Source organism: Pituophis catenifer, unplaced genomic scaffold, assembly GCF_029215685.1.
Source record: "Pituophis catenifer annectens isolate HBS135680 unplaced genomic scaffold, rPitCat1.0.hap2 SCAF_8, whole genome shotgun sequence".
Lineage (NCBI taxonomy): Eukaryota > Metazoa > Chordata > Lepidosauria > Squamata > Colubridae > Pituophis > Pituophis catenifer.
The window spans coordinates 57,393,266-57,969,981 of NW_027256888.1; the positions used below are offsets into that span (position 1 = coordinate 57,393,266).

At 37.1% G+C, this 576,716-nt stretch overlaps 4 protein-coding genes across 9 annotated transcripts in view; 2 read left to right on the forward strand and 2 right to left on the reverse strand.

The window, feature by feature from the left end:
- The first annotated feature begins 35,358 nt into the window (after positions 1–35,358).
- On the forward strand, positions 35,359–67,969 carry ARSJ (arylsulfatase family member J). The gene is made up of 2 exons (XM_070948552.1): positions 35,359–35,702; positions 66,583–67,969. Exons 1-2 carry the CDS (start codon positions 35,368–35,370, stop codon positions 67,967–67,969), a joined length of 1,722 nt encoding a protein of 573 aa, XP_070804653.1. The 5' UTR covers positions 35,359–35,367.
- Positions 67,970–91,929: 23,960 nt separating this feature from the next.
- Positions 91,930–243,491, forward strand: CAMK2D (calcium/calmodulin dependent protein kinase II delta). 4 transcript variants are annotated; one of them, XM_070948852.1, is made up of 20 exons: positions 91,930–92,334; positions 93,855–93,949; positions 163,996–164,055; positions 188,099–188,153; positions 190,756–190,821; positions 193,282–193,354; positions 198,364–198,466; positions 200,066–200,149; positions 202,260–202,354; positions 205,003–205,125; positions 206,426–206,509; positions 207,279–207,321; positions 215,439–215,476; positions 221,670–221,729; positions 223,170–223,211; positions 227,787–227,835; positions 238,940–239,015; positions 240,305–240,399; positions 241,562–241,793; positions 243,034–243,491. In XM_070948852.1, exons 1-20 carry the CDS (start codon positions 92,270–92,272, stop codon positions 243,035–243,037), a joined length of 1,542 nt encoding a protein of 513 aa, XP_070804953.1. In that variant the 5' UTR covers positions 91,930–92,269; the 3' UTR covers positions 243,038–243,491. The 4 variants fall into 4 exon arrangements, with proteins under 4 accessions (XP_070804953.1, XP_070804955.1, XP_070804956.1 ...); XM_070948854.1 differs by lacking the exons at positions 223,170–223,211; positions 243,034–243,491 and having other exon boundaries at positions 241,562–241,797; XM_070948855.1 differs by lacking the exons at positions 221,670–221,729; positions 243,034–243,491 and having other exon boundaries at positions 241,562–241,797.
- Positions 243,492–260,742: 17,251 nt separating this feature from the next.
- On the reverse strand, positions 260,743–442,441 carry ANK2 (ankyrin 2). The gene is made up of 47 exons (XM_070948372.1): positions 442,358–442,441; positions 383,502–383,603; positions 377,692–377,790; positions 376,343–376,441; positions 368,695–368,793; positions 365,774–365,959; positions 363,786–363,884; positions 359,175–359,273; positions 351,368–351,466; positions 350,194–350,391; positions 345,515–345,613; positions 345,238–345,336; positions 344,156–344,254; positions 343,648–343,845; positions 343,340–343,438; positions 341,361–341,459; positions 340,013–340,210; positions 339,108–339,206; positions 338,915–339,013; positions 336,070–336,168; positions 334,604–334,702; positions 333,375–333,447; positions 330,418–330,562; positions 325,200–325,302; positions 324,682–324,785; positions 319,914–319,949; positions 316,139–316,363; positions 312,855–313,009; positions 306,031–306,242; positions 304,421–304,625; positions 302,350–302,446; positions 300,907–301,135; positions 297,356–297,481; positions 294,116–294,238; positions 292,602–292,634; positions 290,959–290,980; positions 281,098–281,172; positions 279,270–279,401; positions 277,492–277,632; positions 274,454–274,733; positions 272,874–273,165; positions 270,589–270,681; positions 270,010–270,093; positions 268,974–269,138; positions 268,409–268,591; positions 266,582–266,673; positions 260,743–263,040 (listed from the first exon to the last, which is right to left on the reverse strand). The coding sequence occupies exons 1-47, from the start codon at positions 442,439–442,441 to the stop codon at positions 262,857–262,859; spliced, it is 6,060 nt and encodes a 2,019-aa protein (XP_070804473.1). The 3' UTR covers positions 260,743–262,856.
- Positions 442,442–557,490: 115,049 nt separating this feature from the next.
- The window catches only part of LARP7 (La ribonucleoprotein 7, transcriptional regulator), a 22,202-nt gene continuing 2,976 nt past the window's right edge, over positions 557,491–576,716 (reverse strand). For all 3 annotated transcript variants that reach the window (XM_070948129.1, XM_070948130.1, XM_070948132.1), the window contains exons 3-13: positions 576,160–576,260; positions 575,996–576,079; positions 573,490–573,654; positions 571,922–572,030; positions 571,079–571,435; positions 570,070–570,208; positions 568,250–568,407; positions 566,637–566,758; positions 561,218–561,377; positions 559,603–559,694; positions 557,491–557,829 (exon numbers count right to left, since the gene is read on the reverse strand). In XM_070948129.1, coding sequence (XP_070804230.1) covers positions 557,749–557,829; positions 559,603–559,694; positions 561,218–561,377; positions 566,637–566,758; positions 568,250–568,407; positions 570,070–570,208; positions 571,079–571,435; positions 571,922–572,030; positions 573,490–573,654; positions 575,996–576,079; positions 576,160–576,260 — 1,568 coding nt within the window. In that variant the 3' untranslated portion in view covers positions 557,491–557,748. The remainder of the gene's footprint in view (positions 557,830–559,602; positions 559,695–561,217; positions 561,378–566,636; positions 566,759–568,249; positions 568,408–570,069; positions 570,209–571,078; positions 571,436–571,921; positions 572,031–573,489; positions 573,655–575,995; positions 576,080–576,159; positions 576,261–576,716) is intronic.

The following is a 576,716-nucleotide window of genomic DNA, read 5'->3' on the forward strand; positions in this document are numbered from 1 at the left end:
AAGGATATTGCAAAATCTCCATTCCCACCCCACTCTGGGGCCAGCCAGAAGTGGTATTTGCCGGTTCTCCAAACTACTCAAAATTTCTGCTACCAGTTCTCTGAACTACTCAAAATTTTCACTACCGGTTCTCCAGAACCTGTCAGAACCTGCTGGATTTCACCCCTGTGTAAACCCCAGGGAATTCCAGCTGGCAGGATCTAGGAGAAGGGCCTTCTCTGTTGTGGCTCCTGCCATTTGGACCATCTTATCCCCTGAGGTGAGACTGGCTGCCAACCACCAACATTCCCTAGGGGCCTGAAGACCTAGCTCTGTCAGTTGGCTTGGAGCCCAATGGGGAAGTATCATGGTGGAAGTGGCTGATATATCAATCGCAGATCCCACCTCTCCACTCATATATTCTACTCCCTTTCTCTTTTAGTCATAATCTGTATTTTTATTCTGATTAGATATATATTTTTATGATTTTATTGCTTTCAGTGTTTCAAATTGCCCAAAGTCACCTCGTGGCAAGATAAGCAGCAAAGAAATTCAATAAATAAGTCAATAAATAAATATAAACAGGCAGAAAATGCCATACTCATTTGCAGTGATGCTGTTATCTAATGAAATGTTTGCAAGCTAACAACCAAGTTCAGAGAATATCAAGAACTCCACATATCAGTTGCGGTTGTATACTGCCCAACTCCTAATAACTCTGGACAGTTTGCAAAGTAAAAAAAAACACTTTTTTTAACATAAAATAAAACAATCCAACATAGAATAAGAATAAAAGATGGCAAGATGGACAAGAGCCAAAAATAACACATACTACCCAAGAAGGACTTCAATTATTCTTGCCAAAGGCCAGAAAATAGACTCGTGTCTTCAAGGTCCATTGAAACACCAGGAGGGTGGAAGTCATGCAGATTTCAGGGAGGACCTCATTTTAGGGTAAAGGTACAGGGACAGGACCAACAATTCTGCAGCCCTCAGAACATTCTGCTGACACAAATTCCAGGCAAAACTCTTATACTCAAACAAGTATTCTTTTAATTGTCATCTGCTTTATTTGTCTTTAAAAGAAATCTATAAACATTTGCCCATATGTGAGCTTAAACTAAGGAATGTGCTTAAATATAACAACTCATATAAAGCATAGAACTTCCTATTCTTCATGCAACAATTAGTTTTCTAAAAACACAAGTTCATGCAGCTTGTATGCATTCCAGGTTAATGAGGCATGGTGATTTGGTATGTGACTTTAGAAAATGGCATAGTTAAAAAGCACACGAACATGGTTGCTGACACCCTGTTACTGTAAGTAAAGCAGCAGCATTTCAAATATATTTTTCTCCCCCATTTCTCCCAATCTTGGCTGCAGTAAGTGGCCTATTAGTTGAGTGGTGATGTCTAATTTAGCATGTCATGAAGAATGTGAAAAGCCAGGCATATTTTGTTGTGGATTGATCCTACATGTTATGCATGTAGAATTTGTTTCACAAAAGTTTTCTCGGCTGAAAAGTTATACAGACTATACCTGTGATGGCGAACCTATGGCATGCGTGCCACAGGTGGCATGTGGAGCCATATCGGTGGGCACACGAACTCAACTGATTTTGGGGCCTTCTGGGCCCACCGGAAGTAGGGAAACAGGCTGTTTCCTGCCTCCAGAGGACCTGGTTGGTGGGGAAGGCCCGTTTTTTGTTCTCCCCAGGCTCCAGAGCCTCGCTAAGAGTCTGGGGAGGGTGAAAACAGCCTTCCCCACCCCCTGGAGGTCCTCTGGAGGTCTAGAGAGGCTCTGGAGCCTGGGGAGAGCAAAAAACAGGCCTACTGGGCCCACCATGCATTTGCATGCCAAAAGTGGGATGAGCATTGGGGGGGGCCACATGCACATGCAAGGGGGCGGGTCACATAGAATAATGGGTGTGGGCACATGCATGTGCGACCACCCCCCGTGCTCCCCCTGCTTTTGGCACGTGAGGGCAAAAAGGTTAGCCATCACTGGATTATACCATTACATATAGCTCTCACTTAATATCTACTTCTTCAGTGACCATTCAAAGTTATGGCAGTGCTGAATGAAAAGACTTGCTATGAGACCATGAGGTTCTGGCTGTTGCAGCTGCCTGTGGTCACATGAACAAAATGCAGGCCCACTCATATGACCATCTTTTAGGTCTCTGTATCCGCCACTGTACCACCTGACACCTCGCCCCCCACCCCACCCCCAGCCTGGCTTGGACCTGCCTGCTGCTGTCACTGCCACGGTACGCAATCCTATTTTATTGGCTTTCATATCACCATCTTTTGCGCCAATTTCTTTCGTGCCTTGCCTAGAGCCTCCATTTGCATCAGTGATGAGATCCTGCTGGTTTATCAATCGGTTCAGTGATCACGCACTTCGCTGCATGCGCGTGCACAGTTTTACAAAAAGTTACCTTCCGTGTTACTGCTAGGGAGTACACAGCTGAGGCGCGGAAATCCGCTTTGCCGCGTGAATCAGCTGAGAAGATATAGGTCAGTAAAGCGCAGGGGAGGGCGGGCCCACCTGATCATCGGAGTAAACTAGTTCGCTCCCAACTGATCATCTGAGCTACCGGTTCACCTGAACCGGTCCGAACCAGTAGAATCCCACCCCTGATTTGCATGCCACACAGGCCTTCATTCATACCCATCAAAATATTTAATTATTTTAAACTGTTCTTAAATTTTGCATGTTCTGTTTTATTTTGGCTGTTCACCGCCCTGAGTCCTGCTGGAGAAGGGCGGTATACAAATTAAAACAAATAAATAAATAAAACAAATAAATACCCTGCCCAGGGCCTTCATTTATGAAAGAAGCCTGGCATGTAAAAGAAGGACATTTCTATAGATAGTTTTCTATTTAGGGAGGCTACAGGTAAGCATGAACACAGGGAGGATGGGAAAAGAAGGTTCTGTGGCTCAGGGGTTTTGGCATGCCATGGTTTTGGGCTACAAGAAGCCCCTGACCCACACACAGCATGAAGTTATGGATTTATATTACCAGCTAAAACTAGAAATAAAACATTCACTCTAAAAAAAATGTTTCTGTCTCACAGGTAAGTTTTCAATTTAAGAATTGTTCTTTCTGATTAAGCCTTTCAGTCTGTTGGTGATATCTCAAAATTAAACCATAAAATTGTATTTTTGATAAAACTGACTATTGCCATGGAAATAAAAATATTCATTGCTTGTCTTCGCTGGGCAATCCAAACAAATCTATATGTTCTGTACAAATATGAATTCATTTAGTCTCACGTCACCCACGAGCACAAGGCTAGGATTTTACAGATGGGAAGTATTAAATACAGAGGAAGTCTGTGGCTGAATGGGGAATAGACTCACAGCGCTTTGCCTCTCTAACCTCTTCTTTAATCACCAAATTGTTGACTTATTACCCTACAAATGTAAAAGTCAAGTTAATGCAGACTGAGCATGAGAGCATGATGCTTGCCATCTCTGGATGGTTAAAAATCAAAGGTGAGATCATTTTTAAAAGATGTGCTTGAATATATTCACACATAATCATCCTCAGAATGCTATTCAGAGAAGAGTTTTGAGTTCAGTGGAATTTACTCCTTGAAAAACAAATAGAAAAAAGAATTACAACCTTTTTAAAAATGAAACAATTTGTACTTTTTTTATATCTGCTTATGGGGTGGAATCTCTAGCTAGGAGAGGGAAGAGGTATGAACAGGGGGCATGAGCTTAGAGTCCTTGCACAATAGAAAGTGGCACAGATTTTATCTCCCCCAGAACCCCTGAAGCTTAACTGACTGTTCCCAAGAGAGGGCTGTCAAACTGATGCGTCATGTGTTGGCCACGCCCACACCAATTTTAGCAAAGGGGGGAAAATCCCGATATGTCACATGACGCAGCCGTGATGACATGAGTTTGACACCTTGGTCTAGTGTGATTCTTGTAAATAGACATGCTGCGATAAAAAAAGTAATTGATCAGAATATCATGTCATTTTGGTTCATTGTGCCTGAGAGTTTACAATTATTCCTATGTTCCTTCTTTTTTTTTCTTTTTAAAAAAGTTGTTATGACATCCTAATTATATTAGATGGGAGACACATATTAAATTTAATATGCATCTATGTAACAATAGATATATTCTGAATGGTGCTCCCTTCCATACCTCTCTATTTAAATAATAGTTGTCTATGCTTGATGTATAACTGTTGTGACTAAAATCAAGTCTATTGTCAGTCTGGACATCTAGTTAAGCATTTATTACATTCTTTGGTTATCATTTGTTTTCCTCCATGTCTTCCTGCACCCTCAAATTAGATAGATGCAGATTTTGAAGTAATATATTTTTGATTATGACATCTTGTTTGTCAATTGCCATTTTTACAAAATATGACTTATGATAGCTGTTATCAATGTGATACTACAATTTATAACTTTATTCCTCATTTAAGCTTCTAAGGTTGGTTATATTTATACTGGATTTATTCATTGTGCTGATCTATAAGAATTTATTTTAGGCTCAATAAGCAGAGAGTGTCCTACCATTTTCATAGTTCCTTTCAGACTTTACAAAATTGATCATTTCTTTTTAGTAAACTTGCAAAGGAAATTAACAATTATCTGCTACAGATAAATTAACAATTATCTGCTATAACGTCCTACCAGTTAATGACTACTTCAGCTTCAACCGCAATAATACACGAGCACACAATAGACACAAACTTAAGGTAAACCACTCCAAACTCGATTGCAGAAAATATGACTTCAGCAAGAGTGGTCAATGCCTGGAATGCACTACCTGACTCTGTGGTTTCATCCCCAAATCCCCATAACTTTAACCTTAGACTGTCTACTGTTGACCTCACCCCATTCCAGTGGTGGGTTCCTCCCAGTTCTGCCGAGCCGGTAGTGATGACGATATAATGACACCGAACCGGGTCTGCCCCCCCACCTCCCCTGCTCCCCCGCGTTATTCTTACCTTTTATTTGGCCCCACCCCCAATCTATTGCTGCCTCCTGAGTCCCAGCTGATTGGCTAGAAGGAAAAAACTTGTTTAAACTCTTGCCGTGGCGCTTCAAAGGGCCGCCCTATAGCTGATCAGTGTTAAAAGGCAGTGTGGTGGTAGACCAGTGCCTCCAAAAACAAATGGGTAGACCGGTACAGCTCTGCAAGCAGTTAAAAGCCTGATAGACCAGTACCTCTGCTAAATCCTAAAGAATTGTCACATGACCATCAAGCCACGCCCACAAAATAAGCCATGCCCACAGAACCAGTAGTAAAAAATTGTAGAACCCACCCCTGCCCCATTCCTAAGAGGTCTGTAAGGGATGTGCATAAGCGCACCTACATGTCTACCGTCCCTGTCCTGATGTCCCTATTGATTTGCACCCATTTCCTGTATTCATAATCATGTTTATACTTATATCTGTTATCTTATACATGTTTGACAAATAAATGAATAAAAATAAATAAATAAAAACAAGAATAATTTTTAGAACTTTCCACTAAAACGTGGCTCTTCCAACCTTTCCAGCTTTGCAGATCTGTGGGGAGGGGGCAGAAGGGAGCACAAGCAGCTCCATTCACACAAGTGGACCTTGGCGCGCAAGTGCCAATTTACACAAATGGAGCTTCCCATGCAAGTGCCCACTGCTCATGCAAATGGAGCTTGCTCAGCTAACAACCGGGGCCAGCAACTGTAGGATTACTGGAAGAAATATTGTTTACTTGTCACAAGTATATGAAGACTGAAAATGATGATCAGCTATTACAAATCCAGTCCAACAAGAAAAGGATGTCTGAAAAGATGCCTACTTCTGGAAAGAAAAATATCCAGAATCAAAAATAATAGAACAGAGCTAGCAGATCAATGTTGATTTATAATATGAAATAAAGTATTCACCAAAGTAGAATTAGAGGAATTACAAAGAACTTTCCAGGGCAAAAAAATCGAAGCCTTGCTAGAAGTAGATCAGACTGTAAAAGCAAACCAGAGAGAGTTGGTAGAAGATGAAGCAGCATAGCCAGTGGTGGGATTCAAATAATTTAACAACCGGTTCTCTGCCCTAATGACCAGCTGGGTAGGCCTGGCTTGGTCATGTGACCATGTGGGCGTGGCCAACTCAATGTCACTCAGGTCAATGGACGCTTCACCTTAGCTGTTAAAATGTAATAAGGGTTAACTAGAGAGGCAGTTTCTGTAAGTGGGGCAATAAAGGTTAGGCTAGAAACAACACCAGAATGTTTCCTTCCTGCCTTCCTTACAGGATTAGCCCTGTAAAGTGGAATAAGATTTCTTATTCCAACAACCGGTTCTCCGAACTGCTTAGAAAGTTAACAACTGGTTCTCCCGAATAGGTGAGAACTGGCTGGATCCCACCACTGAGCATAGCTATTGAATTGTTTTCATTCCCAAACCAGGCATCCTTTCCTCTTCCTTCTCCTCAGAAAGAACAAGCTCTCTAACTAAAAGACAAGAGGAATTACAACATCTGAGCATCTAGAATAGTACAAAGCAATAGAATAAAGTTGCCTGCACTGAAGCTTGTTAACAAAGAAAAAGCTAGCAGAAGCATTTAAAGATCCCAGTACTATTATATCAAATATAAGCATCAGCTCGCGGCAAGAAATAAACCAGCTAATGTGCAGCACAGGTACTGTCATCTATTTCATCTAGCCAGGCTGGCTTGATCCCATCCTTGCGGTTTTAATTTGTAATTGGTTTTAACTGGGTTGCTTTAAATTGATGGCCAAAATTATTTAATGTCTCTTAAACTGTTTTTAAATTTTATATGTTGTGTTTTACCGTGGCTGTTCACTGCCCTGAGTCCTGTTGGAGAAGGGCGGTATACAAATTAAATTAAATAAATAAATAACTGAATGCAAAAACAACAAACAGATAGCCAAAAATCAAACAGTGCATCACCAAAACAGAAGATCAAGATAAAAACAAGATCAGCAAGCTAAGATCAGATGCAAGCAAGCTAGAAGAGATAATAGAAAACAAATGGAAGAACCAAAGAATACCTGATCAAGAATTATCACTTACAAATAACGAAGATAAGGAAGCATTGGAAATAATCAAGTAGCAAATAAAAGCTGTAGCCAAGAAGATCAGCAGATACAAAGTTTGAATTGCACACTATAGGCAGAATCTCCAACTTCAGTTGAAACAGAAATGTTTCCACCAATGGATAGAATGCAATGAACATGCCAACAACTGACAAAGAAGAAACAGTGCAGTTATGGGACATCCCCCCCAAATAGAAGAATGCAGTTTGGGCAAAGTATGTGGAGAAGGAAAAAAGGCTGAAATGAAATAACTTGTAATAACACCAAAAATGGGGGAGAAAAGGGCAAAAAAGATCAAGAATTGGTGAGCACCAGCTGAAGATGAACTGTGTGGTTTTTGGTTGAAACATCTGACTGATGTGGTAGCTAATGCAATCCAATAGCATCTAAAAAAATAAAAAAAAATTCCACCTGAGCAAAATGGAAACTGCCCAAACAACATAAAAACAAAATATCATCTCCTAGTTGAGAAGATGATCTTGGAAAACTGCAAGAGAAAAAAGAACAACTTGAATGTGACATGGATTGATTACAAGAAGGCATTTGACTGCCTGCGACATGATCAGATAATCAAGTGCCTAGAAATAATAGGAATCAGTAGAAACATCAGAAACTTTATGCAAAGGTTGATGGCATATTGGAAGACACAGTTGCTGGCAATGGTGAATGACTGGGAGAGGTTAATATCAAGAGAGAAATCAGCACTACTGATTTCTACTCTACCCCATCTCTACTACCCCATCTCCTTTACAAAGACAATTTGAAGTTATATGGAAAAACATTATCTGAAATAGAATGGTTGCGTCACTGTCTGTATATACAGCCACAATATCACAATATAATTTGAACTGGACAAATGTTCCACCCTGGGCATCAACAGGAGAAAATTGCTGAAGGAATCAAGATGCCCTGTGGAAATAACATCAAGAGTCCATATCAAGATGATTATTACAAATACCTGAAAATTCTTCAAGCTGACAACATCAAATACACTGAAGTTCTTCACTGAAAGGAAGAAAAAGTTTAGAAGTGAACACATCAAGAGAGTGAAGATGATCTTAAAGTCCAAACTCAGTGGAGGAAATATCATCCAGGCAATTAATGAGCACATGGGCAATTCCAGTCATTAGACACACAGCTGGACTCAAGCAGAATTAAAAGCCCTGGATAGAAAGACCAAAAAAATAATAACAATGAATCTTGCCCTTCATCCACACAGTGTTACTGACACTCTACTTACCAAGGAGCATAGATGGCCATGGAATGTTACAGGTGCAACCAAACAGTTGAAGAAAAAAAGGCATTGAAAGAATATCTGAAGGACATCACCTTCAGTTAAATGCAAAGGCAGTTTTACTTGGAACAGCTTACATCCTGTGAGGATACCTTTAACACCATCAAACAACATCTCCTTGTCCTAGGTCTTTGGAAAGGACTTGATAGGTGGATAAAAATGCCAGATCCAATCTAACCATTTGGCTGACTGGAGGAGGAGGAGGAGGAGGAAGAGGAGGAAGTGTTAGTTACAGGAAAGCTGTCTGTGTGAGGCATGAAAAAACTCCAACCTGTGTATAAAAACAATCATAAAAATTGTTGTTGGCTTCAATGCAGGCTACAATTAGTCATTCTGGAAAACTGTGGATATTTTCCTAGAATATAATGGAGAGAATAAGACTGAGACTATCCAAAGAGTTGGAAGTGTAATAATTTCTGTGTATCATGTCTAAAATCTGAGAATGGTGTGTAAATGTCTGTAGAGGAAAAATTCTTCTTGGAGAGATCATAGTTTACAATGACCTCATTTAAGAAAAATCTAAGGGCCATATGTTCTCTTGGCCTGGTTTTTATTTCAGTGAATGCTTTTAGAATGCTAATATCCTTGGAAGAACTGACTCTGAGCATATGATTGCAAGACTCCCTCTTCCTATATCTTATTTTATTTGTGCTAATAGTTATTTATTCACATCAAACAGATGCTGGGAGCCAGATATAATGTCCCTGCAGAGAGAGGGTGCAATTATATAACTTTCTGTTTTTCGAGTTAAAATGGGGGAGAAGGGGGAAACACAATATGGAGGATCCATTTTCACACACACAGACTCACCCAGTCATGCACACTTCAGATCAATCCACACAGTTTGCTACATTTTTTTTTAAAAAAAGCTGATTAAATATTATGTGCTTAAAATCTGAGTCCAGAGAAAAAGAATATAAGATATGAAGCCTGTTTTAAAGTATAATGATAAATAATATACTGTTTTGCACCTTAACACATATCAGGAGATGACTCAAAAATGATTGTTAGTAGGAGGGTCAACAAGGGAAATATATTTTCAAGTAAGTTTCCCCAAATTGGTGTCTGCAAATGCACTGAAATAATAAACCAGTTTGGAAAAAGCTGACCTAAAGTCTACAGAGCAGACATGATTCATCAACCATGTTATCTAATCCTAAAGAAAAACCCTACATGATGCTTGGTTTTTAAATACTTCTTGTAATGGTATGTGAGAATGACCTTGGGAGAAGAGATGCAGCCAAGGGATTGGTCAGATAAAAGGAAGCATAGCCTTCCATAGCAGGAATGTGGATGAGGCAAACAGCTCAGAAGAAATCCTCCCTAGTTTCTTGGGCTGTAAAGGGGACAGGGGGGATTTGCAAGTTTCTGTTAATGTCACCTCACAATTAAGTAGCGTTAGCTCATCTGATTGGGTTTCCTGTCTGGTCTACTTCACAAGACTGACACTTTACATCAATTAATGATTAGCACTACAAAAAAACTGTTTGTAGCAGGATGTTCCTATAACTTCAAAACCTGATTTACTGACTTATCCAGCAGCACAGGAATCTGCCTCATTTGCACAAAAGAATAATTCTGTACAATACCCAGAATAATTCTGTAGAATACCCAGTTGTTCCTAAGCTGTGTCACAACATAAAGAAATATTAAATTTAATAGTTATATTCTTCAGATCAGATGATTTAGCTACTTCATTTAAAAATTCACAAAGATTTACTTTTTAAAATTTCCTGTTCCTCTTTGTTCTACCAACAATATCCTTCTCATTCTGTCTGCCCCACCATTATAATGCATCCTATTTCAAAATGTCCTTGAGGAAGAAATGGTTGACTGTCAATCTTACTGCAATGTGAGCAAAATTTCTGATTACTACTGATTACTGTATTGTTTTGAAACATTTTAGTTATGTTGAATTGTTAGCCATTTAGATAAAAGTGTACAGAAACTGTATTTCTGTTCTGTTTCAGGATTGGCAAGGATTGCTATTTGTTCTGAACTTTTCATTAGCAAAATTTGCCTAGGGCTTTCTGTCTTTGAATTAAAATTACTTCTCTCCTTTTCTAAGTGAGAATAATTCATGAAAGTAGGGTGTGGTACATCATTTCCTGGCTGGCAAAACTGAGAGAGGGTAACTACCTGCCTAGTAGCTGTTGGCTACGGGCCTGATTTTCAAACAATCATAAAGAAAAAATGGCAGGCAGAGATTGCAACTTAGATTACACCTCTCTTTATTTGACCTGCAGCAGTTGAAGGGGATGCGTAATAATTTTTTTCAACCACCCACCCACCCATCCTGCCTGTCTACCTTCCTGCCTGCCACCCTGCCTGCCATAATGGGATGGGCCAAAAGTCCAGCTAGTTTAATATCCTGTTTCTTACAATAGCCAACCAAAGGGAGATTCCACAGTACATCTCAGTACAGTACATTCTTGTACTCAGAATGATGGCAAACAATATTAATATTTTCTAGGAGGAGAAACAGACAGATATGTTAGGAAGTAATGGGCATAATGGGAAAAGCTGTAGCTGCTATATGTTTCTTACTATTCCTAGATAATGTAAGAATTGAGGCTTAGAGTCAATGTTGATGCTGTAGTTTTTAATGTAATTTTTATGTACAGTTTTATTTTCAGGTAGCATGTCATTACAATTTCTGAAGTCAGGCGACAGATAGAGTTAATGGATGGATAAATAAATAATAAGCATAACTGACTCTCAATACAGCACAGGAGGGTGGCCATTATTATTTGGCTTTTTCTCCATCTTTCCACTCAGGCCCCAACAATGACTCAGTCTAAAAAAGGTTCTGCTAAAGTAAATGAGTATGCTCCAAAAAACCTCTTAAGTCAAATTTTTGAAACGCTGCCTAATGAAAGTGTTATTCGGCTTGCAGTTACAACAAATAGTAATTTCTAAAGCTGCCAATTCTAACGGGAGGATTTAAAGGCCCTTTTTGGTCACTTTAAAGGAAAGTTGTAGCCATTGCTTTGTGGGTTTTTTTTAGCAGCCAAATTGTACCAGTATTTACATACACAAGGAATTTCGCCATAAAGCTTTTATTGGTAAATTTGCCATAAAGCATGTATTATAAAGACAATCTCTGAAGAATATTGTTTCATCCTATCCATCATTGAATGATTGAATCCAGCAAGATTTGCTTATGTTCTACCAAATGGTAGAACTGGAAACCTTGTTACATATATATTATAAAACATACATATATCGCTTTGTTCTTTTTCAAACGTATTTTAAGGCATATCATTACTTTAGTAATCCTAGTAGTCTATTTACACAAGGGCTGTGCAATATTTAAGATGGGGAAAGACATTTCTAGAGTCAACATAATATACAAGAAGGCAATATAAGGCAGCAACCGCTTTTATTACTACAGAACATAGCAGCCACAGATGAACCAGTTTTCCTCATAGAAAAGGTTTTCTATGTGTACTGGGCAGTAGACAGACTCATGAAGGGGAATTACAATGGTCCAAGACTGCCCTCACATGAAACAGTTCTACAGTCTTACGACAGTATTATAGATGAGTAGAGTACCTTTTCAAGCAACCCAATTCACTACAGAGACTGCAGAGAACCATGGCTACTGCATAATTTGTCGCAAGAACAGGCAATTTACACAGTTTCATAATCCTTTTGTATTCCTCTGCATATTCTTTCTTCCTTATTCTTGTTCCTTTTTTTGAAATTTCCTAGGAACAGCTACTTTGAGATGACACAATCTCAGCATAAACAAGGATACAAGTAAGCTTTTGATTCACCTTTAAGTTATGATCAGAATCCATATATATAAATCAGTGGTTTTCACTCATGGTTTTCAACTCCCAGAATCTTCGGTTTCTGAAGACATCCTGCTTGGAAGGTGCTATTATAAATTTTAGGTAAAGGAGCAAGAAAAGCAATTAGAGGTCTTTCCTCTAGATTATGAGTCCTAGCAAGCACAAGGAAAATAATTGCCTTATGCAGATATATGCACTTTCTAATAACACAAGCTTTGAAGTTTTGTTTATTTTCATGCTTTGAATACTTTTGTTGATTTAAAGCATCGCTATTCAAAGTGTAAAGAGATTTATCTCTAGTGGACCAAACTTAGTGTTTGCATCAGAAACACAAACTTGGTAGTGAAGTATCTACATAATAATAATTCTAAGGCTGGAAACAAGGCAACATGGAGTTTTCATTTCCATTGTTGTTGTTGTTGTTAGTGTCCAACCCATCGCGACCCCATGGGCAACGTTCCTCCAAGCCTTCCTGTCCTCTACCATCCTCTGGAGTCCATTCAAGCTCACGCCTACTGCTTCAGTGATTCCATCCGGTGACTCTGTTGTCCCCTTCTTCTTTTGCTCTCAATCTTTCCCAGCATTAGGCTCTTCTCCAGTGAGTCCTTCCTTCTCATTAGGTGGCCAAAATATTTGAGTTTCATCTTCAGGATCTGGCCTTCTAAAGAGCAGTCAGGGTTGATATCCTCTAAGACTGACCAGTTTGATCATTTCCATTACTGCCTATCTTTATTTAGGAAATACTATCCCAAAAAAGCTATCCTGTTGTGTAATCAATGTCTATCTAACTTCTTCTATAGCAGTGGTTCTCAACCTTCCTAATGCCGCGACCCTTTAATACAGTTCCTCATGTTGTGGTGACCCCCAACCAGGGGTGGGTTCTAAATTTTTTTTACTACCGGTTCTGTGGGCGTGGCTTATTTTGTGGGTGTGGCTTGGAGGTCATGTGACTGGGTGGGCGTGGCTAGCTGGTCATGTGACCGGGTGGCCATGGCTATATGTATAGGGACTACTCAGAGGGCTGAAAAAAGTCATTTCTGACAGGTCCTCACACTTTTGACTGGTCCTCACACTTATGACCATCCTCACATTTATGCCTGTGCAGCATTCTTAACAACCATGTCACTCATTTCACAACTGCTTCTCTTCAACATGGTATAAGATAGGGCAAAAAACATAAAATGTGAGGACAGTCGTAAATTCGAGGACTGGTCAAAAGTGCGAGGACCAGTCAAAAATAACTTTTTCAGCCCTTTGAGTAGTCCATATGCATAAAAGGATACAGCAATAGAGAGGGATGAAGGAAGGGAAGGGAAATTAGAGTAGGAGTGAGGGTAAGAGAGGGAGGAAGAGAGGAGGAGAAGGAGAAAGGAAGAGGAAGTAGGGAGGAGAAGAAGAAGGGGAGGAAGAGAAAGTAAGAAGAAAAGAAAAGAGAGGTGGTAGGTTTGAGGAGAAAGATTGCTGTACAATAAAAAAGATGAAAGGGAGAGACTTCCGGGTTGGCTCCGCAGCACCATTGACGGTCTTTTTAGACCGCCGCCCCCGTGATTCCGTTGAGCCGTTCTGACAGCGTTAATCAGCTGTCAAACGGCTTGAAAATCTCCCCTTCGGGAAAAGAAGGGGAGGAGAGCAGGTGGGTGAGGGTAGAGCTCCCTGAAAACCCCTGGATTAATTCCAGGGGTTAGGAGGGTGAGAGCTCCCCGTTCAGCCCACTGAAGCTCCGGATCCGGGGGGACTCTGTTTTTTTTTTTTTACAGAGCTAGGTGTTGCGTCCAATTTCTGCTGTCAAACAGAAGATTAAATGATTTCAAAAAAGCAGGCGGAACAGAAGCAGGAGGACAAGCTTTTTGCAAGTATAACACTTAACTCCGGGGATACAATGTTTCTAATTGGATTTTCTGAGCTGGAAGTTAAGATGGCGTTTCTTTGTTGCGATTTTAAAAGGGAAAGTTAGAAAAAGTTTTTGCTAATAGACTCGTGCTCAGAGACTGGCTTTAAGTTGCTGGAATAGATTTTGAAGAGCTGTTTGGGAAAAGATTGTTTATAAAGAAATTGCTGAATGCTGCTCAAAAGGATGGCTCTGACTTTATGATTTTATGGTTGTGGGAAGAAAGAAAATTTCTTTAAAATAAAATGGCTTCTAAGAAAGGAGATCTTGAAAGTGCTGGATGCTATTTGGAGGTGTCAGAAACGAAACAGTTGTCTGATTTACAGAGTTGTAAGGATTTTGATGCAGAACTTACAGAATTTATAAAAGAAGCCATGAATAATCATACTGCAGCTATAAGTAACCAAATAGCAATTCTTAAAGGGATAACAACAGAAATGACTGAGGAAATCAAAACAACTACGGAGCATGATGACAACTCAGGAGATATTGCAGCAGAGAGGGTGGAAGAATTTTCTCAAGAATTTTCGAGCTTACTCTCTGCTCTTTTCGGAAAAATTGATAGAATCCTTCAAAATTATGACTTGGTTTGGAAAAAAGTAGTAAATGACCAGACTTTCGAAGTTTCAGAAGATGAAGGAGACTTGTCAGTGGCATCTATACATTTAATAGAAAAGAAACAATTGAACTTTTCTTCACAAACTCTTGACAAACTTTAGTTTTACAGACGAAGGAATGAACTGATTTATATAAGCATGAAGAGGCGATTTGGGGGCTCTAAATCAGAGGAAACTTTTTTAAAAAGGGGACAATTTTTGCAGTTATATCAACCTCAAATTAAAATGAAAAACCTCCTCAAAATAGAAGTAGGAGGGATGCAGAAAGATTGGAAAAAATATAAAAAGAAAGCAAGAATGGAAGATTAACCTTTTCTTTTGGCTTTGTAGTTGTTCTACTCATGGTTAAAAATGATTATGTTGTAGGTATTATAACTACTGAGGGGGGAAAAGTATAAAGTTAAATATTGATTTTTAAATATGATGTACTAATGGTTGATTAATCCTTTTTGGTGTTTTAGTTTATGTATTAATGGTTAATTATGTTGTTGATTATCTTTTAAATTTTAAAAATTGGAGGGAGGAATAATGAAGGGGGGAAATTTAGAAACTTAAAAAATGTAGAAATTTAATTAGTGAATATCTAAGGTTTATTTTTTGTTATGAGATTTCAAAATAAGAAACCAAGAATGGAAGATTAATTTTTTTTTTTTTTGGCTTTGCAGTTGTTCTATTCATGGTTTAAATTGATTATGTTTTAGGTGTTATAACTACTGAGGGGGAAAAAGTATAAAGTTGAATATTGATTTTCAAATATGATGTATTAATGGTTGATTAATCTTTTTTGGTTTTCTAGTTAATGTACTAATGGTTAATTATAAAAATGTAGAAATTTAATTAGTGAATATCTAAGGTTTATTTTTTGTTATGAGATTTCAAAATATCTGAACTTTGAGAAAAATAGGAGGGGGAAAAATGTTTTTAGGTTTGAATGTTTAAGATTTGTTAATGGTTTTAAAATTCTTAGAGTTATTGGATTACATGTTACTTTGTGTTTATATAAAGGGAGGTTGATGAAATTGTAAAAGGGGAGTTAAGGGGTCTTGGGAGTTATTAAATCTTGCAGTTAGCTAGTTTATTTTAGCGAATGTTTGGTGAAATCTATGCCCTGTTTTTGTTCTGGGAAGTCGGGGGTGGGGGGTGGTAAGGAGGGGTTGAAGATTGAGTTTACCAAATTGATTTTTTTTTCTTTTTTTCTGATGATAGTATGAATGATTGTTTATATTGTATACTTGTTTGATCAGAAAATAAAAACTTTTTTATTAAAAAAAAAAAAAAAGATGAAAGGGAAGAAAGCCAACCCCAAACAAATATTAAGATATTAAGATAAAGAATGAATTGTTAAACTTTAAAGAATAAAAGAGAACAAATAGCAATAAATAGCAATAATTAGAAACACACATACAAACATACAACGTATTTTCTTTGAACAGAGTATTTGGCCGGTTCACAAATTTAAACAGTTGTAGGAGGTTAGCATCCACCCCTTTCCTAGAAGAATGAAATATTTTGGGAAATATTAAAAAGGCAGAATATTATATTTCCCTACCTGGATGAGAAATGGAGAAGCATATTTTACAGACAAAGCAACTCCCACTTTCCTGCCCCCCACCCTTTGTTAATGGGCCAGAGGCAGAAACTCAATCCTTTGTCAAAGGACATTTGCAACACAATAGCAACAGAAACTAACACAAGGGGCCCCATCAAGCCATGTGATCCTGTCCACCATTAAACCATCTTTCCAAGCAGTCTCCATGTTTCCAGTGTCTTTTTCCCCACTTGGAGCAGAACCCAGAAGGATATTTCTTCCAACACAGTATTTAGTCATTTCAATTAAATTTACAATTTTTATATTTCCTTTTTACCATATTTATTCCTCATCTATTTTTTAAAAAACCAATATTACCCTTCATCCTCATCTGTAATCTTAATCAAATTCAATTTTTCCCTTCTATTCTATATTATACCCCTTCCCATTGTCATCTATTTTTATATCCATCCTCACATTGGTTAATTATGTAATACAGTTGTTTAATACAAATTCAACATTTTAATATAAATCAATTAGTTATATAGCTACCTTTTTTGTATATTAATCAATATGAACATGAATATTCCAATTATTTCCATGCAATCCAATTTCTTACAAATCAATTAATTATATTTACCAATAATAATAAACAAAATTATTTCCCCCATATATTCCTCCAAACCACAACTTAACCATTTCTGCTTTCAACACAATATACAATTAATAGTATCTCAATTATTACAATTCCCTAGTTAAATAGAGCTTTTTTTCTTCTGTGTTTTAAAATCTTGAACCTCCTCTTGCCCTAAATTTCCCATTGTTTGCAGTTTGCACCCACCTTTTTTGGTGAGGAAAAAGAAAAAGAAATCTCTCTCTGCCTCATTTTGTCACATTGCAGCCAAGACCCTGCTTACTTTCAATTTCCCTTTCTCAGCATAGCTAGGGGGGAAAAAATCTGCTCCAGGAATTTACCTCTTTGCAGCTAGCTAGCAACAGAGCCCTCCGCAAAACAGTTGAGAGTAGGGCGGCTCTTTGAAGCCCCGCGGCAAGAATTTAAAGTTTTTTTCCCCTCTAGCCATCAGCTGGGACTCCGGAGGCAGCAATAGATTGGGAGTGGGCGGGGTAAACAAACGGCGACCGGGCGATCCGGCAGAGGGTGAGGGTGAGTGAAAGCGTGGGGGGCGGGCGAGAGAGGGCTTTGGCGACCCCTGGGAAATGGCCGTTCGACCCCCAAAGGGGTCGCGACCCCCAGGTTGAGAACCGCTGTTCTATAGGATTCATCTTATCAATTTTTTTACTACAGATTCTGTGGGCATGTCTTGGTGGGTGTGGCATGTCTTGGTGGGTGTGGCTTGGTGGGTGTGGCAGGGGAAGGATACTATAAAATCTCCATTCCTTCCCCACTCCAGGGGAAAGTTACTGCAAAATCCCCATTTCCTCCTGATCAGCTGGGACTCAGGAGGCAGAGAATAGATGGGGGCGGGGCCAGTCAGTATTTACCGGTTCTCCGAACTACTCAAAATTTCCGCTGCCGGTTCTTCAGAACTGGTCAGAACCTGCTGAATACCACCTCTGGTTATCATGCAGAAACACCTTCAACAATAAGCAAGTCTGAATGGATGTACTTCAAATAAAACCTGGGCTAAGTTTTTGGACTGTCAGAAACTTACTAAAATCAATAGTGTAAAAGAACTTTGGATTGTTTGCCAGTTATGTTTTTAAAAAACTATCATTATGTATGATTATTTGGGCATTTAGTAAAAATCATGAAGGGGAACTCAATCTTGGCAGATTTAAGATAGTTGGACTTCAACACCCAGTGAAGCAAGGCTTGCTGTGGGATTCTGGAAGTTGAAGTCCACCCATCTTAAAGCTGCCAAGATTGAGAAATAATAGCCTAGTTATTTTTACAGATGGCAGTGCTGGTTTTAGGCACAAAGCTAAACAAATTACAACTTAGGGCCTCACAAAATTTCAGATTTTGGGGGGAGGAGGTGTAGCTTTTAGAATTTGATGTAGCTATTATGTGTAATGTAGTTTTTAAAATCTTGTGTATCAAATTTTATGTGTAATTTTAAAATGGTTTTATATCTAATTAAAAGGCTCTTTGGCCTGACTATCCGCTTGAAGAAGACTGAAGTACTTTCTCAGCTTTTGCCAAGTACCCAGCCTATAGAACCAAAAATCCCTGGTGAAAATAACCATATGACAGATGTAAACAGTTTCAAACATTTGGGAAGTGTTGTCTCAAGTGCTAGGTCTTTGGACACAGAAATTGACTCCAGGATCAGGTCAGCAGCTGCATACTAGGCAGTTGCATACTAGTGTGCTCAATCAACACAACATCTGTATCTCCACAAAGCTAAAAATTTATAGAGCTGCGGTTACCCCTTCCCTCCTATATGGATTTGAGTCCTGGATTCTGTACCAAAAGTATATCAAAAAATTGGAGAAGTTTCACATGTGCACTCTCCACTCCATCGTTATGGGTGGGACGTGTTATAAGAATGGATGACTGCTATATGCCTTGCCAGTTGCTCTAAAGCAGGGGTGTTAAACTCAAGGCCCGTGAGCCAGATCTGGCCCACGGGGTACTTAGATCTGGCTTGCAGGGCTGGCCTGGAAACAGTGAAGGATCGGCCTGCAGTGCCTCTGCCAGTAAAAAAAAAGGTTCCCAACAGCAGTGAAATCCACTTACTTTTGCTACCGGTTCGGGAACAGGAGTGCACGGGAGTGTGTGTCTCTTTTGAGGATGCACAGAGCCTTGTGTGTCTCTTTTGAGCATGCACAGATGATGTCCCGGCGAGTGGGTGGAGCCTCCCCCTGCCGGCGCTACCGGTTCACGCGAGCTGGATAGATCTGGCCAGATTTTACCGCTGGTTCCCAATCTCCATTTTTGGCTGGGACAGCCTCCTAAAACCTTCTGCCAGTGAAAAGGGAGATCCGGGTTACAAGAGGCCATCCCAGCTGAAAATGGAGATTGGGAGCCTGTTTTCACTGGCAGAGCCCTCAAACCGCCACAGGCACCCCTGACACAAGTGATGTCAAGCTGGCCATGCCCATCCTGGCCACACCCATCCCGGCCCCTCGAGGTCAAACAGAACCCTGATGCTGCTCTCAATGAAATCGAGTTTGACACCCCTGCTCTAAAATGTACAAAATCTGGGAAAAGACACTGAAGTTGATCATGCAAGCACTACAGGTGCTGTGAAAGAAGCCCTTTGCCACTGTGACATCCAGCCAAAGGTACAAGAAATTGCATCTGCTGACAGAACTCACTGGTGACCCCTGTGCTATGGTGCTATGATGCCTCACCAGCTTTGAAGACAAACATTGCCAAAAACTGATAGAAAACCATGAGTGGCATCACAGAATAACACCTACGGTTATTACAGCAATGATTTTCAAGTGACTCCTTTGGGTTAGACTCTGCGCTTCCAGACTGGGACTACAGAAAACAATGTGTTTTCTTTGAACGTGAAGGATATATTTTCAATTTTTTTTTTAGTGTGTACCATTCTGAGATCTTCTGATCTAACTTTTAAATCAAGCTTTATGTAGTTTAGGGCCTTAGCAATCTAAATTCTGCACCTCCCATGAGATCTACAAGGTGTGCCTGCAGAGACCCCTTGCTAAAATCCTCACAACTTGGGAAATACAATAGATTATGCTTAATGAATATCATTTATTATATTCAGGAAGTTATTAAAACTGGCTTTTTCAACATGCATTTGGGGATTTACTAGAGTTCTAGATTTACTAGAATTACCTATGTGATAAATGTCTATCCCTCAATGAGATACCATTTAAAGATTATAATATTGTAATATAATATTGCTTGTATTTCATTGCTCAATATATTGATATTTTTTCATACATTTCTATATTTTACTGCTTGTAAGCCATTTAAATTAAATTATTGAAGCTGTCTAAAAGCACTCATAATGCATAAATAACATAGTCCCAAGATGGAGTTTGTGGACCAAATATGGAGTAATTGCTATTATTAACACTGTCAGAATTTCATTTGTGGGAATTGGTCTCATATCCACTTTTCTCATCTATAAAATGCTCGATCATTGTATCTCCTAAGTGGGCAAACAGAAACTTAGCACTGGATTTGATTTGCTGTTGCTAGATTTAACTATAAATTCTGCATAAACGTGTCTTTAGACTCATGTAGGGACACACATTTTGAAATCAGCAGTTGGCAAGGGTGATTTTGATAGCAGAAGAACCCAATCAAACATTGGTACTAGTCTCTTCCTTAGGACATTCATATTTTGTTGCCACAGTAGTATCCACTGAGGTAGATCAAAAAGTCAACGGTGGTCAAAAAGATCAAAATAAAAATCACTGTACTATAATAACAGACCCACCCCTCTTTATGTAAATGCAGCATTGATGCTGGTGGAGCTTTGAATGTGCTGTCAGAACAGCTATCTTAGCTCCATTCATCTTCACCGCAGATTCTGCTGCAATGCTAATATTTGCCAGAGGAAGTCTTTGCATGCTACTGGGACTCTGCAGCATCAGGATTGTTGTTCACATGGAAACATGCATGTATAAAAGTATTTCTTTAAATAGTAAGGAAGATTGCAGGAACCATTTCTTAAGCAAAATGGGTTGAAATATTTTTTAAAAAAATCTAGAACACTGAGATGATATTTGGAAATTTATCAGGCGAGGCTGATATTTTCATCTGTGGATATCAGGGCTTTAATATCAGGCCTCAAAGACATTTGAGTAAATGTTTCAATGTCAATGGCATAGTGGTTCTACCCATGATCAGTGCATCTTTGCAGAGTTAAGTCTATTTCATTAATCTATTATACACATATTTACTTAATTAATTTACTAATATTTATGTTCCATTTCGCCAGTAGTGAAATTCAATTTTTTTTACTACTGGTTCTGTGGGTGTGGTATGGTGGGCATGGTGTGGCTTGGTGGGTGTGGCTTGGTGGGTGTGGCAGGGGAAGGATACTGCAAAATCTCCATTCCCAGCCCACTCTGGGGCCAGCCAGAGGTGGTATTTGCCAGTTCTCCGAACTACTCAAAATTTCTGCTACCGGTCCTCTGAACTGTTCAAAATTTCCGCTACCGGTTCTCCAGAACCTGTCAGAACCTGCTGGATTTCACCCCTGCACTTCGCCCCAAAAGCTCTGAGTTGCTAATATTAAATAAAGAAATCATAATACTTCCAAGAGTAATAATAATCAAAAAGCATAACAATAATAAAAACAATGATAACACATTTCAAAGGTCATAAGGCAGGGGTGTCAAACTCAAGGCCCGGGGCCCAGATCCAGCTCATAGGGTTCTTAGATCTGACCCGCAGGGCCACCCTGGAAACAGCGAAGGACTGGCCCGCAGTGCCTCTGCCAGCAAAAATGGATCTTGCAAGGGTTTCAGGGTGCCCTCCCAAGCTCTGTTTTCACTGGCAGAGGGTTGCAGGAGGCTGTCACAGGTGAAAATGAAGCTCAGAAGCCCGTTTTCACTGACAGAGCACTCAGCCCTCCACAAGTGCCCCCAACTTGAGTGATGTTAAGCTGGCTATGGCCCCCTGGCCATACCTCCCCCCGGGGTCAAACACAACCTTGTTGCAGCCCTCAATGAAATTGAGTTTGACATCCCTGATATAAGGGCTAAAAACAAATCCAGTGCATCACTTCTAATTTTCACATTTTAAAAAAGTAGGGTTTTAGTTGCTTTGCATTGGGACATTACACATTGCCAGAGGCAGCTTATTCCATAGGGACAGGACACCAGGGGTGGGTTCTAAATTATTTTACTACCGGTTCTGTGGGCGTGGCTTATTTTGTGGGTGTGGTTTGGAGGTCATGTGACTAGGTGGGCGTGGCTAGCTGGTCAGAGTCATTTCTGGAAGGTCCTCACACTTACGACCAGTCCTCGCACTTACGACCCGACTCATTTGTTTGCTTTTTTTTTTTTTTTTTTTATTTGATTTATATGCCGCCCTTCTCCGAAGACTCAGGGCGGCTTACAATGTGCTCAGCTTTTAACACTGATCAGCTGTAGGACGTCCCTTTGAAGCCCCGCGGCAAAAGTTTAAACAGTTTTTTTCCCTCTAGTCATCAGCTGGGACTCAGGAGGCAGCAATAGATTGGGGGTGGGACCAAATAAAAGGTAAGAATAACGTGTAGGGGAGGGGGATCATATCGTCACCGCTACCGGCTCGGCCGAACCGGACCGAACCGGGAGGAACCCACCACTGCAGGACACCTATAGAAAAAAACCTATTTTTATATCCATATTCCCTTTACTTTCCTAGGAAGGAGAACCCAAAATATCTCCTCTTGAGCAGATTGGACATAGAAGACAATTTCTCTTTGGAGCTGGCAGTTTAATTGTGGTTCATAATTTCATGGTTCGCTAACATGTGAATTACATTTGTCCCCTATCAGAAATGTTTCCTCTGTTCAGTATAATAGAGTAAGAATTTAGTTCTAAGGTTTTAATCCTGCAATCCTCTTTATTTAGAAAATAAATTTAAAATAAACAACAGCAGGAAAGAGAAGCAGAAATTGGCAGGTAAATTACTGTACTTTTCGGAGTATAAGACACACTTTTTTCCACCCTAAAAGAGGGTGGAAATGTTGGTGTGTCCTAATACACTGAATATAGACATTTTTGGCGTCCCAAAACCCTGCCCTGCATGTCCCATTTTCACCAAAAACAGGCCCATTTTTCACAAAAACGTAAGCACAGAGGGTTTGGGAGGCCTGCAGAGTGCTCCTGGGGGCTGGGGAGGGCAAAAACACAACAAGTGGTGGATTTGGGAGGCCAAAAATGGGCCCATTTTTGGCCTCCCAAACCAAAATGAGTGCTTCTGGGGGCTAGGGAGGGCAAAAATATGATGCACGGAGGCCAAAAACTATTTTTTTTTCTTGTTTTCCTCTTCAAAATCTTGGTGCATTTTATACTCCGGTGCGTCTTATAGTCCGAAAAATATGGTAACTAGAATCCATAGAATGTGTCATAGTTCCCTCTAGAGAGGAAGGAGGTCCTCTCTCTTTTCTTTCCACCAGCTTCTGAAGACAGTTTCAAAAACAGAAATCTTGAAATCCTGAATATAATAGGCTGAATTGCCCTGCCTCTATTTAGCAATCCTGCTCAAGTTCTAATTGTCTGTGGAATAGGTTTACCTGTGAGGTTGACATAAATTGTTTCATTTTCGTGACTCTCAGCCAGTGGTAGGTTTCAAATTTTTTTACTACCGGTTCTGTGGGTGTGGCTTGGTGGGCGTGGCATGGCTTGGTGGATGTGGCAGGAGAAGGTTACTGTAAAATCCCCATTCCCTTCCCACTCCAGGGGAAGATTACTGCAAAATCCCCATTTCCTCCCGATCAGCTGGGACTCGGGAGGCGGAGAATAGATGGGGTCTGCTGAAACCCACCTCTGCTCTCAGCACAATGAAGAGTAGCCCTGAAATAGGTTTGGTCGCAGTGCCCTGCTGACTAGCTTTACAGCTGCTGCTTAAGAGCAAGGCAAAAGCCTGAGTGGCGCCTGAGTGGCGCAGCAGACTAATGCTACTGTTAAAAGTAGTATTTAGCTTCCAGCTGCCTGCAATTACTGCGAGTTCAATTCTCACCAGGCTCAAGGTTGACTCAGCCTTCCATCCTTTCTAGGGTAGGTAAAATGAGGACCCGGTTGTGGGGGCAATAAGCTGACTTTGTATAAAATATACAAAAGTATGAAGGCTATTGCTTAACGCATTGTAGGCCGCCCTGAGTCTCCGAAGAAGGGCGGCATATAAATCAAAATAAAAAAATAAAAAAGGGGCGAAAAAAGGCACTGTCTCATTATCTATAACAAACCATTTGCTTTTTTTTTTAATGCAGTGGCTCTGATTTGGACTATCTTCCCAAATGTTAAGCCGAAGATTCATAGCTGCCATATTTCATCTCAATAGAGCAGTGAATGGTTACTTCAATAATTGTTACTAGAACACATGGATTACAACAGAGAAGGAAGAGATTAAATGAATTCTCTCTTGGGCTGAGTTTTCTTATGCCTGTCTGCCGTGTTTAAGCAATTTTGTATTCTGGTGGTAGGATTTCAGGATTTCAGCAGTGAAAGTACTAAGACAACTATTTTCCCAAGATTATCATCTGCAAATTGCATTAGTTTCTTTTCTTCTGATCACTACTTCCAGTTAAAGGGAAGTTTAGATTCTCTTAATGAGACAAAATGTGCTACTATAATTAATGTTCTCCTAGCAAACAGAACAACATGTGCATACAGATAAAGCAACCAAGCCTGCTTCTGTATAATTAGTTCTTACAAACCAATAATCAGGAGCTAATTGCTTTTATTTCTGTTCTAACAGTTCACTAAATGCTCTTTCCCTGCCTACTTCCAACCCTCTAATTTATTTTAAAAATGCTTAATTATTTTATCATTTAATAAGTAGGAGATTGAGTAGAGATATATTCATGCTCAGAGTTTAAGATAGCCGAGTTTCTTTATCGTGAAGAACTTTTATTACACTGATTTTTTTTTTACAGCCTCGGTTGCCCTATGCCTTCTATTCATCATAGATTTAGGATTCAAATACATTCTTTAATATTTTTCCCCATTCCTACAGTTGATTCTTATACCTATATTTCCAATTTTTCCTAAAAAGCAAGATATAAGTTGTATACTATAATTATGGTGTAATCAGTAATTACCATGGTTTTAAGATTGGAGGAACAAATGCTAGTATCTCTGTTATGATAACACTATACTAATAGCCAAAAATGCAAAGGATCTGCAAACTCTAGCAATAAAAGTCAAGAAGCAAAGTAAGAAAATAGATTATAATAAATAAAATGAAGATCAAACTAATGGAAACAGGTCAGTGGTGGGTTTCAAATTTTTTTACTACCGGTTCTGTGGGCGTGGCTTGGTGGGCGTCACTTGATGAGTGTGGCAGGGGAAGGATACTGTAAAATCTCCATTCCCACCCCACTCCAGGGGAAGGTTACTGCAAAATCCCCATTTCCTCCCGATCAGCTGGGATTTGGGAGGCAGAGAATAGATGGGGGCAGGACCAGTCCGAATTTTTACTACTGGTTCTCCGAACTACTCAAAATTTCTGCTACCCGTTCTCCAGAACTGGTCAGAACCTGCTGAAACCCACCTCTGAAACAGGTAGAAGAACCAGTCTTAACATTAACAATGACGATATCAAAATTGTGGTACATTCTGTCTTTTATGATAAATCATTGACAGTAAAGCAACAAGTAATCACAAAATACACCTGGACTAGCATTTGGTAGGATTGTGGTATTCCTTGTGATATTCTGTGGAAGAGAAAGTTGGACTCTGAAGAAGAAAATAGGAAGAATGCTACTGCTTTTAACTTTAATGTTGGAAAAAACACCTGAGAACACCATGGACAGACCAGAAAACAAACCAATGGATCATCAAGCAAGTTAACAAAGAGTTTTTAAACAAGCCACAAACAAGACTGAAATTATCCAACTTTGGATACATTATACGAAGATCTTCTTGGAGAAGACTAATGCTGGGATATGTAGAAAGACAGAGAGCATTAGGATGACCAGCAACAAGGTGGATGGATTCAGTTACAATGCTGGTGAACACACTATTTAGTTGACTTGAAGGATAAGGCTAGGGACAAGTTTTCATGAAGAAAATATCTATGTGGTCACTAAGAATGAACAGTAATGGCACATAACCAATCCATCAATCAATAATTAAATTGTTTGTTTATAACTGTCACATGTGAGCTTTTCTACTTTTCAAATTTCAGTTTGCAGAAATTCTGGAAAAATCCCTGAGTGGTAAAGAATTTAAATCAGTTTTTCATTGTTTTTGTGAGTCTAAAACTGTTTAATTATAAGATGAATGCTTGACATGTTCAGCAAATGAGCCCTTTAAATTCACAGTTATAAAGGAAGATGTTAAACAAGATCATATGGTAGAAAAGGCCGCACTAAACAAAACAAAACACTTAAAATAAAACATCTAACATAATGCTTTTTAAAAATCCGCATTAACTTTGACTTTGTCACCCAAATCTCATGTCCTTCAAGGGCCTTCAATGTTTCAGCAGAACCCACTTTTTCATCCAAACCAAACAGCAATGTGAAAAGCCAATTTCAAATCATGTAGACCAAATCTTCCATTTCCTTTTGTAATATCTTATTTATTTATTTATTTATTTATTATATTTCTATACCGCCTTTCTCCCGTAGGACTCAAGGCGGTGTACAGTCAAGAAAAATATAGACACACAAACATCATAAAATTGCTAATTAAAATTATTACTTAGTTTGGTCAATTAAATAAAACCCAGAATTAGATAACATTTAAAAAATCATTCACATGTTCGTATGTTTAGCCCTGCCTGTCGGAACATCAAATATCTTATTTGTTGTGATATTATTATTATGTTTTCTAAATAAAACATAAAAGATGTGGTTTTTTACCTTTTTTTGTGCACAGGGAAACACGCTCTTGATTTAAAGTATATTTAATTAAAAGCCTGCATTTATATTTGACTTCAATATTTATACAAATTATTTGGGAACTTTTTTATTAGAATAAGAATACAAATGAATGAATCAAAATAATTTCCATTTCATTGTGTTTTGCATGTAGGCCAGGCCAAGCCTATATTTTTCATTTACTGTTTCCTGATAAACTGAAATCTGATATTTCATTTATTTAAAGCAGCAGAATTTATCATTTATTGATTGGATTATGCAAATGCAACCTTTTAAAATTTTGTTGCCTTTCTTCAGGCAAAGGGGTAGATGTCATAATTCTTGTTTATTACAAGATAAAACAATTATGTTTCCACCTGTTGAATATACTGGGGTGATGGTGAGGGCAGAATCATGTTGTCAGCCAGTCTTCAGTGATTTGATACCTTTATCTAGCCCCTGTATCCAGAATTCAATCTATAAAGAGCATAAGAGAAAATCCAATCTCTTTATATTCTCAGTTAGCTAATTTAGCTGCCATTTTCAACAGTTGCTCTTATCTTGGAGTAGAGGAGATACTTTTGGAAAGATTGGATATAAAACATAAGTTACATAATTTCAGACTGTAGAGTCTTTCCCTGATAATTTTAAAATATTTTGCACCTCAGTCAGGATAGAGGACTCTGGAACTTGAAGAATGAGATCAATATATTGCATCTTTTTATCATTCCTAATCTTTGGAAGCTGATGCTTCCTTAAAAGCAAAATGTAATAAATAGACTAATACTATAATTCTGGTAGAAATGTATATCAGACTGAAAGCTCGGTATTAAAATAAATATTGTATAATTAAATATAGGGGAAAAAATCTTAATGTTGAGTTCTATTTTTGAGCTATATAGGGAAATCCAGCAGATTTTCATCATATTTGTCCATATTCATGCCTCCTATGAAAACTTGCATCAAAACCTGGCCTATTGACTATATATTTTAATAGGAGTTTTTTTAAAAAAAGTACAGTGTACAGTCAGACTAAAATAATAGGATCCAGTCATTTCAGCAATATCTTTTTATGAATTAATGATCAGTTTTACCAATTACAACACAAGGAGTAAAGTCACTCCCACAAGTGAAAAAATCACCAGTTTTTATTCATATTTTAAATGCATTTGCTTTGCGACAACTTTCTTAGAAACCATAGTATACAGTTGGGAAATACACTTCTTACTAAGGTTCAATTTATATTAACTTTATAAAGCCAAATTAAAATAAAGTAGAGCGTACTGGGGAAAAAAATTAGCAAAAATGGAGCAAGAGAAATCTTCCTAGATCTTTCTATATTTTCAATCTTTCCTAATTCCCTAACGAGAATCACTAAATATTATTGCTGCACAAAACTCATTTCCAAGTCAGAAACTTCAGTAAACTGTGACTGAAATCAAAAAGGAGTAGTTCTCTCTTTTAAGAGAAATCTACCACGGGAGTTCATAATTGTCTTACTAAGCATTTTAATTCAGCCTCTTCCCCCCACACCCCAAATCTGAGTCTTCCAGATCTCTATGCTCCCTGGGAATTTTTGAGCTTCTGATGCCATCTAATTGATTCCATGTTTCTTCCTTTTTAAAAAAATCACCTTTGTACAGCATGTATAGTACATATACATGCTATATGTATGAAGGACTGTCACACAAAAAAAAGCCACAGCATTATTCAGGACATGAAATTATAATCAAATTACAGGAAAGTAAAAGCCACTTGATTTTTTTTATTTTTTTATTTAGCGTATGGCAAATACATGGACTTACAGTAGTTCAAATGTTAATGTCCAGTCCACCCAACCATTTAAGGACAGGGTGGTTTATGTTGAAAAAAATCAGATATTGGGCGGGTGTAAGCTCTTGATGGACATTTGGACACAATGTGGTGGATATTTTGTCAAGGAGCACCACAGTCATACTGAGGGGTAGAGACAAGACCCCACTTAAACAATGAGTCCTGGCAGACACCATGGCGGATCCTGTTCAGAGTTGACCAATGCTGGGGAGGAAGGTCAAAACCTGGCACCGTTTGTTTGGGGTCATCTACATAACTGCCTGTTTCTGGGTGTTCAGCAGCCCATTTGGCTTTCCACTGTGTGTTGACATCAAACTTGTTAGACAGCTGTTGAGCGAGTGTCAGAGAGGGCTTCCTGGATTTAAGCCTGCCAATTGATAGATGAGGAAGATCAGCAAGAAGTGGATTTCTCATAATTTTGTTGTACGCCTTCGTTAAGGCTTCCTGCCTTCGTAGGGTTGGTGGTGCAATGTGGCTCAAGACGGGGAGCCAGCAAGTAGGAGTAGATTTTATGCAACCACTTATAATCCTCATTGGGGTGTGATGCTAGTTCGCCTCCTCGTGGTGCACCCTGGATACCACGGTAGTGTGAACCAAATAACTAGCAACAAGTGGCAGCCAGACAACATTGAAGAATTGGCAGTTAACGACAGTTGGCAGCCAGATTTGTAGAACTCCTGGCTCTCCAAATACATGGCAACGGATAAACAAAATGGGCCTTTTCAGGCCCAAAGGTCAAGACAGATTGGGGACATTGTCAGAATGTGCCAAATTAATGTTGAAGGGCTCAGCAAATCTAAGAGCTAATACATTTCCAAACTTTTATTTGAAAGGAATATAGATATGGCCATCCTTCAAGAAACACATATAGATAATGATCATCAGCAATACAGCCACTTCATAATGGATACATTGGGGAAACAATGAGATGTTGCAGATGTTTTATTGCATATGCTAGTCTGAGAATCTGATATTGATTAGTGATGTGTTAATTTAAATTCCTGCCCCGAACAGACATTTGGACCTTAGGCCCTAATAAGCTTCCTTCAGGTCAGTGAGATGCGCATAGAAATTATTTATTTAATAAACTATTATTTAATATAGCTATGGTTTGTATGTTTTTAATATGATACATTAACTGTGGCATATATCTCTGTCTCTGTCTCTATCTCTATCATCTCTATCTCTATCTCTATCTCTATACCTATCTATCTCTATACCTATTGCTGTATTAGAACGATTGGGCTGTGCAATCACTGAGGCGAAACTCAATAACAGGTAACCTTTTATTAACTCAACAATAATCACCACAATAGAAGCGCCCGCACCAGTTTGACAGCTCCTTTTATATTCGCTGTCTAACAGCTGAGCCAATCAGAATGCTGCTTGACTTTCCATGCTCTCCACTAGGGGAATGGCTCCGGAGAGGACTTAGAACACAACACCTATCTAATCTATTTAATCTATCTATCTATCTATCTATCTATCTATCTATCTATCTATCTATCTATCATCTAGAGATATAAGCAACTAATGGCAGAAGCAGTTAATAGGAGATAGGAAAACCAGGGAAGAAAAAACTCTTGGAACACAAGGAAGCAGATGGCTGATCAAATACGTTGCATTGGGACATCAGGGTTGGTAGCCAGGGATACAGAGGAGAGAACTGGGAAGACGAAGAGAGCTGTGGACATGTCAGTGGAATATGCCATGCTGAGATCTTCTTTGGGGAAGAGGAAGGAAGATACACACTAGTCTTAGCTTAATTGCCCATTCTGTTGTTGCTGTTGGAGTTAAATTAAACCCACAATTTAACAGACCTTCAGCGTTAACAGACTAATCCTTCTGTTAGTCTGTTAAATTTAGGATTTGTGATATAATCAGTGAGGTCATTATCATTATATACTTATCATCATATACTATCATTGTATTACCATATACTTATACACAATAATATCCTCATTATGAGATAATGAGTGACAATGAATCAGTCATGATATTAAATGAATGCATACTTAATTGGCACAGGAGAAAAATCTATTAAAATGACAATGTAATACTAATGTAAAAATACAGGGATACTGAATTATGCTTAATTTTGATCTCATCTTCAAGGTTCCAAAAGCATAATTGTAAATCTGTTGCTGTAATTGTCCTGGGAAAGCTTAAAGCAGCATTATCATCATCTTTGACAGTATTTGCCACAATTAACACATAAGTTAATGTGTTATCAAGTATTGATCACTATAAAAAGTGGTACAGTCCAAATGTTGGCAGGTGCTGGTATTTTTCATTGTCTTATAAAGTCTATTATAAGACAATGAAAAATACCAGCATCTAGCAACATTTTTTAAAAGTAGTGTCTCAGAATGAGTGTCTTGATATAATACTAAAATGTAGGCCAGGAAACCTATAAGAGTGGTGAAAGGTTCAGAACGCAGGATAGACTGTTTCTTGGTAGTTCAAAGAGTGGATCTAAGGGGAAAACCAGACACAGATGAAAAGGAATGAGATAAAAAAAAATTAAAGGCAAAAAAGTTATGGGCATAATGGGAGAAGCTGTAGCTGTAGCATGTTTACTGTTCCTAGTATCAGATACTGGAAGAACTAAAAGTTAGTCAATGATTTATGCTGTAGTTTTTAATACAATTTTTATGCTGTAGGTTTTAATGTATGTAATTTCATCAAAAAAATGGTGAAAATAGAATATGTGTAGGAAGAAAAGGTACATCTGCTCTCTGCTGTGAAAAAGTTATATAAAAGAAGGAATGGATACTGGACATTCAAAAAAATTTTGAAAGCTGCTGAGAAGAGAGTACCAAAGAGAGCCACAGAAGGGTCTTGAATTGTGATAATGGGAAATATACAAAGGGAAGTTGGATGGAATGGTGAACGGATGCGAAAAAATGCATAGGAGAGAATGATTGCTACAAAAATGACAATTAAAAAAGGTTTTGCATAATATGAGTAAAGACAGGTGATTGGAAATAATGTGGTTAAAGAGCTAAGGACTGTTAAAATTAAAAGAGGCAGAATCTCTTTTAGGCAGAGTCATTTTGAAGAAAGTAAACATTTGCTTTGGAAGTGTGCAGATAGAATAGATTTAAACAAGAAAATTTCAACAATGGAGTTCTATTAAATATAGAAATGATGAACTTCTACCGAAGTTGAAATAAAATGAACAAAAAAATGTTGGAAGAATATTGTAAACATTTATACAGGAATATAATGGTATGTGGAGGCATGTAACTTAAATACATTCTGTAAACATTAGTACAAAACATATCGATGAAAAGGACATTTTAAATGTTGGGACTACTTTGAAAATAATAAAGCTATTAGAGGAAAAAATATGGATGTGCGACTCTATTTGACATGTGTGAAGATGGCTTCTGTGCTTGAGGATTGAAAGAATTTTGATATTGTTCCTCTCTAAAAATAGAAAGATAGCGAAAGTAAATGCAAAAATTACATGAGCACTACTATGTTAAGTATACCTGAAAAAGTATTTGGAAGCATTTTGATTGAAAGAGTGTGACAGATCACAATGAGCACAATTTGAGAAACTGAATTGCAGCTTTATGTTTGGCAGGAAATGTTATGTCCTTATAAGGACATCTGCCGGATTGGCTGCCAGCCATCGGGCGGGAAAGTTTGAATCACTGTCAGGGGCGGTGCGACTGCCGGAGCGAATATAAGGAGAGCTCCGGCAGCCCGCAGCCAGTCTTGCTACTGTTTCTAAATAAAGTTATTAATGTAACGAGCTGGTGGTGTCTTCCATTCCTGCACCGATCTAACAGGAAATGTATCCATCACAAAGCAAATATACGAAGAGTGAATGGCTAAATTGTAAGTGATTGTGGTTATATGGAGTGGATAAGATAGACAAAAAGCTTTGTGAATACTTTGTGAATACTCTGTGAATACTTTGTATTCACATTTTCTGTATCTAAAGCATTGAAAACAGTATTTTTGTGGTGAAATAAACTTCTACCAAAGGATGCTGTAAAGACTTTTCAAGACACACAGCACCATTACTAAGTACAAAGTAGATTAAGAAAAACAATCTGACTATGAAAATAAAATAGCCTGAATGTTTAGAAATGGGAAACAGTGATGGGAAAATAGGAATAACGAACATGTCTTTCAAAATTAGAGACATATGTGTAGTACCAGCAATACATACATGTTTAGTTAAAAGCAAATAACATTAGAAAAATTAAAGTAACAAGCGTGAAAAATATTGTAAAACCTCTTGCAAGTCTAGGAAAAGAAGTATTAAAGTACGTTGGTGGTTATCCCAATCAGTTCAAGAGGAAAACTAGTACCGGTAATACCATGCCCAAAATTGTGATTTTTAGTCACTGTTTCAAAAATTTTACACTTCTTTCCTTTCCTTCTTTAACATCCCCTTCTCAATTTTGTTCTCCACCACAATCCTAACTCTCTTTTACACAAATTTGTCTCTCAAGACACTTCTACGTGCAACTGATTTAACTACTGTGTGGTCCAAGAAAGTTTATGGGACAATAAATTTATTATTTTTTTAAGCTGATGCTGTCTTCAATTCCTGAATAAAAGATTCAGTATAAATCTAACAAACAAATGATTAATCGCAATAATTTTTTCAATGCACGTTTGGCTTTCTAACATTCCTACTACAGGAAAGACAGATGCAAAGGGTAGAACTCTTGCACAATTTGCTGCTGAGCCAAAGGAAAAATTGCAACAGATGTAACTATATTCTCACCCCTCAACTATAAATGATACTTGCCAAAAAGCTTCTTCCAAACAGCTTCCTTCAGAGTTGAGAATTACAGATATTGGCTGCATCCACACATCGTTTTAAACTTTTGTTATTTTTAACATTGCTTATCCATCCCCCTGGAGTTCTACAGCAGATTGCACCACAAACTAAACACATTACAGTATCTAAGTTCACACAAGATGCAAAAATACAAATCCTAGCCAAATTAGTTTAGAATGTTGGCCAGACGACAGCTGCACAAATAATTCTGTTTCTATCTAATGGTTGCTTCATTAGGTAGCATTAGAATATTATTTTTCTGGTTTTGGGATTATATTAAGAGGCCACACAGATTTCTAATTTATTTCTTTTGCTTCTAGCTGGCACATTAATAAAGCAATGTTTGCTTTGTGTTTTGCTTTTGACATGTTATATATGAATTCTGACATAGTGTTTAACACCCCTTTGAAACCAGTACAGAAGAACATGACACATATATCCAAAGAACGTCTGACTCTCACACATATCTGACCTCTCTCCTTTTCAGGAAGTACGGATGAGGCAATGGAAGGCTAGACCACAAAAAAGGCAGAGAGAAAGAGTTTTTTGCCTGTGAATTTGTGAAGGAGAAAGTCTTGTCAATTCCTTGGACCATAAAATGAAAATGGGATTCAGGGCTTGATAACATTACACTAGTCTGCTCACTGGCCTGTTAAAGCTTGAATAATCTGATGCATAAATTTGAATAATCTGAATACATAAGGATGCTAGAGAAGATTTTTATGCTTGAAATAAAACCCAGAGCAACAGAAAAATAGGCAACAACAATTCCTTCCTCACCTAGGTATGCAGATAGTCCTTGACTTATGACCGCAATTGAGCCCAAAATTTATGTTGCTAAATGAAACATTTGTTATGTGAGTTTTGCCTCATTTTACAACCTTTCTTGCCATAGTTGTTAAGTTAGTAACACAGTTATTACATGAATCTGGCTTTCCCATCATCGGCTCATCAGAAGATCACATGACCTTGGGACACTGCAACAGTCGTAACTATGAGTTAGTTGTTAAGCATCTGAATTTTGATCAGTGTACCATAGGGATACCGCGACGGTCATAAATATGAAAAAATGTTCACTTTTTTCAATGCCATTGTAACTTTCAATAGTCACTAAATGAACTGTTTGTAAATCGAGGACTACCTGTAATACATTCCTTCAAGAATTCCCCAACCCCTTACAATTTTTGGTTGTAGAAAATGCGAAAACACCACGTTAATTTTTTGATTTGATTCTATTTTTTTTTTACCGTTTGAGCTGCATATCTCGCTCACTCTTTATTTTTATTTTTAAACCAAATAATTATTTTTGGTTAGTCCCGGCGCTGCTAAATTTGCAAAGTTCTCCCACAAGCGTTTGCTACTAAGCCAGCACTTTTCCTCCCGGTCAATTCTAGGCGGCAATGGAAGGCGTGCTCTCTCCTGGACCGAGGCCGGGAGGCGGGCGTTTGGTTGGCCTTTTCTCGCCAAGGGAGGGGTGGGAGCAAGAGAGGCGGGCGGAGAGGGAAAGGAAACGAAGCGGGAGTTATTCGCCGGTGGCGGCAAGAGAAAAGAGCGGAGACCTGGCGGGTTGCGCCTTTCCTCTCCTGAGAGAAAAAGAAACGCCATTGGGGGGGGGGAGGGGGGGGAAAGAGATCCTTCCCTGGAGAAATTCGGGAGATCTACCAAGCGAGCTTAAGCGGGCGCGCGCGGGAGTTTCCCCCGAGTCTGTCCCGCCAGCTGTGGGACGGTGGCATAAGGCGTGCTTCCAGTTTGCCTGCAGCTGGCAGGCGAGAGCTCCGTTGCAGCCTGACTCCTAGGTGGCTGAAGCAGGTTAGGATGAAGCAGGGAGCGGTCAGTATCGGCGGCTGAAAGCAACCGAGCGCGCCGCTGTCGATGGTTTGAGATCGCCGGGACCCTCTCGACTCCTCCTCCTCCTCCGCCGTCCCACCTTGGACCCTCCTGAGTCTTGGCCGGGCGACGTTTGCCATGGGCTCGCCTTCCCTCCAGTACTTGGAGAAGACTTCTTGAGTCCTAAGTTCTCTTTCCACCGCAGGAAAAGGGGACGCGGGAGGGACGCGCAACGCTGAACCCGGCTCTGCCGAGGGAAAATGCGAGCCGGGGGGCTGCTGGCCGGTTTCTCCGTGCTCAGCCTCCTCGCTCAAGGCTACCTAGCTGGGGCGACGACGACGGCGGCGGCAGAAGACCCCGAGGAACCCAACGGGACAGCCAGGTTGGGAGAAGGCTCCGAGACGCCACCTCCCCCTTTCCAGCCGCACCTCATCTTCATTCTGGCGGACGACCAGGGCTTCAGAGACGTTGGTTATCATGGCTCAGAGATCCGGACTCCTACCCTGGATAAACTAGCCGCGGAAGGAGTTAAGCTAGAGAATTACTATGTCCAACCGATGTGCACCCCGTCCAGAAGTCAGTTCATCACTGGGAGGTAGGTGGCATGGCTATGTGTGTGAGAGATCATTAACTTGATCCCGATGACCTTGTCTGGGGGGAAAAAACATGTTTATTTTATTTAATTCATAGATTAGTCTTCTTTTAAAAAAAAAGTTTGATGTGCTTATGGGCTGTTTTATTTCTTGGACACCACACGAATTTGAGGACATCCTAGACATCAGTTTAGCACAATTCCACATATAACTGCTCAGAATTAAGTCTCATTGAATTTAAGTGGGTGGGCTTACTTCCAGATAACTGGGAATCTTACTTTGCTGATGAGAGAATCTTACGAGGTCATTTTCTTTTTAAAGCATTTGTTGGTATTTGTTACAGACTAACATGTCACACCTGGAAGCAGGGATTTTAACCAATAGCTGTACTTTATTAAATCCATTCTTTCTTAGGTAGATGTTGTAACTTAAAATTACTGATTTCATAATATTTCAATAGCATGTAATTTACATAGAAGTACTTCAGTGTTTTTGTCATTCTGTTCATGTCAATAGTATCAGTTAGGTAGCCTTGTTCTTTATTTGTCTTAAATATTATTCTTCATTTTTATAAAATATAAACAATAATATACAACAATAAAAATATACAACAAAAAAAATCAAATTAAACTAAACTAAACTATCCAAATAAGAAATAAAAAGGAGGAAAATAAACAAATCAGGAAAAAAAGCTTCCTTATATATTAAACTACAGTCACTAGGTTACAAAAAACAATGTATAATATGATATTATAATCCAATGGAAAGTATTGTAAAATATCTTAAAATCTATGCCAAGAAGGGCATATTGTTTCTTCTTTTGATTAGCATGAAGTAAATAACACATTTCCAAAGGCAGACTTTACCATCTGGAATAATATCACTTTTCCAATTTCTCAGTAATATCCTTTTAGCCACCACAAAGCCTGGTACAACCATATTATTTCCTCATGGACAGTTATTTTAGAGCTTTGGTATATAATTGATGGTTACACTGATATCTTTAATTTTTAGAAGTTTCCCCATAAAACTAATTACGTATCTTAAAATACAAGTCCGCCTCCCAAAGATTCACAGGATCATATCGTATGAATTAATGAAACCAGAATTTTTAAACATCTTCAAACAAGAAAATCTGATTTTCATCTTTTACAGTACATCCTTTGGGTCTAACACATTCTAAATACATTTCTTATTAATCAGCTTTTTATTAATACCATTTAAACATTTTTAAGAAGATGGGGCTATATTGGAGATTCCAATTCTTTAATCCATGTTTAATATATTCCAGTAATATCTGCTGTAAAAATATTCTTGAACTTTTGATAAATATATATGGTTGGTTTAACTTCTGTTGTGAATTCCATCAAATAGGAACGCATCACAGGTGCCTCTGAAGCAGCCAAAGTTTCTAGCCAGATTGAGTCATTAAATATGCTTAAATTGAAAATACTGCCACTGTTGTGAGCTCAGATGACCCAGTTCTCTTTAAAGTCAGGAAAAATCCTTAAAATAGTCTTGTATAAGAATTTATTAAAGTTGCTATCCTGGCTTCCATACATATTTTCCAATAAAATATTTACCACCTATTTTAAAAGTAGAATTTTTCCAAAGAGTTAAAAGATTCATAATCAGAACCAGGTCTATACCACAATATAGCCCAAAGATTTCTCCCAGCCTGTAGTCCTAGAAATAAGACTCCTTATCTACTAGAAGTTCTAAGAACTTATACCATGACTGTTGAAGGTATAAATAATAATTTTCCAACAAAGACCATAAAGCATCATGGTTCATTACATTTTCACTTACGGGACCACCTTATGGGACCGCCTTCTGCCACCAATTGCCTCCCACCGGCCAGTTCGCTCCCACAGAGAGGGCCTCCTCAGGGTGCCGTCGGCCAGACAATGTCGGCTGGCGACCCCCAGGGGGAGAGCCTTCTCTGTGGTGGCACCCACCCTCTGGAACAATCTACCCCCAGAGATACGAGTGATCCCAGACCTCCAGACTTTTCGTCGGGCCCTTAAAACTTATTTTTTTCAGTTAGCTGGGCTGTCCTGATTTTATGGTTGGTTTTAAAATTGATATTGATTCTAATTGAAATGTTTTAAATTATGGGCCAAATTTTATTTAATTATTTTAAATCTATTTTAACTTTTGTGTATGAATGTTTTATATTTGGCTGTTCACCGCCCTGAGTCCAAAAGGAGAAGGGCGGTATAGAAATCTGAAATAAACATATTTATGACTGTTATAATCTAAGTGCAATGATATTTTTGTAAATCAGATAAATTAAACCCTCTCTGCTCAAACTATAGTTACCTCAGACATATTAAAATGTATTAATAAATAATAAATAATAATAAATGTATTAAAATTGCATTTTAACACATCTATTTACACTTAAAACTTTTTAAACGTTTCAACATATTAATTTCTATCTATTTAAAAATATTTGGGGGGAATATGCAGTCCCAATTAATAAATATAAGCAACGGAAATCACAAAACTCAGATTTTTATACTCTTTACATACTGCCAGGGCTGGATTTTCCTATAGGCTAACTAGGCTTCAGCCTAGGGCCTCAAGATCAAGAGGGGCCTACACAGTGGTGGGATTCTGGGAGTTCTAGGGGGTTCGGCCGAGCCCTTTGTTAAATTGCTGGCTCGCCCGCCCCTCGCCTCCCACCCGCACGGCGCCAGCCTACCGTAGCCAGGGGTGGGCAATTGTGGCTCTTTTACAACCTGTGGCCTTCAACTTCCAGAATTCCTGAGACAGCTTGGCTGTCTCAGGAATTCTGGGAGTTGAAGGCCACAGGTTGTAAAAGAGCCACAATTGCCCACCCCTTCCCTAGCCTGAGTTCCGCTGCCTGGGATCCACGTGGGCTGCCACGTGGTTCCCCACCAGCTTCGGATGGAGAAAGCAGCTTCCATGCCTTCACTCACCCTCACTCTCTGCCGTTCGCTTACCCCGCCCACTCCCCATCTATTGCTGCCTCCGATGGCTAGAGGAAAAAAAACTGCAAATTCTTGCCGTGGGGCTTCAAAGGGCCGCCCTAGAGCCAGTGGTGCAGCCGAACCCTTTGTTAAATTGCTGGCTTGCCCCGCCCCTCCGCACCACTATTTATTGCCAATAAATAGTGGTGGGCGAGGGGCGGGGGAGCCAGCAATTTAACAAAGGGTTCGGTGTTTTTTTTGTAATTTTATTGGCCCCGGGAGCTTCAGCAGAGGCTAATTAGCCCTTGCTTAGATCGGCTCCCGACCCCCAGCTGATTTGCTCTCAGCTGTTTTGCTCAGTGCTCTTTTGCTTGCTTGGAAAGAGTGCAGATTTTTTTCCCCCTAGCTATACTGAAAAACGAAAGAGAAAGTAAAGCAGGCTGTTGGCTTTGCACGTTGGAAAATTAGGCAGGCAGATTTCTTTTCTTTTTCCTCACCAAAAAAGGTAGGTGCAAACAATGGGAAATTTAGGGAAAAAGAGGAGATTTTAAAACACAAAAGAAAAAAAGCTCTATTTAACTAGGGAATTGTAATAATTGAGATACTATTAATTGTATATTTCTGAAAGCAGAAATGGTTAAGTTGTGGTTTGGAGGAATATATGGGGGAAATTATTTGGTTTATTATTATTGATAAATATAATTAATGGATTTGTAAGAAATTGGATTGCATGGAAATAATTGGAATATTCATGTTCATATTGATTAATATACAAAAAAGGTAGTTATATAACTAATTGATTTATATTAAAATGTTGAATTTATATTAAACAACTAATATTACATAATTAACCAATGTGAGGATGGATATAAAAATAGATGACAATGGGAAGGGGTATAATATAGAATAGAAGGGAAAAATTGAATTTGATTAAGATTAGAGATGAGGATGAAGGGTAATATTGGTTTTTTACAAAAATAGATGAGGAATAAATATGGCAAAAAGGAAATATAGAAATTGTAAATTTAATTGAAATGACTAAACACTGTTTAAATTTGTGAACCGGCCAAATACTCTGTTCAAAGAAAATACATTGTATGTTTGTATGTGTGTTTCTTATTATTGTTATTTATTCATATTTGTTCTCTTTTATTTTTTAAAGTTTAACAATTCATTCTTTTATCTTAATATCTTTATATTTGTTTGGGGTTGGCTTTCTTCCCTTTCACCTTTTTTATTGTACAGCAATCTTTCTCCTCAAACCTACCACCTCTCTCTTTTCTTTCCTTCTTACTTTCTCTTCCTCCCCCTCTTCTTCTCCTCCCTACTTCCTCTTCCTTTCTCCTTCTCCTCCTCTCTTCCTCCCTCTCTTACCCTCCCTCCTACTCTAATTTCCCTTCCCTTCCTTCATCCCTCTCTATTGCTGTATCCTTTTATGCATATGGACTACTCAGAGGGCTGAAAAAGTTATTTCTGACTGGTCCTCGCACTTTTGACCAGTCCTCGAACTTACGACTGTCCTCACATTTTACGTTTTTGCCCTATCTTGTCACCATGGTGAAGAGAAGCAGTTGTGAAATGAGTGACATGGTTGTTAAGAAAGCTGCATGGGCATAAATGTGAGGATGGTCATAAGTGTGAGGACCGGTCAAAAGTGCGAGGCCCAGTCAGAAATGACTTTTTTCAGCCCTCTGAAAAAAGTCTATGCACATAGCCACGCCCACCCGGTCACATGAGCTACCCATGCCTACACAGACACGTGACCAGCTAGCCACGCCCACCGTCACATGATTGCCAAGCCACACCCCCAACTAAGCCACGCCCACAGAACCTGTTGTTAAAAAAATTGAATCCCACCACTGGTGAAAGGGCCTCATAAGTGGAATAGCCTAGGACCTCTTTTCATCTAAATCCGGCCCTGCATACGGCAATGATAAACTAGAGCCTAAGGGAGGTAAGCAAGGTTTATCGCAGTTAATTTTATAGCCAGAACATTTTGTAAAACACAGTACTACCTATATGAATTATATTGCAATGTATTTATTGCAAAATATCATATAAAAATAATATCCCACCAAAGCAATATCCACATTGTTCAAAGATTGCCACACAATTCTAGCTAAAGGATTAAGGATCAAATAAAAAGCAAGGATGAAGTGGCAGCCCTGCCAAGTATCACATTGTTGCTCAAAGGAGATTGAAATTATGGTTTCTGATGACTAATATACCATGGCTAATAATACATCTTTTTTTTTTTAATTGCAAAAGTTTTACAATTACATTTTCACCCCTTTTCCCCCCCCCACCACCACCCCCAAACTTCCCACCCTCCCTAACCCTCCCTAACCCTCCCGTCCCCCCAGACTTCCCTATAATATACTCATAACTGGTAAAGAAAGATAAAAAAAACACACACAAAAAAAACCCTTAATATGACACTTATGTAAAAACTTGAACCCCTCCCTCCCCTATATAGTTTTTCTTTTTACCCTCATTACATTAAAATATTTCTAATACATTATTTTCAAATAAAAGCTATTTGATACTTTCTAGTTTGATATTTGTTCTGAACATATTCTATCCACCTTTTCCATTCCCATTCATAAGTCTCTTGTGAACAATCTTTTAAGTATGCTGAAATCTTCGCCATCTCTGCAAAACTGGCCATCTTCAAAGTCCATTCCTCAATAGTGGGCAAAGCTTCATTTTTCCAATATTTACCTATCAACAATCTTGCTGCTGTTGTCATATACAATATCAATTTTGTTTCACCCGATGTAAAACCCTTAACTATACCCAATAAAAACAATTGTGGAGAGAATTGAATTTTTTTCTTCAAAACATTCTGCATGACCCACCAAATTTTTATCCAAAAAGCCTTAACTTTCCTACAGGTCCACCAAACATGATAATACGTAGCATCCAAACATTCACATCTCCAACATTTTGGCTGAACATTAGGGTACATACATGACAACTTTTTGGGATCTAAATGCCATCTATAAAACATTTTATAGAAATTTTCCCTCAGGTTCTGCGACTGTGTAAATTTAACATTCTGGACCCAAATTTTTTCCCATGTTTCCAACATCACTGGTTCTTCAAAATTTTGTGCCCACTTAATCATACAATCTTTAACTAATTCAGTTTCTGAATCCCTTTCTAGCAAAACATTATAAAGCCTTTTGATATGCATTGGACCTTTCTCTTTTATATGTCTAACCAATTCTTCCTCGTGCAACATAATACCAGTTTTTTGGTCCTCTTTCCATCTCAATTGTAATTGATTATATTGTAACCAAGTTAAATTAATCCCTTCGTCCAACAGTGTCTGCAATGTCTTCAGCTGCCATCTGCCCGCATCTGTAAAAAGAACCTCTTTGTATAAAAACCCCCCGAGTGACATTATATTTGTATTCCACAAGGTATGACCAAGATCCAGCCATAGCGTATTTTATAATCCCATTTGAGTTGGTACTTCTTCCAAACTCTCATCAAAGAGTCTCTAAGTATATGACTTTTAAATACTTTATCAACTTTGTCATCATAAAATAAGTAAGCATGCCATCCAAATTCAAGATCAAAACTTTCTGCATTCAATATTCCAGCCTTTTTACTTCCAAACCAATCACTTGTTAAAGTTAAAGCTGCTGCATCATAATATAACTGTAGGTTTGGAAGTTTAAGACCTCCTCTTTCTGGAACATCTTGCATAATTTTCAATTTCACTCTCGGCTTTTTCTCGTTCCAGACAAACTTATTGAGTCCAGTTTGCCAGACTTTCAATTGTTTATCACTTTTAAGCACCGGAATCATTTGAAACAAAAAAAGAAATCTTGGCAAAATGTTCATCTTAACTGCTGCTATTCTTCCAAGTAGAGACAGCTGCAGTTTTTTCCAAGTCTCCATGTCTTTCTGCACCTCTCGCCACAACACCTCATAGTTATTTTGAAACAATTTCATGTTTGATTCTGCAACCTGAACTCCTAGATATTTTACCTTAGGTACAGTCTCAAAACCTGCCCTCCTTTCAAGCTCATGTTTACGATCTTGTGTCATGTTTTTAGCTATCATTTTAGTCTTTTTTGGATTCAGTCTAAAACCTGAAACTTTACCATAGTCTTGTATAATGTCCTTCATCAGGATTATTGATTCCATTGGTTGTGATAGGGTAACAACCAGATCATCTGCAAATGCCTTTATTCTGTAATCTTCTTGCCTAATCATTATACCTTTCAAGATATTAGAGTCCCGTATTGTATTTAGCAAGACTTCTAGTGTTAGAATAAATAAAAGTGGGGACAACGGACATCCCTGTCTTGTTCCTTTTTCAATTTTAAACTCTAATAATAATACATCTTAATCCAATGAACAAAATCCCTTAGAAAACCAGCAAAGCTAATAACTAGCTTTGAAAATTTAATCTGAACTAAATCAAAGGCCTTTTCTGAAACTATACCGGTAGATATTAGTAAACGGAAGTCCCTTCTGTCTTCAGCTATATCTAATCAATTAATATAAATTGCCTTGGGAGGAAACTTTCAGATGAATGGTATTATGCAGTGGTGGGTTGCCCCCGGTTCAGATCGATTCGCAAGAACCAGTAGTAGAACTGGCAGTAGGGCCCACCCCCCGCCCCAGATGTCGTCATTGGCGATCTGCGCATGCGCGCAATCCCGTTGCGAACCGATAGTAAAGGTAAGTAGAACCCACCCCTGGTACTATGTGGATAGAATAGAAACACAGTAAAAGAATGTGGTCTTGGAGTATCCAAGTCTTATCACAATATGCTTATGGCAACCCATTGACATATTTTTACTAATATATTTTTTTAAAGATGGTAACAGTAGAAGGGAGAGAAACAACTTGACAGTTATTAATTGATATGTATGCTTATATCATCTAATATGTCTGCATATGTATGCCTCTATCATTTCCTTTCCTTTCTAAAATATATAAATATCAGGGCATCAGTTTGTTTGCAGGGATGACTTTCATTATCTTTTGGTAGATCCCCTCCAGTACATACTGTCAAATAAACAATATAATGATCCTTGATTATTTGCCTTGGGCTCTGCATCTAATGCTTGTTGACTTTTTATAAGCCTTGATTGAGAGTGTTGGTTACCTTCTGCAACTACCTACCCAATAAAGTAATTAAAATCATGCTATCCACATAAATTAATGAAGTGGACCTATCATTTGTGTCTAATTTAGAATCTTTATATGGTTTTAAACTCAGCCTTAGATATACCCAATAGAACAATAGCATCATTCTTGACCTGATTTTATTTACCCTGTCTTCCTTGGAAGGAAGGATGAATCAGGGCCTTTGCACCAGGTGGTTTTCATCTGCAAAATTAAATAAAAGTTTCAAGTGGATGAACAAAGCTACGGTTGTTTCGTTTGTTGTCATCTTCAAACGTTAACTCCTTTTTATGGCATGATTTATGAATTACCTATTAAAAAATGTGTCACTTGAAAGCTATTTGATAAGATCTATAATTTTGTGAAATTTTAAAGAAATCCAATAAAACTTCATACAGGGGCAACACCTCAAAATAGAAATTTAAAACACTTGCCATTCTTTACCCCAGGTGAAGTTTTTTTTTTTTGATTTGATTTATATACCGCCCTACTCCTGAAGGACTCAGGGCTGTGAACAGCCAAATGATAAAATACATAAATACAAAATTTAAAAACAGAATAAAACTGAATTAAACAATTTGGCCCAGACAGATTTAAAACACTCCAATCATTTAAAAACAGATTAAAATTCATTCCATAAAGTTCATTCCATAATGCTTCTAATTCTCTACCATTGAGGTTCAGGATTCCAAAGCAATTCCTGATATTCTCCTTGAATTTCTGAAAATGTACCTGTATGCTTATTTCTAAAGTATTTCATTTTAAACCAATTTCAAGGATCATGTTTACTCTTAAAATAATACAGCATTGGAGATGAATTTGTTAACTTTAATCCCTGATGCTATTTTAAATTGTAGATTGTAGAATATCTCCAAAGAGACTTGCTTCAACAACTTCAGAAAAGAAAGTCCATAAGCATCTTCTAAAATTGTTTAAATGTGCTTACTAGCAAAACGTTATCTTCTATATTAACATCTATCTATTTACTTAAATCTATTAAAAGTAGTTCTGATCTCAGTTGTAGAGAAAAATTATCAAGGGTTTGACTACTTTTTTGTGATGTTCTCAGATCTTTGAAGAATGCTAGAGGGCATGCTTAAATATTCTCTTCATGTAATTAATATTATTTCCTATCTTACACATAAATCTGTTGGAGTTTCTAATGCTTTCAATATTGCAATTTCAAATGCTTATTAGAATTGTTACTAAGAAATGTATTCCCATATAATTGTTAAAATTATAGCTGTAGATGCCCTCAACTGTTTCAAGGAGCTGCCTATTGATATGTATGCATGTGTATATGCATGTATATATGTATATATTTAGAAAGGTGGTTTCCTTTATTAATTCATTTAAATGAACTTCTAATTCCTTGCCTACATTTCTCCACCATACTCTTATCTGTCTGAATTAATGCCATTTCAATGAGTTCTCTTTAAAGCATTGTGTTCAAGTTCATCTTATCTGACCTCTCTTCATTTATTGTAATAAAGATAAATTTAATAAATATTAAATCTATATCATTTATATATTTGTTCCAATAGCAGAGATATATTTAGATGTATAATAATTTTTGAGAAAGCCACTTGATGCAAAAAAGATTAAAGAATAATTATTTAATAGGATAAAAGCTATTATAGTAATTGGATAACAAAGTAAAAAAGGGGGGGAATTGATGTTTCTTATAAGGGAGCTCTATATCACATTTATACAATTTAGTGGTTCATGAGTGAGCAAAATGTAAATGGTTCTTGAAATGTCAGCAAATATTTATAACTCTAGTATTTAAAGCAAATGGAAAATCCAGAATTTTAGTCAAAAGAAGTTAATGGAAATAAAATGATAGATGTACTCAAACATAAATCAATACAAATTAAGAAATGATGGGACAAAAGCAATAAACACTTCTGATTTTAGCCATAAACAATGTTAAATTATTGGTAAATTATTGGAGGCAGTTTTAAATGGTGGGTCAATTTTTTGGTTGGTTGTGATTGATTATACTCCATCAAGGCAGTATCAATTTTTAGTGATCAAAAAGGTAAATTTTATCCAGGAGGATAAATAGTGCACCAGTCATTGCTATAATGGAGGACATCCATCTTGCTGCTGCTTGTCCTCCCTATTTTTCTTCCTTTTTCCAAGGATTATAGACTTCTCTAAGTCTTGAATGTTGAGTGTTGAATGTTGCACAGACCTGGTATAAAGTATTTTCTTCTCACATTTCTTCTCATAATATATCCAAAACAGAATTTTCAGACTGGCTACTTGTGCCTGAAGTGAGAACGCTGGGTTGAATTGTTTCAGGATTTTTTTTTCTTTAATTGTCCATGATATTCTCAGGAGTCTTCTCCAACACCAAATTTCAAAAGTGTCAATGCTCTTTTTATTCTGCTTCTTCAAACTTCAACTCCAGCACAGACCATTGCCTAACCTGACTCTATTATTTGTAGATATAGACCAGGGGTGTCAAACGTAAGGCCTGGAGGCTGGATCCAGCCCATGGGGTTGTCCTGGAAACAGTGAAGGACCGGCCTGTGGTGCCTCTGCCAGTGAAAATGAAGCTCAGGAGGGAGGCCCTTCCGAGCTATGTTTTCACTGGCAGAGGGTTGCAGGAGACCATCACAGCCAAAAATGGAGCTTGGGAGCCTGTTTTTGCTGGCAGAGTGCTTTGGCCACCACAGGTGCCTGACATGAGTGACGTCGAGCTGGCCATGCCCACCATGGCCATGCCCTCCTCTGCACCCTCTGAGGTCAAACACAACCCTGATGTGGCCCTCAATGAAATCGAGTTTGACATCCCTGGTCACACATCTCAGCATCTCAGTATCATTTCCAAGGTCTTCAGGTCCAAATAGTAGTTTGTGGTGTATTTTTCATTGCTGGTTCCTTTACTCTTGATAATTGATCCTAAAATGATGTAAATACCCTCCCACACCACACTTATAATGCCTCCATTGTTGCTGTACCTGTTGTAATTAGTTTGATCTTTATATTTAATCTTATTCCCATTTGTTCAATGTACTCCAAGACTTCTATTACATTTATTATTGCATTTCTTAAGAATGTTCATTTTATAGCACTTGGCAGAACACATTTTTTTCTCCTGGAACTAAATAAATTATGTCAAATGACAATTGTGTAGTGCAAATATGTGTTCACTTTCACATTATGTTCTAAAATAGCTACAATGTCATACCTTTTTTCTCATAGCAAGAATATTTCATCACTATATTTTTTGGTCAGATGAAAACTTTAGCTTGTACATTTATCTTATTATAAATAATGGACATTGGGTTTTTTTAAGATGCTGACAACAACATGCAATATACTGTAGTAGAACCTCCACCTATTCTTCAGTTCCTAAGAAGTGTCAATCAATGGATCCTTCCCGTTCCACCCATTTCTTTGTAGATGGGTGTCTTCTAATATAACCATCAATGGAATACTTGACACAGTTCATTAGTTCTTCGCAGTTGAACATAAGGAGGACTAATCTATTTCATATCAAAATGCCCTTTCATGATATATTTTCCTCTTCAATTTAGAAGTCTTCTGTCCTCTAGAATTTCATCATTTTGTTTTCAGTTGCATTCCTGACCACTGAATAACTCAAAATAGCTTTAGTATCTTAGCAATATTCTTTTTTCCTGAAAGTTTTCTTTGATTTGACCTCAGAATATTGACTAGACCAGTTTTGTGATCTTATCTTGACAATCTGTTTAATTGACTGACAATTTGACATTTCAAAGGTCTTCATAAAACATACGTTTGAGTCATAGGTAGTGTATCTTATATTCAGATCTGTTTATATAATAAGTAGTTTTTCTGGACTTGAACAATGTTCCATTAAACAGGGTGGAACATGTCCATTTTATAGCACCAGAGCCATTTATAACATACCATTGAACTCTTTTCTTCCTATACTTGTGAACTTTCCATTATATGAAGCAAATTGTATTGTATAGAAGAGAACCAGATGTGTGTTGGGATTATGAGCCAAAGATAGTGTGCTTTTAGGATACAGCATATTTAAAATATAATGTTTTATTTCAGTAGATTTTTACTTTAAATGGCTAGAAGATGTGTTAAATACAATTTCAGTATTGCACTCCATTAAAAAAAATCCATGAATCCAAAATAAAACAAAATGGTAATATGTCAAAAAAAACCCAGGAAGATTAAAGAAATACAAAATACATTTGAGATAATAAGCTCTGTTTTACAACTTAGGTACAAAATGGTAAACTTTCAACATACAGTATCTGTTATTATGTGCAGCTTTCAATAAAATGGGAGAATAATTGGGAAGCATCTGTTTTCCATTTTTCCTCTGTCTACGGTATAAATAAAGCCATATTTTGGGGAAGAAAATGGCAACTGCCGCACAACACACATATAGGCTCATTCCATCACTCTCAGGTAACACTCTTATAATTTCCAACAGAGTCTTAGGGCTCCCAGCAACCCTAGAAAAGCTGGGTTGATTAGCTCTGCATATTTATAAGCCAGCTATTTCTCCAGAGGAAATATTACATAATAGTTTTGGAACATTGCTTTGGGAGATGCGGGGTAATGTAGCTTCCCATTGATGGGGAAGCTTGTCTTGCCTTTTGCCTGTAGGATTTCCTACCGATCCACTCCAAGAGCCATGACATTATTTCTCCTACCTCTCAACCATCTCAACTGAACAAGGACATCTTTGCTACATCCACAATAAGAGCCAATATGGTAGCTAATTTTATTTTGTATCCTGCAAAAGACTAATGGGAACAGGTAAAGAGTAGAAATGGGATGCTGTCTGTCTCTTATTTTTCTTTTGGAAAACAGCAATTGTTGCACTTTTTTGTATCACCCTTAAGAAATTACTATCAACAAGTTCCAGATGACTGCAGGAAGACATGAGTTGTTTCCATCTTTTAAAAAGAAGTTCTCATAAAATCAGTCTGACATCATTGCATGAAAAGATTTTAGAGCAGATCATAAAGGGAGTTATTTGTAAACACATTGAAAAAATGTAATTACCAGAAGTCAATCAGCATAGATTTGACAAGGAGAAATCTTGCCTAAACTTGGTGAATTTGTTACATAATAACTGTGTAGGAATGCTGTAGACATAATATAGCTTGACATTTACAAAATATTTCACAAAGTACCCCACAACTTGTTGATAAGAAAGCTTTGATTTGCAGATAACATAACACTGGATTGGATAGCTAATAGCCTAAAGATGGAAAAAATATTCAAAATAACCTTAATAGGTTAGAGAAGTGGGCTAAAAGTAACTAAGTGAAATTTAATAAAGACAAGTGAAAAGCTCATTAGGAAACAAAACTCAAACACAGAGATATAGGATAGATGATACTCAGCTTGGTAATGATAATTGTGAAGATGTAGAAATTGTATTTGATTGGAAACCAAACTTGAACTAACAATGTTGTGCAGTTATTTAAAAAAAAGGCAAAAAGAAGTTGAGCCTGTATTAATGGAAATATACTTTCCAAATTGCAGGAAATAATTATTCCACTTCATCCTGTTTTGGTTAGACCTTATCTTGTGTATTGTGTATTATCTTGTGTATTGCGTTTATTTCCAATTTTCAGAGTAGCTGGAAGAAGTTCAGAAAAGGACAATGTAAATAATTAGGTACCTGGAAACCAAACCTCATGGAGAGAAGGTTGAAGGAACTGTTATGCTTGGCCTTAAGTTACTGAAGGGGGCATTATGATAGCACTCTTTAAATGCGTGGAAGGATATCACATGGAAAGTCAAGGTCTGGTCTGTCTCATTTCAAAACACAGGGCATGAAATAAAGGATTTAAGTTACAATAAGGCAGATTCTGATTTAGTGATAGGTGGAAAAACCCTTCCTAGTAGTGAATCAGTTACCCAGTGGAGTGAATCAAGGAAGGTATGGAAGTTGGAGAGAAGCTGGAATCTTTGCATCTGCTTTTACTGCAGAAGATATAAGGTAGATGCCCCTATTGACTTTCTCAAGGGGTGCACTGTAACAGTTAAAACAAATTGAGGTAACTGGAGAAGCTACTCCAGCAACTCATAGGATACTATGAGAGATTTCACAGTAACAAATCACTGGGTCATGCTGGTATCCACCTGACTTAACTGCAAATGTAAAATTGCTGATTATGTTGCAAAATTATGTAACTTGTCCCACAAGTGAGCCTCAGGTTCAAAGAACCAGCTAATATGACATCATTTTTTTAAAAAAAGGAGCCAGGGAGTTCCAAGAATTTATGGCCAGTCAGCTCAATGTCTTTTCTGTACAATTGATAGAAAAGGTAATCAAAGTGAAACAGCTAAAACATCAGGAAAAATAATTGTGCTGAAGGAAAATCGGGGTTCTTTAAAGTTTCTGGAAAAATAGATCTCATCTTACAGAATTTCTGGAGGTGTTTTTCACAATGTTTTTTTTTTCCAGTGCCAGCAGCATGTGAATAGATATGTCAACATTATTTATTTCTACTTTCAAAAAGCCTCTGACAAATTTAGTCAACAAAAACTCTTGAGAAAACTTAAAGGTCAGGGAATACAAATACCTGCCCTTTTTAGCCTGAACTCCTTGCTGTTGAATTTTGTTCCTCCTATAGTTGGACAATGGTTTGTAGAGCTGTTCACGCAATGTATCAGCTGAGCCTTTGTACGACCATTGAGATGCATTAATTTAGGATTAATGATAAGATTCTTATCTTATCCTTCTATCCCAACCCAGTGCCAAGCTCAGCCTGAAATCTGTCTGAAAAGTAGCTATTAGGACAGGGACTAATTGACAAAATTGGAGCAGGAAACTCTTAATTTTGAAGGCAGTAAAGGAGGGAAATGTGCTACAAAAAGTCAGTATTTTTTTTCCTGCAAATTTTAGTAGCACATTCTTAGGGTGTTGGGGACAGGGCAAATACTGCAGATTAGTGCTAAACTGCAACAATTTTCTTACCAAGCAAGACCATTATAATCTTGTCCAGTGGTGAAATCTAATTTTTTTTTACTACCGGTTCTGTGGACGTGACTTGGTGGGCATGGTGTGGCTTGGTAGGTGTGGCTTGGTGGGCGTGGCAGGGGAAGGATACTGCAAAATCTTCATTCCCTCTCCACTCCTGGGGGAAGGATATTGCAAAATCTCCATTCCCACCCCACTCTGGGGGCAGCCAGAGATGGTATTTGCCGGTTCTCTGAACTGCTCAAAATTTCCGCTACCAGTTCTCCAGAACCTGTCAGAACCTGCTGGATTTCACCCCTGGTCTAGTCCCATGATCTGTCAAATAATTTTTGCATCTTTTTTTGAATTACTGATACTGTATGGTTGCTTTAACTTATCCTCCTTGAGTTTGGTGTGGTGGTAGAATAGTCTTTACTATTCAACAAATAGTGATTTTTATATATTTCTTTCAGATGATTTATTGTATTGTTTTGGGAACCAGAGAGTTAGATATCTATATCTATATCATGGATCCACCTACATAAATTCCTCCTTTTGAATGAATGATGCTGTAGGCTTCATATATTCTGCTTATTTTTCAACCATGGTGCTGAATAGCTGCATGCATTGAGAAAGTCATAAAATGATAGCTCAAGAGTACCATTTTGATATCAGGAAAAACATAAATTTAGTAACCTCATAGTAAGAATTTTGGTAATTCAAAAGTCCTGGAAAGGAATATGTAAAAATATTCAAGGAATTGTGAAAATAAAATTTTAAGTATCACAATTTATTGAAATAAATGCTGATGGCAGAAAGAAATTGGCACAATATTAGAAAAACAAGAAGCTTGCCAATCATGATACTGAGGCAAAATTGGAGAATATGAGGCAATGGTGAAACTGACAGTATATATTTAAAACAGAGGTCTAACCAAATTCAAGCAGGAATGGCTCTCTTACAGGCAACCTATTATAGAGCAAGGCAAGCTAAGACATATAAACATGACTTTGAAGGTAAGAAAGCAAGAAAGAAATTAACAAACAGCTAAAAGACTTAAATAGATATAAACACCATCTGTAAAAGTTTAAAGAAAGTATGAATATCTAAGCAACAATTAGTGGTTGTGGAAAATAAGGAAGACGGTGAAAACATTATTTAATTTACATAAGTGCTCATCTCAACAATTGACTGGGTGGTATACATCATAAAACATTAAAACAATTAAAACAAGTCAGTATAATATAAATGACACCAAGTAAAACTGTTACTATCGATGATAATACAGCCATGAAAGAACACATTCATGTTGTATATTTATTTTTTTACAATATTACACTGTTTCTTCTTCAATCTCTGTTTTTTATTTCCCATGTCACTACAATATTTAAACAATAATAGCACTAACAAAAGGTTTTTTATTTATGTATTTTTAAAGAAAAATTGTGGAGTCCTTCGTGCTCTCGGAGTTTTGTTATTTGCTTGTAGACATTTCATTACCTGGCTAAGTAATGTCATCAGTGCAACACTGATGAAGTTAGTTAGTTCAGCCCTGATATATATATCAGGGTTGCTGCATTCTGCTCCCTTTCGCCTTTCAGCTCCAATCCAGGACCCCTCAAACAGTCTCATTCACAACAAACCATTTTATACCAAATTTTATATTTCGCTGATAAAAAATAAAGGGAGACTAGTGTAGATCTATTTCAAGCTATTTAGCTCTCATCAGCTAGCCATACCCTTACTCAGATTCGAACTTGGGCTTCCTGCATGTTAGTCAATTGAATTAACCTCTGAGCCACAAGTTCTCCTCCCTTCATCAACCTGAGCCAGGGGAAAGATTAAGTGTTTTTCTCTCGAGACACCTGGTCTACCCCAACATGTGGGAGGGGGCATTCTGCTCCCTTTCACCTTTCAGCTCCAATCCAATCCTATTGAAAAAAAGAGAGCAGAACTCTATGTACAAAGAGCTCGGAGGTGCAAAGGTGATTCTTTTCCTATCTGTGTCTCCTTCCCTCCGTCTCTATTCCTGAAATATTCTATTTTATTCTCCATTCGCAATTGAATAGTTCTGTGCAAATGCTGCTCTTTCTTAGCAAATATTATATGTGTGTGTGTTTGAGAGTGTTTTATCTTGGAAAATTCTCCCACTTTGCTATGGCAAGAAAGCTTAAAAAAAAGAAGAAGAAGAAATCTTGGCTTCTTTTCTTTCTTTATCCTCTTCCTACAACTGAACATTACATAAAAGGAATCACTTTTAAGATGCTGTCCTCAGCCTTTCTCCTGCCAATCTCTCTGAAGTACTGCTTTGTTGATTCTGTCACTCCGACTCTCTGAACTCCTTCATCTGACACTGAAATGAATGTGCTAAAATCATCATAGATTGTCTGCTTATCATCTGATTGCCCAGAATACCACTATTTCAAATACCCTGTTTCCCCCAAAATAAGACATCCCCTGATAATAAGCCCAATTGGGCTTTTGAGCTCATTGCAATAAGGCCAGGCGCTTATTTTAGGGTTCAAAAAAATATAAGACAGGGTCTTATTTTCAGGGAAACACGGTATTATTTCAAATATTGCATTGGTTGCCAACTTTAATTTTATTTTCGACTACTAAAATATATCATCCAGTTTAATAATCTAAAAAGTTCAAAGTCCCAAAAGAATCGGCGCTACAAAAGGCTCTAGTTCAGTGACAGCAAACCTTTTGGGCTCAGCATGTCAAAAATTCAGGAAATGCCTAACTTGACTCTGCAGGTATGTCAACCCCCACTGAACAAAAGGGAAGATTTAGGCTTAGAATAACTTTATTGTCATTTTGAATGTATACTAATTGGCCATTAGTATACATTAAAATGAAAATCCATTGCATACAGCTCTCAAAGGGTCTCCATCTCAATTGTCTATCTCTTGTACAACTTCCAAAGGGATTGAAGGCCATGTGAGAGAACATCTGATCCTCACATGGCCTCCACAGCCTGCAAACATCACATGAAACAGGGCATGTTTTTGAGAATAGTTGTTATCAGGTCTTACTGTACGTTAAAGTTTAATGGCCTCCTTTAACATGTGTGTCATAAGTTCACCATCACTGTTCTAGACTATAATATCCTAGATCAGAGGTGTCAAACTCGATTTCATTGAGGGTCACATCGGGGTTGTGTTTGACCTCGGGGAGGGGGCAGAGGGCGCATGGCCAGGGTGGGCATGGCCAGCTCGACATCACTCATGTCGGGGCGCTGTGGTGTCCTGAGCGCTTTGCCAGAGAAAATGGCCTCCCAAATTCTGTTTTTGCTGCAGAGGAACCACGGGCCAGTTCTTCGCTGTTTCCAGTGTGGCCCCATGGGCCAGATAAAAGGATCCGGTTCCTGGGCCTTGAGTTTGACATCCCTGTCCTAGATAGTATAGCTCCTGGCATTTTATATTAATTCCTGCTTGCTAGTTCCATTTTTGTCAGGCGTCTGGAAACCTTATTTATCAGATGTTCTTTCTTATCTTTCTCTCTGCCTTGGTTGTGTAGAACTATGTGGAACAAAGTGCTTAGAACTCCAATTTCTCCTTGCTTGATTCAATATCCAAGAATCATTCTTGTTGGATCATTCTTGTTGGATGAGCTTAAGAGCTCATTTATTTTGCTTTGGCAACTGGCTCTGGAACTGTTCTGTTAGCATCATACTGAATATTCTATAATGGTATCTGAATTGGCTTCTCTCAACCATCAATCTCGGTTAACAGAGCAAAACTGTTTTATGTAGCTTTTTTATTTTTTATTTTTTACTAATGCTAAATGTGGAGTTTGCAGTTCTGCAGCTTGAGCTTTATTTTTTGGACTCTTCCTTTTTTATGGGATTGGTGTTTGATGACTGTAGAGAATATAATGAGTCTAACATAGATGACACAGCCCAGGAAGTAGGAAGCCTTGACTCATTCTAGATATCAAAAAATGCAATTCACAGAATATTTATGCACTGCTCAAAATGGGGACAAAGAAAACTTACATGATTTATCAGAAAGCTGCCAGGTCTACATAAAATACAAATTTTGATTTCATGTCAGCTATGCAGTGACCTCTGCTGTGTTTGCATCACAATTTATGAATTTATTTTATGAGAATTTCCATTTTATCCTACATAAAGTTATAGAATTATATAGACAGCTGGACAGAGCGTAAGTATAATATATTCTGCCTGGAAAAAATATATATAACAGAAAGGTAAATTTTGTTTAATGATATCTGGGGAAAATAAGTAGGGGAATAAGTTTAATTGAAGGCCAACTATGATGTTAGGTGAGTGTCTAATAGCAATATTTTGGTGCTATTATGAATTTAATTGGTTGTTTTATTGGTTTAAAAAAGAAAGACAATGTATTTTTATAACATGTAGACAACTGCCAGACATAGATCAGGATCTAGGAAGTTAGAACCGCTGCAACAATTTAAAATGCACAATGATCTGGAACGAATTAGGAAACAGGAGATAAGAAACACCCCTGAACAATATCATGTTGCACAGGTAGGTTTTAGACAGAACAAGGAAGCTTTCAATATCTGTTCAGGAAGTGGTAATTCACTGCAAGGAAAACGTTCCAACTTAATGTTACATTTGATAGGACTATAAAGGATCAAAGTTTTTCCATCTAGCCTGAACAGTTTCTAATAAACACATATTGCAAATATTTCTAATAGTATTAATGGTTCTATAATAGAATACAGAGCTAATATAGAATTAGCTGAATGATAGCTAATTAATAACCAATAGGAAAACTTGTTCATGCTAAATCACATAACTGATTTAGCCCAGGTTCAGCTGTCTTTTGACAGTGGCTTTCCAAAATTCTGCTACATTATATAAAATTTAATTAGCATTTGCTAAGGCAACTTTCCCCAGTCTGTTTACTGGTCAGATGCATTGCCTATAGTTCCCATAACTGAAATTTAGCTTAGCCATTTGCTGGTGGGCATAATGTTGTGGAATTTTATGTGCAATGGATAGACTTTTAAACAGATTTTTAATCAATTTGTAGAATAAAGTCTTCCAGCTTTTAAAATTTTAATCTTGATAATATGCTGTTTTTCCTGGAGGAGCGCTGAGCAGTTTAAACATTTTAATTAAGCTACCCAAGGGCGATTTCAACAGAACATTCATATGTGCGTATGATAATTACTTTTATTCTATCCATGTTATGAAATTGTCACGAATAGCACTTTTTCATCTGGAATATCTTGAGAAACAGTTATTTTAAATGTCTAAACGATTTTTAAAAAATACTCTGCTATCAGCTATATAATATGCTTTAAAATAAAGATTAAAAATATGCAAAGTAAAGTAGTTCCATGCTGTAATTCATTTTACATGCTGTAATTCATTAAATATTAAAATAGCTGGTAGAATAGTCCTTGCAAGTTAGAGTAAATTCCCAAATTAGACACTATCTCTGAAGAGTATTCCCGTCTCATTTGTGCCTAGCAAATACAGAACAGGAAAGGAAAACAGCGGATAGAATGATTAGGGTATTAGATTAGAACAGATCCCTTGAAAAAAAGCTACAGTATTTGGGGTGGTTTTTAGTTAAAGGTGACACAGTAAAAGTATACAGGCACAGGTGGTCCTTGACTTACGACTAGTTGCTTAGCTATTGTTTGAACAACCTACTTGAAAAAGGGCACTTACAACCCAGATCCAAAGTTCCCCATAGCCATGTGACTGCACTTTGGACACTCAGTGGCACAGGTGCATTTATGACCATTTGCAGGGTCCGATGGTTATGTGACTGTGTTTTCCAACAGTTTTGCTGAAAATTGACATTTCCACTTTTGGGCAAAACTGAACCCATAGCAAACAATGGGTTCACAACCACAGCATTGACATTTACAACCCCTTGTAAAGACCACTACAAAAAAATTGTAAGAATTATTTTACATCATGACATGTGTCCCTAATGGGCCTTGTAGGTCCATTATAGTTGCATGTTGAGAACTATCTGTAGTTCTCCCTTAATGATCATTCACTTAACAACCATTTGAAGTTGCAACAACCTTGGGAAGAGTGCTTTACAGCCTGTAAAGGCCCTTCCAACCATCATAAAAGGCCATAATCCCCACTTTGGGCCCTTAGCAACCATCTTACATTTAGAAGTGGTTGCAGCAGCTGATACTCACATAATTAAGGTTCACAGTGGGTTTTTTTTGCCGTTTTCCGAAAGAAATCGGCAAAAACCTGTTCATTGAATATGCTGGATTTGGTTGCAAAATTGAGTCAGGACTGCTTAATGACCACCCCAACTTACAACCTAAATTCCTGACCCAATTGTGTTTATAAACTGAGGACTACCTGTATGCAGGTAATCTTTTATAATGTTAGAATAGAGAGTCGATCATTGAAAATAAGTGCGGGGAAAGTTGGGGGCATAGTTAAACTTCGGGATTTGCTGCAATCAGACTTGATGGCTACAATTTAAGCTAGTCAAATCCATGGAAGGTATAATTATATAATTATTTTTAAGTATGAAGGTTCTTTTTTTGCTTCCTGAGTCTCAGGCAGCATATACGTTTACTGTCAGCTGAGGGAAATCATCAATGGAAGAGTGCTATCCAGCGCAGCCCATATTTGTGGAGTTCCTGAATGCATCTAATTCTTCTATTCGATAGTAATAATAAACCCAAATTCTACAGATCCTGTAAAGTTTTGTTTATGTCTGGAAAATGAAATCAGTACAGTCCTTAATTTACTGTTGCTTCCATTAGCTCATTGTATCACATGAAGCATTACTCTTTAAAATATTTGTATGCTTCTAGAACTCAAGCCATTGTGTATGAACTCATCAGAATAGACTCTAGCTAGATTTATAAAAGGATGGGGTTTATAGGCAGGGACACTGATTATTTTTTTTCATACAGAGATTCAATAAAATTCAGCTCTGAAATTCCAGGAAGGGTCAAGAATATATTACAACAGTCCTCTTAAGATTGTTACTAGAATTCCTTTAACCTTTTCAAACATTTATTTTTGACAAATATGTCCTCTTATGTAAATGGTTAAAATCAGTTTTTAAAAAAAACAAGGTTAAATGTATGGGCTGCAGGACAAGAAATAACAACAATATAAATGACTTTTCAAAGCAGGACAGTAGATTTAAATCAGTGCTTCTGTAACTTTTTGAAAATGTGGACTATTAAATACATTCAGAAAATAAGGCACCCTTTTCCTACTCGCCGTTCAGACACTCCTCAGTCTGGGTTATGATCACTCCTATTTGCACAGCTGAGTGTCAATCAAATCCCTCTGGAGCTGCATCCACCTCACTTCCTGCTTCCTCCCCAGACTTTTTCACTCAGCCATTGCAATAGCATCGAGTGTCTGTTCTCTTGATTACATTTCGTTCTTAATTTAGTTTTTACTTTACTGAATTGGCTAAGTATTATTTATTTACTGTTTAAAGGTGCTGCGCTTCGTTTGCCTTCGCTTGGAGAGGTTTTAAGCGCGTAGCGGCGGTTCGGGGCTCCGGCCGCCGCTTGCGGCTTGGCTTGGCTGGCGCTTTAATTCTAACTATTTTTCCCGCCATTTGCGAGGCTCCGGTTTGCCTTAGTGGCCATTTGATCGATCGGCTTGAGTCCCTGCCGGCTGGCATACTCATCAGCTGTCTTTGAAAATTGTGACTGCTCCCTTTGCTGCAGCTTCAGTCCGGCCGCAGGCGCGTTGTTTCGCCTGGCTTAGGACTTCTGGAAATTCGCCTCGCGGGCCGCCATTTTGGGCCCTGATCATCGGCACCGTTTTTGGATCTCCGTGGCCATAGCGACCTGGGCTTTGGTTTCCAGGGTCGCTAGATTGCTGGCAGGTGGGGACGCTGTCCTGCTCGTACCTGCAATTCACAACGGCCTGCAGAGGGGTGCCTGAAAGTTCCAGGGAAGTACATATTGCTTAAATTAATTTGCATTCTTATTTAAAAAAAAAAAAAGAAGAAGAAGAAAAAGGGCCGTTGCCTTGTTATATTGATAGACTGGTTGTGGTTGTAGATACTTCTTGCATTTATTACAATTTAAAAAAAATAAATAAATAAATAAAAAATAATAATAATAACAGAGCATATAGATATATATATTACAATTTATATTACTAATATTCAATCATATATATAGAATTGATAAGTTCTATTTATAATTAATTAATAATTCATTGGGGTGATTGATCATGGATGACAGGGAGGAAGGTGCCCTTTCTTCTGATATGGACAGGAGTCCCTCTCCCTCCCCTGTACCTTCCCCTAAACAGCTCAGGGGGAAGAAATCTAAGGCTTCCAGGCAGGCAAAGTCCTCCAAATCTGCCACAGCAGATAAAGATGCCCAAAGGAGGCATAAAGCATTAGAAAAGCAGTTTGCTAAGGCTAGGCAACGGGCCCAGGACCCTGGTCAAGGACCAATTCCTGAAGGCTTGAGCCATGAGGTGACCTGTGAGCCCTCGGCCTCTCATAATGTAGAATTGTTGGTCAGTGGTCTGAGGGAGGATGGCCCATCAACCTCTCAGGAGGCTCCACTGTCTGCGACTAATCAGTCAAGGGCCAGTGTTAGGTCCCGCTCCTCTAGTTTTGCAAGCCATCTTTCTCAAGCTTCTAGGCCAGGCCCTGAAGCTACCTTTACACCCACTGCAGCCGCCCTCCGCCCTGAAGCGGGCCCAGGGTTCCCTCAGCCTGTGGATTTTCAGTCCTTTTTTACTCAGGCCATGTCCCATATGTATCAAATGGGGTTGCAACAAGCCACTGGTGCCTTCCCTGCTCCTACGTGCCCTACTACTTCTGCCTTTTCCATGCATCCCCCTGGTGCACAACATCAGCAGCAATCTGTTGCCTGTAGCCTTGTGCATGAATCAGCCCGGGAGGACGATTTCCTAGAAGATTTTGAGATGTCAGAGGATGAAGAAGAGATTCAGGACAAGCCGGCATTTCCGGGTCTATTTAAGCCTTCTTTGTTTCGCTCTCTCCTACGCAAGGCAAAAGCTGCCACTAATATGGATTCCACACCTCTTCAGGGCTCCTCTTCTTCTACTCCATCTGGCCCCAACAGTAACTTGTTCAATCTACCTCAACCTGATGAGGACTTTGTTCCCTGTCCAGATCTTTTCTGCCAGGTTGTTCAAAAGCCTTGGGACCGCCCCGCCTCGTTGTCAGGTCCGAATTCATTTGATCGAAAGCTCTATGCCTCGGCCCCTGCGCTGGATGCCCTCCTGCAGTTACCTACAATTGATGATCCGGTGGCGAGTCTTACATCGTCTTCCATCCTGGTAGGTGAGGCTGGGGATGGTCTCAAGTTTGAGGACAAACGAGCCGAAATGGGGTTTCGCAAAACACACCAAGCGGCGGCTTGGGCCATTCGTGCTGCAACCTCCTCATCATTCTTTAATCGGGCATCGCTGGTGTGGTTGCGTCAATTGAAGGACAGGCTTCCCCCGGAGGACGCACGATTACAGCAGGACCTGGCCAAACTGGTCGCAGCTGCTGAATATTCGGCTGATGCGTCTTTGGACGCAGCTAAGTTCGCTTCCAGGGCCTTAGCTTCGACGGTATCGTCAAGACGTCTCTTGTGGCTCCGTAACTGGAGAGCTGATGCCAAGTCTAAGTGGCGCTTGACTGCTGCCCCGTACAAAGGCTCTGCCTTATTTGGCTCATCCCTGGACTCTGTGCTGGTCGAGAATAGGGATAAGAAGAGGGTGTTACCCACGTCTTTCCGACGTCAGGATAGGCGCTATGTACCTTATAATCGACAGCCCTTTCGTCAGGAGCAGGGCGCCGGGGGCGCCTCTTACTACAGATCTTCGCAGTCTCAGTACCAGCCAACTTCGGACAGGGCGCCCTTTCGTGACTGCGGCCGCCGACAATCCAACTTCAGGCGACCTTTCAGACAGTCGGCGGGCCGTTTTTCCAGGCGCGGTAAGTGACTCACCGCCTCTGGTCCCAATCGGGGGCAAGCTCCAAGCATTCTCTCACCTGTGGTCAACTACCACATCGGATGCCTGGATTGTCCAAACTGTAACCGAAGGGTTACGTTTGGAATTCACCACCATGCCACAGGACTTTTATCTTCAATGCCCTTGGCCTCTTCAGCCAGAGAAGCGGTCTCTTCTGCTGCTCGAAATTCACCATCTGTTGCAAATCCAGGCCATAGAACAGGTTCCATTGCATCACCTCAAAACCGGCTTTTATTCAACACTATTCCTGGTACCGAAATCCTCGGGCGATTGGAGAGGCATTTTGAACCTTCGACGTCTCAATCAACACATCTTGTACCGTCGGTTCAAGATGCATTCCCTCAAGTCTCTGCTGGGCTGCATTCATCGGGGAGATCTGATGCAATCTGTAGATCTAAAGGAAGCGTACCTGCACGTCCCCATTCACCAGTCGCACAGGAAGTTCCTCCGGTTTGCGTTTGGAGACCACCATTTTCATGCCATTCGGCCTTTCGTCCGCTCCGAGGACGTTTACAAAGTTGCTAGCGGCAGTAGCGGCGTCGCTCAGAGAGGTTCCTGTTCGTCTGGCATGCTACCTCGACGACATTTTGATCCTGTCGTCTTCTCCCGAACGGGCGACCCAGGACCGGGAGCTAGTACTTCAGTCCCTTCAAGACCACGGGTTCACTTTGAATCTTGCCAAAAGCCATCTGGTTCCCACCTCGAGTATCCTACATCTCGGAGCAATAATAAATTCGACCCTGTGTGTGGTCTCCCTATCTCTCAACAGACAAGCCAGCATTCGGGAACTGACATCTCAAGTCTTACTACGCAGGACTGTGACCTTACTGTCTCTCTCCCAGCTTCTGGGGAAGTTAATATCATGCATAGACATTGTCCCGTGGGCGCGTTTCCATCTTCGTCGCCTCCAATGGTTCCTGCTCCCTTACCAGAGACAAGGTCGAGCAGAGTCTCTTCTCAAGGTAAAGGTTCCAGCTCCCGTCCGCCTTTCCCTGAGGTGGTGGCTATCTCCGGCCCTCAACAAAGGTTCCCCCTTTCTGGAACCAGCTCGGATGGTGTTGACCACGGACGCAAGTCTGCGAGGCTGGGGGGCTCACCTCAACCGTCAGCTAGCCCAAGGTGCCTGGTCGTCGACGGAAAAGCTGCACAATATAAATTGGCTAGAGCTCAGAGCGGTCCGACTCGCCCTGATACACTTCAAATGACTTGTATATCGCCAGGACCTTCTGATTCTAACGGACAATGTGGCCACCAAGGCCCATATCAACAAACAAGGGGGGACCCGCTCCTGGACACTAATGCAGGAGGCGGAGCGTCTTCTGTCATGGGCGGAACTACACCTCTCATCGATAAAAGCCGAACACATTTCGGGGACTCTCAATCGAGAAGCAGATTGGCTCAGCAGAGACCAAATAGATCACGCCGAGTGGAGGTTGGACCCCGGCCTGTTCCAGGACCTATCCAGGAGGTTCGGCCTTCCCCTAGTGGACCTGTTTGCGACGGCTCAGAACACCCAATTGCCGAGATTCTTCTCCCGCTACCCATGTCCAGCAGCGGAGGGGCTGGATGCTCTTCGAAGTCAGTGGCCCCGGGGCCTTCTTTACGCCTTCCCTCCCCTTCCTGTCATTTCCAAGGTCGTGCGGAAGGTCATTCAAGAACGGGCGAACATTCTGCTGGTAGCGCCGTATTGGCCCCGTCGAGAGTGGTTCGCCGACCTCAAGAACTTATCGGTCGAACCACCGTGGAGGATTCCACCCGACAAGATAGTACTAACTCAAGGAGCCATCCGTCATCCGGAACCAGAATGGCTGCGATTAGCCGTGTGGCATTTGAGCGCATAAAGCTCATCAAGGACAATCTGTCTGACGACGTTATCTCCATTATTCAGGCAGCTCGAAGACCATCAACAATTCGTATTTATAATGCCTCATGGGCTGCCTTTACGAGGTGGTGCGGGGATCATCATGTAGATCCCACAACTGCATCTGTTCCGGACATTCTGTGTTTTCTGCATGCGGGTTTCTCCAAGGGCTTGGCTCCCGCGACTTTACGCCGACAGGTGGCAGCTCTGGCCACTGTCCTGTCAGGAGAATCTCGTGTTCCTTTGTCTCAGGACCCCAGGATCCGTTCCTTCCTCCAAGGGGTCTCAAACTTGCGGCCTCCGCCGATTCACCGCTACCCCACTTGGGACCTTACCTTGGTGTTGCAGGCCTTGACGGGTCCACCGTTCGAACCCATCGCTTCGTCCAGTCTACGCTACTTGTCTTTAAAGATGGCCTTTTTGTTAGCAATAACTTCGGCGCGCAGAGTATTCGAAATTGCTGCCTTGTCCATGAGAAGTGATCTCTGCATCTTCTATCCTGACCGGGTTGTTCTACGCCTCGACCCGGCTTTTGTTCCCAAAGTGAATACTCGTTTTCATCGAGCCCAAGAACTCGTCTTGCCTAACTTTTGCCCGAACCCGCGTCATCCTGCTGAGAAGCGGTGGCATACTCTAGATGTGAGACGGGCATTGAGAAGATATCTTAAAAGGACTGCCCCTTTTCGAAAGACTGAGGCTCTGTTGGTGTCCTTCCTTCCTTCTTCCTTGGGTCAGAAGGTTTCTTCAACTACAGTAGGAAGGTGGCTCAAAGCCTGTATATCTAAGGCATATAACTTAAGAGAGGCCCCTGTCCCGGGTGGTATATTGCCCCATTCTACTCGTAGCACCGCAACCTCTGCGGCTTGGGCTACCCAGGCTTTGGTAGATGATATTTGCCGGGCGGCCACATGGTCTTCCCTTTCATCCTTTGTAAGTCACTATAGGCTGGATAAGTTTGCTTCTGCAGATGCTGCCTTTGGCAGAAGGTTATTACAGGCTGTAATCTCTCCACAAGGCCAGTCTACGGCTTAATTCCCTCCCTTTTCTTTTCTAACTTGGGTATGTCCCAGACTGAGGAGTGTCTGAACGGCGAGTAGGAAAATGGTCATTGCTTACCTGAACGACCCTTTTATACTCGACGTTCAGACACTCCGTCCCTCCCTTTTTCTTGGCCGTGCCTGGCTTTGGTGGAGGTCTGTTTTTTCTCCCTCTGTAGCTGTCTGCTTCCTGTGTGTCTACCTGATGGAGTTTCTAATGGTCGATCCTGATGCTATTGAGCCAAGTTGTCTTCGTGAAAAGTCTGAGGAGGAAGCAGGAAGTGAGGTGGATGCAGCTCCAGAGGAATTTGATTGACACTCAGCTGTGCAAATAGGAGTGATCATAACCCAGACTGAGGAGTGTCTGAACGTCGAGTATAAAAGAGTCGTTCAGGTAAGCAACGACCATTCCCCCTGCTTTCATCTTTAAGAGCATGGGCTTCATGTTTTTTCAGTGAATGAGATAATTATGTTTGTGTATTCCTTCCCATTCCTTCCATTTTCAAAATGTTATTCAGTCATTCAGTTGTATCTGTGACTTGATCTACATAATTTCACTTGTTCTTTTAAGTTCGCCCTTCTGTCATCAATAATAGTATCTGGTCACCTTGTCATTTCTTTTTTTGAAAGCCTTTCATTTTTCTATGCGTTCTCCCTTGACTTTTCCCTTTACATTATGCATTCAAAATATTTAACCTATAGCTTCATTATTAATGCTTCCAGCGAGCAGTCTGGTTTTATATCATCTAGTACTGAATAACTTGTCTTTGTAGCAGTCCAAGTTGTTCTCAGACTACTTTCTTCACCATCACAATGAAAAAGCATCGCTTTTACGTTTTGTTTAGCTTGTAACCAAACATGTAATTGCTACGGTGTCATCTGGGTAACATAGCGCCTATTCCTGGCCCAATAAACATGAGGATTCCTTACATATGTTCCATGTATTAGTTGGAATGATAACCAGGCTGTTTTTGATTAAATATATAATGTATATTTATGTATGTGAATAATTAAAAGCTATGGAAGTTTTTTTAAAAATTCTAAACATTCCAGGCTTTTTTTAAATAGGGTTTTTTTGGCGGTGGTATTTGTACAAGTAGCTCATAAGTAAGCATATTCTTTCTCAGATTGCATTTCTGGGGTTAGATGGACAGGAAGATCTGCTTTTATTTAAAGTTCTCATTCTACAGGAAATGAGTCTTAGCATGACAAGTCAGCATCAAATTCCGTCCAGCTTTTTTTTCTAGTGTACATATAGATGCCTGTCTTCTGTAATATAGATTTAAACAGAATTAAGAGAAATTTTATTATGCGATCACTATCCCTTTTCAGCAAGTAAATGAAATGACTAAGATTCAGAGCACTAGAACCTGTTCCACTATATTGCCAATAATATATCTAGCAAGTAACATTTTAAAAAATATATACAAATCCATTGTCTATTTGTTGCCCTGGTGTTACCATTTACACCTTCACAATTATAAGAGAAAAGAAAAGCTGTTATTTAGAGTTTCATGGGACTCTTAGTATATCCACACAACAATTCATCAATGATGGGCTCCATCAATTTCATAAGGGTTAACATAATACCTATTTAATAAATGCTCAATATATTACAAAGCATTGAAGTGAATGCTTTGATCAAAGCTTCAATTTTATCTTTTACAAACGCTCAGTTACTAGAGCGGCTACTTTAATAAGATACTGAAAATTCATGGGTATTATACTACACCACTTGAATGCTTTTTATGCTTGAAAATCTGAAGTTGTTTTAGAAATTGCCAATCGTTGATTTCAAATCATGCATTGTGTGTCATTTTCTGACAGTATCATTCTGATACTGGGGTACAAACAACTCTTTTAGAGTCATATCTGAAAAATATTTAGGATGCACTTAAAACGATTAGCATAAAATAAAAGAGAGGGAGGGAGGGAGGGAGGGAGGAGTCTGTCAGAGGCAATTAGCCCCGTTACCTTCCTGGGGTAATTGCCTGGATCGTGGCATTCTCCTTGTGTATACTTTGAAAAATAAAACCGGAATACATCTTCTAATAAACTCATATTTATTGTAAAGAAAATAAAACATCTAACTATCTAAATATTTAATTTTTACATTTTTGCAAAGTTCCTATCAGCTACTCCTCAGCAGCCGGTACTTCTCTGGCAAGAGAACAAAGAAAAGTGAAAGTGGAAAGAAAGGAATGCGGATATACGTAGTATCAGTCACTGATAAGAAATTTTGGCAAGCTACAGAAAGTCTGACAGTCCAGAAATAATGAGCTCTGCTGGTAAATACAAAAACGCAGTGACAGAGTCCCAGAACCAATTTTTTGTGTATTTGAAGACCAATAATTACTTAGACTAATAAATGAACTTGAGGCTTTTATGGAAGTCACAGGGATTATTTCTTGTAATCCACCCAGTAAACAAAATAGTCTTCATGATTTACTATTATTTAAAGGATTACAAAAAACATAAAAACAGTAATAAATAAATAAATAAAAACAATTAAATGCAAATTATACAATAATGGACAATTTTTAGCATAGGAAACATAATGGCCATTATTCCAGTTAGATCATAAAATCTTAAAATCATATTTATTATAAATCTGTACAAACACCTGAAAGAAGAGAAGTGGCTTTGCCTGATGCCTAAAAGACATTATGTCAAGCATACCATCTTGGAGAAGGCGTTGTATTGGTGAGGTTCCATAACTTGTATCCACCCTCCATAAGTCACTTGGCAAAGAGCCCTGAGAAGACAAGGAAGGAATATCTTTCTTGACTAAAGTGTTTCAGCAAGAATGAATTTTCATACAACGTATCCAAAATCTCAGCTCTGAAACCCAGAATTTAAGCTTGAGAACCAAGAAGAATGTTGTGTGTGGGCTTGCTTCCAGATGACGATGGATAGAGCTCTATTGTGCATTCCATCCTGTTTGTGATAACTGTTTACAGTTTAATTTTATCTCCTTTATCTAAGGTATATTTTCTTTCTTTCAGGTATCAAATCCATACAGGTCTTCAGCATTCTGTCATACGGCCGACCCAGCCAAACTGCCTGCCTCTGGACAATGTGACACTACCTCAGAAACTGAAAGAAGCAGGTTATTCAACCCACATGATTGGCAAATGGCACTTGGGCTTTTATCGCAAAGAATGTATGCCAACTCAACGGGGGTTTGATACCTTTTTTGGCTCTCTTTTGGGTAGTGGTGATTATTACACCCATTACAAATGTGACAGCCCTCGAATGTGTGGCTATGACTTATATGAAAATGACAATGCTGCTTGGGATCATGACAATGGAATGTATTCTACACAGATGTACACTCAAAGAGTGGAACAAATCTTAGCCTCCCATAATCCCAGGGAACCTATATTCTTATACCTTGCATACCAAGCTGTTCACTCACCACTTCAGGCCCCAGGCAAGTATTATGAACGTTATAGATCCATTAATAATATCAATCGGCGCAGATACGCTGCCATGCTGGCATGCTTGGATGAAGCTATCAACAATGTGACCCATGCATTAAAGCGATATGGTTATTATAGCAACAGTGTTATAATTTACTCTTCGGACAATGGAGGCCAGCCAACAGCTGGTGGAAATAACTGGCCACTCAGGGGAAGCAAGGGTACTTACTGGGAAGGAGGGATTCGAGCAGTTGGCTTTGTTCATAGCCCTTTACTTAAAATCAAGGGAAGTATATGCAAGGAGCTTATACATATAACTGACTGGTTTCCAACGCTTATTACCTTAGCGGAAGGACAGATTGATGAAGATATACAACTGGACGGCTATGATGTATGGGAGACTATCAGTGAAGGCAGGCGGTCTCCAAGGATAGATATTTTACACAACATTGATCCCATATACACAAAAGCCAGAAATGGTTCTTGGGCAGCTGGCTTTGGAATATGGAACACTGCCATTCAGTCAGCCATCCGTGTAAACCACTGGAAACTACTGACAGGAAATCCAGGATATGGTGACTGGGTTCCTCCTCAGTCTTTTAGTAATGTTGGCCCCAATCGCTGGCACAATGAACGGGTTTCATGGACAGCTGGAAAAACTGTGTGGTTGTTCAATATCACGGCTGATCCTTATGAACGAGAGGACCTCTCTAGTAAGTATCCAAGTATAGTCAAAGAGCTGCTGCGAAGGCTTTCCCAGTTCAATAAGACAGCCGTGCCGGTTCGCTACCCACCTAAAGACCCCAGGAGCAACCCAAATTTTAACGGAGGAGTGTGGGGCCCATGGTTCAAGGAGGATAAAAACAATAAGATGTTAAATAAAAACAAAGTGGGTAAAAAGCAAAAGAATACCAAGAAGAAATCTAATAGGCAGAAAGGACATTCCTTGAATTGCCTTTTAAATCAATGATTTCAGCTGCAGTTTTATTCTGCGATTCTAATTATACTTTCATTTGTCAAAAGCATTATAGGCTGACCTTCCAGTAAAGGTGTGTAGCCTCTGAATGTCATTGCTGAAGTGAAAGTGAAATGTTCTTCAACATTTGTAATTGAAATATCAACACCAAAATGTCATTTCTGCACTCTTGAGGTTTTTATTTGGGCTTGAATTGGAACAGAAGAATTCATATGTAAGGTGTGGTTAACATCAGTGCCCATGCAGAGAATTATAAAGATAAGTGAGATGTTTTGCACATGATTTAGTCATTAAATCGACCCCAGTTTCTAGGACACTTGACTATATGGTTTTGAATTTGGACCCATCTGCACATTTAATTACACATGTAAAATCCCCACTGGATTAAAGAAAGTAGACCAAAACGAAAAAGACAAAATGTTTAAAGAACTTGGGTTTATCTCCTAATTTTGATTGGATGAAGCAGATTCAGACATTGTTACCAAAGTAACTTAAATAAGTTGCGAAAAGGCTGCTTTAGATTTTGCCTGACTTTAAACTGGAAAGGATTTTTTTTTCCTTTCTAGAATGTGCCAGGCTATAATCCCTTCCAATAAAAATAAAATATAAACAAAAACTCCTTACAAATGGTTATAATTACAAACAGATTAAATTGAAATCCTGGATTAAATGATACGCGCATTAGTACTGAACATGTCATGTTTTTATTGAGATGTATGATTCAAGATTTAAATACAAGATTCTACTTGAACCTATTAGACATTTAATTTAATAACCACATAGGCATCTAGTAGTAAGCACAACATAAAGAACCAAAAAACTTACATTGTGATGTTACAATGTAACTCCAGCCTTTCATGCTTGGTATCCCAACATGTAAGTCATGTGGTTTGCACTGCATCATCACATGTCGTTTATCATTTACCTTCATGCAGATGTGTCTATTGTCATGGAGAAAATAAGTGGTTGCTAAGAGTCAACACTGATTTGATAGACATAGTCCATTAATCCATGTCGTTATTCAGTCATAAACTCTAAGGAGCAAGCATCAAAATGGCAGCATTTTGTTCATCTGAAAAAATCAGATGAAAATCTGTGGATTCAAGGTTTCACCCAAATAAATCCTTGAAATATTTATGTATACCTCTTTAAGTCTAAAAGTAAAATGATAGCACAATACTCTCTCCATTGTCTATCACAGGACATATAGATAATATTTATATATTTATTATTGATTTATTGGTTGATAATTTTTCTTTCTACAGTTGTGAATATTCAAAATAGTTGAACTGTATTTATTTTAGATTTTTTTAAAAAAAATCTTACTTTTATTATTTTTATAAATAACTGAAGGTAGCAAACATAGCTAATAGTCCTTCCTCCTCCTATTTTCCACACAACAACTCTATTGTTGAATTGGGCTGGGAGAAAGTCACCCAACTGGCTTTCATGCCTAAAGCAAAACTACAACTCACACTCTCCTGGTTTTCTAGCATGGTACCTTAATCATTAGATCAAACTGCCCTAGATTTAATAAAAACATAAATATTTGAGGCAACATTGCTAGTCCAACATTGTTTTAAAAAGAAATATATCGTAATTGCATATATAATGCACTACAATGTAACATTTACAATGACATAAAATACTTAGGATATATATGCGTCCTAGAGTTTAAGCAGTGAACTTGGTCATTTTAGACTGAGTTAGGACAAGATGTAGGAAATACAGGCAATAGCAGAAAAGATTTTACGTTGACTTGACTATAAACCAATAAACGCTTTAATCTGAGAGGACAGGAGAAAAAGTAAGAGCATACAAACTGGATACAAAGTTGGATTGGATTATACTACAAAATAGATTTGTCTGATAAATGGTATGAGCTAATAAAAGGAAGATAATGATTGTGAATTTAGGGAAACGTGGAGGAACACAAAGGTCATAGCAAAACAGATAAAAGAGAGGAGTAGAATAAATCTGAGTCTCCCTTTAAACAAACCTTCCTAATGGATTCTATCAGAAAAGGGAAACAGAGAAGGGCAGCAAGGCGATTAAAGTAATTGGCTTGCTACTCATGTCACTATCAGTTCATCACACCATTCAGCTTCTCTTTTCAGCTTTGAAAAACTGCAAGGGTGTTTGAAGATCTTACAAAGCCAAAATTTTCATTAACTCTCCTACACCCTTTAAAATCACTCTTGGCTGATTCGAAGAGACCCAATTCCATTTTTACTTCAATCATTCTGAAGATTTAAACAACGTACTCCATTTAAAGGAATCATCAGATTTCCTAAGTACATTACAAACTCTGTAGCTTTCTACCATTGTCCAAACCCAACATATGGAGCATGGCAGAACCCGACATTCCTAATTTACTGTTTCCCAGCAGTTTCAATAAATCTCGTAGATTCAACATAAGCAAAGGAAGCCTGCAGCTAAGAGAGCTTTATACTAGTTTTATAGTCATCATGTGAATTCATTCGGCAGAATTTAGCCACAAATATATCTTACTAACATATAAGGGAATTGGTTATAATTAAGGGCAATGGCTAAAAGCTACACTCTCGTGAAACAATATGCAATCCAGATGCACCCTTGCTTAGAATAGGTGACATTCCATGAATACAAACTAGTCCTAACTATTTAATGGAGGGGCATTTGTTTTGTAAATTGAAATCTAATTTGGATTTCAGGATTTGATACAGTACTGATTTTGCCTGTGGGGTGTGTGTGCAAACTTTCTTGGTTCTTCTTAATGTCTTACTGGTTTTCAATATCTTGGGCTTGATTTGAAGGGTTGGGAATGAGAGATTATGTTTCAGTGGTTCTCCTTTTCCAGGTTCAATTCTGTTTGGTGCTGGAAAGGACATAGTAAACCTGAAATCTTTGCTTTGTGGAATAGTCACAGTTGCCACTTCCCCCCAGCTCTTTGTTAACATCTACAAATAGCTGCTGTACATGATTGTTGACCGGCATGAGATCAGGTAACAATATACTAGTGAAACAAACCTGTATATGTCTAATTCTACAAATCCTATTCTGGATCCGTGACTGGATGTGGTTGGGGTCTAGAACTGGAGGGGTTGTCTAGATTTAACTCTGACAAAACTAGAGGACTCTGGATTTAGGGATTCTTCATTTTTAAGGTCTATCCAGCTTACTGGTGTGCAATTTTGATGTGCAAGACCAGGGGTGTCAAACTCACATCATCATGTCATCATCACATGATGTATTGGGAATTTTCCTCCCTTCACTAAACCGGGGGTGAGTGTGGTCAGCACGTGACAAATCTGGCCCGCAGGCTGTGAGTTTGACACCCCTGTCCTAGACTCATATTGGAACAAATGGCAGCTGTGGCTGGGAAAACTTTTCCACGGATTTATCTTGTGTACTAATTGCACTCTTTTCCTGTATCAGAAGATCCTATTTCAACACAGTGTACATGAGGCTGCCCTTCCTGGTTCAGGATGCAGCAGCATGAACAGTTATTAGTATATTTCAGTATAACTTTACAGTAAGCCTTGCCATTTAGATTTTCCTTGCCATTCAAAGTGCCGATTGTTATCTATAAAGCCCTTCATGGCTAAGGGGCTGTATATTACAGGATAGCCTTTCTCCAATTGTTTCTACCTGTCCTACAAGAATTGGCAGGGTCAGCATGCTCCAACTCCCATCAAGGCAACATCATCCTAATGAACCTTGGATATGTACCTTCTCTATCATTCTATCCAGTGGTGGGATTCAAGTAATTTAACAACCGGTTCTCTGCCCTAATGATTTCTTCCAACAACCAGTTTGCCAAACTGCTCAGAAACTTAACAACCGGTTCTCCCGAAGTGGTGCGAACTGGCTGAATCCCACCACTGATTCTATCCTTTTCAGCATTATCCCACTGTCCATACAGTCCTGATCCTGTAAGAAAGTTTTTTTAAAATATTGTAACATGTTTTTGATCTTCCGTGCATACTACCTTAAAGTATTTGCAATAATGCAGCCAAACAAACAAAAGAGGGAAAAAATCAACAAGACTCCCAAATATTGAAGGTAGTCTTGATTTTCTAATTGCAGCCATCAGCCTATTGTAGAACCAGAACATCTCTTGAGAGCTAAGCTCTAAAATCCCTATGGAGCTCATTGTCAAGTATTTTCTGATGTGAAAGGAGCCCACCAAGATAAGATGCCTGAATTAAGAGTTGTATACTTTGCAAAAATAAGACAAGGGGGGAGGGGGGGGAGAAGAAGCAGACTGCCTCTTGCAGTACAAGCATAACATAATTAATTGTGTGTCACGAGTCCAAATATTTTGGCTTGTACTTTACGGGTGGTTAGTTTGTCGCTCCATTGCTATTCCTAAGAGATTGCTGCTTCACGTAGCTGTAAATCAGAAAGACCTGTGCAAAAAACTTACTCGGGTGCATCTCTTCTTTATGTGCTCATCTCCCTTGTTCTCAAGGTAATGATTTGACTGTGTAACCAATTACTTTATTTTCTTGGGAAAAGGAAGAAAAAGCTATGTGAATATATTGTATATATCTATTAAAATAGTTTATTTTTATGAAAATTAATACTCTGTTATGTCATTGACTTTCCAAGTTAAACAAAAAAACTTATGTTGAGATGGCTCTATAAAATATAAAAGAACAAGTCCAGAAAAGCAGAAAATCCACATGGCTTCAATCATCTTCTTGTAACTGCTCCAGAACGTGGTCTGGAGAGAGAAGTAAATGCCCTTAGCCACGGGAAAATAGCCTACCCATGACTTAAGTCTTTTGGGAGGAGAAAGGTTAACAACTGTAGGAAATGTGCAGTTACACTGACTGGTGGTAGTAGTACATGTTAGTAGTAACTACTAACTGCCTGGTGTGTATTTTATACATTTTGCACAAAAGTTGCTTGCATTAATTACAGAGGTCCACACATATATCTGTCTGTCTGTCTGTCTGTCTCTCCCTCCCTCCCTCCTCCTCCTCCCTTTCTCCATACACACACACACACGAATGCAAATGAGATCTCTTGAAGAGAAACAACTGGCACAGCCTTCCCTAATTATGGATAGGATTTCTGGACTACATGGTCTCAATATCGTAAGGTTATGAGAGCAGAAAATACCAATCTGTTAGGCCATAAGGAATAGGGTTGAAAATGGGAAAAATCTTATTGTTTTTCTTTCCGATAGTTTACAACAGAGGTCTTCAAACTTGGCAGCTTTAAGACTTGTGGACTTCAACTCCCAGAATTCTCTAGCCAGCTATGCTATTATTGACACTATTATTCATGTTAACACATTAAGGTTAAATTCCTAATGCAGAAAGATGCAATTATGTATGAGCAATGATATGAATAACTGGAAAAATGCTCACAGAAAACACTGAAATTAGCCACGGTCAGACTAGTAGACCTCCAAGATCTCTTCCAACTCAGTTATTCTGTTATTCTAGTCTGTTTTAACAAGAATCAATGCATGGGGAAGAGTCTCCATAATGAAGACTCTTCATTGTTTTTATACTTGAAAGATCCTAAAAAGAATCGGATTATCAATAAATCAGCAGCTATTTGTTGCCTATTATTATTATGTATAATAAATAATGCAGATGGCTATCAAAACTTGTGAAAAGTACAGGTAGTCCTTGACTTGCGACCACAATTGAGACCAAAATTTATGTTGCTGAGACATTTGTTAAGTGAGTTTTGCCCCATTTTATAACCTCTCTTGCCATAATTAAGTGAATCACTGCACTTGTTAAGTTAATAACAGGGTTGTTAAGTGAATTTGTTTTCCCCATTTGACTTTGCTTGTCCGAAAATCGCAAAGTGTGATCACATGACCCCGGGACATCGCAACCATCATAAACATGAGTCAGTTGCCAAGCATTCAAATTTTGATCACGTGACCACGGGGATGCTGCAATGGTTGTGTGAAAAATGGTCAAAAGTTTGTGACTTATGTTTGACCCCCGTTTGTGGGGGCAATAAGCTGACTTTGCATAAATATACAAAAGTATGAAGGCTATTGCTTAATGCATTGTAAGCCGCCCTGAGTCTCTGGAGAAGGGCGGCATATAAATCAATTTTTTTAAAAAAAGTCACTTTTTCAGTGCTGTTGTAACTTTGAATGGTCACTAAACAAACTGTTGTAAATCGAGGTCTACTGTATTGGCCAAAATGTCTTATACACAAAGGCATCAATTTCCCCTAGGCTGAGGCTTCTGTCCCAACTGTACCACATAAAACTTTGATTTACAACCTCTATATATAATGTTGCTAAGAATACATATATAAAAGGTAAAGGTAAAGGTTCCCCTCGCACATATGTGTTAGTCAGTCCCGACTCTAGGGGGCAGTGCTCATCTCCATTTCAAAGCCAAAGAGCCAGAGTTGTCTGATGACAATTCCGTGGTCATGTGGCCGGCATGACTAAACGCCAAAGGCACACCGAACGCTGGTACCTTCCCACCAAGGCGGTCCCTATTTTTCTACTTGCATATTTTACGTGCTTTCAAACTGCTAGGTTGGCAGAAGCTGGGACAAGTAACAGGAGCTCACCTCATTACGTAGCACTAGGGATTCGAACCGCCAAACTGCTGACCTTTCTGATTGACAAGCTCAGCGTCTTAGCCACTGAGCCACACTGAGCCACCACATCCCCTTAAGAATACATATATACGTACACATATATATTTGAACAGACACACACACAGCTACTAAATACTCTCAGCCCCAGCACAACATGAACCTTAACTTTTCAGTTAGTTCCTAAGCTGAGCCTCTGATTTTCTTTCAGTTCTTCATACTAATCATTTCTGAAAGAATTATGCCATATCCCTTTAACTTCTAATTACAATTAAATCTAAAGTATTTAAATTTAAGCAATCAGTGTCATTTTTTTTTCTTTCCCCAATTCCAGCTTTAGACTTTTAAATATTGGGGGTGGGGGCATATTTTTCATATAAACAGCTACATTATGGTTCTGTGTAAAAAATAAAGCAAGCTATGTGTATGAATAATGTCCTTTGAGATCCATGCTTATTTCTAATCACTTATGAAGAACTTTACTCTCTTATAGTTGCCACCATTCCCCTTTCAAAATGCAGATCAGGACATCAGAAACAAGAATAAGATCTCATAACAAAAAATAAAAAGATATATACTTACTGCTTTAGCAATGCACACTTACCTTTGAGATCCATGATAACCTGCTCTAATTTGGGATTAATTTTAATAGACAAATTCAAAAATGATACCATCAAACGTACAGCCCCCCCTGCTGTTTGAGTATAGGAAATTCAGGAGGGAGGTTGCAAATCACACATGATTCTTTGCTCTTTGTTTTTGAGGACAATTCTTCTGAGTCTGTAAATTAGCAATGTCTGGGAGATCACATATCCCCTATTATTTAGAAGAAGGAATTCATACTGCTTCTTCAGTATGGATCCATATATGTTACCAAAAAGAAAAAAAAGAATCTTCTTTTAAACTGCTGTGGGAAAATGTTTTATTTATCTTTTGTGAATGAAATAAACATTTGCATTAGACTGGAAAGTTGAAGAAACATCCTGGAAAAAGGCATTGGCAGAGCACTTCGACAATGCTGCCAAGAAAACTGTGTGCATATAATCATCTGGAATTGAGCTTGACTTAAGGATGTCTTTACTATTCATGCCAAAGAAGCAAAATGGAATTAAATGTTGGACACGGTGGATTTATTATGTTTCATGCTGGACCTACTTCAGCATAAAACTCTTGTTATTTTTTGCTTGGGGGAAAAACTTCCTCAGCATGTAAATTATTAACTAGTGAACATATGGGACTGCACAGGTGTGGCGAACACTTTGGTGGGCTGAAAATCATATTACAGCCTATTAAACTCAAAATATTTTTAAGATTAAGAAGGTGAAGAGCAAAGGTTACAGCTTGATTCTTATCTTAGAGAGAATACAAGTAAATTAGTGGCATAAACAGTTTACTTCTCTGGATTTTTTGTGCAAGGAAGGAATGTAAATCCTTAATCACATGTGATGGCCTAGCAAAAGAGACCAAGATTCTTACAGATTCCCAGCACATAAAGGTAAAGGTTTTTCCTCTTAGGTCATGTCCAACTCTAGGGGGTGCTGCTCATCTCTGTTTTTTAGCTGTTGTCAGAAGACATTTTCTGAGATCATGTGACCAGCATGACTATATGCTCGGGGTTACGGAATGCTATTACCTTCCCACCAAAGCAGTACCTATTTATCTACTCACATTTGCATGCTTTTGAACTGCTAGATCAGGGGTGTCAAACTGGCAGCCCGTGGGCCAAATGCATCACGCACAGGCCATGCCCACCCCAGCTCCGTGATGAGGAAAAACATTGTGATACGCCACATGACAGCAACATGACGCTGCAAGTTTGACGCCAGTGTGCTAGATGGACAGGAACTGGGGCAAGGACGGGAGCTCATCCCATCGAGCAGCACTTAGGTCTTGAGCTGGGGCTCGGTGTCTTTAACCACTGAGTCATTGTGCCCCCTCCCAGCACATCAAATAATATCTCATTCTGTTCCTTATGGATCAAGCATTTGTATGGAGGATTCAGACTGAAAGATTCACCGTGTAATTTGTATTTTACAGTGGGAAAATAATTTAAATTCTTTAAATCTAGAACAACCAATCCTTTTCCCCATCATCCTACTATGATCTCCCCAGGTTCACCTGAAGTTAGTTATTAGGATGCTGCAATTCAGGGATGAAAAAAGTCACCAGGTTTATTGTAAAAAACATGTCAACGTTCCTGGAGGTTAAATTTAGCATTCAGAATTGTTCTGTCTCACCATTTTTAAAAATGGTTTTGTTAAAACATACATAGGATTCAAATTAATTTCTGTAATCATATAATCAGATTTTTAAAATAAATATATGCTACATTCTGGGAAGATAATAATAGAATCTAAGCTTTACTAACAATTAACCTCAGAATTCACTTAATATCTAAGGAGATCAGGGGTGAAATCCAGCAGGTTCTGACAAGTTCTGGAGAACTGGTAGGGGAAATTTTGAGCAGTTCGGAGAACCGGCAAATACCACCTCTGGCTGGCCCCAGAGTGGGGTAGGAATGGAGATTTTGCAATATCCTTCCCCTGCCACGCCCACCAAGCCACACCATGCCCATCAAGCCATGCCCACAGAACTGGTAGTAAAAAAATTTGGATTTCACCACTGATGGAGATTCTCAGTCATCCAGGTCATGGTTGTCCCAAAGGTGCTTTTTCAAAAGGCAATCGGTCTTTCTTTGTTTTTCCTAAAAGATGTTTCACTTCTCATCCAAGAAGCTTCTTTAGTTCAGAACTGAAGAAGCTTCTTGGATGAGAGATAAAGGATCTTCTACAAAAAACAAAGTAAATCTAGTTGCCTTTTGAAAAAGCACCTTTGGAAGAGTTCAATTAATAAGAATCCTTACCTATTAATGTTCCTCAAAGGAATCTTTGTTTCTTTCAGGCTATTTGTTAACAACTAATGACTCAAGGCCGTATCTGTTGATTATTGATTATTTTAATATTATAGGAGTGGGGTATCCTAGTCTTTAAGGCTGCTGCTGAAGGAGTGATCCAGTCCAATTAAAAAAGGAACACAAGAGTTGCTCTTCAAAATGAGAGGGGCACATTATAAATTTAATAAATAAGGCTGGCTACATTCCATTTGACTTTCCGAAGAACTGACCTAGTTACAAGAGCGCCAAACAAAAACAAAACCACAATTTAGTTCCACAGAGCCTTATTCCAAAATGAAAATCCCACTCACCTCCTTATAAATCCATTCCCATATACAGATAGCCTTCAATTTACAGCCTCAATTGAGCCCAAAATTTATGTTGTTAAGCAAGATATTTGTTAAGTCAGTTTTGCCCACTTCATGACCTTTCTTGTCACAATTGTTAAGTGAATCACTGCATTTGTTAAATTAGTAACACAGTTGTTAATCTGGCTCCCCACTGGCTTTGCTTGTCAGAAGATCACAAAAGGTGATCATATGACCCTAGGACAATTGAAAGATTGTATACCTAAGCTTTTATGTACTACTATGTTCTGGGCTCCCCTTACTTGTTCCAGCTTCTGCCAACCTAGCAATTCAAAAGCACGTAAAAAATGCAAGTAGAAAAATAGGGACCACCTTTGGTGGGAAGGTAACAGTATTCCCTGCGCCTTTGGCATTTAGTCATGCCAGCTACATGACCATGGAGACATCTTAGGACAGCGCTGGCTCTAGAGTCAGGAACGACTAGCACATATGTGCAAGGGGAACCTTTACATTTACCTTTATGTTCTGGGTGGTGAAAAGAAGAATCACACCATTTAAATTTCTATCTAGAAAAGAATTCTGATAGACCAACAGGACAGGCTCTTCTGAAGACTCTCATCCTCACTGCCAGCAGCAATGAGTCAAACATTAGCCCCATGCTGGCCACTCATATAATCTCCCCAATTCTCACCACATCTCCCTTGCAATCTCTCATGGATTCTCCCTGACCTGTGCCTCTCATGCGCTCCCTTGCACTCTCCACAATCTGCGCTTCTCACACACCGCTTAACAACTTGTATTGCTTAGCAACAGAAATTCCAGTCCCAATTGCTATTGTAAATTGAGGACTCCATGTAATGACAAGTTTCCAAAATGTTTCCAAACATTTAGAATCTATAAAAAAACCCACTTTCAAAGTCAAGCAACTCTGTAGTACATGTAGAAAATGCAAAATTGATGATGCTGAGATGTACAACATCTATGTTTGTTACATTATTTAAACACCTGTGCTGTTCCCTCAATCACAATTTAATTAAAATAACTTCAAGCAACAGCTGAACAACATAAAAACACAATTCCTATTGCTACTCTTGAATAACGAAGAGAAAAGGATTGGTGGGTTGTCAGTATTGCAGTCTAATAAGAGAAAATGCCACATAATACTATATTTATATAAAATACAATTGCATAATACGAAATTACAATTAGGATAAGTAATAATGAAGGCTTAAAAGAAAATCTTCCGGACTGTATTAAGATAAAGACTCTGATCAAAGCAACCTGTGGATTCTTAGGTTTTGACACATATTCAATGCAAGACACTGCCTCAAGTTTTTTTAATCTTTTTATTAAGAAGCATATTAAAGTGAGAACACAAAGTTTCATTTTTTTAAACCTCACTTGGCAAGCAAACAAACTTCTTCCATCGTCTTAAGCCATAGTTGATAAGCAATTTAATTTGCAATTTGAGAATATTTAGGAGGTTCTATTTAAGACAGCCTAAAGCATAATTCCACAAATGCATATTTGTAGATTATGTTGTAAACTTAACTGTATCCCTATATCATATCCCTACATCATCCTAATTTTAGAGTTAAAAAAGGACTCAGACATTAGATGTAGATTGTTCTCTCATGCTGGCAACTGGCCCTTCTTTCTCTAGTTGGAAAACCCTTGATTTCTTTTTCTTCCAATTCTCTTCAACTTCACCGAGAATCTTCTGCATGGGGTAAAGAAGTCCCTATGGCAGTTCCTCCTCTTCACATCTTCAACATACGAAGATATGAACTTCTCAGGATTTTACGCAGCAAGTCATTTCAGCAAACCTCTCCAGAACTCTCGCCAACCAGCATGCAAACACAGCCCATCCAACTTGAGTTTACCAGCACATTTTGTTCTTTATTAAAGCTACATGGTTTCAAAAGCCAGAGTGGTCAACTCCATTTTTAGTTCTCCATAATAGTTCTCCTCCTTTCTTCTTCCCAAAAAAAGAAGAAGAAAAGAGAGGTGGTCTTTAAAAGAAGATTCTCTATTCTCCTCACAAAGCTTTTTTTGATGTTTGTATTAAATGTAGGCATCAGATAAACTGTCAAAAAGGTCATGGTAATTGTAGGCATATCATAAGGTAAGCTTCCCAATGTTAGAAAATAACAGGTACATTTTTGGAGCTACTAAAGTCGTTGCTGGAAGAAAATCACTCATAAAATACCTTCCAAATAAAGCTCAAATCCCACAGTCATTTGTCATCATGACTACTGATGATGTTGGCTGGAAAACAACTGGGTGAAAATTGCAGCACATTGTAAAGGACAAAGAAGCAGGACAGGCTATTCTAAAGCAAATATTTTTGAATCAGCGGACACAAATGAAAGTCTGTCATGAGTGACCTCACAAATTGGCTGCCCATCATTGGACATGATCAACACCCTACGCCAGCAATTATAAATTGAGGATGTCAGTATTTATGGCAGGTATAAAGTTCCCCGGACCAGTGACAGAATGCAAGAGCATATACGCACAAAATACGCAAGATTATTTCAGAAGCTGAAGTTCCAGGCAGACAAATTGAAGATGCAAGCAATAAAGATCAGCGAGGGAAAAAGAAATGGCACAGGGAATCAGATTCAAGATGAGAAAGATTTGTGCCAACCAAAGTGTGACTCCCAAGCTCTTTTTATATAGTCCTGCCTCAGGCGTGTCTATTTTACTGAATCATCCCCTTTTCTTTTTGAAGAATTTCATTTAATGTCTTTATTCTACTACTTGATTTTTCTGTGGGTGCAAGGGCTAAGATCTTTTCTTCCTCAGTCTCTGAAACTGCCAACTTAGCTTGTTGCTTGGTTTCTACAACAGATAGCTAATTATCTGACTGCGCCAGAACTGCAGGCTCATGTCACACAGATTCCAATCTTTCTAAGCCCCATCTACAGATGACTGACTTCTGAACTGCAAGGTTAGAACCTCTTAAGCTCTGCTTAAGTCACTTCAGTGGGTGACTCATCTGAAAGGCATACAACAGCCAAACAAGCTGCACTGTCTAAACATTCTAATAGTCTCTCTATTGTTATGAATTTTTCTTTTTTTTTTATTGACAAGTGGCACTTTTCCAAACAAAGCACTGGGTTGCAAACGCACATCATTTTGACTATCTAAGAATGATTACTGGCCTATATGATACCTAAAGAATTTTTGCAGATACAAGATCCTGCTAAAATCTAGCACTTTGCATTGCTACAAGTCAACTAACATTTGACTACATTTAAATTTAAATCATCTTTTGTTTAAAAAGAAAATGAAATCATGTGAATGTGGGAACTTGCTGAGGATCAAGGGATCAAGGGATCAGACTGTTGCCAGCCCCTGCTGTAGAATACCCTGAAGTACTTTGCATACTCGTCCAGGGTTTTATAAATCATAGGTAATCCTCCTTCTGTGTACACATAAAGAAGACAATCTTTTAAATGTATGTTTTATTTTATGACGACACTCCCATGATAACTGAAACTAATTACACGGATGAATGTAGCTACTATGTCTGATACACTACATGTGGAACCTAAGCCATTCCAGACCCATAATAATATGCAGACTACATTCCCAAAACTGCATGAGTCAAATACATCAAGTGAACTATCACAACTGAGAGTTGTAATATCCAGTAGGATGCCAGGTACAGGTTTTATCTAAATTAGGCAAGAACAGGTTGTTTCAAAGACAACTTGTAAATGTAGCTTTAGTTTTATAGATACTAGAACTAGTTCAGTTATATCTGGAGTGCACATGTGGAATGTAGGCCTCCAAAATATGTTTGTTAACCTAGGTATGAATTCCATGTATTATAAACAGTTTTAAGATCCAGAAATATTTCTATCAGTTTGGCAGTGCTTATACATCATGTGCCTAGAGGAGGGGAAAGAGTCCTGACCTCCCGTTTTCTAAATTTCCATTACCACCCTGAATGTTTGGCCTCTCTTTTTGTATCACATTTAGCAGGCATCCAGTCCAAGTGCTCTGCAACATTTCCCCCATCAAAAGCACAAATCTGATATGTGACAGCTTACAACATTAAAACTTCTATATATATAAGCCAATACACAAGGCATGTAAGCTAAGTCTAGAGCAACATTGACACTACGAAATTAAAATATACTTCACAATTCTTTCAACTCTATTACATTTGTTCTTATGATGTACCATGGCAAGACAACTGTATTGCCTAAGGAAATAAGGGCAAAGGGAGTCTTATAAACTTTCCAAATGACTGTAAGTCCAAGATCTGAGTATGGTTTTAGTCAGTGGTGGGTTGCTCCCAGTTCACACCAGTTCTATAGAACCAGTAGTAAAACCGGTGGGAGGCTCCGCCCACCAATCCCAACATCATCAAAATGTTTCTGCACATGCGCAGAAGCTTTTGTGCAAGTGAGAAGAGCGCATGCATGGCCCTGTTGCGAACCAGTAGTAAAGGTAAGTAGAACCCACCCCTCATTTTAGTGTAATATTCTTCCTTATCTTTTTCCCAAGATGTGCTTCCCATACATTTTATTGGATTCTTGGCTTGTTTTTCCAACTTGTGGAATATCTTGTCTTCATCATTGTTTTCCTTGTGAGACAGTTAATGGCCTCCCCACTGAACAAAATTCTATCCATTTGGCTGACATCAAGGAGGGTATATATCTAAAGGATAATGCTAAAATGAGTTTCTGAGCCAGGAAAAGGTACAGACTTTTGATGAATCTGTATGCGACACAGATAAAAGCCCTTGATTTTGTTATAAACTTCATCAGAGTGGAATCAATTCAACATAAAATGGCCTTTTACACACCAATCGAATAGCTGGCAGGCAAGTAGGAACATATTGCTAAAATCAATGGTGTCCCTCAAGAAAGAACCAACATAAAAATACTTCATTTCATTCTCCCATTCCTATTCTAACCCCCATAATCCGTAGTCATCAACTATACTGGGCACTGGAGTTCAATTCAGTCAAACAGCATCCAGTTGCAGGAAAATATTTTTAATTATTTAGTGTTATAAAACCCAATTTAAAAACAAAATGGGATATCCTTGGAGAAATGGGATTAAACAGTGTTCAGATATGGTACATAAATATGTCTTCTCCTATGGCTAGCTTTGAAAGAGATTGTTGCTAGGGCAGATTAATGTTAGCATTAGGATTACTAAGGATTTGGAAAATCTTTGCAGGCTTTCCTTAAACTTGGCTAAATGGCACTCAGTGCCAAAGGTAGTGTCACGTCTATATTTCTTTCAGAAATATTGTGCCTGCTGGTAATAGCATCTGATGTATGCCAGGCCTTTAAGAAATTGGAAGAAATATTACATGGAAGCTACAGCATTTCTTATATGGCTACACAACAGAAAATCTACTAACCAGGGGCAATTTATTTAGGGGCAACTTTGTACGTTCAAGCTAATCACAACCATTTTTCATCCTTCCAGTGTAACTTTCATACTTGTTGTCATTAGTTTTCTCTGCAATGGCTTTCTACTTCGAGTCAATTTTAGGCCTCTTGAGATTCTATGTTCTGTATATTGTGCCATTGCTCTGCTTGATTCACATACGTAGGAAAGGATGAATTCTGGGTTGAAGACTTCTTTCATCTATAATCCTTTTATATTTTCTTTCTGCCTACTTCCCTTTTTTTGTTCTGTATTACAGAAAATGTGTTACACAAGGAAGGATGTGGAACAATGGCTTTTAATTGTAGTCGCTAGATAGAAAGGTGGCATACATATTTAATCAATAAGTAAATCACTCCAGTATAATGTACTTGTTAAGATGATGAACAACTGGTGCAATCATTAAGAAACTTGACAATCAAGCTCACTTGGTGACTTTGTGATCATCCCTATTTCTGAGCCCAACTTTCAGCCCTATAACCAGAGGTGGTATTCAGCAGGTTCTGACCAGTTCTGGAGAACCAGTAGTGGAAATTTTGAGTAGTTCGGAGAACCGGTAAATACCACCTCTGACTGGCCCTGCCCCCATTTATTCTCTGTCTCCCGAGTCCTAGCTGATCGGGAGGAAATGGGGATTTTCCAGTAACCTTCCCCTGGAGTGAGGAGGGAATGGAGATTTTACAGTATCCTTTTCCTGTCACGCCCACCAAGCCATGCCCACCAAACCATGCCATGCCATGCTCACCAAGCCCCGCCCACAGAACCGGTAGTGAAAAAATTTGAATCCCACCACTGCACTACAACTGTCAGGAAACAGGCTCAGCAAGTTTGACTGCTACTATATTTTACTGATGTAGGCTATAAAAACAAATCTTGAAAAATCTGAATGTTCTATTACTACTCTCTTATATGGTAGTGAATTAGAGTATGGCTGCTTTGTGTTTGTTTCTCACACTGTTTGCCAGGCTCAAACTGTGCTTGCAAAGTTTCTCCAAGGTCAACTCCATGGCTCTCTATACCAAGCTCTATACTAAGGGTGATTATTTGAATATGAGCCAGCAATGTGCAGCAGCAGTAGCGCCAAAAAAACATAATACAATCCTAGATTGTATAAATAGAGGCATAGAATCAAGATCACGTGAAGTATTAGTGCCGCTTTACAAAACCCTAGTAAGACCACACTTGGAATACTGCAACCAATTTTGGTCATCATACTACAAAAAGATGTTGAGACTTTGGAAAAAGTTCAGAAAAGAGCAACTAAGTTATCAAAGGCCTGGAGACTAAACTATATGAAGAACGGCTGCAGGTTTTGGGTCTGGCTAGTCTAAAGAAAAGAAGAATTAGGGGTGACATGATAGCAATATTCCAGTATTTGAAGGGCTGCCACAAAGAAGAGGGGATCCAATTATTCTCCAAAGCACCAGAGGGCAAGAAATAATGGTTGGAAACGGATCAAAGAGAAGCAACCTGGAATTAAGAGAACCTCCCTACAGAGAGGACAATTAACTAGTGGAACAGATTGCCTCCAGAAATCGTGGGTGCTCTATCACTGGAGGTTTTTAAGAAGAGACTGGACAGTCACTTGTCTGAGATGGTATAAGTTCTCCTGCTTGAGCAGGGGGCTGGACTAGAAGACCTCCAAGGTCCCTTCCAGCTTCTATTCTATTCTATTCTATTCTATTCTATTCTATTCTATTCTATTCTATTCTATTCTATTCTATTCTATTCTATCCTATCCTATCCTATCCTATCCTATCCTATCCTATCCTATCCTATCCATCAGTTCATTGTGGTGAGGCTTACATTAGGAGAGAGTTTCCCATACATTACCTTGAGCAAGACTAATTATTAAACTAAAACCTTAATTTGTAGGGAAATCTGTTCTGTACCCAGTTCAGTATTAAGAGTCATATTTTTCTTCTGTATAAATGTCCTTCTTTCTAAAGACGAGAGTTTGCATTACTTATCTAGGCTAGATAGTCATCCATAAATGCAAAACATTTTCCAAAGGTTGAAAAGACATGATTTTCATCATGCAATACCTTTCCCAATGCAACTCTTAAGATTAGAAGCTGCAAACATTCATTAACCCCTTTATGAAGAACTCCTTATTTCCAGCATCAGGAAGCACAGAAAACCCATAAAGAAAAAGAAACCAGCCATTGTGGAGCTTTAAAAAAAAATTCTAGCTCTTTTGTGAAGAAAGCAGCAAATTTGCTTCTTGTGACAAAGCAAGCAATAAACTCTCTTTTGCTACTAAATCACTGTCATTTTTGGAAAGATAGCCGTACTAGTTGATTGCATCCTCTGGTGTCATGATACATTAATTGCATAGATTTATTATGTATTATCTAATACATAGACAAACAGAAGAGACCTTCCCTGTCAAAGTAAGAAATCATGATCTTTTATGTTTTACCAGTTCATGTGAAGCTGGGTCTCTTAAGCCCATAATAGCATCTCTCAAATTAATGATAGAATTTAGCTCTGTACTTTCCCTCAATCTGCCCTTCTCATCTCATCTTCCCATGACAATAGGCGCACTATAGCAGAGGTTTCTGTCATGCTAAGAGCTTCATGCACAGAGGGAAGTCTGCAGTGTCCTAAGAACTTGAGAATTGCAGGGTTGAGTACATGGAAACGTATCTTCAATATTTTTAGAAGAGACTCTAATATCAAGCAAGAAGTATTGTATATGCAGAAGATAAATGAATTCAGAAATCAGCCAAATGAATATAGGATTTAACAATTGAAATGGAATGTATGTTCGTTTCTTGATTTCACGCCATTATTTTGGAGATCCTATATTAAGTGCTGTTTTATTAATGTATTTAAATTGATATCTTATGTGTCCACACTAGTTGAACATTTACAAATAACTTTCCAGCTATAATTAACATGTTAACTATTACCAAAAAACTAACATTATAATATATACGGCTATGAAACAGAGAATTAATTAAAATTGAAGTCTTAAACTTATCTGCCAAGTATATAGAAAAATAGGGATTTAAAAAAAAATCCTTGTGTCAACAATCTAATTATGCCTAGAATATATCATGACTACTGTAGAAAGAAATACTACAGAAATGTAGCCTTCCTTCCTAAAGCATTAAATCACAAGCATTTTGCTTCTTTCTTGGCGATAGGCATTTTTCATTTTGGAAATTAGAAGGAAATTAGAGGAAAAAAAGCCTAAGCACAATTTTGTGTTATGTTTAAACAGAAAAAGCAAGCAAGTACATATAGATGACGTGGTACTTTTGCTATAAAAAATGCTGTTGGGATTATTTGCAAACATCATGAGTCATACTGATTTAATATTCATAAACTCCATCCAGCTTTATTGTAGCTTGACCACTGCCAAGGGATTTTAATGAACAGGCAGAAGTGCTGCATTGTAATCTTGACCATTTGGACAAACAGCTTGCAACTACCCGCAGCAATTAAATGTAGATGGGCATCTTGAGACTTGGATTATGTCCAGTACTGTATGTCCGATGGCCCACTCTTCAAGAGGTGATAGCTCAGAATGCCCTGCACATCTTTCTGGAGAATCAGTCTCTAGGAGGAATGCTATCCAGATAATCTAGACCAGGGGTGTCAAACTCTATTTCATTGAGGGCCACATCAGGGTTGTGTTTGACCTTGGGGCGTGGCTGTGTTGGCCGTGGTGGGCATGGCCAGCTCGACGTCACTCATGTCGGGGGAACTTATGGTGGCCAAGTACTAAGGCGGGTCTTCCTCAGACCCTCCCTCACTCTCATTATAATCTTCCTTCCTTCCTTCCTTTTCTTTTTCCTTCCCTCATTTCCTTTCTTCTTCCTTCTCCTTTCCTTATTTTTCCTTTCTTGTTCTCTTCCCAACTTTCCTCTTTCCTTTTCTCTTTTCCTGTCCCTTCTTGCATGCTCAAATGCAGAAGGGAAAACATTTCTCTTAGTAAGTTTTACTAGCCCTCTGCCAGCAAAAACAGAGCCCAGGAGGGCCCTCCCAAGCTCTGTTCTTTCTGGCAGAGGCACTATGAGCCAGTCCTGTGCTGTTTCCAGGGTGGCCCCATGGACCAGATCTAAGCACCCCATGGGCTGGATCTGGCCCACTGGCCTTGAGTATGACACCCTGATCTAGACTCATGGCTGCTTTTTCAAGCCTTGATACTATTATGATCAGTGGCAATGTGAACATTGGACTAAGGATATAGATATGATGGAGCACATAGGACCTCTGTTCTGCTGTTCTGGAACAGATATAACATTGGGCTTGTGCATAACTCTCTACAAGCCACAATTATGTTAAAATACTATGTGCATCAGATCATAAATCAGGCCATATTTCTGTATGTTTGATGAAAGCTCATAATTTGCATTGTTTGTGTGATGACATCATCATGTATTATCCACTGCTGACTGACTCTACAGATAACTGTCTATTGCTGGCATTTGTGAGCAAGTCAACTTCTGGCATACCCAATTCCAACATTATGGAAGAGCTGTGGCAGCGCAGTGGTTACAGTGCAGTATTGCAGGCTAATTCTGTCAGTTGCCAGCAGTTCAATTCTCACCGATTCAAGGTTGACTCAGCCTTCCATCCTTCTGAGATTGGGAAAATGAGGACCCAGATTGTTGGGGCAGTCTGTAAACTGACTCTGAAGCTGCTTAGAGGGCTGTAAAGCACTATAAAGCTGTATATAAATCTAAGTGCTATTCCTATTATCTGTTAGATGTTTTCCTCTTCAAGTTCCCTGAATTTGGAGCCCCCTTTAGGGTTTACCTGGATTCCCAATGAAAAGTTATGCATACATGTTAACAAGTGATACTCCAGCGTTTTATTTTAGTTTTATTTTATTTTGAGATTATAAAACCTGGATTAACTTCAGAAAATGAGATTCTTAGCTTTACAGAGAGATGTCAATGGTGATCTAAATGTTGACTAATCCCCAGGATTGTATGTACTAACATAGTAATTGCATCCCTTTTTCCAATATTTTCAACCAGATATGTAGGTTACAATTATGGCATTAGTAGCAAGTGTGAATTAGCCTAAAACTCAACCTACGGCCACAGCCATACAGCACACGCTTATCTGAAATTGATAAAGCCAGAACAATCAAACAAAAATAAAATCTAATGACTTCCAATTTTAAAGGAGATGAATTTGGATTTAAAATTATTTTTTTAATATATAGTTATGATGTTCAACACATTAGGAAAATATTTACGAACACTGCGATATGCTATTTGACATTCCCAATTGTACAAATTTACCCTTGAAAGTGATGATGATGATGAAGATGATGATGATTTAATACAGCCACCCACTTCTTTGACATGTTGATCAATGCCTGAATTTATGACGCTACATAAAGAACAAGAAAAGTCATAAACCTAGTACAGGATAATATTAATAAATCATTTGTAAATATTGCTATAAATATCAAAGTTGTTAATCCCAGCAATAACAAGCAATAGATTAACAAATAATTGTTAATTCCAGAGATAACCAGCAATAAAAGTTAAAGGAATTTTTTTTAACCTATGCCACCAAACTGGTAATTTCTGTAATTTAGTGCCCTTGATTATATTTAGGGCCATACAAACTTAGATTGCAGTTTTATTTGCAGACACAAGTCTTTTTAGTCGAGCTTTATAAAATAAAGCCCAGAGATAAAATTTTGATGCTTACATAAAATACACAAATCTTCACTTTGGAGGGATTCATTCTGGATACATACTTTAAAATTTGATGTTTTACTTACTGTATTCTGAGAACTGAGGTTATTTGAAGCATTGCATTTTAGCAGTCAACACTGAATTATGATTACAATCACATTGCTTCATTTTAGACTACAGTGAGAAGTAAAGATGTGAGGCCACTGAGGAGGCATTTAAAATGCTTCTCACTTACCCAGTGCCTAAGTTTCTTTGAGACATTTCAAAGCATTTCATCTCATTCACATTATATTCTACTACCATCCTCAGATAAGAGAACAAATCTTTTAGCAGAATATATTTCATTCCACAACTATTGCAAGCAACTTAGTTCTCAGGATTTTGGGGACTTTATTGCATTTAAACATTTTATGTATGGTTATTTTTTATAATAGTATTTCTCATTTATATTTTTTCTACAGTTTTTTAATTTTTTGTTTACACTGCACATACCTAATGATCAGTTTATTGAAATTCTCTTAACTCTCTGGAGTTGGCTGGATCCATTTGACAATAAAAACAAGATTAGCAAATGTGTTTTATCAACTTTAATCTGGTAAATGTTGCTAAAAACATTCCTGGCAAAGCTTTCCTTTCTGAACATTTATGGATTGTGTCTTCCCTTTGGTAACCATTTGTACTAATGACTAACAGGAGACAGAACATAAATGCAAAATAAAATTATAATAGGTCTGAACGTTCTTTGCCAATTAACACAAATTATTCAAAAGTCATGGCCATTTGCTTGTACAAATAAGGCAGTAGCTTATGGTTTGCAATATTTTCCTATATTTTAATTATAAGCACGTATAGAATTTAACACAATATTAAACAATGTCTCATACAAGCCCTAAAATTATCATTAAGTTGATGATTAGTCTCATAATTTGATAAATGCGTTCGTTCTGTCATCATTATGTTCTAAAAATAAGTTATGTATAAAATCTACACACTGCTTGAAACAATAAAATTACAGTACACTGCTCTGAAATGGAAGTTTTCTTATAATTTCATATTTATTGGTGTTATTTTTGTCTGTTTCTGTAAATAAAATGTTCCTTCCCTTGATATCTGTAAGCTTGACCTCATTGGCTTTATTTTGAACCCATGTGTAGAATCTAAAGATTTTTTTTTTTAATTTTAAGAAGATCTTGCTTTGTTATCAATTGAAAGGCTCCAGGAAACATGACTTTAGTGCCAGAAGGAAGAGTTGCCATAATTTATGAAAATATACACCCCCCTCAACAGGAATGAAACCTGCAAGCTGCACTGAGATACAAACAGGAGGATTTGGGTTTCTAGTATAATTTTTTTAAAAAAAAAATCATAATTAGCTCCACAGTTAGTCATAATCATTCAAAGGCAATTCCCACAAATTAAGTAAGTCCAGTAGCATATTCCTTATTCAAAAATATTAGCGTCAGTTGGAAAGAGGATGAATGAATTGGGCGAGGCTGAGGAATTTCTGTGGGAATTTCTGAAGTGTGGAATACCTTCGACTGTGGCTCCGGTTCCCTCATCGAAGAGCAGACATTGCAAGATTGAAAAGCATTACAGTATCTTAAATCTGGCTGACCAATGGATAATGGTGTGAGCCCAAATCACATCTACATGCAAACGGAAGGGCTCTGGAATCGCCTATTTTTGTTCCAATCCCGCTTTGTCCTTTGCTTTCATGGACATACACGGCGAGGTGTATCCCCCACAATTTATCTCCACCCTAATCATTTTTGCACGGATTATGCGGAAGGCTTTTACCGTGTCGCGTCTAAAATCATACAGTACCGGGATCATCACAGTTTTCTAATCTGAGCTTTAAGGACGTGACTCGGAATCCTTTCGAGTGGGAGGTTTCCCCGCGTGTAAAAATGTTAGAATGCCGACTATGCGCTTATCCCGACACGCTCTTATCCCTATGAAAGCATAATGCAGAACTTGTTATTTTTTTTTTTTATTAAGACTTCCAATTTAAAAAAAATAAAAAAAATTGCAGCGCCCAGGTAACCAAGATCGCCTCCAGCCGCGCATCCTCCTTCCTCGCCATTCCCAGCTCAAGCCGCCCCCTCCATAAAGATAGGCTGGGCTGTCTCGCGAGAACCGGAGAAGCGGCGCTCTCTTTTCCTCTCCTCCCCTTTTTTTTTTTTTTTTGCTTTCCAAGCCGAGAGTGGCCGGATGGAGCGCACGAGGCTTGGCGTCGATTGTGACGCCGAGGAATGGAACGCGGAGGAGAGGGAAAAGGACGGGGCGGGGACGCTTCCCCTCCTACCGCCTGGGGAGTGGAACCCGCTTGGGATCGGCTGCTTCTAAGAGCTTCTGAAAATTCTCTTCAGCGACTGGGGCTGAAAGTCGTTTCCAAAAGCCGAAGCCCTGCGGCAAAGGCAGCCAATGCAAAAGAGCCTGTAGCCCGGCGTTCTTCCTTAGCCGCCCCGTTATCGCCAAATCTTTTCCTTGGAAAAAAAGCGTTCACACGGTCGCTCATTCACACGCCTTGGAACAAAGAATCGGGGAGGGAGGGAAAGAGGAAGGGGGCGCTCATGGAACTCGCCTATAGGACCTATAGGACACTACATTCCGCAGTCGGTATATAGAGAGACCTAAAGGGAAAGCCGAGAAGATCGGCGGCTGCTTCGCTCTCCTCCAGCCCGGCAAAGGGGCCTCGTCCCACCCGTCGCTAGAGGGAGGTGTGGTATAGAGAGAAAGGAGAGGAAGCGGCCGCCGGACCAGCCAAGGCGACGGCTCGCTTGGAGAGGGCGAGAGAAGGGAGGAAGGAAGGACAAGCTGCCGATCGGGCTTCCCTTGCCTTGAATCGAGCGCGACAGTCCCCGGAGGCGTCGCTGGCGAGGCAGCCCTCGGGAAAAGGGCGCTTCGGGGGACTCCCGGATAGAAAGAGGCGCTCTTGACTGGGGGGCGGCATCGGAGGTTGCCCGAGCCACAGGGGCAAGGCTGTCATCCTCCCCCGCCTCTGCTTCGTCCCGTTCCCTGCTGCTGCTTCCCCCGCGTAAGCGCAAGGCTTTTCTCGGCGGCTCCGGGTTTCCATTTTGGATGGTATAGCTTCTCCATAGCCAGGGAGGGCTCTTCCCGGAGAGACCCCCGAAGCGTGCGCGTCGAGAGAGAGGGGGAAGTTCGCGGAGAAGCCCGCCTCTGCCTCCCCTCCGGCTCACCTCCCAAACAAACAAGCCAGCCGGAAAGTCTCAAGAAGCTGCCAAGAAGGAGCGTGACTGAGAGACTCGCCCCGAGGAAAAGAGGAGGCGGAGGAGGAGAAGAAGAAGAAGCAGCGCCTTTGCCCTCCCATCTTCCGTCCTGACCGCCTCCCCCTTTGCTTTGAATCCACCTTCCCTCCGCCGTCCTCTCTCCTTCCTCGGAAGCGCCCAGGGGCTGCAAGAGCCGGACTGAGAGGATGGCTTCGACCGCAACCTGCACCAGGTTTACCGACGAGTATCAGCTCTTTGAGGAGCTTGGAAAGTAAGTGGCCGAAAGCCCGCCGAGGGGCTCGCCTTGCCAGCGGCGACTGGAGGGGCTTTGGGGCGGGGGGGGAGGCATGTGGAGAAGGAGCTTTGACAGCTGGGAGGGGAATGGCGCGCCAGCCAAGAGCTGCGCTGGGGTCGAGCTCTGTCCCTGGGTCGCCCCCTCGCGAAGGGAGACAACCGCGCGCTCTTCAGCAGCTCCTCCTCGCTCCCTTCGGGGGCCGGCAGCCTGAGCGGCGGGAGGCTGAGCTGGGCTGGTGGCCGGGCGGAGGGAAGGGAACGCGGATGCTCGGCTGCTTTTCGCCCGTTTTGCTCGGCGTCAAGCTACCGACCGGGCAGCTGCCGCGGTTATTGACGCGTAAAGTTCAACCCGGGCGGCAGGGCGTGTTTGTGTGTGTGTGTGTGTGTCTCGTGTGCGATCCGCTCCTGGCAGATCTTCCCGCTCTGTCTCCTCTGCGTTGCTTACGGGGCTGTAAGCCTCTTGCAGCTGCCGGTCTTGTCGGGAGCGTGATTTTTGACGCGGGATTTTTCCACCCTGCCCGCCTCTCTGTAAAGTGGAAGGGACACATGATCCTGAGAGAACCGCCGATGACGAAATCGGCCCTTGGGCAGCGTGGGTGGCTTCCATTCGGACGTCTGTCCGAACGACGGCAGTCGAAAAGCAACGTGGGCGGCAGGAGGCTTGACCCACGTTTAAGTACCAGGAAATGTAACCCAAAGGTGCATTTTCTTCAGGGGAAGAGAAGAGTGCAATTCGGAGTTAAACCATTTGCTTCTTCTCTCGCTGCTGCTTCTATTTTTTATTTATTATTATTATTATTATTATTATTATTATTATTATTATTATTATTATTATTATTATTATTATTATTATTATTATTACTGTATTTTCTTACAAAACAAAACAAAGAATCTGTCAATTCGGTGCTATCTAAAGTCTGTTATATAAACGACTTGAAAATGCTTGACCAATGGCAGGCGGGGGGATTAGCGTTGGGAGCCTGTCATAGAGAGCAGCCTAATTTCCGTGCTTGCTCTGCAAGGGAATTGCACATGAACGCTCGTGCTTAAAACTGCAGGTAGTGAGATTTATGGCATCCAGGCCACTCCGTTGGAGGCTTGAGCTTAAATATATAGAATGGGTGTTATGTCTGTTATATCCGAGAAAAGGAGGAAAATGGATAAAATGTAACATTATACCCTGCAAAAATATATATGCACACGCACCTTTGAATCAAAGCACAGTAAAAACACAGAATGGGTGTGAAAAAATTACACAATTCCGGGGTTAAGACAGCCACTTACAAGAGTATGTGCATGCATTCAATATATTTGAAGAAGATACCTTTTCCTTACGGTTTAAATCCACTGCAACAAACCCAAATTAAAGCAATATCTTTTCTAAAAAAATATTTATTTATTGTCTTGTTTCTTAACGCTGTTCAGATTATTAGATTATGGTTAAGCAGCACATACCCCAAACTGGCATTTATGTTACTCTTGTTTATTGACTTCCAGGGGAGCTTTTTCAGTGGTGAGAAGATGCCTGAAAATCACTACAGGACAAGAATATGCTGCCAAAATTATCAACACTAAAAAGCTGTCAGCAAGGGGTGGGTATCCTTAAGCTGTTGTGAAATATATTTGCAGTAATGCAGCTAGACCTGAATTAACTAGATGGGAATGAAAACAAGGATCTTTGCTTTTTTGTTTTAGAAACCCTTATTTATCCTAATGTATTTTTATGGGAAAATTTAAGTGTGCCTTCAGTGCTAGTTAAATTAACTAGTTAAATCTGTAATTGTGAAATTAGCTCAGCTATTACATTTAGGTTTTCTGCTTCACTTTGCTTCAATTGGAGAAATGGAGGACTAGTATTAATTTACTGACACCCTCTTATCTATGCACCCAAGTCATTCTGTGTGGCATTAACAAACAAAAAAACAGAGAAGTGACATGCTTCTCCTAATAAAACATTCTTGGTTTAAAGTAAAACTGATCTCCATGCTGTAAATTTAATATTTTTAGCTTGGTACAGTCAGATTTCCCCCCTTTATATTTAGATTTGCAATCTCCAATTCATCAGGATTATGCAAGTTCAATTTTAACATGTATAGAGTACTTTACAAAATATTACAAACAACATTTATTTTCTCCAAAATGCTCTGCTAAGTTGTGTGGAAGTTATGTAGAGGAAGCTTTCCTCTGGAGCTTCAGTATTGTTGTGTAGGAAAGGCTTCCAATAGATTACATTCTCTCTGTGTGTATGTGAGATTATGTCCTTAAATTTGTATGCTTGTTCATGGTAAAGCCATATTGATGTACTTCCATGGAATACTGAGATCATGGATTATTTTCTGATAACATATATCAGATTAATTTATAACTTTTTCATGAGTAAGGAAATAAACAGAGCCCTTCCATGTACAGACCCACAATGCATAGCTTAACAATAAAAGCTATGGTGTTGGAACATAACATTTATCATGTATTTATCATTGAAAGTGAAGTGGTTCTATACATTTGTTTTTAACCTATGCATCAAACTATGATATTCAGAAGATTATTAGTGGTAAATTGGCAGGCAATTTTGTCTGAAGGATGTTTGCTTAAAACTGATACAACAGGTTTTAATAGGATATACAGCCTAACCCCTATGTATGTTTATTTTGAAATGTTATAGCCCAGGTCTTCAAACTTGGCAACTTTAAGACTTGTGGACTTAAGGCAATCTTTTCTTTTTTAAAGCAAGATTAAATGGAAATGAATAAATAATTGGTATAACCATATACTAAATAATCTTTCTCGTTGTTTCCTTTAATATTACATCCCTCGCCTTTTGCCATTTGGAGTTCGAAGTGATACACTACAATAGCATTTGTTTGTTTTTCCTATTAACTGCCTATCTCCGCCAGAGCTGCCATTGTAAAATGAAAAAAGATTTAATGCATTTTAACTTTTTGCAGCTCAGAAACATTTCAACCAGATTTTTCATTTCATTATAAATTCAGGAATTAAGTCAGGATTTGATGGATCAAACTTCAATATTGTGCAGTTACTAACTGTAGTGATAATTAATTGCATATTTTTTAAAAAACTGCTCGGTCTTTAGTGTTCTCAATATATAGAGGAAACAAAAAAATAATTTAAATAGACCTTCTGGGAACGGTGGAAATGCCTAAAACAACCAACCATTACACTGGCTGTAGAAAATAAGTAATATAAACTTTTAAATGCTCCATATTTAATATAGATGTGAACGAGGTGAGCTTTAACTATCCACCTTAAGCTATTTCCATTGGTCACTACAAATAGCTTATTCCTATTGTTTTTAGCACAATCTTTGAGAAATTTTTTTCCATTACTTTATAAAAGAAGGGAAGCTTTCTTTAACCAATATTATTCTTTAGCCAAATTCTTAGTGGGTTGGTCTATTGTATGATTTCATCTCATCCATTTTGTGGACATAGATTAAAATCTTTGTAATGAAATAATAATTTTCTCTTCTACTTTATGGATGCCAAACTGCTATGGATGTCAAACTGTATTAAGTCTTGAACATTTTTCCATAATTAAATTGTTTAAAAAGCAATTGGAGAAGAAAATAACCCCATTATGACAGGTGAACTATTTTAGGGTGAGCCTCAAACTAATTGTTTTCCTAAAAGATTTTAACTGTGTGGATTAAAAAATAGTTTTGTTAACAGTAAGGAACTAAAACATTTTTGTTTCACTAAAGAAAAGAAGAGATCAATAGGATGCAGATGACAAGGCAAAAAATGTATTATAATGTGATGCCAAGTCAAAGATAAATTTCTGTTTCTAGTTAGCAGAGTATAACAAACAGTATTTATAATACCATATTGATTTAGCTAAGTTACATTATTGATTAGGGATGCTTAATAATCAGTTGAAGAATTCTTAAATGTATATTAATTTCCACTTCAGACTTTGCAAAACAATGTGCGGAGCAAGTAATAAGCATTAGATGCCATAAATCCATGACCTTATATTTGGCATAGAGAATATTAGCCTACTGTAAATCCATTTCTTAAGAAAAGCCAATGGGGGTTTTATATATCAGTCTGAACTCCTTAAAGAAATGTCAAGGTACAAATGAAACGTGATAAATTATGAATGTGTTGCTCATTTACATTGTTAGAACATGCTTAAGTGTAAAATAGCCATAACAGTACATAAACTTTGTTTGGTTAACCCAAGTGCAATAAATCCCAGATTAATGTAGGAATGGCTGGAATTTTAAAAACATTTTTATCTGAGATACTCTATAGAAGTATTTTTCCCATCTGTGGTTTGAAGGGGCTATCTTATATGTTATTATTATGAAATATGATGAAAGTTCAGGTGTGAACGAGCTTGAGAACATTGTGAATTTTGTCAGTATACAGATTAGTGCCCTTAGGAACATTTACTTTGAAAAGATAGGCTTGTTGTGTATCTAAATATCCTTTGACATCATTTTAAGACTGTTTTATACAACTTTTCACTTTTGAGCATATTTATGTTGCTAACATTTTCTGTGATGCTTTTTGTTATGAAAGAGAATTTTAATGAAGCAAAGGAAATAGAACCTATGATTCTTGTCACCTTGAAGGCATCCATTCTGAAATACTAAGTGTCTAAGAGGCTATTTTAGAAATAAAATGGATAAAGCAGTATTGTGAATCTGTTTACACTTCTGTAGTCTAATTTGTTAACTTCAGATATCATTGAGTGATTTTTATAACTCCTGGACACTTATAATTGGGAGTGATGTTCAGGTGCTTCTGGTTTGTAACCTTGTTGGTTCGGTGCCTTGAGTTTGAAAATCAATCTTTGTTTTTCAATGCTTTACTTTCTTTCAAAATTTTTGTAAAACTGCAGTCAATTTTTGTATCTTTCAATGCCGATACCAGTACTGTTTAATTTGTAATTTGAAAGGGGAAAAAAATAAGAATACATAGGGATGATGTAATACCTTATTATTTATATGGGCTTAATGCATTAAATATGGTTTACAAATCAAATATTGTTGAACAGAAAAGGCAAATTCTATCCATATCATATTCTAAATTATTCTCTCTCTCTCTCTCTCTCTCTTATCTTTTGGACCCACTTCTGCTATTGTTTCAGTATCACCCTCTCCTCATTTCTTCTCATCAAATCAAATCAAATTAAACCTGTATTGTCAATGCACAACATCTGTACAATGAAATTGAATGAGCCTCCCAGGTGCAGCTCCCCCGAAACACAAAATACATCTCAATAACTCAATAAATGAAAGAAATAGAATCCCTAAACCCAAATAAGTAATAACTAACACACTTTCCCATATACCTATATATATGTATATATATATGTGTGTGTGTGTGTGTATGTAACATTATATTATATTACATCAATATCAACATGTTGCTCGTTGCGCTGGCCCTGCAAGTCTATCATATTAAACCTCTTGTCTTGTCTTTGGGAAATGTCTTAATGCTTCTCCAGTAATAATGCAAGAAGGATAGGAAGAATGAAAACAATGTTGCATTTTAGTTTTTTCTAACTAAAACTAAAAAACTAAAAATTTTAGTTTGTGTACAAGAGGTTGTCCCTGTTGTTTCAGAAGCAAAGGCTGTCTATATCAACTCAGTTTTGTCTTCCTGGTATGATTGATGTGGATCATGAGCCATGGTGGCACAGTGGTTAGAATGCAGTATTGCATGCTAATTCTGTCGACTGCCAGCAGTTCGATTCTCACCAGCTCAAAGTTGACTCAGCCTTCCGTCCTTCCAAAGTCAGTAAAATGAGGACCAGAGGTGGGTTTCAACAGGTTATGACTAGTTCTAGAGAACCAATAGTGGAAATTTTGAGTAGTTCGGAGAACCGGTAGTAAAAATTCTGACTGGCCCCACCCCCATCTATTCTCTGCCTCCCAAGTCCCAGCTGATCGGGAGGAAGTGGGAATTTTGCAGTATCCTTCCCCTGCCACGCCCACCAAACCATGCCACGCCCACCAAGCCACACCCACAGAACCGGTAGTAAAAAAATTTGAAACCCACCACTGATGAGGACCCAGATTGTTGGGAACAATATGCTGATTCTGTAAATCGTTTAGAGAGGGCGGCAAAACCCTGTGAAGTGGTATATAAGTCTTAAGTGCTATTGCTACTGCTATAAAAGGAAACCACTACAGGATGTACTTCCTCTAAGAGTAAACTAAACACATGCTTACCTTTGAAGAAGTTTCATTATGCTTGTGTGTATCTATGTGGGTGTGTATACAACAAAGCTGTTCATTGCATTTGTCGACTTTCAGTTTGTTTGGGCTTAAGGTATATAATACAAGAAGCTTCTTAATTTTCTTTGAATGGTTAAGTAAAAGCTAATGCCGGCATTGTGTTCTTTATTTTTTAATTATCACAATGTGATATACAAGACATTGATCACGATAAATGCAAAGTCAGTCTATGATGGTTTGGAGCTTTAACAGATTGAAATAGTCCTTGTTTTCCCTTGTTTATTAGCTCTTATGAAATGTGCTTTTGTTTGACTCAAAACTAGAACCAATGTCTGTGGTCTCATTCCTGTCCCAGTACAGGATGGAAGGAGGGGTTGAAAGGAGCAGGAATTTGCTAAGAAAATTAAAATAAAACAATGGGAAGGAGTTATTTAGTCTAGTGCCTACTCAGTATAAAACTCCAAATTAAAGTATCCAAAGCAAAGATGTGCCAAAGTTATTTCCTTCATAGGATGCTATAATTTCCTTTGGTAATTGATTCTGCTGTTCAGTTGTTCTTATTCATGAATTTTTTTTCCCCATCACTGAACTAAAAACTGCTTTCTTGTCACTTAAAATGATTTAAAAACCACTTTATTGTAACTTAAGGCTTGTTTTCTATGTCTCTACTTGGGGATAATAAAGAGTAAGTTGTGGTTTTCTCTGGTGCTCCTCAAAGGTACTTGAAAAATGCCATCATATTTTCACTTGGTCTTTCCTTCTTAGGGATGAGCATTTCCAGTTTCCTCATTTTGTTTCAATTTTTAGTAGCCTGTTTCCTTTCATTTCCCTCTTCCAATTTGGGAATCCTTTTTAGAGTATGGTGGCCAGAAGTGGACACAGCTCTAGAAGCTGTGTAGAATAGAATAAATAGAATAAAGTTTTTAACTGTTTTTCACACTTACGACCATAGCAGCATCCCTATAGTCACATGATCAAAATTCAGATGTTTGGCAACTGACCCATATTTCTGACCGTTCCAGTGTCCTGGGGTCATGTGATCCCCTTTTGCAACCTTCTGAAGAAGCAATGTCAGTAGAAAAGCCAGATTCATTAAACAACGGTGTTACTAGCTTAACACCTACAGTGATTCACTTGGCAACTGTGGCAGGGAAAGTCGTAAAACAGGGCAAAACTCATTTTACAAATATCTCACTTAGCAACAGAAATTTTGGGCTCAATTGTGGTCGTAAGTGGAGGATTACCTGTATTTTCTATGTCCGTGATGTCATGCATGCCAGAGGTGGCACGCAGAGCCCTCTCCTTGGGCACTCGTGCCGTCACCAGCTGCTCTTCCGGTTCCGTCGCGCGCATGCATGTGCGCGATGGAACCCGGAAGAGCAGCTGGCTGGCACCCACATGTGCACCAGCCAGCTGCTCTCTTCCGGGTCCCAGTGCTCCAGTGCACGTGTGCGCATATACGCTCCAGTTTCGGCACTCGGTGCCGAAAAGGTTAACCATCACTGCTCTATGTATAGCTACACCCTGTTTGGCAGATTATCTCATGTTGTTAACTTCATTCAACCTATGATCATTTAAAATTCTAAGATCTCACATATTCTGTTATCCAATCAAGCATATTGCATTCCTCTTCCTGAAGGCTACCCTGAAATCAGGGGTGAAATGCGGCAGGTTCTGACAGGTTCTGGAGAACCGTAGCAGAAATTTTGAGTAGTTCAGAGAACTGGCAAATACCACCTCTTGCTTCCACTGGAGTGGGGTGGGAATGGAGATTTTGCAGTATCCTTCCCCTGCCACGCCCACCAAGCCACACCAAGCCATGCCCACAGAACTGGTAGTAAAAAAAATTGGGTTTCACCACTGCCTGAAATACGTTTAAACCTCATGTTTTCCTAGTTTGGCCATTGTGATTTGAGTCCTGGAAATGTTCCTCTACTTCCTAAAAGCTCCTATAACAAGGGGCAGGGGGGGGGAAAAAAGAGCCATCTATTCCATCTGTGTAACAGACAGCAATGAACACGGCCCATTTCCTCTTCCAAAGTTCCTACAGTTTAGCTGTCAACAAGAAAAGAAGACATGCAACAACACATGCTGTTGTACACATACACTTAATTATGGAACGTAATTCTTTCTCCAGGCTGGTCTCCAAGGAAAACACAGTTTGTACCTAGCAGAATGTTCTGGAATATAGAATAATATCATGCAGAAAAGGCTATTCTTGACTATCGCTTTTTGTTCTTAAATAAACCAGAGGAGAAAAACACCGCTGTTAAACTTTAATAATAATAAGTTCAGAATAGGAAATCCCAGTTTTTATTACATGAATGAGTTACAAAGCACTCATCTTTCCCTTAAACTGAATGTCAAGGTCATTCATTCAAACCAAGAATATTGCAGCTTGCTGCTCCTTCTGTTTTGGGCTTATGTGCCTTACATTCCTTGAGTGAATGAAGGAAAGGATTTACAAATCAGCTGCTGTTTTTGGCATATATTCATTGATACTGCCTTCAGCTTTTATGTAATTTTAATGAGTATAACAGGATGTCAACATCTGGGTCTCATCTGGGTCAAAAACTAAGCAGGGCTAGGCCAGTTTAATATTTGGATGGGAGACAGAAATAATATCAGCTGGGATATTTGTAATATCCCACTTCAAAGCTGAAAAAGTCCTGGAAGAAGATAATAGCAAAGCATACCACTGCCAAATCTCGACCTCTCGGACATGACTATGAAGTCAGCAAGAGATGAGCTTGACTTAAAGTACTTTTTTGTTTACAGAACCAAAACATAAGAAAAGCAAACTGAAAGCCTTTCTAGTGCGGTGTCTTATTTCTCTACAATGGCCACTACATGCATCCAAAAAGCCAATTAACAACCACAATTAACAATGAAAACTAATAATAAGCTTTGGCATTACAAAGTATGGTTTATGATGTCAACCCTTGAGGTTAACCTAGGCCAGGGGTCACCAACCTTTCAGACCTCAGGAACCACTAAATTCATAATTTTAAATCCCATGGACCACTAATATGAATTTTTTAAAAAGATAAATAGTATTTAGTGCAATATAAAAAATGCAAATAATTTTTCTGCCGACCACCAACATTTTCTCACGGACCACCAGTGGTCCACGGACCACTGACTGGTGATCACTGATCTAGGCCGTGAAGGAGATAGCACAAAGATTCCAGGAATACTATTCGATTGCTGTTGTAGAATATCATAACAGAATGGAGTTTCCCTCCACCTATGTTATACCAAACAATATCAAAGTGGGATTCTTTTGAATTTCTTCTTCTTCTTCTCCTTCTCCTTCTCCTTCTCCTTCTCCTTCTCCTTCTCCTTCTCCTTCTCCTTCTCCTTCTCCTTCTCCTTCTCCTTCTCCTTCTCCTTCTTCTTCTTCTTCTTCTTCTTCAGACTTCTATACCGCTTCATAGTGCTTTACAGCCCTCTCTAAGCGGTTTACAAAGTTTACAAAGTTAGCATATAGCATATTGCATTAGCATTAGCATATTGCCCCCAACAATCTGGGTCCTCATTTTACCCACCTCGGAAGGATGGAAGACCGAGTCAACCTTGAGCCGGTGAGATTTAATCTGCTGACCAGCTGAACTAGCAGTCAGCTGAAGTAGCTGCAGCACTGCACTCTAACCACTGCGCCACCTCGGCTCCTCCTTCCCGAGGACTGAGTTGTCTTTTATTTTCTTTAACTTCTCTTGCATGCCTTCATCAAGATTATATCCATGTTCCTCTATGAATAACCAGCCACTAATGTAGACCACCCTTCTCTTGTATTTGTCATGCACAGTGCAGTCCTGGTGCCTTTTTCCAGACTATACACTCATTTAATCATTTTGTCTCTTTTCCCCCTATTATTGGGAACCTGCTCTGTTCTTAACCTGGATCTGGCTTTCCTTGCAGTCAAATTGGTGGAAAATAGAAGGTCAGAGGGGTCAAAACTTATTGCCCTGTTCTTTGCTTCCCCTTGTGAGGTAAGCAAAAGTTTGCCACTACCGCCAATGGCCCAGCTGCTGTGCATCCTCAGGCATAAGGGTCACATTTAAAGCTGGAACCACAGGGCAGTCTGGGGTCACAGATGATATGGAGAGGATGAAAAAGTGTTTCATGCATTTATATAGCCCTGGGTGCTTTCTCTGCGCTACAGTAACTAAGTGGCAGTGTGAGTGCAATTTGAAAAGAAATCATAGACCTGCAATAATTGCGCACATAATCATTGAGAATTTGAGTGGACAATTTATGTACTTCAAGTGATTCTGTATGTCAGCATTCACTTTACATTCATGTTGAGGAGAGTTTGTTCCTCTTTGTAGCGTACCTCCATCCCCCTTTACTTATTATATGCCTTTATTGTCTAGAACTAGCTATTGGATAGTTTAAGTTTAAATTTAAGTTTATTAAAATTTATATGCCGCCCTTCTCCCGAAGGGCTCGGGGCGGCTCACAGCAATAAAATCACAATAAAAACAACAATAATAAATACGATTAAAATTAACAATTAAAATTCAGTTTAAAACCCACAATTAATTAAAACTCCCAGAACAGACTCAGCCAGTTTGCTTAAAGAGCCATGTCTTCAGGTCCTTGCAGAAGGAACGGAGATCGGGGGCCGTCCGGAGCTCGGTGGGTAACTCGTTCCAGAGGGTCGGTGCAGCCACAGAGAACACCCTCATCCTGGGCGCCGTCAGCCGACATTGTCTGGCCGACGGCACCCGGAAGAGGGCAGCTCTATGTGAGCGCACTAGGCAGTGGGAGGCCGGTAGGAGGTGGTCCTGCAAATATCCCAGGCCCATGTCATGAAGGGCTTTATAGGTCAAAACCAAAACTATAGTGTTAAATGTACTGCTGCAAATGTTAATTAAAATTAGTTATTTCTAATAATTAAATCTGAATGGTGTTCCTGGCAGCTATAGGAAAATTGTAATACTCTAATTTCTGTATTCTACAGTTATCCATTGTAGTGTAATGGTACATTTGTGATATATATAGGATCACCTCTTTAAAGTGTCTCACACGTAATCTTCCCAAAGTGAGTTACCCTATTTTTCTAAAACCAAAGGAGGTTCTTTTTCTAAAATATATCAAAAATATTCTAGTTTCTTTACTTATTTTAAGCAAATCAGCAAATTTTCATTCTTTTGTTAGGTGTTCTTTCTTTTGTTCTTTTGCTTAGGAAGACACATGAAGCAGTCTTAGAAGTAGATTTAATTTTCTTTGCACTCTTAAATGAAATGCAGCTGGGCATATATGAAAAGAAACTCTTCAGTTGTTGATCAAACTGATTTTAAAGACTTGTTCTATATGTGCTTTGCTAATAAAAAATGTTATTAGTAGTTATTCTCTTCTCTAAAATTTAGGAGGTCCAAACAGTGTTTTTAAAATAATCCAGGTCTTTAAACCTAGCATGACATTTTTGTAGGCCAAATGTCCAGGGATTTGAGATTTTATCAGTTTTGATTCATGAAATAGTATCTGTTCGTTGTAAATAGTTCATAGCCATTAATTGAGTTTAACATATGAGTATTAGGAAGAACAATTATTCAGTGGAATAGCTTGGCTCCTGGAGTTGTGAGTGCCCCCATCACTGAAGGTTTTCAAAAATAGACTGGACAACTATTTGACCAAGATGGTATAAGGTCTCTTGGCTTGAGCAGGGGATTGGGATAGAAGACCTCTAATATCCCTTTCAACCCTATGATTCTTTGAGAACAGAGAGGAGCCTTAGTTTTGCTAGATCAAACAATATTTGTGGAAGGGAACATGAGTGTATTTGAAACAAATGCATATACCGTTTGCACAAATTGTATATGGGTTACATACATGTATTCATAAGTATTCATAAGTAATGGATTTAGTTGGTTTGATAGAATGTAAATATTTGAAAAAAGAAAAACTATATACATTCTTCATTATTGAAAATACTGAATGCCAGTAAGGACATGAATAAACTGCCCAGAGAGAAGTATCAAGACTGGATGAGAAAGGGATGTCTAAGTGCAAGATTCGCCTCTTTTGTGTCTGTGAATATCTGTCATCTTGTTAATATTAGCCGTGTTGTTTATTAAATCTACATGGTTATATTCAATAGCACCCTTCTCTAAAATTTAGAAGCCTCAGTCAATACAGTATGATAAAACTTATCCCATATCCTTAAGAGGTGACATCCATCAACTTACTGATTTTGACTTCCCACCAAGACAGTGGTATGACTAGTCTGGGTTAATTAAAAGGCTGTAGTGTTCTGAAATCTATAATCTTAGATTATAATACAGAATATTATAGTATTTAACACCTAACTAGCTTGAAATATTTAAATCTAAATATGAGTTTTTATATTCCGAATCTATAATAAGGCATGGAAGCTTTCTAAGGCCATTTCTCCCTTGTACAAATTTACTGCTTGTTGAGCTTATGAGAAGCTACACACAATACTTGCAGATTTTTCTTATTAATTCATTTCTCATTTGTTGAAAACAGTGGTGTGTGGTTGATGGTTCATGTATTCAGGTCGACATTTTTAGAAGCCATTCGGATATTTAAAAGTACTGTGTTTAAACTGCAGAAGCAGCCACCATAAAAAAAGGTTAAAGTTCTTGCAGAAATAGACTGCAGTAAACCTAATTATGCATTGGAATTAAAGAAAGAACACCACAGCTAACTGACAAAAGGGTAACCAACAGGAAGTTAGAATGCTGTTTATACGGTACTAATTTCAATTACACCCACAGAATACACACACACACATATATTAAAAAAGCAAATAAAATCTTATACAAACTGGTATAAAGTAAAAAAAAAAAATAATAAAAAGCTAAGATTGTTTAACAGCAGTAAAGCTACAACTATAAATTTACTTCTTGCTGTATGGTTGCTGTATAGCATGACTTTCCTCCTTTACAGTCTATCCTGTCTAATCCTCAAAACCATAGATCATAAATTCCTTTTTTTTTCTGTTTTACACAAAAAGTTTCCTGTCAGCCAATCAATTCTGAAGTATACCATGAGCAATAAAAAAAAAAAGAAATGTATGAATTAATTTCTCGTCACAAGGGGAAAAGACAGTAAACAGCATGTTAGAAATTACTTTTCCAGATGTTTTAATTTTTGTTTTATGGATTTATTGTTATTTTAGTATTGTTTCACCAGCTTCCCAGTTCTTTTGTTGTCATTTGTTGAAGACAGCTTCTCAAGAAAATGAAAGCCACAAAGTCTTCCGCTAACTAAGCAGCACCTGCTGTGTTCACAGCCTGGTAAACTAGACAGATGGCAAAAAAAATAATATTTTTTTTTAAAAAAAAACCCCTATCAACGAGTTTTGATATTTGCATATAAAAATATTATGGAAAAAAAATGTATGTCAGTAATTGCCCTATTTCTGGCTATGAACTTGTTCAAGTGCACAACATTTCAAGTCCTTTCCCTGAAATCTAATGGGACTTTGGAAGTGTGCCTTTTCCCTGGCTGTCCCCACCGTATGGAATATTTTCCCTCCCTGGAGATTTGGCAGACTTTTTTAGCCTTTCAGAAGACCATCAAGTCTTCGCATTTTAGCCAGGTGCTGGGATAGAATGATGACATTTCAAGCTGCTTGCAGGCATCTCAAGGAGATGACTAGGGCATGGGATTTTTGAAAAAATATTATTATTATTTTGTAGTTTATGTCAGGGGTGAAATCTACTTACCTTCCCAACCAGTTTGGAAGTGCAAGCGCCGCGTGGGTGTACACACCTTGCGCGTGTCACGTGCATATGCAGACCAGAGGGTAAAAAAAAGGTTGCTTCTTAGTTAAAACCAGGAAGTAATGACTGGGTGGGTGGGCGGAGCCTCGCGCCCCCATTGCTACCGATTCGGCTGAATCGGGAGCATTTCACCCCTGGTTTATGTTTTTATAGTTGTTGGTTTGATTGTTAGTGAACTGCCCAAAATTGTGTTTAAAATTGGTTTATTTAAGTCTTCTAAATAAAAAAATAAACCTTCATACATATACTGTGGGTAACCTTTGTATCAATAATAGAAGGATTTTTTTAAAAGAAATTCTACTGTACTTCATGTTTTTGGATCTAATAATTGCAACATGCAGAATTCAGATACTTTCAGCAAGTAGCAACCTCTAACTATTTTTTTTTTTAAGTTAATAATGTTTGAAGTTGAATTAAACATCTGCTTTGAGTTAGAAGCCCCATCAGTCCAACTGTCAGGTCACATTAGGAAATATAGTGAACACTCAACCACCCTTGTGTTTATATATAGGTATATATTTATAACTTTCTTCCTCTTCATGCCATTGCAGTGTTACTGAAAAAGCTTTTATGTTTTGTTTACATCCTTTGCTACATTGCCCTATCTGTATAATAATTGGGTGTCTGAGTTTTTCTCCATTCTGCTTTTATACTTTTCTTTTTGCTATCCCTCCTCCTCTTTTGTTTGTGCTGCTGCTGCTACTTTTATCACCACTGCACTTTACAAAGAGTTTATGACAATTTGCCACGGCCAACTCGCCATGGCCAATTCGTCACAGCCAACTCGCGGCAGCCAACTCACCACGGCCACCTCACTGCAGGACAACTTGCCACTGGACAAGAGTTACACTAATATTAAAGAAATAGCCCAATAGTATCATTAAGGAAAGGATGCCAAAGGAGGGACGAAATAAAATCTGAATGACAAAAATTAAAAAATATTTTAAAACTATTTTAAGTAATTAAATTGAATTGTTGAATTGTCCCATAACGAGTTGCCCTGTGGTGAGTTGGCCGCAGCTAATTGGCCATAGCGAGTTGACAGTAATGAATTGGCTGTGGTGAGTTGTCCCATTCTGCTTTGCAAATGCTTTACCTAGAAACTATTTGTAACAAGTCTAGAAATAGGTTGAGTTCACAAAGCTGATACGAACTAAAGATTTTAATCTTACAGATAATAATGTCCCTATCAAAATGTAACTAAGTAGTTTAGATCATATTCCCAAATCTTTTTCAGGTCAAAAGCCATACTTCTCCATTGAGTAATATGCTGGAAATGCATTTTAAAAATGGGCACAGTTATGAAAACTAAATGGTGGGGCCAGGACAAAAAGTAAGCTTGATTTAATTTAACATTTAAACATGTAACTCAATATCCATTTGTTCGATTATTTCCCAGGCTTTTAATAGTGTTCTCATCTGTCACATTAAAATATATAATTTGGTGGGAACTTTTTATGAAGCTTGGGAGGAGATAAAGGTTATGTACCTCTTCTCTATACTTAACTGCAACTTTACTCTTTATTCTAATTGCAGATTTATTTATTGAAGAGATTCTAGTGTAGACAAATCAGCCATTTGCTTTTTTTTTTTTTTTATCAGTGGCTTCATAAAATAAAATTTGTTTTTGTTTTTCTCCTATGAGCTTGTATCCAGACCATCAAAGTTGCATGTACAAAGGTTCCTTAGTACAAACATCCTTGCTGAATATACAGACGTATTTGTAGACCACCTGTCATTAGTGAACAGGTTCTTCGGCAGTCACTTGATGAGTTTCTACCTTTATGTCTTTGTTCTTAGTTATGTACAAAATTTACAGGCAGATTTCCACTCTCTAAAGTGACTTTTTGAGATCATTTTCAGAGTAGAGTCTTGAATTGTAGATAAGCACCTATTTGCTATTTGGGTGGTCTATGGAGCATGGCCACTCCAAAAACATCCATTAATCAAACAAACAATCAACAGTCCTAGGATGCTCTCTTCTTAATGGAATTTTTGTGAAAAAGGCATTGCTTTAAATCGATAGGTTGATGGATTAAGATTGATACTGTATGTTACAGCATGCCAACTGACTATTTATTTAAGTAAAAGACTCTTTTAAACAAGAAGATGGGACATGTAGCCTGGTTAGCAACAAGGGTGATGTCTATGAAACTTCTAAGCTTTAAAACCTGTTTTCTGATTGCAGCAGATAAAACCCTGCAAACATGATTTATATTGTATAAAGCCACCACTTTCAAGTAATATTTCATGCTTTTAATGAAATAGATTCTTCCAAATGAGAAATGCTAGCTTGCATAGAATAGTATGATCTGAGAACTCCCTATATATGAAAGAATATATGAATTCTTTCCTTATATATTAGGAAAGAAATTTTGGCCAGAAGCCTAGCATGCTAGTTTATTATGTATAGATTTTTTTAATATGTATAATGTTCATTTTATGGATAAACATTCAGTCATCCCTTATGTGTGGTCAGGAGTGATAGAGAGGGATAATCTGGGATAAAGTATCCATGGTCTATATGAAATCCTGATGCTCCTGTTCTGTACCCATCAGATGTCACCAAATTCAGCAGCAAAATTTTGGTGTCACTCGAGGACAGGAGCAGTTCTTGAATAATGTAAGCAAGTCTATCTTATGTAAAAATAAGTATGGGTACCTGTTTTTGATTGGTCTACTCTTTGAATTGAGACACTCTCACTGTACTTTTCCTTGATGTAACAGCTTACTAGTTCTTGCTATCATTACCTATCCCCTTGTTTGGCATTCTCATTCTTAACCCAGGGGAGTGAAATAGATAGGGGTACTAGATCTTATACATTTTATTGTCAAATAAAAAGGATAAAAAACAAGAATTGATGAAGGTAAATTCAATAGTGTCAATTCCTGACTCCGAACCTTGTGACTAAGGAAATCAGTCCCCTCTCCATAATGAATTAGCTCAATCTCAGTGGCTATAATTACAATCATCCTTTATACATTTAAAAAGGAACAACCAAAGGTAAACATTCCTTTCTAACTTTAAGTTGTCACATGCAAAACAGTGGTGAAGGAGATACGTTTGTTCAGAACATAAATTGCTTTTTTAAAAAAAGAAAGATAAAATTCTGAGCAGATCAGAAGATGACATAGAATTACTTCTCATTTAGAAGAAACCCTGTTCAAAGTGTTGTGCAAAACACACAGGAGTATTGAGTAAGCATAAAGAAAATAAACATCAGGGACAATAACAATAGAGCTTTATCACATCCTCATTGCCTTTTTTTACCACTCCTGGGTTGAGTAATTCTGCTTATGTTATGCTTAGGAAGATCCTACTTGGGACATGATTTTGCTTTGAAGAAGATTGCAATCTGTATAAGAGACAGCTGTCCGAAAGGTGCTTTTTCAAGAGGCAACTGGACTGTATGGTTTTTCTTTGAAGATGTTTCGCTTTCTATCCAAGAAGCTTCTTCAGTTCAGGGGAGTGCTTCTTTGGATAAGAAGCGAAATGTCTTCAAAGAAAAACCAGAAAGTCCAGTTGCCTCTTGAAAAAGCACATTTGGGACAACCATGACCTGAATGACTGAGAATCTCCATAGACCTAAGAGACAGCTGATAGTCTATTCTCTTGTCAAAGATTGTAGACAATAGTCTAAACTGCATGGCCCTGAAAAGAAACCACAATAATAATATGTTTTAATCCCTTTGAAACCAACTTACTGTAAAAAATAGCTTGTGTGATAGATATCTTCACATTTGTATTTGTACAGTGTTGAGATTTACCAATTCATTCTCTAAAATTTAATGCAGTATTAATGCAGTATTAAGTAAACTAGCAACCCAAAATGAATTCTTACTTCTTGAAGTTTTGATTTGATTCCATAGAAGATAATACATTTTATCATTCTTATAAATCAAAATTTGATGCTTGATTGAGAATATTTTTTAGAAAACTTGCATTCCAGAGAAGATTCATATTATTCTAATAGATAAACTTGATTTATCATGCCACAAGAAGTGCCGTTCCATGAACCCTAATTATGATTCAGTCTAGTTTCAGGGACTTAATATTTCTATTTAGCTTGTTAAGGGAGGGTGAAGTTATGGAATCATCTTTAATGAATAGGAACCATGGACGACTATATATTTTCAATAATCATTGCATGTTTTTACTCTATGCCCTCTAATGTTCATGTTACCTACTTGAAAGTAGAATTTTCTTTTAAGTGCAGAGAAACTCAATATAGCAGTAAAATCAATACTATTTGTTTTGGTTTTTCTTATTGCTGGTATATAAGGAATCAAGAAGCACTACATTTACCAGCAGAGTACAAAACAGATTAAATAATAATGATTTAGGCTTAGCAATACAAAGTTTTATTTGATTACATAGGGTGAAGAGTACCTATCAGGAACTTTTAAAGTCCTAAAATGTGATTTAAAACAAATTAAAAGCCACAAAATATAGGCTTTCAAATTCATGTTTGTAAAAAGAAAGAATTGTTATTTGAACATGTTAGGCATCATAGTATTTAAGATCTATTACTTTAGCCTATGGCAGTTTGCTTTGAAACTTGGCTTTGGTTGTAGTTTTAACTTTTAAATACCTTGAAAAAATCTTATAACAATGGAAGTGCATTCTGTGTTTCATTTTACTGTTTGGTTGTGGTCTTGTTGTTTATTGTGGCATTTATTTATTTATTTATTGTGATTATTCATATCCCTTATTTCAGGCTCAAAATTGTTCCTAAACAATTGTAGTAAATAACAAAATAACAGAGTTAGAAGGGACCTTGTAATGTAGGTCATCTAGTCCAACCCCTCGCCCAAGCAGGAGACACTACACCATTTCTGACAGATGACAGTCCAGTCTCTTCTTGAAAGCTTCCAGTGATGAAGTTCCTACAATGTCGGAAGGCAAGCTGTTCCATTCGTTGATTGTTCTCACTGTCAGAAAATTTCTCCTTATTTCTACATTGAATCTCTCCTTGATCAGTTTACATCCATTATTCCTAGTCTGGACTTCAAGTGCTTTGGAAAATAGGTTGATCCACCTTCTCTCTGTGACAGGCCTCAAATATTGGAACACTGCTATCATGTCTCCCCTGGACCTTCTCTTCACTAGACTAGCTGTGTCCTAACCGTTCATCATATGTGTTAGCCTTCAGTCTTGGTTGCTCTTCTCTGCACACTTTTTTAAGAGTCTCAACTTCTTTTTTATAGTGTGGTGACCAAAACTGCTCAATACTGCAAAACCACAGTATTCCAAGTGTGGTACTACTTTATGAGAGGGGTGTTAGTATCTGACATGATCTTGATTGAATAGAAGTGGGACTGTGATTTTTAGAAGAGATTTCTTAATTTAAATAGCAAGGTTATTTAACAAGGATGCAGTTTAAAGTTTGGGGTCTCATGTTTGCAACTTGAAATCTATGAAGGCAGTTGTATGCATGAATGATTTTTGCTTTCCTGGGATAATAGGCTAGCCAAGTGGAACGAACTGTTCTCTTCCTCAGCATCCTTTAAATATTTTAAAGTATGAAGTTGGATCAATTTCATGAATAAACAATTTAATTATAGAAAAAAATAGAGCAATGCAATATTTTGCAATGCTAGTTTTGATGCAGCACCTATAAAATTATTGAAACAGTGTGGACATCCTATGATGGTAGCTGGGGAGTTCATTTTACAGTTCAGAGAGAGGGAATAGATTGGAAACTATTCATTAATGCAGTATGTAAATATTAAGTGGCCAAAAGCACTAGAAATGAGTTATTTTTTTATACAACAATTCTAAGGGAATTGAAGTGGGTGGATTGATGGCTGGATGGCTGGATAAGAAAGACAGAGAGAGAGAGATTACGGTATATGTGATCAAATCAGTGTTGACTCTTAAGAACCACATAGATAGATTTTCTCAAGGATGCTTTGTCACCATCCTGGTCCTTCAGATCTTCCAATTGTGTACTCATTGCTATTATAATTGAATCCATTCACCTTATTTCTGCTTGTCCTCTTCTTCACTTTCTTTCCCAGTGCTGTGGACTTCTCCAGAGAGCAGGGCTTTCACATAATGTGTGTGAACTATGATAATGTAAGCCTGGCCATTTGTGCCTTCAGTGAAATCTTGGAGTGTCCACTCATAGTATTCTCTGAAGTCTTCTCCAGTTCCAAAGTTCAAAAGCATCAATGGGGTTTTCTGTGCTGTGACTTTGAAGTCCAACTTTTGCTTCCATAGAGTGACACAGGAAAACCATTATCTGCTTCTGATCTTTGTAGGTATAGACCAGTGGTTCCCAACCTTTTTTTGGCCATGCCCCACCTAAGCATCTCTAAAATCCTGATGCCACCCCCCCCCCCCCGGGTAACATATAATTCTTACTATTCGAAAAGTGAACTGCTTTTTTTTAAAAAAAAATTATTAAATTTCCAAAGATTAAAATACACAGTACAAAAAGAAACATAATACACAAAAAAAGGCAAGGAAAACAACAACAACAACACACACACACACACACACACACACACACAAATATAAACAACCATGTGGAGGAAGCCTAAAAGGCCATTAACTTGGTTTAAACAAGGTTCCAATTGCCCCATTAAAAATCAAATCGCCCCCCCTGTGAGGTGTGGGAACCACTGGTATAGACATATCCTGGCATCTTAACCTTTCACAAGGCCTTCATGGCTACTCTAGCAAGTGCTAATCTAGCAAGTGCTAATCTGCAGTGTATGAATTGTCTGGTGGTTCCTTTATTGTTTATAATACATTCCAAAAGGCTGTATCTTCGTTATCAATTCTAATGTTGTGGTTATTAATTTGGTTTCTTTTAAATAAACTTAATCCCATTTTCTCATTGTGAGCCTTGACTTTCATTACTAGAGCTTGCAGGTCATTTACATTTTCAGCTATCAAAGTAGCATTGTCAGTAAAGCACAAGTTATTGATGCTTCCTCTGATTTAAAATATGCTCATCTTCCAATCCAGCTTCTCTCCGTATATATTTAGTATACAGGTTGAATAAGTAAAAGGAGGGCATACAGTTTTGAATAAATAAGGAGAGGGTATGCAGCCTTTTGACTGTAGCTTCCTGATTTTGTGAATAGGTTTCATCTGGAATGAAAATATGTTCAGGGATTCTCATTTTTCTAAGTGTATTCCACAGCTTGATGTGTCATATCAATTGAAAGTTTTTCTATAATCAATGGACTACTTTTTGGTATTCTTTGATTTTCTTAATTATCCAGCATGCATCACCCTGCTAAACAAATACTTCCCTCAACACTGTCAAACTATTCAGTAAGTCTGCATTACTATTAATCTTCTCATCGTTCCTATCACCCATCTCCTCCCACTTATGACTGTATGACTGTAACTTTGTTGCTTGTATCTATATGATTTATATTGATTGCTTCCTAGTATGATTTGATTGCTTATTTGTACCCTATGACTATCATTAAGTGTTGTACCTTATGATTCTTGATGAATGTATCTTGTCTTTTTATGTACACTGAGAGCATATGCACCAAAGACAAATTTCTTGTGTGTCTAATCACACTTGGCCAATAAAGAATTCTGTTCTGTTCTGTTCTGTCTCATTTCCTTGGCCACTTCTAACATTAGTTTGAACATTTCTGTTTCCATGGAAGGCTCTGATCTCCAGTGGATGATCCTAAACATTATTTTGCTTGCATGTGAAATTAAGCATATTGTACAATAGTTTGCACTGTTACTTTCTTTATTATTGGTCTGTATATTGACCCCTTTCTAATCTGCTGTGCCATTCTCCAGATTTCCTGCCGTAGCAAATAATGAAACTGGCATTATGGAAAGTAGCTGTTTCTGGCTTCCTATTTTTTTATGAAGCTGTTTCTATGGCCAAGATGGATGCTATAGAATGATGTTAGAAAACTGAAATAGTTCACTGATTGGCAATGTCCTCGGGTTCTGAAGAAAAGAAGCAAAAATGGGAGTAGTAATAATAATAATAGACGATCACTAGGATAACTGGCATCCTTGAAACTGAAAACATGAAGCACTTTGAGGCCAAGAAGATAAAAGGTGAATTCATCTTGAAGATCTTAAAATCCAAACTCAGTGGGGATATACCATCAAGCATTTTACACCTGGGGGATGCAACAGCTGGAATAATGGACTGGACTCCAGCAGAACATAAAGCCCTATATATTAAGACAAGAAAAATATAACAATGTATCATGTCCTTCATTCACGCAACATTATTGGCACTCTTACTTACTGTGGAAAATGGGTAGGTGTGGAATCTTGCAAGTACACTGGACAGTTAAAGGGGAAAAAAAGACATTGGAAGAATATCTGAATGATAGTGAAGAAGATACACTGAGGCTAGTAGATCATGAAGGCTTACTGAATGACCAAAGTGGCCTATAAGAAAAAGACCAAATGAAGAACAAAAAAGAGATATGACAAAACAAAGTAATATATAATCAGTACATAAAAAATGCAGGCAAAGCAGATAACAACAAAAGCTGACAATGTTTAAGAGCAGGAACATTGATGAAAGAGACAGAGGGGCTAATTCTGGCTGCACAAAGCCTTAAGAACAAATGCATGTAAGGCCAGAATTGAGAAGACAACAACAGAAAGCTGAAAAATGGTTGAAGAAACAGTGGACCACTAGTTAGAAGCCACAAGAAGATTGCACAGATTGACTACAAAAATGGCATGACAAAGTAGCAACAATGACAGTGTTGGAATAGCTGCAACAAGTACCTTTTGCCTGCAAGCAAGAACTGGTGAAACCACAAAAGAATCACAGTAATAGAAAATGAAGACGCTAAAGAGCTCTTGAATTCAAACAGAGAAGCATCTGTAACATAACACCCCATACTTAACATCGGCAGTAACAAAGACAAGAAGTCTGGATAGTGAACATGGCAGTAACAGGACACAACAGAATAGAATTGGAGAAAAATCACAGAATACAAAGACCTGCAAATAAAAGCAGAATAATAGTGGCAAGACATCCCAAAGGTGTCTTTTCAAGAAGCTTTTTCAAATCTTCAGAGCTTGAAGAAGCTTTTTGCATGAGAAGTGAAACGTCTTAAAAGAAAAACAAGGAAGTCTAGATGCCTCTTGAAAAAAGCATCTTTGGGACAACCATGACGTGGATGACTGAGAAACTCCATAGAAAACTGTTGAAGAATTAGCAGAGCAACCCTAGAGTAACAAGCATGTGCACATGAAAGCAACTGAGAGCAGTTGCAAATAATCACAGTCAACACACAGATACACTGAGTTGGGTTTACTTTTAGGAAAATAGTAATAAGGCACAGTCCAAGAAACAGTCCAGATTATACACAGATAAAGCAGTAGATAGTAAAACAATAGTCCAGGGATATTCCAATAACAAAGTCTTCTTACCAGTTGTTGTAGTCATACACAATAAACAGTTGCAAACAGTAGCAAACACAGCAAATAACAGTAATGATCAGCACAGAGCAATAGAGAGTAGCAGAGAGTAGCAGAGAGAAATAAACCATGTTCCAAGCTCCCTCTTAAGGACATTGGCTACAGAGCTAACCAATCAGGACACAGTAAGATGCAATACAGCAATATAGTCTTAATGCTATATTGAGGTTTATATATTGCCAACCCAATAAGTTAGTAAATTATCATTTTCTAACAAAAACTGTTGAGAAAACATCTGGAGCACCCCTTGAATACCATCAGCAAACTCACCATCAGTCAATTGGGAAAGACAGCTTTACTTGGAACAGTTTACGTACTGCAAGGATAACTTTTAACACCATCAAATAACATTTGCCTGTCCTAGAACCTTGGGAAGGACTTGATAAGTGAACAAAAATGCCAATTTCAGCTTAAAATCTTACTGACTGCGTGATCAACAATAATAATATGTTATCTAAAACAATCTTGGCTAATCTACTGTCAGATCTCATGCCAGCTGGAAAAAACAACAGCACTGAAAAAAGTGCCTTATGACTGTTTCTCCCATTTATGACCATTGCAGCATCCCCATGGTCACATGATCAAAATTCAGATGCTTGGCAACTGGCATGTACTTACGATGGTTGCAGTGTCTCACAGTGATTCACTTAACAACTGTGGCAAGAAAGGTCATAAAACGGGGCAAAACTCACCAACTAGCTCGCTTAGCAACAGAAATTTTGGGGTCAATTTTGGTTGTCTATCGAAAACTTCCTGAATGAGTAAACAGAAGTATTTTAGGGTTTCAGCCATCAAGTTTTAAAATATCTTCTATCTGTAATACAACGTTTACACTTTTCCTGATGAATCTAACACAGTTGCAATTCAGCAACTATCTACTCCAGAATTCAGATTAACCCCTTTAAAGTTTACTGGCCATTTTAAGCCACAACTGGAAAAGGTGATACAAGCAGCAACCTACGACTTCCTTTAGCCTTTTCCAGGCTGGTGCCCTCCAGATATGCCAAAGAACTTCCTATAATTCCCCAACCAAACTGTTTAGGGATTATTAGAGTTGTCCAGGAGATATGGAGAACATTAAGTTGGCAAAGACCACCTCTGCCAAAGATTTTCGATGATAATCAGTAGCCTGTTTGCATTGAAATTTTATACTCCAAGGTGTTTTGTAGATGCAGCCTATTGTGCCTGAAACCTTGTTTTCTCTTTCTGCAGCATATTATTTCAAACCTGCGTCCAATTACAAATGTTTTCCTACTGTGCCAGTCATGTAACATTGGCAGCAACAGGCCCAGCCACCTGCAGAAATCCGAGATTCTCCTTTTATTTCTCCAGGACCTCTGCAGTATTGTGTAAAACCCTTCAGTGCTGTATTCTCTCTGGGGTCTTAAAATCTGTAGCAGTTGTTTAATAATGTAAATGGAAATAGGGTGGTCCTTGAGGAGAGGGGTGCATTTAAAACGAGAAAGGAAAACATTAGTGCATGCAGTGAACTGAGAAGAAAAGGTATTCTTCAGAGTCGCTGGAGATGAGCAATGGAATCCAGTTATACAGTACAGATAGTCCTCGATTTACAACCACATTTGAGCCTAAAATTTCCTTTGCTAAGCAAAAAAGTTGTTAAGTGAATTTTGCTCCATTTTGTAACGTTTTTTGCCACCAGTTGTTAAATGAATCACTGCAGTTGTTGTAAGTTAGTAGCACAGCTGTTAACTGAATCTGGGTTCCCCTTTGGCCATACTGCAGTTGTCATAAATATACATGCCAGTCAGTGGTGGGTTGCCCCCGGTTTGGACCAATTTGCAAAAACCGGTAGTAAAACCGGTGGGAGGCCCCGCCCACTGCCCCAGATTTATTTCTTTATTTCTTTATAAAATTTGTATAAAATTTATAAGATGTCGTCATTGATGGTCTGCGCATGTGCAGAAGCAAGGCACATGCGCGAGCCCATTGCAAACCGCTAGTAAAGGTAAATAGAACCCACCCCTGATGCCAGTTGCTAAATTTTGATCAGGTGACCATGGGGATGCTGCGATAGTTGTTAAGTGTGAAAAGTCCCTTTTTTCAGTGCCACTGTAACTTTGAATGGTCACTAAACAAGTGGTTGTAAATTGAAGACTACCTGTATACTTCTATTGGCAGAAGTAGTACGGAATGTGAAGGAATGTCTACCTTCTTCCTACAGATTTTCCATTGCTTCAGCACTTATTTGAAAAGCCACTGTGAGGGAACTGTGGGACAGGTGTAAATTCAGCAGGTGAATGTTAAATATTCTAAACTTCCATTATGTAAATATATTATATACAAACTATCTCATTCCTTATGGATTTCATGGTACCATACCATTTCATGGTACCATTTCATGGGTGATTTCTGAAGCTGTCCCTTTCTATGTAGCTTCTGCAAAGTAGTTGAATTAAGCTGTCCTGGTCCAAGCTCTGCAAGTATAGTAATAATAACAGTATTGTCAGATGTAAATGCCTTATTCTCTAATGTGTAAATAATGTATATATGGAACATCAGGGGTTAACTTATTCTTTGGACTTTAATGTATTCATAATTTATCACTCCCATTCTTGGCTCCACCCCTTGTATATATAAGGAGCCATCCTCCCCATTTTCCTTGCTTCTATCTTGAATATTCAGAGAATATAGAATGCCTATTATGATTAAAAAGAGATATATTTAAATCTCTAACTTCTATTATCTTTATTGAGTCTGATCCTGAAAATATTGCAACAAGCTGGTAGCAGAGGATGGTTAATTGACTCAATAAGTAATTAAAAATGTCCAAGAAAGATAGGCCCAACACCAGGGCCTACAGCAAAGAAATAGAAACTGATCAAGAGATGATCAACGAATCCACTAATGCGATTTCGAGAGAATCCGAAGAATACACCACTGAAGAAGAAGAACTGATGAGTGAAAACAACGACCAGGAAGAAATTGAGATAGAAAATAACGAACTCAGGTCAGAGATATTAAAGATACTAAAAAGCCAAAAGAATGATGAAAGCCTCATCGCGGACCTCCAGGAGATGCTGAGGAACAGCGGAGCAGCGAGAGAGAAAAACGTCATTAAAGAAAAACCCAAAGATCAAAAAACTGTGAGTGAAATGACTACTGAGAAAATAGTTGTAAAAAAGAAAAGATGTGACCTCGCGCGAAATTTTGAACGGCAGCCATCTTGGTTTCAACGATCTTCAAAAGAGAGTGAAGCAGAGCCAATCAAAACGCTCAGTTCAAAATTTCTGGCGCGAAAAACGCTATCAGACGAAGAAAGTGAAAAAGAAGTCTCAAACTCTTCAGATGAAACAAAATCAGAAAGTGAAGACGATTTAACAAAGTCTCAAGTAAAGTCAGCAATGAAAACGCTTTTTGCTGCTTTTGGGCCAAGATTGAAAATCTCCAAGACATCAACGAAGAAGCAAGAAATCAAACCGACAACTCAAGACCTGCACGCTCCCATCCTCACTTCAAGAACGACGACACCCGAGCCCAGAGAGCCATGCCGATTCCGTCCTACACCGCAGACAGAATCGAGTGCCAGCGCACACAAGAGAAAGAGAAGAACCGTCGCCATCACCAAAGCCCCAAAAACCGAGCCAGAGACCGACTCATCTGAAGAGGAGCGGATCGAGAGAGCTGAAATGGAGAGAACCTTCCACAATGGCGCCAAAGAAGAAATGAGCAACGCGCATGTGCAAAACTACGTAGACGGCCCCGAAAGACTTGAACTGGCCAGAGAACCGCGCAGACTCGTTACAAGCATCCCAATGCCGTTCTGTAATTTCCTGCACTTGAGAGACCACGGACTGCCTCAGGTTGTAAGTAATGGACAAAATAATGTGGGGAACTTACCCAGTGACTTCCCAAAACTTAGAGTTGATGGCATTAATTTACAAGAGTGGTACCAACAGCTTCAGGTTATTTTCATGAAAGAAAATTTACTATTCTTTATAACTAGTCCTCCAAGAAGACCTTGGACTTTAAAAATAGATTGTTTACATCATAGAGCATTTTTCATAATAATTTCTAGCGTGTCTCCTGCAATGTATCATAGCATCAAACCAAACCTAACTGTATCAGAAATAATCCAATGCATGTTTAATCTATTTCACAGCGATAGCGTAGCCACAACCACAAGAATGTCTAAGGATTTCTTTTCTTCTAGAGTAAAACCAGGGGTTTCTATAAGTGAGCATTTGATAAATCTAAACAAAATAAGAGCTGAGCTGCAATTGAGGGGGGAAGTGATTTCAGATCAAACAATGAAAAGTGTTATTATCAATTCACTTGATCCATCATGGGATAGCTTTATGTCACACTTAGATACCATTAATTTGGGATATTTATCAATAGAAAGTCTATCTAACAAATTGATAGCAGAAGACAATTCAAGAAAAAATCGTTCCAGTAACCAAACAGAACACAAATCTTTTAGGAAAGTAGTCTTTCAAGATAAATATAATGAGGCCTTTAGATGCCACAATTGTGGATCCAGGGAACACAGTAGAAGAGACTGTCCCAAAGTCCCAAGGGAGAGACATAGGCCAGAATATAGGAGCAAATACAATTACAGACAATCTTCCACAGATAGACACAAATATAGAAGTCCACCAAATTACAGAGAAAGTAGAGGGGGTAGAGAAAATTCAAAAGAGAGAAAATCTGGGTCACTAAATGGGCTAAATAAACAAGACAGCACCAGAACACAACAAGATGAGAACAATAATTGGCTTATTGATTCTGGTGCAACAAATCACACCACTAACAACAAAAGTATATTAACTTCATTTACAGAAGATAAGTTTGTGATAAAGGTAGCTAATCAAGAAAAGGTTCAAGTATTAGGCAGAGGAAATATGACCTTGCCTGGTTTAGGGAAAATAGAGGGGGTATTATTAATCCCAGAAATACCTCACAACATACTGAGTGCTATAAAACTAAGCAGAGAATCTGACATCAATATAGTTTTCTCAAAGGGGAAAGCAACTATAGAAAAGAACAAAACAAATGTAGGTACTGTGATGATAAAAGGGGGTCTACCCTATCTGATAACCAAAGAAAGATGGTTACATAACATTGATTCAAATATAGAAGATTGTATTGAAGCAGATGATGAAAATGTCAGTAACAGTGACAATGATGAATGTAAAATAACTCATGATAACAAAAATACACACAATGAGAAGAAACCAAAAATAGGTAAACCAATTCATGATGAGTGTGCTCACATCTTACATAGGAAGTTAGGACATGCAAGCTTTCCCGTAGTACAAAAAATGACTGAACACGCAGAAGGTGTCAAAATAAAAAATTGTGAAAATTATTTGGAATGCTCAGTATGTAAATCCACCAAACTAAAAACCAGTCCCAGACCAAAAAAATCTAACAGATCAACTAACAATATTTTTGATTTGGTACATATGGACTTAGTTGGTCCATTAACTCCATCAATTACCTATAGAAAACGTTACTTCCTAACAATAGTGGATGATTACAGTCGCTATGGTTTTGTTTACACATTAAAGCACAAGGATGAAACCTTTCAGAAATTTAAGGAATTCTACAAACGCATAGAAACACAGCATAATATCAGAATAAAACAAATTATGACAGATAGGGGATGTGAATTCATGTCTAAAGAATTCTCCCAATGGTTAAAGGATAGAGGGATGCTACATTTCACGTCCAATCCATTTTCTGCATTTCAAAATGGGATTGCAGAGAGAAAGAATTCCACACTACAAACCATGATTAGATGCACATTAGAGGATGCTGGTTTAGGCAAACAATTTTGGTCAGAAGCCTTACATTATTCAAATTACACTCAAAATAGAACATGGTCCAGTATTGTGAATAAGACACCATATGAGGTGATGTACAATAGAAAACCCAAATTAGCACACATGCACATATTTGGAGTTACTGCAGACGTACACATACCTAAACAATTGAGAAGAAAGGGAGAAAACGTATCCAGGAGATTAAGATTCATGGGATACGAAACTGGAACCAAAGGGTACAGATTCATTGATAATAATAACAAATTTATAGTATCCAGAACAGCTGTGTTCCATGAGCAGGCCAATTGGTCTAAATTGCACCTTAATGAAATATTTCCTAATAAAAGCAAAGATAATATATCTTGCGAGGAAGGAACAACAGAAAATCAAAATATTAACAAAAGTAAGAACAAAACCAAAACTTGGATAAATAGTCAGCATAAAATAAAGACAGACACATTAACAAAAAAGGAAGCCAGATATTTGCATGACAACCATAGCAAACCTGAAAGAAATATTAGAAACAATAGAAACCAAATACCAAATAAATACAAAGATTACATAATGCATATGAATGGAGAACAAATAACACCTAATACATATGAGGAAGTGTTGAAACTTCCCCGTGAAGAGAAAGAAAAATGGGAACTAGCTATGGAAAAAGAGATGGAAAGTTTACAAGAATTAAATGTATTCACACCTGCGATCGCACCTAAGGATAAAACAATTATAGGTACCAGGTGGATTTATAAAATTAAGAATTTGGAAGGAGGTAATACCTTATACAAGGCCAGACTAGTTGCACAAGGTTATGCACAAAAATATCCAGAAGACTATACTGACACTTATTCACCAACAGTGAGAACAGAGAGTGTCAAAACAGCTCTTGTAGTAGCATCTGCACTCAATCTGGACGTGTTTCAATATGACATACAGACTGCATACTTACACGCAAAATTAGATAAGGAAATATATGTAAGAGCACCACACAGTCAATACACTAATAAGAACGAAATTTGGTTATTAAATAAGAGTCTGTACGGATTGAAGCAATCTGGCAAAAGATGGTACGATTGTTTGGTAAAAGTACTTAAGACCATGGATTTCAACGCCACCACTGCTGATAACTGTTTCTTTGTAAAAAAGAGTAATGATCATATTGAATTTGTATTAATTTATGTGGATGATATTTTATATATTGGAAAGCATAAAGAGAGCAGGGAAATCTTTGTAAATAAGTTAAACGAACATTTCTCATTGAAATCACTAGGTAGGGTGAATAAATACCTTGGTGTACAAATTAACAAAACTAAAAGGGGATTCAAACTTACTCAGAAAGATAAAATTATTGAACTCCTAAACAAATGTAACTTAAATAATGCCAAAACATGTGACACACCTATGCAAACTGATTTTCTTAGAAACACTGATGAATCTTCCCCTGAGTTTAAAGACAACACATTTTACAGATCAGTTATAGGTTCACTCCTTTATATATCTAATTGGACTAGGCCAGATATTGCATTACCTCTCAATTTATTGTCAAGATATGTTAGCAAACCAACCTTGTATCATTGGGAAGCTGTCAAAAGAATTTTAAGATATTTGAAAAGTACATTAGATTTTTGTTTAATATTGGAACCAAATAATGACAAAGAACCAAAAATTACTTGTTATGCTGATGCAGATTGGGCTGGTGATACATCATGCAGAAAGAGTACCTCTGGTTATGTTTTTCTATTGAACGATTGTCCAGTTTACTGGTATACTGGTAAACAAGAACTGGTAGCCACTTCTACCACAGAAGCGGAATATGTTTGCTTGTCTAAAGCTGCAAATAACCTTGTATGGTTCAATGATTTGATCACAGATGTTTGGAAGAAACCTACTTTACCATTTATTATGCATGAAGACAATAAAGCGGCCATTGAAATATCTAGATCCGATGCAATTGGACAAAGGTCCAGGCATATTGATATAAAATTTAAGCACGTGAGACAACTATCTCAAGACGGATTCATCAAAGCAATACATTGTGATACTTCTGAACAATTAGCTGATATATTAACAAAACCCTTACCTTCTAAACAACACAAATATTTAACTTCTAAATTATATGTATTATATTGTCCTGAATCTGAATGTAACTGGTGTTGTATAACGAACCGGCATTTAGAGGGGGATTTGTCAGATGTAAATGCCTTATTCTCTAATGTGTAAATAATGTATATATGGAACATCAGGGGTTAACTTATTCTTTGGACTTTAATGTATTCATAATTTATCACTCCCATTCTTGGCTCCACCCCTTGTATATATAAGGAGCCATCCTCCCCATTTTCCTTGCTTCTATCTTGAATATTCAGAGAATATAGAATGCCTATTATGATTAAAAAGAGATATATTTAAATCTCTAACTTCTATTATCTTTATTGAGTCTGATCCTGAAAATATTGCAACAAGTATTGTTCTCTGCGAAATAAGAGGCAGAAGCCCTATCTATGCTACCTTGAATTGTTCAAACTATGTGTCAAGCGCAGGGGAAATCAAGAAATCCAGGCCGTTCGAATGAATATAAAGGTTTTTTGCAAGTTTAAGCTCTTTACAACTTTTGCGGCTTGGTGGCCCGGCTGGGAGGGGACAAGGGAAACAGGCCACGCAAGTGGCAGGCTGGTATGCATGCACATGCACATGCACATGCACATGCACATGCACATGCACAAACAACTTAGTTGAACTGTGCAGGCATGCACATGCGCACCAGTCTGCCACTCACACAATTTGAGCTGTGCATGGGTGTCCTCATTCGAACCACTCATGTGATTTGAGCTGTGCATGCGCATGCATGCTGGCTCACCGCTCGTGTGGCCTGGTCATGAATAGGCCACGACCTGGTAGTGGGCCACTGCCTGGGGTTTGGGGATCCCTGCTCTACAAGAATCTGGACTATTAAAGGTCAAAATAAATTGGCGGTAGATAAAAGTTAATGGAATTCAAGGTGGGCTGGACTTAGATCTCTTATGGGCATGATGGGACTCGAGACTGATGATGCATTTGACCCCTCCCTTGGATTCAGCCTTGTCATCTCCTACCCTATGGGGGGAAAGGGATGGAGGAGGAGGACAAAGATGAGGATAATTTTACACATACAGTTAATATGATGGTTGCCATTTTATTGATTGTTACCTAATTCAGATGTGCTTTTAATTACAACAGCTTCTATATTGTGTGCTCTGAAAAAGATGTTGTCAAGCTTCAAAAGGCGCTTTTGCTGTTGCAACTATTATCGCTTCTCAGCTTGCCAATGAACAATGGGGGCAGGCAACGGGTAGATACAATGTAGCCTCCAGACATCAAGGTGCCAGCTGTGAGAATCAAGGACACTTCGGCAGGTGTTTACCAGCGCCAAAAGACTTTCTCACAACAATACCAGAAGACTATATTGGACAATGTGACCTGGTTTAATAGGGGGAGGAAAAACCTAAACTTTAACTATGTGGGCTTGCGCAGGAAATGGTTAGATCTGGTTTTGCCCTCATCTGTGCCGAAGTCATGTATTTAATAAAGTTTTGCATTAAGAGGTTGGGTCATCTTTGCCGTGCTTGCTTTGGTTGGGTTCGTCAGACGAAACATTGATAGATGTTATATTTATAGATGGAATGTTCTACTATATAATGCCTGACTATTAGAACGTATTTATATTTACGTATTAGTTAAATATGTAATTAAAAGTTTGGATAGTAGAACTTCATTTTAGACAGTATCAGCTCAAGTAATGTAATGATAGTATAATTATTTTAAAATAATTATTTAAATCATATTTTAAAATATGCTTATTACATTTTTATGCAAAAGTATATTCTTCATTTTTATCTTCTTTGTATTACTGAAAGATACTTGGAAAAAATTAAACATTAAGTTAAATATTAAAATGTTTTACAGCCACAGCACTATCGGTAAAGCCTAGCTTTACATAAAAGATCCAACTATTTAGCAGGCAACTCCTGCTAATAAATTGCATTGTTTGCCAGTTAGTAAAGAGAGGGAGGCATCTGGAGTTATATATAAGAAAGACCAAATATTTCAGGTTTGGTACAGCTAGATAAGCAGCTTTATACCAGCCAAAAAACTGCAAATAAATGATCAAGGAAGTAGATTACAAGAGCCACATATTAATAGATTAGCAAAGGCTATCAGAAGCATGTTAGATTCATCAGAGCAGAATGGGGTTTATTTTCAACCAATTTCCTGATGTTTCATTAACACAATCCATCACAATTTATCTGATAGCCTTTAAAAAGCCAATTAGTCCTACGTGGAGTGGGTTACTGTATATAGGTTTTGTCTTACAAATTTGAGGTACCATTTTCAAAGGTTCTTTTTCTCTTTCTGAGAGATATTACTTAGCAACAAAATACTTATTCTTCACAATTCCAGCAACACATAAAGATACTGCGCTAGGAAGAGCAATTCATATTCTTTCATGCAGCTTCTAAGGAAACTGGCGCGTGCCATGATTTCTTAAGAATGAATCATTCTTGGATCCTTCACCAATTTATCCTGTTTTTCTGTTTTCTAAATGGGAGCACGGAGCTCTGTGTATGTGTTTGTGAAGAGATTTGAATGGCAGAAATGTCAATATTTCTGGCAGTTGTTGATGCTGGAAAATACAGACGTAGATTCTCAGTCTTTTCTGGACTTGACAATTTTAATGTAGTTATATGTTGAATTTACATTGTATTTTCAAGATTCAATTGTTTAGAATTTCTTATATCAATAACAAAATTATTTTATTGATTAGTCATGTATCCACATCAAGAAACTATAAACAGCAGTACGAAAAAGGCAAACCCTCTGTATCAGTGGTGGACTTCAAAATTTTTACTATCGGTTCTGTGGGTGTGGCTTGGTGGGCGTGGCATGGGTTGGTGAGCGTGGCTTGGTGGGAAGGGTACTGTAAAATCTCCATTCCCTCCCCAATCCAGGGGAAGGTTACTGCAAAATCCCCATTTCCCCTTGATCAGCTGGGTCTTGGGAGGCAGAGAATAGATGGGGACGTGGCCAGTCAGAATTTTTACTACCGGTCTCTGAACTACTCAAAATTTCTGCTACCGGTTCTCCAGAACTGGTCAGAACCTGCTGAAACCCACCTCTGCTCTATATTCATATTATATTATCATCCCTTCAGTCATCCTTGATCTGTTCTAAGCAATCCGTCTCACTCCATCCTACACTTTTTCAGCAAAAGAATTCCATGAAACTTATTGTACCTTGCCTTAGAACTGAGTTGCCATTGCCAGAGTAAGATGCTTTGAGATATGTAAATTCTAAATCTTTTTTTTATCTGGAAAACTGATATATATGTTGTGCCTGCCAGAGGTGGAATTCACATACTATAGCAACCGGTTCACCAAGCACCGGAAATGTGAGTGTGCCCCGTCCGCGCATGTGTGCAGGGTCACAAAACATGGCAATTTTCTTGTGTGACGTCCGCACATGCGTGCGAGGTCAAACAACATAGCAATTCGCTCGCATGCACCATCCACACATGCGTGCAGCATCAAAAAAACAGCAATATAGGACGGGATTGCACCCGGGCGGGTGGGCCAGCCCACCCGCAGGTCACCACTACTGGTTTGCCCAAATCGGTCCGAACCGGCTGATTACCACCTCTGGTTCCAGCCATTTCAAGGACTTAGCACATTCAAGAAATGCTAGGCCATTTTGGGCAGTCATATCCAAATTTATTTGAAACCTTGTTTTATTGCCATGTTTGAACTGGGAATGAAACTGGAACCATTGTAAAAAAAAAAAAAAATGGAATTTGAACAGCCAACCTTTTTGAAGGTTTGCTCTTCAAAACATAGCCTTAGTAATATAAACAAGTCAATTGATAGAATCTTCAAGCAATAATTACATTCTTTAATTGCATTAGGGGTATTCCTAAATCTATCCTAAATGCAGAAGCTGAAGTAGATGTATCCAACACATACACACACACACACACACACACACACACAGAGCAATCTGTAATTTTAATGTATTAGTAATGATGGATTTACTTCTTGGACAATTTTACAACTTAAATTTTATTGAAATGTTTGCAGGTCTGCATACAATTTAACTTCAGTGGTGAAAAAGGTTTTGCTAAAAATGTGATTTGGCATTCTGTAAGCCTACATTCTTCTCATTGTTCCTTTGTTATAATGATTGCATTTACATGCATGAGAGACAGTGTATTATATATCATTGATGTATCCAGTTTTCATACATTGTAAGATTTAATGGAATGTCATTCAGGCCATTTGCTTTTCTGTGATGATCAAATATTATTTCAAGGACAATTTACTCTCTGGGTATTAGTTATTGCCCTTTTTAACTACCAGTAGCAGCACAAAAAGTTGGATGTATAATTTAATTAAGCTGCAGTTGATTTTTAAGGACACAGAATGTTAATACTTAAGAAGGAAGTTTTTTTCTAAATTTTCTTCCTTGCAATGTAAGGTTGGAAGTAAATTTATATATAGAGTTAGGCAGCGGTGAAATCCCCCTGGTTCTATCTGGCTCGCCCAACCGGTACTGCTGGCGGCGGGAGGCTCCGCCCACCCGCTGGGACATCATTACGTCCTGTTTTTTAACCATCTGTGCATGTGCAGAAAGTTCTGCACATGAGCAGAAGTGACATGTGTGTAGCGCGTATGTGTTCCTGCGCCGGAGCGCGCCCGAACCGGTGGAGACGGTAAGTGGATTTCACCGCTGGGGTTAGGGATTGTTTATATGTATTGTGAAATATTTTGACTTTTCAAGAATTGATAGTTGTTTTTATTATCTATTGTGCTGATGGTGGTAGAAGCTACATATTATCCTACTTTTCTGTGTTAATAATCAACTGTTACATGATTATGGGTTATAGAAACAGCCTACACCTTATCTATATGAAGAAGATAAGAACAACCAAAGATTGATGTTTTCTGGATTATAAAATTACATTATTTTCAAAATTGTGCATTTTTATCTAAACATTATGTCATTGTGCATTTTTAATCTTTGCTAAAACACATATTCAGAGGTCAGTATTGAAGGTTGCTTGAGATTTATGGTGGACCTCAGTCCATCACAAAATTTGAGAGGTTCTTATGTAAGAAATGACAATAATGGGTTTAAAGATCTATTTCATCCCTTAAGTGCCTCTTTGTGGCTGTGATATACGGATAATTTTTGCCATTGTCAAGGTTTAACATGCTGTAATCTGGTGAAGTGATTCATAGTCCCCTCATTGTGTTACTCAAAGTGATAGCAATGCTTAACTTATAAATAGATACTTCTTGTAAATCATGCAAATACATTTAGAAAAGGAAAACATACTAATGTGTGAATAATTTAGTCTGTTAAATTCATATAATGGCTCTTTAGCATAAATTGTGAATGATACTTAATTTCACTGAAACATTAACACCCATTCCAAATGTTGCATATGAACTGCCCCCCCCCCAAAAAATTTTGGTATTCTGTTTTAAGTTATCAGAACTAAAACTGCTGTACTAGTGTAATATTTTCATTTAATTAAATGCTAACAAAACTGGTAAAGTACCTTGCCTTATAAATATGCATACAAACCAGATGTTTTGTGCAGGATTGTATTAATTTTTCCCTTCATACTGAAAGTGTACCAACTTCTTTCTATTGATTAATTGGTTAGGTGATTAATTTCAATGCTGCTGCAGTTTTAAGATTGCTGGCAGTACGCAATATAATCCGAAATAGTAAGGCAGTCAAGATAATAATTAATAGACATAAAATCAGCATTCATTTTAAAACAACTGAAACACCCGTGAATGTGTGTATGCATGTGGGAAGATTGAGGTATGATGTTTATAGGATGATGTCATTCCTTTAATCTATAAAGAAAGTATAGAAGAGTTCTTAACTGACTTCTAGACCAGCTTTGCTGGCTGGGGAATTCTGGGAGTTGAAGTCCTCCAGGCTTAAAGTTGCCAAGGTTGGAGACCTCTGTTCTAGACAGCATTCAGCACTAGGGAATGTCTAACCTCTAAGGCAGGGGTGTCCAATCTTAGCAACTTTAAAACTTGTGGACTGCAACTCCATCCAGACCATCAGCAGTTTTTTTTCCTCCTAGTTATGCATATAAGACTGTTAATTATGTTTGGATAAGTGTTGTAAGTTAAGACCAGCACTTTAAATTCCATATAAAAATACATTGACAATCCCTTGCAACACCCACTGCCCAAGTGTAATATGTTCCTGGGACCTTATGCCTGGGACCTTATGCCAGTTAATAATCAAGCTGCTTACATGTTATATACCAAGACTGCCGATTTGTCCACCAATTCTGCTCATCCACCAATAACTTGAGAAGAAGCAAGGTCTTACACTAAGCGGACTGTTTACCATCAACAATTTGAAGCCAAGGTCACCAGTGAAACAGTAGGGTCAGGATTGTCAACTGGAAGTAGAGGTTGATTTTCTTCTCTTCAGGCCATTCTCTTTTTTGGCCCAGGGAGGTATATACTGCTTACTGCTGCTGTTCTGGACCTCTCTCTTGACATCTACATGGACAATAGAAAATCCTTGCAGTTCTCCAAAATCATCCAGCCAATAGATGTGCTTATTGATATCTTCAGAGATGATCCACCACTCTTGCTTTATTTGGCTGCTTGTATTCTGGTCCCAGCTTCAACATAAGCAAAATTGATCAGTATCAACAGCAGCTGTCAGGCCACATTCTTTACATCTGATTGACCATATTGACATAAACAATTCACAAGCCTGCCACAAGGCCAACAATTTTGACTTTAAACCCCATTTTAGAACTGTGGCACTTGCTGCCAAGCTTCTACAATAACTAGTGGGCCCAGCAAAACTCAACACTAACTGTGTCCATAAATCTTTCCCTTCTGTCTTCTTTAATCTAACTTATAGCTTTCTACATATATACCAAGGAGGTAAATTCCCATCTCTTTTCTATAACCATCCTAAAAACCATTAAAAAACTACATTTACGAATTACAAATCTATCTTTCTAAAAACAGATGATTCTTCATGGACAGATTTTTAATCCAATAGATATCTACTTTAATTTTTGGTAAGTTTTCCCTTGTTATCTCATGCATTATTGCTAAAGGATATCCAAATTATCTGAAACAGGTTTTATGGGAATATGGAGGATGAAAAGATAAATTAGTTAAAATCATTTTCCCTTTCCCATTTTCTTTGAGAATGTAAATTTTCACTTACATCCAAAGTGGGCACTTCGTAGCTTATTGCATGAGTTTTTCTGGATCTGGTTTTTTTCCTTTGAATATCTTTAGATTAGTGTGCTGGCACAAGAAATCCAGTTCAGTTTGACAATTTATAAAGCTAACTAGATGTAGGAGTTAGATTTGAGTAATCATATTGATTCTGATTTCTCATTAGTTGTTTTTTTTTAACGCAAAAAAGAAACACCCAAATCATTTGAATCAATTCAAAAACATTCAGTTTGGCAATTCAGTTTCAGGTTCTAATTTGATTCAGCAGATTTATTCAACTTGGACATTGGTCAAATCAGTTTCTATCAGAATTGAATATCTGAAATGGGGCCTTAGAAAATACAACCTATTTAATAGTATTTTCAACCTGCCATCAGTGGCAGTCATCTTATTTGATTTAATGATGCTGCTAGCTTTGCTTCAATAACAATTGCCAGATGATGAAGTGACAACTTGGTATTCCTAGGGGTGAAGAAAGGCATTGCTGACCAGGCAGACTTTTGAGATTCCATCTTTTCACTCTTAAATTTTTTTCAAAAATTGTATACTTACAAATATCTTAGTTAAAAATAAGCTAACCACCTTCCTTTCCCCCCTTCTGGCATTTCATAATTCATTACTTTACTAAAAAGATGGAACAACTTGCCTCCAGAGGTTGTAAATGTTCCAACACTGGAAGTTTTTAAGAAGATATTATATAACCATTTGTCAGATCAAACATTATTACATTTTCATTGGACCTTAATCTTCTTTGTGAAGTTTGAATTAAGTGTAATTAGTTGCATGAAAATAGGATTGAATATTTGGGGGTTTGTTGGGATTTTTAAGTACCCTCCTTCAGCTTTTGGTTAAAACAATATGTTAATTACCTGGCCGATTTTTTTAAAAAACGAGCTGTTTAGGGATTTGAAAGTTAAAATAAGTAACTTAAAGTGCTCAAAATTGTGTAGTGTTACAAAGTGTTTACATGATGTGATTATATGCTCCAGTGCCACATAATTTGTTTCCAACATTAGATTTTTCTGAAAGACTTACTGGTTTTTATAGATGCATTTCTCTCAACCCTAATCTTGCCAAGAAAACCACAGGGCTTCAGTCCAGTTAATTGCAACATTGACTTGAAAGCACTATTTAAAAGTAAAATCAAAATAGTGTACTGTAGCTGTTTGATTAGTTCTTTTCCTCCTTAGATCAAGAAGTTTGTCAATGGGAAATTAAAGACTCCTCCTTTTCTAAATTTTCCATCTGCTATTTATCTTAATGAAATGTACTGAGTGATAACAACAATACCTTAGCACAGTTTATCATCCTTGCATGCTATTCTGTGGAAAGAGGAAAAAGATCCAATCTTTGATTACAATTATTGCTTAGAGCTGAATGCTTTTCTTGCATTCTGAATATAAATATGTACTTTTTTCATGGCGTTTAAAAATCGATACAAAGAATATGTGGAACAGGAACAGCACCAAAATTAAAGCCTCAGTAATTTTCTGCTTCTTCTTGGATAAGTTAAGAAGAAGATTTTTGTATAGTTTATTTCTACCTTCTTGGCAAAAATCCCTTTCCCAAGGATAAATATTTATGTGCTACAGTACTGTAAATATTTGGTCACTAATACGCATATTTGTGCAATGAAGAGAGGGCCCTTTTGTACCAGATTGATGTGGATTTCATTTGCATAGTTTATTTGTGAAACTCTGTCTATAGAAACTAGTGTAGAATAGGTAAAGGCTTCTGTAAAAAATTACTTGTTTGAAAATGCTGTCATGGTAATGTGTCCCTGAGCAGACAAATTTAAGATGCCAGAATATAGAATAGAATCGAATAACAGATTTGGAAGGGACCAAATGAATATGTTCTGGGACTCTGTAGTTGATTGCAGGTAGAAGATCACATGTCTAAATGAATTCTCAAAAACACAAAATAGTCTTTCAAATTTCCATATATTATAAATATGTATAATAAACTCTTCTCTCTGGCAGATTTATACAGGTAATCCTCAACTTTTGACCACCATTGAGTCCAAAATTTCTGTTGCTAAGTGAAACAATTATTAAGTTATTTCCCCCCCAATTTTACCACCTTCCTTGCCACAATTGTTAAGTGAATCACTGCAGTTGTTGTTAGTAACATGGTTGTTAAGTGAATCAGGCTTCCATATTGACTTTTGCTAGCCAGAAAGTCGCAAAAGGCAATCAAATGACCTTGGGGTGCTGCAATCGTCATAAATATGAATCAACTGTCAAGTATCTGAATTTTGATCACATGACCATGGGGATGTTGCAATGGTTGTAAGTCTCGAATCATGGGCGTGCAGAGCTGCCAAAATGCAGGAGTGGCTCCTCAGGAGAAGGTCTCCTCGAGAGTAAGGCTTGGGGCTAATTGGCCACTCCCTTAGCCTATTTAAGGAGGAACGCCGACTGAAGCAATTTGCAGGGAACAACTTTGTTCACATACCTTTGTGTCTTGTCTTGCTTTTCTTATCAGCTTCCTGCAAATTGCTTCTAGGCATTCTGCCAACCATAGTAAGTTTTCAGTTATTATTCTTTGAATTCTTGGTGGCTGTTAATGCAATTAATTAACAGCCATTGTTGTAAAAGACTGATTTATTCAGTAAATTAAGGTTTGAACGGACTTTGTGTGTGTTGCGTTCTTTGGGGTCTGTAGCTGGGGCAGAACAGTAAGCGTGAAAAATGGTGATAAGACACTTTTTTAAGGGCCATTGTAGCTTTGAACGGTCACTAATTGAACTGTTGTAAGTCGAAGACTATCTGTATCTGCAAGGGGAGGGCTTCATTTGGGGGAACATTCAACCTCACCTGCTTTCTACACAGTCCAGAAATATTTCTTTTTACTGTTTTGTTTTTACTGCTAATCATACTCAGTTATCCTCACTAGAACTTCTTAGATATTTTTGCCTTTTTTAAAGTAGGTGATTTTTAAATTCAGTGTCTGTTTGAGACAATAATCATCAGAATACATCTTTTGGGGTTACGGTATATTCAAACCATGGCATGTATACACTCTGTGGACTGGCTGCAAAGGAATTTATAGCTTACCTTGGGGGAAGAATGAGTGGCCTGTTAAAAAGGGACTTGATAAAAAGATTACACAGTCCACAGATTGAAGAAAGCATGAGAAAGAAGCTCAAAATAACCCTGTTTTGTTTAGTAGAGGGTAGGAGTCAGAGAACCTTGTACAGGTTTCAAAAATTCTATATTTTAGAGCAGGGCTGTAAAACTCAAGGGCCGGGAGCTGGATCTGGCCCACGGGGTCCTTTTATCTGGCCTGCAAGGCCGCCCTAGAAACAGCGAAGGACTGGCCCATGGTATCTCTGTCAGCCAAAATGGAGCTCTGGAGCCCGTTTTCTCTGGCAAAGCGCTCGGGCCACCACAGCCGCCCCAACATGAGTGATGTCAAGCTGGCCATGCCCACCTTGGCCTGCCTACTCTGGCCCTCCGAGGTCAAACACAACCCTGATGCGGCCTTCAATGAAATTGAATTTGACACCCCTGTTTTAGAGCAATGAATTAGTACTCCTGGAATCCCTGCCTTAATTTTAAAAATTCTAATTTGTCTGCTATAGATCTGTTATCTGTTAATTTTTGTTAGACTTTTAACAACAGGTCTTCAAGTTTACAAGAAACTAGGGAAGTGTACTATAATATGATTGCATATATTCAAATAAAAATAAACACCAGTGTAAACAATAGAATCTTCAAGTAGTTTAATTTAATAAGCAATATTTAGGAATGAATGATTCTTTAGATAACACCTCTAATTCAAACAACCCTAATAAACATGGTCAAAATATATTAGTCCATGCTTAATTTCATCCTCTAGTTTTCTCATAAGTTTCTTCTTCAAGAACTCAGAATATTAAAAATATGAAAGAAACAACATAAAAATATGAGAGACCAATTTGTGCTGGTAAAAACAGACAGCCCAGATTGGAAATGTTTACAAGAACAATCAAAGAGGCATATGTTCCAGGATAAGATCAAGAGCTCAAGAATACCTTTAGCCATCTGAGGCCTAACAAATGCACACTGAACCTATAGATATGGATTACCGGAATGAATTTGTCCACTCCAATAGATTCAGAGGGATGATCAAAGAAATCTTGATCCATAACTTGATTTCTTTGCTTTCTAAAACATAGTTCCATTCCCTTCTGCATCAATTTATTAAGAAAAAGTCACAAGAGATATTATTCTTGAAAGAACTCCCTTACACTTTGCATTCAGTTCCACTGTTTCCAGGTTCCTATAGCAAATTGCCCATGTATCTTAGAGATTGTCTACCTTCTACTTGAGCCCTGCCTGAGATATTGTCCCATTTAGACTTCCTGTAACTGCAGGTAGTCCTCGACTTACGACCACAATTGAGTCCAAAATTTCTGTTGTTAAGTGAGGCATTTTGCCCCATTTAAGTGAATTTTGCTCCATTGTACGACCTTTCTTGCCACAGTTGTTAAGTGAACCACTGCAGTTGATAAGTTAATAACCCGGTTGTTAAATGAATCTGGCTTCCCCATTGACTTTTTCCTTGTCAGAAGGTCGCAGAAGAGGATCACATGACCTTGGGACACACCAATGGCCATAAGGGTGAACCAGTTGCCAAACATCTGAATTTTGATCACATGATCAGGGGGATGCTTCAAAAGTTATATCTGTGAAAAATGGTCATAGGTCACTTTTTTCAGTGCTGTTGTAACTTTGAATGGACACTAAGTGAACTGTTGTAAATCGAGGACTACCTGTCATCATCTTGAGACAGACTGAACAGTAAAAGGAACAATCAGATGTCACTATTACTGTCTTGATATCCAGAAAGCTATTCACCAAAAACACTTGCATGTTTTTGGTGAATGTACCATAGAAAAGTGTTTGTTTCATGCCTGAACCCAGAAATGGACTCCTTATCTAGCAGTGTTTCTGCTCTCCAAATTTGTACAAGAGACCTAATTTTGTCTTAAGCCAGTCACACTTAAACCAGTGTAATTTAAATAGAATTCGTATCCGCTTGGTAGGCAAAGCATTTAAAGAAATTTGTCACAGTGTAAGTCTGCAAAGGAGAGACTGAAATAGTTACATTTTCATTTGGAAATGAAATAACCCAGCATGATGAAAAAGAAACCACAATAGGTTTTCCATTTAGTTGATGAATCAGTGACTTCTTACAGGGATCTAAATTTCTAAATGAAATCCTACAATGAAAAACGTGGCTGTGGTATTGCTACTTTCAATAATAGAGAGGAATTAAGTTTTGCTATCTCTGGCAGGGGTGAAATGCTCCCGGTTTGGACCGGATCGCCCGATCCGGTAGTGATGGAGGCAGATGGTTCGGAGAACTGGTAGCAAAAATCCCTGCCCGCTCCTCCCATGCCCAGTTGAGCCGCACAATCATCAGAAGCTTTTTTTTTTTTTACTTTTAAAAGCATTTTTTCTACAACCTCTTTGGCTGAAAAAATGCTTTTAAAAGTTAAAAAAAATTATCTGATGATCGCACGGCTCAGCTGGGATCATCAAAGGCTTTTAAAAGAAAAAAAACATCTTTTAAATGCCTCTGACGATCAGGCAACTCACCTTGGATCGTCAGAGGCATTTAAAAGAAAAAAACCCCTCTGACGATCCAAGCTGAGTTGCCTGATCGTCAGAGGCATTTAAAAGAAAAAAACCCCTCTGACAATCCAAGCTGAGTTGCCTGATCGTCAGAGGCATTTAAAAGAAAAAAACCCCTCTGACAATCCAAGCTGAGTTGCCTGATCGTTAGAGGCAATGTTGGGATATTGTTGGGATTCAGATCACAGCTCAGAAATGAATATGGATGTTGGTCTTACCTGATACGTCCGTTCTCTATGAGGAAGAAACGGCAGTCAGATATGGGAGATGACTCTTCTGTGCTGCAAATGACCGAGTCTGCCCAAATTTACATATCTCCGCCCTCTGCTGGATAACCCCAGTGTTTCGTCGAGGATGCTGACGCAGACTGGCATGTCTTCCTGGAACAAGAAAAAATTAATACACCAACCCCCCCACCAAGGGGACAGGGCCTCTGAACGGGCGGGGCTGACTGCCGTTTCTTCCTCATAGAGAACGGACGTATCAGGTAAGACCAACGTCCATTCTCCTCATTGGAAGAAACAGCAGTCAGATGTGGGACATACCAAAGCTTCATGTCCGCCGGGAGGGAATAAACGAGGCCCTGAAGCACTCGACAGCCAAATGCCACATCTGCGGAGGCAAAGGCGTCGACTCTGTAGTGCCGGATAAACGGGGAGAGGCTAGTCCAGGTGGCCGCCCGGCAGATTTCTTCCAATGAAGCTTGCCTAGCCCAGGCAGCAGAAGTTGCAGCGCTCCTCGTTGAATGGGCAGTAATGTTCTGCGGCACCGGTAATAATTGGCATTGATACGCAGTAGAAATAGTGGCCCGAATCCAGCGCCCCAGCATAGGGCCTGTAGTCTTGACTCCGATGGATGCCGGCTGGTATGAGACAAACAAGGCCTCTGATTTGCGAAAGGGAGCTGTATGAGCAAGGTAGATCTTAAGCGCCCGTCGTACGTCCAGAGTATGCCAGGCCCATTCGAGACGGTGAGATGGAGAGGGGCAGAAGTCGGGAAGGACCAGCTCCTGCGCACGATGGAAGAGAGAGTTAACCTTCGGGACGAAGGCAGGATCCAAACGAAGCACGACCTTGTCCTTGTGAAAAACGCACAGGTTGTGATGAGTGGATAAGGCAGCGAGCTCCGAAATACGTCGAGCTGACGTATTTTGGAGCTCGACAGCCACCAAAAAGGCTGTTTTGAATGAAAGAAAATGAAGAGAAGCGAGGCGCAGAGGCTCGAATGGGGCAACCGTCAGAGCCGAGAGAACCTTGTTGAGGTCCCACGTGGAATAACAATGTACAGTTGGGGGACGCAAATTGGAAGCGCCCCGTAAAAAATGACGGATGACAGGGTGCCGAGAAAGAGAGGAATTCGACCTGTAGGTCAACACCAAAGAGATGGTGGCGACTTGACGTCGAAGGGTATTGGGAGCCAATCCGGCCTCCAAGCCATCCTGAAGGAAACGTAGTACATCCACAATGGAGGCCAACAGAGGGGAGATGTTCGAGTGACGGCACCAGGCGACAAGTGGATGGATGAGGAGGAAAGCCTCATCCATAAGAGCCCTTGAACGTGTGCCCCCCATCCGATTAACATGGGCCTTAGCTGTCACATTGTCCGTGAGGACTAGGACATCACAATTGACGATTGAGTCCTGAAAACAGAGGAGAGCCAGGCGAATGGCCTGTAATTCAAGGATGTTGATACTGAGGTACTGTTCGGAGAAAGACCACTGACCTTGTGCCAGGTGATGGTCCAGATGGGCCCCTCAGCCCGAAAGACTGGCATTGGTGGTGATAGTTAGTCTCACTGGCTCCTGGAAGTGGCTGGGCCTGACTATCGCTGAGGAGATCCACCACCGGAGGGAGTTGACAAGAGCCGGAGGAAGAGACACCCGGCGAAGGGAGGTACTGGAACAATCCTTTTGATGAGGGAGGAGAAACAATTGCAGCTCCCTGCTGTGGAGGCGAGACCAAGGAACAATGCCGAAGGTTGAAACCATCTTGCTAAGGAGAGAGGAAAGGCGTAGAAGGGAAGAGGCACGATCCGATGCAGCTGTGAGCAAGGGAGCGCAGGCTAGCTTGGCGTTTAGCCGAGAGAGTAACGGTGGAAGCCCTGGTATCAATAACCGCCCCTAAATGTTGTAGTGTGGTGGAAGGAGACAGATGGCTTTTGGGCCAGTTAATGGAAAAGCCATGGCGCTGGAGCAACTGAATGGTAGTGGCCAAATCCTGACAGGCCGCCTGGAGGGAAGCCGACTGTATGAGGATGTCATCTAAATAAAATTGAATACGAACGGGCAAGGCCCGGATATGGGCAACTAGAGCAGCCATAATCTTAGTAAAGACCCAAGGGGCTGAAGAAAGCCCGAAGGGAAGAGCTGTGTATTGGTGGTGGCCCCCGTGGTAGTGAAAACAAAGGTACTGACGGAAAGAGGGATGGATAGGGACATGGAGGTAAGCCTCCGTTAAATCAATCGATGAAAGGTAATCCCCAGGCCTAAGGGTCTCCAGGATAGATTGGAGGGTATGCATCTTGAACTGCTGGTTCAAGGCCTTGAGATCCAAAATAGGCCTCCACCCCCCCCCCCGAGGCTTGGCAGACTAAGAAAAGGCGGGAATAAAACCCTTGGCCCCGCTGTTCCGGGGGGACCCTCTGAACAGCCTTGATGTCAATGAGATGGTTAATAGCCTGAGAAACTAAGGTACGTTTAAGTTTATCCCTGGACGTAGGGCATGAGAGGAAAATCGAAGGTGGGGAAGAACAAAATTCTAAGGAAAGACCATTTGGATAGTTCGGAGGACCCACAAATCCGAAATGGAAGCTCGCCAGTGATCGGAAAAAAGGACAAGACGTCCCCCTATAGAAGCGGAGGACGCCGACTCACTTGGTTCTACGGAAAGACCTACCCCTGCCACCTCGAAAGGAACGTTTCGGGGGAAACCTGTTGCCTTGCCTGACCTGGGTATCCTGCTGCTGGGCCCGGGACTGAAAGGACCGCTGATAGCGCGATGGATAGAAGTTGGCTTCCGAAGAACGAAAGGACTGCGGGCGACTGTAAGGGAAGAAACGAGAATCAGAGCGCCTGGAAGCAGAAGGCAAGATCTTGTGACGATCTCTAGTCTCCACCAACAGAGGTTCCAATGGTGGGCCAAATAAAGAATCAGCAGAATAGGGCGAAGCAGCCAACTGCCATTTGCTCCTGGTATCTGCCTGCCACTGGCAGAGCCAGAGAAGACGTCTGGAAGTGACAGTCGACCCGATAGTCTTGGCCGCAAAACGAGCAGAGTTCAATGTGGCATCCGCCGAATATTCTAAAGAGGCCGCGATTTTATTCAAGTCTTGATGCGTGCGAGAGTCCGACGGGGGCAACCGATCCTGAAGCTGCTTGATCCAGAGAAGAGCCGCTCGGTTGAAGAAGGACGCCGACATGGCCGTGCGAACGGCCCAGGCAGCCGACAGGTGAGCTTTAATCAGAGTTTTTTCAGCTCGCTTGTCCTCTGGTCGGAGGTATTCCTCCAGGGAACCTGTAACACGAGAAGAAGAGGCCAAGGCAGCGATGGGCCCGTCCACAGGGGGAACCTGCAAGATGTTAGAAAGAGAAGGAGCCAACTGGTAAAGGCGCTTGTCTAGTCCATTAGGAGCTGGACCCGCTCCAGGCAGGGCTCATTGCCTCTGCACAATGTCGGTGAAGAGTTTAGGAGCTGGAATCAGGTCTGGTTCCACCGCAGGTTCGATGAACAACAAGGAAGCCGGGTCAGAAGCACCCGATTGTGCGTCACCAGAAGCTGCTGAAGTGCCCAGGCGAGTCACTGCCAGGGCCTTGTGCAGCAAGGAGCGAAACAGCTGAGGACGAAACAGCCCAATAAATGCTGGTTGATCTGGGCTTAAGCCCTCATCATTAGAGAGTGCCAACTCCCTGGACTCCTCCTCTTCCTCCTCAGAGACCGATCCCTGGTCATACTGATCTGGAGCATAGTACTCATCCAACCTGCCCTCTGTAGACTGTAGCTGGGCTGGAGTATATAGTGTTGGGGCTGAAGAAAGCCCTGTTGAAGGCCCTGAGCTAACCCCTTGCTGGATAGCCCTTGCAATGATGGCTTCCAAGGAGGATGAAGGCTGAGGAAGCGGAATTGGCTGAAGACTTGGCTGGGAGGTTTGGGGCCTAGGTTCAGGGCCTTGAGAGTCCACCCAGACGAGTTGGAGTCAATAGTTTCTGGCAGGGTTTGAAACAGAGGTTCAGAACCCGGAGGAGGAGGGGGACCCTGGGGAGAATGAGGATCGGGAGAGAGAACCCTTCCTTGCTGAGGAGCCACCTCCATAGAAAGAGAGGAGGCTGAAGGAGTTGTCAAAATGGCCACTGGACGTTGGGCCTTGAGGACCGCCTTCTCTAGTGCCTTATGCCTCCGAAGTTTCTCCCTGGAGGGCTTGGGAGCAACAGAGGGGGCTTTCTTAGATGGCCATTTAGAAGGTGGTGGCATAGTAGAGGTGCCCTCCCCAGGGTTGCTGGTATGCCTGCGCCTCCCTCCTTTAGCAGTAGGGCCCCCACAGGAATGCCTCATGGCGTCCGCCATCTTGTAATGGCCACCGACAGCGCAGAGAAGTAACACAGTAAAACTGAGGTAACACTTAGCTTAAAGTAGAGTGAAATCCCTCGTCGAAGGCCGAATTTGCTCAGCGCCGCTGGTAGGAGGCAATAGCCGAAGCAACCAGGGGTGGAAACCTCCTTACACGTCACTCCGACGAGCCATTAGCCACAGGCAGTAAAATGCAGCAGAAAAGCGCCAGAATCTTCCCCATTTTCGGCGCGGACAACGCTGCTTGGCAAAAGCCTTTAAATCAAAGTGACAAGCACTCCCGATATCAGGGGAGGCTGAGGGGCCATAGTAGATGTAATAAGCCGCCCCTTTAAGGAAGCTGCCGGCCGGCAGTCCTACGCCACTCCGCAGCCCTCGGTGGGCTCGGGTAAGAACCCTTCATGCCGGAATCCACAAAAAACATCGTCCAAAACAGTCCAGAGATCAATTAAACCAGAAATCAGTCCAGAAAAATTCACCAAAAAAGGTTAAAAAGGCGAAGAAAGGAAGCAGCCTAGGAAGACACGACTGTCGAGCAAAGACCGAGTCGAAACACTGGGGTTTTCCAGCAGAGGGCGGAGATATGTAAATTTGGGCAGACTCGGTCATTTGCAGCACAGAAGAATCATCTCCCATATCTGACTGCCATTTCTTCCAATGAGGAGAATAAAATTATACACATTTTAACTAATAAATATTTAAGTAGCAGAAAAAAGCAACAAAGAATATAGTATTAATTAACTTAATTGTATTAGGAGTAATGTTAATTAATTGGTTTAAAAGGAAAGTGATACTTAAAATGGCACCAATTGGTGATTTAAGATGATTTTTCAGAATACATTCCTTTCGATTACATTATTGTCTGGCTAAAGGTTAACAATAAAAACAGTATATTGAACGATTTTATCTTCTGCCCAAACTGACTGTGCTCACAGAACTAGAGCCTTCTCCATTTTGATATATACTTTTTATTGCTTTAAAATTTTGTTGGGTATAGTTACATAATTGGATAGATTAGGTATACTAGTAGTCCTCAGGTTATAACTGTTCGTTCAATGACTATTCAAAATTACAAAAAGGATGAATTAATGGTACTTAGCTTGCCTTTGTAGCACCCCCTGCTCTGCTTCACCTTGCAATTATGTTACAATAACTTGCAGTCACATGATTGCGATTTCTGACTTTTCCTGGTGGCTTCTTTCAAACAAAGTTACTAGGAAAGCTGATATGAAATCAAAATATCACATTGTGGTCCTTACTTAACAATCTACACAGTTCTCTTATAATGATACTAAATGGAATTGCTGTTGCTAAGTGATGCGGTCACATAATGTCATGCGTTATAACAGCATTGGTTGCCGTTGTAAGTTGAGGACTACCTGTAAGCATTCCTTCTAAGCAGATCAGAAATTGAAGGATGATAGAGAGGATATTAAAAGTTTTTCAGATGCTTGTCACTTAGAATAAACATATTTCCCTCTTCCAGTTTGATCATCATTTCAATATTACTGGCAAGTAAAAGGTATTAGCTGCACTGTCCCTAGAAGACATCAATTTACAGAAGCAATAGCACTTGGCAATAGCACTTAGACTTATATATTTATTATTTATTTATTTATTTAATTTGTATACTGCCCTTCTCCCAGAAGGGACTCAGGGCGGTGAACAGCCAAAATTAAAAAACATACAAATACAAAAGTTAAGATAATTAAAAAGAATTAAATCACTAGCTTCCCAATTTTAAAATATACCACTTCATAGTGCTTTATGGCCCTCTCTAAGCGGTTTACAGAATCAGCAAATTGTCCCCAACAATTCTGGGTCCTCATTTTACCAACCTCGGAAGGATGAAAGGCTGAGTCAATCTTGAGGTGGTCACGATTGAACTCCTGGCAATGGGCAGAATCAGCCTGCATTCTAACCACTGAGCCACCACAGCTCTTTGGTGGGTTAAGAAGGTGGATTAGCTAAAAGATATATATTTTTGCTAACATACTTTTGAAAAAATTGCAAGGAGGCTGCAATTTAGAAGAACTTTATTGGTTTTTTTTTTTTTTTAATTTGATTTATATGCCGCCCTTCTCCGAAGACTCAGGGCGGCTTACAATGTGCTCAGCAATAGCCTTCATCCTTTTGCATATTTATACAAAGTCAGCTTATTGCCCCCACAAACTGGGTCCTCATTTCACCTACCTTAGAAAGGATGGAAGGCTGAGTCAACCTTGAGCCTTGGCGAGATTCGAACCCTGCAGTAATTGCAGGCAGCTGGTCTTAAGCAGCTTAATAACAGGGTGCCTTAAACCCTTGTACTACCAAGGCTCTTTTTATTGTTATTATTTTTATTGTTATTATATTATTATTATTATGAGATCTAGGTTTGAGCTGAATGAAATCACAACTTGATCTTTCTATAATTATAAGCAGAGATTGAGGAAATGGTAGGCTGGACAACCTTAGTCTACCAAATTCATTAGTTTATTTATAATATGCAAGAACAGATATTTCAATCAATTTCTGGTTCTTTTTGCTAATAACCTGGGGGTTTATATCTATATTAGTGCAAGAAATAAGAAATCAATTTCCTTGAAGTGTCAAACTCAGAAGAACAAAAATAAATTGTCTTTAATATATAATACTTTGAAAGTGATGGCTGATCTTTAAACGAGATGGACAAGCAGTAAATGTTTGATTGTACGCTTGGAAATTAAACCGTAATATTGCAAAATACTACCTAGCTAAGCACTTAAAACATTTTACCTCAAGTGGAATCAAGTACACAAACAAGTAAAATCCCTGGTTTTGCTCTACTTATTATGAAAGGGGTAAAGCTTTCAATATTAAATGAGGACACATTTGTAAATATTAATAAAAAGTTGTCACATTATGACAGCCTATTTAACATTGTGTTGACTCTGGGCAGTAGCTAAATGTGATTTTTTGTTTATGTACTATGGCTGAGATCAGAGGTAACAGATAAGCCTCTATGAATGTAGTGTAGAAAGTCCTCTTTTGTATTTTCAGTGTGATATTTTGAATGTATCACTTTGTTTTTCAGATATGTTTACAGATTTCTTCCTTCAAGAGCACCTGGCTTCCTTTGTCCTGTAAAGCATGTTCCTTTTCAAATGTAGAAACGGAGCAGAAATGTGGATAGAATTTTTAATTGAGATTTGTTCCCTTGGAATTACTATATCTGCAGAGCTGTGTCTGTTGATAGTAACATGCAAAGACTTTGTGGAAAGCTTAAAGCTATTTGGGGATCTTACTTTCCACTAAGGTAGGATGGGTAATTTATTAGCTGAAGGAACCTGATAAAGCTCCAGTTGCTTAACAACATAAAAGCAAACAAGATCTGCCATGTGTTTTCTCACTAAGCTCATTTATATCTAACATGGCATAATCCATGTCAACTGGGGAGGACAGATAAATATAATTCAGATAAACTGTAGCGTTAACTAATGTTAGATGGAAATCAGGTATTGTGTATGGTTTATATTTTCCAATTTATGTATTGGAATATGAGTTATGTGTTTGCAAGGTTATCAAGAAGCTTTTATTTACTCAGGGACTATTCTAAAAAGAGTAAAAATGAAAGACAGATTTATTTTGGAAATGCAATGGATAGATACTTTTAAGAGAGTTGTCTCAAGAGGTCTGAGCTCCGGGCCTAATCCAGTAGTAACAACTGGTAATAAGTCAGTTTGGTGTGGTTAAAGCGCCAGGCTAGAAGTGGGGACACCAGGAGTTCTAGTTCTGCCTTAGACTTGAAGCCAACTGGGTGACCTTAGTCTAGTTCTGTGGTGGCATGCGTAGCCATATCAGTGGGCACTCGAGCTCAGCTCTGGTGCGTGCAGCTGATTTTTGTGCCTTCTGGGCCCACCAGAAGTAGGGAAAAAGGCTGTTTCCTGTCTCTGGAGGGCCTGGGGTGGTGGGGAAGGCCCATTTTTCTCTCTCACCTGGCTCCAGAGCCTCTTTATGAATCTGAGGAGAGTGAAAATGGCCTTCCCCCCAAGGCCCTCTGGAGGCCAGAAACAGCCCATTTCCCAACTTCCGATTGGACAGGAAGTGACATTTTTTGCTGTCCCCAGCCTCCAGAGCCTCTCTAGAACTGCCTGGAGACTGGGGACAGCAAAAAAGTCATTTCCTGTCCAACTGGAACTTGAGAAACGGGTCGTTTCTGGCCTCCGGAGGGCCTCTGGGGGTGGGTGGGGAAAGCTGTTTTTGCCCTCTCCAGACTCATAGAGAGGCTCTGGAGCCAGGTGTGTGAGAAAAATGGGCCTACCAGGCCGTCGTAGGCCAGGAGTGGGGGGGGGTCATGGGGGGTCATGCATGGGGCGGGGTGCATAGAATTATGTGTGTGGACATGCATGTGCATTACCCCCCCACCCCCCCTCATGGCACACGATGGCAAAAAAGTTAGCCATCACTGGTCTAGTTGCTCTCTCTCAGCCCTAGAAACAAAGCAATGGAAAACTATTTCTGATATTTTGTCAAGAAAACTGAAGAAAACTTGTCCAGGTGGTCACCAGGAATCAACATTAATTTAAAGGCACACGTCTGGGATTGCCTTTAAGGCTTGATAGAAAGTTATCATTTTTCCTGGAGTCCCAAAAAATCTTTTTGAAAGATATGTCAGTGCATGTTTAGGTATAGACTTAAAGCGCAAAGAGGCACTTGCATACTTTCTTTGTTGCAAAATTGCAAGCTCATTTTATTTAAAACCACTTTTTGTAATGTTTCCCTCATTTATGCACTTTACAAAATGCCTAAAAACAACTTTTTAAAAAAGTGTGCTAGTTTTTTCCAAAACTTACACACCAAAGCATGTAAACATACAAAAATGCAGCAATATGAAGAAACTTGGGCTGATTTATGTTAAATAGTATAGATGATATTAAGGAATAAGGTACACCAGGACTGTCAAACTCACGGGCCATGGGCCAGATGCATCACATGCTGGCCACGCCCACACCCGGTTTAATGAAGGAGAAAAAAGACGTGATACGTCAGGTGATGACACCATGACGTCATAAGTTTGACACCCCTGCAGTACACAGACCATCACTCGTCCTTCCTCCAGCCAATGTAATCCATGAGTATTTCTACAATTTTCACCCATGGCTACAGTGCTTTGTTCCTTCCTTGTATTAATTAGTGACACTCAAGCCATTGTCTATAGATCTTGCGGATATTCTTTAAATTTGTTGTTACACTTTCTTTAAAAAAAAAAGATGGACTAAGAATTTATTAAACAATATATGCCAATGGATAATCACAAAATACAAGTGGGTGAATAATTTTGGGGATTCGTTTTTCTTTGTGCACAAAATATAAACATCTCTGTTGATGTATCTTGTTAAGCTATGTTTTGTAAAGGAGACATTGAGACCAACAGACATCTTTTATTATACTCCCCATGAAGTGCTAATCCTATGCTTACTCTATCCAGGTTTATACGAGCCACGGTGGTGCAGTGATTAGAGTGCAGTACTGCAGGCTACTTCTGCTGACTGCCAGCTGCCTGCAATTTGGTAGTTCAAATCTCACCAGGCTCAAGGTTGACTTAGCCTTCTATCCTTCCGAGATGGGTAAAATGGGGACCCAAATTGTTGGGGGCAATATGCTGGCTCTAAACTGCTTAGAGAGGGCTGTAAAGTACTGTAAAGCAGTATATAAGTCTTAAGTGCTATTGCTATTGCTATTGCTGATATTTAAAACTTTTACTTTCAGATTCAGATGACTCAATTTTCTTAAGTAGGGCCAAATTTTGTCATGTAACATGTAAGATGGCCAGCAGTTTGTCTGATTGAGCTATTTATCTAATTAGTTACTCAGTATCAGTTTTATGTATGTAAGGTGTTTTATGGACACATCATTAACTACAATGTTCTTTTTTTTTTGTAGTATGTAGAAACTTACATAAAATTGGTCTCAAAACTGTTTTTCAGATTCTTTGATTGAGACCTTAATGATTTTTAACCTAGGTACCGTAATTTTCATCACCCATAGTTGTCCGCATCATATTGGTATACAGGTGTTATTTCTATAGGTACAAATATAATTAAAAACTTGCTTCTATTCTAAGAATGCTGAACTTCTGTTGTACATACAAAAATATACCAATAAAGCATCTTACCTTATGTAGAAAGTAATAAATGAAAGAGGATAAAGAAGGAGCAAGATAGAGTGGGCTGGATATCATCTACAGGAAATATTTTCAAATTATGTCCATAGTCTTTGGGAGCAGTGATTAAAAGGTGACATTTCCTGTTTGAAATCCATGAAATTAATAATTTTAATTCATTTCCCTTAATTAGATAATGTTTATCAGAGGCCTTGGTTTTTGCTTGGTTTGAGCTTTCAAAACTAAAATGTTAAGTCAAAGGTTGAATAGTAACATAAACTCTCATGATTCCCTGAAACAAGAGTTCATGTAGTAAAGAATGAGTACCTATAGGACTACAGGTAGTCCTCAACTTTTTTACATTTTTACCATTTTTACCATTTTACCATTTTTTACATTCACGACCCCAGGGTCACTTGATCAAAATCCAGACACTTTTACTTTATTTTACTTTTATTTGATTTATATACCGCCCTACTCCCGAAGGACTCAAGGCGGTGAACAGCCAACAATAAAATACATGCATACAAAATTTAAAAACCAGAGATAAAATCAAATTAAATAGCTTGGCCCAGACAAATTTAAAACCCAATCAATTTAAAACAAATTTAAACTTTGAATATTAAAAATACTAAAAATATTAAAAATATTAAAAATGTTTAAAAAGAGGGAGAAAGTTAGGCCAGGCAACTGACTCATACGGTACTTACGATCGTTGCAGTTAGTGTCTCAGGGTCATGTGATCACCTTTTGAGACCTTCTGACAAGTAAAGTCAATGAGGAAGCCAGATTCATTTAACAACTGTGTCACTAATTTAACAACTGCAGTGATTCACTTAACATCTGTTGAAAAAAGACGCTAAAACTTAACAAATGTTTTTCTTAACAACAGAAATTTTGGGCTCAGCTGTCTTAAGTTGAGGTCTATCTGTATTGATAAATACAATAACAACAATGTAATTTTCTTTTTTAAAATGATACCAGAAAATATTTCAAATACTTAATAATAGCTTTCACATATGCTTCTATTCTTTAGTTTTTGTCTAATGAATCCATATGATGTGTATCTCCTAACTAGTGTTATATGTTAGACATGTAAATGTAGAGTCTATTAAAAATCCCCATTAGTATTGAAATTGGAAGGAAAAAATCATGAAACACACTACTGTATGATAGAAGTTTCATTTTCTATTCATTTTCTATACAATAATTTTTTATTAAATTGCAGATACTTAGAAACAGTACCTTGTAGTGCTGTCTTTAATGTAAAATTAATGCAGCAAAAAGCTTCCCGGTTATTAGAATTGGATGAGGAACATCTACATATAGATGCGGAACAGACATAATTTGAATTCATTTCATAATATCAAATGTTAAAATATAATCTTTAACCAGACATATAAAATGTGTTCAGATGTTGTTTTGGTAATCCATGGAAAAGACTTCATAAAATATATATTCACTTTATTTTAAAATTTTAGAAGCTAAGCTTAAATTTTGCTTGAATCAAGCAACATGATATCTTGAAATTTTCATTTAAAATATAGTTATCTTATCATCCAGTGATTTTATTCTGTGATTTTATCTGTTTGTCTATCTTTCTGTCACCTGCATGCTTGCAAGCAATCAGGGCCTATGACAGGTTACTCACTTTTGCAAAAATGGGTTGTTTACCTAAAGAGAAATTGGTGTTCTTTTCCTTCTTTAAGATATGAACCAGGAATCTTATCTTGAATGGAATTAATTGAAGATTTCATAGATGCAGAATAGCTGAGCAAGCTTCCTCCCTTCCATTGTTTTATACTCTACATTTTCTGGAAAAGGAGTATCAGAGCCGCAATTTTAAATAGGCTGTTATGTTCTATATAGCAGATTATTGGGGAAATGCGTAGTTTACTTTGGAAGAGCAAACTGAAGAAGGTTATTAACTATTTACATATGTCCAGGCCAAAGAAATGAGAAGAGGTATAAAGTTAGATCAGATTATTGCTCATTTATAAAGGCTGACATCAATTTCCAGCAAATTTTTATAGGAAGAGAGATGGAATTTTTTTGGTATTGGATGCTTAGATTGGGCAACAGGAAAGTAATAAACCCCCAATCTCTTGGCCTCCCACAAAGTGTAAGAACTTGGCTCTGCAGCCTTGCATGGGGGGGGGGGGCACAGAGAGCCATGCAACCATAGGGCTGGCTAATCCCTTGAGATCCTCCCCCAACTATAACAGTCTAATGTTAAATGGCCATTTTAGGATTTCCCCCCTTTTGATGTTTAATTATTATTCTATAATTTAAAAAATTTGAACCCTAATTTTAATTGTAATATTTTTCATATCCTGTTTTGTTGATTGGTTATATTACATTGCACACTACCCAGAGCCCCTCTTTGAGAGACGTGCCGTTTAGAAATATGAAAAATAAATAGGCAGCATACACCTTTAATTTGGAAAGATAGCAGGACGATATTCACCATTGTGGACTTTATCCCTTGTTATTCACCTCAGGATACCCAACCCACACCCTTGATTCCTTATCAGGAAAGCGAGAGCAAATAGTAGCATGGCCATTGAAAGATGTAGAAACTGCAGGATGTGTGTTTTTCAGAATATATTTTCTAAAGCTCCTTTCTGATTTTTCATTTGGTCTTCTTCATATTGTAAGAACACCAGCACTTTGATTTGTTTTCTCAATGTTCAGTCACTATAACTCAGGAGTGTCAAACTCGATTTCATTGAGGGCCATATCAGGGTTGTGTTTGACCTCAGGGGCCAGGGTGGGTGTCACCAGCTCAACGTCAGTTGTGTCAAGGTCGCCTGTGGTGGCCCAAACGCTCTGCCAGCGAAAACAGGCTCCCGGGCTGTTTTTGGCTACGATGACCTCCTGCAACCCTCTGCCAGCAAAAATGGAGCTTGGGAGGGCTGCCCAGTTTTTCCTGGCAAAGGCACTAGGTTTCCAGGATGCCTCCTCAGGCCGGATCCAGCCCCCAGGCCTTGAGTTTGAGACCCCTACTCAAACCCTCATTATGATGCTCTGCATTGGTTTCTTACTTTGGTTTAGTTCCATTCAAGTGGAATCTATAACTATTCCAAGCTCCATGATTAAGAACTCCAGCCAACATAAAATAGAGTTTTGCTGTTCTTATGTGGAAATATTTCTTAAGGGAAAAAACGGAAACAAAGACAACAGTTCTGTTTACTGCCTTCTTATAATTTTCCCCTGATAGGCTGAAATGTAATAGGTCCCAAGTCTCCAATAAAGAGTCCATAGATGACACACTGACATCTCCCTTGTTTTTTTCCAAGCTTTGTGCTGCGAGGAAGCCAGGGGGAAGCTGCAAAGAAAACAAATCAGCCTTCAGCATCACTTTTCTTTAGAGATATTTCTGAGCACTACTCAGACCCCTGATGTATACCGGCACCTTTTGGTGCCAGGGACCATACTTAATGTTTCGATTATGCAAAAACAGTACTACATGATGTGCTCCAAGATTTTCTGTACATCTTCTTTTGTTTTAGAGGGAATTTGTGAGTTTTTCCTTTGTTTTTTTTAAATTTTAAAGTTGCATTAGTATTTGTGTGTGTGTGTCTGTGTGTGTGGGTTTCCCGTTTAGAATAATGGGATACCGTGTTGCCAGTTTTTGGCAGTTGCAGACCAAGAAGGCTCTGGAGGCCACATAAATGGGATTTGGAAGCCATGTGTGTATTTGCAAAATGCACATTGTGTATCCTAAGCAATGAAATTTGGCTGAATTCATTAGGGTGATCCATTTCCCTTCCACGTTTTCCTTAATTTTTTTCCCCAGTAGAATTTCTCATCTTATTTTTCATAAGTATGATATATTTGCCCATACAAGTGTTTTCAAGTATGTTTTCTAAGCTAAATTATTTCAAGTATTGTATAATAGCATGGTGTTTTGGAGCATTCGTTTTTATTAACTGGATAACTGACCGCAACATTTTTCTTCCAAAGAATATTTCCCACATATTCAGATAGTAAATTTGTTTCTCTCCCCTCCTTCCTAGGTTGTAAATTTATGGGGAAACATTATAGAAGAGCCGTTACTGGTTTTAATGTAATGACCATTAAAAGAAATCCTATCATTTTTACCATTTTGGTGGATTCAGTTGTTTTCTGTGGTCACTTTATAAATACTGTACTAAATTTCTTTTAAAACTAGCTACAAAATCAGTGCTTAAACTGTGGCACAACTTGTGTAAATGAACACTAGCTAAAAATCTTATGCTATAATCTCTAAATGAAAAACAAGACAAAATCAATATTCAGAGTGAAATCCAAGAGAAATATTTGCACCGCAGAATTATTGTGTCATCCAAACCAGGCATCTTCCTTTACCTCCTGAAAGTGCCTCAACATACTTTGAAAATCTGTCCCGAAGGGCCTCAAATCCTCCAAAGCAGATTTTAAGTATATAGAGGGAGGAAATAGGCAGAAAAGCCAGAGTCATGAAGAGAAGCCTGTTATTGCGACATGAGATTTCATCAGAAGAAAACTACAACACATTATGGCTATATTGTAAGTCGGGGTCTTGAGTTATGTAGAACCTGCCTGCAATTCTTTAAGACCCAATGCATCTTTCCCCAAGATTGTGTTAAATGACACAGTCAAGCAATTCTTGGAAAAAATACAGGGAGTTGGAGACAGATGCTTAAACTGTTTCCACATGTTTAAAATCTGAAACACTGTGCAGCCTTAGTTATTAGTAATGATTATCATTTTTTTCTTTTGGATTTTAGGCTTTTTTCCTTCATCGTGAGTTAGCTAAATAAGAGGATTTTGATTAAGCAGAGAATTTCTTTTAAAAGACTTAGGGACAGCAAGTCAAAATAATTTTTAAAAAGTATGTCTGCAATTTTGTTCTGACCCTGGTAACCTTTAAAAAATCAGTAATAATTAGGAGAAGCTTCAGGCAGGAATTTAGCTCAATTAACTAATGTCCAAGTAGAAGAAAATGAGTCCATTTTTTGTGGGATAAAAGGTTAATCATCTTCAGTTCTTCTGTACTTGGGGCTGTAGGACCTGTCAATGGGTGCTAGCAAGTTTTATGAAAATGAAACTTAATTCTGTTTAGGTTTTCCTCCCAGCTATTTAGAAGTAGAGCGAGGGAAAGTCTGCAGATCCAGTGTAAATCCTATGCAGGAATCTATTCCTTTTATTTTATTTATTACTCGGTAGCTTTGTCTAAACTCAATAAATTTAATAGCTTTAAAATTTAGTTTTAAATAAAGTTTAAAGAAATGATGTGCTTGGCATTTTCCAAAAGAAGATGGAAGATGTAGTTCCAGAGTTACGCATTTGGTGCTCACCAGATGTTTTACAGCTCCCGTAATCTGATCAATAGACCTAATGTCTGGTATTTATGGAAATTATCATTTAAAACATCTGGAGGTGCCAGTTTGTCTCCTACAATGTAATTCCTAAGAAATTTACTAGCATTTTATAGAACCTATTCCTTAGGAAGGGTGCTTAGGCTGAAATTCTGGTAGTTTCAACAGGCATTTATAATAATATAATGGCATTATACTGTATTCATTTATACCTAAATGTAGATTGTTTACTGTACCAAACTCACAAAGAAAAGGGAAATTATTTTTCTTTAGTCATCTCAGTGTCCTTTGTACGCTGTTTTTGGAATCCACTTTGTATTTCTGAGTCATTTCTTGTGTACGAAGCGCCACTGGCCAAAATTTAGAAGGTTGGAATATTTAGGCAACAAAAAATGCAACAGAGCCGAACTTCGAATATGACTCACCATTTATAAGCTATGAACTTTACTTCTCAATGGAACTCTTTGAGGATGAGGTCTGATGTCAAAAAGGAGACATGCCAGAAAGATGATTTAAATAGGTCTTATTTTTATTCTAATACCTGATATGAATGAAAGTTTGTCCACATTGTGTCTGCATTAGTGTTGAAAGAAGTCTGTACCTCTTGAGATATGATTTATTATATGGCAGAAGATGCCTGAATGTTTTGAAACTTTAGCCAGAAGTCTTAATTCTAAAGATTATGTTGCCTCTTATTCACCCAGTCTTTGCTTAGCATTCCTGTTGCATTCTCTGGTTCAAAGAAATCATTGGTATTTTTTGTAACTTAAGACATGAGACAGGAAATGGCCCAATAGTGAAAAATGAAGTTTATTTAGTCAAACTTGGTTGAAGAAAATTTAATCCATTTCCTTATCTGAAAGTTGAAAACAAGCTGTCTTGACCGTTCGCCCCATTTGTAGGTATGAAATGAGTGTCCTGATGCTTTCCTCCCACTTTAACACCTTTTTGGGAGATATTTAAGGTTCTAAATGAGTAGCCATTTAATATATAAAGGATATGTATACATTTCATGCTTTACCTTAAAAATTCTTTTTTTAAAAAAGCCAGAGGACTGAGTAAGGAGTATGTTACTGAACCTTACTTGAGTCTATCCACTGCCATCAAGATAATTTAGGGCAGGGGTCTCCAACCTTGGCAACTTTAAGACTTGTGGACTTCAACTCCCAGAATTCCCAGAACTCTGGGAGTTGAAGTCCACAAGTCTTAAAGTTGCCAAGGTTGGAGACCCCTGGTTTAGGGTAGCATCAGCTTGAGATAGATGCTTTGGCTTCTGTTTGTGGAACGAGCCTTGAGTTAACTGCATTGCCTTCGCATTTCTGAATTGTTCCACTCGAATTGAAGGCATATTTCAGGCTCTTGTAAGTTAAGTGAAACTTAATTTTATTTTGGGAAACATTATCTTTTCCCTCTCATAAAGTAGGATTACAATCTTAATTGTAAAAATTTGGGTGACTGTTAAATGACAAGAAAGAAGGTAGTATGTCTCTCTGCTTCCATCCAGTCATTGTCTGGATTTTTGCAGCCCAGGGCTGAGAATTCTACATCAAATAAACAAAGGGCTAGGGATGCGATATCATTCTTAAACATTTCCATTCTAGTTATAACAATTTTCTTTCCTCAATTATCTGTAATAAAATATTTAAATTTTTTAAAAATCCTTATCCTACTTTGTCTCTTCCATCAACACAGACTCAGAATTTTGTAAACCTGTCTATAATATGTAGAGAGGGGAGAAAAATATATATTCCCATGCTGTTCTCAATAGCCACAACTTCATTGGAAGATACATTTTGTCTGGTGTAATCATGAAAGGTTAAGCTGAAGAGTTGGATCCTTCCTAATGAATGGAGACCATTAGACTAGAGATATAGTCTAATCTAGGAATTTGGGAAGGAGGGGAAGATCACATAAGAAGACAAGGTCAAACTGCTTTTCTACTGCCTTCATGGAAAAAACAATATGAATTTAAAAACACAGTTACTATTAATTGTCACCCAGAGGCAAAGAATACTGTTTTCTGCAGTATTCTGCAGTATTCCAAAGTTAGCTTTGGAAAGATTACTTCATAAAAACCATTGATTGACAAGATTATCAAGATAATATTTTGGGTCACCTAGAGCCAGCCACTTATTCATATCTCAGCTAGTTATTATTAAACCATGGAAAACTTAGCAAGTGAGCCTGCTTGTCTAATTGTACTTTTCCTACCTCATCCCCTTTACTTTCTTGATTGTTTCATTTGCTCTGAAGTATATACAATAAATTTATTATAATGGAAACTTTTAATAAATACTAAGTACATAATGATCACTGTAAGGGATGTGGTGGTTTAGTGGCTAAGATGCTGAACTTGTCGATTGAAAGGTCGGCAGTTCAGCAGTTCGAATCCCTAGTGCCGTATAACGGGGTGAGCTCCCATTACTTGTCCCAGCTTCTGCCAACCTAGCAGTTTGAAAGCACGTAAAAAATGCAAGTAGAAGGTAACAGTGTTCCATGCACCTTTGGCGTTTAGTCATGCCGGCCACATGACTATGGAGACATCTTTGGACAGCGCTGGCTCTTCGGCATTGAAACAGAGATGAGCACTGCCTACTAGAGTCGGGAACGACTAGCACATATGTGCAAGGGGAACCTTTACCTTTACCGTTAATGATTACTAATTTGCATTTCTCCAAAGAAATCTTAGAATGTACTTAGATGTGATTTCCAAAGGTTACTGCCTTCTATGTACCTTTGGCATTCTTACAGAATCAGTCCAAGGATGATGTAAAAAATATGGAAAGCATTTGCTGACCAATAACTACAGCAGGATCATTTTTTTTACTGTATGTCAAGATAAGTACAGGATATTTCAGTAATTTTAACTTAACAAATGCAATGATTCACTTAACAACTGTGGCAAAAAAGTCATAAAATAGGACAAACTCACTTAACTAACATTTCATTTAGCAACAGAAATTTTTGGGCTCAATTGTGGTCATAACTTGAGTATTACCTGTATTTGTTAAGATTGTCACATTCTTGTGAGAAAAATGTGAATAGTAGGATGTTTTCCTTACATAAGTCTTCCTTTCCTCCCATCTTCTTCTTTTTTCCTTTTTTCATTCCTTTATTCCTGATACAGTGTTGTGTATCATATCTCAAGTCATTAATATGTAGGTAAGTTCCAGAATGCTCCTATAGTAACCACACAGCCCCTACATGCACAGCTGAGATACGGATTTTCCCCCCTGTCAAGGCAACTCCAAGCATTCCTCATTTTTCATATTATCTTTTGCTGTGGCCTACAAAAGTTCTCCATTTTTATTTTCCTATTTACCTAAACAAGAAATATTCATATAAGATATTAAAATATATTAAGTGGTAGTTGTAACATCCACAAGTTTATTAAGAATTTCATCTTCTTTTAAAGATTAAATTGAAATGAGCTATAGTTTTAGCAACTAGTAAAGAGTTTAGCAACCAGTCAAGAGTTGACAATTTTTTTTCCAATTATGATACTATATGCCATCGGCAAAACCACAGAATTTGCATGTATGTGTGTCTGTGTGTTTTAATATGCTGAAGGGAGTAATTACAGAGGTTTTCATTTATGCAAGTCTTATTTTTAGAATCACTTTTTGCACAGATATTTCTGGAATTGAAAATTACATTAGTGTTTTTGAATTAGAATCTGAATCTTCCTTTAGAATGGGAATATGAAGATGTTGAATTACAGTTGAAAGCTATAATTAAAGTAGTAATTAAAAAGAAGCCAAAGGATAACTTTGGTAAAAGACTATTATGAACATAAAATAATAAAGATATGAGTGGATACATTGTTAGCTACCCTGTTTCCCTGAAAATAAGACATCCCCTGATAATAAGTCCAATCAGACTTTTGAGCGCATGCGCTAAAATAAGCCCCCGCCCCCGAAAAATAAGCCCACCCCAAAAATATTTAACCGCATGCGCAGCCAGTTCCTGCCATTTCCTCTGGTTAGAGTTAGAGAGACAGAGCTGGAAATCAGGTAAGACGGCAAGAGGAGCCCTGTCTTGCTCTATGCGCCCCAAAATAATAAGACCTCCCCGAAAATAAGGCCAAGTGCTTATTTCAGGGTTCAAAAAAATATAAAACATGGTCTTATTTTCGGGGAAACATGGTAGATATTAATTCATAGGATGACTATTAATTTTGCTTTTAATTTTTTTGCTGTTGAAAAAAATGACTACTGTCCACATTGCCGCCTCTACAATGAGATTAAAAGTGAGTAGCCAAATTTCTTCTGTAATCATTGTAGATCTTCACAGAGATTAGAACTCCAGGAAAACGAGGATTCTAATCATAGAGGGACCTAGCTGTCCTCAATCCATGAAAGAAAGTGAAGAAATGCTGGAATCAGAGTAGGTAGTAGTAAAGCACATTTTATCTTCTCACAGGTTCTTATTTCCCAAACCAGAATACCCTAAGAGTACTCAAACAATGATGTTATCAGTAGCACTTAGGCTACCATGAATAGTAAAAAGGTACAAGTATTTTATGGTACTCTTTTGATTGCCTGAAGTTGGTTGTAAAATGGAAAGCTATATAAATGCTTTAAATAAATAGAAGTGCATTTAAGAGCTTATGACTACAATACCATTTTTCATTCCTGTTTCAAGAGTATATGAATATAAATCAGAATCTTACTTTTTTTTAAAAAAAAATGAAACCTGTAAGGTATGAGCTGAGTAATCTACAGATATTGTTTCCTGATTACCCTATCACTAGGGTTACCAGAGGTCCAACATGAGGCTATGTCGTTTTATCTTGATGAGCTCCATCTGGCAAGCTTGGCTTTAAAGTTAAATGCTATCTGTCTTTTTGGGTATCTCTTCAAGCAGTTTTTCTCCAAGTTGCAGGTCTTCCTTAGTAAGCGTTAACCATATGTGAACAAGCTCAGCTCCATGGCTTCCATTATTTTATTAGTACCCTCCCAAGGGCTTGTGCTGCGGTCTGAAATTGACAAGATCTTAATCAATTATATACATTTGCCTCCTAACCAGTTCTAACACATTCCTTCAACTGAAGAGCCAGTCTTTCTGATAATGGTAATAGTAACATACATGGGGGCCTATGTCCTTTTTTTTTTTCTTTTCACAATTTTTGGAGTTTTTCATTGTAATTTTTGTCATCGATGCCAACAAAGTCCAACAGTCTGTCCTCCTTTACTTCTCATTTGTCCTCCTTTCCAACTGTCCGTGTCCTCTTTTCCCTGTTCAGATACTTGGTCACTTTATCTATCCCCCATTTATATCCAGTCATTACAAAGTGTGTCAGATTAATTGAATGTGTTTTGCCTAATCTTATTCAAAAGACTGGAGGAATGGCAGTGCCCGTGTAAACAAATAACTTCAGGCATACTGTGTGTCCTCGTTTAATTTCCTTTCATCCAACAGGCCTTTAAAAATAATTGGCTCTTTTCGTGGCATTGCCCACAAGAATCCATTATACTTTTGTAATCTCTGTGAGAGAGTTGTCTTAGCAATCATGGCTACCTGACAAGTATGTAAAAATAGGAAATATTAGGAAGACTGGGCTCTGCTGAAGAAGAGAAATACTTTTGCCATTGAAGTCTGTGATATATTAGAACAGGATCTTCTTTTGGGGACACCAGATAGCACTCCAGAGAAAGTCATGAATAAAGGAGATAATTTCAAATGTTACCCTTGGAGAAGATTATGCTTCCTAAAGGATTTGGTTGGGAGAAGTAGGTTACTTGTGAGAAGTCCAGAAACTAGCCCTGGCTTTAGAGAATTTTAGATGGAAAGGGACCAAAGTTTGTGTTCTTTCTCTTCAAACCTATTTGAACAGAACAGCTTCCTGGACAGAAAGCCTTGTACTATGTGACAAGAATAAGCAAACTGTTTTTGAATTGTCTAGGTTTGGAAATGCACGTCTTGTGAAAAATAGCAGTTCTATGAAATGTCCTTGATTCTGAAAGAGAAAAATTAGGGTAGTTTCGGAAATGTTTGCAGTCTGGCTTGTTTTGCTTGGATGTACTATTCAAATAAAAACAATTAGAAAACTTCCTTGAATACATACTAATTCTTAGGCATGTCCAAAATAAACTCTGGATGATAGCCTCAACACTTTAAATAAAAATAGTGGCTTGTGGTATAATCTGTGGCTGTTTGAATGGATTGCGTCATATTATTTTCAATGAAAATGAAAAAGAAAGTTTTATTTTTTTTAAGGAAAAAAAAGGCAATTGCTACATCAGACATTGTCCTAATTCTTTTCACAAAAAATGGGAAGATGTATTTTGTTTTCTATGTACTCCATCTGCTATCCACAAAATTTGGTATCCCCAATCTCCCTCCATATTTAAACAAATATGTAGTTTCTATTTTTTTTCCATTGAAAATATGGGGGTGGTAGAAACATCTATCAACATGCAGAAAAGAAAAGGCTGTTACTTTGAGCTTTTTCTGTCTGTCACCCCACCGTTCTGCTTCCACCACATACAGAGAGGAAAATCTGTTAGAGATTTATATGGTACCTGCTCCCCTTTTAATCAATGAGTATTACGCTCATTTGCAGATACTTGCTTGTATCCTTACGATTTATATTGATATTGTTTCCTGATTGCTTATTTGTACCCTATGACTATCATTAAGTGTTGTACCTTATGATTCTTGATGAACATATCTTTTCTTTTATGTACACTGAGAGCATATGCTCCAAGACAAATTCCTTGTGTGTCCAATCGCACTTGGCCAATAAAAATTCTTCTATACTGTCAATATTTCAACTGTTGTATGAAGAAACCCAAAGAGGAGATCCCTGTCATATAACCTGTCCCAATCTTATGTCTTGGCTAAGGGACTGGCTGCATCATGTTTTAGCCTCAACTCTTAGCCAGCCATTGTCCAGCGTTTGTCATCAGGCCACTTACTGCCTGATTCAAGTGATAGACTGTAGGTTCATAAAATTTCAGCTAAATGTCTATGGAGATTCTTAGTCATCCAGGTCATGAATGTCTCAAAGATGCTTTTTCAAAAAGCAACTGGATTATGGTTTTTATATTACATATTATTTACTTTCTGCTTGATTTCTTACTTAAATATTTTCTTTTTCTTGTTTCCTGTGATGGTGGGCAGTGTAACTTCCCCTAATTCCTTTTAGGTTATATTTCTATTTGTTTAAATTCAGTGTTAACCTAACGAGTTGCACTTTTGCTTAGATTAACTTGAAATTTAAAATTAAGATCAGATGACGCATTGTAACAGTATAAATAGTAGTGTTCTTTGTTTTTTTAATATAAAGATGCCAATTTTAATTGACTGTGTAAAAATAACAAAAAATAAATATACTTCCTAATATACTACTTTTTACTAGCCCATTCCAGATATCATAATCAAATCTTTATCATAGTCAAAGACCAGCAAAATCAGATAATAATTGGAGTGTTTTCTCTGTTGTTATACCTGTTTGGTTTTCTTTTCATTATCAAGGAATATTTTAACAGCTTGGCATTAATGATCGGTAGGTATTGTGTCAAATGAGATAAATTATTAAGTGTGGTGTGAAGTCAATTAGGCTGAGTAAACTTCATTTTAATTTATTTAGGGACTTATTGCTGTAGAGTGTATGGAAGGCACTCTATATAAGAAATTAAAATGTTTCACTAGTCTTTTATATATGTCATTATGCAGATGTTAAAATGTTTTGCTCACCAGGGGTAGCCGGACTAATTGAAAAAACAAGCTAATAGAAAAATAAGTTATTTTATTTTATTTATTCCGTTAAGTGCTCAGCCATGTCAAATTTGTATGGTAATTCTTCTGTTTACTATGAGTAGTGATTCATTATGAGATCAATACATATTCAGTGGTTTTCAGGGCAAAGCTGTTAGCAATTGCAACATAGAGTTGGGTATCTCTTCAGTTTCAAAGGTTGAAATACGTTCTTGGGGTGGACCATGGCCTTTGTATGAGGCAAATGTGTCTTTTCTTGGAATTGTGCAGCAATTGAAGAGGGATCCAGGAGGGAAAAATGGAGCTGCTTTAAGAAGTTGCAGAAGGATGGTATGCTCATATCCTGTATATGCAGAAGCATCTCTTCTCCCTTGAATTCAAATCCTACCCACTTCTATTTATCCCACTTATATAACAATAGATGTCTTAAAACATTCAACTCCAAACCTGGCCACTTTTTAGGAGCATTGCAGGATATTTTGTAGAATCTACAGTATTGTTTTGTTTGCCTCATGTTTGGCAAGTTTCCAAAATATTCTATTATATCAAATATTTATACAGATACAACATCTGACTTGCATACCTGGCTCACCTACCTGTGAGAATTTGGCTTGTAGTCCATCACTATATATTCCACTGCCATCTAAAAACATTCAGAATCTTCACCTTCTACTAAGACTGAATGATTGCTTAGTGGCAGGTTAACTCAGGCAAAATTATGAACGCTTCTCAAAGAAGCAGAAAATTAGGTTAAAGTTCATAAAATAATTGGCTTATAAATTATTTGCTCCATTGCTAGTAATAGCAGGACTCCTTGAGGCCTCCTATAATAAGCCCAGCTTGGTTATGATCCAGACTGGCTCAATTTCAGTTGTTAGCTTGCTGCCAGTGGTGGGTTTCAAATTTTTTTTACTACCGGTTCTGTGGGTGTGGCTTGGTGTGTGTGGCAGGGGAAGGATACTGTAAAATCTCCATTCCCACCCCACTCCAGGGGAAGGTTACTGCAAAATCCCCATTTCCTCCTGATCAGCTGGGACTCGGGAGGCAGAGAATAGATGGGGGCGGGGCCAGTCAGAGGTGGTATTTACCGGTTCTCCAAATTAGTCAAAATTTCTGCTACCAGTTCTGTGGGTGACCAGTTCTCCAGAACTGGTCATAACTTGCTGAAACCCACCTCTGCTTGCTGCATACAAACATTTTAGCTTCAAAAGCTTTACTGTTATTAATTTTAGTTATACTTTGTTAGCAAAAATGATTATCAATATTAAATACTAATTATATTGCTTTTCTTATCTATGCAGTCACAGAGATCCTTAATACATCCTACTGCATGGGGCCTCCAAAACATACTAAGGCAACTGGCTACTGATACAATTCATATTCATCATCATAATATATCACCATGATAGTATTCTGAGGGCCAGCTCAATATGACATTACTGTAACAAGAAAAAGCCTTTAAATATTTGGTATTTGGAGACCCAGAAAAATCTTCCAGACAGTGTTTTAAAGCATTCCTAATACAAAGTGGGCAAGCCTAACATGAATTTGTGTTTTGCTTGTGGGGAGCAATGTGCCAAGGTTGATTTTGAATTAGTAACCATGGGATGCATTGAAGTCAAGCTAGAGGTACAGTATTAATATTTATAATGAGCAGGATGTTGTTGTCTCAGGTTGGATCTAACGTAAATTCACTGTTTAAAGTGGAAAAAACGGTCTTTTTTTCCTTTTTGTTTCTTTTTTGATGGAAGAAACATTGCTGCAAAATAGAAGAAAAAAGAAAAGGTGCTACTTAGTCCATTTCATTACAATGTTTGAAAAGCTATATCTGTGTTTATCTCTACTTGTGCTAAAGTTTTGTGCTAATTCTGACAGCAAAGTAATAATTTTTTGTGAAGGATTAGGAGAGGTAACATAATTAAATCAGGGTTTTGTTATGGACTTGAAATCTTTTTTCCTTAAATATACATAGTCCTTAACTTACAACCATTCTTTTAGGGACTATTTGAACTTTCAACGGCACTGAAAAAAGTGACTTACGGCCGCTTTTCATACTTACAACCATTGTAGCATCCCAGTGGTGACATGATTGAAATCCGGGTGTTTAGCTACTGGCATGTATTTATGACAATTGCAGTGTCCTGGGGTCATGTGATCACCATTTGTAACCTTCTACCATTTGTAACCTTGTAAGCTGGAAGTCAATGAGGGAAGCCGGATTCATTTATTAATTGCATGAGTCACTTAACAACTGCAATGATTAACAACTGTGGCAAAAAAACTCGTAATATGAAGTACAACTCACTTGACAGCTGCCTTGCTTAGCAATAGCAATAGCACTTAGACTTATATCCCGCTTCACAGTGCTTTGCAGCCCTCTCTAAGAGGTTTACAGGGTCAGCATATTTCCCCCAACAATCTGGGTCCTCATTTTACCCACCTCGAAAGGATGGAAGGTTGAGTCAATCTTGAGCCTGGTGAGATTCGATCTGCCAAACTGCTAGCAGCCAGTGATCAGCACAAGTAGCCTGCAGTACTGCATTCTAACCACTGCACAAATTTTGGCTCAATGGAGGTCGTAAGGACTACCTGTAAACTGGGAGATATTTGGTTTAAGGGAGTGCAGATGAAGACGTCAGGCATATCTAGGTGGCAAAAACTGGAGAATCATAAATGGCAACAATTGGAGCGTTGTGTACCTTTATGTACATAAACCAGAGCTTTATGTACATAAAAATACATAAAAATTTTTTATAATTTTTTATTTTTATAATTTTATACAATTTTGTAAAACAATCAGAGCTTGATGTACCTTTATGATTGATTGATTGATTGATTGATTGAACCTCATCTAGTGGGCATCTAGATTTTTGCCACCCAAATATGGTATACCTACCTCTTCCTCTTCCTCTTCCTTCTATGAATTCATTTCTATCCTTTTTCACTCATTGATTATAGCAATAGCACTTAGACTTATATACCGCTTTACTGTGCTTTGCAGCCCTCCCTAAGTCGTGTACAGAGTCAGCATATTGCCCCCAACAATCTGGGTCCTCATTTTACCCACCTCAGAAGGATGGAAGGCTGAGTCAACCTTGAGCCTGGTGAGATTTGAACTGCCAAATTGCAGGCAGCCAGCGGTCAGCAGAAGTAGCTTGCAGTACTGCACTCTAATCACTCTGCCACCATGGCTCATTAGTTATGGTTATCATTCACTGAAATTCCAAAATTGGCAATGATTTTTGTAAAACATAATTTCTGAAAATTATTAATGATACACTGTTAAGCTTTTGTAGAAAAAGAGCAGGCGTATATATCCTCTGCTAGTCCCATGCAAACTAGTGTTTGGAAGCCTCTTCATTAAAGTTGTTCACAGTTACAGTGAAAGCCTATGCACATATCATATAGTTTCTCCTAATGGTAATAATATCTCCCTCAGGAAAGGGAAGAAGAATAAAGAAAAAGGGAAAGAATCAAACTAGGAGGTGGAAGATGGAACTGGAGGACATGGAAACGGTCCTTTATTGTCCATGTCCACAACCTCTGAAAGCCACAGTTTTATAATGAAAACTGAACATGATATGAAAGTGCAATTTTATACTTTCAATTTTTGACTTGAGTAGGTGTGATGATCGTTTCCTGTTTTGTTTCTGTCAGGAAAACGCCTATCTGGAATCCAGAATTATTGCAGTTTAAATTACACAAAGTGCATTATGTATTGTATGCCCAGGTTACAATTTGTTTTGCCTCTGTTAAATCAAGAAAATATTTTTTTTTCTAAAACTGTGTATATTTTCATTTCTTACAGATCACCAGAAATTAGAGAGAGAAGCTAGAATCTGTCGCCTTTTGAAGCACCCTAATATCGGTAAGAAAATAGAAGGATACATCCATTGAGAATCTTAGGACAATTAGCTTGAAGATAGTTCCATAAAAGTAAGAGATAAAAGAGGGGAAGCAATTTTACTCTGGTGTAGTAGTGTTGTCAGACATAAGCTCCTTTCAGATGTGGATATTATAATAAATGATGGTCGATTAACAGGAACAAGCCTAGCATCACAATCTCACAATCTGTTCCTTTTATCCATTTATCCACTGTGTCCAAAATGAGGAACATGAAGAATTGATGGCAATTAGTGTCTTCTTAAAACACTAAACTATGGTGCTTTAGATAACGAAACAAGTTTCATAAACTATTTTTTTGCAGTTGGGTTGTTAAAAAAATCATAGTTATGATAAACAAGATTTTTGGTTCAAGCGGTATTATTTTAAAATAGAGGTGAAAACGTCTAGTCTTTAGGGTTATCCAAGAGGAAGAATGACTTCTTTTTATGACTAGGTTTGGAATCTGGCCTAGGAAAGCATCTGCTTTCTCAGAATGTGCTGTATATATTTGGATATGCAAATATTTCCCACTTTCATAGAGTTTCCTTTTGCCATACAGAGACAATGCTATGTCGCTTTTTATATTTTGAACAAGGGACAATGGGGGAGGTCTTTCTAGATTTGAGCTCATTCTTTGCCGTAGAGTGAAGAAGCAACCATGCCCTTCATGACAAAGTGAAACAGAACATGTGAAACTTGTTGAGGAATTTATAGCCTGTCAGATTCAGTTTTGTACACTGTGCAGGTTGCCCTTGACTTTCAATCACAATTGGGACTAGCATTTCCATTGCCAAGCAATGTGGTCATCCTCATGATGTTGTATGATTGGCATTTCTTACCAATGCAATCTTGACATTCCCTATTGCTGTCGTTAAACAAATTAGGCAAGAACCCACCCCAATGTAAACCATCTCCAAGATTTGGATCTTCCAAAATAAGGAAATGCCTCCCCTTCAATTCCACCCAAGCACCTCTTCATTCCATCTCTTCCCCATCCCGAGGAAACTTCCAACAGCGTGATGCAAAGCCACAGCTTTACAGGAAGTCCCCCAATCCAGTCCCAGCCATAAATGCTCTCACCACTATGTGCTCCGAGGTCCCTGCTGCCCTAGCTAACCTTCACCATCTTCTTGCTCCTGCTGCTGACAAGGTGTTTCAACCCTGCCTCTTCAGGAGGGCCACATGAAGCCATATTCCCCTGGTCCCATGAGAAGACATTGTGCATGATTTTGGGAAGAAAGTCTCATGCCGCCAGCAGTTGCCCCTTGAATGGCAGGCTAGCCACTGTTGAATAACAACAGTGGGAACAAAAGGACAGTGAAGTCAGCTAAAATGGCAGGGACCATGGAGTGCAGGGAGCCAAAAGGGCATATATGGGGAGAGAGGTAAGCAGCTGGGGAGAGTTGAAGTGCCCCTGTAGTCATAAGTGCAGGCAGGCTGCCAAGTACCCACATTTTGATTATGTGAGTATATGGGCATTCATTGGTTTATAACTTCAGGGACCAATTCTGAGTCCCTTTTTTCAGGACCACTGTAACAATCACTAAAGAAATGGCTGTAAATCAAGGACTATCTATATAGCTTGGCCATTCTTACATACCGTTGCAGTACTGCTCTGTTGCCTTATCCTGTCTAAGCTGATGTTTTGGTGGTTCCTGTCAGTTTGAATATATTTATGGACATAGAAAAGCTATTGCTTGATTTTGGGCCTCTGGTGTGGAGTTCAGCAGTTTTTTTTGTATGGTGATGTCCTAAATTCCTTGGTCCTTACTGTGCATCTGTGAAAAACAGAGAATGTTGACGTTATATAAGACTTGGCTATTCGGTTTGAGAAAATGATACCCACCTTTGTAATGGTAAGATTAAAATGGTTTATTTTTCATTCTATATGATAGGAGAGAAAAATATGCTTGCATAAAATAGGCAATTCCAGTGTGGCAGAGTTAGAAAAGACTCGAGGCCAGAAGATTGTATTTTGTTTCTTCCATCAAAATGTTGGGCACATTTGGAGGCAATTTTCTCCTTGAGTTGCTACTCTTTTGGGAGGAAGGAAGTCAAGAGACCAGAGTATTTCAAGGATAAAGGGCTTTCTGCCCATTCCAGAATATATATATCTCAGTATAATTATTCTTGTAGTTTTATCTTGCTTGAAACACTTGGTTTCCTTTTGTAATCACTAAAATTCAGTGTAATGCCTTTAATTATTTAGAAGACATGCATTTTTTTAAAAAAGGTTAAACATATTAATCTTTAAATAGAATAACTGAAAACTGCAATTATATATATTTATATGTATGTATACACACACACACACACACACAAATTCAATCTGTTGGGGGGAGGCAGTGTTTTGCGAAGTGCAGAAAAGGAGTAAGAATTTGTAAGCTAAAGAAATTACACCATGAGATTAAAAAAAAGGATGGAAAAGCTAGCTAAATCTAATTTATGCCAACATTGTTCATTGTATGGTTCTATAACTTTATATTGTTGCAAACCATGCTACTTCTTTATAGCTGTTCCTCGACTTATGATTACATAATTGGGACAAGAATTTCCATTGTTAAGTAGGGTGGTTGTTAAATGAGTGACACCTTATTTTATGACCTTTTTTTGGCCACAGATGTTAAGTGAATCATGAGCTAGTTAAGTGAATCAAGCGGTTGTTAAGCAAATCCGGCTTTGCCCATTGTTTATGCTTCTTGGAAGGCTGCTGGGAAGCTCAAAAATGATGACTACATTATCCCTGGGGACCCTGAAGCTGTCATGTACACAAACCCATGGTCAAGTGCCTGAATGTTGATCAGGGGATGTGATCAACGTGAGGATATTGCAACAATCGTAAGTGCGTGACCAGTTGTAAATCACTTTTTTCAGTGCCATTGTCACTTCGAATGGTTGCGAAACAAAAATGGCTGTAAGTCCAGAATTACCTGCATGTTACAGATTCATTTTGATTTTTGAAGGTTCTTTTTTTTCTTCTCTCATCAACACCATCCAACCATGATTTTCTTACTATCACTGTTCCTCTTGGCCAGGGGTGTCAAACTCAATTTCATTGAGGGCCGCATCAGGGTTATGTTTGACCTCTGGGGGCTGGAGTGGGCATGGCCAGCTCGATATCACTCATGTCGGGAGCACCTGGAGTGGCCTGAGTGCTCTGCCAGTGAAAATGGGTGCCTGAGCTCCGTTTTTTGCTGCGACTGCCTCCTGCAACCCTCTGCCAGCGAAAACGGAACTCAGGAGAGCCGCATGTGGCCCCTCGTGAGCTTTGTTTTCAGCTGCGATGGCCTCCTGCAATCCTCTGACTGTGAAAGCGGATGCGGCCCTCCCAAGCTCCATTTTCGCTGGCAGAGGCACCACAGGCCACTCCTTTACTGTTTCCAGAGTGTCCCCGCGGGCTAGATCTAAGCACTCCGCAGGCCTGATATGGCCTCCGTGCCTTGAGTTTGACACCTCTGGTCTTGGCTAATGATCTCTTCATTTATATATTTGGGATTTATTCGCTCCAACCTACGTTCATGGTCATTCTTATTTCAAACCAGTCACTCTCTTTAAACCTTAATCCTCATTCCTGCAATACTTAACTCAGCCTTCTTGATTCCACCTTGCTCTGGTTTTCCACGTGCATTTTTTAAATATCTCATTCCCACTGCATTCTGCAGTGTTTTTAGGTTTCTCTTAACCACAAAATAGCAGAAGCATGCTGCTAATCACAGTCATTCTGCTTCTTTTGACAGACATCCATTCCTCATGCGAGATCATATGTTACCCGTTACATTGACCAGTATCTGCAGATCTTAAAATTTCTCTGCATAGTATCCCTTCTTCTACCAAGGCACCATACTTATTTAATTTTATTTACACATAAATAAAACTCAGAGACATCTCTTGATCAGAATGGAAATTTATCTGCCTGCTCTGTTCTTCATTTTTTATGTGTAATTTGAAGTTAGATACTCCACACAAAGCATAACTGTCTTTATTTTTAAAAAATATATTCATTTTCAGATGCACCTGCCTTGATTTCTGATACATTCATTTTCAGTTCAAGTTGCATGTTGCATCATGCAATCCATTTAGGAGTTGCTGCAAATAATTTGGTTTTTCAACCAATGAGACATAATCTGCATACAAAAATACACACGTTTAAATTCCAACCAACCAATAAACCTTTGCCATCACCATATATGTTTCTTATTCATTTAACTATAAATACGGCAAACAACCAAGAAGAACTGATGCATTCTAAACCTCTCAGTCTTGAACCATTTGCTAAACATTGCATTTATTCTTCCACATATATGATGTTTAACAGCTATTATTATTATTATCTCATTCAGCAACAATCGAATTTCATCTTGTAGGTTACTGACTTTTTTGCCCAGCTTCTACCTTTTTCTTCATTGCAGACAGTTTTAAGTGTTTTCATTCATTCATGCAATTATCTCTTACATTTCAAGTCACAATCTTCCAAATACCTGAACCTCACATATATTCATTGTAGCCATTCATCATAGCTTTGGTAAATTATTTTCTAATAATACAATTTGGCACGCTGGAGAAGGAAGAGATAGATTACCACCCTTAAATATTTCATAGAAAATTCCCTTTCGGTAATAAGAATTGGACTGTAACACATTTTGACCAGTGTGCTATAAAGAAAATCAAGGTCCAAATTTATTCCAAGCACGAACACAGTGTTTTCTAATCTAGATGCTATTGATTGCATCCTACCAATTTGGATATATTATGCATGGAATGTAGAGGCACATCCGCAGGATACAAAATACTGTACTGTGTAGATAATGATGTTGATCATTCATTTCATTTGAGAAGTGTAAGGCGAAATGCATGTACATGAATAAGTTTTAAAGTTTTTCATAATACTTTTATGTATATATTTGTGTCTGTGTACACAGATGCATAAAGAGAGATAATAGTATAAAATCTGAGTGTCTTTCTGACCATTTTCTATCTGTGTACAATAAATGAATGGAAGCTGGATGATGTTTAAGTATATAGATCGGTTTTAATTTTTCTGTATATAAAATCTGTACAATTAGAGGAGGAGATTCCTGCCACATAAGGCACAAACCCATCTAGGTAACTTTGGGCCAGTCATTATCTCTCAGCCCTGGAAAGGACACAGTTGCAAACCACTTCCATAAAATTTTGCCAATAAAACTATAGGGACTTCTCCAGACTCTCTCCAGGATCAAAAACTGACTCAAGGCACGCACCACAACATATCCTTTGAATGTGTTTCTTAACTTCCAGGAATCTTTGCCCTGTCTATGCTAATGAGGAGCTCTGGAGCCTACTGTATAGGACTAGACAGAGAAAACTTGTCCATTCTATACAATGAGCATAGCATATAGAAACTATAGTGGAGGTGGGCGTATTAAATCAGTGGTGAAATCCTATTTTTTTTTACTACCAGTTCTTTGGGTGTGGCTTGGTGGCCATGGTGTGGCTTGGTGGGTGTGGCAGGAGAAGGATACTGCAAAATCTCCATTCCCACCCCACTCCAGGGGAAGGATACTGCAATATCCCCATTTCCTCCCCACTCCTGGGGAAAGGATATTGCAAAATCTCCATTTCCACTCCACTCTGGGGCCAGCCAGAGGTGGTATTTGCCAATTCTCTGAACTACTCAAAATTTCCGCTACCGGTTCTCCGAACTGTTCAAAATTTCCGCTACTGGTTCTCCAGCACCTGTCAGAACCTGCTGGATTTCATCCCTGTATTAAATACATAGTTGTTGTAGTTCACTTGTTTCTTGCTGTGTGTCTTCCATTTGTGCAGAAACTAATTCATGACACTGTGAAGATTCTCAAATGATAGCTAACAATCTGATTTATTAGGAGAATGGCAACAATTCCAGGTAGGGTTGCCAGGTGTCCACTATTTGAGCAGACAGTCCACTTTTTTCACATTATGTTCACTATTTTTTTTCACAAAATAGTGGACATTTTTTTATTCAAAAGCTTTATGATGAAATGGTACGTAATCTAAAACTGTACAGTCTAAGAGAATAAGGATAGGAGAATCGCGTTTTGTCTTTTTTTTCATAAGTTAGAATGAGACAAAGATTGAATGCTCATTGCAATAATCACATTTTACATAACAGCGCAAAAAATGCATTAAAGCAGTTATCTTTTGATATCAAAAATGTAGCACTGAAGGTTTTTGCCGAATTTTTGAATTCTGCGAAGAAACGAGAAGAGTTGAAATCATTTTTTGAGTTTTGCGAGTCAGAATTCCTTGAAGTTTTGCGCCATGTTCCAACACGGTTAAGTTTGTTTAAAGCGGTTGAAAGACTTCTTTTAAACTGGATACCTCTAAAATTGTATTTTATTTCTCTTGGATCTGATGAGTGCCATTAGGTTATCTGGAACCTTATTTCGGATCAGGAAAATGAACTCGCAAAGGACAATGAACCAACAATTTCAGAATTGTATTTATATTTCATGCACTTCTTCATGTCAATAATGCAAGACACCCTACTGAAGCTGGAAAGCAAGAAAATTCTTGCATGTGATCTTCACATTATCATGTGTAAGCTGCGTGACTCTTTGCAAAAAAAATACGATGACAGTTTTTTGGAATGAAAGTTTTATTTGCCTTACGTAAAAAACATTTGCCTGAGAATGCCGTGCAAAAGTTCAAGAAAGAAGCCATCAACGGGTATCAAAGAGCCATTGCGTACCTAGAAAAGTGGTATAATTTCACCGATTCAGTATATGAGACGCTAAGTTGTTTCAATCTAATTGATCGCAATAATCCTCCAACTTTAGAAGAAATGACGAACATCTGGTTATTATCACCATGGCGAGAAGAACTTCCACCCAACACTCTCTTCGATGAAATTTCTGCCTTAGAAGAAGTTTATGTTCATCTGCAGGGCGATTCATCCCTTGATAAGTGGACGTACTTTTTCAAGAAAGAGCCAGCTCCGAGTTTACTGAAACTGTTCCAGTATTCTGCATCAATTCCAGTATCAAATGCAAACGTTGAACGAATTTTCAGCGTCATGGGAAATTTTTGGACTGACGAACGTAACCGACTGCTTGTACCATCAGTTCGAAGTGAACTTTGTATATTTTTTAATATTTCTCAACGTTGTACTGAAATTAAAGTATTATTCCTTAAACACAAAGAATTGATCAAAGCTGTGCAGTCAAATAAAAAATACACACGACAGCAAAGTAAAATGTAATTTAATATTTTACATATTATTATAATATATTTGATGTTTTGAATTTTAAGTAAAGTTTTGAAGTGATTATTTTAATACGTGTTAAAATGTTTGTAAGAAAACATATAATTTAATTGTAAATTTTTTTTTAATTTTTTTACTACTTAACCCCCCCTCCCCCCCGCTTGTCTGCTATTTTTTGGAAGCAGACCTGGCAACCCTAATTCCAGGCATTATTGTAATAAAACTGTTAAGGTTTTCATTGGTCAAGTAGACATTGTTAGGTCTTGGTATATGTCTGGGAAATTCTTGGCAGTTTAATTACCAGAGGAAGCATGTAAATCTGCAGAAGAACCATATGAAAATGCCAGTAACACACTTATTGGTCCACATGCTTTTGAGCATGTCATTTGATTCCAGAAGAAATTAGAGACAGAGCATTTAAAAATCCAGGAAAAACACAAAAAGCAACCCAGTTTTAGGTCCTCTGAAATGTCTTCCTTGTGTGTAGCTGGATGGCCACATGAAAAGGGCAATTGTGTCTGTGAAAGGAATGGAATTTATGTAAGTAAGAGAGAAAGAGAGTTCTAACTTGGTGAAGGCTTCTTATGTAAGTTCTATTGAATAGTGCCAAATTTCCTTGGAAGTCAAAGGAAACGGTAGCGCGTAAGAAGAATCTGGGTCCTGAGGAAAATAGGGTCTGTCTGTCTTATCTGTCATTGCACACATTTCCTGACAAATCCTTTTTCCTTTGAATCAAGATCAGAGAATCTTCAGAAACTGATTATATGAAGCTTTAGTCCACTGGCATATGTTTTTTTAATGACATTAATTATTTATGTAAAATGTTTTTATCCCACTTTTCTACATCAAAAAGCACTTAAAGCTTCATTTAACATGAGATTAAATATTTTTACTTCAACTTTTCAACTTCTGAACAAGTTAAATAAATATTTCAAATGCCATAGTTGACCAGGAAATATGCTTCCTATTATTAATGAAACCTTTTGTATCCTTGGAGAATTTGGGAGAATTTAAAACTTATTCTTTAAAACACAGTTAAAGTATAATCTTCTGCCATAATTGTCAATAATTGGTACTAGTAAATATGTGCCATTCACCTCAAGATATATCTATAAAATTATTTCATTTGAAGAACATATTATTAAAAAGAAACATTTTAAAAATAACATTTCATGGCAAAAACAAATTATCTGTTTGGATTTTCTTAACTTTTTCATTTTTGTAAAAAGAAAATGTAATTTTAAAAGTCAGTTGGATGTTTACAGAAAAGGAATAGCAAAGCCAGTATTTAATTCTGATCATATTCGATACCATCGACCATGGTATCCTACTGCAGTGACTCGGGAGGTTGGGACTAGGAGGCACTGTTCTGCAGTGGTTCTCCTCCTATCTCTCGGGCCGCTTGCAGTTTGTATCGGCGGGGGGTCAGAGATCCTCCCAGAGGCCCCTCACTTGTGGGGTTCTTCAGGGATCGGTTCTCTCCCCCCTGCTCTTTAATATCTATATGAAGCCGCTGAGTGAGATCATTCATGGTTTTGGGGTGAGGTATCACCAATACGCGGATGATACCCAGCTTTATATCTCCACCCCGGATCACCCTAAGGATGCCCTTTCCATGATGTCCTGTTGCCTGGAGGCGGTGCGAGCTTGGATGGATAGGAAGAGGCTCAAACTCAACCCATCCAAGACTGAGTGGCTGTGGATGCCAGCATCTTGGGATCTAGAGGTACCATCTTTAGTGATAGGAGGGGAGACTCTTACCCCCTCCGCTAGGGTTCGCAATCTGGATGTCCTCCTGGATTCTTGGCTGTCCATGGATGACCATCTGACGGCCGTAACCAGAGGGGCCTTCGCACAAGTATGTCTTGTGCGCCAGTTGCGCCCTTTCCTAGACCGAGATGCCCTCGCCACGGTCACCCACACCCTTGTTACTTCTCGGTTGGATTACTGCAACGCCCTCTACATGGGGCTGCCCTTGGGATGCATCCGGAGGCTCCAGCTGGTCCAGAATGCGGCTGTGTGGGTAGTTACGGGAGTTCCTCGTTACTCCCGTGCAACACCTCTCCTGCGCGAGCTGCACTGGCTGCCGGTTGCTCTCTGGGTCTGTTTCAAGGTGCTGGTGCTTACCTATAAAGCCCTACATGGCTTAGGCCCGGGGTACTTGCAGGACCATCTTCTGCCTTCCTCCCACAGTCCTGTGCGCTCCCACAGAGCAGGCCTCCTCAGGGCGCCGTTGGCCAAACAATGTTGACTGGCGGCCCCCAGGGGGAGAGCATTCTCTGTCGGAGCGCCGACCCTCTGGAATGATTTGCCCACCGAGCTCAGGATAGCCCCAGACCTCCTCTCCTTTCACCACAAACTGAAGACGTGGCTCTTCCGTCAAATAACTTGATCTGCTAGGGGTTGCACAAATGTAATAATTTTAAATATGGTTTTAAGGTTTTTAACCTATTTTGTTATTTTGTTATTTTGTGATTTGTATTATTGATTGTTGTTGTAAGCTGCCCTGAGTCCTTCGGGAGAATGGCGGCATATAAATCGCAAAAATAAATAAATAAATAAATAAATAAATATTATTATGAAATACTATTTAGAAGGAAAATATCATTACAGAATATTGCTGGGCAGGACATGAAATGCACATGAGGTTTTTTAAAATAAATGTGTTTTTGAGGCGAATATGATAATATACCCACCATCTCTTTGTTGGTAGTTGCTTTATATGTGCAATTAACTAATTTTTAACTAATTTCTAATGAGAAATGTCAGTATCACAAAATAATTACAAATATGGCTTTGTAGGTGAATATGGAGACCACATTTAACTTTTTAAATATTTTTAATCATTTAAACCTATACAAATAACAACAAAGATAATACAACAGTAATCAGAATTACTACATTTCATTTTAGGTAAAATATTATGCAACAACTAGAGCCAGTTTGGTGTAGTCATTAAGGCATAAGCTAGAAATCAGGAGACTGAATTTCACATTAGGCACAAAGCCAGCCAGTCACTTTCTCTCAGCCTAGGAAGAAGGCAATGACAAACATTAGAAACTTTGCCAAAAATCTTGTAACGACTTGTTCAAACAGCCATGAGGAGTAAAAATTCACTTGGAGACAGTAAATAAATAATATACAACAACTACATTATACAGTATGATAAAAACAAACTATAGAAGTATAAAAACAAAAAAAAATGTTTCAAAATAATAATAATGAAATATACTATATAGCAATGTCTTTCTTCAGCTAAGCATTATTTGCCTGTTATGCACTCTTCTAATTCTATTAGTGGGGCTGTTTTGCAAAATGTTGACTTGTAATTTTTGCCAATATATGCGTTATTCGTGTTATTATAAGGATAAGATAGTTGAGTAACTGCATCATTCTCCATTGTTGGGTGGAGACAGCAGCCAGCATGGGTAGTACTCGCCCAATCAGCTGAAGGACTGAGTCAGCCAATCGTGTTAAAGTCCGCCCTTGTTGCCGGGCAGATCCAGCTTTTGACTCAGTCCTTTCAGTTGATCGGGCATGTGGGTTATTGGCTCTGTCTCTATTTCTACTTTTTATTGCTATTTCTCCAGATTATTTACTGGTTTGACCTCGGATTGATTACAGTTACTGTTCTGGCTAATTGGATTTGGATTGTTTGTCTGCTTCTTGTCTCATCGTGAATGACCTTTGGACACTGTGAGTTGCCTCTGCCCCTTTTACTGACTTGGTGCCCTTTTGGGACTTTTAGCCCCTTTTGGCTTCCTCCCCTGAGGGGGGGGGTTATTTGCCGTGTTGAGGTGAAGCGACTTGGCTCTGCTCCCCTAATTGCCGTTTTTAGCCGCCCGCTTTTAAAAACGGCAAGAAAATTCCTTTCAGGCACTTGCGGCCGCCATTTTGGATTGTAATTCAAGCCGCTCCTGTTTCTCTGATCGGCTTTGCTGGCAGCTTGCTTTTTCGCTTGTTTTTTGCGTTGCTGGGGCGGCGGATTTCCCCCCCCCCCCATCAGCTGGTGGCTTCTGAGTTCGCTGCTTTTCTGCTGGATGCGAAGAGGAAGCCCTTTTCTTCTAATCGTCCTGTTGCTGACTGCCCTGTTGCCGCTGCCATCCATTGCTCTGAGTTGAAGCCTGACGATTTCCCTCCTGTCAGCTGGTGGCTTCTTCGTGTTCATCGCTGGGGTTTTTCTCCTTCTGCCTTCCTCTCCTGCTCAAGTTCTTCATTGATTCAGATCCACGTGGAAGTTTGTGGCCAAGGAGTGACGAGCCTCCATTTTGTTTCCAGTCTGTAATTGCGGTGGCCATTTTGTGCATCCTAAGGACTTGTCTCTCATTATTGGGGCTTGTGGGGTGCTAGCGCTCCCTTTGGGCTATCAGGGCTGGACTGTGGAATATTACGCCCCTGTTCACATTCTTGATTACTGGCTGCAGTTTGACTATTAGTACGGGCTAGTGGAGCTTTTACGCCCCCTCCGTCTCGCTTAACGTCGCTTTCGGAGAGGATTGCCATTTCCAGTTGCTTGGTTTTTTCTGCATCTTACTCTCTGCCTGGCGGAACCTCATCACACGAATTCTATACATTGCATTGCAGCCATGCCTAAAGCCCTGTCAAAATCGAAACATGGCTATAGGGCCAGTGAAGTTGCCCATGATCAGTCGCATTCCGCCTCTCACGATAGACCCCACGAAGCCACGACTTCTGGAAAGTCTCCGCCTTCGACTGATCCTGCTAGATCCCACCACAAGGGCCACAACCAAGGTGGACCCTCGAGAGCTGAGAGGCGTAGGGACAAAGTTTTGACTAAGCTTTGCGAAAGAGTGACTGCTGATGTTGCTACAAAGGAGGTGGTTCACACTCCTGTGGCTGACAACCCGCCTGAACCGATGGCCAGATCTGATACTCCTGATCAATTGTCCCTGCGTGATTGTCCAGTGACTATCTCCGCTTCGGCTTTGTGGGGTTCTTCAGATCTTCCTCCTCCTGAGGCATCTGCATCGGAGGTCCAGCTTCCGTCCGTCCCTGATCCTGCCACGACATCCTCCACTACGGCTATTCCATGTCAATTACTTCCCGAGCAACTTGAACTCCTTATTGAGAACGCAGTCCAAAGGTCCCTGGCCACACGGGACCGTTCTCGTAGCCGTTCTGCATCTGTACGGTCGGTTTCTTCTGCTTCCCCCGAACGGGGATCTGTAGGAGATCACCAGTCCAGAGCTCCGGATTCTCCTACCTGCTCTCACTCGACTCAACATTCTGTTTTGACGGAGGTGGATTATGATGATTCGGCTTTATCGGACGATGATAACTTGCCCCAGGAGCAACCGGCCTTTACTGGACTTTTTCCACAAGCCTTATTCAAATCTCTCTTGTTTAAGGCGGTTAATACTGCTCGTTTGTCTTCGCCGGCGGCAGACCCAGCCCCTGCTTCCGGGGCTCTGGACCCCATGTTTGCCGAGTCTGCCAGGCCTATCACCTCCATTCCAACTCCTCTTCTATTTGTGGATGTGGTGAAATGGCAGTGGTCTTCACCAGGGACGGCCCCTTCTCCTTCGACGAACGACCGTAAGAATTTCCAGGTCGCAAGCGAACTGGACTCCCTTCTTCAGGTGCCATCGATTGATGCCCCTATTGCTGCTCTGTTACCCAACGCGAACGTCCCAGGGGATCCTGATGAGGGCCTACGCCCGGATGAGCATCGTGCTGATTTAGTTCTCCAGCGGGCACATCAGGGTTCCGCCTGGGCCATCAAAGCTGCGACTACCACCTTGCTTTGGCTTCGCCAACTCCAAGAGAAACTCCCTCCGGAAGACACCCGCGTCCGGCAGGACTTTAACAAAATTGTTGCGGCCTTGCAATTCTCGGCTGACTCCACCTTGAACGCCGCTCGTTTCGCTTCCAAGGCCCTTGCTTCCATGGTCGCCGCCCGTCGTCTAGTCTGGCTCCGCCACTGGCAAGCAGATGCTCGCCATAAGTGGCGCTTGGCCTCAGTCCCCTTTGGTGGATCTCAGCTTTTCGGTTCAGCCCTGGAGCCGTTCCTCACCGAAACCAGGGACAAAAGGAAGATCTTGGCTCCTGTACATCGTAGGGGTGACTCCCGATTTGCCCCTTATTCCCCTCGTCCTCACGTCCGAGGTGCTGATAGCTTTGGTTCGGCTTCTTTCTCTTCCCATAGACCGTACAGTGGGTTTAACAAGCAGCGGGGGTCCCTGGATAGGTCCCAGCATGGCAAACCCTTTGTGTCTAGGCGGCCCTTTCGTGGGGGAGGAGGTCGTTCCTACCGACGCCGTCGCTAGTTGCATCGCTTCTCCTCCCATCTGTGGCAGATTGGCTCTTTTCACTGCTGCTTGGGAGAAGTCACCTTCCGATAAGTGGGTCCTGGCTACCTTAAGATCAGGGTTGGCCATTGAGTTCCTTTCCTCTCCTCCGAACTCCTTTGTTTGCTGTCCGATTTCTCGTAATCCGGAGAAAAGAGCGCACATGGACGCGGCGGTACAGCATCTTCTTTCCATCAGGGCTATCCAACCTGTCCCACCCGAGAAAATCGGGTCGGGCTTCTATTCCCGGGTTTTTCTAGTCCCTAAGACCTCGGGGGGGGGTGGAGACCTATTCTGGACCTAAAACGGCTTAATCGGTATGTTGTATACCGTAAATTTAAGATGCAATTGTTGAAATCCATCCTTGATGGTGTTCGGAGGGGCGATCTCCTGTCTTCTATAGACCTTACTGAAGCCTATTTGCATATCCCTATCCTCCCTTCTCATAGAAGGTATTTACGTTTTTGTTATGGGGGGGTTCATTATCAGTATAGGGCGTTACCATTTGGTCTTTCGTCAGCACCTCGTACTTTTACAAAAGTGTTGGCGGCTTTGGCGGCCTCCCTTCGGGTTCAGTCAGTTAGACTGTTATGTTACTTGGACGACATTTTAGTGTTGTCCTCGTCGGCTTGTCAAGCTGTCCGAGATATTAGGCTCACGTTGGATACGCTAGCCTCCCACGGATTCTCTGTGAACCTGGGAAAGAGTAGTTTGGTTCCCTCCACTTCCTTAGTTCATTTAGGGGCCCTCATTGATTCGGTTCAAGGTAGGGTGTTTCTCTCCCCTGACCGCCAGGCTAGCCTGCGAGACTGAGTGTCTCGGATTGAGAGGAGTCGAGTTTCGTCTCCTTATGTTCTTTCTCAGTTATTGGGGAAGATGATCTCAGCTATAGCCATTGTTCCCTGGGCTCAGCTCCACTCCCGGGAACTTCAATGGTTTCTATTACCTTTACAGAAATCAGGCAGAGGCACGTCTCTCAGGCCGGTTCCTGTCCCGTCCTCGGTCCTCAGATCCCTTCAGTGGTGGCGGTCCCCAGCGTTATCAGCGGGCAGTCTTTTCCTGGAACCTCAAAGGGTAGTGGTGACCTCCGATGCCAGTCTCCAAGGCTGGGGTGCCCATTGCCAAGGCCAACTGGCTCAGGGGACGTGGAGCGCAGCGGACTCCCATCGTCCAATCAATTGGCTGGAGCTACAGGCAGTTTTCCTCACGCTCAAGGCCTTCCGTCATTTCCTCTCCGGTGCTCATGTACTTGTCCTGACAGACAATGTGACCGCCAAGGCACATCTCAACAAGTTAGGAGGCACCAGATCCAAGTCCCTTTTGTCTCTGGCCCTGAAGATCGGTCTTTGGGCGGAACGTCATCTGGGGTCTCTACGGGCGGAGCACATTTCCGGTGTCGCCAACACCCAGGCAGATTGGCTAAGCCGCCAGGAGGTGGACAATGCGGAGTGGCGGCTCCATCCCAGTATATTTCAGTCCCTGACCCTTCGGTTCGGAACACCGGTTGTGGACCTGTTTGCAACTCGTGTCAATGCTCAACTGCCCCGATTCTTTGCCCGGTTTCCGGAGCCTCAGGCAGAGGCCATCGATGCACTTCGGGCTCCATGGCCGGAAGGTCTGTTGTACGCCTTCCCTCCTACCTCCTTACTACCCAGAGTCATCCGCAGGATTCTGGACGAATGGGCGGAGGTAATTCTCTTGGCTCCTCGTTGGCCGCACAGAGCATGGTTTGCGGACTTAGTCTCCCTCTCTGTCGCTCCCTCCTGGCGCATTCCCATCGAGGCGGATGCTCTGACGCAGGGGGCACTGAGCCACCCGGACCTTCCCTGGCTCAGCCTGACCGCCTGGAGATTGAGCGGCTCTCCCTGAGGAGTGCTCTGGCTCCAGAGGACGTTATTCGGACGATCCAGGCGGCAAGACGTTCCTCCACTGACAGAATTTATTCTGCGACTTGGCGGGCCTTCTGCTCTTGGTGTGGCCAAACAGGCGTGGATGTTCTCCAACCCTCGATTATGGACATTCTTGTTTTTCTACAACGGGGTCTCTCCGACGGCCTTGCCCCTAACACATTACGCTGTCAGGTGGCCGCCATTTCTTCTGTACTTACCTGCGGCTCGTTGTCATCTCTGGCCCAACATCCTCTGATTAGACGTTTTCTTCGGGGCGCTACGAACCTGTCTCCTCCGGTCCTGCATCGTTACCCTACCTGGGACCTTCCGTTGGTGCTTGAGTCTCTCATGGGTCCTCCGTATGAACCTCTAAGGATGGCCTCCCTACGACTGCTTTCTTGCAAAGTTGCCTTTTTGGTGGCGGTAACCTCGGCTCGCCGTATCTCGGAGGTGGCGGCTTTGTCCATCCGGGCTGACTTCTGCATTTTTCACACTGACCGTGTTGTCCTCCGATTGGATCCTACTTTCGTGCCGAAGGTTAACTCCATCTTCCATCGGGCACAAGAACTTATTCTGCCAAATTTCTGTCCGCGTCCTTCTCATCCTCGGGAGCGCCTTTGGCACACTCTGGACGTCCGACGGGCTCTGCGAATTTACATCAAGCGGACTGCTGCTATTCGCCGGACGGAAGCGTTATTTGTCTCCTTTCTCCCTGTCTCTTTGGGTCTCAAGGTGTCTTCCTCTACTATAGGCCGCTGGATTCGTCAGACCATCGCTTCAGCGTATGATCTTCGTTCCTTGCCGCGGTCTTCTCGAGTAACGGCACATTCCACCTGTAGCGCGGCTACGTCGGCGGCCTGGGCTACTCAAGCACCTTTGTTGGAGATTTGCCGTGTGGCTACCTGGACCTCGCCCGCACTGTTCATAAGACACTATAAACTGGACAAATTTGCTTCGGCTGAGGCCGCGTTCGGTCGTCAGGTGTTACAACAGGTTGTGGCCGGTGACGTGGTTTCGGACCAGCCTGGCCCTTCCCAGACTTAGGGACAGTGAACTGGGGTATGTCCCATGCTGGCTGCTGTCTCCACCCAACAATGGAGAAGGGGCGTTGGTCCTACCTGACACGCTCCTTCTCGTTGTGTGGAGACAGCAGCCAGACCCTCCCTTTGCCTGTCTGGTCCTCTTGTGTGTTTTTTCTTCTTGGGTCCTTTCCTTTCTGCCTACCCACACGCCGAGTCTGCCATTATAATCCTTCATCAAAAGCTGGATCTGCCCGGCAACAAGGGCGGACTTTAACACGATTGGCTGACTCAGTCCTTCAGCTGATTGGGCGAGTACTACCCATGCTGGCTGCTGTCTCCACACAACGAGAAGGAGCGTGTCAGGTAGGACCAACGCCCCTTTAATTTGGAAAATGCACATTTTTATTACACTTTCATTTGTTTGTAAATTTGGAAATTGTAAAGGATTCAATCCATTTTTGCAAGCGCCTCAAAGAAATGAAAAGTTAATTTGGGGCTTTGATGATTAGAATTATATCAGACTACAAGAGTAAGAGTTTTTACTCCTATCTATACCGAAGTCAGTCTTTTTCTATTTATTCTGTTTCTTTTTTGTACCTTCACTTCTTTTCTTCTCTGACTTTTTACTTTTTCAATTTGTCTTATATTTTAACTTTGTATTTTTAAAAAAATGAATATATAGATATATGTTCCACCCATAGAAATATAACAAATAAATAAATAAATAAATAAATAAATTTAAATAATAGCTTTATTATAAACTCAAAGCTATATACAGTATATGCAAATGATTATAAAATAAAAGATTTCCTATATTAACGTGTGTGTGTGTTTGAGTAAGGGTAAATATGTGTGTGTGTACAGGTAGTCCTTGACTTACAACAGTTCATTTAGTGACCATTTGAAGTTACAACAGCCCTGAAAAAAGTGGTTTATGACCATTTTTCACACTTATGACTGTGACAGCAGCCCCATGGTCACGTGATCAAAAGTCAGATGCTTGGCAACTGTCTCATATTTATGATTGTTGCAGAGGTCATGTGATCACATTTGTGGCAAGCGAAGTCAATGGGGAAGCCAGATTCACTTAACAACCGTGTTACTAACTTAACAACTTCAGTGATTCACTTAACAACTGAGTGATATGAAAGGTCATATAAATGGAGCAAAATTCACTCAACAAATGTTTCATTCAGCAACAGATGTTTTGGGCTCAGTTGTAATCATAAGTTGAGGACTACCTATATACATGTGTGCCAACAGGGGTTTAAATCCTAGACTCTTTCTGGCCCTCTTTTTGCTTAGAATGCGAGAAGGTGACACATCACAGTGTTTTCATAACAGGTTTGTCTGGTCTACAGCTCTTTCCTTCTGGCCTTGCAGGTTTTAGCTATCAGACTTAGCAAAACATGCAAGCTATCATTACTTAACACACCTTGGTTAAATAGGTTATCATTTACAATATGAAGGTTGCATTATACTCAGGATTTTATTCTTTTAGGTAACTATATTAAAATACCATTGCGATACTTCATTTTTCCTAAGTTAAAGGAGTAATGAAATGGTTGAAAGCTATACAATTACTTCTGTGTGCACATAGAATTCAAGGCCCACATATGTCAAGTAAAAGAAGTGTCAGACACAATTCGATATATGTAATTGGAGAATAACGGCTCTCATTTTTCTGGCTACAATAAGATTGCTTTTCTTGGATTCTACCTCCAATGCAAAGCAATTTACATGCCAGTGTAGTTCAGCTAAAAGTGCAGATGACACTGCCAGGAAACTTTCCTTTGCTGATGCTTGAAATTACTCTTTAATTAAGCAGTATTTGAATCAGGATTAGTATCCATCAAATAAAGCTTTTAAGTTCAATGACTCGCAGTCTAATGTAACTGAATGGCTGTCGATATTTGGGCCTTCTAAGTTGACTTTCCAGCTTTAATCTTAGATGGAGTTGAATGAGATTGGTGTCCAATCTGGGGATACTCTTAGACTTGGAACTCCTGCTTGAAGAACATGTGACAGCTATATTGTAAAGCTCTAGTTAATATTCATGTTCTTGGATTGGGAGGCCCTTTAGATAGTAATTTATGATTTCATCACCATATTGATTGGACTATTGCAACTATATGAGTCTACCATGTTTCCCCAAAAATAAGACCTTGTTTTATACTTTTTTGAACCCTGAAATAAGCGCTTGGCTTTATTGCCATGCGCTCAAAAGCCCGATTGGGCTTATTATCAGGGGATGTCTTATTGTGGGGGAAACGGGGTACTCTTGAAGATGACTTGGAAATTACAGCTGGTGCAAAATCCAACAGGACTAGTACTAGTTGCTGGTCCCTTCCAGGTACACACAGTGTCACAGATGAAAATGAGCATCTCACTATGCTTCAGATTCTTTTGTTTAGAAAGGATTAGCCAGCTATAAACTGTTGCCCCAGGGGACGCCTGAATGTGTTAACAGCACACATTCTTTGGGGAGGCCCTATTCATCTACCCGAGACCAGGGGTGAAATGCTCCCAGTTCGGACCGGATCCTGGCGGCGGGTGGTTCGGAGAACCGGTAGCAAAAATCCCTGCCTCCCCCCCCCCACCATGCCCAGCTGAGCCGCACGATCATCAGAGGCTTCTTTTTTTTTTTTTTTTTTTTTTTACTTTTAAAAGCATTTTTTCTACAACCTCATCCGATGAAAAAATGCTTTTAAAAGTAAAAAAAAAAAAAGCCTATGATGATCGCGTGGCTCAGCTGGGATCATTAGAGGCTTTTCAAAGCATTTTTTTCTGCAACCTCTTGGCCGAAGAGGTGGTAAAAAAAATGCTTTGAAAAGTCTCTGATGATCCCAGCTGAGTTCCCTGATTGGCAGAGAGGCATTTTTAAAAGAGCCTCTCTGATGATCCCAGCTGAGTTCCCTGATCGGCAGAGAGGCTTTTCAAAGCATTAGAAAAAATGCTTTGAAATTTTTTTTAAAAAAAAGTTGGTCACGCCCACCCAGTCACATTACCCCACCACCACCAAGCCACGCCCACAGAACCAGTAGTAACAGATTTTACATTTCACCCTTGCCCCAGACCCAGAGACACCCTGAAGAAATGGGGCTATCCAGTGCCTTCTGCCCTTTGCAATTATGGTGACACGCAGACAACAACACATATGTATACTGTATTTTCCGGCGTATAAGACGACTGGGCGTATAAGACGACCCCGACTTTTCCTGTTAAAATATAGGGTTTGGGCTATACTCACCGTATAAGACTACCCCTCTTCCAACGCACGCCAAATAAAAATTAAAAAACATCAACTGGCTCACCCACAATGTAAAAGCAGCTGTGCTAGACCCAAAATGGCCCCTACAACAAGCAGGAACCACACACAGCCACAAAAAGTCCCAAAAAACAACTTTCACACTTTACACACACAAAATTCCACATACAGCTTTGTGAGGTTTTATGTGTTTGTGTAGTTAGAGTGAAACACTACAGAAACACACTAAATCTCAGAAAGCTGCACAAATATTATTTTATTTTTATTTTTATATGAAAACTAAATTTAAAACTTCCTAAACTTTAAATGGCTAGGTCTAAAAAAGAACAACTAAAAAAAAACCCAATTAACTATTTTTTTTAAAGCTCCCAAAGGGGAAAAAAAAGCTTACCCAACAGAACAGGGGTCTCCAACCTTGGCAACTTTAAGACTTGTAGAGTTCAACTCCCAGAATTCTTCAGCCAGCTTTGTTTTGCTGGCTGAGGAATTCTGGGAGTTGAAGTCCACAATTCCTGCCTGCTTGATTGCAGGCAGGGAGTTGCTTGCTGATGGAATCGATTCAGGCAAGCGAAGCAAGGCAGCGAAGCAAGGCAAGCGTTGCGATTAGCAGCTAAGGTAAGCAAGCTGGAGGGGGAAAACTTTTTTCTTTTTACAGGGCTCTGGGCTCTGGCGATCCCAGCTGAGTTGCCTGATTAGCAGGCAACTCAGCTGGGATCATCAGAGCTTGCAGAGCCACGTAAAAGGAAAAAAGTTTTTTCTTTTACATGGCTCTGGCATCCCAGCTGAGTTGCCTGATTAGCAGGCAAAGCTGGGATCGTCAGAGCTTGGATCGCCAGAGCCATTTAAGGCTCATCAGAGTCTTTCGGGCTGGTCTGCCTGGTTACAGGAGAACGACACCCGGCGTATAAGACGATCCCAGCTGATCCCGACTTTTGAGAAGATTTTCATGTGTTAAAAAGTTGTCTTATACGCCGGAAAATACGGTACCTTTGTGTCCTGGTCAGTGTACACTTGAGGCCCTCATGGCAGGATGGCAGAACACAATTAATGTTGCTATTTTCTGAGCAAGATTTGTTTAACTTGTCATGCTTTAATCTTGTATTTTATATTTTCTTTTAATTGTGATGCTTCTGACACAAATAAACAAATGTAATTTCAAACAGAGTATATGTCCTCTGTTTTGAAGGATATCACAGTGATGGCCTCGTGAATTGATCAGTATTGATCAGTGGAAGATGCAGAATTGGAAATGGTTTGAAGGTGCTAACATCAGCTCTGTCTTCTATTAATCAAAATTGAAAATTGCTTCTGCCAGCCATCAGCTTGACTGATTTTAGGAACCCTTACTAGGATAATGAAACATTTCTGTTTCTAACAAAGTTGTGTAGAACTTGACTGCACAGTCTTGACAACTGGAAGCATAGTGCCAAATATAGCAGCAATCATTTCCTTCCTTTTTGTTTCAAATACTGTTTCTTCTGACCTCCTTCCCCTTTTCTTTCTTTCCATTTTCTCTCTGACATCTGAATGTATTCCATATAGTAAAGCAGTTACAGGCAATATGGAATGTGTAGGCAGTAGCATGACTATTTACCAGTTGTCTAACCTGAATTAATGCTTTAAAGGTTCTTTTAATTATAAAAAGCAAATAAAAAGGAAGCAAGCATTCAGCGAGGCAAAAAACTGTAGACTCCATCAATGTTAGAGAAATCTCATTTGTAAACCCACTGCATAACACTTTAGGATAGGAACTGAACTTCGTCACTGCCTGTACATTATCATTTATATCCATGCTTGTTTTTTTTTTAAGGTTTTACTATTATAGTTTCTTTAGTTACACTAATAATATAAATTACGTCATTAGCAACTTAAAATGGAATGCTCGTAGACAATGCCCAAGCTCTTATTTTGGATACATTTATTTTTAAAACATAATGAGCAGAAAAAAGGAAAATAAATTTTAAAGCTTAATGAAATGTAAAACATTAGTTTACACAAGAGTGTTCTTGTTTCAAAAGGCAAGACAAAAAGTGCTAATTGTTTTGTCATTGTTTTAAAATTTTCATAGTCTTTAAGGTTTATTACCACGAAATAAAGCTGTATAGGCTAGTAGAAAAAATATATAGAAAAGTTACCATTAATATTGATGCAGGGGCTAAAGGAACAACTAGCATCGGTTACAGTTAGCATAATGGAGCGGTAATGAATTGTGCAGCACCTTGTTTTAGCAGAATCAGTATTGATTTTGCCTTTGCACACAAGGATGGAAAATAAGTATTAGAAGCTTGTCACTAATATAATAGCATTCTTGGATTCAACATATATGCATTTTAAAGGGACCCCTTTAAAACTTTCACAATAGAAAAATAATGGGAGAACACAGTATTGATTTTTTTTTCTTTATTAATCAGATTTGCATAGCAGACCATCTAACCAAAGGCAAGTCTGTTGTTATGTTGTGTTTTCACATGTCCATATAATCATGCAGTCACTGAGGAGGTTATTTACGCTATTGATTCCAAAAGTCTGTAGAGATTCTCAGTCATCCAGGTCATGGCTGTCCCAAAGGTGCTTTTTCAGGAGACAACTGGACTTTCTTGTTTTTCTTTTGAAGACATTTCGCTCTGACCGGATAGTGGGGAATGGAAGGATTTATATCCCTTGCAGACATCTGATAATTTGCATCCTTTTAGAGGATCGTTGAAGCACTTGGAAGTTTATTGATTTCAAACCCCTTTTCAGTACTGAAATCTCAACAAAAACATCTTGAATGGATGGCTGTCTAGCATCCTCATCCAGTCTATAGGGGAAGTTATCACTACCTTCCCAATTGGTTCCTCTATAGTTCCTCCTAAACTGATCTACTATTAAATATTTTTAAAGAGTAAACATACCCTGTTCCCTCAGACTCACCCTATAAAATCTCCTGGTTATCCTTATTTTCTTTCTCTACACCTGTTCTTGTTTTGCTGAATCTGTGTTAAAATGCATTAACAAGAAAACATTTGTCAAATATTGCATGAAATTCTGATTAATCCTAATTCTAAAAAAATTCTAAATTCTAAAAAATATGCCTGTATTCAAGGCAGGATTTCAGTATAGTTGGGGACCTAAATGATAATTCAAAGTGATGGGGGTGAAAGCAAAGAAGTCCAACCTACAGTGCTTGCCACAGTATCTTTCTTTCTCTTCCTTTTTAAAAAATGTGTATAGTTGGGAGGAGGTGGTTAAATATAAGTTACAGGTTCACAGTGTTTTATTTTTACTTTTAAAATGCAGTGTTATTTTCTGAAACAAAATAGTACCTATTCTGAAGTATGAATATGGATAACTGAAGAGGTGTAATGATTGTGGTGATGTTTAAAAGACCATCAAGTGCTGGATATGAAACTGGCAGTTAACAGTGGCCAAATTGAAGAATCATTCATTATGGGAAGGTAATGGCTATGAATGCATTGCAGGTCCAGCTTTCAAGAAAGCAAAATTATTTTCTGCTATTGCATAAATTCCACTGACCATAAAGAAGTAGTTAAATACAAGAGGTTTTTTGTAAGTGAAATGTCTGCATTTCTACCTATGAGTCAAATGGATACTTGATAAAACTAATTGTTCCCTTGGAAGGTCAGACTTTTGGTTTCAGTTCTGAGAAATATGTTTTGAACCAAGTCATTTCAAGCTTGAAGTTGAAAAATGGAAATGTATGATTAAAACTACCTTTCTGTACAGTAGATCTTCGGTCAATATTAACTACATCCACTGACTGGTTTCCTCACCTGAAACAAACTATTCTGAGTTCCGTATCTATTCCTTTCTAGCTAGAACAAAATGTTTTTGATAGATTATGAAGTCTGTGAAAGAGAACGAGTCTTGGTTATTGTATTATTTCATTTGCATATATTCATTTTCAGAGTAATTGCTCAGTTTATTCTGTTTGCTACCCAGTATTTGTTGACACTTGAAACATTGTATGTGCTGATTTTTCTTTAATGGGTTCAGGAAAAATATTTTCTTTCTTTTAATGGATAGATTGACTTACTCGGGGCCTGCACATAGCTATCAAAACTGAAATTTAATTTGCAAAAAATTATGAATGTAGAAGGCATATGAATATATTAGACGTTAATCTATACTATTAACAGAATTATGCTAAGATGCTGCAAATGTATCTGTTTTGTGTGATGGCATTGTTTTCAACTGAAAATGTAACCCAAGGAAAAGAGTAGAATATTATATGTTAACAGAAGGGTAGAAGGAAAGGATAATAAAGTTAAGAATACCTAGAAAAAAACTAGACAAATCTTTCTCTTCTTTCAACAGTGCGACTTCATGAAAGCATATCAGAAGAAGGATTTCATTACTTAGTCTTTGATTTGTAAGTTGACTTGCCTATTTGCAGTTTGTCCTATAACATGAAATATATAAAATGAAAGACTATGTCATATGATCCAGATGGAAAAGAAATGGAACAGAGATTGCCAGAGAACCCTATAAACAAATTTATAAACACACACACACACACACACACACACAAGTTGTTGTACATGGTATGCAAACCACCAATAGCCATTTCCTATCTATAAGGGAAGCCAGTACATTCTAGGTCAGTGATGGCTAACCTGCCAGGAAGGGGGGAGGCAGGAGAAGTTAGCGCACGCGCATACCCACACCCATAATTCTATGCACCCTGCCCTGCTTTCTAGGAATTTCTGGATGCTGGGGAAAGCAAAAAAGTCACTTCCTGTCCCACCGGGAGTTGGGAAATGGGCCATTTCAGGCCTCCGGAGGGCCTCTGAGGGAGTGGGGAAGGCTGTTTTCACCCTCCCCAGATGCATAGACAGGATCTGGAGCCAGGTGAGAATGAAAAACAGGCCTTCCCCACCCCCCCCATCCCCAGGCCCTCTGGAGACAGGAAACAGCCTGTTTCTCTACTTCTGGTGGGCCCAGAAAGCCCGAAAATCAGCTGGCCAGCGCCCTCATGTGCACTAGAGCTGAGCTAGCATGCCCACTGATATGGCTACACGTGCCACGCGTGCCACAGGTTCGCCATCACGGTTCTAGGTAACTGGTTCACAATGTCTGGGCAGTATTTCTGTGAAATCCATGTTTATTACTACTGATAACTATTTATGGAATAGACAAATTTGATGGACTTTTCAGGGCGATTGTCTAAGAATGAGGAAAGAATTATGAAGAGCAACACAAATTATATAAGTATAGCATATAATATTGACACTGGCAATAGTTACTCTAATAAGGAATAAAAGGCAACTACTGTAAGCTGTGCATTCTGATCAGTTCCTGGTTTCTAGCTGGAGCTAAACCAGAATTTCCAGGTTAACATAGCCAGGATGTTTTCTGCAGCAACATTTAAGCTATTCCGAAAAGAAATTAGGAGAAGGCATACAGCCATCACAATATTATTACATCAGAAATAGTCTGTTGCATGGTTTAAATTATTTATGTTGCTTTGTGTGAATTTCTCATTTTATCAAGACAGATCAAAATATTTCAAATAAAGAAAATTCCATTACAATTTAAGCAGAAATGTTGAAAGAAAATATAATAATATAAACTGAAAAATAATTCAAAATCTGTGAGATTTGCCAGAAAAAAAATGGGTACATATTTTATATTGAAAATCTGTTTATAGTAATTTTTCAGGCTATCTGATTTACTACAAACATAATAAAGACAAAGAGGTCACTAAACAAAAAATATATAATTGCTGTTAAGTAATTGTAATAAATAAATATGGATATCTTTCTCTCTCTCTTATTGCCTTCTACAAGAGCATCAAGAGTGGCTCTGCCAACTGGCATGGGCATCTAAGAAAGATATGCCACTTTGAGAGTGGTTGGTAGCTTAAGGGCACTCTCTCTACCTCTTTAACTTTTTAACCTTTTAATTTTAAACATTTTTAGTACTGTTTTTAATTCTGATTTTAATTATGCTTTTACATTAATGTGTGATTTTTATTTCTAAACCACCTAGTTATTCAAGTGAAATGGGCAGTGTAGAAATTTAATCATAAATAAGAATAAGATGTCCTTTCACCCAGTTTTATCCAGCATTAAAAAATATTTTTGTAAAGAACTTGTTTTTTGTTTATGAAGCACATTTCTTTTGCTGAAAACTCTATTGTGTGAAATATAAAGGTCATTAAGTGGGCTTATTGTTGCCTGAAAATTTATCATTTCAGACCTCACAGAACAATGTGTTTTGAACTAAATTTTAATAAAATGAAACAAAAAATGTCATTTTATATACATTGTTTTCTCTTGATTCTTTATTGGATGCTTTATTTGAACTTTGTTTTAAAAATTGGCTAAGTATTGAAAACCTTCAGTATTTAAATAGTAATGATAAATGATAAATAATGAAAGGTTTCAGATAAAAATTCAATGCAAAATTATTTTTTAAAAAATGACTTGAGCATATGAGCAAAATTGTATTGAAGCCATTGAAACACGATCCTGCTTCCTGTCTTGGAAAACCATCAAGTTAAGAGTTGATGAAGAAGAATAGCCAAATAGAACTGGTGGCAATTTGAAATAATATAAATCCTTGGAATATAATCCTTTACCATATCTGCTATATCACTGGACAATGCAATAAAATGTGCAATTTATGCATTATATTGAGGTCCCCCAATGAAATATACCTATTCATTCCTGGTTTTTCATAGCAAATACAGTACAATAAATCATCCTTTTGAGGACTATATGAGGAAGGCCAGAACAGTGAATGACTTCCACTGTTTGGAAGTCAGTAATATTTTTTTTTTAAAGTAATGTGTAAGTCCAGCAAACATTTATCTACTAAGGATATACCTGTTATCTGAATCTAGAACTGAGTCTGGCTGCAGATCCTTCATTATATGAAGCAGCCACGTGGTATTTGCAAAAAAGTTGGGTAAAAATTAAATTTCTAACTTAGTTTTTTTTATCTGTAAAAATGTTTCATATCATTACTAGAGTTACCGGAGGCGAATTATTTGAAGACATTGTTGCAAGAGAATATTACAGTGAAGCAGATGCAAGGTCAGTGCTGATTTTTTTAAAAAAAGAAAAATCATCTGGGTCGTCTCTAAATTTGATAAACAAAATAAAAATAAATTTAATGTGATACCCTGAGGCAAATTACAGTAACCATTCTTAAATATCAATCTTGGAAAACAGTACTCATTTAGCATACTGGGATTCTACCTGTTTGCGTTTTTCGGAAAGTCTATTTATAGATATTTCTTTCCACAATGCAATTCCCATTGGAATATTACCATATGAGAATTTGGTTCTACAAATAAATGTGCCATTATTATTCTGTGAGTTGTATCAATACTTCTTTCCTTTTACATTACATTTCCTCTGTCATTAGATTAGAGCAGGGGTGTCAATCTCAATTTCATTGAGGGCCACATCAGGGTTGTGTTTGACCTTGGGGGGCTGAGGGCCATGGTCAGGGGGGCATGGCTAGCTCGATATTACTCATCGAGGCTCTGTTTTTGGCCACGATGGCCTTCCGGGGCTCCGTTTCTGCTGCAACAGCCTCCTGCAGCCCTCTGCCAGTGAAAATGGAGCTCAGGAAGGCTGCACGCAGCCCTCCCAAGCTCCCCTTTTCACTGGCAGAAGCATTGCAGGCTGGTCCTTTGCTGTTTCCAGGGCAGGCCCGCAGGCCAGATCCAAGCACTCACGGGCTGGATCTTGAGTTTGACACCCTGGACTAGAGCAACATGATGGTAGTAAAGTATGGTTTTTCTTCCTTCAAACCCCACCCCAAATATCCTACCTTACAAAATGATTTTGTAGAAGTTCAACTATTCCTAAGGGGAAAAAGGAAAAATAGATATGGCAGTGATTGATTTGCTCATGTAGGAAGTTTCATACTAGTTTTTGTTGGAATTTTAGAAAGGACAGGGGTAATAGCTGTGGTCTAAATAACTTGTGCCTACTAAAATCAAGGAACCCAGAAAATTCTAAAAGCTTCCAAAACTAATAAGTTCCAATATCAATAACTAGTCTATATCTGGAACCCATATCTCAGCTTCCTCCCCCCTTCCTTTTCCATTGCAGGCAGTAAAATCAGTTCACGTGGCTTTATCCTTGGCCTGCCACTGTAATGTTCAGTTTTTTTATTGACACCAATAAAAAGTTCACCTATTGCTGTAAAAGCAAGGAATTACTCTTTACTTTTTTTAGTCCTGAACTCAAAGCATCTAAAGGCCTGTCTTTATAATTTGTTGTCTATTTTTTTCCATACTTAGCAAGTGTGTGATAAATATAACGGCTGAGGTAGAGAGGAAGATGAATAAATGAATGGGTTGAAGGGTGTGTCGTCTCGAAGACCAGAAAAGTAACTGTTCATGAGCAGAGTTATCTCTGCTGGAGGAAAGGAGAAGTTATTTTTGCTGACTCTACTTTCCCTAAAAACATCACGCAGCATCTTATCAACTTCTGTGAAAGAGCACTGCAGGGATCTTTAGCAGAAGAGGAAGAAAAAAAGAGATCTCTTTTCTTCTTCCAATGAGGTTATCTACTGAATTTACACCCTAGAATCCTACTAAATTAATTCAAGAGACTTCCTATTGTTTTTTCCCCCAAAGATGACTGCTAGTAAGTGACCGCTTCAAATGCACCTTTCATTTACACAAACTGATTCCTCCCCACACACATTTCCTGTTCTATTCAACTGTTTGATTATCAAGAAGCTTTGTTCTTTTTTATTTGCTCTGTTTTATTGTTTTCCTTACCCTCCTATATAAAAATGTTTGTATATGTTGGAGTTTAACATGAAAGAATAATGCACATAAAAATAGCCATTATGCCATTTATTAATATGTGGAAAGCATGCATATATAATAGAATGATTTGCATTGTATTTGTTTGTTGTTCAATTAATATGTACTCTCTTGAACACACTAGACAGTGGAATATAACCTATATTGGTTAGCAAACATTCATGCTCTTCAGGTTGTATAATACCCACAACTTCATATTTTTCAGCATCATTCCAAACACACTGACTAGTCAGTGAGCAAAATTCTTTGCTGGTCACTATGCATAGTCTTGACCATCATGACCAGGGGTTATACAAGTTCTCTCTGCTATTTATGTTGATGTTTACAACTGCACCGCTAGCTACAATAAGCCTGTATTATTTACTGTAGATCTATCACCTAGTATGTGTTTTAACTTTTCCTCTCATATTTCAGCAAATATTCCACCAAAAGTTTATACCTATTATATGTTATATGTTAAATGTCATTTCTTTTGAGTCTCTTGACAATTTTTTCCAAAGAGAAAGAGAGAAATGCTGTGTTTCAGTTCTGTGTGTAATTAAAACCTGTCTGAAAATGTGATTTGATTATTTTAAGTTATTACTATTTTAAGTTACTTTCATTATTATTATTATTATTATTATTATTAAATTATTTTCTGTATTTAATGTGATTATGTGCCTTAAAATGTTTTCCCCCCTCCCATTCTGCCCTTGTATCTTTGCAGTCATTGTATACAGCAGATTCTAGAAAGTGTTAATCATTGTCACCTAAATGGCATAGTGCACAGAGACCTCAAGGTCAGTATCTGGTGCCCCGTAGGTTTGCTAAGACTTTTGTTTTATTATTATTTTATTTGTTTTTGTCTCTCTTCTGTCTCTCTCTTCTTCTTTTTTTTTTCTTCCCGGCTTGAGTTTTAAGGGTGGGTCGGCTGAGAAGTTCCCTTGGCTATCCTCCTCACCCTTAATATGAGAAATGGATAATGCATGAGGCTGCTTTCCACTCTGCAAGTGTCACAGGTTTAATGTCCATCACAGAAAAAGGTAGAATAGGTACTGCTAATACAGGGACCTTCCAAGAGATGTGGTAGGTGCCATAGGTATCAGGAACCGTTTTGGAAGGAGATTACCTCAGTCCTGTAGCCTGTATCTGTGACTGACCTTTGTCTGTGATAGATGTTAGCCTGCAGGTTTAAAACACCACTTCTGTTCAGAGACAATGGGTTATTGTAGCAGAATGACTGGCTATGCATTGCTCTGCTAGAGTAGGATAGATCCCTCAGGCAACAGGGATCAAATAATTGCTTGGCTAAATGAAACCATGAAGGGTGAATAATTCATCTCAAATACAAAACTACTTAAAAGTAAATTTACTTTCAGGGTTGCTGGTGGAAAAAAGGCCTCCAAGGCGAGTAAAGGAGGGAAGGAACAAACTGCACCAGATATTTAACCCAAGTTTGTAAAATGGGTTTATTAGTGCAGTGATATGCTCTCATTGTCCACTTCTCAATATGTTATGCATATGCCCAACTATACTACCTTCCATCCTTTTGTTGAGCCGGAACATATCCCTACCCCCTCCTATTCATGCCCTACATAAAAGTGGGCTACCATGCGTGTATTTGCAGTGCACATTCACAATGTCTGAGGAAGTAGCTGTTCTAGCAGAGGAATGCAGATCCATACATTTTTAAGAGGTTGTGAATCACGATCTCAGCCTGTTCATCATTTTGCACTTTAACCCAGTCTCGCTGAGGTTATACAGACAGTGAGTGTACAGCTTCGAACTAATATACGCCCCCTGGTGTTTGCATGCAGTCATTGCATTCAGCAGATCCTGGAGGCTGTGCTACACTGCCATCAGATGGGCGTAGTCCATCGGGACTTGAAGGTGAGTAATGCTGTGGGGGAAGATAATCATATTACACAGATTCAAAGCACTTCATAGCTGCATTTTTGCATCTAGAAGCAAAGAGATGTCCACTGATTATTTTGCAAGTTGTTCGTGGTTGCAAAACAGGCAACTATTTTTTTCCTTGCAGATTTAGGATTCTTGTGATTCTTCTTTGCTTACTTTATTCCCACGTCTCTCTATACATGTTAATTCAGCTATGCAAATATAGCTAAGGTTAATCAGTTTTCCCACATGATTAGTTTCGTCGGGTTTTTTCCTAATGTGACATTGGTGACCAGCAGTTCCAACTGATTTTTAATTCTTATTTCTACAATTAAAAAAAAAAAATCTTTAGACCTAAAACATACAGTGAGCAAATGTAGAACAGTAGTAAAGAATATGAGCAAGCAGTTTGTCATTCTTTTGGAACTTAATTCAGGACTTACAGTACATGCACATACACATAAATGTACACATTCTTTTCATAAATTTAGAACATGTTGTCTGTTGTGTTTTGCAGGTTGTAACAGTAATATCCAAAAAAAACCAATCTGAAAACTAAGCAGAATCTCATAGAACATTTTAAAGCAATTTCTTTCAGTTGCTCCCTGTTTAGATGATATCTGTAATAAACTATAGAGCTGCCTGTTATTCTCGCAATACATTTTCAGAAGGAAATTAAGACCCAATGGGGCTTCTGGAATTTACTAATAGATTTCATACTGTGAACATTCATCATAGCAAATCTGCATGGTTACTTTAGATAACAGTAGTTCCTCCTGACAGTTATTGGGAATGGTTGATTCCCACACTAGATCTGGTGTGCATTTGATGTTATTCTGCAGTCATTTATGCTCTGTATGTAACAGTACGTTGATGTATTTATGGCAACATCTTCATTGGCTAACCTTGACAAATATACAACACTACCTTATAGTGGGTGAGGATAATTGGGGAAGATGTGTGTGCATCTATTCCTGTACATTACTTCTGATAATAGTCCTAAATATGATTTGGACTAGAACCCATATTATGCATGAAATGACTGCCTAGATAGCAAGGTATACACAAAAAGTACAAAAGAGTACAGTAAGAAAAAATGAAGACATGTACATGTGTTGGTGTATACAATTGTATATTTTTTTCTATGATCAGGAAACATTTATTTATTTAGCTACCTAATGCTTGCGTCCCCAGGTGTCTATTTAATGCATACACAAGAGCCTACATTTACAATTCATTTGTTTAAAATAACTGAAGATTCTTTTTAGAAATTGATACAAAACAAAGAATTAATTAAAATTATCTACCATTAGAATAACAGACTTGATAGATTATTTTAAAAGAAAAAATGATTAAAAGAACAGGAGCCCTTATTTTTAAAAACATTCATCTTGCCACCAATACAACAATATATGTAATAAAGTATTTATGTCAACGTTCTGGGTTTCTGGGTTCTGTTTTGTTTTTAAATCAAACCCCTTCCTCAGATATAAAACTTGAACATTTTATCTTGGATAAAGGATTCTGTAAATCATATACTGTTTAAACACCTATGTACATTTTATAATCATTTTGCAAGGATGATATAAAAGATGGCCCCAGAATGTTTCAAGAGACGAATGACTTCATTCAGTCTTGAATTAGTGCTGAAACCCATTAAAACAAATCTGACTCACATTTATAGAATACAATTAACTGGTCTTAATTTCAATACAGGTGTAGTTTTCTTTAAAGGTTAACTTTGGATTCACTTTGTGACTATTTCCATTTCTTTCACTATCATTGCTTGATTTGGCCAAATAGCTTTTTCCTGAAGAATCATAGAGAATATTACCCCTTGTGATTTGTCATTTTTAAAAAAAAATATATCTTGTTTTATTTTGCCACATATGTGGATTTTAAAATATAGATTTTAAATTAGATTATTAGATTCGTAATATTCTTTTAGGATACCCTTTATACATACAGTTTAGATATTAACATAAAATATGTTGTATGCCTCTTTTATCAATATTATAACAAAGAAGCTTGAAAATTATTGTTTTCTGTCTACTATATGCACATCTGCAGCTAAAGTGCAATTTTGTGATCCACACACTGACTTGTTCCTTTCTTCGATGGAGTCTCAAGATTCCATCTCTGTTTAAATCCCCCATATTTTTGTCCAATTGTGTACATTTGCCCCAACCTATTCAGAACTCATGCATGACAAATCTATTGACATTTCCATCGTCCTGAACTGGCTGATGCATGTTTTTTTAAGGGCATAGTCAGTTGCCCAGAAGTCAGAGGAGCTTGCTATTGAATGTATGGCTGCTCTGTAATTATTAGACCATATTTCTTTCCTTACGACTGTGATATTTGCTTCACATATTTATGTCCAAAGTTACTTGTTTACAATATTCAGTGGTTCTCATGGAAGATTAGGTTGTTATCCTAGTTTTGTGTTGTGCAAGATCTAGGTATTTGTCTATCAAAGTGTATAAATGTAATACAATGTAATCTGACTTTATGAGAATTTTTGAAATTCCATTACCAGCCATCCAGAAAGTGCAAGTTTAGACAGAAGCTGGTTTAAGATCACAGCTCCTGCATAGGAATTGGAAAGTTATAGATTATAAGATTATCAACGCTTTCTAAGAACTATGCTCTACTAACTTTTTTCTGCTTTAAAAAACCTTGCAGATTAATTAGCCCTGCAAACTGCTAGGGCTAAAATTGCCCTTCTTATAATTCTTGTTATAATAACACTTAAAAAAAAAAAAAAAAAGTTTAGATTCCAAAATCGAAAAATACAGGTAGTCTTCGACTTACAAGAGTGCATTTAGTGACTGTTCAAAGTTACAGTGGCAATGAAAAAAGTGACTCATGACCGTTTTTTCCAGTTACGACCATTTTAGCATTCCCGTGATCATCTGATCAACATTCAGATGCTTGGCAACTGACTCATACTGTGTCCCAAGGTCATGTGATTACCTTCTGCAATCTTTTGACAAGCAAAATCAATGAGGAAGCCAGATTCACTTAACAACCATATTACTAATCAACTGCGGTGATTCACTTAACAACTGTGGCAAGAAAGGTCGTGAAATGGGATAAAAGTCACTTAACAAACGTCTCACTTAACAACAGACATTTTGGTTGTAAGTCGAGGACTACCTGTATCATTGAGTATGTTTAGATATAATGGAATACTGACATTTTAAGATGATCTTAACTATATTACAAGCTAAGACTACTGTAACTGAATTGCAAGAAAGTTTTATTTGTATCTTTCCTGATATCTAGCAGTCATATAAATTTTGACAAGACAGATATAGGTAACATTTCTAGGTAATGTATCCTTTTTGTAATAAATCATGTTTATGATGTATCTACTTTTAGCAAGAAAAAATATTTGAGCCTTGGTCTCATATCAGTAATTGGTTATATGTGACCATAACTCTTCCTACAAGAAGAATGCATTGAAGAAGAGATTCTCTGGGCCAAGTAGTATTCTCCAGAAGTGTTAAAGGGCTTGGAATTCTGGGAAATTCAGGCCAACTAATCTGATGGGCATCAGGTTGGATAAAGTTAATAATCTTATAATTTGGGAAAACTTTGTATTCCCAAATAAAATTTGTAGATACTTGATAGACCAGTCTTGGACGGTTCTGAAAGGATTTCTAAAGAGAAAAGAGGGTTTTAAAATATAACAGAAGAAAACAGCCCTACTCTAAAAATTTGTGGATTTGGGATCCATTTAAAATTTTTCAGAATCAAACTTTTATTACTTATATTTGAAAATAGGAAAAGTGTATTTTCTCTGTCTCCAACTTAATCTATATAAAGTAAGTACTACTGAATTAAAAATACTGATTTATCTTCTACTTCCCTTTTCCTTTTCTCTCTCTCTCTTCTGTCCTTCATAAAGCCTGAGAACTTGCTTCTAGCAAGCAAGTCAAAAGGAGCAGCTGTAAAACTGGCAGATTTTGGATTAGCAATTGAAGTGCAGGGTGAACAACAGGCCTGGTTTGGTAAGAAAAAAAATTCAATTTGTATTATACCTTCCTATTTAATCCAACATCGCTACACCATATTAAATTAATATGCCTGCAAGTGGGACATTAAAGAAATCTACTACAGATTTGCAAAAGTTGTCTGAATTATCATTGAATCAAGCTGTTCTAGCAGCCGTTTTCTCCAATCAGAAATCTACATTAACCCTCATCCCCAAATTAGAAGCATAAAATGCACGAAATAATTAAAGAAAATATGAAAAGTTGTATGTAAAAAGCAAAAGTGACTGTTAGCTGTATCTATTAGCTTGCTTTGGAGAAATATTTTTTTTGAAAAATCTACATAAAAAGATTTTGAGAAAGTTCTCACAAAATCTGTATTTGTAGATATTAAAAATTCTACACAATAAACAAAAATTCAGATGATGGAGGTGTTAAAAGGGATGCAATTATGCCAGAGGTTTTCTTTACCATTGAAAAAAAGGAAATAAATCGGTTGTCCCTTTCAGTTTTCCAAATTATTCAGAGCCCAGATAAATCCCTAGAGCAGTGCCTCTCAAGTTTGACAACTTTATGATGTGTGGACTTCAACTCCCAATGTACTGGCTGGGGAATTCTGGGAGTTGAAGTCCACACTTCTTAAAGCAGCCAAGGTTGAGAAACACTGCCGTAGAGCAGGGGTCTCCAACCTTGGCCACTTTAAGACTTGTGGACTTCAGCTCCCAGAATTCCTCAGCCAGCTTTGCTTTCTGGGAGTTGAAGTCCACAAGTCTTAAAGTGGCCAAGGTTGGAGACTCCTGCTGTAGAGCATAAAACAAGCTGAAAGGGTAAAAAAGAAAGGGTAAGAAAAAAAAACATTGGTGTAAATTCAGAAGTAATTCACAAATGTTTCTAACAGGTAGCCCTCTACTTATGGCCACAATTGGGGCCAGAATTTCCATTGTTAAATAAGGTGGCTTTTAAGTGAGCTGCACTTGATTTTATGACCTTTTTTGCCATGGGTGTTGAGCAAATCACTGCAGTTATTAAGTGAGTCGGGCTTCCCCCAGGACGCTGTAATTATAAATAACATGCTGGTTGTCAAGCACCCAAATTTTGATCATGTGACTGTGGAGATGCTGCAACTCTCATAAGCATGAGGATAGGTCGTGTCTTTTTTCAGTGCTGTCGTAACTTTGAACAACCGCTAAACGCATGGTTGTAAGTTGAGGACTACCTGTATTACAAAAAAGATAGCAATAGCACTTAGACTTACATACCACTTCACAGTGCTTTACAGCCCTCTCTGAGCGATTTACAGAGTCAGCATATTGCCCCCAACTATCTGGATCTTCATTTTATCGACCTCGGAAGGATGGAAGGCTGAGTCAACCTTGATGATAGATAGATAGATAGATAGATAGATAGATAGATAGATAGATAGATAGATAGGATAGGATAAGATGATAAGATAAGATAAGATAAGATAAGATAAGATAAGATAAGATAAGATAAGATAAGCAAAGTAATGTAGAATAGATGGTGACAATGTAGCCTAAACCCAGATACTTAAAAAAGGATTTTAGTATTTGTTTTCTTCTGAATAGCTTACTGTTCACTAAGTAGACTTACTTTCAGGCTTTGCTGGTACACCAGGATACCTTTCCCCTGAGGTGCTACGAAAAGATCCCTATGGGAAGCCGGTAGACATGTGGGCCTGTGGTAAGCCAATTATGATTTGGGGGGGAGGGGAGGTTTGTGAGTGCATGCTTATCTCTAAAGCAAACAACTGTTGTCCTTTTGTGTGTGTGTGTGTGTGTATCATACTTAATGTCAGCGTCGGTTTAATATAAGGTTCCAAGTAACATACTTGTAGCAAACAAAACTCTGGAGCAAGTATATTCCTCAAAGAATAAGTTTATTGTATAGGTCATATTGGCACAGGCGGGTGAAAACCGGCTCTTAGTATTCCCACAGTTTTTACCTAGTAAAAGTTTTTCACTTCCTCAAAACAATCTGTCACATGATTCAATCAGGATTTTGTCCAGTTGCTAGGTGACTCCAGTCCCCTCCTTCTGAGCACCTGTGCTGTCTCTTGGTTCCCAAGAGAAAAGTATTTTGTTTTGGCTACAATACCCCAACTATCTTTATTCCCCCCTGCCTATCCCTCTGCTCCAGTGTGTCAGCACTGAAGTCTCAAAATGGCCTCAGTCAGGCCAGCTTCAGGGTTGACACCTAAGCTATATGGGAAGAAACTTGGAAGATGTTTTTCAAATCATTCAAAGATAGTTTGCCTTAAGTTCACTATAAATGAGGGATGGAAATTCCTCTTACTGTTTCTATCATTCTGTGTTTATCCCTGACTGGTATTAAAGAACTACCAGTTTGGTGTAGTGGTGAAGAGACTGTGAATTCTAGTCCCACCTTAGCCAGCAGGTGACTGTGGCCTAGTCACTTTTTCTCAGCCATAAGAGGAAAGGAAGAAAATCTTATGGAACTTCTGTGCACCTGTATTTGGGTTCCTATGTTCAGGAAAAGAAGGTTGAGTGACAGACAATTCTGCTGATCTTTCCTCATCATGCTGCTCTAATTAAAATTAGTGTCCATTGCCTTTCATGCTAGGAGATTTTATTATGGATTTCCCATGTATCATGTCCTCCAGTTATTCTTTATGTGTGCTACAGTGGTGGGTTGCTACCGATTCCAGAGGTGGGTTTCAGCAGGTTCTGACCAGTTCTGGAGAACTGGTAGCAGAAATTTTGAGTAGTTCAGAGAACCGGTAGTAAAAATTCTGACTGGCCCCGCCCCCATCTATTCTCTGCTTCCCAAGTCCCAGCTGATTGGGAGGCAATGGGGATTTTATTTATTTATTTATTATTTAAATTTGTATACCGCCCTTCTCCCGAAGGACTCAGGGCGGTGAACAGCCAAAATTTAAAACACATACAATATAAAAATTAAAAAGAATTAAAACAGAATTAAATCAATTTGGCTTCCCTAAATTTTAAAACCCTTTCCCCATAAAATAACCCATTAAAATTTTAAGCCAGCCCGGCTTGCTGAAATAAGAAGGTCTTTAACGCTCGGCAGAAAGTACGGAGGTCCGGGATCAGTCGTATTCCTGGGGGTAGCTCGTTCCAGAGGGCGGGTGCCCCCACAGAGAAGGCTCTCCCCCTGGGGGTCATCAGTCGACATTGCTTGACCGACGGCACCCTGAGGAGACCCTCTCTGTGGGAGCGAATTGGCCGGTGGGAGGTTATCGGTGGCCGAATGTGGTCTCGTAAGTACCTGGGCCCTAAGCCATGGAGTGCTTTAAAGATGAGAACCAATACCTTGAAGCGCACTCGGAAGACCACCGGGAGCCAGTGCAGCTCGCGCAGGAGAGGTTTTACATGGGAGCGCCATGTCGCCCCCATAATTACCCGCGTGGCCGCATTCTGGACCAGTAACCTTCCCCTGGAGTGGGGTGGGAATGGAGATTTTACAGTATCCTTCCCCTGACATGGGGTGGGAATGGAGATTTTACAGTATCCTTCCCCTGCCATGCCCACCAAGCCATGTGATGCCATGCCATGCCATGCCTACCAAGCCACACCCACAGAACTGATAGTAAAAAATTTTGAAACCTACCACTGACCAGTTCATCCCGGATCGGGCGAACCAGTAGTGGTGGCGTCGGGAGGCTCCGCCCACCTATCCAGATGCTTCTGCGCATGTGCAGAAGCATTGTGCGCACAAGTGCGCATGTGCCGATGACCAAACAAGTAAAGACGGATTTTGAAACCTGCCCCTGATGTGCTACTTTTACTCATTAGTTTAATACCATTTGCAGGTGTTATACTCTATATCCTCTTGGTGGGATACCCTCCCTTTTGGGATGAAGATCAACATAGACTTTATCAACAGATCAAAGCTGGTGCTTATGATGTAAGTAATGCCTCAATTTCTCTCTGTTTTTATCATTGATCATTTATTATCTCTAAAAACACAACACAATTAAGTATTTGATATTCTGGCATTCTCTTGCTTCCTTCCCAACCTCTGAAATTATTCTGATGATTTTGTTTCCTTTGTAGAATTTTCTTTTCTATGTAGTGTGACACACTACTAGTGAACACTCAAATAATTGTGCAGACTTGAGTATTTACAGTATGTGCTTTCAAGAGACACAATAAGTGTAAATTGTTGCATGGTGGCTAGCATGTAATTCTATGTAGTAATGTAGTTTGATTTATTTTAAAAGGAAAGTAAAAAATCCAGTTTAAAAACAATAAGGAATTTCTCACATAAGTAACTACCATAGTTATTTTTTTTTAATCAGGTATAGAGATAACCAGTTTGCTGTGGTGGTTAAGGCACCAGGTTAAACCAGGAAACTGTGAGTTCTAGTCCCTTTGTAGTTAAACAGATAGCCGGCTGACCTTAGATCAGTCTCTTTCGATCATAAGAAGAAGACAGTAGCAAGTCACTTCTTCAGAATTCTGGAGGAACTTGTCCAGGTAGTGTCCAGGAGTCAACACTGATTCAAAGGGGCACACACCCACACCCACACCCACCACAAAAAGAGCAGAATAGAATAACAGTTGGAAGGGACCTTGGAGGTCTTCTAGTCCAACCCCTTGCTTAGGCAGGAAACTTTATACCACTTCAGACAAATGGTTATCCAACATCTTCTTAAAAATTTGCAGCATTGGAGCATTCACAGCTTCTGGAGGCAAGTTGTTCCACTGATTAAAGCAGTAGCCACATTAAAAAAAAAAGGGATTAGACAAATTCCTTAATCTTTCAGGGAGCAAGCCTTAAATATAAATTACTAAAGAGTGAGCATTGAGGTCTATCACCCTCCTGTTACCACTTGTGGGTTGCCTGAATGGGGATTGTTTACCACTTTGTAACACAACATGCTGAAGTACATAGGCCCCTGGTTAAGCTAACTGATCTCTTTCATCTTAAAATCAACCTTGCAATCTTCCTCTAGTTATCCATCTATTTCCTGTTTTCCCTTTGAGATATATGTTTGAGTAAAAGCAGGACAGCCATCTGTTCATGAAGCATCTACTTGGAGTCCTTGCTTGAGCACAAAGTTGAATTAGGTGGTCTAAATTGACCCTTCCAGCTTGAGGATTCTATTTTTCTGACCCACAGTCCTCCAGTTCTGTTAGACTGCAGCTTTCATCATGCCAACCAGTTAATGGGAGGTGTAGTCCAAAAGAGCTGGAAGGTACCTAGTAATGCTGATGTAAATAAATATTCTCAGTATAGTTTTTCTGTCACCGTATTGTGCCCATCCCTGACACATCACTCATTGACCACAGTTTGTTACAGATTCCCACACCTATAATCTGTCTTGATTTTGTTACAAGTTTGTGTATGAAGATCTGGGGCAGAAAAATGTGAAATGAGCCATGAAGTACTGGTGCCGCCCACAATGTTTCCATCCTATTTTCTCACCGCTCATAATTTTCAAGTCCGTCAATTGCAGCCACAAGAATCATTTTTTTAAAAAATGATGGGTTTTCCTCCTGCCCTGCCTTTTAAACATTGATTCCTGTTGGAATGTATTTCCAAATAGACAAATGTCTCTTCTGCATGATTATCCTTCTTGCTATCTCAGAAGAGTCCATCATATAAATTGCTTTTCATAAAATAATAGCCTGCTTTCAGAAGGACAGCCAGTCTTACCGGCTTCAGCCATGTTGAAATGTACGTGAAGGCTTTCCATAATCAACAGGCAAGAATCAGTGGCATGCAGTGGTCAATTCAAGAGTAGATTATCTTTCCCAGTTATTTGGAAGGTTATCTGAGCCTATTACAGCTATTCCCTCTCTTCATATCTCATACAATTGAGTTTTCTTTTATCTAGTCTACTCTTGACTCAGGTTTTCTGTGTCTCAGTTCAATACTAATTAACTTGTTTGTTTTCATTAGTGCTGTGCTATAACATTCACTTTGTTTTCAATTGCTCAATTTGTGAGAATGGGAAGAATTTGAAGCGAAGTGAATGGAGAAGGGGTGGGTTCTACTTACCTTTACTACCGGTTCGTCTCGTGTCCGCCCACACTCTTCTGCGCATGCACAGATCACCTATGATGACGTCTGGGTCAGTGGACGGAGCCTCCTGCCAGTTATACTACTGGTTCTTGCGAACCGGTCCGACTGGGGGCAACCCACCACTGGAATGGAGGAAATAGCTGTACAAATGCTACTATAAATTCATGGGAAGAGAGGGAAGATTGCCGTATTTGAGAGAGGGAGAAAAGTCTCATCATCCATCAATCCACGTTAAGGCAACCTCAAAATCTGTACAAAATGATTTATTGCCTAGAAAAGAAGCAAAACAAGCCTTGCTTTGTTTTCAAGGAGTAAAAGATCCCTACAAAAGCTGCAGCTCTAGTTCAGCATGACATGCTTTTTATTATATCTTTTATTTTATTAAAATATGGCAAGGTGGCTATAAGACATATTTATTTACTTGATGTTTTATCAAAAGCCTTCTCATCGTAATTTACCAAACAGTTCACTTTCGTCTGGGCTGCTGTATCGGTTTGATTTTACATGAGTCTGTGTTTTTCAAGTTTCCTTCCCCAGAATGGGATACCGTGACCCCAGAAGCGAAAGACCTTATCAACAAAATGCTTACAATCAATCCTGCCAAACGCATCAATGCAACTGAGGCCCTCAAACACCCATGGATCTGTGTAAGCAATACTTACTTCATTAATTATGTTTTGCCCAGGTGTCGTGGTTGAGGATCAAAATGTAAGGTTAGGTATTTGGTTATTCATACACATCCACATTCTCTTAATCCATTTTACTATTTTGCAGCCTATTAATTTCCTTCTATAAAATCTTTTCTTAGTATTGTAGTTTACCCTCAGACACATACAATTTATACCACAGTGGTAGAAGTGATTGGACAATCATTTGTCTGAAATGGTTTAGGATTTCCTGTTTGAGCAGGGAGTTGGACTAGAAAACTTCCAAGGTCCCTTCCAACTCTAACGGTATTTTCCTTTGTTCTTCAGAGAATTGGTGTTTTGTAGTGCCAGTACAAAAGGGGACACAGTGGCTCAGTGGCTAAGACGCTGAACTTGTCGATTGAAAGGTCGGCAGTTCAGCGGTTCGAATCCCTAGTCCCGCATAATGGGGTGAGCTCCCATTACTTGTCCCAGCTTCTGCCAACCTAGCAGTTCGAAAGTACATAAAAAATGCAAGTAGAAAAATAGGGACCACCTTTGGTTGGAAGGTAACAGCGTTCCGTGCACCTTTGGCGTTTAGTCATGCCGGCCACATGACCACGGAGATGTCTTCAGACAGCGCTGGCTTTTCGGTTTTGCAATGGAGATGAGCACTGCCCTCAAGAGTCAGGAACGACTAGCACATATGTGCGAGGAGAACCTTTACCTTTTAGTGCCAACACATGAGGTTTCTGTTAAAGGGTCATGTAAGATAATAGCTATAGGTAATCTTCATTTAGCAACTGCCTCATTTAGTGCCCATTCATAATTACAACAGTGATAAAAATATAGTTACGATAAAACGTATTTCATAACCTACACATATCTGTAAAGCAAAGGAAAGCTGAAGTAAGGTTGTAAGTGTTGTTACATTTATACTTGGTGACTGCTTCACTTAATGAACAAGTTGCCAGTTCCAATTGTGGTCACTAAATGAGGCCTACCTGTACTTTTAATTAAGCACCAAAATCAATCCTACAAAGCAGAAGGTATAAAAGCAGGATCTGAATAATATATTGGAATTGATAATCGGTGATCATGTTAAGGAGAAAAAGAGTTCAGTCCCTGTAGGTAATATAATATTCAGCGGCAACACAAATTAAATTGAACTTAAATGGTGGGAAGGAGCACTGTTATTCTGACTGGGAACTCTAGAATTATCACTGACTTCTGGATGCATCTCCAAAAAAAGAGTTATATTAAATAACAGTGTAGATAAAGCTGCATGCATTGAAACATATACTCTGTTCTTGTCTTTCAGCAACGCTCTACTGTTGCTTCGATGATGCACAGACAGGAGACCGTAGATTGTTTGAAGAAGTTCAATGCAAGAAGGAAACTCAAGGTAAGAGAGCAATTTTTATGGATCCTTTTAGTTCCTTTATTTATTGTTCGTAGCATTTCCAAAAATATATTCTAATTAATCCATAGTAGTTAATTTTATATGCAGAAATATCCAGTTTACATTTATGATGGCTTTTATTCTTCTTCTTTGTGCAGATTTTGTATTACCTTGTTGCAGAATTTGATGCCTGTACTCCTTTGTTTTAATATTCAGACTAATAAAATAAAGCCAGTTTCCCAATTTGTATGTGCAAATTCTTGCTCTCTATGTCTGGGAGTACAGCATTCTCAAATACTAAAAATAATGTAGCAGATACTGATTATCTGAAACTACACTTATTTTGAGCCCTAGAGAAATTTCTCTTTTAATATTCCTTTTCCTCAATCTTCTCTGTGGGGCTGTATGTATGTGTATATAGGTGTACATTGGAAGGGTAGATGGAAATTTGCATTCATGTGTGAAATTGAAATAAATGCAAGCATACCTCCCTTTTTAATATGACATTTTAGTGCTTTTTTTCCCAAAAAATACCAAGTATTGTCAGTTTATGTTTTTAATAGGGAATACAACTGACACATACTCTTACCATATTTGAAAGCAAAACCTCAACAAACATAAGAAGAAAAGTATAGAGTTTAGCATGTATTCTACCACTATTTATAAATACTATATGTGAAGATGAGCAGATTTAGGATTCAATATTATATTTTGATATTAAAAATCATACGGTTTTATCTTCTAAAATATTGGCATTATGTTGGATTTTCAGGGAGCCATTTTAACAACAATGCTGGCTACAAGAAATTTCTCAGGTACGTGCAGTTCACTTCTATGCCTCTGTATTGTTAACTGTTGCTATGCATTCATGGAATGCATTTTTAAAAAATCTTCAACTTGTTGACATTATATTCTGTTTGTTTTTGACAAATATATTTATGTTGACTTATGCATTGTCCAATTATAAGTGGAATAGGATGAAATAACCACCTTTTGTTATTTCGTCCTTGCTACAATATTTTTTCTAACTTCTTTTGTTATTACAGCTAAACATCTTACAAGAGTTGAAAGCATTTGTTAAAATACACAAATATGAGATTCAAAACACCCCCTTTCCTAAATTTTGTAGATTTTATATACAGTATCTATTGGAAAAGAATTTTACAATTAATTCCCGACAGACTTTATTAAAACATTTCTGTCAATTGTTTGGTTATGTTTCCCTTTTAAATGTGTCTGGAGGTAGTTGGGCACATGATAGGAAGGATTTTTCTTCAGTATTCAGACAGTGCTCCTTCTGTATTAGATTACATCCTTGCCATATGCAGTACGTGATGGAAAACTGCTAGTTCAAAATGTATGGTAGTTGTCTGCTAGACTCCTATGCTGGGTGTATATCAAATTTCTTTCATAATCTCTTCATTATGCCAAAAATATAATTTGAACAGAAGGCCTCTGGTTGAAACCTTAAAATGCTTCTGATATTTAAAGTTTACTATATTGTTCTAGATAAGTCTTTTCCAGCTAGCATGAGAACTGACACTAAATTAGCAAAGATTATAATAAGTAATTTTATTATTACAGTGGGTCACACAGTCAGCCAGATGTTTAGATTGGAGTTGACATTTTTGCCCACCTATCAAGTACCTGATATAAGCAGATGTCATTGTTTTATAATGATAAAGTATTATCCCAGAGTATAAACTGTTCCAAACATCTGGCTGCCTTTTGCAGTTGACTTATGGCAATTTTGTCAATGTGAATAATGTTCAAGTGATGCTACAGATTGTTTGGAATTACACCCAAGAGTGCCTATTACTCTTGGTATTATCTTTGCTTTCTTTTGCCATAGTCTTTTCTCTTTGTTATTTTGTATTATAGTTGGTCTCACAGTTAACCAGAAAAACTGGATTTGGCATTTTTGTCCACCTATCAAGTCCTTCCCAAGGACTTGTATTATTATTTTTATGGTTTGACGCACAGTCAGCCAGATGTTCAGACTGGATTTGGCATTTTTGTTCACCTATTTCCAAGAGCCTGGGATAAACCGATATTTTTGTTTGAAGGTGTTACAGACAACAGTGTGAAATCGTAGCTGACAGTTCTTTATCTGGTGTTGGCCTTCATATACATTGAGTTCCTCCCAAGATCATAGATCAGGGGTGTCAAACTCTAGGCCTGCAGGCTGGCTGCGTCACGTGCTGGTCACGCCCACGCCCGGTTTAACGAAGGGAAAAAGTTCATGATATGTCACGTGACGACACCGTGACAATGCAAGTTTGACACCCCTGTCATAGATGTTGTATCAGTGTAGAATATGTGCAAACTCAGGCAAATGATCAATTTGTAATTGACAGGTGGAAATTTGTCAATGCACAGATTTTCTAAGTGTCATCACGATTGTTTGGTATGGGGCCTAGAGTGCCAATAACAACTGGACCCACCACAGCCTGTTTATGCCATAATCTTTCAGCTTTGATTTTCAGATCTTGATATCTGTGATCTTCTCCAATTCTTTGTCTGCTATTCCACTATTCCCTGGTATTGCCAGATCAATTATTCATACTTCATTCTTTTCAACTACAGTTGAACCTGGTTTGTGAGGAACTAAGAGTTTTATCAGTTTGTATTTAGAAATACCAAAGTGTTTTAATCTGCTCATTTTCAACTACTTTTTCAACATCAATTTTTCATTACTGGCATGTGATGATTTTTACAGATGTTCCAATGAATCATTTTGGCAACCATGTTATACATTGTTTATAAACAATTAGTGCAATCTTCTTGCACAAGCTGAGTATATGATCCACTGTTTCTTCTGCCTCTTTTGCACAATCTGCACTTTTAATCATTTGACGATTTTTCAATTCTGGCTTTGATTATATTAGTTTAAATAGCTGTTGAGCAGCCAAAATTAAGCCTCCAGATTCTTTTTTTAATGTTCCAGTTGTAAGCGATTGCCAAGTTTTATCTTTATCCACCATTCCCTTGATCTTTTGTAGAAATTGATTCTGTAATACTTTTTCTTGCCAGCATTCTTTTCTTGTTTTTTTTTTTTGCATTATTTCAATATTCATGTTTTGTTTTCTGCACATTCAGTAAGTTCCAATTTTTAACTGGCATCAATACTTGTTTTTGGCTGTCTTACATGTAATCAGCCAAAGTTTTCTTTCACTGATTGTTTTACTTGAAGTAAACATCGACCTCCATTTCTGTGGGGCAAGTATAATCTATCAATATCAATATGGGATGTTGTGTATAGTGAATAGTCATTAGCTTTCTTGTTTTTCAGTTCAAACTGCCAGGTTCAGTTTGTGTCTAGTTACTAATTCCAGGGGTGTTTTGCATAATAGGTATAGCCCAAGTATTGATGGCTTTGATGCTGTTCCACCATTTAATTTTGTCTTTAGCACTTTTCTCTCTCTAAATCAGGGCTGTTAAACTCGTGACCGCAGGCCGGATGCGTCACATGCTGGCCACCTGGTTTAGCAAAGGGGAGAAATGTCACGATATGTCATGTGATGCCGCCATGACGATGTGAGTTTGATAGTGGTATCAGAGCATTTGCAGGGAGGATTGGCCTTTCATATCTAGAGGATCCTCACGGATATAATCTGTGAATCTTTTCTATTCACAAAAGTTACACAACCGAGAAAAATTAAGAATGTAAAAAACTCCTAAATTTTAATAGTTAAATATATTCCTTATTAATGGAAACTAAACAATTTGTCATGCAAAATTTAGTGCCCCTCGTGTGCACCCGCCACTGCAGTTAGGTGCGTGAGGGGAACATGTTCCATGCACAGGCCAAGGGCAAGACCCGTAAACAGGCTATGAAGATGACCAGCAGCGACCTGCTCTCCAACCACAAGCCGAAACAGACAGTGGGGCAGAGTAAGCGCATCCAACGATCCTCATCATGTTTCTTTCTACCGCTTCTGCTTGCTGCTTGGACAGCCAGCCTGGTGCTATGCTGGCAGTGGGCTACGGAGCCATAGCGTGCATTAGCTGAGGGGCCGGCAGGCTTCGTCTACAGCCAGAAACCATCCCTTTCCCCCGCACACAAAGGGCGGCTGTTTCTGGCTGTAGCTGCCCTGCCCCCTGCCTTGCCTCACCTCATCCTGTGGGACAAGCCTCCTGCCCAGCGCCCCACCCATCTGAGAATGGGTGGGGCGCTGGGCGGGGTTGGGGATTCCCTCCCCAACCCCGCCCAAACCCACAAGCACCACCCTCGTGAGCGGCATCAAGCGGGCCACGATCCCTGGCCACACCCAGTCAGTTACGACCATTTCCCTGGCCATGCCCCCTCCCCCTGGCCCACAGAGGACAACTACAATGCTGATCTGGCCCTCAATAAAATTGAGTTTGACATCCCTGTTGTAGATCAATTCTTCCATTCAACCTGTGTGTTGTTTGTTAATATATGTCATGGTTACATTTTACATTTACAAATTACATCTATTCTATGTAATTTAAGACAAGGTGGTATCCAGATGTCATGATTTGATTTTAATTTATTCATTTTTTTTTAATATGCACGTTGTGTACAACATGCTCCTCTTCCTTTTTTTTCTTTTGGTAATTTTTCAATGTATTTATAAAACATTTTACTTTCTTTTGGTTCTTAATCAAGAGCCAAATATTTGTGAAATATTTGTTTCTTGTGAGGTAAGCTCCTAAGAAGCTAAAAATTCCTAAGAAATGCTTCCTCCAACCCATGTGATGTTGTTGCCTTTTGTATGCTGCTTTAGGACAGAACAAAATCTTACAGGAAGTACATCATAGTATCATATTCAACATACCCTCCATTAAATTGTCTAGTGCTTATGTGACCATGGAAATTCATAGCAGGATGACATGTTTCAAAATCCTAAATATCATTGAGGAGGCAGGCTGAAGAAGCTTTGGGGCATTGCTTGTCATGGCTCCCATAACTTCTAGTTTCAGCCTCATTTTCATTCTTAGGGCTTTCAATGTAATAGTCTTTTAATTAAGAAAAATGAACTCAGTGCAAAATAGTTTCCCCCAATCCTTAGAGTGATTAGGCATATTTAAAAACTGTAATGGGGTAAAACATCTTTTTCATTTTAATATAACTCAGCATATATATATACTGTGCTTCTGGTTCTCATTTACTTGGGGAAAAAACCCTTATGTTTTCAAATTTTCTTACAGCTTTAAGAAGATGATAAAATAATTTGTCAAAAAGGGGATTTTTGGCATTTTCCACAAATAAATCATTATTTTAGTTCAGATTGCTAGTATGCATATTTTGATACCTTAGTTTTAATGTAGTTATTTAAAAAAATTAAGATTTCTTTCTGTTTAAAATTAATTCTTTAATTTATGCCCAACATTATATTCTAGCATGCGTTAAGTAAGGTATCATTTAAATAATTAATTTTACTCTTTTATACTTCAACATATATTCAGAGTAGCTTGCTAAGTTGGATGTATATTTTATAGTTTGTTACAATATGGTTTGAGCAAAAACCTCTCTTCTGTAGCATCCATAATCCACAATGATTGCAAAACAGGTGCATTATGATATTGCAAACAAGTCAGAATTATCTGACTTGTCTTCACAATCCAATCTTCACAATGCACATTGTTATTCCCCATACTTCATTACTATATTGTTCCTCTTTATGATGAAGCTTTCTTTAGCTTTATCTGTGACACGTTTTTCGACCCATTTATGTAGAACACAAGGTTCTTTCAGTACTTTTTAAACAAGATTTATGATAATATTTCAGAAATCTCAGCATCTGGATTGTTTCCCCTTAACAGTCCAGTTTACCTTCCACATTCTTGAAAAAGAAACTCTCAGTCTTCTATATTGTATGAACTAGTGAAAAGCAGTTCTTTTAAGTCAGTGGGAAATTATGGCCCTTTTACGATCTGACTCAGGAATTCTGGGAGTTGAAATGCACAGGTCATTAAAGGGGCCGTAGTTCCCCACTTCTGTCTTAAGTGACAAATGTACAGATACCATTTCAGTGTTCTTAGCATGATTGAAATAGAGTGCTCAGCTTTAATATTTTATGAATCAATTTTTAAAATTCATATAAAGTATAGGATTATAGGATTTGATTTATGAACTAACATTTAACCATAGTTTCCTTTTTTTGTATGATACATGCACGCAGCAATTTAATTAATCAGGATTAACACAACGAGGAGGCAAGTCTTGGAATGCATTGTCAATATCAATCTTTTTCAATAAGATGCCCTTTAGACACATTGACCTGGAACTCCAAGAATTCTCAACCAAGATGGTTTATACCAATTTGACTGGAGACGGTTGGTGTAGATACCTTCACTAATAAAAGTTTGTTTGCAGAGATGAGAAACATTTGATTTCTGGTTCAAAGCAAATCCATAATATGCATCACTGAGTTAGATTTGGACTTTCGTGCTTGATATTATAGCCCAGCATTTTAGCCATTGCTCTACAAAAGTCAGTGTTGTTTTAAATGCAGTTCTTAAAGAAGAAGGATGAATTCATTTGGATCCTGTTAATATTCAGCCAAATGTAATCAAAAAATTACCAAAGGTTAATCAGATATGTGCTTATTATACTGAAGTTAAAAAGCTACAAATTCATCAAGCTTAGAGATTAGTAAAATTATACTAATTTCATTTGGACCATTGTTTTTTATGTTTAGAAATGGAACTTAGTTCCAAAGTATCAGCCACTGGAAGCATTATTCCTCAAATAATATTTTACAAGAACTTTGCCTCATTGCTTCAGCCAAATAGTCAGCTTCAATTATTGAAGATTGATATTATTTTTTGAAATATAAGAGGCAATACATTCTTGTTGTAAACATAATAAGCAAAACCTTATTAGTTGTGTTCTTGAAGTGGCAAGACTTATGTAGTTTTACCACAGTGTATTTATTGATTTAGAAAATTAATATTTCATTCATTTCCTTAATGGCTCTTGATAATGTACAAAAAAATAACAATAATAAAATGTATTAAATAAGAAACACTAAAGACAAAAGCAAAAACATGAAATATTAAAATTTATAAATACTCAATTTTTAAAAATCTGAACAATACTATTTCAGTAAAGAAATATAATTAGTGTTCCTACAAAACAATAGAGAAGGGGGCTTGCTTCAACTTCAAGGTAATTTTATTACAAATTTGTAATTTGTAATAAATTAGACTTTGTAATGGAGAAAGTAAAATGAAACAATGCTAACAAATACATTTGTGCTGGAACGTGCAATAGGCATCTAATTGTTGCTGGGCAGACTTTTGTATTCCTACTTCAATTTAAACATTTTGAGTCTAAATTACCACTTATAAAACCAGCATAATCATTTTGCCACAGAAGGAAGATTTTGGAGAGTGCAAAGTCAGTTTTCAAATTGTTTATGCAGATACAATCTAGTATGTTTTTCTTCAACCATCACGAAAACAGAATTCCTATCCATAAAGTGTTTCTGTTCAGAGCAGAAGATAATAATGCCACAGATAATGCTTCACTCTCATTAAGATAATTGCATTTCTGTTTGGTAGTACTGTATAATATAATTTAGAACCCATTTGCTCAAAATGGTTTGTTAAATATCCAGTTCCAAATGCATTTATAATTTGAAAAGTTACTTATTTCATATGACAAGTAAATTATTGCTATATAAACTTCATTTATATAGCAATAATATCTAAAGTGTAAATTCTAACAATATTTTAGTTATCTTCTTAATATTAATTTTCCATATATCTGTTAATATTATTCTTATATAATTTCAACAAGACTACAAGTGAAGGTGCTCAAGTTCCTGAAGTCGGATTTTCTCTTGGAAAAAAACAAAACAAAACAAATAGCTAGGTCATTTTATAAAAGCTTATAAATACATTCATTATTCTTAAGTGTACAACTTTTACCTTTTTTTAAAAAAAATCCAAGGATATGTCACAGGATCATAGGGTTAACATGCACCATTTGACCTTCTTTGATTCTTTCTGCTTTGTCCTTTTTTGGAGGACAAAATATAGCTTGATACTTCTTCCCATCTTCTTTTTGTCTCTGCTGCTGAGAATTCCTAAATCACAAGATCTAGACCTTGGAATCTTCCCCAATCCATTAGGTAGGAATGAGAAGGAAAGGAAATGAGTTTGTGAAAAATCTCAATTTGATCAATCCCCTTCAACAGAGAGGTCAATGCCTGGAATGCACTACCTGACTCTGTGGTTTCATCCTCAAACCCCCATAATTTTAACCTTAGACTGTCTACTGTTGACCTCACCCCGTTCCTAAGAGGTCTGTAAGGGGACTTGCATAAGTGCACCAACGTGCTTACCGTCCATGTCCTACTGTCCCCATTTATTTGTATCCATTTCCTGTATTCATAATCATGTTTATACTTATATCTGTTATCTTATACATGCTTGACAAATAAATAAATAAAAATAAATAAAATAAACTTTCTTCTGATCCAAGTGGGAAGAGCTGGCTTCATTCAATTCTCTTCCATTGAGTTTCATATGGGGTAATTTAAAACAAAACTACGAGAGGCATTAAATGCTTTCTACCTCACTTGCGCAATTTAAGGAATTTCTTATCTATGACTAGGTTTGTTCTATCACTCATGTATAACAAATGTGGATATATTTTATCATATATAGTACCTTGACAGAAGGAAATATTTACAGTAAGAAAAGTTTTTAAATCAACAATGTAAGTCATATAAAATTATGACCTATAATTTTCTCCACCTTTGTCTGTTTCTCCTTTATGTGTACTTTACATATCAAGATATATCACATTATTATCGAAGTGCTTTGCTAAGAGATGGTAGAATGATGAAATGACAAATAATGATAACTGGAATTCACAAAAAGAAAGAAAAATATTTTTTATAGTTTTCTTGTTAAATTAGGCAACTGACACTATTTGTTTCCTTCTGATTTATAGCAGCCAAGAGTTTATTGAAGAAACCTGATGGAGTAAAGGTAAGTTACAAATATAAAGGGCAGCTAATGATAGTCTCACTAATTTTTCACTGGCAAATCACCTTCTAAATTCCATGCCTTTGGGCACTTATATAACTGACCCTGTTCTTCATTAAGAAGTCTATATATGTATGCACATACACAAGTACATGCAAACAAATGTGTGTGCACATGTACACCCAAACACAAAGAGGATGGTATTACCAGTGCCCTGTTGTTTATTGCAGAAAGTTAAGAATACAGTTCTCTTTCTTTTCTCTTTCTTTTTAACAGAAAATTAACAGTTAATAGAATACTTTTTAAGAGGCCTTTGGGGCAGCAAGTAATATTTACTTAGAAGTAGGTGAGGCAGGGATAAATTATAATTACTTAGTTCAAAAGCCATGTAACGTGTTTTATTTGTTGAACTTCTTAATGTTTCAGAGTTGTAAATGTTTTGATTTTTCTTGTGAACTGCTTAGAGTCTTATCTTAGGAAGGGGCAATGCATAAATCAATGTGTTAATTAATTAATTAATTAATTTACTTTCTAGTCATGCTAATGATTTATCCCTTTCTAGCCATTTTTTGAATAGCATCCTTTTTATATTAGCATTGAAAAAATTATCACAAAGTTGGCCAATCATTGACTTGTATTCTGCCAGAAGAAATCATTATACCTGGGCAGAAAATAATATATTTTAAGATCTCAGTTACAAGTTCAGATTGACTAAGCAAAATTATTAAGAAATAGAAAATGGTTGTAGCTTTCCTATATGACATAGAATTTCTGAGCCTGTGACCTCAGAATAGCATACAAGGAGAGATTGTTCCATATACAGTATACTGTTTTGGTACATAGAAAATTAGTTTATGAAAAATGGGGGGGGGGGGGACAAGATTATTAGCTTTAAATGAAACTTTTCAGATGTTAATTGAAGTGTAATTTCTAAGTATCTTTCAGTTTATTTGAACATTCTTGGAATTAAGTTTCTACTCTTCCATTTTTCTTTTCTTGAATCTAAACTTTAGAGTATATAACTCATTGTATGTTTCTATTGAATTTGTGATATGCATACATTTATATATTTCATGTGTAAGCACACTGGTAATCTAAGCCAGCCACTCTGAAACAGCCAAATTCAATATGATTTATTTCTGGACCCGGCCGGTGCACTTCCCAAGATTAGCTGGACCTCTTGCAGAATGCTATTTGTGGTACTGAGAATATGTTCTAGTCCTTTTTCCACTAACCCCAATGACTATGTGAGACTTCTCTGTATCCAAAGTCTATCCTTTTCAGTGGAACAAAATGGCTGCTTCTTTCCCACTATTGGTTAATTCAGTAGAAATGCCTTGCCTTAATGCATCTGTAATACTGCATGCCCCAATTCAGGTAGTTCAATAGTATTTTATTGCAAATCTCTAACAGTCTTGGTTAAAATTGGTTTATTTAAACAGATATGCTGATGATAGTTACTACCAGCAATTTGCAGCTATTATTCTTGGAGTGGGGGTGTTATGGTGAATATTCAGAATTATTTCTCATACCTGTTTTCATAGGGCACCATGAAAGGAGAATTCATTTTTCAATGCCTATCAAAGAGGAGATTCTATTCATATGCAGAATATTTCTCCCATTTCTGCAAATTGGGCCTTTTTAAAACAGGCAGCCAAAATACAACAAACATGTTGTTCTCCATGCATTGATTCTTTAAATCCAACCAGTCATATTTTCTTCTTTTCCTTTCTCTCTGACTGGTCATATCAGAAAAGGAAGTCCAGTTCGAGTGTTCAAATGATGGTGAGGATCTTTATCTGCCAGACTTTTCATCTTATGAAATGTTCACACTTAGAAATGAAATAGATGTATTTATCATTGAGTTGGTAATGTAACATCAGAAGCTACAAGACTTAAAATGCACATTTGTGACTTCTGTATCACTGTAGTGTTACATTCTAAATAAATCATTTGCATTTTTTTTTACACACTGTGCAAATATTGGCATGAAACTGATGGAATACTGGCCATGACCCTATTGCAGTACAGTAGCATTGTTATTTGAAAGCCTTCCGTATTTTTCCTACAATCTTCTTGTACTTAAAACAGGTAGATTTCTGAAAGGTAAAGAAAAAAAGTGATATATTCATTCCAGTAATCTTAGAACCTGGCAGGAATTTGGAGGTATCAATTTAAACCATCACTGGAGCCACCAGTCACTGGTTGGTATTACACAGTATTTGTACCAAATAGTACAGTATGGTTTCTATTATCACAGACTTATTTTAAATATAATTGAGTGCAATATATGTTGAATCAGATAATTCAGTTGAGTTTATTATATTTATTTTATCAATACAATTATTCTTTTTTGAAATAAAACTGTTGGAAAAGTTAGCTTTTTTTTTCTTTGTACTATTTTAATGTAGAACACTATTTTTACTATGTGTTTAGAATGGCAAACCTGGATTCATAAGATACAAGGAGGAAATGAAAAACAAGTTACTAACAAATATTGCAGAGTATCATAAATAGTTAACTCAATTTTTTAAAAAAGTAAAATGACATTGGTGAATAGCAAATGTTGAATCCCACTTGGCTATGCTTGTGTTTTTCTTGGGAGATTTTAAATGTTTGTTAAATTTTTAGGTGATTTAAATATTGTTATAATATTTAATATTGTGGCAAAATAGATTAGAAGTGTGAATCAATCAGTAAATGTTGATTTTCTTGTTTCCTTATTTTTCTATTTCTATCATGTCTGTATTACATCTGCAAAAGATTCACTCTGTCTAAATTAAGACAAAACAAACGATTTCTATCCTACTGATTCATGGGACATCAGTCTTTAGGAAAGGGGTCTACAATTCCACATTCATTTTAGAAGACATTGCTTAATATTATTTAGAAACCATACAATTTTGAATTAGCTTCTAAAACCTTTTCCTAAATGTTAGTCCTTTAAAAAAAGTATATAATATTATATGCACTGAAGGTGATAACTATCATTATTAGTGAAAATAATGCTCTTCATTGTAATTTCTGAATGGTTTGTATATAATTATAAAATGACTATCAAGATAGAGCCTGAAACCCCATGTAAGTTTTGAAAGGTATTTACGCCACTGATGTACAGATTTACATTGTAAAGTATTTTCTCTTGGCCACATATCCTTCTCAAGATTAAAGTTGCTTGACTAATACTTAATATTTGATTCCTGCTCACGATTTTGATAAGCCATATTTTTTTTTTTTGTCGGTGGATATTTTCCTCTATTTTTTAAATTACCAATTTTGTGGTATGCCAACTTGTGTTCATATAACTTTATGTCTTTCTTTTGTTATGAGCTTGCTTGAGATTATAAATTACTTTTTTGTGTTACATAGAAAAAATAGCATGAAATTAGTTTTTTCACCCATCTTTTAATTCAAAATAAATTGGTATTTTTTTAAAAAAAAATGTTTAATTGAAAGGATACAGAAGTTCCTGAACAATATAGGAGTGGAATACTGTCTATGAACGTGTCTGTAGGTCATGTTTGTAGATTACCATTTACAGAGATTGTCCATTTACAGAGTAGATTGCCATTTACAGAGCTTTGCTAGTATGATTTTTTTCTCATATTGCAAGACCCTATTTTTTTAAAAATATTGTTTAATGCTGCATTTTTGATAAAAGCACTGTGAATATTTCCCATTTTAAACATACTGTAAATGGTTAAAGATTAACATAGTGAATATATCCCCCACCATGTTGTTATATCTCAGATCTATGCAAGATAAGCTATCACACAGTTTCATTTATTTTATCACTTCTGTAAAATGTTTTATTTTTGTGGGTGACACTCAATACATCTTTTTGCCTTAAGCTACCCTTTGAATTCCAAATTTTTGACTGTCTTCTCTGTTGTATTTAAATAACCACTTCAGATTCATCCTCTCCAGGGCTTCAACCTTTTACTCCCATTCATGCTTTTTTTAAGGATAGTAATATTTGACATCTCAGTATAGTCTGCCAGAATAATACTTGCATTACCCAATAATAAGTCTAAATGTGATATCATTAGCTTGCCCGTATTCATTTAATATTGGTCAAAGAAGATAGGTGAAAAATAACATTATTATTTTTATTTTACTTTTTGTTTTATTTTACTTATTTTACAAATATTCTGTATTGCTGATCAGTTAAATCTTTTGTCTGGTCAGCTCTATTGTTTCAATGGTTGCTTCCATTTTCCAGTCTCTATGTTTCTCTGTGTTTATGCTTGTATATGTGGGTACACAGGCATACATATAGACACACATACAGCCATGCCTGAAAATATATATATATTCATGGTAGTTCTAAATTTTAGCTTACTTATATGATGAAGAAAAATTAATCAAATTTCCAAAATTACATTTAACACGCAAGGCTTTTTTAAAGCTGCAAATATAAAATATTTGCAATATTTTTAGGGTGCATTTGTGGTATGTATGTTTTTAGTTCTTAAGAGTTTAAATCTAGTTCATAATGTAGATTAGACTGAAAGATTAATTTGTATACAGAGAAGCCAGCCAATTTTGGATGAAACAATCTTCTATTAATTTAGTTAATTTTCTACATAATTCACTTTAAAATGTACTTACCAAGTGAAAAGAACTATATATATCTCAGTGTTATGAATACTGTATGCTAATTATTCATTTGAGCTGTTGATTAATTCAAATCATTTTTAAAGTTATATTTCAGGAAACCAATCTTTCTGACTATATATAGAGGAGATGTTTGCTATAGTAGTTAAATAATAATAAATGTTTTATTGTTGATTAAACTGATTTTCATTTGTACCTGGAGAAAAAAAAATATTATATTGTGCTGAAAATTTAGCCTGAACTTCAAATAATAACATTTTTCTTCCTTGGCAGTGAGTGACCATAATTTTTCATATTTAAGAGATATTACTTAACAACAAAAGAAAATTAATATTTTTTGAAGAAATGTTTTTCTTATAAGTAACCTTATTTAAGGACATATTTATTTTATTTATTAAATGTTTATATCACCCATGACACAAGATGACTCTAGGTAACAGAGTCTATTTAAAGGTAGATACAGTGAAGCCATGTGATCCATAGCAAGAAAACATTGCCTTATGGTTAAATAGGAGACTAAGATATATGTCAGTCTGAAACTGAACTAATACCTGATGTACTTCTTCGGCGTCCAGTTTTTGTCTCCACAATGTAAAAAAGATGTTGAGACTCTAGAAAGAGTGCAGAGAAGAGCCACAAAGATGATTAAGGGACTGGAGGCTAAAACATATCAAGAACAGTTGCTGGAAATGGATATGTCTATTTTAATGAAAAGAAGGACTAGGGTTGACATTATAATAGTGTCCCAATACCTTAGGGGTTGCCACAAAGAAGAGGGAGTCAAGCTGTTCTCTTGTCCTGCCTTCAGGACAAGAGCAATGGATGGAAACTAATCAAGGAGAGAAGCAACCTAGAACTAAGGAGAAATTTCCTGACAGTTCGAACAATTAATCAGTCTAACAACTTGCCTCCAGAAGTTGTGAATGCTCCAATACTGGAAGTTTTTAAGAAGAGATTGGACAACCATTTGTCTGAAGTGGTGTAAGGTTTCCTGCCCAAGCAGGAGGTTGGACTAGAAGACCTCCAAAGTTTTTCCACCTCTGTTATTCTATAGTAATCAACAGCAAGCCATTAATGGTTTGGTTTTCAAATATTCTGGACTACAGCTCCCATATTTTTTTTAATAATTGGCAATGCTAGCTAAAGTTGATGGGAGTTAGAACAAAACATCTAGAAAATATTTTGTTTGTCATGTTCAGTAATATCTCATATAAATGTGGAAAGTGACAAATCAGCTTTCAGTCCTATCTAAATTTGCATTAATAACATATCGCTTAATGCAAAGTATTTTTAAGGAGCTGCTTCATAACATGTTTGAAATGATAATCTGTGAAATTCCTCCTATACAGCAATGTTAAAATGGATTGAAAAGATGCTGCAGTCGTTTCTTATAGATGTGTTCTTGCTATTTGGATGCTGTAAATTCATCCATTTATCTTTATCATCATAGAGCAGCTATTCAATAGCATTCTGTAGAAGACAGACTCAATAGCATTCTACAGAGGCAGATATATAGATATGATTATCTGAAGTGAGAGGTCTAAGGCTTGTTTTGTTTCTATTTTCTGCATATCTACAGATAAACAACAAAACCAACGTAGTAACCAGCCCTAAAGAAAATATTCCCACCCCAGCGCTGGTATACCTGGCTTTATCCTTAACTTGTTTCTTAGTTCCATGTCCATCTTTTTTCCTCATTCTCTTTCCTTTCTACTTTTTTTTTTTTACTTGTTGTTTGCTTTTTAAAATTGTCGAGCTTTTTTCTTCTTTTTCTCTTTCTTGGGAGCTGGGGATTGTACTTCTTAGGAGGTAGTTTGTTGTTAAAGTGTGTGCTTCTAATTAGCCGGTGTGCCATGGAAGGGATGCACTTACGCAGTAACATTGGTCACCGCCACAGTTGAGTTTCTTTGCATGCTGTGTAAGAAAGTGAATAGAGTGTGCTTTTGTGTTGCCTTTAGCTTCTTTGCCTGATTGCTATTTCAGTATTTACAAATTAGGTGCCAACCAAATTTCTTCAATTTAACAAGAGTGTCAAAGTCAAGGAGAGCTAATGAGATTATTGCTAGGCAACAACCAAGTAGACCTTATTCAGCTTTTCATTCCTTTACTTTCTCAGCAGGACTTTGCATGACTTTGCTTACTGAGATCTAGAGGCATCTAGTACTGAAAGCTTGCTATATTCCACAGTTATCTTCTATTATATAAAAATCATTGTGCCATAATAGCCTCTGCGGGCAATGTGTAACTAATGAGTTTGGCTATTTATATCATAACCTTGCTTCTTTTGTTTATTCTGATTTCTCAAGGCTATGTGGCAAAGCTTTAAAATTAAGGCCTGTTTTTATTAATTGGCAGAGACATCCCACTTTGCACAGTTTGATAAGTTTGAAGAAATTTTGATTTTGTCAAGTTTTGCAACACACTCCGATTTACTTGGAGGTACTGGCTTCATAAGATATGTTTATAAGGTATTTCCCAAATACCTTTGCACAATTGATGAAAACGCTTAAATCCACCCCAGATTGAAAATGCTGGGCTCACATTTAAAGATTGTGTGGCCTTGGAAAACTCTAAATAAAATGAATTAGAGGTTGTCAGCACTTCTCATTGCTCCTTGGATTGTTGCAAACTTATAAATGCACATCATGCAGGTGCTTAGCCTATTATGATCCCCTGTATTTTTGTAACTTTAATTGTGGTTTAATCAGTTAATTAATATAATTTCCCTCATGGAAACTATGTCAAAAAAATAGGATGGTATAAATGATGTAAAGAACAGGACGGCCATACAAACGATCAGTGCATTTGCTTGGAAAAGTCAATGCCTCTCTAGATCTCCAGAACTTCAAAGCCCTGCAAGTTTTCAGATCATCACTAAGATTTTTTGCATGCTGCTACACTAGATATGATTACCTTTCTAACAGTTTGGCCGGTGACATCCTCTGGAAGCAGTTAACCTTGCTTTAGCTCTTGACCATATTAAGCACATTTCATCTGGTCATTTCATTCTTCCTTCTCTTACTAATGCAAAATCTATTGACCAAGAACTGTTTTTTCTCTCTATTTTACTCTCACTCAGGAGCCCCAAACTACAGTAATCCACAATCCAGATGGAAATAAGGTATTCAGAAAGGGGAAGTCTGCTCTGTTCTTTTCAAATTCCATGTTCCATTCAGTTTTCCAAATCGCTATGTTAATGCAAGTGTTAGCTAGGAAATTAATTAGGAATTCATGAAGTCTGTAGAGGCCCACGCCATTTGTAACCAGATCCTGGTGATCACTTTTCCTCAACCACAATAGAGATCAGACAGGTTGAGAACCAAGAAATTGTAGTGTGAGCTGTTTAATTCTTCTAGTTTCTGTTTCTGGCTTCTGGTTTGGAATAGGGAGGAAAAAGAGTTTTCTTCAAATGCAGGTTATTCTTTTTTTTAATGCAATAATTACTAAAGTTCAAGGAAGACACACTTGGAGATCTGTTTTATCTTCTGTTTCTCAGCCTGGTCATTCATTTTTATGCAGTCAAACTAGGAATTCTTTGGCAAAGCACTGCTAATTTTAAATTCCCTAGTGGGCTACACCTATGTATGCATTTTAGGAGATGCTGTTCTTATAAAGTTGTAATATCTCTTCCTCCATAGAAACGTGAACAGATTATCAGTTATGTTTGGTTATTTATATATTTCTTGATTTATAACATTTGTATGACTGCCCATCTCAAGATATCTAGGCAGCGTGCAACAAAAAATAGAAAAATACTAAACGCATCTAAAGCAGTCAAACTAAAAAGTTAAAAATGCATAAAACATAAGAGATTAGATCAAGCAAGGGAACCATCTCAATATATCACCAGCCCAGTCAATATCTTGAACTTTTCCAGTTATGAACAGCAATTCTGTTATTGGCAGTCAAAATAAATTTATGTCCCTTATGTTCCTCTTTGCCTTCCTGGGGATTCCAATAGCTCAGTGCATATATGACCCTTGAAGAAGATGTAGAACTAATGAAAAACAATATGGTCCAGAACAGAAGCTTTCCATTCCTAAATAGAGGAATAACTTAGTTGACTTTTCTCTGAATCAATCAGCTACTCACACCTTCAGGGCAGGGGTGAAATCTAAAAATTTTCCCTACCAGTTCTGTGGGCGTGGCTTGGTGGGGGGGGTGTCCTGTGACTGAGTGAGCGTGGCCAACTCAAAGTCACTCAGCCACGCCCACTTAGTCACAAGACCCCTACCACCAAGCCACGCCCACAGAACCCAGTAGGAAAACTTTTTAAATTTCTATTCTGCCAGCGTGTCCTTACCTTTCCCCTGCGGCTCCGCCCACCCGCCCCATTCCCCGGAGTCGAGGAATGCACCATTCCCCGACTCCTACTGCCCATCTTTCTCCCGCAGCTGGCTATCAGGGAAGGCAAGCGCCTGAAAGGTACCAGAGTCGCTCACTCCCCTTCTTGAATGAGCTGCTCTGGTCCACGCGCCGGTCCACGCAAGCGCACACCCAACCTGCCACTGAATTAAATAAACAGTGTGCGCTTGCGCAGCCGGCACGTGGATCAGAGCAGCTCATTCAAGAAGGAGAGTGAGCGATTTCGGGCGCTTGCATTCCCTGATAGCCAGCTGCGGGAGAAAGGTGGGCAGTAGGAGTCGGGGAATGGTGCATTCCCCGACTCCAGGGAATGGGGCGGGTGGGCGGAGCCTCCAGCTTCCATTGCTACCGGTTCTCCGAACCACCGGCCATTATCGCTACCTACTCGCCCGAGCCAGTCCGAACCGGGAGCATTTCACCCCTGCTTCAGGGGCAAAAATGTTATTGTGGGTATTACCCGTTACATTTTTGTTCTAGTGTTCAGCTGTATGTATAGGATTGAATTGTGTTGCATCTTTATTTTCTTTCTGTATAAACTTGAAAAGGGGCTAAGTGACTGTTAAATTCTGAGATAAACAACTATCACTTTACAGAACAAGAAAACCTGTACTACAGTGTTTAATACTACAATGTTTAATTCTATAATGTGGTTACTGCTTCATAATCCAATAATTGAAGAAAATATCTCTATATACTTTGTCATCAATATTCTTGTCTGATTTAATTTACTTGTAACTTATTCTGTTGTGTTTCTGGATAGTAGTTGAGTATTAGCATTAATACTATAATCTTTTCTCAAGAACAAATACTGGCTTATTTGATATAGATCTGTGACTCGTTTTCATATTTATGTATGTTAGATTTTTATGTTTGCCTTGCTATCACTTCCTCATTACATCATATTTTGGCTGAAATTTACACTGTATATTTTCACTAATATCAAAATTTTACTTGACCTCAAAGTCCATATTAGGCAAACCATCATAATTCTTTAACATGTTTGCATTATTTGTTTTCTCTGTATAATTATATAAATGGTTACCGTATAAATTTGCCCTTCCTACTTCCTGTTAAACAGAAGCCAAAATGAGTTTCAATATGGAAGAAAAAAACTTTTGTAGAAGAAATATTTGTTAAATATGCATCACTTACCCCTCCCCCAGTAAAAATAAAGCCCAACATGATGGGCAAATTCAGTGTTTCCATGGAGTTGACTTCAAAGGTGATGCATGAAATTTCTTCCTCATACGTATGTCTAGGTTTCATAATCATTTCTAAGAGTGACTTTTATAACCAAGCAACTCTCTGTATATATCATTTTTCAGCCAGTCAGAGCATGGTGGTTTATTTTCAATGGATGGACAAATATTTGGGATGATGTGGCATTCACTGACACATTTGTTGGTGTGCATATATCTTGCTGACAATACATGTTTGTTTGAATTAGCATTACAGAAAGAAAGGACACTACCAAGATCTGTTGATATTGATTGTGAATTATGTTTATCACAAACAATGAGACATCTAAAACGTTTAAGTTAAGACTTATAAATCTAAATAGCTTAATACAGTGTTGTAGTTTTCCCACATGTACATTTGGGATAGGAACAAAAGAGTTGTCTCTTTTTTTAACCTGGTGATGAATCTTAGTTGTCTCAAGTGGTTAAACCAATAGTCATATACAAGTGAATACTTTGTGCAAACCTATATTTGATGAGCTGTTGACCTTACCCTTCAGTTACAAGAATTGTGCTTAATTAAGCATACTTTTAAGAGTCTAAGTGCCCCATAATTCTTAGTCACCCTTAATTCTTAAATTAAGTTTATACCCTTTTCTTATATTTTTTATTTTTTATTTTATTAATCTTATTTATTTTTCTGCTTTTGTTTTTTGTTTTCCCAAGTTTCTATAAAAACCTTTGCAAAGTCATTTTTTGAAAAAAAATATAAGGCTACACTTTTTACTATCTTTGATAGTGTCCTTTTAACTGTGTCAACTAACTATTATTGTTTTTTATAATCCATCAAACATCAGAGGTACTTGCCTTTTTGATACTAAAATAGGCTTTTAAAATCTGCTGTCTGAGAAATTAGTAATTTTAAACTGGCAGAGAACATCATGTCTGGAAAGTATAGAGTGAAAATTTCACAAGAAACAAAGATAAACACAGATATTTTTTGAGCACATCTGTGTTATATAATTTGCCAATAACTACTTCTCTATTGAATATATATATATATTTTTAAATTATTGGAACAAAATAGAAAGTCTCAGTTATATTTCAGCTATATTTGTACTGCAACATTTTTAAGACTGAAAAATATAATATTCATAGTAATCCTTGTAAATCATCAACACCCAGATTGGACTTTGCTGTTTCAGCAAAGGATGCAAATTCTTTTAAATCCTACCACGTCTCCATAATTTTAGGCATACCGTTAATAGAGCAATACTTTTCTTTGTACATTCAGGACTGGAAGCCTGTTATACAACATCATGCCTTGAAACTTTCCATTTTCATATCATCAGGGGAAGTGGAAATGGCAGGGTAAGAGCTACTACTGTTTAAGAAGCACATGCTCAAAGGCCGTTGAACAAGTGGGACCTCTTGATTATAATCTGAATCCTAGCAATGGAAAGCCAGTTTGGTCTTGTGGCTAGAAAGCAGGAGACCATGAGTTCAAGTCCCATCTTAGTCATGAAAGCCGTGAATGACTGTTGACCAGTCATTCTCTCTCAGCCCAAACTACCTCATATGTTTGTTGTTGTGAGGAAAATTGGAGAAGGAAAGTGTGTTTGCTGCCTTGAGTTAGGTAAAAATAATAAAAAGGCAGAATACAAGTAAATAAATACCACAGACTGGATTGTGTCAAGGCCAAATCAATGTGAGGTTTTTTATGTCTACAATATTGTTAAAAGATTGTAGATCGAGCTACAGTATTGACCTATTTTTATAGGGATTATTTAGCTCTATGTCTTGTGTTTGCCAGTTTTAAATGGCTAGTTCTGACAGCCAATGTCCATAATTTTGCTACCATTTGTCTAAAAAGTGTCAAAAGGGCAAATCTGTTCATTCTTCACAGTTGTATTTCCTTTTTGTTCCTATGAAGTCCAGCATAGGTCAATAGGAAATGCATCTCTTTTAATGTTCCTTTCAAACTGCCTGATATTTGACTTAAACCAGAAGCCGTCATTCACTGTGATTATTTGTCTGAGTCTTAAATTCATATGGTCTGCTTCAGAGCTTTGCATGATTTGTTTAATACCGTACATCCAAAACAGATGTTAAGAGTGTGGGATCATTTAATGAATTACTCTTGTACTCCACAGGAATCAACAGAGAGTTCCAACACAACCATTGAAGATGAAGATGTAAAAGGTATAGTATGAAGAGATGTCGTATTTTTTATACAAATGTAACAGTTGCTCATGTTTGGTATCATTTGTTTAATGCACTAAGTAAAAAAAATTCATTATCATGTTAGAAAAAAATTAATAGAATAGGGATAGGAGGTGGGATGCATCAACTCATCTGTCCGTATAACGGCATTTACATCACATCCAGAAGTTTGTTGACTTTAGAACTTTAGTAATTTATTTTCCCAGCAGATATATGTTGTTTCTGCCGTTTTAACTATTATCCACTAGCCCTGAACCTGAACACCCTACGTTAATTGACAGGTGTATTGTGGACAGGACTCCATGCCATAGTTGTGCTGCTTCCTCAGATTTCTTGGAATATATTTTGTCTCAGTTTCTTGGTTTCATAAGCTCTTCGGTTGTTACACTGTGAAAAAAAAATATGTTTCTTATTTAAATGGTTATTTAAATGTATAGTATTTGTGAAAGTATTCCCATGCTGCTTTCTTCTACCAGCTAAGTGCATCCATTTGCATCCCAAACTTTTCAACAGAATAATGTTCTCTGAAACAGCTTCAATGATATAATAAAATCTCAGATAAAGTCTCATCATTGGTCATGTGACCTGGTTTCACTGTTTGGCCTGGATTTCTGTTAAATTAAAAGTAAATAGAGTATATTATAGATAAATTATTGCTGTATTTATGGTCAGATATATAAACTGTCCACACTTTTCCATTTTATACCTTTTCAATTGAGTTAAACCAGCAGTCCATGACTTACAACTGGTCATTTCAAGTTCTGATGGACCTGCATAGTGGATACTTATGATAGAAGTTCCAATGGTTCCCCCCTCCACCCATGCACAGTCACATGACTGCAATTTGAGTACTCACAACCAGGCTGCATTTACGGCTCTTTGCATCATCTCATGGTCATGTGACCATATTTTATGATGCTTTTGTCAAAAACTGGTATTTATTTCTGGTTTTCAGCAAAACCACACCCATAGTGAATGATTGGTTTCCTGAATGTCTGTGGTATATACTTAACAATTGCTGCAAAAAAAAATGTGTAAAATGGAGTCAGTCACATGATATATAAATATCTGAGTAAGCCAACATCATAGTTACAATTGTGATGTATAGGCTCCATTACAGTCATAATTTGAGGACTACCTGTAGATAGATATATAACCATGGCTGCTATTCCCATTAATTCTACTTTTTGGGAGCCAGTTGTGAAATTGGAAATTGAGGGCAAGTGACTATGGGATAGTGTAATAAATGCATGCCAGTGCAAAGCACACCTAGATGGTGATCACCATGGGGCACCATGACCATGGGGCACTGAGATGGCCATAAATGCAAGGATTGGGTGGAAAACGTCTTTTCTTTTTTTCAAACATCATAACTTTGAATTTAGACTGACAAGGCAGCCTGTAAACTGTGAGCCAGTGAGAGCAATTAACCAATGGAACAGCTTGCCTTCAGAAATTGTGGGAGCTTCATCACTGGAAGCTTTCAAGAAGAGACTGGACTGCCATCTGTCAGAAATGGTGTAATGGTCTGCTTGGGTGGGGGGGTTGGACTAGATGACCTGCAAGGTCCCTTCCAACTCTGTTAATCTGTATCTGTATCTAATTAGTGTCAGGTGCAAGCCAAGAGATGAGATAGCAAGACCAAATCAAGTTCCACCCTTTATTTTCTTATACCTAATAGACAGAATCTTGCCAAACTAAAGCTATAATTCTTACCTACTAGATACATCCTGAAATATTCTAATGTATGACTACCCTGAATCTTGGGAATAGCACAGTCCCCTCCCCTCCCGCTCCAGATTGTGCAGTCTCTTAATCTGGATCTCCTACTGGGAAAGCTCTGCCTTGCCAAAAGTTTTCCTTCTAGTCTTGCAAGTGCAAGGTCTGACAGTTACATCATATCAAAGATTTGTATAGACACAGATGCAGACATAGATAACAATATACCATATTTTTCGGAGTATAAGAAGCACCTTTTTCCTCCCTAAAAGGGGGTGAAAATTTAGGTGTGTCTTATACATCGAATGTAGCCCCGCCCACCCACTGGCCCCCACCCTTTGGCCTCTGCCTCGCAGCAGTTACCTCCTTGCAAGCAAACAGAAAGAAAAAAAACAGCTCTTTCAGCTTCAGCACAGACTAATTAGCACAAGTTGATTGGATCGGCCTCCCGACTCTCAGCTGATTTGCTCTCAGCTGTTTTGCGCAGGGCTCTGTTGCTTGCTGCAAAGAAATAAATTGCTGGAGCAGATTTTTTTTCCCTTGTGCTAATCAAGCTGTGCTGAAAACGAAAATGAAAGTAATGCAGGCTGTTTGCTGTTTGCTGCAATGAGGCAAAATTGCTCAGAGGGAGAGCAATTTCTTTTTCTTCTTTTCCTCACCGAAAAAGATAGATGCGTCTTATACTCTGGTGCGTCTTATATTCTGAAAAATACAGTAGATATAGCTATATGAAGCATTTTCAAAAATAAAACCTGTTTAGATGCTAGTATTTGAAGCTTTCTGGGTAATTTTTTAAAGTCTTGACTGACTCCTTTTTATAGCATGCTTTCAAAATAATTCAGGTATGAATGGAAGACTCTGGCCATTTGGATATTAGCACACACCCTCATTAGGGAATGATGGAAAATCATAACTTAACAACTTAAACAGCCATCAGTTCCGTACATTTATTCTAGAGCTAAGATCCATCCAAAATTAAATGGCTGAAGAAGATTTTGCCGTGTAAGTTCAAAGGCATATTTTTCTAGATGGAGCACTCCTTTGTAAATAGGGTTGGATGTTGGCTCATCATTTCAGAACTAGTTCCTTGAATACCTTCAATAACGACAGAATTCTAACCTATTGCCTTCACTGGAAATACAGGGATACATTCAGAGATACATTCATCCTGAATGATATAGCACAGTGAAACATCATTTGTATTATGTCATAAATTGCTTTATGATATGAAATTAATTAATGTCATAAAATGTTTTATAAAAGTTGCCAAATTCCATGGGAATCATTGATCCGAGATTTTGGACACATTCTGTAAGTTAGCTCATTTGAAGTATAACCCTAACCCTAACCCTAACCTGTGGTGCACTATTTCACCCGGGAAAAGATTACAGGAATCAGGGTTTTAGTAATATGTAGATATACATTACAGGTAGCTGATACGGAGAGAAAGTGTAGGAAAAAGAAGAATTAAGAAGACTGTCTCATACTGATAATGGCTTCCTGGGCAAGGGTTGTGTTTTTTTTTTGTTTTTTTTTTTTTTTTTTATAAATCCTAAATTCTGAGATACTGTATCTTACCACCAGGGGTGGGTTCTACTTACCTTTACTACCAGTTCGCAACGGGAGCTTCTGCGCATGTGCAGATCGCTGATGATGACATCCGGGGTGGTGGGCAGGGCCTCCCGCCTGTTTTACTATTGGTTCTTGCAACCCACCACTGCTCACCATGTTGTATGATTGATTGTTTCAGTGCAAGATTTTCTCAACAGTGACAAATTTCATAAATATTAACGTTGTGCCTATCCTTAGTTAAATGTATATTAGAAATTAGTCAGAATAAAAATGTAAAAAATATTTAAAAAGGGAGCCTTTCAGTATCTTCCTAAGCATGGAAAGACTGTATAACATAATGTAAACTATTACATCAATTATTTGTTTTGCAAGTCCTGGTTTTAGGGTTAGTGATGCCATTTAAATTTATTTTATAAGATTCAATATTATGCATTGGACTTCATCATTATAGCCAGAGTAGCCTGGACAAAACTGACAGGCCTAATATAAACCAGTGTGAATTCTAAATAATAATATGACTGCAGGTAGTTCGTTTAAATAGGCATATTATGAAATTGAGGAGAGGCTCCTTTTAAGTGAGTACCTGCAAGTTCTCTGCACCCTGACTTTATTTTCACCCAATAATCTTTCGTTCATTTGATAAAGGTGGCCCTATGTCTTAAAACAGTAGAGCTTGAAGCCCAGAACTAAAAACTAAAAACAAAATCTTAGTAAATGGATGGGGAATACCACATTAGTTCCTTATTATGAAGCATAATAGAATTCTGTATTGAATGTTAATCTCTGCTACAAACTTCAGAAATATCCATGGGCAGGAAAATGTGAAGCATTTTAAATGAGAGAAAGCAGCACGTTCCAGAAAGGGATTACAAAGCAATCACTAGCTTTGTGAACCAAAAGCATCACATTCCTAAAGTATATAGAAAACATTAGTATGTAACTTTCTTCTTATTAGATGGATATTGCAGCCCTTTTCTTTTCTAGATGGTGTTGTTGATTCGGAAAACATCTGTGAAATGGATGGGGCTAATGAGGATGCTCTACACAGCATCCATAACCAAACTTTGGACACAGAGGGAGAATGAAACCTCCCCCAGGAAAGCAGGTCTGTGTCTTGCTCAGGTAGCAATACTTGAGATGCGCCTCATTTCCCAAGTATAGGTAAAAAGAATTACTTCAGTGAGTTCAAATGTAGGATTGTTTGTTTATTAGATTTATACCCTGTCTTTCCTCCAAGAGCTCAAGGTAACATACATACCATCTCTCCCTTTGTGTTCCACACAGAAACTAACCCTGTGAAGTGATTCAAGCTAAGACAGGGGTGTCTAACTCGCGGCCCGCGGGCCAGATGCGTCATGCGCTGGCCACCCCCACCCCCAGTTTAGCGAAGGGGGGAAGTCACGATACGTCACGTGATGTCAACATGACGCTGCGAGTTTGACACCCCTGAGTTAAGAGATCCAGAGTCCTCTCAATGAGCTTTTATGACTGGGGATACATTGGGTAGACCTCAGATTCCAGAATCTGTTTGAAATCTTAATTATTTTTTTAACCTTCCCATTAACTCCTTGATTTCTTTCTTCCCCCCCCAAAAAAGGAAAGTTTTGTACTGTACTGAGAATGAAAGAAAAGCAATGGTTGGAGGCTTTCTATGACTCCGAATCCTTCCTGGTGTAATTAGCTGTAAGCTGCAAGCACCAATCCTTTCTCGCATTAGCTGTAAACTGTAAGCTGCAATCCTTTCTCGCAAAGGATAACTCACGGGATATCCTTTCCCATTTTATTATTTTACCACAATTTGTTTCTCAGAGTAAGGATTTCTTTGCTGGTAAAATGGAGGGAAATGGCGGAAAAGAAAGAGAGAAGGGATGCGATGCTGACTCCTACCATTTTTAATCAAACTCATTCCTTGACTTGAGTTGATTTCATCAGGAGCATGTTCTCATTTTTCTGCTTTTGAACAGTGATTGCGTTAGAGTCTAAGACATGATGTTACAAAAGAAGAAATGTTTAAAAATTATAGTCTGTATTAAAAATAACTGGTTGATCACAGAAGAAACCTATCCCAGAAATTCACATGCAGTGTCTTCTCACTCATAGTGTCACTAATTTAAAGACAGTGATAAAAAAAAATGGCCTCTGCACTGCCAGCCAGCAATTTTATAGTGAATCTAGAATATGAGGGAGTATAAATTTTGGGCTTTTTGGCTCCCCCAAAATCTTGCTGTTCATTTGAACAAAATTACATGGAGCAGACTTTTCCCATGAGTGATCCCATATCTGTAATCAAGATTCATGCCAAATGGAGAAGTAGGATTTACATGTTTGGGAAAGGATAATTATTTATTTACCTGTGGCCAGGTACCAATTATTCTAATGTAACTGTTACAATTGAAGAGATACTCATATCCATTAGTACATTTGAATAAAAGATATACAGTAATTTTATTGGTTTTCATTTTAGGGAATGAAGTGTTTGCGTTTTCACTAAGCATGCATTGAATCTCAGGAGGATCTTTGCTTCTTAGGAAATTGAAGAGAGAATCAGCTATCTTAATACTCTTGCCAGTTCATTACTGAATGAATTGCTTGAAGCTCCAGAAATGTGAAAGCCAGATCACTGTACAGAGAATTGTTCATGCTGTTTAAAAGCAACATAAAAATATTCACATGCTTTAAAAAGAGTCCCTGGCTTCTTTTTTGTAGTAAGCAATGTCAGAATAATCTGTTTTTCAAAGTTAAATATTTCTTATGAATTTTTTTCCTAATGAAATTCAAAACTGTTTACCAGTAATCAAATTATAATTTTAATGTAGTCAAGCTTAAGTCAATTTTCAACCAAATATGTGGTATGAAAATACCCTATCATATTCATCTACAATTGTCCAAAGTTAGTTTATTTCCCCCAGCAATTTAGAGCAGGGGTGTCAAACTCGATTTCATTGAGGGCCGCATCAGGGTTGTGTTTGACCTCAAGGGGGGGGCATGGCCTGCCCGGGCTCTGTTTTCGCTAGCAGAGGGTTGCTCCGTTTTCTCTGGCAGAGGCACCGGGGCCAGTACTTTGCTGTTTCCAGGACAGTCCTGCGGCCTAGAACTAAGCACCCTGCAGGCCGAAACCAGCCTGCGGGCCTTGAATTTGACACTCCTGATTTAGAGGATGTTATACTGCAGATGGGTGGCCTAGATTGCAACTCTTATGGACTTCATATATGACAAGAAAGAGCTCATATTCTCATAAATTTACTGTACATGCTCAATTTCATGAATATGCCTGCTTATTGTGGTTTCTTGTCAGATGGGATCTTGTATATGGAGACGCTTTCTAAGAAGCATTCTAAGATGTATACCAGCTACAACCAATCAGCAACGAACAATTGATTCTCCTCCCCCCCCCTCCCCCAATTCCTTGCATGGCCAAGGAATATGATTCTCAGTCCTTAAAGGGGAGAACTAGAGAAAGAACTATGTTGTGACAATTGAGAAAGGGAGGGAAAGGAAATACTATATATAACCTTGTTGAGTAATGTAACTAATATCCTTGTCACTTGTCATATATACGCAAAATTTTTAGGTGTCCAAATACACCCCAAAAATAGGGCTCAGCTTATACACAGATAATATAGACTTTTAATTATACATAAGTATATACAGTAGGTTTTTCCCTCAGCTTTTAAAAATATATCCCAGACATACTCACAGAAAGCCTGTCTGCGGATAAGTTAACCCTCAAAATTTTAACTATTGTACCCATAAATAAGACAAATATGAAGATTAAAACATATCAAAATTCAAAAGGTGGCCTTATCCACTTTTCATGAGACTTTGGTTAAAAAGTCAAGGATTGGATTGTCCATGGATAGGCTTATATGCAAGTATAGATTGCATTAAGTACAAATACTGTAGAAAGATAAAATTATATATAATAGGCTTAATACACTGGGGGTGTATAGTTTGTATAATTAATGTCTTATTGCAAATATGAGAGAATACTCTGCCTTCTGGTATGTGGTTTAAACCATACCTTAACCAGAAGTTCTCAAATTTTCTTGCTATTTTTAATGTCTCAGTAAATTTTTTACAATGCCTCTATGGCAGAACTTGGAATTAACTTCAAGCTAATTGTCCATGTGGTAACCAAAAAATAATGAGTATTATGTTTCATGAACTCTTTCTGTATAAATATAAAAGATACATAATACACATTTCAAAAGGATAAGAGTTTACCTAAATGATCTATGGTATAGTTTAGCAATACCAAGAAAATTTTTGAAGCTGTAATGGAAATAAAATCTCATGAGTTTGAGCAAGATCAAAGAACAGAGGCATTATCAGCAAAAGTAAGAAAAGCAGTTGGATTCAAGATTAGAATGGAATATCAAGAAAGACTGGATTATTTCAATTTAGAGCTTTATATTTAAAAGTTGAGAAAATAACTTTCAACAAGAAAGGTAAAAAGGGTTTTTTTGTTTGTTTGTTTTTTTATTTGATTTATATGCCGCCCTTCCCCGGAGACTCAGGGCGGCTTACAATGAGTTAAGCAATAGCCTCCATACTTTTGTATATTTATACAAAGTCAGCTTATTGCCCCCACAAACTGGGTCCTCATTTCACCTACCTTAGAAAGGATGGAAGGCTGAGTCAACCTTGAGCCTTGGAGAGATTCGAACCAGCAGAAATTGCAGGCAGCTGTGTTAATAACAGGGTGCATTAAACCACTGTACTATCAAGGCTCTTGGTTTTAACAAATTCCAACACATAAAACATACTATGTCTATTTATTCCCTTATTATCGTCTCCATTTGAATTGGGCAGCCATAATCTTTATAATAACTAATAAATCTCATATTTGGAGGCCTTTTTCAGATACATTCTGTTGTTATCATCACCACTGTTGTTATTTTCTAGCCATTCAGTATGAATAATGAGCTAAATCTTGCTTCAATTGCTTCCAAATTTTAATTGTGTTTCACAATGTTCATAAGACATTTTTTCTATTTGGATGATGGAGGGAAGTTCTCACTTTACTGGATTTCATATTTGGAAGTAGCAAATATAATTGTGTTTGAATTAGCATTCTTCTAAATATTGACTGAGTAAAAGAGCTTAACCTTGGTCAGCTCTATTTATCTAGTTGGGCTGCAGTTGCTACTTTGTAAGTTTGAAAATTGTTTATGGATTAATGGACTTTCATCCATTGAGATTGGTTTTGTTTTTGAATCTTAATTATTAATGATTAAATATACATATCTTAAAGCTTTTATTGAAATATTTGTGTATATGCCAAGTGCCTACATTATAAGCAGTGGTGAAATTAATTTTTTTTTACTACTGGTTCTGTGGGCGTGGCTTGGTGGGGGTGGGGTGGCTTGGTGGGCGTGGCTTGGTGGGTGTGGCAGGGGTGGGATACTGCAAAATCTCCATTCCCTCCCCATTCCTGGAGGAAGGATATTGCAAAATGTCCATTCCCACCCCACTCTGGGACCAGCCAGGGGTGGTATTTTCTGGTTCTCCAAACTACTCAAAATTTCCGCTACCGGTTCTCCAGAACCTGTCAGAACCTGATGGATTTCACCCCTGATTATAAATATTTTTATGGTGCTGTTAGGGGTACAAGGTTGACACCAGATGGACTTTTGTGAAAAAAGGACTCTATAGAGTTAGAAGACCCCCCCCCCCCCCCACAGAAGGCTGTCTCTTTTATGGATAAATTGACTTTTCTTTCAGAAAGAACAGAGAGAAAATATTTCTCTAATGTCTGATTAGAGGTCAGGATGATGCAGAAGGAGACACATTCCATGGGCCCTTGGCTTTTAACATGCACACTGGTCCAGACTCCAAACATTACACTTTCTGTTCCTTGTTTATCCCATTGGTGCTTTTTCAATAGGCAACTTGTCTTTCTTGTTTTTCTTTTAAGATGTTTTGCTTCTCATCTAAGAAGCTTCTTCAGCTTTGGCTGGATGGTGGGGAATGTTGTTTGATTACTGCAGGATAGAAATATTAAAAATAAAAAATGTTACATTTTATTCTGTGGAAATGTGTTTATTCTGTGGATTCATATGATTTTATTTTGCATATTTTGTGTAAACCACTCTGAGCTCACAAACTTGCAAAGCAAGGTATCCAAAGTTTTATTTTTGTTACTTATTTCTATACCTCTTTCATTGTTTTTTCATAAATAACTACTTATAATGAGGAGAGTGTATTCAATACATTTGCTTCCTCTCCTAGATTTCCAAAATCTCTTCCCCACAGGATCTTTTGAGCAAGTAATTTCAGCAATAACAAATGTATCTTGTTTTTTTACTCTATTTTACTCTATGAATGAATTTTCATTGTTTGATAGTACTAGACACATTGTTTTACTCCTCCTTTTCTGAGATTCTGTTGGTTGTTGTTCTCCATGTTAGAGAGCTTGCATATTTATATATCTATATACATATATTTATTATATCTCTCTCTATATATATATAGCGTACATCTTTCTTGACAGAGCAAAGTGCCTTGCTCAAAACATTGATTCTGTCCTCCTTGTCTTGCTTTAAAATATATTGAATGAGAGTTATAAGTTTGCCTGCCTGCTTGCATTTTCTTCCTGAACAGTTTTGCAGGATTTAGGGGACAAAGTCATCTGAAAACTAAGGAGGAATGGAAGGTATCTGATTACAGTTGAGGAAAATGTACCTTCTCTTGGGAGTGAGAAAACTCACTCTGTAGAGCAGTCCTTCTTAGAAATTGCAAAGGGAAATAATAGTACTTTCTCCTACTCTGGGTAAGATGCTGTTTGTGTGCTATCAGCAGTCATAACTAATGTTACTGCGCTCAGTTTACATATGAATGATTATGATCTAACATTATTCCTATTTAAATTTAAAAATGCAAATGATTGCTTCAATTAAAGGATCCCATGGAAGAGAGTAAAGATTAAGGTTTGACAAAGTATTCAATCTTGCTCTATTTTGTGTTTTTATGTAATTGATAGATAGACAAACATCAGTTTAAATCATAGTTTAAACTATGGTTAAACCTGTTCATGTGATGTGAAATTAAGGACAGTTTCAAAAAATGCCACTTAACCCACTCTTGAAATTACAAAGAGAATAAAAACAAATAACCTGCAGGAAGTATCAGAAGGATATTCTGTCAAACGTGTGGAACTCATCAAAGGATTATTCATATTATGTCCACACTTTTACATCCCCTTTGAATGGTTCTGAAGCTGCAAAATTCACTGAAGGCAAAAAAAAAAAAAAAAATGGATAAGCCATAGCTTTCCAACTCTTGCTTCTGATCCGTGCTTCCAATTTGTCTGTACAAAAATATGTATAGAGGTCAGTCCATTGCACAAAATTGGATGCAACTCAACTTTTGGCTGTATTAAGAGCAAAGGATGAGGAGACTGCAGAGGCTGTCTGAATGTGTCATCATCATCATCTTTTAATGACCTCATAATCCCTTGCAGAGTGGAGTTTGGGCAACTAAATGGAGCTGAGTGTTTACTGGCCAGATGCCCTTCCTGTCACCAACGTTATATTCAGCAGATATATTTTCATTGTGCCCAGAGAGAGAAATAACTGCCTCTACCTAGGATCGAACTCACAGCCTCCTGATTATGAGGCGAGAGCTCCATCTCTAGGCCACTGCACCACTCAGGCTGTCTGAATGCATGACAATCATAATTCAAACAGAAACAACTCCATGATTGAGACTGTTATTCATACAGTCTTTTGTTCCATTGGCTTTCATTTTATATTTAATCTTGTCATTGTACATGTTTCTTTCTTGTCTCCAGCTCGTAAACAAGAGATCATCAAGGTTACTGAGCAGCTGATAGAAGCTATCAATAATGGGGATTTTGAAGCCTACACGTAAGTTGCTTTCTGCTCCCTGTTCTGCTTTTTCTTAGTGGGATATCAGTATAATATTAGACTATATTTTCAGCAACTGGTTATTGTAACCAAGATGTGGTTGCAGTTCTCTTGATCGTATTGAGAAGAAAAAAATTGTCATATTGGAGATAGGGAACCCTTTTGTGGTCAGCAAGTATTGAGGGTAATGATAAATCAAATCATAATTTAAGTTTGTATCACACTTGTGGACAGAGATTGGCTTTTTCTGCTTTCAGGGAAGAGAAGTTAAATAATTCTTACTTTTAACTGTTTGAAGTTTCCATATATTTTCTGCCACAGATTGGTAAGAAACCACACAACCAAAATTGTTAGATGGTATTCAGCATAAAGATTTTCATATGTTTAATACAGTTCCTAAACGTACTCTAGACAGTGACGTGTGATCTGTGCAATGTTTATCTCAGCTTATTTATATCCTCAAAAATTAGGGAGAAAAGAGAGAGGTGGGTCAAAGGTGCAATAGAACGTTCTTGGAACAGTTTCATCTAGTAGCCTCCTTAGTGTTTCATGTTGCAGAAATGCATGCATTAGTGCACGGGTGTCAAACTCGCGGCATCATGTTGCCATCACATGACATATCGTGAAGTTTCTTTCCCCCTTCACGGAGCTGGGGTGGACAATAAGGCCTGTGTGTGATGCATCTAGCGTGTGGGCTGCCAGTTTGACACCCCTGCATTAGTGGGAGATGGACGGGCCACCTGAAGGCAATCCCAGCTAAGAACAGCTACCTCAGAGCTGGCTTCAACTATGACATCAGTTGTGTGTTAATGATAGACAGGAGTAGGAAAGATACAAGGACAGCTCTGTTTCAAGGAAAAGCTAGTGCCTTAAAGCTGTGGTTCTCCAAGGGGATCACAAGAAATTCAGGATTTCAGGAACTGAGACTATTTATTTGTTTGTTTGTTTGTTTGTTTGTTTGTTTGTTAATTACATGTATTTATATGCCGCCATTCTCCCGAAGGACTCAGGGCAGCGAACACAAGTTAAGAAACAAGTACAATAAAATCATAATTTAATCCAAATAATTAATTAGTAGTAAATAATAAAGCCCAGAATCAGTCTCAGCCTATTTGTTTGAAAAGCCAAGTCTTCAAGTCCCGACGGAAGGAGCGGAGATCAGGAGACTATGTAAGGTGTCTGCAGACTACTTATGAAATGTAGGCTTACCAGATTCAGCATGTACATGATGGCTTTTCATTTTTGTCACATAATGTGTATAGGAGATTTATTTTTCCTTTGCTCTGTAGGAAAATCTGCGATCCTGGCCTTACCTCATTTGAGCCTGAAGCTTTGGGAAATCTTGTAGAAGGGATGGATTTCCACCGGTTTTACTTTGAAAATGGTATGCTGTTACCTGATGTTTATGACTTTTGAGCCAAACCTTTTAGATTATTGCTACAGCAGCAGTGCTGAAAACCGGCCTGCGCATCTTGCCGGCCAGCTGATTGTTTGGGGCACAGGCGTGCTAGAATCCGGAAGTTCAGTTTTTCCTGAGCGTGGCCCCGACGAGCACACACACGCAATGTTTCTGCATGACCTTTTTGGTACAGAGTGTTGAAAAGGTTCACCATCACTGACCTATGATCTTGTCAATGAAACCAAACCAAAAAACAGTTTTTATTGTTCTCTTTGCTCCTTCAGACTGCTATATCTACAGGGGTTTGGGGGGGGGGGAGAAACCCAATTTCAGAATAGTGATCATCAGATGTTTGGAATTTTAGAGCCCTAAAGTTGAAACCTATTTGCTATCAGTTACTATATGTAAGTATCCTAGGAAATAAATTTGGACTTTGTTTTTTGATAAGTTTTAAGTCTATACCGATCTCTCTAAAGGAGGAAAACAAAAAAATAAATAAGATGGCAGGAACTGCAGACTCGTTCAGTTGAAGCATTTATGATTTGTTGTAGTAATGGCATATTTCACAGCAGCAATACTGTTCAGGGCACATGAGAAATGTTTTAGGCTGCAACAGGTAGAAAATATTTTAAAATGTCACAGATCCAATTTTGATCCTCACCTAATTTGGTCAAGAATTAATGTTTTTAACTACCTCCCTATGTAATTAAGATCTCCTGTCCCAATAAACAAACATTGCTGTGTGATATATTCATTGGTGCATATACTCTGTGAACACAATCCATAGAATGTTAGATGAGTTTATCAGTGGCTTTTCAGAATTACTATTTATTTGATTCTAAAAGAGGCCTGATGATCTGGAGTTGGGGTGAAATACAGCAGGTTCTGACAGGTTATGGAGAACCGGTAGCATAAATTTTGAGTAGTTCGGAGAACCGGCAAATACCACCTCTGGCTGGCCCAAGAGTGGGGTGGGAATGGGGATTTTGCAGTATCCTTCCCCTACCACGCCCACCAAGCAACATCATTCCCACCAAGCCACGCCCACAGAACCGGTAGTAAAAAAAAAATGGATTTCACCACTGATCTGGAGTGCAACTGTTTTGTGCATTAAGGGTTTAGACATCATATGTCTTTCCTTCCACAGCTTTGTCGAAAAGCAACAACAAGCCAGTCCACACCATTATCCTGAATCCCCATGTCCATCTGGTAGGGGATGATGCTGCCTGCATTGCATATATCCGACTGACACAATATATGGATGGAAGTGGAATGCCCAAAACGATGCAGTCAGAAGAGACAAGGGTTTGGCACCGCCGTGATGGAAAATGGCAAAATGTTCACTTTCACCGTTCAGGATCACCAACAGTACCTATCAAGTGAGTAATGGATTCATGTCCCCTCATTGCAGCTTTTCTACTGTCAAATAAATAAAGCCCCATATTTGCATCACCAGTGATTTGCATATTATTTTTCACTAGGGCTCTGCCTTGAGCAGCTCACCGCATTAAAGAATTGAAATAAATAGATTGTAATAAAATCAGGTTTACTTCCATAGCAGGAATGCAGTGTCGTTTTGTATAAAATAAGTCACACTGACTCAGTGGGAATTAACAGAATTAGGGGCATATTGGATGTAGCCAAGCAGAAAAGATTGCAAGAGTAATTTCCACTTTGTATCTTTCTTATATTTATCAAATTAGCTTTGGTAAAGATAACAGATTGTTTCTTAGAATTTGCTTCAGCAAATAGTCACAGATTCAAGAACAGAACTGAGTTGACTAGGCTGTAACAGATGAATGTTCTGATATTAATTTGGCTGTGGAAATAACTACAAATTATTACTTATTGTGTCAACAAAATGAACAAAAATCTGTGACCTCCATCTGTTTCATAGCTTTGGACTATTTTTAGAAAATTACTAAGCATACTATAACATAACCCTTCAAACCAAATATCCAAGTAAGTCTTGCCAGAAAGTACCAGAAATAGAGGAAAAATCTTTGCAAAGATCAGTTGAGATTTAAGCTGATTAGGTTCAAAACTATGCAACGATTTTTCAAAACTATGCAACAATTTTATTATCTGAGCTTAGGTTGTTTTAATTAGAGTACAACGTTATGCTGAATAATCTTCCGATTCATTCCTGGCTTGCTAAATAATGTTCAGGAAGGACCTAACCTCAGTTCACATGTTTCTAATTTCTTATCGTAGTCAGGAAGTGGTGGGTTTACTATAATGTTGATTCAGAAATCACAACAGCAATATTAATAAAATTGAATTGGTTGTCTGAATATGATATAGATTATTACTCAATAATTATTAATGGCAAGATGCAAAAAATTATTCTCTTGTACAATCTTAAATTAGTCTCCCCTAATTTTTTTAAAAAATAATATAATTATTTGAATATAAATATTTATATTCAATATCAGTATTTGAAGGAGAAAATAGATTTGGCATTTGATTTGTTGGGTTTTTTTTAATGAACAATAAAAATTAAATTTATTTGAAAATTACTCCCAGGATTTAGCACAAAATAATTAATGAATTAATAATTAATTCCCTCTTCCCCCCCCCCCCCTTTCTCTCTCTTTCTCTTTTCTTGTTGTCTTTTAGCTAAATGTCAGTGCCACCCACGTTGTGTCCACGCACTCCGCACTTGGTTGGCTCCCCCGGGCCATCCTTTGGCCCTCTTCATGCATGTTCTCCGAGTGCATGAAGCTGTGAAGTTTCTTCAAGTGATATGTTTATGATTGCATCATTTTGTTGTATATTCCATTGATAGCTTTTGTTTACCCTTCATTGAAGGAAATGTTTCATGGCAGATGGAAGGAGAGGTACAAGAATAAAGGGTAAAGGGAAAAATTGAAATGTGAGAGTATATTCAGATTATACATCTCCAGCAAAAATACAAATATCATCTGCATGTGCACCCTATAAAAACAAAGGTTAAAAATAATTAACTTTGTTTAATTTTTATTCTTTTCTGTCATTTGTTTTTAAAGGTTGTTGCCTAATCCTTGTGTTATAGGAGGATTAATGAATTTCCTACTATCAGCATCTTTAATGTAGGATGTATGGCAGACATAGTGACTTAGATCAAAGCATTTCTATAGGTTTGAGGTCTTGGGAAGTTGCCTTTGCTGTGATTCACTATGTATAACTGGAAAAAAAAAGGATAAAATTTGCAGATTTGACTTCAACAAGAATAATTGTCACTGCGGTCATTTGTTCAGCAAATGTAACGGCAAATAGTTTTTTCTTCCTTTTCTAATTGCTTATTTAGCATCATTTTCAGGAAGAAAATATATAGCATTTCTAGCTTTCAGAAGCCAAACAGTGAACAGATTCAATGTAGCTTCTGATGATATAGCTTATGGGTACAATAAAACTTTTTTTAATCATTTTTTGGATGTACAGTACATTTATTAAAGCAAGATGTAGAGGATTTTTTAACTGATATTCTAATAAGATAATGTAGCAATTTAGAACAATTAGATCTTAAAAGCTTAGTATCAGGAGAAGTCTAAATTTTCTTTATATCAATTTATTACCAGGAAACACCTGTTTTCTAATAATGTTGTCAAATTTAACAGTAATTTATCCATTTTTCATGGCTCGTTGACAGCCTTGAAAGTATGAAATAAAACAGTAATTATAGATTTATTAATTTCTTCATTTTCCTACATGTCAAATGTCCCTCGAATGTCAATTACTGCATATATACCTGCAAAACAAGCAGTTAAAACACATTATTTGGATAATGTTTGTTTGCTTTTCTTGTATAAATATAACATATTTCCAAAAGTACTGCTCCTTCTATTTCAGTTTTTTTAAAAAAAATGTATTAATACTTTTCTTTCTTGTTAAAGTATTTTTGTTTCATTAAGTAGGGCAATCAATTTTCTGTAACACTGTATAGCGCATGATATTTTGATTAATATTCTTTTTGGTAAGTAAAAATTTACAACTTATAACAGCTTGAAAAATTTTTAAAGACAGAGAAAAAAATAGTCCCAATTTGTATAACTTTCATTTCTCTATACTAATTATTAATCAAAAGTGGATCTTATTCTTTATACCTCGATGTTGTAAACATTATGTTAGAAAAAATTAAGCTTTTCTGGTGATAGTTATTACATACTTTCAACCCACAGAAGTATTTAGAACAATCATCAGTAAATGTCTCAAGCCATATTAATCTGCTAGTGGGATCTGTGAAAAGATAATGGCCTCATGCATAATTTTTATTAATAAATTTCTTCTTTTGTGAAGCAGATTTAGGTGGCATTAGTATATTTTTATGTTATGGAAATATGACATATAATTTTTTTACCCTTTTACCATAGCATGCGGTGATGCCACATTATTCTAGATCGTCTGTCTTCCACACTAAGATGTGAGAAATACAATGTGAGTTAGTTCTCAGCACTCCACCTGAATTATACATCTAATTTTTGCCATTTTAATACACTGCAGTTTACTATGAGACAGTGTATAGGTATTTGTGTGTTTATACATATATATGTCTCTCTCTGTGTACACATATATATGTGTATATACATATATATGTACATATATGTGTGTGTGTATCTATATATTGATATATTGATATAGATATATAGATATATATATATATCTCCTGCCATAATGGTAAAGAACTGACAGATATATTTAAGAATTAATAAATTTGTGATTTATGCTGACATTTGATGCTTCATTGTTTTCCTTTGAGATTGCAGGCTTCATCATTCGTTACCTATTATTTACTAGCGAAATGACCATTATCATAAAGGATTGAATGTATTGGGGCTAGGCAAGGTGATTTGAATTCAAAATATTTTACATTGAAATAATAGTTGTTTTGAGTTTAAAACAGGATATTCTCTCTTCCCAGAAATGTTCCTACACTCTTCTATCCATTCCAGAAATATTTTGCACACCATTGTGTTATTTTACAAAAGTATCTGTGGTAGTACTCCAGTTTGTGGATAAAGAATCCATGTCATAAATCAGGGGTGTCAAACTCGCGGCGTCATGTGGCATATCGTGACTTTTTTCCCCTTTACTAAACAGGTGTGGGCGTGGCCAGCGAGTGATGCATCCAGCCCATGAGTCGCGAGTTTGACACCCCTGTCATAGATTATTCTTGTTTTTAAAAAACCTTGTTTATTTCAAACAATTGCTATTAGTGGTGTTATTATAATGTACTGCCATCTAATAGCCTATCTTCTAGTAGGTGTTCCAAGAGTTGGTGTCAGAGCACTATAAGCCTAAAATGTGTTTTTTTTGTTGCTCTATACTAATTATTCTGCACACTTTATTAGTGACTTCTATTGGGGTTAATTTTGTATAATATAAACAATGTAGGGCATTTTTCAGTGCTGCAAAAATATCTGTGAATGCAGTGACCTATTCAAAGCTTGGCTGAATAGGTTTCAAGACAGCTACTCCAAGACAGGTATTTCCATACCAAAAGCTCATGAAAGCCAAGTTTCACTGATATTTTAATTGAAGATGATGTGCTATTTTTTTTTTTAAAAAAAGGAGATTTAATTTTGTCACATGACTTGTTTTAATTTACCTATTAATTATATTTGCTACTTTAATTTTATATTTATATAGGAATAGCTGGTATATGGGGGGAAACGTGGTTTGCTTAGAAAAGATGGATAACGTTTCTGGTTAACTTATTCTAGTTTTCAGTTTTCAGAACCAGTATAGTGGTTCAGTGTGGTTCTAGTGGTGAACTGGCTCAGGTTTGAGTTCATCCTTAGCCATGAAGACTTAAATGATCTAACAAATAAAATTAAAAACAAAAACCATTGTGCTTTAAAAAAAAATAGGTCCTTGCCAAAGAGGCCATTCAGTTTTTCCAGAGTATGCCCTATGCCTCCTATATAGATTGGTTGATTTGATTTATATCCATCACAATTAAAAAGTTCATCCACTATTGCTATTCATCCATCAAAATACTATCAAATGCCCATGGTATAAATGGTAGGCTGAATTTGGCTGGATACAATACATGTAGTCTGATCTTTGGATTTTTCTCCAAGTGGAAATGACCATGATCCTACATGCTGGCATACATCATCTATAAGATCATTTACCACAACACCCCTGTTTTTATTAACAGCAATGGCAAAATTATTTTACTTTCACACTCAGCATTCATAAATTAATATTAATGAATCCATCTGTTTTTCATTTTGTTTTCACTCCTTTCCTGGCAGCCAATTGGCTCCTTTATTTGATTCTTGTAGCTTGCCAAATGAATAATACATTGTTTTCTTTTCAGAATTTATGGAGAATTTCTGCAAACACTTCATATCAAAACAAGTACTTGTAATGGGTTGCATTCAGTTTATGGCTGACACAAGTGTGGGAAAAATAATTTACAAAAAGGATCAGTTTTGAGGAGAGAATCAATGCAGAATTGCTTATGCTTAAATGGTCAATGTCATATTTTCCACTACAAATTTACATTCAATTTTCCTTTGGCCAGATAAATATGTTCTAAGCATGTCAGACCCATTTTTGGTCTTGTCCGTGGTTAAGGCACCAGGCTAGATACTGGGAGACCATGAGTTCTAGTCTCACCTTAAACATGGAAGCTAGTTAGGTGACTCTGTCTTTACCCAACTCATCTCACAGGATTGTTTTGAGAAGAATAGGAGGATAAAGGAGTATTATGTATGTTTGTCACCTTGAGTTATTTATCAAACTAATAAAGATGTGATTAAAAAATGGTATTGTCTAGCAACTGGAAGGTAAAAACTCCAAGCGCCAAAAGAAAATGATGATGATATTCAGGGTTTTGTTTAATTCCTGGTTGTCTTCAGAAGTTGAATCATGTAATATTGAAGAAAACTTTTTTTCTATGTTTCAATTCCACATCTCTTCAGGGGAAATACGTAGAATAAATGAATATAAATTATCCTATCTCACACCACAGGCTGATGAAGAAAGAGTATGGTTCACCATTTATTCTTATTTAAGTATGATTCCGTTGATGTGATTTAAAAAAAGATACCCTGGCATACACTCAAAATTTAATCAGTAGAAACAAATGTTTTATGGCTTAGTCTTGCTTGGAACTTTAAAAGGATATTCTTTCAGAATCTCTCCTGTCTAGGACACTACTCATTCTGCCAAAAGTAATGTTGGGAGAGTGTCAGCTTCTGCTTTCTGGATATAATCGATGCTTCCTTCCTGATTGTCCTGCTATTTTTTGCCCTTCTCTGATAGACAATAAAACAACAATGCTAAGGATATGAACATAGATCCTCGAGCACAAGGAGTCATGTAATCCCAAACAAAAGCAATAAATATGATAAAACAACCTACTGTCTCTACTTATTCATTTCTATAGGCTTAATTTTGATTTCAGTTGGGCAACCAAAGTAACTTGTCAAAAGAGGATTATTTAAAAAGGCCAACCGTGAAAGGAAAAACTCAATATAAAAATTTCTCAGTATTTCATGGTTTTTTTAAAAAATAAAACTGCATATTATTTCTTCTTATATGTGTAATGGTTTGAATGTGGTTCAGGAAGATATTCAAATTTCCATTTGACTGCTTCAGTCAGTGGACATTCTGGGGCAGTCTCTCATTGCAGCACAAACATCTTGCTGGATCAGGGATGTCAAACTCAAGGCCCGCAGGCAGAATCCGGCCCACAGAGTGCTTAGATTGGGCCCACAGGGCCACCTTAGCAACAGCGAAGGACCGGCCCATGGTGGCTCTGCCAGTAAAAACAGAACTACGTTTTCCCTTGCAGAGGGTTGCAGGAGGCCATCTCAGTAGGAAACTGAGCTCAGGAGCCTGTTTTCGCTGGGGGAGCGCTCGGGCCACCACAGGCATCCCCAACACGAGTGACTTTGAGCAGGCCATGCCCATCCTGGCCACACCCACCCCGGCCTTCTGAGGTCAAAGGCAACCCTGATGCAGCCCTCAATGAAATCGAGTTTTACACCCCATCCTAGATTATTGTTTGGTGATAACATTATACAAGGCTCTTCATGTATCCTATCAATTGTCAGAGAAGAGGCAAGATATAAATGTAAAAAAAAAAAGAATGTTTCTTTTTGTTATGTGCTGCTTTTACTGTTAGTTTAATGTCTGAACCCTCCTTGAAGTATTTTTTTTTAAAATATAAAGTTTGAGGCTCATTTGGACACTTACCAACAGCATTTGCTCTTTCCAGTATTTCTGTACCATATTGGAGAGAAGCAACAGCAAGAAAACAGGATCTACCAATTCCATTTGCAAAATATGTGTTTGTGTTGTGTTGTGCATCTCATTCTTAGCTGATGAATTTCTGAAATGTTCTCACTTGTAATGAGCACCCACTGTAGGAAATAGATAAACTCTCCCTCAAATCAAGCTAGACATCTGGTGATTGTTGATTTCTTGGCAACAATATAAAAAATTATTTTCCACTGCCATCTTATAAAATATTTAATTTTCCATTCTAGGCTACACACAGATTTCCTAATATTTTCCATCCAAATGTTTAACTTTTACAGGTCTGCCAAGATCAATTGCATCCCCTGTTTTATTTTCTAGTTTATTATGAAAAGCCATAGTTCTTTCTCAGAAAAGGAAGAACTGGGGCTTATGTAAATAATGCTGCAAAGGAACTGCAAGCCCTAGTACTAAAAAGTCAAAGGCTATGGTAAAAACAACAACCCTAAAATGAAAAACAATTGGTACAACTACTCTTAGGATCGACAATAACAATATTGAAATGATGGGTAGTTTCTTCCATTTAAAATCAACTATCAATAGTAAAGGAACCAAGCGGTCAAGAAATATGCCCCAGACTGGGGCTCGGTAGAGCAGCCATGATTGAAAAAAAAAAAATTCAAATGCCATGACATGTCTGACTCTACAGAGATCAGGATCATGCAAGCCATGGTATTCCTGTGACACACTATGAAAGTTGGACCTTACAGTAGCAGGAGAGAAAGCATATTAATACTTTTGAAAACAAACCGATGAATCAGTGAATAAATCAAGCCAGAGTTCTTCCTTGACATGCAAATGAACAGAATAACAGAGTTGGAAGGGACCTTGGAGGTCGTCTAGTCCAACCTCTTGTTGGGCAGGAAATCCTATACCAGTGATGGCTAACCTTTTCTGGACCGAGTGCCCAAAGTGCGCCCGACCCCCCAAAATCCAATGTGCACGCTGCCCCCGCACATGCGCCCCCCCCACATATGCGCACGTGGACCCATCCACGTGTTCCTCCGCACATGGGCATTTGGCCCCCTCACGTGCCTTGCTCCCATGCATGCACATGGGCCCCTGCATGTGCCCCACCACATGCACAGCAGAGACCCAAAGATCAGCTGGTCAGCGGGAAGTGCAGGCATGCGCAACAGCTGAACTGGGGCAATGGCTCATGTGCCATCAGAGAGCGCTGCGTGCCACCTCTGACTTGCGTGCCATAGGTTCGCCATCATGGCCCTATACCAACCCTATACCAGGTTCAAATTGTCCTACTTCAGACAAATTATGCAAGACACAACTCTCTGGAAAAGGCTCTAATGCTGGGAAAGGTAGAACGAAAGGGGAGGGGATGATCAGCAAGGTGGACGGACTCAGTCTTGGGGAGACATGAACGAATAGGTGAGAGATGGATTGTTTCAGAAGAAAAATTATCTGTCTGGTTGCTAGGAGTCAAAAAGCCTGGCGCAAAATCAGAAATACCAGTGATGTAAGTTTAAACTACATATTGGCAATTTCCCTGTTATTTTTTTTTCTTCCCAAACAGTAAAAGAATCGGAGAAGTCATTGAACAACGCAAAAATTGTTCCAGCCTCTTCTTTCTTGCTGACAGATTTTAAAGTTCCGATGTAGTTGAGACAGATGAATTATTTCACATTCTGTGTCAAATAGTTTGGGATGGTCTAACTGTGCTGAATATAAAGAAGAAAATTTAATATGTGGACCAGCTCTTCTTGCACAGAATAAGAGATTCTCCAGAAAGAGCAGCCTAAATATAATCATTTCTGCTGGCACAAAAAGCCGTTTTTGGGAATGATGAGTTTGATTTCTAAAACCTGTCAGGTATGCTGCCAAATGACTGTTATTTCGAGCGAGCCCATTTATTTGGGGTTGATGGCTTTCACAAGACAAATGTGCTGCTGTTAACATTGTTTTAGCACATAAATGCCATTTATAATTGTAGCAGTCAATCCTCTTAATTCCAAAAAATGGCTTTAGGTTTCACTCAGTGATCTCATTTAATGATACGGATGAAGTTGCAAATTAAAGGTTCATATAATGAATTATATGTTCTTATACGAACCAAACAGCCTTCGCCAAAGCGTCTTACTCCATTTCTAATTAAATCATGAGGTCTGATGCTTAGTTTTTATGACTACACTATTATAATGCCTGAGATCAGAATTTCATATTCAGGTCTCTATGACCACAAAAATGAAAAAATATGTTAGGAACCGAGCAATTGAGTCTCTAAACTGGCTTTAAAACCCATTTGTGTGTATGTATATATTTTTTTTCAATTTATTGTATATATTTGCTCATTGCACATCTGTGACTATATAAATCCAGATATTCCTCCTGCATTCAATCTCTGCATAATATGCTGCTGCTTTTTTATTCTGATCAGAAAACACATCAGAAAAATTTCCTTCAGCAGTCAAGGTCTTTTAAAGCCAATGGTTAAAGTAATGCCAAAATAAGAAAAATATAATACTATAACATACACGGATTTCATGCAGCATGCCCAAATGCCATTGTATAACATTGTGAAACATCACTAAATTACTACTTGGTTTTACTTCTAATAAAAGAGAGAAAGAGAAAAAAGAATAGAAGGAAACAAGAAAAAGATTATGTTGATTGTTTTATGCTTCCCATAACCCCTATAAGGTGACTCTGGGCAGTTTACAGATTATAAAAAGATAAATAAAAAAGCTATTAAAATAATAAAAGCTATTTTTTAAAAAACCTGCAGGACTGATAGATAAACAGCATGGGGATAAGGTGGCCTTATACTGACAAAGTGAGTGCCCACCTCAGAATGCCAAGCCAGCCAACAAAACCAAGTTTTTATACCAACTTTTAATAAGGCCAAAAGGGTAAGAGCAGTTCTCACCTCCGATGCTGGGTGTTTCACAGGGATGGGGGCACAACAGAATAGTTCCTGTCTATTGGAATTCTTTAGCAGACAGGGTCCATAGAAAGACTCTCCCACTGGCATGAGTAAGGGCATTTTTATTCTAATGCCATTGGGTAAGATAGCTCCTTGGATACCCTTTTTAAAAAGCCATACACCTTAATTTATCATTATTTTAACATTATGACTTTTAAGTGGATTTAACTCAGATATTCCCAACTTCAGCTACCTAACATTTAAAGCATCACAATACTGTTCATGTTTCCTTGACTACAAAAAATGTATTTCTTGATTCTTTGCTTTTTGTCTAGGGGCCAGGAGTTTACTTGCATTAAAAAACTTTACCTAAACTTATAAATAATAAATGAAAATTAAGACATGGGAAACTCATCTTTCAATAATCAACAAAGCTTCTGGTCCTGGCAACCCATCTTATGTAGCAGTGGTGGAATTCAAAATTTTTTACTAGCGGTTCTGTGGGTGTGGCTTGGTGGGCATGGTGTGGCTTGATCGGTGTGGCAGGGGAAGGATATTGCAAAATCTCCATCCCCACCCCACCCCTGGGGAAGGATACTGCAAAATCCCCATTCCCTCCCCACTCCTGGGGGACGGATATTGCAAAATCTCCATTCCCACCCCACTCAGAGGCCAGCCAGAGGTGGTATTTGCCGGTTCTCCAAACTACTCAAAATTTCCGCTACCGATTCTCCAGAACCTGTCAGAACCTGCTGAATACCACTTCTGTTATGTAGGTGTTGTATAGGAGTTACACTCCAAAGGCAAATTGCATTTTTAGCTCCCATTGTCTGTAAACCTCTGGACCACAGTTTTTGTTGTATTTTTTTTAACACAATTTTCACTGAGAAAAAATGTACAAGATTAAAAACAACTGAAACACAAATAATTAGAAAAAATAAAACTTATTAAATGTTAAAATATAAGTTTAAAAAACCCAGTAAAAGTCAAGACAAGAGCAGGGGAAAAAATATCTAAGAAATTATTTTCAATTTTCTTGTTAGAAACATAATTATTTCAGCCCTCCAAATAACATATCATATCATAATTATATGATACGTTATATAACATAGTCATATCATCATCTCTTCTGCCGATAAACAACCCCTTTCAATCAGTAAACCCAAAATCATCAGTTCATTTTTGTTCATTTTCAGGAAAAAATCCATAAAGGGATTCCATTCTTTGTAAAAAATAGTAAAAAAATCAATTTGGCCATTTCAGCAAGTTCTGCCATGATCACAATCCACTCCTCTATTGTGAGTATTTTTATAGTTTCCATCTTTGTGCAGATAATATATTTGTTGCAGTTATGATACCTAAAACCAATTTTCCATAAAATGAATCAAGGTTCATAAGTTCTAGGAAAAATAGTTCTGGTTTCAACTGAAAGTTTTCAAAATTCTCTGCATCATCTTATACATATGTGTCCAATATTTTTCACTTTTTGCAACTCCACCATGTATGGTAAAATGTCCCTTCATGCTTTTTACATTTCCAAACACAGATAGAAGTATCTATATATCTTAGAACATGGCCTGCTGGGAACTGGACCATGGAAGTGGCGGGCAAGCACGCAAAGCTTCATTTGCACATGTGATATCTAGGTTGCACGTGCAAAACCACCTCATCCCTCTCCCCACACCGCCAATCACTGCTGCCACCGTTCCCGGTCCGTGGATCCAGAAAGGTGGGGACTGCTGTCTTAGATAAATTCTCTGGTACCAAATACCAATGGCACACCATTTTATAGAAACTCTCTCTTAAATTATAAGACAATTGAATTTCAACAGACTAAAGCTTTTTGAGAAGGATAATAATTCAGTGGTCATTGTTTCATTATTTTCAACTAAAGGATTTGGCTGAAAAGCAAGAAGTGGAAAAGAGCTCTGCATGAAATCTAGGAAAGCCCTATAATTGGAATTTATTTATTTATTTTATTTTTATTAAATTTATATGCTGCCCTTCTCCCGTAGGACTCGGGGTGGCACACAGAATTAAAAACATATAACAATAAAAATCCTAAAAACAGCCAATATAAAACCCCAAACAGAATAAAATCTCGTAGCAGATCAGGGAAATTGCTGAAACAGCCATGTCTTCAGGTCGGTGCGGAAAGTGCGGAGGTCAGGGGCCGTCCAGAGCCTGATGGGTAACTCATTCCAGAGGGTTGGTGAGGCCACTGAAAACGCCGACATTGTCTGGCCGATGGTACTCGGAGGAGGGCAGCCCTATGTGACTGCACAGGGCGATGGGAGGCTGGTAGGAGCTGGTCCTGCAACTACCCCGGGCCCATGCCATATAGGGCTTTATAGGTTAGAACCAGCACCTTGAAGTGGAACCGAAGAACAACCGGCAGCCAGTGCAGCTCGTGCAGGAGAGGAATTGATGGTTATGGTAGTAGAAAATCTTGCCAAAGATACAAGACAGCATTCTAGATTATTCATAACACTCTTCCCCATGTGGATTTCAAATATGCCAATATGCACATTGTGCCAGCTTTACAAGGTAGACCAGACAGGAAATATAAGCAGATGAATTAATTCCACTTTATTATAAAGTTACACGAGCAGAATCTTACCTGTTTCAAAATACAGCCCCCCCCCCCCCCGCCAAACTCCTCTACCATTATATACTGGTATAAGCAATTTTTAATCTTTTATCTACATGAGGGAAATGTTATGGATGGAAAGAGAAAATATTGTATTGGTTTTGCTTTTCTAACAAAATAAGAACGTGGTTTGCAATTTGAACCATACTGAATGCATTTTGTCAGTGAAACTGTGGAATGAGATTGCAATTGGCTTTTAGAAAGTAAGTGGTAAATCAGGAGTGTTTGACCTTGGGGGCTGGATCTGGCCCATGGGGTGCTTAGATCTGGCCTGTGGGGCTACCCTGGAAACAGTGAAGGACCGGCCTGCAGGGCCTCTGCCAGGAAAAAAGGAGCTTGGGAGGGCTCCGTTTTTTCTGGCAGAGGGTTGCAGGAGGCCATTGCAGCTAAAAACGGAGCTCGGGAGCCCGTTTTCACTGGCAGAGCACTTGAGCCACCACAGGTGCCCCCGATAAGAGTGACATCAAGCTGACCACGCCCACCCTGGCCATGCCCACCACAGCCCCCAAGGTCAAACTCAACCCTGATGCGGCCTCGATTGTTTGACATCCCTGTTCTAGATTATTGAAACAGAGATGATGGAAGAATGAGAGCTGGAATCATACTGAATGAATTAAATTTTCCGTTCAAAAATGATTGTAGGGGGTATGGTTACTATTGATTGACAGAGTTCTTATAAGCCCTACAATAAAAGAGAGAGGGGGGAGGGAGGGAGGGAGGAGGGAGGGAACAGGAGACTGGAGGTTGTAAAAGGTTATATATCCAACAAAATACATCTTACTTAACTAATGATAGCTATTATAACATTAAATCTGCCCGCATATATTTGTACTTGAATATAAATAATTCTAGAGAAATATGTAACTTTTTCATTTCGTGTTATGTATACTCATGTCACTTGGTCAAAGGACAAAAATCTAACATTTACAGTTGGACATAAATAAATAATTAGGAGGAAAAACAAAGAGGAAAAATTCTAAAATATTAAAGGCATGCTGAACAAACTGTTTCAAAATGGAGACATTAAGGCAATAGATAGGTAATGTAAAGTAGCAGATTAAATTTAGTACTTGGGCGAATACTAATTGATTTTCATTTTATTCATCTAATCCTAGCCATCACATAATATTCTGTTAAAAACAGGGCAATTTAAAGTGTTATTTGAAATAAATCTATCTGAACAGGTCCCTGAGAATTAGCTAGTGTGCACAAAATTCAGCCAATCCTTTCCCAAAAGTCTGTCTCCCAAGATTACATATTGGCAATTGCTGGAAAATTACTATCTACTGCCCTCCTGTGGCACCACAGTATTTTCATTTGCACAGACTGCATTTGACTGTAAGACAGGGGTGTCAAACTCGATTTCATTGAGGGCTGCATCAGAGTTATGTTTGACCTCAGGGGTGTGGCTGGGGTAGGCATGGCCAGCTTGACATCACTTGTGTTGGGGACACCCCACACGGCCGTCGCAACCAAAAACAGAGCTCGGGAGGGCTGTGCATGGCCCTCGCAAGCTCCATTTTCACTGGCAGAGGCACCATGGGTCAGTCCTTCGCTGTTTCCAGGGTGGCCCTGTGGGCCAGATCTAAGCATCCTGCCAGCTGGATCCAGCCCATGGGCCTTGAGTTTGACACCCCTCCTTAGTAGTGAAATCCAATTTTTGTTACTACCGGTTCTGTGGGCATGGCTTGGTGGGCGTGGCAGGGGAAGGATACTGCAAAATCCCTACTCCCTCCCACTTCTGGGGGAAGTATATTGCAAAATCTCCATTCCGACCCCACTCTAGGGCCAGCCAGAGGTGGTATTTGACGGTTCTCTGAACTACTCAAAATTTCAGAACCTGTTGGATTTCACCCCTGCCCCTGCTGCAAGGAGTACATTTTAAACATGTAAACTGCAGGAAGGTTTTCCTCAGAAAGAAAGAAGAAATGAAGAGAAGAAATGATACAGCTTTTGACAACTTTCATCCACAAAAAATATTGAATTTATCATTTGTGTAGAATACCGTAATGTAGAAATGAATTGATTGCTGAAAATCTTTGACGCAACTCCCAGAAATCTCTATTTTTTAAGGTTTCATGTGATAAAAGGAAAGATTCTTAATTATATAGTTGATTAGTCAATTATATTTTAAAAATTATGTTTTGTTCCATGGGGGAAACATGGGGGAGACGGGTTCCGTAAAACCATTCTAAATAGTAAAATTTGGGAAAACAGAATCACCACCAATTTTACCAAAAGGGGTGTCCTATGAGCCCTTGTCCCAGAAATTAGTGCAAAGGCCAATTGTCCCCCCAAATTGATCAGTACAGTTCAAGTTAGTATGAGTTTGAGAGATGTGATATGGGCTGAGCACTGGGTCTATAATGGAATGATGAGGCTGTGGGGAAAAACCAGGTGTCTAACTTTTCCTGCAATCTGGCTTTTCCTGCAGTACTGATGGCAAAGGGTGCAATGATTCACAGAGGCTTCTTTGGTGTCATCAACCTAAACCTAATAGGAAACTTGTATGGAAAGCAAAACAAATTGCCAGCCTACAACAATTTATTTAAGTTTCTATTATTCCCCCTGGCCCTAAATGGCTTTCATGAGCTTCGTAGAGAATTAAAATAATGAATGCCTACCTTTGGGAGCCCACCTGCTCAAAAAGGACAAAGATATAATAACGAGAAGGTTCTGCTGGATTGCTGAAATGTGAGAGAGGCAGCATTTGGCAAATAGCTGCTGTGCAGCTACCTATCTGCTGCATGGCAACAATTCATGAATGGACAGGTCCCACCAACAGTCTTTGGGGGAAATACATCATCTTCCAAATTTCCAAATGTGCCCACCATTCCAGTAAATTGGAGATCCCTTTGATAGTATGGTATGTTATCTACTGTACATTTTATATACCACTTTAATAATTTAACCACTATTTCTTGCATATAACATAACAGGATTAAAACTTCATCTCATATTTAATATCCCTCCAATTTTTTTCATGTTTTTCTGTGGACCATAGTTTTCATTCTTGCATTCCATGTTCCGAGTTTGCATTCCATCAGGGAATGTTGAAGAGTTTCCGGAATTCTTCTGTGATTCCTCTCTTGTGCCTAAGAACAAAATGAGACAACTCGCCATGGCTAACTCGCTGCTGTCAATTTGCCACACTGTGGGATAACTCATTACTGGATAATTTAACAATTCATTTTAATTATTTTAATTTTTGTCACTCACATTTCATTTTGTTCCTACTTTTTCATCCTTTCATTAATGATTCTATTCTACCATTTCTTTCACATTAGTGTAACTCTTCTCCTGTGGCAAGTTGGCTACGGTGAGTTGGCCATGGTGAATTGTCATAGACCTGCTTAAGAAGCCTGCATCAGGGCACGTTTTTCCTGTGTTGCCTTTCATCTTTGTTATCAATGGTATCAAACTGTATTTGTTTAATTACAATAATCTATGCAATCTGTTTATATATGAATTTGGTGGCTTAGTCCTCTAGCTAACATTGCCTAACAACTTAATATAAATCGGGGTTACAATATCCGAGCTGCAAATGTTCAAATGTTTTTCTCAACTCAATCCATGCAGCAAAACCCATAGAAATTAATTCTTCAATTGCTACATCCTCCAATCTTATACATTTTGACTATAGCACCCCAAAATTCTGAAGTTCTATTTCCAGCCTGGATGGCGTGATTGAGCCAAGAAAACATGTAGCTAGAATGGGGCAAAGTTTGGTAGTACTGTTTGGTGGTAATACTGTTTTATTTCTATTTTTTATTGTAAGCTGCCAAGAGATGTTTTTATCATGGGCAGCCTTATAACACAAATAATAAAATAAAAATGTAAATAATAAAAGGCAGAAAGCTAGTTTGGTCTAGTGCTAAGGGAATCAGGCTAGAGACTAAAAGCTGGCTGGGTGAGTTTGGGCCAGACTCCCTCTCAACCCATGATGTTAAGCTTGGCCAACAAGCCAGTAAACCAATTCCTGTTGCAACCAATGGATCAACACTCCCTTGATGTGAAAAAAAGCAGGTCTTGCATTTGGGGCAGTGATGAAATGTAAAATTACTACCGGTTCTGTGGGTGTGGATTGGGGGGGGTTAATGTGACTGTGTGGGCGTGGCCAACTTTTTTTTTTTTTTTACTTTTAAAAGCATTTTTTCTACAACTTCTTCGGCTGAAGAGATTGTAGAAAAAAATGCTTTTAAAAGCCTCGGACGATCAGGCAACTCAGCTGGGATCGTCCGAGGCTTTTAAAAGCATTTTTTTTGGCCAAAGAGGTTGTAGAAAAAATGCTTTTAAAAGTACAAAAAAGCCTCTGATGATCATGTGGCTCAGGGGGAGGGGGCATAGGGATTTTTGCTACCGGTTCTTCGAACTACCCGCCACCATCGCTATCGGATCGGCTGATCCAGTCCGAAATGGGAGTATTTCACCCCTGATTTGGGGGTAAATACTAGGACTAAAGAAAAAGGAAGGGAAGGAGGGAGGGAGGGAGGAATTTGAATATATAAACAAAGGAATATATATATTCCATTTCAAAATATTTCAATAAAATGAAATATATTTAATATTTATTTATTTATTACATGTATATATATGCCGCCATTCTCCCGAAGGACTCAGGGCGGCGAACACAAGTTAAGAGACAAGTACAATAAAATCATAATTTAGTCCAAATAATTAATTAGTAGTAAATAATAAAGCCCGGAATCAGTCTCAGCCTATTTGTTTGAAAAGCCAAGTCTTCAAGTCCCGACGGAAGGAGCGGAGATCAGGAGCCGTCCGGAGCTCAGTAGGTAATTCATTCCAGAGGGTGGGAGCACCCACAGAGAACACCCTACCCCTGGGCACAGCAAGGTGGCATTGGCTCGCCGTCGGAATCCTGAGGAGAGCGGCCCTATGTGAGCGAACAGGACGCTGAGAGGCAGGCAGGAGAAGGTCATGCAAATATCCCGGACCTAAGTCATGAAGGGCCTTATAGGTGAGGACTAGCATTTCAATATAATATCAATAGCATTTCAATATAAGGAAATCATGAGAAAATGCAAAGCAATGCTTTTTTATCACATTACATGTTTGCTATTCAGCTCTGCTTGTAAGTAAAAACAATCTTGCTTTTCCTGAATCGTGGAATAGAATTTTTTAAAATCCTTGCCATATTTCCTTCACACTTAATTATTTCAGTGTGCCTTTTCTCTCCTAGCATTTTTGTTGAGGTGATGTGATTGAAACAGATCAATTGATACGGGAAAGTTTAGTCAAATGGCTTCCCTTAAAAAACAGAGCATTCAGTATTCCATTTCCAATTGGCAACTATATGTGGTTTAAATTTTGGTTAAAATCTTAAGGATTCCATAGTAACTGATAAGAGGCAGTGCAAGTCTCTAACAAATCATTTAATCCAAAGAAACTCCACAATAGGAAACATATTGATGTCACTATGGTTTTTTTTTTTGAAGCATAAAAATATAAGGAATAGACAAACAAGTCCAAAGGATGTGAATTTTATGTGTTAGTATATTTTAGCTATTCAGACAAAGTTAGCACCTGCTATCAAGTTGTATTCCTTTAGAACTAACAAGCAGTTGCCTCTAATGCTTTAGCTAGTATGCAAGACTTTCAGCAAAAATCCAGAGTTCTGCTGAAAAAGACAAAATTATGTGTGACATTGTACAGGTACACCTTGCTTAACAACTGCTTTGTTTAGTGAGAAAAAAATGCAACAATGCTGAAATAGTAATTTTACAGCTAATCTTTGCATTTACGACCATTGCAGTATTCTCACAACCACATAATAGAAATGCAACTGGTGCGTGCACTTACGACCATCATCGCACTGTCCTGCAGTCATGCGATCACCATCTGTGCACTTCACAACCAGCTTTCAACAAGCAAAGTCAATGGAAAAGCCAGCAGTAAAATTTCAAGTCATAGGCATATGTCTCAACTCAGCGACCATGGCAATGAACTGCTGATACCAATTGTGGTCTCTAAGCAAAGTTTACCTGTATGTCGTTACATGTATGTGTGTTTATATATACAACCTGCATCAGATTGTCCAACCATACAAAATACATTATTAGTTTTACTCTTGATTTTTATTCTGTAAGTTATTTTAAAAGAACAACAAAACAAACTAAAACCAATAATGAAAAATCCCCTAATAACAACAGGCAGAGATAGCAGGCAATGTATTTATCTTGCCTTTAGAGTGACAGTCTTTCTAAAAAAAGAGGCATTGAGAAGTTACCTTCTTTTGGAAGTTCTACGCTGACGTGGACTTTTCTTTGTTCCCATCAAATGAGCCTTTGCCATTGTTGGGACGTAGAGAAAATTCTCTTCTAAGATTTTAAAATTTAAGATGGACAGAATAGAAGAAAACGATCCAATGTTCTTTAAGCCCTTTGGGACTTTGAAGGTCAAACATTAACATTGTGTAAAATGAATCATAACAGTATAGACCGTCTGCTTTATAATTTTAGAATTAAAGTTTCCAAATAATTCCCCGATTCTAAGTTGCAAAAAAGAGAGGATACTATCATTGCTACATTTAACACTTTTACATTTTTATTTAATTAAATCAGCCATTGTACACATTGCAGCTATGTATTGTTAGTGCTGTTTGTTTGTTTTACATCTTTAATACATGCCCTCATAGATATATTCAGTTAAGTGTTATCACCATGGGAACAAGATGCCGATTTATCAACTTAAAATCACCTTCTCACAGTATTCAAGTTCTCTGATAACACAGCAAAAATTCAAAACTGAAAAAAAGGAGAATAGCCATTATGCTGTTACACAGAACATCATCTGCACCGCAAATAACACAACAGAAATGCATTTCTTGTAGAGCCCCAGTCTTGAAGGTTAAACAGTGATGTTCTTGACAATGAGAAATGAGCTATTGTGTGTCCTGCAATTCGGTCTCCTTTCATTTTGGCAGTCATTAAGTGCGTGTGTCCTGCTTTGCCAACCAAACGAATTTGCATGGCACTGAGTACGAGTTTTTTTTTTAAGCAGGAAACCAAAACCTCCTCAAATGTTTCTTTTCTCTTGGCATTGTTGCTTAATGAAGAGGTGCCACTTGTAACATTTATTTTCAGCATTCTGAGCACTGAGTGAGTCGGGTTTTGTTTAAAGAAACAAAGGCTAGCAGGGTTTTGAAAAATATTCAGCCCTAGAGGACCTGACTCATCATTGCTGAATATGCTTTGTGTTTATCAAATAACTGACTCAAAATGTATATCATTTCATATAATATATATATATATATATATATATATTATATATATATATCTAATTACATATATATGTTAAAATGCTACAGAGCTTCAGACCACTATTAGAATTAGGTACAGATCACAAAATAATTCCAGGGTCATATATGCCTTCTTGGAAAATCAAAGTGCAGACATTTACATGAATAATGCTTGAAAGGTGGTTAAGGACTATAAATAAAATAGCAAGAGAGGAAAAAAAAATAAACCAAACAAATGCGTAGTGGATTCCTGTCTCCTTATAAATAAAACTCCGGAGAAAACCTTCAAACACAATGGTAATAATGTCTGCTCGCTCAGTGCTAGGAAGGGTGAGAAGCAATTGGCATGATTATAGACAGGTCATGTTTTTATATTCCAATGCCACATGCATGTGCCAGATTTAAGAGACAATCTTGACAGAATGTGAGAAATCATTTTTTTTTTCCTGAAAGGGAATGGTTTCTTTTCCTCCTTCTATAATGTCTGTAGTGCAGTGGCCAGCAGAGACAACCCCATCAAAGTCAGTGTAGTGTGTTAAAGGAGTGATCAAAATAGTATAGAAATCAGAACTATTGAATGCACCCATTTCATGTCCCTGATCTAAAAGATTTAAATACAGTATGCAAAAGTGCCACAGATACAGCTGCTAGCACATTATATCTAACTGGGTATATTTTTTCTTCAGGAAATCTTGAGGTGGCTTTCCCAGGAAGCAAAGAAGCAGTAATGGCTGCAATCAACTGTCTTGTAAGGGAAACAGCTGAAATTTGAGGCTTTGTTCTGACTCTTTTTAGTCAAGTAATTTATTACACTGGAAGTCCTATGAACACAGGAGGATTGATTTGCTTTGTTCTTGATAGATCCGTGTCCTAGTTGTAATGGATTGTGTTAGCAATATTACATGAATTATTCTTCAACGAACCTTATAGTCCTGATGCTAAAAGTAGTCACAATAGGCAGTGCTTCTTTCTTTCCGTCTTGTGAATCCACATATTTTCTCTATTTACAGTTTGAAGTTAATAATATCCTTTAAAAAACACATGTACACTGTCATTTCAAGAGGCCTGTGGAAGAAACTTATGCGTTTATGGATCTGGTGCAAAAATAAAGAACAATAAAAATGCCAAGGGTGACAAGATAGTCAGGAGAGGGCACGAAGTCTATGACTTAGTAGATAAAACCATCCAGAATGAAGGATGTGATCTTTGGTCACAAATTAGCTTACAGATATTTAGAAACAAAGAAAATGAAATGGAAAACCTGCTCTATATGCTCAAAGTAGAAACAGCAGTGTTCCCTGACGATTATGTTAAATAATAACACCTATGATAAAAGAAAGTTGGATAAAGCTGGACAGTTAATGGATATGTGTGATGGTCTAAGGGTGAGATTTAGCAGCATCTCATTTGGCCTCTTTCTTCTGCTCATCTTTGCAGAAATGCCTTAATAATTGTTGAAGGTCATGCTGAAGATCATCCCGGGGTAGCGCGTCTGGTGTGTCCTCCAGCAGCTCCACATGAATCCGGTTTCCATACTGGTCCTTAACCACAGTCCTCTTCTGTGTACTAGCTTTACTCATCGTTGTCCTACAAGGAGTCAAAGAGAGATAATGAGTGAATTTGTAGGATTTTTTTAAAAAAGGAAATTGCATTCTATTTTTCATTTTAAAATTCTAGCATGAGTTTTGAGCTCCTGTAGGTGAAAGGACAGTGACTGCATGTGACTTTAAAGAGCTAAGAAAAGTGCTAAATATTTATATATAAAGTATCAATAACATTATTTTTTTAAAAAGTAATTTCCTTTCTTATGCTACACATATAATGCAAGCCTAAATTTACAATCAGGTTTAAACTGGTAGATTTGTTAAAATGTCAGCAACTTGTAACTTCTTGAGAAATTACTTGTGTGTGACATAAACTTGCACAGGCAGGGAGAAAGGATTGCTTAAAGGGACTGTGGGTCTGGGGTGAAATCCAGCAGGTTCTGACAGGTCCTGGAGAACTGACAGTGGAAATTTTGAGCAGTTCGGAGAACCAGTAGTGGAAATTTTGAGTAGTCCAGGGAACTGGCAAATACCACCTCTGACTGGCCCCAGAGTGGGGTGGGAATGGAGATTTTGCAATATCCTTCCCCCAGGAGTTGGGAGAGAATGGGGATTTTGCAGTATCCTTCCCCTGCCACGCCCACCAAGCCACACCACACCCACCAAGCCATAACCACAGAACTGTTAGTAAAAAAATTTGGATTTCACCACTGCTGTGGGTGTAGGCTATAGCCTGCTAAGATCAAAAGTTAAGTTGATGCATAGTTCACATTGCTGTGTAAAGTTAGAATGGGATAGTTTAAACTGTCCTTACGTATGGTTCGAACTTGTATGTAAACATTGTATCAATCAGACGCTTTCAGTTATAAATGTGTTTTAAGTTCTTTTCCTTCCTGATACTAGGAAAATTATTCTGAGAAACATTATTGTTTTGTAACATCAGTCTCTGTAACATCAATGCCTACATTCATATGTTTTAAACCAGCAACACTGATCTTTGTATGAAAATCCTGCAACAGGGAATCATTAACAAGATAAATGATAGGAGAACCATTCATATCCCCCACTACAAACCTGCTGTTTTTTGTCATTCCTGCCCATACTTACAATATTTAACTTCAACGAATCTCATTGCTAGGAAGATGGAATACAAGTCAATAAATAAATATGTTTGTCATTCAGTATTATACATTGAGACAAGGGAAGGGAAGGGAAGTAAGCTCTATTGTATACATATTTTTACTACTACTTCTCTTCAAGTAAGGGTTTCTGCAGTGATGGGAATGCACAAAATTACATCACAGAAATAATTTATTCAGTGGAAAAGACAGCTTATTTCTTTGGGTTATATTCCTTGAGAACCACAGACAACTGTATAGAGGTAGTCTCTGCTGACTTTTTAGTTCTTGGAGAGGAATATCAGGTTCATAGTAAGCCTCAAGAAACAGATGAACTAGGCTGTTTAACTATTTGATAACCCAAAAAATCCCATACTATTGTTATTTATACATTGTTAAAACCTTTTTATTGTTCCTTCTATTTCTGATATTCAACCCATGAATGATACTTGTTATATTGCTAAAATGGTGCCATTCACACACAAGAGGGAAGGTCCATAGTTTAGGAAATGTGTGTGCTATTATATGCACAGACATTCACACCTGTGAGAGCTTATCAATCTTTGTGGAAAGAGGAAATTAGAAGCAATATGCTAGATGTTTAATCAGCAGGATTCCATACTGCAACAACAATAAAAAACATATCTGTTGCCCTCTTCTTCCTAAGTCAGTTTTAAAAAAGAACAATAAACACTGTATCATTCCCCAGAAATTCAGGCTGTATTCCCAACACATCTGACTGGTACAAAATATGGGAAAGATATAATCTTATTGTCTATTTGGGGAGAACAGACATGTTCTAACTTCAAAGGTGGAAATGCAGCATCAGATTTCCCTTTGAGAACTGATTTTGTTAATTCTGACACCAGAGAAGGAATGTGAGAAACTGGAATTTTTGCCAATTATTGGACTGGCTTTAGATGCATTACAAATTATTGGCAGAGAAGTAAACAAACAGTTGAATCAAGAAAGAAACAGAAAGAATAATAGTTTTTTTTCCCTCATTTTGACTTTTTTTGTTGCTGGCAGAGTTTTAAAATTGTTAGAGTATAATTTTTAATATTTTAATTATATAAGTCTCCCAGGGTCATTTGGGAGCTGAGGTCCTATCAATTAATTAATTAAAACATAACAACGGGATTGTCCTGTCCAAGAATTTGGTTTAGAAGGAAGTACCTTTTTTTTTTACTATGTCTGAAGCACAGTCCTCAAAGATCTAAGAGGCAATTTAAATATTGAAGAAAATGGGTATGTATAATATGTATAAAAGATAATTAAGACCATCATCTACAAATATTATACTCCTCTTCATGTTGTCAGAGCAAGAATATTCTTTGTTTCAACAAAATTTAGGTTCTGAATCAATAGATCTCCATTACAAAAAAAAATGGAATTTCAACAAATGTTAAAAGGTGAAAGCTTTGGGAAACATTGATAGTCCTTCATTAAATACTTTTAAACAAAAAGTAAAGCCAACAAAGCAATGGTATCCAGATGGAGTCAGCATAGGCAGAATTGGAAAAGTTACCCTCTCCACACGCACATTTCTTATATAGTATAGCAGGGGTTCCCAATGGTGCTGTTCCGGGGCCTGTTAGGAACCAGGCTGCACGGTTGGAGGTGAGCGGCAAGTGAGTGACCAAAGCTTCATGTGTATTTGCAGCCATTGCCCAGTCACTGCCTCAGCTGCACCTCAGACCATCAGGCATTAGATTCTCATAGGGGCACGAACCTGTAACCTGTAAATTGTGCATCTGAGGGATCTAGGTTGCCCTCTCATTCTCTCCCGCCCTCCCCCCATCTATGGAAAAATTGTCTTCCATGGAACCGGTCCCTGGTGCTAAGGAACCCACTGCAGTATAGGACAGGGATCTCCAACCTTGGCAACTTTAAGACTTGTGGACTCAACTACTTCAATTCTGGATGTTGAAGTCCACAAGCCTTAAGGTTGCCAAGGCTGGAGACCCCTGGCATAGGATATATTCTGCCTACATAGTTGTGGATATGAACATAGCAATAGTAATAGCATTGAAATTATAATTAATCCCAGATAATTAACTTCAGTAGCATGGACATTGACTGGGGGCCTTTGTTTAGTCTCTCGCCTCCAAAACCTGGATCTTTTGGTATATGGATCTAGAGCCAAAACATTTCAATTAATTAATTGTCCAGATCTTTTCCTCTGACACTCTGACTTCCCCAAAACGTTATTTTAAAATATGTCATGCAAATTTTTTCTACATTTAGAACTTGGAATCAGAATTATAACTCAGCTATTTCTCAAACAACTGTTTGTTCCATCAATTGATTCTCCCCTCTTCCACAGTGTGTTAGTTTCCAAGTAAAGCTTAAGACACTGAGACTGTAAGTTGACATTTATTCAAATACTTTTATTCAAATTTATTCAAATAGTTAGTCTGTTAAATCTTTGGTCACTGCACAGGCTAGTGTCATGCCAACTCAAACCTTTTAATAAGCGACCCATCCTCTTTCATGACCTCTTTCTCTACTAATGGGGGAACTTCCATTTTCACTTTGTTACCTATGTAATTCAGGGCCTAAAGTAAAACAGGAAGCATAACTGTAGCATAAAAGACCCAAATATAACTTAATTATATTAACCTGCTAAAGTATCAGAACAACCAATGAGACAAATAATAGTTAAGCATATATGAAAAAAGTATTAATTGAATAATTTGCAAATTCTGTACTTACTAAGAATTTGAAATGTGTGACAAAACAATAGAATCTACTTTTACTGAGAATTCTCATGCTGAATTCCTGATGGAGACAAACAATCTCTTATGAAAAACAAAGTCTTTTCTTTTTGAAGGAACCCAGAGAGAGTGGAAAGAGCTCCAGTCTTACTAACAGATGGGATTTGGTTCATTAGGAAGAAGGCTCTTAGACAATAAAAGTGATTTGATCCAGGATTATCCTTGGGATCACATAAACATTTCAAATAGGGTAGCCATACATCGTATTTCATATACCTTGAGTACCCTACTCTTTGCATTTATAAATAAAATAACCCCACTTGCAAATTGAATTATATTGTTAAGAGTACATTTATACTGGAGATTTCTTTCCTAAAGTCCTCAACTATGTGCTTTCCACTGTGTTCTTGCATACTATGTTTAAATGTATCCAATCTAAAGAATGGAGCTTCGTGTTCAAACTGGAAATATGGTAGAAAGAAGATGTGCTGACATCACTCCCATCTGAACAGAAATTATCTATATTCTATTTATTCAACCAATACTGAGTCATATTTTTAATCAAATAGGATATGGTGAGTTTACAATCCTGCTCCAAATGCATCTGGAAAAAAGTTCATATTTACTAATCGATAAGCTTCTGCTGTACAATATTTCCAATCTGAGGGAACTTCAATTCTCCTTACGTCTGGAAAAATATGGCAGTTGTGAAAAGTTCCTAAATTCACTGTATAATAATGGATTTCTCTGTACAAATTGGCCCCCGTTGGCCTTGCCAAGCAGATTCAGTAGGTAGAAAATGGTCTTGTTAATGTGCCTCTTCCTGTATCACTTCCTTTCAATGAGGTACTGGAAGTAAACTACTGAACTAAGGCTCCTGCATAAATATGGGCAACCTCAATATAGAAGTTCCTTCAAGGTGCTGCATATCCTGAAGGAGACCATCAGGGTGACAGTGAATGAAGGATATAATAGTTTTGCTTTGTTGTCTAGAAGTCAGATGGCAGCACTCCTTTTCAAAGCAGCTTCAAATGAACGCTTTGCTTAAAGCATTATCAAAGCACAGCAAAACAACTTTTTACAGTTTTGTATAAGACCTAAAATTAAGACTCAGAGTAATCTCTCTCTGGGTTCCATTAGATCAGTGGTTCCCAACATGGGGTCCACGCTCCACAGGGGGACAATTTGATTTTTAATGGGGGCAATTTGAACCTTATTTAAACCAAGTTAATGGCCTTTTAGGCTTCCTCCGTGTGAGTAGAGTTCCCTTTTTGAGTAAAGTAAGAATCATATGTCACAGGGGAAGCATTAGGATTTTAGAGATGCTTAGGTGGGGCACGGCCAAAAAAAGGTTGGGAACCACTGCATTAGATGATACCTCTCAGATCTTTTTCAGAAGGAAAAATTGTTCTTTGTGAAGTGTTGAGTTTTTCTAAACATACTGGAAAAAAATAAGAGTACATTTCTATAATGATGCTTCATTACAATTAGCTATTTCTAATTTTTCTATATGTGTTTCTGCCCTTAGTACTATTGCAGTTCTAACAATGTTGCCAAAACCATACAATTATCTCACCTCTTCGAAGTCATCTTTGGCTGATGGAAGATTCACTGCTAAACTAGAATCTCCATGATGTTTTTCCATTCTCTCCCCATGTACTAAGGTAGTTTTTATAACTTTGCTGACCTTGCGGCCTTCTACTGGCTCAGCCTGGAATTCTGAGGCACTTGGTAATACACTTGGCTCAGAAAAGGTCACCTGTGAAAGAGATTTCATGAATAATTGCATATGTCAATAATTGCTTATTCCAGAACCATGGTTATTGGCTGAGTAGATAATGCCCAAAAAATTATTTTGCTACTTTCCTGTGAAATGTTTGCGCTAACGTTACTGATTCATCCATTTCTTGGAAAATGATGACGTTGGGGGCTAGACATGTTAAAGAATTGCTCTACAATTCTTCATTGAATGAGCCATCTTCCAAGGGAGTTTAAACAAGATATGTGAAGTGAACCTTATGAAACAAAATTTACAATTAAATGTAATAAACAGAATAATTTAGAATGGGTAATTCTAGCGCCAATTTCAAAAATTCACTTCAAATAAATAAACTGTGGCAGGGAAAAAAAATTAATCTAACCTCCGATTGTTCACTTTCACTTTTCAACACCACCCGCTTTATGACTTTGGAGTAACTGTCTCCCTCTTCCACTGTAACAGGGTCTTGGGGTTCTCCCTGCATCACAACTTCTTCTTTTTCTGTTCCATCTGGTAAAACGAATCGCCTGATGATTTTCCTAGTGACCTAGCAGGGTGGCATGTTCATCAAGAGTTATGTTAGCATGTAGTTGAATTTTAAACCATGGTAGTCATCTTTGTCCTTTAAAATACCTAGCATTCTCTCTCATGTGCATACACAAATAAGCCTTAACTTGCTATTTCGTTAGCAGGTAACATGAGGCACAATTTCAGCTAACAGGTTCTCAAAATACTATTTCAAAGCAATTTTAATATATCCATCACATGATATGTATTATTAAATACATTATAATTTTAACATGTTCTCTCTTAAAATGAATAGATATTTTTGTGCAACAGTTATATGGGATAAAATGTTTTCCTTTACCCCATGTGGTGTGAAATGCATAGAGCCTAAATCCTCACTTTCCATAAGAGATTTCCTTGTTACATATACAGGTAGTCTTCAACATGAGACCAGAATTGAGCCCAAAATTTCTGTTGCTAAGTGAGACATTTGTTAAGTGAGTTTTGCCCCATTTTACGACCTTTCTTGCCACAGATGTTAGGTAAATCACTGCAGTTGTTAAGTTAGTAACACAGTTGTTAAGTGAATCTGACTTCCCCACTGATTTTGTTTTTTAGAAGGTCGCAAAAGGTAATCACATGGCCCTGGGACACTGCAATCATCATAAGTACATGCCAGTTGGCAAACTTTTGAATTTTGATCATGTGTCCAATGGTCATGTGATAAATGGTCATAAGTTACTTTTTTCAGTTATGTAACTTCAAAAGGTCACCAAATGAACTGTTGTAAGTTGAGGACAACCTGTATTAAAGTGTCCTTAAGCTCCTCGATTTAACTCTGGAAACCTTGAAATGGGTCAAATGTACTAAAATGCTCTTTATATTCTCGTAATAAACCATCAGCTGAATACCTTCTTCACCACAATATGGCCATGTTCATCCACATACTGTTCCTCCGTTACAGCTTCCGGGGGTATTTCAGGCACATCATCAGCCTATTAAACAAAGAACAGAGTTCAGAAAAAAATAACTGGCTATTTTAAATAAACTGCATAACAGAAGTTAGTTGGCTCAAACAACAACATAAATTAGGCAAGAAGCACTGAAGCAAATTGCTCCAATGCTATTAAACATTTTGCAAATAGATCCTTTTTAAAAAGCATGCAAACTTGGAACAAGAAAGAATTTGGCTAGTAGGTGGTGCTGAAGCAGCAAATCAAACTGTCCTCTAAGAGAGATAGTTTCTTTCAAAATGCAAATTAATTATCTACCATTTGGATTTACATTCCTTGAGTTTCCAAATGAAATTGGAAAAAAAATATTTATGTTAATCAATTGACATGCATTACCCAGGAACATGCCAAATTCATCAGTGCATTGCCAGCCAAGGGGGTGTTTCAGGAACAGGATTTTAGGAAAAGGGTGGGTTTTAGAGGTATAACCAGGGCATAGTTGCCACTGGTACGTGCAATAGTTCAACACTCCTGTACCTGAATAATTACCCGGCGGCGAACGACCCTGGTAGTTACCATCTCTTCCTCATCTGAGCTGACCTCCAGCTCACCTAATTCCTCTGCTAGCTCCTAGTGGAAGCATGGAAGCATTGCTCTCATCATACTGGTACTGTACATGTGAATGAATAATTGGGCCCCTTTCTAATAACACAACGAACACCATACAAATGCTTGCTGGAATGAGATACACTGCAAAATATGCTGTACTACTTTCTTTCTATTTTGGGGCCGAATGTTTGAAATCTTCTTTGAACATTTGATGTTACAAGCCGAGGAAACCTGCCTTCAACTTTCTTTTAATACCATGTACTACATAAAAGCAGCGCATCAGTTGAATAATGCAAATATAGTTACAACTTCATCTTTCATAAACCCAATTAGACTAAACAGATATGAGTTTCCAACAATTTTCTAATTATGAACTAGATCAGTGGTTCTCAACCTTTTCTTCACCACGGACCCCCTTTAAATACCTTTAGTGGCCACGGACCATGGCCACAGACCACCACGACTTAACTCAAGATTTAAATTGTAATATTTCTTCAAGCCTTCGGTGACCCCCTGTAACAACATCACAGCCCTCCAGGGTCCACAGACCATCGGTTGAAAACCACTGAACTAGATTATATTGCAAGTTTGAGTTAATTAATAATTACTATATTTGCTTCTGTCTTTTAGCCAGTAAAAAAAAAAAGATATAATTCCTTTACACTTAGAAAACATAGTTAGCTTTGATTTAAATAGTTCTGGGATATTTTCAAAATCCTTTTCACTTTTGAAGCAACAATTTCTTCAGGTAAAGATACTGGAAATAAAATTTGCTCACTACATATTTACTGTTGTGATTTTTCTGCAATGGGACTTGGGACATGTTTCTTAAAGGCTCATAATGACCACTGAGTTGCCATGGTAGCAACTTTCAAAGTGCCAGGGAACTATAGGTGGCATGCAGTTAGGTTACTGCTCTATTGGTCAATCCAATCATAACTTATGCATTTTCAATGAGAAAAATGAATTATTTTCTAGAGTTGAACAAAATCTTCGAAAGAAGTGGTTTGGTGAAAGACCTCTTTTTATACTGTTAAAGTAACCATTCTTTGTTCGGGCTTGTTTGATAGCATCAAAAGGTGTTCTTGGGTTTATCCAAATTTTCTATTGCTCAGGGAGACATTTGTTAAGTTTTGTCCGCATTTTATGACCTTTCTTTCCACAAGGGTTAAACGGAATCACTGCATTTGTTAAATTAGTAACACAGTTGTTAAGTGAATCTTACTTCCCCAATGACTTTGTTTGTCAGAAGGTTGCAAAAGGTGATCCCATGACCCTGAGACACTGCAACCATCCTAAATATGAGCCACTTGCCAAGCAGCTGAATTTGATCATATGAACATGGGAATGCTGCAACGGTCATAAGTGTAAAGAACAGTGATAAGTTATTTTTTTCAGTGCTTCTGTAACTTCGAATGGTAACTAAACAAACTGTGGTAAGTCAAGGACTACCTGTATTTCTACTTGTTTGTTTCATTGTTTTCCAGTGAGTGAAATTATTGTGCATGGTCAAAGACAGCTTGTGAAGCATCCATACAAACCTGCTTTTCCAATTAAAGACAGATGTTCCATGCATGCTCCTAAATATTCCCAAATAGTTTTTTGGAAAGAAAAATGTGCAGCTCTATTATTTTCTGATTTAACTGATTTTTTTTAATGAAAAGTTTTGATAATTCTCAATCACCATGGGACAAAAGTACATTTTCATTCACAATCTAATTCCTAACACATTCTTTGTAGGAATTAAAATGTGGAAAGTATGTAATTTTAACGAATTCTTATTTTGCTGCAAATATATATGTTTGGAAAAGCTTTCAAAACATTTCTTGCCTTTTTTTCTTTCCATACAGAAATCATACAGTACAAAAATATTGTATCTTAATCTTGCTAAAAATTCTTTCAAATAATTCTTCTTACATCCATTATCTATTTTTCAGTTCAGGCTTATTCTGTTCTTATTCAGATGATTGCCTCTTTTTAGTTATATTTCTCTCTATTCACTTCTGTGTTAATGCTTTACATTTTTCAGTGCATTGTCTTTCAATTTTCTTTTCCTAGAACTGTATTTTAATCTAGAGTGTGTGAACACCTCTTATTTCTTATTATCTGGGTGTACTGTTCCAAGTATTAAATAAGATTACATTAAAGATTTTCTTCTTCATTAATTCTTCAAAGGGCACTATTTCATGAATCATGTTAGTGTTACAACTTACTTTTTCTAACAATTCTTCTTCGTGTCTTTCTAATTCTTCAGGCGGTTCATCAGTGGATTCCACAATCACCAGGCTGTTTTTCCTTGGATGCATATCTTCTTGCTGAAAGTGATGGTCTTCAGGTTCTTCCACAATGGGAGAATCAGTTCGATCACTAGATGTTGGAGTATGCAATGGTGGCCTTTCAAGATCTTCACATCCTGTGGTGGAATCCCCAGACTTATCACTGGCAATGCTGGCTGTTTTTACACTTTGGGGCACTTGTGTCAAATCTGCTCCAGAAGTTGTGATACTGTTAATAAAAATTGGAGAAAACAAATGATTAGTTCTTCTAGTCTGTCTCTGAGGAATAAGGTTTTTTCTAAAATCACTTGGCTTTGTTTTGAAAAGTGGCATGTAACGTTCTGAAATGAATAAATCGGGATACAGTTGAGTGAGAATACCAGTGAGAATTCAATGACGATTGTCATGACTACTAATCTAATATGGTTCAGGTTCTCATATTAGAACTTATTTTCAAGTAAACTGGGTTTCATCAGACAAAAACCAGTATCTAGCAATATTTTGTATAGACATTTGTGTTAAACCAAAACAGTCTAGCTTTCCAGGATTCCATTATGATATATTTTGATTTCAAGTAGTGGACGTTTCCTCCCCCTTTAAAAGAATATTTGGCTCTCCTGAATTCTTGTCAGCAATTTCACTGCTCCCATTCATTCCATTTGTTCCATTGCCACCACAGGCTAACAGCAGAAAGAATAGAATAGAATTAATGGTTTTCTTTCCAGCCTGTCATGTGTGTCATAGCAATTGTCTCTTTGTGACTATTTAATTCAGACTAGTATTACATAAGTGCCCTGATTCTAACTCAGTGGTTCTCAACCTGTAGTCCGCGGAACCCTAGGGGATCTCAATGTCATCACAGGGGGTCCGTGAAGGCTCGAAGAAATGTTATGACTTAAATCTTGAGTTAAGTCTTGGAGGTCTGTGGCCATCCCCAGTGGCCACAAAAGGTATTTAAAGGGGGAAGAAAAGGTTGAGAACCTGTTTATTTCCAGGAATAGGAATAGGCAAGCTCAAGGATTACCCACTTTGGGAATCTTTGGCCTCTTACTGATTGATACTCCTCTCATGGAAGCAATGTCTGCTCCTCAATGAAAATTTCACCCAGTAATTCAGTATTTAGAGAACCTTGGCTGATCTCACCATGAATTGAGCTTCATTCAAAATAAAAAAAGAAAAAGAAAAAAGAAAAAAACCATTATCTAACCCAGTCAATATTTTGCCATACTAAGAGTACGCTCAGAAATGACAAATCTTTGTAGCTAACTTGACGATCTATTTTCATTTCATTTCATCATAAGTCTAAGAATATTTTAAAATGATATATCGGCCATATACTGTATTTGCTTTACTCTAAACTTTTAGAAATTATTTAGCTCACTGATTTTTTTTCTTGACAAAATTGAAGGGTTTCTAGTCTTGCAAAATTTGTATTTGTTCCTTGCTTATGAAACATGATCTCTATGCAATAAATATTTCCTATTGCTATATATGCCACCCTATTGTAGAATTCTTACACATACTCCTGTGTAGTAGGTGAACCTTCTGTCAACTCATGAGGCTTCCCTGAGAATTCAGCTTTCACATGATCTTTCTGTATTTGGTGTAGTAGTTCTACCACAGATAGTTCAGTCTCAGCCTTCGATGTGCCTTCATGCAAGGGTGAGCAACTGAGAGAAAGATCTTCTTCTGAAACAAGAGGAGGATGATCTGATTGCTCACTGTCTTTAGAAAAGGAATATTCTTCCTCTTTTTTATCTTTTGTGCTGCATAGATCTTCATGAAGTGCAGAGAACCCTGAAGGCAAAGTAAAACAACAATTATTTAATCTCTATAAATGAGGTAATTGCTATCTAGATGCAGATTTGTAGCGATGTGAAGTGGAGCAAAGATTTCATGCTAAAAGACTATATAGCCGTGATGGCGAACCTATGGCATGCATGCCACAGGTGGCACACGGAGCCATATTAGTGGGCACACCAGCTCAGCTCTGGGGCACATGCGCGCGACTGCCAGCTGATTTTTGGGCCTTCTGGGCCCACCAGAAGTAGGGAAACAGGCTGTTTCCTGCCTCTGGAGGGCCTGGGGGTGGGGTAGGCCCGTTTTTCTTTCTTACCTGGCTCCAGATCCTCTCTGTGTATCTGAGAAGGATAAACAGCCTTTCCCACTCCCTTGGAGGCCCTACTGAAGCTGAAAGGGCCCATTTCCCGACTCCCGGTGGGACAGGAAGTGACGTTTTTTCCTGTCCCCAGCCTCCAGAGACTCCTAGAGAGGCTCCTAGAGACTCCTAGAGAGGTTCTGGAGGCTGGGGACAGCAAAAAATGTCACTTCCTGTCCCACCGAGAGTTGGGAAATGGGCACTTTCAGCCTCCGTAGGGCCTCCAAGGGAGTGGGAAAAGCTGTTTTCGCCCTTCCCAGATACACAGAGAGGATCTGGAACCAGGTAAGAAAGAAAAATGGGCCTACCAGGCCATCATGTGCCAGGAGCGGGGGGGAGGGGGTTGCGCACGCATGCGCGTGGGCACGTGCATGCGCGACCCTCCCCGCCCCCCCCTCTCCTGGCATGCGATGGCAAAAAGGTTAGCCATCACTGCTATATAGCATGCAACTCAGCAGTTTCAAAACATAAATTAAAGTTTGTTATATTTAATCATAGATAAATAACCATGCCATGTGTTCAAATATAAGAACTTGCTAGTAATTTCTACGAATCCTATCGACTAAAACTCCATATAGCCAGAATTTCAATAAAGGAAAGTATTTGTAGCTCAAGGTTAAAGTGAGGGGTTATTAGTGCTCACTAAGCTTGATTGTTTTCTTGCAGACATTTCATTACCGAAGCTAGGTACCATCAACAGTGCTAGTAAAGTTCTCAATTTATATTCTAGTGTAGAGATGTCAAACTCAAGGCCCGCACGTGGGCCTCCCGAGCTCCATTTTTGCTGGCAAAGGATTGCAGGAGGTTGTCGCAGCTGAAAATGGAGCTCAGGAGCCCGTCTTCACTGGTAGAGCACACAGGCCACCATAGGCGCCCCCAACATGAGTGATGTCGAGCTGGCCTTGCCCACCCTTTCCCGCCCCCCCCCAGGTCAAACACAACCCTGATGCGGCCCTCAATGAAATCGAATTTGACACCCCTGTTCTAGTGCAAGAGTGTCAAACTGATGGCCTGTAGACGATGCGTCATGCGCTGGCCACCCCCACGAAAAAGCATCGCAATATGTCACATGACATTATGACGTGGTGAGTTTTGATATCCATGTTCTGGTGGCTTGCCCTGTTAATGTTGGAGGGAGTGGTCTTGGATTTTTTGGTTGGGTTGTTTACTGTTAGCTTGTTTGAAAGTTGCTTTATTAAGGTATTGTTTACTTCTTGATTTTGGTCTGATGTTAGTCTTGGAGTTAATCTGTGCTCATCTGGGTGTTGATTGCTGGGGGGGGATGTTTTGGTCTTTTTGTTCACATTTTGGGTTGTTGATTGTCTCTTTCACAAAGTACGTAGACATTGTTTATATGTATATGTCTATTGGTGGCTATAAAGTGTTTTTTGACTTGGTTTGGTCTAGGATGGTCACAGTTTTCCAACTGAAACTATAATTAGGTTTGTTCATATGTTGTGAAAGTAAAGATTTCATCATATTGTCTGACTGCTAGTTGGTGTTCATGGATGCATTCTGGCAGTCTTCTTCCTGTTTGGGCTATGTAGTGGCTGTTGCAGTCATTACACTATATGTTGTAGATGATTCCTGTTTTTTTAGCCTTGGGGATACTGGGTTTTTTGGTTCACTTAGTTTTGGAAGACTTTAGTTGGCTTGTGTGCTGCACTGATTTCATGCGGTAGTAGTAGTCAATGGTTTCTGAGATGTTCTTGATGTATGGCAGTGTTGTACTTTTTATGGCTTGTGTTATTTGTGCTATATCGATTTGAGTGGTCAGGCACTTTTTGATAAAGTTGCATGGATACTCATTTTATTAGATGATGTTGTTTAGCTGCTTTTATTTCCTTTTTCTGCTGTTCAGTTTGCTGTAGTGAGTTTGTCCTTGTCTAAATAAAGTTTTTATACAGTTTCTCTTGTGGGAGGTTAGATTATTGCTTTGGTAATGGAGCACTTATTAGTGGTGTGCGTAGTTTTCCTAGTTTGTGTTTCTAGTTTCCCATTGTGGTTTCTGCTGATCAGGATGTCCAGGAAGGGTAGTGAGTAGTTTTTTGTCTTCTTCTCTGAATTCCTTCTCTGGATTCTTCGGAAGATATTGATGGTTTTGTGGGTGTTCTCTAATTGATGCTTTTTATTATGGTGAAGTGTCATCTACATGAATTTCAATATGCACATCTACTATTGATTTCTCAATATTCAGTGATATAGTATAGGATGATTCACTTCTGATCATCACTACTACAATGTTGAAAAGCACTATATTTATTCCTATATGAACTGATGGGAATGCTCTCCTTGGTACAGAACCACTGGTAGTTATCTCAGTGATAGCTGATGGGTATTATTTGATAACAATCAGTTACTGAATAGTAATCATGCATGTGTAAAGTACATTCTCACCTTCACTGTGATCCAGTACCATTGTCTGTTCAATCTCTGCATAGGTGCGACTATGATCTCTGGACTTTTCCATACTACTTTCCATTAGGTGAACAATATCCATTCGGTTAATTTTTTTAAGACACTCTGTAAGACCTGAATCTGTGTTATGGAAGAGACAGCATTTATTTTTAATAATTTGTACATATGAAGAATGCCATCTACTCAGCTTTTGGATAACCGCTGTGAAGTCAGCCAATAGGAGGGTAAAGTGTGTCTCTAATCACTTGAAAAGCGGTGGTTATTTGTTTTTTTTTTCTTTTTGATCCTTCTAGTTGTCCTGATAATCACACTTATATATGATTTATTATATTTTTGGGGAGGGATATGAATTGCCTCCTGAAATAGTTTTAAAGCAATCTTCCAAGTAACAATGACCCACTAAATACTGTATATTCAGATATATGAAAAGGGTGACTATGTGGTAGCTTTTGTACAAGTTATCAACACTTCTGAGAAAAGCAACCGCAAATGTTGCACTATTAATGGAATGTCTCTTCATTCCAATAGTAAGTACTTAACTAGGAGTCTCTAGCAATATACAGTAGGTAGTAATTGCTTAGCGACTGCCTTGTTTAGCGACTATTTGCAGTTATGATGGTGATAAAAACAGTTAACTTTATGACCAGTCTTCACATTTACAATCTTTTCAGGTCTGTAAAGGAAAACTGAAGTGACATAATAAGCGTAGTCATTTTTCACTTAGCAAACTCTTCAGTTAATGATATGGTAGAATTGCCAGCCCCAATTGCGGTCACTAAATGAAGATTACTTGTACATAATACGGTAATAGAAAGATACTAATTATCTTGGTTGCTTAAATGGAATTATTTCTTGTGGATGAAGTAGCTATAACAGTACTGGTACTGTTTATGTTTTATTTATAAGCTGCCCTGCATCATGAATATTAGAGGAGTACTACTAATGTTTAGCAATCATATTAGGAAGGAAAGGCATGTCTATTCACAGAGCTGTCTTATTCTTTTGAATATATACAAATACAGGATATCCCAGAGAATACACAGAATTTACTTGCAAATTATGCAGGTACAGTTGCTCTGAAAATGACAATTGTATAGGAAAGTAAATTTACCCTTCTCTACTTGAATCATTTTTTAGTTTAAAACAGAGGTGAAATCCAAAACTTTTCCCTACAGTTCTGTTGGCGTGGCTTGGTGGGCGTGGCAGGGGATATTGCAAAACCTCCATTCCCACCCCACTCCAGGGGAAGGATACTACAAAATCTCCATTCCCACACTGCTCTGGGGCCAGCCAGAGGTGGTATTTGCCGGTTCTCCGAACTACTCAAAATTTCCGCTACCCGTTCTCCAGAACCTATCAGAATCTGCTGGATTTCATCCCTGGTTTAAAACCATACTACCTTCAAGTTATTATATGTCCTCCAAGAAAAGCATATAAACAGAATATGAGCATGTTAATTTATATCACTGAGATATAAACAGTTCTATATTATTGAGAACATGGAAAAAAGAAACATTAGAAGTCCTTTTCATCAGTACTGTAGTCTCAGTATACAGTGTAGCTACATTTAAAGGCAGATTAGATCATAGATAATTATCACCTATAGAAGTCCATACATAGTATGGGTGTCCTTGTGTGTATATAGGATTTTTATATTGTTTTGCTTTTGTATGACACTTGCATTCTCTTATATAAATTGCTCTTGGTTGTCAGAATGGAAGAGGAGTGAGGGATGGTAACTGCTAAAATAAATATACCAGTGGCATGCTTCCCATCTCTTTCCAGCCAATATTTCAGTAATGCATGACTCTGATCCTGAAGGGAATTAGGATTCTCGATCCGAATTTGATGAATTTGTTCTTCAGTGAAATCCAGTTCTCTTGCTAGCTCTGTAAGTACAAAGTATTCAAATAATTTTGACCAGTTGCAATTCTTTATAAATATCACTTATTGCTATCTTATTGCTATACTTATTGCTAGATCTATCTATCTATCTATCTATCTATCTATCTATCTATCTATCTATCTATCTATCATACACACACACACACACACACACACACACACACACACACACACACAGGTAGTTCTGATAATATTTAACAAATTTGCCAAAATTGTAGACAATATTTTTCTTGAACTATAATTTATATGGTTGCAATCCAGTTATAATCACTATTACAATAATTATTTAATTGAAGAATTTTTCTGTAGCTTCAGGATCAGGAGTGGCACTCTTTCTACCCCTCTTTTTCATTCTCTTGGGCTCCCATTCCACAGTCATCAAATTTTGTGGACAAATTGCTAGATTATATGGGTGTGCAATTCAAATAGGTGCATTAAGGCTCCAATAAGTTTAATGCTTCTACTTTTAATGTACTTTTAAAAGATCTTCAGTGTTTTAAACCTTGATCAATTGTGCAACAATTTCATCCTGCTCTTCTGGGAATGTCATTGCATTACCTCTATGCTCCTTGCAAATTGTAAAAAAGTTGCTATCTCGTTCTTGGCATTTTATGAATTCTGCTTTCTTATGAGACTAACATTCTATGGATTTTATGGAAAATTTACGAATGGGTTCAAACTACATTTAAGTATTTTTTTTAGAAATACAGCCCAGTTTCTATTAACATTAATTTGAAGCAACAATAATACATCTGCATTACTCCTTAAGTACATCGATCAGCTGATCCTCCTACTATCTGCAAAACAGATCATTCACATTTAGTACATCTCAAGAAGAACTGAAAGATCTATTATTAGAATTGTTATCCTCTTTGTGCCTTTTCTTTTTATTCTTACAATAAAAACATAGATTATATTTATGCTGCATTACGGTAGCCCAATTTTGCACTGCATTACGGTAGCCCAATTTTGTGGCATTTTTGTGAGAAAACAAAAAATACTATTTTCCCCTCATATTTGTTTATCAATTTTTTAAAACTATCCATGTTCCTCACAGAAGGACTGTGGGGGACATGTTAGCCTGATCTTCTTGGCAACGGCTTTTTGGAGATTACTAAACACTGAACTTTTCCAAAATGTTTTTGGAAAATGATACATTTTGCTATTTTGCTTTCCATATATTTATTTTAAAATACTAACTGATGTTCTCAGGTGTTTTTAAATGAACATATGGTGCTTTTTATTTACTGTGGGCATTTTATAGTATTTTGGCATTTTGTGAAACACTGTGAGTCAGCAAAGATTGTTAGTAATAATAACAGTGCATATTTATTTTAGTACATATGTATTTTAGAACCCAGTGTTATAACTTCATGTGTGCATATCGTATTTATATAGCAAGAAAGCATATATAGATATACCAATTAAATCTATACCATGCTAATAGTATTAAAACTTTTTACTGAATAGCGATTCAGAGAAGAGCTAAAATCAAGGGAGTGACTACTATTAACGTTTTTGAATTGCAACTGTTCAGTCAGCATGTTCAATGATTCTGGGAGCTGTACTCAAAAAAATCTGAAAGTGCAAGGTTGTATGGAATAAGCAAATATGTGAAAACTGTTGTTTCTGGCAAACATACAGATTAACAACTGTGATCTCTCCAAGGTTATACTTTACCTGTCCAGCTGAATCCAAGATGATCAGCAATATGTGCTAGTCTTTCTTCTAGTCTTTTCTGATCATCTTGTTGTTCTAAAATAAGATTAATAGAACAGTTGTTTATTTGTATGAAAATATTTTTTAAAAATGAAAGGAGTCTCCATAAAATAGGCCAGTGTTTTTAGAACAGTGGCTGCTTTTAAGTGAATTAAAGGCCTTGATAAATGACTAGATTTAAAATATTCTACTCTTCAGCAATTCATTAAGAATTTCTTTCAAAAATATGCATTAATGTGTTATTGGAAACACTGTCCTAAATTTTATGTAAGTTCCCATCTATTTTAAATAAAATAAAACAAAGGGAAACTAAATATTTTGCTGGGGCATTTTTCCATGCTACTTTGGCTAACAAATTAAATGGGTAGTATTTGTGGCCTCTAGAATCATTCTGTGTCTTCTTCTCAATTACTGAACTACATTTTAAGCCACACAACTTCTAACAGTTAAAATGAATTATGAATTATTATGTCAGGATGATATATTAAATCATATGTTTAATCCAACATTTCATCTTTCCCCCCCTCAATTTTTCCCTTCTTCACAAAAGTAGGCATGGAAAAGGAAGCACAAACTTGTTTAGAGAAAATATGCATAAAAGCAGCAGGAAAAATAGATATATCCAAAAGCCAAGGCAATATCAGCAGAGTTTGAGTTTTTGTTTTCCCATAGACGCATTTTAGATCTTCAAAAAGTCTATTAGGAAATATATTCAGAATCCCACTATCATTTTTCTTTAGTACTCTATAGTACTACTGTAGGAGTGGATTCTTAAGAAAAAAATATACATGAACATTCCTCTCTAAATTTTAGAGGATTGAATCCATAAATTCAGTATTTGAAAATAGCCTTCAGTTAATTATGGAAGCAAAATTCAATGTGTTTCTAGATTCTGATAACTTTGACGCATATAAATGGATCTACATATCCAGAATTATAGTAATCTTACCTGTCTTTTTCTGTGTCAAAAATATTTCATTAAAAAGATTCAAGCAGAGTGATGAAAAATCAAAAACTAAAACTTGCATTGGTCAGCTGTACTACAAGTGAAATAATGTTATAAGTTTATTAGTGTTAAAACAACATTAAGGAAGTGTGTGTTTTTCATATGAGAAAGCTTATTTTGTTATATTTATGCTTTCCGTGAACATTTGCATTGTGCAATCTTGAGATTGTTTCAGAGACAGTAAAACACATAAAAAACACAAAACAAACGGAGCTCACACAAAGCACATTAATAAACATAGGAAGCTTTTTAAAACAACACACGAACCATACACCAAGAGCAGGGCAAGGAGTAAAATAGAAGAAACAGGCAAAACCTTGCGATTTATGACATGCGTAGCAAAGGGAACCCAGTGGCTGGCAAATACCTTCAACATGGTCAGGGACATTTTCATCAGGAATACGTTCAATCAGAGTCTCAATGGACTCATCCCAAATGGGCCTGGTGTCAAAGATGTCCTCGGCAAGTGACTGCTGGGTCTCAATGGATGGCACATTTTCAATAACCGAAACTTCTAGGGCACTACTACTTTCATCATCTGAAACTAATTCTTGTTCTCTCTCTGACTGTGTAAGTCTATCCACTAACTTGGAAGCTTCATCGCTAATCTCCTCAAAGAATTCTATAGAATTTTTGTAAAGGTCAAAAAAATGTTCCTTACTTTCTTTTGAGGGACTAACAGCATTTCGGGAAGTTGAGGCACTTCTGCTCTTAACAGGTAATCGTGAAGAAAATATCTTTGGTCGGGCAGTCATCAGCTCATCTGATTCTAGTTCAAGCTTCATCTCCCCCACCCTCTCTCTGGTCTCTGCTTCTGCCTCAGTGCAACTTCTAGCTTTGACTGAATGCTTAGCTTTTGAGTCCATGGAGGCACTGGCATCAGATTCAGATTTGCTCCTAATGTCTTGTTTCATAGGTACTTTGCAGGTTACATCAGGGACTTTAGCTGATTCTGACTGCCAGGCAGGTGTTTCTGTCTCTAAAGATTCTTGCTCACCTCTTTGAAAAATTGCCTTAACTGGAATTTTAGATTTTGGTTTGGAAGCATCATCCTGTGGTTCTTCCAGGCTGTCTATGACGCCAACAGAAGGAAGGCTCTCAGCTTCTGACTTATCTGATGATGGGAATGTAGATGGAGTAGCCCTAATGGGGATTTTGGATTTGCTTTCACTACAAGGCACACTCTCCATGGCAGCTGTGGGGATTTCAATCACAGATTTCTGTTCTTCTGGGGAGGAATCTGGGGAATCATCTTCTTTTTCAGCACAAACAGACCTAGTGACTGTGGAAAAATTTAAGTGTACATCAATCACTGTCTGATCAGGAGAGATAGGACAAGGCATCTGGGAGCTATCAAATGTATCACTAGAGGGAAGGTCATGATCAGCTGCTGTTATTTCTTTCTTTGGTGATTTTGAAGAGGCTGAAATACCCATTTTAATAGGAATTCGAGATTTAACATCTTCTTTTGTGCTACATAAAGCAGCGGTTTCATCCTCTGATACAGATATAAGGGGACTTTTCACAGCTGTTTCTGCTTTATTAAATTCAGAAGGTGCAACTGAAATGAAAGATTGTTCCTCAGGGGGACATTCTAGGCCTTCAGCTTCTCTCATTTCTTCAGATAATGACACTTCTTCCTGAGATGGCTCCCCCATCTGGAAAAAGTCTAAGCTTTCATCAGAATAATTCCTTTTCGTCATATCAATGGCACCACTCCTTGTCATTTCAAACAATTTTCCTTCCTGGAAAAGAAAGGGATTTGGTTCACTGGAAGGAGTCCCATCTTCAGTAGGTGTTCTGGCTGGTGTTGTATCAGGTGTGGTGCCTTGTGATCTCCTGTCTACCATTAAGCCAAATATTTTTTGTTCTTCCTCCTTCACTCTAGCCTCAAAAGCATCATCATCTTCACGAATTTGACTCCACTTGTCAGAATCCACATCTGTCCTAGTTATAATTACTTGGCTAATCATTTCTTCAGCTTCATGCCTGATACCTTGTAGAGCAGCTTCATCAAGTGATGTAGAGACTGATGTCGAAGATGGTCTTTTCTGAAAATTGTCCATTTGCTTGGATTCTATCTCTATACAAACACCTTCTGGGACCTGAACTTCAGAACCTTCTGATAGTGTTCTATAAAAAGAATTCATGCTTGTACCTTCAGCCATTTTAGTTTTTTCTTTATCAGAATAATCTTCCTCAGATGACTGGTCTATTTTTGTTTTTAAATTAATTTCTCTACTAATTTCATCATTAGTAAAAAAATGTTGTGAAGGGACATTTTCATAAGGGCTTGTTATAGGCAAAGCACTGCTTTTGCCAAATTCTTCTATATCACTTTCATATTTATTTTTTGGGGTTGTTGGAGATGAATATTTTGTGGTGTGCTCTATGCTAGGAAAAGCCCTGTCTGTCATCTCTAACCTGTGATCTGTTCCAGCCATATCACTTCCCAAAGGGGAGTGGTCAGGTGAAACATTAGTAGCCAGTACATCATTTTGTGAAACACAGCAATGAGAAGTGCCAGATGTACAGGAGCCCTCTGAAGTTCCTCCCATGCTAACTAAGTCATTTGGTATTACTCCTTCAGATGCTACACTATCTTTTAAAGAATCATCCTGCTGGTATGATGCCACTGAAGTTTCATATAACTCAGTTATTTTTTGAGCATCATCATCAGCAGAATGGTAGAAAGATTCCTCAGGTGGCATCTTAGGGCCATTAGGGCTAACTGTGTCACTCTCATCTGTACTATAGCACTTTGATTCGCTAGCCTGTGCGATGATGCTGGCATCAGAAGCAAGTGAAGTATCACACGACATTTTGGTTTCCTCAGTTGGTTTATCAGATTCTGTGTTATCCTCCTCAGTACTGAATGCTTGCTGCTTAGACTCAATAGGCTGAAATCCTGTCTCTTCAGGACTGGAACTGGAATCCATATTGGAAAGATGAGGTGAAGAAGGTTGCAGTCTCATTGTAGGTTCCATTAACAGCCCAGAATCAGCTTCTTTTTTCAGCTTTGTTAATTCTGGCTCACTTTCTGAGGATGAAGAGCTCTTTCTAGATACAACTCCAGAAGTCACTATTGTAGATAAAGCATTATCTTCTAGAGTTGTTGAAGGCAGCCTTTTAGTTTCAGAAGCACCTTCTAAATCAGAAGCTGAAATAATATCATCTTGTTTGAAATCCTTTCTATAGTCCCTCTTCTGTTTTGCTTCCTGTTCCATCTCATCAAACATCTTAATTTTGGCCACCATTTTAAACATCTCCTCTTCTGGAGTGTATCTTCTCTTTGGTTCATCTTCTGAATCATCTTCTGGCTCTTCATTAACCTCGGGAATTACTGCGGACTTGGGTATATTTGCAAGAATCTGTGATTCAGTTATTTTTGGTGTGATTTCATAACTAATTTCTTCAGAGCTAGGAGTCTCAGGTGAAAGAGGACTTTTTCCTGAGCTCTCCAAAAGAGATGTTTGTTCTAAACTGTCATCTTCGGCGCTTCCATCAGGGTCACGTAAGAGTCTAGATCGTACAGGTGCTAGTTCTGGGAAGTTTTCAGCTTTAGCAGGGATAGCCTGAATTGGACCAGGACCTGGAAAGAAGCCAGCCTTTGATTTCTGTTCTACAGGGCTACTTTCCAGAGAATCACGACAGGGGGATTCTTTGGTTGGACTAGGCTCAAGGGAATCAGGTGTTTTACGTGAAGAATTATCTTCCAACACTGGGCTTGCTTCCAATGAATCTTTATGACTTATAGCTATGGATTCATCTGCAGCTGGGCTAAGACCTTCTCCCTCCTGGCTAGGAAATGAAAGCTCTAGTCCTCTGCTAATAGTATATGGCTCAAAGGATGTGTCCTCATCTTTTTCAATAAAAGAATCAGTTGATTCAGTTAATTTAGTTAAATGTCTTTGATCTGCCAGCACTGATGATTTATCATGGAGAGCATCTTTATCAATCAGAGTTGAGCTAGAATCTAGGCCTTTGGAGGGTTCTTCTGAAATATGATGGGAATGGGATTCTGTGGTTTCTTTTAGGTCTTTGTCACAAATAGTAATTTCTTTTTCTGTTGGAGAAAGCCCCCTTTCTGAATGCGTTTCTGATGTCCTCAGCTCTGCACTGGCTAATATAATTTCTTCCGTCTGGTCAGCAGTTTCTGTTTTCTTAGATGAAAATGGAAGGCTCTCGGGGCTTGTTTCTGGAGTTTCTGCCAAGCCCTCATGCTTATAACTTTCCTCAGAGCTGTTCTGGGGAGTTCCATCAAGCAGGCTACCAATTGGAGAGTCTGCTATGCCTTCATGCTTAAGACTTTCTGAGCTGCCATCCAAAGCACCACTTTGCAAGGAGAGTGTGGGCAAAAACCCATCTTTCACATATTCTGATGGAAATGTAACATTGAATGGACTGGTCAGAACTTGATCTAAGTGAAGCTCACCTTCCTCTGTAATTGAAATATGCCGCAACTGTTGGTATTTATCATTATCTTCCAGCTCTTCTTTTATGACATCAGAAAAATCAGTTGATGTCTTTCTATTTGGACTAATCTGAAGTTCAGTATCTCCTTGGTCATCAAATGTCAGGGCTACATCTTTGGATTTTTCTTCAACAATGACAGGAGGTTCTTTTTTTCTGTCACTCTGTGATTTTGTGATTAAATCTTTCTTCAAGGTTATATGAGGTATACTCTGCGTTATTTTTTTAGATTGCAAACCTACCTCTGTCTGAGGTTCCTGGTTCTTTTTGCTTTTAGGACTGTCTTTTTTATGTGTGTCTCTAGAGGTTAATGCTAGCTTCTTTTCACTTTCTGCTTGACTAGCTCCTTTTTTACTTGTCCCTTTGTCAGAATCCTGTTGTTTCTGCTTTGCAGACTTATGCTCAAAAAGTCCAGCTTTATGCTTTGATGGATCTTGACCTGACTGGAAAGCTTTCATTAGTTCACGAACAGACATAGTTTCTTCAATTCTTTCTGTTTTAGAAGATGGTGACACAGAAGGTTTCTTGGATGTAGGAGAAACAGGAGGCTTTTTAGCTGTGGGAGAAACTGATGGCTTTTTAACTGTGGGAGAAACTGGTGGCTTCCTTGACGTGGGAGAAAGAGTTGGTTTTTTTGTGGTAGGAGAAACAGCTGGCTTCTTAGTAGAAGGAGATGACAGTTTAGAAGGGGAGGAAGAAGCAGCAGAAGTTTTTGGAGAAGGTGGAATCTTTGTGGCTGGTGGAGAAGCTAAAGTCTTTGTGGAAGAGGGAGAACCTGGAGGTTTTGTTTTACAAATGATCTTTTTAGTCTGTGATGGCTTTGTAACAGGCTTCTCAGATCCCTCTTTTCCTTGAAGTCGAACTGGCAACTTTGAACGGCCTTTCTGTTCATCTTCTACTCGCTTCTGAAGAGCTTTCACTTTATCTTTAATTGATCCAATAGGGGTTTCTTCTATAACTGGAGACACAGCAGTATCTTTCATAGGCTCTGCAATAGTTAATAGTTGTTCTTCATCTAAAGATTCCTCTGAACTGACTTTGTCTAGCCCTAAAGACTTATCCTTTCCTTGGGTATCTTCAACCTTTAGATTTAATTTATCTTTTAATTTCTTTCTAACAGGTTTTTTAATTTCCAGGGTAGGTTTGCATTGATCTTGCTTCTTTTTGTCTTGTTTATCTGCTTCAGAACCTCTGCTTACAACAACAGCTTCAAATCTTTCTTCTACTATGTCTTCTTGAAATGTCTTCGGTTGCACTTCATTCAAAGACACATAAACTTTTAGATCCTCGCTGAGATAATCAATCATTCCTGTCATATCTTTTGTTTCTTTCTTTGATTTTCCTTTGCCTATTCTATTTTCTACACAAATAGGCTCACAAACTTCCAAAGGAACATTTTGCTTGGCCTCTTCAATTTCTTCATCACTTAAAAGAACCCAATCTTCTTCCACCAACTTTTTTTCCGAAGCAGATCTCTGCATAGCTGGCTTTTCTTTGGGGCAGCTCCCACTTCTTAGAATTTCATTCACTTTTTCCAAGTCTTCTTTAACTCTTTCCACAATTTCAAATGGTTCTCCAGGCTCTTCATCTGCAGCTTTTGTAAGATCTTTCACCTTAATAGAATCTGTTTTTTCAGAAGAGTCTGTTGTCAAAATTACAGTCATTTTTATCAAATCTTGTTTCATCTCAGAGACTTCAGACAGCAAATCTGGACTTGCTAGGACAGGAACATCATTGACAAGATGGCTTTTCAGGACAGATGTTTCTGTAGATTCTGTTTCGTCATCATCTTTGATGGAAATAGGGGAAAACATTGGAAATAAATGGAAATCAAAAATAGAGATTGTCAAATGTAATCAGGATTGAAATGACTGTTTTTGATTGCAGCAGTAGGAGGATCAACAAAATGGTCTGGGAATGGTGGGTCCACAAATCTGATGGTGGAAAAAAAAAAAGCAAAGCAAAGCTAATAGGGAAAACTGAAAAGGAAAGTAAGCAGGAAATAACTTGCTTAGTTTTTGCAGTCCAACACATCCATACACACAAACACCAAAGCTTTTATAAACCAAGACACCATAAAAACAAATTAAGGAAAGGAAAAGAAAGTGTGGAATTTACACAAAAATAGATATCTCAAGATTGTTCGGATGTTACAGATCAATGCTCAAATAAAAACAGAACAAAAGAAGGATTGTAATTGGTTGAAAACTGATATCCTCAAAGAGAAAGCCAGTGGTAGCAAACTTCAGAACCATAATTAGTTATTATATAAACATTATTCAATAATCAAAGTAAAATATCTATATTTATATTTAATTCTACAATACTTTACAATAAATGAAATACAGTGATATCTGAGGTAGCTGCAAACCGGCATTTCATCTAAGGGGAATCTTACATCCAAATAATGACACAGATACAAGACCTATTTCAAGAGGCATGGTCCTACTTTGGAACATCCTCATATTGAAATAAATAAGTAAATAAGATGGAAAAATAAGGGGAGGGGGGATAATTAAAACACCACCATCACAGAACAGAGAATTCAAATGTTCAGGGAGAAAATGTAATGAATGGCAACCAGAAACATTCATACTGAGATATACAGACACAAACATACACACGATATATACATACATATATAGATATATATGTAAGCCAAGTTATTTCCATGCAAAGCAAAGCTGTTGCATACATTGCAGGGTAACTATTCTTACATTAAAAGAAGCCCAATAAAACTTAAAGGTTAAAAATTAAAATGGAATTAAATCACGTGGAAAATACTGTGGTGAAGTTTGACTTTCTATATCCAGTATATCCTATATACTTCATATCTGATTTGGAAAAAACCATTGGATATGACAAGAATAAAGATTAAAAAGTTTTGCAGTAAAGCTCCCCTTAGAGAAATCAAGGATTATATAGCTATTTCTAATTTAGTTTGTTAATCTGTCTTTTTTCATGATCAACCCGCTGTGGCTGTGAGCTGTGGATATTAGAGATGTGCCTAATGCTATTTGTATATATTCAACTTGTTTTTCTTAATCTTTTTTTCTGGGTTGCTGTGGATCTTTTGTGATATTGAAGAGTTCATTGTAACTGCTATTGATGAAAGCTTACTAGTTCTCTGCTAATAGAAGAGGTCATGAAAGGAAGAGGTCCTTTCTAAGGTAGGTAAATTGAGGACCCAGTTTGTGGGGGCAATAAGCTGACTTTGTATAAAATATACAAAAGTATGAAGGCTATTGCTTAACGCACTGTAAGCCGCCCTGAGTCTCCGGAGAAGGGCGGCATATAAATCAAATTTAAAAAAAAAATGGTATATATGAATAAAGTGGATTAGGGACTCAGTATTCCCCAAATAACAAGGTGTGATTTAGCTACTGCAACTGTCAAATAAGATTTGACTGAGTTAGCGGCTGATTGACAACCTTATAAGGTAAACCAGACAGCAAACACAATCAGCTGGGCTAATTCTACTTTACTATAAAGTTACCTTAACAAATCTTGTATGTATATTTCTCTCCCTTTACAGTCCAAGAAACTGGGGAGGGACTCTTCCCAGCCTCTTACCCCATCCACATTCCTGCTGAAGGCTCAGCTGCCTTTATCTAATTGTTCCCTACATTGCTCTCTTTGCCTTGTCTCCCAAGGTCACTCCCACATACTATATTACATTGATTTAGATAGGGTTGTTGGATTACTAGTCTCAACTACCTATTTCTGTAATGTGACTTAATTCTCTGTATACTTTTCAGCAGCTATCTTTATCCTCATAAAGATACCTAACTTTATCCTCATTTGTGGCAAAAATACTTCATTTCCAGCAAACAAAATTCTAAGAGATAAAAAATCTTCACAGAAATACTTCACCAGAGTATTAAGACATAGATAGATGGTTTAAAGATCTTTGTTACTTTCAACAGTATCACTTTTATACTAGCACCTAAGCATTTTCATGTGAGTAATTTCATGACGAGTTTTGACAGTTTGAATATTTTAATTTTTAAAAGTGATACTGTAATTAGTTTATGAAATGAAATGAATTCAGGTCACGTACTTAAAATAAGAGGGAGAAGGTGTTACAATATAGAGGGCTAACAGCAATAGCAGGGTTACCAGGTAATTAAAAAAAAACAAGAATGCTTAGATGAACTAAATATTTTAAATATTTTAAATTATTAATAACAAATAACAGGTTTCATCTAAAGACTATAGTTAGGGTATTATAAACTTATATTTATAAAGTTAATATGATCACCCGTGGCAATTAAAGTTTGCAATCCCTTTCATGCTTTATTAGATAATTCATGCACATCATAATAGTTTTGTTAAAATCTTACGTTTTTCTGATGTCATGTCAGTCTGAAAGAAAACAAAGAATGAATGTGTTATAGAAACATGATGTTACAATAACCAATGGAAACTACTCTGAACTAGACCTAGGCTACAATCTTTCATTTTAGAAATGCACATGACATTAACAGCTCAATTCTAAATATTCTCATACAAAGAACCAAACTGAATTCATTTTCTTCTTAATAAATATTCTTAGGATTGCAGTTAAGTTAGTTACTTAGAGTGGTGGAATTAGCCATGCTTTTAAGTCTTAGAGATCATGAATTTTAATTTATACACACAATACTAATGATTAATTCACTGTATTTATTATACTGGATGTTAAAAAGTGAGGGCACAAGCCATTGAACTGGACAGAGTGAGATGGTAAATAATTCAGAAATGGAAAGTGGGTTATTTTTAACCTGCACTTAGGAAAGTATTTTGAGAGGTTAGTAGCAAAAATGGTGACATACAATATAGCTAGAAATAGTCTAAAGATCTTCTTTTAAGATTCAAAGCATTTATATTTATATTTTTGCCATGTTTTGCTAGAGAATTTTGAATCATCTATTTTACATGCTATTTATTCTTCTATATTTTTATTCTTTGTATTTTCTTTTACAAATAATTACTTTTGAATATTCTATTTTTATTTATATGCCTATTTATTTATATGTTCTTTATTGGTCAGCAACTGAAGATGTTAATTCATGTTTTTATATTTACAGAGAATCACTTCCCACTAAAATTTTAAAACTTTGCCCCTGCAATTTTTTAAAACTTTTTTGCTTTTAATAATTATCCATTGTCTGCATGTTGCTATAAAAGCCTTATGAGAAAAATTATTTCATCAAAATAACTCAATAGGGAACAGTTTTGCTAACTGCAATTCAGGTCATTTTGCACTGTTGCAAAGGTAATTATAATGGAGACAAATTACAATAAATGACTCCAATTACCTGAAATACTCGACAATTGCAGTTAATTTTAGAAATTATAAAAGATTCTAAGAACTTAAAGAAAAGACATCCTTTCTTTCTAATTATTGTTTGCTTGACATTTATTCCTGGATAAAATTGCTAAAAGAACAAACTCACCTCAACTACAAGGATGTAAATATAAAAAGTTAAATCAGCTATAGCTTGAACTTTCATTATCCTTTGAGGACATCATTAAGCTTTCACTTCAGAACCAGTGGAGTGGACTAAGTTGTATATGCGCTATGTTATTAAAGTAGCTTAGCTAACTTACAGATATAAATTTTATATATTTAGATAATTTACTTGTAAATTGTATATGTGTCTTGTTCATTGGTAATATATATTGGTTCAAATTAGCAATTAACATTTACTGCTTATAAATATATATTTCTTTTTCCCTTTCAGTTAATCTCTCCTCTCTTTCCAAAACAGAAAATGTAATGGAATAAATATGGATTCTAGATAGTTTATAACTGGATTGATTGCAAAGGGCTTATGAAACTTGGTCAATATTTACATGAAATAATTGATTTGAGATGGGGCCACTTCTAGTCAATAGGCAATAAGTTCATACTTGACATAAAGTCATCTGGCATTCAACTAACTGCTCTTTTCCAATTTAGATCCTTATCCTAGCAATTTTACAGCAGAATTAGCAAAGTTACCTCTTCTTCCTGTTCTTGATCTGATTCTGATTCCTTTAATCCAATATGCCATGCAAGAAAAGAAAAACAGAGCAAGGAAAGATAGGATGCAATTAAAGGAAAAGTATGATTTCTGGACACATTTAATTGGTAAGAATACATAATGAAAACAATTTTTGCACTTTCTCCTAAGAAGGAAAGAAAAGAGAACAGGAAAGTTGGTTTAGTTAAGAAAAATGGGGATTCAAGTAAGTTCGAAGAAGAAAAGCTATTTCATGTTGGGATTTTTTGTTTATTATGTATTGAACTTACAACACTGTTTCTCAAATATGCCAAAATTCAATCTGTGTAGAAAAGTTTCTTAAAGATAACTTCTTAAAAATAACAATGAGAAAATGTAAGCATTAGTATAGATTTATATTTGTATCACTAGTTAAGTTTCAAATTTAATGTTGCTATGTTCGAATTACATTGAAAGTTAGAATATTTGCATGTGGTTTCTCATACAATTTTCCTGTTTATTTAACTAACTATACAAGTCATCTATGAACAACATAAAGCTGGAAAATAAGCCAATTAGTTTGGGGCTGAGTAAGAAAGCTATAAATAAAAAATGCCAAATACCAAATCTATTTTACAGTTTTAATTTTTTTAAAAAAGAAAAAATTGTCCAGCATTATCCTGCTAATCAAGTTCACTATGCATGCAAATGCACACAAAAATGGCTTAATGAGTGAGTGTTAACAATGTTGGTTGTTACAGATTATTGATAAACGTTAACTCATCCTCATGAGCCATTGCTTCCATATAGTGTTGAGACATATACCGTATTTTTCGGAGTATAAGAAGGACCTTTCCCCCCCCTAAAGGGGGGTGAAAATTTAGGTGCATCTTACACACCAAATGTAGCCCCGCCCATCCACTGGCCCCCACCCTTTGGCCTCTGCCTCGCAGCAGTTACCTCCTTGCAAGCAAACAGCAAGAAAAAACAGCTCCTTTCTGCTTCAGCACAGCCTAATTAGCACAAGTTGATTGGATTGGCCTGCCGACTCTCAGCTGATTTGCTCTCAGCTGTTTTGCACAGGGCTCTGCTGCTTGCTGCAAAGAGGTAAATTGCTGGAGCAGATTTTTTCCCCCCCTTGGGCTAATCAAGCTATGCTGAAAATGAAAATGAAAGTAGAGCAGTATGTTTGCTGTTTGCTGCAACAAGACAAAATTGTGCAGAGGAACATTTCTTTTTCTTCTTTTCCTCACCAAAAAAGTTAGGTGCGTCTTATACTCCAGGGCGTCTTATACTCTGAAAAATACGGTATATGACTCTCAACACTCAAGGAAACTAGAGATCCTCTGACAGGAAAGAATGCTACATAATTTATGCACCCCAAATATGTGATATTAAATCATGGATATTTACATAATGCTATGTAATTTTAAATTTGTGAAAAGTACAAAACTATAGAACAAGTTTAGTGTATCTTAAATTACAATGTAGAAGTGTAAGTGTATAAGCAGGTTATATTTTAACTGGGGAGTACCTTTGTGTATATTGGTAATGTGATATTCAGATTGCAGATAGCTTGATGTACCAGACCTCTTGAAGATTTAGGCTCTTTCATAAATGATAGACGTCCACAAGATTCTTGTGTTGTATCCCGAACCTAGTGCAGAAAAATAGCAGGAATTCAAACCCAACACTCTGAACATGTCAGTACTGCATGTATCTCTTTGTTGGTGAATATGGGCAATAGTGTATTGGATTCCAAAGTCATATCTTAAGGAGAAATCCTAACTTGCAAGGAATAAAGCTGGGTTTTAGTTATGATATGCTGGCAAAAAATATGCCAGAAATAATCAGTACTTTTCTTACTCAGCAAGTATTACTGCATGTCACAGATAGAATTAAAGGTGAAATCTTTAGTTGACTAAAGCATGATGAGTGGTGGAGGGCCCATCTGATGACAACCGTTACTGTGTTGTCATTTAGTGTGTCACTTAATGTGACTTAAAATGAAAAGATAAAAAGCATGGCTATGAATGAGACCAGGCAGAATTAAATACTATAAATCTGAATGAAGATAGTCTGATCTTATTAAGCAGTGTTGCTCCCCAAATTTTCATGTGCCTAAGGCTGCAGGTCTTGTAAACTATTATGCTTGAATGTATAGTGAGAATATTTGTACATCACTGTATCATAATCAGCTTAGACATAGATTACCAGAGAGCTAAACTCATGTATTTTGTCAAAACCCTAACACAACAAACTTGTATAATTTACCAGAACAGGACTGAACAGATATACTGCTTTAAATATTTAGTAGTAGTTTTTCATGACAACAGATCCTGGAAAGTCTATAATGAATATATTCAGCAAGTCATGATTTCAGCAGGCTACGCAAAGTTTACTTTATTCCAAATGATATAAACTGATATAGCTAAAATACTAGTCTTTTTAAAGCTAAAATACTAAATATTTTATGCAGTTCAGGTTTACCTACATATGAAGAAAATGCCTCCCAAAAATACAAACCAAGTTTTAAGGTCATTATTTGCCATACTATATGATACCCCAACATTGTATTCAGGCAACATTGTACTCAAGCATGTTGGAAATATTTGGACTTCCTTTTTCTATAGAGTTGCTATTGCTAGTTTTAGCTGCTGATTGTTTCCCTTCATGGACAAAGGCAATAGAACAGGAAGAATATCTGCGAGGCTGTAGATTTCTTATTAATTTTGGACTATGCTCTGGTCAAAAAGATAAGATTAAAAATACTGAGCTACATCAAACAATGTTCAATCAGTTAACTCTGTCAGAGTTTAGGATATTGCACACCCTAACTTTCTTTAGCCTGAGGAAAGTATTTTTCAGGGCCAGGCAAATCCTCCCATCATCACATGATATATTCTTCAGTCACAAGGAATTTGATCAGTATGATGCTACATGTCCTTTTTTCTGCTAAATTTTATAAGCATCTTCAAAAGGACCATCTCTTATTAACTGCACCTGGGAAAATGTCTGGTTTTTATATCCAACTTGTATTTCCAAACTCGTATCATAAAACTACCTACATGGAAGTCAAATGTAATGTTGCAGATATTAAAAAGAGGCAACAGTTAACTTCCAACCTCACCTGACAAAATTTTCTTTTTTCTGATTTTATTTGGTCATTTGTATAACTGGTCTTCGGAAATAAAATAATGCAACATTTGAAATTGAGTTAATGAATATTTACAACAAAGTGGAGGTGAAGGTTTAATTATGAATCAAAAGATAAACTGTGGTTATCCAGCTTGCTACAAGTAGGTTTGAAAATACAAATACATGGGTTGACAATGGTGGCCATGTCTAAAGAATGGTGATAATGAAAGAACTAGGGATGAAATCTGGAAAAAGTTATGCAGTCCTAGGAATGAATGGAATTCAGAGGAGTGTGGTGGGAACTTTGCTAGGTTCCATTATTGGCTGAATAAGAACAAGTCAAGAGACTTCAAAAAATGATTGGTCATTCATATATCCAAGAACAAAACAGCATTATATCTATTCAGTGAGTATGTGTTTAGAAAAAGTTCTGTTTGTTTCAAAAAGACCCTAATAAAGGATACAAGAAAAGACCTTAATATAGGATACAAAAAAAAAAAAAAGATTCTATATATGGGACAGAATGTCAAGATTGTCTCCTGGAAAAAAATGGATATACTAGAAAAGGAAAGAAACATGAGCGAATGTAAAAAGATTGCAAGAAGATATCGTCTATCTTCTATATAAAACAATGTTAAAGACAGACTAATTTCCTAACAGAATACATAGAAAGTGGATATATGGGAAGAGGATTTGAAACTACTTAGAACAAAATCAAAATAATTATATTACAAAGTGCCAAAATGTGTGTGGAATATTTTACATATTTGAGCGGGAGTAATATGTCAAACAATGGAAATTAAACAAATGTTGACTGAGAACCTTAGTGATTGCATGATTCTATACAGAGCAATATGGATCTGAAAATTATAGTATCAAAGACTAAGGCAGTGGAATTTGATGGGAAAATGGAGTGAATAATTGCAAGTTATGTATAAATGGCAAAAAGCTTAAACAATTACGTGGATTTGTATATGTTGATAGAATGTTATCAGGACAGACAATTACAAACTCTACAAATGCCAATAATGAGTAATATATGGCAACAAATGAATGTTTATTAAAAGAAGCAGAGTATAAGGATTGTTTCAGCTGACTTTGTTATATGAAAGTGAGCATTGGTTGTGCCACAAAAACCACAATAAGCTGAACATACTGGAAATAAGATTCTTAAGAAATCTATATGGTAAAAATATGAATTACAGAATGTATGGATGTTGATTGAATGTGAACTGAATATAATAATGAGTAGAAAAAAAATACACTAAATTGGTCATAAAGGGACTGTGGATCAAACTGCAAAGCAAATAGATGAAAGAAAAGTTAATTATTCAAGAGGAACAGGGTATCATTCTGAGACGGAAGAAGAGAACCCAAAAGAAATTAAAACACAGAACAGGTAACTAATATTTTGTAATATTGGAGAGTTCCCCTGATATAGACAGTTGACCTTTAAAAATTTAATTATCATAGTATTGGGGGGTTTTTTTGTCACTTACCTCCACCTTTTCCCAATGGTAAACAACAGAAACCAACACAATATAACTTTATTACTGGTATTGAAATAAAATAAAACCAAACTCAACATATATATTTATATCAAAATTATACATATTTATATTTATATCAAAATTACCTTGACAAACAATGGAAGTCTGTTTTCTTTGAAGGCATAAAAACTGAATATATGATGTTGGCCACTCTTTATTAATGGTACTAAATTCCCAAAGCAGTCCACAAATATAGGTTTTCCTTCTAATACCTACACATAATTAATAAGAAAATAAAACGTTCCTTAATTTTGTTCTTATATTTATTTTTGCTAAATTAGAACATATTGTTAGCCTTATTAAAAAAAAAGTTATTAATATAAAGAAAAAGGTTTCCCCTGTCCCAGTTGCTGATGGAGCCAGTGTTCAGAGACATTTTCATGGTCATGTGGCCAGCAAGACTATAAGCCAACATGCAAGAGCTCACCCCACTGCAATTGTAAATAAACAGCAGGAGCAAATATGGATTAAAATGTATGCAAGAGATTCTAAATATATATAAATAAATTATTATTTCCAGACAATCAACATTTCTTAGTAATTAAATAAAACATTTCATATATGCAATATGTCCTCAATCCAATGTAAAATGCTCAAACATTTTAGGAAATGGTCTTTTTTCTTTCCTAATTTTTTACACAGTTTGTCAATAAAATCAATCAATCTATCTATCTATCTATCTATCTATCTATCTATCTATCTATCTATGAAAATTATTTAAATCTGATTAAATTCAAAGCCTTTATTGTCATTGTACATCATGTATACAACAAAATTGGTTAAATAAATTTTAATTGATTAAATCAAATGTAAACAGAATACCATAAATTAGAAAAGCTTAATAGGATTACCTCCCTATGTTTTTAATTCATGTACTGCTTTGTAATGGGCAACAACCAAAAACCATAGTAAAGCAAAAAAGAAACTGTCAAAAATACGTAACTAAGATAAAATATTCAACTTCTGATGGGTTCTGCATGCAGCACAATAGATGTTCCAACATTTAAAGAGATTCTGATTCAGCAATAAATAGTAAGGATAGACTGATAGGAACTTAATTAAAATGTGGAAGTATCTTTTCAAAAATCAAAGTATGAAAGTAAAAAGAAAATTTAGTAATACCTACTCCACATGAACAAAGGTGGGAAGCATATCCTTCCTCTCTGACCATTCGCAGTTTGTGTTGGCAGGGGGGCAGAGGTCGACCTCGAGGCACCTTATTTGTGGGGTGCCACAAGGGTCAGTCGTCTCACCACTTCTGTTCAACATTTATGTAAAACCGCTAGGCGAGATCATCCGTGGTTTCGGGGTGAGTGTTCATCAATATGCTGATGACACATAGCTATACATCTCCACCCCAGACCACCCCAATGATGCCCTTGCTGTGATGTCCCGTTGCCTGGAGGCCGTGCGGATCTGGATGGGGAGAAACAAGCTCAGGCTCAACCCCTCCAAGACCGAGTGGCTGTGGCTTCCGGCGTCCCGGTATAGTCAGCTGGTACCATCACTGACAATTGGGGATGAGATCTTGCTCCCCACAGAGAGGGCCCGCAACTTGGGTGTCCTCCTGGATTCATGGCTATCTTTAGAAGATCATTTGACGGCCGTGGCCAGGGGTGCCTTTTATCAGGTTCGCCTGATCCGCCAGCTGCGTCCCTTTCTGGATCGGGACGCCTTGCGCACGGTCACTCATGCCCTAGTCACCTCCCGTATGGACTACTGTAATGCTCTCTACATGGGGCTCCCCTTGAAAAGCACCTGGAGGCTCCAACTGGTCCAGAATGTAGCCGTGCGGGTGATTATGGGCGCAGCTCGTTGCGCCCATGTAACACCTCTCCTACGCGAGCTGCACTGGCTCCCGGTGATCTTCCAGGTGCGATTCAAGGTGTTAGTTATCACCTTTAAAGTGCTCCATGGCTTAGGACCTGGGTACCTACGAGACCGTCTTTTGCCACCAATAGCCTCCCACCAACCAGTTTGTTCTCACAGGGAGGGACTACTCAGGGTACCGTCAGTCAAATTATGCCGACTGGCGACTCCCAGGGGGAGGGCCTTCTCTGTGAGGGCTCCAACCCTTTGGAATGAACTGCCCTCTGAGATATGAAATATCTCTGATCTCCGTGCTTTCTGCCGTGCCCTCAAAACTCTGATGTTCCAACAAGCGGGGCTAAACATATGAACATGTGAATGTTTTTAAAATGTTATCTAATTTTAGGTTCTATTTAATTGGGCCAAAGTATGTTATAATAATAATTTTAATTAGCAATTTTATGATGTTTGTGTATCTATATTTTTCTTGACTGTACACTGCCTTGAGTCCTACGGGAGAAAGGTGGTATAGAAATATAATAAATAAATAAATAAATAAATAAATAAATAAATAAATAAATAAATAAATAAATAAGGAATTATATTTTCCTTCAATACAGCTATTGGAAACACACCAAATGCTAATTGATTAATTGAATTTTAGCTCTTTAAGCGTTAGTATTCTAAGTTGATTTCACTGATTTGTTAGCTTGATATTATAAACCTGTTTTCTAAAATACTGTATGTCTCTTGGTAGGTAAGGTCCTGCCACATCCCTATACTGCTGTTTTAAGAGCAGTTCAGTCTATGTAAAGCCCAAAGCTAATAGAGATTTTTGCAAGAAATTGCCATAAAGGAGGTCATGTTGGAATGGTTTTATGACATCTTATAACAAAATAGTCAGCTATATCAATAGATATATTATTTTAAAAGTAATATATATTATTAACCATAAAACAAAAATTCTTAATAATATTCCAGCCTCTATTGTAGCAATATTAGATTCTCAGATTGTTCATATATTACTATATTGTCAATAATTTTCTCCTTCCATCATACAGGAAAAGTTGGTAGGATTTAAAGAAAGATTCTTGGATTTTGTAAATTTTGTTCCTATAACTGATCCTATATTTGATCATGCTATTAATTAAGACACCTATTTGTATGTATGTATGTATGTATGTATGTATGTATGTATGTATGTATGTATTATAAACATTAACCACCAAAATTGCTGATAAAAAATAGCCAGTGGTTCCTATATCCTCTTTTGTGTTCTCTTATTTTGAAAGAACAAAAACAATATTTTAATGTATTTAATTGCAATACATATCATTTTTAATATTTCAAGTAGTCTAAATTCTGGTATTTTGAACTAACCCAAATTATAATACCAATACAATATCAACTCAATCTGAATGAAAATATGAATTGTAGGAAAGAGTGGTGATTATACAGTTATCTATAAGCACATTTAATTTGAAAATGCTGTTTTGCAATAAAGATCCATCATTTGGTTTCATTACACTTTTGCCATTTAACATTTATTGTTCTACTTTTGTTTACAGTATGTTTCATCTCAGAGAAAATTAAGCTACAGAATAATGGCTGCTTTTGTAAAGAAAACAGCATAAGTGAAAAAGTTTAATTCCTTCCACCATGCTGTGATTTTGAATTAACAAATTAAATATTAATATATTTAATATATGACACTAGGTTCTTTAAAATAATGAGATATTTTTCCCCTTGCTCTATTTTTTTAACTTGTAAGACAATGGAAACAATTGTTTTAAACTAACATGTCCAAAAATATAAATAAAAATAATACCTCTACATCCCTACTTCGAGCAACTTCAGCAAAGTTTTCTTGTTGTTCTAGTGTTTTATCCACTTTATCATCGGTCATGCAGAAACATCTTAGTCGGGCTTCTATGGGATCATGAGATTTGGCAAACACCACAAATTTGGCCATGTAAGGTACACATATAATTTCTCTATAGACTTGGGAAGCAAATGCTACAGATTCTTGTATCTGTCGACAATCTATCAACCAAAATCTGAAAGTAAATAAATATATTAAATTATTACCAAAAAAATCTAACAGGTGGGGAGGAAAGACAATAATAAATGTGATGAAACTTCTAAAACACTAGGAACTAGCACTGATTTCAAATACCTGGTGTGAAAGACAAATTCAAATATTTGCTATATTATATATTATAATATATTATATTAAATATTATATATTTCAAATATGATTCAGATTTGACAGTAATTGAACTGCCCCCTGGACTTTGATGTGAGGGTTGGATCAGGACTGAAATGTATCTGAATGTATTGCTAATTTAGTCAGGATTATAGAATGTCTTCATTGACACTTGAACCTTAATTTAAACCAAAGTCTGAAAAGCTTTTGCCCCCAATACCTTTGTTTTTTCCAATTCTATCTTTTGCAATTGTTTATTTATTATTATTTATTAAATTGATATGCAATCCATCTTGCTACCCAAAGCACTCTATTGTTCTCCTCTTCCTGAATTTTTCATTACTATTCTAATCAACAGACTTTAAAAGAAAGACAAGAAAATCCTTATTAGAGTGCTCAATTTTTGAAATCAGGGCCACATTCTAATGCCTTAGAACAGGGGTGTCAAACTCAATTTCATTGAGGGCGCATTAGGGTTCTGTTTGACCTCGGGGGGAGGGGGGGAGGAGTGGGTGTGGCCAGGGTGGACATTGCCAGCTCGATGTCACCTGTGGCGGCCCGAGCACTCTGCCAGAGCAAACGGGCTCCCGAGCACCATTTTCAGCTGCGGGCCATGTGCAGCCCTCCTGAGCTCTGTTTTTGCTGGCAGAGGGACTGTGGGCCAGTCCTTCATTGTTTCCAGGGCGGCCCCACGAGCCAAATCTAAGCATCCTGTGGGCCAGTTCTGCCCCCCGGGCCTTGAGTTTGACACCCCTGCCTTAGAACAACATTTCTAACACCTTCAGTCTATGGAATCCTAAGGGAACAGTTGTTTAGAATTCTGTCATAGGAGCAACTATCAGAGAACAGTAAGTTTATTTGCACTGTTGGCATTAGATTTTTTTATTTAGTATAGCATTCAAAGTTAATTATAATTTGATTTATTTCAGGATTAGGTCAAAATTAAGGATCCTATTATAAATAGCAGCAGGCGATTTTTGGACAAGATGTTTATGCATAATACACTGCCAGACTAAGGTTATGGTTCTGAAATGCTCTTTACAGTTTTATTATTGGGTACTGTACCTGGCAGATACGTTTGTGGTGAAGGAAACACATTCATTTACGTATGTTAATGGCGTTGTTCCTGTTATGTCTTCCCACTGAGCAGGTGTTGTTCCACCTGAAACAAATAGGGATAAACAGTTAAGCATGCCTGCAAAATTGTAAAATTGAATGTATAAAATTACTTTTAGTTAAATTCCCAATCATGCAAAGTCTGACCTAAGAGTATTCCTAAGATTTTCTATCATTAAAATTAATTCTGAGATTTGCCAGTATGACAGTTAAATATATATATATATTATATTGGGAGACTAATTAGTCTCCCAATGGGCAGCAGGGAGCTTGCTGGCTGCTGGAAAAAAAAGCCTAGAAACTAGTGGATTGGGATTTCACTGAACTAGGGCTGCAGAAAAAAATTATTCAAGTCATAGGAGCAATTTGTATCTCCATTCACATACAATTATAAAGTCTGTGATCTTCGGAATCCAGTTTTAGGGTACAAAATGAAAAAAATAGTAAATTCTTTACATCAGGAGCCCACGGGATGGATGTATCACGTGCTAGCTCCGCCCCCACCATGTTTAGCGAAGGGGAAAAAATGTCCAAATATGTCACGTGACACCGCCGTGACAATGCAAGTTTGACACACCAGCTTTACATTAATACTGTGCTAAAATCTGCACTGCACTCAATTTCTCTTGCTTGGAAAAACAGCTTCGGTTTTGTTTAGGATGCTGTAGAGTTTGTTTTGCTTTATTTTGGTGATAGTTTTGAGGTTATTTTTGAATTATGGATTGGATTGGAATTATGGATAGAGACTGCGACTGTTGTTTTCTGTTACTTATTATTTGTATTGTTTCAAAGCTATCTTTCTCACCCACACTACCTAATTGGAACACCCCTGATGAGAGAATTTCCTCATTATTATTTCTCTGAGATTTAATTCAGGCATGAGAAGTTAAGGAGACTGTACCACAACTTGCTGGCCAGATAATTGTAGAACAAACAGAAAATATTTATCTCCTCTTTGTTACTAAACAAAAACCAACAGCAACTTTATTTTCCCAATATTCTCTTCTCCTTTGAAAGACAAAAACTTTCTTTTTTGTTTAAGTGAATTAGAATTGATAAAAAAAACAGTTTGTTGTATATTTCAAACCTATATATTCAAAGACTTTGACGGACAAAAAGAAAGGTAATGATTATATTTTAGAATAATTTTCACAATGAGGTGATGCAGATATAACACTGACTTTTTAAAATTGTCATTGAGAAATCTCAGAACAACAGAAATTTCCACATAATAAATACCACTGCCAAAAACTTGTTGAGGGGAATTACAGTAAGAGAATATACAGTGTGTCACCACCTTTGCTCCTTGTCAACTCTTCAAAAAAACCTGTGGGGTTGAAAACAATGCTGGACAAAGATGCCTCTTGACCTGATCCAAGAGGGACATTCTTCTAACAGAACAGAATAACAGAGTTGGAAGGGACCTGGGAGGTCTTCTAGACCAACCCCTGCTCAAGCAGGAGACCCTATACCTTTTCAGAAAAATGAATGTCCAATCTCTTCTTAAATCTTATAATTCATCAATATACTTATATTCTGACAATTTAAAACTCTGGAGAAATAGGTCTGTCCTTTGTTTTACAAGGCAAATAAATTATTCGGCTTATAAAACAAAACCAATTAAACATATTCATGTATTCATGTTATAACTAAATATTGGCTAGTATCCGTAATGCTTAAAAGCTATTTTTCCCCCACAACTCTATTTCACAATAACATTATCAACGACTCTTTCCATTGGACATCTCCCATTCTTAAACTACCTATTCTAGTCACCGAGCATATTTTTAGAATAAAGTATAATTAAAATGGCAATTAGTTGATTATTTTAATGACAGTATTCATTGTTTGGTTAGACTGTGTATTTTCACTGTGTAAACCAATGCTCTTAAATTATGATCTATGGAGGTTAATTTACAAAATTTTGTAACAGGGCTTTAGTGAAAATTTTAATGACTTAAACCACCAATATTTTATTTCAGCATCATATATGAAATTGCAGACACATATGAGAGCTTACCTGTTATGCTGCATAGTAGTCTTAGAGTAGGAGTCTCACCTCCATAACCATTTATCATCATATCACTGGAAGCTTTGGGAACAGGAATGGTCATAGTTATTGGCTTATGGAATTTTCTTCGCCTAGGTTCCAGTGTGACAATAGGGCTGAATGTGGCTTTGTTGCCTAAAATTTTCTTTATAAGTTCACTGTGCATAGGTTGGGCCTATTCAAAGATATGGAGAAAACAAAATGTAGCTTAATTAAAATTACTTGAATAATGATTAACTACAATAATACACTTTGTCCTATGTGGGGATGATTTCTCCTGATTTGCTGCTAACTGATATCTTCTGTTGATACCCTCTCCCTTACTTGTTGGCCATGAGGTCACTGCTAGGAATTACCATTTACCAAAACTCTGAGGTATTATGATTTCACAGAATTACCAAGAAAAGAGAACTATGACAATTCTCTGAAAAAGCTTTCAATCCATTTGAATTATGATGGGATAAATTTACTTATCTTTAGCCATTAGATAAGTATAAACTGAATATCTTAATGTTCTTATATTAATAACTGAAAATGATAAAATTATAACAAAGTCCTTTTATATTTTGTATATAGAATTCTTCCAGTGAAAAGTTTAATGCTTTTGGATTATTTGTGAATTAAATTAGACTTATGGCAAATTGATCATAAGTTTGATAAAAGACAAAACTGGGAGAAATGAACCTAAGTTATTGCTCATAATTCAATCCTACAATGAGGAATCTTAGTAAGTTTAACGAGACTCAACCCATGAAAAGTGGGCCAGTAAGTAGCCTAAATGTTTTAAAAAGGAGACACATAGCTTTCATACATTACTCATGCACATACATTATATATATGGCCATTAGTTTTAAACATCTGTTGTAAACTCAAAATAACATTTTTTCCCCTTATACAACAAGGGAATATAACAAGATATATTGTACATCTTGGCTATAAAGTCTAGATGACTGTTTAATGTTTGTGTGCTATGGGGGGAAAGGAAGTGTCAAACATAACACTTTTTCGCAAGGTCCTGAAGACTTGATTTTGCCAACAGACCTTGGGAACCTAGAGTGGGATGGAGCCCAAGAAGTAACTTATTTGATTCCTTGTTGTTGCTGTGAGGTGGGCAGTTATTGCTTTAACTCTTTTTATATTGATTTTTTTATTTTATTTCTTGTAAGCTGCCTAGAGTCACTGAAACTTGAGTGGGTGACCATATAAATTCGATCAATCAATCAACAAACAAACAAACAAACAACAAATCTGATAAGAACCATTTTAATGTGCCTCTTAAAGAGGACTCTTTATTTAAATAAATGTTTTGAATCCATATCAGTTTTAGATATAGTTATGGAGAAATTTTATTTAAATATTTGCTACAAATTTTGAATATATAACTTAGTTAATACTTTACAAATTATAACAGTGCCAGTTTCCCCCAGTAGAACTGGAATTCAGGAGACATAAAACACTGGGCAAAAAGAAAAAAATACCGTAGAGGAATGATAATGAAATAGAATTACAGGAAACTACTCTTATCCTCAACAGAAATCTTGGCTTCAAGTATTATAATATTTTGATTTGTTTTCTCATACCTGAAGGCCAACACGAATTCTCTTAGTTAATGCTCCCTCTGGAAAGACTGCTTGCACTTGTGGTACTACAGTACTGCTTAGTACACCACCCTCAGGTCCAATGAGATTACTGTCTTGTTTAATCCGAGATACCACTGCAAAGTACTGTGGGAAGTCTCGGGTGATAATACGGCAAATACGCTTCTTCTCCAGCTCTTCTGGGGTGTCAAGCACTGGGTGAAAAGAGCAAACATTACTTCAAATAGTAAACACTGGAATTGTTAAAAGAAAGACTTTACATTCATACTCTTAATGCAGGGGTGGGAAACAATGGTCCTTTTATGACTTTTGGACTTCAACTCTCAGAATTCCTGAGCCAGCTAAGCTCAGAATTCTGGGAGTTGAAGTACACAAGTCATAAAGGGGCCATCATTTCCCACCCCTGTCTTAATATATGGATCTCTTAATACTTCAAAAATTATTTTAAAATGAATGAGACCTCCTTCAGGTAACTTAATTTCTGTTCAAGCTTCTATGATACCTATTTCATCCCAGTCAGATAACTGACAGGCTGGACTCGGCTCGTAATCAACAGCACTTTATTCAGTAACAAGGCAATTACCTCAGTATCAACATCCCGCGCTTGACAGCTCCTTATATAGCAGAGCTGTCAACGAAACAACCAATGAGAACAACGGCATTCTAACAGCCAATCAGAACTCTTCAACTTCCTGGATATGCAACATTCCTTCCCACCAAGCTTGAGCATGCGCTGGCATCAATCGCACGCATAATCACTCAAATATGCCGGCCGTCGGCGAATCCTTCCGGATTGCCTGGATGCCACCCCTTCCACCAGATTTGGCGGTGGTTTTGACTGCTCCCTCTGTGCCTGAGTGTCCTCAGAATGTCTCCTATTCCTACCCCCAACTTCCCTGGACTCTCCGCTACTAGTCGGTGCAGGTAAGCCCCCTGATTCACTACGTGTTGGAGATGGTGCTCTGAAAGTATCCTGAGTATCGGCCCCCGCAACCGTACTGTCTTTCTGGATACTTTGGTTGTCCACACCACTCCGGTAGTCTGATAGCTGTTTCCGTGCCCTCAACTGGTCTATATGCCGCTTCCACGTCCTCCCCTTCTCTACCTCTATATAGTAGGAACGTGGCCCCGCTATCCCGACTACTGTCCCAGCCACCCATAAAGGCAGGCCTCCATATTTCCTGGCATATACTAGGTCTCCTATGAGGAACGGTTTAAACCTCCTGCAAGAATCTAAAGGACAGCCATGTCCATATGTGGGGTGTAACCTATCCAGGGTCGTGCGGAGCTTACGGCCCATTAAAAGCTCGGCGGGGCTCTTATTCGTTAATTGGCAAGGCGTAGTATGCTGTGCCATTAGGAACTCCTCCACCCGGTCATCCCAAGAGCCCTGACCTATCTTCTTTAGGGCCTCCTTCGCCGACCTTACGGCGCATTCCGCACATCCTTTACTAGACGGATGGAATGGTGGTATCAGACAGTGACGGACACCCTGGTGTGCCAGGAACGCTTCGAACTCAGCAGCTGTAAATTGGGGCCCGTTATCAGATACAATCACATCCGGCAACCCATGTGTGACGAACATACGGCGTAACGCCTTAATGATGGCCTCTGCAGTAGTGGAGCGCATAGGGACAACCTCAACCCACTTGGAGAATGTGTCTGCCACCACCAAGAATGATTGGCCCTGTAATGGGCCAGCAAGATCAATGTGCAAGTGAGACCACGGCCCACCTGGCTTCTCCCATTCCCCAGGATATTCTTTAGCTGGCATAGGCATTTGCTCCTGACACTGTGGGCAGTTATCGACCCACATTGTGATATCCCGATCTAGGAGCGGCCACCACATATAGCACCGGCCCAACGCTTTTATACACACCACCCCCGGGTGTCCCCTATGCAATTGGCGTAGCAATGAGTTTCTGAGGGGCGGGGGAATCACCACCCGGTGTCCCCATAGCAAACAGCCGGCCTGGGTGGACAGTTCAAGTCTCCTCGTAGCATAGGGCTGGAATTCCGGTGCGAATGGTCCTTGCGGCCACCCCCTGTCCATCCACTCGAGCACCTGGGACAATATGTAGTCTTTCGCGGAGAGACGGGCAACTTCTGCCGCAGTGACCAACAGTGGCGAATCCTCAATTAGAAACACAGTGGAAACAGGAACGGGATCAGAAAGAAGGTCCGGAACGGGGCAACGGCTCAAGGCATCTGCGTGGGCGATGTCCTTTCCCGGGCGGTGAACCAAAGAGTATGAGTACGATGCCAAGAATACAGAGTAGCGAGTCATGCGGGGGGATAAAATCAGAGGTGCTTGCCGGTCACCCACAAGAGTGCCCAATAGGGGCTTATGATCAGTGTACAAGACAAAAGACCGGCAGTACAGGTAGTGGTGAAAACGTTTAACACCAGCCACCAACGCGAGGGCCTCATTATCAAGCTGAGAATAATTCCGCTCAGCTGGGGCCAATGTTTTAGAGAAATATGCAATGGGCAGTTCCCAGCCTGAAGGCAATTTGTGGCTAAACACCGCCCCCACCCCATACTGGGATGCGTCGCAAGCTAGCGTTAATGGGAGGTGGGCAGAGAACTGTGTGAGTACTGCGTTAGATACCAGGAGGTGCTTCACAGCGCGGAACGCAGCGGCTTCCTTAGCACCCCATTTCCAACTTGCCTTTCGGTCTAACAGGCGGTGGAGTGGCTCTGCGATTGTCGCTTTATGCAGAATAAATACAGCGTAAAAATTTAACAGGCCGAGGAAGGATTGTAACTCAGCTTTGCAACTAGGGGTTGGAGCATCCATAATAGCTGCTGTCTTAGCCGCCGTTGGGTGAATCCCAGAACTATCTATTAGGAATCCCAAGAATTCCACCTGCCGCACCACCACATTATATTTGGATTTGTTGACTTTGAGACCGGCGTCGCTGAATTTCCGGAGAACCTGTCGCAATCTATCCATTAGTTGAGGTGTGCTAGTTGCTGCAACTAGCACGTCATCAAAATACGGGATGACCCCGGGGATTCCCTGCAGCATCCGTTCCATCATGCTCTGGAAAATCCCCGGGGCAGCACTAACCCCAAACTGCAACCGGCGACACCGGAACGCCCCCCGGTGGGTCATAATAGTCTGTGCTTCAGCTGTCTGGTCATCAACTTGTAACTGTTGGTATGCCTGGGCCAGGTCAAGCTTGGCAAAGACCGACCCCTGGCCCAGGGAGTGCAACAGATGCTGCACCACAGGTACTGGATAAGCGTGACCCTGGAGAGCCTTATTCAAGGTCGCCCAGTAGTCTGCACAGATGCGGACTGAGCTGTCCTGTTTAATAGGTGTTACAATAGGTGTCTCCCAACTGGCAAATTCCACAGGCTCCAACACCCCTTGTGCAATCAGTTTATCCAATTCTGCATCCACCCTCTCCCGCAGTGCAAAAGGAACCCATCGAGGTTTCAAATGGCGGGGGGGGGAATGCGTGGATCCAGCCTAAACAAGACAGGGGTGCCCTTATAGCAGCCTAACTTGCCATCGAAAACTGTAGGGAATTCCTGCACAAGCGTATCCAAATCTGATGGACGTATAACATTCACCCCTTGGATCTGGAGCCCCAATGCCTGGAACCAATTTAAACCTAGTAAACTCGGCAATGGGGCCTCTACTACAATCAATGGTAGACGACCAGCAAAATCTTTAAATTGAACCCAGAACTGTCCACACCCCACTACGGATATTTCATTTCCCTGATAGTCTTTTAATTTCAGGTGACAGGGGTTCAGGCGGCGTTTAGTGATATGAGGCACCAACCGCTTAATCGTGCTGCAAGACATGATAGAATTGGCCGAGCCCTCAATATTGACAGATAAGTTAATTTTAGGGCGAGTAGCCACCCCTAGATGCACCCAGTTAACTCCACCAGGCTCACAGCCCCATCCTGTGGTGTCATTTTGTCGTGCCCCCCGTCTGCCAGGGCCCCGTCTATCCCCCTTGGAGGGCTTTGGCAGCTCCGCCGGTTTTAGTGACCTGCACACCCGCGCGATGTGGCCCAGACGTCCACACTGGTGGCAGGTTGCTCCTTTGAAACGGCACATGGATCTGAGGTGACGACCCCCGCAGCTCCGGCAGTCCCCTTGCGCTTGTTTTACAGTACGCTGTGCTTCCGCGATGCGATCAACCTCGCTGTCTGGCCCGGGAAAGTCGTCGTCACTGGATTCTGCCCCATTAAAATGCACTGGTTCACTTTTGTTCGCGAGTTGACAGTGACCCCTGGGCAAATCCGCCAATGAGAGAGAGGCTAGTTCAGTGGCACAGGCTTCATCCAGAGCTTCCTGGAAAGACAGCTCTGGTTTGGCAATTAAGCGTCTTTTAAGGTTCTCATCTCTCACGCCACTAACCAATCGATCTAACAGGTAATCGTCTAAGTCCACAAATTGACAATGCCTAGCCGCTTTACGCAGGGCTGCCACATACTGGCTAATGGACTCCCCCTCAGCTTGGTCCCGATGATAAAAATGTTGACGGCGGGCAATTCTGGAGGGGGCGGGAGCATAATGTTTTTTTAACTTGGCCACGAAATCCTCCCAGGTCCCCGCATGCACAGACTGTGGAGCCATTAGAGTCATTGCAGTCTCAAACATTTCAGGCCCACAGAAGCTTAGAAAGTATGCCCGTTTTCTTTCGCTAGACAATTCACGGTAGTCATTGGCAATCAGGAAGCAATCAAATCGGGCTACAAACGCCTCCCAAGACTCCGTCGCTGGATTGAAAGGAGCGAAATGTTTTGAAGCCGCCATTTGCCTCTCCCTGTGCTATGTAATCAGCCCGCACAATCTGCTGGCCAGCGAGGGGTAGAACAGAATCACTCACTCACACCTTCACAGGGTTCCGACCTTCCTCATCGCCACTATTTCATCCCAGTCGGATAACTGACAGGCCGGACTCGGCTCGTAATCAACAGCACTTTATTCAGTAACAAGGCAATTACCTCAGTATCAACATCCCGCGCTTGACAGCTCCTTATATAGCAGAGCTGTCAACGAAACAACCAATGAGAACAACGGCATTCTAACAGCCAATCAGAACTCTTCAACTTCCTGGATATGCAACAATACCCTAAAAAAGTTATAGCCGTTTGAAAGCACCTCATTAAAAGTAACACCATCTTAAAACGGCCATTTTTTTTTCTTTTCAGGATCACACAGAAGCTAGATAAATATGTTCATTATAATAAACATCAGAAAAATGCTGTATTCTTCTGAGGTCAAACTGCCTTTTCAACATAATTTTCAAAGCTTGCATAGTTCTAATATATATTTACACACCTTTTTGCTAATTGTGCTTCTAATCCTAAAAGGTGAAGCTAGAATAACTTTCTTAAAATTTGCTCTTGGTAGATTCAGCTTCTGAATTTCTCATCAACAGAACAATTAATTAATTGCTGCTTACACACAGTTGCAACAGTTCCATTTAAAAGCTGATTATGGATTATCTCATTCATATATTCAAGATCATATTGGGTCTATTATTGGGTCTGTACTGATGCATACCAACCACCACATAATGAGCAGCAAAATTTCTCTAACTAAGAACAAAAATTAGTCAAGTTGCAATGACACAACCATCAAACAACTCTATCAGAATTACTAAGAATATTCATCAACATATTGCAATGCCCTTTGGGAAGGAAACCCCTGAGGCAGGAGTTGGTACATTCCAACGACTCTCTGCCTAACTGACTTGCTGACTGATGAAGCTGCTTGGATGAGCAACAAAACCTCTCAAACTAACAACAAGAATTAGTCCAGATACAATGACCCAACCTTCAAACAATTCTACCTGGATTACTGAGAATTTTCATTGATACTTTGTAATATGTTTAGAGGAGCTTGGTATGGTATACAATATGAATTTCATCACAGATTTCATGTTTGCTTTTACATTGTGCAAATTTTATCAAAATAGTTTTATATAAAATACTAGTTTAAATATGTTAACTAAATTATCCATAGTACACACAATCCATGTCACTCCTAAATTCCAATTTATAATGGATAAACGCTCCAAGTTCCATGCTCCATTTACAGGCAATTAGACTTCAACACTCTGCACCTAGCTGACTTCATAAAGCAAACAGGAACAGATCTTGTGAATACTAAAATTGGAAACTACTAGGATATCTCTGGACTGGGAAATCAAAATTATCCCCAAGAAGTAAAATTATATAGTGTAGAAAGCTACATTTATATGCATTTATAGGTCACTAGACAACCTGCGCCCCATTGGGTCATCGTTTCAGAGACATTTCCTCTTCAGATTCTTAATGTAGTCAACAATGGCAGAGCTCCTAATATATTTGAAAAATACTTAAAAATTTAGTAAAATAGTCAGAGGTGTATCTTCCCATGTTGAACATAAATGCTTTATATGATTTTTAAATATAAAATTTGCCAAATTTCAATTTCACAGGAGTCCGGAGTCCCAGAATTTGGATGCATTTGGATGTAAGTTAGCTCATTAGAGATAATTTGTTTGAAAAAGTTTTGTTCCATGATGCACCATTTCATCCAATTAAAGGTAACAGACATGAGAGTTTTACTAGATAAGGAATTTCATTATTGGAATTTGTTTTATATTGCATTTTGCTCTCTTTCTGAAAATCTATTAACTTTCTACTATATAACTATTCTCATTATTTTGAGTGTATAAGTAATTGACAGTAACTATATGGCAAATTAGAATTGTTATTCCTTCCAGCTAGGATTGCTACTTTGATTTCTTTTTATTGTAGCTTTAAGATCTTGTTTATAAAAACATGTACCTTCATCCATTCCATTTAGTATTTCATTCAACTCATCTTCCGTAAATTCACAGAAATGTTCTTTCCAGTTGTCCCCATTCTCACTGCGCAAAATCACCAGCTCTCTTTCTTTACCACGTAATGCCGCAAAGTGAGGGATTTCAACAATCACAGGCCTATTACAGCAACACATCGCGTTAAAAGATTGTGACAATAGAGAAACAAACAGATAGTTTTGTTTAAAGCCTGTAACAAAAAGACCTGGAACTCTGCCAGCTTATTTGTTATTCCTTGCTATGATTGTGAGGAAAAAACTAATAGGATCTTCATACTGTAGCTAAGGATTATGATCAGTGAGTGTCTAGTTTTATTCTATATAAATAGAACCTTGCCAAAGACACAGATACGAATATTTATTTTGTTTTTAAACACTGATAAAATCCATAAAATTGAAAGTTATTTTGAAGTAGGGAAGTGTATGCAGGAATCCTTATAACGTATGTACTGTGTGTGTAAATGTTAAAGAAAAAATATGTTTTATAATACAGGTAGTCCTCAACTTATGACCAAAATTGAGCCCAAAATTTCTGTTGCTAAAGCGAGACAATTGTTAAGTGAATTTTGTTCCATTTTACAACCTTTCTTGTCACAGTGGTTAAATTAGTAACATGGTTGTTAAAAGAATCTGGCTTCCCCATTGACTTTGCTTGTCAGAAGGTCGCAAAGGGTGATCACATGACCCCAGGACACTGCAACCATCATAAATATGAACCAGTTGCCAAGCATCTGAATTTTGATCACGTGACCTTGGGGATGCTGCAACTGTCATAAGTGTGACAAACTTTTTTCAGTGCTGTTGTAACTTCAAACGGTCACTATACAAATGGTTGTAAGACGAGAACTACCTGTAGAGGATAAAAGAAACCACTTTAAGTAACAGGATATCTTTGTGCTTCATTTGCATTGATTTTAATTGGCTCTTTATTTTAACTGACATTTTTGAAACTTTTTTTTAATATGGTGAATATATTGAAATAATTCATTTCAGATTATTTTATAAATGCAACATTTAAAAAATGTTTATTATGCATATCTCTAATTCACTGTCTTAAAATATGCTTTCCACTTTTTGTAAACTCTGTAAATACATTGTTATATTAATAATTTCACCAGAAGATTTGCATTATGTACAGCCATATTTATTGATCATGCTAAATGTTATGTTATATCCAGTATATAAGATATGTATCATACTGGGGACTATAGTAGCAAAATAATGATAATAATAATCCAACAGATTCCTTTGCTTTCAGTCCAGGTTGCTTTGCTACAGACATCAAGCACATAACAGCAGAAGTGACTGGTACATTCTATAACTAATATTTTCTCATGCTAAATCAAAGGTGAGGTCAAGGAACTTTAAGAAAAAGTAGAAACATATCACCAAAACAACAACCACATATCACAAGGGCTAGAAATGGTCCACTAAAGGTTAGGAATACATACTATAAAATCATAGAAAGGACAATGTCATGGGCACAATGACATAAAAAATAATATTGCAGAAGGAGAAGAATGGGAAGGCCGGCATCCATCAATTTGTTTTAAGTCTCTCCTACCCAAGAAATTTGGTCCCTGGAGGCCCCAGCTGTAGGATTCGGCTGACCAAACTTTCTCCCTCATTAAGTGGGGGAGGAGCCGTAGGCAGGTGAAGTTTACTGAGTACATCCAAAGCAGCAGTGAAAGAAAGAAATAAAAAAAAATACCTTTATGTACTATTTTTTTTAACCGAACCCCAGTGCCACTGTCTGCTCAGAGTGGAATTAGCTTACACTGAACAGGTTTCTGCCGTTTGTTTGTTTGTTTGTTTGTTTGAAAATGACCCTCTTATCACACCAATTTACAAAATAAGTCTCCCATAATAGAGAATCTTATTAGTAGGTCCAATGATACATTAGCATCACTTCTTGAAATTAATGGGAGCCACTCAGAACTGATAAAAAAAATGCATGACAATATGGCAATAAGATTTGGTTTGGCTAGAAGTGTTCAGTGTCTCTAATTTCACTGCCAGGACACCCCCAGGAAAATGGGTAGAAGATGTGGCCTTTAGGAAATTCTATGAAAACTTGTGCCAATGTGTGCCAGTTTTCATAGGCAATCCTCACAAGGCTGAGAAAATAAAATAATCTTGGTCATTTTTATACTGGAATTAACATAAGAACCTAAAATATGATGTGTATAGGCACTTGATTTGGATCTGGTGCATTTTTTTATTTAAACCTGTATGTAGTTTTGAATGGAGCTTCATTGAAATTCTAGAAGCAATCCTTCACTACAAATTTGCCCTTACTTATTTATTAAATTTAGGGATATTCTTGTTTCCTTGCTAAAATACAGCAATAACAAAATAATAAGATGGTAGGAGATGATGCTTTGCCTAGCTATAATGCATACCAGATTCCCTCTAAAAACCCCAACTTCTAAGACAAGATATTATTAGAAAACAACTCAAACTTAAAACTTGGTTAATGGCCTTAGGTATGTCTAATTTGCTTCATAACAGATTTAAGCTGTTCCTTTTATGCCTTCATCCTTTGGTTTCCAGCAGAAGCCATTCCTTCATTCTAAGCAGAGGGGGGTTTCCTTTGATCATCCACTTTTGGATGCCACCACTGATAAGGGAAAATGTTGGTAAAATAAAAGTATTGAAAATGATAGTTTCAGCAAAAACAAAAAAACAGAAGGAAAACAAAAACAAAAATTGCTGAAACATTTGCAGCAAGTTTGATCTTTCTATGAAGCCTTGCAATATAAGGATAAATTGCAGTCAGAGAAGTGGTTCTATTGCTTGGCCCCAGAAAAATCACCGGTTTCTGCTTCCCGGGAGGTCTCAATTACTGACAAAATACCTACTGAGTGAACACAAGTTCCTTGTACAGGGAGCGTTAGCTTGTGTTGCATTTTTCAACAGGTATTACATCTGTATGGACAACATTGCTGCTGCTATTTTTATTTAACCTTAAAAGAGAATAGGTAATTAATTGATGGTATATTATAACAAAATGGATTATCTTTTATAGCTCAGCATGGCTTACACCAGTTGATTTCAGGAAGCGCAGTAAACCTGACTTGTTGCCTTAAATTAAAAGGTACACAACCTGATTGAATTATCAGATCCTTTCTTTGCACTGCAAATCTTTTCACTTCTACTGTTAAAATGCCAAGCCACCCCACACTGGCTCAAGTGAAATTATTATTTTCTTGTTAATTAGTATTTGGGATTATTAAAAGAAAATCCTTACCCAAGAAACTGAGCACCAGAAGGCCCAACCTCGATAAGGCGACTGGCAAGACCATCTCCTTCCACCATGGGAGGCATTGTGGCGAGTCTATGGCGTTTGACCAACCGGCAAGTAACTCGAGTTGGAGCAGTGCATTTCCGAGGTGGAATAATGATTCGAAGCCCATTGTGTCTGCAACCCCGCATAGCACCACCTCGAGCATCAACCATAAAACTGACCAGAAAACTGAAAATTGGGAAGAAAAATTAGGCATGAAAATGAGTTATAATGCATGTTACAAAAATATTTCAGAAGCAACAAATTTTAAATATGTGTACTAACCATTCTCAATGATCAACATTAATATGTATATTATGTACTTATGGTTAAGCTGTAGTTAGAGCTTTTAATTAATTGCACAGATAAAAAGATCAGTAATATTTTTATTATTTTTAGGGAGTCAAACCAATTAGCATAATACTAACAAAAACTCAGTTGATTAATTTGTACAAGTTGTCCTGGATACTACAACAGAGTAACATCCAGCTCTATAACGTATGCTAATAATGTTGATTAGAAAATTGAGGCTAATATCAGAATACAATTATTAACAAAACAGAAAATATGGAAAATGGGAAGAAGTTTTCTCAGTGTCAATTTTTGTAAAAGTTGTATCCTTGCAAGGACTAAAATTTCTAGGATGTTATAAAGATGTTGGAATTCCTGCTCATATAAGGCACCTGATGCACACCTATTATTTGTCATCTGATGTTTAAATGTAATAAGAATAACACCTGAATTTGACAACTAGCAAAATATACTGTAAAATGTATGGAAATGTAGCCATGTGTGGTTTACACATTTTTCATTGGGATCTTCTTGAAATTCTGTCCCTTAAGATAAAACTAATAGGTAATATAAATATTTTGTATGAAAAACAAATACTGAATTTATTTCTTTTAAAGCATCTACTAAGTTTTGAATTTTTCCCAAGTCAATATTACATGCAAAATATAAATAAGCAAATCAATGTGGATGAAGATGAAGAACCATGATCTGCCATCTTGAAACATGCCATGCATCCTAAAGGCTTTCCTATATCTCCTCTGTGTCTTTACCCCAATGCATTGATGTTCCTCAATAACAGTAAAAAAAAACATTAGCAGTTACAATGCTCCATGTTTACAGCTACAATGTCAGTCACACTTTCTAATTTATGGTTATCAAATATACAAGAGTTAGCCTGCCCAAAGGAAAGTGGGGAGTTGCCAATTCTAGATCTTACCAAATGCAGTCGGGGGATTCAGGAAGGACATTTTATTTCTAGGTTTAAAGAGCAATGGACTGTAGACAAACAGTTGGTAGTATAAAATTGCACAGAGAACAAGCAACACAAAGTTATGGAAGAGTGCATGCACTGGTGGTTTCAACAAGGAAATAATATGTTAGCTAAAGTTTATTTATTTATTTTTTATTAAGGGTTTTGAATTGTGTTTTGGACTTGGAAGTAAGTCCCATTTTGATTAATGAAACTTAATTCCTAATAAATTTGCCTGGGATTTTCATGTTTATTTTTAAATGTATAACTCTTATCTTTTCTTAACAGTCAAAGTTATATAACTGTATGTGCTAGGCCTATATCAAAATTGCATATAGTCATATAAATCCTTGATTTAGTAATTCTTAAAACTTTCTGAATAATCCTAACAAATATTATATGACAATAACAGGATGAAAATAAATGATGCACTTGTCCCAAATATTTATACCTGTCTTTTATACTTCACTGATCCCCCAGCAAATAACATAATGTTCATAGATTCCAAAATTTTGTTAAATCTGAAAATTTCCCAAGATTCTGCTTGAAAACACCAAATCTTATACAAATCCACTAAAAAGTGACAGACATTTTGGTGCATTTCCTTTTTCAGATTATTTGTGTCATTGCAGAATATTTTATAAAATCCAAAGTCTGGAAAAGACTAGCCATAAATAGATCAATTCAATAGCTATTGGAAGAAAACACTGTGTCTCTCCTTGTGTTTTGTTTTTTAGAAGAACGTTTTCTTGCCATGAGACAAAAAGGCCTTTTTTATACTATACAAATATATTATTAAAGTCCTAAAACAATAAATCAGCAGGACGCTTTAGAATCTAATGGAAAACATATCCCTCTCCCCCACAATTTTGTAGCAAGTATTCAAGCACCCTTAAAAACTATACTCTTAGATCAAGAGAAATGCTTAAATTTCACATTTCTGGCTCATAGTCTAGATACAAGAGCCAGCTATGGATGTACATATTTTCATTTGTCAAATGATAAGACTATTCTAGGCAGAATAATTCTGACAAAAACACACACTTTACATAAATGGCATACTTTTGGATAAAGCAGAAAAGATAATATTAAAAAAAAAATCTACCAATGATTTGAGATTGTTCCAGGAAATTTCAATTTTAAACCTACAAAATATGGCCTCACAAAATAACTTTCTGGGAGGACTATCAAAAGAAAGAATAAAACTCTGCACAATTCAGCTTAGAAAAGGTATTTGAGGAGGATGGGACATATGTAAAAATATAAAAAAAGATTTATATTAATAAATATAAACTAGATGCTTTAGATGTCTAAATATGATTTTCATGCAAAGGTAACAATAGCCAATTAACTGTGGACGTGTATTTTTACTGGGGGAGATGGGAATAAAACACTCTATGCATAATAAGCTCACGTACAATAGTTAGTCAGACAAGTAGACATGCTTATCACCATAAAGATGGAAAGGACAATCTTTTTTGAAGTATTTCCACAATAACCCCATTCCAGAATTGTATTGTATTGACCATGTCAGGCAGGAAAAAGGAAGGAGCAGCAACCAGTTAGTCAAGAATGTGGAATAATTAAAGTTTGAATAATGGCCTCAGCATTTATAATCATCATCATCATCATCATCATCATCATCTTCAAACAGGGTATTTTGCATTTAAAGAAACATCAAAATGAAAAGACCATTAAAGTGCCCAATTAAAACCTAATGAGAGCAGTTTAAAAAATTGAATATAATTCAAATAGTAAAGCTGGATTTCCAGCTTATAAATATGTATAGTCAAACTTATTTTTACATACATCAGATTTTTAAAGTTTTTACTAAACGTATTAGATATGGGCATATGCATGTGAGAGCTTTTGGAAAAGCTAAAGTAGGGCTGATAGTGTGTAATCCACACACTTGAACATCACTTCTTTTTATTGACTGAATATTTAACTGAAGGTCTGATTTTGTTCCTTCAGAAATGTTTCAGAAGAAATATATTTTAAAAACAAAGTCAATTACTTTAAATCGCCAAATTCCAGTAGCCACAATTTATTTAGTTATTTATTTATTATATTTCTATACCGCCTTTCTCCCGTAGGACTCAAGGCGGTGTACAGTCAAGAAAAATATAGATACACAAACATCATAAAAATGCTAATTAAAATTATTATTATAACATAGTTTGGCCCAATTAAATAGAACCTAAAATTAAAATTAAAATTCTTGTGCAGTAGAGACATAAAAACTAAAAAGAGTGCATTTTGGTCCTTCCTACATGAATATTAGTCGATAGTTGTATTGCAATTCTATGAAACAAAACCTTAGATCAAATGGTAAATATAAGGGGATCAATCTCCTACACTAAATAATGAATGAGATCAAGGAAGTAGAAGCATCTTAAAGTGAGTAAATTAAACGGATGGTAGAAGAAAGAAGGGAAAAGGAAGTTAGCATTAACATGAAATTATATATAAGTTCACCTGCTGTTTTCATGGTCAAAATATGGAGAGGAGTGGCTGCAACAGAAGAGATAATTTAGCAAAACAAAACAAAAAAGAATGAATGAATGAATGAACAAATGAAATAAAATCAGTCAGAAAAGATCTACAAATGGAGAAGTTGAAAACATTAAGCATACAGTATGAAGAGCATATGCAGTAGCTAAAATGAAAGATACATTCCTTTGTAACCTCTCTTAAATGGTAATCTTGCCCCTAAAATAATCTAAAAGCACTTTCATATGTGGAACATTTCCTATGACTGTTCTAGAATCTAAAAAGTCAACAGATGTCAAGAATCTGCTTCCTAGCCATACAGGTAGTCTTTGACTTACAACAGTTCATTTAGTGACCATTCAAATTGATAATAGCCTTGAAAAAAGTGACTTGTGACCATTTTTCACACTTACAACCACTGCAGCATTTCCATGGTAACGTGATCAAAGCTCAGATGCTTGGCAATTGACTCATACTTATGACAGTTGCAATGTCCTGGGGTCATGTAATCCCCCTTTGCAACCTTTTGACGAGCAAAATCAATGGGGAATCCAGAGTCATTTAATAACTGTGTTACTAAACTTAACATCTGCAGTGATTCACTTAACAACTGTGGCAAGCAAGGTTGTAAAATGGAACAAAACTCACTTAACAAATGCCTCACGTAGCAACAGAAATTTTGGACTCAATTGTGGTCCAAGGACTACCTGTATTTATTGTGGACATGTTTCAGTCCACTTTGCTGGCATGCATGCATGCATGTATGCATGTATTTATGTATGTATGTATATAGTTATAGAGCTTTTATGATATCACCATTATACAGCTGGACAATAATCATTTGCATCCATATGATAAGCCAACAATGTTTTAATTAAGCATGACGTGTCTTACTAAGTTGTTCTGCATTTAAAAAAAAACAAATTATAAAAAAAGAACAAAGGACAACTTTGCAGCAGCAAATTGCAAAGACCTTAACAGTGACTGCACAGATAACTTATAGCACAATTCTATCTGTGTCTGCTAAAAATTTAAAGTTTGATTAAGTTCAATTAATTAATTAATCAATTAAGTTCAATTAAAGCCACCACAAGATAACTTTATATGTTGCAACTTCTCGATTTAGTGGATATTAGTGAAAGTGGATTTAGAAAAATTATCTTCAATCTTACATCCCTTTTTAAATATTAATTCCCCCCCCCCAATTTTCTCACTAGTATTATTTAATTACACATATCACTTCCTTTTCAGGTTATGATAATCTGAAAATATTTTGCATTTAGTTTTCCAAGTGTTTTTTCTCCAAATTTTTTTAGTTCAAATGCTGTCACTATTTCCCTGATCATTTTCATTCTAGGTTTATTGCAACATATGATTTTCCTGTTCGTAGAAAAGAGGAACAAAATTTTCATTTTTTTTTCCATGGTGCTGATCTAAAATTAACAAATATGTCATATATACTTTGTTCACTTATCTGACAAGACTAACTTTAAAAAAAGTTTTAGAAACTTTATAAATATATTACTACTTTGTAAATTTATTGGATTGACTGCTAGGTCCTGTTTCTTATCAATCTTTGTGAAGATACTGTATTAGGTGAAAGCAAGAAATATCATTTACCTTGTTAGCAATGATCCAATATCCTTTTTGGAAGACAGGCAGCTAAGAATAACAACTCTAATTATTTGTCAATTTTAAGTACTGGTCCCTCCATATACCTCCCACCAAAAAAAGAAGAAAAAAGAAAGAAAAAACAACTAATCAAAATTAGAAAATTTTCTATGAAAGTAATTGGTGGGCTAATTTTTCTACAACTAAATATATTCAAAAAAGTGTACACTATTTGAAATTTACTATTATAATAACTATTATAGATCCATATGTCTATGTTGTCTATGTTGTTACAAAACACTGAATTAGGATCTCAGCCCAGAATCCTCTTGCAAGAAAGAACTGACCAGGAATATCTGTATAATAGACCGTGCGTATATTTTCATGTATATGGACAGATTACATGGACAAAGCTGATGCATAAACAGCTTGTTATAAACTATAGACTACAATTCAAAAAAGTGAAAGACAATACTGTAGAAGCAATCCCAGTCTAGCTATAATATACTAATTTTATACATTTTAATGATGAATTTTAATATACGTATAAAGTATACTATATGAATTCTAGTTAAATACTTTAAAAAATGTTCTTCTCCCATAGAAATAACTAACTTAAGACAGCATTGAATTTTTAATTGAATACATAAATCACTTGAATACATTAAATTTATATTCATGTTTCTTATTCCATATCCTTCAAAATATTTTCTATGTATCTTTTCCAGTATGTTAACACTAAATATGCATAGAAAAGACTTGCTAGTAGAAAGGCTGGCTACTGTCATGCTGTTCTAGGAGAAAACCAAGAAACTGTTCACATTCAGCATATGTCAGTAATGCTTTTGCCCCTAAGCTTTGCTGTCAGTCATTTCAAAGCAGGCATTTGTCTTAAATTGATTATAAGGGCATAGCTGTTAACAAAATGTGCAAGATATCAACTTGGAATTGGTAATATAAACAATGTAAATGAGTTTTGCCCCACAAATGGTTCCAATATTTAGGTGAATATGAAGATTTCTTACAAGTCTGTTTAAAAGGCCATGGGGATATTTGCTTCTCACAATCCCCCACCTCCAATATTTGGTGAAAACTTACCATTAAATTAAATGTTTTATCACACACTACTCATAAACATGTTTTTTTTTATTTTAAAAAACTTTAGCTTAAAATATATCTTTTAACTTTTTTTGTGTTTAAATCTCATTCTAAAAGTTGGCATTGTGATACTTATACTAAAACACAATAAGAACGGGTTTCATTTTCACTTCATTAGCGAGCGGTTTCTCCTCCACACAGATGTGGATTGTAAAGTTACTTTATCAGCTGAAGTGAAAAAAAGTTGGTTTGGTTTCAAGAACTTTTAATAGCTGCTGAATTAGAACCATGCATTTTTAACCTTATCCTTTTTGTTCCTATTCACCTTGCTTCACTGACCCTTCACCTTATCATGACACCTGTCCATGTCTACACAATGCTACTAAGCACAATAGGGATCCTATGGATGAAGTTAATTGGTATAACTTTCTTGACAAATAAAAGCTTATATCTGAAACATTTATCACATGTAGGATGCTTCTAGATATTCAGAGGATGGAATCAGAGATGGTATTCAGCCGGTTCGCACGGGTGGCGGAAATTTGGCCAAGGTCGCTGAACTGGTCCACACCCCTGAACCAGTCCCCTGGTGGCCACTCGCCCCATCCATGTTCGTTGCTGCCATATTCTTTGTGCACGCGCATCCCATTGCCTTGCAAGTCCAATGGGATGCGCATGAGCGAAGATTTTTCCGTGATCTCTGGTACTTTTTGGCGGCCTGCAGGAGGCTTCTTTGCCAGCCGCTTTCCAGCAGCAGTAGCTGGCTGGGGGCCATCGAAAACTCCAGTCAGGTTGCCTTCTGGTCTCTGGACCAGCTGCCACGGAAGGTAAGCAACCCGAACAAAGAGGCGGTGGTAGGGGAGGAAGCGAGGCTAGAGCCGGGGCCACTAAAGGAGGGAAACAGGAGCAACTGGCAAAGGGAAAACGGGGGTAAATAGGTGGAAATTCCAAAAATTTTCCTACCTTTTCCTGTGGGCATGGCTAGGTGGGGGAGTTATGTGACTGAGTGGGCATGGGCGTGAGTGACGTCAAATTGGTCATGCCCATTCAGTCACATACCCCCCTTAACCACGCTGACCGAACCAGTAGTGAAAATTTTTGAAACCCACCACTGGATAGAACCTATATCGTACAAGTCCACTGAGTTTAGTTCACTGTTATTTTGAATGAAGATGTTTTAAAACAAGGGTCTCCAACCTTTCTGGCTTTGCAGACTGGCAAGTTGCAGAGAAGGAATTGTTCCGCGGAAGCAGTGGGCATGCACGCTCATGTGTGCAGCTCCATTTGAGCAATAGGTGGGTGGGTGCGTCCCCTGCTCAAACAAATGTAGCTTCGTGTGCGGCCGCGAGTGCCTGCTGCTTGCACAAATGGAGTTTTCCATGTGACTGCAATGACCCGCCACTTGCACAAATGGAGCCACATGGGCTTGCACACTGCTTGCACAGCTCAGTTCCAAACAGGCTGCAGGCCAGTACCAGGCCATAGCCCCGAGGTTGAGAACCCCTATCTTAAAGAATTGTCTCATGGTACTTTGTGTTGAAATTTAAATTTAAAAATTGATCTGATCAAACCTGGTAGAATAATTAATATCACATCCACAAGTATTACAGCAAAAGAGCAATAAATCTGGATACCATTTATTAGCTAGCATAAAACTGTACCGTTCCTATCGACAATTTAACTCTAAATATTTTCATTATCTAAAATTCTATAAATTGTGAAACATAATCTGACACAATAACAATACCACGTAATTTCAGAAATTAATAAAAATATTTAGAAGTTTGATGTCTGCCTTGTTCAAATTATTGATCTAAATCCATTTCAAACAGGTTTAAATGGGATGATCATAAGAAATAATGTTTTGTAACCATAAAGCCATTATGATAAGAAAGGCTTTTCAACATTTTTAAGGAAGACGTCATGACAAATATGATTGAAATTCAAAGTATGGTTGAAGATTTAAGATTATTATTATTTTTCATTAATGAAATAAGTTAATAAAAAAATACATCCAAAGAAAAAATTAGTATAGATTACTTACCCAGAATGAATAGGGCTAGCAGAGAGAGTTATGTTGTCCAGATTATCAGGACTCCAACTTAAACGATATGAATTTCTTTCACCTTCTTTAGTTAATGCAGCTATCTGGAAGAGCAGAGAAATATGTTTTTTCTTTGCAATGTCTCTAATCAACCCATTAAAATGTTTCTACATTTGGATAAAATATAGATTATTTTAAATTATTAAAACTCATGAGATAGAGTACTAGGAAAAAAATTAATTGTATTGAGTGATTACAATAACCTTAGAGTTGCAATACAATACCTTTCATGACTACTTGCAGTTTACTCCTAGGTAAATGTATACAAGACTTCAGAAAAGTCAACATTTTTAGAAGTATCAATTTTAATGTAAATTTGTTTTTTTAATATTCTAGTATTCTATTATTTCCTATCTAATATTATTCTAATACTCCTTTTCAAATCCCTTTCTGCACAACAAGGATTATTATAAAGCTATATATTGATTAGAACTGAAAAATAATCTGAGACACCTTACCTGGTGACTTGGAATAATGACAGTGTCATCGATCATAGTGCTGTCCCTCAAGTACGAGGTATGGCTCAGTGTACGGGACCTGTCTGAACTGAAGGATCGCAGGCTGGTAGATTGGTATTTGGGCAACATTTTCAGCAGTTGCGATGGAGTGGTGTAGATAGGATTATGAGCAAAAGCACAGGGGTGAAAAAAGCATGCTATTAGCAAATAGTGTAACTTCCAGGGGAAATTATTTTAATATACCCTCCATTATTCCTTGGAGTTTGTTATGTTTCTGGGTTTTCTGTTCCAATACAAATGAACAGAACCACAACATGTTCAATGTTCTGTTTATGAATACATCATGCATGCTGTGTGACTAATCAGTCCTACATGTTTTTTTTTTCCTGATAGAAAAATCCATTATTTGTCTTTCAAAATGTGAGGGAATTTTTCTAGAAGAAACGTAGGCAGAATCCCCTGGAAGGTACATAGATAATGGCCAGCCAACTGCTGTTACTACAGCGCAAGATTCTTCTTTTATATGCCAACAGCATTTAAAAATTTGCAACCACAACCACTACTTATCTCTCTCACACACAGACAAAACTATAGAAAACCATTTGCTGAAGCAATGAGAGATGCAAAGCAAAAAAAAAAGTGACTTACACACAACTAAAGTCTGAGCCTTATTGCCCTAGGCTTTGTCAAAACCAAACTACAAATATAATAAGCCCTCTATGATTTTCACATAATTATAGAATATGTATTTCAGATATCGATTTTGACATTTCTGCCATTGGAGTAATTACCAGATGATAATTCTCATTTTTCTAATTTCCTGAAATCATTGCGAACATAAGGTTTCAAATACTGATAAGCATTAAAATATTACCTAAGCAACACAATTTACTACTTCATCATGCTGAACTATACAAATTCTTCAGGGCTACATACAAAGCAAAATATCGCATAAATTGTAGAAAATACGTATAAAGCTTCTATTTTAATATTTCTTATACTGCATCAGTTGGCCAACTCTGCAGCCAGTAATACGTATGATCATCCTTCTAATTTTGATTAAATGAAACTAAACAGAACTATATTTTAATAAGTGGATTCATTTCTGAGACAACAGAACACAATTCATGTTCATGGAACCAAGTTTTCTTTTTTCTTTCCTCATCTCTCACTCCAGCATATTGGACAGCATATGGGAAACTGCTGCTAACATAAATCACATTTTCCCCTTATGTAATAAAGCCAGCTAAATAAGTTTAGAATGGCAAATTTGAAAACAATCTGACTAGAGCCAATGCAAAGTGTAATTATTCTCTTATATTCATCATTTTTTCTCTGAAATATTATTTTGTAACAAAAGAATATTAAACAGGAGTAATAGTGTGGCTTATTACATCACTGTGGCTAATTCCAGTCAGAAATCGTAGGGAGAAAGGATTATTTTTTTTCTGTCCCATGCTATGATCCTAATATAGTCAACGAGTCCCCATGACTTTCTGCTCTTCTTTAAAATGAAAGATATGAACCATTTCTGATCATTGTTCCTAAATATATAAAACTTCGATAGGCAGTTAAATTGCCTGTGATAACATTTACCCTTTAAATAAGCAAATTCGAGCCCATTTTTTATATTTCTCTAAATTCTAGAAGCAGTAACATAAATGGTTTGGAAAAGATTTTATAGCCCAAATCCATTACTTCTCTGTTAATGATGTGTTCCAATAAGTTACAAGCATTTACACATAAGGACTTTATAAAATTAAAATTGTGAGCTTGGTTCTTCGGCTTTGAAACGGAGATGAGCACCGTCCTCTAGAGTCGGGAACAACTAACACATCTGTGCAACGGAAACCTTTTAGTGGTTTCCCTCGCACATAGTGGTAGTAAAACAAAGCCCATAGTATTTGTTTGATACATATTATAATATGGGAAATGTAGGGATTCTTAGTATAAAATAGGGATTTTGCCACTACAAAGATAGTAGAAATTTGTGATGAATTTGGAGAAAAAAAGAAAGTGCCGTCTTCTTTAGATACAAAATTAAGAATGCACTATTGTCATACTTAGAAGCTGCCAAAAGGTTGGCAGTTCAGCAGTTCGAATCCCTAGTGCCGCGTAACAGGGTGAGCTCCCATTACTTGTCCCAGCTTCTGCCAACCTAGCAGTTCAAAAGCATGTAAAAAATGCAAGTAGAAAAAAAAGGGACCACTTTTGGTGGGAAGGTAACAGTGCTCCGTGCGCCTTTGGCGTTTAGTCATCCCAGACACATGACCACGGAGACGTCTTCAGACAGTGTGGCTCTTCGGCTTTGAAACACAGATGAGCACCGTCCCCTAGAGTTGGGAATAACTAGCACATATGTGCAAGGGGAACCTTTACCTTTACTTAAGGTAAATTTGATCTGACAGAAAAACCTTCTTTCTATTATTTTGTCTTCTTCAAAACTCTCTAATATTTTATCAATATCTTTCTTCTTTACAACCCATGGACTTTCCAGCTTTGAGGCAGCACAAAATAAGAACATAATTTACTCCTGCACTGACCCAAGGATTTTTTTTTTCATCAGTCATCAATGTTTTCCCAAAGAATTCATTCTTATTCCTCCATACACAGAGCAAAACATACTTTCTCTTCATTCTATTATTTTTTAATCTATTTTTATACACTTCATTTAGTTAAGAAAAGTAAAAATATCAGAACAGAAAATGGCCACAAAGAACAGTATCATAGTATAGTCCTATCACTTCCCCCTGTAAGAAGTAATTTAGCTAGTAGTAATAAGCATTCGCATTGTGGCATTTTCTAAAGCTGATTTTCAATTAGCACTTTTCTAGATGTCATTATGGAGTGTATTAAAACTTTGGTTGAACTAATTACTATCTGTAGTCAGAACAGATTTTAGTTGTCCTGTAAACTTCAAAAACCCTAAAAAGCTTTTCCTTGGCAAGCTTGCAAAATGGAATTTGCGGGGGGGGAGGGGGGGAGGGGAATGATGGATGCCATGAGAGAGAACAGAAAGCATTGCTTTCAGGCCTCATAATACCTACCTGGGCATAGTACTATTGAAAGCATAAAAAGGAAGGAAAATAGAAATAAAAAAAAAAACATGGAACACTTTTAAAGATCCTCTGAATAAAATGAAACAGCTCTTGAAATGTAGTTGTGTAGATGGATGGTAAGTATGAAATGTCCCATAGCAGAAACCAAGTGGCTTTGAGAACTAGCTTTGTTTTCTGTAATAATGATCCATTTTTAAAGCAAGGCCATTTGTCATGTAGAGGCTACATATCTACTTACTACTAAAATCTTTGGTCTGTAACCTTCATTTGCATGAAACAATGCATTACAGGGCAACATTTTTTAAATTAATAAACCTCAAATGAGCAACTTAAAGAATGCATCTAAAATCCGGGGCCCATTACACTTGTAGGGTTGACATTTGAGGAGGTCTTGAGGCTTTCTAAGCTTGGTTGTTTTCTTGTGGATGCTTCGTTATAAAACTAGGTAAGATCATCAGTGTTAATAGAGAGTGGGGTTTGCCCTCATTTTATATTATAGTGGCTCAAGTCATTAGAATATAAAATGAGAGCAACCCTCACTCCCTATTAGCACTGATGATGTTACATAGTTTGGTAATGAAACTATGTCTGCAAAAAAACAATCAAGCTCATGGTATCAATGGCCCCTCATTTCAATCCTGAGCTACAAATATTATCCTCTATTGGCTTGAAATTTGGAAAAAGTGTAGCCACTTCAGCCATAGTCACATGATCACTATTTTCCATAGTCTCTGGCAACTTCCCACAAAGAAAAGTCAATGGGGAAGTTGACAGGAAATCAGAAGTCATTCCCGCTTCCACTGTTTTTTTTTTTAACCTACCTCTTGTCACTTAGGTAAGTTTAGGTAAGTTAGTATCTCTGAAACAATGATCCAATGGGTCACAGATTGTCTAGGATTAATATGAAATTGTGGGAAGCCAATCTTGGCTGGAAATTAAAAGGTGCAATACCAGTATATCTGGAAGACATAGACTGTCTTACCTCTTATGTATTCATTGTATATAGGAGCCTGTGAAAGTGCTTAAATAAATATATTTGGGATGTACAAACATTTGAACAAGATGCTTCACAATATACAATAGCATAAACAAATCTAGAATTATTAAACTAGCTGCATCTTTTGTAAAACTCACAAAGTTGTTTTGTATATTGACTTGATCTGTCTCCACACATCTGTGCATGCAGAATCACAGTGTTTCACTGGGAAGCTGATTCTAACTAATATGCCTAAAAGTATTTAAAATGGTTATCCTAAGTAGTTTTTTCCCCTAAAGTCTTCTCCAACCTGGAGCATCTTTTAAATATCTGTGCCATGATTTGTTTTGATGTAATTTTCTTACTTGATGTGAAGGAAGGTTGACAAGGTGAAATTTTATTATTCATGTTATTCTCATCTTTTTTTAAAAAATACTAGGTAGATGTTATATTTTTTTATCCAACAGAACCTATTACAACTTATTAAACATGTAATTGTTATAAATGCTTTTCTGGTTGCACAATCGCATCTTCATTTATGAGTCTCTTTTTATTTATACAATCAAGTCAGTGTTGTACTTTCATTTTTAATAATAAAGGATAGAATTTTATTTTAAAATCCTCTGTTCTGAATATTTTTGATAATCTGCATTAAGTCTAAATTCTTAAATTAAGGCATTTACTGACACAAAAAGAAGAAACTAGTCTGTTTTTATACTGTGTGATTGCAGAGTTCTGAAATTAACATCCCTATACCACTTTGTTTTAAGAGATTAGTATTTAACTGCGTGTTTCTAATGCAAAGGACAAATACATTTTTTGAATTTACAATGCAAGAACTTCATTACACATTGTACTCCTTAGATGTTTCTTTTGTTCTATAGTGAAAAATGCTCTTTTATAATCCAATACTTAAAAAGCAAAGCTCTCAGAAACTTATAAAAGAACAAATAGACTTTTACAATTGTTACTCCTAACATCTTTTCCAGCAGTTTATTTTTCTCCTTAATGAAGCATATTTAGTTTAAATATCTTCCTGAATATTTTTTTCCTCATGCCTTGTAAGAAATAAAACAGATCTATTTCATCTCTAATAGTCATCTGCATTTTGAGCAGCTGCTCAGAAAAAAAGAATACAGATAATTGCAGTCGGAAAATTCCTGTATTGTCCACAAAGTGGTACCTGTCAGAGTGGCCTCCTTCCAGGCTGTATCTCAGGTAGTTCATGCCATCTAAGAACTGACTACTAGGTAAGGAATCATCGCCTAGTTCCTTCAGATCTTCAGGTCTCAGATATTCTCCCCCATCTCCTGTCATTGTGTCATCACCTTCATTCAATACACAAATTCCCAAAATCAGTTATCAATAGAATTCTTTTAGCGTTTGAATGAGACACATATAAAACAGACATGGTTACTGTCACTCTTGAAGCACAGCAAGCACAAAGAGTTAATATATCTTGAGGAAACACTAGTCAGTTTCATAGGATTAAATTAATATAACCTCTCTAAAAATAACATAATCATTCGTCTTGTGTCAGGGTGAATAGTATTAGTAGGACTAATTTCATGAGTTTTACTTCATTTCTTCAACTCAGTGGGATTCTGGAAGAATCTCTGAATATTTTCAATATAAAAAAGGGATGTTGTGTCTCTATAAATCTATAAATCAAAAATGATATGACAATAATGACTGAAATATGGCATATAGTGTTATAATACCATAATCATTATTATGGGTTCTGTGACATATTTCCGTATTTCCTAGCAGCGTAACAGTTACATACTACATGCATTTTCTGGGAAATTAAAATAATCTCACTGAGAACTCGTTAATATTCCTGGTTTGATGTGATAATCATATTATCTTCTTGCCCATCAAGTAACTGGTGTTAATTAACAGCTAAGTAGGGCATTATCTTAAAGACAGTGAAGATATTTCTATATTGGAAACATTACAGAAAGTAGTAGCTCTGGATTTGGGTATCTACTTTCACTCATTGTATAGTGTTGTTCTTCATATAAATTTTGTAACCATAGTTACAATTCAGCTCAAAGTTTTGAAAAAATATTACCCTACTGCTTTAAAGAGTAATGTTGTCTGGCTAAAGACTCAGAGAATTAGGAGTTAAGTAATTGCAGATGAACATCATATCTTGTTAGTCATGTATAACTCTGAAAGCACATCAGGAAGCTAGGAAAATAAAAGCCCGAACATCTGCTTTTACTTCATGATGAGAAGTGAGGTTGTCAAAGGCCACAGCCTACAAATGTCCATGTGGATCTTTTGAAAAGCAATAAATTTAGGAATTGTCTACATTAAATAAATGCATTGCATATTCTAATATTTTGCATGTGACAACTAGAATTTTTAAACTATTTTTCTGAAAATCTCAATAATGGGAATCGCTACTGTACCTGCTGTAATGCCAAAACTGCTTAGAAAATCCTGATATATAAGAAATGTGATGGTGTCTCATTTTGTTTTAAATTAATAACATGAAATTATAGGATTATTCAAGTTTAATTGTAAGATTGGCACATTCCCAAAATGGTAACTCAAATTCATATTAGTAATATTTTAAGCTATTTTTCTCCATTTGGAGAACAGAGGGTGGGACAAACTATGAACATGCTACAGATGCAAATCAAATTTAATGTCTAAGTGTTAGGTGCTCAAATGTATTTTTAAACAAGGAAATCATTTAAGCTAGATTAAAAATATTTTCTTTGTTCTCCAATGGTTGTTTCCACAGTACCTGCATCACTAAAGGCTTCCTCGTCAGTGGAATGGTCATAATCAGAATGTTTTAAAGCTGCATAATACATACATTAATTTTAGGGGAAATTGTTTACTAAGGAACATATAAGGAACAAAGTTACACTATAGGCAATCCTCATTTAGTGACCACAATTGCTTCCAGGGACTCAGTCATTAAGCAAAGCAATTGTTAAATGAAATTACTTCTCCACACTATACTTATGATTTTATTTCAGCCTTCAGTGTGAAACTGTCAGATCTTGTCAGTTTTAGGCAGCAGCTGCAAGCAGAAGTTTCTAGCCAACCAATTAAGGTCACTGAAGTGAGTTTGTTACTTGCAGTTAGCACAATGAGGGATGTACCACACTGCTGAGAAAAGCAGCTCAGGAACAGGATAGGGCAACACATTAGGGATAGGATAACACTATGATACAATGCTGACTGTAACGGTGAACACACAACTGAAAAACAGACACCGTGAAGGTCTTCAATACAGGCATTGTTCACAAAGTTACATTGTCATTACCTTCAAAAAGTCATGTTTGAGACAGTTGCTAAATGAGGATGACCTGTAATATGCTTCATTTGAAAATCATGCTGTACATAAACTATATGATCCATTTTGAGAACACATTAAGGAACAACAATGTGTCTATGCTTGCAGGTAGTTCACACTAAGGAAACTGGCATTGGGATAACTGATTTCCCCAAAATCGATACCCGTTAGTACCTCTGAATCAGTATTGTCTTCCTTTCCCAATTTTGCATGCCATAGCCCAGGGACTTCTGAAATAATAGTAATTGGCTTCCAAATGGCAACAAAACCTTTTGTAAACACAGAAATGTGGTGCAATTTTGTTTGCCTAGTTGTGCCAGCCATTTTAAAGCCAATTATTGTCACTATGGGTGCTGCTACTATCGCCCAGCCTATTCAAAACGTTACAGACATTTTACTTAATCACAAACATGTCTACAGCTGAATATGTGTGTGTGTGTGTGTGTGTGTGTGTGTGTGTGTGTGTGTGTGTGTGTGTAAATTGGTACATTTTTCAATTTATATTTCTATTTTCAGTAAGATATAAGTACTTTAACTTTTCTACAACTTTAGTAACTACCCATGATGAAAACAGTAAATACATTTTATAAATACATACCAGTGGTGGGTTGCCCCCAGTTCGCACCGGTTCTATAGAACCGGTAGTAAAACCGGTGGGAGGCTCCCCTCACTGATCCTGATGTCATCAAAACGCTTCTGCGCATGCGCAGAAGAGTGCAGACACGTGCAAGCGAAGTGGCCCCGTTGCGAACCGGTAGTAAAGGTAAGTAGAACCCACCCCTGATACATACATTAACAAACCAAGTGGTTCATAATGAACTCACCTTCCTCATCAGAAACATCCAAAATTTCAGTCATAGTCTCAGGTACGTTGAGCTTGTGCTTTTCGGTGACGGTCTGTAATAAGAAAAAAGAAAGGTCATTTGTTTGTCTACATGATTACAGAAAAGAAGATTGTGTTTAAATTCCACTCTTTTTTTAAACAAACGTATTAATTGGTGAGATGCCCGATTTTCAGATACTCAGCTGCCTATGCATAAAGCCACACCAAAAAGATATTCAAGCTGGCAGTAAATTTGTTCAAATATGACATTTTCATGTCAACAGTAAATTCTTTTCCTAAACAGCAACTCTTTGGACTTCATTTTAAGAATCGTTTGCAATTTCTTTATTTTATTTTTTTAATAATGTTTAAGAATCATGTTTGCATCTACTATTAAAAGGACTAGATTAGTTTTGCTAAATTATTTGTAAATAGTAGGCTTCAGTATGCTCCACTGAATAAGCTTGAGGGGTAGAGAACCAAATAATTTCAATATTTTAAAATACTAACAATTATAAGATGAAGAACATTTCTGTTTTTAACCCATCTACTTCTGCCTCAAATTCCTTGATTGTACCAAAGTCACTATCATTTCTAAGCTTGATCTCTAATAAATCCAAACTCACTTTCATATTTGATGTAAATATGAAAATAGCCTTACTAACTAACTAGAGTAACTAAATATAATGTGCGAGATGGAATCAAAACTTTAACAGGGATATAGAATTGTCTCTTCTTAATTAATAAATAAAATATTCAAAGTAAGCAATGAATGAAGCACCTAATAAATACATCTAAAGTATGATTTAACCAAATCTGTATTACCTTCCTAGTTACAAAATGTTTGTTCACTTCTTCTTTGCAATATGAAAATCTTTCTATAATCAGGGTACAGAACCTGTACTGTTCCTATACTGCCACAGGAACCCTCCCCCAATATCAGAAAGAACAGATAATGAAAGCCGACCCAAATAAGTAAATATTAAAGACAATGCACAATTGACATGAAATTTAACTGGAAATGTTTGTAGATCTATAGAAAAGGCATAAAATTCCAATATCACAGTGAACTATGTTTTAATACATTTATGAATATGCTTAACACTTCTCCGTATGGATATGCCGATAAGTACTGAATTACAGTGGACATAATTAATGTATCCCTTTTAAAAGATACCTCAAATAAACAAAACCAGATTAAAAAATGGAAAAAATGTCTGCTGTACTCACAGTTGTAGTGGTGATTACTTCCTCTGTTACAACCTTTAATGTATCTACCACTGAGATGTATCCCAGACGCTTAGCAATCGCTAAGGCAGTGTTGCCATTCTGAAGGAGGAGAGAAGGAAAAGGAATACTGTGATATGAACCAATGAGATCACACCCAGAACTAAATGAACCAACATTTCCATCCAAAATAAGTCATTCACTATGGAAAAACCCTTTGCAACTTTGCTCAGACTATAGCAGCAATTGCCATAGAAACATAAACTCAGAACATCTGTCTGCTATACTGTATTTTTTTAAAGTGCACACTTTTTAATAATTTAACCCACAGCTTTCTGTATCTCATTAATTTTTTTTATTTGCTACATGTGTTTTTGCATAATTTTGACAATAAGCTTTGAATTGGCAGTGATTTTGATAATAGTATTAATAGAACCCAGATACAGCAGGAATTTAAGAGGTAAGTTTAAGTATATTTTAAACATGTTTTTATACATTCTTTCATTTAAAAAAAAAACCAAACCCAAATACACAATATTCAGACTCTAAAGTGTATTTTTTTTAACTTTAGGGAAAAAATAACTAACTTTGTTTTAATTGCCAATATAGTAAGTTAATATAGAAGTGATAACTATTGTTTCCTATCTGTATTATTGTTTAGCATCGTGCCCTGTTTCCTCATTGTTAATTAAGGGAAAAAATAGTAAACATACTAGTATCACAATATTATCTAACCAATCTGAATTCCTGTAACTAATTATCCATGAATTAAAAAATTGATATATATAATCAATGTTTATAGAATGATCAGATAAAAGAAACCAACCAAATTTGGCTCTGCTGCAGGAGAATGAGTGACAAAAATATGTCTGTAGCTATAGCAATAGCAATAGTAATAGCAATACCAATACCAATAGCACTTAGACTTATATACCGCTCCATAGAGTGTTACAGCGCTCTCTGAGCAGTTTACAAAGTCAGCATATCACCCCCAACAATTTGGGTCCTCAGTTTACCAACCTTGGAAGGATGGAAGGCTGAGTCAACCTTTAGCCAGTCAGGATCGAACTCCTGGCTGTGGGCAGAGTCAGCCTGCAGTGCTGTTTTCTAGCCACTGCACCACCATGGCTCATGTGATAAAGTTCTTGTTTCACTATTACCATTGCATCATGTTATGTTTTTCAGCAGCTGCATATTTAATCATAAACTATGACAACATGCATACACTGTATGTGCAATGATATCCATTCTATAGTTTAAAGACTTCGAGCATACATGCATACCATTTTTTCTTATTAAATTATTAATTATAATATCTTTTTAGTTGACTTGTGTATCTTACTATAAGTTCTCCAAGTAGTTACATCTGATCCCAGCTGACTAATCTAATTTACTTTCTAAGACATTTTGGAGTTCAAAACGTAAAACAAATCATTGCAAGTATATGAGTAAGTACTCTACAATCTTACCGCAGTGATTGCATTTGGTTTGGCGCCATGTTGAAGAAGAACATTGATGATGTGAGTGTGACCTTGCTGAGCAGCTTGGTGCAGAGGAGTGTATCCATTCTGAAATTAGTGGTAGTTATCATGTTTAAGAATGTAAGAAGGACAAAAATCCTAAAATACAGTTATTTTAATATTCTCCTGATTTCACAGAAGTATTAATGTCAGTGATGCCAGCTGTTTTCATCAGACAGCAAACATCAATAACCAATTTTTTCATATGGCATTAATGATAGAAGGTAGGCTAACACCTATCAAATGCCTATTAGTTTTTCAAAATTAAGGTTTTAAAAAAGCAAACAATGGGTCAAAGAAAATAAGATTAAAAAGACCTTAGGTTACCATGAAATTTGATTGCTTTGGTGTTCTGTAAAATTATAAACTATATATCTTTTATTTGGGCGAATATAACTCTCTTCAAGTTGCTGATGTTTTATTTGGAGTGAAGGAAGAGAGATAGGAAAACTAAACTAAGCATTTATATGTTTTGCTCCATGTTACACATATTCTGCTTACCTACAACCCTGCAATTTTCACATAGTTTAGTCTTAAGTCTGCCAACAATATCCCTGTTAAATTCTCACTATAGTAATGTGATTGAATTTATTCTAACTTATATTGAAAAAGATTCAAATGAGCAAATAGGGAAGTGAGCAATGATAGTTTGGTGGTCATACATGTTTTGGAGCAAATTAAATTCAAAAAACCAGAATTTTAATTCTAATTTTCTTATGCATATAACCATGGACTGCTTTTCAACTCAAGAAGCAACCAGGTTTACATAATACAGAGGTAGAATAATATTAACCATATATAACAAGAAAGTGAAATTTTATGATTCTTGTACATTTAAAATTTAAACTACTTAAAACTAATTAAATTACTTATGTTTATTTATAGTACATTTTTTTTACAGTCATACAGTTGTTTTCCCCAGTAAATTTTTTCAAGCAGGCTTCTCTTTTAAGGGTTTGGCACATAATAGTGGTATGGAAAATTCAGAAATAAACACATATTTCCATAGAAGCAGCTCTACAGTCCAGCATTTTATTTCTCACAATGATAACCCTGAAGTACTTACAAACACAATATGGAGGCAAACACCTTTCCTATTGTTTTTCTCCTACAGGTGATATTTGAAAACATGCTATTGCCAACCCAGAAGTAGCCCTCGGTTAAGAACAATACTTTTCAATTCGTATACTCCATGGTTTTATACTATCTCCTTTCAAGCTATCCAGGTTAATGGCCATTACTATACTTTATAGTACAGTACAAATTACTTATGCACTATATTAGTGGTCCCCAACTCCTGGTCTGTGGACTGGTACTGGCCCAAGGCCCATAGGGAACCAGGCTGAACAAATAGTGGACAAGCATGCAAAGCTCCATTTGCGTACGTAGTAGGCCTGTGTGCAAAAACCTCCCCTCCCTCCTTTCCACCACCAGTGTGCTAAGCTGAAACGGTTAGGGTTGCTGTACTATGTGAAAAGGCCTTTTTTTGTTCATTTCAAATCTCCTTCAAATCAGCTTTTTAGATGGTCCTGATTTTTAGAGGAGAAAATATTTTCTCTATGTATAGACTTTCTCTCTACATTGAGAATTCCATACATCTCAGTCACTTCCCCCTGCTTTTTTCCCCCAAACTCAAACATTCTAACCCTTTTTTCATGCAGAAGATGTTAAAGGACTCTGATCATTTTGGCTGGTCTTTTTGGCACTTTCCCCAGTTATGTTATAATCTTTTTTAAGTGTAGCAGCCAGATCTGTACCTAGTACTTTACAGCCAGACATACTGTAGATTTGTATAATGGCATTCTGTTTGAATTTTTATGATTAGTTCCTTTCCTAAGGATCCCTGCATAAAATATGCCTTTTTCGCAGTGCTCTTTACATTGTTATGCACTGTGATGCCTAGATCTTTTTGTGTCATCAATATGTATTATCTGAGGAACTATCTCACCCACACTGCCCCACCCACACTGACAGAAGAGGCATGCTGTGGACCCCATCAGTCAAGGAATTTCAACTGGCAGGGTGCAGGAGAAAATCCTTTTCTGCCATGGTTCCTGCCTTCTGGAACATTGTGCCCCCAAGATGAGATCTGCACTCACCTTTCTGGTCTTCTGAAAGAGCCTGAAGACCTGGATTGGACAATTGGCCTGGGGCCCTAATTGGCTGTCCCCCTGGGTCATACTTCAGGTGGTTAGTGGACTGAAATAAGACCTCGCCTTCTCCTCTATGCACCTTGCCATATTTTTTAATTTTTAAGTCAATTTGAGTATTAGTATTTATTACTGTAATGTTTTATCCTGTTGTTTGTATGGGTTGTAAACTACCTAGAATCACCTCGAAGTGAGATGGGCATAATATAAGCTTAATTAATTAATAAATATGAAAGTAGACTTTACAGAACGCACTACCACTTTACACTTATTAATTTAAAATAAGTATAACACTGTACCATCTGGTTTATCATTCATAACACTTTTATTTTTAATTGAATATTTTTAGAATAGCTTTCCTCAGACTTATGCTAATGAAATGCATTAGCATTGTCATTTAGAGAAGTCCAAAATTTCAGAATTCCATGGCCATAATGATAATGATTGGCTATGCATTATTATCTGTACATACCCAAATACATTATTAATGTTGCATTATTCATAGATTACTGCATTGAAAAATGGACTCTTCTTCTTTCATATATTGCAAATTTCTTGCAAATATAATATAAATCTCTCAAATATAAATTAATATTGATGTGCTTGTTTGTAAATGAGAATGGAAGGAAACAATTAACATTTACCTTTGTCTTAGCATTGACATTAGCTCCTTGCTTCAGAAGGAAGTTCACCATCTTGATGTTTCCATAGTGACAAGCCACAATTAGTGGAGTGTAACCCAGCTAAATGAAAAGGACCCCCCAAAAGTGTAAGTAGAGAATGTGATAAGGTATTGGAAAGTTATTTTATTGTCTTGAAAGTTATTGTTTGTTATACCTTAGTCTGAGCATCTTTGTTTGCTCCATGCTTTATCAGCATATCAGCTACATTTACTTTATCTTCTTGAGCTGCTAAATGTAAAGATGTCAGTCCACTCTGAAAATTAACAACATAAGTATTTTAGTAATACAAATTAAAGAAGTAATTTATTTTACACTGTAATAATTAAAGGTATCCCCCTGAAAACTGGGACCACATTGCCTCATGGAACTCAAACCTAGCAAAGGCTGTAATGTAGTATGATATTCCTAAATATGTCATCTCAGAAGTAAGCCAAATGAAATTCAATTGGCTTTATATTCAAATAACTTCTTTCTAACAATTATAATGAAATCTTCAGACTGTCACCTCATTCATATTGTCTTTCCAATTCTTGTTATATTTTGGAGAACACAAAGGTTATAGGTAGGAACAAGACAAAAAAGAGAGAGGGAGAAAATAAAACTTGGTATTATAAAAGAATTGAACACCATGGCTAGTGGCCTCCTACACGTACTAGAGAAGAAAGGCAGAAAAAAATGAAATACTCTGCAAGCAAATAAAATTGAGATGAAATTTTGCTCTCTCTCTCTCTACTTCAGCATGGAAATCACAAAATGATCTAACAGATTTAACTGCAATTTCCAATTAACAGAGATCAGACCCACACAAACCTCTATGAATATATTATCTACTATTGATGTTATCTACTATTATCTCCTATTTAAATAGATTTAAAAAATCAAATCCTACTAACGTGGGTTTCACATGTTTTAGATAAGATATTAGCCAAGTACATTTTTACACATTTTCCTGCTTTTAATTCTCTAATATAACTTAATATTTTGTATTGATTTGTTGAATACTTAACATCATTTTCTAAACCACAGTTCAAAAATTCATTCTTAGTAGGAGGGCATTACCTTTGTGGCCACATGAATATTGGCTCCCTTCTCCAGAAGTAAGTTCACCATGTCAGAATGTCCTTCTTGAGAGGCCAAGTGAAGTGGAGTCACTCCTTGTTTGGTCAAAATGTTGGTCTCTGCTCCATAATTCAGCAGGGTTGTGGCTATCTGCATCTGATTCTTCTTAGCAGCAATGTGTAGAGGAGTATACCCATTCTAAAACCAGTTGCCTTGTATTAATATAAGTTTTAATTTCCTTTTCTTTCATAATAGCAATAGCACTTAGGCTTATATACCACTTCACAGTGCTTTACAGCCCTCTCTAAGTGATTTACAATGTCAGCATATTGCCCCCAACAAACTGGGTTCTCATTTTACCAACCTCGGAAGGATGGAAAGCTGAGTCAACCTTGAGCCGGTCAGGATTGAACTCCTGGAGTGGGCAGTGAGTTAGCCCTGCAGTACTGCATTCTAACCACTGCGCCACAGAGAATAGCCATTATTTTCTGTAGCTTTCACCTAAATAATAATATTAGCCATAGTTTCTTGCATGAAATCACAGTTGCAATCCAGGTAAGGCCACTGGTGGGTTGCTACCGGTTAGCCCCAGAACAGGCATACCGGTAGCGGCAGGAGGTTCCGCCCACCCGCTTGGATACTTCTACGCATGTGCAGAAGTGTTGCGTATTCCCAAGCGCGCATGCACCCATGAGCAAACCCGTAGTGATGGGTTTTGAAACCCGCCCCTGGGTAAGGCATATGTTGGCACTGATATTTCAAATGTCCAATCTTAATTATAGAACACATAACCTTTATTGAGAATAGTTAAATGCTTTCCTTCAAATGTATTATTCTTGATTAGAATTCATATAACTTGTATAGAACTAAAGGTGAAAATAAAGTCTTCTTTAAGAATAATTTGACATGTTGGACATATCCAGACTTTTTCTAGCAATAATATGGAGTGGTTTGCAATTGCATTTTTTCAGAAAGCTTTTTTACTTCTCTAGCTAGCCTACTGTCCTAGTATTTCTTCATATTCTTCTGTGCTGATATTAACCAAGCCTTCCATGATCAGACAAGGTCAGCTTAGTGGAAACAATACTCCAAATGCACCTCTAACATAATTCATAGTTGTCTTCCTTAAATGGATTCCTTCTGGACATATTGGATATGTAGCAATCAAGGCGGAAGATAGTTATGATCCTACTAGTCTGGAAGATTCTAGTTTGTTATTTTAGAAGTGTTTTTCAAACTTCCCCAACTTACAAACTTCCGCATATCACACATCTTAAAGTTGCCAAGTTTGAAAAAACACTGTTTTAGAACAACCAGAACAAATTTACAATAAAATGGTAAATCTCACCTTGGCAGTAGCATGAGGAGAAGACCCTTTCTCCAATAATAGTAGTGCCACTTTCTGATTGTCATAGTGAGCAGCAACATGGAGGGGAGTGAGACCATTCTGGAAAGGGTGGTTTATGTTAAGGCATTAAGTGGTGGTTAGCTTTGTTTATATTAACATTAATTAGAAAACAACAGTATAGATTAAATAAGCAATTGATCAGGAAAAAAAACCCACAGCATGTTTAATTCAAAGTGAATTATTTCGTATTAGACATGTTATTTAAATCAATAACAATAATATTAAAAAATAGTATTAAATCAATATTAGATAAAAGAATATTGCTTTTTTAAAAAAAGAACAAGCCATTTCAAATTCATTAAATTTTCTGAAATGATATAATGTATAGCAGAGCACAAAATAGTTGGATTTAAAATGTTTCAAGCTTGAAATACCCTATTTTGATTCATACCATGTGTTTTGTCCTTATTGAAATTTTTCTGACACTTTTCCAACTACCATAAAAGTATCCTCTGCTTAAATCAGACCTGTTTTCAGCTCAGAGCACTTGGAGTAGGGACAGTTAGCAAAATAAGACTTTTCCAGAGTGGTCAGAATATTATCAAAAGATGTCCTTCACTATGATTAAGACAGCAGTTTCCAATTCAAAATATTTTATACAGCCCTGATGTATTGCAATTCTAACCTAACCATATACTTTTACTAACAAATTGCAATCTCCAAGTACTTCATAGCAAAAAGTAAAATAAATCACTTCCATTTTATGTATGGGATTTCTGGTCATCTCATTGAAATATTTTATTATTATTATTACTTACAAATATACTCATGGTAGAATTACATGCAAGTGTATTTGTAGAAAATAAAGAATTGTGGGATCCCCTAATCCCACTCACTGTACAATAACTGCAAAAGCTAATCATTTGTCACTGTGAGTTGTATTGTGTTGGGGGGGGGGGTGCATTGAGGGAGCTCAACCAGTCTCATTGTACATATGTTGTGCACTGACAATAAAGATTTGAATTTGTCAGGGAAATGTTTCATTTCCAAGCAGTTGCATTGTTGCTGAAAGAATTACCCAGAAATTGCAGTTGAGGTCAAACTGGGAAGCAGAAGGAATGTGAGGGAGGAAATTGCTGCAAAGTTATTTAAATCTTTGCCAAATAAATCCCCAAAGTGTTTATAGAGAAGAAGGAAGCCAAACTGGGAGGCTCAGAATGCTATATTGATTGGGCAGGAAAGCAAGCTCATCTCGAAGCATCAAGTTGATCAAGGCTGAATTTGTAAGGAATGACGGGCAACCAAGTGCCTATCTGAGCAAGATACCCAACATGGAATTATTGTTTATGGAATTCCATGTTAGCCTGAAGAAAACACATTTTTCCTCCCTTTTCAACTCTTAGGTTAGAAAATTAAATGTGTATTATCAAAAGAGGTAACAGAATATTGACATTGAGATTGGCACTGAGTGACACATTGCAAAGTACAGTCTATTGATAAATATATCGATTTCCCCAGCTTCCCTTTATAATACCTATTTTTGTTTCATCTTTTCTTGTCCCATGTCATTAAATATAATTAGCATGAACATGTAAGACTAGATCATATTAGATCTTATGAAGTATGTGTAGAAACATTGATATATGCTAGCTATAATGTTCTGGCCTTTTTATGACATGCAAACAACCATCTAAAAAGGAAGCCTTCATGTGATAATCCTATACAAAGTCAGTCAATGAAAACTATTGAAATTTGCCCTTTACAATAGGATTTAAGCAATATCCGTAACGAATAATAGTGGGAAAGCTTCTGTAAACATAGAATAGGCATAATATTTGTGTAGTAATATAAATGATATTTTTATTTCAATATCAACTACTTGCTATATAATATTGAATGCAACATCAAAATTAGGATATTTAACACTTAGAACAAAAATGTCTTGGTTATTTGTAATTCAAACTGGAATGAATTCTTACCTTCCCAGATGAATCAGCAGGTGCACGACGCTGCAAGAGCAGCTTTGCCACATCAAGGCTTCCATACTTTGCTGCCACATGTAGTGGTGTGAATCCCTTCTGCAAAATATAGAAGTAGAAAATCAGTGTGTGTGTGTGTGTGTGTGTGTGTGTGTATCCTCCATACATTGTTACTACAATGGACCAATATAATTTCAAGATCATTGCTTCTAGTTACCAGATAGCCACAACAATCTATTGATAAAATTATAATGTTGGTGCTACTTTGCTAATATTGGAACATTAGCAACCAAAACTTGAGAATTTACCTTGGTAGCCAAAGAATGTGCTGCACCTGCCTCCAGTAGAACTGATGCTACATCAACTTGGCCTTCTCGGGCAGAGATATGTAGTGGTGTATACCCATTAGTTGTTGCAGCATCTGGGTGTGCCATGTGTTGCAGAAGTAGCTGCACAATTTCTGTTTTACCCAAGCGAGAAGCAATATGCAGTGGTGTCTGTTCCTCCTACAACTCAAAACAGCAAAGGAGTTATCTATCTATCTATCTATCTATCTATCTATCTATCTATCTATCTATCTATCTATCTATCTTTCTATCTATCTATCATCTATCTAGCAATCAATCGATCGATCGATTGATCGATCTATTTAACTATCTATCATAATCTAATCTAATATTTTATCCATCCATCTATGTATCTTTGAGTTCTTCTCACTATAGAAGATTGCTAGAAAAAAAATGAAACCTCTTCATAGTACACCTAGAATTGTTCTAACTTTTTAAAAAATGTTGCATGACATATGTGAATACATACCCTGGCTCGTGCATCAACCAAAGCACCATTCCTCAGGAGACAGCGCACCACTTCTACTTGTCCTGCACGAGCCGCCATATGTAAAGCAGTTTCCCCACGCTGAAGAAGAATGAATGGGTCAAATTTGTAAGCCATCTGAATAAAACCTTCAAATTCATTTCATGTGAGTTAGTCTTGTATATCATAAGTACCTATTTTCTATATAGTGTGAGTTAAAACTATTATTCTAATGACAACATATAAAAAGCCCAAGAGAGAAATCTAATGTCAATTTTCCTGATAGAACTCTTTCCTACATGCTGCCACACCTAATTTGGAAGGAAAATGTGAGGAACCATAGCAACAAGAATTACCCCCTCTGTTTCTGCTATTCCTAGATAGCAGAAAATTGCTAGAAAATTAACAATTTTCTAAACAGAAAACAAGTAGTTGGACTCAATCCTTGGGTTATAAGATCAAACATAGACCTTATCTACATATGCCAGGTATGGACATCAATCTGACAAATATATTTAAAAGTGAAAAAAATAGTAAATAGTATAGATGTCATAGTTATTATTTATGCTTGAACATAATGTCTAGGAAAAATTATTTATATTTATTTACTGAGCATAAAATTAGTTTGTAGCAATTGTGCAAGATTTAGATTTCAGTCTATACTCAATTTTAGAGATCTTGGGATGCTTGTTTATCATTGGAAGTTTACTAGCACAAACTTCTGAGCATGGTCTATCATATATGGGCACCCCGGCATAACTCTGCTATTATAGCAGTCAAAATTGAAGATATAGGAAGATTGAGGTGTAGATAGAAACAAAAGATCCTGAAATTATTTATTTAGGAAATTGCTTTATTTAGGAAAGTAGACATTGCGTTGAGATTTTGGAAATAAAAGTGTGTTTTAAAAGTATTTACAAGACAAGCAGATAACTGAAAAACAGGACCATATTCCATTTTGAATGTATTCCAGAAAGAAGGCTAGATAGAAAAAGTTTACAAAATACTAATATTTAGTGTAGCTTCTGGTTAAGACACATCACACCCAGCTATCCTAGGATTATTCAAATCCAAGCCATACTCACAATGTTAGTGACATCTGGAGAAGCCCCATTTTGCAGTAGAAGGAGAACTATGTTCAAATGCCCCATAAATGCAGCCACATGAATTGGCGTCAGGCCCGACTGTGAAATAAAGCAATAGCAATTTTACTCCTCTGCAAAATGCCTTTAAATTCTTCCGGATATATATGTGTGTGTGTATATATATATATATACATATATATACATATGTATAAAAAGGAGAGTGTGAAGAGAAAGAAGAGATGGCCATAAGAGATGGCTCTTTGTGAAATTTCTCTACCTCTGTTATAGCTTGGATTGAAGCCCCATATTTCACCAGCAGTTCCATTACTTTAATGCGATTTTTCTTGCAAGCAATGTGCAGTGGAGTAAAACCATTCTGTGCAAAAAACAGTCATGTTAGTTAAAGCATGCACCTTTCATTGTCAAATAGATAGGTTATCCCCTTTTTTAAAAAAAGTCAGATTCTGACATACTGAGAAAACAGGACGACCAGGGCCACTGGAGCAGCTGTTGCAATGACTCCAAAAGAGAATTTGTGAATGGACATTTTAAGTAGACAAAATGTCTGATTGGCAGTTTAATGTGTGTGATATTCTTCACTCTTTTTGCTATAATAGTAGCTACAGAGACCACAGTAATGTAGCATTACCCACCATGTGTAAATAATACAAACTCATAATCACCAACATCAATATGCGACTGCACTGCACTAAAGTAGCTTCCATGCTGCTTAAGAGTACGGAGGAAGGACATTAGAGTAAGAATGTTCTGTTTATATTGCCACCTTTTTCTATAGCTCAACATAAGACAGCTTCCATTTAATATCAGGCTATGTTTAACCATAATGGAATGATTACATCAGTCGTTAATTTGACCTTACCTTGTATAAAAGTCTATTTGTAAATCTACATATTTTGAACAATTGTAGGACAATGCTGAAATATTACCTTTTTTTGCAAAGAAATAGAACATAGCAAGAGATGTCTGATTAATTATTGAAAGACCCTATGAGACTTGAATAATGGCATTTATGACAACCATAAGAAGTATAAGTCAATTTGTAATTTATTGGTTTTAACAAGAAACCCAAATAAGCATGATCCTACTCTCACTCTTACAGCCTCTCTGCTCCCAAGAAGCTTTCTAAAGGTTCAGAATTGCTCTTGAATACTCTGGGTGGGATAGGAGGAAGCTCTACTGAGGGGCAGTATTTGTTCCAAACAGAACTCTATGACTAGCCCCCAATACCTTTTTCTGTAGAAAGCCAGGGCTGACCATATGACATTATTCCATAAGAATCATATGTCACAGAAAAGCGCCTTGGAAACCCAAAAGGATAAGCCGCCCAAAGTCTCTGGAGAGGGGCGGCATATAAATTTAATAAATAAATAAATAAATAAATAAATAAATAAGACAAGTAGGAAACTCAACATCCATGAACTTTCCTGTCTGCATATTTTTAAAAAACAGAACACTTTGATCATCACTATGTAAAGGAAATACAAGTTTTGTAATGGGGTTTGAATTTACTATTATTGACACAATATCCTTTATGGTATTTTAATGGTACTTTTGCAGAGTGATATGCTGAGATAGAGAATCATGTGAAATTAACTTAATCCCTATGATATTTGTAGTTTTCATGATCAAGTGGAAAATCGTGGTTCTCTCCTAACTTGGAGGATGCACACTAGAGTGAAAGCAATAAATCCCCTTTCTTCAATTTGTAAAAATGCTATTTGTTTCAGTATTGCCAATTACGTATTGCCTGAATTTTTAATACTTTTTAATAATGCAAGTGTTTCTAATTCTAGCTAGAACAAAGCACCAATGGCTATCTTTCCCACTTCCAAGATACTCCTGAAATGAAGTTATTTACAATGATACTATTTAGAGCCATTTGGGAGTAAGAAAAAATAGTCACAGATTGATTTCTTTTAGCTCACATACTTGGCATATGAGCTGGCACAAATAAAATCTTAGACTTTTTAAAAGTTGTTAGAATGCTTAGTAATTTCTAAACTATAAGAATAAATGGAGAAGGAAGGAAATGTTCACTTTCTTGTCTCAGTTCTAATACAGTTCATCCTCTTTTGGCTCATCCTATTCTTGGCCGCAAATTTTCTCTCCTCCATTTGCAATCTGCAAATAAAGGGAATAAACTGAGGATACTATTTCAGGTCATTCCTAATTTGTATCCATGATACCCAAAAGCACATTCTATAGAACACAATCACAATATATTACATTCCAGAACTCCATTGACTAAGCTAAAAAACAGTGTGATTTGTGTGCTACAAAAATGCACTATTTCAACAACACAGGCAAGTCGTGCAAAAACAAATGCATGGTAATTGAATTCATGGGGAGACATATACAATGTCCAAAATAGAAAAATATAAAGTATGGGCATCATAGGAAAGGATGGATGTGTTTTGATATTACAACACAAACTCCATTCCTTGTACAATTGTGTACGATACTGTATTGATAATATGAAAGGGCAAAACATATGTCATGTGCATGTTATATTGCACATTTCATTATTAGGTCATTATCATGGTTAAGTAAGGGCACTTATGCACAGAAGGCATATATTCAGGAATAAATTATTTCTTTTATCAAGAACAAAAAAAGAGACTTGGGCATCTTAAAAGTTAACAAATGTCCTATGTTACTAGCTTTCATGGATTGTAGTCCATTTCAGCTTGATGCTCTTATGCTCAAAAAAAAAAAAATACTATTTAAGGAGCTTAAAAACAGTAACAGAAAATCTTGTTTTCTTAAGTTTCCATTTTCTTTTTGGTTCAGTGGCTGAAAGGCAATCTCACCCTTTACCCCTATCCACTGACACTAAGCCACTTATGGTTGACATTAAGCTCTGGTCTATTGCCTGGTATCTTGTTTAATCTTAATAATTTGAAATGTTAATTCTGTCTAAAAGTGTTACACAGTGTATTTCCAGGCAACATCAAATCAAGAAGTGTTTAAGGTTAAAACTTGAATCATACATTGTGTATGACTGAATTCATATCTCATAAAAAGTAAAAGTTTCCTTTAGGTGGAACTTGATTTTTGATAACTTGGTCATTACATGGACATATCCATGTGTTTTCCTTAGTAACATTTTAGCTGGGTATTTCCTTGCCTTCCTATCTGATCTATAGTTTTCCACCAAAGATTTAACAAAGTTTAAGCTTGCTTAGTATTTTTGAGCATCTAAAGATTCATGGAAGACTTTATGCATTATGCATTTAACAATGCTGTGAAATCAGTAGACATGTACAACCAACTATATGGAGATATATTAGATAAGAAGGTTAAGTTTCTCAGTTTTATCAAGATAAGCTACTTATACTTCATAATTGGTGGGTGTGGGAAACATCACACTGACTTGCAGGGCAATCTCTAGAACAGGGTGTCATACTTACGTCATCATGGCAGCGTCATGTGACATATCAGGATTTTTTTCCCCTTCACTAAACACATCTGGCCTGCGGGCTGGGAGTTTGACAGCCCTACTCTAGAAGAGAATTTTAGCTTCCATAGAAATGCATGAATAGCCTTGGAGTAAAACTTACTTTGGTTATCTTGTGGCATATTGGCCAAAATTTCCCAAACCAGGTATTTCCTTATCATTAGCTAGGAATGATGCAGGTGACACTGATATAACTTAAAATGGTGATCTAGTCAATATCTCCTTTCTTTTGCTAAAAAAAAAAATCTTGATTGACCAAACTTGTGATGGGCAGAAAAAAAATGAGAACCTGTGGATCCATTTGATGATAACCATCGCATATAGAAGATTATAACATGTAAAGTGAATAGTAAATGATAAAGAACAGAAATTACTGAATAAACTGAATAAAATATATATACTGGATATCTGTGAAATTAAAAGGGGGAAGATGTGGCACCCATCCTCTGGAATATTATTCTCCCTGATATTACACTTGCCTGAACCCTACTGGCATTTTGTAACATATTAAAACTTGACTCTGCCATTTAAGCTGCGACCATGACAGCATGGTTCATCGCTGATTTAAACATTGGATATTATTGATGTTCTTAGAAGCTATTTTTATACTACTGATTAGTTTTTAAATTTTGTTTCTTTTTAGTTTGTTTTAATTGTTAGCCATATACATGAAATGGGTGGCCATGTAAGGCAATAGATCTGAATGAATGAATGTGGTCTGATTTTGTGAAGTTGATGAATGCATGCAAGAAAAGGACAGGAACTTGAAATGGAACGGGTTCAAATAGAGCAGTTGGAAAAAGAACTTCTGTTCTGAAACAGATGAGTAAACTCTACTATTTATATTCTGAATAGAAAAAAGCTATGAAAATGCTAACTCAAGTAATCAAATATAGCTAACAAATCAGAATTATTAAGCAAATAAATATTGCTGACCATCTACCAAACATATATTAGCTCAAACTTCCCCAAATGTTGGAGAAAATGTTGGGACTACAACAGTTAGGTTTTGCAAGCAGCATAAATATAGTGGCTAGAAACTACTGTACCATAAAGGACTTCCACACCAACACAACTTCATAGCACCCATGAAGAAGGCTGCATTACGCCGATGTCATTCACTATAACACACTGCTTATGGTGAATAATATAATATAATCTTAATGTAGACTGTGATGAGGAAACTCTTAGTGTTTCAAAAAGTCTATGACTGTAATTCTGTGCTGAAGCTCCCCTTTCTCATGTATGCTGACCATTCTGTTTGCCTCACATTCTCATCACATGCCACTGTATCCATTAGATATCTTTTAATGTTCAATTGCCTTATTAACTACATGGATTTGTGGCAGAGTTATAGAGTATCCTATTGAAAAGGCCAGCAATTCTCCCCTTTGTCTTTATAGAGTCACTGAACTGAATGTGTGGAGTCAGTATATCAGTTCCCTTTATGCTCCACCAGAAATCCATGAAAAGTTTACCAAAGCACGGGCATTTGGATTTGCTCTCTTATCCAACAGAAGCTTGGTGACACGATAGTGACCACAGTGTGCAGCAACATGGAGGGCAGTCAGGTAATCCAATGTAACATCATCAACAGGAGCTTTGTGCTGCAATAGGTGTTTGACACACTCCACGTGGTCACCCTGGGCAGCCATATGAAGTGGAGACAGTCCATTCTGAAATGAACAATGCAAAACATTACACAGTAACAACTTGTAAATGCATGTGCATGCACACACAACAAATTTAAATTTAAGTCTTGAAAAACAGCCTATAAAAATTAACAGATTCATCCATCAAGTTACAATAATGCATTGCCTAGTTATATTTCAACGTTGGTTTTCAAGATATTAAAAGTCTTGGTGGCGCAGCAGACTAAAGTGCTGTTAAATAGCACCAGCTGCCTGCAATTACTGCATGTTCAAATCTCACCAGGCTCAAGGTTGACTCAGCCTTCCATCCTTTCGAGGTAGGTAAAATGAGGACCCGGATTGTGGGGGCAATAAGCTGACTTTGTATAAAAAAGAACACTGCTTGGGGGGGCCAAAAGCCCTACTAAGCAGGCATATACAAAAATATGAAGACTATTGCTTAACGCATTGTAAGCTGCCCTGAGTCTCCAGAGAAGGGTGGCATATAAATCGAACCAATAAATAAATAAATAAATAAATAAATAAATAAATAAATAAACAAACAAACAAACAAACAAACAAACAAACATACATACATACATACATACATACAAACTTATAGTTTCACTTATTCACTTGGAAAACCTCACTCTGTTTTAGAAACTAAACGGGTATTCATGCATTTGCGCTTTGTGTCCAATCCATTGTCTATTGTAGTATATTAATACTGTGTTCCCTAAATGTACATCTAGTTTGTTGATACCTTCATTTTGTCTGCACATACTCTGCTTGTAGAAGTTTATGACTGCATTTTTACATAAAAAGCAATGGAAACAGTGCAAAGAGAAGTGAATGAGAAAATAAATAACCACATGATACATATGAGAGCAAAGATGTGTGAATTTTAAAATATTTGATTACACCTTTATCAATTTCTCTACTAATCATTATTTATTTTACTGCTATGGGTTTCAATAGCAAACAAACTCCCTTAAAATACTAGTCTGAACTGTAAACACACCTTGGTCCTGGCAAGCAGTGGGGCACCTCGTTCCAGAAGAAGCTCTACAACTTGGTCATGTCCACTTCGTGCAGCACAGTGCAGTGGAGTCAGCCCATCCTTTGAAAACAGCAAAAACAGAAACCATGCCTTTTTATATTGGAGTCAAACAATTATTTGACTGTACTGCTAATACAAATCTTGCAGAAAAATTAGATCTTTAGTGGCAATGATGAAGTATTTGCTTTAGGTTCTCTCCAATAGGGACTCTCAGAAATCAGTCAGGAAGCAATAGCACTGGCATTAATAAGTTTATGCAAATTAGGAAATTGGCATTAAATTACAAGTATTTCTATATATTACATCTAGTAATAGTTCTCACTCATGCACAGAATTGCTGCTAGGAGAGATAGTTCTGTTAGGAAAGATATTATATATATTTCTACATGCCAGCTGTAATTTATTAGCAATGAAAAGAATAATAAGAATATTCTCCTTCAGAAATACCCAATCTGTCTACGTAATAGAAAATTATAAAAAATCTTTTTAAAATATGTAATTATTTCTGAAGTGTGGGTGGATCAGTTTGGGACATACGCATTCCAAATTATGATGCTTGAGGGCCTGCGCTCCATGCAAGCTAAGGAAAAGAGGCTTAGAAGACAATGTGCTTCTGTTTGTGTTCCCTTCCTGTGGAATGGCTAGTACTTCCCTGGCAGTTTTTGGCAAGAAAAAAACAGAACTGATTTTCAGAAATGTTAATTCATAATTTAAATTAAACTGGGCTTTCTGGCTTTTCTTTGAAGATGTTTCACTTCTCAAGTAAAACAAGTCCAGTTGCCTCTTGAAAAAGCAACTTTGGGACAACCATGACCTGGATGACTGAGAATCTCCATAGACAATTTAATTTAAAATTTATGTAGCTGGATTCTGTTCACCTGAGGTAGTTGGTATACATGGTATACTGTACAAGTAGTCCTTGTACCATTCATTTGGAAAATGTTCAAAGTTACAGTGGCACCCAAAAAAAGAAACTTACACCCAGCACTTATGATCATCAAGCATCCGCATGGTCATGTGATCAAAATTCAGGCCCTTGGCAATCATCATGTTTTCATAACAGCTGCAGCATCCCACAGTCATGTGATTGCCATTTGCGAGGTTCCCATTTGGCTTGCGACAAGCAAAGAAAATGGGGGAAGCCAGATTTGCTTAATTGTAAAGTTTATTGTCATTGTATGTATGTATGTATATACACAGTACACCCATACAACAAAATTCACATAACACCCAGAGACCAAGCCCAACACACATGACAATCCCCAGACACCCCCCCACCCACCAAAAATTCCCCACCCCGAAACCACCCAAGCGTCCACACAACAGACCAAGTAATGCTGTCCAACAGCTCACTGATGTTGGCCCTTTAGTTCATTGTTGAGTGCAATTATAGCTCTGGGATAAAAACTATTCAGAAGATGTGTGGTCCGAGTTTTAACTTTGGCAAAAAAGGGCATAAAATTGGGTGAGCCTCATTTAACAACTACCTACTTAGCAATGGAAATTCTGGTCCCAATATTGGTTGCAAATCAAAGACTATCTGTAACTTATTCTCTGTTCATGGTTAAATTGCAAATTGCCAGGAGACCATGTGAAGTCAGCATTATACAATAATGCATGGAGACATTTTGTTCCATGGTAACAAAAATTGTGGAAAAGAACAATAAAAAAGGATAATAAGAATGTCAAAAGAGAGGCCCAGAATCTTAAGACTGAGATGGCATCGAAATGATGCTAAATAAATAAAAAACATAAAATAGGAAAAAAGATGCCAGTCAAGGAAGACTAAAAAGCATGTAAGCATTGTTGGATAAACTTGCTATCAGAACACGATCCTTGCATTATTTTATTTTATTTCTTTTTTGTACACAAGATCCTGTCTCAAATCACATGAAAGGCTTTTCTAGCATGAAACTCGCTAATTATCAAAAGGCAAGCCAATAAAAAATTTACTGATTCTGGATAACCAAGAACAAGCGATGGAAAAAAGAAAAACAATAAAGCCTTAAAATAAACCAACTACTATACTCCTAAATAAATGGGGGAAAAAAACATGCAAATTGTACTCTTTGCGGACACAGCAAACATAATAATTATCTATGTAGGTCAACATCCAACCAGATCAGCACACTGAGCTCTCTAGCTTATAATTTATTTACTCTTTTAAAAACCAAATGCAAATACACACATACACACACACACACACACACACACACGCCTGCATGTATGTATATGTACATGGTGTATGTATGTATATGTGTATATACATAAAACTGAAACTGTTTACTGTTAAAACAATATAGTTTATTTTTCCTTTTTTCTATTGTACTTTTTACATTGTACTTTCTATTGTACTTTAAAGCACTTGTTTTCCTTTTTTTCTATGATAATATATATATTTTTATCATGATTATCTCTTCGTTTTGTTCCTTTTTTATTTTTCTGTTATTTAAAAGCAACAAATAAATAAATAAGACCTGAAAACTGTAACTTTAACTAAGTTAAAACTCATTAATATTAATGTCACTGTGTGTAATGTTTTATATGTACTTAAGTGGATGGTACTCTTAAAATTTACCACCACAGAAATAAAGCAAGTCATAATATTTGAAAGTAGGAATCAGTTTCTAAATCCCAGAAATGCACTGAAGCATTGGATGACATAATAGCTTGTTAATCCACTTTTAGCATCAATGGCTAGGCAGGCCTCCTCATGGAAGGCCACACAGTTGTACACAGAATTTTCTATTTCTAAATGGACCTCAACTGTTCCACATTATTCCTGCCCAAATATTACATAAACAAACTGCATTTTGTAATAACACACCTCACTGCTCAAAGAATGACTAAAATACAAGAAACCCCACTCCCCTGCAAAATTTAGCTACTTTTCAGTTCCTTTGTTTGTGTCCTTAATGCTGAAAGAAGAAGATTAAAGGAAAACCATAGTGTATTCAGTTGCATATGTGAAGGAATCAACCTAAGTAGAAAGTAGGACTTACATGTTATCTCTACCATTCTCTCACCAGCTGGAAGTCTGAAGGAGAACATGAATGTATTTGTTTGAATGGAAGTATAGTCCCCTGTGTGCTCCAGGGCCCTACTTTATTGTAGTCCTCAACTATAAAAATGGATCTGTTTACATTCAGGCCATAGGCAGCAAATGTCTTTTTCGACCTCTAGCATAACTCACGGAAGACAGAGAATGTCCCTTTAAGCAGATCTCAACCTAGAAAAAGTTGAATGCCTTGCTCTGATGCATTAACCAGACACAAACTCCAAAAACCCAGGAGAAATCAATAGACACCATTATCACCATGGGATAACTGATAATATTCATACAAGAGGGTGATCTAGCAACTTTCTACCAAATATAGAGCACCTGGGGTCATCTCTTAATCCAGGGGTGTCAAACTTTATTTCATTGAGGGTTGCATCAGGGTTGTGTTTAACCTGGGGAGGGGGCTGGGTATGGTCAGGGTGGGCATGACCAGTTTGACGTCACTCGTGATGGGGTGCCTATGGCAGCCTGAGTGCTCTGCCAGCAAAAATGGGCTCCCAATCTCTGTTTTCGGCTGGGACGGCCTCCTGCAACTCTCTGGTAGGGAAAACGGAGCTTGGGAGGGCGACCCTCATGAGCTCTGTTTTCATTGGCAGATGCACCGTGGACTGGTCCATCACTGTTTCCAGGGTGGCCCCCATGGGCCAGATTTAAGCACCTTGTGGGCTAGATCTGGCCCGTGGGCCTTGAGTTTGACACCCCTGTCTTAATCTATGTACAATCTGAAATTGTATTCTGCAACTAAGTGAAACACAGTGTCAACTTCTTAGCTTCTCAACTAACAGAAGTAGTCTGTGCTAAAAGCCCAGACAATTTGATGGCCTAGTCTTCTTTTATGTCTCCAACCAGTAAGCAAAGGCTACACAGTATTGTAATAAATCCCATTAAGGCAGATAAACTTTGCATGTAACAGGCAAAACTTTTAATATGGTTAGTAATTATCAAATGTTTATCAGAAAATAATTTTTTATACTAAGAAGTAGAGAAGATAAACAAAAGCGGAAAAAACTATTACTTGTATGACTGTTTTTTGTATATGTAGACACTTTTTTTCACTGTGCTCCTTGACTTTTATTAGTAGAGCTTGGAGATCCTTGTGTTTTCAGCTAGCAGTGTAGTGTCATCAGCATAGTCTGGGTTACTGGCACTTCTTCCAATTTTCAAAACCACACTCATCTTCTTCTGCTCCAGCTTCCCTTAATATATATTCCTCATATAGGTCAAAAAATAAAGGGAAAATAAACAATCTTGCCTCATCCTTTGCCGACCTGGAACCATTCTGTTTCACCATTTTCTGTCTATACCATGGCTTCCTGACCTGACTTGTGTATTTAGGTTTTGCATGAGGACAGTGAGATTTCCACTTTTCTAAGCCCATTTCCGAACTTAACATGATTGACACAATCAAAGGCTTCTCCATAGTCAATGAAGAATTGATTAATATACAACGCATTGTAAGCCGCCCTGAGTCTCCGGAGAAGGGCGGCATATAAATCAAATAAAAAAAAAAAAGAAGAAGAAGCATATACTGACTTATTTTTGGTATCCTTCGGCTTTCTCAATCATTTAGCATGCATCAACAATAACATCATGTATTTCTTAGCCTTTTTAAACATCAGCTTTCCATGTAGGGTTCTCTGTACTATATTTTACACACTCTGCTAAGTCTCCTTTCTTTGATACTGATATGTAGATTGACCTCTTCCAACCTACTGGCCATTGTATTATTCTCCAGATTTGTTGGCACAGTTTGATTAGAACCCTTATATATTCTTCTTCTATTGCTTGCCATAGCTAGTTTCTATAGCTAGTTTGTCAATTCCTGTAGCCCTACAACTTGGTAATCATCCGCATAGTGATCTAACTTTGGTACCAGAGATCATGGTCTCAGAAGGTCTGCTTTGAGGAGAAATGTTTGTGCTGACCAGTGTTAATGAAGCTTTATCTTGTAATTGACTTAGATAGATATAAGTGGTTTAGCACAGTGTTTCAACTTTTCTGGCTTGGTGGACAGGTGGTGGGAGAAGGATGGTTCTATGTGTGAGCATCTGCCACTTGCACAAATGGAGCTTCATGTGCGAGTGCCAGCATTCACAAAAGTGGATATGCGTGTGCATGTGTGAATGCCCACTGCTTGCACAGCCCAGTTCTGAATGACCCGTGACCCCGTAGTGGGATCCCTCATTTAGTAGGACTGATTTAGCAGGCAACCTAGCAGTGTAAGCTTCACCTTTCTATGCTAGTCTAAGCTTGCATGAAAGCATGAAAGCATGTCCATTTCTCTCTACCTCTAAAATTGTAAAATGGAATCTTAGAAGCATATCAAATTCTCTCTATTATATCTTAAACAAAAAAAATAATAATCAAAGGTTATTTTTTATTTCTTGCTCACCCTTTCCTTTTTTCCCTGAGTTTCCCTAATCTTTTCTCCTCCTTTAATTATTCATATTCCTTTCTCCCTTCTGAGCCAAGTCTCTATTCATTCACAATTTATTAGGTTTTACCTTAAAGATAAAATATCGATATTGTTTTTATGGTTTTGTTTTACCAACCTGGTATCTTCCTGTCACAGAATAAAAATAATTTCTTGTTTTCTAAATTTTGGCTGTTGGGGTAAAGGAGGTTGCATAGTGACATGGCAAAATTGATTGTTCCTTACACATACTTTTTGGGCACTGCTGACTTGATTGAGTTACACTGGATTTCAGGGGCTCCTAGCAACAATGATAAAAGAGATACGAGACTCTTTCTTTCTTGCTTTTCCTGTAGTTACTAATGCAATCCATTTCGGCAATATATATTCTATTTTTCTACTCGACAATCATATCTTTAGCTGTAAGGCTTTTATATTATAAATTATTCAAATCATCATTATTCACTTACATATGACCATGACAAAGTAGACAAAGCAAGGAACAAAAATGATGCAAGCTGAATCAAAATTGGACACAAAGATTTTGCACAGTCACATGACGCTGACAAATGAAACCAAAAGTCTGGAATCTCCCACACTGAAAAATGTCTCGAAAAATAGGCAAATTATATGCAAATTGGATGCCAGTCATTTCAGGTGTCAATGTCTCTGTGCTGGCAGTTCAGAGCAACACTCTCATCTGATGTGGATGATAAATTAAACAATAAAGTCATTTAAAATCTTTTTCAGAAGAGTAATCTTACGGAAATCATAGAATCTGCGATTATATTTTCATCAAGTATTGTTCCCTGTTTGGTAGAAAGAATAAAATAGAATAGAATAGATCTATGGAATGTTAGATCTGTTAGAATACTTCTATCTGTAAACATATCTCAGAATCTTGAATTAGAAAGGCCATTGATAGCTACTATATCAGCTGCCTAAATAAATCTTTCATCTTCTTTATAGAAGTAGATATTCCCTTGGTTTTCTTTTCCAGTCTCTTTCAACAGCTGTTTAGCTGGGTAGCACAAGTTAATCAGACTTTTCTGCAGAAAGCTCTTCTTGAGCTTACTTTCCCCACAGCTTCATTAAGGCACCTCCACTGTCAGCTGTTAGGGAAATTTTAAAGACCTGATGATTTTCTCGAGGCTTAACTTCAATGGGTTCTATTAACCTGCTCTAGAATTCAAACATAATTGAATTTAAAGTAAACCCACATTTTAGCAGAATTATTTTATTAAATCAAAACATTTCTATAGCCACCATCTTACAACAATTCTGGGCAGCTTGCAATCAATAAAATCATGTAAAGCCAACAACAAACTAAAAACAATCAGACCCCCCCCCCCCCCAGATCTTGTCATCAAGCCACACCTCCCTGGTGCATCCATATTCTAATCCTACCCAGACCTCACTCTATCCCAAAGCCTGGGGAAAGTTTTAAGCACTCTAGGCAAAGACAGAAAACTGAGACCTGTTAGATGTTAGCAGGGAAAATGTTCCATAAAGCAGGGGCTGAAATGGAAAAGGCATACTGCCAAGGTCTCACAAGCTGGCAATGTTTAAGGAAAAGGAACTGGGATGTTCCTATCCAATTCACTCTGGTGGTACAGAAAGATAGCCTTAGAGAGAGTGACAGTCCCTCAGATTACTTGGTCCCACACAATGTGGGATTTTAAAAAATAGTACCTAGCAACTTGAATTGTACCCAGAAGAAAACAGAGAGTTGGTGCAGCTTTTGATAGGGGTGCAATGTACCACTGCATGCACCATTGCATTTTGGACCAATTGTAACCTCTTCAAGGGGAGTCTCATGCAGAACACTTTGCAGTAATCCAAATGGATTGAAGTTTAATCCAAAATTTTCTTTTATAAACTGAAAGCAAGGCTCTGTGCACTTTGAAAATTAAAGCATTAAACAAAAATTAGTACCATCTTTTTCACACAATAGCTTAAAAAAATTTTTAGGCCATTTTAATGAAAAACAGAAAATTGGAATTTATGTACAAGTATAGGAACACTTTTTCAGAAGGGTTTTCTGATAAGAACAAATGCTACAGAAAGAGTATCTATTAAAAAAAAGAAGAGTTTTCACTCATGGAAGGAGATATATACTCACAGAAGGGTTTCTTCCATGAATAAAATAGCACTGTGTGAATTTCCTTCTGCTCACAAAGACAAAAAAAAAAAAGTCTTCTAAAAGAATGTGTTTTGATGATTAGAGTTCTAGCCCCTACCAAGCAAAAATGTTAAATGCATGAGAACATACATTCAGGGAATAAAACACTCACCCTGGTTTTGGCATCGATCTGCCCTCCACGATCCAACAAGAGCTTCACCATGTTAGTGTTCCCCCTTTTGGAAGCCACATGCAGTGGGGTGATCCCATTCTACACCATGAAAAGAACAAACAAAAGCATGATGGGGTTGGAGACGTTCAATGGGAATGGTTTTGCATTATGACACAAAACAGTACAGAATATAAACACAGATGTATCACAGAGTACATTAAACATTTAAAAACAATTATATCTGATTCATAAAGGCTGCTAATGAAAACTCGACTCCAGGTATATAGTATGTCTACCTAAACATGACACAGCATAAATGTTGTTATATTTCTGATAGAGATGTGTATTAGAAACGTAACATTTATGTTGTGTCGTATTTAGCATTTCATTAGAATGAACAGGTGATTGATAAAGGTAAAAAGACTCTCAAGTTGTTTGTATCATTGCTCAGATCACGGCGATGATATGAACCAATCTGGATAGTTTTCTAAGCAATGTGACAGAAGTGATTGGCACTGCTTGCTTGCTTGGTTAGAAAAAATGTTGGATCCAAACATTCTGAATGAAGGTTTATAAAAGAATATATTTTGATGATCAGAGTTCTAATCCCTAGCCCTGGGATTTCCTTATACCTTCCCATCAAGTCCAACCAGGCCCAACCCTTTTTAGCTTTTTTGCAAGATCAATTGAGGTCATTCAACATCCTCCTCCTTTATTACAGTGTATGACTAAAACAAGATAATTTTAAATAAACTAAACATTATAAAATAGTGTTAAAAAGAATTTACTCTACAATCTACTTCTTTCTGGATAAGCCATGGGTTATGAATAAGGCACACAACTTAACAATTAAGAAGGTATAGGGTTTCCTGCTAGAGCAGGAAGTTGGACTAGTAGACCTTCAAGGTCACTTCCAATACTGTTATTCTGTTATTATTTAAAATAAAATTTAATCAGGATAGCCGGACAACCTTTTCCATTAGAGGGAAAAATCACTGAAGCATGAACTATGAGCGTACAACTTTGAAAAACATAATCAAAGGTTTGTTAGATGTCTAAGTGTTACAGGGTTTCCTTTATTTCTGCCATTCATGATTGCGGAAGGGAGGCATTCAAACATACCCTGGAGAAATGGGTGTAGGATAACCTAAATAAATAATGTGCAGGTTGTTAATGATGCCACCTGCTAGCATTTCACCTATTTTCAAGTCTTTTGAGAGGCATCTCTATCTAGTTACCTCCCCATCCCTTCAGATCCAACAGGACGGTTGATCCCATCCCCAAGGAGGTTACCCAGAAGGAAAGCATTTTCTCCTATTATCTGAAGCCCGAACCCTATTGTCTGTTTGTCTGTCTGCATTCTCCTATGGTTTTTATTTTAGGATAGCTTTAGCTGTTTTAATTGTATTTTAATTATTGTTTTAATTGTTTTGGGTTTTTGTTGTTGTTGTTTCAATTGTGTGTACCTCCCAGAGCCACAAGCATTAGAAGGGGAGCTACATAAACTTAATAATAAAATAATAATAATTCTTGAGAACTGGAAAAGGGTGATAATTGTGTCATTTAAGTGTGTATTCAGATTAATTAGATGTGCAAAGAAATAATAGCATTTAGCATTAAGGCTTAGAGTAACCTTGATTAAGTGTAATAAAAGCAATGATATATCTCCACGTGTTTCCTTTGGTTCATGCAAGTAAACACATGATTATTACATTTGCTTTTAAATATATGCTTTTACATACTCTTTTAAATATACATTTGGATATTGCAGTGCACTCCTATTTAAAATTTTGAAAGATCAAAACATCAAAAGTTTTGCTGCAGACATACAAACAATATGAAAGACAAAATGACCTTCAAAGCTATATTTATATTCTATCAAATACCTATATACGCAAAAACAGTGAAGCCAATTATCATAACAAATTATTTGCGTTAAAACATCTTAAAGAGGTCTGAAGATTTTGCTTCATTTCCTATTCATGAATAGTAGGTAAGGATTTAGCATGATGGTAGGAAATAGAAGGAAAAAAAAATATTAAAAAGCACTTTAAATATATGAAGAAAACCAATCCTAACATGATATAGAAATTAAGCAGGGAAAAAACATTTGAGCTGAGCCCATGCAACTATCAGACGGTTAATAATAGCTGCTCTGTGAAGGATATATAAGTAGTGTCTAAATATGACAAATAAATAAAATAGTTAGATGGTGAGTTATAAGATGTTCAAAATTAACAGCACAACCCTGTGTATACTGTATCTACTCCAAAATTAATCCTACTGAATCAAATAAAATTTATGTGTAAGAATATGTAGGATGCAGGTGACTTCCTGCTGAAAAGCTGTATTGTTCTTGTTTTTTAAAAAGTAAGATTTTATTTGCACGATTTCAAGAATTAGACAAAGTAGAAATGAGTACACATTTGTAACTATATAAATATTTATCCAGCTTATTCAAAATATTTCTAAATTTATTTGAGGATATTATTCTTTAAAAAGCCAATATCTATTTTAAAAAATACAAACCAGTTTATCAAGAATAATTAAAACATCTTGGTCATCACAGAAATATAATTCAATGATTCCTAAAACCTGCTGCAATAGGAATGTGTTTATTCTTGCTGAAATAAGAGTTAGTTTGGTGTACTAATGAGGTGAATTTGCTCATCATGAAATGATTCATAGAGATAAATGAAGGATTCAATTGTTTTCCTCAAAATATAGCATTCTAGATAAAGATAAGCTTTAGTGGATTTAGATCTTGTGCTGATGTAAAACAAACCAATCACTGTATAGTGAGAACAAAATAAATTATGAAGTGACAGTAACATGACCCTAAAGAAGTACTATGATCCATATGAATATCTATGTGGGAAAAATGGCTTAATAAAGCTAACTTTCCCAATTTACTATCTTGAGATAATTGCTATAGCCATGATGTTACGCGGGAAAGACCTTGGGAGACTGGGACACCGCTAGATTCTATCAAGGTAGCTTTACAATAAAGTAGAATTAATTTGTCTGGTTGTGATTCAAAGATAATCTCTCAACTCTGAAAGTGCAATCCTCCCATCCCTGCCTGCTTTAGAGGCAGAGACACTATGGAAGGTGTCTTCTAAGCCTCCTGCCCTGCTCATTATCCAGTTGTGGGCAATACTGACTCTTATCTGACCATTCCCTTGGCATGATGCCTTGGCCAAGTCCTCCTAAGGTCTTTCCCCACATATTGTCCTAGTTCTGCTTCAACTAGGTCTGTAACTAGGTCTGTAACTAGGTCTAGTTCTAGTGTCTGTAAAAATTTAAAGGAAGCTTTCATAAGAGAAAGTCTGCTTCCATCTTCATCTGTCAGCGATGTGGGTGGAACAAGCAATACTTTGATGCTTGAGAGAAAGTAGCAGGTGCGTTAAAATCTGTCGAAGTAAGCATGCTATAGATCAGTGATGGCTAACTTTTTCCGGACCAAGTGCCCAAAGTGCGCATATGTGAATGCATGTGCGTGCGCCTGAACCCCCAAATGCAATGTGTGTATGGCCCCTGCGCATGCGCTCTGCGGCCCCTGCATGCACCCCACACCCTACACATGTGCCCGCACCCCCTGCACACGCCCCACCCCTGTGCATGCACACTTGCCCCCCACACTTGCCCCACCTCCTGCGCATGTGCGGCAGAGACCCAAAGACCAGCTGGCTGGCGGGAGGTATGCGCACATGTGCAGCAGAGCTGAACTGGGGAGACGGCTCATATGCCATCAGAGAGGACGCTGTGTGCCACCTCTGGCAACATGCTATTGGTTCGCCATCACAGCTATAGATTAATAAAGCTTTTGGTTTTGCTACCATACATTTTTTCTCAAATGCCCAATTCATAGCAATTCTTAAATTGCTCAGTTAAAATGAAGCAATATACGTATTATATCAATAAAGGTAATCTTCGACTTTGTTTAGTGATTGTTCAAAGTTATAATGGCACTGAAAAAAAAGTGACTTATGACTGTTTTTCACACGACCATTGCAGCATCCCTGTGGTCATATGATCAAAATTCGGACACTTGGCAACTGACTTATATTTATGATGGTTGCAGTGTCCCGGGGGGGAGGGGGGTCATGTGATGACCTTTGTGACTTTTAGACAAGCATAGTCAATGGGGAAGTCAGATTCAGTTAATAACTTTGTTACTAACTTAACTGCAGTAATTCACTTAACAACTGTGGTAAAAAAGGTTGTAAAATGGGGCAAACCTCGTTTAACAATTGTCTTGCTTAGCAACATAAACTTTGGGGTCAATTGTGATCATAAGTTGAGAATTACCCATATTAGATATATTTTTTGTTCATGTATAGTGGTACCTGTAAAAATATAATGAATGCATTACAGTCAACTATTTTCTAACTATGAAATATGATATTATTTCTAAAGGAAAGGGGGATGAAGAATCATTGCCTTTAAATAAACAAATCTGTGAATAGATTTACTGCTTCCTTTCCTTCCTTATTTCCTTTCCTTCCTTATTTCCTCCCTTGTTTTCTTCTTTTCTTTTCAATATATTTAATGAAAATTTCCTTGAAAATTCACTTGTTATTTCTATGTGCAGAAGATGAGAACACATACCCTTGCTGTGAAGTCTACAACAGCTCCTCGGTTGAGTAGAAGTGTTGCTACATTAACATTTCCATAATGTGCCGCTATGTGCAAAGGTGTGAAGCCACTCTGCAAAAATAAAACAGTCCTAATTAGAAAATCCAGTTCTTTTTTTTTTTTCACAAGACAATGGTTAACTAAAATTTGAACACTATAAGCCAGAATTACTCTCCTACTTCTGGACTATTCTAATTGTACAAGAATTAAATGTTATGGTTTCTTATTTGCTCATTTCATTATTTATTCATTTTTCTTAGTTCAGATGCAAAATTCATTTTCTCTGTCTTTGGAGAAAAAATTAATTTTTTATACTTCTTATCAAGTACCGTATACTACTGCCATGCTACTTGTTGACTCTCCATATAATTTAGAAAGTGAGGGATGTTGCTAACAAAATATGGATCCAAGAGTTGATAAACTATAGATGTCCATGCTTAGCTAGCCATCTTCTCTCGCAAATTTCCATAGTTGTCTACAGAAAGCAGCTCTGTAAAATTAAGAGTTAGCTTCTGTAAAGTGCTTTCAACATCCAATTGTGGACATTTTTATCATTTTTTTTCTTTAAGAATAGAATCTGAGCTCTGCTGGGCTAGGAATACTTTTAAATTGGAACAGAGTTCCACTGATTTCAGTATATTAAATTGCCCAGCACTTGAAACATAATAAATTATGAAGAGGGAAAGAATCTCGAAAATTTAAAAATGCCATTTGCAAGCAGCGAACAATCCAAACCAATTGTCCAGATGAATATTTTGGAATGGATTTACACTGCTACAGAAATAAATTCATGTTATAGGCAATTGTTCTGTACTTAATAATTCCTCTGCAGGCCCACTATTTTAGTTCCCTACTCTACTATGAAAAACAAATACAAAAACCTTTGAATATCTCAAAACCAAAAAATGAAGCAAAATAAAATAAAAAAGATGAGACAGTATATATTTCTGCCTAGAGTACATAAAAATGAAATGTGATACACTCTGAACTGTATGGAATGGCGGTGGCGATGGAGGGGGCATGAAATGATTTTCAGTAAAGGCCTGGCAAGAATAGGTTAACAAAACTGTTGGTTTTGGTACCTCAGTTGTTCTATTCACCATCATCTGTTGAAGCGTGTTTTGGAAAAAAGAGGAAAGATATTACAGATTGGTAGAATGACAGAAAGCTCACTTGTTCACTAAAATGAATTACAATCTTGTTACTGGGGAAAAACTCCTATACGCATGATTAATTTCTAATGTCAGTGTATGGAATATCACATTTCCATGGATTACACAGCCCAGAACCTACTTAACAACACTTTTTAACAGTTTTTTTCTGCCTAGTAAATAATCAAAAGTCTAAATTTTATATTTCAGAATCTAAACCACAGTATTAATTGGATTACATTTTCAAAGATAGAAAGTGCTGAAAAACCGCAGGTAATCAAAACAAGAAAAAGGAATCTGAAGAATGAATTATGCCTTTAAATCCATATTGTCTTGCAGCTGTAAGAAAAAAGGGAAGGTTTGTTGCAGTGGTGGGTTTCTACCGGTTCTACCTGGTTCGGGCAAACCGGTAGTGGTGGTGGTGGGTGGGTCCGTCCACCCGCCTGGATGTCATCACGGTGCTCGGCACATGTGCATAACGCACCGAATCAAGCGAGCGCACACACACTCACATTTGCAAACCGGTAACAAAGGTAAGTGAAACCCACTACTGGTTTGCTGGATATATCAGATTCAGCATCCATGTTAGTAACTTTTATAGTGCTGTATGCTTATTATCCACATTAAGATATAAATATGCTGTAAACCATAAATTAATAAATATATGAATCATACAAAAGCTGCAAATAGTTGCACTTCCAATCTCAGTGGTAAAAAAGCAGTCCTTTATCTTGCTCATTGGGGGAAAAATAAATCCTTGGAAACATCCTATTTTTGATACCAACCTGGAAAAAAGAGGTAATTTTGTACCTTAGACTGAACATCAGCATTATGATCATTCTGGAGAAGAAGCGCTGCTGATTTTGTGTCATCTTTTCTGGCAGCAATATGCAGTGCCGGCAGTCGCACTTTCCCCTTAGTGTCATTCTCCAAAAGAATAGCCACTGCCTGATTGTGTCCTTGCTGCAATGCAACTGCTAGTGGAGTGAACCCATCCTGTTAGAAGGGAAAGAAAAGAGATGCTGCATTAAACTAGTTTGATGCTATCTAGACATGACTACAGGAACCAGGAGCACTACTCAGGTGACCCTGAGGACACAGATAAACCTCCAAGTGCTTCAACGACCCTCTAAAAGGATGCAGATGACCAGCTGTCTGCAAGGAATATAAATCCTTCCATTCCCCACCATCCAGTCAGAGCTGAAGAAGCTTCTTGGATGAGAAGCGAAACGTCTTAAAAAGAAAAAAATATCAAAGTCCAGTTGCCTCCTGAAAAAGCACCTTTGGGAAAACCATGATCTGGATCACTGAGAATCTCTACAGACTTTTATCTAGGCATGACTTTGGAAGAAAAGTCTCAAGTTCCATTCAGTGGAATAGGCTTGCTTACAGCTACCACAAATCAAAGTTGACTTACCACTGAGGCAGTGGTGGGATTCAAAAGTTTTTACTACCGGTTCTGTGGGCGTGGCTTGGTGGCGTGGCATGGCTTGGTGGGCATGGCAGGGGAAGAATACTGTAAAATCTCCATTCCCATCCCACTCCAGGGGAAGGATACTGCAAAATCCCCATTTCCCGAGCTGGGATTCAGGAGGCAGACAATAGATGGGGCAGAGAATATAAGAAAACATGGACATGTTGAATTCATGCAACACATAAAAGGAAGCATTAAGAAAATGCTGAAGCCAAAGTGCCTTGTGGAGTTCTTTAAAATGATAAAGAAGAGTGCAGATAATCTCTCATCTTCAGATGTGTTTGTTTCCTCTGGGAATATTCTGGGAACAGAATATTAAAGAACCTAGGAACTATGTGCAAACACTGAAACCTACAAGGTGGGATCAGAAACAGAAACATGACAGAAGCAGTATCATGAGGCAATCCCCAGGCTTTTTGAATGTGTATTGATGCAATTACAAAAAGAATAGGGATTGAATTGCACTGCTGCTTTGACTACCTGTAACTTGCCTTTTTTGATATACACACACATCCCAGCAAGTGCCACTATGTGCAAAGCCTTCTCACATTTAAAATAAATTACAATCTAACAAAAAAGAAGTGTTACAACAACCAAAAGCTAACAATGGATTCCTGGTTTGGGCCACCATTTTGGTTGGTTTGGTTGGTATGTCCAGCAAGCACCAGTATGTGTAAATCTTCCCTTAGGCTGCCATTCAAAACAAACTGCAATATAGCGAAAGAAGTTTTAGGACAACAGAAGCTAATAATGAACTGTTGGTTTGGGGTTATATACTTTCTTCTGTTTAAAAAAGACAGGAAGTGAAATGGTTTCATTCCAAATCTAGAAACACTCAGTAATAAAGTAGGTGGTTTTCGAATTAACAAATAAAAAGTGTTATCAATCTCATCCTGTTCCATGTATTCACTTAAAATAGAATAATGCAACTGTTACTCATTCCTAACATAATATGAGCGCACTATCAATTTCAGATCCTCCCAAGAAATGAATTAATGTACGTGGGGAGATAACTATGCAATATGTTATCATCATCACCATCATCAAACAGAGAAATGTAGGCACCAAGATCATCTAGAGATTCATTCATTTGCCCTGTTGTTTCTGTCCAGTTGCTTAGTAACCACACGATGTTTCATATCCAGCAAAATTGCAATGGGAACATGGCTTCTGTCCATCCCAGCAACAAAAAGCTGCAATGTAACATGACCTCAATCCGTTCCAGCAGCAGAAAGGTTTATTTTAAAAGCCACTGTCAAATGGAACAGTATCCACCCAATGAAAGGATAGCAAAACAGCTGTTAACAAAGGCAAACTTGGCTCCTCTATTAAATACTGTACTATCTTGGATACCCTGCAGTGGGATTACTACATACCAAGAAAGGTGACAAATTAAGAAATTGACAAGAGATTGTTTCACATTACACAAATGCTAAAGGTAGAAGATTGTTTTGTAAATAAATTTATTCATGAATGAGCACTTTTGCAATGTTAAATGTTATCATTGCACTTCAGTATCAAAACATTTGGGAAATATTTAACCTAGAAGTTTGGAAGGCAGAGTCCTCGGAGAGTGGGCGGCATAGAAATATGACTAATAAATAATGAAAACGAGGTAGTTTGCAAAGGCAGAAATATATATAGGAGTTTTAAACTAAAGTTACCATATTTATCTTTGTCTTAATCATGATTTTAATTGCTTTGGCATACATGTAGTCCTTGACTTACAATAGTTCATTTAGAGAGCTTTTGAAGTTACAAGAGGATTGAAAAAAGAGATTTATGACCATTTTTCACACTTATGACTATTGCAGCATTCTCATGGTCACATGATTAAAATTCAAATGCTTGGTAACTGACTCATATTTATGATGGTTGAAGTATCCTGGAATCACGTGATCACCTTCTGTGATCTTCTGACAAGCAAAGTCAATGGGGAAGCCAGATTCACTTAATACCGTTGTTACTAATTTAACAATTTCAGAGACTCACATAATAACTTTGGCATGAAAAGGCATAAAATGGGGCAAAACTCACTTCACAAATGTTTCATTTAACAACAGAAATGTTGGGCTTAATTGTGGTCATAAGTCGAGGACCAGCTATACCATTTTCTCTACTTTTGATAATGCTTACTCTGAAAGAGAACTGACTGTTGGGTATGGTTTGTGTTTTCAGAAAACCAGGATAAAGTAGGAACCATGATTTTAAAGAAAAGGACAAGCAGAAGAGGAGGAGGAAGATCTGAATACTGTACCTCAGTAGCAGTGCTCTGATTGGCTCCATTTTCCAAAAGATATTTTACTACATCAATATGGTTCTCCTGTGCTGCCATGTAGAGAGGTGTGAAGCCATTCTAAGGGAAAATAGTAATATGCAAACCATAAATATTAAAAGTCAAAGCAAATTACGCACAAAATAATGTGATTCATGAAGCAAGCTCAAGTAAAATCAAAAGGAAAAACAAACAAAACATTCCACTGAACAACTCAATTCTAAGAAATATCAGGTACTTACAAAACCTTCTTTTGGCAAAACTATTTTAAAGCTTGTATCTTTTTAAACATTTAATTTATTAAAGTAAATATCTTGTGAGCCCTATTAAATATGTATTAAGCATGAAACATAAGATTGTAGTGATTTAGAGACTTTATGTGGTTTTGTAAAGCTTAAGATACCCTTCAGATTCTTTATGCAGCACTTAAGTTAATTTAGCATATACCGCAAGAAATAGGATTTTCAAATAAATAATATAAAAGTTACAATATTTATGAAGAAAAGAAGAAATCTATTATTTATTGCTTGTATTTAATTAAAAGTAACTCACTGTCCAACATAGAACAGTGACCTTAATCATGGAAGATTTATAGGCTGGAACAATATATATTCCATGACACTTTAATATAAGGAAAAACTGTTTTGATTATAACAGGGCTGCAAAAGAACTTTTACAACTTAATATCCTAACCAGGAGTCAAAAATGTGAACTCAGGACTTAAGGGGAGGGCAAGTTTCATATTTTCAAGGAATGCTTTGAAGAATAATACAATTTATCCTAACTATCAGATTTAATTCTTATAATGCCACAGTTTACAAAATAGAGTTGTGAGCAGGCTATTAACAGAGTCAAATAAAACATGTGTTGCTTTCATTTTATGTATATCTTTGAAAATGACACTGAAGCTTAATTAATTCATTAATTAAAAATAGAAACTAAGTAACTTTCATTCTTTTTGTTTAATTCATCCAAGAATAAAACCCAAAGCAATATATGCAACAGACATTTTATTGGTTTTGAGACATCTCATTAAGTTATATAGATGCAGTACTATATATATTTTAATATATTTTTATTAAAATGTGAATATCGTTTTAAATTATTCACTGGGTACAGAGCATATAACATCAGAATTCAGAACAGCTTGATGGATTTTGTATTATGGTTTTTGAACACTAAATCTTGCTATTTTTGTTTCAGGATTATTATATAGTTCTTCACTTCTGTTTTGAGGTCAGCATGCATTTCCTGGAAATGCATAACATTATGGTAATAAAAATGCATCATTAAATGAATTCTGTTTGTCATGCCATTTCATTTTAGCTCAATTTTTAAAAAACCCTCAACCAGTCATAGCATGTGATATCAAGTGTAACTTTAATGCACCATGAAGTCACAGATTTGCACAGACATTCATTTTAATATATAAAATATCAATCAAAAACAAAGAAAATGTATTTGCCAACCAAACTGGAGTTCAAACAGTTTCAAATATGATAACACAGTCCAAAATCTATTCAAAACAAATACCAGATTCTGAGCAGCACATCTCAACCATTAAGTTCGAAGTACATAGAACCAAACCAACCACATTATTTCTGTAAATAAAATGTCTTCCATTCCCTGCAGAATTTTTTTTTATTTAAAAGCTAATCTTTTATTTTAAAACATAATGAGTTCTGCATAATTGTACATATAATATCTAATTACAAATTCTAATTTTGCATCAGGAAACCATTTTAATGCAATCAGTTATGAGTAGAACACAGATATATCTTCATCCTAAGTAATAGCCACATTTGAATAAGGCCACATATCTGAGACTACCGAGTTGCTTGGCCCTGTATGAATTACATATCTCTTAAAAGGACTATGGAAACTGATAATATCCCCACATTTAAGTACTAAAAAAATCCAAAAATTCTCAGCCTAGAGTATGAAAGAATGTAATTCACTTATAACTACTGCTATCTCTGAATTCTCAAATTATTGATTTGAAAAATATATATATACATTTTTGGAACGCTTAACTGTTAACAAAAGTAATCAAAAGAAATTGCAATGATTTACTATTAAATCAGTAGGCAGTAAATTCCAAAACCAAGCTACCTTTACCTGTTGATTTCTTCCTAACATAGATCTGCAATAAATTTCAGTTGCAAAGGTGTAATAGTGTTCTACAATGCCTGCCATTTAATGTCTGAGTCAGACTATCATCATTTTCTGAATCAACTGTATGTGGATCAAAATTCAAAAATTGAACATCTGTTATAATGACTGCAGGCAGTGCCTAGAACATTAAGTGCTACCAATAACTGAGCTGAAAAAATGGAATAATCATTTAATCTGGGAAAGATTTGTTTGCTTTTTTATGCAATTACAATTCAATTTTTTCTTTAAAATGCATTTTAAAGTTAATTGAAACTTGCATTTCTTTTTCATTTTCTAATTACTAATTTTTGTTTACTGTATGCCAAAATCAATATATATATGTAACCCTACTTTCAGTTTAGAAGCTGTAGGGATTCGCTGATGACAAGTTAAAGAGCTTGTTGAAACGCTGCCAAAAAGAAAACTTTTAAAATGTTGGTTAGGATTTTAGCCAGAGTTTCAAAAGACCTTACAAAGTGTTTTGTTGGGATTTTGGAGGATCTTAAGTTGGGATTGGGTTTTCTCCTGCGTAAAATTGGAGGTTTCTTGGCAACGTTTCAACGAAGTCTCATTCGTCATCTTCAGGCTGGTGTAACACAGCTCACCAGCTCAAATCCCCCTGCTACTCAGACTAACCCGAGCACAACCAAGCCCCCACCTAAACAGAACACACACCCAACCAATCAGAGCACAGCCAACCCCCCATCCAATCAGAGCACAGCCAAACCCCCAACCAATCAGAACACACCTCCACCCAATCAGAACACAGCCAAGCTCCCACCCAATCAGTTCACACCCCCACTGGCAGTTAAAAGGAAGAAACAGCTGCGATCACACACATTGCTCCTAGAAGCACAGAGCCGAAGACACCAGCCTGAAGATGACGAATGAGACTTCGTCGAAACGTTGCCAAGAAACCTCCAATTTTACGCGGGAGAAAACCCGAATAACCAAAGACCTACATACAAACACCCGCAAAAGCCTCAGAAAACATATATATATATATGTAGGTCTTTGGTTATTCAGGTTTTCTCCCGTGTAAAATTGGAAGTATCTTGGCGACGTTTTGGCAATGTTTCGATGAAGTCTCATTCATCATCTTCAGGCTGGTTTTTTCGGCTTCGTGCTTCTAGGAGCAATGTGTGATCGCAGCTGTTTCTTCCTTTTAACTGCCAGTGGGGTTGTGAACTGATTAGGTGGGAGCTTGGCTGTGTTCTGATTGGGTGGAGATGTGTTCTGATTGGTTGGGGGCTTGGCTATGCTCTGATTGGTTGGGGGTGTGTTCTGTGTGTGTAAATTTATATTTTGTTGATAAAGAAATAGTATAGATCTATTTAGCTCTCATCAGCTAGCCATACCCTTACTTGGATTCAAACTTGGGCTGCCTGCATGTAAGGCAGTTGTATTAACCTCTGAGCCACAAATTCTCCTCCCTTCATCAGTTTAAGCCAGGGGAGAGATTAAGTGTTTTTCTATTGAGACATCTGGTCTACCCCAGCATGTGGGAGGGAGCATACTGGATCCCTTTTGCTTTTCATCTCCAATCCAGGAGCCCTGAAGCAGTCGCATTCATGACAAACAATTTTATACCAAATTTATCTATTCATTAATTCATTCACTGGGAGTAAAGTGGCATGCAAATTTAACAAACTATTATTGATGTATATTTGTATTCATATTAATGTAGTACCAAAGGTATGGTATAGTGATCCAACAAAGCAGATATTTAGAATTTTTTAAAAAAATTAGAATCTGGGGAAAAAAGGATCTAATAAACCACTTTTTACTCTTCCATTTCTCCATGAATTTATTCATAATATTTACATATATTAATGTTGTGCAGGCATGCAATTGATATATGCAAGTTTGTTGCCATTAATATACTGTTGCAGAAAACAAGTAATATTGTGTATCTGGAAGATGCTGTTCTATTCTTTCTTTGTTTTATTTTCCTTTGTCATTCAGTTCCTTTGCATAATATGAATCTTCAGTGAGTCTTTCTATTATGTAACATTGCTGCCTGTGAAGCAGCAAAAAATATGTAGGATCCAAATCTATGCAACATGGATTTAATACATACACTCATACTTAAGTTGAAGTCAGCTACCAATGATGTTTACAGTAGTCCAGCTGACCACAAGCATATTAATAAAGTATCATTAAAGTGTATATTTGTGTACTTTATAATATACTTTGTTTATAGATACATGTATTTGTACATAGCATACATCCCATACTAAATATACTATGTCAGTTTAAGCTCAAAAGCAAATAACCTATTAAAAATACAATTATTTTTAAATCTTGCTGTTACCTGAAAGTTGTCTAGACTAGAGAATGTACAATTGTAAAGAACTTGTTCATAAAAATCAAGAAACAATGTAAAACAATAGAACACTAATAGAACCACATTAAAATTAAAAGGGGACAAATTAGCCTTGAAAGCCTAAGTTATACAGTATCAAAGTTTGTAAAGTGAGAGATCCCAGTCTTGAATACCTACTAAGATAGTTTCCATCAATGGTACAACAGGACTATCAATAAATTAGACAGCACGTCACAAATATGGAAGATGCCATTCTTGTATTCCAGCAACAAATGATTTAGGGATTTAGCAACAAAATAGCAGTTTCAAAACCATCCAAACTGGGAATTGCTTATTATAATGCCTGACCAAAATCTACCTATCAGATTTTACTTAAGTATATCTTACCAATGTTTAACTGTTCAAAGATAGATTCTACCTAGATAATGTAGGGTTTTGTTCATTTGTTTTTGAGCCTTCAAGTCAGTGTTGACTCCTGGTGACTGCCTGGAGAATCCCTGAATTTTTGTTGGGAAGGTTTGTTTAGAGGTGTTTAGCCACCACTTCCTTCCTAGGGATGAGAATGGCTGGCCCAGGGTCAGGCAGTTGGCTTTACGCCCAAAGCAAGACTAGAACTCATGGTCTCTTTCTTTTATGATGCTTTAACCACTACACCAAACTTGAAGTATGGCCAACATTTTGAGGGCCAAGAGCTGCCCTTAATGTTGTATGAAGCATACCAGTTATAATTACCGGCACAATGTTCTGTAAAGTTATAATCCTTGAGCTACTTAATTTTATCTTAATTTACAGCCATCCCAGATAATTTTGGGCAAATTACACTGGTGGATTTGGATAGAATTTCCAAGGATGATACAAAAGAAGCCACCTACACATATAAATCTTGGCTGCAACTTGTCCACCTCTAAGTAGCCGAAGCAGAATCTAGTCCTAATAATGTATCCATTTTTTTTGTTGAAAAAACTCTGATTCAGCTTTTAAAAATTAACATCCCTTGACTAACTTCCCAGCTATTCCAACATTTTGAAACAGCTTATCAACCATAAGAGAAGAGAAGAGGGTTCAAACTTTAGAGTTTGATGCTCTTTAGACCAGTTCCCAACCTTTCTGACTTGATGGATTGGCGGGGGAGGGGGGTATTCCGTTGAGATTTATTTATTTATTTATTTATTTATTTATTTATTTATTTATTTATTTATTTATTTATTTATTATTTATTGGTTCAATTTATATGCCGCCCTTCTCCGGAGACTCAGGGCGGCTTACAATGCATTAAGCAATAGCCTTCATACTTTTGTATATACCTGCTTAGTAGGGCTTTTGCGCCCCCCCCCCCCAGCGGTGTTCTTTTTTATACAAAGTCAGCTTATTGCCCCCACAATAAGGTCCTCAATCCAGGTTTTGGAGTTTCGTGCACCAGTGCCTGACCCTTGCACAAATGGACCTTTGTGCGAATGCCCATGGCTCATGTAAGTGGAGCTGCACTCATGCTCGCCCGCCACCAGCAGGCCCAGTTATGAAGAGGCTGTGGCCTGCTGGTGAGCTGCGGCCCAGGAGTTGTGGACACCTACTTTAGACCATCCATAGTAACATTATGCAGATATGAAATTGGTGTGTACATGTTTGTTCCTAAATGTATTATATGCAAATGACTTTGCCAATTTCCCAAGTAAGTGCCAACCATGTGGGATTTCTTGAGATTGCTTTGCCATGGGAACATGATCATTGCACATTAATGCTGTAAAAATACTGATGCGTTAGAAATGCCTTCATATATTTTGAAGGAAATACATACTTTATACCTTATATTCCTTGAGGGCCTTTTATATGATGAACCTCGGTAGTATAATGCACAGATTAAGTATTTTCATCTGATTATAGATGCCCTTTTATTTAAAGACTTGTCAGTTCCTTTCTGTTCTTTCCCTCCCTCCAGAACAGGCGGCCTCTTCTGTTTTGCTGGTGTGAGTCAGCAATTACAAAAATAGATCAAAGAATACTGTCTCAGATACCAAGGCATTTCCTGAATATAAGGGGGTGGGTGAGTAGGAAAGCATTATTCCAGATGCTACTTTGTAGTTATGGCTTGTGAATAATCACTGCTCATTATTATGGTAAAACTTTAAACTTTTAGAGAAAATAAAAACATAATAATGCTATACTTTAAGTCTTATTTTACATTTGCAAAGGTGTAGTGACTAGTCCTTCTTAGGACGGACAGGCAAAAAAATAGAAGCATATTCTTTGGTCACTTCTATTGATAGTTCCTTGTTCATTAGACATACAGCTGTGTATGAAATAATTTCTAACATTTTTAGGAATGATTATAAATGTTATTGTGTTACTAAGATATTTTTAAGCTATATCTAAAATTTAGGGGGGAAACCCTTATGCTTGGTATATTGCAAAATGGGGACTGCTTTTGCAGAAGGATATGCGAATGCCAGATTATAAAGGATGTCTTAAATAATCTGGACATTATTATTTGATATTATTGGTGATAATATGCATCATTTATAAAATAGTTTATTCATCTGCATCTGCTGGAAATTGTTAACATCAATCACGATAGTGAATAAACCAGGGGTGAAATGCTCCTGGTTCGGACCAGATCACCCGATCCGGTAGCAATGGAAGCAGGTGGTTCAGAGAACCGGTAGCAAAAATCCTTGCCCCCTTCCATGCCCAGCTGAGCCACGCGATCATCAGAGGCTTTTTTTTTTTAACTTTTAAAAGCATTTTTTCTACAACCTCTTCGGGCAAAAAATGCTTTTAAAAGTTAAAAAAAAAAGCCTCTGATGATCACGTGGCTCAGCTGGGATCGTCAAAGGCTTTTAAAAGAAAAAAACCTTTTTTTCTTTTAATGCCTCTGCCGATCCAAGCTGAGTTGCCTGATCAGGAGAGGCTTTTTAAAAAACCTCTGCCGATCAGGCAACTCAGTTGGGATTGTCAGAGCCTTTTGAAAGCATTTTTTTTACAACCTCTTTGCTGAAGAAGTTGTAGAAAAAATGCTTTTAAAAGTAAAAAAAAAATTGGCCACGCCCACCCAGTCACATTACCCGCCGCCACCAAGCCACGCCCACAGAATATTTTTATTTAGATTAAAGTGCACATATATGTGCAGAAAGTTGCACAAATATGTCAACTTACCTGAGACTGTGCATTAATATTAGCTCCTTCCTTAACTAGAACTTTGACCACTTCAGCCTGTCCCGCCAAGGAGGCAATGTGTAGCGCAGTATTTCCCTTCTGCTTTGCACAAAATAAAAATGCACAAATTAATTTAAGCTGTACCTAGAATTCAGAGCAACATACAGTACAATCTCTGTAATATTAATAAAAATATGAATTAAATGTTGAAATTTCTCCATTGTAAAATGTTCAATACCTTCCATTTCCTTTATAATTTGATTTAAATTAAGATTATCCAAACACATTTCTAGGAAAGCAATATATTTATTCTTTTTTTAAAAAATAAAATAAAATCAGGACTGTTGGTAGGAATTTTCATTAGGAAGCACCACAATTTGGGAATAATTTACTTAGTTGTTTCTAATTATGAAATTCTGTCAACAACATGAACATTGAAATATAGTTATGCACCCCAATTCCTAATAAATCAGAAGAATTGAGCTACTTTAAATGTCCGCTGAAAGAAAACAATGGTTCTAAACCATAATGAAAGAAAGTATGAAATTAATTCAAAATTTACTATTGGCTTATTTAACAATTAACCAATTATTGGTTTCTTTAAAAAATAATAGAAATTAAAAATTCTACCAGCTGCATATAAGAAGGAGCAGGGAATGGGGAAACAAATGAGTTTATACTTGTTTTAGGCTTGCTCTGCCTGTCTTAAAGGTAAAGATAAAGGCTCCCCTCGCACATATGTGCTAGTCGTTCCTGACTCTAGGGGATGGTGCTCATCTCCATTTCAAAGCCGAAGAGCGCCGTCCGAAGACGTCTCCATGGTCATGTGGCCGGCATGACTAAACGCCAAAGGCACATGGAACGCTGTTACCTTCCCACCAAAGGTGGTCCCTATTTTTCTACTTTTTTATGTGCTTTCGAACTGCTAAGTTGGCAGAACCTGGGACAAGTAACGGCAACTCACCCCGTTACGCGGCACTAGGGATTCGAACTGCTGAACTGCCGACCTTTTGATCGACAAGCTCAGTGTCTAAGCTTGTGCCACCATGTTCCTTCTTAGTTAAATATTAAATTCTGATTTTAGTATAATAAATTCAAAACAATCATTACTTGCAATAAGTCTTGCAACTTTTTACGAACTAAAATTATGATTCATGTGCAGATGAAATTTCATTCAGGATTAGGAAGAGAAAGCAATGTGTAGAAATTATTGGGAAATATACAAAGGCCATAATTTAGAAATAGTGCCTAAATAATTTTTAAATCATTAAAACATTTACTAATAGATTTTACCATTCATTCCTTTGGTTTAATTATATTTTTCTAAGCACCTGGACAATAAATAGTACCTTGGTTGCAGAATCAACTGCAGATCCTCTTTCCAGCAATTCCTGAACCAAACCTACATGGCCTTCTTTGGCAGCCAGATGTAAGGCATTAAGTCCATTCTGTATACAAATAAATTATATTGTTAATTTGGAGGTTACATTGACATGTCGGACTGTCATATTAGGCACACTGTTTCTCAACTTCAGTATAAATCATAGACCTGGCAAGATGGGAGCAATAATTCCCAATGTGGAAAAACTATTAAATTAGCATAGAGAAAGTACTATCCAAAGCAAGAAAGAAAACAGTCAAATAACATTCATAATTTAGGTATGTGTGTTTAATTTATAATTTTTCTACCTTTTCCAATCTTACAAGAATCTGAAGAATTCAACCAGAAAAACAATACAAATATAGATAACATCTATGTAAATGGGGCTGGACTGGTGGGCATTGCTGGGTGGTCATGTGACTGGGTGGGTGTGGCTAGGTGGTCATGTGACTGGGTGGCGTGGCCAATTTAGCAGTCCATTAAACAATACACACAAATTACACTTTAATTTTTTATGCTCCTGGGAGTGGAAAGTAGGTTAGTGAAAGGATGTGGTTGCCTTGAGGTGTATGTGAGGGACTTCTCTCTCCCTCTCTCTCTCTCTCTCTCCCTCACTCCCTCCCTCCTTCCCTCCCTCTCTGGAAGCTGGGGAGTACTGCCGCCCAAAAACGGGGCCATTTTTGGCTTCCCGAGGCATCTACATGTCCCATTTTTGGCTGCCTCAGCCTCCAGAAGGCGGGTGGGGGCTGGGTAGGTGGAGCGATGTGGGTGGGGCAGCCTCATGGTCCCACATGGGCCGGATTAATGGCTTCGGTGGGCCATATCCGGCCCACGGGCAGTAGTTTGAGGACCCCTGCTCTACAGCATCCTTAGTGCAAAATAAAACAACCAGTTTCAAAAACTGTATGTCCCCAATCACTTCCCAGATCATGGATAAACACCAGACTCTTTGCTTAGTAATTTAAATAGTATGGCATGCAGTGACTGGAATTATAGGGCTATCAGAGAATACTTGAAAACTAACATATTTTGTGGAGAGGATTCTGCATCATTTGCAGAGAGCAGACAGGCAAGTCCATGAAAAGATATAAATGTAAGTGTTAAGTGTGCATGCTTTAAATCACACCTTCTTCTTTGACTATAGAACTCTGCGTAGATTTGCTATATAGATCACAAGCTTGCTAATATATTTATTAGTATTTAATATGATACAGAGCACCATTCACCAAATATATTGAAAAAATACAATAGCTCATTCTGTTGAGACAGTTACGTGGAAGTTATTCATATAGGCAAAGGTACTGAACATTAAATAAATTAACACAACACTACACGTAAGATTTAGTTGTAATTATCAATGGAATCTGCAAAAGGTCAGTTGAGCACAATCAAATCTATTTAGAAGAAACACTGGCTAGAAACCAAATACTGCTTAACTGATTAAATGGATCAAAGCAGGAAAAAAGACACTGATGGAAAAAACTCATGTTGATTTTTCATTATCCAGAGGTTTTTCTAGGGATCAGAAAACAGAAGATCAGTGTTTTTTGAGCTTTACACTGAAGTGTCCTATTTAATTTTAAGAAAATACTGCTGTGAACCTACATGAAAGATATATTTATGAAAGGAAAATAGAAAAGCAGGCCCTAGTTAAATAATAGTTGTGTCTAGCATTAAGATTGTCTCTTAAAAACTTCAATACTGCATTTCTTTATACAACCAAGAACCAGATGCACAATTAAAAGAGGTCACATAGAAAAGTGTGACAGGAATTAAAGTATAACACAACTAAGTAGTGTTTATTTTACCACGTTCCATTACTATCACTGTAACATGCAATATGTGTAAATAAAATTGTTTATTCCTTCTTTATCTAAGGAGATTTAGAAGGGCTACAATTCATTTATGGTAGCTAGCGACAATCTCTAAATTCAGAAAATTGTAAACTTCTTTGTTTATAAAATTATCAGAGCATCTGCTTTTATTGGCATTTTAAGGATTATATAATATTACTAACATTCTTTATTTTTTAATTTAATGACAGACGGGAGACATGGAAGGGAAGGACAGAGAGAAACAACTGAGTGTATTTAAGCATTTTATTTTTCCTGCAGTTCTTAAAATGTAATTTTTATGACAAACATCCAAAAGGAAGGAGATTATGTAATTTAGGACAATCAAAAGAAAAACCATGTCAAACACAACTTGCCTGTTTCCATTAATGTGCTCTCAATAAATCTCAAAGTGCCCTTCCAATTGTAGCATGTATCTTTTGGCTTTAGATACTCTTTCGAATGGAAGAACACGTTCAGTAGATGTTTTCTGAGCCAGTAGAGATATTTAACAGGTCAAGATATTCTCACATAAGGTTATTCCATTAGCAACAATGAGGTCAGAACTAGAGGATCAGCAGAAGGAGAAAAATATCCTTCCATTGAAGAAGTAATCTGAGCAGAACTCTACTCAGGAGATTATTCTATTGATGGGACCACATTTTGATTTTAATCCACTGCGTTAGCAATAATAATTAGCAATAAACTAGCATCCTTATAGTTATAATCGCTTCATATATAGTGAATATCTGTAACAAAAGATCTTAGCAAAAGCATTTTGGCAAAGGCCTAAGAGTCTACAATGTTTAATACAGATTGTGTTAATCTTTCTTTTATCTTTGGAATGTAATCTCAAAAGTAAGTGGATGGACAAGGAAAAAATAAATATCTGATTCTTTAAGAAGAATCAGATACTACACAAGTCAAAGCTTTCTTAGGAGTATGATTCACAGTTATGGATGTTATTGTCCACTGAAAAACTGAGGTTTTGCTTCCACACATACCTATAAATAAATGAAGCTGCCTCTTATTCACGTGAGTAAAAATCCTGCTTAGGTGGATTCCTCAACACCCTGAAGAGTACGAAAGTTTAAAATAATCTAATAATTTATAAATAATTAATTATTTTGTTTATGACCTCCTCTTTAAAAAACATTTCACAGCACGCATATAAAAATTATGAGAATATGAACATACTCAGTGGAACATGTTTCTAAAATGCTGCTGTTTTATTAATGTCACATACACTATGCTTTATAATGAAGAACCTATGTCACTATTCTGATTGCCACAGAGGAACATCAGCTCCTCAAATTTATTCTATCTATCATACTTCAAGCTTTCCTAATAGAATACTGACTACCTGAAATTCCATATAAATAGTAAAAAAATTTCACGCTTCCACATGTGAGATCACTAAACACCAGGTCTATTGTGGAAGAAGATCTGGGAGATGATACATTTGAGTAGTAGAAAGCCAAAGATTACATACTATGCTACTTCACTTAACTATCTAATTAATAAAATATTACTGTTTCTGAAATATTTTTATGCTGACTACATGTTACTGTTTTATGGAATATATGCCCATTTGTGCTTTGTTTTTCCTTTACATATTTATATCTATGCGTAGTCATAAGATACAGAGAGTCTGTTTTACTGTTTCATGAGATATGGAAAATAATTTACTACATAAAAAAGTTGTATTTGAATGCCTTTATCATACATGCCTACAACTGGCTGGTTTATATCTGAGAGTTGCAGCATGAATTACATGTCATAAACATAATTCATTCATTCATTCATTCATTCATTCATTTCTTATTAAAATATTAAACACAGTGTGACCATCCTGGCGTCATCTTTGTCATAAACACTAAAATATAAAACAAATATATATACTCTTCAAACATTACTAATTATATATAGTTATTCTACCCAATGCACTCAGTTATATTCACATATATTACATCACATTTCAGGTTACAAATCCTGGTTATTTCCTGTTCCAACTCTCACCTCTTAGTTCCATCCATTGGTAAAATCTATTCCATATATCATGATATTCTGTCTCTCCTTTATTTTTTAATTCTAACATCAATTTATCCATTTCTGCGCAAACCAATATTTTCTTTATTACTTCCCTTTCTAAAGGTATTCTTTCATTTTTCCATTGTTGGGTGTATACCATTGTTGCTGCTGTGATGATGTGTAATATTAATTATGTTGACCCTAATTTCATAAACATCTTCATTTCAATTATTGGGTATCTCCATTCTGAGGTAAAACATTCTTAGAAAAACAGGATATCAGGAAAGAAATAAAGATGGAGTCTATTCATTTACTGTGCCAGCATATAATTAGAGGAGCACAAGTATATACCACGATGTCATTTGATCACTGCTTGCCTCACAGCTGGTCCACTTGTTAATACATTGTCCCAACTGTATCAATCAACAATTGTAGATCAATTAATGTGAGATCAGTTTATTGAAACATATAGGGAGGCCATTAAATGTTTGATGGGTATAACCTACTATGAAGGTTGGAGTCTGTTTTTTATTTATCATTATGTAGTCCTCCAGCTGTCCCCTCTCTTTGAAATAATGTCATAATTTTCAATTTTTAAAAAATATATTTCTGGTCTATAACTATTAGACAGATGCATGGATGGAGTTAGATTGACAGATGATGATAGATAGGTAGGTAGGTAGGTAGGTAGGTAGGTAGGTAGGTAGGTAGATAGATAGATAGATAGATAGATAGATAGATAGATAGATAGATGATAGTTTTCCATTTTAAAAAGATATTTTGAAAGATAATGCTTCACTAAGTTATCTGTCAAAAACAGATTTTAATATACATAGCAAAGCTCTCTCACTTGATTAAGACTTTATTAGCCTACAGAAAAGCTTCAGCTGAAGAAAGTTCAATATTACTTCTTCAGTGAAACTATAATAAAAATTATTTCAGACTGCATTTCTTGCAGCAACTGCATTCAAGAATGCAGATTTATTTATAATTGTTTTTGACGGTCTGCATGGGCATTCAAAATGTAAAACACTGTTCCTTAAATGCGTTCTACGAATCCTAATCTGTGGTATCTCTAATAGTTTTTCGAGAAACATCCTCTTTGTCACACAATATATAACATTCTGACATTGATCCGTAATTGCTATGGTGGCTAAATTTATATGCATTATAATTTGCAAATTTTGTTCCAAAATTCTATCAAAACATTCCACAAAATAATATTTAAGGGTTTAGGGTTGGGATTAGAGTTAGAGTTCATGCCAACTCTGCCATTTTGTATTTGAAACAAAATAGATATAAAAGTTATTTAGAGCACAGAGGTAAAAGGGAATATGTAATGTTCATAGGAAGTGTAACTTTTGGCAGTATGATAATTTCAAGCTTTTTTATAACTGGAATTCCCAGGCCAAAAAGATTTGAGGGAATTGTGCTGAATAATATTGCTTAAATCCATACATATGACAACATTTTAAACATTTTTATTTGAAATATAATAAATAACGTTTACTGCACAGCAGTAACTAATTATATAGTAAATATAATTATAACACCCCTGATAGTCTAGCTTACTGATGCTCTGTGCTGTAGATGGAACAACGGTATATAGACTGATCACCTGAACTAGCATTAATCAACAACCATAATCAACAAGAAAAGTATTTGTAGATTTGTTCCAAAAAATTGACAATCTGGCTGTAACAATATTCTATCTTCTCTCTACATATAATGAACAATTCAGAAGACCTTCAGTCCCACCCCTTTGGGAATCATTTCAGATCTATGTATTTTTATCTGTGATTGCCTTCTTTAGCAAATGGGAAACATTGGAAAAGATGGTTCCCCTTTAGTTTTCAATATTACAGTACAATCTGGAGCTTGTAAAACATGAGCCCACATATGACTTCTTACTTACCTGGTTGCATGTACTGATGTCTATTCCTCCTTTTAGATATTCCACTACTTTGTCCAGATTGCCAGCTCTGGCAGCTCGAAGGAAGCTTGCATTGCTATCCGACTGTGAAAAGCAAAACAGAATAATAATATTACTGAATGTTCTGAACATAAGGAACAGAAATACACTACTAAAGGAAAGTTTTTTGTTATGTTACTGATGTTTTTCCCAATTCGGGTTGATTCAGTTACCCTTCTATTCAATTCAATTTTATTTATTGATTAGCCCTTTGGGCCATATCAAGTACAGAATTACAAAGACAAATCATTACAAAGGTTTAGTAAAACAAATTAAGTAAGATTGGAATAACTCGCAATTAAAATACAATTAGAATAAAATACGATCTAAAATAAAATCGGGATAAAATACAATAATTTAAAGTACCATTTAAATATAATTAAATTTATATTATAAATTTACCCTTCTATTACTATAGGTGTCTTTTTGAAATCCTTGGAGTTGAAGACTGTGCAGAGATCTGACAGAGGCAATCTTATGGAGCACTCTGGCCAATTCCACATTTGCAGATCAACAAGACATTAGCAAATTGCTGTCAACCTAAATTATGAATTGTTTAATTCTTGCTTCACATTTCTTATACCACAACTAGACTCAAAATCAAGCCACAAAATGCATAATATATATGTATCTGCATGGGAAGACTATCATTAAATTTATTGCCAGTAAATAAAGTCTTAATAAATAAGAAATTACTTTTTTTAATTATACAAAAGCAACCAAAATTTGAGGAATATTTTATTATAGACTTGTAAATGTGTTAGCTATTTGGGATGCCTTCAAAAGATACTCATATAGTTGTATTATTACTTATGCTTCATGGGGAAAAATGAAAAATTAAAGAAGAAAAATTAGGAGAAAAAAATGTAAGGATTTAAGGACCATTTATATATAAGACCAACACTGTCATTATTTATTTCTACAATAAAATATAAACCACTTTAATTATTTCCTAAATATCTAGCATACAGTGTTGGAATATTTATACTAATAATGAATTCCTAATGGTTTAAAAAATTATTAGCTATGTGCATTAAAATACAAAGAAAGATTAATTCAGCAAAAATATTGTTTGTAATGCTTTCTGGACATTCCGGATAATGTTTTTTAAAAAACCTGAGCTTTAATTTAATTGTGTCATAAAAATAAAGGAATGTTTGCTCACATGATACTTGCTTGTGTGGTCTATTGCTCCATTTTTATTGAGACGCATACATTTGTTAATATGATGCTACAAAGAGCAGTACAGGTGAAAAATGTAAAAGAATATTTAGAATCACAGACCAAAAGTATTATGTAAAGAATTATGGAAATATCAAGACTGGGGAGTGGGGATGAGGGATGGACAACAAAAGATCACTATCCATCATGGTAAAATTATAGCTATTCCACATGTACAACCTTGGATTACAGATAAATGTTCATTTTTGTTTATGATCAAGCTTTTTAGCAACAAAATGGAAAAAATAATTTATGTAGGCAAGCTTAAATCATTGGTTAAAAAACTAGATTTGATATGTTTTATACATATCTACTTTTTTAATAAAGAAAACAAAAATTAAAAAAAATAAAATTGTATCTTCACCTATCAAGTATCCAGGAAGCGAGAGAAAAAGTTAACATAAGTTTCTGTATTCCTGGAAAATTATAAAATAAAAAGCAGAAATTGTGGTCACAAAGCAAGGGCTACCTTTAGTAAGTTAAAATGTAAAAAGTGCAAATTTCTTCCTTGGCCTACCTAGATGGTTTCATATCCAGGTATAAAAATGTCCAAATATCGTTCAGAGCTACACAAAACTATGTTTCATGTTTAGACTTATTTTATGTTCAATTTATCTGAACACTCTTGGAAACACTTTTCAGGACTGGGTATTTGACTACACAACAAATTCATGTTCATAAGAGAGGGAATGAAAAAAGGCTGTCTCCTCTTCACCCAGTATCTACTGTCTCCAACATACCAAATTGCTAAAGATTAGCTATACATATGAAAATTCAGATTATAACACAAAAAAATATGACAGAGCAAGTGAAAATGTTAAAAAATGTACAAGAAGATATCTTTTAGGATAGGAAATGAAATAAAAGTAGATATTTATAAATCGTTATCCCTTAATATTATTAGTCTTTTTCAATACAGTATTTTGAAATTGAATCATTTTTATTTGTGGCACATGAGATCTGAAGTTCTTGAACTCAGAGAACTAACTTCTGTAAGAGCAGAAAGAAAGTATTACCGACTACCTTTATTTGTACATTTTATTTTTACATTATTAAAAGTCTACCAAGATATACAAATCATCTATTTCCTTGATATTTTTTTTTGTTAACTTAACAATCATTTCCTTGATTTTTTTATCAAGTATAAATTCCTTGGTCTTTAGAATTGTAATTTTCAGATTCATACTTTTTGATGACTCACAAAACCTGACATTAGCTATGAATCAATTGAGTTCTTGGCCAATACACAGTATAAATATCATATGTACATGTAATTTGAATATCAGCAAAGGCATTAAACAAGAAGAATCACATGGCCCTGATCATCGTTGAACCATCCACTTAGCATTTCAATTATTTTCATACATGTACATACATACACTTTTTATCATGTATAGCTCTTATCACATTCAGCATCACATTCATACTTCCCAAACTTTACACATTGTTATCTTTCCTACACTGTGAATCTGCTAAATACTTTTCCAGGTACATTTTACTTCCTAGATCTTATTTTACTGAGATTTTCTAAGAGGTGCCAGAAAAGACACATAAAATGCTATTGGAGGAAGACTCAAAGTGAATCTGACAGGACACCAGTAAAAGCCCTATCAGAGATTATCTCATGATGATTAAGGTAGAAAAATGTTAATATTTCTCCACTCTTATAGCTGTTTAGTGGCCAAGAGAGGCCACAGGATCTTCTTCAGGACTACTGAGAGGGTTATTCTGGCTAAATAGTGAATAAAGTCATTCAATCCCATACCAGGTTAGATTCTGATTGGTATGTCTAGCTAAACTGACTAGGCCTCACTCTTCGGCTGTGATCTCAGATAGGATCTAGTCTCTTGAGGAAGTAGACAGAATTTTCTGCACTGTTTACCCCCTCCCACATCCTCTTGTTTGTTTAACTCAGGTTCCTTTAAAGTAGCCAGACACATGACTTGTAGTTGGGCCCATGTTGTGGTGATGGCTTCTTCCCTAAAAAGGGATGGTTATTGAAAAGATAGTTGTATTGCTGTTCTAAAAGAAAGCAAATTATCTAAACATGTTTTAGCTGGGTTTCAGGCCAGGATATAATACAGATACAGCCTTGGTCACATTTGTAGATGACCTATGGCAGAGCCAAGAGACATATCCTTGTGTTTCTTGATCTCTCAGGCTTTTGATACTGTCAATCACAATATTGTTGTGGTTCAACTCCAGGGATTTTGGGATTTGATTGCACAAATTTATGGTAATTTGTTTCCTTCCTTACATTGCAGTACGTTTTGGCACCTCCTTTATGAGGTGCTATAGAGTTCACACTCTCCCCTCTTGCTCAACATTATAGATGAAAAGTAAAGTAAAGTAAAATTCATTTCTGGATTGGGAGGCCCTTCGGACACTCACTCATTCCCTAGTCACCTTACAGCTTGACTTTGCAATGGCTTTTAAATGGAGCTCCTTGAAACCACTTGAAAACTTCCCCTGGTCCAGAATGCAGTGACATGGGCAGTGGTAGTCATGTTTCAGTATATCCATATGACATTCCTGTTTCTTGAGCTGCATTGATTACCAGTATGTTTCCAGTATAGTTCAAGGTGCTGGTTATTACCTATACATTTCTTTATGACGTAAATCCTGGTTATTTGACAGAATACCTATCTCTCATGGTGCCAGCTCAGTATAAGCTCACAGCATTGGCATGCTCCAGGTTGTATCATCTATGAGGACAGAAAGCATGTTTTTCTGTTATGGCACCTGCTGAGATCCATGTGGCTACCCTTCCTGATGGCAATCCATAAAGACCCATGTGTTCTCTTAAATCTCAGATTAGAGTGGCCCTTGTTGGATATATTTGCAGATGTGTGTGTTGTTGGCCAAATTTGCCATCTTTTTTTTTATCATTCTATTTACATTGTATCTTCTAGCTTGTTTAGTTTTATTTTAAGCTGTCCAGTGTCAATATGGAGTTGGTCATTGCCTAACTTGAATAAATTAAACTTTCAACATTCTAATAAAATTAATGATTTTATTTCATCTTTATTTTCTTAGACACTAACATTGTATCATTTGTTTTAATTACATTCTTTGACAAAATAGTACGTTCTCCATACAAAACTCATACATTATCACTAGCAATTCTCATCCGATTTTTCCCATATTATTTTAATACGTTTGTATTTCATTCTATTCACTTCTTGTTTAACACATGTCCTCTACTTATGGAACAAATCGTTAACTTACATAAAAAAAACCTAACCCAATACTACTGAAAGAGTGTCGAAACATTGAGCATTAATAATAGTTTATTGCCTCCATTCTAGGTATATATTACAGTTAATAATAACATGTCTGCTTCTCTTAGTAGCAACATCCAAAACTGAAAAATGGGACAAATATGCATAGCAAGAAAGGCCACAGCTCTTTGCCCTCCTTCTTATTTTCTGAGTTCTCATTGGTTCTATAGAAGGCAGGATTAATTTGAACAAACCAGAATCCATATACACACACGTACTTTGACCCTTTCAAAGAACTTTTGTTAGATGACACAGAAGACAAAGGAAGCAGAGGAGGAGACGGAGGCAGAGAGGCAGAGGGGCAAAGAAAGAGAGAGAGAAAGAGACAGACAGGCAGGCAGAAATAGAGCTAGAGAGTTGACTTTAAGTTAACTAACATTGATTCTTTTGGTAATGGCTATTGATATTTTCATTTCTATACATTTTTTGATATATTTCTAATATATTAAATGTTTCTAATATTCTATATATTTCTAATACCGATAAAGAATATAATAATGTATTTTTGTGCCACATTCAATTTGAACAGCTTATGTTAGCTTCCTTCCTTGTGGTATTAATTCACCAATGAGGTCTGTAGTTGAACATGAAAACTGTCCTTAATCCACCTTAACATGTTTATCTCTTGGTGTGTGCCTGGCATTGAGGTCAGGCAGCCCTGAAGGATCTTTGGAATGTCTTAGGATGCCCTTTGGATTTGGCAGTGGACATTCAGCCTTGCATCTAACTCAAATTAGTTTTCAGTCTGTATGTTCAGGATGCATATTATATTACCAAATAGTCAGTTCACTTGTAGCCAGAATGCATAACATGATAATAAAAAAATACTTAGCCAATCATATTCTGAATCAAGACTATGAATTGCTTTCAGTCAAAGGATACCATAAGGTAATACTTTGGAGTTATTAAGGTGTCACTTTGAAAACAAACTCAAATGCTAATTAGCTTTGATTTTTAAAAAGTGATGCTCATTTTGTTCTCTGCAGAATCACATTATTTAAAATCACCAAGAAAAGATTAAATAACATATTTAATATGATTTTAAAAATGTGTTGTTCAAATTATATTAATTTTCAAGCCAAAAGGTTTTTTTTTCCCCCCTTGGCAAAAAGTATAATAATGTACTTTTGTACAAGACATTAATTTACTTTTAGTTGACTTTTAAAATACAGTAATTTTATGTCTCAATCGGTGCTGTCAAATCCCATTGAACTACAAGAGCTTTTTGCATCTAATAAATAGTATCAGAGTGAAGATAATAAAATTGCAGTGGTAAAAAGAAAATAAGGCTTACTTTCGGGTACTTGTGACTACCATGAAATGTTTGAGCTGCAAAGGCAACAAACAAACAAAGGTATGGCATCCACTGAAATTGTGCTTTCCGGTTGACTTGTATTGAAAGACCAAGCCTGAAGGAACCATGGTTGTGAAGCCAAGTTGGCTGGGCAGCATTCAGCTGTCAGCTGAGTAGCTGTTCAGAATTCAAAAAATGTGGTGGGGATTGCATTTGGCAGGAAACTGGAGGAAGGAATAGAAATAAATATGAAGTGATCAGGAAAGCATGAAACTACCTTTTAATTATTAGGTATTCTCTGCAGCATTAGAAAAATGAAAGTGAGATTATAAAGACATATTTCAGTAGGAGAAGATCAAGATTTTAATCAAATTGGATATGGATTTGCCTAATTATTGCTGCAGTTTGACATTCACCTACTGTGAAAATATGTGACTAAGATAAAGAACTATGTTCATACATCATAGCAATTGCAGGGATATTTTATAGAGGAACGTGACCATAACTTTAATAATTTATTAAAAAGTTTTTTTTAAAAAAAAGATAAGGCAATTGGGGGGGGTGTTAAGCAGAAATTTTTCACTGTTTACTTTTTATTCATTGTATTTTTCTGCTGAATTTAAGGGTCAATTTGGTTTCAAGATCTTTTTCCAGAAAAACTACAATCAGTGCTAATTTTTTTTTAAAAAATCATAGTGATTGATCTTCCTAATAGCTAAGGTTTTAGCAAAACTTTAAGATTTCATATGTTTTCAATATGAAACTGCAGAATTATGTGTTTCTCAATAGAGTGGCACTAAGTCCAATGGAATAGAAGATGTAAAGCAGCAGGATTTATATATACATATTAAAATATGTATATATAAATATTTATATATTAAAAGAAATCTCCTAATAGTTCACTTGGTGCTATTCTACATCAGAATTAAAGTTATTATACACAAACTAATTATGTCATTTGGATACTTTCTTGACAAGAAGTGCTTTATATAAATCAGACATAAATAAGCTACTCAGGTTAACTGAATTTGCATTGTCTCATGTCAAATTTACAAAGGATATTCTTGAAAACAGAAAGATACCATATATTAGGATGACTATTCTATGTGTTTATAAAGTAGAAACTGATTGTCAATAGTGAAGCTTTATGTTTTTAAACATAGGAGGAAGTTCCTGTGGAACTGGTCCAAAGGTTCTTTGATGTTTATTCATTTTAAATCAACCATTTCCATCTGCATTTAAACTAAAGGATTAGAATAATCCTATGATTTCATAATGATTCTAAATAATAAACTGGCTTGTAATGAAACAAGAATCAATCCATTCAAGTAAAATTGTTTTTGCTAAAGTTCATCTTTCTCATACACAACCACATTTGAGATATGGAAGAATCTGCTGCATTTAAATACTATATGCACTTCCTGGGTAGACAATGTAAATAGTTGAACCATTTATATATGCAATTGCATAGGCAACATCTTCAATTCATCTTCATATATTTTGCTACTAATGACTTCATCAATAACATCTTTGTTTCTGCATACAGTAGCATACTGTATATAAAAAGGCAGTAAACCCCACTCCCACTACTGAAGGTGTTACTGAGTTGCTAACAAAATGTCTAAAAACAACCAAGTTCAGAGAGCACCAAGGACTCTACAGTAGTATATTCTTGACATGTCAAATATGGGTTGGAACTTCAATGGCAAACAGATAATATTGATGCTGAACAAATGCACAAAAGCATTTGAGGAGTTAAAATATACCATATGGCAGGCTGACATATCTATATACTATGTAGTTCTTAGCCTCCAAAAGACATTATATTAGCTTACATTAATTATATGTCCCCTAAATATAACATGGATTAATCTCTGAATTGCACCAGACCCTATGAAAAACTGATTTTGTAAGGTTGAGTATAATATAGATATTCCAGATTTAATGCTACTATTCTACCTATCAAAATAATAACACAAAAATAACAGTATAATCTGCTTCATTTAAAATAAAAGAATGTTCAATGTTCAGGAGTGCACATCTATTAAATTATAATAGTGCACATCTATAAATTAGTAATTACAGTATACATTCGTTCATAGTTCACTTTTGTGAAATTACCAGGAATTATGAAATCATGTAATATTAACTGTTTTTTAAAAAAATATTGATATTTTTAAAATTCATAAGATATCTCTGATTCGGTGAACCATGCATCATGTTAACCTTTGGATTAAAGAAAGCTCAAAGCTCATCTGTTACAGATGGTGTTTGGATTTTTTAAATTAATCTGTAAAAATCATGTGTTTTGTTTTCTCGGTCTTCATATGTCTACAAAAAATCCTCCAGATAAATAGTTGAGCTATTTTTATTATGTTAAAAATTGAATGTCTCCTAGGAGATTAAGATTTACTAATTGAGATACATTATACTTGAGAACAACTGCCTGCAAAGAAACAAGGAAGAAGCAATAGTGAAATTTGAACAATGAAGATACAAACATACCATGTGAAAATTTAACGCAAAGTTTCTAACTGCAGATAAAAAGATTCCAATTAAACTCTAGTTCAGTATTAAAAGAACAAAAATAAACGTGATTATTATAAAATGCTGCAAAGCTATTCACTCTCAGAGAGTAGATTCATATTCATGTTTCCCTCTGCTAGAGGTACAAAATTTGTAGCCTCAAGCAGAATGTTGTTTTAAATTAAATCTAACTTAATTTACTGAGACCTAATTCCAAGCAAAATCTATAACATTATCTGTTAACTGCACAGAACAAAGTCATCAGTCTGTCTTGCTCCTAGTAACCATAAACATTGATAATGCTTACTTATAAAAGCAAAGTTTGCTTTGATATTCTAAAACAAGAAAAATATTTATATCATACTGCATTCTCTCAAATGCAATTTTTTTTAGTTTCCCAATTGCGCTAGTCTCTCTTAAAAAAAAAAAAGTTTAAAATGCCATCTTACATTTCAGCCACACTTTATACACATAGATTTTATATACACACCAAAACATTCTGTGAGCTATTTTGCTCAATCCCAGATTGCCTAACCAACAGCATCTTAAAACACAACCAGCCTATATTTCAGCAGCTATTAACTAATTCCAAATGGCAATACTAACTCAGTATTTCCACATTATCTTTTAATAACAAGTTCCTTGTTCTCTCAGCTGTGTTTTCTCTTTAGACTTACCAATCCCTCAAGATCTTTATTCATTCCATTATTGCATCCGTAATAGTCTGGAATTTTATCTGCATCTTGCACGTTCCCTTGCACTCTTACACCCTTGTCTGTGCCGCAAGCTTGGCATATGGGTGCATTGCCCATATCCTTCTGCTAACTCCTATAGTGGGTTTGACCTCGCAGAGTGTGGAATATTCCAAAAGGACAGATGAGTTTTGAAAATCAAGAATGGTATTTGTAACTTCTATTTATTTGCTCTCCTGAGTTTTCTTTGGCAGAGGTTTCTCTCTACTGGCCTAGGTTAAAAAGAAACTTTAACAACTATAGCCAGCATTCAGTGACCATTTCCAATTCAGGCTCTGCCTGTCTATTTTTACACCTACTGGCCCAGCTATGCATGTAAATTGAATGGGGAGGGAGGCAGCCTGACTAGCTCTGAGTTAAGGCCCTACTGTGTGAAATGCCTTCACATACTGAGGTTATTGAATTACTCAGCTGCATGCCTTTGAATGTTTTGATTTTTTTTCTCTCCCTACTACATTATACATCAATGCTTGCTTACAGCATTACATTAATGCTGCTCGTTTCTAAGAGGAGGGGCCAAAAACCTTTTACTGTAAAATGATAACTATTAGGAATTTATCATACCAGCAATACCAAACTATATGGACACCCTTTTAAAAAATGACGTTTCATGCAATTATAGCATATTCCTTCATGCTGTGTTTTTCTTCTCTCCTTTCATAGCATTTATGAGTCATGCTGTCCAGAATTCTTTTTCACAATTTGTAAGATTATGGCATTTGAGTAGTTTCTAAAAATTAAACTACACAATAACTAAAAATGTAACATGAAACTATATATCTAATTTATAGTGATATAAATGTGTTTTGGGAACAGTTCTAATCATAACTATATGAAGGTGAGGGACACTGAAATTTTATTTAGTAAACTACTTTTTTCCATCTCCCCCTGATGGGCCTTTAAAGAAAATCCCACTTAATCTAGTGAATAAAACCAATAAGAAGTCTATCTTCACCTAAATGTGAAACATCTCTAGAAGAAGAAAGTCATCGAGATCTGCTGAAAGCTTAGACTTAGAATAACTTTATTTTCACTTTGAATGTACACTAATCAACATACATTAAAATGAAATTTTGTTGCATACAGCTCTCAAAGGGTCACCACCTCCAATATACACTACATAAACATGACAAAATAAATAGATAAATACAAAACTATGCATATACCCACATATATTATATGACACAGAGAAACAACACAGTCTAGTTTTGATGTATACATGTACATGGCAAGAAAAAGAAATGAATCTTGCGAGTTTACTAGATGGATGGCATAGGGAACAAGGCTGTTACAGAATCTGGTAGTCCTGCTAGAAATACTTCAAAACCTCCTCACAGAGGGGAAGAAACAGAAACAGACTGTAAAGTGGGCATGTGGGGTCTCTAACAATGCTTTCAGCTCTAAGCACATAGCGCTTATAAGCAGTATCCTGAATAACAGGAAGTAGGCTTCCTATAATCTTCTCAGCTGTCCTTACCACTCTCTGTATGGACTTTCTATCTGAGGCACTGCTGCCATCAAACCAAACAGTGATGCAGTTTGTTAAAAAGCTCTCAATTGTGCCTCTGTAAAAAGTGGCCAGGACCGAAAAAGAAAGATGTGCTCTCCTCATCCAATGCAGGAAATGCAGACACTGAAGCATTTGCACACTTCACTAAGGATGACGTCTTGTGACTCGTGAGACCAATTCAGATTGTTAGTTATCGGCACCCTCAGAAGAGTCTGCAGGGTTGTGATCTCCCCATCCCATGCAACCCTATCCTGATAAGGGATCCTAGCTGACAAGGCAGTTTAAATACTTTGAATAGGCTTAAGGTAAGTAAGCCATTTTTTGATAAGTACCATACGCTGGAATATCTGGAATATCAAGCAAAGGGATATATACTAAGACCTTCAATGTGTAATTGTTGTTTCTACTAATGTAGGGATGAACAGTATTTGGTCCTGAGAACACCTTTTCTTGCCTTAAATTGGGGAGGTGTAATTGGTGATGTGATGACTTTCCTGGAGCAGGCTGGGTCTATATATAATCTGTAAGAGTTTTAAGGCATCATTTCCCTGCATCTTCTCAAACACATAAAGAAGAATCATCTCTTAGCTTCTTGCTTTTTAACCTTTAAGCTAAGATCAAGAGGAGAGAGGGGAGGAGAGAGGGAGAGGGAGGGAGGGGGAGACAGAATAGTATACCTTTTTTGGCCAGTCAACTCAAAGCAGAGCTGTGGAACACTCACATGGGGTGTGGCATTCAATCCATATGTTTTCATATCTGGACTATATCTTTAAGAAAGCTGGGGCTATTTCCTCCAATTTTCAAGGAAACATGACACAGAATGCCATCAAGACTTCTCAGAAAGAACAGTGTTGTCTTATAATATTGAATGCATTAAAAGTAAGCAACTGAAATCTTGTTACACATGTAATTATTAATTTAGAAATATGTACTTACTCTCCAAAGAGCCAGTTAGAGTCAAAAGCAACTGGGGCAATATAATAGTCTCATGAACAAATATATAGCATATTTAGGAACTATCCAATATATAATCTCAGCATAATGAATATAATTGGAATTTGACTATAATTTTAAGTTTGACATCATTTTTAGAAGCATGCGGATTTTATACAAAATAATTCCCATTCTGTGATCTATACCACCTACTTGAAAAACTCGATACTTACTATTTATTTATTTATTTATTTATTTATTTATTTTATTTTATTTTATTTTATTTTATTTTATTTATATACCGCCCTTCTCCCAAGGGGACTCAGGGCGGTGTACAGCCAGCATAAAACACACAAATATAAAATTTAAAAACAATTTAAAAAATATTAAATAGTTTGGCCCATATCTAATTAAAATAAAACTATCTGATTTAGACATTTAAAAATTAAGAATTGACAATTAAAAAATTAAAAAAATTAGGCCAGCCCGGCTTGTTGAAATAAAAGCGTCTTGAGGACCCGGCAGAAGGTGTGTAAATCGGGAATCCTCCGCATCTTGGGGAGCAATTCGTTCCAGAGGGCAGGAGCTCCCACAGAGAAGGCTCTACCCCTGGGGGTCGCCAGCCAACATTGCTTGGCCGACGGCACCCGGAAGAGCCCCTGTCTGTGGGAGCGAACTGGCCGGTGGGAGGCTATTGGTAGCAGCAGGCGGTCTTGTAACTACCCAGGTCCTAAGCATGGAGTGCTCTGAAGGTGGTAACCAATACCTTGAATCACACCCTGAGGACCACCAGGAGCCAGTGCAGCTCGCGCAGGAGAAGTGTTACATGGGAGCGCCATGACACTCCCATAACCACCCGCGCGGCACATAACCACAATAACGACTGCATCATTTTTAATGAAACAAAAAAACTGAAAAGGAAACTAAATGTAATTTTTAAAAACTTTTTTAAAAAAGGCAGACCATGACAATTAGCAACTGAAGTTGTTGAGACAAAAATCTTTTGAAAGGCTACTGAACCCAGAGTCCATAAACTGCAAGGAGTCATCAAATCCACCTCCAGACTGTCATCACCTTTATATCACATAGTGCAGTAGCACTCAGTATTTCATTTTGGAAAGAATGTACAACATAAGCAGAAACTTATCAGAAGAGATGGACTAGTAGGTGCAACTATTGAGAGCTAAGATCATCACTCAGATTTGCACCCATTAACTAATTCAATGACACAAAGTACTAACATTATTTATTGAATAAAAGTCCATATACATGTCCCAGGATAATGTTGCAGGATTCAATGTGGGTCGGTCACCAGACCAGAGGTTTAGTCTTCTGAGCTTTCAGACTCAAGCTGGAGCCTCAGGATGGGTCCCGCACGAGGCCAAAAGCTCAGTAGACTAAGCCTCTGATTCTGATGATTGATCCACATTGGATCCTGTAGAATTATTTATGCTCATTCATACTTGTGATATTGGCTCCTACACCCAAGGCATTATTTTATTTATTTCTCCACTCTATTACACCCACTGTACCTCTCAGTGTCTCCTACTTAAAAAAAAAAAAAAAGTTTGCCACAAGTGTTTGAAGTGGGAAGAAGTGCCTGAACAGAGAAAAAAGGAAAATAAAGAATTATCTTAAGGAAAAACAAATTCTGCTCATTCTTTAAAACCTCTGAGATATCAGAGCCATATATGCACCTGCTAAACATAGTTAAAATCTCCTCACAATAACCTCCTGCAACCTATATTTAAACTTACTCCTCAAAATACAACTCCAGTTATTTGGCAGAGGGCAATCCTTGTATAGACATTTACCTATATTTTATGTATCTCTGGATATAGTATTTGGAATTTGGCAACCCCAAAGTCTTGTAGAATGTAAGTTATAAATATAACAAGTTAATTTTCTGTTTATGCAATTCTGATTTCTCAAATCCAATTTATGGCAATTAGTAATATTATGATAATTTGACGGTGGAACTCCCCAACCTTTTGGTTGTGGGAGATTTCAATCTGCCATCGGCCGGTGAGTCATCTGAGTTGGTGCGGGAGTTCATGACCTCCATGACGGCCATGGACCTGACTCAGATTGTACAGGGCCCAACTCATATTGGAGGACACACACTCGACCTTATTTTTCTCTCTGGACAGTGGATAAATGATCGTGGGGAGGGGACTCTATCTATTGACCCTCTGTCATGGACCGATCATTCCCTCCTTAGACTCGACTTTTCCTCCGCCACCCCCCGTCGCAGGGGTGTGGAACCAGTAAGATGGTTCCGCCCCAGGCGCCTGATGGAACCCGAAAGTTTCCTGATGGAGCTTGGGTCATTTCCCGCCTCCTTAGCCCACGATTCATCTGAGTCCCTTGTCGCAGCCTGGGAACAGGCTGCGGTGGGGGCCTTGGATCGAATCGCGCCTTTGCGGCCTCTGATCCGACGCAGATCCCGGGCGGCTCCTTGGTTTACCGTGGAGCTCAGGGAAATGAAGCGTCGGAAAAGACGCCTGGAGGGTGGTTGGAGATCCTCCCGATCCGAGTCCGACCGAACACAACTAAGAACCCATATTAGGTCTTATCTTGTGGCGATGGAAGTGGCGAAACGTAACTATTTCGCCACTCTCATTGCATCTGCAGAAAATCGCCCAGCAGCCCTGTTTAGAGTGACCCGCTCCCTCCTTAATCAGGGAGTGAGGGAGGACCCCTTACAGGGCCGTGCTGAGGATTTTGCACAGTTTCTGCAAGATAAAATCACTCAGATTCGGACCGGGTTGGACTCCGACTGGACAGAGTCCGTTGAGGTGACAGGGCCTAGTCTCGGTGGAGTCATCTGGGTTGAGTTTGAGCCTGTTTCATTGGATGACGTGGACAGGATTATGGGTAGGTTGGGGTCTTCCACATGTTTACTGGACCCTTGTCCCTCCTGGCTTGTTTCGGCAGCCCGGGAGGTGACTGGAGACTGGATCCAGGCTATTGTCAACGCTTCACTAAAGGAAGGGGTCTTTCCCACTGCGCTTAAAGAGGCGGTGGTTCGACCCCTCCTTAAGAAGCCTAACCTGGATCCTGACGTACTTAACAACTACCGTCCAGTCTCCAACCTTCGCTTTTTAGCTAAGGTTGTTGAGTCCGTGGTGGCACAGCAATTCCCTCAATTCCTGGAGGAAACTGACTACCTGGATCCTTACCAATCTGGTTTCAGGCGTGGCCACAGCACGGAAACGGCATTGGTCGCCCTAGTAAATGATCTCTGGCGGGCCAGGGATGGGGGTTGCTCCTCCATCCTGGTCCTTCTTGACCTCTCAGCGGCATTCGATACCATCGACCATGGTATCCTGCTGCAGCGGCTCAGGGGGATAGGGTTAGGAGGCACTGTTTTACAGTGGTTCTCCTCCTATCTCTCGGGCCGTCTGCAGTCTGTTTGGGCGGGGGGTCAGGGATCCTCCCAGAGGCCTCTCACTTGTGGGGTGCCTCAGGGATCGGTTCTCTCCCCTCTGCTCTTTAATATCTATATGAAACCGCTGGGTGAGATCATCCGTGGTTTTGGGGTGAGGTATCATCAATATGCTGATGATACCCAGCTTTACATCTCCACCCCTGACCACCCTAGGGATGCCCTTTCCGTGATGTCCCACTGCCTGGAAGCGGTGCGGGTTTGGATGGGGAGGAACAGGCTTAGACTCAACCCTTCCAAGACTGAGTGGCTGTGGATGCCGGCATCCCGGGATCTGGAGGTTCCATCCTTAATGATCGGAGGTGAAACCTTTGCTCCCTCTGACAGGGTCCGCAACTTGGGTGTCCTCCTGGATTCTCGGCTGTCTTTAGATGACCATCTGACGGCCGTAACCAGGGGGGCCTTCGCACAGGTCCGTCTTGTGCGCCAGTTGCGCCCGTTCCTAGACCGGGATGCCCTCGCCACGGTCACTCACGCCCTTGTTACCTCTAGGTTGGACTACTGTAACACCCTCTACATGGGGCTGCCCTTGGGATGTGTCCGGAGGCTTCAGCTAGTCCAAAATGCAGCCGCGCGGGTAGTTACGGGGGCGTCTAGATACTCCCGTGTAACACCTCTCCTGCGTGAGCTGCACTGGCTACCGGTGGCACTCCGGATACATTTCAAGGTGCTGGTGCTCACCTATAAAGCCCTTCATGGCTTAGGCCCGGGGTACTTGCAGGACCATCTCCAGCCGTTCTCCCATCGTCCTGTCCGCTCTCACAGAGTCGGCCTCCTCAGGGTGCCGTCGGCCAAACAATGTCGGCTGACGACCCCCAGGGGGAGGGCGTTCTCTGTGGGAGCCCCGACCCTCTGGAATGGATTGCCCACTGAGCTCAGGACAGCCCCCGACCTTCTTTCCTTCCGTCGCGAGCTGAAGACGTGGCTCTTCCGCCAATTAAACTGATCCGGTTGGGGGTACACTGGTATAATTTTAAATCGTTTTTAATTGGGTTACTGATTTTAATTTGGTATTGTATTGTGATTTGTATTGAAGTTGTCATTTTGTAAGCCGCCTTGAGTCCCTAGGGAGAAAGGCGGCATATAAATCGCAATAAATAAATAAATAAATAATTTAGAATATTTTTTTAATCTCAAGATTTTTTGCTACAATTCCACAAATTCCATTTATCTATATTTAAAACATTAATAAGGAGATATTCAGACACTTTTGGTTAGATAATTAAAGTATTTAGCAAACTCAAACAATTCTCATTATTATATAACCTTAAATTTAAAGAGAAACATGCTTTACACAGGTAATTGCATAAGCAATTTATAGTATTAGAAGTTTTTTGGTATTGCTGGGTTTTTTTTAAAAAAATTTTTTTGTGTGCAATATATAAATATATAGATGTAAATAAATATCCTTATAAACCAGGGAAAAATAGAAAGATAGGATACTTAGTAGTAGCTGTAATATACATTATTTGCATCCAAATAGATATCCAAAACAAAGGGATGCATATTTTTCCAAGTTTAAAATGTTTCAAAATTATCAAAGACAATACTTCATAAACCAAATAATTCCATTTGTTGGCCTGATTAAGAGAGTAAACAGCATTCTAACCTTGAAGTCCTAATTAAGGACTTCAAGTTTCAAAGTCTTTATAGAAGGGTGGACATTTTCCAGGATTGTGTTATTAATACAGCTGTTGTGGATCTGTTATATTCATATCCAGTGGCAGCTAAGGAATAAGAACAAGCCAATTGTTATAGTAATCTATGTTGTATATCAATGCATTATGCAATGAAAGCACAAACAATACAAAACAGTCAGAAGTTTCTTTCACTGTTGAAGTTTCTTGAACTTTTTTCAAAATATCCTAAAAAAGCCATTAATGAAAAAGTGCAGGATATCTTTGACCTGCTGCATTTTTCTGAGTATAAGACGCACTGGAGTATAAGACCCACTTTAGTTTTTGGGGAGGAAAATAAGAAAAAAGCTGATTGGCAGGTGGATCAGCCTCCTGGAATACCCCCAATCAGCTGTTCCCAGAAGTGAATTTTAGCAACAGGTTCCTTGGTGGGGAGCTCTGTGCCTTGCTTTTTTTGCTTTTTTTTCTGCCTCTGAAACTTCTGAAACTCTGTTTCCTGCCTCTGAAAGCCTCCAAAACAGACCTTCAGAAAAAAAGCCTCTGAAGCTCTGTTTGAGGGCTTCTTTTCTGAAGCTCTGTTTGGGGGCTTCTTTTCTGAAACTTGGTTTCTGAAACCTCCATTTGAGAAGCTGGGCGGGGCTACATTCGGAGTATAAGATGCACCCAGATTTTCATCCTCTTTTTTTGGGGGGGGGGAGGTGTGTCTTATACTCCAAAAAATACGGTAATTGGTTTGGTTGTGCCATGAATGATTTGGTCCTAGGATTTGTAAACACGGTACCCTTTGGGAACTAATATGTTCTTCATTCCAGTTCTACATTAGGTTTTAAAAACTAACATTTGTAATGTTAGTTTTTACATTTGTAAAAACATCATTAGAAGATGCTTTATGGTTTACCATTGCTTTATTTCCATTTGAAACTTTACTAAATTTGTACATCCTTTTTCACAAATAATAGTAGCCAGGATGCCTAACACAAAGCTTGAAACTAATTCCATATATTGTTTCAATTATACATACCGGTAACTGTAATTGCTCAAATTCTACAGAAAAATGTTCTACAGCTAATCCTTGATTTACTACTGGTCACTTGGCAACTTTTCAAAATTATGACAGACCAAAAAAAGGTACATATGACCCAGATTTGAAATTCTGATAACTCCCCCCCCATGGTCACATGATTACATTTGGACTCTTGGCAACCAGCCTGCATTTATAGCTATTTGCAGTCAGGTGACCACAATTTACATCATTTTTGCTGGAAATGTGATGACCCACTTAATGACCAGCATGATTTATGACTGAATTTACAGGCTTAATTATGGGCCTAACTTGAGTACTATCTGTATACATTTCTGTTCCTTTACATATCCTCCAAATCCTTTTCTACTGAAAGAAGAGTCATTGGATGTCTAATGCATTAACTACTGGCATTGAATATGAGCTGGCCAGTCAACCATGTTTTGGGAGCAAAGGAAATGGCCTATTCTTGTCAAAGAAATAAAAATATGTACTATAAAGGAACATAATATATTCAGACTGCAGGGATTCATTCATAGGCTGAAATATTCTTTGCTGGAATGATCTTTTCTCTAGAAAACTTTGAAGTACCTTATACTTCACAATATTTATCTTGTTTGAAAGCTGACATTTGTTTGCCTTCTAGTTTTTCTAATCTGGGAATCATATTATTTTAGTGCGATTCATATTGATCTCACACAACACTAAGTAAAGATTAGTGTTTAATTAGTGGGATTCATATTGATCTCACACAACACTAAGTAAAGATGAAAGACGTAAAAACAAACCCTCAAAGAGCACTTTATTAAAAGTAGATGCATTACACCACTTGAGACCAGTGGTGGGTTTCAATTTTTTTTACTACCAGTTCTGTGGGTATGGCTTGGTGGGCGTGGTGTGGCTTGGTGGGCATGGCAGGGGAAGGATACTGTAAAATCTCCATTCCCTCCCCACTCCAGGGGAAGGATACTGTAAAATCTCCATTCCCTCCCCAATCCAGGGGAAAGTTACTGCAAAATCCCCATTTCCTCCTGATTAGCTGGGACTTGGGAGGCAGAGAATAGATGGGGGCGGGGCCAGTCAGAATTTTTACTACTGGTTCTCGGAACTACTCAAAATTTCCACTACCGGTTCTCCAGAACTGGTCAGAACCTGCTGAAACCCACCTCTGCTCTCAAGAGGTGACCCTGATAGAACAGACAGCTATACACCAATTAAAGCATCATTTTGTAACACAGTCATGAAATCATTTCAAAGTCCTAAAAGGATTTATTTTTTCTTAAAATACAATTTCTTGTCTGTTTGTGTGGCATTTGGTTAACAGTTTACATCAATGTATCATTTAAAACATAGGGACATGGTGGCTCAGTGGCTAAGATTTTTGTCGATCAAAAAATCGGCAGTTTAGCAGTTCGAATTGCTAGTGATGCGTAACAGGGTGAGCTCCCGTTACTTGTCCTACCTTCTGCTAACCTAGCAGTTCGAAAGCACGTAAAAAATGCAAGTAGAAAAATAGAGACCATCTTTGGTGGGAAGGTAACAGCGTTCCGTGCGCCTTTGTCGTTTAGTCATGCTGGCCACATGACCACGGAGACATCTTCGGACAGCACTGGCTCTTCGGCTTTGAAACGGAGATGAGCACCGCCCCCTAGAGTTGGGAACGACTAGCACATATGTACGAGGGGAACCATTACCTTTACCTTATCATTTAAAACAATAGAGATGTCTTTGCTACCAATGAACTATTAATTATTATTTAAATGTGGTCTTTTATTCTGTAAGACGCCTTTAGTCACCATGGATGAATAGGTAACATAAATTCAATAAATAAATAAATTATTGTTAACAGAAGTGACCAAACGTATTAGCATTTCACTAATATTGCTAAATATATCCAAGAGAGTCTATATAAAGCAGTGCTTCTACCAAGGATGTAACAGGACTATTTGTGCATTTATAGAATGGATGACAAATATTCAAAGTGCTTTGACTACATGATATAGCAATTCTAACTTTGTAAGATAGCAATGCTAACCTTTTAAAAGACAATGATATTAACGGAAACACAAAAGAGATGTGAAAATACTGGCTGCCCATGTACAAAGAAAAGCAATGAGAAAATTATTCCCTATGCTGAAAACCTTTCGAGCCCGAAAACTTTTTTATTGTTGATTTTTAAGTACATGCCAAATACGTAGGTTCATAATCATGGGTTGCATTCAGCCTGCCAAAAGTACCGCTTCCTGCAAGCATTTGGCTAGATTCTATGACCAAATTTCAGCGGCACTGAAAGGTTCCATTTTCTCTAACAACCACAACCATTACTAGTACCAACAAGCACCATTTCTGCTTTCATCAATCCTTCTTCACTTTATAGAACAAGATATATGGTATAAATATATCTACTGTATGAGCCAGTTTAGTGCAGTGATTAGGGCATCAAGCTAGAAACCAATAGACCATAAGTTCTAGTCTCTGGAGAGCCTAGACCTAAAGCCAACTGGGTCACTGGAGGCCAGTCATTCTCTCAGTCTTAGGAAGTAGACAATGAAAGCCCATTTCTAAAATCTTCCCAAGTTAACTCTACGGACTTTCCCAGGCAGTCTCCAGGAATCAACACTGACTTCAAGGAACAAAAAAACAAAAGGAGGGGAGAGATATCTATCTTACACTATACTGTATTCTCATTCTCTCTCTCCCTCTCTTCCTCCCTCCCTCCCTCTCTTCTTTATATATATATGGTAGCAGTATGGATTTGCTGCCATTTTTAAAAAAATTATCAGAAGCAATCTCACTTAAGAATAAGCTCATTGCTTGTTAACATTAAAATGTATGAAACTGCTATTCTTCTCTAAAACCAACCATTTACTTAGCAATGGCAGACAATCCAACAGTAATTAGATATTTTCCATTGATCCATATGTGCAAAATCCCACTGATCTCTCGTCTCTTCTACAAATCCTTTCACCGCAAAATTATTTCTTATAAAAAAAAGGTTGGAGCTCTTATCCTACTGATGAATTTATGCCATATAGATAAAGTAAAATGCAACAGCAGTATTTTCCATCAGCTTTGGTATACTTGAGTGAAAACTGATCCATTTCATTTTTAGATAATATCCTTAAACCTAGTGGATGATTTGACAATAAAGATGAAATAACAATCTTGTGGACAATGATCTGAGCCAAACTATCCATTAATGTTTAATAATTAAATACTCAACCAATTAAAACTGCTTATTTTTAGCCATCTTTTAAAAATAATCCCCTGAAGGCTGTTCTTATATGTGAATTCATCAGTGCATTAATCACAGTAATCCCTTCTTGCTAGTACCAGAGACAGAGCAAGCTTTTATCCGACATAAACATATGTCTCTATATTCAGCATTCAAACATAAAAACACTCTATTTAAATATTTATTTGTATGATTATTTATACAGTATTTATGTCACATAGAATGACTCATAATAATCATGTCATACCAGTACAGTGTTATAGTGAGAATAAACACATTATTAATTAGCCTAGCCAAATATATTAATATGACTGAGGAAATACGATAATTAAGAGTTAACACAGTTTATCACAACATGATACTGCATGTGTGTCTCACTTTTACATGGATGGAACAAACTATGTATGAATACAGCTGTTTTGCCATAGTGCTCTAAACCACTAATACACAATATTTTAGCTCCATTTTGAAAATGTATTAGTTCCATATAGGCACAATTAATATGTGTAACTTAAAACACTTTTTCATTGTTGTTGTGTTCTAAACAAAGAAAACAAAGGGGAATAGTAATCTCCATTGGAGTAGATATTTGTCATTGCTTCAATCACACTTCAACAAGGATTCAATTTTCATAATTCACCAGTTTCTAGCAAAATTTCATTAATTCATTTTATTCATTCATTTAAAAGACTTATATGGTCACGCATTCTATGTATTAAAATGCTTATGAATTTAATTTAAAATCAGATTAATTTAAGTCTTTAACTGTATTTAGTGATGTATTAGAGCATGTTATTTGAGGTAGGCCACCTCAGCTAACATTCTCCAGTATATCACCAAATATAATTCTCAGGCTGCCATCTGAAGGTTCCCAAAAGTTGGGGATATCAGCCCCAGAAGGTATACCACATTATAAAATTAACCCCAGAAGGCTAAAACTGCTTTTATTGAGATTGGCTATAATATTGATATATAATATATATAAATATAATATCTGAATATTTAACAAACATAATCCTGATTGTGCTGTCCATCTGCTGCCATAGAAAAATGTATTTCCTGGGCCCAACTAAATGGCAATTTTGTGGGAAGACACTTGTACAGAGGCATTAAAAATAATACCACTGTTTTATTTACGGTTTCCTGTATTTCATAAGATAATCATATCAGGCCTATAAAATCCAGAAGATCACTAGATAACAACAAAACAGGAAAAAAAACCCAGACTAGATATAGTAGCTGCATAGATAATGTAGTATTAATGTGCAAAATGGTTTGATTGGGCCTTTGATACATAGTAATTTTTGATAATTGTTAGTAGGGCCTTATGGCTTAGATTAGCTTTAGTTTAATCTTTCATTTTGTATGTTTCTATCTGGTATCTGTTTTAATGCCTTCCGAAAGGTTATTTATCTGTGAGCTTTGTTTTTTAAAACAAAGTTCAAAGTTAATCTTCCACAATTTATTTAAAGTTATTGGGATAAGTGCTTTAAATATACCTTAAAACATAGAATGTTTGAAATAAATCTATATTAAAAGATATATCGTGGATCCAAAGAACTCTTTCTGTTATAACTTTTTATCAGCAACTTAAATAATCCAACTTTACCATCGTTAAATATTGGTCTGAAAATAAACTTTATAGGAAACATAGGGTTTACCTGGTGATTTTCATTACATGGTAAATCCAACAGTCTGCTGTTAAGTTCAGAAATGTCAAGCAGCGTAAAATTGTTATACAATATAATAGAAAGACTAAATAATTAAGCAGTGTGTGCATTATTAAACATGAAACATCTTAAGATGTTCATGACTGGCAACATAATGGGAACTACATGAAATAGTAAAATTCTCAAGTGCTTAAAAACAATAATTCCAAGCTTCTCTGGCCAGGTTGTGAAGAGACCATGCCACACCCTCTTTGAATTCATAGGAATAAATTCTCTAAATTTAGAAATTAAGAATTCACATGTACACACTCCGAAACAGAGAATGTGTCCATTTGGCAAACAGTCCATGTGTGGCTGCTTTTGGATAGATCTGAAAATAATTTTAAAAAGGTGAAGCAAAGAAAAACCTTGAGCTATGAACTATTGAACCATAATCAGATCACAAAAAGGGAGAAATATTCTAATGCTCCACTCGCCACAGTCTTTTGTGATGTTTTTAAAACAAAATTATGGGTAGCTTTCAGATACAAAAAACCTGTAGCAATTTGTTATTTCAAATCAACATCTTTTCCTTACTCCTGAAGCTCCTGCTACCTACAATTCTCGTTCCTATTAATTCTGTCTTCCGATTTTCCTTGTCTATTCTAGCATTCTCACTAAAGCAGAGTAAAATTATCTAGGCAGAATAAAAGGAATGGTTTTTTTTTTAGTACTAAAAAAATAGCTATTCAATTTTTTTAGCCTTCCCAACTATGCTATATATACCCTTGGAATTTTTTGTGTTTTATACCTCTCAAACCATCATACTGAACACAGTATCCTAAATTTGAAATGGGGAATGATGCTATTTTGCCCTTTGCGTTGAGAAATTGTGTTGTGTTGAATTTCTTCAAAAGTCACTGAAGTGAGACTGTCATATCTGGGTTATTCCATTTTAGAATGAGTACAGAAAATTACCATATCAGAGGTAATATATGGGCTTCTATCTAATTTTTAATGGAAAGGTAATGTAGCATGTTGAAAACATTCAAATGTACAGTATTTTTCTTGTTTTTCACAGGATTCCATGTTCCAATTTATTATTTTAGCTTTTTCTTCTTTTCTTGGCTTACAATTTTTAAGGCTTCTTATACAGCTGCTAAAACTTGATCAACTCAGCCTTCACTAGCTGAGGAAATTGTTTGTCTTATGGTTTTTCTTGATTATCATTCTCAGAAATCTATTGATAAATATATTTGTTTATTTTACTACATTGGTTTGATTCATAAAGAATTAATAAATTAAATGAATAAATAAATATATTCCATTATGCCAGTAGTAGGAATCGTGCAGCCTTCTAAATGTTTTCAGAAACCACATTTCTAAATATTTGCATATTTATGACTATTGATCCTGCTGACCAAAGCTCAACTGGAGAGCCATCTCTGAATTCCAAATTGAAACACTGAACTTGATCCATCTCCTAACATTGTGAATATTATTTCATTAATCACATCATATATAATTTTACATTCTTATTCACCTTCTCTGCTTTATACATGTTTCTTATAATTTTTGTAGTAAGCCAAGATTTATTGCATTTGCTATTGTACAAAGAGATAAATCATGGTTTACAAATATAATGATCAAGTTCAGACATGTAGTGGGATCATATAGGATTCAATACCTGTGTCAGTCTAACCACACATTTCTACACATGCTCATTTGCTCCATAAATTTTAGGATTATGCATCCTCCTTCATCCAATATGAATTTACAACCCCAGTGTTTATATGAATCACTTAGGCAAAACTTCACTCTTTTGTGGCCAGAACAAAATGAGACACCCAATGGTGGGATTCAAATAATTTAACAACTGGTTCTCTGCCCTAATGATTTTTTTCCAACTACCAGTTCACCAAACTGCTCAGAAAGTTAACAACCGGTTCTCCCGAAGTGGTGCGAACTCGCTGAATCCCACCACTGGATACACCATAGTGTTTTCTCTGTGCATGATGATATCTCACATCCAGTTTATCAGACTTAAACTCACATTTATGTGTGTAAATATCTATATAGGAAGTTTGTATCTTTTTCCAAAGTTTAAAAAAAAAGCCTTCAAACAAAGACCATTTCTCATTCCAATATTTGAAGACACTTCCTGTTTTCCCCAGTTTACAGCTTTCAACTACATATACAACATATGTACTATTCTGGCAATTATCATGCATGTGCTTTCATTAATATATGCTTCTGTAAGGAAAAAACCCAATAAATTTAAATCAAATTCATCTTATTAGAAAGCAAGTGTACTGTACAGCTAAGGTACCTATTTATGTAATACTGTATTGCTACAGTAAAAGACAGGCGTAGGGAAACTGATGGCAGAATATGAAATGGAACAAAACAAAAATAACTGTAATATTTTCCTCGAATAATCTAAGCAACACTGGCCTATTCTTATACCAGCACATCCTGATCTTTCCACCTTCTATGGCCACTATATTAGTAACTTGTGGCCAGTTCTATGTGACTCTGATTCTAATCAAGGTTATAGAGCAGTGTATAAAAAGGAAATATCAGAAGATACTGATTTAATTATATCCAATTTAATTAAAAGCCTAGCATCACATTTAAAACTAATTTTAAAAAACTGAGATGTACAATATCTTATCACAAGCTATCCAATCCTTGAACATAACCTATATGCATTATTGAGCTCTATTCATGTGTTATATGATTTAGTATATCTGTTGGTTGAAAGAAAATCACAACCAGGGGATTATTATTTCTGTAGCATTCTGTTGAAGAATTAGGATACTGAACACAATCTGTCTGGGAGTATCAAGAGGTGGCTATACTTGAAATGATACTCATATTATGCTATAGAAAATTCTATTGCAACTCAATTAATACAGCAAACAAAGCTTTTAAAGAGTTGGCCATATCACTTTAAGTACCACAAAGGTATTTAGCAACATAATAAATTGGCAGTTTAAGAAAAAAGCATTAACATTAATTCATTTCACCATGCCAGTGTAAGAAAATGATAAATAGACCAGGCATATACTAAACAAGAACAGCAGGAAGAGTAATTTTAGTAATTTGTGAAAAGACCTGTAAATTAAAATGCAGCATGACTGGACATATTTATTTGACCTTAAGCATAGTATAGATGATAGAATGTGTGTGCAGTTTGCTTTGAAGTGTTATTTCAGAGCAGTTATTTTGTACAAACAACTTGTACAAAAGATAAGGTATTAGTAAAGGAGAATTAAAATAGGCAGGTATTTCCTATATATTAATGGTTGTTTCACATATAAAGATTTGCTTTTTCCATATGAAATTATACTATTTGTGCAAAATAAACAGAATGAGATGGAATAAACGCTCATATCTATTTCAACACGCCTATGGAGAGATTCAGTTTGCATTACTTAACAAGTGAAATACAGAAATAAAAACACTTGTGTGATTGGTACCTGTGACTATACATTTTTAAAATCTCTAGGCCCAATAAGTGAAATGTCTCTAAGCAATATAATTTCAGAAGTACTTCCTGAATATGCTCAGAATTATTATTTTCTCATTCAATATATGAAATAGTTATACAGCTAACTGTTGTTAACCAGCAAAATGAACAACTTGTTAGTATTTGGCTGATATTTGTGAATGTGTTTACTTTTTTAAAAAAACAAATCAACTGTCAATTTTTTCCCTGTGCTAATCACAATTCAAAATCAGTTGAATTATAATGCTTCAGAAAGAAATAATCCAAGAATGGTTGACCTGTAAATGAGAATAAGGCCAAATTTTATTTTCAACTGAATTTAGTTTGAACAAAAATACTCTATAGATCATTTTTCCACGCCTGGGTTAAGAAATTTAGGAATATACAAAGAGTGGATATATCCAGAATATCAAAACCTAATAGCACATTTATGTCATCACTGCAAGCAGAAGAACTTAAGTTTGTTTACAGGGTTTGATGTGAAACTGCATGCTATTTGAAGCAAAGAATACGAAAGAGGAGAAACAGTGCCACAAACCTCAGAACCTAACCTGATTAAATGGAACGCGAAGTCCCTTTCTGCCTGCCAGTAAACAATTTTAGGTCAGGCCTAAGAAATACCTGCCTTAAAAGTGATCAAACCAGACTTGGTTGGTTTGAACATAAAGAAAAAAAAATGTATTAGTGTCACTAGCTTTATTTACACATCTGCGCTGATCTCAGTGCAGCAAGATTACCAAAAGCATAGAATAATGTCTGAAAAGCAAAGGCATGCATACATTCTGGAACGAAATACCAGAAATGCTGTTATTTTCTTGCTGAAGGTATCCTGTACTAGGCAGTACAAGAAAGGGAAATGATGGGGAAATGGTGTTTGCTCATACCTTGCGCTTCCGATTTTCTCTAGATATTCTCCTCTGCCTTTTCCTCTCCTTTTCTTTCTCCTTCTCCTTTTCATCAAATTCTGCCTCCCGAACTTTTTTGATAGAAGCAGCGGCATGAGCCATTTTGGAAAAGGGATATCAGCTTGGAGGTCTCTGTTCCTGTATCCAGGTATCCAAGGTTTGTTTATCTTACAAGGACACTGCCGAGGTAATGCTGGGAGCCAGATATGCACTGGGCAACCCTCTCCTCTCCTCCTCCTCCTCAAGCTGTCTGTGATAGGTCACAGCTGTGCTCTAGCCTCTGCAGCATCCATAATTCAGCATGATACCCTGAATTAAGAGTCTCTTGTGATCTCCTTGCATGAACACAGAATACGCACAGTGGCAGAGGAAAAATTCCCTGCAGCAAGCATGAAGCATCTGGAAATTTCTCTGACAGATCAAAACAAAAATCCATCCAATATAGAAGAGTTTCTTCACATTGAAAAGATCTATTGGGATTCCTCCAGATGGACAATGCCTCTCAGAGGAAAGCCAAGATAAACCCACCTCTGTACATCCGCTGGAAGTGGGTGGTTCCGTGGGTAGATGGGGGTGGACAGCTCCCTGCCGCTGCTGCCACCATCACCCTCTTACAGGGTGAGAAGAAAATGGTGCAGTCTGACTTAATTACTCGCTGCTACTGCTGCAAATGTCTCTGCTGAAGCGGATGACAAGCTACACAAGCCACCACTCCGTTTCCACCCCCCCTTCCATGTTTCTACCAGAGCTATCCCCCACCCTAAAGCAAAGAAGTTATATAAAGAGGCCAGTACTGCTACATTCAGAGCAGACCAGCTGCAGTCGGTTCTGTCTGCAAAAAGCAGCTTTCTGGCTAAATCTGTGCTGGAGCTAAGAAGGGGAGGGAGGAGGTCTGGGAACAGTCGGATCCTTATTGTGTCATTTTCAACTCCACAAGACGCTGCACTGAGGGAACTGCGTTAAACAGTCAGCCTGCTCCTGCTTGGAGAAGAGACTTAAGCAAAAAAAAATACCCCACGGAGCATAATCTTCTATTATGCTACTCAGCTGGACTCTAAGGGGGAAGGATAATAAAGCATAGAGTACCTTTGCTTGCATTATATTATAGGTAGCTGAAGACTGTCATTAGCTGTTTGGAATAATGATTTGTATCATTATTCCAAACAAAATTGTGAAATGCTTATGTTAGGAATAAAAAAGCAGGATGGCAGCAAAAGGATTTTAACAAAAATAAAAAGAAGGTGTCTCTTATCAAATTATAATTGCGTCTCCCTCGGTGTTTTCATATATGGTAACTTACAGTAACGAAATTTTAGATCTGTTCAGTGGCAAAACCTATAGCTGAAAAGTGGCCTAGCAAAATATCAAGATTCCAAAATAGAATTTGCTATTTCAAGTACTTTGAAATTACAGAGCTGTTGCTTTCTAGATTTACCTAAATAGGTTGATGGGAAATTGATCAGACAGCTGCTGATAATAACTGATTAAACCCATCCAAAATGTACACTGAAAAATGAAATTATTTTACAGTATATTATTAAATCCAATGTCAGTGCTCCAAGACAGAAATTATGCAACTTAAAATAATGTCCGAAGTACTAGATTTTAAAAGCTATTTTCCATGTTTAAGTAGAATATTTAAACAAGGATGTAAACCAATATGATTTAATTTATATGGAAGAGATTTTTCTGTGTCGTTACTTTCTAATTATTAGGGTCAATTAATAAATTGCAGCAGGAGAGCTCAGGAAATCATTACATCCCACATGAAATAAGGAGAGGGTTTTTAAGAATAGATAAAACCGTATTTGCCAGGTCACTCCACAGTTTATAACACTGTCCCAATGGGCTTTTGAGACTCTTGATACAAATGTAGAGCTAACTGTTGTAAGAGTGAAGGTTCTTCCTTCTTCTAGATCTAGATTCCAGAAGTATTAAAAAACATGAATTTACTGTTTACTGTGGTGGTGTTATTCACAGACTTTTAATAATTATTTTTATGAGTGGGTTAGCTACATTTATTTTTATGCTAATTTTGAAAGTGTATTAGCTGTGCTGGGAACATTCTCTGGAAGGAGAAGGTCCTACTAAACTATTGCTCAGCAAATATACATTATTTTCATGCAGAAGATCACCTCCAATTCCACAGTAGGCCTGGAAAATTTTCCACCTCAGCTTGTGGGCAACGGCACTTGGAAAATATAGTGACTATTGCCAAGAAAGATTTAACTGAGTAGAAAAACCCATTTCAGTTTCCTTGATTGGAATTTTGTGTCACTGAACTTAAGTGAAGCTTAGTTCTCAGACTCATTAGGAATTGGGTTGATAATCACTGTGAACCATAACCATTCTGGTGATTTGTCTACAGTTCATGTAATATTAATTGGTTCTGGGAGATTATGCTGGATTAGCACTTTAACAGTTCTTGCTTTATTGGTAGTGTTAAAGTACTAAAGTACTATATGGGCACACAAATCTAAATGCTTTTAAAATAAATCATTGTGCAAGTAAGAACATCTACCTTCCATCAGTTTAAGGAGTACTTCAAGAGACATATTTATAGTATCCAGACTGTTTTGGAAAGGGAATTCATGGGTTTAGGGATAAAATACTTTGAACATCTCTAAGGTTCAAAATACTCATTTTGACCTTAAACATTCGAAAGGTTTGTTTGTTTGTTTGTTTGTTTGTTTGTTTGTTGGTCTGTTTGTTTGTTTGTTAAGGAAGCAAAAGTTGAGCTCCATTCTGTAGCAGGAGACCACTAAAACAATATTATGAGTCCAAATATGGGATTTAAGCAACATTTTATACATCACTAAACTACACCCAATGCATATTGAAAGCTATGCAAACTAGAAATAATTTCAACTTTCCTAATAACAACTGATGCAGAGTTGTGGCTGTAGTTTTGTTTGGGGGAAAAAAAACCCTAAATAGCCCATCACAAGCAAGTGAATGTAATGAAAAGAATATGGTAAGCTTTGGATAATATTGGCTTTAAGATGTTCTGCATTACGTTCGAAAAAACAGGTCTTGTTTTATCAAAGTACATCAAGAAGTGGACAGTCATTGTCCAATGAGTGCTGCCTCACAGGATTTAAGGAGATAAGTAGTTATCAGTCAGAAGACCAGATATTCAACATCCTGCCTGGAAAAAAAAAGAAACGTAATTTTGTAGAGCATTTTCTCCCTTTCCAAATATTTCTCTCTGGTTTGAGTGCACTGTGGAGCTGAAATTCTTGTACAAATGGCATGTAGGAGGTGAGTGGGAGAGGAAGCAGATGCACAGTGAGCTCAAAAGAACAGAAGATCAGAAGAAAATATGCCTCTTCTGACATTGGCTTATTGCAACTAATTGTGGAAAGAAAAGATGAAGTGCAACAGAATTCCTTCAAGGATACTCTGATTCCAGATTCATCTTTCCAGCATCTTAGGTATATTCAAATAGTCTTCAATTAACAATCATAATTGGGACTGGCAGCTTCACTGCCAAGCAGTGCAGTTGTAAAGTGAAAAAAAATCATGTACCATGCTGACTTACACCAGCAGTTTCAGTTGTTAAGCGAATCACACATTGCTATTAAGTTCAATGTCACATGACTGCAACTTGCTGCTTTCTTTCCCATTGACTTTATTTGGCAGTGAAACTTGAAAATGGCAATTGAGTGTTTTAACTGAACACTGGTTGTCAAGCATTCTAATTGTTTTGATATGATTGCAGGGATGCTGTGATGGCTACAACTTCCAGAATCAATCATAAGTCTCCTCATTCAGTGCTGATGGTTGCTGAACAAATGATCAACAAGCAAAGACCATCTGTATCCTATAGCTGAGTTTCTTCTGCCCTTAGAAAATATATGTGTGCTATATTCTAGAAATGTTAAGTAGATCAGATACACGAGAACTGTGTTACGGATCTGTAGAACTCATGCTAAGCATCACATTTATTGTAAATAAATGATTACTGAGAAAAGGAACAATTAAGAACAAAAAAAGCACAGCTGAATGAAGCTAAGTCACCTAGTCCAGCATTCTGTGTCACATATGGTCAACAGATGTTTTCACAAAGATCAAAAGTTTGAACATGGCAGATAGGTTTTTTGGATTATTTTTATCCCATCTTTTTTCCCCACATACAACTTAAAGTGGCAATACTCCTTCCACTCTAATATTTACCCCACACTGCAACCTTGTGAGGCTGAGAGAAAGGGACTGGCCCAAGGTCAGCCAGCTGTTTTTCATGCCTAATGTGGAACTAGAACTTACATTATCCTATTTCTAGGTCAGTACCCTAACTACTACACCAAACTGCCTCTCCTAATGCACTTTCCAGGTATTTAACATATGCTATCTTTAATTCAGAAATACTGTACACATCCATCCAGACTAATAGCCATTAAAAGCACAGCCTCTGTGGATTTGTCCAGTCACTTTAAAAACCATCTGAAGTAGTGTCCATTGGCCATCACATCTAATGGCAGCAAAGTCTATATCTAAAGTCTGTGCTTTGTAAAGAAGTAGGTTGGTTTTATCAGTCTTAAAAGAAATACTTATTTTTGTTGGTCCAGTACATATTCTACTGAAAAATATTGTAATTCTAATTTCTTGGGGCATGCTGTGAAGTGACATCATCTGTTTTGCTTCTGGTTTTAACAGTGTTACTTTCTAGACTATTCCATAATGACAGGCTCTTCGGATTCTCTAAGAGTAGAAAGAATAATTGCTATATCCTAGATCATTTTTCCCACCCTTTTGGCTTTCTGGGAGGGCATTAAAACATAGCTCTTCAAGTTGGCCTTGGACTCTGACAGAGGTCCTCTATGCTGGAGATTCAATTTCAAATCTTTATTGTCAAGTGCACAACATCTGTACAATGAGATTGGTTGAGCTCCCTCAGCGCACCCCCCCCCAATACAATACAACTCACAGTGAAGACAGAAAATCCCTAACCCAATAAATCATATTAACAAAACACCCAGTCAATGGCTGGTGGACTAACAGAAAAGATGCTACCAATGTACTGATCTTGCCTTTTGCTACTTGTCTCCATTTAATATTTTAATTTTATATGTAAGCTCCCCAGAGTCGCTTTGCAGAGTTAGATGGGGGAAGGAAGGAAGGGAGGGAGGGAGGGAGGGAGGGAGAGAGAGGGGGGAGAAGAAAGAAAGAAAGAAAGAAAGAAAGAAAGAAAGAAAGAAAGAAAGAAAGAAAGAAAGGAAGGAAGGAAGGAAGGAAGGAAGGAAGGAAGGAAGGAAGGAAGGAAGGAAGGAAGGAAGATCTTAGCCAAACACATTGTAATACAAGTGGTTCTTGAATTTACTAATCTTAAACAAGAAGCTAAAGAGAAAAAAAAAACAATTTGGAAGAATCATTCTCAAATCCATTATTATGTGTCTTTTTTCCTAAAAACTATTTAACTGAATTGGTAGCCTCCAGGCAGAGAAGATTTGACATGACTGTTTCCTTCAACATTTAGAGGGAAATAAAAAAAAGTGCTAATATACATGACCTCTCTTAACATGCATGGCTTACTGCTCTATGCTGCCAATTATACGTACAACCAAACTTTGCTACAAACTCAAGATGGTATTGTAGATTTAAATATCTAGTTCAAATAGTATAAAACACATTTCAGACATAACATTTGTTGCACAGAAAACAAAGCTATAAGAGATTACTTTTCTCAAAAAGGTCTGAAGAAACAAATGATAGGGTTAAGGATCTAATAGTCAATGTTTACAATTCACAAGTCAGATAAAAAAATCACATAGCTCACAAGGACAGCTATGGAGCTTTGGGAAGTGGATGACAGAATTTTGTTTTCTTTATCCCTTTAAGGTTTGACTACCAGTTTAAATAATTTTCTTTTTCCTTTCTAGTAGAAACCATGACTTTCTTTGCCCTACTTCATACTTTCTGACAGGTTGTTCAGCTTGGGACCTTAATTTGTGCTCTGGGTCAACTGTTCCAGCCTACTGCTTCCACCAGTGTATTCTCTTCAGTTAATTCTTCAGCCTCTAAATATGAAAACTCAAAATGAGCCTTAATAATTTCATGATTTTAAATGCATAGAAAGAAAACCTGCATTTGCTGAGTTGGAGTAGAGCTGCAAATCGGATTCCTTCATTAAAATCAGTGACAAAGCTCACAATATTTTATTCCCATGAAGTAGAAAATGATATTTAAGCGTTCACTATATCTGAAACTTATTTCAGACCAGTTTTATTGGTTCTGTCTCAAATCCCATTTCTTCAGAAATAACAATTTTAAGGTTTTTTTATTGGCTTTCTTCTGAGTCTCCAAATATATTCCTAACATCTTCAGTAATAAGTAAAGCATTTTATTTGTCTTCTAAAAACAGATCACATTGTAGATCAATTCTTGAATTGATCAATTGAATTGAATTGAAACAGATGTTATTCAACACTTCTGCCTGCAAGACTCTGAGACCAAATCAATTTGTTTCAATTTTACCCTTAATTATTATATTTCCATCCAATTATTATCACACTAAAATTGAATAGAAACACTGGAGTAAATTAACTATGTAGTAATTATGTGCCCCATTCTACACACCCTTTTTTTTATACACTAACAATTGATTATAAGATATTAAGGGATATATTTAGCCTATTAATTTCGAAGAACAGCCATGAATAAGAAGAATAGAATTATTATTAATTTTTCAGCAAACTTACTTCTCGAAAAAACATTTCCTGGAAAATTGTACAGAATTTAATAATTCTGTAAGCAGCACATTTTACTGAGTTTATCACCTTATGATTTTTATTTTGTTTCACATAGATTCCCATATGTAACACACATACAAACACATACACAATATGATATGCTATAATATGCTATATATGCTATATAAATGTAATGAAGTGAACACTTTGATTTCTTTTCAAATGATTTGAAAAAACTAGCACCATGGACAGCACTAACTTAAAACTCAAGGTCTGAATTTATTTTTAATCTAATGCATCAACAGAATATATTAGTATTGATGGAAAAGCAGGTGTTGTTAATTCCTGCAAAAAGAAATAAAAGTTATTAATATTATCCTTCTTCATAGATTGACTCTGCCAATTTTAATAAATGTATTCATACATTCAGTAGGTATTTCAATCTAGGTTCTTCATATTAAATCTTTTCACTTCATTTTTGATTGCAGGGTGGCTTCAAATAAAGAAACAAACATATTCTTATGCCCAAGAAAATTAATAGTAATTTGTAGCCCCCTGCTGGAGAAGCGATACTTAGCAAGTGCTATGGGCAGATTGAATAAAGGCCCAATATTTTAGGCTTAAAAGAGGATTGCTACTGGGAGATGTTGAAGTAATAAATATTAATTAATAACTGTAATAAGTCAGAAAATATGTTGTTCTCTTTCTTTAAAGTTTAAGAAAACCACCCTGGAAAAATAATATCTTGGCAGCTTTCAAAGCAGAACCAAATGGATGGAAACCATCTTACGTTAACAGATACGTCCTTTGTCAGGAAAGCACAATATATAGTTGAGTGGAATGCTTTAGGAAAAGAAGAAAATACTGAGGGCTCTTTTCTTTTTTACCAGACTGAATTAAAATGGTAAAAAACACACAGAGATTTTTTTTCCAGCACAAATTTTTCAGCACCTGGCATCTGAAATTCTTGTCAACAATATGAACAACAGCAATTGTAGGCACTGTTGCTATGCACCCTTCACTGTTTTCTACAGTCTTTCCTTTCTGCCACTCAACATTCCATTATAAAAGATGGCATTCTTTTTTTCTGAGCAATGATTACTTGGGTCAATGGGTAGACCAAAGAAATGATTAATCCTTATTTCTTTGGTCTGCAGGGATTCCATATGCAGACAAGATGGTTTTTATCTTCATGTCAATAAAACAGAACGGTACTATATTAAGTTGAAGACATCTTCCCTCTCCATCCAAAATCTATAGACCTACTGATAGAGCAAAACTCTATTATGGCACAAATGTTTATACATTGTCATTGCACAAATCTGTCTGCTGTACATTGGAAGGCAGTCATTTTTTTAAAAAAATCTTTCCTAAGCAGATTTTTAAGAGAGCCACATTCCAAATCTCTATCGTATCTTGAAGTTTTAAATAGAACTGCTGACCAGCAATTACAAAGCAAATGCATTCTAAAAGATACTGATGCAATGGGATTATTTTGCTCAATGTACAGTTTAGAAATGACGTGCTAGAAAACAGCATCCCAATAGGCAGGACTTTATAATCTTTTGAAGCACAGATAGCTAGCAAATAAAAGGAGAATTCTGTTTGTATTATTTTGAATGCATTTAGGTTTCTCACTTTCTTGTGGATAGGAAAAAAATTCCAAGAGAGCAGAGCTACAGGTCAGATTTTAAATTGTCCTTTCCCATTATTGCACTAAATTTCTTTTGCAGATTACCTGCTGACATATCCAGTTTTGCTCTCTCCTCACTAGAAATCATATGGGAATTGTTGAATGCTTATGGAGAAAGACTGTTGTACATCAATTTTGACTGGGTGTCTTTTTTGAATGCTACTGATCAATGGGAAGCCATCTTTATTCATTCAGAGGCCAACACATTCAATGGGACTCATTGACCTACTTGAGCTCAAGGTATTGGAATGTCAATTCGTCTTTAAAAATGAAAAGGATATATAGGAGAAAAACATTACTAAAATGGAACAAGAGAAATATTTTAAAAGGTTGAAGCTGGGGAGAGAGGAAGGGAGGCAGAAAAAGAGAAGAAAAAAGTTATCCAGTTAACAATGGATTGAAGAGCGGAGTGTTTTCTTCCACTGCCAAATTCAATACTTCTAGCAACTCCTGTTGAAAGATACATGTTTTCAGAAATGGAAAAGGTAAAATTACAATTACTACAACTATAATGTGGAGGGATAAAGAACACATGCATCTTCTTGGAGTCCCCTGTTGTTCATGACCTATGAAATATCATGGAGAGAATAGGGAAATCTTTACACTATTCAAACAATTGACACCTGAAAATATTAGAAGGAACTTCAAGTCTTTATGGCATAAAGTAACCAATTCCTATCAAAATTTCACCCAGCTGGTGCAAATGTGTTAAAGTCAATACTGTTAGAAAGTCATTGAGCTAATACTCCCCTTTTACGACTCTCATCCTGTATCTAATTCAGGGTAGAGTCGGGGCAATTAGATGGAGCTGGCCGTTTTACTGGCCGGATGCCCTTCCTGATGCCATGTGGAGTTTGCAGCAGATATTTTTTTCTTTTCACCGGGGAGAGAGAAACATCTGCTGCTACCTAGGATTGAACTCTCAGCCTTCTGAATGAGAAGCGATTAGCTTCACCACTAGGCCACCAAAACGCTCTAAAATCAATGAGCTAATGCAACCTGAAAAAAAATATTGAGCCAAATTTTAAATCAGATCTATGATAAGTCTTCCAAATGAGATCCAAGATGATAAAAGCAGCAATAGAGATGGCAAGAAGGTTGAAAAATTCAAGTCTCCAGCTGACTTGGATAGGTACCAACCCGACTTAGAAATTCCTGTGTCAGGTTTGGAAGCCAAATGAGGCCGGAACCTTCCATGTTGCCACTTTTTCATGTGTGGGAAAGTAGGAGGGGGGATTTAGTAGAGGGATTGCCTTTAGACATAACAGCATTCTTCCTGTTGGTCAAGGTCAGGCCAATCCTGCATCTGGAGGAGTGGTCGGAGTGATGTCTCAAGATGGGACAGATGGCGATTGGACCATGTGATCAACTGAGGAGTGAGGAGATGGTTTCGGGGGTTTTGATTTACTGAGGGAAAACCCAGACCTCTCAGATTCAGGTTTTCCCAGATGTGCCAGTTTACCTATTCTAGTAAATAGAACTTTGAAAAATGCTTGCTTCAGAGTTTTACTTGGAGTTGGGGGTTTTCTGGAATGCTAACATCCTGAGTGGGAGAAAGTGTCACGATTAGGGTTAATCCTGGTGCTGTGCCATATTTTGCATTAGTCAACCCACCAATAGGAGCTAGTGATTTCGGAAGACTGGTTTCCAAATGTTTAAATAAGGAGAAGCAGGACACAACTAAAACCATAGTTCTAAAGTGATGGCTCAAATAAACCAGGTTGAGTCTAAAATTCACAGGTCAGAGAAACTTTCCGGTACAGTTTTCACTGATTTGAATAAGGATGCTTTTTCGCTTCTGAGGTGAAAGAATGATTTACTGGGTAGAGTGATAGTGAAATCAGTCTCTACTGCACATACCTCATTTGTCTAGGATCAACACATGCCCAAAGAAACTGCAAAAGGACTAGGAATGTATTTATTTAAATTTAAAGTTAAACCTTAAATTAATATTCAGCAAGGCTGGGTGGTGAACAAAATTTAAATGACAACCACAATTAAAACCTTAAAATATACAGTTCTGTTATATAAATCAAAACAAAATGGCAGCAGAGAATAAGGAGCTTTCAAAAATACCACAATATTAGCTCACTCAGACTTTACAAATTCATGCCAAGGAAAACAACTAGGTTTTTAAACACTTTCAGAAAGGTTAGCAGGTTGGTATCTACCTGGTCTCAGGTGTAAAATGTTCCTCTCCTCCCAATGCAGAAAACATGTGTGATCCTCCCACCATAAGAGAAGGATCAAAGAACAGGAAAGATGGACCTCTTAGTCCTGGCTTTGAGGAATCAAAATGCCCCTTATAAAGCTGTGATATCCCTGAAGGAGACACAGCCAGAGCAGAAGGGTCACATCCAACTCCAGGTCAACCAAGCATCATCTCTGATTCAAAGTTATTTTAGTTCCAACTGGTTTTTACACAATGCTTAGCCATCACCATTGGGTTGCAAGTTTTTGGCTGTATATATATACTTCACAGTGCTGAGGTGAGATTCTATAAACTACCCAAAATTATCAAACCATCATGTCCAGTAGATAGCCAAATTTACCTATGTTTGATTAAAACATTCTAATCTATATGATATTTTCTTCTTAACAACTCTTGGTGGTAAAAGAGTAACATAAATTAATAATACATGCAAACACTTCACCATCTCAGCAGCTGCCAAAACAGTGAACATCTCTTGGAAAAATCATTCAGAATTATCAAATCCTGTAAAGATTATTATGATTACACCTTGGAAGGTGTCCACAGCAATAATTCCTATCTAGAAAAAAAGAACTTCATTTGTTTTCACAGTGAAGAGAGGAGAAAGGCATTGGTTAAGGAAGTGAACAAGTACCTCCTTTTTAACTAGAACATACCAGTAATTCTTTTCTGAAAAACTTTCCACTACAAGGACAAATTGTTGTTTTAAGTATTTGTATTGTTTTTGGATAAATTCTTTAGTTTCATATTTCTACCTTCAGTTATTTCAATTATTCTACTAATTTGCTAACTGATAGAAAATATTTAATTCATTATTAGAAACCGTTATGATTCCTTAGGTCTAATTACAATAAAGTTATTCCTTAAATCAGGGGTCTCCAACCTTGGCAACTTTAAGCTGGCTGGGGAATTCTGGGAGTTGAAGTTCTCCAGGCTTAAAGTTGCCAAGGTTGGAGACCCCTGCCTTAAACCATATTCTTTAAAACAGACAAGAGATCTCTTTTGTCTCTCTCATGGTTTAAATTAAAAGCTATTCACCCTAGCTGCCACAAGAGGTCACACTTAATGTTTGAAATAATACTTGACCTATAAACCAAAAAAGTAGAGTCCAGATTAAAGATATTTTGAAATGTCATTTTTTTTTTTAACACACAAGATTTCTAATATAGAAATCATTGTTTTCATATAAGCAGTCTCTAGCTCCAGAATCTTGTTGGACTTTGCATGGTAGCTAATAAATGTGATGTGGGTTGAAACTTCTGGATGTTCAGAAAACCACATTCTTCCTAAATTTGCTCTGGATCTAAATAATTTAAATCTAAATAATTTAATGATGTGCATGGAGAGATGCTAGAGATAAGAAGGAGTAATGAATTACCTGACTGATTAAGAAAACCCAGGTGGACTTTCTAAATTAAGCATTCTCTAAATCATATATTTGGAGACAGACAGACAGATACAGATGATAGATAGATAGATAGATAGATAGATAGATAGATAGATAGGTAGATAGATAGGTAGATAGACAGACAGAGATCTAATATGTGCCATATTAAGTAAAGTTACATAGAAAATAAATTCCAAGTTAAAAAAAACTTATTACAATGACTTATTACATTATAACTCACAAAATTATATTCAATTTAACAGATTAGATGCAACAAATAATCCAGGTCTAAAAGAAATAAATGTGAAAAGGACTTAAAACGTCAGGCAGCAAAACCTAAAAATGGTACTACCATTCTTTAACCTGTCCAGTCACTGCAGGCTGAAAATGTACAGAAGAGCTGAGGTGAAACCTGAAAGCACTGCTGATTTAAAACTTATATAGGCAGTCTTTCCTTTTCACCACAAAATGGATTCCTGACCTATGAGCTCAAAACTGCTGATGCAATTTGCCAAGAGTTTTTCATTTTTGCTGTTTCATTCTTACTATCTTAGCCAGGGGTGTCAAACTTGCATTGTCACAGCGATGTCATGTGACGTATCACTTTTTTCTCCTTCGCTAAACCGAGTGGGGGCGTGGCCAGTGCATGACACATCTGGCCTGCAGGCCGGGAGCTTGACAGCCCTGATCTTAGCTCTCAGTTCTTATTCCAATGACACATCTAAGCAAAAGTTAAGCACACAATAGTATGACAGTTAACGTCAATTTTTTTCAGTATTTATTTTTCATGCTAATAAAATAAAACTTTTGCAGGAGATGGATTATTAAGAAATAAGAAATATCAATAAAATAAAATAATAAAATAATATAATAAAAATAAAATAATTCCTGACATGTAGTAGGAGACCTGAAATTCTGCAGTCTAAAGGAAAACTGATATATCAATAAAGAAGCACTTATATTTACACTCAAGCTGATAGTAAAAAGCCCTATGAACAATAAAGGAAAACCACATGCTATGGCCATATTATAATTATATGTTTTAGTAACAACCCTAAATTTAAGACTTATGAAAGTGTTCCTAGTGAGAGCAGTTTAAAAGAATTGTTATAAAAGCACTTCTCTTTACCACCACTAGATGTCGCTCAGTCCATAGCAATGGTATCAAACTACCACACCTACATTTAAACATCCATATGTGACTAAAATAAGTTTTTAAAAAATTGTGTACTGGGCAAAAAAAAAAAAAAAAAAATCACAAAATTTTCTGCACTTATGGACATTATTATCTCAGTGAATAGGACCTGTTTCAAAGAAAAGGTAGTAGCTCATTTTTATCATTTCTAAGAAAAAAAAAAGCATTATGTGAGCTCTTCCTGTCAAACTTTTAAAATGAAGGTAGTCCTCGACTTACAATGACAATTGAGCCCAAAATTTCTGTTGTTAAGTGACACATTGGTTAAGTGAGTTTTTCCCCATTGTACAACCTTTCTTGCCACAGTTGTTAGGATAATAGGATAGGATAATTTTATTTCTATACCGCCCCTCTCCCGAAGGACTCGTTAAGTGAATCACTGCAGTTGATAGTTGAAGTTAGTAACACAGTTAGTAACCATGTTGAAGTTAGTAACACGGTTATTAAATGAATCTGGACTTTGCTTGTCAGAAGGTCGCAAAAGGAGATCACATGACTCTTGGACACTGCAACGGTCATAAATATGAGTCAGTGGCCAAGCGTCTGAATTTTGATCACATGACCATGGGGATGCTGTAACAGTCGTAAGGGTGAAAAATGGTCATAAGTCACTTTTTTCAATGCCGTTGTAACTTTGAACGGTCACTAAATGAACTGTTGCAAGGATTACCTGTATGGTTTATGGCCTAGAAGCTTGTATATTTATATTTTGCTTATTTATTTACCCTCCACACCAGGGGTGACAAATTCATGGCATCCAGTTTGCTAAACTGGGGTGGGCGTGGCCAGCACATCTGGCCCACCGGTCACGAGTTTGACACCCCTGCTCTACACTATATCCAATTATTTAATTTAAACATTTGAAACTCCAGCAAGATGATATAAACAAGATGATCAGTTCACAATAGGAGCAGCAGGCCACTAGGGGGCATAATAAACATTGTGTGGCTTTGCACTTAGATACTTGCTGGATCATTTGCTCCAAATGAATTCTACAATTCCAATTCACAGGTCTTGGGAAAGCTCTTATTGGCTCCTCATTTTGCAAAGTTAGGCATGAGACTCACAGGAAGTTTCTGCTGGTGCATCTGCATTGCAGAATACCCTCCTTCTGGAAACTACATGGGCCCCCATTTTATTACTCTTCTTAGTGGTATTAAAAACAGAATGATTTGGGGGGGATTTATGGAGTTGATATCTGTCAAGAACCAGGGAAATCAGGAAATCCATATAGTTCTAATTTGCATAAAGATTTATTGTAAGCTTAAACTCTCTACAAGAAACTGAACTACTAACAGTCAAGGGAAATTAGTGGGAATTAAGAATACAAGGAATTCAAGGTATGCTGGACTTAGATCTCTTGTGGGTAGGAAGGGACTCATGACAGATAACATGTTTGATCCCTCCCTTGGGCTCACTCTCATCATCTCCTACAATGTCATCTATTGTTATTCTGATATACAGTATTATTTAGTGGTATGGAAAGCAAAGTTCAAACTGTTAAATGCTTTTATTTTACTTAAATGTATTTAGAATAGAATAGAATAGAATAGAATAGAATAGAATAGAATAGAATAGAATAGAATAGAATAGAATAGAATAGAATAGAATAGTTGGAAGGGACCTTAGATGTCTTCTAATCCAATCCCCTGCTTAGGCAGGAAACCCTATACCCGTGATGGCGAACCTATGGCACGGGTGCCACAGGTGGCACACGGAGCCATATCAGTGGGCATGCAAGCGTTGCCGTAGCTCAGCTCCAGCATGTATCTGTGTGCCAGCCAGCTGATTTTTGGGCCTTTTGGTCCCACTGGAAGTTGGGAAATGAGCTGTTTCCGGCCTCCAGAGGGCCTCCAGAGGGGTGGGGAAGGTCATTTTCGCCCTCCCAAGGCTCCTAGAAACCGTCTGGCGCCTGGGGAGGGTGAAAAACAGACCTACCGGACCCACCGGGCCATCACGTGCTAAAAGTGGGGAGGGGACGCGTGCACATGTGCAGGGGTGGGGTGCATTGAATTATGGGTGTGGGCACACACGTGGGTGACCTCCCCATGCTCCCCCCGCTTTTGGCACGCGATGGCAAAAAGGTTAGCCATCACTGCCCTATACCATTTCAGACAAATGGTTATCTAGCCTCTTCTTAAATCTTCCAGTGTTGGAGCATTTACAACTTCTGGATGCAAGTTGTTCCACTGATTAATTGTTCTAACTGTCAGGAAATTTCTCCTTAGCTCTAAGTTTCTTCTCTTATTGATTAGTTTCCAGCCATTGCTTCTTGTCCTGCCCTCAGGTGCTTTGGAGACTAGCTTGACTCCCTCTTCTTTGTGGCAGCCCCTGAGATATCAGAACACTCTATCATGTCCTCCCTAGTCCTTCTTTCATTAAACTAGACATACCCAATTCCAGACTATGGATAATTTAATTATTTATTTATTATTATTATTGTTGTTATTGTTATTATTATTGTTATTATTATGAACTACTGAAAATCTCATGGTGGCAAACATAAATCTAATAAACAAACCAAAGAATTGGGGGGGGGGGGGAAATATTCCCCAAAGAAAATGTATAATCCAGCTGGTATGTCTGTATACAATTTTTTTGATTGTTCTATTGGTAAAAATTCCCAACAGAAAATAAAAGTAAAATTTAAAAATACCAGAATGCAACACATTCTTTGTATATAAACCAGAAACCAAAGGAATCTCAGCCGCCCTGAGTCTTCGGAGAGGGGCGGCATATAAATTGAATTAATTAAATTAAATTAATTAAATTAAATGACAAGGAGCCTCCTGCTTTCTCCTGTTTATCTTTACTTAAAATCACTCTGTGCAGTAAAAGCCAAAAATTAAATAAACACAAGCAAGGGAACCAATTGGAATCCCTGATACATAAGGAAGCATCACATATTGAACAGCTTTGGAATTTTTTCCCTTCAAAAAAAGCATTGATCTATCATTCTCTTTCTGAAAAGTGTAGCTGTGTTTGTGCGCTTGGCTTTGATTTAGGTCTCTCCTTATGAAACAATCCCATCCCATCCTCCCGATAACTGTGTTGCAGGTCAAACGCTTAGAGTTCCGTGGCTCTGCTTTACATTTTTGTTGCTATTTCTAGCTCCGTGCTGACCAGCATAGCTTGGTGTCCCAGATTTCCTTTCTATTCAGGGTTGTCAGTTCTTGTTTTCTGTCTTTTGCCTTCTCATTAAACACTGAGGCCCTTTTCTGATGTCCATTTTATCTGTTCTTCTTGATTCTGATTTTAGGGATCTATGAAAGCAAGTAGTCCTCGACTTACAACAGTTCATCTAAGTTACAACAGCCGTGAAAAAAGTGACTTATGACTGTTTTTCACAGTTGCAACCTTTGTAGCATCCCCCATGATCATGTGATCAAAATTCAAATGCTTGGCAACTGGTTCATACTTATGACCGTTGCAGTGTCCTAAGGTTATGTCATTCCCCTTTTGCAATCTTCTGACAAGCAAAGTCAATGGGGAAGCCAGAATTATTTAACAACCAGATTACTAATTTAACAAATGCAGTGATTCACTTAACAACTATGGCAAGAAAAATCGTACAATGGGCCAAAACTCAATTCAGTGTTGTCTCACTTAACAACAGAAATTTGGGGTTCAATTGTGGCCATAAGTTGAGAACTATCAGTATTTTCTTTTGTTTACAAATTTGACAATAAAACTGCACAGGCCTTGGGATAAGTGTTCATGTGTTTTTCCACTGAAAGCTCAAATCCCAAACATATTCTGCTTATGTTTCAAGGCCGTTTTTGTCACGTAATTCCTTTCATTCTCGTTCCAGTTGTCTGCTAGGCCTGAGCTTTGAATGCCACATGCAGATAGCAAATAGGCATATCAAGCTATATTTTATCTAGATAAATTTAATTCTATCTTGATTCAATATCTCATTTCATTCATCTTTAATCCTTTTTATTAACTTGCATCTGTTGAATATATCTGGGGTTCTCTTTTTCTTTTCTTGTTGTAAAATACTGGCAGTTACCTTCTGTAGATAGAAAACAGAATTTTTTAATCTCTTTTCATTATACACCATAAAACATTATGATTTAGACATGTCTTTTACAGGATATATTTTATGAAGAGGAGCTGGGATGAGGAGCCTGTGTATTGAACTCAGTATTAAACTGAGTTTAAAAAAAATTAAAAGCCAAGAATAAGAGAGAACAGGGAAGAGACTTAAGGTAGGAAGGAAGTACTGAAGTTCCTCACTGTGATAAATTGGGGTTAGTGCTTCTTAAACAATTTAAAAATTAACAACATAGGCATAAGAAGAAAATTTGTCAAGTTTCAGACTGTACAAAATTAGTCAGGGAGGTTTTCAGTTTAATAAAATATAAAGTGATACACTTTGGCACAAACCAGTATCTCCTATATTGTCAAATCCAAACTTTCCAATAATCTTAACATAGCAAAGCAATTTATACTGTAGTTTGATTCTACAATAGCACAGAATCTATTTCCAGGAGTTATGTCTTACAGTTGACACTGCTCTACCACCTTCAAACTTTTTTGCTTGCTAATCACTCAGCAGCAAAGTCCCTAGTGGGTCACAAGACTACCCTCCAATATTCTGGAGATATATGCAAAGTTTTCCTGTTCCTGAAGGAATAGAGAGACAATAATCTGAGGCAACAATCTATCAGGTTCTAGGCAAGCTTTAATTTAACTAAGCTTCCCAAGAAACTGAATATGGAACTGTTGGAAGTCAATAATTATTGAAATACCAGTCTGGACACTATTTTCAGCAGTTGTTGTTTGTGATAACTAAAGCTATTGACCCATTTTATAATTTTGGATTAATTTTAGTGGCTTTCATACCGCACTATACTTACAAGCCTGAGCCACTTAGACAAGTTCACAAGTCGAGGAACTTCTGCTAACTAATAGAAAAAAGTTAGGAAGCCACAACTCTAACAGTTATTTTTCAAGAAAAAAACCCTGTCTATAAAACAATATTTAAACTCTGCTGCATATTTTTCTTTTATCTTATCCAAGAAACAAACTATTTGCCCCCTTTTTACGATGGCTGGTTTGTTTCTATCTGTCCTGTATTTTTGCAACCATCAAATTTGTCGTCATGGTGTTCTTTACTATGTGAGAACTAATTCTAACACCCATATTTTCCATAGCTCAGTGGAATATCTCTGTTCTGCTTCCCACTTGCAAGTGGCAATTGGTTGTCAACATTTCCACATTCCTATCGGAAATGGAGGGGGTGAAGGTGGAGCACAGAGAGAATGGTGTGTGGAAGAAATCCTGTCTCCAACATATCTCACACAATGTATCTTGCTAAATATATCCATACTCAGCAAACATATTACACTCATTCCTATTTCCTAAATAGGCATTTCTGCCAAGATTACAGATGATAGGCAAAAAAATGTGCTGAAAATAATTTACCTGGATTGTTAAAATGTTTTGCTGTTACGCTACAATACCATATAATAGTAGATCATTTAAGAGGAAGGGACGGGTCTTGATTGTGACTTATGAATTATATCAATAAATTGTGTTTTATTTTTCTTCATCAAACTATGTTTCTTTGATAATAAATTGTGCAATTGTTTTAGCTTTCTCCCGCTATTAGCTCTCACTATAAAGAAAGAGTTATTGGTAGCATTTGTAGCTTAATATTTTCACTGACATGGTTTTTAAGCAGGTGTCTCCAAACTTGGCAACTTTAAGGCTTGTGGACTTCGACTGCCAGAATTCCCCAGCCAGCATGGTTGGCAGAGGAGTTTTGGGAGTTGGCATCCACAAGTCTTAAAATTTGGAGACCCCTGTATTAAAGCATTGTTATTATGCAAATGATCAATATGAATGGATGCCCCCATATACAGTATACAACCAAGTGTAATTTATTCTTTGTATAATAACAAATGGTCATAATACGTCGTCTATGAAACCTCATCTTCTATGAATTAAACTGCCAAATCCTCTTATTATATCATCAGAGGCAATTCACAAGAGTGTTCTGCTTCAAAACAATCAAGGTTTCCAGTCATCGCCTCAAGGGAGAGACAGAAAGGATGACACAGGTGTTAGATCACACAAAGAAAATATATTGGCAAACTCCAGGAACAAAGAATGCCCCTATCATATGTCTGCATTGATTGAACCAGATGGAACTGATTCAGATCAGTAACTACATTAGGATTTCTGGGGCAGTTTGGTATCCTTTCTGACACTATTACTTCTTGCTAATTATTCTTGCAGCAGGTCACAGTTACCATAGTAACTAGGTGTTTGATCTTCTAATCAGTGTTCAACTCTCCACTATTATATTACTTTGCAGATATAAGCAAAGAAACATTACCTCTTTATAAAAGCTCTTGCTTTATTTTCCTCCCCTTTCTTTACTTGTACAACATAATACTGCATTTAAAAGAGTGCCTTCTACACAGATTTCACTTCTGGTATAATAATATCAAACGGCTGCAAGTTCCTGTATGAAGTCCATTTTAAAAAACATTTCTCTTTCAAGCATGTCTGGAGGACATAATACTCTAACGCTCCAGAGCGAACTGGCCTTGAAGAGACAGGAGAACCAGTTCTAAAGCAGTAAAAGAGAAGAAACTGCAAGAAGGCAATAAATAAACTGAAAGATTAATATCAGATCTCACGCCACACACACCCCAGACTCTCCCCTTACCCTGCTCATCCTACTCTTTCCCTCCCCATCTTTTAGCTATTGTATTTTATATTTTTATACTTTTGTATTTTCTTCATATAGCTTTATTTTTTAATATTGTAAGTTACCTTGTGGTAAGATGGGTGTCCAATAAATCAGTCAGGTGGATAGATAGACCAAAACAACTTAGAGCCTGTTAGTGAATTTCAAATGACAAGTTTAATTTTAAGAGAAATTGATTTACAGCAAAGAAACACTCTTTCAAATTAATAAACAGGGCTTTCTTCAAAGTAAAGCCCACATCTCAGGAATTATGAAAGCACACCAAACCTTCCTTCCCATTAAAAGATTAATTCTGACCACCATCTACATATTATTGCTTCAAGAATCATTTAATTGTTAATAGGCTATATGGGTTTTGCATAGCCTCATTTTAACCATTTGACCGCAACACTAAATACATTTAGTATCAGTAAACCTGCTAAAAACTCTGTTACAAAAGTTTCTTCACAAGAAGTTGTATAATCTCCTATAAATTGTCTAAATAAGCATGAGCTGAAATGGTTCGTAGTCCTGACTTGGATTTTCCACAGCAGTTCCACAAAGATAAATCTATTATGAAAGTACAACGAAGAGTTGAAACAGAAGAGCATGAAATACAAAATGAATGCATACAATGTTTTTAATTTCAATTTAGCATGATCATGTAGAAACTGCTGCTCATTTTTTAAAACTCTGGATACGTTACTCAGTTGGAAACACCTGTTTGCATTATCTCGTTCCCACAATTTCAACAGTATGTCATTAAAATGCACAATATTTATTGTCCTGCCCAATTAAATTCTACCCACGCCTCTATTTCTATCAAAGAGTCTTTAAAACTATATATATAGAAAGTTATATATAATTTAAGTTATATATAAGTATTAATATAATAAGTATGATTTACAGAAACTACAGAAGTAAGAAACAAACTTTAAAAGATGAAGAAAAAGTAGTATTAGAATATGTGGGATTCAATAGAAGACATAATAAGCAAGTCTTGTACTTCTGATCTACAGGTACTATTTTGTCCACAATACAAAATACAATCAACTTTCTTATGGAAGACATCTATCATTAATAGGTAACTGCAAAATATTTTTGTTTTGAAACTGAAATATGGTTGCAAAACCAACAGAGATACCTTAAGAAGAATGTGCAAATGAGTCTACATTATTTATAGAGGACTACATTAAGTAATGGACGCAGACTAGAAAAAACCCATTTAGGAAATTTATAGGTTTATATAAAACATGCCGCATACATAATCCTCAAATGAAACAGAAGAAAACAACTGTGATGAATATGTTAGATATATATTTTATTGTGATTTAGTTACACCATTTGAAGCTAGTTGGCTTTCAAAAAGCCATTAAAAAGGCAATTTTATTCTGCATGAGATGAATTGCAGTTAAGTTGATTAAATCATCCCCATGCAAATGTCTGTACTCAATTAAGCCTAATTACCTAATCAGGAGTTGCTGGACTTAAGTCCAACAACCATTTGTTTGCTATTTGGCTATCCTACTGTATATGATGAACTATGATCTCTTGGTTTCTGATTCCTGGATCTCTTGCAGTCCTGTGAATAAATGAACTAAACTAATGCTTTGTGAATATGTTGTGCTGAATATGTTTTTTTAAAAAAAATTACAGTTAGACATGATTATAATCTTGCAAAAGTTTCCATCAGTGGTCAGTCCATGAAGATTAGGCCATGGAGACTTTCACAACATATTTTTCCAGCATTATTTTCATCTAAATTTCCTCTGCCTAGTATCCCTCTAGAAGTGTTGAAATTAAGACTCTTGTAATTCCCACCCTGCATGCACTGGTTAAAATTATGTGAGCTGTGGCTCAACAGATCTGGAAGGCACTAAGCTGAGGAAGCCATAACTAATAAAGAATGACAAGGCATGACACTTTGGAGGCACATTAAAATATCCATGGAAGGAATCCTGCTACAAAAATGAAGTCAAGAGATGTGGTCTTTGTTCCAGGTCTCTTGTGTGATACTAGTAGTAGTAATAACTTATCCAATTTATCCAAGTAGTAATAACTTATCCAAGTTCTCAGTAACAAAAAGAAAGGTGCTGCTATGAAGAAATCAGCATGCTTTGCTTGTGGGGAAGTAGGTAGAGGAAATACAGAGGAACTCTTTAATGTGTTTGTGGTGGCCCCTTAAAGGAGAGAGTTACAGCTATATTTATATGTGAATATATATGGCAACATATATCCACTGCAATGCTTAAAACCACCCAGCCTGAGGCATCATATAAATTTAATAATTTATGATTATATTATCATTATCCAAAGTGAGGGAGCCATCTATAAGGAATAGTAGAACCAATTAGCTTTGATTCATAAAGGAATTTTAAACACTCTTATGTATTTTACAGCCAAATGAGATGAAACATTTCCAGCAGCAAGAGACAACGAGTCCTACAGACTGGATTGTCCCTGGGGCAAATACTTGTTAAGGAGCTCTCTGGATCAGTCCTTTATTTATAGATTGAGAGGTGTTAAGCAATAGGGACTCCTGAGCTGTTACGCCTTTCAGGAACATTCATTGGTATATAATCAGTAGCATTATTTAATTCTAGCTTCATGCAGAAGCAAGCACAACAGATGCAGTAATAATACAGAGGACAAGGAATTGCTAATGGGATTCCACTTCTTGTAAAAAATAAAGCAAAAACAAAGGCATTAAAAGTATATAAAGGCTAACAAAAGCTTTCCACCATGTGCACTGTGTACATAATATATAATTCCACAATTAAATATGTTTGGACAAAATGAGTGCAGCTGAATATGCAGGAAACAATACACCTCTATAGTTGGTGAAATGTTGCAGCCTATGAGGTCTGGGAGGAAGGGACTCTCTGTCACAGAGGGAAGAAAAGGTAAATGCAGTGCCATTGTCAGTTGACATACTGCTCATTAATTCAGAGAGGGTGGACTGTCAGAATCCAGGCTTCCAGTTCTCACTGTTCTTTGTGTGCCTAGGAAGCACAACTCTTGCATTAGGGATACTTGATTGATAACAGTTTTGGGAACCTTAATGAAAAGTTAACAAAAATGTTCTAAGAGTCCTTGCCAATCAAGAGCATATGTGAAAGTCCTGTGTAAATTATATCAAGAACGCCACTGTATTACCTACCCCTTGTGACAAAAACCTGTTGTAGCATCATGAAGATCAGACCAGCCCTGCCACTACCCAAAATGATATAATTTCCTTGGGTAACGGCTTTGGGTTTCCTGAAAGGATAGTTAATATTAATCCTTTGTTTCTACATGTAAGAATTTCCTAGTTCATAGACCAAAATAACACAATAAATCAAAACAAGGGTGCTAGCCTATGGAGAGCTGAATGCATGATATGCCACTTGTCTTAAGCAACAAAATTTTATGGCATCATCTTTTATAGACAAGAGTTCTTTTTTTTCTCAGCTGGCAGAGGTGTGAGTTTGCATGTTTGTAAGAGATCATCCTAAAAAGTTGCATCAGTTCCTGGATCAGTATTTGGAGTCAAGAAAAAAAACATGTCCACTGCCCCATCCTTCTTCCAAGCAGAAGTAGTGGGAAGGAGGGGGGGGGAAAAAGGAATGAGAATTAATGCCACATTCCCAGAGCCATTCTGGTATATTGATGGTTTCCCATTGTAAGAAACCATTGATTTCCTAAAGAATCACTGGCAAAGAAGACAAATTCTCTTCTTCACAGTCACTCTTTTCAAAAGCAATGGTTTCCTGTTTCTAACAGCAGAAAACTAATGATCTTTCCTATCAGCCAGCTGGCTCAGTTTGTTTTCCATGGCCTGAATGCTGTTTGAGGAATATCTCTGACCAAAAACTGGGCTGCAGAGGTTGCAGAGGTGAGAAAGTACACTTGGGCCACCCTGAAAACATAATTTTCAAAAGCTAAAACTTCTTCTCTCCAATGTTGATTTTGGCAGGGTTTTAAAGGCATGTTGATGAGATTCCGTTTTAGAAATTTGTGATCCATGCAATATAATAAGTAATGGCAATGTGAGGTTCCATTATAAATGAGTTGGATCCAAATTGTTTTCAATTCTGGCACACAAACAGCACTATCATTTTTAATAGCATGTTCAATAAAATATACTGTAGGTGTCTTATGCAGTATCACTGGTGATGATAAAGTGGATGCTTCTTTTCAAAGTGATTCAGCACTCAGAGAAGTTCTTGGTCTGATCTATAAGAGAGTGTCTCTTATGATAAATGAACCTGTTTTGGAAACTTGAGCCAGTTAATGTATTGCCTAATGTCACAGATTCCCTAGGTCTGAATTTCACAGCACAATCAGAATATGTGGAGATTTATGAATCTTTTCCTACTAAAGATTTAAAGGTAAATGCAATTTTATTAGGGTTTAAATTTCATATATTCACATTTTTAATATTCTTTTTTAATGCTTGAGACAATTGTTGATTACTTAGTATTAAGGGACTGAAACATATCATGTGATATAAATAGTGCAAAATTTTAATTCGGTTTTAAATGTTTAAATTTTAAATAACTCTACATGAGTAAATCCGCAAAAAAGCTTTACAACAATTGAATTACTAAGTTGTTAACAGAATTATCTACAGAGAGGCTAGTACAGGATGGAAGAATAGAGGTCTGTGCACATTAAATAACAGTCATGTATCTTTGTATCCCTCCCTTTGCTCATCCTCATATCCAGGAAGGAAATTTGGAAGGCCACTATGTATACACTTCCTTGAACAAGGCTACAAACAACCACAACACCTGATAATCACAAAATATATGACCCTATGAGACTCAACACAGCTCTTCCCTGGCTTACACCGATTGTGAGATGTTCACAGAGAAAAATAGATTATGCCAGGAGATATGGCCCCAACCTTCTAGCTTGCTAAGAACTCATGTATTCAGTAGAACCTATGAAAAGTATTGTTGATTCTTAATAAGTCTTGATACATATTTATCTAGATTAAATAGTACAATTATATTTTACATTTATGGAAAAAGGAAAATGGAAAACTACTGCGTAGGTACTCTTGAGAAGAAGAACAATAGGAACAAGGGGGACAGTAACAAAACATGCACCATAATTTTACCTCCATACTGTAACACAAATATTAAAAAGTGGAACTTTCAACATTACATCATGATATATTTTTCAAAATTTTGGCATCACTGTGATTATCAAAAGGCACCTATGCCTAATTATAACTCTTTTTCTCTATGTGCAGCTGATGAAACAAATTTGCATTAATTAAATGTTTCTGAGGTTGGGATGGAATGAAGCATTAAAATGTTTTAGCATTAGTTTTAGTATAAAATTTGTATTATTGGGCATTTCGTATGTAAAACAAAGTTAAATAAGCACATTTTGTACTTTAGGACTTTCTTTCTTTCTTTCTTTCTTTCTTTCTTTCTTTCTTTCTTTATTTATTTATTTATTTATTTATTTATTCCTTACACAAGCAAAACATTTAAGGAACTCAGAAACAGTAAAAAAAACGCAGATAATGGCATCAAAGAAACTTCACACAATTGCTATAGTTGCTAAAAAAAGATGTAACCTATTCTTCTTAAGAAATCAATGAGAAGAATCAAGCTTTCCCAGAAGAACATGATTTAATGGTATTCTCAATAAATAATTCATTGCCTTCACCTTCAGAACATATGCAAGACACAAGAGTTCTGCCCTTAAAATTCTGATATTTAATTGTGCCACAAAATGTATTTAGATGAACATTTAAATGAGGCAGTTAACCTTTCGTTGCTTTATTGAAACTGGGTAATTTTCTTATCATTCTCCTGATGGGCTCAGGAGTTTCCAGAAGAAATCTGCTTGCTTTTGATTAAGCTTAACAAAATCAAATCAGATTCACCTTCATATAAGTTGTTTGGCACAATAATTAACCTACAATAATATGAATGTAGAAAATGTAAGCAGATAAAAGTGCATTTTAATAACCTCTCATTTTATTAGTTGCACTCATATGCCGTAACATTGCAAAACATTCCAACACCAGGTTGGTTGAGGTTTTTTTGAAGTACAAAGGACACAACACAAAGAAGCAAAATGCAGGAAAGTCCCTGAATTCTAGTTCTATAAAACCAAGCAGTATTTTTTTTACTGTTACTATTTATCTAAAGAAGTAGGCTAAATAAAACCTCTGTCTACATTTCTAAAATGCAAAACAGTAATTGTTGAAAAAGCAGTCATATTTGTATAAGTGCTGAATTTTTATTGGGCTTTGAAAAACATTTTATTCTATTTTTCTAATTACTAATTAATTAAGAACAACACATCTCATGGTAGTATTGTTTTCTTCAAGCTCAGGAATGGGTGGATAGTACTTCAATTCAGCACTGGGAAAAGACTTAGGACTGCCACTGCAAATGATCCCAAATATCTTTCTTTCTGGAGAAGAAACCTGTCCGACTTATGTAGCCAAAAAATAGACAACAGTATTATCTATTGACCTTTTCTGCATGGGAAACTTTCTTTTTCAAAACCACCAGGCTTTCAAATTTCCTAGAGCCGTTCCAAGTGCAACCAATCCCTGTACTGAAGAAATGGACATTATATTTCCCATAAAATATCCTGATGGTCTTCTATTCATGATGCTGAATAGAAGATCTGTGTTCTCTAACTGAAGTATTATGCCTCTGATGAAGCGGTGACATTTGGAGTAGGAACAGAATGTGTTTCTAATCTTTGCTTGCATTCTCACTCACTGGCCGTCACCACAGTGTTATCAACTGGAGTAAACTGTTTAAAACTTAATGGAATTGCCAATTCATCAGTCATCTTCCTTCATTGTTTCAAAGTTAATTAGTTTGAATCAGAGCTATGCTAAAGACTGTTGTATTTCCAATAAGTGTATTTTAAGGTTTCCCAAATATTACACTCATATTTTACTGTAATGTTAAGTTGCCATAAGTTCTTATGGGTTGCTATAGTCACATAAACACAGCTACTTAAATAGCATGAATTTATCGCTTAAATCCGTCTTATAGCACAGTTGAAGATACACTTTAATATTCAAATGTAAAAAACAAAATGATCACATGTAGCTATTATGGACAAAACTGTCCAAGTAACCATTCCTAGTGAAATCTATTTCACAGAACAACAAACATATTTTTTTAAAAAGTGTTACACAACCCCATCTAGTAAATCTTATAAATATTACACTATGCATTAGGACACTTGGATGGATTTGAGGCTACCTCTTACAAACTGCTTCTTACATCCAAACCCAAATGACTTAGTCTTTAACCATAAACTATGAATTCAGGCAAGAATTTTCTAAATGGACTTCTTCAAAAAATTATGTGTGGAACAGTTGATTTAAAATCAGAGTTGGAGCTAGTGTTCTATGATAGATATTACCATTACTTGGTTGTGAGTCTTGCAAAATGACAAGTTAAGTATATGGTACAGTAGTTATCATTATTAACAGGACTGCAAATAGCATTAGATCTGGAGCAAAGACAGGGGTAGGTTCTTGCTATAGGGATTGCCTACCCAGAAAACCATCTTTTCAGTGGACTGAAAGGCAACGGAAAAGAAGAGTTAAAAATAATTATTGCCTAGAACTTAATGGTGCCCGACTGGAGGAATGCAACAGACAATGGTGGTGGCTATATAGTAAGCATTACATAGGACGTGGTGGCTCAGTGGCTAAGACGCTGAGCTTGTCGATCGAAAGGTCGGCAGTTCAGTGGTTTGAATCCCTAGTGCCGCGTAATGGGGTGAGCTCCCGTTACTTGTCCCAGCTTCTGCCAACCTAGCAATTCGAAAACAGGTAAAAAACGCAAGTAGAAAAATAGGGACCACCTTTGATGGGAAGGTAACAGTGTTCTGTGTGCCTTTGGCGTTTAGTCATGCCAGCCACATGATCATAGAGACGTCTTCGGACAGCGCTGGCTCTTCGGCTTTGAAACAGAGATGAGCACCATCCTCTAGAGTCGGGAACGACTAGCACATTTGTGCAAGGGGAACCTTTACCTTTTTACCTTATAGTAAGCATTATTATAAGTTATATAGCAAGGAGGGTGAAAACAGGTTGTGTGGGTGCTGCCTGGGATCAAGTTATTGTCAGGAGTGCTTTTTCCAGCTGGAAACGTTCCATTCAGTGCATTCATCCCACAAGAAACTCTTGGTGCTTCCATCTACACCTTCACGTGTAGAATGAAGCCAAAGCCAGGAAGTATTGTTTGTATGAACATGGCCATAATATACAATAGTCTCTGCCTGGAAATCAGATCTATCTTTTTTGAATATTTCTGAGAACACACATGTAGCTCCAAAGAACAGTGCAGAGATGGTTCGCACAACATTTCAAGAAATGAAATTGCCAATGTCCAAAGCAACCAAGACGGAATACAAATACTGTAAATAAACCCAACTTTTCCATTAGAAACAACTGCAGCAAACTTTGGCTTTGTGCTCTCATGTTCCTGAATCCTGTTTGCTTCTTGAACCCCAGTTTGTTTACCCCAAACTTGCCTAAACTCTGTGATACTTGCACTCCTGCAGCATATTGGATTATACTCTTTCATATTGTGGACTATCTCTCATACAAGATCTTACTCTCTTTTAAACATTGTGTGCGTGTGTGAATAGGTACACTTGCTAATTTACTGTCTATAACCATTTGCCAGGACATTCTTATGAAACAGTTCAGGGTGTGTGGCCACAGTTAAACAGGGCTGAAAGAGACAATAGTTAACACTATTGTTACCCTGAAATCACAAATTCTGTCTTTTGAAATATCAGCTTGGTTAGAGAGGACACAAAGCAGGAAAAGATAACAACAACTCTATGAGGTGAGCTGGGCTGAGAGAGGGTGACTGGCCTATATTTCTTCCTCCCTCCTTTCTTGGAATGCCACTGGGATGTCTTCAAGGCAGTCAAAAAAATTCAAGATAGCATCCATAATTCTATGGTTTGAAACCCCACCCTTTTCATATGTGTGTTGTATATACAATTGGAATAACCTTTACAATAATTAGAATAACAATGTAGAGTCCAGTGTAGTTGAGTGGCCAATAAATTTAAATAATAATAATCTGAAGGACAGTGAAGAAGACACACTGAGCTAGTTACACCATGAAGGCTTACTGAATACTCAAGAGATGAAACTGGCCTACAAAAAAGACAAAAGGAATAATAGAAAAGAGACATGACAAGGCAAAGTACTGCATGGCCAGTACAAAAAAAAAAAAAAACAGGCAAAGCACATAACAAGGCCTGGGAATAAATAAAGAGCAGGAAAATTGAAAAAAACAGAGGAGTCAGTTCTGGCTGCACACGACCAAGCCTTAAGAACAAATGCATACAAAGCCAGAATTGAGAACATACAGCAAATGATGCCTCTGTAAAAGAGCTGAAGAAACAGTGAACTGACTATAAACAACAACATGGCAGAAGTTACAAAAGCACTGAAGTATCTGCAAGAAATGCCACTTGCCTGTAAGCAAGAACTGATGGGACTACAAAATTCACAAAGTAATAGAAAATGAAAAAGCTTAAAGTGGCCTGGAACTTTAGAATGCAAACAGACAAGGTTTAACAATTATTGATTTTTAAAAGAGACAAAATAGTCTGGATAGTGTACACTGTAATACTTGGAGGCAACAGAAACCAAAAGAAAAAGAATTGGGGACAATTACAAAATAAAAAACCTTGCAAGTAGTAGAATGATTGTACAAAGAAGGAAAGGAGAGGAGAGGGAGGGGAGGGGAGGGGAGGGGAGGGGAGGAGAAGAGAAGAGAAGAGAAGAGAAGAGAAGAGAAGAGAAGAGAGGAGAGGAGAGGAGAGGAGAGGAGAGGAGAGGAGAGGAGAGGAGAGGAGAGGAGGAAAGGAAAGGAAAGGAGAAAGGAAAGGAAAGGAAAGGAAAGGAAAGGAAAGGAAAGGAAAGGAAAGGAAAGGAAAAAGGAAAGGAAAGGAAAGGAATTACCAATAATAATAATCATCTTGGGTACAATCCCAAACATCTAGAGTACCACTTGAACACCATCATGATGGACAAAATCACCATAAATCAATTGCAAAAGGCACCTTTACCTGGAACAGCTTACATCCTGTGACAATAACTTTAACATCATCAGACAACATCTGCTTATCCCAGATGCCTGGTGAATAAAAATGCCAAAGTCTAATCTGAACATCTGGTTGAGTATGTGACCAATCATGATATATAAATAATATATTGTGTATCTTTTGAAATATACCCAGATATTTACATATACAGCTAAGGAATACACTTTGTTAGCACCTTTGAACTGACTGATATTAAAATATCAAGGGCAAAGTTAAAATTATCAGGAATGATAATGAAAAAAACACATTTATTTAATATAGTAAATCCCACTTTAATAATTAATAGATATTTTCATTGATCTTGGGATTACTAATGTACTTTAAATGTGCTTTAAAATAAATTGGATCCTAGTTTTTGTAAAGGGGTAAACCTATAATTTGTAATAATGTGAGATAAATACATTTTGCTTAGGTATAAAAATCAGTAATTCTATGGTGTACTACAATAATCTTCACTATTCAGCAAGGTGGGGTCACCATATCTTTTGTACGTTTGTTTTCTTCAGTTGGAGTAAAAAGTATTCTTTCTATAATTGATATTTAAATGTCTATTTAAATTTAGGAAGTTGATACATAAGCATGGACAAATTCATCTTCCCATTTTTAAGGGTTTTGACAAGTTTGTTTTTCTTATATCCTGATGTACTGAGTTCCTCTCAAGTTTCTATTTAACACAGAGGTTTATATTTTGGAAATCTATGTTATAGCATTGTGTAAATTCTACACAAACATGAAACAAATGATTGCAAGATGTATCAGTGATTATTTGCTGCATTTTCTCTCTGTGGGTTATATAGTCTCTACCAAAACCGAGCATCTTCATCAAGATATATCTATGGAGTTTCATTATAGCTACTCTTGTAGGGAGATATGTGGTGATAGGCAGCATGCAACCTGATATTTATTCTGAAGTTAATTTTCATTTTTGCAATATATGTTTATACACAAATAAATATAATCATGTAGATGAAACAGGTTTAAAAATAACTCAATGTAAGGGCAGATGAAGCTGTGTAAAGATTAATTTAATAATACCAGGGATACAATCATACTCAGAAATATCTAGAAATCAGTCTCACCAAATATAATGCAATTGTTTCTGAATAAATTGCATCTCTACTTATAGCCTGAAAATCTTTTAATAAATGCACTCTTTCCCATAGAGATACTGGCTGAAAGCTGGGTGTGGCCATGTATTGTAGTAGCCTACTATCACCAGCATTTAGTTACAGGCATTCTTTTTTTTTAAAAAAAGGGAATAATTATTAGCTTTCTATAGTTTTTCATCTGTCTGATTAAACATATTTGAAATAAATCTCAAAAGATAAGAAAATACCTGCTGTCAAATCCAGAAAAAGCAAGGTGCCATGCCTAACCATTCATTCACAGTATTCTCCAACACAACAGTATTATCTTCTTAAAAACACAGAGCATGATACCATAAAACTGAGATTGTAAGGCATAACAATAGTAATTGAAGAAACAGGCAGCAATGTATTTTTTAAAAGCCCCTTTTGTTCACTGCAAATTGGGATTAATGTTTGTATTGTTTAACATTTAACAACACTCAAAATGTGTTATCAGCAAATTAGCTATTTATCAGCAATGACAACAAACCGCTACTACAGCCTTTACACACCAGAGACTTCTACCCGCCATAATGCCTTTAATGATTACACTGCTGTTACTGCTTTCTTTTTGCAAAATATCACACAAGACCATCCACCAAAAACATAACCATGCTTTACACAACATGAAAATCACTAATGATATGAAAATACAAAGGTTGAAGGGCTGCTAGAGCCTACACCTTCGTTCTTAAGACTTCAGACCACTCCTACTGCCTGACTCTTCCATCACACATCTTGCTTTTCCTATCTACGTTACCTTCTTGGGTCTTTTCTTCCTCTGATTACTTCCATTATACTTCTCCCCACCATCACTCTTCTGAGCTGCATCCTCATTCATCATTTTGAATCCTTCTTCAGAGCAAAGAGCTGTGCCATTAAACCCTTGCAAACATACAGACTATCAGCAAATATGTCACTTACTGGATAGGAGGAGGGGGTAGAGTGGGAGGGAGGGAGGAGGGAGGGAGGGAGGGAGGAGGGAGGGAAGAAGACATGAACATGATGACGTTGCTATGGTAGCAGCTACCACAACTGTTTATCTGACTGCATTGTTAAATCTGATTTATCCAATTAGCATAGGATCTTGGTTATCTTACAATACAAAATGTTTGAATTGAACGTACAGAGTCCAGAATGGAACTGAGAAATAAGTGTTATGACAATAGAGGGAAAGAGAGATAGAGAAATATATAGATGAATATGATGAAACCTTCATACAAATCTGTCACACTACTAAGATCACTATAGCAACTTCTCTCATTTCTATAAAACAAATTACACGTTTGCTATATTTTACCCTATTATACCTGTTTATTTCTTTTTGCACGGAATAACTTTTAGTACATGAAATTTGTATTGTATTAATGGAACTAGTATAGTGTAATGGTTTTTTAATGTTGGTACATGACTGGAGTAATTATTTTATTTTGGTTTTTAAGTCCTTTAAATCCCACATTGAGCAATTACAATCTGTGCTTCCTCCAAGATTAAAATAATATAGGAAGCAGATTCTTACTCCTAGGTACTTTTTTTCATTTTGTTTTAGCAAAGGAATAATAACTGGAAAAGCTGCATCTGATCCAATTTGTTGTACTGAATTGCAGTTTCGATGACCTTCCAGAAAAGCTGGTTAGAAATTCTGAAAGATTATGCCAAAATAAAAGTATAAGGCGGTTTTGAAGACAGCTTCTCTAGTAACTCCTGCTATTCCACTCAATAGCTGGTCTCTTCTTAAACTTGGTAGTATTTCTCCAGCTCTTGGTTACTTCAAGAAATAAAAGATAAATATTCAGAGAAGCAAATATACTGACCCAGTTCTGAATCAGTGCAATCTGCCCTAACATGTCAGTCCTTCAAATTAGACCAGATTAGAAGACCAAAATTATGAATATTAGCATTTTAAATTAAGTATTTAAGAAAATGATAATAATTAAAATAGTGTTGGGGAAAAACACCACAGATATTTCTAAAATTACCTCCAGTTTCTTAACTGGTCTTTTTTCCCATCTACATCCCTATGTCTCATAAAAGATGCCATAATCTGAAAAATATTTATAGATCTCAGAAAATTTCAAAATAAGCTTGGTTCTTAACAGATGTATTTTTATTTAAAAGTTGAGAGATCAATATTTATTAACATTTCTTCAGCAAGCAATATCCTGGTGTAACTCAACACTATTTCTGTACATGTGAAGACCCAATTGTCATGTCCCAAGAATCTCATCAATAACATTTTTTCCCATTACCAACCATTCTTTTTCCCCTGGATTTTAAATAATTCTGCTTGGTGAAGAGTTCTGTAAAATTACAATTATTCTGCGAAACTTTAAAATGGAGATTTAACTCTTGTGAAAACTTTCATTTAGGATTAACTAGAGTGGAGATTATTAGAGGCCAACACTGAGAAAATACCAGGAAGGAACTTTTGTGATTAGCAATTGGCTCTATAGGACAGTTGTTGTTGTTGTTGTTGTTTTGTTATTACAGTAATATCCTAGGGGACACAATGTCACAAAGGGTAAATGATCCTGGAATTGCTAGATAGAAATGGCCCGCATTCTGGCAGATTGAGCCTGGTTCTGTGAAACGGAGTGAGCTCCTGTTGCTTGATTCCTAGCTCCTGCCCATCCAGTAATATGAAAGCATGCAATGTTGTGAGTCGATAAATGGGTATCACTTCAGTAGGAAAAATCTAGCTGCATTTGTACGCGCGGATAGTGGAAGCTGGCATTGAGCCTGGCTAGATGCAAGACATCATGGCATAAGATGAGGTGAGACTGGCGAAAGAACCCGGAAGAGCCAGCAACCTGAGTGCCACTAGATAGCTAGTATAAAGCTAGTTCACCCACCATGGTCCAGCAAGGATAGGCACATAAGCACTGAACAGAATGAAGTAGAACTCTGGGCTGTCAGTATTGCATTGTGTGTCTAGCATGTGTAGATTTCCATGACATTAATTATAAATAATAATATCTCCTGCTATTGCATATAATCATCAACGTAGGGAACAGTTACCTAGTCCTAGAAGATATTAAGGTATATCAGGAAAACGAGACTGCAATTCTTGAACTCTGCAAGCCAAAAAAATTTAAATATGAAGCCGGAAAACCCCATTCAAATATGCATTTGCAAGAAGGGCCAGGGAGGAAATGAAGACATCTCTTCTCATTTGCAAGAAAACTGTTGGTGGGCCACAATCATGACAAGACAAACTGAAAAGGCAACTTAAGTTTTTTCTACTGTTCAGAAGAGAAGATCAAGGGAATCTTTTATTTTTTCTTCCACTATCTGAAAGAGAAGATTGTTACTAAGGCAAGTTAGCATTTAATGAAATATAGTACTTTGCAGAATTTATCTCTCATTCCGTAGAAGTAAGTAGTCCCATAAGACTTTTCAATATTGACTATTGAAAACGAAGATGGCTTAATGGAAAATAGCAAATACAGAAGGGAGACCATAATATCTATATGTCAGCAGCAGAAGAGATAGTGTTCCTATCAACCTTCGATAATAGCATCACTGTCCATGGATTAGACTAGAAAGCATTTCTGAACATTTTACCGCTTTTTTATCAGTATTATATAAAACTCATCATTACATCATGTTTTGTTCCATAACGTTTAGTGAAATTGGTAATAAAAAAAATACCAGGAAATACTAAACAATATTTCATTATCCTGCAGTATAAAGTTTAAAATGGCAGAACACAAGCTAGATTTCTTTCTACAAATATATACACACACCCAAACACACACCTCTCTGTATGTGTGGGTATAATTTCATTAGGTACTTTACATAAATACAAGATACAAGTAGTCCTTGAGTTAGAACCACAATGGAGCCTGCCCAACATGGTCATAACTTATGAAGGTCATAAAGCAAGTCAGTCACATGACAAGCCCAATTTTAAAAACCTTTTTGTGGCAGTTGTTAAGCAAATCCACAATTGTTAAGTGAACTAGTGGTTTTCTATGGATAGGACTTTACCAAAAGCCGTACTAGCCTCCCACCAGCCAGTACGCTCTCATAGAGAGGGACTCCTCCGGGTGCCGTCAGCCAAACAGTGTCGACTGGCGGCCCCTAGGGGGAGAGCCTTCTCTGTGGGGGCACCTACCATCTGGAATGAGCTCCCCCCGGAGATACGGAGGATCCCGGATCTGCGCTCCTTCCGCCGTGCTGTGAAGACCTTTTTATTCCATCAAGCGGGCTTGGCCTGATCTCTTCCCTTTTTAAATATGTAAATTTTAATCTGTTTTTAAATTATTGGGGTATTTTAATTTGTCTGGGCCAAAAAGTTTAATTTGATTTTATCGGGTTTTTAAATTTTGTGTATTTATGTATTTTATTGTTGGCTGTTCACCGCCCTGAGTCCTTCGGGAGTAGGGCGGTATACAAATCAAATAAATAAAATAAATAAATAAAATAAAAGTAAAGTAAATGCAAAACTGTCACAAAAAAGGGTCATGTGAAAGGGAAAATGTGGCTTAGCTGCCAAGCATCCAAAGTGTAATCATGTGACCATGGGCGGGCGTGACCTTCAGAACTTCAAATCCAGATCATAAGTATTTCAAGTAGATCTATTGGACCTTAAAACAGTTGCTAAGTGACTGATCATAAATCAAGGAGCATCCATACATATAAAAAAAATTATGAAATTTATAAGAAGATAAAAACAAAAGTTCAAGATAGATAAAAAAATCAAAAAGAAAAAGGTGTTTAAAGAGACATTGTTTTAGTTTTGATCAAACAGAACAAATCTGCCATTTCTATGGAACTGTATTTTCTTTTCTTTTTTTTTATTGAAAAAGTTTTACAAAAACCAATTTTTCCCCATTTCCCCCCCCCCCCCAACCCTCTCCTCTTCCCATGACTTCCCCCATGAAGTTCTTCTTCCCGGAACTGTATTTTCTTCATGATCCGCTTCACCATTGTGGATATTTCAGTATTTTTCATCTTTGTGCATACTGTAGTTTCAATGCAGGTACCGTATGCAAAACCAACTTTCCACAAGTCTTTTCTAATTGGCAGCCCATAAGTCCAAAAGAATTCAGGTTTGTTTTGAATTATTAGTTTTTAAAATACTTTATGTAATTGTGTGTCCAAGTCCATCACACATGGTAAAATGTTCTTTGGTGTTTTTTTACATTTTACATTTACATTTGCAACACTGCTTAAAAATACTTTATACATCATAGATCAGGGATGTCAAACTCACATCATCACGGTGGCATCACATGACCTAAAGGGACTTTTTCCCCCTTTGCAAAACAGGGCTTGGCCAGCACATGACATATCCGGCCCGTAGGCTGCAAGTTTGAAAGCCCTGTCATAGATAATTTCTCTGAAGACATATACGAATTTTCTTTTCATGAAAGTTCTCTTTTAAATTATAACACAACGTCATTTTTAGTTCTTTTAAATACATTCTCTCCCATTGGTCCATTTGTAAATTATAACCAAAATTCTTAGCCCTTTTTATCAAACATTCTTTAACTTGTTCTCAACAGAAGTTTGCACATTTTAGCAATCACATTTTGTACACAATCATTTGTACATAATTCATTTTAAATTCCATCTTATGTTGTTCATTCTAATTATTTTTTTTATCTATATTAAATATCTATCTTAATATGAGAATATATGAGAATAATTCAAAACTAAATCCCCAATTTCTTCACACATTTGTATTATAGATTCTTCCAATTTTGGATTCATAATTTCTTCCAAATTTCTTCAATTCACCGTTCATGTTATCTAGATCTCTCTTAACAATTCTGTCACTGATGCTGTAACTTCTTCCCCAATTCTTTAACATCCCTTGTAAGATTTCTGGCATAATTTTTCTCTTATTTATTTTGTTAATGATTCTCTATTTCCTTTGGCAGCTGCCAAAAAAGATGTAGACCTGGGCTCCATCAACAGAGAGCATCAAGATCCCGAAAAGCGATGATACTGCTTTATACCATTCTAGTGATGGAATACTGAATACAGTTCTGGTCACTATTATACAAAAAAAGATGCTGAGACCCTAGAAAGGGTGCACAGAGAAGAGCAACAAAGATGACAAAGAGTCTGGAGGCTAAATCATTGGATGAGTTATTGAGGGAACTAGGTGTATCTAGCCCAGTGATGGTTAACCTTTTTAGTGCCAAAGCATGCATGTGAACCCTCAAAATGCAATGTGAGCGCCCCCCCCGTGCATGTGCCCCACCCCTGCATCCCCCACGCATATGTGTGCATCCCCCGGGCATGTGCCCTGCCCCCCACACATTTTGGCTTCCAGGTTGATGCAGGAGGTTTTCCAGGCCCAAAACTGGGTCTGTGGGGGCCTCGCATGGCCCCTCCACACCCCATTTTGGGTCTTCCCGTGCATGCACATGTGTGTTCCCTGCATGCGCCCCGCCCCCACACATGCACAGCAGAGGCCAAAGACCAACTGGCCGGCGGGAGGCACACACATGCATGGTGGAGCTGGGCTGGGGCGACGGCTCTGCATGCCACAGTTTGCCATCACACGTCTAGCCTATCGAAGAGAAGGATTAGGGGACATTGATAACTGTCTTCCAGTACTTGAGGGGCTGTCACAGAGAAGAGCGGATTGACTTATTTTTCAAAGTATCAGAGGCAGGACAAAAATATGATGGGTAGAAGCTTGTTAAAAAGAGGTCCACCTAGACATAAAGAGAACTTTTCGGACATTGAGAAAAATTAATTAATGAAATAGTTTCCCTTTTGGAGTTGTGGGCGCTCCATCAATGGAGATTTTCAAAAATAGACTGGACAACCATTAGATGGGATGGTGTAAGGTCTCCTTCCTTGAGCAGGGGTTTGGATTAGAAGACCACTGAGACTCCTTCCAACCCTATGATTCTATTTCTATGTTCTATTTTTTCCCTTAATCTGTCTCCAGCATGAAGTAACACTCATCATGTGGATTAGTTGGTCTGCTGCTTAGAAGATATCTGTAACTTTTTAAGTGTTTATAATCCAGAGTGGTCTATAAAATGGAGTTTTGGATGAATCCAGTATCATTAAAACCAGCTTTGCATGAAACAATGAGCTTAATACTTTTTAAACAGCTCCAGTGTTCTACTTGGGAGTTACTTGCATGTTCTCTCTAGATCCTGATGTTGTTCTTAAAGACATGACTTCCAAAGCACAAGTGGGTGATATCTTAGCTTATCTGGATAGACTTCATTCATCTAGGTTCACCACCCGGCTGTCAATCTCCACTTCAGCATCATCTCCACTTTTTGAAGATGTGTTACTTCTCCACTTTCTCCACTCAGAAGACACACAAGTCAGATTTTTTATTACTATCTTCACATTATTACTGTCTTCACAAACCTTTAGACAGGTTTACTGTCTAAATGTAAACCTCTAGATTTAGATAAGACCTAGATAAGAATAGATAAAAATAGATAAGACCTGCTAGCTTTAACAATGTTTATTCTAATAACTATATATTTACAATTTAAACAATAAATTCATAACAAGCACTTACACAAGCAATATCTCCCTAAACAATTTTTCAGATAATTCTTTAGATAATCAATTATATGAAACAATAGTTTTTTCAGGGCACCTAAAATGTAATCTTCACATATGTTGAATGTATCTTATTTATCAGTAAGTAAATCTAGATTTCAAGGAAGATTAAATAATAATAATAGGAGACTAACTCCAGATTTAAAGTAAATCTTACTTTTTGTGTGAAGTCCATTACTCATCCATTGAAATGTCCTACAATGCCCTGGGGTTATACAGTATTATTTATTCTAGAACATTATTGAATTTGGAATGGTACTGAACTTTTACATTCCACATAGGTTCACCAGAAATACCTTTGGTATCTGCTGAAAGAAGCTAGATTTTGAATCAGGGAAACTCACTATCTACATATTATTAAGCATAGGAAAAAATATAATAGTACACTTGTCCATATTATCCTAGACCTGTAGTATTATAAAGTTGTAAAAGTGAAGACATTATTTACAGTTTGCTTCTATATCTACTTCATGTTGCAATTCAACATTCCTCTTCATACTGTAAGAGAAATACAGTCCGTATGTTTGCAAAGTCCTTTTTTCTCCAAGAAGTTGAAACTAAATAGGCTGAAGAAATTACCTTTAAATTCTGAGAAATGTCAATTGATTTGGCATGTGAAATGTAATTAGCTTTATATTTAGTAAAACTTCAATCATGGATCTTTATTTCCTCATGTTCTGTCCTTTTTGAAAAAGAAAGGTGAAATCAGCATAGTGTTTCTTTTTAGAGCAATAGAAGAATCTAACAAACAAAAAAGTAAACAAGCATCTTAAAGCTAAGAGTGTAATTTACATAAGAGGTATGTACAGAATATCAATTCTAAAGGAGCCATATGTCATGTCAAAGTTGTGCAAACTTTATCAATAGTTACTAAGACCACAGATGGTAGACATAACTCATTCCAACAACACAGGTTTGTTTTCCCACAAGTGAGATGTAGAGTAATCAAACACTTTGCTCCATGAGGTTGAATTCTGAGGCTGATATTTTATTAGCATACCATGCCATACAACTTCCTAATAAATACTTATCCAAACAGGCATGAGTAGAATCATTTGCTACATTCCAGTTTTCCTTTAATTTAGGATATCTCTGGGGGAGGGGGCCCTTCTTCTCCATAGCTCCCTCTTATCTATACCCTCCAGCAGGGGTGAAATGTTCCTGGTTCGGACCGGCTCGGGCGAGTAGGTAGCGACGGCGGCGGGCAGTTTGGAGAACCAGTAGCAAAAATCCCTGCCCCAGCCTCCCATGCCCAGCTGAGCCGCGGGATCATCAGAGCCTTTTTCTTCCTTTTAAATGGTTCTGACCCCCTCAGCTTTCTTACCTTAGCTGCTGGTCGCAACGCCTTGCTGTAATCCCTGCAATCCATTGCATCAGCAAGCAACTGAATCTCCCTGCCTGCAATCAAGCAGGCAGGGAGTTGTGGACTTCAACTCCCAGAATTCCTCAGCCAGCAAAGCAAAGCTGGCTGAGGAATTCTGGGAGTTGAAGTCTACAAGTCTTACAGTTGCCAAGGTTGGAGACCCCTGTTCTATTGGGTAAGTTTTTCCCCTTTGGGAGCTTGAAAAAAATAGTTAATTGGGGTTTTTTTTAGTTATTCTTTTTTTAGACCTATGCATTTAAATTTAGCTGCTTTTATATAAAAATAAAAATAAATTAAAATAAAATAATATTTGTGCAGCTTTCTGAGATTTAGTGTGTTTCTGTAGTGTTTCACTCTAACTACACAAAATCTCATAAAGCTGTATGTGGAATTTTGTGTGTGTAAAGTGTGAAAGTTGGTTTTTTGGGCTTTCTGTGGCTGTGTGAGGTTCCTGCTTGTTGCAGGGGCCATTTTGGGTCTAGCACAGCTGCTTTTACATTGTGGGTGAGCCAGTTGAGTTGTGTTGTGTTTTGTAGGTTAAAAAAGGCAAAGAAATGACATTGACTTGGCCACACCCACCTGACCAACAAGCCACGCCCCCATTCACCTTACCAACAAGTCCCGCCCACTAATTAAGCCACGCCCACAGAACCGGTAGCAAAAATTTTTAGATTTCACCCCTGCCCTCCAGTAGTACAGAATTGTCTGCTAAAGTTCCAGCTTTAAGAAATATAGATACATAAGAGCAGAAGTTATCAATATCAGCACAAGGGACTACAAGCACAAGTCAGGTTTTTAAAGTCCACTCTTGGACCAAGTCTCACTAAGGTTTATTGGAACAATTTCCAAAACTAGGACAAAACACTAAATTATACTGATCACATTTACATTTTATTCTTTTCTTAAAAGCACCTAAAAAGTATGTCTTGAGCTCTTGGGTATTATAAAGATCTCCAGCTCTAATAACTGTCCATCATTCTACCGTGAGACCCCTAACCTTGGGCCTCTTTCTCCATCATCAGCACCTTCCTTTGAAAACACACCTAGTTGGTACAACAAAAAGGGAGAATAACATGTAGGGAACAGCAAAAACTTATAAGCACACAGAGGGAGGACATTGGAAGTAATTATTAATAGCTGAAAATAGCATTAGTGGGTGTTTGATTCTAAACCAACTGATCCATATCGAGAGTTAATGATGGGCTAATGTTTTAATCCACATGCCAGAAAATTCCTAGAACAATGCCAGAAAAACATGACTTCTTATAAGCATTGTAATTTTGTCCCTATTTTGATTTCCATCACAAGTACATGAAAGAATAAGAGGTAAAAGGTCTTTAGGAAGCCCCCAAATCTATGTGTAGTGGTAATGATTCTGATTGGGGCTTATATTCAAAGATATTTGATCTTTGGAGACGAGTCTCTGGGAAAAAGAAAAACAAGAAGTAACAGCCTCCCAATCTCCTTCGTAGCGGTTAGGAGGCTTTCAAAGATGCCACTTCATATTTGAACATCTATATTGTGTGCTGCCATTACATGATCATAAATCTGTTCTCTAAGGGAATAGTTGGCTTAGTTGACTGTGTTCTGTGAATACAACCAATTTCTATTCCAATGAGCTGAAATGAAGAAAGAGATGAAAGGCAGCCTTGTAGAAAGACTGTCTTCCCTAAAAAAGTATTGCTTGGCAGCAACTATTGTACCAAGGAAAAAGAGGAAGCAGAGGCATTCTAACGTCTGAAAAACTATTCGCTTTCACACTTGCTGACCTTTCTCCATTTGCTTCTCTTCTAAAATTTATACCCTGCCCAATTTCTAAGATTTTGGGCAGCTAACATAAAATATCAACATAAATGGCAAAACATGATTAAAATATATGTAAGGATCAAAAATAACTATGGCACAAGATCTTTAGTTCTAAATGTCTGTTAAAAGGTCAGACCTTCATTTCCTTATTAAAAGTAGAAGTGTGGGGGGGACCTATGAATTCCAAGATGTAGTATAAGATCCATAAAAAAAATAGGGCTTCCAGTGAAAAGACTTGTTATTTCCATCCTTTATCTCCCAAGGGGTGAACTCTAAGCATCTCTTCCTGAGCTGATTAATGCTCCTATAGTAAATCTAGGGGGTAACAAGTTGTAAGCAATGTTTACTCAGGAGCTTCTTAGAAACATTGAGTCAGTTTTGAAGTAAGAGGAGAAAACTTCATCCTGAAACCTTTACAAAACAAAAGCTTGGCAAAATGGTTCAATTCTGTCCTACTTCAAAAAAAAAAAAAAAGTCCAGGGTGCACTTTTCTGCCAGGCTTACACAACGCTCTTTCGGTGAACCTTCCTAAAATTTCACGATTCTGTTGTTAGCTACTGCCAGGGTAAATAAAGAATAATAACACGTATATGATTCTTCTTTCCAGATTCATCAAGAAATATCACCTTACTCTGGAGGACTAACATTATTGGCTAGACCTCTTCATTTCTTAGCAATATATTTCAAAATAAAAACTATTTCTAAAACCTGGGAAGATCTCAAGCTGCAACTGCGAGTAAAAAATAAAATCCTACCACTGGTTTAGAAAAGACAATAATGGGATTGGAAAGAATGGTATGTTCTCAGACACTGTTAGAACATTCTGAATGCTCTCTTCGCCAACAAAAGCTTCTTTTATGGGGAAGTGGGGGGAAAAGGCTTTTATTCTCTAGACTTTGATGGAATCACAGCAGGGCAAGGGCACTGAGAAAACAAGCATTTGCTACACTGGTCAAATGGCTGTGAACTTAAGAGTTCCTTGAAGTGCTTTATCTGCATTCATTCATGATTACATGGTGTTATGGAGACTTATAATAAAGGTTCATTTGAGATGAAGAAAAGCAAAGGTCTTTCTGTTAAAAGTTATTTAGGATTCTGGTCACATGGGTTGCTAGTTGCTCCTACGAGGGTGGGCAGGATATCTGGCACCAAGATACGTAAGGGGAAAATGTTACGAGGAACAGAGTAAAATGCAAATTTTGTTTGTGCACACACGTGCATGTAATATTCACAAATGTATCTTCTCTAGGCATGTGGTGGCTATTAAATCAAGTGTTGTGCCACCTATAGGGCCCTTTTGTTGAGCTCAGTTTACCTCTTTGATCTCATTCCAAAATGCCCACATGCATACTGCGGCTCTCATACACTGGGGGAAACAATGCCTTTACCAGTCAACAATGGAGTAGTCCCAGGGACAGATGTCTTCCTCTTTCACTATATTTCAGCCTCTCTCATGTAGAATTTTCTGAAGACAATACTAGAGACATCTAACTTGACAAGTTCCATCCTCACCAGTTTAGATTCAAACACAAAAACAAATTGAGATGGCAGAGCATAGTCATTCACTTCAATGCTTCGAGGTACCCAATGGGGAGACCCAAATCCAGCATTTCCAAGTACTTTTTTAAGACAACAACATTAAGGTGGAGGGTATTTGTTGCAGCAAAAAGACAATCGCACAGAAACCAACTCTAATGAAAAAAGGAGGGGCAGAGGAGGAGGAGGAGGAATTTCAGGGGTCACACTTTCTTTCATCAGATGTGCAACACTAAATATGTAGATGTAAATTTACAGCCCTCAATTTACCACCATTCTTTTTTTTTTTTTTGCTTTAATTTATATGCCGCCCTTCTCCGGAGACTCAGGGCATCTTACAATGCGTTAAGCAATAGCCTTCATACTTTTGTATATTTATACAAAGTCAGCTTATTGCCCCCACAATCTGGGTCCTCATTTCACCTACCTTTGAAAGGATGGAAGGCTGAGTCAATCTTTAACAATTTAACAATGGGTCAAAGTTACAATGGGCTTAGAAAAAGTAACTTAGGACCTGGCTTGCCCTTATGATCATTGCACCACCCTCTACAGTCACATGATCACAATTCATCTGCTTGGCAACTGACTTGCATTTATGACTAATTGCAGTGTCCTGAAGTCATATGATCACAAAAGAAATGCTCATCGGGGAAGCTGGATTTGCTTAATGGCCTTGTGATTTTCTTAAAAGTTGTTGTAAAAATTGTCATAAAATCAAATTCAACTTCACTTGATTTATGACCACAAGGATTTATGATGGAAATTTCAATCCCAGTTGAAATGTTTATGTTGAGGACTACTTTATATGTACCCTGAATAGAGAGATAAGGTTATGATGACAAAGAAATATTTACAGTTTGCCTTTAAAACATTAAGATACAGTCATAGTAATCTGTGGAAGCATCAAATATAAAATCCAATATTCATGGCTATGACTCATCCTAGGGTAACAACCATGGATGATGAGCAGGCATAGCTAGATCAATATGCAAGTAAATACCTGATCACTTTCTAATATAAGTTATGCCATCAACTGTGAAACATATTCCTCTGTTATTTATACAGGCAGATCAATATATTTACAAGCATATTAGTAGAGACCAATCAGACACTAAAATGATATTATTCAAAAATCAGTGAAGGATGTTTTCAAACTCACAGACATTCTACAACAGACCAAAGACACTTAAAAAGGAGCTTAAAAAGAGTTCTCCGATGTACATTCACTAAACTGGAATTCATTGACAAATATCACAAGTAAACCTGAAAAAGAAGACATTTTATCTAGAAGCATGTTATCTAGAAGAATAAGAGATTCACTCAATGACACTCAGTATCTGGTATCAGGCTTTTGCTATTCAAATCAACCCATGTCCCATCCTTTCAGTTAAAAATTATGGTGTAAAAAGAGATCATGGAAATTAACAACTGACTAGGTAGCCGCTACCACCTTGGGTTCCTCCCTCATAGAATGTGTTCTCTATACAAAGTTTATAGAGAAGACTGTATATCTTTTATTATCACATTGCTTTATAGAAAGTTCTAGGAAAGTTGCCAAATTTGAGAATGCTGGTAGAATATGCTGTGTCTGAGTTTTCTCTAAGACCAAAAATACCAGCTAATTATAACTTTTTCCCTAAAAGGCTTTAGCAAGTTTTTCTTTCTATTAAACATTTGGGTTTATATATGCAGTAGACCTTGGAAACTTATATTTGAAGAAGTGCACCTATTCTGGATTTGCTACATTGGCTACCATAACACTTCCGTTAAAGAGCGCTGTATGTTCTTCTATGGCATGGCTCTCAATTGAGATGTTTCAATGGCCCTTTGGTCCTGTCAATGATTACAAGATATGTATTGTGGTTGGTTGCACAGTCAGCCAGATGTTCAGACTGGATCTAGCATTTTTATCCACCTATCAAGTGCTTCTGAAGAACCTGGAATAGGCAGATGTGGTGGTATTATTAATAATAGTAGTATTGTGTTGTTTGTGGTCTGGGCCTTTCTACTGTTCTTTTTAGATAGATTAATTTGATAAATCTACTACCTTAAATTGTTTAGATTAGGCCAATTATATATTATGGAAAAGAAATAAATTAAACAGATTTGTAAGGCAGCATAATAGAACATTATCTGATGCAATACAAAGTTTCTCTATTATTTGCTTTCGCAGAGTCACTTGCTCTTTTCTTCTCATAATTATTGTAAACTCTTGGAGCATATTTTTCAGTCAAGAGTTTTAGCAATTTCAAAGCATTTATCGCCTACCCATAAAATCTCCCTGACAAATAGTTCATGAAAAATTAGTTATGCTAGTGGACTGTGATTACTCTGAGTGGAGTTATGCTGTCTTTTCTTTTTATCAGTCAACATTCATAGTCATCCTTTTCTTCAAGAAGAATGCACTCTTCATAGACAAATGCAAAAACAAATGTTACTAGCTGTGAATTTTTCAAGCATGACAAAAATTAACCAATTAGCACATCAAAATTATGTGAGCAAGACCGATGTAAGGCTTTTCTATTCTATATGACCCTACAATTATTTTCGCCTGAATAATTTGCCTTGCTACTTATGACAAGCCACAATGCTTCTCCAATTTAAAATATGCACAGTAGCCTCCCTGGAGAGTCCATTAGGGCTTAAAGATCTACCTTCAAATGTTACTGGAAGGTTATTAAGACTGATGGATACTGTAGATGCGGTACAACAAAGAAGCAATCAGCAGAGATTCAACGTCTTATAAGACAGGGGGATCCACATAGCGTGTGATTTCAGCAGAAAATGCATAAGCTGAGATAACAAAAATAACTGCAAGACCTTTGTTGCTACTTAAAAATAATGGCTTTCTGTTTAGTTTTATACTGTTATTTCTACTACAAGCAGGTAACATACGCAGCTCATTGAGAAGCTAGCTAGCTTGCAAATAAATGTTCTTGTGATGAAAAATTTTACTTTCAAAGTAAATATCAAAATAAATATCCTAACTTAAAATTGAAGCTATAAATACAATGCTTTGCAGTCAAATACATTTTTCAATTATGACATTGCGCCATTTCAAAATGTTTCTCGTCTATTTTCTCATTTTTAACTGTGGTGGCAATACAGGGTTTGGTCACAGTTTATATACTTGATAAGATTCCTGGAACCATCATATGTATACTACAGCTATATATATAGCTATTGCGTTAAGACATTCATTTAGTGAATCAATTGTTTCCTTTTATCAATAGATCTGTATTCAGCAGCCTCTGTTTGAATATCTCTATAGTAAAAAAAGTTTTTTGAACAATATTTGAATGCTTACTTTCATTCAAATTAAGTATTCTTGATCCTTCATTGACCAATTCTCGATCAATAGTATAACATTTCATCTTCTATATAACATCCTTTATAATGATGTAAAAAAATGGGATAGGTGAAGCAGTACCCTGCCTCACTATAAGACTGATTCTGAAGAGCACAATGGTTCACGTGGTTAGGACTGAGAATCTGCAAGCCCATATTTGAAACCCTGCCGTGTGGCGGGGTGAGTTCCCATCATTTGGTTTAGCTACTGCTGATTTACCAGTTTGAAAATGTGCAAACAAGAATAGATAAATAGGTATCATTTTGATGGGCTCATTAACTGGGACATGAATGGAGCCCCCACCTGGGCATCTCCCGGGCAACAGTGATTCACCAGATAATCCTTTCAACCCGGAAGCACTTAGGTGCTTCCAACACAACAACAACATACTGATTCTTATGTTATCAAATTTAAAGTCTCACTTTTTTCAAAATGCATAATATATACCAATACATATTATTATAACTAATACTCTAAAAAAGAATATACTCTAAAAAAGAATATACTAAAATGTAGTACTCCACACAAATGGATAAGATATTCTGTTATGCTACAGCAACATATTTTGTTTGGTTTTCTTATCTAACACGTATTTTTTTTAAAAAAAAAAACAACAACAACCACCCTTATTTCTTGCCAGGTAGTTCTAGCTTTTGTGGGTGCATTTGGTTCAGTTTTTAACAGATTTTATCAAAAACTGAAAAGTGCAAATATTATTTCCCTTATTGGAAATGGAATCCAGGTTCTAATGGTGATTATTCAATATTGATTTTTTTGTATTGATCCAAACACTTAAAAGTATTTGTTTTATATTTAAGATATGTAGAATGATTATTGATACTATTAGTATCAATCAGTTAAAATACTATTAGTATCAATTAGTTAAAATCAATCAACTATTAGTTAAAATACTTGGTGTTGTCTTTGTTTCTTCTAGTGTTTCTTCTCATGTATTATTTCTTTAAACTTTATTGTTAAATGTTAGCTTTGATCTATAATGGTTGAACTGTCTCAAACTTAAACCAAAGAGGGAGAAAGTGAGGTTTTAGTTGTTTCTTTTATTTCTCTTGAGACAATACTAAATACGCAATGGAGATAGTTCCTGGTAACTAGAATACTGAAGACTTCAGACAAAAGTGAATGGAAGGTTGTTTACTGCTAAGCATTGCATTTTCTCAGTGAAAATGAAGCAAAATCTTGAGAATGAAAGACCGCAATAGGTGACCTACTTAATTGAAAGGATCTGAAGTGCATCCTCTACTTTACTGGGGAAGTAGACACTAACAGAGATAAGTGGATCCTTAAATCACCAGATACCATGGGTTAATCATTTTAAAAATAAAGGTTCTGATTCAAATAATTTATTGGTAATTATATGGATAGGATAGGCTTATTTCAAAACAAAGAATGTAACAAATTAATAGATTTTAATTTACTTGTGATATTATTGAAGGCAATTGTCATGGCCCCCGTCAGAGCCTGAGTCCACGGAGAAGGATGAGCTGGAGCTGGGGCCAACGGAGGTTGAGGGGGAGGAGCAAGATGAGGCAGCCCCAGTTCCCTTGGGCTTCGGACGGCTTGCCAGCAGGGAAGGACGAGGGAAGGATGACCGAGAGAGGGGGGAAGAGAGGACAGGCAGTGGAGATAAGGAGCAACTGAACTCAGGTGATGAGCAAGGACCACCCCCTCTTGATCCCAGAGCAGTGGAGAATGGAGAGGAGGCAGGAACAGTGCAGGCCGACCCGATGACTCAGGAGAAGAGTGCCCCATCCCTCTTCACAAGGCACACCTGGGACTGAGACTTAAGAAGACGCTGTGGGAAAGAGCACTTGTTAGGAACAATCACTGAATTTGTGGACTTTTGTGTGCCATTGCCGATGTCTGGAGTTCGCTGAACTTCTTGCCTTATTATTGCCTTGTTCTTTTGCTTTATTGGACTCATTGCCTTGTTCCTTTACTTTGTTGGACTCATTGCCTTGTTCCTTTGCTTCATTGAACTCATTGCCTTGTTCCCTTGCCTCACTGGACTTCTTGCCTTGAAGCCATTGTGTTAACAGCGTTTTGCTGGACTACTCACAGCCAGAGGTGTGGAGGTGTGTGTGTGTGTGTGTGAGCGGTTTGCTCCGTGCTTAACATAAATATGGGAGCATTTGGGGGAAAGTTGGAACAATAAGGGGAATTTGAACTATCAGTTGCCTTGCCCCCAGTCATCACAGCAATATTCTAAAACTGATGCATTAAGAAATAAAATTATATCATACTTCTTTCATTACTATAAATGTCATTTAAATATTAAAACACTGCATATGAAACTACAAATATATGTTGTTCAATTAAGACATAACAGAAGTGTGTATTTCATTTGTTGGATCAAAATTTTCTACCTTGGTTAAAGCTAAAGGTAAAGGTTTCCGCTATCCAGTTGTGTCCAACTCTAAAGGTAGTGCTCATCTCCATTTCTTAGCCAAGGGAGCCAGCGTTCTCCAAAGACATTTTTTGTGGTCATGTGGCCAGCATAACTACACCAAGGTACACAGAATGCTGTTACCTTCCCACTGAAGGGGTACCTATTTATCTACTCGCATTTGCATGTTTTTGAACAGCTAGATAGGCAAGCGCTGGGGCAGGTAACGGAAGCATGGCACTCGGGTCTCAAATCTGGCCTGTCAGCTTTCCAGCTGACAATCTCTGTGTCTTTAACCACTGAGCCATCACGCTCCCTTGGTTAACTCACTGCAAAATCTCAGTATTGAATATTTTTGTTGTGATTCAGGTTGCCTGTGTAGCAAATGCAAAGCAATATATTGGTTGCCATGGTTAATGCATACTTCTGAAATTAATCAGAAATGTGTTTCGATGATTCTCTCTTCCCCACCCAAAGTATTTTATGGAACAAAATGTGGGATTCTGAGTCTGATTGGTAATTTCATGATATCAGGTGAGAGAAGCAATGTGAGTCACATTTTTAAAAAAATGAGTTTCATAAAATGGTGGCAGGAGTTAATTTAATTCTAGAAAAAGAATCAAGATTCACTGTTTTAAAATGAAAAAAATGCCCAAGACGGTAGCATCAGTCTTTACTACTGAAGCTATAGCACTGTATCTAAGCCTGTATTTATTTTCTTAGGACAGGAACATAACTATTCTAGTACAGCTTGAATGTACTAGGTCCCAGTGGCGTTCAACAAAGAGCTCTTAAAAGGACTCAAATGTAATAATGTCAACTGCCTAACCCCCCTCCCCAAAAGTAACTTATCCCTCAAATGCCAAGGGACTAGAACAGTAATGGTGAACCTATGGCATGCGTGCCAGAAATGGCACACAGAGCCATCTCTCTGGGCATGTGAGCCATCGCCCATTGCTCTTCCAGGTTCTGGCATGCTGGCCAGCTGGTCTTTACACATGCGGGAGCATCAGAAACCAGAAGAGCAGCCGCCTGGTGCTCTTCTGCTTTTCGGTGTGTGCATGTGCACCGGCCAGCTGGTCTTTGTGCACGCATGAATGCCAGAAACCGGAAGACCAGCTGACCGGTGTGCATGCGTGTGCCAGAAACCAGAAGAGCAGCTGCCCGGTGCACATGTGTGCACTGGGCGGCTGTTCTTCCGCTTTCCGGCATGTGCATGTGCACCGGCCAGCTGGTCTTCATGCTTGACAGAAACCGGAAGACCAGGTGGCCAGTGTGCATGTTGCGCGTTGGAAACTGGAAGATCATCTTCCCAGTGCACACATGCACACCAGACAGCTGCTTTTCCAGTTTCTGGCACATGCATGCACATGCACACATGCTTACTCCCATTTCGGCACTCAGTGCCGAAAAGGTTCGCCAACACTGGACTAGAAGATTAGCGTTGTAATATCAATTTTCAAAAAGGGGCCCAGAAATTACAGGTCAGTTTAACGTCTGCTAGTAGAAACACTATCAAAGAAAAAACTATGAACATTGAGAAAAGGGCTTCACTAGTTTTGATTAGAGAAAAAACACTAATTAATTTTAATTCTGATTGGAAACCCCATCTGGACTTTCTGCATGAAATAGGAAAAAATGAAATTATTATATATGGACTTGATTATTAGAAAAAATAATACATAATAAAAACAATGAAAGTTATATTGTAATTTAAGAGGTCAATTTAAATTCATACTTAGTTGTAAAAGAAAACTGCAAGTCATTTCTTTGCATTTCTTTTTCCTTTCTTTCCTTATTGTGTTTTTGGCTTTATTCTCTTTTTTTTCCTTTTTTTTCTTTTTTTACATTCCTATTTTAATTATTAGTTTGTTAGTTTTTATCTTTCTAGTAATCTAATAAAACTATCATAAAAGAGAAAATGCTTTCAAGTGCAGAAGTGAATTCTGCAAATGTAAGTCCTGCTTTCACCAGCCTTTTATTTGAGTTTATGAACAGAAATGTGATTGGAGGTGACCCTGTCAGCACTGTAAATTTTTATTTTAAAAAAAAAAGCCCTTGGCATAATTCCCGATCACAGGCTTATGAGTAAATTAAATAGTCACAGGATAAAAGGATAAAACCTTTTTTTTGGATACTAACTGGTTTATGGCAATTCTCTCAAGAAGCAGAGTCCATCAAGAATCTGTGTTGGGATCAATGCTTTTTAATTTGTTCATAAATGATCTTAACCTGGAGTAAATCACAAGGTAGATGTAGTAAATTCTTCGTGCTAGAGAGAAGAGCTCCTAGGATCTTTTCAAACTGGGTGAATTCTCAAATGACAAATTCAACTCCGTTTAAAACAAAAACAAAATCCAAAATTCACATATACACAAATGAGCTATCTGTCACTAATCTCAAGATAAAGCAATGCCAACTCAATGTGTGGCAGCTGTGAAAAAGATGAAACCCATTTTAGGGACAATTAAGGAATGATCTGAAAATAAAATTTGACATTGTATTGAATTAAGAATGAGTTAACAGTGTCCTGCAGCTGCCAAAAAACCCTATGCAGTCCTAGACTGCACGAATCAACTACCTGTACAAGTGATAATAGTTAACTTACAACCAGTCGCTTAGTGACCATTCAAAATTATGATGGACCCTCCCCCATCCCAAAAGGATGTACAACCAGGTTTTTAAATTCTGATGTCACCTCTCCCCCATATCACATGACCACATTTTAGATGCTCAGCAATCAGCCCACATTTATCACCATTTGCAGTGTTCCATGATTACATGACTGCAATTTCCATTTCTGTTGGAAACCGGTGTTTATTTCCAGTTTTTGGCAAAAACTGGCCCATAGAAAACAATTTGTTTGCTTAATGACAGCCATGTTCACTTTAAAAAGATCATAGAACAGTTTTTTCTATGGAAAACCATCACTCTGCTAAACAAATAATTCCCTCAACACTGTCAAACCAAACTATTCACTAAGTCTGCATTACTATTACTATTAATCTTCTCATTGTTCCTATCACCCATCTCCTCCCACTTATGACTGTATGACTGCAACTTGTTGCTGTATCCTTACGATTTATATTGTTTCCTAGTATGATTTGATTGCTTATTTGTACCCTATGACTATCATTAAGTGTTGTACCTTATGATTCTTACAGAATGTATCTTTTCTTTTTATGTATACTGAGAGCATATGCACCAAAGACAAATTCCTTGTGTGTCCGATCACACTTGGCCAATAAATAAATAATTCTAACTCTAGAAACAGGTCCTGTGACATACTTTAAATACAACCTATGATCATAATTGCCAGGTTCAATTATGGCCATAGGTCAAGGACTTCCTGTACAGTACTGTTAAAAACTATTAAGCAATAGAACTGCTTGCCTCTTGAAGTAGTAGGTATTCCATCACTGGAGGTTTTCAAGAAAAGATTGAGCAACGATTTGTCCAAGATAGAATGAGGACTCCAATAGAAGGCCTCCAAGGTCTCTTCCAGCCCTGTGATTCTATAAATACAAATCTTTGGCATGCATGAAGTTTGTGAAGTGTAGAGTTCAGATTGCACTTTTAAAAGATATACTAGAGATGGAAAAGGAACAACCAAATTGTAGAAAGGAACAACCAAAATTAACAGAGGGCTCAAATCAGTGGTGAAATCCAAATTTTTTTACTACCGGTTCTGTGGATGTGGCTTGGTGGGCATGGCTTGGTGGGCCTGGCAGGGGAAGGATACTGCAAAATCTCCATTCTCACCCCACTCTGGGGCCAGCCAGAGGTAATATTTGCTGGTTCTCTGAACTAGTCAAAATTTCCGCTGCCAGTTCTCCAAACTGCTCAAAATTTCTGCTACCGGTTCTCCAGAACCTGTCACAACCTGCTGGATTTCACCCCTGGCCCAAATCTCTATAAGAAGGAGTAAAAGTTTGGGATTTATTTGGAAAAAAAGCCAATTCAGGAGAACTGAACTTACTTCAAAGAGAGCTTAGCACCCAAAGTTGAGTCATGTGACTGTGGAGAGAGCCTGACTATCAGAACTTCAAATTCAGGTCATAAGTCTCCTTTTTCAAATCGGTTGTAATTTCAAACAGTCACTAAGTAACTGGTCATAAGTCAAGATCTACCTGTTAAAAAAACCCTCTACCTTACCATATGTATGATGAAACTCCATCCATATGTATGATCTTGTCATTCTAACTTTTAATTCACTCACCCAAGCCTGCAAATGTACGTGTAATGTATATTTCTAATGGTGGATTTTCTTCTGGTTAATACAGTAGAAAGATGTCACTAAAACTTGATCACGTGTGTGCATAATTCTAAGACTTGTTTGAATAGTCTGTGTTATGAACAATGACCTAAACTGATGTACATTCTACTATAAATATTAAACTATTAAAAATAGTTTATTTTTAATAAACTATTTTTATTTAAAATAAACTATTTAAAATAAAATAGTTTATTTATATATACTATTAAAAAAAATTAAGTGTATTTATATTAAACACTGCTAATAATAACAATGAAAGCGATAAAAATAGAGACGTGTATACATAATTGACAACTAATCTATTCTTATTTTTTTAATGGGAATACCTTTTTCCGCTCATTATCAATATATACTGTAATATAATATTAATAAGCATGATCTTTTGAATATCAAAAATTGTTTTCTTATCTCACAACCATTTTATGACAGTTCATTATCATTTATATAATGAAACATAAGAAATATTTATATTTTTTACCCAGCTATTATTCAGCTGATATTACCTAAATTCACCTACATTTTGCAAGCAATCACGGTTATGATAACAATAGGTCCTATTCTGTCCAATGTGTTAGTGACATATTTCTTATACTGCATCCACCTAAGTAATCTAGTTAGTTAGTCAGTCGCAAATAAACAAAAGTATGCAGATGTACTACTATGTTCGAAATAACCTTTCGGAAGGAGCTAAGCATAGGAATTGTCAAGATTATCCCTGCTGAGACAGAAATAGGCTATCTGTCCATATGATCTAAGAACTGGGTCCATTAACAAAAGAAGATTGCCAACTGTTCTACTACAGCTGTGTCTGCTTTTTAAAAAAGAACAAAACAATTTGGTCTGGTCAGCATGAAGCACAAAGAAAAAGAGATGATTATACATAGCTTTGTAGGCTCTCTTCAAGCCTTCATTCCAGTAAATAAGGCTATTTTACTGTAACCCATTTACAATTTGCTAGCATGCAGCACCTCTGAACTATATTCTAAACTATTTTTTTTTTTAAAAAAAACCCTATCTATGCAAAATAAATAAATTATAACCTTTGTGCAAAGTGCCAAGGAATGAGAGTCCTCCTATTTCTTTAGTGTAATATTTATGAGAATTGGGAATTAGGGAGGTAGCACTTATTTGAAATGCCAGGGTGAGGAGGGGAATAAAGCTGATGGCATTTCTTCTTTTATTCTACTAAAATAATAAACCAGATTTTGAATTATTTTACACCCATCCACACACACATGTACATATACAAACCTAACATGAAAAACAGTATTTTTGTTAAAAATACTTACAAGGTGTTTTTTTTAATCATTTTTATCAGTAGTAATTCTACCTACTGAAAGGAAAAATGTATAAAATTAAGTGAAAATATAATTTAGAAATTCTATCCAGCAGCACATTAAAGGAAATAAACAGACATTATTTATTAGACTTTTGTCAGCTAAGCAATGAAATAAATTATTAAGCTAAATGGTAAAGTTTTATTGTTACTATATTTCATTTAGTCACATATAATAATACACTTTAAAAATAAGTTTATTATCTAATTAATTATTATCTAATCAATTAATTTATCAAGTGACTTCTTACAATGAAAACGTACTTAAAAGAGAAAGAAAGGAAAAGAAATATTAATAAATCCATTTACAAAAGCTAAGGATCAGACCTCTACATTAAAGCATCACATGCTTTATTTCTGGGTATTATGATAATATAATAGTCTTTGGACAAAAATATTTTACCAAAGCCACTCTTTTCTCTTAAAAAAAATAATTAGAATAGTTTTAAAATAACACTGAATGTCATGAACAGCACTTATTATTTCTTATCAACTACAGATAAGCACCTTTGAGGTTAAATATTAGTATTCCTTTGCTTAGACTAGCAGAGTAAAATCCACAGGGATTCCTTTACCTTTACTTTATTTTATGTATTTTTCTTGGTTTCTGTTTTTGGTTTTATAACGGTGATGTTATATATCCTGAAACTGTTACATTTTAAACAGTTGTGTGGGATTTTAGATTTTGCAATATACATGAAAATATAGTAAATAAATAAATATGAAAAACTAGAGATGTCTCCTGGGGCTCTTCCAAGAGCCATGAAAATATCTGAAAGGCAATGTACGTTGTTATTCCCCAGGTCTGTTCACTAGACTGTAATTATAAAACTAGTCCTCTTTTCACAGATGGGGCTTTTGGATTCTTTCCAGGCCATAGATTTTATATTTTAACAAAACCATTGTGATCACTTATTTGAAAAACATTGGATATTTTCCAATTAAAAATATTTATAAATAATTATTCTTTTGCTATTTATTGCAGTAGCACTAATATCCTACATAAGTATTTGATTAAAGTTATGTAGTTTTAAGTACCCATTTCTTATTATCAGTCCAGAAAATCTGCAATTTTGATTTTACTAAAAGGAAAATTTCCATGGGATCAGAAGTTAATTCTTTATAGTAATTTTTACGGACCTTGCATAGAGAGGGGAGGAGGGAGAGCGGGGGGGGAGGGAGGAAGAGAAAGGGATGCAAATTGGAATGTTATTATTTAAACAACTTTTCTGTTATAAAGGTAATTCTAAAACAACATTTAAATCTTAGGGAGAAAAAGATTTTTTAAAAGAATGCACTTATATTAATAATTCATAATTTGTAAATCAATATGTTAATTTGGTACAATATTTCAGATTTCACCAAATCATATTCCTTCTTAATCCACAAGAAAAGATTAGATGTTTAATATATTCAAATGGTTTATCTCCATTGGCAAGTTGTCCCATCACCAGAAAAGGCAGACAACTGCTTTTGGAGGGCAGAAACAGATGTTACTCTATTCTAATTCTTCACATATCATCAAGGCAGCAATCTCAGGCCATGTTCCTCTGTTCCATTTTCAAACAATAAGATCTTCATGTCATCATTTTAAGCACTCTTGTCCATTAACCATTAAACAAAATAACAGTTATGAACCCACAAGGCTTTTTTTGTGTGTATGATCCATGTGACTTCAACTGTGTGGTTATTAACCACCTTCTTGGCTTTTTAGATACTCTCCTCTGAGCAGATACCCCAATTGTCCATAACACAATTTTAGAGCTAGAGTTATTATGAGGGCTGCAATTTGATGGAATGTGCACCTAGAGAAACAAGGGAGAGGAGCCTTGGCAGCAAAGAGCTTTCCCAGGGAGCAGGAAGTCCATTCCAGAGAAAAGCCTAAATTAGGAGACTGGGCAGCTCAAACTGGATGGGAAGGGAAGAAGAGGTTTGGACCCTAGACCAGTGATGGCTAACCTTTTCCAGACTGAGTGGCCAAAGCGCGTTTGCATGTGCATGAATGCGTGCATGCGTGCCCAAACCCCAAAAATGCAATGCATGCGTGGCCCCCGCACATGCACATGTGGCCCCATTTGCATGCACTCCACCCTCCCGCACATGTGCACACAGCTCCCGCGCATGCACAGCAGAGACCCGAAGACCAGCTGGCCAGCGGGAGGCACATGCGCATGCGCAGTGGAGCTGAACTGGGACGACAGGTCGCATTCCATCAGAGAGGGCACTGCGTGCCATCACAGCACTAGATTCTCTAAAGATATATGATATCTATTAAGGTAGAGGATTTTTATTTTAGTTTAGCAAAACTCTCTCTGTTAGGTGTAAGAGATAAAGGATTGGATTCAATTGGATTTCATCTTTGGCTGTAATTTTTGACTTGCAAATAGAAAGTTTCTGGTTCAAAACCCATTCTCCTACCTCCTACCCTTCTTTCTCTCCTTAGCTTCCTAGTTTTCTTCTCTTTTTTTCCCTTTACAGTCCAATAATTTCACTATTTGTCCAACAAGCTAAAATAAGAGGGTTTCACCCTAAATTATTTACTCTAAGTAAGTTATATGAGAGTGAGGTAAAATCCTTTTACCCCAGATGACTGGAAAAACATGAAATAGTGCACCATTTGATTTTTAAAAAAAAAATAATAACACACGAGAAAAATATAAGGAGCTCAGATAAATGGGAAAAAAACATATTAGAAATTTCTATTGCATTTCTACTTAAAAGGCAAGATTTATAGACATTCTTAAAGCATTCATAGTAAAAATAACTCTAAAAGCTATTAGAAAAACAGGAGGTAAGAAATGGTTTTTCTAAGCTGGTTATAGTATCTGCGTGTATATTCATGCTGCTGATGTTTTAATTATGTATATACCCATTTAATATTTTGTATCTGTATGCATTTGTTTTTACAACACATATTATATCCAGGAAGAGCTACCACAGGAACAAAAAGGTGAGAAGATAAAGTAGTAATTAAATTGTCTGGATATGGTGTAATTTATGTGGACTGGAGACACCTTGCAAACTGTTTCCAAACATCTTACAGATAGGATTTTCTTAAACCAGGTTAGCATTAAACTGGCATGCATGCAGAACAGGAGCATCTTAATTGGTAAAAGGGAATAAGGCATAAGGCTGAAGCATAGCTAGTCCAGCAGAATTGTTTATCACTGACATCACCAGTGCAACTAGGAAATGTCTAATTGAATCATCACTCCTGATTTTACAAAGCATTATGTATTCCCTTTAGGGCAGGGCTGTCAAACTCGCAGCCCACAGGCTAGATGCATCACATGCTGGCCATGCCCATGCCCAGTTTAGCAAAGGGTGAAAAAGTCACAATTTGTCACGTGACACCACCATGACGACGCGAGTTTGACACCCATGCTTTAGGGTTTTTACCTTTAGGGTTTTACTTTATATATGTGTTTGTGTATATAATGTGTTTTATTACTATTGTATATCAGTGACTGAATGACTTCTGTAGATGTCATATGCTAAATAAATAAATAAACTTCCTTTAGGAAGTGCTTATACTTTACTAGTCTCCCTGAATTAAGCCTGCTTTCTCCTAAGCATGGCCAGAATGAAGCATTTCAAAGAGTTAAACTACATTCAAATATCAAGACCAAAATTTATACTATTTTAAAAAAATCTAATTCTTCTGGTAATTAACATTTGTTCTCTGATTGCCCGGGGCTCTTTTTTTTTACACAATAGACATTGAGAAAGAAGAAAGCTGGATTTCTAAATTTAGTAGGAAAATATACTATTTTCTCCTATTCCCACTTCTTTCATCAAAATATTTGCAAGAAAAATTAACTGGGGCAGAAAGAAAAAACTATGCTCCTTATTACTGAAAAAAACATAGCTTCTAGAGCTATGTATTTAATGGCAGATCTTTAAGCAAAACAATAATATGGTGAAATATTGTTTGAAAACAAAACAATACAATGATAAGAATGTGCATTTTGAGATATAAAGCTCCCAGCTCAAATTTCTGTTCCAAGCTTAACTCACTGGATTAGCTGGGTAAACCATGAATAAACCTGCTGTCCCATTCCAATCTCATTATAGTACCACACAAGACATTTGTAGGAAATATTGAAAGTATTTGAAATGCTTTCAGCATATTAAGAAACAAGTATGTTCTGCTTTATATTTTGTTATGAATGTATGGGAAATACACCCCAAAAGGACAGTGCAAGAAACCTCACAGCACCAGAAACGTCAAAAAAAAGGGCCAAGAGACTCAAGCCAGCCCTTTAAGAACACCAAGAAGCACCAGTTGAAAGGAAAACTCAGGATAGCCCTGCTGTTACAAAAGTAACAGAGCTGACAACACTTAAGTAGAGCCATTAAGATAAGGGGAATCAGGCTAAAAACAAACTCTCCAAAGCAAACCAAAACTCCCTCTTCCTGCCTCCTAACAGGATTAACCCTTTGGACAAGAAAACACAAAAGCCCGAATAGGATTAACCCCTTAAAGCAGGGAAATAAAAACCCAGAGCAATCAGAAACACAACAAAAGCCATCCAGCTGCAGAAGCTTCAAAGGGGAATTAAGCATAAAAGTCTCAGATTCACACTCCCAACCTGCTTGCAAACCAGGAAGGCTGGAGCTGTGTCACTTTTTGCCTTTCTACATTAAAATAATTCCACTTTCTGGCAGCTGGCTTCTGCATCCATTTCTTCTCAGCGTCTGGTGTGTGTCCCAGCTGAACGAAACAGGGAAATTTCTTCCAACAAATGAAAACTTCTATTTCTTTAATTTTTTTTTTTAATTTGATTTATATGCCGCCCTTCTCCGGAGACTCAGGGTGGCTTACAGTGCGTTAAGCAATAGCCTTCATACTTTTGTATATTTTATACAAAGTCAGCTTATTGCCCCCACAAACTGGGTCCTCAATTTACCTACCTTAGAAAGGATGGAAGGCTGAGTCAACCTTGAGCCTGGCAAGATTCGAACTTACTTTAATTGCAGACAGCTGGTGTTAAATTACAGTGCTTTTGTCTGCAGAGCTATCCAGGCTCTTAAATTAAATGTAATAATATTTAGGCTTGCAAAGCAACATATCAAATGTGCTACATCATCCTTAATAATTTTCCCAACTCCTATTTTTCTGATCACTACTATCACTCATCTTTTTTCAGAACCTAAGGCAATGAATATATTTCATTGCAGCTGCTATTGTACCTTCTCTCCACCACCAATCTGGCCAATCTGCAGGTCAGAACAAAAGAACCAGAGAGCAACTAAAAGACAAATAGTAGCAGATGGTGAGAAACTACTAGGATGTAGGCCATGACAAATCATTAACTATATAAAGCTTCATTCTACCTGTAGTAGAAATGTTGTCCTACTTAGGAACATTAAAGTCACAGGAACTTATCGATCAATATACAAGTAGGCCGCATTTAGCAATTACCTTGTACAGTGACCATACAGTTATGGTCTCAATGAAAATGTAATTTTGCAACTAATCCTCACATTTACAAGCTTCACAACTCTGTAAATCAAAGAAAAGCTGATGTAAGATTGTAAGCACAGTTGTGGTTTCACTTAGTGGTTGCTTTGCTTAATGCCTGGGTAGTCGCTCCCAAAGTCACTAAAGGAGGACTGCCTCTATTATTGCTACAGAGTGAGAATATAATTATTTATTGGGCAAAAGTCTTGACACTGGTAATCCAGAAAGCAGTATTAGGAATCAATGTACACTGTTTTATTATATATAAATTTCCTAATAATTTCCTTTGTACTTGCACCCATCTTTAAAGCATGAAACACAATGCATGAAATAAGTCACTCCTAATAACTATTACTTCTAAAATATATTCATAAGAATAGAATGACCTTTCATGTTATTTCTGAAGGCTTTTCTTTTTTTTTACTGAAAGAACAGTTGCTTTGGATTTTCTGAGACAGCCTGACTTTTGGCAGCAATCAAGGGCTAACATTAAAATATGAAGTCAATACCCTTCCTAAAAAGAATGTCCTTGGCTTATGGAAAAACATATATTCTTAGAGAAAGAACAATTAAAGGTTTGTTTAAAAAAATAAAGCCATGAGAATAATGAATTAAACTGCCCCAGTTTCATATTTGAATAAACAAGGACACTTCTTAGTTTTGAAGGAAGGAAAATAAATGAACCGCAGGGCACTTTTGTCTGAAATGTATTGAAAGAATTTGTGCCTCTCTTCTGTGCTGGGATCCAAACTGGCATAAAAATTGTTTTTACTGGGTATTTGCAGGAATGAAAAATAAAATCAAGTTTGAAAATTATGATAGAATATTTAAAATATTATCATGGAAAGTCTACCTCAATCTGTAATTGATATAATATAGTGATTAAGACTCTTGTATGGAAAATATCAATACAGTGCGATTTAGCCTTAGTCAAGTCTTTGAATTTACCAGTTGTGTATATTAGACAATTTTTTGGACTAAACATGACCCAAATTAGAAGGTTTTATGAAGCCCACAATCTTCCTCTTATTTTGAAAGCAAATGGGAAAAAAATCTCAGTCCTGCTGCATAGTAAATGCTTAACATTTGAAATGTTGGAATATATTTTGTTGGGATTCCAATTCCAAAATCAGAAAAATAAATTTCCCAAAGATTGTGAAATCAGCAACATAAAATACCATATTACAGGTAATCGTCAATGACGTATTTGGGTCTAGAATTCCCACAACTAAAAGATTAATAGCAAAGTCCATCATCTTGTTAAACTGCATGATTTAGCAACAGCAATCATGGCAGTTTCGGTTGTTGGAAACCAGCAGGAAGGTTAAGCAAGGACTGTCAGTGGGGAAGCCAGCAGGAAATTGCAAGTCCCAAGCAAGTTGCAAGGAGACTTGCTGGCAGGCCGGTAAATGACTGCCACTGGGTGGAGGAAGATGTGTAGGTGGCTGTACCAGCATCAAAAAGCAATTTTGGGCCCAGATGTGGCTGCTGCCAGGAATAATGTAGGGGCAACTACAGGGAAAAAGTTATGCTTTCCATAACTTTATCAAGGCTTAACACAATGCTAAGAAATGAGAAGACTGAAGCTTTCATAAATGCAATCATACCAATATACAGCTCTAAATCAGACCATCATCTTAAAAAGGACTATGCAGTGGAGATCAGAACATCTACATGACAGAAGCATGAAATTATCTAGGAAAACAAAATCAGAATTTCTAAAACACGCTCCCATCCTCCTTTCTTTGTTTGAAACTCTTCTGCTTTCTGATCAGTGTTCCTGTGACATTAATTTGCTTTGTGAATACAACTTTGTCTTAACTGTGAATTTGGCTTTTGGCGATTTCTCTGGTTTTGACTGATGGTCTGTGCTTAAATGACCCAGCTTTCTGGCCTGCAATTTCTTTGAGCAAACAGCCTTGCCCAGCTGATATAATTTACACAAGGACTCTTGACTTTTATATTTTCACATCTGTTGCAGTCTGTCTAAAACCTGCCTTTATATCTATCTTTATATTGACTCTTTTGAAAGATTTATGACAACCAGTTGAACAATCACAAACATATATCTGCCTTGCTTTCTATTTACATCATGTCTTCTACAGGTATACGATAGCTAGTGAGTATTTCCCAATATAAGCTTTCCCCAAACTAGCACTTAGAATTCTAACCCATTTAGCATAATGTTTCCCACATGGAAATGTTTACTGCATCTTGTAGCAGTAGATTCTGTAATTTAATTATAAACTGTATGTCAAAATACTTCCTTTTATCCATCCTGAATGGATTATCAGATCTATTTTATTGAGTTGCAGTATAACAAGGAAACAATTATCTGAATTCTTCCCCCATTATTGTTTATTTGGAAAAAAAGAGTCTGCTATTCTTACTTTTCCATTTTTTAACTTTCCAGACTAAAAAGCCCCAAAGAGATAATGACTAATAATAATAACTACCATATTTCTTGGAGTATAAGATGCACCTTTTTCCTAAAAGGGAGTGAAAATCTTATACACCAAATGTAGCCCCGCCCACCAACTGGCCCCCACCCTTTGGCCTCTGCCTCCCAGCAGTTTACCTCCTTGCAGCAAGAAGAAACAGCTCCTTTCAGCTTCACCACAGCACAGCCTAATTAGTACAAGTTGATTGGATTGGCCTCCTGACTCTCAGCTGTTTTGCTGGGTCTCTGCTGCTTGCTGAAGGAGGTAAATTGCTGGGAACAGATTTTTTGTTTTCTTGTGCTAATCAAGCTATGCTGAAAACGAAAATGAAAGTAAAGCAGGCTGTTTGCTGCAAGGAGGCAAAATTGCTGAGAGACAGATGCAGATTTCTTTTTCTTGCTTTCCTCACCAAAAAAGGTACGTGCATCTTACAATCCGGAGCATCTTATACTCCGAAAAAATACAGTATGCCCTGTGTTTTTAAATATATTGATTGAGATTTATAGGATTTTTGCAAGTTCCAAATTCTTTGAAATGGCCACAAATGAATCACACAAAATGAACTATATACAAGAAAATGTTAATTTCCTAAATAAATGCAAACAGATCTTAATAAGTGGTTTGCAACATAAGGGTTCAATTTCTGGCACTATGCAAAGGACTTGTGTTAATGAAAAATATAAATTCGTAATAGGTAATGGCTGAGCCATAGCCAACATTCAGAGAAAATTTGAAATGAAGATAGTAAAAAAAATATTGTGAGTCACCAAAACCATCTGGGCTTCTAGTGTACTTTTAAATCAAGAAACAACCCCTGCTACACATATGCAGAACTCCAGAAAAAAATTCTGCATCTAGACACAGTGTCTCCACCTTTCTAAAGTTGGTTCCTTTAATTGGCTGTCATTCAGCCTATTACCAATTTAGTTGAATTGCTGCATTAAGACCCTGAGCTAATTCACTTTTGTTGTATCAGAGCATCACTTGCATATCCTGCATGGCAGAATTCAGTTTGCCTTGTTGGTTTATCCTATTTGTATACTTCATCATCAATCAATAAAAGCTCACAAAAATCCAATAAAAAGATGCAACCAATTAAAGCGACACACTAAACAAACCATAAGAAACAATAAACAAGATCACAATGCACCACAAAATGAACATCAATCAATTTTTATTATGATCACAGACTATACACAGCACTACAAATTAAAGCATTAAAAACAACAGTAATAATAATAAATAAAAATAAAAGACAAAATGCAAAACAACATAAAATAGACAACTAAGATTATGAAAGAATTTTAAAAAGAGTGACAATGACTTAGTGATTACACACTGTATAGACGTATTGTCTCTTAAGCAGCTTCTGACATATTATGATGCAAGTCTTAATACAGGTAGTCCTTAACTTATGTCCATTGATTTAATGACAGTTTGGAGTTACAACATGCTGCAAAAAGTGACCTATGACCTGTCCTTAATGTTACAACTATTGCTCCACCCTCCTGGTCACATGATTGCAATTTAGGCACTTGGCAATGGTTGCAGCATTCTGCGATTGTGATTTGTGAACTTCCCTGCCAACTTCCAACAAAGGCAATGGAGAAATCAGATTTGCATAATTACTGTGGTAAAAATGAACATAAAATCAGGTCCAGTCATGTGATGATTTGCTTAAGGACATTACTTAATGACTGAAATTCCTGTCTCAATTGTGATCATAAGTGGAGGACTACCTTAGAAAGAGAGATTACCAGAAAACCAGAAAGTAACTAAAATGTTTAAATATGTGAAATACATATTTATGACCAGACAAAAGGTTCACATATCAATGCTAAATTATGTTTTGTTTACTTTTGGCTCAACATATTTTGTGAATTCAGCCATTGTTTATAAACAGTAATTTATAACATAAATTAAGCCAGTTCTAGTTAATTCAACAAATTATAGTTAATACAAAATTGTATTAATGGATTGTAAGACTGTTATATTACAACTGGGGAAATCCAAGTCAAATTCTGATTCAGACATCAATCTGGTAGAAGATTATCTACTAGACCCATGATGGTGAACCTATGGCATGCATGCCACAGGTGGCATGCGTAGGCCTTTCTGCCGGCACGTGAGCCCTTGTCCCAGCTGAGCTCTGTGCACACGCCTCCCACCAGCCACCTGATTTTTGGGCCTCTGCAGAGCTGTTGTTTAATCAAAATGCAGTTAAAACACTATACAAGCCATCAAGAATATAACTATATACATCCAACAGGAACAGGAAGTGCCTCACAGGAGCAGATAGAGGTAAATCCTAGAGAGGCAGGAAATGCATCACTGAACAATGGTCATGAATGCTAGAGAGGAATAAAGCTGCATACAAGGCCGGCATAACACCTGTAACAGCGTAGGCATGCAGGGGCAGGGCATGGGGGGATCACGCGCATGCACGGGGGTGAGGGAGTATGTGTGGGGGGTGTACACATGCACGGGAGGGTGTCATGAGGGCATTGTATTATGGGTGTGAGTACGCATGTGTGTGCTGTCATGCGCATGCGCTTTCAGCACGCAAGAACAGAAAGGTTAGCCATCACTGTACCAGACATTAGCTTTAAATCTCTCTCCCAGGTACTTTTGAGGATCAGTGAGAAGAATTTGGGAAATATGTAGATTTCCATGAACTACTGGAGAACTACAACTATTTTTCTAAACATATAAAATTGCTGGCAAGCATGATGTAAGAAATCAGATTGTAAATATTACAAAAAGGGCTTCAGATGTGGTTTGAAGTTTGTTTGTTTTTTTAAAAATGGACACTGGCTTCATTAAATAAGATTTAACATATCAATTTATACACCTCTTAAGATATCTTGTGGTTACATCTCCCACTGTTCTAAAAATTACACTCACATTTCTGGAGGTTCAGTCTGGAAAGAATGAATTAGCCTGACAAGAGCCAACATACCACAGAAATACTGTACAATACCTTCATATACTACCAGATATGATTATTACTGTATGAAAACATTGGTTTATTTCTGGATCATTGAGGTAAATGTGTATTGCTTATTGTCAGGTCAAATGCACATAATTTGACATTTATCAATTTATCAATTTATTCATTTATGTTTTACATACATAGACATGTAGTAGATACTTTTTATGCTACTTGACAAAGTGCAGTGCAAATCTTAGGAGCAGACCAAAATCAATGAGATCCTAGAACTTCAAGAGTTTGTTGAGCAAGTTCTTTGTTTATAAAACAAAGTTTTAATTTGTGTTGATTACAGTATTCCAGCTATGTGTTGTTTTCAAAATGGATGTTCAGATTTCTCTATTGTGATACAAAAGGCCCTTTTAATTTAATCCAAGCAAAAATATTTTTAATATCTGAGCAGCAAACCGCAGGCATTTGTTAAATAGTTTTGTTCTTCTTGAATATATTTCTGGCAGCAAGAAGACATTGTTCTGGGACAGTACAAATTTCTGGAAAGCCAATTACCTTTGAGGAAAAAGTTGTTTATTATAAACGTGCAGCATAGAAAATAAACTTTGTTTATATAAAACAGTGGTGTGACCGCTTATTGGCTAATACATTCATATGTTTTGTTCCGGATGTTTACACCTTTTCATATATTATTATATTTATAAACTATAACTATAGTATAACCATAACAATAACTATTATTGTTCTTAGTCCTTTTTTGTATCCTGCACTAGAACTGTATGTGTCATTGATCATTCTTATTTTTTATTTGTTTTCCTTTTTTCTTAATGATTGTTGGTTTGTGTTGGTTTTTTCAAATTAGTGTTGACCCCTGATGACTGCCTAAAGAAAGCCCTGCAATTTCTTTGGCAAGATTTCAGAACAGTGGTGGGTTGCTCCCGGTTCTGTCCGGTTCTTTAGAACTGGTAATAAAAGCAGCGGGAGGCTCCGCCCACCCACCCAAATGTCATAAATGACCATCTGTACATGCGCAGAAGCTTCTGCGCATATGCAGAAGCATGCTCTCCCATTGTGAACCGGTAGTAAAGGTAAGTAGAACCCACCTGTTTCAGAAGTAGTTTGCCATTGCCTGCTTGCTATGACTGAAAGAGGGATTGCCCCATGCTCACCTAGCTGATTTTGTACCCAAGATGGGATTAGAGTTCATGATGCCAGTTTTGGAAGACAATTTTCTTTTTTGCTTCTTAACTGCCACATATTTTAGCTGGGGAAGCTGGGAGGAGGTTGTTATTGGAGCAGTAGAAAGTTAGTCATAACAACATTCTGTATTCAAGGACTTTTGCCTGCGTCTGATGGAGACTGCCGGAAGATTGTTTCCAGTTGAGTGTGAAGAGTTGATTGGACAATGTGATGAACTTGTGGGTGTGGGGCAGGGCTGTGAACTGTTAGCTGGGTGGAGAAAACCTGGAAGCTTTCAGATTCAGGTTTTTCCAGATGTGCCAACATAAAATATCTAATAAATTGGAACTTTGAGGAACCTCAGGCCTCAGAGCTTTATTTCATTGGGGGTGTTCCTTGGAACCCTGACACACGATTTCCTGAATTCTAGCCTACTGTCTTAACTATTACACTAACTATACAACATTATATTTACCTCTGTTTGCTTCCTGTGCTGTTATCTTTCATATATAGGTAATGGATATGAAATTGTGTCTCTCTCACTTTGGCCATGTCATGTGGGAGGATTCAGTGGAGAAAGCAATTATGTTTGGAAAGTTAGCGGTAAAAGGAAACCAAATCACCAAAGGATACGATGGCTGGACACTATCAAAGCTGACACCAGCCAGAGCATAGAAAAAAACTCAAAGAAATAGTGCAAGATTGAAAGATGTAGAGAGACCTGGCCCATAGAATCACCAAGAGTGAGACTCAACAGTAATGGGTTTCAATTTAGGTTCGCTCGTGTGTGTGTGTGGGTGTTTTGCGCGTGCGCGTGATGCTTCTGCATATGCACAGAAGCATCCAGGTGGGTGGGCGGAGCCTCCTGCTGCCACCGCTACCAGTTTACCCGATCTGGGGCGAACTGGTAGCAACCTACCACTGGACTCAACTGAACTGGTTGTATTATCATTATCATTATCATCATCATCATAATCATCATCCATCATCATCATTTTACTTAATAAACTGAAATATCTGTTCTACCTTATAAAAATAACAGCTTTCATGGGCAAAAGCATTAAAATAAACAGTGGCTACAGTTGCTAGGGTTCGTTATTTGTTTCTTAGTAGCACAGCCTTTAAAATGGAATTTGCCATTAAAAAATTGCCATTAAAAATGTCATCATTAGAATTTGCAGGGGATTTTTAAATATAATATTTAAATATATTTACTAGATATATAAAATCTAGAATTGGAGCTATATAGAAGAGCATCAGTATTAAATTGATAACATAACAGAACTTGATCCACAGATGTTCTTAAACAAAAAGGATAGAACCTCCTCACCAAGGGAAGACAACATTATCATGCTTCTAGTAAGGATGAAGGCAATCTACTGAAATGTGTTAAGGTGAAAGTTCTGTGGCATTTTGCAATATCAAGTTTATATATTTAGCCTGGCAAAGACTTTACATAGGTTTCCCTTCTCAAAGCAAAAAAGGGTCCTAGCATTGTCTTTCCATAAATCAATATCCATTATCTGTGGTCACACAGCTTTTTTAGCTGTGAGGAAATCTAGGGATTACAAGGCTAGTGTGATGAGACCACAATTGTATAGCTTCATCTCAAGTTTCCAATTTGAGTGAAACTTACCCAGTAGAATCAAGGAGAAAATCTCTTACTTACCCATATCTGTGGTTCTACTGAAATAACTCCTGCCTCCACATTGAAGGGCGATGTTGAAAACACAATGACGTATTCACAATATAGGGCAGATGCATATTTTTTTTAAAGGCAATTTATTTTTTTTAATTTTTAAATGTGTTTTTATTAAACTTTTCAAAGGTTTAATATATTAATCCCTTACAGAAGGGATGAAAAAGTACTGTAAATTACGAACCAAAAAACAAAGGATTTACAAATATCATAGAAATTATAATTTTCAAGTGCAGCCAGGTCTCCCTATTCATGGCATTTCTGTTCACAGACTGTTGTTTTTGTAGTGGCAAACCTGAAGTTCATCATATAAAAATGTGGATGCTGCCATTCAACTTGAGGGAGAATGGGACACATGTACCTTCAGTCTTGTGATGAGCAAAATCTGAGTAGATGTGGTGTGATTTTATGTTGGGCTAGTTGTGCTTAAAATTTTAAATCTTAATTGGCCAGCTTCTTTTCTGCAGGGGCCAGAGACTGTGACACCACTACTATTTTCTCTTCCTTCTTCACCTCTTAATATGCCCTTGCTCTTGTCAGTTCTGAGCAAAGTCATTTGCTCCAATTAACTTAGAGCCATGTGCCATTATTTATAATAATGCATAATTTATAATATTCACAAACCTGCTTTTCATGCGGACTACATATGCTGCTATAATGAAAGTATAAGTTAATGCATCCTACCAAAGTATTTCACTCTGAACCTGTCTCCACTCTGTGTTAAGTATCCTAAAGCTTTATGGAAAAGAATTTGTCTGATTAGATTTTCAGTTTCATGTGGTGTCATATGAATAAAACAATAATAATGAATACTTTACTTGATTTCCAGAAACTACAATATTGGTTCCAATATATAAATATATATTTAATATTAAAACATCTATGGACAAATAGCTGTATGCTGAGAATGAGACTTTAGAAAGAAAACTGTTGAATTGTGTATGAAAAATAATGTAAGTTATTTATTCTCCATAAGAGGGCACTATTGCTTTGCCTTTTAATTTACAGTACATTTTTAAAATATCCGCATTCTATCTATTTGAAAACTGCTACATCTTTTAAAAGATATCAATTTTTTAAAGATAGATGTGTATAATTTATTAAGGCTAGTTATTGAATCTCTTATTCATGGTTGGCCAAAAATACAATTTCATTTTATGAAGGTTGGAAAAGTATTCATACTTTAGGAACTGAAGAACAACATGATAAATATTAAATTAACATTAAATGCATCATCACACAGAAGATGCAGTACTATGCTGTGAGTCCTATAAGGTAGATCAGACCAATCAACCAACCAATGACATCTAGCTCTAAAACTGGTTTTATGGGAACAGCAATAGTGACAAAATCTTGCAAGGCTGAATCTGTAGACAGCTCCTTCCTTTGCTTTCTTTACACGTAAGGAGCTAGTTTGAGACATTTTGAAACATTTACTCAAAATGGTTTCTTGGAATGGGCTCAAGACTCACTTGTCTGATTGTTGCCTTGGTAGTGGCTCTTCCTCTTGTCCTTCATGGCCATTAAGTATGACCTCTACTCTAACTGTATAGGATTGATTTTGGTATATATATCTTCCAATTTCAAGAGCTCTTACATTGCTTTAAGCCTCTGGGAACTTGTATGGAACAGCGAAAAGCCTGATTATTACAGATGCCCTGACACTATATTTGTAAGATTCAAAATTATTTTCTGAAGTTAGAATTCTGAAGTTAAAAAAAAATAGTGTTGTCATTTTACAAATATGAAAAGAATTTTGGCAAAATTTATTTCTCTATGGATACGTTCTATAGCTATGCGTCTCCATACATGTTCCAATAATTATTTGATGCAGAAAATGAAAATAGGATGTAATTAATCTCTTTATTGCACTTTTTATTGGATGGTCAAAGTAACAAAATTTAGAACTCTATTGGCAACAGTTCTTTGCTTCATATTTTTCTTTATTAAGAATAAATCCTTTCTTATATCAAAAGAAACTAGAATTTATGCAAAGAGCTTGTTATGTTTAATGTTCATCCTGTAGGCAGAAAAGAACTTTGTTTTCATTTGATTAATTATTAATAAGGTATCAGCCCCTTTGGGTTAGGCAAAGTGAGGAAATAGATGTTATAAGAAATACTAGAACTCTACTGATATAATTTTCTACTGATTTTCCAAGAATCTTGAAAGTCTTATAGTATTTCTTATTCCTTCCTTATACCAATGAGAAGTCAGTTGGGGCAATCATTTTTTACACTGTTCTGTTTTCCTGAACTAAGCCCATTTTTTCTTAATTGTTGTCACATATTTTCTTCAGGGCAACCTCCGTAGTCCTCTGCATAAGGTTAGCATTCCATAATGAAGCCAAACATATAATGGCTAATAGATCCTTGAATCTATTGGAAAACTGGTTGATTGTGTGCATCGAGTTGGTCCTGACCCTTAGCAATCAGATAGATAGATCTTCTCTAAAATTATCTGTCTCCAACCTGGCCCCCCAAGTCTTCCAAGAGTGCACTCATTGCTGCTAAATTAAATCCATCCACCTGATTTCTAGTTATCCTTTCCTTAGGTTTCCTTCCACTCTTATTAGCCTGAACAAATATAATTTGAGCCTGATGATATGATCTTCAAGTCAGAACTCTGGCTAGTTCTATTATTCGTTTTTAGAAGATCATTTTATAAGCATATTCTAATTTATATCATTTTATCATTGCAAATCATGATTTGTCAAAAAGGCAACAGCAAGGACATAATAAGATGAAGATAAAAGTTGGGGTCATTGCTTCACTCAATTATTGCAATCTCAGCACTCCCAATTGCATTCTCGTCCACTTAACGACCATGAGATCACTTAACTACAACTGGGACTGCCAAGATTGTGGTTGTTGAGCAAAGCAGCCACATGATGTTTCACCTACTGTTTCGCTGGATAACAGGGATTCCAATCTCAATTGTGATAAATCGAGGATTACCTGTAAATAAACCCAAGTAGGATTATCAGTCATTTAGTGCAAGAACGTTTGTGTGCACCTGCGCCAGGCCTCCCTGAGCCTTACCCACCCTCTGCAGCATCCTATGCAGTGGCGAAATCCAATTTTTTTTACTACCAGTTCTATGGGCATGGTTTTGTGGGTGTGGTACAGCTTGGTAGGCATGGCTTGGTGAGCGTGGCAGGGGAAGGATATTGCAAAATCTTCACTCCCACCCCACTCTGGGGCCAGCCAGAGGTGATATTTGCCAGTTCTCTGAACTACTCAAAATTTTCTCTACCGGTTCTCCTGGACCTGCTGGATTTCACCCCTGATCCTATGCTCCTTATCTGACCACACTGCTTCTCCACTCAAGGGCTGAAAATCTTGGTTGGATTTCCTTGACTCTGGGGACTGGCTGAAAGAACTCTCTGCTGAAGAATTTCACATCTGTGCCTGCTTGCATGGAGTTGAAATCCTTTGGTAGGCAGCTCTTTCAATCAACTCCCAGAGACAAGAGAGTACTCTTGGCAGGCAGAAGCAGCTTGCAACTTTCCCCACTAGCTTCTAGGGATATAGCAGAGAAGATTGCAAATGGCAATCACATGATCATGGGGCACCTGGCAAATGGTCATAAGTACCAATGGGTTGCTAAGCACCCAAATCACAATCATGTGACATGGGGGGGTATGACATTTTGTGATGGTCACCATTGTTGAGTGAACAATTGTAAGCCGATTACCTCTACTGGCAATATTGGAATTCTGTTCATCTTGTGGTAAACCTTGCTAACATTGGGAGAAAGTATATAAAGTGTATATATTTAAGTGTTTATACACTTAAATATTTATATTTATTTATTTAGGCATCATCAAAGCTAACACCAGCCAGAGTACAGAATAACTCAAAGAAGCAGTGCAAGACTGAAAGACATGGGGAAACCCGGCCCATAGAATTGCCAAGAGTCAGACATGATTGAATGGATAACATCATCATCACATATCTTAGATTTTCTTTCTCATAGTAAAGGTACTTATAGATGATTTCACAGATCCTTTTTAATTCCAAATGGACCCAAATTTGGCGTTACCAATTTATGCAAGCATTCCTCCACAATGCTCTCAAGTCTATATGGAATGAACTCACATATCCATGCATGGAAATATTTCTTGCACATATACATGTGAAAGGCCAAGGAATCTGTCTACAGATAGTATCCTTTGCTAGGCACTTTAGAAACTTACGAATGAAGGTAAATATACGAGTCCCAGGATAATGCTGCAGGATCCAATCTGGGTCAGTCACCGGGACCATAAGTTTTGTCTTACGAGCTTTCAGACTCATACTGGAGCCCATCTTCAGGCAACTTCTTTCTAGTATAGTGTGTGCTTTAGACTCTTCTGTGTGTGGTATTTAGAATAGAATAGAATAGAATTTTTTATTGGCCAAGTGTGATTGGACACACAAGGAATTTGTCTTGGTGCTTATGCTCTCAGTGTACATAAAAGAAAAGATACGTTCATCAAGAATAATAAGGTACAACACTTAATGATAGTCATAGGGTACAAATAAGCAATCAGGAAACAATATCAATATGATGTATGTGGCTTTTTAGATGTTGATTGGGGTGTTGATGGCTGGCTCTTAAGTCATTGGCTATTGTTTGCTTCTATTCATCTCCCGAGTACTTGATAAGCTGCTGGGAAATCACCAGTCCTAAAAAGTATACTACTCATAGATCCACCTACTATCTACAAAACAATTTTTTTTCTTCAATGCAACGGTTGTGAGGAACATGTTCTCTTTTTTGAAGAGTGTTTTCTAGTCAGTTGATGTACCTGAGGCTGCCTCAGTTTCTTCGCCACTGACTCTGACATAATGGCTATTTCTCCCTGAACAAACAGATATTTTGTCTTCACAATAGCTAGTGAGCTAATGCCAGGCAGGAGTGGGACAGCTTGAAGGTGGGAGGAAAAAGGAATCCACCCATTTGAAATATTTCATTGTTTTTCGCAAATTTAAGTGGGTCAAGGAAACCTCAAACAAAGACAAATTCATCAGTTCTCTGATTGTGTTCCCGAAAACAAATGCTTTTAATGCTTAATGTTCATTTTAATTATAAGGATGTTATTAATTCTCAGGATCCTAGATAAAAATGCATGGCATCGTGGGTGGATAAGTGGGTAGAGGGAGAATGAATAAAAAGACTCTGCTTATTTTATTAAGATTCAAGTTTTCCTATCAGTTGTGGATTTTGTTTTCTTTTTAATATTTCATAGCTGAATGTGGTTATAGACAAATAAGAACAATATTTTATGATTATGAAAGCAGCACCTATATAGTCCTCGATTTACAACAGTTCAGTTCGTGACTGTTTAAAGTTACAACGGCACTGAAAAAATGACTTATGACCATTTTTCACACTTATGACCTTTGCAGCATCTCTATAGGTGATCAAAATTCAGACACTTGGTAACTGACTCATATTATTATGGTTCATGTGATCACCTTTTGCAATCTTTTGACAAGCAAAGTCAATGGAGAAGACAGATTCATTTAACAACCGTGTCACTACCTTAACAACTGCAGTGATTCATTTAACAACTTTAGCAAGAAAGGTCATAAAATGGTGCAAAATTAACTTAACAGCTAACTTAGCAACAGTAATTTTGGGGTCATAAATTGAAGACTACCTGTATAACATACCTTGTGTGTGATAAACTTTCTGTTTTAATGATTCCTGATTGCATAGCCTCAAATTACTGTAATAGAACAATTCTGAAACAGAAATGTCACCTTACTATTATTTGTTTTGGAGTAGTTAATTGGGTTAGTAATCCTGATGCAATATATCAATAGCTTTGACTTATATACCACTTCACAGTGCTTTACAACCCTCTCTAAGTGGTTTACAGAGCCAGCATATTGCCCCCAACAATCTAGGTTCTCATTGTACCGACCTTGGATGAAAGGCTGAGTCAACCTCGATCTGGTCAGAATCAAACTTCTGAACTGCTGGCAGCTGGCAGTCAGCAGAAGTAGCTTGTAGTACTGCATTCTAACCACTGCACCATCATGGCTCAAATCTTTCTTTGTCGCTATATGTATTGTAAAATCATGTGTACTTTCTTCAGTATTGTATTTAAATGGAACCAAACATGTTTCAACAGTCCATCCCCACATACATATAGTTCTACATTGCTGAAAAAGTAAATCAAACCTCCTCGGTAAGTAATATTTAGGGTATGCAAAAACAATTATGATAAAAAGAATCATCTTGGAGTTTTTCCAGACAGATTGCTCATGTTGCTATGTAAATGATCATGATAAACAAATGTTCAAAATAGTTTCTCATTATGTGTACCTTCTGGCATTCATATTCCATGTATCACCCACTTCTATGGGGGCAGAAAATGTTAGGATGTTTACTGCTTACGACAGTGTTTCCCAATCTTGGCAACTCTCAAAATCTGTAGGCTTCAACTCTCAGAATTCTCAGCAATGATTTTGGTGATGAAGGGATTCTTACAGTTGACTATTACAAATCTCAGGGAGCCCATCATGAAGGAGGTTGGATTATACCAACTAATAATTAATTTTCCTGCAGACCTGGCAATTATAACAATTATTGCTTTTGTCATTTGTCTACAGTCTCTCCCATATTTTAGTTCAGTTGAGTTGTGCCAAAAAAAACTTTGCCTTCCATATAAAAGAAAATAACCTGCTAGCAGTTTGCTTTTGCATTCTACTATTTTTCCATCCCTATTTGTTTGGTATAAACAGGATTTCATGGTAGTCTTGGAAATAACAAAAAACAAAATCACAGAAGAGGGAACTTGCATAGTGTTGCCAAAATGACCATATAGTCATGCCCGTGTCAAGTTTTTACCGTTAGCAATCTGCTAATTGATTTGACTGGAAGTGCAAATGGATGAATGACTGCAGCCTTTGGAACTCAGCTGTATGTTTCATAACTATCTCAAAATGAGGTGAAGAATAGCATACTTCACTAAAGTACAGAAATAAAGAGGTGAAGAAAAGTGGTAGATATGAGGAAAATACATTACATCCTTTGAAATCTGAAGGATGAAATATTTGGTCTTGGTCCCTTTAAACGCCATTCTTTACATGGTCCAGGATAAAATGTGTTGACTGATTAATGATGCCACCAATAGGTAATTTTCTAAAGGAAATCCAGACAGTTTGTTGCATGAGGATAAATTGAAGAATAGTATGCTAGTCACGGAAAGGTTAATAAATTTTGTTTAATTGGCATTCTGGATAAATGTTCATAGGCAGTTCATTGAGTTACACCATTTTTTCCCCAAAACAAAACCTGTGAGATCATTCTAACCTTGTAGTATCCTCTATATTTTACAAGTAATGGACTGAATGTTATGCTGTTGAAATAATGGAAACTCAGCTAATGATCTGCATTAGTAATATATTCAGTCTGACGTAAAATATAGATGACTTTTGAAGGATATAGCTCTTCTTAAAAATCAGAGTTTATAAATGAAATACATATAAATGAGAATCAGTCCTTAAGAAATAGCTCTTTTGGGCGGTGAAGAATACTGCTAATATAGCATTAAATTTGAATAAGAACTACTATTTCTTCAGTAAAGCACAAAGCAAATCACTATCTTCATGTCCAAATATAAATCTATTCTGTATTATTATTAATAATTTATTATCAATAATAAATCATGTTTATCAGTATGACAATAAATTTTACCTTTCAATGGATTTTAAATTTCTCACAATGACAGATTACATGTTAAATTACCTATGCTTAATCTAAGCTACAATTGTTGATCTTAACTAATAACAATAAATAAATATTTATAATTCTTGGATAGGTTTTCTTCAACAATCCTAGCAAAGATAATCATGGCTAAATTAAATGACTAAATTAAAACTGTAATTTTACTTAGCAGTGAAATGAAAGTGTTCCTTCTTTGTCCCAATTATTACTGGTCTTGCAGAAAATAAGATTCAGTGGAAAAAACATGCATGTTCATTCAGCATTCTGTGCAACTTGTATCTTATAAATCTTATAAAGACTATGAGTTTCTGTACAACAACATTCTGGACAAAACTGGTATTTGGAGTTTTCTGGTATTTCTCTTTGGAGAGAAGATTTTTTTTCTGAAATATTTTTTCCCTTCGTCTGGATCCCTTCAGAAATGCTGGGATCAGATCTTCCTAGCCATCAACAGATATGCCATTATTCTAGACAGTACTTAAATCATTTATATGGCCACCCATCACATGGTAGCAGCTCTGGGCACCATACAAACTTAAAACTATAATTAAAACAATCCAAATAAGTGTACAAGACCACAAACAATGAACTTAATTTATAGTAAAATAACATTAAGTGGCAGAACCTGATTAACCTCTAGGTCCACATATAACAGCCAGATATTTAATGCCTTGTGAAAGGCTTACAAGGTTGAGGTCATCTAGATATCCCATCTAGAAGGGATGTTATTTCACAGGGCAGGTCATGTAAAAGACAAAGCATGACTGCTGGGTCCAACAAGACAACATTGCTAAATGGAAGGGGTATGGCGTATGGTCTCCTTGCTAGATCTGTTGAGTCAAGCAAAGGCAATAGAAGATAGGTAATTCTGCAAACAACCTGGTTCTATGCATATAGGGCTTTTTAGGTGATGAATAGCATCTTGAATCATATCCGGAAGCCCACTGGGAGCTAATGCAGCTTCCACAACAGTACTGTGATATGGGTGTAATAGAAAATATCCCAAACTGCCCACACTACATTCTGGATCACCACATGCTCTTCAAGGGCAGCCTCAGGTAGGGTGTGTTACAGTAATCTAAACAGGAGGTGACTAGGACATGATCATTGTGGATATGGCCAAGTCCAGGCAAATTGTGCAAAGGTCCTTCTGATCACAATTATCATCACCTGCATGCAGAAGTCATTAATACAGAAGGAAACCCGAGAAATGAATTGACTATGACTGGAAAAGTGAGGCTGAAAAAGTAAATCAAACCTCCTTGAGGCCTGATTTACCATGAGGCCCATGTAAAGTTAGCAACAAAATCTCCAGATCCAGAAGGCCATAGAATAGCCACTGGGTCTTACCAGGATTAAACCAGAGACTATTTGCTCATATCTAATCCTTTCCATCTCCCTGCCCTGAGGCACTGGGGGTGGGGGTGGGGGGAAACAATTGCACTTAGCCCAAATCACAAAAATATACCTTGCACGGATCACCTAGCAGTTCAATGTAGATATTAAACAAGAGTGGGAGATAGTTGAGTCCTTAGGTACCTAAGGCAGGAGACTAAGGCAGGCTTGATCTTTCATCCACACCAGTAGTGAGTAGAACCAGCTTTGGAGAAATGAGAATCCCTTGAGCCAGTGCAGGAGGATACCATGATAAATGGCATCTAAATGACACTGAGAAATCATGGACACCAAAGATGGATGTACTACACCCATCCCAAGCCCACCAAAAGTCACTGACAAATGCAGTCAATGCTATCTCTGCAATATGACCAGGTCTGCATCCAAAATGAAAGCCATCCATCTAATCTACTTCCTCAAAGGCCCTCAGGAGCTAAAAGCCAACTATAGGGGTCCTCATTTAACAACCATTTGTTCAGTAATTTTTCAAAATTGCAATAGTTGTGAACAAGTTGCACTTACAACTGGTCCTCAGAATACCAGCAGTCACAATGTTCCCAGAGTCGTATCATTATGTGTCTAACATTTCCCGCTACCTCCCCATAACCAAAATCAATGGGGAGGATGGTCAGAAGTTGTGGTCATATGAGATCTTTGCTTAATCATCTGTGCAGTCCTCGCTTAACAATACCACACTAGGGCTGCTGTCAAGAAACAATATTTTCACAAAATATTGCACTTTATGACTGTCATTTAACAGTGATAATTCTGTTCAAAAATGAGATGAAACTAAAGAATAGCTACTGAATCTGGATTAAAAGTGTTATGAAAAACCTTTCTATAATACATTTTTCTCCTTCCCTTTCATTTATGTCCCCAGCTTCTGACTGTTATTTAGATATCGATACTTTTCACTGAATGTTAAAGATTCTTGGCAGTTTCTGTTCTTAAGACCTAGAAATGTTATTCCAAGAAACCATATTTCTGTTTAAGTCCTAGAAACTATATTCTAATTATATAAACATGTCTTGCTATGTGATATGTTGTATATAAAGAACCCATTCTTGCTTAAATTTGGCTAAACTTCTATTATACAATTTTGCCATAGCAGCATATTCTCCCATTTTAGTTTAATCTAAATATCGTCAACAAGGTTTCTCTTTTCCAGTGTTGTGCCAAGTTTATATTGCACTATCAACATCTACGGTATCTTAGTAAATTTGTTATATCTTTCATTTATGTTTTTGGAATTATACCAAATAAATATATATATGTGTATTGTTTCAATTCAAAGTTTTTAGCGTTTTCTAAATATTTTGATGTATTTCTTTCTAGTACTTTTGTGGTTTTTACATAACCACACATGTGAGAAAATGTGTTTTTTGTTTGTTGTGGCATTTTCTACAATTGTTCTATGTTTCTTTTTTTTGGCAATCGTTTATAGCATTATGTAGCAACGCCGTATCCTCCTTTAAATTGTAGCTTGGAGTAAATTTTATTGATTTTTGTGCTATAAGTCTTCCCATTGATCCACTGTAATTGCTTCTTTGAACTTTTTGCATCCATTTTTACCAAACAATTTTATATTTGTGCTGTCTCTGCATTGTTCTCAGTAACAATTTGTAAATAATCCTAATAAGTGATTTGGGGTTTGTATAAGCATTTCAAATTATATTACCTATTGTTGTTTGCCAGACAAATAACAAACAATTTTTGTCTGAAATCTGAACCAGTGTCATTTGGACTAGAATGTCAACCTTAATGTTATTAAAGTATATTAATGTTCATTACCTCAATGTCCTAGACAAGATAGAACTTTTTACTTCTCAAGGTAGAACCACACCCTCAAGAGAGCTTGATCAACCACGGGAGACAATATCTAAAATACAAATAGTGAATAGCTCCAATGGCCCTATCTACTTCATTAGGGCCAAGTAGATAAAATAAAAAGATAAAATAAAATACTGAATACTTCATTTATAGACTATAACTGGGCTAACAGGTGTGGGATGCAATAATCCAAACATCTTACTTGATTAGAGAATTTCAAATTTTTTTCAGGCCATGGAACCCAATAGTGAAAAGTCATAAGTCATAATGAGCACCATTTGTCAAGAAGGACCATCCTCAATATCGCTGACAACTACCACCGCCAGGCCCAAAAACAACACAGTGAAATCCAATTGAGTCCACCTCTTTGCTTATACCTAATAGAATCTTGCTAGACTAATATAAGAGATACATCTTCAGAGACTCTAGGGAATGAGTGTCAAACTCAACTGTGTCACGTGGTGCATCATGACATATTGTGACATTTTTTGCCTTTGTGGAGCTGGGGTGGGTGTGGACTGCACGTGATTCATCCGGCCTACAAGCCGCCAGTTTGACAAGCCTGTTCTAGATCATGGCTATCCTGAACTCTTTCTCCTTCTTTCATCCACTTTGGGATTGTGCAAACTCTTAAAACCTAATTCATTGTTTCCTGGGAAATCAGGTTGCTCATGTTCCTCCATCCTCCAAGTGAACATTCCAACATGCATTTTTTTGCTATGGAAGCCCCTGATGCAATTTGGTTTTAGTTCTTGTGAAATCCTAGGGCTCTTTGTGACACAGATTCAAAAACTCTGATTTAAATAACACAAAGGGTTAAAACAGCTTTTATCCATGGGCTGTCAGATTCCTAAATACAACTACAATCACTCCATGCAGTCATGGAAACATATGACTGGTTTCTCCCTAATTACTTGTATAAGGACCATTTTCTATATTATTCATGTTGTTTTGTATTTTGTTATGAATTGCACCAGTATAGACTAAATCAATTTCGTTGTATATATGTACAATGACAATAAAGGTTGTTGTTGTTGTTGTTGTTGTTGTTGTTGTTGTTGTTGTTGTTATAGAAAAAGTGTTTTCTGACTCAGGAATTCTCTTTGCTATCATATCAGGGCTATTAATAGTTGTACAGCACAAATCTAGTAACCCTAATTATAAAATGTTCAATTTGGACAACATTGGGAAGGTCATCTAGATAAGGGGTCTCCAACCTTGGCCACTTTAAGACTTGTGGACTTTAAGTCCCAGAATTCCTCAGGCAGCTTTGCTTTGCTGAGGAATTGTGGGAGTTGAAGTCCACAAGTCTTAAAGTGGCCAAGGTTAGAGACCCCTGTTCTAGATTAAATAAACTATTCTAGACATGAATATCTTTGTTCGGTAAAAAGCGGAAACAAACCTGATCTTCTTGACTCTTTACATTATGCAGAACAGTAATAACTCTCTTAAAGCTATAAATTTGCCAAAAGCAGCCAAATTGTGACCTGCCTGAGAACTCAGCTGCTATACGCAAGGTAATTTATCAACCTGCAGCCAGGTGAATAAAGTAGCTGTTGACATAATAGCATAAAACTTCTGAATAATTCATGTCAACAAGAAGCAATCATCACACATCATCTACCACAAACTAATATTCACAGGACTCTCTCCCATAGATTGTCATCATCACCTTACAGTTTTTAAAACTAAGTCATCTAAACAAAATAAAATGTAATATATATTGTAATTTATTTTAATATGATAATTTGCTTCTGTTGACATGTAACAAGCCCTCAAGACCCACTTGTGACCTGTCCTTGCAGCCAGGCCTTCAATCTAATGAGTCAGGACATCATTACAAGTAGCTACTCCTAGGGCAGTTCTATTTTTAGCCAATGACAATAACAATTTCTGGAGTAGCGTAAGATATTGATAGGTATGAATGATATATCCAAAACTATCTTGCTGTCATCATTTACATGTATAAAAAATTCTGCTAAGCACATATTGTAAAATGGGAAATAGAACCATGTTTTCGGGTTAATCTATTTCGTAACAGAGAAACTGCAGGGAAATGGAGCAATGTGTAAATACCAAATCTGACTAAATGCAGAATAATGAGGAGGCAGAAAACTAAAGTATCAGAAGTATTTATTGCTGCAAGTAAAGGCCACACTGAGGGTATTGAGTGAAATACACTCAATGTATTTTAGCAGATGTTTATGGTCCTTTGTTGTTATGTATAGATTGACAGAATTTAAGTCTTTTGTGATCCATTTCATCATTGATTCAAAATCTTATAATCATGTAATAATATGAAGAGAGACATTGAATAAGCATCAGCAAATGGGTTGGAATCTATTGTTTGTCTGTTTCTTTTCATTTGATCTCTCTCCCCAGTGATTTTATATTTTTACATTATATAAGAATCTTGCTTTATTTATAGGAGGAATATTATAATTCTACTTGTGTACAGATTACTGACTCCCAGGATGCCAAAGTTATCTATGAATGTATATTTCCACTTTCTTTCTGTTTGATTTCCTCAAGGACGGATTTATAGCTAACATAATAATACACATTTTATACAAAGTGTAATAAAGACATAATGACAAATACAGATTAGGTGAAACCTAATCTATATTCACCATTATATTCATGTCTGGTTTTTTATAAATATTCAAAAATGGCTTTCTCTGTGGAATTAATTGTCCATTCCAATACTATAGTTTCCATATTAAATCTGAAGTTGTTTCCTTCTCAATTCTTCATTTAAACTTGTACTGCAGGCCCAGATGCTTGCACATAATCTGTCTATCTTGTTTCAACAATATTGAATAACATCCATTTCTGCAATAGCATCCTGTGAGCAGGCTTTTAAATCTAATAATCTCAATTGAACCAAGGCAATGAAAATGAGAAACTAATTACCATTGCAAAGTGGTGAGATACGATAGTTCGGGATGATGCATTTTAAAAAGAAGCAGGATGTCACATGCATTAGATAAAATTGCTTGAAACAAATAAATATAATTTCATTTTTTATCATTTAAGCTATCCCTTGCTTAATTCCCAAGTCATGAATTCTATTTCTACATTTATTTATTTATTTAGCGTATGGCTGGTCACACACAATATTAAAACACTTCATTTTTACAGGTTAAAACAATTAAAACAATTAGAAAAAGAGCAGTAAGAAAACCTAAGAAGAAAACAGAATTAACATTTCAGAGTTTAATGTCGAGTTTGGAGATCCAGTCAGTAGCTGTCCTTGTTACGCAGAGGAAGTCCCTAAAATCTCCTGGATACCTTCCGTTAGAGCATTCCCTCACTATATGTTGGATAGTCTGTCGGGGGGGGCCGCAATCGCATTGTACTGAAGGTGTCTTTCCCCATTTATACAAGGAGTCGGCACACACCCCATGAGTCGTTCTAATTTTATTGTATGTCACCCATATGTGTCGGGGTAAATTAAATCCTGGAGGTATACTATTAGGATTAATATGCTCAGAAATATCTTGGGGGGAATAGCTACTCCACGCTTCCATCCACTTTTGTGGGTGTTCTGATGATCGGCCAGCAGCTTAAGCGCTGTCAAGAGTGGTGGGTTTCTTGACTTTAATCGGCATCTTAAGAGATCAGGAATGTAGCCATGAATGGGTAGAGAGGAATTTAACAGGATCTTACTATACTCCCGAATGAGAGCTTCTTGTCGTCGTAAGTGCGGGGGAAGTATGTGACTAAGAACTGGTAACCAGTAACTAGGTGTAGATTTTATGCACCCAGTAAAATCCTAGAATATATTGCATATAAAAAACTAAAAAAACCTTAAAGATTTTAAGACATGAGTTTGAATATATTTAAAATATCTTAGTAATGTTACATTGTCATTTTTAGATATTTTAACCCAACTAATGTTCTACGCACATCAAGATTTCTAAGAAGCTAAAGAAATCTTTACCAAAGAAGAATAGCTGCTGTTATGCAATAAGCTTTGAGATCATAGGAAATGCTATGGCCACCTTGAGTAGGAGGTAGTCTATCAGGATTATTAGTGGGCAGCTTAACTCTAGCTGGCCCAGATAGCTGTGTGAAGTTGTGCAGCATCCAATCTTAATCAAGATTCTGGTGATTGGGATTAGAAGAAAAACATTGATTGGGTTCAATATGCTAGAAATTAGATAGCGTTGCACAGACACTGTGGGTATCTCCAGTCTGTTAGGTACTTTACCAAAAGAAAACAGTTTAGAGGCACAGAACAAGTTGCATGGCCAAATAAAGTTCATTCTTAGTACAGTGTTATTAATAGCAATAGCACTTAGACTTATATACCGCTTTACAGTGCTTTACAGCTCTCTCTAAGCGGTTTACAGAGTCAGCATATTGTCCTCAACAATCTGGGTCCTCATTTTACCCACTTCGGAAGGATGGAAGGCTGAGTCAACCTTGAGCCTGGTGAGATTTGAACTGCCAAATTACAGGCATTTGGCAGTCAGAAGAAGTAGCTGCATTAATAATCTGGGTTAGATTACACTTTTGTGCAGACGTAACCTACGGCTTACATCCGAAATCTCGTTTGTTTCTGGTTTATAGTAGCAGAAGAGGAAGAGACTATTTTTTGTATTTTTATGCCTCCTACGTAGGCGCCTGTGCCATTACAATTGCCCACAACGTCCCTCAAATTGCTTTTCCTTCTTTCCTTAAAAGCATCCTGTGACTGAAATTTAATGTATCGGAACTGATGATCTAACCTAGTTCATTTTTTAACACATCTTAAAATGCAATATTCTATTGGAGTGTCAAATAGGATGCCAGTTTTCTGTACATAATTTGCAAAGCAGTTGTTTTGTTATCTTATCATATAACAGAAAATAATAACTGAATAAATGTTTGTTCTGTTCTTTTTGAATTGTTAGAATGAGAAATCCTGAAACCAAAATTTAGTCAAGATTTTTTAAAGTTGCAAATCTCAGGAAATCATGTTATATTACAGCAAGCACTTACATTCTGAAGCCATTTTCTGGCTGACACAGATTTATCAATCTGGGAAACAGCCTATAAACCTTTTGGTTCTTCCAAGGTTATAATGATGCAATATATTGAGGGAATCAGGCATGATGGTAAATCTGCTAATTTTATAAACCACTCTGAAGTATTGCTTTACATGCATAGTAAAGAAATTATATGATAACTTTCCCCTATTGGACATCCTCGAAAAATATTGAGACACCCAGATATTTCCAGATTGAAGAAAGCTGCTATATGCCATTAAAACACAATGAAAATAATAAAAGACACTATTACAACTAAATGAATCCAATCTCTTATTTCATTATATCTATATCCTTGTAAACCGTACATTATTTCTGGAGTCTGAGCAACAATTTTCTATGGTTCTCGTTTATGTTTTCAACTTTCCATCAATACCATCCCCTTTCATTTGGAAATGTATGATGCCAAGAATGTATTTTTCTTTCATAAACAGGACCATATCTTCTTGGTAATGACCTTTCATAAACTTCCAAATATCTATAATGTTTGAAGAATCCAATTAAATTTAGTCCATTAAGGAAATTAATACAAGAACTAGTTCAGGAAACTGCAAGAGTTATGATTGCTTAAATATGTTACTCAAATTAGAAAATTGCATTTGTGGTATTTTAACTCTACATTCATTTATTTATCCAGAATGTAAAATAATATTAGCAGTTATCTGCAACAATTTCAACCATGCTTGCTGAAGTTTCCTTCATGAAACTTTGTGGCTGTTAAAATAAAATACCAGGGTACCTTTTGCAACATGGTGGTCATTAGAAATATGCCAATTCTTCATATCTCCATTCAGTACTTACCTAGAACAGAAAAGGCACATATTAGACCTTTATAACTTTGTTAGAATATGCTTCAATCTCAATGAATATATATTACAAACCTTAAATAAATGTTTTACAGGTAGTTCTTGACTTAGGACTATAACTGAGCTGAAAATTTCAGTGAGAGTTGTTAAGTGAATTTTGCCCCATTTTATGACCTTTCTTGTCCCACAGTTGTAAGTGAATCACTGCAGTTGCTAAGTTAGTAACAATGGGTGAGTGAATCTGTTTTCCCCATTGACTTTGCTTATCAGAAGTTTGCAAAAAGGGGTCAGACGGTAAGGGACTTTGGCAGCAGCTGGATCTTGACATGTAGTGTTTATTCAAAAAGAAAATAAAAGAGACCAACAAAAGAAAATAAAGCCCCACAAAAGGCTGAAAGAGGGGCGGTGAAAGACAAGACATCCAGGCAGGCTGTGACATTGGGGAGGGAAAGAACAAGAGATGAGAGAAGCTGAGATGGGAGCTTCTTGCAGCCTTACACGGGGGTGGGGCGAACTCCTGCCCAAATTTTGATCACATGACCAGGGGGATGCTGCAATGGTAGTGTGAAAAGCAGTCATAAGTCACTTTTTTCAATGCCATTGTAACTTCAAATGGTCACTAAATGAACTGTTGTAAGTTGAGGACTACCTGTATTGTATTCTTAAAAATGAATTACTTGGGGTTTTTCGCCTTTATTCAATGCCCGTGGCAAAAACTATATACTTACATTTATTTGAATACAAGGTCCATTCAATACAGTGAGGCTTATTCTTAAGTACATATAAGATTTCACATTCAGGTTTATTTCTTTAATGGTAATTAAAGTCCTTGAAATTTGAGAGTTAATATCACACTACTACAACCATCAATGCTCCATATATCTTTCTTATATGAGTTAAGTTCCCAAGGTGTGACTTTTATGAAGCTTTCTTTTTAGTCGCACAGTTCCTTTATTAAAAGGGGAAATAAGAGCTTTAATTAATTTCCCTGGGACTATATTAAGATCCCTTGCTGAAGCTACTTTGAAATGCTAATATCTTGATGCAAAGAACAATTCCGACTAATCCAGAAGAAGGCAGAAATTCCTCAAAAATTATAGGATCTTAAAACAGGCTTTGTTTTCTAGACCAATTATAACCTGGATGGACAACACATGTGTTGGATCTATTGGATTTTCAGGGGTGCCTAGGACCCATTTCAGATATTCTAGAATAAGGGTGTCAAATTTTACCTCTGCTAGAAAAAATAGAGTTCGAGGGGGCTGCGTGCAGCCTCCCCGTGCCCCATTTTTGGCCTGGACAACCTTCCGCAGCCCTCTGCCAGCGAAAACAGAGCTCAGGGGACCTACAAGTGTCGCCCCCCCGAGCTCCGTTTTCGCTGTCAGAAGGCTATCAAAACAAACTAAAAATAAAATAAAAGGAGAAATGTTTCCCCTTTTGCATTTGAACAAGAAGGGACAGGAAAGGAGAAAGGAAAAGACAAAGAAAAGATAGGAAGATGGGAAGACAGCAAGAAAGGAAAAATAAGGAAAGGGGAAAGAAGAAGAAAGGAGAATAGAGAGGGAAGGAAAAAGAAGAAAAAGAAAAGAAGGAAGGAAGGAGATTATAATGAGGGGGAGGGAGGGTCTTAGGAAAGTCCTTCTTTAGCACTTGGCCACATGTGCCCCTGACACGAGTCCCATGTCATGCCCACTATGGTCACCCCCACTATGACCACATCCCCCCAGCCACCCGAGGTCAAACACAACACTAATGTGGCCATCAATGAAATCAAGTTTGACATCCCTGTTCTAGAAAGACATTTGTCCAACCGTAGTTCCTGGTGAGGCCAGTAGTAATGCACATCTAAACAATTCTAAGCATCGTTTCAATTGTTTGTTGACTGTTAGTTAAGTTTTCCATGTTTCTACTTCTCCACAATTCAGGGACTCTCACCAGTTCACATGAAGTATAAATGTCAAGTAATATATAAATAAATAAATAAAACATCCACAATATAACAACTATAAAAATAGTAAAAGTAGCCCTCAACTTACAATTATTGTTCATTTAGCGATGGTTCAAAGTTACAACAGCACTGAGAAAAGTTACTTATGATTGATCCTTGCACTTCCCACAATCATGTGATCAAAATTTGGGCACTTGACAACTGTTATATACTGTATTTATGATCAGTATTGCAGCATTCTGGGGTCCTGTGATTGCCAAATTATGACCTCCCCAGCAAATCAATGAAGAAAGCTGGATTTAATAACTACATGGTTCATTTAACTGCAGTGATTCACTATCTAAAAGTCAAAAAATTGGGTGCAATCTACTTAAGAACCATCTTGCTTTGCAAACAAAATTTTGATCTCAGTAAAAAAACACATCACCCAAAGAGACAAATAATAGAACTAGAAAATGTAAATGGCATAATGCATTCAGGAAAGGGTTCTGTGGAGGAAATTCATCTTTTAAAAATTCTGAAATGGCAACAAGGAGAGGGCTGACCTGATCTTAACCAAGTTATTTCACAATATCAACACAGCCATAGAAAAGCAGAACCTCCTTCCTTCAGCCTGCCACACTAGGCAAATATGTGGGATAAGTAACTGTTTCTCTCAGATTTAATTGGTCAGGTTAGTATTGATTGGAGTAGGTCATCCTCTAGATATCCAGGCATTATAAAGTAATTTATACCTTAAAACCAGCATCTTGAATTGTATCCAAAACCAATTGGCAACCAATGCAGGATCTGCAAAATTAGTGTTTGACGCTTGCAATGAAAGGAGCTAGAAACTATCTGGGCTGCTGTGTTTTGACCAACTGTAGATTCCAAGTAGTTTTTTAAGAGCAGCTCCCAGTAGAGTATATTACAGTAGTCTAGCCAGGTGATGGTAAGTGCATGAGTTACAGTAGCTAGATCCTTTCTCCTTGAAATAGAATCACAACTGACACATTACCCAAAACTGGAGTAGGCCCCTCTGGCCACTGCCTCCATCTGCCACTCTATGAAAAGCAGTGAGTCCAGATAGATCCCCATGTCATAAATCTGCTCCCTGCTGCATATTGCTTATCCATCAAGACACGATTCCAATGTCAACGTAGAACACCAATGTATCCACAGCAAGTCAGACTTATTTGAGGTTGCCCTTCAGCCTATTCTCTTCCATTAAGACCATGACAGTGTCCAGTCACTGGGAAAAGACATCAACATTATCTCCCTCAAGGCCTGGGTTAACGATGTACAGGTAGTCCTAAATTTACAACATTCATTTAGTGAATGGTTCACAATCCGTTCAAAGTTACAACAGCACTAAAAAAAATTACTTTTGATCGATTTTCACACTTATCACCACTGCAGCATCCCTGTGGTCACATGATCAAAATTAGGATGCTTGGCAATTTGCATATATTTATGACTGTTGCACTGTCCTGGGGTCATGTGATCATCATTTGTAAACTTCTCAGCTGGTTTCCAACATGCAAAGTGAATGGGGAAAGCCAGATTTGCTTAACAATCAGATGGATTCACTAAACAACTTCACTATTTAACAATTGCAGCAAAGACATCATGAAATGGGGTACAACTCACTTAACAACACTCTTTCTTAGCAATTGAAATTTGCGATTCAAATGTGGTTGCAAGTCAAGGACTACCTGTGCAGCTGAGTATTATGATACTCAAGGATGGCCTTATACTAAGACAAACATTGGCCTCTGGTGCTAAGGTTTCAACAGTGCCAATACCACTTTCTTCTTAATTGTTCCAGAAATGTAAATCTTCTCATTAGCAGGAGTGTTGCCATCAGTAAATGTGACCTAGGACCATTATCTACCTTTGAGCACTCACTGATGATAACATGCCCAAAATCATCAGGATGATCTATTCCAGGGGTGTCAAACTTGCATTGTCACAGCGTTATCACATGACATATCACTACTTTTTTCCCCTTCACTAAGCCAGGTGTGGGCGTGGCCAGCGCATGACACATCCGGCCCGCAGGCCGTGAGTTTGACAGCCCTGATCTATTCCAATGGCTCCATATAAAGCCACTGGGAGATAAATAGCAGAAGAAAAAAAGGACCTGAACCCTGTGACACTCCATACACTGCAAGCCATGAAGCCTGCAATGTTCTCATGCAGCCTATAGTACAGTTGGGCAAAGTATTTGAAAAAATTATTCACAGCATACAAAGACACTAATGAAGCATCTTTCTTCAAAAAAGTTTAAAGCAGCTGTGTCTGAAAGCTATTCTTGACTGCTTGTGCATGTATGTACAGCCACTTCAAATTGAGGCATGACATCAAAAGCATGTATCATCAATAGCATAGTTACTGTACATAGATGAGATTTCAATAGCTAGGACTAAGTTCATATATACCTGTGATGGTGAACCTATGGCACGTGTGCCGAAAGTGGCACACAAAGCCATCTGTCTGGGCACGCCAGCTGTCACTCATTGCTCTTCCAGCTGCTGGTCTTCGCGCGCAGGGGAGCACCAGAAACAGAAAGAGCAGCTCCCTGGCAGCATGTGCACAACGGGAAGCTGAGCTTCTGGTTTCCGGCACGCCTGTTGGTCATCATGCATGCATGCATGCCAGAAACGGGAAGACCAGGTGACCGGCAAGCATGCGCACGCTGGAAACCAGAAGCTCAGCTTCCTGGTGCACGCATGCATGCCGGGGAACTGCTCTTCCTGTTTCTGGTGCTCCCCTGAGGTTGTGCGTGTGCTCCCATTTCGGCATTCAGTGCCGAAAAGGTTCGCCAACACTGATATATACTTTCCTGTTACTGCCAGAGCCAGTTTTGTGTAGTGGTTAACGCAGCAGCCTAGAAACCTGAAGACAGTGAGTTGTGGTCCTATCTTAGCCACAAAGCCAGCTGGATGACCTTGGGGTAGTTATTCTCTCTCAGTCCTAAGAACATGATAATGGCAAACTACTTCTGAAAATGTAGCCAAAAAACTTCATGGATTTGTCCAGACAGTTGCCAGGAGTCAAAACTGTCTCGAAGACACAAACACACACGTCCCCAGAAAATGTTTTTCCCTGTGACAAGAGACATCTTGCATTTAGATGTCTTGACCAGAATGGAAGGAAGAAGAAAAGAATCTGTAATTGCCCCAAAGCAATACAGTTGAACAAATACAAGCAAAATAAAAGAACATTAAAAATGTTCTCAGTGTGACTGGCAAAGTTCCTAAATTGAAAGAACTCTTATGCAAATAACCAAAATTTCACACCTACCGCACAAAAGCAGTAGTGCCTGTAAGACTTTCTTATTCAGACTTTGAATGACCTAACTCCCATTACTCTTTTTGAAAAAAAAAAATGTATTTGGTCAAGCCTTTCAAAATAGCTATTGCTGCCAAGTAAAGCTCAGACTCTCTCTACTGGCTTGGTCTGCATTAAATTTGACAATAATGTTCGTGCATTAGTAATGCAACACTGTCTTTACCAACAATTTAAATATATCTGTAATTTAACTGCACAATGCTACCTTCATATTTCATATGCCAAGCAGCTAACATAATATATTGCATGTTTATTCTTTTAAAATGTTCTATATCCGTGATGGCGAACCTATCGCACGGGTGCCACAGGTGGCACGCAGCGCCATCTCTGCGGGCACGCAAGCTGTCACCCTAGGTCAGCTCCACTGTGTATGTGTGCATGCGTCCCGCCGGCCAACTGACTGATCTCAGAGACACGCGCGCATGTGTGAGGAGGCCTGGGTGGGGGGGTCATGCACACATGTACAGGGGGCCAGGGGAATGCGGTGTGCCCCCCCAGCCCCATTTTGGGCCTAGGAAGCCTCCATGAAGCCTCCTGGGACCAAAAATGGACCAGGGGCACACACATGTGTGGAGGAGGGACCGTGGCAGGGTGGGAGAGTCACACGCGCATGCGCAGGGGGGCAAGGAAACACGGGGGCACGCGTGCATGTGCAGGGGGGCAGGGCACGCAGGAGGAATTGCATTATGGGTGTGGGCACGCATGCATGCACTCTCGCACACACTCGTATGCTTCCAAGGAAAAAAAGGTTAGCCATCACTGTCCTATATGTTAAAAATGTTTGCTTGATTCACTGTTTGTTTTATGCTTTCCTATTTGGGGTCAGCAACATTTCAGACTCTGGGTATAGCCAATCCAAGAAGATCTTAGTCTCAGCCTGAGATCTCATGCAAAAATGCTGAAATATCATGAAAAATTTAAGCGGTGGTGGCAGGAGGCTCCGCTCACCTGCTCGGACGTCATTACGTCCCGTTTTTGACACTCCACGCATGCGCAGAAGATCCTACGCACATCCGCGCACACTCACATTTGCGAACCGGTAGCAAAGGTAAGTGAATACCATATCTGATTGTATTGCAATGGGTGCAATGCTGCTTTCATCATTTCAATTTTATTTCTGGATCCTGCAGAGCCCTTTGCCTTACAGATTGTCATTTCACTCAGTTCCATTCGGGAGTCCTTGTGGATATTTGGTTTCTGCTGGTATGGTTTTGGTTTTGGTTTACTTTTGCTATCTATATCTTTTTTTTGGATTTTTAGAATTTCTTTATCTTTAATATGTGATCTGTTCTCAAGGAATTGTATAGATATAAAGTGGTTCCATTACAGAATTAAACTGTTTATTATTGCATCTTCTTTATAACATACTTTTTGAAATAAGACGTCCACAATGTTCAGAGATTTTACCCACGGATATGCAGCAGGCCAATTCAGTCTGATTATACATATTATAAGCCATTACAGGCCTTGCCCATCAAGCAGAATTACCTTGTTTCAAATCTCTGCTGTCTTCTTTAATCACCATGATGCAAAGCAGAATTTCTGAAAATACTCAGCTCTGTACAACCTCATTTCTGGTCCTTAGCAAATAAATGTATATGAAAAAATGTGCAACCCTAACATTAATAGCTAGAAATTTCTACTGTAGACAGCTGAAATTATTTCTAGTACATACTGTTAAGTTTAATTGAAATAAGCCTGGTTTGATGAAAGAATTATATGATGTATAATAAGTTGAGAATGTGAATTAATTGTTAAGAATCAGTGGTGAAATAATTGTGGAGAGTTAAATGTTCTAAATATGAAAACCCTTCTGAATGTGAAAGAATCTCATTAAGAATTCACTGAAGGAATAGAATAGAATAGAATAGAATAGAATAGAATAGAATAGAATAGAATAGAACAGAACAGAACAGAACAGAACAGAACAGAACAGAATTTTTTATTGGCCAAGTGGACACACAAGGAATTTGTCTTGGTGCATATGCTCTCAGTGTACATAAAAGAAAAGATACATTTGTCAAGAATCATAAAGAACAACACTTAATAATAGTCATAGGGTACAAATAAGCAATCAAATCATATGAGGAAACAGTCAATATAAATCGTAAGTATACAAGCAACAAAGATAAGAGCCTTAGTGGCACAGAGGACTAAACTACTGCTGTTAAATAGTATTAGCTTCCAGCTGCCTGCAATTACTGCGAGTTCAATTCTCACCAGGCTCAAGGTTGACTCAGCCTTCCATCCTTTCAAGGTAGGTAAAATGAGGACCCAGATTGTGGGGGCAATAAGCTGACTTTGTATAAAAAAAGAACACCGCTTAGGGGGCCCGAAAGCAGGTATATACAAAAGTATGAAGGCTATTGCTTAATGCATTGTAAGCTGCCCTGAGTCTCCGGAGAAGGGTGACATATAAATTGAATCAATCAATCAATCAATCAATCAATCAATCAATCAATCAATAAAATAGCCTACCTAGCATCTCAGATGCAACAAACAGCCCTGAAAGCCACTAGCTACTCATAGCCACCTAAATTGGTAGTTATGGTAGTTGTTTCGTGACAACTCTATACATCAAATATAGAAGTATCTATAAGATGTTCCATAGCCGATCTCTCAATCCCAGGGAATATTGACATTTCCAGTATTTCAGGTTACCTCTCTTTATTCAATTAGTTCTGTCTCTCTTTGGCTGTTTAATCAGTCATGGACTGAGGAGCCTAATTCTGCTCTTCCCTGGTCATCATTTAATCTCCAACCTTTCTTGGAATATCACTGGCAGGAAAATGAAAAACATGGATTCTTTCTTTTTGAAATATCACTAGAATAAAGTATAACAATATGTCATAAAATGTTTCAAATCATTTAAAACTATTAGGACGCAATGGTTGAAAAATATAATATTTAATCTCCTGTTGGAAGTACAAAAACTGTACTAGGGCTGTAATATAAGACTTATATATAAGTCTAAGTGTTAAGTGGTATCTATAAATTGGATCTAGATTGTATATAGTGTAGCCTTTGAAATAATTAATTTAATAGACATTTAAATTGTATATTATTTATTTATTATGAATTAGTGATATATATTTTTTACAGCCATGTGGAACTAATACCATCATCAAAGGTACATTTTAAACTAAAGTGGTATTTTAAAATTCTGCCTAATCCAATGCATGATTAATGTGTGAACATCATATTTCAGCGCGCATAGGACTACTGCATTATATATAATGTATTTATGTCCTGTTTTTCAAATTACAATTGGGAATTTAAGTTTGTACTGTCATGGTTTATAAAATTAAAGTATTCGTATAAATAAAATAGCCAATAAATATAACACAGGAGTCAACTCCTGTGAGGGATTTTAACTGTCGGGCCAAATTGCTTAATATATTTTAAAATTGTTTTTAAATTTTGTATTTTATGTTTTTTATCTATGGCTGTTCACCGCCCTGAGTCCTTCAGGAGAAGGGCGGTATATAAATTTAAATATTAAATTAAATATGAAAATTAACTAGCGGCTAAAATTCTTTCTCTCTGTGTCTCTGTGTCTCTGTGTTTGTCTCTGTGTGCGTGTGTGTGTGTCTCTCTCTCTGTGTCTTTCTTTATCTCCTTACCCCCCCCCCCCTTCTCTCTCTCAATGACCCAGATTGAGGACCCAGATTGTTGGGAGCATATGCTGACTCTAAGATGTTTAGAGAAGGCTGTAAAGCACTGTGAAGTGGTATATAAGTCTATTGCTATTGCTATTGCTATCTATCTGCCCATCCATCCATCCAGCCAGCCAGCCAGCCATCTAACATAAAACATATCAAACACACAAATAAGATAAAAATGGGACTACAACAATATAAAGAAAATAATATTTATAGAAGACAACATTGAATCAAACCAGGAAAGGCTCTCTGAAGAGGTTTGGTCTTCAAAAGCTTTTGAAAAAAACAGCAAAGATGTCATAATCTAAAAGATGATTAGTAGATTTGTTAAGTATAGCAGGTCTCCCAATTTTTTGTTTTATATTTTTATTTGTATAGTATTTTCTCTAATAGAAAATTCCTGAAAGTCTTGAAGAACATAAAAAAAATTATTTCATTGCAGAACTTGTTTGTTTTTTCCTACATGGCTACGTTTTTTTTTTAACTTATTGCCATAGCCCTGTACCAAAATGAATGTTCAGCATCTATTTAACTTGGATTTAAAATCTATTAAAAATAGAATAAAAATTTATTTTTTATAACTGGAAACAGAAGTTTATAAAGCACTAGATAAGCTTCAACTTGTGGAATACCATGAAAACCAGCGACCATATTGTTTTTGCAGATGGAATACATGTGGCTGGTTTTCTTCTTCATTCACATTTGTCATATAGAGGCCTTCATTTTAAAAGTAATATATTTAATAAATCAATAAAATATTTTATTTTTGAAACACTGACTCTGACCTGAATAATGATTAGTAGATTTTATAATTATAGCAGGAAACTTATTTACAGAAAATGCATTATATAAATAGGCAAAGGGTATTTAGTGAAGTGCGTAACAGTGAAGAATCAAAGAGTATTTGCTCTGTCTGTGTGTCCTTGAGAAGGAAACGAGCTCAGATTAGCAATTTCTTAAAGAGTAGGATTCAGAGCAAATCCTTCTATCTATAGTATATTTAACTGTAGATATCTCTATCTACACTAGATATCTCGTCTACAGTATATCTAACCTCCACCTTGTAGTCTGTAGGCCATAAGGGAGCAATGACTCAGTGCTCCTGGATTTGGACCTACAACAAATGAAATATTCTGTTTATAGCAATAGCACTTAGACGTATATACCACTTCATAGTGCTTTACAGGCCTCTCTAAGCGGTTTACAGAGTCAGCATATTGCCCCCAACAATCTGGATCCTCATTTTACCAATCTCAGAAGGATGGAAGGCTGAGTCAACCTTGAGCCGGTCAGATTTGAACTGCTGAACTGCAGCTAGCAGTCAGCTGAAGTAGCCTACAATGCTGCACTCTACCCACTGCGCCACCTTGGCGAAATATAATTTACTCCATGATAATGCCATGATTTCACTGTGGTTAAATTCTTGGAAAAAGTCTAATTATATAGTTGCTAAGAGTTGACACTGACTTAATGGCATATTGTTATAGATCACTTGCCGTACCTATTTTGATTAATATCAAGCATTTCATTTATTTCCGAAACAAGCAAATACACCCTAAAACTAGATAAACAAATGTAATACTGGCATAGCTTCCATTTTCAAAAAAAAATCCAGTAATTATATTTTCTAGAACAGCCAGCCTCTACATTTTACTTGCCTCTAATATCAAGATTACTAAATTTAATTTTTAGCTGAAAAGAAAACATGAAGGAAAACGGGGGGGAGGGGTCATTATTTTCTCAATTAATATTTAAGTAAAAGTGGAACCAGAAGAGAGAAAAAAATCCTCATGACTTAAACCTAAGTTATCCAAAAGTATATACTGTATACATGGGTCAGTTCTTAATGTAAATATAGATAAATAATCTGCACTTCTCCTAACTATTTAATCAAACTATCTTTCCCAAAGTCCAAAGTCCAAATACAATGGCCAGCCTGTCTCCAACCCAGTGGTTCCTCCGTTTGTTATTATCTAGCTGTGCTGGCTGAATGTTCTGGGAATTGTAGTTCTTTATAGCTGTAGGGCACTGTTGTGATGTTAGTGAAAGCATTTGCATTAGGTCCCCTTCTGTGGATAACTACAAAAGGGCAATCCATAACTTAAATGTGATTGAGACATTTAAATGGACAGGCAGCCTGCCCAGAAGCTATAATAATCTTGAAAAGGTTTTGGCTCAAACGATGGACACATTAGCATGAATTTAAGACTGCGTATGTGAGGTAACTGCTTGTGCTTTCTGTTCCTTCAATATCACCCCATCCCTCGTACTTAACATTTTCAAAATGAGATTCAGTTTTGGCCATACCGTTTCAAATTCAATGTCAAATAATACACTGCCACTTATTCCTTTCTCCTAATTCTTAAGGTCATTAAATTACTAAACACCCCCCTTCCTTACATTTCCAACAGGTTCAAATTCATGGGATTCAGACTATTATATATTTCTTGGAAGTCTACTATCTGTTTGAAATTTCGTATTTCAAATCAGAATTTCAGGTGCACTAGAAATTCTCCTTACATTTAGTGCAAAGCAAACATGAGGAATTATTTTTATTCAAAAAGTAAATGAAATTTTTATTGTTGTTACTGATGTAAAAGAACAGAACTGGGAAAACATTAAACATTTCAATTTTAACACATTTGTACAGCTTGAGACATCTCTGTGTCTACTATTCTTTCACACAGATCCAAAGCAAATAACATTGGTAATACCCAAAGGTGCTTTTTCAAGAGGCAACTGGACTTTCTGGTTTTTCTTTGAAGACATTTCACTTCTCATCCAAGAAGCTTCAATTGCCTTCAACCATGACTAGGATGACTGAGAATCTCCATAAACATTGGTAATAATTTATGTCTATTATTTGTATCTCATCTTTATTATTTTTACATATAACTCAAGGCAAACACATCCAACATTCCTGCCTACCCCTATTTGCCTCACAACAACACCGTGAGGTGGGTTGGACTGAGAGTGACTGACCCAAAGTCACCCAAGCTGGCTTTCATGGTTAATGTGGGACTTGTGATCTTCCACTTTCTATCCTTAGTTAGCCTTAACTAACTCAACCAGGCTAAAACAAAATTAACCAGGTTCTGCAGCAGCAGAACTTCTAATATGTCATTCATGTGATGCAAGCAACCTTTCCTGATTAAATGTCATTTTAAAATGTTCTATAAATTTATAGAACATTATAAGGGGAAAATTTGAGTTCTTATCTATATTTGCAATGTCGTTTTGAAACTTGATTCTAGAATTATAAAGGGAGACGCAAGAATCATAATTTTTAAATACTGGCTTCTTAAAGTGTTTGACATTTTTCTCTCCTCCCTAGGATAGATGCAAACCCAGAAATGAAAACCTCCTAAAGAAGCTACATGAGTGAAAGAGTGAAATAAATCAGATCTTTTATGGACCTGAGATTCCAGCATCTTGACTGTTTTCTGAAAACAGAGTCCTTTTTACCAGTGGCTTCACTTAGCAGATAATTCTGTTTCTTGCTCCTGCTGGGATTCCAGTAGAATATTCTTCCCCTTTGATACACATGGTTTCATCAATCCACAGCATAGAAAAGCCCTTGCAGGAATGCCCCACCCCCAATCTCCACCTCCATTACTCAATGTTTTTTTTTTCCCCTTTAATCTATTTACAGCAAAAAGACAGATGCTTTAATTAGGCAGTCACGCTGCCTAGTAAGTGACACTTTAGACAATGACACTGAGCTTTCTTTTCATCCACCGGAAAAAAACAAAACTTTTAACTTTTTAATATTTTAAACTGCATCATTCTATGTCTGGCATGCCAATTCACTGTGACACAAAATTAGGCTTCAGTCTTCTGATCTTTCTCCCAGGGCCCTTTTTGGTATTCAGGTTAAAGACTGGTACGAGGCATAGAACACTAATTGGGTTTGTTACTGGTCCCAAGCTATTTTACATTGAATAGAAATAAACTTTCCTGAAGCTAATACAGTGGTACCTCGGTATTCATCGTTAATTAGTTCTGGGAGGCATGAGGAGTACCAAAAATGATGATTACCAAACCAATTTTTCCCTTAAGGAATAATGTAGTGAGTCTCAAGGCAGCCAACATAAACAAGTCCTAGCTTGTGAGTCGAGTACCAAACAAATGATGAGTACCAGGACAAAATTTTCACATCAAAATGTGTTGAGCAACCAGTTTGATGAGTTTCAAAGCCGTTGAGCACCAAGGTACCACTTTTTAACAATCCCAATTACAAAGGAGAGTTCTATGTTAGAAAGAAATCAGGTTCATTTCTAAGCCAGGAATGAAGAACGCAGAAGGCAGGTAGTCACTTGAATTAGGTGAAGTTTATTCCGAGAGCATAATACATAATCAGCTGGTCTGAAGATGGACATCTGATCCTTCCCCTGCAATCCCCTTATCTAGAAAACCTTGGCTTTGTTCCTCAAAAGTCAGCACAAATACCTATCTTCTAGGTAGGACACGGGTGTCAAACTTGCCACGTCATGTTGCTGTCACGTGACGTATCGTGACATTTTTCCCCCTTCATGGGGTGGCTGTGGCCTGCACGTGATGCATCTAGTCCGGTGGCTGCCAGTTTGACAGCCCTGCTCTAGGAATTTCAAGAAAGTGCAATTAGCTGGATTTTCCAAAGGGGGTGTGCTGCATTTAGGCATCCTACTGAGTTTGTGGTTTCTGGTTATTTAACATGAAGATAGAAATGCCAATCTCTTAGTGGAAAGGGCCTTTTGTTATTTAATTAGGAGGATCGAGGACAGGGGTGTCAAACTTGTGGTGTCACATTGTCATCACATGACATATCGTGACTTTTTTGCCCTTTGCTAAAATGGGAGGGCGTGGCCAGCGCGTGATGCATCCGGCTCACACGCCACAAGTTTGACACCCCTGATCTAGGACATCTAGGACATCTTGGAAGGAACGTTCACCTGGGCTGGCATTTCCAGCTACAGTTTTAATTTTGTGTCGAGCCTATTGTAATTTCTCATCTTTTATACTGATTGTAACTTGTAACTTTTTGCAATGAAAACACTAGAAAGACTCTGTGGGCAGGGAAACATTAAATGGGCTTGAACATTTTATGAATATACATGACTTATGTTTTATTAACCTGATGTTTGGTTCTTCCAGCATTACTGGGAAGTACTTCCCCCCCCCCTTTATAATGGTGTTTACCACCTTTAAAATGTTATAAAGCTGGCTAAACTTTGTATACTAGCCGATACATGAATGAAATTTATATCCTGGCTTTTTTTATTGTTATGAAGGCAGTTTCTCCCATTTCTTTTAATATTGTGTCTGGAGTTACAGCTTCTGATTCTTCTGTTTTCAGTTTTTACACAAAGTTATATTGTCTTGTATATGTCAGTGCATGATCTGTACATAATCTCTTAACTGACTGATTTGATTTCCTTTTTGGTTTCATACATTTTTATTTTTAAGTTAGATAAGCGACCCATATTTAGGGTGTGTCCAATTTTTCAACTTTTAATTTCCAAACATTAGGAAAATTTTAACATTTTGTTTCATTAGATGATTCTTGTGAACTACACACAAGAACTATAACTATATATCACTATATATCACTATATACATATACATATACATATACACACACATATGAATACAATACAAAAATCATTAATGCCTTTAATAGGAGAGTCTTGAGTAACAAGCATTATCCATTTCTTTATCAACCTTTTTTCAGAGTACAGCTACATTTAGGCCTAGAATAGCTCTATAATTATAGCATTTTTACAAGCAAGCATTTTCTACAAGTGGTAATTTTCATACTACCCAATTGTCACTTAATGTGCACTTAAAAGACAGTTGCATATAGTCTACAATATTGCTCAAGTTTTGAGAGGTAAACTGAATTTATCCCATAGTGAAATTATCCAACAACATACTATGTTACCTATAAAGTATATGTAAAATTTCAGGATTTTTTTTACAAATATCTTTGTAGCAAACATTAACTATTTTGTTCAAATTTCCAAATCCAGATTATGAAATCGATCAGTTATACCCTTAGCACAAATTCATTTTCAAGCTCTATTTGGTTGGTTAGAAAATGGGCAGTTATATAAATGTTTTAAATAATAACAAAATTTAATATAGTTTGAGTGTAAACTTGACTTTGTACTACCTTTATTTATTCAGTCCGGTTTTTTTTCCATGTATGAAAAAAAATCATTTTTTTTGTTCTTGTTTTGCACAATTAAATCTTTTGTGCAATAGTTTTTCTGGGAAAACTAATTTTAAAAATAAGTTTCTTGAGAAAAAATAAGACAGAAGTCTCAGATTTTCTGAGACTACAATAATAAGGCAGGTAATTCCATTTGGGAAGGAATTATTATGATTATTGTGCTTTGTCCTCTTGGAAAAATGATTCTTTCTAAAAATAAAGTTACGTACCTTTTGCAATTTGGCTTTTTCTTTTTATAAATGAAGAAGAAAAGTAATCTAGCCTAGTCCAATGAAGAATAAGTACTGCTTATGCCAATACATATTTACCCTGACTAGTTTCCCACAGTGGGAAACACTCCCCAATATAATATTGCAAGCTCAAGCATATCAGACAATCAAAATTCTGATTTGGCAGGGTGCAATATGGTTGTATCCGTTAAATCCTAGGGATTTAATATAGAAAAAGTATTATCCATGTCCAGGAGTCGATTCTACTTACCTTTACTACCGGTTCGCAATGGGAGCATGCACACGCTCGCTTCTGCGCATGTGCAGATTGTCAATTATGACATCCGAGCAGGTGGGCGGAGCTTCCCGCCACTTTTACTACCGGTTCTAAAGAACCGGACAGAACCGGGAGCAACCCACCACTGTCCATGTCTTATAAAAATATAAAATACAGCTTCCTATACCCTAACAATATTTATGTAGTTATTCCAACACATTATTTGAGGAAGTAGAAAGGATAGACGTGCTATATCAGCCACCTTCAAAGCAGGTCAGAAATAATGGGATGGGAGAAAGGAAATTGGTTGGAAACAACTATCAGTCTTCTAGACATATTCCACAATTGCAGCCAGTTGTTATGATTAATTTCTCTGTGTTGAATAACCCTCAAGAGATGAGCGATGCATTACTCATACATATAGCCAATGTTTTATAGGTTTCCTATGAAATCAACTTTTTGTAAATTATATTCAGAGAATCCCTATCCCACAATTACAAGAATAAAAACAAGATTTTCAGTATAAAATGTCTTGTATTATAAAATATCTTCAAAATATAAAATATCTGCTAAAGATTTATTTCTATTCATCTAAAAGCTGCTTGAAAGAAAAAGATATACTTATTATCAGTTATTTAATCCAACAATGGCATATATATTCCATTATAAAACACTGACAATAAAATGTAAATCTTCACAGAGTCAATAATGTGAAGGGAAATACCTTTATTGAATAAGGTGTTTTTTTTCACGTTTTCCCGAATTACAAAGAACCTTTTATAAACATATTCTCTTGTCAGGTTTCTCCCATCAATTTCTTATCCATCAGTTGAAAATGACAAATTTCATTATCTTGTTCATTCCGATTGCTTCTCTCTCTCACATAGCAGAATGTTAGAATTTAACCACCCCCATCCTATTTTAATTTTTAATTAAAATTAACTACCAAATCACTAAACTCATAGCAATATCATATTCTGTACGTCTGTCTTAAAAGAGGAACCAAAAATAGGATGGAAATTTTAAGTTATGTTTATAAGCCATTTATAAGGATGTCACCTGTTGCTTTTCTATATTTTTCAACTTCATATTAACAAAAGCTAATACAGGTATGACAACCACCTGGGAAATGAACTACTGAATATACTTAGAATTAACCTCTGAATTCAATGAAGCTACTTATCAATAAACAAATAACACTTCTTTCTTAGTCACCATTTTCTGCTCTTTTTCTTGCTTTAAATATATTATCATATGTTTCCTGGTGTATTTTTAATTCGCTTTCAACTACTGAAGTTATCCTTATTTTTGGCTGCAGTGTACTCTCAGAAGCAAAACATAGGCATATAAATACCTATCTCCCAAATCAAAATGCTTTTCTCTTCAAGAAAATAATAGAAATCAAAACATCTGATTTTTCTGCAAAAATGTGTGGTGCATCTGTTCAAAGAACTACATAAGAAAAAGAGACAGAGTTGCTAGTCATAAAATGCACCATTCAGTTACTTAAAATAAAATACAGCTACTCACTGAAGAGGATGGCCATTCTTCCCCACACTGTGATACCTCTTAGCAGAAGAGTCCTTCAGCCTTTCTTGCAAATGATGTCAAAGACAGAAAGCTTCTGTATTGCAGCCTCTTTTTTTTACTGTAATCCATGTGTTTCATTCCAGCCAGTCTTTGCTGACCACACAACACCGCATGATTTCCCCTGTATATAAGAATGCCTTCAAATCACACCAGCTTTTGGCAGTCACTGATTCTGGCTCTGACCAACTGCATCTGGGAGGAAGCAGCTTGTCTGAAAGAAAGCAAGTAGGATGTTCCTTTTCTCTCCAGTTTTCAATTTAAGGGGGGGAGGGAGGAAATCCTGCGATATAAATAGGGATATTTATGGGCTCCAGTGCTTCACGGATACCAGTTTGGTGCCTACTAGATATTCTTCCTCATCAAATTTTCACTTTTCATATATATTACACGTGTGGATTTTTACTGGGCAAGTTTCCACATGAAGCTGTTTGATGAACATTGTTTTTTTTAAAAAAAGGTTTACTAAGTAAGAAGCCAAATGTGGCATCTGATCATGCTACAGTGCGCAGAATTATCTAAATATGAATTGTATGGCTTGTTGTGAAGCTGAACAGTTGAAGAGTTTACTCATTAAAGCTCCATACATAGCAACATCACACAGATATAAATATAGTTCAACCACAGATCCAGGAAAGTGCCCTTTGAGAACACATTACTCCCGACGTTAGAACATCTTCAAGGTGTCAGCACTATTGTACAATTTTGTAAACTATATAGGGGTGCCAAAATATATAAATATTGAATTACAATTTTAATGCCCAAATCTTGTGTGATCTCATATGAGAACAATGGGTCAGGACATTTCAATCATTTTGGTTGTTTTCTTTATTCTGGAGCAACCTTAAGCACTCAAAGAGCCATTTGGACCCGTTTCCCACAGAAATGAAAACATTGGGAGCCACAAAACCTGGGTGGGCATGGCCAACTCAATGTCACTCACTTCTACTAGTCACATGACCCCCCCTAGCCACGCCTACTTAGCCGGTCATTAGGGCAGAGAACCAGTTGTTAAAAAACACCGGGAACCACAAAACCCTTTTGATATATATCTCTCTCCCCTCCCTCCCTCCCTCCCTCCCCCCCTCTCTCTGTATCTCTATGTCTCTCTCACCCTCTCTCTGTCCCTGCCCCGGCTGCTTCCCAATCCCCCGCCGTCGCCCTTACTTTCTCAGGCCAGGCAAAGAGTGACTGGGAGGGGAGGGCGAGGAGCGGTGCCAGCCAGTAGTGGGATCACCCAACAGGGAGCCACAGCAGAGGGCCCAAAGAGCTGCATGTGGCTCCGGAGCTGCAGATTGCTGACCCGTTCTGGAGTATCACAAATAATCTCGCCAAAGCCATGTTGCTGATGCTAACATGCCTAAAACAGGATTGTCAAACTGGCGGCCCGCAGGCCGGATGTGTCACAAGCAGGGCACGCCCACCCCAGCTCTGCAAATGGGAAAAACATTGTGAAACATCATCTGATGGCAACACGATGCCATGAGTTTGACACCCGTGCCTATGAATTTGTTACAAGGTCCTCTTCAGCATATGCAAAGCTTCCTTAGCAATTAAGCCTACATAGAAAACATTTCCCCAAAGGCAAAAAGCTTGAAAATCAATATTCTAGTTTGAAGTTGTTGTAGACTAGCAAAGAAAAGAACTTTGGTGAATGCCTATTTTAAAAAAAAACATTCAGAGTATTGTTGCTCCATTTATACAAATGAAATTGATTGTGCTTCCATTTTCTGTGTTCAAAATTGGATTCTAGTAAAAGATAGTAAGGACTGAATTTAGCAAAACTAGCTTGTCAGTAAACATAATTTAGAACTGTGCTATCAATTAAAGAGTCAAGCAACTGCTTGCTTAATTTATTTAGAATTAAAAATAAATCTTTGCCATCTGTGCATATATGCATATATGCAAAGCTTTTTATTGTTACTTGTTTTCTGTTAAATAAAATCAACAGTGTACATTTTCAGAAATCACAAAAGTAAACCCTACATGATGTAATTTCTTTTAGAGACATTTAGGCTGAGCACAAACTGAACACTGTTTTCATTGGCAGCATCTATACTATGAACCATTTTCATATAGAAAGCAGATTGGTATTTTTCCCTAATAGAATTTTGCTAGAGGAAGGGAAATATGCTGACGCTTCTGACTATTCAACAGTAGATCAAAATACATTAATGCCCCTTTTTTTTTCCTAATGCAAGTTTCACTGGAAAACAAACATCACTTTATTTAAACGGAATTATATAGGTATGACCAATTAAGTTGCTTTATATAACTTAATTCCAGAAATTTGTTTTTTGTAATATTGCTTTACATGTTTCTAGTGTTAAATGGAGACCAAATGTATCAATTTGGTCTAGAAGAAATCTATTCATTTGTATAGTTCAGAAAGTTAAAAAGATCCATTTCACTGAGTACATTAGCTACAATCTTTCATAGAGAAGATAGACATTAATAATTACTTATGAACTCTATCTTGGGGTCTCTTTTAAATAGCCCCAATCTCAAGTGATATAGAAAACAATCATCCATGTGTTAATGATGATGTGACGGCAAAACATGACTCACAAAACTTGAATTGCTACATTTCTGAGAATTTAAAAGATCAATTTCTAAAATATTGACTGCATTTTAAGTTCAGGAATACACTTTTATTTGTGCTTTCTTGCAACTTTTGAACTGCCTAAAACAGGGGTGTCAAATTCAAGGCCCAGCAGCTGGATCAGGCCCGCAAGGTGCTTAGATCTGGCCTGCGGGGTCTCCCTGGAAACAGCAAAGGACCAGCTACAGTGCCTCTGCCAGCAAAACCGCAGCATGGGGGGCCCCTCCCAAGTTCCGTTTTCACTGGCAGAGGGTTGCAGGAGGCCATCATAGCTGAAAAGAGAGCTCTGGAGGCCGTTTTCGCTGGCACAGCGCTTGGGCCACCACAGGTGCCCCCAACACAAGTGATGTTGAGCTGGCCACGCCCACCCTAGCCCCTTGAGATCAACACAATCCTGATGTGGCCATCAGTGAAATTGAGTTTGACACCCCTGGCCTAAAACGAAGAAAAGGATTCTTCCACTACATTCTAACAGTCATAGACTGGCTTGCCATATGAGTTTTAAGATACTTTCATTACTATCCTTTGAAAACTCATTTACCCAGATTTTTATCCATATCAAAAATGTGATTGGTTTTAGAATTTGGGAGGTAACTTTTGGAAAAACTGCATTTAAATGAGAACTAGCATAGTGTGTAATTCAGATGGACTAGGGACAGGGAGACATACACCATCAGCCATGGAAACTCATTGGGTGGTTTTGGAGCAATCTCCCTTACTCCAAACCCACCTGGCCTCACGGATGTGTTGCTGTGAAGAAAACATTTTCTCGCGCTCTTGAATAAAAGATGAGGTCACAATAAATTAAAGCTGGAATTGGTATGCCTATTACAATGAAGTGATTTTAGTTTTGTAAGCTGCCTTCAGAATGCTTTGCTATGAAACCCTAGAAATACTTTATATAAATAAATCACTGTTCAGTGTTTGTTGAATTTTAAAATGTTGCAACTGAATTAGAATATAATTCCTGGCTAATACTCTGTCTCCACAATTCCAGGAAGCAACACGAAACAGAAATACAATTTTATGCCTACCTTTGTACTAGGACTTTTTTGGTGGTGTGGGTTCAAGTCAGTCTTGATTCCTGGCAACTTCCTGTTCTAGTCTGCCATTTTCAGAAATGGTTTGCTATTGTTTGCTTTCTAGGGCTGAGAGAGAATGACTGGCTCAATGTTACCCAGCTGGTTTTGTGTCTAAGGTGGGGACTAAAATTCAGTTTCCTAGTTTTTAATCTGATGCTTTAACTTATTTTTTAACCAATTTATCAGGATTATAGCTTAATATATTTGGGGAATACAGAGAGCAATTTTCTGTCCCTTTATACAGAGTTAAATATTATCAAATATTTCTTTTTTATGTATTTGTAAGTATGACCACACCCTGTAAGATTTTAGGTATAGTATCCATGAATTAGTGCTCATTTTCTTCACTGAGGATAGTGTATGTGTATGTAAGGAGAAAAAAGTAACAATATCTGAGGTTTTGATACTGTCTGAGCAATTGCACTTATGTTCATTTTTCATATTTGGAGGTTTTAAAAGCTTATTAAGAATTCAGCTGCATCTTGTAATACGAGCTTTTTATTCATGTACCAATAACAAGAAGAACAAAAATCCCATCCAACTTCTTACAGGTTTTGAAGCATTTAATGGAATTGTCCTTGATGAGAGATATGGAAGAAAATTCATTTCCTGTTAGCCTGACTCATGCTAATGGAGTTTTAAAGTGCAGCCTTTGCACTAGGTTCTTAATGACTTGTTGCAATGGAGATGAGAGAATCATCACACAGCAATGCCATCTTCTGGCATAGTTCCGGTGAGAAAAGGAGTATACTGAATACAGCTCAAAGAAAGCTTATTTTCCTTGGCAAAACACGCCCAAGCAGCCACATAATAAATCTTGAGAATTAGGAGGTTTTTCTCCTCAGTAACATAATGTTGGATTGTGATTGTTCACAGAACTGAAAGAAAACAGGGAAAGAAAACCCACAATACTGAACTTGAAAAGCAAACTCACTTTAATGGAGAAATTCAAACTGAATATGTTTGCAAGTGTACAAAAGTGCTGCCAATTTATACACAACTGCTATGGAGAAATACACTGAAGATTGCAGATATAACCCTCTAAATTGGTCCATGCCATTTACTGAACTATAATGGGCTAAGGATGGATGGTTGTTGGCATTCCTCTTTATAAAAACAAGTTCTAAAACCTGAGAAAGTCTTGGCTTACATCGGTCTCTTGTCTCAAAAAGAAGAAAGCATTTTCTAAATAATAACATTTTATAGTGGTATATACAAATTTACACATGCTACTTTAAATAGAGTATTAGTTAGGTAGCTCTTGATTTTAATTTCATGTGATCCCCAGCTTAATTTTAAAAGTACAGACAAGCAAATCAGACTTCTGGTAAAAGTTATTTACTCACTCTGTGACAACCAACTGTGTGGGAAAAAAGAAGAAAAGAGAAAAGAGACACAGAAGGTATTATGTGAGCAAGAAATAATAGGTACCATAGATCTGTCTACTTTTAGCTCTGCTTCATGTTGGAATGTTGACCCATTGGTGGCAAGATAAAGTACAACACTTCTAGCAGAAATTGTGACCACCTTGTGTTAGTTTTTATGCATTAATATAAAATTGGTAAGTATTTGTATGGGGGGAAAAGGTACATCTTACAACAGCAGGAAAGAGTGTGACTTGTCAGTTGACAAATTGCAAAAGGGTATTCAGAAATTTACAGTCCTAGTATCATTTTTTTTCTTTTAAATCTTTATTTTTAAGCGAGTCATGGAATAGGTAATCCTTCAAGCAAAGGGCTAAGTCATATAAATGTCTGTTCTCTAATAAGTTTTCAAACTCAAAGTTAGCTTTCAGGAAAGTTAGCTCTGAGTTAGCTTTGAGGAATTTCGACCCTCGGAGATTGATTTCATTGGGGGTGTTACTTGGAACTCTGACACAGCACAGTCTTATTTTAGATGACTCTCCTCTTTAAAATAGAGTGTAAATTACATTAGATTAATATAGTAAAATAGATTTTGAATTCCTTGGTGTCTGCACAAAAAAATGCAGTAAAAGGAATGAATACAGTGTTAGAAATGACTGTGTAAACAGAACAGTCTTAATAACAGAGCCGACCATATTATTACATTTTTAAATTACTATAGTAAAATTCCTCATGCAATTTTAAAATACAACATTAATTGGTTTTAGTAATATTTAAAGTTAGTCCTTCTTAGTTTTTTACTGTAGTCTTTATAGAAATTTATAGGACTTAGTTCACATGTAATCATAAAACCATGCACTAGATGTTGGTTAAGTATGATTTGTGGATTCAGGCACTGTGTAAATTTACTACTTCAAAGTGCTGCTTTTTGAATTTCATGAGCTTTCATGATTTGACGAAGGTCCATAAAGGAATCATCATAGGAATCTCTTTTTGGATATCCCTATTAGATGAAGTGTGGTAGAAATGAAAAGACTGGTGGCACCCTCATTGTGCAATGCAAATAGTTTTATTTTCTTTTAGTTCTTCTAGTACCTCTCAAAACAAACTTAGCTCTATTTTTATGTCCTTTAACCTCTTCTGTTTATGTACTATCACATGTCATTGTATTGTTATTGGTTTTATTTGTTTGCTTTTATTCTATAACTCACCCTGAAAACTTAATGTATAGAGCAATCTATAAATACCTTTTAAAAATAAAAATAAATGCTAAATATTTATTACAAAATAAATACATTTGCTTTTACTGAAAGCAAATGTTATGTATAACATATTTTGTATGTTTGTGTATTTATAATTTGATACCTGAGAAATAAGAATTGTTAGCTTAACCAAAACCTGTAGAATCTTTTATGATTCTTTATAATAGAATAAAAAAGCATCGTCTCTTTCTAGTCAAGCTTACTTCCTAGTGGTTTCTTGGGCACATCCATGATATACTTTTACCAACAAAATTAGAGTAATCTGCCTTACCATAATTTTTTCCAGGATTTCTTTATTTCACAGTCCATCTTCTGCCCTTAGAGCCTCCCATCCCAGTCCTAAAGAAGTTAGGCCTTGTTTAATATTTCAAGATCAGCTAAAATCAGGTGGGGATTCATATTCTGGTCTTCCTTAAATAGTAATCTTCAGATTTGTTGGGCTACCATTTCCCAAGATGGCTAGCTGGAAGGCACCAGATTGGAGAAAACTGGGTTAAACACTAAAAGTCAGATCAGCAACAAAGCAAATTACCTGTTGGATTAGGTAAAATGCAGCTACAAGATGTTTGAAAGGTGCCAGACCAAACATACTGTCTAGCCCAGAATATTTTCCTGATACTTCTCAGAAAAATGAAATACAGCATGTTTTATTGAATTTTCATCTTTCTTTTCTGCTTATAAAAAGTAGCCATGGTGGTCTCAATAAAACAAGTTTGCAATTGAAAAATAATTGGTAGCATAAAAATAATCTGTCTTCCTTTTTCATTTCCCCAAGCAATTAGCATTCAATAGCATCTGACTCGGAAGGAAATTGCTCCATTTAACTTTTCAGTGAAATATTTAATAATAAAATTTGTCTCACATACAGTACTATATATTTAAAGCTTCCCAGTCAAATAGTTAACTGACATTATATTGTCAATTGTTAAAATGTTTGGACATTCTTTTTTCCAATTATATATGACTTTTCAAATACCTAAACTTATAATAATACAAAACCGATTCTTAGAAAACAAATAATAAGCAGTAGATCAATCTGCCCCATGTATCCCTTCCACAGGTACATACGTAAACTTGCATATTTAATACATCCAATAAAAATGTAATTCCTTTTTACTATCCAGTGTTCTATTTAACATTAAAAATAACAAAAACCTAAGTAGTTTATTAAATTCCTCAGGGGACAGCTCAAGTGCATATATAATTCTGACTATTATTGATTAGAGTTTATGTGTATTATTATTTTAATTTTATTTTAGCGCTTTAAAAAATTCATTGTATTTTTCTCACATTGTATTATCTTGGAATTTCAGCACAGTCCAGATACAGTATAGATCTTTATGGCCTTTGCTTTATGTCATTCTCGCCTTTTCTTTTAAATGCTGTCAAATCAATTTTTATTAAGATCATAGACCAGCATAAGGAGGATGCAGGATGGTAATTAAGCATGAGGGATAATCAAGAGTAAAAATAGAAATGTCTAAGGCCAATTTTTTTATTGGAAATTTAAAAAGCTGGGGTCTCCAAGCAACTGGTTAGTGTTTGCCAATTTTTTTAAAACAATCAGTTGTGAACATCTCCAATTAGAATAGTTTCACACAGAAACAAACCCGCAAATTTGTCAGTAATGTGCAGATTTTCTGTTCCATTATTTCTCAAAATAACAATGCCAAGTGACAGAAGCCAAGTAAAATGACAGAAGGCTCCAAAAAGTAACTACTTACCAAAAAGAAAGAAAGAACTTTATAGATTCCTACAACAGAAATATTTATGAAAGCACATTTCAGATAATTTTCTTCCAAGAAGAAAAGAACTTACACAATTCTCCTTATCTTACAGAATTTATTACAAATTCTACGGGGGGAGGGGAAACTATAAGGGTCAGTTTGTAAATAAATCCTGAATTCTTCATGAATCGTAGCTCAAATCAGCTTTTTGCATCTTGCTATTTACTGAATTAGGTTATAGCAATTTGAATTGTCAGCAGGCTGAGTCAATGGAAACTGATATTCAAGGGAATCAATCTGGAAAAGTGCAAGAAGTGCATTCTGGAAAATGCAGAAATTATATTCACCCAAAAAGGCCAGTCCAGAGTTATCTTCACCCCATGATAAACTCACTTAGCACTTTCATCTATGGATGTGAATCATAATTCAGATTAAATTCAAACAGATGTCCAGAAAGAAAAACAAAAATGTTCTTCTTACAGTTGTTAGCATATCTTTTAGTTTACCAAGTAGATAGTAGGGGTGGTTAGAGAATAGCCTCTGTCTTTTATGGACAGGAAATCTAAACTACATTAAATTTCATTAGTACACAAAGATTCTGTAAGAGTTTGCTATCTCTTGGGAATGTTTTATCAAAATATATCCAACATTCATCTGTATACAACTAAATTTCCGTTTGTCTGTTTGTACCATCAAGTTAGCCCAAACAATTTTGCAAACATTTTTGAATCAAAGTTGCTAAAATCCACTATAGGAAGTGTAGAAGGTGTGGGACTCACTACTCTGGTGGAATTGAAATTTTCAGTGTTCAGCCCAGTGTTATTCTCTAAATTGTGGCTGTTGCAGCATCCTTGTGATAACATGACTGATTTACAACACACCCTGTCATCTTTCCACAAGCAAAATCAATGCAGAAAGCAGTAGGAAGTCAGAAGTTGTTCTCACTCCCATTGCTTTTGTTTACCTGTGATCCTTCTATTTATGTTTAAGTAAGTGAATATTGGCTTATTACTGAAGTTTGTTTGCCAGTACAATTATTTTTCTATTTATTATATATACCCTTCTTAGATGATCACAGTGCTGTCCAGCATTTGTGTAAAAAGAAATACGGCCATCCTAAAATTTAATGTCATTCTGGTCATCTCAAACTACACTACATTTCTCTCTTAGTATGACAAATTGGATCACAGGTCTGGCTAGGAATTACTAAATTTCACTGCATTTACAAATTCAAACATTTTATAGGAACCAGGCTAGAAACCAGGAGACTACAGGTTACAATTCTACTTGAATAAAGCCAAATTCTCTCAGGAAAAAGGCAAGGACAAACCCTTCCAAATATCTTGACAAGAAAACTGCAAGGACTACAGTAGTCCACTCAATTGAAGAGTCAAGATTGACATGAAGGCACAAAATAAATAAACAACACCAAACATCAAAAAACACACTACTGTTATGTTTTATTTATTATTTTATTCTACATATCCCCCACTACTCTTTTTGAGGTTTAATTTCTGTGATATTGTTATTCTACATGGATTTTTGTTCATTAAAATTTAAGATAAAGACTACCTTCTGTTTCGACTGCTAAGAAATTTAAATTATCCTCACATGTTCTGTAGATACCCATGCGCCCTCTGGTGGGTATATATTATATATAACATAGATAGATAAAATAAGATAGCTATACCCTTTGGATAGAACTTTATTCCTGGTGACTACATGGACACAAACATCCAGTACGTTAGCAATGCTATAAAAAACGTTTGGCCATTGCCTTCGCAAAGTTTTCTGCTCCTTTTAACGTGCAACCCTGAGAATTTCATGGTGGTTTCCCATCTAAGAATTAATCAGACTAGATATTGCTTAGTTCATGCCTCAGAAAAGGTCAGCCAGGTGCTACTATCTGCTATGAAAAGAGATTCCTACTAAATACAAACTTGCTTGACAGGCCAAAGAAAATGTGAGAAGTTCTAACTTCCTGCTCTATGAGATTGATTCAATAGCAGTATAGTTAGAGAATGGCATAGTTTTAACTTTCAGAGCAACTTTTTAAAATTGGTACTGTAATTCGTAGGTGTGTGGTGTTGGTTGACCCCTAGATGTATTCTATTTTACTGGTATTGCCCCACTGTTTTCTCCAGTGGTGGGATCCTCCCAGTTTAACAACTGATTCAGCGATTGCACAATTTACATGCGCGCATGTGCACAGTTTGAAGAAATCTTTACTTCCTGGTTTCTTTGGAGGAGTAACACAGCTGATTTGCGCGGCAATCCGATCTACCACGCGAATCAGCTGAGAAGATAAAGGTAGGAAAATAGCGCGGGTGGGCCCATCTGATCGTCAGAGCTACTGGTTCTCCCGAACTGGTCTGAACTGGTAGAATCCCACCCCTGGTTTTCTCTCTTAAAGAGATTTAGTAGATGTCATTTGCAGTTTTTAAAAAATACAAAGAGTGGGACATAATACAACAGTATGAAGGAAGCTTAAGTAGTATTAACTTCATGTTTTAAAAAATATAAGAAGTAAAAGATGAGTGCAAATTGAGATAAAACACTAACATGTTCGAACATCAGCATAGCCAGAAGCCTTCAGGATTAGGCAACATTGTATGGTTGCACCATTGGTTTACTATAATGTGCAAATCAAGCTTCTACAAGTCGGAAAGTGATAGCTAAGAACGAAACATGGGTCATTACTCTAGCTTATTAGAAAGGGAATAAACCTGAAATTTTGCCTTACATGTCACGATAAACAAGGGATGGAATTTCATCAATGCAGCCTCTCTCATTGGCAGATGTTAAGTAAATAACCAGGTAACATTCAGAACTATATTATTTATTAGTAGGCAGAATCGATTGTGTTATTATGCAGATGACAGAACTACATGTATATTGTTAATGGTAACATTGAGCAAGGTAGATATAATCAGTGATTTAAAGGTACATATATATTTCTATTTCTGATCTAAGAAATTAAGTTTGCCAGTATGAAAAAACCTGGGCAGCAATCTGCTTATTTTATATGAAAAATATGGTACACACATAAAATATTAAATATATTTGTCAATGGCTACTGTCCAAGACTTACAAAAAGAATGATCAGTAGGTGAGTCAAAGACCTTTTTAAAACTGAATATTCTAGGATGATTTTTTTTCTTATGCATAATTAAATCTAGGGCTTCTGATAAAACTAACATGGGATCAGACTGCAAAACAGTCATATTTAACATCAGGATCTTGTTTAAGATATCTGTTACATCCAAAAACCATGGAATACGTAAGCAGATAACATTTAAGAAGTTTGCATCAATACATCTTTTGCCTTCCTATACAGTACACATTATCACAAATGTCAGATGAATTAAATTAAAAAGCTCTTAAAATAAAAAACTATAACTCCCCTGATTGTCAGTTGAGTTCATTTTTTTGAATCATCTCTCTCCAGAAATGTACACAGTGAGGTAACCTACATGACTGAATACAGGCATATCAGATATATTTCTAAGTGGTTACTCAAGAAGTAGCTAAACAGACTTTTAGGATTTCATTCAAACACGTTATATTAACGTAGCAGTACAAATATAGCACATATGCAGAACTTCATCTGTAACTACTCATGATATAAAGGCTAAAACAATAAAGTCTACTTTTTAAAATGCATTGGAAAACATCTACCTTATGGAGTATTATTATATCAATATGAAATGAAGAGAAACCAGAATTTAGTTAGAGACAAATTTGGTTTTCATGTGTGCCAGAGCCTGATAATAATTAATCATTAATTTCTAGTTAAAGTTATTTTTTCCCCTTATGTCTGGCCCCATTAGTTCTCAGAGACTATCTAAAATCAATTTGAGTAACAAAAGCTCACAGCAAACTCCAGACTTTAAGTTTCTCTTTGGAAAGCATTTGGCCATTAGGTTTTGAAAATGTCAGGAATCATCTTAAGCAGAGTATCTGGAATATTGATTTCCAAACCAGTCTAAACTTTGTGTTCAATCTCATAGTCCTTGGGTTTGTTTGTTTGTTTTTTGTTTTTGAATGAGCATGTGCTATCATCTTTCTTCTCCTTCATTATAAATCTAAAATTTCATCAGGGCTTCATCTTAACTAAGCTAACCATGACACTGATGTTTCTTCCTAGGATGCCAATTTGGTGCCTCTATTGGCACCTACTCTATTCATGTAGGAGAAAAGCAGGCAGAGTCGGGGTGGTGGAGTTAAACACGACACTAACTTAAGAATCATTACAATGCCACAACTGATGCAAGCCCAACCCTCCTGAATTACATTGACCCTTATCTGCACCAATTTTGTGTTGAATTTTAGTTGACTAGATTCTTGTGTACAGACTCCAATAAATTTACTATGCTGCAATCTAACAGATGGTCCTAATTCTTTTTGCCTGACCATTTATCTTATTTATGAATGAAGATTAGTATTAATTGGTGATTGCCACTATTATTATTGCCACTATTTATTATGTTGTTATGTTATTTTATTGTATTTTATGCTTTTTATTCATGTCTCTATGTATTTTGATATGTGTCATGCCTCTGTCGGAGCCTGAATCTGCAGGGGAAGACCAGCTGGCACCTGAGCCAACAGAGATTGAGGGGGCAGCTTCGTTGGCTTCAGAGGAAAATGGGGAAGGGCAGGGCCAGTCTGGCCAGGGCTTTTCAGGATTAGAACAGCTTGTAGACAGGGAGGAACCAGGGGCAGGAAGAACATGAGACAGAGCTCAGGTGAGGAGCAAGGACCACCCCCTCCTGATCTGGGAGCACGGAGAATGGAGAGAAGGCGAGAATAGCGCAGACTGAGCAGGCTACACAGGAAAAGAGTGCCCTGCCCATCTTCACAAAGCACACCTGGGGAATGAAACTTAAGGAGATGCTGTGGGGAGGGGCATTTGTTGGAATAAACGCTGAGTTCCTGAAGTGTTAAGTGCCAACATTTGAACTTTCCAAGAGTCCTTGCTTTCTTTCTTGCTTTTGGGACTAATTAATTGGAACCTTTGCTTCCTGAACTCAATTTGTCCTGCTGGATTTATTGCTGTGCAGCCTTGGTGTAAACAGCATTGGGCTGGACTATTTGCAGCCAGAGGCTGCTTGAGGTATGTATGTGGGGGCGCTTATCATCACTTTGCTCTGGGACTTGCCAGAAACATAGGAGCGTTTGGGGAAATTTGGAACAATAAAGGGACAGTTTGAACTGCCAGCTGCCTGTGTTATCTCTGTGCCATGCCCCCGGGTCATCACAATATGTGTGTTCTTATAGATATACACTTTACATATTTGACATATATTGTTTTTGTAGCATAAGGGATTTATTGATAATGTACTGATAGTATGGATAAATAGTCTTTGTGTATATACACTGTAATGAATGTGGAATTAATGGAAATATCCTTAAAATTTGTGCTGGAATTTTATAAACTAGTTATTGTTTTAGGTTTGTTTTTACACTTTTCATATTTTTAATCAAGGTTTTTATTCTATTTTGTAATCCTCGAAAAACTATCAAGTGTGTAGGTGGCATATTTAAATCTATTTATTTATTTATCATATTTCTATAGCCACCTCTCACGTGAAAGTGACTATGGGTGGTGTACAACACTTTCTAAACAAAATAAATAAACTCTGCTTACAAGTAATTTCATTTAATTAGCTTGTCAGTTTGTGCTCTGCAGTTTTCTGAAAACTATACTTTGACCCAAATTGTTTCATGAAGATATTGTCTTCACACATTCTAAAAAGCACTTAATAAGCTACTTACTGTAGGGTTATTGTGTGCGCGCGCATATTTGTGCCTTCAAGTCTGCTAGGACTAGTCCCTAAAGCTTTACAGGAGAAAAAAGGATGGGAATATGTATGTTAGCTCAGCACCATATCTTTAGTTTCCATTTTATTACTCTCTACAAATCTTTTGTAAATCCTGAGGCAAGAAACCCATTAGCATAATCAAGAACCTTAAATTATCTACACAATGTGGAGAGTCTATACAAATGAAAAAGACTGTCTTGTTTTCAGTTGTTCATTATATATGCACAAGGAGGAAGGACAAGAACAGGAACAGAATATTTGTGCACTTGTTTTAACAAATTTAGACCCACTCATCTCACTGTCTAAGTGACTCTTGGTGGTTTACAGATGAAATGCATATTCCATATAAAGGCACTATTAAAAACAATTAAAAACCAAAGTTAAAGACAGACTTTTAAAAGGAAAGTTAAAAGGTGGAGGAAGTGCCCTCAAGCCATTAATCACCCCAACATTGCATGCTCCTCTTCAATCCTAAAGGTAATTAGACAGAACTAGTTTTTTACACTATTCTGAATGCCTAGAAGAATAAGGGCCAACCTCTCCTCTGTGGACAAGATGTTGCACATGCCATGAAAGAACAGAATGTCAAGTAACGCTGGAATAAGCCTTTACAGTATGCTTAAATTAATCTCATATTAATTTATATTCTGCAAAATAAATCTGATACAGAACTTAATTTAACATGGAAACCATTTTACACATTCTACTAATGGGCTTATACAACATTAAAATACATATTCTAATTAAAGTTTTAACATTTAATTTATGGATGATTTCTAAAGGTAGATTCCCTACTGACTAGGTAAGTATAATTTTTCTCTTTCACTTATATTACATACAATGATGATTAGTGTTGTTAAAACTCTTATATAAAGTGAATTGAATAATGATTTGTTATTTTAACATTTTATTCATTTATTGAATTTATACATATGTTACTCAACAGATAAAATGACATAAAGTATTCAGCTTTTAACAAAATTAACAATTATTCTGAGAATGTGCACTTAACTTCTTTAACCTTATGATGCATTGTAAATTAGAATTACTTTGTGCTTTTCTTTTATTTTTTTCTTTGTGGGTTTGTTGTTGTTTTTTTGGTTACTTTTAAATTTGCATAACAGCTAAGTAGGGGAAATGTATAGCACTATTTTTCTCCAGACCTCACCACTCATACCTATTCAACACATGTTGATTTTAGATTCAATTATCTTCAGGAACAAATACCGGTATGTGTCAGTATGTATTAGTCTCATTTTACCTTTCTATTCTTAGCACCTAAATACTTTTAACAACTTAAAACCCCAAAACATATTTACAACTAAAACAATTCAATAAAAAATAGAATGCCTTCTAAGTGTTTTTAATTACCGTAGTTTTCAGACTATAAGACGCACCTGAGTATAAGACGCACCAAGATTTCGAAGAGGAAAACAAGAAAAAAAATAGTTTTTGGCCCCTGCGCGTCACATTTTTGGCCTCCCAAACCCTCTGCGCATCCTGATGCAGAGTGCTCCTGGGGGCTGGGGAGGGCAAAAACGCAACGTGTGGGGAGTTTGGGACGCCAAAAACGGGCCAGTTTTTCGGGAGGCCAAAATGGCTGTATTCAGTGTATAAGACGCACCAACATTTCCACCCTCTTTTAGGGTGGAAAAAAGTGCATATTATACTCCAAAAAGTACAGTATATACTCCTTGCCATAAATTCCTATAATCATGATCAGAGATGGGATAGACTCCAACATTAGTAGGCCGAAAGCCCTACTAAGCAGGTATATAAAAAAGTATGAAGGCTATTGCTTAACGCATTGTAAGCCGCCCTGAGTCTCCGGAAAAGGGCGGCATATAAATCGAACCAATAAATAAATAAATTTCCAGATGGCACAATTACGTCGCCACAGGAATGACAGCACATATATAATACTAGCTGGTCAAAGTATAGGAGAGTCTGACCTGGTTAATATCTGCATGGGAAATGGACAGGAAAGGCCAGACCCACAGGTTGGACCAAAAAATAAAAACAGGTAAAGGCAAGCAAGCCTGTAGGGTTGTCAAATAACCAATGTGAGTATGTCTATATCATGGCTGGGAGTTAAACCTCATTAGTAGGAGGTCATACATTTAGTATAGAGCAGGGGTTGGTAACCTTAAACACTGAAAGAGCCACAAAGGTCTTAACTGGAAGCCCCCATTCAATTCTGGAGCTGACCAGAAGTCCAGTTCCCCCATCATAGTCTCCTCCTAGCAAGATGTCCCTTTTTCTCTGCTGACCGGAAATCTGGTTCCCCCACCAAAGTGTGTCCTCCTAGTGCGGCATCCTTTTTCCCTCTACCTGTCCTAACCGAAAGCCTTATCAATTGTGGAGCTGACCAGCAACAGGGAGCTGCAGCAGAGGGATGAAAGAGCCACATGTGGCTCCAGAGCTGCAGGTTGCTGACCTCTGGATAGAGTAATGCAATATTTACATTGATGCCAAATGAACCTCTTTTGGAAAGATCACTATTCCATCACAGAAAAAAAGTATTTCTTCTCATGATACTCATTTGGTATGTAAGTAGGCCATCAAGGAGAAGGACTTTTCAGAAAGATGTAATAAGACTGGCAAACCAATGAAGAAATGGACAAAACTTAAACCATATGATGTATTGTAAATTCAAATTACCTTAACCTTATGTGTATGGGTACCAAGTTATTTGGAACACTGCAAATTGATACCAACATATTAAAATGAATTTGGAAATAAAGTAATCACCAGTGTGAGCATTCAGGAAAGGGAACAATAGGCTCATTTCACCAATACCCATATAACAAATGCATCTTTGGATCAGTATTAAATCATCTTTCAAAGTGAACCTGAAGATGCTTTAATTGGGTTTCTCTTCTGGCAGAGCATTGTACTCAGTGCCTAAATGGATCCTTCCAGTTTTAAAACTGAAAAGATAACATACAAACAGAATGGAAAATGAATTCTTAGAACAGTACAATACTTCTGAAATAATTAAAAAAAGATGCTGTAGGAAAATACAAGAGAATGAGATAGTACCCAATGCAACTCTTTAAAGCAGCCATAATATCTACTAACTTAGCAATAAGTGCACATTCTCCTTGGGTTCCAGAAGACCCTTAAAGCTTGGCTATATTCCCAGGTTAGTGTGTTGTGGGACCCCTGCCATCTTTTATTGTTATGGTTGTTTTTAGTCCAGACTGTGTATATATATAAATATATGTTACTTACTTAACTGTTTTAACTTCTTATTTAGATTGTATAAGCTATTCAGAGTCTACTGGAGTGGGCAACTGTAGGAAATTTAAATAATTTTAAACACTTAAATAAATATATTTTTCCTCTGCAACCACTAGATCACAGGTGCCAAACTCGATCGTGTCACATGACATCACATGACGTATCGTGACTTTTTTGCCTTTGCAGAGCTGGGGTGGGCATGGCCTGTGCATCATGTATCCGGCCCGCGGGCTGCCAGTTTGACACCCCTGCACTAGATCTTACAACATGATGAAACTGCCAAAGAGTTTCAGACATGCTATTTTGGTATGTCTGCGTGCCTTGAAACACCTTTTGAAGCTGAATCCAAAACATTACGCAGCATCTTTTTCTAACAAAAGGCACAGATGGAATAAGCTATAGTGAAAACTGCTAAAAGATCATTTTTCCACAGAAAGAAATTGAGTTTCCACTGATCAAGGTGAATCAAGAGTATTCCGCAAGCCATGAATCCATTGCTAATGATGACATGCAATCTAGCCAATGTAAGTTAAATATTATCCTCCATCAACAGTTACACAAAGTACAACTGCCTTTCAGTTTGTCTGACATCATCATATGTTCTATTCCTGGCATAAATGACTCTCTCTGGATCCAATTAAATATCAACAACAGGGGACTTCACTCCGAATGAAACAATTCCAGCAACTTCATGAGATGGTGAATAAAGGAGGTTCTGAAGAACATGGCATAGATGCCCGCAACAGAGCAAAATATCTTTAGCACTACCATTGGAACCAGTTTGGCAGAAAAGACCAAGACTGCTGGAAATGATGCTCCAGTCAAGACAAATATTCCAGATGAAATTTAGGATTCACAGTGCAGAAAGTCATAAGTGTTATGGTTTGTTTTGACTCTATTGAGTCAGAGGCTGAACCATCTGATCCAACAATTTGTCAGCCTTGGAAGCCAGCAGGCAATCAATCACCTGAAGCCGTGAAAGGAGACAATGAGAAGGAATAGCTAAGGGCAGATGCAGATAATGAGGGAGCAGCTCCTGGCAGGGGGCCTAGCCATATGATGCACCAGCAACTTCCAAGGACAAAGCAAAGGCAATCTGCTCAGTTACTCAGAAAGCAACATAACAACACCTCTAAGTAAGCCTTGCCTTCACCTGTGGCTGCTTAGCTGCACCTACCAATCTCAATTGGAAACAATTATCCAAATTTGGTCTGCATTCCTCTACCTTTGTTCTCAGACTGGAGCTTTCTGATACTTGAAGCCTTGATCCCCAGACCACTTGTGTTTCCCTGCCACTCTCTTATCCCATTTTCTTAGACCTTTATACTGTTTACTGCCCATCTAATAGTCCTGCCTTTTGTCTCTTATGGCTACTAGTCTGAACCTCTGGTTCTAGACTCTTAAAGTTTTAACCCACATTAGCTACCAAACAAGATCTCACCATTCCAGTATTTTTCCTAGAGTTTGTGTGAGAATGCTTAGTTGAGCACTCTACTACCTTCTTAATTGTCTGAATTACAGAGCCATCATGAAACCATTTGGAACTTCTACTGTTTGATTGCTCAATCTAGAACAGGGCTGTCAAACTCCTGGCACGTGGGCCAGATGCATCATGCACTGGCCATGCCCACACCCAGTTTAGCAAAGGGGGGTAATGTCCCGATACGTCACGTGACGATGACGTGACGTGAGTTTGACACCCCTGATATAAAATATTACATAAATATCCTATCATTTATTCTCTAACATTGGTTATCAACCAGAAACAGCTATAATTAGATTTAATCTTTTCTTAAGGAGAATGTAAAATAAAATCAAGAGAACATTTAGTAATGGAAGGATATACTTGTCAACGTTTTTCTTTATGTACAATTACCAGAATGGTTTAAAGTAGATAAAAGATTTTATGGCTTTGAACAGTGTAAGAAACAGTATGAAGCAGAATTAAGTACAATTGATGAACATGTAATTGCTAAAGTATATAAAATTTTGTTGAAATTTGAGGTTTGGCTACTGCTGGTGAATGCTAGGTCAGCCAAAAAATAAAGTTCTCCTTATCCAAGATCTTATTGGCAAGGAACGGGTCAACCTGGCATGCATTACCAAGACCTGGCTGACTCTAGAAAGGGGGATTCCCATCTTATGTGCTCAGCCAGTTTTAGGGTTTGGCACCAGCTAAGGCTCCAGGTTGGGGCAGTGAGGGGCAATGGTAATCTGAAAATCTCTCTTGGCCTTTTCTTTTGGGACTAATGGACAGACAGTTAGAAAAAAAGACAATGAGCTTTGTTTATGTATATGACACCTGCAGCGAGATTATTATATTCTCAACGTTTTTCATAACAGAGGAATGTTTAATGAAGATTTGCAGAGATGGCTAAATTGACTTCTTTGGTCAAAGAAAAGACAATGTCTACATTTAGGCTGACTAGAAATTCTTTATAAACTTTTTGCATGAAACAGAAAAAAGGTACTGGTGATTTGTGATTTTGATAATTAGAAAAAAATAGATTATAAAAATGGTGACCTTTTTTATAACCACAGAGTAAGAGATATCTTTGTAATCATACATAAATTTTCTGCAACAAAAATTGGAAACTTCTTTCTTTTTTCTGCACTTTTTTCTTTTTCTTTGTTTTTTCTTTGTTTATTCTGTATTAGTTTTTGCTATTTTTTATCTTCTCTTTAAAACTTATTATAAAATTTGTGCAAAAAAAGTGTAATTCTTCAACATTTACCTAATGGCTGCATCTTGGCAACCACTATCTGGTAGTCAAAGATATTAAAACTTTATCTCTTTGCTGCCATCTAGTGATTGGTAGATCGATAAATCAACAAATTAATCATTTTTGAAAAAAAAAATTGAATGGATGAAAGAAAATTCCAAAGCTAATCCACCTCTTTTAGGCAAATGGGAATTTTTTCTTGTTGAATTCTGGCTCCAAGAACATTTGAACAGGAGCTGCAACTGAGCAACACAAAGCCATACCACCACTACTTTGCAATAAAAAGAGATGAATTCTTTATTACCAACTACTGGTTGTTGATTGGTTAACAGTTAACGGGGGAAAAATTGATTGGATGGAGTATTGACATTTTACAATACCACTCAGGCACACATTCTGTAGGGGAATAGGTGGTGACTTTTCTCGCAGTTCATGATATTCAAATTTCAGTTAGGAAAAGCCACCAATCACTGCTCTTATAATGTCACGGAGAGGAGTTGCATCAATAGGAGCTCAGCATGGCCCTTTTCCAAATGGATATTAATGGAGACTTTGGGGTACAGAGTGACTTACGCCAATATGATTTACTTCCAGTTTCAGGTATGGATGTATGGCAAAGTCACTTTATGGTTGAAGCATACACAGAAAACTACCATGAATCTTTTCATCTTTAATGTGTGCATATCGTGTTCCTCTAAGTTCCCCAGAATTAACTGCCAGAGACAACAGCTGTTCATAAGACGTTTTCCAGTTACGATCATTTCCTTTCTATTATCCTGTTGTGTATATTCTCAACAGGCCAGGACAAATATGGATGCTTTCTCATTTAAAGCTAATACTAGTACCAGACAGGAATTTACAAAGAAAAGATGACACCGCCAGATCAATCAGATGCTGTTTAGCAAATATACACAGAGAGCAAGCTTGCTGAGGAGATGGGGAACAAAACTAGGGTTTTTTTTATTGTGATTGCAGGTCTATCAAATAGACCTAAACATAATTAAGAAAGATTAGAATTGTGTAATTTCATAATAGTGGAATGACATTTTAAACACATTTCAACATAAGCACCAAAAAAAGAGTTTAAAAAGATCTGGCTTCTGATTTAACAGCTTTAACCTTATGCCTCAAACTTTGGCAGAAACAAACATACACTTTGTGACAGATTTGATGAACAAAATGAAGAATTAGAAAATGAATTAACATGGTTTATTTAGCATAAACTAGGATTTGTATCCACTGTAATTTGTTGAGAAAGCCAGATAGACAAGTAAAATAATCAACTCTTGTTTATCAGCTTCGTGTTTGTTTTCCTCTGCACGGTTTTTCTTTCAATAGCCAGATTTCAAAAGGAGTAAAAAAAGAAAAAAAAGAACCAGAACTAAAACATGAATAAGTCACAATTCAGGATTCAGACTAGTGGTGGGTTTCAAATTTTTTTACTACCGGTTCTGTGGGTGTGGCTTGGTGGGCATGGCAGGGGAAGGATACTGTAAAATCTCCATTCTCTCCCCAATCCAGGGGAAGGTTAGTGCAAAATAAGGTTAAGAGCCTGGTGGCGCAGCAGACTAATAGCCTGTTATTATCATTCAGCTGCCTGCAATTACTGCTAGTTCGAATCTCCCCAGGCTCAAGGTTGACTCAGCCTTCCATCCTTTCTAAGGTAGGTAAATTGAGGACCCAGTTTGTGGGGGCAATAAGCTGACTTTGTAAAAATATACAAAAGTATGAAGGCTATTGCTTAACGCATTGTAAGCTGCCCTGAGTCTCCGGAGAAGGGCAGCATATAAATCAAAATTAAAAAAAAAATTAAAAAATCCCCATTTCCTCCCGATCAGCTGGGACTTGGAAGGCAGAGAATAGATGGAAGTGGGGCCAGGCAGAATTTTTACTACCGGTTCTCCGTACTACTCAAAATTTCTGCTACCAGTTCTCCAGAACTGGTCAGAACCTGCTGAAATTCACCTCTGATTCAGACATAATACAAAGCCATAAATAAAATAAGTCAGGCTTAGTGAACCAAATCCAAATTTTATTGTTTTTAAAAATGTATGAATTTTGAAGGAAAATAGCTAAACAAATCAGTGTTTAGTATGTGTTAACCAGAAAAACAAATGAGTGGGGAAACAAAAAAAAAAGAAATCAAGACAGGCAGCCTACACTTCAAGCACTCAGTTATGTAACAGACTAGATTGGTAGACACAGAGGCAGAGAAACAAATGAAAAAGCAAAACCACTTACCACTGCCTCTAGTACTCTACTTATCACCAACGTTGAGGGAAATGCAACATGAAATTTGTTCACATATACAATAAAGAAGAGAGGCTATAGAGCATAGGGCCCTAGTTACAGCAGTATAGCTGGAATCAAATGGTTAACACAGAGTACACTCATCTCTAATCTTTTGCAAGCATTTCTGATGAATGAATCTTTTGTTACGTAAACAAAGATTCCTTTAGCATTGAAAAGTTTCAAGTCCTTGCCTCATTGTGCTCCTATATTCAGTGGGAGCAATTAAAGCATGCAGATAAGCCAGAGTACTTTACAACCATGCAGACTTCTCTTTTTAAAACTAAATTAGTTATACAATATGCAGCGCAAGATACTTGACAAAGTTCTCAGACTGCACAGTGTCAGGGTAGTCAGCTTTTTTCTTCTTAGGGTGGGAACCACAGACGTATTGTTGGACTCAACCACAGCCATGATTTGATTACCAACAACAGAAAAATGTGGAACAGTCACATATAATTGATCCCAGCAGTTGGTAGGAAAAACAAAAACAGCTATTATTTTAATGTTATCAGACAAATTACAGTGAAATCTATATTTGTACGCTAATTGCAAAGTTGAATCTTCCAAGTGGTTCATACCTAAAGGAATCAACTCGTGCCCACGTGTTGTCTATAATCTGTTACAGCATTAAAACTTATAAACACCCCCCAAATTTTTGATAGTTGTATGAATTATGTATTATATTCAGTAAGCCAAAAATTCACATTTTGTCATTAGGTTTTATGGCTATGATTGCAAACCTGTGGAATCTTACATGACAGTGATTTGCACTGAACTCAGTGGGAATATATCAAGCAGTAGATAAAAGAAAAACAGGTGTAAATAGTTTCTTAAACTTACTATAGGAAAATGTAATTTTTCACAAATCGTTCCAAAAGGTTCCTATAATTTGAACTATTTAGATATATTTTTAACTGTGAAAAATAATTGTTTTTACTAATTTCACTAATTGTTTCACCCTGAGCCAAAACAAAATCAAAATACAAACAAAATACTCACATATTTACATGATTCTTTTTAGTTCATCCAAATGTTTCTATCACAATTTCTACCTTATACTAACCAGGGGTTTCAGGTAATCTTAACTATTGTAATTTTATCCTTTTAATATAAAGCTATTTCTGATGGTAATCAAAGCTTTTCCTTTGTAGTTAAGAGCTTCTTTTGAGTCATTCAGAGTTAATGAAAATAGTGTTCCTATGTCAAATTAGTGCCAGCTGGGGGGAGATATTCCTACTTTAAAATATTTTAAAATAAAGTATTTAAAATACTTTATTTCACACCAGAGAAAACTAGAAAATACAGCAAAATTTGCTGGTATATCTCAAATGATAAATAAGTCAGAAAAGATTTGATTTTCAGTTTTTGTATAATAGGGTAATGATTGGTTCTAGACTACATTATACTGCTGAAATAAATAACAAATAAAACCCAAAGGAAATAACCCAGAGCGGATTTATATGTAGAAAGCAAGAAAAAATTAGTGTACATGGTCTTATTTCTGAACTCAGATGTCATTAATTAATGCTATGTTTTTGCATAAGCTGCTGGTTATTGTACATTACAATTTAATAAAAATAATTTTAAAAAGATTTTCCAAACCTGAGGTCTGTCTGTCTTTAATATAAAAGAACTCATGAATTAGCTTCCCTACTTCTTTAATGCTGAAGCCTCTCTACCAACTGAAAGCTGACTTTCCAACAGAATGTAACATGTGACATTAAAAATGTGGAATTTGGGAGGCGGGGGTGTAATTATTGGAAACTGCAGGATCTCCCAATTGTGAAAAATAAATTCTTTCAGGCATGCAAGTAATAATCCAGAGTTAAAAACTAAAACAGAATAAAAGTTGACTGTGTAAATTTACTATATGATCTACTTATATCTGAAATAAAATGGGAAGAGATTATCTCCTGGGTCTTATTCAAATTGGGAATGCAGAAGTTAGTAAGTTTTCTCTATGGTCACTGTCTAGAATGAATTTAAAACTTAATTTCCCACTTTCAAAAATCTCTTGGACCACACTAGCTTTCAAAATTATATAACTGTTTGTCTGACAAATTATAGAATTTTAATCCTTTTGTTTTTAGTGAAAAGCTGTACAAGTGTTTTCCATACAAAAAGCTGGTCTCGCCTTAATTTTAGAAAGACACAATACTGAAGGAAACAGAATGGGAAAAAGAATAAAATTTTAAATTTAATGCAATGTTTCTTAAAATATTTTTTCCAATAATAATAAGATACATATATTTTATTGTATAAAATCCTGACAGGAATTTCATATATTATTGACATATGGACTATATTTTGCTTCTCTTGTTGTAGACTTCTTCCCAGTACTGAATTAAAGGGCTATCTGACTGTTCTTGTGTCACTCAAAACCATGGCAGCATAACTTGTACTGTCCTCACTGCCAAACTCTTATTCTGTCTCTTCTGTGCCTGTTCTGAATCATTGCTGATTGAAGTTGCGCCATTCATTATAGAAAAGATTATTGCTTTTTTCTTCTTGCTCTAATACTGGTTCCATCACCTGTTAATGAGGAAAATATCCAAAAAAGCAAGAATACTAGGATGGGCCTGGTTTCTCTCATTTATCTATCCCTCATCCCTCATCTCACATCTCATTTAGCATCTCCCAAGCTAAAATAATGTAAACTATGTAAAGATATGGCAAGACAGTAGTGCAGAAGTATCCCCTGAAAGAACAGTCAAGTCCTGCTTGATTGTACACTAAGTCCTAAGAAGCTGGAGAACTGAAATTGACTAGCTATTGGTGAAGAATCAGAAAGTAAAATTGGCGAGTAAACTGGCAATTCAGTAACAACAATCTGATTCAACATCCCACCTTGTTTTCTGGAAGCTGAAATGAGTGGAACTGCTGTATTTTAAGGTAAAGGTACAGTTTATAAAACAATTACAGTGGAATACCCCATATAAATGTCTCCCCTCCCCCAGATAAAATTATAAAATGTTAACTGTATCTTCCTTTCCTGGAAGCCTGGAAATAATTTGTTTTCAAAAGCAATGGAAGCAGGCAATGGATATGAAAGAACTCTAAAAACAAAGTACAAATGCTGAAAAAGAAATAGCTGGTGTGAAGGCATTCCCATCATTCCCAGGATTTGGCAAAATACATCTCTAATTGAATCCACAGCAAGTCAGCAAGCCTGATTTACAAGTAACATATAACACATGTTAGATTTTACACACCTTAAAGCCCTGGTGAGCTGGTGTCCTCTTAAGAGGAAACAACTACTTTAAATCTGGTCTACCTGATAATAACAAAGAGAGATTATGCATTGTCAGAGCATAATTGTGTTGTGGTAGAGTGCGAGTGAGGTCATGGCAAGTCATCCACAACACTGTTAAAAAATAATACATCTTGACACTCTTTTTTTTTTTAAATCTTCACGGTTTCATTTGCACCTACACCTTCAGAAAAGAATAAAATATTCAGCTAAATTTATCATTCCAGAGATTTTTCCATTTGGTAATAGGATGCCCAATCAATAGTACCAGAGACTCCTTACATCAGGAGTGTCAAACTTGATTTAATTGAGGACCACATCAGGGTTATATTTGACTTCGGGAGCCGAGGTGGGCTTGGCCAGCTTGACATCACTCATGTTGGGGGCATCTGTGGTGGCCCAAGCACTCTGCCAGCAAAAATGGGCTCCCGAGCTCCATTTTTGCTGGCAGAGGGCGGGAGGAGGCAATCGCAGCTGAAAACAGAGCCTGGGAGGACTGCACACAGCCCTCACGAGCGCCGTTTTTGTTGGCAGAGGCACTGCGGGCCGATCCTTTGTTGTTTCTAGGCCAGCCCCGGGGACCAGATCTAAGCACCCTGCAAGCTGGATCTGGCCCCCGGGCCTTCAGTTTGACACCCCTGCCTTACATGATACAGAGTTCCATACAAGCTTCTTCTTAAGAAAACTGACAATCAAATAAAAAAGTGGGAGGATGAAGGCTGATTCAAGGTACACATATGCAAAACAATTCTTTCCGATACTATCTTCTATAATATAACCTCAAAGCAAATGCTCATATTTATTTTCAATAAAAAATTAATAAGAAATTGAAAAGTCTGGTTAATCATAAATCTAATCCAGTGCAGGATTAAGTTGAGTGATTATTCTAATTCTATATTTGCTAGTCAGTACATCCCTTAAAGAGAGCCAGTTTAGTGGTTAAGCCATCAGTCTAGAAACTGAGAATGTGAATTCTGGTCCCTCCTTTGGTATAAAACCAACTGAGTGAACCAGTCACTTTCTCTGAGCCCTAAGAGTCAGACAACAGAAAACCATTACAAAAAACCTTTGCCAAAAAACTGCAGGGACTTGTCCACTGAGTCACCAGGAATCAAAACTAACCTGAAAGCCTACAAACACAAACAATTCTTAAATACCATAACCAGTTCAAACCTTACTATCCAATTACCGGTATTTTATGAATGATAGCTCTTATATTGTTAATAGATTAGGCAGTAGCCAGGAACATGCAGAGCAGTATTTCTTAAGTACATTCCATAAGACATCAGTGTTCTGCAAACAGCTTGCAGGAATGCCATGTGAAAGTAATTGTGTACCTGGCCCAACTCTGCTCCTACTTGTTATTGTATATGTAGAGTTGTACAAATCTTTATCAAAGCAATTTGATTATCACCCCAATCAGCACTGTAGCACTTCAAGCAATTCTACTCTGCTGTGATGTAAACTTCTCTACCTGTGCAGAAGTCTCGTTCAAAGCAAAGGTTGATATGATGCTGTCAAGTTGTTCTAATCAAGAAGCAAGATAAATGTATGCATCGCTTGCCACCAAACATTGGTGAGTTTGATCCCCTGGGTCAAGCCCATAGTCCCCGGCTTCAACTTCATCACAAAGCCTACAAGTGCACCTTACAATTACCAAGCATTCCCATTTCAAATACAGGGAATAAAGCCTCAGTGCCAAGGTCTTCCTTGCACAGTTCTCATTCACTAACATTGGGCAACCGTAAACTAGCTAGACATATCTCTCCACTTTCACTTTTGAGCAATGATCTACCTTGGGTTTTTCCTGGACAAAACCCACCTGACTTTGCTGTCTTTATTACTGTCACTCAGCCACCTGAAGAATTCACCATTCAAAACAAGTTTGAACGGATAGTGTGTCCTCCAAAAAAGATCATATAGCCACACACATTTTAGTTATTTTATGAAACAGGTATAGGTTTAAAAAAGCAAAGAAAACAGATTTTAGAGTCTAATAATGTTGAAAGAAGGGACACAGTGGCTCAGTGGCTAAGACGCTGACCTTGTCAATCGAAAGGTCAGCAGTTCAGTGGTTCAAATCCGTAGTGCCGCGTAACGGGGTAAGCTCGTGTTACTTGTCCCAGCTTCTGCCAACCTAGCAGTTCGAAAACACATAAAAATGCAATTAGAAAAATAGGGACCACCTTTGGTGGGAAGGTAACAACGTTCCGTGCACCTTTGACGTTTAGTCATGCCGGCCACATGACCATGGTGAAGTCTTCAGACAGTGCTGGCACTTCGGCTTTGAAATGGAGATAAGCACCGCCCCTTAGAGTCAGGAACGACTAGCACATATGTGCGAAGGGAACCTTTATTGTTGAAAGGCTTTAGAGAACTTCTAATTGATTGTTCCCAAAAAAGCATAACAAATGCTTTAAAATACAGTTTAAAAAAATATTAGCTTCTAGTAGAAGTCATTCAGCATGTTTATATTTGAACCAGTATAGAGCAGCCATGGATAAATAAGTCATCCACTGCCAAGCAACTGAAGAAATTTCCGATTACCCAGGTTATCCTGAGAACAACTTTTCTGGCAGCATTCCAACCATCTTTGTGTTGGCTATCATTTCATGTTATTTAATCAGTTCCAAAACTTTTATTTTCACTAGCAATAGTCCAGTTTGGGTCAGAATTTTTATCCATACTATTTTTGCTCCAAGTCTGATACATATACACACATCTTATATGCCTATAGAGGGTGGGAAGAAAAATGGAAACACATAAAAGAGAAAATGAAGCAACTAAAGATAAGTACACTAGAAACTTGCCCTGGATACAATGTGATGGAGAGTATTCATAGCATTAACCATGGTTTATTCCAAGTTCTAGATTTGTGCACATATTGAATACTAATATGCTTTAAATCCTTTTAAACACACGCTATGATTTATTACAAAGATAATATAAAGTGTCTGGGTTAAAGGGACTCCAGAAAATCAATCAGTGAATGAGCAAATATCTGTATTGCTATTAACCAGCAAAATGGTAATCATGTTGTGTTTGTGCAAAGTTTTTGGTTTTCTCTCAATCAAATGAATCATGAGTTTCTGGGAGACACACAGACTTTCCCAGATTATACTAATTTAAGAAGCAACCCACTTGAGGCAGAAGTGCAAATGGATAAATACTACATTACATTACTAAGTATGAATTGCAAGGTATGGATTTCAATATATGATCCAGAGTTCTATCTGAAATTTGCTGCATGCTGCATGCTGCATTAGTGAAATGCAAATACTCATTGCAGACAAAAAAATGTATGCAGTATTCAAATGCATAGACCTCTACTAGCAATTTAGAATGATAAAGTTCAAAAATTACTGATTATACAAACTGTCTCTCTTGTAAGCTTTACGAATCTTAAGTAGACACCAACCAACTGTAAACTCGGTCTTATGCTTCATTATATTTTGTTCACAAGTCCTGACACTGAAAAACAAACTCTGATTAAATTTTCATTTAGTTTTCTTCTTACTAAAAATAAACTAGGAGTGACTGGAAGTAGAGTCTTTCTAGTTTCTACTGAAACAAGAAGAGCAGACAAACAAATAAAAAATGACTAGAGTTATAAACTTGACCTTTCAATATAGAATTAATTGTTAGTTATTCAAGTAACTATCTGAACATAGAATCTGTCTGCATTTCAAGTCTTTGCAGTTACACTGTCAATCATTTATTGTCAAACAGCAGACAGAATAACAATATAATACCAATTTTACTGCAAATATTTTTTGAAATGTTTTACATGAAAAACAAATAGTTCAGTGAATCTAAACATAATCCCTGTGAATGTGGGAAGGGACACCACCAAATATCTTAATTCATTTCCAGAATCTTCCATATTTTAAATTAATCTAGATATATTTTCTTAAATCTGAAGTTGGCAGTAGTTTTGGTATATCAAGTGAGATCAGGCAGATAAGCAATGCTAGCAAACCTTTAAATGAATGTATACATACAAAAGCGATGCGGTATTCTCTGAAATGTATTATGTTTTCCAGTTTCATGTACCACAAAAGACAATACAGAATGAAAATAATTAATTGGTAATTCCAAACATCCATCACTTTGCCTAATTGTTTCTTGACCAAAAGCATACAATTTGATTAACAATTTTTTCATATGACAGATACATTTTGATAGAAAGTGTTAATATATGGTACAAGTATAGATATATATTGTTCTACAGTTATTTTCAGAATTTGATAGATAGCACATTTTTATGGTACCCTTATGCAGAGAGAGAGAGGGGGGGGGAGGGAGAGAAAGACCTGCTAAAGCCATGTGGTTCCTATTAGAATCCTAATAGTATTTTGCAAGGCACTGCTCGCTGCAGCAGACAAATTCATTTTAGATAATTTAATGGATGGTACTGGAAACCAAATTCATTATCTCTCAAATCACATAGCTAGACATTGTCTGTATCCATGACACAGCTTATCAATCTAAGAAAAAAGCCAAAAAGAAAGTAAGACAACAGAAGGGTAGGTTAAGATCATAATTTAGATATAAAACAGAATCTAATTAAGAGACAATACAAATGTATGTACAAATAAAATGAATTGTATATACATTTTATACGTATAAAATATTTGCAATCATAAAAATTAAAAGAGCAGCCCCCTAAAAATTTCAATGCTGAATTTTTAAAATAAATAAATAAATAAAAGACTAAATGACACTGCATTAATAGATAACCTTTGATATTATTGTGCTAAACTTTTAGCACCATCACTGAAATCTTGCTGATGTTGCAGCTCAAGCTACTTGCTAAATCACATCTCTCTCATTCTTCACATTATTTACTGATGACTGAATCCAGGCTGAGATGGAGCTACTGTTACTCCCTTGTATTATAAATGCATGATAAAATACATTTCAGGTGAAGAAAATAACATGTACTCATTTGCATTTCCCCAGTAATCAGCAGTGTAGAACTGACTTTGAGTGCTTCTTCCATTTTCATACAAAATCAGAATCCTGAAATACTCAAAGCTGCAGCACTATTCTGTTCTACACAGTAGAAACTGCATTCTGTATCACTCAGTAACACACCATGGAATGTATCTCTGCATTATCACACAGAGCTTATGACAACTAAATGCTATAATTTTCCTTCCTTCCTTCCTTCCTTCCTTCCTTCCTTCCTTCCTTCCTTCCTTCCTTCCTTCCTTCTTCCCAGGGTTATTGGTTGAAACTGTACTCTCTGGCAAAACTGTATCACCTTCAAAATATGGTTTTGATATCTCAATAACATTTAAATATTATGTAACATTTCACATTTGACAGGCATGCTATCAATATTTTGTTTGCTGGGAGAAATGAACTAGAATATTATCCCTTTGCTTGCAAGAGGAAAGCAGTAGTAATATGAATTATACATGTTTACTGATGAGATAAATGGAACTTTTCATATTCTTTTCACATTCACTGAATGTGATATGGTCTAGGTAGTATGACAAAATATATACATGGATCTTCTTCTGTATTTTGTGTGATATCTGAGCTAGGCAGCAAACGTGCATGAATGTTATATAGTTAAATGATGTCATTTAGAAGGAGGATGCAGCAATTGCTGTGTGGTATGCTGTATGAAATTCTGTACCTGCATATAGCACATCAGTCTCTGCAGAAAAATAAGTAATACTAAAGAAAACCAGGCAACATGTTGTCTAGCGATCTTGCATATTGTGTAAACGGACCTGTTCTGTATTGTAGTAATGCAGATAACCTTGTATGATGGGCTGTTCCTGTGCACATGACATTTACAGGTTTTACTAGGGTAAAACTTCTCTGTACTACCCATCTGTAGCAAACAACATGGAGTTCTGTCTCTCCTTAGGTTATGCTAATATGAAGGCTAGAAAGCTCATCTGATATGACTGAAAGGCAGGGCATCAATTATTATAACTTGTGGTGGCACAAGATGATGCTGAGAGGAACGTAAAGGAATTTGATATAAGCAGGGAGCTGAAACAGAAGGTGATCGTCTGGCAGTGGGTCTGTGACAGAGAGCAATGCAATCAAGGGTGTCAACAAGCTTGTTTGATGACAACCTTGCCCGTTGAAGCAGTCCCTTCCTTTGCACTTGCGCGCACAAACCTGACTTGGTCATTTCCATTCCCCCAGCGCAAGCTGATGAAATGGACCTTTTTAAAAAAAAAAAAAATGATGATCAGCGTTGGAGTTGCCTCCACCCGACATGGTCTCTCTTGTCCCAACCGCGCCTCCCTCGCAACCCAAATCCCCACCGATCGCAAGGTAGCTCCTTCTTCCCAGGTGTAACTAATAACAAGCAGAATCCCAGAATGGGAAAGCGCGCGTATTTACGCGGGTTTGTGTATGTGCCAGTGGGTAAAAGGGTGGGTGATTGTAAGCCCTTGCCACCCTCTCTACCTCCGTCCGCGGGATCCATAGAGCGCACCCACCTGCCGAAGGCGTGTCTGGCTGGATTGGGGCGACGTCCCGCCTCCAGGAGGGCCAGGGGAGGAGGGGGAAGCCATCTTCCGTCCCTGGGCTGAGTCTCCGATCCGTCACTCCGCTTGTTTCTCCAGTCCTAGGAAAGTAATCGCCTGGTAGCAAGTGCCGCCAACCGCCGTCTTCTACTAGTAGTCCCTAAAAGCAGCGCTGAGCTCTCAGTCTCTCTCACCTTCCTCAGTGACCCGTCGCCCTTCTTCTTTCCAGCCTCGGGCAAAAAAAAAAAAAGGACTTGGCACAGCCGGTCAGAAAGCACGCCCGAATTCCCCACAGCTGCCCGCCTCCGCCTGCGAGGAAGTGGGGGGGGGAGAGGCGGGAAGCGCGGGAAGGGCACGCGACTGGTCAGGGAATGACCTTCCCCGGGAAAGTCGGAGACGCAGCAGCCGCCGCCGCCGCCGGAGCTGCTGCTGCTTCCTTGCGCTCTGGCGGCGGGCGGACGCCGTGGCGCTCCTTCAGCGCCTGTGCTCAATCTGTTCCTCCAAATCTTGGTGCAGCAGCAACAGCTTCATCTGCGCGCGTGCGTGTGCGTGGTGGACTAGGGAGAAGGAGAGGAAAAAAGGACCAGCGCTGGGAGCACCGTAGCGCTCGTTCCTCCTTCTCTCTCTCTCTCTCTCCCTCGCGACGCGCGCGCCCGCGCCCTCACACATACACACGCGGAGCGAGAGGGAAAAGCTGGATCGAAGAAAAGGGGAGGCTGCGTTGGCGATGAGGTCATGGACAGCGCCTTGAAATACTGCCGGTGGCTGCCCTGCCTTTACCGGCTGGCAAAAAAAAAAAAAAAGCGAGGAGGGAGCGGGGGCGTGGAAACGGAAATTAAGAATCCCACCCACCCCCCGTAAAATAAACGCCAGAGGGCCGTATATGGTCCCGTATAGCAACGTTTCTTCTCAACGAATTGCAGGTTTGTGGCCAGTCGGCGCTCGCCACAAAGCCGGCAGAGGTGTGGTCGCCCAGGTTTTTTTACTTCTGTCCTCGGCAAAATGGGGGGCGGTTTGACAGAGCAAGCCTATTCAGGTTACCTTAGTGATTCCCAAGTCCTAGGCTAAAGCGACCTTTTCCCAGTTGTCGCTTGTGGCCGAAGCTTGATTGTGAAGCTTGGTTCAAACTCTGCTAGGGAGCCTTCTTTGGCTCTAGGATTGCACCCCAAAGCTAAGCACGTTTTACCGAGTGAAACGAAGACATCACAGCCAATTTATTTGGGGCTAAGAGCCCCATTAGCTCCATAACCATCAGAAGGCAGGACAGGGTTGTATGTGATGTAATTTTTAAGCCCACTAGCAAAGTGGAACTTTCCTGATCTAGGGTAATATATCTGTCTTTAAACAGGGTTTTAAGTGCCATGTAAAAGAATAGATTTTTAACTTTTTTTTTATTTTGACAGCCTTTTACTTTACATTTTGATGCAACGTTTTGTTGCTATGTTAGTTTATTTTATAATTCCTCTTGTTTTCCAGAAGATCAAAATAAAAGAATGGATCACTCAAGTCTCCTCTTAGCACAGTGGTCATCCATGGAAGCATCAAATAAATACAGTATCTGTGCTTTTGAAGCAACAGGCAGGAATCACAGGTAGCATGTGATAGTTGGATATTTTTTTTTATATTGGAAAAATGCAAGATTTGTCTTTTACACTGTCTCTTGAAAACATCAGAATATGTGATTTTTAAAAAATGGAAACTAGCACCTTGGAAGATGGAGGAATAGCAAGATTCTACTGGGCTGGCTACCACATTTTCTCTGACAGCCTTTATTTTCAGATCCTTAGAAAAGTTTCTTTTTTTCTCTATCCTGTTCTCTGTGGCAAAGCTGATGAGAACACAAAGAAGAAACATTTTAATGGCTGTTCCTGCCAAAAGATAGAAACCTGGCTCCATATTTGAGGGCTTTCTGCCAGCAAGCAAGGACATTTTATGTCCAGACAAGTATATAAAATAAAAATAAAAATAGGATCAACCATTAGATGATGCAAGCTTGTTGACTGCTTTTTCCTCAAAAGTTATTGATACATTGAAATGGAAATTTTTAATACATTTGCTTTTATGTAGAAAAAATTCTTATAAATAAATAGACAGGTATTGCCTCAAATCTCTCATTTTTCTGTTTTAAATAAAAAGCACCTCCAGTTAAATCTGTTTAAACTTGAAACCTTAAAAGTGTAAAAGGGAAGGCAGGCAAGAGCAAAGTGTTGGCTCTGCTTGATTCAGCAAAAAAGGGTTCCCAGAATTACTTGGATCAAGATATTTTTAAAGATCACATCTTGTTTCTAAAAAAATCAATAGTCTTTATAGTGCTTTTGGTTATATTGGGATGTAAATGGCTTCAGTTCCACAGACAGCTCACTTGATTCTTTTTTCTCTCGCTTATATTTCTCATTCAGAGCATATGCATATATTAATAATATACATATCACCCATCTATCGATAGATTTGTATATCTGTCAGTTTTCTTTATATTTTGGCAAACAATTTGACCATTAATATATACTTTTTGGAATAGTTTAAAATACAACTTGTTTTGAACAACACATCTTCTTGGGATCACATGATTCAAAGTCTAAATCTGTCATCATCTAGTTAATTGTGTTTCCATAGGAATTAAATGCTATTATCCATTTATAATTTTCTGTCTGCATTACTGCTTAGTACTCCATGTCATTTTTCTGGCTCCATCAATCCAGATAGAGGTTTGCATGAAAAATCAACTTTCCTGGCTTTAGAAATACTGAGGTGCCAGTTCAGAATCAAGCTTAGCAGAAATATTTTTCCCTAACTGATCTGTCTTTATCATAACCCAGAGATCTGGAATCTAGAGTTCTCTTGATTCTTCCAAGAAAAATCTCCTGATTTGGCATGCAGTCACCTTCAAGACTTTTACATTATAAGTAGTACTTGCTTAGGTAATTGGGACTGGAATTTCCCTCACTAAGCAATGCAATCATAAAGAGCAGTGTCACATGACCATATCACTTAGTGATACAGCAGTTCTTGCAGTCTCCAATTACTGTCATTAAGAAAATCACCAAGGATCATTAAGCAAAGACCTCACATGATTGAATTTTGACTTTCTGTCAGCCTCCCCATTGACTTTCCTTGTGGGCAACTGGCAGAAGTCACAATCATGTGACTACAGGATACTGTGACAGATGGAAATGTAGGCTGGCTGCCCAAATCACATTTGCATGTGGGTACTGGAGCTACTGGAACTTTGATGTCCAATTGTAAGTAGACTTCAATTACAAGTTCAAATGGTCACTAAACTAATGGTCATTAAATGAGGAACATCTGTATATCCAAAAGTGGTTGCAGAAGAAAATATATCTGGCAGGATAAGCAATCTATGTGTGGTATAGTGTATGGTTTTTAATGGCCTGGAATAGCTGTGTTGTACTACTGTAAGCCAGCAAAACGGGAAAAAGAGGAAAGGAAACTCAATTTTGTGACCACTAGCTGAAGGACAGGAGGCCCTTTGGAGAGATGGGCAAAAAATATTCTAGTTTAGAGTCCATTTGGAAGAGGAAATGTTTAAGGTAAAACCCTACATCTACCTTTCCCTAGGAAAGAGAGACAATCTAAAATAAGATCCTTGTAAACCGGTGATCAACAGTAAATGTATCTGATTCATTCTTGAAGCTGTTCTGGTTGCTTGCACTTGACAGTTCTAACCTTGAAGTACAGGTGCAGTCCGATAAACTGAGCTGGCTGCTAGTGAGAACTTTTGCAGATGTAGTCTATGTCCCATGCTGCCTGTCTAACCCAAAATTAGAAAAATGGGAGGGAAAATAAGGGCTATAAAAACTGTTCTAGGAGGAAGTGGTTGGAGAGAAAAGTTGGGGAGTAAGGTTGACATACATGTGTGGAGCATTCATTGGTTCCCAGATTGTAGAAGAACAAAAGTCAACACATGGCTTCCCTGGCAGAAGAGATACGAAGTCCCAGAGACACAGAATCTTCATCTGAGACAGGAAGAAGGTAAATGGCTCACTACATATAGTTGGAGTTGATGTTAAAGTCCTAGTCTCTGGCAAATGATGGAGCAAAAGACTCCTGAGAGAGATTGTCTCCCAACAGAAGAATAGATCATCTGAGAGGATCAATGGATAGATGAGCAGTACTGAGCACATGTATGTTTAAATCCAGCATATTTCTTGCTTTTATTCTGTTGATAATTCCAGAAAACTGGGAGAGAAAAATTAAGGAAAAGGGGTAGGAAGTTAAGCATTTGCGAAAGTAACAGGAGAATTCTCTCCAAATACTGCATCAGCTGGAAGTTTCACTGCAGTTTCATGAGCACTGAATAAAATATTGCTGGATACATTGGCGCCACCAGTACTGGGTGAATTAATTCTCTGATAGGCACATGCAGTTAATTTTACCATTAACAGTCTCCAATGTGGAGTAAACATTTAGTCCTTCAATGCCAGATCCAACAGCCTATTTTCCAAAGCATTTTAAATTTGTATGTTTTTCCTAGTAAATTACAATTTTTTTTTCCTTTTAATCTTGTTTCCAGTAAAGGTTAATTATTGTAATGTTGTATTTTATTGTACTTTTATTGCACATTACTCCGTATCCATCAAGATGAACAGGCTAATAAATTGTAAACAAATGAAAAAGACCCAGGTGCTTTGTCAAATTTCTGATTGTCAGTAATGTTTACCAATACTTTGATGTAAATATTATTCCAGATGTAGTATGTTTTAGCCTACTTTGGATTAGTTTAGTCCTGTTTTCATAAGAGCAATAATTTCACACTCCAGTGATTCTATCTGAAGAAATGGCCTTTAGGTTTTACGTAACATATTTACTGTTTTATCAGTCCATAAAAACACTTGCATCATTACTATCTACTGCCAAGTTATTTCATGCATAAAGGTATTTACATAACACAGTTAATGTTTTACTGATATTAACCATTTTTATTCCTTCATGTTGCCTTTTCATCTTTTCAAAGGCTTTTTCAATACCAATACAATTGCTGTTGTGCCCTTTGATTTAACTATATGTGGCAAGAACTCCTTAGGTGACTTTAGGTAATAACTATAGCTCTACTCAATTTACTTCACAAAGATGTATTTATTGGAGGAATGGTGAGATATAAATATAATAAATGCAAATATTCTGTATAGTAACATTTATGATAAAATTCTATCTGCACAAGTTCCACTGAATGTAGAGGGACTTAATTCTGAATGTCTATGTATAGAAGTATGCTGTTATACTGATTTTTTTTCCAGCAAGGCTTCCCTATTAAGAGTTAACTAGCTACAGGTCTGGGACATTGGTTTGAAAAATTAAAATGTTAAGAGGAGAGAGATTCCTGTTGATTTTGAAAAATTAAAATCTATATGAAGATTAATAGCATGATTCTGAGAAGCCTTAATTAGGATGAAGTCCAACTGAGTTAGCTTCTGTAGAAAGTGAGCCAAGAAATATGGGTTTAGTTTAGTAATGGATACTTCCTGGACTCCCATTCTTTAAAGCAGTGGTTCTCAACCTTCCTAATGCCATGACCCTTCAATACAGTTCCTCATGTTGTGGTGACCCCCAACCATAAAATTGTTCCTAAGACCATTGAAAATATGTATTTTCCGATGGTCTTAGGCGACCCCTGTGAAAGGGTCGTTCGACCCCCAAAGGGGTCCCGACCCACAGGTTGAGAACCACTGCTTTAAAGCAATATTTCTCAACCTTGACAACTTTAAGATGTGTGGACTTCAACTCCCAGATTTCCCAACCTGTGTGTGTGTGTGTGTGTGAATGGTAAAAATGCTGATTTTATATGAGCTTATTCTAATTTAACTTCAGCTAGAAAGACATGGTTAGCTTAATCAGTGTAAGAAATGCCTACTTCTCTATTGTGAAGGTTATTCCTTCATGCATCTATTTATTTATACATTAAGCTATAACTCACCTGGTTCAACAGACATTAGTATGTAGATATGCTATGTATATTGCTTTATTTTCAATGTTAGGCTTATACGTTTATTTGTGAATTGTATTCATCTGTAATACTATTTTGATTTAACTTTTAGAAATTCAAAAAAGTAGTATGATAAGGAACAGAGTTAAGGGGAAGAAATACTGCAGAATATTGAATTGTAAATACATTTACTGTAAAATCAATTTGCATAGACAAAGTAATAAACACGAAGTTTCTTTTTAACTTAATGAGGCTTTTAAGATGTCTTAATTGTGGATTTTTTTATAGATGCAGCAAATTCTCAGACCCATATCTTAATTAAATGGGATTTATTGCCATATTGGTGAAGAGTGATATATAGGAATGCAATTTCAGCCATATCAACACCAAAAGCCAACTATAAGCAGAACATCACAGTAACTACAACTTATAGATACCTATTGCCATCTACATATATTAAATTAATTCTAAACTTACATTGAGGATTTTAAAAGGCAGAAAATAAATCAAACTTTGATGGTACTATAAACACTATTTTGAATAAGTTGCCTTTGGTTGTTTTTCTGTGAATGATGAAGTAATTCACTCTTTTTAATAAAAATTGAATAACTGCATCATAAGCAGCCATTGATCAGAAAGTCTGTTCCTACAGCACAGCTATTATCATTCCTCTCTGATTAAAAACAGCAAGTATCAAACATAATCTGTAAATGTATGATTCCATCTTCAGGTATGATGGAAATAGCTAATTAAGATGGGTGGAATCCTTTATGTTTTGAATGTCAGCTACTCCTCTCTGGTTTCTGATTCTGTGCTTATCCATCATGCAAAGAAGGAACACAATGAATTTGAAATTAAATGCCCTATTAAAAAGTGGATACTAATTCTAAGTGGATACTAGTATAAAAATGTAAGGAAACTCTTATTGCAATAATGGCGAATAGCTGTAGCTCAGATGTAAGATGAGGGTGAAGGTTCATTCTCTGAGCTTGTTTCATTCTCCGAATGTTTCATTACCATACTAGATAACATTTTCAGTGGAGTTTAGGGGATGTCAGTGTTCTTCTGCTTGTAAGGGCTTCGTGTGGTCAGTAGGTCTTGTGATGGTGAGGTTGTCAGATGAGGGTTCCGTCAGATCAGGGTCTTCTGATGGGTCATGTGTGGGTGTGTCAAGTGACATATCAGGGTTCCAAGTAACACCCCCAATGAAAGAAGACTCGGAGGCTTGAAGTTCCTCAAAGTTCCATTTTATTAGAGGTGCCATATTGGCACATCTGGGAAAACCCGAATCTGAAAGCTTCCGTCCTGGCCCTTCTGAAGAAGGTCTGGACACAGCTTCTTTTGTGTGTGATGGGATGGTTGCTTAAAAAGCTGAAGATCTAGTGTGTGTGCATAGGTTTGTGGTAGATGTGGGTTTCCAGCTCTATATTGTCTAGTCTCCTTATATTGATGTCGAGGAATGGGAGTCTGTTGTCTGTTTCCTCTTCACTTGTGAATTTGATCCCAGGGAATATATTGAGTAGGTGGTGTGTTTCTTCGATTTGGGAGTCTCTCTTGATATACCCACACCTGACCCATCACAAGACCCTGACCTGATGGGACCCTGACCTGACATGACTTCACCACCACAAGATCTACTGACCACACGAAGCCCTTATAAACAGAAAAACACTGACACTGATGTCCCCTAAACTCTGCTGAAGCTGTTACCTAGCCTGGTAACAAAATGTTCAGAAACCAACCCACAAGTTCGAATAATGAACCTTCACCCTCAAACTCTTATTATTTTCTATTTATTTCTTCTTATATGCTACCTGCCACAAAAATAAATGCTAAATAGGCTATCTGTATCTTTAAAAGCATATAATACTCTGTCATATATCAAAATGATCTTTTACTGAAATTATCTTTCGCAAATATACTTTTTCCACACTGGAGTAAAGAGTTATCCAACCATTTCATTACTTATAAATGAAATTATGTTAACTTTACTTTTAAGCAAAATAACCATTCCCAAATAAATTCGTGAGAGACTGTTCCTCTGTCATCTCCTTTGTTGGAAGCTTAAGGAAAGCTGAATTCAAAAACAAATTGCATGAAGTACCTGCGACTATAGAGAAAACAGACACATATCAACCCCCTAGTAAGACAAATATTTTTTACAAAGACTTCTAGAATCAGATTTATTGAAAGAGAAGAGAGAGAACATTACAAAATGCCAATGACTAGATATTTTTCATTTTTAGAGCCCAATTCTTGTTTCTAGGCCAAAGCTTTCTTAATTCTCTTGCTATTGTTAACTATTCTTAAAATGTATAGAAGAGTTGTCTAGTTTCCTCATAAAGGAAGAATGTGCAGATGTCTAGGTTTTTTTTTTAAAACTCCCAATCCTTTTTTTAAGTTTTGAGAAACCCATAGCATGTTTACACCTCTCCATGCTCTCATAAAAAACCTCCAATCTCACCCAAACAGGTTAGTTGATTGATTTTTAAAGTAATGGATAACATAACCTAATAGATTTAAATTGGATGGTGTTGGAATAAAGTGGGAAAAATATTTTAATTTTTGACAACTTAAGACTGAATCACAAGTTGGAGATGAGGTAAGAACAGGAAAAGATATCTATGTCAAAACATGTTGAAGCATGATTTGTTTATGGAAAAATGGAAGTGCACACTGGTATTGAAATTACTTTTCAGAAGCAATTTAGATGAGTCTGGCGCAATTAAATAGCAAATTCTGACCAAAAAAAGTCCAGCATTCCTGTCATATATACAGATAAGTCCTCGACTTTCAACAATTCATTTAGTGACTGTTCAGAGTTACAACTGAACTGAACTGAAAAAAGTGACTTATGACCATTTTTCACACTTATTACCTTTGTAGCATCCCCGTGGTCACGTCATTTATATTCGGATGCTTGACAGCTGGCTCATATTTATGACATTGCAGTATTCCAAGGGACATGTGATCATCTTTTGTGAAATTCTGACAAGCAAAGCAATGGGGAATTTAACAACTGCAGTGATTCACTTAACAAATGTGGCAAGAGAAAGTCATAAATTGGACAAAACTCACTTTAACAAATGTCTCACTTAGAAACAAATTCTGGGGTCAATTGTGGTTGTAAGTCAAAGTGGGATGTATCTGTACATCCCACTTTATGGCCCTAAAGGGTTGATATGCTAGACTGAAAGGTCCCCGAGTCCAAATCTTGTTCTGTGCAAGTAGATTTTAAGCTAAGGCTGATTGACATCTATTGGGATTACATAAAAGTTCCTTTAAAAAGAACAAATACTAGTTAGACAGTGGTAAATGTCACAAAATTCAGGGGATTTAATTCTGAGTATTCTCAGGCTGCTTGGTTGAAATCCTGGTCCTTTACCTAAGGTTCTGAAATGTATATCTGAATTAACACTTATGTCAGACCTGGAAGCCTTAAATTATTTTATTATAAATAAATTATTATTAAATAATAATAACTTAAATTTTTAATGTCGAAACAACTTGCAGCACCTAGCTGGTTTTGGCAGACACTGAAAAATTTAAGTGAAGTATCTGGATGGTCAATCACTAAGGAATTCTGTAGCCGGGCAGGGAATTTGAAAGAAAACAATGACAAACCACTTCCATATTATTGTTGCACAAAATGGCATCATCAGATATTAAGCTCAATTTTAAAAAACCTACATTTTAAATAAGTAGAAGAATGGAATTGGCCACAAGAGGAAGGAGACACATTATTTTCCACATACCATAACCACTTGCCATTATACTAAAAATTGGTCATAAAAAAAAGTTTTACTGGATCAGATTAAAAACTTCAATTAATCTTTAATTTTGTCTTCCAGTAGGCCAGCTATAGACCCAAAAATAGTAGTATATGTTAAAAGGAGATGGAGAAGTATATAGATTAAGTATATAAATACTTAATCCAGTTTATAATAGAAAATCATTGTTACCCTTCCTTATATTCAATATTCTAAGCCATCCTATATTGGCTATATTGTTGAGAATTAGAAGAAATGAAGCTATGTAGCTTGCAGGACTCCCAAGTTGGGGAAAGCTGGTAAAAACTATTGATTATTTTATCGGGTGCTAAATAATTCCATATGTTAGCTTACTTTGAAATGCTGTTGCTCTGGACCTATTTTTAACTATTGTTCTTTCATTAAAAGATGTAAATCAGGAAAAGGTTATGATAACTTATAATAATGTACTATAATAATTAATATAACTAATAAAACTAATATAACTATTATGACTGAAAGCAAAGGGTTTTTAAAAATTATTTTCATCATTTTTGTTAGGGTTAGCATAATTGTGAGGATAAGATCTCAAAATTTGAAAATTTTGTTGCCTTTGTGTTGTTAAATAGAAAGGGCTATTCAGAACTATATTTCAACACAAAGATAATCAAGTAACACAAGAGTTGGGACTAATTATTGTGAGCCTGAGAGCTAGAAAGAGTTTTTGCGTCCACTGCAAACAGAAAAAAGCCAATTGAGTTTTGCATATACAGAAAGCTGCTGAACAAAATTACCAAATTCTTTCACTCACGTGGTTTTAATGGTATAAATATGAAAGTAAGTCATATATAAGACTTTTAAATCTTAATAACAGACAACTCTGTATCAAGGAGTAGCCTGTCAACTGTGGTTTCTGGATAGTGTGGATTACACTCACCACTGCAAATACTTTTTAGGGCCTCCTTTTTTTAGTCTGCAGAAACAATTTTTCCTGCCATTAGTTTTGCACCAGAATTAGTATTTGCATTGTCTGCACCAAATCCAAAACTTATCTTAGCTTATTCCCGACAAAGTACTTAAACATTTCTCCACATATTGTATAACAGCTTTACGTCAGAGATAAAATCTAAAAATTGTTATCTTCACATTCTTACAGAATTTTACATAAAATACTGTGTGAAATAACAAAATGAAAATAAATATTATACGTTTTCTTTGCTATAACAATTTCCATATACTTAAGTGTATAAATAATTTTAGTTCAGAAATTAAGAATAATCTCTTCTTAATCAAGAATATGTCAGTTGTCCTTCCTTTGAAAGAATGCCTATACAATATATTCTAGTATCAGAGTAGTCAGTAAAAGTAAATGGAGGAAGAAGCTGTCTATTGATAGCTTTGGAATGTGCAGTTTAACAGCTAAATTTTCCAGGATGAGCTAGTGCTGTCAGTGAGCTACTTGAACTTTTAAAACACATGGAGCTACTTATATGATTGCTTGTGTTGCTGATTATGTCAGAATGTCAATGGTTGAAAAACTAAAATGTTTCTAAATTATTTTGCATATATTTTTCTTGGATTAGCAGAGAATTATTAGAATTTAACTTCTTTTCTTATTACTCTGATAGAAAAAACATACCAGTACAAAATTCAAAGCAAGAAAAAGCATTTGGACCGTTTTGTTTGAAGCATCACAAGAACTTGCAGAAAAAGGACTTACAAAATTAAAATGAAAACAACATACAGGTAGACCTCGACTTAGTTAGTTCAGTGACCGTTTGAAGTTACAACAGTATTGAAAAAAGTGACATGACCATTTTTCACACTTATGACCATTGCAGCATCCCATGGTCTTGTCATCAAAATTCTGACTCATATTTTTGAGGGTTACAGTGTCCTTGGATAATGCGATTATCTTTTGTAAACTAGTGACAAACAAAGTCGGTAGGAAGCCAGATTCATTTAATTGTGTTACTAACTCAGCAACTTCAGTGAATCGCTTAACAACTGTGGCAGGAAAGATCGTAAAATGAGGCAAAGCTCATTTGTCTTTCTTAGAAACAGAAATTTTGGACTCATTGTGATCATAAGTTGAGGACTACCTGTACAGGATATCTGGTATGTAAAAAGAGAGAATCTCCAGCCACTAAGGTAACAGTGAAATCTCATAAAACCTTACATGGGAGCATAAGATAATGTAACATCTGTATCTTACTTTCTTTCTGAGAGCTTAAGGGAAACTGGACCATATATACACCATTCTGATAAATTCTTAAGAAGTTAATGTCATATCAGATAAATAAAAAGATAAGAAAGGTGGAATCCAAGCCATCCAGACTGAGTCCAGGAAGATGGTACTTTGCAATATGGCAAAATACCAATCTTGTTTGAAAATATTTCCCAAAGGTCATGAGAAATAATGCTGATTACATCATTCATATCTACAAATTCTCCTGTCATAGGTAAGATATGAGTACATGGATATACCACTGGAAAAGTAAAGGTATACATCTATGGAGCTGAAAAAAAAAGATTTTCTTTCTTGTCCACAGAAAGAGGATAGAATGCTGTTTTATGCTAATTTTCTTTTGTATATTTCTTGTGATTGAATGAAGCTGCTCTAGAGGACTAGAAGAAAATTTGTGAGAGCTGACTAACGGGCCATAAGAATTACTAAATATTCTTTGCTTACTATGAAATAAAGCTTCACAGGCTCCTTTATTGTATACCAATAACAATACTGTTTTGGGTTACAAACAGAGAACATGGTGTTAAACTTATGTTCCTTAATCTATGGCAAGGAACTCTGATACTGCAAATAGAATAAAATTGATGATGTACAACTTAATTTTGATTCCATTTACAGTTTAAGTCTTTTTTCATGGAGTACACAGGGAAACCTGTGTCGCTAATTTCTCATCTTCCCCCTCATCAGAAAGTAAGACAACTTTCCATTTTAAGCAGACCTTTAGAATGAATTTTAGGATGTCTCATTCCCATTTATTTTAAGAAACAAATATTTCAGTTTTTTATTTCATTCTTACAACAGCTTATAAAAATATTTGTGCAAACATACACACACACTTGTTCAATGTAATCCTTCCAAACAGGCTCAAGTAGTATTCCATTCTATCAAATTCAGCACAATCTCATTTGTCTGTTTGCATTATGAAACAAAGATACTTTATCATACATTTGTTTCTTCTCTTTATAAGCATTTCATGTAAGTCGTACATTTACTCATCCTCAGAGAAACGTATATGCTTGCTTATCTCTTGAGTCTTTGCCAGTCTCATTTTTTCAGCTTTTGCTATTAGCTATAAAAGAAAACATATATTACTATTTTAATTCAGAAAATATTAACATTATCCATAAAACTATCATTTGAAACAAAAAAGTTAAAATAAAAAAGATACTTTATTTGGAAAAGAACAGCTCTTCATATGTACTTCCAACTTAACAAAATCCTTTAAAAGGTTGGCTACTTAATCATTAATTTCATCCTCAAATATTTTTTTAAAAAGATTTGCAGAAACTTAGTGGGCAATATAGACTTACCAAATGAGAAAACCTTAGTAAGCAACATGATGGAACGGGGATTCGAATTTGGTTTATTTGGTCCCAATTAGTCTACCACAGTTTAGAATACTTTATTTGGCCAAGTGCGTTCAGACACACAAGGAATTTGTCTCCGGTGCAGAGGCTTTAATCTTAGCAACTTCGACAAGGACTGAGGAATTCTGGATGGTGTAGTCTCAAACATTTTTTTTTAACAAAACAGGATTTATTTCTGGACCCAGGTTATCCCTGTTTTATACACAATCTATAATATTTTTTAAAATAATGCCTAATTCTGACGAACATTGGAATTCTCAATAATTCTATTGCTAACCATGACATCAGCTGCCCACAATGGTTGGTCATGGCAATCCCTGCAGTCCCCATTGCTATTGTTAAGTGAGGTTCAGGGATCATTAAGCAAGGACCTCTTTGTAACTTTCTGCCAGCTTCCAACAACTAAAGACAGTGGTGAAGGCAGCTTGCAAGCAGGCTACCCAGCAAGTAAGTAGCTGCTACCATATAGGAGATGGTATGTGGGTGACTGACAAAATATAGCATGAGTTCAGTGAAGGTTGGGAAGGAGGAAAGTCAGGCGCAATGTGAACATGAGGTTCAGAGAGAATGTACAAGAATAGCTAGTTATGTGTGGCTCCCACACGGGGTGCAGTGAAGGTATTCAAATGGTCGGGGAGATGTGGGAATGCACAGTGTGAGTGTGGTGGGGGTGGATTCTGGATGGTACTGGTGCAATCTGTGATCTTCCCTGCCAGTTTACCCATTGACTTTGCTTTATGGAAGCCAGCAGGAAAGGTTGCAAATAGCAATCATGTGACATCGTAACTGTGTTGTAATTGCAAGCTAATTACCAAGTACCCAGATTGCTATCATATGACTGCAAGGATGCTGGGATGGCCAGAACATGGAGGACTGGTTGTAAAAAATAGTTGGCAACCAAGGAATACCTGTATTAATATTGGGCTAGTTAATACTGCTTTTTAGCCAAAATTCTTTTACCTTGATATTGTCAATTTAGTTTTGGATATTTGAATACCAATTCCCTTGTGCTGCTTAATGACCACAATAATGTTTTTTTGTTTCAGTTATTGGACAGGTGTTAGTATATTGTATTCTAACTGTATTTGAGGAACTGTATTTCTCAAATAGTTTCAACAAAAAGTCTTGAGATATATTAAAGACTAACAAATGCATTACTACATATGCTTTTACAGTAGAATATGATGATGGAAAATCTGGGCAGTAACAAATTTGTTCACCTTTCAGATGGCACATAATTTTACTACAGAACCCCTGAACTATCTTAAAAAATTAAAGCTGCTTTATATTGATCAGTAGTTCTAGCAGTGCTATATGGATCAATTATGTCTAGCTCACAAGGGTTTATTCTGACTGGCATTAGGTGTCAAAAGTCTCAGTGCAACTGAATTTGTGCATCTCCCATTGAAAGAATGAAACCTGGGATTTTATTAACATCTATGTATGAATTAGGTGTTTCAGATCATTTGTCTTACTTTTTCTGTGCCCCGTTTCTTTTCTCTAGGTTGATTCAGTTTAGCTTGTCGGTCCACCAAGATCTTCTGCCAGTATCTTTGTTCATGATCACCTTAATACAAATGCATTGAACCAAAGTACACAATTTTACTTAACATGTTGTGTCAATACATTATTATTCTTACATTAGAAAGATGTTCTTATCACACCCATAACAATAAAGAAATAGGACTAAACCCTGGTGGGAGATATGGGCAGAAAGCATGTTAGTCCAAAAGCACATAAAGTCCTATGCATAAGTGGTACTCCTGATAAACCCATTTTTAAATCTCTACCTTAAGCACACAATATCATTAGACATGAGAAGTAAAACTGTCATGTACAGCCACTTCCCCCATTTATTCCTACTTGGATGAAAGTGACTAACATCTATAATTTACTTCTGTAGAAGAAAACATGAGAGAAAATTCTGCAATTCTTTTCAAGTTATACAACATGCATCTTTTTTCTTTTTATTTGTTCTGTACTGCTGACTGTACTGCATGAATAAATAAAAATATTTTTAGTAGGAACTCTTAGTATAAATACTGCCTTAAAATTCTATCAAAAAGAGTGGAGGAAGAAGCAAAGAGCAAATATAAGAACTCAAAACATGTTCCTGATTTTACATTTGTTGAAATATGACTAAGAGGAAGGGAGATAAAATACAGTACATATTGTACATAAATTTGAAAAGTCACAATTATAAAAGATAAATGAAATCTCTAATTATTTTAGTCCTTTCCATCAGAGATCATTTATTGAGTGACCCCCTTTTACATATTTGTTACCTAACATATACATGGGTCTTAACATTTTGAAAACGAGCTAAAAATTGAAGGAAAGCAGGGCAAAAATTGGACTTGAATTTTTTCTTGTTATGTAATAATTTTGATGGTCAGAGAATAAACTATAATGAGGGAATAAGGAACACAGCATTCTTAATAAGCTCGCCTGTTTATATACTACTGGACTACTCTCCATCATCCTAATTTAAAAGGGTGTATAGGCAGTCCTCGACTTATGACCACAATTAAGCCCAAAATTTATGTTGCTAACCGAGACATTTGCTAAGTGAATTTATTCCCATTTTACAACCTTTCTTGCCTCAGTTGTTAAGTGAATCACTGCAGTTGATAAATTAGTAACCCAGTTGTTAAGTGAATCTGGTTTCCCCATTGACTTTGCTTGTCAGGTCACAAAAGGTGATTACATATCCTTGAGGCACAGCAATTATCATAAATATGACTCAGTTGCCAAGTATCTGAATTTTGATCACGTGACCATGGGGATCCTGCAAAGGTTGTATCTGAAAAATGGTCATAAGTCACTTTTTCAGTGCTGTAATTTTGAATGGTCACTAAATGAACTGTTGTAAGTCAAGGACTACCAGTATCTAGCAATTGGCATTCCAGACAAATTGTAACCCCTATTAACAGTGATTTCTTTTTAACAAAGGGAAATACATGGTTTAAGTTCCAGACACAAACATAAGTGATAACAGTTAGCATTACATTAACAAATGTAAAAGTATTCCCAAAATTGATATAACCTATGCAACCACATGAATGTAAATGTAAAATGTATAAACCTCACCTGTAAGGATCTCAAGTTTCCAGTTGTTCTTTGCCTGCAGATCTTTATGTGAGTTTATTAAAAGTTGTGCATCTCCAGGTGTTTTAACCCGTACATGACATTCTGTATCTCCTTCCAGCAGGTCAACATAAGCAACATCAGCGACTGTTGTTAGCATGTCCTAGGATGAAATGGATGCACCACAGCAGATACGTTATATTACAATCTCTTCTTAATTTATGTACTTGTTAAGAAGAGAGGGGAAAAACAATATTTTTAAATCACGCAATGGGGACAAAAAATGTACAAAGAAAAAAAATAAGCAAATGCTGCAAATCTGAGCAATACGACAATGCTCAAGAAACGAGTAAGAATTCCATTTATATCTTTATCTTCATGAAATACATCTTTACCTCCTTCACACCATCTCTACCCTGCTCATACATACAGTGTTGTAGCTCTCTAAAATCCAATTGATTAGGACACAGATTTTCAAGATATACAGTTCTAATCAATGTCTGGCATGAAAGACCAGGGCTACATGTTAAACTGATTTGTTGGTCATGCCTATGCACAGGAATCTAATGTCAAGGTTCCAACTAATGAACCCAACCAACTCAGCACTCCGAGACTTTCAGCTTTCTCAAAGAATTGCTTTATTGAGTACATCATTTCGGCACGGATGAAAATAAAACCAGTTCTAAATAATTCCCGCATTTTCTTTATAATTAAAGAATAGATAATGCCCTTCCTCATTGTCAAAGGTCACATTGTCCAATTAGGTGTTCTGGCATCTCTTTGGCAACTCCTCTCAGTCTCTGGCCAGCACCTTTTGAGATGACCTTGGTTCCCACGGGATGATCTTTTATCAATGTCTGGCCTGACATTCCAGATCTTCCCCCTACCCCCAATTTGGCAAGCTCAGAAATGGAAAGATGGCTACGACAGGCCTGATCCGTTTCAAAGCTGACATCTAGTTAACTAATGGTTACCACTATTTTGGTGCTAGATAAGGGCTAATAGAATTTAAGAAGAGTTGGACTTAGTCCACCTGTAGAAATATAGAGACTCTAGGCCAGTGATTCTCAACCTTCCTAATGCCGCGACCCTTTAATATAGTTCTTCATGTTGTGGTGACCCCCAACCAGGGGTGGGTTCTAAATTATTTTACTACCGGTTCTGTGGGCGTGGCTTATTTTGTGGGCATGGCTTGGAGGTCATGTGACTGGGTGGGCGTGGCTAGCTGGTCGTGACCGGGTGGCCATGGCTATATGTATAGGGACTACTCAGAGGGCTGAAAAAAGTCATTTCTGACAGGTCCTCGCACTTTTGACTGGTCGTCACACTTATGACCATCCTCACATTTATGTCCGTGCAGCATTCTTAACAACCATGTCACTCATTTCACAACTGCTTCTTTTCACCATGGTGATAAGATAGGGCAAAAAACGTAAAATGTGAGGATAGTCGTAAATTCGAGATCTAGTCAAAAGTGCTAGGACCAGTCAAAAATAACTTTTTCAGCCCTCTGAGTAGTCCATGTGCACAAAAGGAATACCAGAGGGCTAAAAAAAGTGATTTCTGATAGGTCCTCGCACTTTTGACCAGTCTTCGCACTTATGACTGGTCATCATTTATGCCCATTGTAGCATTCTTAACAACCGTGTCACTCATTTCACAACTGCTTCTCTTCACCATGGTGACAAGATAGGGCAAAAACGTAAAATGTGAGGACAGTCGTAAGTTCGAGGACTGGTCAAAAGTGCGAGGACTAGTCAGAAATAACTTTTTCAGCCCTCTGAGTAGTCCATATGCATAAAGGATACAGCAATAGAGAGAGATGAAGGAAGGGAAGGAAAATTAGAGTAGGAGTGAGGGTAAGAGACGGAGGAAGAAAGGAGGAGAAGGAGAAAGGAAGAGGAAGTAGGGAGGAGTAGAAGAGGGGGAGGAAGAGAAAGTAAGAAGGAAAGAAAAGAGAGAAGTGGTAGGTTTGAGGAGAAAGATTGCTTTACAATAAAAAAGATGAAAGGGAAGAAAGCCAACCCCAAACAAATATAAAGATATTAAGATAAAGAATGTTAAACTTTAAACTAAAAGAATTGTTAAACTTTAAAGAATAAAAGAGAATAAATATGAATAAATAACAATAATTAGAAACACACATACAAACATACAATGTATTTTCTTTGAACAGAGTATTTGGCCGGTTCACAAATTTAAACAGTGTTTAGTCATTTCAATTAAATTTACAATTTCTATATTTCCTTTTTGCCATATTTATTCCTCATCTATTTTTCTAAAAAACCAATATTACCCTTCATCCTCATCTCTAATCTTAATCAAATTCAATTTTTCCCTTCTATTCTATATTATACCCCTTCCCATTGTCATCTATTTTTATATCCATCCTCACATTGGTTAATTATGTAATATTATAGTTGTTTAATATAAATTCAACATTTTAATATAAATCAATTAGTTATATAACTACCTTTTTTGTATATTAATCAATATGAACATGAATATTCCAATTATTTCCATGCAATCCAATTTCTTACAAATCAATTAATTATATTTACCAATAATAATAAACCAAATAATTTCCCCCATATATTCCTCCAAACCACAACTTAAACCATTTCTGCTTTCAGCACAATATACAATTAATAGTATCTCAATTATTACAATTCCCTAGTTAAATAGAGCTTTTTTTCTTTTGTGTTTTAAAATCTTGAACTCTCCTCTTTTGCCCTAAATTTCCCATTGTTTGCACCTACCTTTTTTGATGAGGAAAAAGAAAAGAAATCTGCCTGCCTAATTTTCCAACGTTGTAGCAACAGCAAAGCCAACAGCCTGCTTTACTTTCAGTTTCGTTTTTCAGCATAGCTAGGGGAAAAAAAAGTTGCTCCAGCACTCTTTGCAAACAAGCAGCAGAGCCCTGAGCAAAACAGCTGAGAGCAAATCAGCTGAGAGCCGGGAGCCGATCTAATCAAGGGCTAATTAGCCTATGCTGAAGCTCCGCGGGCCAATAAAATTACAAAAAAACACCGAACCATTTGTTAAATTGCTGGCTCGCCCGCCCCTCGCCCACCACTATTTATTGGCAATAAATAGTGGTGCGGAGGGGTGGGGCAGAACCGGCAGAATCCCACCACTGGCTATAGGGCGGCCCTTTGAAGCCCCGCGGCAAGAATTTAAACAGTTTTTTTTCCTCTAGCCATCAACTGGGACTCAGGAGGCAGCAATAGATTGAGAGTGGGCGGGGTAAGCGAACAGCCGGCGATCCAACAGAGCAGAGAGTGAGGGTGAGTGAAGGCGTGGGGGGAGGGCGAGAGAGGGCTTTGGCGACCCCTGTGAAATGGCCGTTCGACCCCCAAAGGGGTCGCGACCCCCAGGTTGAGAACCGCTGCTCTAGGCTGATTCTTTTGACTCTACCCACAGACTCTTCCACTACTTCTCCTACAACCAGTAAACTTTTCATTTTCATGCTTTTTGCCAATTCAGCTTGCCACTGTAACATCACAATAAAATGATTCAATAAATAATTTGATTACAAAATGTGTATGCCATTGTTCTGTTAAACCAGCGTCTTACTTTCTCTGTGAGGTAGCTCAGTTTACAAAACTTGTACAAGGCCAATAAGTGAATTACACGGTAATAACAAATGCTACCTATTTTCAAATTCTAATATATCTGGCACACACTGTTTAAAGTGCTTTATTTACTGAAATTAAAACCTTCTACTGTTTCAGTTCTTTAAGTCCTGCACATCCAGATGTGAATCACAATAAATATACTGTACCATAATTCACAAGCAAGAATTTATCTGTACTTTTCCAACTCTGAACATATAGATTCCATAGCAATTAGAGGCAATGTTAAATTTTAACAACCAGTTTCAGATGATAAATCTGGCAAGATTACAGCCAAAATATTATTTATTTCTTAAATTTATTTGCCACCCATCTTACCATGGGGCTACTCTGGTGGCTTACAACAATAAAAAGGAAGAAATGAAAAGTTATAAATATAGCAGAAGTAAAATAACAGAATAGTAAAATAAACAAAGAAAAAGAACATGAGAACACATCAATATAACAAAAAGATGGATGGTTGGAGAGCAAAGTGCAAAGCAGGAAGGTGGAGTCTGCTATCAATCTAGTAGCCACCTGCACCTCTATATTTATTTATTTATTTATTTATTTAATAAAATTTATATGCCGCCTTATCTCCGAGGACTCAGGGCGGCTCACAATAAAACAACCAGTTAAAAATATAAAATACATAATATATAATTCATATTAAAAAACCCCAAATCTAAAAACCCTTTCAGTCCAGGATATATACTATATTCACAGAAGAGCAAGTCAAACATTTTTACATTATACATTTCCTAGGTAATGATCATAATATTTAAATTTTTAAATATTAATTTATATTGTACAAAAACATTGTTTGTTCTATTAAGTACAATTCATTAAGTATTTACCCATGTTATAGATTGGATAGAAAAGACTGAGGCTGAAAACAGGAGTTTCTAAAAATATCTAAAAAATACATAACAAAAGAACTATTCAAACTGGCAGATTTTCTGTTTCATAGCTCAGTTTTTCAGCTGTCATCATAGATCAACTCTCTATGCCAGACTTTTAAAAAAGATTCAAAAGGATAGTTGCGTGCTAGCCACAGATTTTAATGTTCTATCATGAAAAAATAACAGAGATATTTAATATTAAGAGACTCTCAGAGTTATTTTTCTGTCACTGAAGTATGCTATTAGTTTGCATTATATGTTAGTAATTGCATATTTCAGACTGATCACATTTTTAAAAAAATGCTTTGTCTTCATAGATACATATTAGATCTGACAATGAAGATGTATCACAGAAAAGAATTCAGATGCAAACTGATATTGAAATTTAACCTCTTAATTAAAAGTTACAAGCCAATCTGTACTACCTATGGAATACTCATTAGAACAGAAAATATTTTTAATGTAAGATTCCAGCAATAATATTAAACAGATTTATAATCCATTAACCAATATAACAAAAGGCATATGTGCTAAGTATCAGCGTTAGATATTAGGAGCAATCTTTTCTCAAATCACAAAAGAAAATTAATTCACCTCTATAGAAATAATGACAAATTATGACTTAAAAAGAATTTATTTGTACAGGCAAGCAACTGTTTTATAGCTAAGTAATTGAATTCTTTTTTTAAAAAAAATTAATTCTACTTCCTCCGTTAAATAATCCAGAAGTAAAGATTAATTAAAGCATGTGCATCACTAGAGTAGCTGACAATCAGACTTTAAACAAAGTCATAATCACAATCCTCTCTCCGGGAAATAGTTCATAAATGTGAAAAATATATAAATAAATAAAACAGATATTCCAAGAAAAAGATAATTGCTTCTCTAAGAGCACTAAAGCATTACCTTGATGTGCTTCCTGCCTGGCAGTGGATCAGTACCAAGGATTTTCACAATCACTCCACTCTCAAACTGAGGTCCCATTGGATGAATCTTCTCAGCAGGAGCTAAATCATTGTTGCTGATACCTATTAATTCAAAAAAGAAGAACATTCACTAGGTAATATAATTTTAAAAATGAGAGAGAGAGAGAGAGAGGGAAAGGGAGGGAGGGGGGATTTATGAACACATGCTCAATCTAAGAATGTGTTTTCATTATAAAGCAGCTCCAGGTTCTTTCATCTACAACCCATTCTAATGAAAGTAGACATTAAAACTAACTTAATCAGTAGGGAATCTTTTAATTTAAATTATTACTAGGTTTCAACAAGCTAAAGACATATTGTAAATAATAAACGGTCTACGCTACTTAAAGGAAAGTACAGACAAAACTGAATATTTTCTAGATGTCGTCAATAGTGCTTAATTAGCACTTAATTAGTGCTTCTAATTATTTCTATTGAGGCACAGGTAACACTTGGCTAATTGATTACAAAACATATATAAGCATTGCAGACAAATATTGCCAACTATAGTTTAGCAATATTTGTTTGAACAGAAAGGAAGTCATGCAATCAGTATCTCCCTCTACTGTCCTCCTGAACATTTACAAATGCACTAGAATGTTGTTTTATGTTGATCATTCTAGACCAGTGGTTCTCAACCTTCCTAATGCTGCAACCCTTTAATACAGTTCCTCATGTTGTGGTGACCCCCAACCATAAAATTATTCCTAAAACCATTGAAAATATGTGTTTTCCGATTGTCTTAGGTGACCCCTGTGAAAGGGTCATTTGACCCCCAAAGGGGTTGGGACTCACAGGTTGAGAACCACTGTTCTAGATTGTTCACCAGGAATTTTGCTTTAAAAAATGCAAATGCCATGTGATAACTAAAGCAAGATTTAAGGGGAGTGGACAATACCAGGCCATAAAATAGTCAACACTGACTGATGCCCACAGGTTGTGGTAGATTACAATGGATTCCATTCCTCACCAGTAGAGCCACTGAAACCCCCCTTTGCAACTACATGAAATCTTTCCTGTTCTATCAACAAATACCATACTTTTCTATTTTATTTAATTGTAGTCGAGTGCCTCCAGGTGGCTTATATCATAAAAACCCAAATACAAAAACATTAAAATATTACAAACATCAAAACATTAACAAAAATTGAGTAAACAAGGAACCAGTACATGAGTAGGATGGAAGTTGCATTCCTCTTCCCCGTCCTTCAGGGTGGAATTCCTCCATAGGGGCCTCAAGCCAACCAGCAGGGCCAGGTTTTGAGTCCCTTTTGGAAGGCCAAGAGGGTGAGAGCAGATCTCACCTCCAGCGAAGGTGGAGATTGCACTGGTTGATTTTCTATGCAATGTGAACATCCTTTGTCAGAAGGCCCTAAAATGAACAAGTAGTCCGTGTCCAAAATGTATCTTCACTCCATGGAAGTTTGTTATTTTATTAAAATAAACCAATTTTGTAATATAATTTTAAAATTAAGTTCATATGTTTCTCAATTTTTCTTAAACTATAAGCCCGTCCTTAAAAAAGAAACACAAGAAATTCACAATTATGTTTACATTTGCCATTTCTTGTTGCGGAGTCATCTGCCGTGCAGACATCTCTTTCCATTGTTCCAAGGGGCACAGTGTTTGCTTTGGTCATTGCTTTTTTCAGGGATGACATGCTGGCTTTCTGTAGGGTCAAATACTCTTGTTTCAGATGCATCCATTCATTCCTACAGAATGGAGATTGAAAAATGGTAACACAAAGGTTGGAAATGATGGGAAACAAAACGTTAAATGTAAAAAGAATGGAATTTCTTTTGTATACAGGGATGAAAGGTTCCTATTTCTCAATATGACATAACTGGTTCTATGATGATTTAAAAGAAAGGGTGGCTAAAACATTTATTCATACAGAAGGCATCTATATGACTTTTTGAAGTTCATTTATCTGAACTTCATATTATCTTTCTTAAAGCTTATATACTTGAGAAAACTGGTGTATTTATTGGAAAATGATTACATAATTATTTTTAATTTGTTTCTAAAATACTAAAAAAATATGTAATTCAGTTTCTAGAGCATCACCTAATACCCATTAGTCGCTAGGAGTCTTTCTAGGGATGCCAGGCTAGATATATTTTGGATTGACCTTAAAACCACAAGCAACTGTGTGTATTTTATGTTTCTACACAAAGATTAGTTATGCATTAACTGTTTAAGAAAACTTAAATACTGTATAAAAGTTTGCTTGGATATTCACTCATCTTAGAGATCACTAGATCAAAGCTTGAATACATGTAGTCCTTATTCAGTGACTATTAAAAATTGCTATAGTTCTGAACAAGTAGAATTTATGACAGGTCCTTGATGTTCTGGACATCCCAGCATCCCCGCAGTCACTGATCATGATCTGGCCACTTAACAACTGGTTCAGCCTTAAGATGGCTGCAGTGTCCCACAGTCACACAATTGCAATTTGGAACCTTCTCTACTGGCTTCCCATGACCGAAATAAATGGGGAAGCCAGCAGGGAAGGTTGCCAATCATTCTGGTAAGTCACTTACACTTTCCCCTATCTAGCAAAGCTACCCATGTTTCAACTCCACTTGCACCATGTTGCAACTTGCATCTTGTTTATTCATTCCCACCTGATAGAGGTCTCCAGCCCCCTATGCTTTACCTGTCTATCAGCTTGTTTGTGAGACACCTGGGATACACTAAACAACCTACAATCCTCCTTAATGATGGGGGAATTGCTAGGATTGCCGTCACTAAGCGATCCCAATTGCTATCCCTAACCTCTAGTCCATTTTTTATTTGCTAATATTGATTAAAGAACAAATAAGTGATTTCTGGATTGCAGGTATTTTCTAGACTGAAAAAATATCATTCAAGTAGGGGTTACTGAACTATATTTTATTTAATGTAATTGATTTTCTTTTCTTGTAACACAGTGAACTGTATTACACAAGACACAATTTGCAGTAGAAGAGAAATTTATATTTACACTATCAAGTTCTCCTTAGCTACCAAAACACTTTCTTAATATACGTTTAAAAATCAAATGAGCATTTTACAGTAGTTAAAAAGAAAAAAAGTTCAATAAAAATAGGTTACTATACAAGTATATGAGGAAATTTTATGGGACAGGAACTACAGGAATAACTGGTACAGGTTAAATGCTTAAGGTTGCTTGGCCATCTTCAACACTAACATTTTACAAATCATTAATTCAATCAGAAAAAAAATAACATTAATGAATTAACAAGAATTCTTATCCCACCTTCCTGATCAACAATGTAGGCAAACATACTATCATTTCATCAGAAACAGTAAAAATACTAACTACTGTTCTCCAATATGGCAAACAAATCGCATATTTTTTAACATACTTTGAGAGAACTCTCAGTGGAATAACTTCTTCTCCCATCTTATGTCTCTCTTTATGTTTCTTCTTGTGTTTTCTTTTAGCCTTTGAAAGAGAAGTTTCTTTCTTATCACCAATCTCTCTTTCTTCTTCAGTTGAAATTTCTAAATAAAAATGGGTTAAAGTTACTATAAACAGCTTGCAAGGAGTTCAGGTCAGTGTATTTGATTCTATCATATGCAATATAATTTTATATTGTAGCGTAACTGATTAAGGTTGCCCCATGATTTTCATGACTGAACTTTGGTTTCTCCAACCCAGAGTGATGCACTCAAACTGACATTTTGATTAGTTTTAAGACATATCTGGCATAATTCTTCACTACACAGCAGTAAAATCCTCTTTTTAAATCTCACATTAAATTTCTAGCCTAATGCAAACATCTTGAAAACATCATGTATGCATTTGGAAATACAGAATTGCAAATATGTACCCATTAATAAATCTTTTTAAGCACACTTTAGATCACATAATGGGATTTTCTGAAGATTTCCTCTTCCCTACTTCATCCTATCCACTATATCAGGGCTGTCAAACTCCTGGCCCATGGGCTGGATGCATCACACGCTTGCCACGCCCGGTTTAGCAAAGGCAGAAAAAGCCCTGATATGTCATGTGACGACACTGTCAGGACATGAGTTTGACACCCCTGCACTAGATACATAAAACACATTGCTGTATATGGATATGAAAACATTCAGCATTTGGACCAATGTCAGAATGACATCAGAATGGTAACAGTGGATTCAACCTATAAATTTTACTGGAAAAAATTAACAAAATTATTTTATTTTTTCTACTTTCATCATTCCAAGAAAGAGTCATAAAAAAAAAAAAAGGATTTTCTTTCCTTTTTTCAAGCTGGAACAAATTTTCATTCTCTTTCACAAAAGCATCAGTATCACTAGAATTTTTTTTCCCAATCCTGTTCATGATTAGAAAATCAGTAGGAAAAATTAGAAATGTAAAACTACCTTTGGAATCTTCCAGTCCTGCTGATTGCTCCTTTGCAGAGTGAACATTATCTTTCTGAGAAATTTTCTTCACTTTTACAACTGACATCTCTCCATCATCAGAGCGATTCCGTTTCCTCTTTCCTGATCTAGTTTCTCCTAAACCCAAGCTTTGTGTTTTATCAAGTTTCTTCTTTTCTTTCTTTGAAGAGTGACGTTGGATTTCTGATAATTCTGTTTCAGAACTCTCTGATATTGTCCAATGACTTTTGGTGCATTCTGTAGAACTGGCCATGGATACATCTTTTACTCCAGTATTTGATTGGCTGTTTTCCTTCTTTGTTTTAGATTTTTTCTTTTTCTTCTTCTTTTTTTCTTCTACATAAAATAAGAAAATTTGTCTCAATAGTCTGAATAAATTACATTTTTGCCCTTTTTGATTCCAAGGGGTCTACAGAGGCTATTTATTTATTTATTAAATTTATTTGCTACCCATCAGCAGCTAAACAGTATAATAAACATTAAAAACATTAAAATCACCGAATATAAAATAACAGAATAGACAACATAAATTCATTAACATAAAATGGGAAGAGAGATAGCCAGGTATATGGAAGGGTGGAGGGAAGGGGGATTAGCTTTTAATTAGACAACCACCTCCAGTGTGAAAGTTCTCCATTGAGACCCCAAAACATCTGGCAGAATCAGGTTTTAAGGCTCTTACAAAAAGACAGGAGGGTGGGAGCCTATTTTATTTAAAGAGATTAAGATATTCTAATCTCCTCCTATGAGTTTTCACAACTCCCCTACTCAATGAAGATTAAGGAGTGTAATAAAACTAAACATTACCAAGTTAATACTCACCAACTACGGTCGAATCACTTGTAGGTAATGCAGGAACAACTTTGTTTTTTACTGTTTTGGGAAACATACCAGGTTTTCTTGGTGCATCTTCTGGTGGGTTATTCAAGAACTAAAAATGCAAAAGTCAGATAATATGTTATCTATTTAAACACATAATCTATGATGCAGTATACCTAGTCCTTGCTTAACAACCATTTATTCAGCAATTTGAAATTATGGCGGCACTGAACAAAGAGAGCTACCACTATGTCTGAAGTTATTAAAGTTGCAGTGCCACCATGGTCACAATAGAAAGTCAGGCATTTGGCAGCATGCCCTCCCTTGCAATCACAAGGGTGCTGGAAACCTCCCCCCTTGCATCTAGGCCGCCTGCACAGCAGCACTCATCCACAGCGCTAGACCTGCGCCTGAAGTAGAAGACTTTCAGCAGCCTCAACCAGCTGCGACCACTCCAGGTCATGACATCAGCCCTAACACCACCACTAATCACTCAAAAATACCAGTTGCAGCTTTCCACAAGGCTCAACAGCCTTGAAGAAAGATTCACACACACACACACACACACACACTGTCAGCCATTGTTGAGGGTAACTACTTCCCTCAGCTTAGTATGCAACAGACCGGACAGCAAAGAGATTCGTTGCTGGTTAAACACACAGATACTCATAGACTCTGAACGGTAAAAAAAAACATTCTTTACTCTTAGTGAAAAAAACAAACCTGGTTTCTCAAAACAATAACACGTCTTTGAATAATCACTCTCCAACACAAAACATAGTTTGCTTATAGTTCTCTTCAGTCACACACAGTCCCTCATCAGGAAATCAACCATCAAATAGCAGGAGCTCCCGGGCTTCCTGTCTACTTTTATGGCTGCCTGATCATAGCACAGCCAATAATTCTTCTTATATCATTTAAAGTCACAAACATAGTTTTCTATATATTACCTACCCAACCGTAGGATAAATATGCAATAGCCATCACTTCCAAGGATCTACCATGTGTCACTTACCTTCAGACGTTTTTCTCTTTGCTATTGAAAGGTCTGCACAGCTTATCTTATATAGCTCCTAGTTGTACCAGGTCTTTTTTCCTGAAGCCATCTTGAAACCAATTCTGGTGGAGCTTCAGAAGCTTTCTGAAGCATCAGACAGAGCATACAGACCTCTTAACAGCAGGAGAAAAACACCAGAAGGATTGACAAACAAGTTCTATAGTGCCAGTGCCAGGAACTGGAAACTATTTAACATTTATAAAGTATTATTTTAGAGTTCTAAATGTTTAATTGACACTATTAAGACATTTTAAGTAGAGCACAATATCTTCCTTCAGATAACAGATTCTGTACTTTCAAGTTCTATTGTAGTGTTAGTCTTTCAGTGGTTAAAAATTCACACTGAAAGACTGAAGATTTTCACACTACAACTACAAAGGAGTTTAACCACTGAAAAACTCACATTACACTACAAAATGTTTTATAAAAACAGTATTTTTATAAAAGCTAGAACTGTATATATTAAACAGCTTAATTAAAGACAAATCAATTTTTTCAATTGCTTATACCTCACCTCTATAGCTTTTTCAGCTTGTTCTTTTGTTTCAAATTCCACAAATGCAAATCCTTTAGGGTCTTTGGAGGTCTTATAGCGAGGAATGCTGATGTAAACTACGTTGCCACATTTTCCAAATACTCGTTCAATCCAACTGTGATTGACATTTTTAGGAAGCAATTCCTACAGCAAAAGTTAGCAACAGACCTAAAGCTACATTTTTTATGTATGTATACACACAAAAAACACCAACTTTATTTGCACATCTATGCATGGACCATGATACTAATATTTTATCATTAAAACTAGCAATTAAGTGATGTGCAAACCCAGAAGTGTCACAAATAAATATGGCATCAATTGTTTATAACCAATTTTGGCAGAGAAATATATTCACACACATATAGGAATGCTCAGTAGTGGGTGGCAGCAATGGTTTATGATTTTGTATTTCACATAAGAAATCTTTTATCCTATGCACACACAAAAACCCCAAATAAAAAGTTGGGAATTATCTTTATTAATTCAACTAAATGCCATAAAATATTCACATTAAATGTTTCTAAAGAAACTATATTTCTTGATGCAGAAGAAATTTTCATACTTCCCTCACTGTCCCATAAATGTGTACCCATGAACTATTTAAGTCCCTGAATTTATTTAAATCTATAATTGGCTTAGCTAGATGGTTGCAACTGAAGGTCTTCTAGAATGGGTTGCAGTTTCTCATTCACAGGTATAAAAAACTGGAAATAGGAAAAAAAGACTGCAAAAGGTCAGGGGAGACTACAGTTCCAGCAAACAGTACTATAACAATTCAGTGGAGGAAAATAGGGTGAACTGGCTTAGTGGGATAGACTTGAAAAAAATAAATTAAGTAGGAAAAACATGAATATCCAATCTGGATATCCATTACATTTTAGAAAAAATCTAAATATTCAGTTCAATTATAAATAATCTCCTGATCTGGGCATCTCCAACATATATTCTAACCCAGCCAGTGAGTTGTAAGTGGTAACAGAAGGTAAGTAATAAGTTAAAAATGATAAAAATATAATTATAGATGTATGTGTGTGTGTGTGTGTGTGTGTCTTCTCAGGTTTCGCGGGTGTGTGTATGTAAAAAGTTAAAATCTCTGGTGTTTTCCCGCGTCATTAAAAATCTGTTACTTAAAATGCTTAAAATCTTAAAATCCTGGCTAAAATCCCAGCTCAAAATCCTCTAAAATCCTAACAAAACACTTTGTAAGGTCTTTTAAAACTTTGGCTAAAATCCTAACCAACACTTTAAAAGTTTTTTGGCAACGTTTTGACAAACTCTCTAACTTGTCATCATCGGGCCCCTACTTTCAGTTTAGAAGCTGTGGGTATGCTGCGAGGTCGGAGTTGTCACTTTTCTCTGTTCGCTGCTGTTGATGTATGCTGGTTAGCCTGCAACTCAATGTCCTGATTGGAGGGCAACCGTTTTTTCTCCCGCTTCATTATCATAGCTGCAGCCTGACTGCATGTTAAAGGCCCAGCTTTCTCTGGTTCTCTATTACTAATTGTCAACTGCAAAGAGGGAAGGATTCTGGTAGGCATCACAACACAACTGGTTGCCTGTTGAGATCTCAGCCTATCTTCTGGCTCGGTTCTCTCCCTCTCCCTATTGCTAGCTATCCTCTGCAAAGAGGGAAGGATTCTGGCAGGCTTTACAGCACCACTGGTTGCCTGTTGGGATCTCTGCCTATCCTCTGATGTTAAGACTTGAGTTTCCCTCAGTGCAGGTCTCCAAATACTTGATAACCTAGAAGCGTCATCTCATCTATTCATATTCTGCGGCCTGTTTTCAATTTCAATAGCTTCCCTAATTATTCTCTTATTGTTCCTCTTTCACCACTGTTCTAGTATTGTTGAAGTCGATATTATATCTGGTGGCCTTCGTATGTTGTACCAAAGAAGAAGTTCGTTCTCCCTTTTTCACTGCATTTTTGTGTTCTAAACGCACACTTATTCATCTGTTCGTCTGTCCAATATAAGATGACTGACAGGAGGCACATGGCACTTTGTATACCCCTTGATTTTCCAGCTCAAGGATAAAATTGTGCTAATGGAAGACCCATCAGTTCTGATTTCAGTCAATGGATTGACTGCTCTCTACCCCATTCCCACAGGATTAAGAGAAGGATTTAAGAAAAGAGGAATCCTTCTCCATGAATTCAATCTCTCATAAACTCTTATCCAATTGCCACTATTTACAGAAAAAAAATAGTGACCCTCAGTGCTCAGAAATTGAGGATTTTGCTTGAAAGGAAAAAGAAGGAGTTGGCAGACCAAGACTCTCCTAGCTTATGCTGGATGTTTATAGTTGTGTTAAAGAGAGCCAAAAATATTGTGCCAATTGGCTAAAGTTCTAAATAAGGGCAGTTGGCTAGCAAAAGGTGTTTTAAAATTCTACTTATACAAAAAACATTGAAATACTTAATTGGCTTTTCCTAAGGAAATATTAAAAGTTAAAAAGTGAAAGAAAATAGGCACTATCTTACCACATATACAGTACGACTATCCACATCTTTTGGCTGATCACCCAAAGGTTGCCGTCTTCTGATCCTGATTCCTTCTAAATCCAACTATAAAGTATAAAATTAAAAATCTGTTTCAAATATTTCCTCCGTTTGGCCTTACAGAATAAATAAGTTTTCATACTCACTTCTACAACAGATGAACCTTTAACTGCTCGTGCTATCAATTTTCTGTCAGTGGTTAATTTTTTCATTTTGTTGAAAGAAATCAGAAGTGATATGTCAACATCTAAAATTAAAAGAATTAAAATTAGCATAGGAGATTGTAACAGGAATTGGGAAAAATTTGCTATACTGATCTTGGGAACTGATTGATAGACGAAATGCTCAATTTTTCTGATTGGACAAGAGTTGGAATAGTTGGTTTTAATGAAATTTGAACTCTTGAAATGAGATGTTTAAGGGCAACTGATCAGTCAAGCTTGAGGTCACTATTGGGACTTTAAATAATTTACTTTACTTAAACAAAGAGATAGAGTAAAATAATACAAAAATGTATACAATATGCTTCTTTTTGAGAAAAAACCCTGCACATTTAAGTTTTACAATAAAGCTTATGCTTAATTTAATTCATAAATTACTCCATAATTGATTTTAGTTTCATTACAATATTACATTTCATATAACAACTGTACATAAATGCAATGTAACTATCAGATGAGATTCCAGGAAGGACTCCCATAAA

Coding starts and splice junctions, on each gene's coding strand:
- ARSJ (XM_070948552.1), top strand. CDS start 35,368: ATGCGAGCCGGGGGGCTGCTGGCCGGTTTCTCCGTGCTCAGCCTCCTC. Junction 35,703..66,582: donor AGTCAGTTCATCACTGGGAG/GTAGGTGGCATG, acceptor TCTTTCTTTCAG/GTATCAAATCCATACAGGTC.
- CAMK2D (XM_070948852.1), top strand. CDS start 92,270: ATGGCTTCGACCGCAACCTGCACCAGGTTTACCGACGAGTATCAGCTC. Junction 200,150..202,259: donor GGTAGACATGTGGGCCTGTG/GTAAGCCAATTA, acceptor TACCATTTGCAG/GTGTTATACTCTATATCCTC. Junction 205,126..206,425: donor TCAAACACCCATGGATCTGT/GTAAGCAATACT, acceptor CTTGTCTTTCAG/CAACGCTCTACTGTTGCTTC.
- ANK2 (XM_070948372.1), bottom strand. CDS start 442,441: ATGATGAATGAGGATGCAGCTCAGAAGAGTGATGGTGGGGAGAAGTAT. Junction 383,604..442,357: donor GGAAGAAAAGACCCAAGAAG/GTAACGTAGATA, acceptor TGCTTTTCACAG/TCGGATAGCAATGCAAGCTT. Junction 377,791..383,501: donor ACATCAGTACATGCAACCAG/GTAAGTAAGAAG, acceptor ATTTGTATACAG/AATGGACTTAATGCCTTACA.